Here is a 452,444-nt window from a genome sequence, read left to right as displayed (position 1 = left end):
AATGGAGGTTTAGCATGATACATTGGCTAATACAGATGCCCAGAAAAATTATACAAATACAAAAAAGATAAAACAGTCTCAGTTATAGAAGAACTCTTTATTGTGTACAGAATTAGGCTACCGTAGCCAAGTCGTCAGGAGTGGGGATATAAATATGGGCTCTGAGTGACCGTGGGTCGACACTACGTAACTATTAGGAGTTCTAGCTCGTGAACTCCTCTGACCATGTGGCCGTCCTTGAGTATAAACAGAAAAATTGTTTAAACAATATGATGTTGATTTACAAAATAACATACAATGCTTTACAACTGTATATTGACTTTACAAAAAGAAAACAAGAACACAAAGGTGAAGCTAAAAATTAACGACACAAGTGCTTAATTATATTAAATGATTTTAAACCAGTTAGGAACCACTGCTCTTGAACTGAGGTGTACACAATTCGAGCCCAATCATTTTTTTCTTTTTTTAATACGGAAACCCCGATAAAACTGATCTGTTCACTATGATCCCTTTTTGAAACTCCATCCATGTTATGCATTTTTTGTATTATACTGTGTATACAGAAAGGAAGAAATATTATGATGCTCACATTTGGTGTGAATATACAGGATTATTACAACAGAATTTAATATTTTAAGAATTTTGTTATGATTAAACTAAACATGATACAAAAAGCCAAAATTACATTTTTTTGACTGGATAACTGAAAATGTTTTTCCCCTAACCTCTGAACGTATGAAGTTTCTAAAGCCACCACGAGGAGCGCTGAGCGCTTCGAACATAAATTACCAAAATGTCTAGCCATTTTGACAGTTTAAATCCTCCTTTAAGTGCTAGGTATCAGTGGATTTGATAAGCCCACAGCAGTGATAGTATTTTTAGTCATTCAAGAAATTTGCTTTCAGGCAGAGAGTAATTTATTGTTCGAACAAACTTCCACCCTGTGATGTGGAAGCGGACAGTTTGAATAAACTTAAGAAAGCAAATTATTAGAGGAAATGAACAGATGAAGTGGGTAACTTTTATCTATTTTTCATTATTTTATTTATTATTATTATTATGTTCATTTTATCTTATTTATTTATTTTTTATTAATTATTATTATGTTCATTTTATCTTATTTATTTATTTTTTATTAATTATTATTATGTTCATTTTATCTTATTTATTTTTTTATTATTATTTTTTTGTCTTGTTGTATAAGTTGCTTTCTTGCATCATTTGCCTCTGCTAATACTAACTCCAAAGAAAAATTGCAGGTTTAAAACTTACAATTGAAAAGATAATACTGAATTAGTATTGAAAATAATATTGGTGATTTTATTTGCTAATAATAAAGATGATTTCATTTTCTAATGAATGTTTTTGACAAGGAAAATTCGACTGGATTCAAAGATATTTCAGGATGTATGTCATAAATATTAAGAATGAGTACTATGATTACATTTAATATACCTCTACAACATATATGCAAAGTAGTCATTTTACTTTACCTGGTGGTATGCCGGATTCTGTGATATTTGTGATCCAAGTGGGTCGCAGAATTCAGTGGAAGATGGTTTTATTATAAAGTTCAAAATTAATATTTCCGTTTAACGTTCAGCGTTTAGTTTATTTAATCAGTAAATCATTGCCTTCTCACTGATATGCTTTTTAAATTTATATCGCTTCTTTCAATTTTTCTGTTAAAATAACCGAGGATAATTAGAGGAAAAAACTCACACGTGCACCTGAATTTCATCACATCAGTAATCAAATTCACTAAGTAATGAAAACTCCCACGAAACAGTCTAATTACACTATTCGTTCGACTGATATCATTGTGCGTATAATATAATGATGTCATTTACACAAACCATAAATTACTTAATTTCATATTTAACATAATAACTCCTTAAATTATAAACTAAATTATAGCCTAAATTATAGCATAAACTCGATTCCTGCTCGAGACTTTTTTTTGGAATGATATATGATTTATCTTTGATATGCAAAAGTCGAGACCAGTACTGTGAACAAACGTACGTATGTATATTCAAGAAGAGTTTTGATAATGTATAATGAATTATTGTTTATATAAAATTAATATTACAATACCTATGAGAAGCATACGAATACATATTATATACATACTGTATATTCAAATCTATGATAAATTGATTTGTGCTGCCACCTATCACAAAATATGTAAAATAAACGTTAAAAATGATAATTTCTAGTCAAATCAAACCTACAAGTGTCAATATATCTATTGCTTTTAGTATTATTATAAATAGACAAATGATGCAAGGAAAAGAATGTTTTATGCATTTGAGAAAAGGGAAAAAAAAAAATCGAAATCGTTCATATTTTTTAAATTTCTCTCTTTCTGCCTTCGAATTCTGCTTTGAACTATCTCAGTCACCATGGGCAGTAAATTATTCCAATATATCAAAAGGTAAATTTCATGAGGTCCTGATTTCTGTTGCTCCCTAAGATTTTATAATCGCTTTACCGGCTTCTTTTCCTACTAGTAAAAATAAACCTCCCTCATTCATTTTGCTCATTCCCTTCAGAGTAGGACTTGAATAGAGCGCACCGGAAAGCTATTCCGCTTTGACAAACGCATTGATAATATCATGCACATATTTGATTATTAAAAATAAGATATTTTATTAACGATCGTTCCGTTTTGCAAAATTTTCCATTTCAACCCCTGCTTCACAGCCTTATTACCTTAGTTGGGTCCCCTCCCCAAGCAACGTTTGCGATTAGGACTCCTTGTTCAGTGTCTCTTTTTTATATGCAGTCTACATCTGCTACCGCCTCCATCTGTATATTTCAAGTGCGTGTAAGCTCTGGCTTACCAGTAATGAAAAAAAAAAAAAAAAATGTTATACTTATAAAATTTTGGATACTATACCTAAATATAGTTTAGCTAAATTTAGCAAATATTTATTTGAATACGCGAACAATTTGAATAGAATAGAAACGGGTAATAAATGGTTTAAGAAGGTGCGTAAAAACGAGTAAGGGAGAACTTCGACACATAAAATGTCGAGGAACGTTTTCCTCGAAAAGACCGTTTTCCAAAAATGGCCAAGCCAGAAGAATTATACTGCGAAGTGGGCAGTAAGAGCATTGGAAACTCAAGGGCGGAGGGATTAGAGAAAATTAAGAGGAGGAGAAATGAGAACATAAGTTGATATATAAGGAATTGAGTGGCGGGATAATGAGTTGTTCTTTCAGGTATGGCTTTGGTGGTGTGTGGAGATAAGGTAGTAGCGAAGCGTAAGTAGGTCGGACGGGAAAGTTTCGAAAAGGGTTCAGTTTATAGTTTAGCATAGGATCGGAATGTGCAGAACAGAAAGGTTGGAGATCTAAGGAAGGTAGAGGAAGCTGGAAACCCAAAAGGATCCCGAAATCAAGTCAAGAAATGGAGAAAAATAAAGCAAAGCAAGTAATTGTAGAGTTTAGTGCCCCGAAATTTTGGCCCAAGGGGCAAGATTAATTATTTACTTTAGAATTCCAATTCAAAAGAGGCACTCTGTGTTCTTATAAACTAGGAATGCTTAAGGAAAATTGTAATTGAAGATAATATTCACTTTAATGCAATACGACACAATACCAAGAGTTGTGTAAGGTATATTTAGAAGAAAAATTTATGTAATAACAATAGGCTAGTGATATGAAAGTAACAGTGCTGTTTGCTTGAATTGTTTCTCCTTTAAAATTATAGTAAGGAAGGTTAATTTAACGCAAGTGCCTATGTACCTATTTTATGTTTGTGCCTAATGTCATGTTGTATCTCTCTACTCCAGTTAAGATTTAGATACCTGGTCCTGTAAGCACTCAGTGGCCCAAGGTAACATAAGGTTAACCTAAATAACAGTAGGTGGGAAAAAAATATATAAAAATAATATAGCAAAAACGCAACGCCTACATGCGCTTTGAATTCACCCTGCTGTCATTTTGCGATGAATACGTAGTCACGTATCCAGGAACTATCATGGGGGGGGGGGGGGGGATACAGCTGTTTCAAACTGGCGCACACAACTCCCTAAATCAGATGTGACCAAGAAGAAGAAGAAGAAGAAGCTAACCTAACGCTGTTTAGTGTTAGAAGTGTTAAAAATGCCGCACATCTTCACACATGCTGAATACGCAGATAGGATGTTTGTGTACATGGTGTAAGTGCTACTGTCTACGTGGTTTTTGTGGTGTAAGTGCTACTGGTGCTTGTAGAGAATACCGTCTACGATTCCCTAACTACAGAATACCGGATTCAAGAGCTTTTATTAGTGTTTAACACCAAACTGCATGAGACCGGTACAGTTCACAGCGCTCATATTTCTTCTGAACCTGCAAATGAACAAAATGTGGATGAAATAGAACACATTCTTCAGTCGGTAGAAAGTAGTCCTACTATAAGCACACGAAGAATTTCTATGAGTATTGGTGTTCCACAGACAAGAGTATGGCGGCAAACATTACGTGAGCATGGCTTGTATCCATTTCACATACAGCGGATGCAACACCTTCAACCAGGAGACAACGCCCAGCAATTGGAATTTTGTCGGTGGGTAAATGCAAATCGCAGTTTAATTACATTAATACTGTTCAGCGATGAAGCTACTTTCACCCGTGACGCTATCAACAACATCCGTAACTCTCACAGGTGTTCAGACGAAAATCCACATGCCGCTGTAGAAACAAAATTTCAACATCGCTTCTCTGTAAACGTGTGGTGCGATATCATCGACAATCAGTAGATTGGGCCTGTTGTGTTACAAAATCGTCTTACAGGGCCCATTTATCTAGAATTTCTGCAAAACGAATTTCCACTACTATTGGAGGATGTTCCCTTGGCTACAAGGATTGGTATGTACTTTCAGCATGCCGGGGCTCCTGCGCATTGTACCCGTCTGGTGATACAATATCTAAATCGAACTTTCCTTAAATGATGGATCGGCCGCGGTGGTCCCGTTCATTGGTTACTAAGATCTCCAGACCTCACTGCATTAGATTTTTGTTTGTGGGGGTGGATGAAAAGCGTAGTATACAAAGAAAATGTGAACACAAGAGAGAAATTGCTCGCTCGCATTTTGGATACTGCTGCCCTCATAAAAGAACGATAAGACGACCTCAGAAGAACAACACGTCATATTACCACAAGAATTGCAAAGTGCATTGAGGTTGGCGGTGGGATTTTCGAACATTTATTGTGAACTGTAAAAAGTTTGTCAATTATTTGTGTTTTGTGTCATTAAATACAAACAATAAGTCATTTATCGTTCTTTAATATCTCTCATAATGGCTTTGTGTGCGGCAGTTTCAAACCTGTATCTTCGTATCCATTGAGAATAGGACACATGTTTATATGAACTTTTTTACTCAGAATAATCGATACTATACTGGTGTGCAAAACTTAAGGACCAGCACTATTTCTAAAGGTTACAACCACAAAAGCTTTACTTAAGGGTCTCTTTACTGATGAGAGTATATTCAGTCTCAGCAGCGATTCTGGACGTCAGCTAATCTGGCGAGAGGTTGGCACACGGTATCACCCCGCAAACATCACTGAAAGGGATCGATATGGCGGTCGAGGTGTTCTCGTCTTGGAAGGCGTTATCTTGGATGGACGTACACAACTCCAGATACTTTAACCGGTGCACGCTACTGTACTCAGGTAATCCTTCCCCAGGTGCGTCTGTTCCGAGGTGCCATTGGCCCCGAGTTCGTGTTTATGGATGATAACGCCACAACCCATCGCACTGCAGCTGTTGATATGCTTTTGGAAAGTGAGGATATTGTTCGTATGGATTGGCCTGCCCGTTCTTCGATTTAAGTCCCATCGAACACATATGGGACGCTCTGGGGAGACGCCTAGCGGCACGTCCACACCCATCAGAAAATGTTCACCAGCTGAAGATGGCGCTGACAAAGGAATGGACGATGTTACCGCAAGAACTTATCAACACCATTGTTCTAAGTATGGACAGGCGGTGCAAAGCCTGCATCGACATTAGGGGTGGCCATATCTCATACTGAGGACCACCTCTTCCCTTTGTTCTATCTTTGGCAGTGATGCATCTGTATCATGGCAGCTAGTGCTATGTTGCCATTTTTGAATAAAGTCCCTCTGTACCGTTTTGTTTCCGTTGTTGTGTCGGTGTTATTTTCTTCATCATTTCTGTACCTCACGAGGTTCCTTTGGTATGCTTTTCCCATATCCAGGCCACTTCTATGAGAAGCTATAGATGAAAACCTGACTGGTCCTTAAATTTTGCACACCAGTGTATAACCTCTCAAAATATTTACTATTCCTCTTGAATCACTCTGTAGAACAGTGTTCCTCAACCTTTTTTTTTTAATTATCGCCCTCTTAAAGGGCTTTTTTAGACAATTTTTTCCTAATCGCCCCCCCCATGAAATTTTAAACAAGAAAATACTTTATACTTACTTTTTTTATTCAATGAGCCTGATGCTTCTTAGCTAAAAGTTCAATATGATGTTAGTAAGTTTAATTCTAATGTCTCCTCTTGAACATATATGAATCCTGTTTCTTTTGTTAATATTTTATTTACTGAACTAAAACCACTTTCAAATATATAAGACGATGGAAAACAATGAAGTTCTTTGGTCATTTCAGACCATTTCATTGTTGGATAAAGAAGTTTAGTCGTTTTTGACCCACACAACTCAGCCATTCCCCTTTTTTGGAATTTCAAATATTTCCAGTTTTTCAGTGAAGGCTTTTAATATGCATTTGCAGTCTATCACCGTAATTAATTTCCCTTGAAGTTGAAGTGCGTATCACTTAAATTTCATTAAGTTTTCGAAAAATCCACACCACATAGTATATATTTGCTGATCTCCTTTGCTAAATCTGTGTCTCCTTCGCTTTCTAATAAACTAATTACCGTATCAAAAAGGTTTACAAATCTTGTTAGACAGTTTCCTTTAGAAAGACATCTGACTTCATTATGTGAAAGAAGCCTCAAATACTGTTCTTCATTAACAACACAAAATTTTCTGAAAAGGCGATCATATTTGCTATGTGACTTTATTTTATTGATGGTTTTAATAGATGGTTTTAACTGAGAGACTGATTAATAACTGAACTAATATTATTTGCAAGCAGATGAAGCCGGTGCACAATGCAGTGTATTGTAAGAACTTTAGAACATACTTCCTTTAGGTAGGCTGTAAAACCTTTGTCTTCCAACTATGGAGGTTGCACGATCAGTGGCACAGGATACCAGATTTCCCAATGGTACTTGTTTTTCATCGAATCATGTTTTTACAGCAGCAAAAATGGATGCTCCAGTGCAGTCAGTTTCTATATATTTTACAAACAACATCTGTTCTTGCAATTTACAATCATCATCAAAATAACGAACGTATGTCATTAGAAGGGACTTATTGTCAGTAACTGCGAATTCATCAATTTGAATAGAAAATTTTCTCGTTTTTAGTTTGTTAATTAGCTGCTTTTCAATGTTAACTGACATCTCATGGATTCATCTTCGAATTGAATCGTTGCTCAATGGCAATGCTTTTAAAATACAGGTAGGATTTTGATGCATCACTGATGCATCACTGTCGTATAACAGTCTCGGCAACTGTATGAGCCCTGCCAGTTTTTGCAATGGTTTCTGCAATTTTATAAGACGCAGTCATTCCATCGTCATTTGTTTGTGTGTTCTTCTTAAATAAGAAAATAACAGTGTTAAGTTGCTTAGATTTCAGTTTTAAAATATTCGATATGTTTACCAACTTTATCAGGACGTTTCCTTTTTAAGTGATTTAAAAGTCTTGATGGTTTCATAACCTCTTTTGAAAAAGAACTATTACACATAAGACACATGGGCTATCATGAGTCGAATGGGCTTTCAATAAAACCATAAGCTAGATATTCATACAGATCCTGTCAACACTTTCTTTTCAGCACTTCACATGATTGATGATGGGTTGAATAACTACAAAGAATTAAATATAAGCCGACCGGGCTAGCCGAGTGGGTAAAGTACCTGCCCGGCAACCCAAAGGTCGCGGGTTCGATTCTCGCCTCGGGCTTGGATCAAAGTACTGCAAAAACCTTGGGAGGTGCAATATGGCCACAGAAGCTGATGCGCCAATAACTACCAAATCAAAAAAAAAAAAAAAAAAAAAAAAAAAAATTAAATATAAACTATTTTTATTTAACTCTCACAGCCCATGTGACTCACAAAAGCACTGTGGATCAAAAATAAACAACTTCCACAAGGAAACAATAAATAAATACTAATTGTCGCTTAGAAAGTAGAAACAATAGACTAAAGCATTTCCTCATCCCACCCATGCCTCATATATTGACCAATGAAACAAAAGAATAAATAAATAAACCATGCCCACCACGCCACCGCCAAGGTCGCAGCTGCCGGAAAGGCACAAACGCCAAGGATTGCGGAGACATTACCTCTGAAAGCAGTTAGGCATTTAATGCCTATGCAAAAGTGGTTGAATTAAATCACGCCCACTGTCTTCCTTTTATTAAAATTTTTCACTCACTCCTAATATAATATAACTATATGTTAAAAATCAGTTGTTTGAGGGGAACAGAAAACCCAATGAGTGAAATTAAATATTAAGGAATAGGATGTCGTCGGGTAGGGTTGAATTTTGGAGGACCACAAACTATTGTAATATCCATGATTTTTTTTGCCCCTGAAACACCAATTTTCGGTGTTTCAGGTGTCCCCGTTGAGAACCCCTGCTGTAGAAGGATGTTCAAACAAAGATTTCAGGGATCCTGTGGGGAAAGAGAGGGTAGAAGGTTCGCATCTACGCTTTTGTTCCTTCAATAATATCTATTCAATCAAGTGCTATGATTTTGGTTAGTCTAAACTTCTGGATCTCAAATTCTATCTTCAGGTTTTCGGCAAAATTTCGTTGGAGTCTTCTGTGATAATGGAGTAGTTACACCATTCACAATGTACATAAATAGATCAGGATTAGATATTATTTCTCTTTAGGATGTAGGGGGAACAATTAATAAAGTCCTTTACATATGCCGACTGTATTATTTGATTTTGGAGGTAGTGTAGAGATTTTTTTACAAGAAATTTGAAGTTTTCATCCCACAAATTGGCAAGGCTATGATCAGTCGAATACACGCAATTTATAGACCTGATACCCCTAACACTTCATGCGTCAACAACCTTGATTACTTACTGGGAAAACAACTCAACCATTTGATGAAATGCATGCTTATCTGGGTAACACATATCAAACCGAGATGAGTCATAGTGGTATAATATTTGGGGTCAGGCGCCATCGAGATGAGTCAGTGGGCCACACATTTCTTGTTTTCAGAAGCTAGCAGTGATGTGCTTTCTATACAACTAATTCGGTACTTTAATTGTATAGAAAGTCTTATTGTTCAATGATAGTAGCAGACTGCCGGTATCAGAACCACAGTTTTTCAAAATTGTGCGTTTGACACCACAATTGACACTAAAATTGAATTTTCAGTAACTAGAAAACAAACAGAGTCGTAGACTGTATTTTGCGATTTTTATTGAAAATTTTTAAAGTTCAGTGTATCTGCTTTAAGTATCACTACTTTCATATGGAAGTTTTATGAAATTGTAACAGTTGGCAACGATGCTGGTTTTTTGTAAGTAACAAATGTTAAAAGAAAGGAGGCGGATGCAAACAGAAGTTAGGACTTTGAACATTTATGATTAACTATTCATGATACGAGCTGGTGTTATTTCTAATGCCAATCATTTGTTTAACAAAAATATTTAACGTTTTTTTCGTTCTAGTTTTTAAAGTTTATGAAAACTATTTATAGAATTCATATTTATAGCTTTCGATAAGCTCACATAATTTGGCAAGACTCAGGGGGAAAAAAATTACTCTACTAGCAAAACAAGCATCGTTCTTTCCATTTTGGCTTCTAACGAAGCATATTTTGGCCAGCGTTCGTTGCTAAATGTGCACTGGGAATCGGAATCTTCATAATAACTTGAAGAAACAAGGCACTTTCTTTGGCGCCAGCGACAATCATTACTATGGAATGCATAAAAATTCCTGCCACCTTCAGGAAATAAAAGTTAAAAAATTAAGATAAACTAATTATAAAGTAATTAAAAAGTGCGTAGTGTGGTTTACTGTTCCTCTTAAAAAACTCATACATAAACATCAATCAAATTCATTTATGGAAAAAAAATAATAACATATAATATTATTATTTTTTATACATAAATAAATAAAAATATAATAATAAAACAAATAAAATTTTATTCAGAGAATAATGTGCAACCCCTTAATATAAATGTTCCCGGACATCACTTAGACTTTAGGCCAACTGTGAACAGGTTATTAAGCAAAATAAATAAATATGTATATAAATAAATGATAATAAAGTAATGCATCGTATAATTATATTGTACTGTATTATATAAAGTTGTAAATACAGTGATGCCCAACCTGCGTCTGCTGGAATTTTAATTTTTCTGCCGAAAGCTGTTCCACCGAACCCAATTTATAACTCCAGCTAATCAAAGCTAATCAACTTTCTTTTTATATCTTTTTTTTTTTTCTTCTTTTTTTAATTTAAAATTCTTATAATGCAGGATTCTTCCGGTTCTATTGTAGGAGAAGAAAAAAAAAATCAGCAGGAAAAAATTGCAATAACAATTCACAAATAAACAAATGCCTTTCTCACATTTTCCTCTTTGGCTCATGTGCGTTGGTGTACATTATCCTCCAGCACGTATTGTGCTGGAAGAAGTGTACACCAACGCACATTAGGTAGTGTAGGGGTTTTTTGAACCATTAGCATTAGCATTAGCATTAGTAGAGGCATTTGATGCAAGAAAGCAAGCTTATGCAGCATCAGCCAAAAAAAAAAAAGAAAAAAAAAAACCCACTTCCACTTCACCCCTCTGTTCGTTCAAAATACCTGTCCAGCTGAGCCTTAAACTTATTTAGGCTATCAACCTCCACCACAAGGGATGGAAGTCTGTTCCACCAACCAACCACCCGGTGGCTAAAGGCAAATTTCCGCACATCTATCCTACATCTGTCTTTCCTCAATTTGAATTTATGCCCTCTCAGGCGATTTTTCTGAGCTAGAGGAAGGATCCCATCAGTATTGAGCATGCTTAAACCATTCAAGGCTTTATACACCTCTATCAGATCACCTCGCTGGTGCCTAGTCTCCAGACACTGTAATTTGCAAAACTTAAGCCTTTCTTCGTAAGAGCACCCCTTTGTTCCATTCACTAATCTTGTTGCCCTTCTCTGTACTCGTTCCAGCAGCTCTACATCCTTCTTGAAATGACGCCTCCAGACCTGTATACAGTACTCTAGGTGTGGCCTGACCATTGCCTTATACAATGGAATAATCACCTCCTTATCCCTGCTGGAAAAATTCCTGTATATCATTGACAATACTCCATGAGCTACTCTTGCAGCCCTTCTGCACTGCTCAGAGAACTTCATATCTGCCTGCACAATCACCCCCAAGTCCCTTTCATTCTCTACCACTGTCAGTGTAGTACCACAGAGTTGATACATTGCTCTGGGGTTGCTGTTTCCCATGTGTAGTACTTTACATTTGTCAATGTTAAACTTCATTTGCCACCTCTCAGCCCATCTGCTCAACCTTTCCAGATCCTGTTGCAGCAGCATAGTGTCAGTAGTGTCCTTGACAACCATGCCAACCTTTGTATCGTCTGCAAACTTGGACATTAAGCTTGATATACCATCATCAATATCATTTATAAATACAGAAAACAATAATGGACCCAACACTGAGCCCCGAGGGACTCCACTAATAACATTAGTCCACGATGAGCAGTGTCCATTGATTACCACTCTCTGTCTTCTCCCCCTCAACCACCCCTTTATCCATAGCAGCAATTTGCCTCCAATGTCACACTGCTCCAATTTGTGTAGCAGTCTTCCATGTGCAACAGTATCAAAAGCCTTTCTAAGATCCAAGTATATAATATCAAAGTTATTCCCTGCATCCAGTTCTTTTGTGACTGCATCATAGTATCCAATCAAGTTGGTCAGGCAAGACTTCCCCTTAACAAAACCATGGTGTGTCTGAGCTATAACTGAAGTCTTGTCTAAATGATCCTGCAGTGCTTCTTTAACCAGTGCCTCCATTAATTTTCCTGGAACAGAAGTTAAGCTCACAGGTCTATAATTCCTTGTGTCAGCCTTCGATCCTCCTTTGTGAATTGGGGTCACATTTGCACATTTCCAGTCTATGGGTACCTCCCCTGAGTCCAAGGAAGCTCTCATAATTATGGCTAAGGGTTTGCTTACTTCCTTTGCTGCCTCCTTTAATATAACTGGATAGATCCCATCCACCCCGGGTGCCTTTCTTGTGTTTATCTTCAACAGTTTCTCCTCCACTTTACTCCCAGTTATTTCAAGATTCTGTAGCTTACTGCTAGAGTTGAATACACCTCTGGCATTCCCCTTGCTGAATAACTCCTCATGTGTGAATGTCGATGCAAAATATTCATTTAGTTTGTTAGCTACCTGAGCAGGATCATCAACAGTTGACCCATCAATATCAAGTGGACCAATCTGATTCATCCCCTTCCTTCTAGAGTTTACATAAGTAAAGAACTCTTTGATGTTTTTCTTTGCATCTCTTGCCAAGGATTTCTCGTAATCTGCCTTCGCCTGCCTAACCTCCTTTGTAACTTGGTTACAGATCAACTTGTATCTATCATAGGCTTCTGTGTCATGTGTTAATTTGTAAGTATCCCATGCATTTTTCTTCTCTGCCATATGCCTCATTAGTTCATCTGACATCCATTTTGGCCTAAACCTTGAACAATATTTCTTAGTTGGTATGTAAAGCCTAGTAGCTTCCAAGATGTTCTTTGAATGCTTCCCATTTTGAATTTGCTGTTGGTAACATCATCAGTTGGTCCCACTGTATAGAATTTAAATACTGTCTCAGTCCATCGTAGTCGCCTTTACGGAAGCAATAACCCTTCCCTTTACCCCTAATGGTAGTTACCTCTTTGAGTAAATCCCATTTCAGCACACTGTGATCACTGCCACCTAGTTGTTCATTTATCTGCAGATTCTTAATGCATGAAGAATCACTGCTGATAATCAAATCAAGAGTATTACTCCCTCTTGTTGCCTCCCGAACATGCTGATGTAGAAAACAATCATCCAATAAATCCACAAAAGCCCTGCTAGTGCGTGAGTAACCAGCCCCCAAATTCCAGTTAATACCTGGGAAATTAAAATCTCCCATTATAAGACTCTCTGATTTACTGGCCCACTCTATTTCCCTGCACAGTTCCTTATTATACTCATCAGAGTCATTAGGCCTATAGCACACTCCTACTCTCAATTTTGATCTCCCAATGCTTATGTCACACCAAACTGACTCAACACTGCACTGTCCAGCGATGTCGACTGGCTTCACTTCCTTGGTTTTTATGTGTTTCTTAACTAATAGCATAACCCCTCCCCCCTTCCTATCCTGTCTATCCTTTCTGTAGACGTCGTACTCCCCAAATTGCAGTTCTGCATCCCTTATATCTGTGTGACACCACGTCTCTGATACCCCAACAATATCTGCCTTTGATGTTTTGAGCAATACCTCAAATTCATCAAATTTATTTACTAAACTCCTAGCATTGGTGTACACACAAGTATACCTGCACCTGTTTCTATTCTTAGCTACCCTAACACAACCCATGTGTTTACTTGTACCGCAATGGCTCCCAGCAGTCTCTGAAATACCATGCATCTTGTTTTTCAGGCTTCTGCTCATTCTAATAGAAGCAGTGCAAGAATCTCTTTCACCTCTGCCAGTGGCTACTGTCAATCTATTGGTCTTTGTCTCCCCCCAAGCTAGCAGTTTTCCGACCCACCTAACACTGCCTCGATAGCATCAGCAAATATTCTTGCACCCTTTCTATTTAAGTGTATCCCATCCCTGTAGAAGCAATCTCTCCTGTTAACAAGTACAGTCCAGGCTGAAAAAAATTCTACTCCTTGAGCCTTGCACAATCTTTCCAGGGCCGAATTGATCGACAAGGCTCTCATCATATACTCCCTCTTATCGTGTCTGGGCAGAATTGCAGACACTTTCAAATTCAACCCTAATTCTCGGCTTTTGTTCAGCAGTGACCTGTACTTGTTAACCATTACTCCACAAGGATGAGTCCTTGTGGAGTAATGGTTCATATGATATCAAGAAGTCATATGATAGGTACGCTGCAGTACCAGTTCAAAGTGGGATATAAAAGGGCCATGTACACTCAATGGCAGGTAGATAGAACAGAATGGAAAGAGAAATGGACCTGCAATCATGCGCCTTAACAACAGACAGGTGTGATTGCAGTTACCACATAGTTGGCATGTCCATTCGCCACATAGCTGAAAGGGTGAGACAGCCAAAATTAATTGTAGAAAAAATCGTACGCCAGTGGAAGACAGGTGGTAATGCGACCATCCATCTCAAGTCAGGTATATCACCGTTTGAATTCCAGAGCATGTTGACAGTTGAAACGGATAGTGAAAGACAATTGAAAAGGCACTCCCGATGAACTCAACAGACAGTTATCGGATCTAGGATAAATGTAGTACCCCCAACCATCAGAAAAACATTTCATAGAATGGATTTTCATGGTCTCTCAGCTGCTCGTATGACGAAGTGGTCTCTTCGCTATGTCAAAGGACAGTTTCACCTACATTGTATAGCACCAACAATGAAGTTCGGTGTTGGTAGTATGATGGTATGGGTCTGTTTTAGGTGGTTTGAACTTGGTTCACTGGTTGTCATCGGTGAAAACATGAATGCAACGATCTATTGCGATATTCTGAACAATGCTCTCTTACTTGATTATTGTTTTTTGGCCCCATCCCATCCATGAACTTTGCTATATATGGTAAGGCCACAGACAAGTTTTCTTGTCGACGGAAAGTTCAACTACTCAGCTTTCCCCATCACTAATTCTCCCTCTGAATACAGAGGTCTATGCGGAACTGTTTCAAATCAATATCGCTAGAGATGACGTTAAAGCCGCTGTGAATAGCATCAGGAATGAAGCCACAATTGGGCCTGATAAATTCCCGCTCTTCATGATTAAGATCAGCAGTGTAAACATCATAGATCTGCTCCTTCCCATTTTCCACAAAATCTTAAGTGAAAACCACTTTCTGAGGATATGGAATACGTATTTCGTTAAACCTTTTCCAAAAAATAACAATCATAAATCCACCAAAGAGTAGAGGCCTATTGCAATTGGATGTTTGCTTCAAAAAATATTTGAGAAATCTATTTTAAATACCATCAACCATCATTGCTTCGGGTATAGATCGGAGTACCTTCATTCAGTGATCCCACAAAGATCGACTATCACGAATCTTATGGAGACTCTATTTCAAATCCAACGCGCCCTTAACTTCAGACAGAAACTAGATATTGTCTTCTTTGACGTTGCATCCGCTTACGACAGTATTTCCATCTCGGCTATTACTATCATCTTGGAGGAATATTTCCATATAACTGGGTACGTCTTAGCAATAATAACGAGCTCTTTCAGGGAGAGCATCGCTGTCATTATTGGAATTTCCAAAGAGACCATCCAAGTCAACAGGGGAGTCCCACAAGGTGGTATCCTCTCTGCTACTCTCTTTGCAGCAGTACTGCATCCTTTCCTGGCCCAAAATCAAAAACAATTTGTCGTATATGCAGACGACTTGAAATTTTTCATCACTTCGAACGACACAAAACACATCCTTACAATGCAACAATGAAGCAAACTCCAAAATCGTCGAGTTTCAAGAGTACCTCAATTGCATGGGGCTCCAAATGGTTTTTACCAATAAGATAATAAAGAACCACATATCAATACGCGTGAATGGCAGCGTGGTCAAAAAAGTCCAGCCACATATTGATGTTGGTCTGAAATTGGACGAAAACCTAAATTTCACACAGCATTTCGGACATGTAAAGAAGAAACCTTACGCAGCACTATGGACCTCCAGACAGGAGCTGGTAGGTATTAGGAACCCTGACCTTGTTAAAAAATATATTTTAAGATGCGTCATCCTCATCCCTCTCTACGCATCTCAGATTTAGTCTTCTGCCCCAGATATACCATCAAGGCTTTCCTGGGTTTAGAGTACTGGATGCTGAGATAGTTAAACAGGATCACTACGCAGCCATTTACAATCTCAAGGGCTATTTTTATGCCAACTTGGATGTCACGCCTTGGTCTCACATAATTGTCACCAAGAACATTCTCACGCTTGCAAAACTCGCCGAAAACTGACTACCTGCTGACTCTGCCCCGCATGACGCAAAGGTGGGCAAATAGGACACCACCACCTCCACTCAGTAGCGCACTCACCAGCCTGGAAGCCTTCAGAGATTTTTTTCATTCTAACACCATTAAGATGTACAACGATCTTCAAGCAGACCCAGAAAGGCTTTGCACAGAGAAGAGGTATAGGACTGAAATGTTTCAGAATACATTGCTCCACCTATAAATGTTACGAGGAAGTAAAGCCCACAGATCGGCTTTACTTCCATCTGTGGGCTTTACAACAATACAGAATGCAAGAAGAATGAACTGTTCGGGACTGTTTTTGTTCCACACTGGTGCTACTGTTATGTTTATATTATACGTCCTATCTTTCTGTTATCTCGCTGTAAATAGTGGTGTAGATCTGAACATTCTTTAAAATTCTCTAATTGCATGTAAAATTACAAATTATGCTTATGCTCTCTACCAGCCTGTCATGAAAAATAAGGCAATAATATGTATAATATAATTAATTAGACAATGTATAATTTATTAAGACAATGATATGAATTAATTAATATTAAGATATGTATAAATTATTAGTGTACAATTATGTATATAACTTATATATATGAATGTGCACCCCCTGGTTAATAGCCGTAAGAGGGTGTCTCTTAGGAGAAAATAAAGATAATAATAATAATACTTGCACCGTAGAAATTTTTTAAAGACGGGCTATATTGCAACAGCATTACAATGCGCCATGGCACAAAGCACGGTCAGTATAGCTAACAGTAACGTGAAGAAAATAATGTGCTGAAGCTGACATTTCACACAAAGCCCAGATTTAGACAATGAGAGGAAACTGAAAAAGCGATACAACTGAATACTTTTGGGATATTTTGGAAAAAACAATTAGGAAATAGAAGGCATACAGTCTACCTACTGAATTGGACAGAAATATATTAAACCAATGTGAGGTTGGTATAATCATTGTCCTCCCCCCACCGGGTGGAAAAGACCTGAGTTCGAATCCCGTCAACGACTCAAAGGCCCACAATTTTTGTGGGCCTTTTTCACAAGATGGATGAGTTAGTCGGTGTCAGGCGAGAGTAGCATGGTTTTCTGCCCAAGAAACTCGGGTTTTTTGTCCGTCAAACAGAAAATCGACAATCCACTCCCAATTTACATATATAAGTGTCACAACAATAAACTCGTACACCAAACGTTTAAATTGAATTAAGAAAATTAATTTTAATACTATAAAATATAGTACAAACAATCTATTTACAACAAATATAAAACTTAAAATGGATTAAAATAAATATATAAAATTAAAATTGATTAAAATAAATATATAAAACATTTAAAATATATAATAAGATAAAGCGCTAAAACTAGACTGTAGTTTTCGGAAGCATCCGCTTCCTTTCTCAACAGTGAATTAAAACTTACACAACATATCCTTAAATAGCAGGCTCACGGCACTTCCACACGTGGTTCGACCGGCGCATGGGCGGTTCTCCTTTCATACGTGTTAGAACGGAAGTGGCTCGGGAGCGCGGAAAGCAAAACCGTTCATCCGTACCGAAGACCACAGCCTCAAAGAGGGGATGCATATGCATACCCCTATCTCTGTTAATAGTATTATTGTCTTATGAACAGATTCGCAAGCTCTCGAGCCACTTGCGGTTCCAGAACCCATGCGCCCGGTCAACGATGACTGCATCCTCTGGGGAGATCTGGTGCTGCTTCTCCCAAAAATGTTCAGCCACAGCAGACTTTCCATACTCTGCGGCTTTTATGGCATTCATGTGCTCCCCCAGACGATCCTTGAATCGCCGCCTAGTTTCACCCACATAACACTCCCCACAATCCCGGCACTTTATCACGTTACGACCCCACTACTGAAATCATTCGTTATAGGGTCCTTAACCTGAGACACCACTGTGTGCAACCTATGCCCTGGCAGCTGCACACAGCGTGTCTGGCATTCACAAAGCACTCTTGTTATACGTTCAGTAAGGCCCGGATAGTAGGGAATATATGCGGTGGCAAATGGCACAAACGGTTCACTTTGCCTGGGCATCACCCCTCTTATATATTTGTCCATGATCCTCTGGGGATAGCCGCATTTCTTAAGGTCTGCTGTGACTCGTCTAATTTCCTTTTCTCTATCCTCAGAGGTACTGCAGTGGGACTCTACCCCATCTAATAATGACTTAGCGACGCTGTTCTTATGTCGCATAGTTTGCGCCGAACTATATATAGTGGGTGTATTGGCTCCGGTACATAGGTTTTATAAACACTGTTGTTTTAAGCCTAAGTCCTGCTCTAGAGACCAAGACATCTAGAAATGGGAGGATACCAGCTGCTTCCACCTCTGAGGTGAACTGGATAAATTGGGAGAAGCTGTTAAGCAAATGAAGTACTTCCTCCTCTCTCCCTTTCTGAATAACGGTGAACGTGTCATCTACATATCTTTTCCATTTGCGCATGGGGAACTCTAACCCATCGAAGATCCTGTTTTCCAGTTCCTCCATGGCCAAATTCGCTACTATGGTGCTAATGGGAGAACCCATGGCTGTGCCACGAACCTGCTTAAACATAACTCCTTGGTACACCATAGGGGTGCTAGAAAGGTAAAGTTCCACAGCGGAGCAAATATCCTCCACACTTAAAGGAGACCTACTACTTAAAGTATCATCTCCTTCTAAAGCCATTCTTACACACTGTACCCCATGAGAAATGGGAATGCATGTAAATAATGATTCTATATCAAAGGATATCATAATTTCACTTCCTTCTATAGTTTGATTTTCACAAAACTCACAAAATCCTTACTATCTTCGACAGTGAAAACAGAATGTTCTACTATAGGGGCAATCAACTTAGCTAAAAATCTGGACAAAGCATAAGTGGGACTTCCAATAAAAGATACAATAAGTCTGAGTGGGACCCCCACTTTGTGTATTTTCGCAAGACCATAGAATCTGGGAAGCTGACATCCCGTTGCATGCAAAGACCAAAATACCTCATTAGTGATCTTCCCCGCTTTTAGCCAATGCTGCACAACTTTATTAACATGTCATTCTAGGTTAACCAGCGGATTTCTTCGAGTAACTCTATATGTAGAACTGTCCTGTAAGAGTTCCAAAGCTTTTTTATGATAATCCTCCTTATCTAAAACTACAGTCGATCTACCTTTATCAGCTGGTAAGACCACGATTTTATCGTAACGTCTAAGTTCTTTTAATGCTTTTCTTTGACTAAGGTTAAGGTTAGAAGGCACTGTCAAGGATATTAAGGATTTTGTGAGTTTTGTGAAGGATCAAACTATAGAAGGAAGTGAAATTATGATATCCTTTGGTGTAGTATCATTATTTACATGCATTCCCATTTCTCATGGGGTACAGTGAGAAACAGATGATACTTTAAGTAGTAGGTCTCCTTTAAGTGTGGAGGATATTTGCTCCGCTGTGGAACCTTGCCTTTCTAGCACCCCTATGGTGTACCAAGGAGTTATGTTTAAGCAGGTTCGTGGCACAGCCATGAACCCATGGGTTCATGGCTGTGCCACTCAACTCTTTTCCGCCACTCACTGGCGGAAAAGAGCTGAGTTCGAGTCCCGTTGATGACGTCAGGAATTTTTATGGACCATTTAAATCACGTGGCTCAGCTAGTCGACCTCAAGCGAGGGTAGAATGGTTTTTTCTCCCGGAAAAAAACATGGTGGATGGATGAAAAACTCGGGTTTTTCGTCCATCCACCACAGAACACACGCAATGTTCAGACAATATACACAAAGCAATATGGCCTTAGTCGCTGATGCTACTAAAACCCTGCAACAACATTTACGTAGAGAGACTTGCTAAAATGTTTCCAATTTTTATTAGTTCTTGTTTAAATACGTTGAAGAATTCTTCTGAAATTAGTGATTTTATTCTCCTTAAGCTGTGATAAAAATGTTACCAGCCATTTAAATAAATTCTGTGTCCGGTCAAACTTATTACTTACAATGGGCGTACTCTACCTATACATTAACATTAAAATCCACAAGTACTCTACTTGTGGATTTTAATGTTATCAAATAGGATGGGGGGCTTCGCTATTTGTAAGCCTAATAAATTGTATTTTCTTTTGTTAATGGTGTTGTGGTCTAATAACATTTTCGTGGCTTTCGCAATAAGTCTTTCTCTAGCTTTAGTCGGGTCTTTCTTAATTTTTTTGTGTTTCCTGCTGTCTAATATGGTCCATTACTTTGATAACATAATCTGTCCTATTTACTATGGCAACAGTATTGCGTTATAAGTTTCACAACGACTCTCTTCATCCCCTGTTAATTTAAATGATAAGTTTAATGCTAAATTATGGTTATATTTATTTAAATGTGCGCCATTTCTACTTAATAGGGGATTAACAGAGAGCGCTATAAAACATAAAAGATAATAATTGCTGATAAAGGAAATAACTACTCATTGTAAATAGGGCAGTTCCTTGCTAATTGATTCAAAGTAACGAATCAATTAGCAAGGAACCTACAGAGAAACGAAGAAAGACTCGACTAAAGCTAGAGAAAGGTCTATCACGAAAGGCAAGAAAATATTATTAGATGAAGATCAAACAACTTTTTTTTTTTTTGTGGCTGATGCTGTATAAGCCTGCCTTCTTGAATCATATTTCCACTCTTAGAATACTACATTAAACATGTGAACATGGGAAGGGAGCGGTTATAATCATCGTCCTCCCCACACCGGGTGGAAAATATCTAGGTTGGAATCTCGTCAATGACACGAGGAAATTTTATGGGCTTTTTAGTCTTGGGCGATGACAGCAAGGTTTTTTTCACCCAGAAGTCGGATTTTTTAACACAGGATAACAGGCAAATCGACTAGAGAACACATGTAATTTATGAACATATTACACATATTCAGATGAATTGGTTCTCGATGGCTGTAATGTGACAGTTTTTAACTCATCTTGACCTGAATAAGATCTCTTGACCTGAATGTAACTCAATTACGGTTAACATTCTAACCGTTATTGAGTCATAATCAGGATACCAGTCAACTTTCCACCGTTTTGGAAAGTTGACTGGTATCCTGAGTGGCCACTTTATTAGGAAAACCTAATAAAGACAGGATATATATATATATATATATATATGCTGGAATAAACATACATATCTGTGCTGGAATGTATATATATATATATATATGTATTCGAAATTGATAGTATACTGTATAACAGCTATGGTGTTCAATACGTTCTATGTTGATATCAATACTTATAGAAGAATAAGAGAAATTTACCTCAATATGATACATACAACACTTCCGTATGATACTCTCCAGAAATTAAAACGAATAAAATATTAATGCAAAATGATTACAGTAAAAAGTCAATTGAATACAATTCAAAAATTAACTAAAATTCAAAAAACGATTAATAAAATCAATTAAAATTAAACATAAATTTTGAAAAATCGTTTTTCACAACCCGGCTGGGCAGTCAGTCTCAGACGAAGGTAGCATGGTCTTTTGTTCCGGAAACTCTAGTGAAAAATATTGACTCTAATATGATGATACACAATGATTGCTAGTGTGTGTTATCATATTAGGGGCACCCAGGAACTAATTCCAGCAAACAGCAAATCGACCAGAGAACACACGCAATTTATAGACCTATTATATAAGGCACAAAATGACCTAAGTTGCTGATGTGCCAAAATTGCTACAACAAGAACAGCCTGTTGAACTGGACAAGAAACCGAAATTTCCGGTGTAAAAACCGTGTTGTTCGAAACCGACTAAATGAGCTGAGTGAAAATAGCATATAAAATTCTTTACATCTGCAGAGCCAGATGGGCGTGAGTTATGTTGGTTACCATAAATTATATGTTGATTGCGTTGTTCATCTGGCCACTTGGTTACTGGGAGGTGTGATCACCAAGGAAAGGCACCTCCCAGTATCCGTCCATGGTGTGAGGAGCAGGGCGAGAAGTGCCTGACGGAGCTGGCCCCTGACAGAGCCCGAGAAGTTCCAAATGAAGAGAAAAATGGAGACGGTAGTCGAAGGGAGAATCAAAGGTGAAGGTGAAAGGGGAACACCAAGAGAGAGATGCCCCCAAGGAGAGTAGGAACTAGGGAAAACTATAGTAGGTGGGAAAGGGAAATAAGATAACAAGAAGTATTTCTTGCTAGAGTACACATTATCACATTCATAAAACTTATTATTTTCCTATTTAGAAGTCAAAAAAGAAAAGATAAGTTTTACTAGTGTGCCGTCCACTCTGTACTCACTGCCATTCTTTACATCTGCAGAGCCAGATGGGCGTGAGTTATGTTGGTTACTGTTCATACTGTAAAAGATATTTTATTTTTTCTGCTCCCCTTATCAACAGAGAAGACAAGAGACACTGTTATCTCTGTGTAGTTTATAGCAACCTATAACATCGAAGCATATTTATTTTATGAAAACCCCAAACACGAAAGATATTAAAAAGTATAGTACTTAATACCGTGCGTGAGTTGAACGTTGGGAAGCCAGAAGATAATTGGTACAATTACTTGTATTTACTTGAAGATAATTTGAATTTCTGTAGATTACATTTTTTTGAAATGCATATAAAGGAAGATTGTTCCAGAAAGCGGAAGTTGAAGGGAAAAACGGGGAAGAAAAAAAAGTTGATTTAGTGAGTTGGGATTTGGGCAATAAATGAATGCTGATTGGTTGCACCACATGTTCGGACTTGTAACAGAACATGTTGGGAGGAGAAATGGGAATTGCAGAAGCTAATTTTGAAGATCAATGCCATCGGAAGTATCTATAGAAAAGATATCCAGCAGAATCAGAACATCTATGAAACAGAGAGTGGAGAGACTTTGTAAGCGATAGGTCATTAATAAACTTGACTACCCTCTTTTGAGTGGATATAGAAGCCTGAGATACATTGGGCGGAACTACCCCAAATGTGGGAACAATATGCCATGGTAGTGCGGATTTCAGATTTGTACAAAGTGAGTATTTGGTTAGAAGAAAAGTAACCAGAGAGCTAAAGAGAAACTGCAGTTTTTTCGAGGCAAAGGAAGCAATGTTTGTGATGTGCTTACGTAAACAGAGGATTAGTCAGGGAAATCTCTAATATCTTATGTAGAAATCTGAGTGTTATCGTAGATAAGCATAGAAGCAGTAGACTCCTTTTTATGAGATAATTGAGAAAATTGGACACCCAGTTGCAAAACACAGTTAGCTGCAGCCAGAGGTGTATTGCTAAAAAAATAGTACCGGAACGCTTGTAGTAAAAAAAAAATTGTACCGGAACGCTCGTTCTCCAGTAAACTACATGATAACGCCAATCGACTGTATCAGTAACTGAATCAGACTCACGGTTCATAGAACAACCAGTTCTAGCGTTCAGCTCATGGCAAATCAAAATGCAGCGTTCGCACGCAATCACAGTATATCTCATTCGTTGGATCTCTTTATTTAAGACATTGTATTTTGTACTTTAGTAAGAAACGTTCAAGTTTCATTGCGAATTTTATATTTTTGCTTTTAAACAAATTTTTAAAGAAATCTATTAATTTTAAAGAATACTATTAATATATATTTTTAGTAGCAATGGGTAAAATAGATATTTCTCCCTCCCCTTTGATTATGCCATTGTTTCATAATATTAGGTGTATCAATTTAATGATTTTCTATTATGACATTTAGAAAAAAGTACCGGAACGTCTTTCCGGTGCGTTTCGGCCCGAATACACCAGTGGCTGCAGCATGTTTAGAAGAACATGCTGTATGACAAACACGATCAAAAACCTAAAAAATGTCTAAAGCAACTGTTTTAGTTTCACGGAACTTTTCAATTGAATTTGTTCTTAAATGGGTCACATAAGCCAATCTATAGTCAGTGGTTCGACACTGCTGGATCCCACATTGGCGAACATCGATCAGATGGGTTTTCGCGGTAGTTTAGGAGTAGGCTGTTAATGAATTTCTCCATTATTTTGGAAAGAGTAGAGTTAATGAGACGATAATTCGATTGAAGGAATTTATCATTATCTGTTTTTAAAAACAGCTGAATATGAGCAAATTTCCAAGAAGAATTAAAAACACCAGCAGAATAAGAAAGTGTAAAAAGGCGACACAGAACAAACGCAACCTTAAGACAAGTTCTGAGAACAAGTAGAGAAATACCATCATATCTAGAATTTTCTTGGCATCAAGATTGTTTAAAATTCTTCTTTTTTTTAACACTAGAGAAATCAGAACCTACAGTACTCAACAACGTACATGGGCTGAGGGTTGAGAAGATGAAAGAAGATACTTGTTGACATTAGACTTGAATTTCCGTAGATTATAATTTTCAGGAAATACTTATGAAGGAAGGTTTTTCCAGAAAACGGAAGTTGAGTGAATAAATGAGGAAGAAAAAAAGTTTCTCTGTGAGTTTGTTCTGTGAGTTTCAAGTTGGACAATAAAAGGATGTTGACTGGTTGCGGCACATATTTGGACTGCATTAGTAGAGAGCATAAATTGTAGAAATCAATTCAGAAGAACAGTGCCCATGGAAGTATCCATAGAAAAGGCATGCAGCACAAACAAATCATCTATGAGACAGCGAGCGCACAGACCATGTTAGAGTTAAGTCATTATTAAGCCTAACTGCCCTCATTTGAATGGAATCTAAAATGCTAAGATAGGTTTTGGGGGCACTGCCCCAGATGTGGGAACAATGTTCCATGGTAGTGCGGATTTGGGATTTCTACTGAGTGAACAACTGTTTGAAAGAAAAGTAACAGAGAGAGAGAGAGAGAGAGAGAGAGAGAGAGAGAGAGAGAGAGAGAGAGAGAGAGAGAGTGAGTGAGTGAGTGAGTGAGTGAGAGAGAGAGAGAGAGAGAGAGAGAGAGAGAGAGAGAGAGAGAGAGAGAGAGAGCCCAGTTTTTTAGATATAGAGGAAGCAATGTTTGTAATGCAGGCGAGACTCAGTTTGAAAAGGATTGAAATGAACTAAGCTATCTTTGCCACAAGGGAGAATTACCTGGAGATCAATGTTTAAAGAATTGGTAGTGGATATTTGAGAAGTTGAAGCTGTTTGTGCAGGGCGAGGTTTCCGACATCCCTTTCTTTATCGTTTTCCCACACCAGGTGGAAAAGCTCGAATTCTGTCAATGACCTGAGGAACTTTTATGGGTCTTTTGTTACAACGTGGCTTTGTTAGTCGGTCACGGGACGACCGTATTCCCCCAATCCCAACCCCAGGAAAATCGTGTTTTTCGAGCCGCAAATCAGAAAATTGACCTCAGAGGTCAATTAAGGCTCAAAATGTTCTGAGGTGTTTATTTGCCTAAACTGCACAACAATAACAAATACCAGCATCTTTTTGATGAAAGCCACGAGTAGAATTGATGGAATGTTCTCAAAGTACAATGTAATGTTAGGGCCACTCGAGAACTAAATGATATGTCCAAGAATGGTATGAACACATATTGCGTGTATTCTCTGGTCAATCTGCCCGTTTTGCTGAAAGAAAACAATTAGTTTCCAGGGAACATGCTATTCAGAACTGATGGATTTAGACGATGAGTGGAAAAAAAGTCTATAAAAGTCCTTGTTTTGTGGACGGGATTCGTACCTGGATATTTTCTCCCTGTTGGGAGAATGGTGATTATAACCATTTTGCTGCTTTGTGCACGGAGTGTATTTCCACTTGGAGTGTATTGGGAATGGTAAAAGGGCCTTTACCAAGATCGTCATCACGAAAGTTAGAAGAAACGTAGGATGCTAGTTAGTCGGCTTTGACTTTAGCTGAGCAGGCAACACAACAAAAAGATTTTAACAGAGATAGGAGAGATGATCAAACGTTGTGGCCAATACTTTTGGCAAGAAATAAAATGCCCCACTACAGTTTGGACAATAAGCAAGTTTTTACTCTTGTATTGTTTCAAATCTAATTTGGAGTAATTATAGTTTTATAATTGTTACAAGTTTAAGTGTAGACAATAAGTAATTAGCATTACCATTACCATTAGTAGAGGCATATGATGCAAGAAAGCAAGATTATACATCAAAATTTTAAAAAAATCTTCCGATTTCACCCATCCATTCGCTCCAAAAGTTTCTTTAGTTCTGCCTTGAATTTATTTAAGCTATCAACTTTCACAACAGATAGAAGTTTGTTCCAGCAATTAACCACCCGGTGAATAAAGGCGAATTTCCTCACATTTATTCTACATTCTATTCCAAAAATTTCATTACTTCATACAGAATGTCCCACCCACTTTTTCTTACTATTGAATGCACCATGAATTGTCAAACTAATAGAGCAAGCTTATCTGCGAAAAGATGTAAACCTCCCAAGCACTTCCTAATTCATTTCACAAATATTCTTGGTCTCAATTCTAATCTCAACGATGTCCATTTCCACTTGCAGTCTGCCAAACCCCCATGTACTTTTTCTGACAGTATCTCAGTTATCGGTTGATTCAACTATTGCTCATCTCAGATGCCCAAATTATTCGCTGTACGATTCCTTTCGCCTCAAAGGTACTTGTGCATATGTCCGTTCTGATATTCCCTGTCAGAGACTTGGCAATTTGGAATCTCCTCTCTTTGATCTTCTCTGGCTTAAAAGCTCTCTACCTCATTGTGTCAAATTCAACTATTGTCTCTACCATTCTCCCAATTCCACTAATCACTTGGAGCTCTTTAACTTCCTCTCTTTGCAACTTGACTTTCTCCAGTCTAACTTTCCTAACAGTGAGGTAATTTTCCTTGGTGATTTTAATGTTCACAACTCCAGCTGGCTTCCGTTTTCTAGTTACACCGACCCAGCTGGTCGAGATGCTGAGGCATCTCGACCAGCTGGGTCGAGATGAACCTTGAACAGATTGTTCTTGAACGTTGAACAGATTGTTCATTTACATACAAGAATACTGGACAATCCTAATCATACAGCCAATACGCTTGATCTTTTTCTCACAAACAACCCTTCTAAGTACACAGTCGAAGTGAGAGGTCCTTTAGGCACTTTAGATCACAACTTGGTGATTGTCTCTTCTCCAATGGAACCTTTATCTCATGGCTATTCCCAACCTCGTGTTGTTTGGCATTACAAGAATGCAAAATGGGATGACCTGTGATATTTCTTTTCCTTGTTCGGACTACTGTTTCAAAACTTCTGATGTGATGTCAACGTTTGCTCAGATCGTGTCAATGAAATTATTCTTGTAAGAATGGATTCCTTTATCCCACACTCCACTTTAAAATTTCGTCCTTTATCTAAACCTTGGTTTTCCAATAAATGTGCTAAGGCTGTTCAAGAGAAGAATGTTGCATATCATAATTGGCTTGTTTCCATTTTTCTGTTTTGTTTTCTGCCTACACCAAAGCTCGCAACAATTGTAAAGCAGTTATTAATCAGTCCAAACTAGAGTTTGAACAGGCTAAGAGTAGACAACTTGCTTCTTGCTCTAATGGTAGCCGAGCATTCTGGTCTCTTGCCAAATCTATTGGCCGCAATTTTTGCCCATCTCTGCTCCCACCTCTGTCCAAACCAGATGGTTCTGTTGTCACTTCAGTCAAGGATAAAGCTGACCTGCTAGCATCCCATTTTTCTTCCAACTCATATATTAATGATCTTGGTAAAACACTTTCCACCACGCTCCATTCAATGCCTCCTGTGGTCTTCCTTCAAAAGGAAGTGAGAAGGATTTTGACGAATCTTGAGGCTAAGAGAGCTCCAGGTCCCGATGGTATTTCTCCACTTGTTCTCAAAACCTGTGCTCCTGAACTTACTCCTATTCTTTGCCACCTTTTTTCACTTTCTTGTTCCAAAGGTATTTTTCATTCTTCTTGGAAATTTGCTCATATCCAGCAGTTCCTAAAAAGGGTTACAAATCCCTCCCATCCAATATCGTCCCATTGCAATTACTTCTACTATTTCTAAAGTAATGGAGAAATCAATTAATCGCCAACTCTTAAACTACCTAGAAACCTCCCGTATGATCAACGATCGCCAGTATGAATTCCGTCAGTGTCGATCCACTGGTGATATTTTAGCTTATGTTACCCGTTTATGGACTAATTCAATGGAAAGGATCGGTGAAACACAAATAGTTGCTCTTGACATCTCAAAGGCTTTCGATCGTGTTTGGCATAAAGATCATCTAAACAAGCTTCCATCTTATGGTTTGCCAACTGTTTTTAGTAATTGGTTATCCAGTTTTCTCTCTGATCGCTCACTGAGGGTGATGGTAGATGGCTCTCTGTCTTCTAACTTCTCCACTAATGCCGGTGTCCCCCAAGGTCCAATTCTTTCCTCCACTATTTTTCTCTTGTACATTAATGACCTTCTTCCATTGACTGGAAATCCTATCCATAGTTTTTCCGATGATTGCACATTGCATTCCACTTTCCATTTTGAGAAACCTTGTCCTGCTCAATCAGGTTCATCTTCTCGAAAATCTGCTACCAATTCCTTATATGCCGATCATTGGGTAATTCTCCAGTGGGGCAAAGACAACTTAGTTGATTTCTTCCCTTCTAAAACTCAGTCTTGTCTTATATCTCGCAAAAAGGATTCGTCTACTCCTATGCTTATCTTTAGTGACACTCTGATTTCTAGGCAAAATGATATATCTCTTTTGGGGATTACCCTGAGTTCTAATCTCTCTTGGCACAAGCACATTACAAATATTGCTTCCTCTGCATCTAAAAAACTTGGTTTTCTCTTTCGCTCGCGGCGTTACTTTTCTTCCAAACAGCTGCTCACTCTGTATAAATCGCAAATCCGCCCTGCCATGGAATATTGTTCCCACATCTGGGGTGTTGCCCCCAAAACCTCTCTCAGGCTTCTTGATTCCTTCAGAAGAGGGCAGTTAGGTTAATTAATGATCCATCTCTAACAGAGTCTCTCCACTCGCTGTCTCGTAGACGTACTGTTTCTGATGCATGCCTCTTCTACAGATACTTTCATTGGCACTGTTCTTCGGAATTGGCTTCTATAATTCCCACTCTCTCTTTCAAAACAGTCCGAACACGTGCCGCCACCAGCCAACATCCATTTACTGTTCAACTTCAAACTCACAGAACCAACTTTTCATCTTCCTCATTTATTCATTCAACTGCCGTTTTCTGGAACAACCTTCCTTCATACGTATTTCTTGAAAATTACAGTCTACAGATGTTCAAGTCTAATGTCAACAAATATCTCCTTTTGTCTTCTCAACTCCCAACCCAAGCACGGTACTAAGTACTATAATACCTCTCGTGTTTGGGGTTTCCATTAAAATATATATATATATTCTACAACTGTGTTTCATCAATTTGAAATTGTGTCCCCTCAGGTGTGGAATCTGAGCAAGAGGAAGAATCCCATCAACATTAGCTTGCTCAAACAATTCAAGGTCTTATAAACTTCAATAAAATCACTTCGTAGGTGCCTAGTGTCCAGATGCTGCAATTTGCAGAAATTAAGGTAATAGTATCCCTTTGTTCCACTCACTAATCTCGTTATCCTTCCTTGTACTCGTTCCAGCAGCTAGACATCTTTCCTAAATTACCTCTAACCTGTATGCAGTACTCAAGATGTGGCCTGACCATCACTTTATTCAAGGGGATAATCACCTCCTTATCTCTGCTAGCAAAATTCCTGTAAGTTCATTCGGGTATTGATGTTCCAGGAAACGCCTGTGTTTTATGTGATCGACTAATGGTTTATATTTTAGGACAACAATCTCGTGTTCTCAAGATCTATTCTGAATCGTGGAGAATAGACTCGGAACATCAAAATCGGCGTTGTGTTTATTCATTCTGAAATCTTTCTTTTAGTTAGACCTCAAAATGCCGCATAACGCGGTTCTTTTAATATAAAACTCGTGCCGTGGATAACGTGTAGCAAGAGAATGGCTAGAGGCAAGGAAGATCAAACAAAACATGGTTTATTAATCATAGCATACAGATAGATATAAGAATCAATTTATTGCATCTTTCGTATAGTAAAATAAAAACTCTTAACCTCTTATTAATGAAAAAGCAATAGATTAATCGGATAATAATATATTTTTACAAGCTTGTGTGCGTTCTTCATGTAATCTTTAATTAGCACTGCTGCTCGTACACTATGGAGACAACAATCATCGCGCTATTCGAGTATCTGGATACAAGTGTAAGGTGCCATATCAGTTCAACAATCATAACTGATGAAGTTTCATTACTTCAAATGGATCTTGTTAACCTTAAACCCTAATTTCTAAGTGTGGTATAATAGATGCTACCATAATGTGTTCCTAGGAGGAGGGTTGTTTGTCAGTGGACTTTAGTAAATAAGAAGTTAAATCATAATGCTTGACAGTTTCATTCGGTTAGCTGTTGTGTTGCAAACATAAGGTAAAACTTACCAGAATAAACTTTGGTATGTTCAGGACTTGATGAATAAGAGCAGGAGCCAGTGGCACAAGACTCTCAAGACGTCCTTTTTGTGAGATAGCCTCAAGAAAAGAAAAGCTTACTCAGGTTTCGGCTCTCTTCGTCTCTTTTTGTCTCTCTCTAGATTTCTCCTTCTCGTTTTCCGTGCTGTCTCTCTCTGCGTCCGCCCTCTAACTCCTCTCTCTCTGTCTTTCATTTGCATATATATATATATGTGTGTAACCCCCCTTTTGAGTTCCCAATGCTTCTATTGGTCAAAAGGCTAATTTCGTGGGGAAAAGAAAATCCCAGGGACTGTTATTTTGGAGACCTGACACAGTAAAAGATGGAATTTATGAGGAGAAAGAGGAACTTTGCATCTGCATGGGGTGGCATTTTCAGACTGCCCAGCGTTAGTTACTAGATCTAAAGTCTGTTCATTCCTACACAAGGAATTTCCAGACAACAATCACCTCGTAGTTATCTGGTTCAGATTTCACCCTAAGGTATGTTCCTTAATTGACATTACTCACTTTTCTCCAACGAAAGTCATATACTTTCTCATCGTTTTATAAATACTACATCCACGATGTTCGTCCGATCCGCTCGAGTGACGATCTCTTGCTGTGAACCAGCCGGATTCATAACGATGGAATAGTGTTTCAACTGTTGTTTTGCCTAGCGCGGCGTCAACGAGCGTACGCTAAAAAAAAGGAAACAGCCTTCTATACGAAGTAAATATCACCCTACAAGTAAAGTAGTGGCAAGAGTATAGGGTGACTTGGTGCGGTGACAGCCCTCAAAGGCAAATGAAAAGTAAAATGAAGACATTTTTACGTCTTACTTGTAGTACGGTACACTTTCTTCGATCAACTGGTATTTCCTTGCTAGCTTCTGATGTATTATCCTGGCTACCTGGTCACGTCTATGAGTGTACTCAGTCTGGGTGATCATTTTGCATCCCGCGATAATGTGTTGGATCGTTTCTGAGGCCAGGGAGCATCGTCGACATCTGTCATCGAACACTCCGGGTTCCTTGGCGTTGTATTTTCCACAGTTCCTGGTGTTGATTACCAAGTCTTGGATGGCGAGCATGAATCCTTCAGTCTCGAGGAAGAGCGTCCCACTCGTGAGCTAAGCATTGGAAGCAATTTTATCTATGTGATCTTGACGGAACGACTACTAAATAAATTGGACCTTTGGATACCTTGGTCGGGATACTGTCCCATGAGTGACCTTCCACCGACTGATGGCACAAGCCATGTTGGCTGTCTGAGCTGGCTCCCTTGCCTGGCCCACCTTCCTTCCCTTTCCCCGGCAGGGGGGAATAGACGGTCCTCCTGTTTCCTCCCCTCCTCGCCACCCCACTTTCCCTTCTGATGGGATATGGGCATTCCCCCACCGAAATCTGGAGTCGTCTTGCCTGTTAACTCCAATATTTCTGTCTATCCCCCCCAGCCTTCCATCTCCCTTCCCCACTCTATTGATGCAAGCGAATGCCCCAGACTTTCCAAACCTAATTACATTAATCTAAATTACATTCGCCCATTAATATTTGCGGCCTTTCAAATCCTAACGCTCTCCCCACTACGCGATTATTCCCTCTTTTTTTTTTTTTTTTTTTTTAGCTCCAATTCCCGAAATCTCAGGAAATTAAGCGGCAGGACCTGCCAGAGTAAATTTTAGTCTACTGGTGTTTCCTGGTCTGCCTCCACGGGGCGAAAGGTGGGGCAACGTTGGGCCTCAGCAGGGGTCCAGTGGCTAAACGACCAGAAGAACAACGGTACATGACGCTACATAAATACAATATCCACACACTTTTATATCTCTGGCATTTATAGTGAATTGGTACACCCACAGTGAAAACAACGCGGAGATGGGGGAAACCGCTGGTGCCGTCTGACCCTAAACACACTTTACACTTTACACTTTTAGATCATTGTAGTGTCTGCCCTGGAGTGTCTTCTCTGCCCATCTTTCTAATTTCGTTTATGCCTCCTGGTTGGTGGGGAACTCCTTGCTTAGGTTGAATGGGGTATATCGCTTGTCTATCTTCATTATGGCCTGCTGGAGTGCTGCCGTGTGTTTTTGGAAGTAATTCTTCAGGTTAACTATCGCTGTCTTCTGTTGCTCAATGAGGTCTATCAGGCCCCTAACTTCTTTTTTCCGGGCAACTGTCAGTCGCTCCACAGCAGATTTTGGGTGCTGTTGGCGGCTCTTCGTCATCATTGTCCTTGTCTTTCTCATGATATCCTCCAGCTCGGTGTTAGTCCAATCTATGACGCCGAAGTAGTATGTTAGCACTGGGACTGCATATGTGTTTATGGCTTTAACTGCGTTCCCTCCGTTCAGCTTTTCTTTCGGCAGGCTTCTGAGTCTCTGATGGTATTTTTCGGTCAGGCAGGCCTTAATTTCCTTTGCTGTAAATGCTGACCCTGCATCCTCCGCAACTATTTGTAGGTCTCTCCCTTTGCTATGGTTTCGATCTCTTTACCAGTCTGCAGCTGGTATTTTCAGTTAGCTAATTTTCCCTGGTGGTGTCCATGGGTCTTGCATTTGTCTAGACCAAATGTCATCCTAATATCATTACTGAATTGTTCGGTGATCTGGGGTAGTTGCTGGAGGTGCTTCTCAGTTCCTCCGTAGAGCTTGATGTCATCCAAGTACATCAGGTGAGTGAGGGTGTATTACTATTATTATTATTATTTGCGATATGGTGCAAGGGAGCCTGGGCTTATGCTGCACCAGCCAAAAAAATTTCTGAGTTACCCTGAGAGAGAGGGAGAGAGAGAGAGAGCAACAACCTTTGTCCGTATCGGTGTTGGGGCCACTGTTGTTTTTTATATTTATCAATAATATTTATGAAAGTATATCAGGCTTATGGTCGAAGTTTGCAGATGATAAAAAGGTTGGCAGGGTTGTAAATGACAGTAGTGGCAGTGTGCTACTGCAACAGGATCTAGAAAATTTGGGCAGATGGGCTGAGAAGTAGCAATGGAAGTTTAACATTGACAAATGCAAAGTACTGCATATGGGTAGAGGTAACCCCAGAGGAACGTACCAACTGTGTCGTACTACACTTAGGATGGCAGAAAACGAAAAATACCTGCGAGTAATTGTGCATCAGATATGAAGTTTTCTGAGCCATGCAAACTGGCTGCAAGAGCAGGTTATGGGGTTTTGTCAAAGATATACAGGAATTTTGCTAGCAGGGAAAAGGAAGTGGTTATCCCTTTGTATAAGGCAATGGTCAGGCCACGCGTTGAGTAATGCGTACAGGTCTGGAGGCCTCATTTTAGGAAGGATGTAGATTTGCTTGGGCGTGTACAGAGAAGGGCAACAAGATTGGTGAGGGGAATGAGGGGAATTGGTTTTGTTAAGGGGAAGTCTTGCCTGACCAACTTGATTGGATACTATGATGCAGTCACAAAAGAACTGGATGCAGGGAATAACTTTGATATTATATACTTGGATCTTAGAAAGGCTTTTGATACTGTTGCACATGGAAGACTGCTACACAAATTGGAGCAGTGTGACATTGGAGGCAAATTGCTGCTATGGATAAAGGGGTGGTTGAGGGGGAGAAGACAGAGAGTGGTAATCAATGGACACTGCTCATCGTGGACTAATGTTATTAGTGGAGTCCCTCAGGGCTCAGTGTTGGGTCCATTATTGTTTTCTGTATTTATAAATGATATTGATGATGGTATATCAAGCTTAATGTCCAAGTTTGCAGACGATACAAAGGTTGGCAGGGTTGTCAAGGACACTACTGACACTATGCTGCTGCAACAGGATCTGGAAAGGTTGAGCAGATGGGCTGAGAGGTGGCAAATGAAGTTTAACATTGACAAATGTAAAGTACTACACATGGGAAACAGCAACCCCAGAGCAACGTATCAACTCTGTGGTACTACACTGACAGTGGTAGAGAATGAAAGGGACTTGGGGGTGGTTGTGCAGGCAGATATGAAGTTCTCTGAGCAGTGCAGACGGGCTGCAAGAGTAGCTCATGGAGTATTGTCAATGATATACAGGAATTTTTCCAGCAGGGATAAGGAGGTGATTATTCCATTGTATAAGGCAATGGTCAGGCCACACCTAGAGTACTGTATACAGGTCTGGAGGCCTCATTTCAAGAAGGATGTAGAGCTGCTGGAACGAGTACAGAGAAGGGCAACAAGATTAGTGAATGGAACAAAGGGGTGCTCTTACGAAGAAAGGCTTAAGTTTTGCAAATTACAGTGTCTGGAGACTAGGCACCAGCAAGGTGATCTGATAGAGGTGTATAAAGCCTTGAATGGTTTAAGCATGCTCAATGCTGATGGGATTCTTCCTCTAGCTCAGAAAAATCACGTGAGAGGGCATAAATTCAAATTGAGGAAAGACAGATGTAGGATAGACGTGCGGAAATTTGCCTTTAGCCAGCGGGTGGTTGGTTGGTGGAACAGACTTCCATCCCTTGTGGTGGAGGTTGATAGCCTAAATAAGTTTAAGGCTCAGCTGGACAGGTATTTTGAACGAACAGAGGGGTGAAGTGGAAGTGGTTTTTTTTTTTTTTTTGGCTGATGCTGCATAAGCTTGGTTTCTTGCATCAAATGCCTCTACTAATGCTAATGCTAATGCTAATGAAGGGATCCTCTTACCAAGAGAGGCTTAGGTTTTTCAAATTTCAGCGGCTGGACACTAGGCACCTGCGAGGGGATCTAAGTGAGGTGTATAAAGCCTTGAATGGGTTGAGCATGCTGAATTCTAATGGGATTCTTTCACTTGCTCAAATTACGAATCTAAGGGGGCATAAATTGAAATTGAGGAAACAGTTGTAGAATAGATGTGCGGAACCCCGAGGGCTCACATCTGGTGAGTATGGGCTTGGCAAACCCAGGGTCCTGAGCTGGATATCATCATTCTTCTCTTTCTTGGTGATTCCTTTGTACTTCTCTCTCTCTCTTTTCTTTCTCAGGGGGTAACTCGGGAATTTTTTTTTTTTTTTTTTTTTTTTGGCTGGTGCAGCATAAGCCTCAGGCTTCCTTGTACAATATGGCTAATAATAATAATAATAATAATAATAATAATAATAATAATAATAATAATAATAATAATAATAATAAAAATTTGACTTTAGCCAGTGGGTGGTTAATTGGTGGAACAAACTTCCATCTGTCGTTGTGGAAGTTGATAGCTTAAATAAATTGAAGGAGGAACTAGAGAAACGTTTAGACGGAACGGTTGTGTGAATTTTTTTTTTTTTTTTTGACTGATGCTACATAAGTTCATACGTTTGCTTTCTTGCATCACATGCTTCTGTTATTATTACTAGTACTATTACCATAACCCCAGGTACCTCCTTTTTTGCCTTCAACAATTTCTCCTCCAATTGCTCTCAGTTATTTTAAAATCATTTCATTCCCTATTGGAGTTTAATAAGCTTCTGGCCTCCCCTTCCCTACAGAATTCCTCATTTGTGATCTAGATGCAAAATACTCATTCAGTTTATCAGCTACCTGAGCAGAATCATCAACAATTGAACCATCGATATCATGTGTACCAATCTGATTCATCCCCTTTTTTCTAGAGTTTACATAAGTAAAGACGTCCTTACTGTTTTCTTTGCATCCTTTGCCAAAGATTTTTTTAAACTACCTTCGTTTGCCTAACATCCTTTGTGACTTGATTACAGACTAGCTTATATCTACCATAGATAACTGTGTCTCCCGATAATCTATATGCCGAAATATGGTTGAGAATGGTCACGAGAAAAAGGCTCTATTGGAAAAGGGACCATACCTAGTTGCCTATCGGGCCACTCATTTCGACTGTGTACTTTGAAGGATTGTTCTTGAGAAAATGATCGTTGGTATTCGGTTTGTGATTACTATTATCCAGTATTATGGTAAGTAAATGAACAAATTGCATAAGGTGATTAGTAATTGGGAAAGCCTTAGTATCTCAAACAGCTGAGTCCATATTACTAGGAAATGGAAGTCAGCCGGAGTGTTCTCTCTCTCTCTCTCTCTCTCTCTCTCTCTCTCTCTCTCTCTCTCTCTCTCTCTCTCTCTCTCTCTCTCACTTTCCTGATTAGTATGCTAATCTAAAAACTTATTAAACACACTAATTGGAAAGTTACAATATGGCCATTATAGCCTTGTACAAAAACCTACTACTACAACAAGAGATCAGCCCCCTCGTGTGTAGCACCGCTGGTATAATCTCGGTGCTCCCCACACATAGGGGCGGAAGATCTCGGTTGTCATTCTGTCGATAAAACGAGCAATTTTATTGGCATTTTTCACAACGTGGCGGAGTTAGTTGGTTTCAGTCGAGTTTAGCATGATTTTTTTCTCCCTGTAACTCGGATTTTCCGTCCAGTAAACGACAAATCGACCACAGAAGACACTCAAATTAGAGACATATTTTATGCGGTCCAATATGGTTTAAGTAGTTGCTGATGCGCCTAAAACAGCACTACAACAACAGATCAGCATAAACTGAAAATGGAGTGTTATTGTTTAAGGGCAACTGTTTTTTTTTTTTTTTTTTTCAAAATTTTCTCTCTCTCTTTTGTCACACAGAATGATAAAGCTTCAGGTAGCGCTTCTAAAATAAAACAAACAAAAACGAAAAAAATATGCTTTCGAATAGCGGAGAGTGCGAATTGTGCATTTATTGTTACGTTATTATTTGATAGTTTGGGTTTAATTTTATTATTGTGTTCGTTTGATTTCATATTCATGTCATCACATTTTGAGCGATGGCAACCAGTTTGATATGGTGTATTAAACTGTTCGTTCAGAAATGCAAGAATATGGCTTTTGCTACCAGTTATGTGAAGTCGACTTATCGAAGTTGAAGACCATTGTACACTTTGGTAATAATTAAAATATTTAATATTTTAAATTATATTGTAATTTTTTTTTTGTTCTAAATAAAGAACGAGTATGTTATGTGTGATATCAGAGTTTTACCGAAGGTCGTATTTCCTTATTTTGGAAAATATTTGTTATGTATTATAAAGTTTTAAGCCTTTAAAAAGTTATAAAGAGTGGCAATTCTAAACCCGGACTAAACCTAATATTGAAACTCAAAACGGAACCCAATGCCATAATCTTTGTATTCTATGTATGTAGGATCCTCCGTGACAGTATAGTGGTTTGCCATTTGATACACATTTGGAGAGGTCTGGTGTCATCCTGTAATTTTAATCAGCAGCTACTCGAATAAGACAGTATTTTTATTTATTATTATTTTTTTTTATTATGAAGGCCTATAGTCCTTAGTACCATGCATGGGTTGAACGTTGAAAAGATGAAAGAAGATACTTGTTGACATTACCTCGAGTTTCTGTAAATTGTAAATTTCATTAAATATGTGTGAAAGAAGGCTGTTCCAGAAAGTGATAGTTGAATGAATAAATGAGGAAGAAGAAAAGTTAGTTCTGTGAGTTTGAAGTTGGATGGTAAAAGAATGGCAGCTGGTTGTGGCATGTGTTTGGACTGCTTTGGAAGAGAGAGCAAGAATTATAAAAACTAATTCTGGAGAATAATGCCCATGGAAGTATCTATAGAAAAGGCATGTAGCAGAAACAGAATCTCTATGAGACAGAGTGGAGAGACTGTTAGAAATCAGTAATTAATTAACCTAGCTGCCCCCTTCTGAATGGCATATAGAAGCCTGAGCGGACCTTTGTGGGCACCGACCCAGATGTGGGAACAATATTCCATTGTAGGTTGGCTTTCTGATTTGGGTTAGTCTTTACGATCTGGTACCCTTTCCGATTGATCATTGCCAGTAGCAGTGATTGACATTCCCAGGATGTTTATCTCCCTCCCACCCTGTCGCGTTTTAAAATTGTGATCTCGTTTTCCGATTTTATAACAGCTGCAAGGGTAATATCCACTACCCTAAGACTAACCATAGTGGGGTTGGCAATCAATCACTGCTCCTTGCAACAGAAGGGTACTAGATTTTAAAGACTAACCCTGATTGGTACAGAGTGAACAGCTGTTTGGAAGAGAAGTAATGCTAAAGGCTGAAGAGAAAACCCAGTTGTTTAGATGCTGAGGAAGTATTTATAATATGCTTATGTCAAGAGAGATTAGAAGTGAGGGTAATCCCCAATAGAGGTATATGAACTTGCTTAGAAATTAGAGTGTCATCAAAGAGAAGCAGAGGAATCCATTATGCGATATATAAAATGGGACTGAGAAGGATAGAAATCAACCAAGTTATCTTTTCCCCACTGGAGAATTACCTGTAGATCAATATTTAAGGAATGAGTAGTGGATATTCGAGAAGTTGAAGCTGTCTGTGCAGGACAAGGTTTCTCAAACTGGAAGATGGAATGCAGTATGCTGTCATCAGCAAAACTATGCATAGGATTTCCAGTCAATGGAAGGAGATCATTAATATACAAGAGGAAAAGAGTGGGAGAAAGAACTGAACCTTGGGGAACACCAGCATTACTGGGGAAATCAGAAGGCAGAATGCCATCTACCATCACGCACAGTTAACGGGCAGAAAGGAAACCAGAAACACAATTTAAAAAAAACAGTTGGCAAACCATAAGATGGAAGCTTATTTAGAAGACCTTTATGCTAAATATGATCAAAAGCCTCTGAAATATCAAGAGCAACTGCTTGGATTTCGCCAAACGTTTCTATTGAATTTGTCCACAGGTAGGTAACATATGCCAGTATAACACCAGTGGATTGACACTGATGCAATTCATACTGGCAATCATTGATCAGATGGAAGGTTTCTAATTAGTTTAAAAGTTGGCAGTTAAAAGGTTTTTCCGTTACTTTAGAAATGGTAGAAGTGCAATGGGATGATAAATGATGGGAGGGATTTGTCACCCTTTTTAAGAACCGGCTGGAAATAAGCAAATTTCCAAGCAGAAGGGAACAGAAATAAGAAAATATAAAAAGGCAACACAGAACAGGAGTAAGCTCAGGAGTATAGGTTTTGAGAACATGGGAAGAAATACTATCAGGACCTGGAGCTTTCTTAGCATCAAGATTGTTTAAAATCCTTTTGACATCCTTTTTGACAGAAGACCCACATGAGGCATTGAATGGAGTGTACTGGAAATGGTAGGAGGTGGTTTACCAATATCATCAATACACAAGTTGGAAGACAAGTAGGATACTAGCAGGTCAGCTTTATCTTTGGCTGAAGTGGCAATAGAACCATCTGGTTTTGGCAAAGTGGTAATACAGATAGGCAAAAGCTGCAGCTAGTAGCTTAGGCAAGAGACCAGAGTACTCAACCACCATTTGGACAAGAAGCAAGGTTTCTACTGTTAGCCTATTTGATATCTAGTTTGGACTGATTAATAACTGCTTTATAATTGTTGTGAGCTTTAGTGCAGGCAGAAAATGAACCTGGAGATTTGGATACAAGCCAATTGCAATATGCAACATTTTTATCTTGAAGAGCCTTAGCACATTTATTGGAAAACCAATGTTTGGATGTAGAACTAGATTTTAAGGTGGAGTGTGGAATAAAGGATTTCATCCCTACAAGTATAATTTCACTGACACAACTGAGCAAATGTTGACATCAGAAGACTTGAAACAATAATGTGACCAAGGAAAGGAAGAAAAGAAATCAAAATGTCTGTGACAGCCTGAAGGACCAAATATATCCTTATATTAAATTATCAGTAAGATAATTAAATGGTAATCAAAGAAAAAATAAACTCTTAGGAGACAGATTCTCCCCAACTGTTGTCCCTTCTCACTTATCTGAAGTTTTAAGCAGAGAAAATTTCTAAAAAAGTATTTTAACAGTCTGCATTTAATATGGGGTTTTTCTTTTGGACCCATCTGCCTAAACATCTTGCATTTCTGTTGTTATTTTTGATTGTGTAGATGAGTGAATGCTTTTAAATAAAAAGAAATGAGTAAACATTTTTATTATTTAACAAATTTAATTTTTTTTAAAAGATACAAAGCCAGCAAAAGTCCTCTTTCTCAAAATAACACAAAGGTAGCAACATATAGTTTGTATATTAATTCCTAAGTATGAATAAAATGTTAGTATTAGTAATCTTGACAAAATAAGCATAATTCAAATGAAAATAGGTCATCATTTTAGATAATCTCTTTAATCAAAACTAGTCTATGCTGTTGCATTAAATTCTAAAATCGAGGAAAGACAATTTTAAAATAGATGTGTGTAAATTTGCCTTATTAGCCAGCAGGTGGTTGACAGTTGGAACAAACTTTCATCTGTTATAGTGGCGGTCAACAACTTAAATAAGTTCAAGGCAGAACTGGGCAAGCATTTTGAGTGAATGGATTGGTGAAATGGAAAGGGTTTTTTTGGCCAATGCTGTATAAGCTTGCTTTCTTGCATCATATGTATCTACTGATGCTAATTACCTATCTTTGTTTTTTTTTTTACAGTTGGTTCACTGTTTATACTACTGGAAAATTTTTTTAAATTCTGTCATTTACAGAAATAAAAAAAATTTAAATTGGAAAACACTTAATGAAAAGAAAATTCTTTCCTACTTCAGAAATCAATAGGAGTGACGAGCAAAGTGAACAACAATACCAAGGCAGAAATTATTAGTTGTGAAAAGAAATTACCATCTATTGGAGCAACTATTGGATTACCATCTATTGGAGATAGTTGGATTATATAAATTACCATCTATTGGAGATAGTTGGAGCAACTATCTGTTTTATTTTAAATGAATGTTCTTTATTTTCATAAAATCAAATGGAATCACTGTTTAATTATCAGGCAACAAAGCCATACAAACAGTTAGGAAAAATACTATTAAACACTAGAGTTATCATGAAACTTTCTCTTAACATCTACCATTTCCATTACAAGGACAACTTAGTAACAATTATAGAACTTGCCTGTTTTCTTTAAACTTAATTTAGTTTCCCTTTGTAAGTCTCCATAACATTGTCTATTTTTTATCAGTAGTGCTCACCCAGTATAATGCAGACTTCATAAACAGTTGTGTGCATGTTTGTTTACTGTCATTTAACACTCATTTGGGATCATAAATTCAGATTGAGGAAGGATGGATTCAGCATAGATGTGCAGATTGTATATCCCAAATCAACCACTTACAGGCCTTCAGCCAGCAAGTGGTGGATTGTTAGAATAGGCTTCCATCTGTTGTGGAAGTGGATGGTTTGAATAAATTCAAGGAAGAACTAGCCAAATTCTTGGAGCGGTATGGATGGGTGATGTGTAAATGTGTGTGGGTTTTTTTTTTTTTTTGTGGCTGATGCTATGTAAGCTTGCTTTCTTGCATAATTTGCCACTACTGCTACTAGTATTATTAAAAGCTACAACATCACTACAAACAGCCTCCCTTCCACCATCCAGTGATGTTCAGTTATGATGCGAAAATCAGTAAACCTGAATTTCTTAAACACTGTCAAGTTTGGATGTAAAAGGCATGAAATAAAATATGAGAAACTTAAATAAATATATTGAGCACAATGAACCCTAATACAGTACTGTTTGAAAGTTAATAGTTTACTACTGCAGTATTGATTGTTGCATCTAAAAGAGGTTTCCAGAAAAACTGTGGAGTTAGTTTAAAAAAGGTGACATACTGCCAATACCAAGTATTGGGACGTTGATATTTTTTTATGTGAATAGCAAAATAGTGGTTGTATGATATATCCTGCATAAAATAAGATGCACTTCCAGTGTTTGAATAAATAATTTAATACAATAATACAAAATTAATATATCAACTCATAAAATAATAGTTTTTATTAGTTTTTTTTTCCTATGTATTGTAGCTTTAATTATAAATTGTTATGTATTGTAGCTTTAATGTGTAAATTGAATTACACACAATACTACTACTTAAATCGATATAAATTGTGTACATTCACCTAAAAGGTATATGAGAGTATGATTAGTGTCTAGATTTTATCCTCCCCTCTTGCTTACTCAGTCACAGTATGTCAGTAGAAAAAATAATATGCCCTTTTTCAATTTCTGAATTATCTCTTATTATGCTGTTATTGTTATTTAGCACATTACTGCTACCATAGAAAACCGGTGCTGCAGAATGAGAAATTGAATCAATACTAAAAATAACAAACTGAAACAACAACATTAAAAGTTTCCTAAAAATTATAGCTTAAAAGAACACTACTTTTTTGGATTGCTTCATCATGGGAAAATTATTTATATAATTAAATATAATTAAAAATTACTTATATAATTTAAATAGTCATACATACAAAATAATCTGCATTATTTACTGTTTATTAAAATTATTTTTACAAAGTATATATTCATATCTATACCCCTTCAAGGTAATAAGAATTAAATATGAATATAAAGTTTGAATTTTTATGATGCATGGGCAACTTAGGCCATGATGCACCAAGTCGAATGGCATGAAGAAGTGAGGAATATGAAAATATAAAATAATAAGAGTATACAATTAAGAAAAATATTTAGAGTTTGAAATTGGGACTGGAAATTGGGGCAGGGAGGATTTGGGCAGACATGCCACCCCCTGTGTTAAATTATACAGGTGTTATTTAAAATGTTATTTAACATTTTAAATAACACACTTAAAAACATTTTAAATTTTAAACCTAAAATGTAATTTAACATTTTAGGTTATACAGTTTCATCCAGTCTTTGTCAGCTACATTGCCCCTCTCTGTTGTAGAATGGGAAAGATTTAAGTATGTGCCAACAATGCAACATGCAGATTTTCTGCATCTGGATTTCTAATCCAAAAAAGAAAAATACAGCCATACTGTAAATCGTTGATGTCTGATTTTCACAAAGCAACTTACTAAAAAAAAAAAATCGTAAAATTAATTATATTTATGAAGAGATTTAAATTTTTTTATACATGATGAAATATTTATATTAATTGAGTGATTTAACCACTCTCCTAATAGGAGAGTGGTCAAGACAGCAAACAAATTTTATTGTTTGTATTAGTAGTGGCAAATGATACAAGAAAACAAGCTTTATACAGCAACAGCCAAAAAAAAAAAAAAAAAACTAATCAACTCATCTGGCTATTCCCTCTAAATTATTAGACAACTACCTGCCAGTGTTATGGCGGCGGGTAAAAAAAAAGAAAAAAGTAAACTGGAGCCATTATCAATCCACTGCAGGATGGAAGCTTCCTCAACGCTCCATGTTGAGGGAAATTATTATTATTAGCCATATGGTGCAAGGAAGCCTGAGGCTTATGCTGCACTAGCCAAAAAAAAAAAAAAAAAAATCTGAATTACCCTGAGAGAGAGAGAGAGAGAGAGAGGTAGAAGGGAATCACCAAGAAAGAAAGAAGAATGATGATATACAGCTCAGGACCCTGGGTGTGCCAAGGCCATACTCACCAGATGTGAGCCCCTGGGGTTAATGGACTATAATCTGCCACACTGGTTCAGTGCAGGTTGGCAGATCAACCTTATTTAGCAGTCAGGGGCTTGAACCCCGGTCTACTCAAAGAGCATGCGCTACTACACTCCTGCTCTGGGGACCTCCATAGCCAGGTGGGCAGGAGCAGCAGTGCATAGCACACGCTTCTTGATTAGACCAGGTTCGAGCCCGTGACTACCAAATAAGGAGGATGCGGAAAGGTCAGGGAATGACCACCGCATATCCCCAGAGCAGTATGGTCTTAATTGCTAATGCTCCTAAAAACCAAATAACAAACAAACTCCCGCTCCTGACCACTTGGCTACAGAGAAGAGTAGTTTCCTAATAATTTTGTTTGAGCAAATTTCCACATGTTCCAATAATCAATCACTCTCTGCTGGAAGCAGTTTTTGGCATATCTCTCATACAACCATCCTTTTTCAGTTTAAATTTATGTTCCATATGTCATACAAGTAACAGTTGGGATGCTATTGTTTGTCATTTAATTTTCTTAATCCATTTCAGGCCTTAAATACTTCAACCAGGTCACCTCACAGGTGCCTAGTTTCCATAGATGCTACAATTTGCAGAACCGAATAGGCTTTTATGGCAAGAGTACCCTTTTTGCCATTCACTAATCTCATTGCTCTTCTCTGCATCTGTTCTCACAGATTCGCATCCTTCTAAAGTGAAGCGTGAATATTCTTTTAGTGGTATGCTGTGCAAGCATATCGAGAACTGGAAATTGGTGAAATAATGAGCACTTAACTCTGAGAGTAATCTGTAATTCTTTAATAAACTAAGTGTTCATTATTTCACCAGTAAAATAGGCTTCCAGACCTATATGCAGTACTCAAGCTGTGGCTTAACCATTGCCTTATACAACTTGGCAGTTACCTCATTGTCTATGCTATTCTGTCAATGATATTCCTGATATCATTGACAGAAGCCAAGAGCTGCCCTAGCAGCCAGTCTACACTCCCCAGAAAATTCATTTAAGACTGTACAATTACCCCTAGTCTTATTCTGTCTCCACTACCTTGAGTGAGGTTCCATCCAATTGATATGTTATTCTAGGATTATTACCTCCCATATGCAGTACCTAACATATTTCAATATTAAACTTCAATTGATACTTCTCAGCCTATCTGGCTAATTTTTCTAGGTCATATAGCATCATACCCTGATTTCTGTCATTCACCACCTTGCCAACCATTGTATCATCTGCAGCCTTTAACATTAAATTTGATATTTCTTCATTAATGTTGTTAATAAATATTGAAAACAGTAAAGGGCCAAAAATGCTGAACCCTGAGGAACTTCCAATAACATTAGTCCAAGAGCAGCAGTACTCATTAATAACTACTCTGCGTTCTGCCACTCAAACATCCCTTTATCCATAGCAGTAACTTTCCTGTAATGCCACGCTGCTCCAATTTGTTTAGCAGTCTTGTGTTACACACAAAAGACTGCTATACAAATCAAAAGTATCAAAAGCTTTGCTGAAATTTAAGTACTGTATATGGCATAAAAATTATTTTTTTGCATCCAATTCCTTTGTTGGCAAAGGAATTGTAGTAACCAATCATTGGTCAGACAAGATTTCCTTTAAAAAATATCTCTGCTGTGATTGCTGTTTTACTATTTCTGTCAAGATGATCCTGCATTACTTTTGTGATTTCTCTATTCTCCAATGAAAATAGTTTGCAGCAAAAAAAAAAAAAATAAATTTCCTGATGATGGTGAATAAACCATCCATGTTCCTAAAAAAAGTTTTATCCATTTGACAGTCTTATAAAATCAGGAAGTTGTTAGCTATCGACATTTTCTTTTAATTTTTTCTCCTGATCTTTCAACAGAGTCATAAGGTCTGTCCTTATTTGAAAATATTCACTGCCTTTCTTAATAAAATAAATTCTCAAGTTATCTGGTACCGGGATAGGCTAAAAAGCAATGTCAAAATACTTTAAAAATATGTTTATTTCCTCTTCCTTTTCAGAATCTTCTCTCTGCTCATGTGTATTTTACTAGATTCTTCTCCAGTGGTGGATGAATAAGCATCTTCTAGATTCCTTTCCGTTAGTGGATGAATAACTTTCTCTGTTAGATCCTCTCGAGAAGACAACTGTTGTACTTGCTCTCCTGATTTACCATGCTGAATATCTATTGCACTAATAGTCTCCAGCCACTATAAATTGCAGTGGCTGGAGACTAGGCACCTGTGCGGTGATCTGATTGAGGTGTATAAGGCCTTGAATGGATTGAGCATGCTGAATTCTGATGGGATCCTTCCACTTGTTCAGATTACAAACCTAAGGAGGCATAAATTCAATTTAAGAAAAGACAGGTGTAGAATAGATGTGTGGAAATTTGCCTTTAGCCAGTGGGTGGTTAATTGCTGGAACAAACTTCCATCTGTCGTTGTGGAAGTTGATAGGTTAAATAAATTTAAGGAGGAACTGGACAGGCATTTGGAGGGAATGGTGTGTTTTTTTTTTTTTTTTTTGGCTGATGCTGCATAAGCTCATACACTTGCTTTCTTGCATCACATGCCACTACTACTACTACTACTACTACTACCACCACCACCACCACCACCACTACTACTCTTAGATGTTGAAGGTGTAACGTACTTCAATAGTGATCCAGACATTGCTTGAATAACTTCTCTTGCTTTATTTTCTTTTCTCTGTTGAAATCTGCTGGTTCAATGTCACTTCATTTTGTACTTATATGTAGAGACTTTATGTAGTTCATTAAAAATGAACTACATAAAGAAGTTCATTAAAAAACAGAAAATATCGTAAAATGTAAAATAAGTAGAAATCAAAATAAAAAATGAGTTTTCAGGAAATACAAAGGCCTGCCTCTATACTTTGTACAAATCTGCTCATCAAAAGTGGTGCTAACTTAATGACCTGTAAGACGAACTTTTTTGTAAAAAAAATGTGGTTAAACTAAACACGCTTCTAAAGGCTGAATATTGTTTTGATCACCAGTTTTAGGTGCCTCAATAACACACCAAAAATTTAAACGCAAGTATTACAGTTGCAGTCGATTAATATAAAAATTAAAGTATCTTGTTGTTAATTAAATTGTGTCAAATAGAAATTTCAACTAACAACTATAAATTTAAGTGGAAGAAGATAAATTTTAAAAAAAAAGTTGAAATTATTTTGTTAAAGTTAATACTTTCCTTGTATTTTCAAATGATGGTACCCATTTAAGGCTGTCACCCAGGGAAGACTCCCCCCCCATGTCACTGATATAAAGAGTAGATAAGAAAATACTATTTATGTGCTTCCATCCTCATGTAATTAACTAACCAGTTGAACATTGAATTTCTTCAAACTGTAAGCCTCCATTACCTGCAGAGGTAATGTGTCCCAGTAATCAACAACTTGCTGGCTAAAAGAAAACTTCCAACAATCCAGTCTAAACCTCTTTCCCCATAATTTGAACCCCTCAACATGGGCATCTGTACGTGGTGAGGAGACTTCCCAGTGATGCTGCTAGTCCTTCAGATTAGCATTACTGGGATCCAGTGCCCATAGCCTAGGTTTTTGGTTACCACCATAGGAATCCGATGTGTTTACCATGCACTGCAACCCATGGAAACTAGGAAAGGGAGATCCTGGTGGTTGAGGGGGGGGGGACTAGCTTCAGCACACCACTTTTGCCCCTGCTTTGACAATATGAGTGGTGGTCCCGTGATGGCTTGCCTAAGATCATTTAAAAATATGGACATTTGCAAATGGCCTGTTGTGGTTCCCTTGCATATACTTGATGGGGTGCAAAGTATCATGAAATTATGGGATGTTCAGCTACAAAACCTATATGCATCAGTTGCCAAGAAGAACACCCTGCATACTCATGAACATGCCAGCAGTGGAAGGAGGAAAAAGAGATACAGAGACTAAAGGCTGAGCCAAGCACATCCTATGAGGAGGCAAGGAAAGCAGCAAAGCCAATAAATAGCAATAGGCTTATATATGCTGAGAAAGTTTCAGAGAAGCATTCCATTGGAATGTAAACTGATATGACTATTCTACCAAGAGAGTCATTCATTCCCATTGTATCCTATTTATTGAGCTCAAAAACTCACCCAAAAAACAGTCAACTACCATTCCAATATCAGTACTTCCTAGTACTCTGCCATTACCAAAACAAAGTGGGAAAGATAAAACTAAAAAAACCAGAAGAGCCACCCACAATACAAGAACAAATGGATGCCAAAGTCAAGGAGATATCAGATGACTCAGTCTTTGATCTCTTTGCAGAAGAGAGAGAAATAGACACAGGCCAGTGTCCTTTCTTTCCACAAAAAGGATAAATCCAGGACTGAGAAAGCCCTCAGCCCTTTTAGATTTAATGGATCTATAGCCGACATGTAGATCCAGTAAATCTAAATAATGACCACATTCAAAACCTTACAGTGCAATTGTTGTGGATTTTGTCAAAACAGTCGTGAAATCAAGTCCCTCCTGCATAGATGTGCGGAAGTTTGCCTTTAGCCAACAGGTGGTTGATTGTCGGAACAAACTTCCATCTGTCGTTGTAGAAGTTGATAGCTTAAATAGATTCAAGGCAGAACTTGACAAACATTTGGAGCGAGGGGATGGGTGAAATATGTTTTTTTTTTTTTTTTGGGTGATGCTACATAAGCTTGCTTTCTTGCATCATGTGGCCTTGCTAATGCTAATAAGCATGAGCCAACTTGCTTTTGCTTACAGATGTACTTGAAGGTAGGTTTGTTTTTCTTTTCTTTTTTTTCTTTTTTTTTTTTTTTTTTAATGAAACCCCAAACACGAAAGGTGTTAGAATCCATGGTACTTTGTGCTGTGCATGGGTTGAAGTGATATTTATTCTTTGCAAATGAGGATCTTTGCTTGTGTACCTCTACGATTATTCATAAAGACAAATCTGGGGATGAACCTGACCAGGAGGAGGAGACATTCTTGTGGGTAACCATATATCTCTTCAAGCTATGCCACTTACTACCAACATAGAGTTGGTAGCAGTTCATCTAACAGTAGGGTTCCTCTTAACTGTTTGTTCCATCTATTTGCCACCTGGCAATGACATTCTCTCCCCACAGGCAGACCTTTGTAATCTCATTAAGCAATTGCTGTCCCCTTTCCTATTATTAGGGAATTTCAGTCGATGTATTCTGTGGCAGTGCTGACATTAGTGGAAGAGATCAGATTATAGACTGTATGCTAAAAAACAGTGGCTCGGTTCTAGCACCTTCTTCCACATTTACTGCAAATGAGCGTTCTCTCTCTCTCTCTCACACACACACACACACACACACACACACACACACACACACACACACACACACACACACACACACACACACACACACACACGTGATCACTTCCCTGTAATATCCACTCTTTGCAATGGGAAACCATATCACCTGTCAAGAATACCATGGTGGAAGATCAGTCATGCTGACTGGAATGCATTCAATCATCTGGCAACATTTAATACCACCAATCAACTAGGAGCCAATTAATGATGTAGTTAAGCACATCACAGAAAGTATTTCTCAAGCAGTGACAATTGCATTTCTGAAGACATCGACTCAGTTTCCACCATTTTCGAAACCATGGCAGAATTCACAGCAGCTAGAAAGGCTCAAAACAAGGCATGGGGAGAGATATTTCATTATTATCATCATCCTACCACAGATAATCTAATAGCTTTCAGGCATGCATTTGTGAAAGCATATGTTACTTTTCAGAGTCAGAAGAAATCTTGGATCTTCTTCACGTCTACTATCACCCAGGCAACAACACCCAAGCTGGGACAAAATATAGAAAATGAAGGGCAAATACATATCACATATATACATATACAAATGCCCTTCATTGATCCTAGAGTGTAATGGGCATGCAACTCAACTGCAATTGCACATCTGTTATGCAAACACTATAGGGTAGGCACAAATGAAAGGCACTTGGGGTGGATGGGATCTATCCAGTTATATTAAAGGAGGCAGCAAAGGAAGTAAGTAAACCCTAAGCGACAATTATGAGTGCATCCTTGGATTCAGGAGATGTCCTTATGGACTGGAGATGTGTAAATGTATCCCCAATTTACAAAGTGGGATAAAAGGGTGACACGAGTAATTACAGACCTGTTAGTTTAGCTTCTGTTCCAGGGAAAATAATGGAGTCACTGCAAAAAAGCAATACAGGATTATCTAGGCAAGGCTGCAGTTATAGTTCAGACACAGTGTGAATTTGTTAAGGGGAAATCTTGCCTGACCAGTTTGATTGGATACTACAATATGGTTACAAAGGAACTGGATGCAAAAAAATAATTTTGATATCATATACTTCGATTTCAGGAAAGTGTTTGATGCTGATGCACATAAAAGACTGCTGTGCAAATTTGAGCAGTATGGCATTAAGGGCAAGTTGTTGCTATGGATAAAGGGATTATTGAGTGGGAAGACAGAGAGTGGTAATCAATGGACACTGCTCTTTGTGGACTAATGTTATTAGTGGTAGATTCCCAGGGTTCAGTGTTGGGACTATTGTTGTTTTCTGTATTTATCAATGATAATGATGAATGTATATCAGGTTTAATGGCCAGGTTTGCATATGATAGAAAGGTTTGCAGGGTTGTTAATGGCAGCAATGATGGTATGCTGCTGCAACAGGATCTAGAAAAGAAAATTGTGTAACGTTGACAAATGCAAAGTACTGTATATGGGTAGCAGTGACCCCCAGAGAAATGTATCAACTGTGTGGTACTACACTCAGGGTAGTGGAGCATGAAAAAGAGACCTGGGGGTAATTGTGCAGTCAGATATGAAGTTTTCTGAGCAGTGCAGACATGCTGCTGGAACAAGTCATGGGGTCTTGTCAATGATATACAGGAATTTTGCTAGCAGGGATAAGGAGGTGATTATCCCTTTGTATAAGGCAATGGTCAGGCACACCTTGCTTTCCACAGGTCTGGAGACCTCATTTTAGGAAGGATGTAGAGTTTCTAGAACGAGTACAGAGAAGAGCAGCACAATTGGTGAGGGGAATGAAAGGGTCCTCTTACAAGGAAAGGATTAAGTTCTGCAAATGAACTTAAATGGTTTGAGCAGACTCAATGCTGATGGGATTCTTCTTCTTGATCAGATTACGAGCCTGAGGGGGCATAAACTCAAATTGAAGAAAGACAATTGTAGAATAGATGTGCGGAAATTTGCCTTTAGCAAGTGGGTGGTTGATTGCTGGAACAAACTTCCATTTGTTGTTATGGAAGTTGATAGCTTAAATAGATTTATGGAAGAACTGGACAAACTTTTGGAGCAAATGAATAGGTGAAATGGGAAGTTTTTTTTTTTTTTTTCCCCCTGTATCATGTGCCTGTGCTAATGCTAACTTCAAACTCACAGAACCAACTTTTCTTTTTCCTTCTCTATTCCTTTAACTTTCATTTTCTCGAACAACTTCCCTTCACACACATTTCCTGGAAATTAGTATCTACAGAAATTGAAATTCAATGTCAACAAGTATCTTCTTAGCCTTCAACCCATGCACAGTACTAAGTACTGTAAGTTCTAATACCCTTTGTGTTTGTGGTTTCCATAAAAAAATAAAAATACACATACACACATTTCCAATGGCAACAGTGATGTCATGGACAGGTTAATTGCATTAACTCGGCAGGCTAGACTGCACAAGAACTTAGAGAGGGTGTGTAACCTTGTGACAATTGTGACACCATTTTAATCATTAGACATTTTAACTGAATGTCCATGTTTTAGACATTAGCATCTTTTACTGCTTTTTAATCATCCAAATGAGCCCTATACATCTAGTCAGATACTGTCTGACAGCGCCCATATGTCAGCTGTTTTTATCTTTTAGCCATTTGACAGAATTGTATTTAAGAGATTTCAAGGCTAAAGAAGATCAAGAGATGCTTTTAGATGAAGAAGTGTTTGTGTCAAGGAATATCAAAGATGACATATATATATATATATAAATACCACTTTTAAAGAGAAGGATTCATAGGCTGAGCAGTTGGAGCAAGTAAGATGAACAGTGGTTGTAGGACTAATAATCCATTATAAAAAAGTAAGTGTAGAAGAGTTTAGAATGGAAATGGACATGTGTGAGATCAGAAGTGATTAGAAAATATTTCTTCTTAAATTATAGTAATTGTAGTATATATGTAATGTTAATTTAGTAAAGTTAGTTAATTTTTTATTACCTTAACTTTTCAGATGAACAGAATGGGATTGAATCCGATTCAGAGCTTGAGAGGATTTGCTATTAGTCAGCCACCTCTTTTGGTGTTTACTGTGTGCCTGATGGCCTTTGGGCTTACTATGGTTGTATTAGCATATGTTATAGGGGAGAGTGATTTACCAAATCCAGACATAACCATGGTAAGTAAAAATTATGTACAGGGGTTCCTCATTATCCGAGGATAATATTTTCTAGAAAATTCCACTTAAAACTTGGACCAAATTTTCATAATGTGTATTATGTACTTTTACATAGTAAAAAATGGATTGAAGGAACCGAAAAATAAGACAATTTTTACGTTAAGTTTGTTGAAGTTGCACTATTTTTACATTTTACAATATCAATTACGTGTTCTCCACTTCTTTCATGATGTATAACTTCTAATTTAACATCTAAACCATAACTTTTCTGTTATCTTTTTTTTTTTTTTTGTGGTTTTATCATCAGCACTTTATTTTGAATGCATGGTTAATAAAAATAAGAATAATAAGAATTCACTTAACGTAAAAATTATCGAAAATATCAGAGGCGTCTGCTACAAGCAACTGTAAATGAGAACCGGACGGACGGTCGGTCGGTTGGTCAGTAGGGAGGGAAGTCAACAGGATGCTTTAGGAAGAGCAGGATAGAAATAGCCAAGTGTGTAGTGGGGGGTGCTTCACTATAAGTCAAAACAAAGTACAGAGATCCTATTATATTTTTTATGTTTTTGTATTTTTTTATGTATTACAGGTAGTTCCCGACTTTTCAAGTTAATTCGTTCCTATGGGTAAAGCACTCTCGTAAAGCGGGAATTTATTTCCCATAGACATAATATTAAAAGTAGGGGTTATGTCCTCGCCATTGAAATTAGTTAGCTAATTAGTTTGATTGATAAATAAATTAAACGATTGATAAATAAATAATCAATAAATGATTGATTTATCCCAAGAAATGAAAACGTAGCCTGTAAAATCAAGCAAATTATAATAATAAAGAAATTATTTGTGACTTATAAATGTTAAAGAATGTTTATTCTTCATTATCATCATCGACTAAATGCACACTTATTGATCCACTGATTATTGGCTCTGCACTCGTTGGTTTGTTGCACAAGGAGTCGTCGTCTTCAGAAATGTTTTAAGAGGTGTTTGTTTCCAAGATAATCTTCTCTTTTCTTTATAAATTTCAATAGCATGCATAAGCATTTTTTAACGGAATGCACAAATTGCAACTAATAAGATTTGCATAGAGTAACAAGTTTACTAAGCTTAAAAAAAAGGAATGAAGAGAAGATTCTGAAAATTTATTTATGTTTTTTATACAATTGAAGATTTTAGTAAAGGAGAAACACATTTCACCATAATAACGTAAAAAAAACTGCACAATTTCAGCTATCAATATTTTCACAAATGCAATAACATGGAGTTTACTACCCATTTATAAATGCCTGCAGTAACAGAAAAGCCCAATAAACTGGAAAGTGCATATTGTTTTATTGTCCTGACCTCTAGAAAAGTGCTTTAGAAAAATATCACAGAGCCGTTCAAAATTGGTTCTTATAACAGAACATATGATAACAATGAAAGTGTAGTGCATTTTAATGATTTGAATTGGTAACTAATACAATTTACACTATAAAAACGACCTTTTAGAGAGTTATATAGTGCAAATTTCAACTTCCGAGGTCATGGAACGAATTACCAAAAAACGTTATTGGGTTCACATTACGATATTTTCACAATACAATGGTCTCTGGAACGGATTAATATTGTAAAGCGGGGTATGCTGTATTGTATAGCTATATGCGTGGTTTGAAATGTGGTATTTATGAATGTTTAACATTAATTTTTTGCAAGTAATGTTCATATTTTTGATTTTGTTGATACTTGGGAAAAAAAACAACTCGTAAACCCCGGGAACTTGTAAAGTGGGAACTGCCTGTATTTGCAACCTCGTAACTGCAGGGACTAGGATAACGAATACTCGGATACTGTGGATTCCCTATATATTTTCATATTTTCACTAAAATGAAATACCATAGAGACTTTTAATTATCAAAAACAGTTATATTATTATAACAGCTCTGGCCAGCTGATGGCCTTCTAGAAAATGTTGAGCTTTCAACAGTTCCTAGAAATATAATTTTTATTTAATTAATTTATTTTTCTGAATGTTGAGACTCAGTCTTCAGTTCTGACAAAGCATGGACAGATCTGCTTTAAAATTTATATGAATGTCGATATGTGAATATGTAAATGATTGGCTTTTCAGTACAATCACTGCAGTAATGTTGGAGCCATCTTTGGCATGTGTTTGGGAGATTTCACGAAGTTGAGCTGGCTTATAATATTGGGTTGTATGCCACAGTGAATTGATTCTACTAGGATTGTAGGAATATGTTTATAACTTCAGTTACAGGAAAGTACTTCCTGTTGTTCAGGTTCTGAAGCTACCAGATAAATGTCAGCATAGGACAGTTGGTTATAGGCCATATATCTATGACTATTTGTAAGATAGTAAACATAATACTAGGCCTGATATGGCGTACATTATTGAACAACATTAACAGGTAAATAAGAAGACTTGCATTCTCTCTGTCCTTTTGTTGTGCTATCATTAGCACTGGTCAACAAGATGAAACTTTTTTTTTAAATAGTTTTGCACACTTGATTCAAATATATTTTCAATTTTTTTCTGGTACTTTTAGTTTAAAAGTGACTGCTGATAATATCAGTACAAAAAATGTACAATTTAACTCTTGTGCAGATGATTTCCTTTAGTACACTTTATTTGGAATGCTGCAGTACAACATCCAGTAGTAGTCTCCAAACATACGCTTGTTCCAGACACCTTAGTAGTGATTTTCCATTGATTTAATGTCTTGATGGGAATTGTTTCCCTGATTGTCAGTCACTGTGCCAACATTTTCGGCAAAGAAGTCTAAATGTGAACCCAAGAAATGAAATTTCAACAACATAAGATATATCATTTCTTCATATGCGTTGAGAAGTTTCTGAACTCCACTTTTATATGTGGGAGACTTATGGTTACCAAAATAATTTTCACAAAGCCATTTAAAAGCCTTACACACTTTTAGTTCTAATACATTGAGGCATTTTTCAAAGCTTTCATCTCTTGCAAATGCTCTCTAATTCGAGGCCCCACAAAGATTTCCTAATTCATCTTAGCCACTGCTTGCTGCTGCTGCTGTTATTGTTTTTTGGTTTTTAGGAGCATTAGCAACTAAGGCCATATTGCTCCGGGGATATGACCTTTCTGCATCCTCCATATTTGGTGGGCACGGGCTCGAACCCCGGTCTAATCAAGAAGCGTGTGCTACGCACTGCTGCTCCTGCCCACCTGACTACGGAGGTGCCCCACCATTGCTTGCACAAAACTCCTTTATTAGGCTAAGTTTAATGTGGAGAGGTGGAAGGAAAATTTTCATTGAATCCACTAATAGAACATACTACACACTAAGCTCTTATGTTCTTCTTTCATGTCAGTCATGTCTGTGGGTTTTTTTTTTATGTGTTTTTAGAAGCATCAGCAACTTAGACGTGTATGTATTTATTGGCCAATTTGCATATTGTGCAGGCTGAAAAACCTGGAACCATGGAGAAAAAGGTTACTCCCTCTGCTTGAGATCAATTAACTACAGTCCCAATTGAAGAGACTTTTAGAAATTCCTCCTGTCAATGATATTTGAACCCAGGCAAAACCACTATACTGTCACGAAGGACCCATCATGTCTGAACCAGAATGGTTGTCCCATAAGCATAGGAAACAACATTTTGCAAACCCTTCTTGCATGCCCATTAACATACCAGTGACTTTGAAGACACTGTAGACATTTCATTGATATGCTATATTGAATTTCTTTTCAGTGATGTCTTCACTTTATAGTGTTTCCTTTAGACAAACAGAAGGACAGTGGGGGATGGATGGCTTTAACTTCCTTCTATGGAAGAGAGCAACTTTCAGACTTTGTTGTGAAGAGTTGATAAAGAGGTGCCATCCAGATTTAACATGTTCTTGTAACAGTTCCCTAAAAATTCTATTAATATCATGGCAGTAGCAGAGCAGACCATTTACTATAAAGACTTTTATCAAAACTTTGTTTCTTGTTTGATATTGAGATACTTTGAATTTCTTGTTAACCAAGTATTTATGCTTTAGTCTTGAGATGAGAAGTTTGGCTTTATCGTTGGAGAGGGCTAGATCTCTAATGCAGTCATTAAACTCATCTTGGGTAAACAGCTATAGCTCTAATGTCTCTTTGTTGGGTACGTACTAAGGATCTGCTGAAGTTTTCAGGTCTCCACAATCACACCTTCATTACATTCCATTTCATCTTCTAAAGAATGTTGTTCATCCTTTGAAGATACTAGAATTGTCACACTCATCATGAAGGATTGGTCTCAGTTGAATCCAGGTTTAGATAAACAATCTTGTGTGTATTCTTTCATTGAGAATCCAGTTGCATTTCACATTACAGAAATAACATTCACCATCATGGTCTTTTGGCTCCCTCTATATCATGGGTATGGTATTGCCTTTTGTTCAGCCAGTTGCATAATCCATTCAAACAAGCAGTAAAAATAACATTTTTACTGCTTGTTTGAATTCTCCTAGAGCAGTTTCTCAACCAGTTCTCCATGAGTACGCATCATTTGAGATCTTTGTGGAGGAATAGATTTTTACATAATTTATTTAAAAGTATTGTCTGTATAAATATGAGTGAGATCCTATTTATTTTAATTTCTGTATTGTTTTTATGGTAATGTAATATTTATATACAGTAAAATGTAAGAACATTACGCTGTATATGTAAAGCATAAAAAAATTTTGCATTTGTAGTAAATATATAAAATAACACTTCATCTAAATTAGGATATACTTTATGGTGCATCATAGCTACTAAAGGTTGAGAAATACTTACCTAGAGGATAGCCAAACTATAACTGGTAAATTTTCTGAATATCTGTCATGATTTTATGCCATTGTGATATGATTAGGAAAGAGCTACACATGTAACAGAATTTGTTGGGGTATTTTTTATACTTTTGAGGCATGACAGTGAATATGTTTCAGTCATGTACTGGATCTTGCCTGAAAAAATTTATAATCAGATAGTTAAATTATGGAATAACAAGGATATAGACATATTCAAACAATTATTAATGGATGTATAAACAATAATAATAAGTAAATTATTATTTTATTTAATAATAGCTATATTAGTTTCTGATATTTGAGCATTACTCAACAAGGAAACGGATTAGCACCAAATTTTCATCTGATATTTTATTGATCATCCGCAAGTGGACCAATTCCAATTTCAGGTTCTCCATTCCTGATCCTTTTTTCAAAATTCATCACTTATTTAGAATATTCTTCTGGATCTTTGTACCAAATATTTCAGTACGTTAAACTCCAGTGTATGAGCCTTCCCTTCTCTCCCAAAACAGAAAAAGAAACTGCTACACGAATGAAGGGATCCTCTTACCAAGAGAGGTTTAAGTTCTGCAAATTGCAGTGGCTGGAGACTAGGCACCTGTGCAGTGATCTGATTGAGGTGTATAAGGCCTTGAATGGGTTGAGTACGCTGAATTCTGATGGGATCCTTCCACTTGTTCAGATTACGAACCTAAGGGGGCATAAATTCAAATTAAGAAAAGACAGATGTAGAATAGATGCGCAGAAATTTGCCTTTAGCCAGCAGGTAATTAATTGCTGGAACAAACTTCCATCTGTCATTGTGGAAGTTGATAGGTTAAATAAATTTGAGGAGGAACTGGACAGGCATTTGGAGGGAATGGTGTGATGTTTTTTTTTTGGCTGATGCTGTATAAGCTGCATAAGCACTTGCTTTCTTGCATCACATGCCACCACTACTACTTCTACCACCACCTCAGAACTACCATCATATGAAGATCATGGGTGGGGCTTTGGTAAACACTTCTTAAATAGAATATGGAAGTTTTTAATCCCCGAAGTACGTTATTTGATAAATAAACACTCCCACTCCTGAAATGTAATGTAATGTTTACATTACCTAACTTGTTTTTACCTTCATTAGTTAATGATACATAAAGCTTGCTGTATTGATGTTGAATATGCATCTAATTACAAAATGCTTTTCAAGTAACTTCAATTTTAATGCGATCTTAATGAAAGCTGGATAAGATTGGTTAGGCTTTTATTCTTTATTACATTCCTTCAACCGGTAGAGTTTACACTGCACCTTTGTCGAAAATCATGCTGATCCTTGCAAGATACAGAGCAGTGATTGTAAAATAAACAGTGGCAGTTCAGCTGGAGAAGTGATATGCTGACCTGCAAAATACTAGTTGCTAAAGTCAGATATCTGACCTAAGAATTTAACGAATAAAAAAATTTAAAAAAAAGATTATTGTTAGCTGTCATGCCAGTTGTGTTTGTATGGGATATGATGGAACATACACTTACCTCTGTGCCTCATCTAACTCTAACTGTTGCCTAAATTAGAACACAAATACAGCAAGTAGGGAGAGATGTCTCACAGGATGACTGTATTAGTGTCTCTAGAAAGCCATACAACATTGTTCATATTCTGCGATTAAATGAGCTTATTTTCTATAAGGATATCTGTTTTTGTATACAACTGAAGCTGAATATATATGTACTACTCAATAGGTCAGTTTAAATGACAAATAGAATATATATCCCATAGTAAACCCTGAACCTTTTTTTTTTTTTTTTTTTTTTGTTTTTTTTTTTGTGGGCTTCAGCAAAGTATTAAAAAGTTGGATACTGACATCCATAAGACATGAGAGAGACAGAAAACTGGATTTAGATCAAAATCCTCATTATACCATAATGTGAGACAAAAAAGATATATGAAGTGCCATTAAAGGAAATGTCATTAATGCTGACAAAACAGTACATGTATGTTTTTATTTCTTTATATAATATTGTAAACAGCATATTACACAGGTTATATTAGTCCAGTTATCTGCCTCTATGGGGATTTGGGATTGCTGATTGCATGAATTTGCCAGTTGGATGAGCATTACTCTTTTAGGTGCCTACACCATGCAGTGAAATGGTGTCATGTGCAGTTAAACTTCTTAGTCACACCAGTTTATACACTGTGCTTTATTTTATTTCTTATTTTATTTTATTTAATACATAAATCACATACATAATACACATCACATTTACGTATTACACCAATTTTCTGATCTCATTTTGGATACCATAATAGATGGATGGTTTATAAAAAGATATGATGTTATAGACTTGCTGAAGGGCGCTCTGGTCGCGGAAGAGAACAGTCGGTGGATTTTTGGCTGCTGTAAAGGAATAAGTATATTGATACTTTTACTGTATTCTTTGTTAATTAGCATACTACATTGTGTTTTACAAAGATATTAAATAGATTTAATAACGTTCGTTAGCTTCTTATTTTGAATTTAACTAGTGATTTTTGGAAGTTGAGACTCCTGGTGTTGGCACCAATATTGTTGTAACTCCTGGTGTTGGCACCGGCATATTGTAATCGATAAAAAAAATAGTGCAACACATATATCTCGAAATGATAGCGTAAGATATAACGTAAAAATAGATAATGTAATATGAAGCACTGTATTAGGAATCTGTTAGCTTAGTATAGTATTATCAATTTATCAAAAATATTTATTAATCTTATTAAATTCCATTATTAATTAAACTGTATTTAAACAAAAATCATGACCCAGATTAGAGCTGCAAAGCAAAGATCACAGACTAGTAAGAGTGCTGTGACTCAGGAGAGAAACAAAGGGGGCGATTCTCCAATGCATCACAGTCTCAAAAAATGTGCCAATTGTGAAATGTTTGCTGAACTTTCTAAAACGGGACATGATCTAGCTAAGGAGGATGTCTTTGTGTGGGTGCTAGATGTCTAGAGTGTCAAGAAATTAGGCACCAACTCAACGTTCTGATGGGCGTCTATGAGAGCTTGAGGTGTAGGGTAAATGCCCTTGAAGAAATTAATATGAGGGTCCCATCAGGCTTTCAGCTGCCCAGCTCAATGGCAGAGCTGACTCCTATGCATCAAGCAACACAGAGGCAATCTCCAAGGCAGAATGCGCTGGTCCCAATGGAACTAGTTATTGTGGGTGATTCTATTATCAGGGAGACGGGTAATATACTATGCAAGAAAGATAGGTGGAACCAGACCAGTGTATGTCTGCCAGGGGCAAAAGTTGATGATCTTGTAGAGCAGATATCATCTTTTAAGGGCACAAAAGATGATATTGTTGTACACGTTGGAACTAATGACATTAAGAGTAAGAAATCTGCAGATTTACTCAACAAGTACAAGTCAGTGTTGAAAAAAAGTCGCAAGTTAGGGTTGAATGTAAGTGTCTGCAATTCTGCCCAGACACAAGAGGAGGGAGTATATGATGAGAACCTTGTCGATCAATTCAGCCCTGGAGAGATTGTGCAAGACTCAAGGGGTAGAATTTTTTATTATTTTTTTTTTTTTTCAGCCTTGTCTGTGCTTGTTGATAGGAGAGATTGCTTCTACAGGGATGGGGTACACTTAAATAGAAAGGGTGCAAGAATATTTGCTGATGCTATCAAGGCAGTGTTAGGTGGTCAGAAAACTGCTAGCTTGGAGGGATACACACACTAAAAGGTTAACAGTGGCCACGGGCAGAGTCAAAACTGATTCTTGCACTCCTTCTATTTGGAATGAGCAGCAGCATGGAAAGCAAGGCAATGGAGATTTCCAGGAGTCATAGTGGAACAAATAAATACATGGGCTGTGTTAGGGTTAACTAAGAGTAGAAACAGGTGCAGGTATGCCAATGCTAGGAGTATAATTAATAAATTTGATGAGCTTGAAATGCTAGTCAAGACATCAAAGGCAGATGTTGGGATATTAGAGACGTGGTGTGACACAGACATAAGCAGTGTAGAATTGGAATTTGGGGAGTATAATGTGTACAGAAAGGATAGACAGGACAAGAAGGGAGGTGGGGTTATGCTGTTAGTCAAGAAACACAAAATCTAAGGAAGTGCATTCAGTTGATGTTGGTGGACAATGCAATGTTGAGTCTGTTTGGTGTGACATAAGCACTGGAAAAGTGATAGTGGATGTGTGTTATAGGCCTAATGAATCTAATGAGTATAATGAGCAATTGTGCAAAGAAATAGTGGGCCAGTAAATCAGAATGTCTGATAATGGGGGATTTTAACTTTCTGGATATTGACTGCAACTTTCAGTTGGTCACTCGCACACTAGCAAGACTTTTTTGGATTTATTCGATGATTGTTTTCTACAACAGCATGTTCGAGAGGCAACCAGAGGGACTAATACTCTTGATCTGATTATCAGCAGTGATTTAATTTTTTTTTTTATGTGAACCACAAACACGAGAGGTATTAGAACCTATAGTACTTAGTACCATGCTTGGGTTGGAGGTTGAGAAGATGAAAGAAGATATTTGTTAACATTGGACTTGAACTTCTGCAGATTGTAATTTTCAGGAAATACGTATGAAGGAAGGTTGTTCCAGAAAACGGCAGTTGAATGAATAAATGAGGAAGATGAAAAGTTGGTTCTGTGGGTTTGAAGTTGGACAGTAAATGGATGTTGGCTGGTGGCGGCACGTGTTCGGACTGTTTTGAAAAAGAGAGCGGGAATTATAGAAGCCAATTCAGAAGAACAGTGACCATGGAAGTATCTGTAGAAGAGGCATGCAGCAGAAACAGTGCGTCTATGAGAAAGCGAGTGGAGAGACTCTGTTAGAGATGAATCATTAATTAACCTAACTGCCCTCTTCTGAATGGAATCAAGAAGCCTGAGAGAGGTTTTGGGGCACCACCCCAGATGTGGGAACAATATTCCATGGCAGGGGGGATTTGCGATTTATACAGAGTGAGCAGCTGTTTGGAAGAAAAGTAATGCCGAGAGCGAAATAGAAAACCAAGTTTTTTAGATGCAGAGGAAGCAATATTTGTAATGTGCTTGTGCCAAGAGAGATTAGAAGTCATGGTAATCCCCAAAAGAGATATATCATTTTGCCTAGAAATCGGAGTGTAACTAAAGATAAGCATAGAAGCAGAAGAATCCTTTTTGCGAGATAAAAAGACAAGACTGAGTTTTAGAAGGGTTGAAATCAACTAAGTTGTCTTTGCCCCACTAGAGAATTACCTGAAGATCGGCATTTAAGGAATTGGCAGCAGATTTTCGAGAACTTGAAGCTGATTGAGCAGGACAAGGTTTCTCAAAATGGAAAGTTGAATGCAATGTGCTATCATCGGCAAAACTATGGATAGGATTTCCAGTCAATGGAAGAAGGTCATTAATATACAAGAGGAAAAGAGTGGGGGAAAGAACTGAACCTTGGGGGACACCGGCATTAGTGGAGAAGTTAGAAGACAGAGAGCCATCTACCATCACCCTCAGTGAGCGATCAGAGAGAAAACTGGATAACCAATTACTAAAAACAGTTGGCAAACCATAAGATGGCAGCTTGTTTAGAAGACCTTTATGCCAAACATGATCAAAAGCCTTTGAGATGTCAAGAGCAACTACTTGTGTTTCACCGAATTGAATTAGTCCATAAATGGGGTAACATAAGCCAGAATATCACCAGTGGATCGACACTGACGGAATCCATACTGGCGATCGTTGATCAGATGGAAGGTTTCTAGGTAGTTTAAGAGTTGGTGGTTAATTGATTTCTCCATTACTTTAGAAAGAGTAGAAGTAATTGCAATGGGACGATAATTGGATGGGAGGGATTTGTCACCCTTTTTAGGAACTGGCTGGATATGAGCAAATTTCCAAGCAGAAGGAAAAACACCTTTGGAATAAGAAAGTGAAAAAAGGTGGCAAAGAATAGGAGTAAGGTCAGGAGCACAGGTTTTGAGAACAAGTGGAGAAATACCATCAGGACCTGGAGCTTTCTTAGCATCAAGATTCATCAAAATCCTTCTGATATCCTTTTGACGGAAGACCACAGGAGGCATTGAATGGAGCTTGTTAGGAATGGTGGGAGGTGTTTTACCAAGATCATTAATACATGAGCTGGAAAAAAAATGGGATGCTAGCAGGTCAGCTTTATCCTTGGCTGAAGTGACAACAGAACCATCTGGTTTGGACAGAGGTGGGAGCAGAGATGGGCAAAAGTTGCGGCCAATAGCTTTGGCAAGAGACCAGAATGCTCGGCTACCATTAGGGCAAGAAGCAAGTTTTCTACTCTTAGCCTGTTCAAACTCTAGTTTGGACTGATTAATAACTGCTTTACAATTGTTGCGAGCTTTGGTGTAGGCAGAAAATGAAACTGAAGAATTAGAAACAAGCCAATTACGATATGCAACATTCTTCTCTTGGGCAGCCTTAGCACATTTATTGGAAAACCAAGGTTTAGATAAAGGACGAGATTTTAAAGTGGAGTGTGGGACAAAGAATTCCATTCCTGCAAGAATAATTTCACTGACACGATCTGAGCAAACGTTGACGTCTGAAGTTTTGAAACAGTAATCAGACCAAGGAAAAGAAGAAAAGAAGTCTCTCAGGTCATCCCATTTTGCATTCTTGTAATGCCAAACAATACAAGGTTGGGAATAGCCATGAGATAAAGGTTCCATTGGAGAAGAGACAATCACCAAGTTGTGATCTGAAGTGCCTAAAGGACCTCTCACTTCGACCTTGTACTTAGAAGGGTTGTTTGTGAGAAAACGATCAAGCGTATTGGCTGTATGATTAGGATTGTCCGGTATTCTTGTAGGCAAATGAACAATCTGTGCTAGGTCATTAGTAATTGCAAAAGCCTCAGCATCTCGACCTGCTGGGTCGGTGTGACTAGAAAACTGAAGCCAGCCAGAGTTGTGAACATTAAAATCACCAAGGAAAATTACCTCACTGTTAGGAAAGTTGGACTGGAGAAAGTCAAGTTGCAAAGAGAGGAAGTCAAAGAGCTCCAAGTGATTAGTGGAGTTGGGAGAACGGTGGAGACAACAGATAAATTTGACACAATGAGGTAGAGAGATTTTAAGCCAGAGAAGATCAAAGAGAGGAGATTCCAAATTGCCAAGTCTCTGACAGGGAATATCAGAACGGACATATGCACAAGTACCAGCTTTGAGGCGAAAGGAATCAAACAGCAAATAATTTGGACATCTGAGATGAGCAGTAGTTGAATCAACCGATAACTGAGATTCAGTCAGAAAAAGTACATGGGGTTTGGAAAACTGCAAGTAGAAATGGATATCGTTGAGATTAGAATTGAGACCACGTATATTTGTGAAATGAATTAGGAAGTGCTTGGGAGGTTTAGATCTTTTCGCAGATAAGCTTGCTCTATTATTTTGACAATTCATGGTGTATTCGATAGTAAGAAAAAGTGGGTGAGACATGCTGTATGAAGTAATGAAATTTTTGGATATGGCGTACATGTGGTAAGAATATACCCAGATCCTTGACATAACGTGGCCTCGACAATGCTCCCCACATACACACTACTCGGACTCCCTCTAGTCACTATCTGGCAGAGTAGGGGTAGCAAGATTATACACTAGCTGATCCGGAAGCCTCCTAGAGAGTTACCAATAGGTTTGGTCCGGTGTACTAACTAGCGGCCGGCCTGCGAACACCGTTTTAGAGCTGTACCCTCGAAATGTAAGAAATATTGGATCTCGCCACGACATTCATCATAACCTCAAAAATCATCAATCATACTGCATGATGGAAGAGATAGGGAATTGTTGGCCGGACCTTAGCTCTAGAGACTAAACATGGGTTTCACCACTTCAAGTCTCCAATAAGCAAAGTGGTGGTATTTCACCGGTTGATGAGAGTCATCTACCACCTAGTACTGCCTGGTAACATAGAGGGGCGGCATTCCTCCATGTGGTGTGGTCGCCACACCTCGACCCCTGCTTACGTTGGTTCACACCTGGGTGGTCACCCACCATGTACTTGTGCATGGAGGTTATACCCAAGATTACTAACAGTCCCACCATCGTGAAGGTGCAAGCAGAGGATTTGGCTGTCATAGACCGTCCGGACTTCGCCGAAATTGAGTCCACTTGACTTGAGTGTCACCTGAATATCAGTTCCATCAGCGTTTTAGACCCCCAGGTAGCAAGTACAGCTTGTCTGGCATATCTGAGAGAATGTCTGTGACAACCTCAAGGACCTCAAGGATTATTCATGCATTAAGAATTTGCAGATAAAGGAACCACTGGGTGACAGTGATCACAATGTACTGATATGGGAATTACTTAAAGATGTAACTACCATCAAGGCATAGGGAAAGGCATTTGCTTGCGTAAAGGTGACTATAGGGGTCTCAGAAAGTTTTTAAATTCTGTACAATGGGGTCAACTGATGATGTTACCAATGTTGAATTCTAAATGGGAAGCATTCAGAGACTTAATCATGTAGGCTACTAAGCTTTTCATTCCAACTAAGAAATACTGTTCAAGGTTCAGGCCATAAAAGGATGTCAGATGAATTAATGAGGCTCATGGCAGAGAAGAAAAATGTATGGGATGTCTATAAATTATCAGGTGATACAGAAGCCTATGGCAGATATAAGCTTGTCTGTAATCAAGTCACAAAGGAGGTTAGGGAGGTGAAGGCAGATTACGAGAAATCTTTGGCAAAGGATGTAAGAAAAACAGCAAAGATTTCTTTCCTTATGTAAACTCTAGAAGGAAAGGGATGAATCAGATTGGACCACTTAACATAGATAGGTAGCTGATAAACTGAATGAGTATTTTGCATCTACATTCACACATGGGAGTTATTCAATGAGGGGAATGCCAGAAGTTTATCAAACTCTAACAGGGAGCTAAGTGATTTTGTAATAACTGAGAGCAAAGTGGAGGAGAAATTGTTGAAGTTAAACATAAGGAAGGCACCTGGGATGGACGGGATCTATCCAGTTATATTAAAGGAGTCAGCAAAGCAAGTAAGCAAACCCATAGCCATAATTATGAGAGCTTCTTTGGACTCAGGGGAGGTCCCCATGGACTGGAGGTGTGCAAATGTATCACCAATTCACAAAGGGGGTAAAAAGGTGACACAAGTAACTATAGACCTGTTAGTTTAACTTGTGTTCGGGGGAAAATAATGGACTCACTGGTTAAAGTGCACCTCCGTAACTAGGTGGGAAGGAGCAGCAGTGCATAGCACGCTTCTTGATTAGACCAGGGTTCGAGCCCGTCACCACCAAATATGGAGGATGCGGAAAGGTCAGGGAATGACCACCACATATTCCAGAGCAATATGGCATTAGTTGCTAATGCTCCTAAAAAAAAACTGGTTAAAGAAGCATTGCAGGATCATCTAGACAAGACTGCAGTAATAGTTAAGACACAGAATGGGTTTGTTAAAGGGAGGTCTTGTCTGACCAGTTTGTTTGGATACTAAGATGTGGTCACAAAGGAACTGAATTTCAAAAATAATTTTGATATCATATACTTGGATTTCAGGAAAGCTTTTGATACTGTTGCACATGGAAGACTGCTGTACAAATTGGAGTGGCATGGCATTAAGGGTAAATTGCTACAATGGATAAAGAGTTGGTTGAGTGGGAGAGAACAGAGAATGGCAATCAATGGACACTGCTCTTCATGGACAAATAATATTAGTGGCAAACCCTAGGATTCGGTGCTGGGCCAATTGTTGTTTTGTGTATTCATCAATGATATTGATGAAGATGTAACTGGATTAATGTCCAAGTTTGCAGATGATACAAAGGTTGGCAGGGTTGTTAACAACAGTAAAGACAGTATGCTACTCCAACTGGATCTAGGTAAGTCGGGCAAGTGGGCTGAGAAGTGGCAACTGAAGTTTAACATTGACAAATGCAAAGTACTGCCTATGGGTAGCAATAACCCAAGAGAAACATACCAACTGTGTTGTACTACACTCAGGGAAGTGGAAGGTGAAAAAGACCTTGGGGTAATTGTGCAGTGAAATATGAAGTTTGCTGAGCAGTGCAGATGGTCTGCCAGGGCAGGTCATGGAGTCTTGTCAATGATATATAGGAATTTTGCTAGCAGGGACAGGGAGGTGATTATCCAGTTGTACAAGGCAATGGTCAGGCCACACCTACAGTACTGTGTACAGGTCTGGAAGCCTCGTTTTAGGAAGGATGCAGTGTTGCTAGAACGAGTACAAAGAAGGCCAACAAAATTGGTGAGGGGAATAAAGGTGTGCTGTTGTTATTTTGATTTTTAGGAGCATTAGCAACTAAGGCCATATTGCTCCGGGAATATGCGGTGGTCATTCCCTGACCTTTTCTGCATCCTCCGTATTTGGTGGTGACGGGCTCACCACCAAATACGGAGGATGCGGAAAAGGTCAGGGAATGACCACCGCATACTCTTACCAAGAAAGGCTTAAGTTCTGCAAATTGAAGCACCTGGAGAGTAAGCACCTACAAGGTGATCTGATTGAGGTGTATAAGGCCTTGAATGTGTTGAGAAAGCTGAATGCTGATTGGATTCTTTCTCTTGCTCAGATTAAGAACCTGAGGGGACATAGATTCAAATTGAAGAAAGACTGTTGTATAAATAGATGTGCAGAAGTTTGCATTTAGCCAGCACGTGGTTGATTGGTGGAACAGACTTCCATCTGAAGTTGATAGCCTAAATAAATTTAAGGCTGAGCTGGACAGGCATTTGAAATGAATGGAGGGGTGAAATGGGAGGGTTTTTTTTTGGCTGATGATGCTGCATAAGCTTGCTTTCTTGCATCATATGCCTCTGCTAATGCTAAAATTACCAACACTAATATCTTGTTGAGTGAAGACTAGCAAACTTTAGTACCTCTGGTAGTCACTTTTGATATAATGTATACAGTAAATTTGGTATTTCCATCTCTAAAATTTTTTCAAAATAATTTTTTGATATAAATTGTTGCCTTGTTGAGCATTATTTTTTATTTAATATAATGTTTTTGTAATGATTAATTGTTTAATTCATGGTTGTTCTTTTACTGAGTAGGAAGTCCTACTTTTTTATTATTATTTTTTTAATGGTGTATGTTGTTGTTGTTGTTGTTATTTTGGTTTACCAGTAAATCATAATGTCTTATAATGGTGGATTTTTAACTTTCCATATAGTGGTGGATTTTTAAATTTTCACTGGAACTTTTGGATTGGTCACTCACACAATAGGAAAGCTGTAGATATGTTGGATGACTGTTTTTTACACTGGCATGTTAGAATGGCAATGATTTGATTATCGGCAATTATTTGATAATGGCAATGATTTGATTATCAGCAGTGATTCTTTATGCATTGATTCTGCAGATAAAAACCCACTGAGTGGCAGTGATCACAGTGTATTGATGTGGGAATTGCTTATAGATATAATTATTGTGAAGAGTAAAGAGAAGGACTGTTGCTTTTGTAAATTTGACTGCAATGGTCTCAAACAGTTATGAAATGCTATGCATTGGGACCAACTGTTGATTGTTATGAACAGAAAATTTTAAGTGGGAAATATCTGGTGAAGTAATTGTGGAAGCAAATGTACTGATGAGATGTGTGACAGAGAAGAAAAATTCATGGAATGCATATAAATTATCAGATGATACAGAAGTAGATATAAACTAGTCTGCAAAAAGGTTAGCAAGCTATGGTAGAGTACAAGAAGTTGGCAAATATAAGCAGCAAGGACGTAATTTTCTTATGTAAACACTATTGGTCCACTAGTGATAAATCACATTGGTCCACTAGATATGAATGGTTTAGCTGTTAATAATCCTGTTCAGGTTGCTGACAGACTAAATATGTATTTTGCATCTACATTCATGCAGGAGGAATTTTTTAGGGATGTGGTAAATGAGATAAATGATTTTGTGATAACTGAGAGGAAGGTGGAAGAGAAATTTAATTGAAGTTAAAAATAAAAGGCACCAGGGGCGGATGGGATCCATCCAATTATATTGAAGGAGGTAGCAAAGGTGGTAAGGAAACCTTTAGCCATAATTATGAGAGCATCCTTGGAGTCAGGAGAGATCTCTATAGACTGGAGATATGAGAATGTATTCCCAGTTTACAATGGGGTGGAGGATCAAAGGGTAATGTGAGTAATTATAGACCTTTTAGTTTGACTTCTGCTCCAGGGTAAATAATAGAGTTGTTTGTTAAAGAAGTATGCAGGACCATCTAGACAAGGAATGCTGCAGTTACAGTACGAATTTGTTAAAGGGCAATTTTGCCTGAACAATCTGATTGGAAACTATGATGCAGTGACAAAGCGACTGGATGCAAAAAAATAATTTTGATGTTGTATACTTGGATTTCAGAAAATATTTGATACTGTTACTCAAGTCTACAGTACAAACTTGAGCAGCATGGAATTAAGAGCAAATTACTGCTATAGATAAAGTGATTGTTGAGTGGAAAAAGACAGTAATTATCAGTGGGCACTGCTCTTCATGGAATAATATTATTAGTATTAGTAATGGCCGCATGGTGCAAGAAAGCCTATGGCTTATGCTGCACCGGCCAAAAAAAAAAAAAAAAAAAAACTGAATAAAACAATGATAAAAAAAATAATAAAATAAAATAAATAAATAATAATAATTAGTAAAAGAAAAGGAAATTAAACCTATCATCCTATGCGCTTCCCTGACCCGAAGGTACTATCCAGATGACCTTTGAATTTCCCCAAACTGTCAGCCTCTACCACCCATGTAGGCAACTTATTCCAGTAATTTATAACTCGTTGGCTAAAATAAAACTTCCTGCAGTCCAATCTAAACATTTCCCCCCGTAACTTGAATTTATGTCCCCTAGTTCTAGCATCATTTATAACCTTGAAAATTCCGTCCTCATTCATTTTACTGATGCCTCTCACAGCCTTAAACACCTCAATCAAATCTCCTCTAAGGTGTCTAGTTTCCAAACTCTGCAACCCACATATTCGAAGTCTTTCTTCATATGGACACCCTTTTGCCGATCTCACCAGGCGAGTTACTTGTCTTTGCACCCTTTCAAGAAGCTTGATGTCTTTCTTTAGGTGCGGTCTCCATACTTGAACACAGTATTCCAAGTGTGGTCTAACAAAAGCCTTTTTTTATAAATAATGGGATTATCACATCCCTATCTCTACTTGCAAAAGTTCGATAGATCATCGATAGGACACCATGGCCTTCCATGCAACCTGTTTACAATGCTCAGAAAATTTCATGTCTGACTGTATCATAACACCCAAGTCCCTTTCCTCCAGTATTGGGTTTAGCTGAACTCCACCAAGTGAATAAGTTATTTTGGGATTACTGTTTCCAAGGTGTAATACCTTACACTTTGTTGGATTAAAGCATAGCTGCCATTTTTCTGACCATTCCTGAAGTCTATCTAGGTCTCTCTGAAGAAGCTCAGCTTGACAGTGATCATTAACTACTCTACCAATTTTAACATCATCTGCAAATTTAGACATCACGCCCTCTATCCCTTCATCGATGTCATTTATGAAAATTAAAAACAAGAGTGGTCCTAATACTGATCCTTGGTTAACCCCACTTCTTACATCAACCCAATCTGAGGAATAGCCATTTATCACAACCCTCTGCCTCCTGCTCTGAAGCCATTCTGCTATTCATCTAAGGATTTTCCCAGTGATTCCAACCTCTTCTAGCTTATAAAGCAACCGCTCATATGGGACTGAGTCAAAAGCTTTGCTGAAATCTAAATAAACAATGTCGAAATTATTCCCTAAATCCAGCTCGTGAGTGACCCTTTCAAAATAGCGAACCAGATTTGTTAAACATGATTTTCCCTTCACAAAACCATGCTGAGTATCCTTGAGAATTTCAATTCGATCCAAATGATTCTGAATTACACCCTTGATCATTGCCTCCATAATTTTCCCTACCACTGAAGTCAGACTGACAGGTCGATAATTTCCCACTTCACTCTTAGGGCCACCCTTATGTATTGGAGATACATTGGCACTTTTTTTCCAATCCAACGGAATCTTCCGAGAGTCTAGTGATGCTCGCATAATTAGCCTCAATGGTTGAGTGCACTCACTTGCCGCCTCCCTTAAGATTATAGGGTATATTCCATCAACTCCGGGAATCTTACTGTCCTGTAGGCTCGAATGTTTTTTCATTAAATAATCTTGCGAAATTTCAATATTATTAATTACATATTTTTCAGCTTCGCTCCCACAATTTCACATTGCCACAAAAGTTTTTTCATTTGTAAATATCGATGCAAAATAACTGTTGAGTTCATCTGCAATGGCAGCTGGTGTATTTAATACTATCCCCTTTCTCTTACGTAAAGGTCTGATCTGGTTTGTGGTGGAGTTTCACACCATTCAGTGCTGGGTCCATTGTTGTTTTCTGTGTTTATTAATGACATATCAGGTTTGAAGTCTAAGTTTGAAGATGATATGAAGATTGGCAGGGTAATCAATGACAGTAATCAGTGTGTGCTACTGCAACAAAATTTAGAAAAATTGGGCAGATGGGCTGAGAAGTGTCAATTGTCGGTTAAAATTGAAGAATGCAAGGTATTGCCTATATGTGGCAGTAATTCCAGATTAACATACAAACTGTGTGGTACCACACCCAAGGTAGTGGGGAATGAAAAAGACCTGGGGGTAATTTAGTCTGATATGAAGTCCTCTGAGCAATGCAGACAGACTGCCAGCAATGGGGTTTTCGATGGTATATACGATAGGATGACCAGATTTTCAGGGATGAGAACGACACGAATAGAAAAATCCAGGACATAACTATGATACAGCTGGAAAAAACTTGAGACCACATTGTTTTGTATTTTCATTAGTTAAACACACATAAGAGCAAAATTAATGAATAAACACATATTTTAAATAAGGTCTTTTATAATTTACAAGCTATAAGATATAAATATATTGTATGAAAAGCTGAACAATATTGTTTTTTTTACAAAAAATAAATATTAAGCTTTTACTGGCTCACATAATAATTATCATTTGTAATAGGTGACAAAATTAAATATATAAATGGGTTTGTTTACAACTGTCTACTATGACAAAAGTGATCCAAACAAAAATGTTGTGTTCTTAAGCCTTCATTTTATTTTGTTTAAAGTGACTAGCAGTGGCTGTGGAATAGTTGTTTGAAGAGTGAATTTCTGACAATAGATTTTTATTTTCCAGCAAGAAAGAATGGAAATTGCAACATGAAAACTTAAAAGTACGTCTTCACTCCTATGATGCTTTTATAGTAGTTATATGGCCACCTCCGTAGCCAGGTGAGCAGGAGCAGCAGCAGTGCACAGTACACGCTTCTTGGTTAGACCGGGGTTCGAGCCCGTGACCACCAGATACGGAGGATGCGGAAAGGTCAGGGAATGACCACCACATATCCCCGGAGCAATATGGCCTTAGTTGCTAATGCTCCTAAAAACCAAATAACAAGCAAACAGTAGTTATATGCAGTTTGTTTTTTTTTTTTTAATTTGTCCAAATTTGGTTTGTTAATGAAAAAATTCTTTCAACTGTTGCATTGCTTCCAGGCAATGCATTTTTTTTCGGATTTACAGGTTTATAATTTTTCAATGAAGCTATCAACTATGAGGTTAATGTTATTGCATGGAATACCTTCTTTTTTAAAATGTACAAATAATGAAACCCATTTTTCTGCAATTGGTGTTTTATTTCCAGCCCATTTTCAATTTCCCCACAAACAAATTTACAAACACTTTGCACTTATAAATTATTTCTGTCAGCAAAATAGCAAAATCAGCTATTTTGCTGACAGAATCAGCAAAATATTTGGATTATTACTCCTCAAGTGCTTGTAGCATTTCTCTGTTAATTCCAAGTGGGTTTTTCCTTTATCAAAATCCAAGTGAAAGGTTTGAATTCCTGGTAATTAGAGGACCATCTCTTAATGTATTCTATGCAAGTCTCAAAGAAGATTTCAAAAGGATTTGTAGAAGTCAGTAACACTAATGTGTCCCCATCACACATTTCAAGAAGACTATTTTTAGTTGCATTTTTTTCTGATTTACAGGTTTATAATTTTTCAATGAAGCTGTCAATTACCACCATAATTTCTGCATTGGAAATGTCTTGTTTCTCTATCTCTAAAATGTAACATTGAACAATTTAAGTTGACTTTGAATGAAATTAGCCAAAAAATATGAGAACTGATTGTCAAAAATAAGTTTTGTTTAGGGTTGAATATTTTTTCTAAAGAAAAATAGTATTTCAGTGCATCATGTAGTGACTTGGTTCTCAACTCTGGGTACCTCAAGCATTGCATCTCCAGAATGGTGGATTTTCATATGTTAGTTTTTAGTAAAATACACTGGTGTTCAAAGAAAGTGCATCACCCCTTAAAATTGCAATTGTCGTCCAAATAACGTAAATATATGGCAATATTTCTTACAGATTGCATCAGATAAGATTGACACACGTAGGTGATGATGTAATATTGCATCAGCTGTTACTTTCAGCTATATTTCAGCTATATAACACGTCATGACACTGGTCAATGAGAACCCCCACCAGGGGATTGAACCTACTGGATCTCGCTTTTGCTTCAACACCATGCACAGCTGAGGATGATCCCATCACATTCTTCCTGTCCGATCACCAGCCTATAGTTTTGACATGGTCGTTGGAGGTGCCAAACTTCAACATCCCTGACAACAAAATAGTCAAATTCAGCACCTAAATACCTTAATTCTCTTCTCTGTGTAGAAGCAGCATCCTGCATTCCTTGGGATGTCTTCATTGACTGTGACCTCAGCCTCACAGTGACACTCTTGTCCAACTGGATTAAATCCATCACCGACTACGCTGCCACCAAACGAGTAGCAGTGATTCCCCGTTCCAGATCATGGTGGACTGCTGACCTCAACAACAGCTTCAAAATGAAACAAGCCCTACATAAGAAATGGAAGCTTACGAATGGCAGTCAAGACAGAACCACCTTTTCCCGCGCCAGGGCCCACTTTAATCGGAAGAAAGCTGCTGCAATCCAAGTAAATCTTAACCACACTCTGAGGAAAGGAAAGGCATTCTATGCTGCCCCACATGGTGGATTCAATCATATGCTTGATCCTCAAGAATGGCTCAAATACATTGCCAGGTTTTCAAATACAACCACAATCCCATCTACAGTTGTCCAACCTGACTATGAAAACCCTTCAGATGTCCTAGGAACTATCCAGATCACGAAACAGGAGCTCATACGTGCCATCAATTCCCTCCCCACAACAGCCACTGTTGGGGAGGATGGAATTGCGTAATTTATGATCAAATGCTTGAGCACATTCATTATAGACCCTCTTCTCGCGATCTACAACGGATGCCTCGCTGAGCATTATTTCCCACCCCAATGGAATAAGTACAGAGTGTATCCCATCCCTAAAAACCAATTTGCCACAAATGTCAGCCAGTTCAGACCCATATCAGTTGCCTCTTGTCTATTAAAAACTCTCGAAAAGGCTTTGCTACCCACAATTACTCACCAAATCCTCCAGACAAAACCACTTGAAATTCACTATGCCATCGCAGGAAAATCATCAATCACTAACTTGGCAGCCACTACAGAATACATCCTCTCAGCATTTGAACAAAGAGCTGAGCTAGCAACCATGTATCTCAACATAGTGCAGCCTTGGATGCCGTGTCGATCCCTGCCTTGCTCCTCCTACTTAAGGAGAAATTTCACATTCGAGGTGATATGCTGTGCTTTTTGGAATCTCTTTGTCACAGAATACTTATTCTCTATCGGCAACAACACACCCTATCCTGCGACATTACTGCTGGAGTACCGCAGGGGGGGGGGTGTCCTATCTGGTATCCCGTTCATGGCTATCATCGTGCCCATTATTGCCTCAATGAATGGTCTCCTATGCTATGCTGATAACCTCAAACTGCTGACTCAAATTAACCCTGGTGACAACCCCATTCAGCTCAGCAACAGGATCAATTCCCAACTTAAGGATCTTGAATTGTACCTGGCAAACTTCAATCTAAAAATTAACCCACTGAAGTCTGCTCAGGTTATATTCTCCCTTAAATCCATGCCAACAGTACTCAACATGTCACTTGCAGGGGTACGAATACTAAACGTACCCTCGCACACAGACCTTGGCGTTCTGTTTGACCTTGGCATTCTGTTTGACCAAAAGATGTCCTTTGTCAACCAGATCGAAAAAATCAGTACCAAATTTTCTTGTCTTCATTGGATCTCAAAGCAGCAGCTGCTACATGTCCGACATCCTCTCACTGTTAAAAAGTTCATCACCTTCACGATCTACCCTGCCATTCTCTATGGTGCAGCAATATGGGCCTCTGTTGCACCTACAAACCTCAAGCAGGTGTACACCGCTGAATACTGGTTACTGAAATGGGCCAATAACAAGCTTCGTCTACCTCCTGCTACCACAACCACCATGATGGCACAAGCACTCGACATCCCGAGGATGAAGTTCCTGATCGTGGAAAAGAGGCTGGTCTTCACAGCCAAACTCATCACAGGCCAGATATCATCTCCAAATATTTGGAACGCTTGCTCTTGGAGGATGTGATCCCACAGCCAAGCCTAAGGTCAGTACCAGCACTTGTGGCTCACCACAACAGGCTGAGAGATTTCTTCACTCACTCACTCACTGAGAGATTCCTTCCCAAGCAGATGCTCGCTGCCCTCAACCATGTGGACGCCAATATCGATAGCATAATAAGTAACAAGGACAGACACAACTTTATCAAAGCCCTTGAACCCTGATATATTGCCAAGTTGTATTTGTTTTCTGTATTTGTGTGTAGCTCTGTGTTTTTATGCTGTATTTGTATTTCTTTTGCATTTGTGATCGGTATTTTGTAGCCTTTTGTATGTGTTCGCTGTATTTTGTAGCCTTTTGTATGTGTTCGCTGTATTTTGTAGCCTTTTGTATTTGTACGCTGTACTTATCTATTCTCTAACTGCTATATGTGAACCCCTGGCGCTCGTCGTCGTAATGGGATATTGTGCTGTAACTCTACTTCACAATAAAGATTTATTTATTTATTTATTTATTTATAAGCACGCTCTGCAACAGTTGCAGTCATTCCTTGCTTGTATCAGAATGGAGAGTTAGTGCAGTTGACGCCACAAAGAAAGAGTGCTGTTGTTGCTTTACATGAGTAAGGATGTTCTTCTCATCATATTGCTTATAGAGCGTCTTGTAATCAGTCGACATTGAGTAGATTTCTTTCCAAACTCAAGAATACTGGTTCTGCTGATTGGAAAAAAGGAACCGGACGCAAACGAGTCTCTATGCCAAAACAGGACCAAGTTTTGAAGCACTTAGGCCTTAAAAACCATAAAGCTTCTTTGTCTGAGCTGAAAAGAGAAAGGGAAGAACGTACAAGAGTGGTAGCAAGTGTAGTAACAGTCAGACGATGCCTCTTCAAAAACGGACTTGTAGCCCGTCGTCCTAAGAAGAAGCCCCTCCTCACACAAAAAAATAAAAAGGCCTGATTAATTTGGTGTAAGGAGCATATCAAATGGACCCCCGAGCAGTGGAAGTCAGTTATTTTCACGGATGAGAAGAAATTCAACCTGCATGGCTCTGATGGAAGACAAACAATTTGCAGTAGACGTGGTGAAGAATACCATCCAGACTGTATGGTATCTACAGTGAAATTCCCTACCAGCCAAATGATAAGGGGGAGTGCATTTTATATCGGGAGTAGGTCATCTGCAGTTTATAAAAGGTTTCTGTAAATGCCAATGGATACCTGGCTATATTGGAAGGCAAATTGCTGCCAAGTAACTGCATCTTTCAGGACGACTCTGCTCCTTGTCATCGGGAAGCCGACCGGGCTAGCCGAGTGGGTAAAGTACCTGCCCGGCAACCCAAAGGTCGCGGGTTCGATTCCCGCCTCGGGCTTGGATCAAAGTACTGCAAAAACCTTGGGAGGTGCAATATGGCCACAGAAGCCGATGCGCCAATAACTACCAAATCAAAAAACCAAATCCTTGTCATCGGGCAAAAAGTGCAAGTAGGCACTTCTGTAGTTACTTTTGCTTTATTTCTGCATTAGAGATTCGGCAGTAATTTGTTTACATTTGTTACAGGTGAAAAAATGGTTGGAAAAACAGTCCATCACAACTCTTAGCTGACCAGGAAACAGCCTGGACCTGAATCCTATAGAAAATTGTTGGCATTGTGTGGAATCTGCAGTTGCCAGAAAGAAACCAAAGACCCTTTGTGAACTTCAGGAAGCCATAATTCATGTTTGGAACCATGGACTATCAGTTGATTATTTTCAGAAATTGATCTTGTCAATGCCTAGACAGTGTGGTGCTGCCATCAGGGCCAGAGGCGCTTCAACTAAATATTAGTTTGCACCTGGCGAACTTTTCATTTTGTTTTCCATTTAAAATGGTAAACTGAAGCAAATTGAGGGCTTTTGATAACGTTTCAACCATAATTGTCATGTTTATCAAAACTGTTGTATAAATATTACTTAGCTTTGCCTTAACTATTAATAAATATCTTTTGTTTATATTTCTATTTGTGATGCTAGTCATTAATTTTTTATTGCCTCCAACTGAAGGGAGATTTGCTGCTTATTCACTGACTAGTTCTGTTGTTTAAAAAATTACTAAGCAACTGAATACTGAATATATGAAAGCAAATATACACCCAGTTTTTAGCTATTTTCCCCTCTTAGAAATATGAATATACAGTAGATACGAGTCCCAGAAACCCCCTGTGAGTTTGTGCTGGAGCAGTGTCGTGATTTTTCTGCGTAACTATTTTTAATATTTATTTTGCACTGTCCAGTCATGGATAAATTTTTAGTAAGAGGAAGAAAGATAAAGTTAGATTCTATGGAGAGAACAGAAAATCCTGAGAAAAGATGCGAAGACAAGTCGAGAACACTACAATATGACAGACCATTCACCAAGTCTGTCAACAAGCAAATCAGCCCCAGATAAGAACCTAAAAAAATGGCATTATCAAAAGAAATATTATGGCTTCTATTATTGTGGTGATGAGCAGAATCAAATCCTTCTGTGTAAATGGATTTAGGACTTAGCAATAGCTGTACAAAACCTTCTCTGTTGATGAGAAATTTTGAAAGGAATCATCGAGACTTGAATTTTAAGTCCATTACTTATTTCAAAGAGAAAAAGAAGTATTACATTAAAAAAAAGACTTCATTGGTGAAATCTATATTTGTGCATCATAGAAAGACTTCACTGGTGAAATCTATATTTGTGCATATAGGATGCAAATTATCGAAAGTTCATTTATTGATAAATGATTGAAAAAAATTCAGATTATTGATAAATAATTTCTAATTAAATTAGCTATCTCATTAATAGAAGAGAAACACAAAATTATAAGAACAGATTTTAATGAGCTCATTCCACTCAAATCTTTGTTATGAAAATTCCCACTGAAGAAAATGTACTCTGCTTCACAGCTTGTAGGCTTGATGGTCTTAATGCATTGTACAATCGATCTCGATTTTTGCTTCTCTTTTCCTTTACTTCGTACATTGTGAATTCACTGCTTGCATTGAACAGAGAACTTACTTAAGGACTTGGAAGTTTTTGATTCCAATTTGCTCATCTCATGATAGAGGCATTTTTTGAAGTCCTCCTCTTCGTCGGCTTCGTTTACATTGCCGTCATCTGAAGTTTCTTCCGCACTACTTATATCCATAAGAGGTTCAGGAAATAATCGTAAATATAGGAACGTTGACCATTTTTAACTTTCTCTTTGAATAAGTCAGTTAATTCCTTTTTCTTTTTCTCATAAAATGAAATGACCATATTTTTGACTGTATTAAGACAAGTTGGTGGAGGCTTATCATATTCATCCCTTTGTTTTTTAAACTATATTGTATAAAGTCACTTTTTGCAATATGTTTAAAACTGAAACCATCAACACTAGCCATTTTGGAGACTTGACTTGAATTTTCATTGAAAATTCAAGTCAACAGTTTTCTGTCTTTTTTGTTGCCACTTCTGCATCATCACTCAAATCAATATGATGAACATTCTTTATGTGAAAGGCTAATCCTGTTGTACTTCCAGCACATTATAATGTTTTATTGCATATGTTTCACTTAGCATATTCAACACAACAAAATCCATTAAGTGATCTGAAATTATCGATAAATTTGTGCGATAATTATACGATAGTTGACTTTCATTTATCGATAATATTTTATCGATTGTATGCACTATTTGTGCGTCATAAAAAAAGAATTACCAGAAGTCTCACTGAACGTGAGCTATTGCATTGCTTGTGTAGGAGAGGCTCACACTATTGGTGAAAATTTGATAATGCCATGTGCTCAGGAGCGGATTAAGGTCGGTTGACACCCCGGGCGCAGAAGAAAATATTGGGCCCCTTAAAAAAAAGAGAGAGACAGGGAAAATAAAAATACATGTTAACCAATTTTTTAAATAAATAAAAAATATTATGTACTATTAATGTTTTATTTCCAATAAAATTTGAATATAATATATGTATAATATAATTAATAATAGCAAAATAATAATCACAAAGTTTTGAACTAATATGTTCAACTAATTTGTTGGGGTTTTGCGTGGGCCCTTCAGAAGTCGGGGCCCAGGGCACGCTCCCGGTGCGCCCGCCGTTAAATCCGCCTCTGCATGTGCTATTGATATGTGTGAGACAATATTTGGACCTGACAAATCAGCCAAAATAAAACAGGTGCTGTTCTCTAATGACACTGTAAAAAGAAGAATTTTACTTTGTTTAGCTGATCTTCTCAAATGAGCTCATTCATAGACTTAAGTTGTTGCTTTGTTTTACCTTTCAACTCGATGAGAGCACTGATATCAGTTGCCTAGCTGTTCTATTAGTATTTGTTCGATAATTATATAATGGTGAGCTGTGCAAAGACATTCTTATCCATGATGATTTGGAAACCACTACAACAGTAGCTAATATTTTTGAAAAAATTGACAGATTTTTTTGTGCTTGTGAACTGTAAAGGGTGTATTAATGTTTATACTGACGGTGCCAAGGCTATGCAGGGTCCCATTTCAGGTATTGTTATGAAAATCAAGGCAATAGCATACCCTTCCTGTTCAAGTAGTCACTGTGTACTGCATAGGGAAAATTTAGATGTGAAAAACATTCCTGCAAAACTGAAAGCTATTTTTAAGACACTAATAGAAATTGTCAATTATGTGAAATCTAGTGGCTTAAATACAAGGCTTTTCCAGCAGATTTGCAACAAAATGGACAGTGACTATGACTGCTTACTTTTTTACACCAAAGCACATTGACTGAATTGAGGCATAGTGCTGATGAGATTCTCTGAATTACACTCTGAAATTGTAATGTTTCTTACTGATTGTAAAGCTGCAGCCACAAGAAAAACAATTCAAGATAAACTGCAGAAATTCATCAACTTTACATCTAGTGATTATAATTCATGAGGGGTTGTATACGTTGCCGATATATTTGACAGACTGAATGCACTGAATCTATCACTTCAAGGTAAAAACATGACACTTTTCATGGCTAATGATAAAATCTCTGCAATCAAAGATAAAAATTTCTTTGGAGAAAGAGAGCTGAAGCAAAACAATATGATACCTTCAATATTTTTGCTACATGTCTTGTTGAAAACAATATCTTTGCAAAGTCTGACTTACAGAAAGCAATAATTGACCACCTCACACAGCTGTTGATCTCTTTTGAAGAATATTTTCCTGTCAATTCAGACATTGAAAATTACAGATTGATAACTAACCCTTTCTTGAAAAACTGAAACTTCTCTGTCCTATCCACAAAAGAAAAGAAAAATTGATTGATGTCTCTTGTGACGTGTCACGCCAAGAAAAGTTGTTTAGTGTTCCACTGTCTTCATTCTGGACTAGTTTGTTGAACTCTCCCTAATATAGCAGACAAAGCAGTTTGCAAACTTTACCATTTGTGACAGCTTATTTATGTCAACGTGGGTTTGACAAATGTTGACACAATCAAAAAAAAGAAACAAACTTGATGCTTCAGGCAGAAATTTGTTGTCATTTATCATCTTTGACACCTAATTGCAGCAAAATTGCTGAAAATCTGTTGCAGTGGGTCTTTCATTAGATTCAGCAAGTCTATTTTTTAATTTGGAGTGTTTATATTTATATTTACATTTTTTTTTTTAGTTTCAAATTTTAAGAGTAGCGTTTTTTTTTTTTTTTTTGTTCCACTGTAAAATAGTACGCACACATACAAAAAACTGACAAACGCACCTTTCTTAGCATTCTGTCCCTACAATAATCTTAGGCAGTACCTGAGGATCTCCTTGCCAAACTTCCAGGGTCTATCTCGGCCAAAAAAAGTTGAACCACTGACATAGTGGGTTTTCCTTTACCTGAAGAAATTTGCCAAATTTCATGGGTTTAACTGTAGCTGTTTCTAGATATTTAGGTTATATTTTTGAAGATATAACTGGCATCTAACTATATTATACCAGATTATGACATCTCATATTTTTTGAAACACTTAAATTCAAAATATATAATAATTTTTTAAATGTAATTTTGGTGTGTGGCTTTACATTTAGGTACTTGAGTACAAGGTTTTACCAGGTTGGTTGGTTGATTTTGTGTTTAATTCTACACTGGCAGCTGAGGCCACACCAGGTATTAATAATATTATATCCTTATTTTAAGGACATTACTATAGTTATTTAAATGCATTAAGTAGTTTGTGACCTATTTCAGTACTGTATTTAATTGTTATCTACTGTATACTGTTACCATTCAGCTTTGCATATATTTTATATTATTAGTAAATTAATAAGAGGAGTTTACCTCAATATAGTACGTAGAACACTTCCATATGATACCCTCCAGAAATTAAAACGGAAAAACGAAAAAATCGACAACTTACCGGTACATTAAAGTAAAATATAAATAATTAAATAATCAATTTAACACAATTCAAAAACAATTAAAATTCAAATTAACGCAATTAAAAGAATCTAACAAAAATATTCAAAACGATTTTCCTTCCTGAAGCTGACAATGCTTTTCGACCGACTGTCGAAAAGATTTTCATTCCTGTGATCACGACAGTCAGTCGAAAAGCATTGTCAGCTTCAGGAAGGAAAATCGTTTTGAATATTTTCGTTAGATTATTTTAATTGCGTTAATTTGAATTTTAATTGTTTTAAATTGATTTTGAATTGTGTTAAATTGATTATTTAATTATTTATATTTTACTTTAATGTACCGGTGAGTTGTCGATTTTTTCGTTTTTCCGTTTTAATTTCTGGAGGGTATCATATGGAAGTGTTCTACGTACTATATTGAGGTAAACTCCTCTTATTAATTTACTAATATTATTATCAATGTAGAACATATTGAGTATTACAGCTCTGATTCATACTATCTAAAATTTTATATTATATCATTAAAGTTTTAGGACATTATAGGAATAAACAGGTTTGGTATTTTTTTTTTTTTTTAATAGGACTGGAATGTATTTTTGGGAAGAATTACAGAATTAGAAATGTGTGTGCACCAAAAGGAATTAAAGAATAATAGTTTTTTAGAGTCTCAAGTAAATGACCATACAACAACAGACTTCTCTACTATAATATTAGCACTTAATTCTACAAACAGTACCAGTTCAAAATTTGTAAAGACTGTGGACCATTCAAGGAGTATGAGTGCACTTTTACCTGATATAGTCCCATTGGCTGGTGATGATATCACTGAAGTCCCTCAAAACATTACTGTGTCTGTGAATGTTCCACTTCAAGTAACAACTAGTCCTTTTCCATTTCCTTTATCAGTTATGTCATTAAATGGAATTGTGCAAGGCCATCATTTGAAAATAACAGGTAAATTAATAGTTGAAATCGTGTTTTTTTTTTTCTTTTTTCTTTTAATTGGATTTTATTTGCAATATATGGATCTCATATAAAAATTGTTCATGTTTAGAACTGTTTATGGAAACAAGACTTTCAAATGAAATGGGAAAGAAGAGTGGACATTTTTTTTTACTCTGTATCTTGATATTTCATCGTTACTTTATTTATGGGGCTTATATGCTTCCCCCTCCCACCCCCTCAAGTTTAGGTAAGTTGAGAATTCAGAATATTGAATTCTCAAGCTATTTTAGAAAATTGTTGATTTGAACAAAGTTTGAAAAAAAAAATGTTAATTTGAGTTCTAAATTAGCTTAGATGCTACCATTAGTTAAATCAATTTATCTGCATTTCAATTATATTGTATATGATATTGCTGTTTAATCCCTTAGTGAATGGGTTTCGTCTCATGCATGTGACTTAGAATTTCTTTTTCAAGGAATTTGGAAGTTTTGTAAAAATTAAAAAACTGTATGTAAAAATTCTTTCAAATATTAGTTTTTTCCTATTTTGACTTAATAGCTGAACATTATTGACAATAATGCCACTGAAAAATGAGTGGGATCATTGTCAGAATCAAAATTTTGTAAACATTGTGTAATTTTTAAATTGAAAAAAAAAAAAAAAAAAAATCGCAAAAATTAAAAACTTTTCATTACTTTCTTGTTTTTTCTTTGCGGTAATATCCCCTATGTTTTTATATGTATTATTTGATTTATAGATATCAACATCTGGGTCAAATTTCCAGAGAATTTCATCAGTTTTTACTTATGGAAGCCGACATCTCAAATCTTGAAAGGGTGTGCCCATCCATGCCAATTTTTAAATTTTTAAAATTATATTTATAATAGTTTGAAATCAGCATACTTTTACTCGTAAACATAATTGATAGATGGTAAGTAGCATTTTTCCATAGAGTTTCAAGAAAAAAATCTGTAGATATTCAAATTATATGGGTATATATACAGATTTTGTACTGATACTGATTTGAAATAAATAACCATTAAAACTTGCAAAAGCTGTAGGGGACCTAGGGAATTATATATATATATATATAGAGAGAGAGAGAGAGAGAGGGAGAGAGAGAGCTCAGTCTCGAATGAATTATGATTAAAGCTCTTATGATGATAATCAGCTGTTATTTAAGATATTATTATAGAACTAAATATTTAAAATGAACAGAGGTTTAGTTAGAAAGAGTAATGGGACATTGATTGGCTTAATGTATTTGTGTGAAGAACTGTCAACTTAATGCTATGAGCATTTTTAAAAACTTTTGTGTATTAATGACATTGCAGTTTAATTTTTTAAATGATTTATTTTTGAACATAAATTTTATTCTTATTTTACATACATTGGTGCTTATTTGTTTTTTATACTCTGGCACGACCAGTAGGTCAGAGGAGTTTACATTATTTTGACAACGAATACAAATTATTAACCGTATTTATCAGTTTTTTGGGTTTGAACCACAGTCCACTCAGTGCGTGCGTGCTTCTGCACCCTTGCACTTGACCTGATTTTTTTGTATTGTGTTTGAATTATGAAAACAAGGAAGTGCAGTTCAAACTGCCATAAATAATTACATAGGTAGAAATTTGCTTTTTACATAAGCTTAGCTACTAACTCTCAAGATTTACAACAGGAGGTTTGTTTTTCTTGCTTTATCTGGCCCTTCTCTGTCTCATTGTCATAATGTAGTTTGTAACAAAGAGTTTTTCTTTTTGCAAAAAAAAAATACTTTTAACAAAAAAAATAATAAATCTACATTAAAAATGGATTTAAAAAACAAATTTTGACTTTTTTTGTTTATTTTTGTTAATGACTTGGCCATTTAGGTTGGTTGTCATAGTCTGTGTTGCAAATTAGAAACACACAGCATTGTTCTCTATTATCCCCATTCGTTACTTAGAAATTGTATAGTGCAGAGCTAATTAATAATGTTTTTCACTAAGAAGCCAAAGAAATACAACATAAAATTTCACAACACATATGCAAGATTTTCTATGTATTGTAAAATCTGAAAAAGGTTCTACAGTTGCCTTGTGCACCCTATAAAGGTAGTTCTCGACTTCGAGTTAATTCATTCCTAGCATAAACTCATAAAGTGGGAATTAATTTCCCATAGGCGTAATGTTAAAAACAAGGGTTATGTTCTCAACAATGAAATTTGCCATAGTAATGTTAAATAAAGGTCAACAAAACAATAGTTTGTTTAAACAATGATTTATTTATCAAAAGAAATTAAAACATAGTCTTTAAAATCAAGCAAATTATAATAATAAAGAAATTATTTATGTCATGCAAATGTTAAAGAATAATGAGATCACGTTTGCTTATGATCTGAAATTTTATTTCCAATGTTATTCCTCTTCGCTGTTTATTTTTATTAATATCACTCTCCATAGTATTACTTCGTTTTGGCATACCATGCAGTATTAATAAGCAGAATAAATTTGAAATAAGACAAGACAGCGAAAATGATGAGCAACACAACCACTCTTTGTAATGTGTGGTAACTGCTTTATGTTATGTGAGTCAGTGAGACACTCATCTGCCTGAACAAATTAACACAGTAGTACGCATAGTTATACAGTAGTGCTGTAGTATTAGTGTAGTATTATAGTGCATAGCTATACAATACTACAGTAGTATTGTATAGCTATGCGCATGGCTTTAAATGCCATATTTATGAATGTTTAGCATTTATTTATGGCAGTTAATTCATATTTTCAATTTTGTTGATACTTGATACTTGAAAAAAAAAAAAAATTCGTAAAGCGAAAACTCATAAAGCGGGAACTGCCTGTGTGTAGATGTGAATTTTCAATTTTAAGTGGCAGGAAATGCGATGTATTCGAGCATTTAAAATAAATAGCTTTAATGACAGCATTCAATGCATAGAAAACAATGAAAACAGACGTTGCATTTTGTGGTGGTGATGTCATACATGCCAAATGTTTATTTTCCTCTTTCTCTAAGTTTTGCTGATCATTCAGGTTTCTATTTCTTGTTTCTTGTTCAGAAATGTTTCCTGATATGGAAATAGCAAAAAAAAAATATAGTTTTAGAAGAACAAAAACAGCAGGCACTCTTAGTAAAATTGCATGGATACGAAGAAAGCGATAATGATGACTGAAAAATGGGCCATTTTCATTTATTGCAGATGCAGTAATCAAAGTGGTTCCGATAACTCGGAACCACTTAGGAAACGTTGACATCAGAAGTTTTGAAACAGTAATCCAACCAAGGAAAAGAAGAAAAGAAATCTCGCAGGTCATCCCATTTTGTATGTAATGCCAAACAATACAAGGTTGGTAATAGCCATGAGATAAAGGCTCCATTGGTGAAGAGACAATCACCAAGTTGTGATCTGAGGTGCCTAAAAGACCGCTCACTTTGACCATGTACAAGGGTACACGGTCAAATACAAGATGTTCACAAGAGTCATCATCATATACCTATGCTAATATCATAACTTTCCAGCTCCTTTTCTTCATCTACTGTGTGTTTTTTTTGTTTTTTTTTTAATTAACCCCTTCATGGATTATCCCGAGATATCTCGTTTTTAGTTTTAAATGTTATTTGGAACTTCACAAAATATCTTGGGATATAATAATACCCGAAGCAAACAATAATACCTCCAAATTTAGGACTGAAACGTATTTTCTCTGGTATTTATCTGGCTAATTTTGCATTAGTCAGGTAAATCCTGAGTTTTCCCAAGATTTTCTTACGCGTGGCAGCAAACGACTGGCTTTCGTTTTACTTATATTGTACAGCAATATCAGAACAGTAGCACGCGTTCCTGTGCCGCCAGTAAGCAAAATATAATTTGCCGTCCTAAATGCAGAATACTGAACCCACGAAAATAATTCACAAAAACAATATCGAAAAATATTTTTCCACCCTCTTGTACTGCCACCCATAAGCAATGCTTACCTCGGCTGTCTACTTGTGGTGGCCGTATGTCAGAATGTAGTTAGTTCACGATTACTGCTTGTGCGTTTCACTTGATTTTTTAAATTTATTTATATAATGAGTAATGGAGACTTTTTCTGTGCCTTTCTTTATTAAAAAATCTGTATAATTTGCACACTTTTTGGCATACACAAGGTAACTCGGGATAGCCCAAATGGGTTAATTACTCCCATGTATTTTCTACAAAAAAATTAATAAATAACACATAAAACTATACAATAAGTATTCGCATCATGCGAATTTAATCTGTAAATTTATTTAATCTGTAAAATAATCTGTTTATTTATTTAATTTAATCTGTAAATTATTTAATTTATTTAATCTGTAAATTTATTTAATCTGTAAAATAAAAAAAAAGTCAATCCATTATGGCACATTTTCTGGGAAGGGGTCTAACCCTTCCCAGAAAATGTGAGCGTATAAGTTATTTTGGGGTTTTATATTTCCCTGTAAGCGTATAAGTTATTTTGGGGTTTTATATTTCCCAAAATGTAAGACCTTGCATTTTTCTGCATTAAAACATAGCTGCCACTTTTCTGACCATTTCTGAAGCCTGTGCAATTCACCCTGAAGGAATGCTGCTTGGAACTGATTAATTATAGCGAGTCTCCCAATTTTTACATCATCTGCAAATTTTGGCATCACATGCTCTATCCCTTTGTCAGTTAGTACAGTCAGTCCTTGTATAACATGTGTTTACACTACATGAATTTGATTATACACAATTTATAAATAGAGAAAATGTCACATGTAACACGAACCGAATTTGCTTATGCACAATTCGCCTTTGTGTTTACAAGAAATGGCAGTCAAATGCAGCGGAATCACCCCAACCGAACACAACACAGTAGGACTGAAGAGAAGATTCTGAAAATTTAATTGTTTTTTATGATTGAAGATTTCATGGAAGAGGAAACATTTCACATAATAACGTAAAATCCCACAGAATTCCAGCTATCCTTATTATCACAAATGCAATTAGATCGACTTTCCTACCCGTTTATAATTAGATTGCACTAACAGAAAAGCCCAATAAACTGGAAACTGCAAATTGGTTTTATTTTTTATGCTAGTGACCTGCGAAATGTGCTTTAGTAAAATGTAAGCATGTAAAATGTGAGCATAGTGTGCTTCCGCCTTTACTGCGTTGTTTATTCAGTTGCTACTTGTGTGCTGTGCTGTTTATGTGTATCAAGCTTGCCTCCTCATTTTTGATCTTTTTATACTTGTGCTCTATTCTCAAAAAATGAGTAAAATACTTGAAAAAAAAGTGTGAAAGGGAAGCATCCTGGTGAAGATACTACAGGTTCAGAGAGAAAAAGAAAAGCAATATCAACAGAAGAAAAATATTAAATTGTGAAACGCTTTGAGCGGAATGAAAGATGATGTGATGATGTGCGTGCTACAAGCCTAAATGAGGCAACACTGAGAACAATTAGAAAGAATGCAGAGAAAATAAAAACAACTTTCCTAGCAGGAACAACTCAAAGTGTAACAAAATCAATTAGATCAAGAAAAAGAATTGGAAGAGATGGAACATCTGTTATCTGTTTGGATATATCAAACAAAGAGATCAGGAACAAGTTTGCTTACTATAAAAGCAAAGCAAAGGCATTATCAATATTTGAAGACCTCAGAAATAAAGCTGAAAACTAAGAAGTGCCTCCCTTTCCTGCCAGTAGTGGCTGGTTTAATAATTTCAGGAAACATCACACTTTCCATAATGTGAAATTATCAGTTGAAGCTTCAAATGCAGATGAAGCAGCAAAGGCATTTCCTCTAATACTGAAAAAACTAGTTGAGGAAGAGGGCTATATGCTGGACCAAATTTTCAACTTTGAGGAAACCAGACTGTATTGGAAAAAAAATGCCATCACAAACATATATCTCAAGAGAAGAAGCACGAGCTCCAGGCTTCAAGTCTGCTAAGGATAGATTGACCATTATGTTAGGTGCAAATAGCAACTTGAAACTGAAGCCTGTTGTTTATCATGCAGCCAATCCAAGTGTTAAAAGGGATCATAAGGTCTACCCTGGGTGTTTACTTTGGGAACAGCAGAAGAGGGTGGATGACAGGACTGATCTTCTACTAGATGTGTTTGAGAATGTGTTTCGAAGCTACTGCAAAAAGAAAAATTTGGATTTTAAGATTTTAATTGTTTTGGACGATGCACCAAGTCACCCTCCAATCCTTGATGAACTGTCACCAAACATCAAAATCCTGCTTTTACCCCCTAACACAACATCTCTTATCCAGCCACTTGACCAAGGAGTAATTGCTGCTTTTAAGCACTATTACACAAGATGCACATCTAAGATGTTGATAGCAGCAACAGAGGGTGAAAATGCACCAACAGTTAAAGACTTCTGGAAACAATTCAACATAAAGAATGCAATTTACATAATTGTGGAGGTTTGTAACAAAGTGACAAAAGAATGCTTACATGGTTTACCAGATTTTATTTGTGATTTTAAAGGCTTTGATCCTATAAATGAGCTTCCTAAATTAAAAGCACATTGTGTTGCCCTTGCAAAGCAGATTGGCTTTGAAGAATTGTAGGGAGAAGATTTAGAAGAGTTGCTTCAGTCTCATGAAGAAGAACTGCAACAACTTGTTGCTGGAGGATAGGTGGAAGGTGAGGAAGATGACAAAGATGAATGCCTGAAAGCCACCATAAAACAGCTTTCTATTTCAGAGTTATCTTCAGTTTTAAATTCATTTGAGGAAAGTATGCAATGGCTAGAAGATGATTACAATGCAGAAAGAAGCAAAAGAGCATGTCATACAATTTGATCTGCTTTGGAGCCATATAAGCAGCTGCTTTGTGAAAGAAAGAAGATAGCGAAACAACAGAAACTAATGTCTTTTTTATGAAAATACCCAAGGAAGAGACAGAAAATGAGCCACAGCCCTGTAGTTCTAGCGTGACCACATTTAGTCCAAAGCCCTCATATGCATCTCCTCCACCTCCCAGTTCCGATAATGATGACTACGTGCTGCCACTTTCCCCATAATTCCACTGCTTCAACCCTTTCTCATGCCCTTTCCCTCAAGCTATCTTCATTTATTTTTAAGGTAGGAATCTAATTTTACATGATTAAATTATTAATTTTAAATTTTTAACTGTGCAAGTGTTTTATTATGATTATTTATTGTGCTTGGTAAAGTTTTGGTTACAAATATGTCGAACCTTTCTCCTTGGGTGGTCAGTGCCTAACCCTATTTTTCCCATAAGGAATGTTATTTATATTGCATGAGAGTTCCTAGGAACACAACTATCGTATTTTATGAGGACTGACTGTATTAGTATTAGCATTGGCCACATGGTGCAAGGAAGCCTATGGCTTATGCTGCCCCAGCCAAAAAAATAAAATAAATAAAATAAAATAATAAGAAGAAAATTTTAAAAAATAATGATAATTAATAAGAGAAAAGGAAATAGACAATCTATGCATTTCCCTCTTCCCATAGGTAATTATCCAGCTGACCCTTGAATTTCCCCAAACTGTCAGCCACTACCACCCATGTAGTTAACTTATTCCAGTAATTTATAACTTGCTGGCTAAAATAAAACTTCCTGCCATCCAGTCTAAACATCTCCCCCTGTAACTTGAAATTATGCCCTCCCTTGTTCTAGAATCATTTATAACCATGAAAATTTGGTTCTCATTGATTTTGCCTCCCAGAGCCCTAACCACCTCAATCAAGTCTCATCTAAGGTGCCTAGTTTCCAAGCTCTGCAACCCACATATTCGAAGTCTTTCCTCATGTGGATGCCCTTTTGCCGATCTCATGCGAGTTACCATCTTTGGACCCTTTCAAGCAAGTCTTTCTTTAGATGCGGTCTCCCTACTTGAACACAGTATTCTAAGTGTGGTCTAAAAATAGCCACAATTATATAATGGGATTATGACATCCTTATCTCTGCTAGAAATTGTTTGATAAATCATTGATAGGATACCATGGGCCTTCCGTGCAACCAGTCTACAGTGCTCGGAGAACTTCACGTCTGACCCTATCGTAATACCCAAGTCCCTTTCCTCCACTATCAGCTTTAGTTCAACTCTGCCAAGTGTATAAGTTATTTTGGGGTTATTCCCCAGGTGCAATACCTTACACTTTGCTAGATTAAAGCATAGCTGCCATTTTTCTGATCATTCCTGAAGTCTATCTAGGTCACTCTGAAGAAGTTCTGCTTGGCGGTGATCATTAACTACTCTACCAGTCTGTACATCATCTGCAAATTTAGACATCGTGCCCTCTATCCCTTCATTGATGTCATTTATGAAAATCAAAAACAACAGTGGTCTTAATACTGATCCTTGGAATCCCACTTCTTACATCAACCTAATCTGAGGAATAACCATTTATCACAATCCTCTGCCTCCTGTCCTGAAGCCATCCAGCTATCCATCTAAGGATTTTCCCTGTGATTCCAACCTGTTCCAGCTTATAAAGCAACCAATCATGTGGGACTGAGTCAAATGCTTTGCTGAAATCCAAATAAACAATGTCGAAATTATTCCCTAAGTCCAGCTTTTGAGTGACTCTGTCAAAATAGCTAACCAGATTGGTTAAATATAATTTTCCCTTCCCATGCTGAGTATCCTTCAGAATTCCATTTCTATCAAAATGACCCTGAATTCCACCCTTTATTGTTGTCTCCATGATTTTCCCACTTCACTCTTAGAACCGTTGTCATTTATGAAAATTAAAAACAATAATTGTTCAAGAACTGATCCTTGGGGGACCCCACTTTTGATATTTCATCACTCTGAAGAACATCCATTAATCACAACTCTCTATCTTCTTCCCTGCAGCCCCCCCCCCCTGCAATCCACCTTAGAATCTTGCCAGTAATCCCAACATGTTCCAGCTTATACAGTAACCTCTCCTTTGCAAGGCATCTGACTGAGTCAAATGCCTTGCTAAAATCCAAATAAACTATGTTGAAATTGTTCCCTATATGCAGCTCATGATTAACTGTCAAAATAGCTTACTGGGTTAGCTAAACATGATTTTCTCTTATCAAAACTATGTTGTGTGTCCTTCAGGATGCTATTTCTGTCTAAATGTCCCTGAATTTCACTCCTAATCAATGCCTCCAAGATTTTCCCCACTGAAGTAAAACTAACTAGTCTGTAGTTATCACTTCACTCTTACAACTTCCTTTCCAAATACGGAGGATGCGGAAAGGTCAGGGAATGACCACCGCATATCCAGGAGCAATATGGCCTTAGTTGCTAATGCTCCTAAAAACCAAATAATAAACAAACAACTTCCTTTATGTATTGGTAAAATGTTGGAATTTCTTTAATCCAAACAAATCTCTCCTGAGTCAAGTGATGCCTTTTTAATTAACCTGAGTGGTTCAATGCACTCTCTGGTCACCTCCATCAAAATTACTGAGTTAAAAAAAAAAAAAAAAAAGGTAAACTGCAGCCATTATCAACCCACTGCGGGATGGAAGCCTCCTCAACAATTCATGCTGAGGGAAATGGACTATAATCTACCATGCTGGTCCAATGCGGGTTGGCAGATCGACCTTATTTAGCAGTCAGGGGCTTGAACCCTGGTCTACTCAAAGAGCGTGTGCTACTGCACTCCCAGTCCTGACCACTTGGCTATGGAGGCCTTTAGACTCGAAAGTTTTTCTAATAATCTTCTGAAATTTCAATATTGCTAATTTCATGCTTTCCAGTCTCACTCACAGAACTTCTTTACCTACAAAGGATCTGTCATCAGTAAAGATCAATATAAAATAATTATCCAGTTCATCAATGATATCAGCTTAGTTATCCAATACTTTCCCATACCCTGTAAACAAGGGTCTGATCTGATTTGTTTTCTTTTTCTTTGTATTCACATACATGAAAAACTCCCATACCTATCTTTTGCTCTCTTAGCCAGTGCTTTCTCATACTCATCCTTGGCTGCCCTAACTTTTTCTTTGGTTCTATTACAGATCAACTTATAATCATTGTAGGCTTCACCGGCGCCTCCGTAGCCAGGTGAGCAGGAGCAGCAATGCGTAGCACATGCTTCTTGATTAGACCGGAGTTTGAGCCCGTGACCACCAAATACGGAGGATGTGGAAAGGTCAGGGAATGACCACCGCATATCCCCGGAGCAATATGGCCTTAGTTGCTAATGCTTCTAAAAACCAAACAACAACAACAACAACAACATCATCATAGGCTTCACCATTTTTAATCTTTCCCATGCCATATTTTTCTGCTTTATTAGACTGGCCAACTCCATTTTCATCCATCTCAGCATCCTCCTTGTGCTATGTTTTCTAATGGTATATAGGCATTCATGGTATCTGTGATTATTGCTTCAAAGGTATTCTGTATTTCTGCCGTGCTCACCCAACCTTTGCAATGTGCTCAATGAGTAGATTCCATGTAATGCCTTAAATTTTCATAGTCCCCTTTTCTGAAATTAAAACCTGTGCCTTTACTTTTAACTACTGCAACAGCTTTCTTTGTCTTCCAAGTAATGACTGCGTGATAACTACCTACCAATGGCTCCCATACTGTAAGCCCTGTGAAGCCATCTTGAGTATTTTCCTTAGTATTTTCTCTAACATGCTGGTACAAATAATAATCATCTAGTTTATTTAAATATTTTTCCCTCCCACTTACTCCAGTCAACCAGGGGCAAATTGAAATCACCCTTAAGAAATTCACTTTCTTGCCCATTCCATTTGCATGTAGACACATCATATTCTTCATAACCATCTGATCTGTAGGTTAGTCCCCTCTCATACTTTTGCTTCCCACTGACTCACACTAAACAGATTCTATGATGGCATGCTTGACTTACCATCATAAAAAGCATTACCCCACCACACTTCTGTTTTTCCTATCCTTCTTAAATACATTGTATATACTACAGTGAAACTCATCATCCTCAGTTTTTGTGTGACACTATTTGCATTAATCCTATTATGACAGCATTAGTTGTTCTAACCAGGAGTTCAAATTCTTCCATTTTAAGACAACACTCCTGACATTACTGTAGTCCCAGTTAAGATAAGTATTCTTCTATAATTAAAGCTATTTAGCTAACCCTTAACCCTTAAAGCTATTTAGGCTTGTATCCCCTTTATCTCCTTACTCATTTGAAACATTGCCTCCCTCAGAACACCTTGCCAACATTGGCCATTGCGGTAACAAACAAGAACTCTTGAGATGTGTGTAAGCATTATTTTGACCAGTATCATTAGATAAACTCGTGTCTATATTACCCATCTCCACTGGTAAAAACCCTTCCACCACCTTTGTTCAAATGAATACCATATTTCTACAAAATAGAGTCCTTCTACCTACAAGTAGCAGCAGTACTTTAGAAAAGTTAAGAATTAAAATTACAAATACAGCATTAGTTATTCGGAATAATTGTCAGACCTCTTCTGGATAGCCAAATTTTTCGGATAATCGAATGTAAGGCAAGATTAAATAAATTCTGTTATAATGTATTAAGTTAAAAGAAAAAGACTTTAAATATTGTGGAAAAAAACCGAATTTATTTAATTAAAAAATAATAATAATAACTTATACATAAAAATGTGCACATTTACATATGTATATATATTTATATAGGTATTTTACAGCAAATTTTATGTAGAAAAAAATTTAAAGTAATTTTTTAAAATTTTCGATCGTTTTTTGTTTCATTTGTTGACCTTTTTTTTTTTTTTTACTACTAAATCTCAAGTTCCTTAACAATATCACTTTGATTATATTGCATTCTTCCTGTTTTTCTGCCCATTTTAGTGCTGTTTATTTTAATTGACATTTTACTGTAAAAAAACTGAGAAAAATAATAAATTGCATAGTTTTGGTCTAATATTATTCTTAACAAATCTGGAGCTAAACTAAACATAACATGAAGAGAACAAAATATGCCCTAGAAAATTGGTTTCACGGAAGCGATTGACAACTCATTCACTCATGGTTTCCTAATCCAGCATTTCACGAGATAACGAAGTAAAAAAACAAATAGAAATACTGTACTCTCTTAACATAATAAACATTTGTCTTAAATACATGTACTACCATTAATAAAAAAAGAAGAAAAATCAGCCTTTTAAATTATTCCGGATAACTGACATTCCACTGTATTGTAAAAATTAATTTCACTAAATTAATGAAATAAAATTTCCAAATTAATGAAAAAAGATCTAAAAATTGTAGAAAGTAAATTTAGACAAATTTTAAGCAAAATTTTCCTATTAGACACATGATCTTAATCCCCTTCAGTTAATCCACTGGCACCAACCTGATGAACTCCACAAGAAAAACAACTTCTGAATTGAAACTTTTGGTGAAAGCAACCTTAAAGGGGCCAAGCAAGCTGATAATTCTAGGCATGCTATCCTCATTGTGAAGAAAGTCTGTTCATGTTTCTGTCTTCTGCCTTGAATAAAGTAATTTGCTTGTTTCTTTTAAAATTTTATACCAAGATTTGAAAATCTGAACGTGGCTTTTCAATCCATTGTACCTCACATCCATGTACTGAGTCATTACTCCTAGATATGTTGGAGAATGTTAAAGTGCAAATTTATTTTAAACAACAGTTTTCAGATCTTCCATTTTGGAAATTGATTATTAAGACAGACTAATGCAAAAGGATGATTCTGACATAGTCATAGGCATTTCTACTTCCAATGTCATGGAGAGTCATAAACAAGAGAAAATTCTGTTTTGCCCAGTAAGAATTACTTTATGGTTACATGTGACTATGTGGTGCACAAATTCCCATTGAAAAATAATGTTTTTATAAATATTGAAGTAGCACGAATTTTGTCAATTGCCAGTGCATTATTTTCAAATTTGAAATTTTTTAATGAAAAAGTTTCCACTGTTTGGTGTTAAAGATAAAAAAATAGATAAAGCAGTAGATGTAATGCCACATCTGTTCTGTCAGTTTCAGTGTAAGAAGCTACCAGAGGTTATTATGAAAGCAATTAAGAAATGGGAAAGAATTTACATATAGTGGTCCTTGATTGGGGAAATGACAAGTGCACAGATTATCCCAAGTCTTGCTTAATATTTTAACAATTCCTCATAGTAGTACTGAGTGTAGAGAATATTCAGCCAGGTTAGAAAGACAAAACTGAGTTGAGATCTCTCTCTCTCTCTCTCTCTCTCTCTCTCTCTCTCTCTCTCTCTCTCTCTCTGTGGAAGCTTTGGAAATGCTCCTGATAACTAAACAAGTCCATACAACAGGGCCATTGTTATGAATATAACTTTGACTGAACATTTCTGAACAAAATTTGCAACAGTGCCTTTCTTGAATCAATCAAAATCAGTTGATATCTAATATAATATCCAGACAGAAATCCAACCAGAAAAAAATGTTAGGTAAGGTAATGTGTGAAAGTGTATTGTATTGGTAAACAAGTCCCACGACTGTATTAATATGAAATATAGATTTTGTCAATGAAATTTAATTTCTAACGCAGTGCAGATGTTTAAAAAACCCCTGCTTCTTGTGTTTTTTTTTTTTTTTTGGGAAGCACCCTGGCATTTTTATTAAATGCCTCCTGTTTTTTTACCTGTTCTGTTTTGGCTCAAAAATGTGTTTCTCCTTGCTTAATACCTGAGCTCCATATTTTTGAAAATCAAAAGTTAATAACCATGCATAAGTATTTTTAATGCCCATTCAGTAGCCATTAAAGCGCTGATAACATAAATGTACATAATATCAAACCAAATTTATGATATACAAAAAAAAAAAAAAAAAAAAAATTAAAATAGTGGGCATGTGAAGCCTGATGAAATTAACTACTCTTGGATATAAATATTATAATTGAAAATAGGGATTTCTTTAAAATTATAACAATAACTATAACAATTCCATTCTGTAGATTCTAATATAATTAATAATAGACAGATAACAATTTATTATGATATACAAGTAGTTGGAAAATACAGCAGTCATGGCATAAAAAGAGATGTGTACCAATGGTGGTATGCATACTGTTACAAAGTATTGTGTGTGGGGGGGGGGAATAGTGTTTACTGTTTTATAAAAAAAAAAAAAAAAAAAAATTGCCATTACCAGAATATGATATTTTTAAAAATAATGTAGAGTTCAAAGTTAGAAATCCCTCATGTATCTGCTGTCTTTATAGTACATACTTTTCAAGTTTTCTATTATAAATTTATTAGCTATTCAGCACAAGTTTCTCTGTTGCATTTTCTTAGGAAAAGCTGCTGATGATTATTTGAATATCAGCTTCAATCTTCCACCTATTGTGAATTTATCAAGCTGTGGAAAAAGTTGCAGTATCCCAGATGTTTGTCTGACCTTCCAGGGCTCATCCTTACTGTTGCCCAGAACAAGGTCAGTATGTATTAAATATTTTTGAAAGTTTGGGCAGTTAATCCTAGCATCTCTTTCTCTAAATAAAATAAAATTTTCTAGGAATATAATTTTTTATAACTTTGTATGGCTTTGTCTATGGAAATAACTCAACCCATCCAACCTGTCTTAAGAGGTAAGTTGGTTGGTTTCGGCTGTTTGGAATAGTGACAACTCACACCATGATGTATTATGGAAATATCAACTTTAAGTCATTCATATAGGAAAAGGTGAGAAATGTGCTTTGACCTATAAACTTTGATAACTGTGTACAGCATTATTTAAGACTAAAGTGCAACCAAAGCTATACAAAAAATTCTTAAGAAAGTTCCCTTAAAGTTTATAAGAACCTTGAACTTCAGGAAAAGTGAAAACCACTAGAATAATGCTAAGGAGGAGCAAGGTTAAAAATGTTTTACTCAAAGATAACAATCGTTTTTGTTAGCATTAGCATGGGAAATAATGCAAGAAAGCAAGCTTATATAGCAAAAAAAAACACCCTTCTCATTTCACCCATCCACTCCAAATGTTTGTCTAGTTCTGCCTTGAATCTGTTTAAGCTATCAACTTGTATGACAGATGGAGGCTTGTTCCAGCAATCAACCACCAGCTGACTAAAGGCAAACTTCCATACATCTGTCCTACAGCTGTTTTTCCTCAATTTGAATTTATGCCCTCTTAGGCGATTATTCTGAGCAACAGGAAGAATCCCATTTTATGAAATACATATTAATTTATGTATTTCATGCATTTTTTTTTTCTCTGCCACATGTCTAATTACTTCATCTGACATCCATTAGGTCTAAATCTTGAACAATATTTCTTGGTATGAAAAGTCTAGTAGCTTCCAAGATTAATTCTTTGAATGCTTCCCGTTTTGAATTTGCCATTGGTAAAATCATCAGTTGGTCCCACCGTATAGAATTTAAATATTGTCTCAGACCACCGTAGTCATCTTTACGAGAGCAAAAAATCCTTCCCTTTGCTGCTATGGCAGCAAAGGGAAGGATTTTTTCTGCCATAAAGTTGCCTCTTTGCTGCCTCAAAAATTACTTCTTTGAGTAAATACCACTTCAGCACACTGTGATCACTGCCACCTGGTGGTTCATTTATCTGCAGATTCTTAATGCATGAAGAACCACTACTGATAATTAGATCAAGAGTATTACTCCCTCTAGTTGCCTCCCAAACATGCTGCTGTAGAAAACAATCATCCAATAAATCCACAAAAGCCTTTCTAGTGTGTGAGTGACCAACCCACAAATTCCAGTCACTCTCTGGGAAATTAAAATCCCCCATTATAAGACACTCTAATTTACTGGCCCACTCTATTTCTCTGCACAATTGCTTATTATACTCATCAGATTCAAACAGACTCAACATTGCATTGTCCACCAACATCAATTGGATGCACTTTCTTAGATTTTGTGTTTATTAACTAACAGCATAACCCCTCTTCCCTTCCTGTCCTATCCTGTATATCCTTTCTGTACACATTGTATTTCCCAAATTCCAATTCTGCACTGCTTATGTCTGTGTGACACCACATCTCTGATATCCCATCAATATCTGCCTTTGATGTCTTGACTAGCACTTCAAGCTCATCAAATTTATTAACTATACTCCTAGCATTGGTGTACATGCAAGTATGCATGCACCTGTTTCTATTCTTAGTTACCCTAACACAGCCCACACAGCCCATATATTTACTTGTTCCACTATGACTCCCACCAGTCTTGGAAATCCCCATTGCCTTGCTTTCCAGGCTGCTGCTTAATTGCATTTGAATAGAAGCAGTGCAAGAATCACTTTCACCTCTCCCAGTGGCTACTGTTAATCTATTAGTCCTTGTATCCCCCCAAAGCTAGCAGTTTTCCGACCCACCTAACTCTGCCTCGATAGCATCAGCAAATATTCTTGCACCATTTCTGTTTAAGTGTATCCCATCCCTGTAGAAGCAGTCTCTCCTGTTAAGAAGCACAGACCAGGCTGAGAAAAATTCTACCCCTTGAGCCTTGCACAATCTCTCCAGGCCGGAATTGATCGACAAAACTCTCATCATATACTCCCTCCTGTCATGTCTGGTCAGAATTGCAGACACTTTGTAATTCAACCCTAACTCACGGCTTTTTTTCAATATTGACCTGTACTTGTTAAGTATTTCTGCTAGTCTCCTACTCTTAATATCATTAGTGACAATGTGTACAACAATATCACCCTTTGTGCCCTTAAAAGATGATATCTGCTCTACAACATCATCAACCTTTGCACCTGGCAGACATACCCTGGTCCTGTTCCACCTATCCTTTTTGCACAATATGTTCCCCATTTCCCTGACAATAGTCACCGACAACAATAACTAGTTCCTTTGGAACAGCACATCCTGCCTTGGGGATTACCACTGTGTTGCATGATGTTCAAGTGCAAGCTCTAGCATTGATGTGGGCAGCTGAGAGCTTGATGGGCTCCTCAATTTAAATCCTTTGAGGGCATCCACCCTGTCCTTCAAGCTCCCATATAGACCCATAACAACGCTGAGTTGGCGCCTGATTTCCTGACACTCCTTACATCATGCACACACAAAGACATTCCCCTTGGCAATATCATGTCCCGTTCCTGATTGCTCCACAAACATCAAACAAGCAGTGCATTTCAAAAGGCTGTAATTCAGAGGACAGCCCCCCCCCCAGTTCTCCCCTGAGCCACAGAGCACTCCCATTAGTTTGAGCCTTTTACGTTGCCGCTCTGGTCTGAATTAACATATAATTGCTAACAAATAATGGAGACGAATTTTATATAATCTGAATACAGAATTCTGTTTAAAGATTCCATTGTTCAGTGAACTTGCATCTTGCTCTGTGTATGTATAGTCACATACACACAGAGCAAGGTGTGTGTGTGTGTGTGTGTGTGTGTGTGTGTGTGTGTGTGTGTGTGTGTGTGTGTGTGTGTGTGTGTGTGTGTGTGTGTGTGTGTGTGTGTCATTTATTCTGTATAGTCTGCTGTAATGTGCCCTTATGTTTTGCTCAGTGTCTCTATGTTGTTTCATATGACTAATGTGTATAGTAGCAAGGCATTATGCTTTGTATTATGAACCTAGGTGTGTTTTTTACAGAAGTGTGTAACACATTTAGCAAAAACTTGTACAGTTTTGTTTTTCTTAGTATTTTCCTTTATTTGTTTACAGGCGCCCTCCATCCTGTCGTTCAGAAGTGCAACCATTAGAATCATTACCCATTTCATTATTTGACCAGGAAAAAATGGGAAGCAGGTGGTGTCCTGGAGGAACAAAGCTGACTTTTACATATTCTGCTGATCCAGAATTAACAGTGATGTTATCCATTGTAAGTACTCAGGTTCCATTAAATGTCATTAAATAAATTAATAGTCACAATTTAACAAGAGGTAGGGTTCTAATCCACAAGCTGATTGTCCTCTGTAGCAATAAAGTGTTTTCACTGCTTTTCACACATTTGGAGCAGTCTGGGTTAGAGTCCCATCAGTGATTGGAGGAATCTAAAGGCCTCTTCAGTTGAGACTGTAGTGAGTTGATCTCAGGCCTAGGATTAGAGTTCCATGTTAGTTGATCTGGATTTTTCTACCTACACCACATGCAGATCAGTCTGTGAACTTACTCTTGTAGAGACATATACAGTGGTGCAATATAGTCTGAGTCACTGATGTGCCCAAAACCTAACAATGAGAAACTGATTGCATTACAAGCAATCCATGACTTTTGCAAGCATATTCCTGAGGTCATTTCCTATGAAAAATATCATATAAATATAGATCTGATCCCAACAGTTATAGTTATCATTGCCTGAATGTTAAAAGTAAGTGAATGAATATTTATGTAAAATTGTTATTGCCGAATTGATAATTATTGATAATTGTCATTAATATGCAAAGATTTTTACATTAATACACTAAAAAATGAACTTCAATTTAGTGATACATATAAATGAATTTTAATATTTGCTAATATTATTATCAAAAAATTGATTGCATTGAACAAAATATTAAACTAAATAATAATAATTACAAGTTTTCCTATATGTACTTTCTTCCAAAATTTCAAAAATCACCAGTCAGTTTTATATTAATTACATCATGCAAGGACAGCTATGCCAAACTACCTGGCAAAGCCTTTAAACAAATGCTAAAACCAGTACTGAATCACATCACCAACAGTAAAATTATAGTTAACAGTAGACTAGTTATAAATGCATTCCAAGGTATCAGCATAAGCCATATCCAAACTTTCAAAGTGTGTTCACCAGCATTAATCTTAAGAATATAAAATTATTATCAATTTATTATTATTATTAAATTATTAATTTAATTATTATTATCAAAATTATTATCAATTTTGAACAATTTAAAAACCATGTTTATAAATTGCAACATTACACACAAGAACAACGTTATAAACCTATATATTTTCCGCAACATTCTCTCAGATGGCTCAGCACTATACCAGAAAATGAAAGAAGCACCCGTGAGTGGTCTAGAATCCTGCATTATTACAAACAAAGAAATTTGTTTTCTGAAGAAAACTTTTCTTTACAAAGAAATTTCTTTTCTGAAAAATTTAATTTTTAGGTTTGCAGATGATGTATGCATTTTAAACTGTCCAAAATCCAAGACTTTAGCCAGATGTATCCTAATAAAGAAACTATGTAATAACATCAACCTATTTGCCATTTGATGTGGGAGATATTTAAAGATATAACTGCTGTCCCGAGTAAAGGGAAAGGTGTGGTCAGTTCTACTATATAAGTCTATTTAGACTTGTATAGTAGAACTGACCATACCTTTTCCTTTGCTCAGGACAGCAGTTATATCTTTAAATATCTCTCACATCGATATATTATGATTACTACCACCTAGTGATCATATTACTACTAATTTTCAGAAATTGACTGCAACTTTTCTCTCATTGCTTCTCTAAAATGTTGGTGTAGAAAACAGTTGTCCAGTAAATTCAGAAAAGCCTCTCCACTGTTGTGAGTGATCAGCTGACAAGTTAATATTGTGAGTCACTTCGGTTTGTTTTTCCTTAAACTGTTATTATAGCTGTGTGCTATACATTATATTGTAATAAAGAGATAACAACAGTAAAAATAATCCCCAAAGAATGAAATGATGTTTTTTGTGGCTAAGAGGAAAGACATCAATAATAAAACCACAAGGAACCTTTGTGTGTGCTGCATTTCTCTTTCTGTGGATCATACTTGCAATTCTGTTGCTCATGATAGGAATGTGAAGAAGAGCGTACATAAAATGTTCTGTTGTTACTCCGGAGGCAGGGAAATGGGATCATGAAGTTTGTTTTAGTGATACTTTTCTTTTAACTGTTTGGGATGTTTGTTGATGGGAGAAAGCTTCTGTGATATAATTTAGCTCTTTAGGTAGTTTCCAGTCATTGTGCATGTAGAGGGTTCTCAGGGCACAGTCTTCACAATATCGGCTGTGGTAGTGGTGTAAGAGAATGGTTAGGATCATAGCATAGTATCACTCCCCTAATTCTTTTTCTTAGAATAATAAAATTCAGTTTTCTCAATTATCATTAAATAAAAAGTACAGGTATATTAAGTTCAAACATTTATTTCTAAGTAGGATTATAAAAATAAAAAAACAACAACTTTATTTAAAAGCATTGGTAAGACACCCTGTGGTTAATATATAATTAACTTTATCAAGTTGCTGTTTTCATCATGAATAGTTAAAAAAATGTTATTGCGAGAAGGAAGTGTATTTAGAAATTGCCTTTTCGTCTTTTCGTGTTGAATTTTAAAATTATGAGTTTGAATTAACAGCTTTTTTAAGTTGACAAGTTTAAAAATTTTCTACATTGTAATAATATACTGGCAACTATCGTATAACATTGTATTTGTACACATGGTTTTACTCTAACACAATTGATAAATTGCGGTGAACCTCGCACAACACGTTACTTATATGACACAGTTTCACTCTAACAGTTAGAGAATCACAGTATTTTTGAGCTTTTGTGTGGGGAAAACCCTGCTAATATGTTGGATGTAATTTTCCAATTTCCAGTCTTTTTTTTTGTGAATCTCCACTGTTGACTCACTAGTTGTTATGCAAAAATTATTGGAAAATTCCCATGTTAGGTTATGTGCTATTGAACTTGTGCTTGTTTGGGACCATAAAAATTTGTGACTTCGAAGCATGCAGTTCGTGACTTTTAGGCGCCTCTGTAGCCAGGTGGGATGAGCAGCAGTGCGTAGCACAGGCTTCTTGATTAGACCGGGGTTCGAGCCCGTCACCACTAAATACGGAGGATGCGGAAAGGTCAGGGAATGACCACCGCACATCACGGAGCAATATGGCCTTAGTTGCTAATGCTCCTAAAAATAAAAAAAACCAAACCAAACCAATCGTGACTTTTAAGGTTTTTTGGAAGGTTATTTTGGTTTTTATTTGATCATTTATAAATTTTTCCGGGTATGTATTACTAAACTTCGTTCTTAAGAATCGTATTGGAATAATTTCTTTGTTGTGAATTAAATTCCAGCCCTAAATTTTGCCAAAGGAAAGTAAAAAAGCACTGCACAAAAGAAACTGTATTTCTCTAGAATCAAAGGTACAAATTTTGGAACGTCTTAAAAAAGGGGAAAGGTATCATACGTTGCAAAAAGTTTAAATTTAAATGAAGTAACAATCCGGCCCATAAAGAAAAATGACCTGAAAATTAGAACTGCTGTTGCTGTAGGATCTTTCCGCAAATATGACAGCTCATCCCCGAGCACTAATTGAGAAAATGGAAAAAGCACTCAATATTTGGATATTACTATTTTTAATAAAAATTAAGCTTCCAACAGTTATTAAAAAGAAAAAAAAAAAAAAAGAAAAAAAAAAGGTGTATTTTTGTTAGCTTTTGGAACGTAACCCCCCCCCCCCTTTTGTACTGATTCTTAGTCCTGTATAAACGCGGTTTCGCACTACACAAGATTTTATAGTAATCTAACTACCATGTTATACGAGGGTTACCTGTATGTTAAATTTTGTGAACCTGTTTTAAGTAATCAGTTGTATGAATTGTGATGAAATTTTAAAAAATTTTCTTATTAGAGAGATCGGTCCATTGTAAATCTTCACTTGATGCACACTAGCTATTTTCTCTTTGTGATGGTCATGACCCTTTTATGTTATGCCTTAATCCGTGGACGTTATAGAACAGCCAAACTATTACCCTCAGAGAAGGTAGGTGTTACTGTGCTTTTTTCTTATCTTTTTAAGTGAATCAAGGAATTTTTTTCCCCAGTCAACACATTTTTTCAATTGCTCCATACGTTTCTCCTAAAACAAGATATTTATTTTCCTAGGCTGTTTTATTAAGGATTTTGTCATTTTTCACCCATTTGGGAAGGTTCAGATTTAATTTTGAACCTACCCCAATGAGTGGAAGTTATGGAGGCTTTTCAAGCAGATCTCCTTTGGCCAGTTAAAGGAGATTTTTCATTCTGCAAACAGATAAAGTAGTCTTAGAATTTACAGATACCATATGCTGATCCCTCTTAGCCTTATGTACCTTGGTGGTTATCCTAGCCTGATTGTTTATTAAATTAAAAAATGGCATTTGGTGAAATACACAATGTTCTTTCCCACTGTGCTTTTGTGAATGGATTTTGGATGTTGTCGCAGAAGGCAGCTTCTGTACCTCATTTGACAAAGTGAGAGACATCACAGCATTCCTTATATGGGCAAACTGATCAGTTACAATTTGTTGCATAGGACAACATTTAGTAGCCAGTAACAGATCAGGAATAAGAATCACTGTGACAGACATCAGTAATAGTATGTTAAATGTGGCTAAAATATGTGATGGTATAGCTCTTAATAATGCTGGTATATGAGGGAAAACTTTCCCTATTTAAAAGTAAAAGATTCAGAAATCAAAATGGAAGTTTTACATACTTTAACAGGCGCTTCTGTATCAACAGTTTGGTACATAATTGCATGGGTATAGTTACTGCTTTCAGTAATATATGTGGATATCTAGCTCATATATATTATCATTTTTGCACATTTTAGCTGATTTAAATTATTATAAGTTTACTATCAGTTTATAAGTTTTGCTTAAGCATGACATTATCCCTATTTAACAGTTAGTGGCTATTACATATTACTGTCATTTTTTCTTTTTCAAAACATACTATTAGTTATTCTGAAATGGTTGTGGTGAAGAGCATCTTTTCTTCTGGTGACATGGCCTTTTGGCTAAGATCAAAGTGTAGTGGTGACATTGGGTTCAGGTGACACATCAGAAAAATTCATTTATCCTTGCATGATAGTGTGAAAAATTTCTTTGAAATTTCCATAATTTACAAGTTTAAAGCAAGTGCATGAATGTTATAACTTTAACTTATATTTTTCTTTAGCATGTATTAACTACATCACTTGCCATATTGTACTGTGGATTTATGACAATGCAAGATTGAATGAAGGTTACGTTATGACTTTGCTACCTGAAGAATATTAATTGCACTCATATGGTTAATTGTAATGAAATGAATTATTTACTTGTTTTGAATGATTATCTTTCATTAGTTATTTTTGATTAAACCTTGTTTTTGGGTCTGACTGATTATATTTATCTTTTAGTAATTCATGTATGTTCAGTAAAAAAAAAAAAAAAGCATCTATTTGTAAGGTGGCATTTGTGCCACCTTACAATTGGCATTCTGTTTTAGTTTACAGGATATTTATTTCCATATTTCTGTGTTTGTAAGTTGATTAATGTAGAATCTTATTAAGCTTAAATTAATAAACTTGACAAATATTTTTTATTTGTAGTTGTAAAAAAGCAAAAGAAAAACATTACAGAATTTGTTACAAAGGCATGTTATGATAGTTCAGAAACCTGGTGATCAAAATAAACAGTGAATTCCAATCATGTTGAACAGTAAGAAAATGTCTCTTCTTCCTACTACTACTCTCATGTTCTGACATAAGCCACAAAGATGATTGCCATTTTTGCTTAACTGAAGTGCAAGGCATTCACACTAAAATAATGTTCACATTCACACTAAAATAGATGTCATTATCCAGGGACTACCCCACACACACGATGCCAAACTGAAAATTAAACACCAAGTAACCAATCAGTAGCATAATCTATGAAATCATAAAAATTAGTCTAAATATAATAAAAATGAATATTAATAGACCAATTTTATTAGTGACTTATTTACAAATTGTGGTAAATAATATGCAGCCTTTCTGAACTAATCGATACTTTTAAATACACAGGCAGAGGATTCATACAAGGAAACTGTTGCATTATTAAAGAAATTTCCACAGTATGCAAGATTAGTATTGCTTCATTGCATGCTATTGATAGTAAGGAGTTACACCTTCGTAAAATGCATGCTCAATGAATTCTTCAGTTTAGCATCAGAACTGAATAAATTATGTAATGTATTGTATTCCTGTGCTTCTTGGGTGGTATGAGCACAAAGGAGATGCCTTTTTAGGTCACTTTGTGTTCTTAGAAGGCAGCTCCTTTGTAAAGATGAGTGACTGGAGATTAATTCTGGGTGTACTATTACACATCAGAATCAAATATGCAGTTTCATAGTGGTGCCATATAGGCTCACCTCAACCAAAGAAAGTCCATACCTAAGCATTAAGCTGGGAAAATGTTACTCACTGTATTCTGGAATCATAAAGGAATGATTCTGGAACATTGTCTGGGGAGAGAAGAAAGATGAGTATTGCAGTTCTTCTAAATCAGTTAAAGTCAGCAATCCTAAAGAAATTCTTGGTTTGCTCTCCTGCAGCATGTATTAACTACATCGGGTCTTCATACTGCCTGTTCTATAGTGAATCAGATACAGGAGGTGTAATTTGAAGTATTTTTGATATTCATCAGACTTGGCTTCATGGGATCATCACCTTTTTTAGGTCACTAAAAGATGCACTGAGAAGATGTCACTTCTCGTTAGATGAAAAAGTCAAGATGATAGTGCATGAATGGCTGTGCATCAACCACAAAACCTCTTCACTTGTTGAATCTAGGCATTAGTTCAGCATTGGAGGAAGTGTGTTGAATGTAATGATACTACATTGAAGATGACATGCATAGTTTCCTTGTTTTTTTGTTTAATACAACTTTTATTTAGCTTTTGTGGATTTCACTTGAATCACTATGATTGTACTTTGATGGACTGCAGCCAGAGACAAGTAAGACATTCTTTTCTTTATGTAATTCATTTCAAACTTCAGTTAAATTCTTTGTCATGTTTTTCAGCCATTTTTCGGCAGCAGTACCCTTTTGTGAATTAATTTTTTTCATGGAATCCCAAAATAACATAAAAAAAAAAAACAAAACAATAAAAAACAAAACCGTACTATTGTACAAATTAAATAAAAAATCAATAGCAAAACATTTATGGAACTTTAGGAGTAACTTTGCGGAACACACTTTGAAAATCACTGCTTTATGTAATTCATTTCAAAATTCAATTCACTTCATTATATAATTGTAAATTGAACACAAAGCAGTCTATTCAGTTTTGTTCATGTACAGCCAGACCCCATTTTATGCTGATGCATTCCTGAAAACTAGAGTTTAAACTGAATCAACTTAAAATGAGGCCATTTTTGTATAGCACTTACATGTGTTAGTAAAATTAATTAATTTAAAATTTGTTACAGAATACGTATATCACTGTAAAAAAATTATCAGCTTTCTTGAAGGTGTTGTGTGGAGATTGCTTTGTCTGGAATTTTTTCTCACAATGCATTCCCTTATACCAGGATATATCAAGAATGCTTATTTTACTTTAGTGCTATTTCAAAATTTGGATCATTCTTAGTTATAATATGTAAGGCATCATTATACTCATTAATAAAATCTGTCAATAAATTTGTCATTAATTATTTTCCCTATCATCATTTGGAGAATCCTCTTTCTCAACAGTAGACATTTGCTTTTCCAGTTCCATCTGTTCTTTGTTAGTCAGACCTCTCTCATATGACTGGCGCATCCGTAGCCAGGTGGGCAGGAGCAGCAGTGCGTAGCACACGCTTCTTGATTAGACTGGGGTTCGAGCCCATGACCACCAAATACAGAGGATGCAGAAAGGTCAGGGAATGACCACCACATATCCCCAGAGCAATATGGCCCTACTTGCTAATGCTCCTAAAAACCAAATAACAAACAAACAATCTCATATGACCGTTAGTAACTATTGGATATTTTATGTTTTATTCTTAATTGTTTGCTTTGAATCATAAACCTCTGGCCATAATTCTTCCACAACTTTTACATAGAGTTTTTTTTTTTTTTTTTTATGTAAACCCCTAACACGAGAGGTATTAGAACCTATAGTACTTAGTACCGTGCTTGGGTTGGAGGTTGAGAAGACGAAAGAAGATATTTGTTGACATTGGACTTGAACTTCTGTAGATTGTAATTTTCAGGAAATACGTAAGGAAGGTTGTTCCAGAAAATGGCAGTTGAATGAATAAATGAGGAAAATGAAAAGTTGGTTCTGTGGGTTTGAAATTGGACAGTAAATGGATGTTGGATGGTGGCGGCACGTGTTCGGACTGTTTTGAAAGAGAGAGCCGGAATTGTAGAAGCCAATTCAGAAGAACAGTGCCCGTGGAAATATCTGTAGAAGAGGCATGCAGCAGAAACAGTACGTCTACGAGACAGCGAGTGGAGAGACTCTGTTAGAGATGAATCAAATCATTAATTAACCTAACTGCCCTCTTCTGAATGGAATCAAGAAGCCTGAGAGAGGTTTTGGGGGCACCACCCCAGACGTGGGAACAATATTCTGTGGTAGGGCGGATTTGTGATTTGTACAGAGTGAACAGCTGTTTGGAAGAAAAGTGTTAAGCCAAGAGCGAAAGAGAAAAGCAAGTTTTTTAGATGCAGAGGAAGCAATATTTGTAATGTGCTTGTGCCAAGAGAGATTAGAAGTTAGAGTAATCCCCAAAAGAGATATATCATTTTGCCTAGAAATCGGAGTGTCACCAAAGATAAGCATAGGGGCAGAAGAATCCTTTTTGCGAGATATGACAAGACTGAGTTTTAGAAGGATTGAAATCAACCAAGTTGTCATTGCCCCACTGGAGATTTCCTGGAGATCGGCATTTAAGGAATTGGTAGCAGATTTTCGAGAAGTTGAAGCTCATTGAACAGGGCAAGCTTTCTCAAAATGGAAAGTGGAATGCAATGTGCTATCATCGGCAAAACTATGGATAGGATTTCCAGTCAATGGAAGAAGGTCATTAATATACAAGAGGAAAAGAGTGGGGGAAAGAACTGAGCCTTGGGGGACACCGGCATTAGTGGAGAAGTTAGAAGATAAAGAGCCATCTACCATCATCCTCAGTGAGCGATCAGAGAGAAAACTGGATAACCAATTACAAAAAACAGTTGGCAAACCATAAGATGGAAACTTGTTTAGAAGACCTTTATGCCAAACACGATTGAAAGCCTTTGAGATGTCAAGGGCAACTGCTTGTGTTTCACCGAACTTTTCCATTGAATTAGTCCATAAATGGTTAACATAAGCAAGAATATTACCAGTGGATCGACACTGATGGAATCATACTGGTAATCGTTGATCAGATGGAAGGTTTCTAGGTAGTTTAAGAGTTGGCGGTTGATTGATTTCTCCATTACTTTAGAAAGAGTAGAAGTAATTGCAATGGGACGATAATTGGATGGGTGGGATTTGTCACCCTTTTTAGGAACTGGCTGGATATGAGCAAATTTCCAAGCAGAAGGAAAAATACCTTTGGAATAAGAAAGTGAAAAAAGGCAGCAAAGAACAGGAGTAAGTTCAGGAGCACAGGTTTTAAGAACAAGTGGAGAAATACCATTGGGACCTGGAGCTTTCTTAGCATCAAGATTCGTCAAAATCCTTTTGATGGAAGACCACAGGAGGCATTGAATGGAGTGTGTTGGAAATGGTGGAAGGTGTTTTACCAAGATCATTAATACATGAGCTGGAAGAAAAATGGGATGCTAGCAGGTCAGCTTTATCCTTGGCTGAAGTGACAGCAGAACCATCTGATTTGGACAGAGGTGGGAGCAGAGATGGGCAAAAGTTGCGGCCAATAGCTTTGGCAAGAGACCAGAATGTTCGGCTACCATTAGGGCAAGAAGCAAGTTTTCTACTCTTAACCTGTTCAAACTCTGGTTTGGACTAATTAATAACTGCTTTACAATTGTTGCGAGCTTTGGTGTAGGCAAAAAATGAAACTGAACAATGAGAAACAAGCCAATTACGATATGCAACGTTCTTCTCTTGAACAGCCTTAGTGTCCGACCGGGTAGCTGGGGGGGGAGTAAAGTGCCTGCCTGGCAACCCAAAGGTCACGGGTTCGAATCCCGCCTTGGGCTTGGATCAGAGTAAATGCAAAAACTTTTGGAAGTGCATTATGGCCACAGAAACCGATGCGCCAACAACTAACCAAAAAAAAAGTAAAAGTAAAGTAAACAGCCTTAGCACATTTATTGGAAAACCAAGGTTTAGATAAAGGATGAGATTTTAAAGTGGAGTGTGGGATAAAGGATTCTATTCCTGCAAGAATAATTTCACTGACACAATCTGAGCAAACATTGAGATCAGAAGTTTTGAAACAGTAATCCAACCAAGGAAACAAAGAAAAGAAATCTCGCAGGTCGTCCCATTTCGCATTCTTGTAATGCCAAACAATACGAGGTTGGAAATAACCATGAGATAAAGACTCCATTGGAGAAGAGACAATCACCAAGTTGTGATGTGAGATGCCTAAAGGACCCCCTCACTTCGACTGTGTACTTAGAAGGGTTTGTGAGAAAAAGATCAAGCATGTTGGCTGTATGGTTAGGATTGTCTGGTATTCTTGTAGGTAAATGAACAATCTCTGCAAGGTCATTAGTTATTGCAAAAGCCTCAGCATCTTGATCAGCTGGGCCAGTGTGACTAGAAAATGGAAGCCAGCTGGAGTTGAGAACATTAAAATCACAAAGGAAAATTACCTCACTGTTAGGAAAGTTGGACTGGAGAAAGTCAAGTTGCAAAGAGAGGAAGTCAAAGAGCTCCAAGTGATTAGTAGAGTTGGGGAAGGGTAGAGACAACAGATGAATTTGACACAATGAGGTAGAGAGATTTTAAGCCAGATAAGATCAAAGAGAGGAGATTCCAAATTGCCAAGTCTCTGACAGGGAATATCAGAACGGACATATGCACAAGTACCACCTTTCAGGCAAAAGGAATCATACAGCGAATAATTTGAACAACTGAGATGAGCAGTAGTTGAATCAACCAATAACTGAGATTCTGTCAGAAAAAGTACATGGGGTTTGGCAGACTGCAAGTGAAAATGGACATCGTTGAGATTAGAATTGAGACCACGTATATTTGTGAAATGAATTAGGAAGTGTTTGGGAGGTTTAGATCTTTTTGCAGATAAGCTTACTCTATTAGTTTGACAATTCATGGTGTATTCAATAGTAAGAAAAAGTGGGTGGGGCATTGCTGTATGAAGTAGACACAGTTGGTTGAGACATCACTCCAGGTCATGCTGGATTGCCTTCATAATGTGGCAAGACTTTCAAAACTCCCTAAATGGCAGTTGATTTTGACTACCAGTTGTCTTAATCAGTTCCTTGAAGATGTAGCTCATATAGCAGCACTCCAAATTACCTATGCCATGCTAGAATATCAGTTGAATGGGGGATATTGTGCTTGATAGAACACCACTTCTCCAGGCAACTTCAAATATATTCAGTTTTCAGGTTAACTGGATGGTCAAGTACATTGTCAGTCAGTAATAGTGCTTTGGGCTTCAAGTTATTAGTCTCTTCAGCACCTCTATAGCACTTTACTTCCATGCAAAATTCTTTTATGGACTATTCTTGAAAAATGTCCTCTTTCATTAATGATTTTGCACGGAAGTCTTCTCACTGTTTTTTGCCTCAGGATGAATGAGAGTATTGTTGTAGTTATCGCAGTTACACACTTAGCCAACGTTTTTGATTTTTCAAAATTTCGTACAATAGTTCTGATAGCTGAAGTAGCAATACATGAAAAATTACCTACATACACTTGATGTTTTCTTCAAGGTGCTTTGACACTTTCATTTTAAGTTTGTGTTGTTTTTCTTTACTTTTGATGTGAAAACATCTTTGGCAGCACCGACTAAATTTCAGACCTAAGGAAAACCAATTTTTTAAGAAAATGTGACCACTTCCTAAACATCCGATACTTACTCTACTGAATTAACTAATGTTTATTCAGTAGAGTAAGTAGTGGACTGAAGTAACATGGTAACGAAAATGCAAGATGGAAATAATGCAAATGATGTCGTCATTTCCATAAAGGTTACTAATCTTCATGTTTCTTTTAGGTATTTTGATTTGTGTATATTGATTACAAAATAAAAGAGCTTTTGTATTGTAAATACAGTCTTTTTTTGATCATTCACAAATTTCCATAATTTCAGCTGGAAGACAGGATACAATGGCTTTATGCCTAATTTCCATGTGACTGTCATCAGGGAATGACTGATCTAGCGTAGTTTGATACAATCAATAGTGTCAACCAAATATTAAAGCCACGCTTTAACTATTCACTTTCTTACTAATTACGATCAAATAGCTGGACTTCGGTGTTTTCTTGTATTTTATATGCCCGTTTATATAATGATCATCATCAATCTCCCTTAGCAAGCAATGGACCATCATGTTGATTGAAACAGGCACATTGATCACTTGGCCCAGAATGCCGTGTTATCCATATGCACCTTATCTGCATCAATGGTAAGTGAGGAGAAATGATCCTCTCTCTCTCTCACTAAATCCAACTTTGGTAAATGCAATGGAATTTCTGGTAGACAAAGCCATTCAGCTTAAATAGTGCTGGAATGGTGTTCTTAAGTGATCCTTTACAGCTATTACATATAAGGAATGCCATCAATGTCAACATCAGGAAATGCAGTGCGTATTAGTGGTATATCTTTAGCAGATGGTTTCTTTGTGTCATTTTCGAACCATGGACAGTTGCAAATGTAGCATACAGAACAGAAATTATTATTATTAAGCTTGATTTCACCCCCTGTACAGCTGTTGGCTAGACGGGTGTACATAGAAGTATAAGTGAAAAATACATACATTAAAAGGACAATAGATAATGTTTGACAATGCACTTGCTTGGAGTTGGGATAGTATATGTATACATATTTACAAATCATTTTTCATACATCTCCTTTCCAACTCTATGCGCATTCTTATGTAAATAGTAGTTGGCATAAGAAAAAGGAGCTTCATTTAAACTCATCTGCTCCACAATTGGAGGAATGTTCCATTGTACATAACTAAGTTAGTTCGGGTACATCATTGTTAGATGGAGCAGCATTGCTGGTTGAAGGCACTGCTAAATCCAATGCTTGATTTTCTGTTTGTCTTTTATGCAATCTCGATAGTCTTTGTCATTCTCGCACACTCATTGCTACCTCTGTCTTTATTTTCTTAGGTTGGCTTTCAGTCAATTTCACTAATCAGAAAATTATTAATATGAAAACGTCTTTAGCAGCCTAACAATGGAATGTAACGAAAATGCAGATTGCAAAAATACAAATACTTGTATTTTTGCAATCATACTATTCAACAAATGGCTACAATCAAATGGGTAATTAGGCTTGGCTTGGATTTCGTTTACATCTTCCAAATGTTGATTTAGTAGAGTAAGTAGCAAGTGTGAGCATAAAAGGTTACATCGTTTATATTAAATATTTCATACTGAATTATGTCACTAATGTTGATACGGTACAGTAAGTAGCAGGTGTGAGCATAAAATGTTAACATCATTCCAGCTGTCCGATTTTAAAACCGTTCTAATTTTTGTCAAAGATGTTTTTGCATAAAACATCTTTCATGCATACAGGGCGGCACACACATGGTTTTTTATTGTATTTGTTAATACTATTTTGTACAAAAAACTTTACAAATTAATTCCAAAATATATGTACTTTGAGACCCCATCCAGCAAACACACCTGAGTTAGGTGATGATGTATCAGGCGGTGTGTGTTCTTTCAAAAGGTTTGTCCCAAATGAACAGCATTAATTTGAATCAGTGCAAAACGGCAGCATAAAGTGGGAACTGATCGTACTAATTTTTAAAGATAACAGTATAACAATCCTTTATTATACATTTAGAGTAATGTTGTTTTACCATCATCAAACATGTATAGTTTTCGGGTGGAATTATAAGATTATATAAAAATAATTATAATCACATACATATTCTAATCAAACAATTATGAAACGTTTTATTCACTGCATTTATTTTTTTTTTTATCTTTAATTTTTTTATTATTTTATTTTATTTTTTTTCAGATTCCTCTAGAGGCATAAGAATTCATTCATTGACTGTATGAAAATAACTAATTTACAATGGACTTGATGACATATTAGTCATAGCAACCAAGGAGAAGCTATATTGTACATGGAAAATTAGGATACCCATTAATTATTATATTAACTCCATTCTGTACAGGTACATTACTAACATATGTACAGCAGTGAACTGGTCTACAAGTGTGGGGGCATAACAGGCATAGGATGTCTTTTTTATGTATATATTAAAATAAACTGGTTGTATCTGTGGTACTATCTTTTTACTAAATTATGCTGGCACATTCTATATACCTACACACTTCAGTTTGATTCCTTGCACTTGCATCATTTACATTGTACTGGTTCACACTGTTCACAGAACTTCATATTAGACCATAGTTACTCCCAAGTCCTTTTCATTATCAACTATCTTAACCCTTCAGCTGGCAAACACTTGCAGTTTTCACTATCAATGTGTTCACAGTCATTCTCTGTGGTCAGAGGTGCTACTAGGGTATCTGCTTTGCTCTTATATCTCTTTTACTGTGGAGTTAGAGGTGGATCATGCTCTGGGTCTAGATATCTTCATTCTGTATATGGTTTCCTATTTGATGACCTCAATAGAAAACCAATGTGCCAGGGACAGTTCCCCAATTATAAGTCAGCACATATGCAAGAACATCTACATAGCTCAACACAAGCATTATTTAATCAAGCATGATTCCACTGATGACAGATGCCAAGATCTCTAGGATCGGGGCAGATTTGTTTAGGTGAAGATATCCCCCATGTTTTGGATAGATTTAAGTTGCATGAAAATAATTCTGTTTTCCATTTTGATTGCAGTAATGAACTAATTTCCACTGCTTATATTCCTCACTATCTGGGTATTTCTGCATGTGTTGCTAGGATGTTGTGATGCTACCATATTGATTGTGTGCAGCTCCCTGACAAAGTTGCAGTCAGTGGTTTCTAGAGTTAACTCTGTGTGCAGATTCCATTTATCGGATCACATGCCTCGATTGTGGGGTGTGTTATAATTCAATTTGAATTATAATTTGAAATTATCTCGGAGCATGAGGAGACTACTTACCAGGCCAACTTTTCCTGCTCTGCTTTACTGAGAATTACTAGTGTGGGTAGCATGTTAATTGTAACCCACGTTCCAGTGCTGAAATTTTGGGCACGTACATAATTCTCATTGATGCAAATGCAGAACCCACATATACCATATTATGGAAGTGGTTATGTTATAGCATGATGAACGATGGCAAACTTGTAAAAATGTGACAGCTGATATTGCACCCATCTCCATTTCTCTCGTGTGTGTTTTTTTGCTACCATTCACGATCTGCATTGATGTTTGTCTTAAAAGTTGATAAAGGAGCATATTGTCCCAAAAACTTCTTGGTGTATATTTTATTTCTATCTCTGATTTAGCTCCAATTTATAAAGTTTCAATTATGTCCTACTCTATATTTTAATAGTTTTATTTATTACATTTCATCAGCAGTTATAAGATTTATTTCAGTGTGATTAGTACAGTAAAATTATGCAAGGAAGCAAGCTTATATACCATCAGCCAAACAAAAAAAAACTTAGTCTAACCAGTGCAGTCTTCTCCTTAAATTCAGTAAACTTCCAATCTTCACTAGAGTAGGCGAGAGTATTCCAGAAGTCAGTTGCTCTTTTATTGAAGGAAAAATTTTAAACATCTATTCTACGGTTATTCCTTAAAAATTTAAATTTATGCCTTGTGTATTTATGTGACCACGTGTAAGGATACTCTCCATGTACCTTTAGTTAATTTATCCCTTTTAAAGGCCTAAAAACCTTTGTTAAGGTCTGAATTTTGAACACTAACAACAACCGCATGAGCTGACTTAGCCTGCCACACTGTTCACAGAACTTCATATTAGACCATAGTTACTCCCAAGTCCTTTTCATTATCAACTATCTTAACCCTTCAGCTGGCAAACACTTGCAGTTTTCACTATCAAACTCCTCATCCCTTAAGTTGCTATGTTTTTAAAACCTTCTATTGGCCAGAAGAAATAATTCAAAATTGTTCATATTTTGATGCTATCCTACATTTCAATCTATTATGAACACATCCATGAAGTACATTTTTTTTATATTTAAAACATTTTAAAATAATTTTTTGAAATAACACCATTGGGGCATGCGTGTTTGTTTTTTTTTGTTTGAACTTGCCTGTCCTCTTTGAGCGTGGCATAATTTTTTGATGTGGGAAGAAACTACACACTGCTAAGATTAGTGGCAATTGGCACTTGTGAAACCAAAACTAATGCATTCTTTGTAATTGGTGCTGCAGTTGTTTATACTGTCACTTTCCATTTTCTCTTGTGAAAAACAGAACTCCCAGATTCCTTGATATTGGTGCTCATATGGACCTTGGGGCTGTTGCAGACGTTCTTTCAGGTATGCAAAACTGGGCTTGCTACCTGGGAGTCTAAAACACTGATGGAACTGATATTTGGGTGACACAAGTCAAGTAGACCTAATTTCAGCAAAGTCTGGTCAGTCTGTGACATCCAAATCCTCTGCTTGCACCATCACAAAGGTGGAACTGTTAGTAACCCTGTGTATAACCCTCATGTGCAAGTCCTGAAATATGGCATGTAGTATACTGGAGGTGACCACTCAGCCCAGGTGTGAACCAATGTAAGTGGGGGTCGAGTTGTGGTGCCCACACAACATGGAGAAATGCCACTTCTCTGTGTTACCAGGTAACACTAGGTGGCAGATAACCGGTGCAGTACCACCATTTTTCTTATTGGAGGCTTAAAGTGGTGGAACCCATTTTTTGTTTCCAGAGCAAAGCTCCAGCAACCCATCTCTTCCATCATGCAGTATGATTGATATCTTTTGAAGTTATGATGGACATCATGGCAAAATCCAATTTTCCTTACATTTCAAGGGCACAGCTCTAAAACAGTGTTCCCACGCTGGACACTAGCTAGTTCACTGGACAAAACATTGGAAACTCTCTAGGAGGCTTTAGGATCAGCTAGTATATAATCTCATTACCTCTACTCTGCCAAATAGCAATTGGAGGGAATCTGAATGATGTGTATGCGGAGAGCATTTTCGAGGCCATGTTATGTCAAGGAGCTGGGTATATTCTTGCCATGTATATGTCATACAAAATTTTCATTACTTCATACAGCATGTCCCCCCCACCTTTTTTTTTTATTACTAATACATCATGAATTGCCAAACTAATAGAACAGACTTCTCTATGAAAAGATCTAACCCTCCCAAATACTTCCTCATTCATTACAAAGTTCCAATCTTAGTGATGTCCATTTCCCACTTAATCTGCCAAACCCCATGTACTTTTTCTGACAGAATCCCAATTATTGATTCACTCATCTCAGTTGTCTAAATTATTCGCTGTATGATTCCTTTCGCTTCAAAGGTGGTACTAGTACATATGCCTGCTCTGATATTCCCTGTCAAAGACTTAATTTGGAATCTCTTCTTTTCAATTTTTTCTGGTTTAAAATCTTTACCACATTCTTGACAAATTCACCTGTTGCCTTTATCGTTCTCCCAACTCCACTAATCACTTGGAACTCTTTGACTTCCTCTTTGAAACATGACTTTCTCCAGTCCTACTTTCCTAACAGAGGTAATTTTCCTTGGTGATTTTAATGATCACAACTCCAGCTGGCTTCCGTTTTGTAGTCACATGGACCCAGGGTCAAGATGCTAGGGCTTTTGCACAGATTGTTCATTTAATTACCAGACAATCCTAACCACACAGCCAACAGGCTTGATCTTTTTCTCACAAACAATTCACTGACTTCACTCTTGTTCTGTGTTGCCATTTTTCACTCACTTACTCCAAAGGTATTTTCCCTTCTGCTTGGAAATTTGCTCATACTGATTCCTAGGCAAGATAATACACCGATCAGCCAAAACATTATGACCAGCGAGTCATTATGCAAATCAAAACAACTGCAGGTGAACTACGGTGTATGTGCAGGTCGTGACAAAATATAAAAAAGATTGATACTCAGCTCTGTTAATTAGTGTTACTCTTGTTCTTCTAATGGGAACGGCAGAAGACTTAAGCAAGTTTGACAACGGCCAAATTGTAATGGCCAGACGACTGGGTCAGAGCATATCCGAAACAGCACAGCTGGTGGGGTGCTCACAGTCAGCCATGGTTAGTAGCTACCAAAAGTGGTCTGAGGAGGGGAAACCCACGAACCACCAGCGAGGTGTCGGCTCATCGATGCTAGAGGTGAGCGCAGGCTCTCCCGAATGGTAGGTGGCGACTGTGGTGCAACTCACCAGTAATGGGAGTAATATGTCACAACACACAGTACATCGAACCCTGCTGAAAATCAGGTGCATAGCTGCAGGCCGCTCCAAGTGCCCATGCTAACCATGGTTCACCGGCGACAGTGTCTACAATGGGCACCCAAGCATCAAAACTGGACCTTGAGTGACTGGAAGAAGGTAGTCTGGTCTGATGAATCACATTTCCTGTGGATGGCTGGGTACATGTGCGTCGTTTACCTGGGGAAGTGATGACGCCTGGATGCACTGTGAGAAGAAAACAAGGCGGTGGTGTTATTTGCTTTGGGTGATGTTCTGCTGGGATACCCTGGGTCCAGTATCATGTGCTGGGCACTCTGATGTCTACCACCTACCTAAACATTGCTGACCATGCACACCCTTTCGTGGCAACGGTCTTCCCCTCTGTTTTGCTGCACGTGGAGGACAAACATCATATTAAGTAGGTGGTCATGTTTTGGTTCATCAGTGTATATCTCTTGGGATTACTCTGATTTCTAATCTCTCTTGGCATAAGCACTTTACAAATATTGCTTCCTCTGCATCTAAAAAACTGGGTTTGCACTTTCGCTCTCAGTGCTACTTTTTTACCAAACAGATGTTCGCTCTATAAATCACAAATCCACTCTACCATTGAATGTTGTTCCCACATCTGGAGCATTGCTCCCAAAACCTCTGTCAAGCTTCTAGATTCCATTCAAGAGGTTGGTTAGGTGAATTAATGACTGATCTCTAACAGAGTTTCTCCACTCTGTCTTAGATGTTCTGTTTCTGCTGCATGCCTTTTCTATAGATACTTCCATGGGCATTGTTTTTCTGAATTGGCTGCTATAATCCCCACTGAATATCAGCCTTAATAAAAATTATATACTTGGTCGGGGTTGAATTAAAACAGTCGAGGAAAAAAGGGATCTGGGAGTTATAAATATGGACAGATATTAAGTTTTCTGAGCACTGTAAATAGGCAGCCAGGAAAGCCCATGGCATTCTCTTCATGATTTATCGAAAATTGTCCTGTAAAGATAGGGAGGGCATAATCCCGCTGTATAAGGCAATTGTAAGACCACATTTGGAATACTGTGTTCAAGTATGGAGATCTCATTTGAAAAAATACATTGAGCTTCTTGAAATGGTCCAAAGACAGGCAACCAAAATAGTGAGATCAGCAGGACAACCATATGAAGAAAGACTCCGATTATGTGGGCTACAGAGCAACCAGGTACCTCATAAGTTACCCGATTCAGTTTTATAAGGCTCTGAGAGAGATTAATAAAATGAATGAAGGTAGAATTCTCAGTGTTAAGAAGAATTCCAGAACTAGGGGTATATAAATTCAAATTACAGGGGTTCAACTTTAGATTAGAGTGTAGGAAGTTATTCTTTCAGTCAGCAAGTCATTGATTGCTGGAACAAGTTGCCCTTACAAATCATTGAGGCTGACAGCTTGAATAAATTCAAAGATCAACTAGATAGTTACCTGTGTGACGAGGAAAGTATATAATTTGTATTTTCTTATGTACTTGGCTTTTTTTTTTTGCCACTGCAGCAAAAGCCTCTGGCTTCCTTGCACTATATGCCTATTATCAGATTAACACATGTCTTTCCCCTGACACCCCCTTGAGTATCCTTACTAATAGTGGAAAAACCCTAGCACTACTTTTGCTCAAATGGTTCCATCAGACATTTGCTAGGTTGGCATTTTTGAAACTTTGGTGATCCTGTCCTCATTTAGTGAAAGACAGGTCAACGCAGTTTCTCTCCTATACACTTCCTCTCCTTATCAACCATACTATTGAAGCACACTAATATAATTATCTTTCTACAATATATTATTTTATACTAATATTTGATTGCTTTGTTTTATTATATTCGTGCTCATGCAGTTTAAAATGGAAACAAATTGAAAGCATAGCTGGAAGTGTCATACACTGTTCATATTATATATTTTTATACTTTTAAAAGTTGCAGTGAAAACTATGTTTATAAATACAGAAATCTGTGCATATAATTTTTTATATAATACAGTGGATTCCGGTTATTTGGGCCACCGGTTAATAGGGGCAGCCATTTATTTGGGGCAAATCTTAAGAAACAGAAACCAACCGAGAAAATAGCTAGGGTTTACTTCGCTTACTTGGGACAAAATGGCGTTTAATCGGGGCAGGAGACTGCAGCACTGGAAATTACCCTACGATTGTCTCCAACAGTACCACGTGGTTCGGTCGAAATTCTGGAGGTCACAACCATAAAACAATTAGCAGTCACCTGTTTATTGGGCTTTTCTGTTAGTGAAATCTATCATAAACGGACAGTAAACTCGATCTTACTGAATTTGCGATAATACCGACAGCTGGAATTCTGTGGGTTATTATGGTGAAATGAGTTTACACTTCCATGAAATCTTCAATCATATAAAAAAATTAATTTTCAGATCTTCCCTTCATTCCTATTTTTAAAGCTTTGTAACTCGTTACTCCGTTCTCACTTGCGCGTATCGTGTTACTTTCAATTTGTGTGTGCCATGTTCTTTATTATTGATTACTTATCTTTTTACTGTTTTAAATTTTAACCCCCGCCCACAAATGTCAGTGAACAGAAATGTCAACTAGTTAGTTAGTATGTACATATTACAGTACATATTAATTATTCCGATTATCACGTATATTCTTCAGATTTTCATGTATCATTTAATTGGTAAAGTAATAAAGGGTAAATTTGTGCTTAATATATCTTTACTTTTATAGCCTGTGGATAATATTCCTCATATTTTCTCTAATTAGAATCGCTGTTTAATAGAATTAAAATTCAATTCACAAACGTGATCATAATGACCGGCGCTTCATATAGTGAACGGTACTTTACTATGGTGAGTTCATAACGTGATTTGATTGTACAGTGAACTAATTGTAAAGGGGGGTACGTTGTATTTTTAACTATTTACGTGAAACTTCGGATAATTGCCCTGGCTTAATCGGGCCAAAATGCACAAGTCCCGATGTGTCCCAAATAACCGGAATGGACTGTACTAGGCATGTGTTGATGGTGGGCCAATACACAAAGTTATAATATTAGTATTAGCAATGGCCACATGGTGGAAGGAAGCCTGTGGCTTATGCTGCACCAGCCAAAAAAATAAATAAAATAATAAGAAAATTAATAAAAGAAAAGGAAAAAGACAACTATATGTTTCCTCTCCTCCTCCAGCTGACCTTGGAATTTCCCCAAACTGTCAGCCACGTGGATAACTTATTCCAGTAATTTATAACTCACTGGCTAAAATAAAACTTCCTGCAATCCAGTTATTTGTTTGCTTTTTTCGGGATTTATTAGGCACATCAGCAACTATAGCCATAGCGTGCCAACTGCAGTCCAGTCTTAATATCTCCTCCCTCCCTCACGTAACTTGAATTTATGGCCCCTAGAATCATTTATAACTGTGAAAATTTTGTCCTTATTCATTTTACTTATGCCTCTCAGAGCTTTAAACACCTCAATAAGTCTCCTCTAAGGTGCCTAGTTTCCAAGCTCTGCAACCGACATATTCGAAGTCTTTCCTCATATGGATGCCCCTTTTGCCTATCTCACCAGGTGAGTTACCCATCTTTGGACCCTTTCAAGAAGCACATTGTCTTTCTTTCTTTAGGTGCAGTCTCTATACTTGAATACAGTATTCCAAGTGTGGTCTAACAAGAGCCTTATATAATGGGATTATGATGTCCTTATCTCTACTTGCAAATGTTCAATAAATCGTCAGTAGGACACCGTGGGTCTTCCTTTCAACCTGTCTACAATGCTCGGGGAATTTCATGTCTGGCTGTATCATAACACCCAAGTCCCTTTCCTCCACTATTGGCTTTAATTCAGCTCCACTAAGTGCATAAGTTATTTTGGGATTACTGTTCCCCAGATGTAATGCCTTAAACTTTGCTGGATTAAAGCATAGCTGCCATTTTTCTGACCATCCCTGAAGCCTCTCTAGATCATCTGAAGCTCTGCTTGGTGGTGATTATTAACTACTCTATCAATCTTTACATCATCTGCAAATTTAGACATCACACCCTCTATACCTCTATCGATATCATTTATGAAAATCAAAAACAATGGTCCTAATACTGATCCTTGGGGACCCCCACTTCTTACATCAACCCAGTCTGAGGAATAACTACTTATCACAACCCTCTGCCTCCTACTATCCATCTAAGAATTTCCCCGTGATTCAAACCTGTATCAGCTTATAAAGTAACTGCTCATGTGAGACCGAGTCAAATGATTTCATGGCTGAAATCCAAATCAGCTCTTCAGTGACCCTGTCAAAATAGCTAACCAGATTTGTTAAACATGGCTTTCCCTTTACATATTCCCCTTAACTATATCACTTGGGAAAACTAAAAGGAAAACAGGTTATCATGCAGAGCTGAAATTCGAAAAAATTTGCTATTAGAGATTTAGTCTGCTGTCAATTTTTAGCATTAGTAGAGGCATATGATGCAAGCTTTTACAGCATCCAGCAAAAAAAAAAAAAAACCTTCCCATTTCACCAATCCATTCACTCATGTTTGTCTATTTCTGCCTTGAATTTATTTAAGCTATCAACTTCTATGACAGATGGAATTTTGTTGCAGCAATCAACCACCCGCTGGCTAAAGGCAAATTTCCACACATCTATTCAACTGTCTTTCCTCAATTTGAATGTATGTCCCCTCAGGTGATTAATCTGGGAAAGAGGAAGAATCCCATCAGCATTGAGCTTGCTCAAACCAAGGCCTTATACATCTCATCAGATCACTTTGCAGGTGCCTAATCTCCAGATTTTATTTAAAATCTGAATCACAGCGACCTAATTACATACATAAAACACAACAGCTTTTTTAACAAAAACAATACTGAAATCATAGTAATTAGAGCATATTGGTGTTTTTTTACTACTTAATTACATTAATTAGAATAATGATTTTGTCTGCATATTCATTAAATGAAAAACCAAAACCAAGAAAGCCTTTATGATTTTTATATAAGATTTAAACTTTATTTTTTATTTAAGTGCAGTTTGTTCGGTGATGGCATAAAAAATTAGTACATAATTTAGAGACATTTTTTTTCAAGGGGGGGGAATAAAAACTTCCCCACTTTCCTAATTTGAGTACAGAGTAAAATTCTATTAATGCATCAAAAACATTTTTTTTTTATTTTTTTTTTAAATTTTATGCAAACCATATTCTACAATAAAGAACATTTCTTTATCAAAAAAACAAACATGATTTTTTCACAAACCCTAGAATAAATTAAAACTGAAATAAGCTATCTTGGACTAGGTTATTGCCTTATCTTGGCTTTCAACAAGATACTTTTTCTTTCTTTTCTTTTACTAGATTACAATATGCAAGCCACATTTTATCAAAATATATATCAATTTCTTAGAATATATTGGAAGATATCTACCTAAATTGAATTTCTTCTCAAGGCAGCATGCTTAATATCACCATTTGTATTTTAATTTGTTTTTAAATAAAATCTTGACTCCAATATAATTTGGAGCACAGTATGTTTCATAAGTTCTAAAAAACATTTTGAATAATTAATATTCTACTTAAGTTCATTCACTACTAATAAAAGGAACAATTTTTTACTTAGAAACCTACTACTTACTCATTCATGAGCACACTATTGAAAGTATAAATTAAATCTAATAAAACTTGATAGACAAGCACAGTGCAACAAAAAGGCATAGTATGGACATTCAACATTTTTTTTTAACAATTCTTATCAGTGGAATCTATCTGGCTAGTTTAATTTCTTGTCAAGATACTGGCAGCATTGTGAATACTGCCATTTTTATTTGTTTTTTAAATAAAATGAAAATATTTATATACTAAAAAGTATTTAATATAACCCTGACTGGCATTTTTTAGAGGGGAGATAAAAAAAAAAAAAACTTCCCCACTTTCCTAATTTGAGTACAGAGTGAAATTCTATTAAAAGCATGAAAATTTTTTTTTTTTTTTAAATTTTACACAAACCATATTCTACAATAAAGTGAACTTTTATATAAAAATACAACTTTTTACAACATATAACTGCTAATATACAAGATCACAGAAGGACAGGTCTGAAACCACAACATATAGTTCTTTTTGTGCATCTTCAATCATGTTTAATTTCTAAGTGAACTTTTCTTGTCATTCCTAGAGGGAAGAAAAAAAGTTATGGTTAAAACAGATGTATATACAGGGTGTCTGGGCTAGAGGTATCCAAAAATACACACACATATCTCAGCATCTATGAGGTGTATTAAAATAATTTTTTTATTATTATACTTGTAGCTCACCAAGTTTTGAAGGTTAGTAAAGTTCAATATGGGCACCTTTTGTAGCTCGACAGATGTCAAAATGATACTTGAGCTGTTGCCAAGTGTTTTCCAGCATCTGAGACATTATTAGAGCAACTGCTTCAATGATATGCTGTTTCAAATAGTCTGAATCCCAACCTTTCCTCTGATCCACAGTCTCTAATAAAGCCCCATGCTTTTTTTTTTTCTTAGTCATATCTATGAAAAAAAAAATGGACCAATGAAGCCATTTTTGTGCACTGCTAACCAGACATTGACTTTTGGTTTGTCCCTTTCATTTTCAATCACTTGGTGAGGATTTTCTGTACCCCAAATGCAGCAAAATGTGATAAAACAAATCTTGGAGAGATTTCCTATCAACTGTGCTTTCATTTGAGAAAATATGAGTGGTTCTCGCATTATAAGCCATTATTTTTGGATACCTCCATCCCGGACACCCTGTATATCAAATCATTCATGAATAGCTGAATTCACAACCATGCAGTTTACTGTACAAAGGTGTACACAAAATTTGTATCTTTGATTCCAGAGAAATAGTTTCTTTTGAGTGGTGGGTTTTTACTCTCTTTAGGCATAATTAGAGCTGAAATTTAATACACAAAGAAATTATGCCAACGTGGTTCTTAAAAACAGTTTAGTAATACATACGCAGAAAAAATTTATAAATGATCAAATAAAAATCAAAATAATCTTAAAATCACTAACTGCATGCTTCGAAGTCACAATTTTTTATCATCTCAAACAAGCACAAGTTCATTGTTGGGAAATCCCTAACACATGGATTTCCCAACAAAATAAAATACTGGAATTTCCAAATATTTTATTTATTTATTATTTTGCATAATGACTAGCAAGTCAACAGCGAGGATCACAAAAAAAGAATGGATGTTGAAAAATTACAACCAACATAAATAGTACGGTTCACCGCACAGGTCAGATGCCACAATTCTCTAAACATGTTAGAGCGAAACTGTGTTATCCTCACTCTAATGCATTGTGGTCCCACAACCTGAAGAAGCGCTTCGACCTTAAGCAACACCTGCACAAACTATGGAAGGAATCTCACAACAATATGGACAGAACTGACTACTCGAAAGCTCAAGCCAAGTTTAACCACCAGCAATCCAAAGCAATAAAATCGTACTTAGACAGAGCTATATGCACCAGGAGAGTTCCATATAAGGATCCCCATTCAGGTTCCCCACCACCACAGCTTGGCCTCAAAAGCTGGCTTGATTACCAGGTTTACCACCATTGTCAGCTCCAGCTACTAACATCTGAAACCAATGCTGACCCATTGACAACCAAACTAATATCGAGACAAAAGTTAATTGCTGCCAACAACTTCTATTACTGCATCTGATGGGATGCCGCAATTTATGCTTAGGAGCCTACCTCCTACAAGTGCTATTACATATTTTCAACTCAGTGCTCTCAAAATGATGCTTCCCACACCAATAGAAGGAATACCTAGTCAAGCCAAAAATTCAAGCTCCATCACTTGTGAAACTATGGACCGATCTCAAATTCATCGTGTCTATTGAAGCAGCTAGAAAAAAAATACTGCTACCGATCCTTACTAAACATCCTGCCAAAAACCCTACACAAATTCACTCTGCACAGATCAACAGTGACCAATCTTCTAGCAACTACTACTAACAGAATCCTCACAGCCTTTGAGAACAGAGAACTGGCAGCCACCTACGTAGACACTGAATTTGCGTTTGATGCCATGCACGTCCCATCTCTCCTAAAGCTATTAAGGGAACCACTATCAGATAGGTGGTAACATCTTAGCCTTCCTCACATTTCGGCTGCATAACCGCATAGTGAAACTGTCTGTGGATAACTCCCAATACTGCAAAGTAATCTCTGTTGGAGTCCCACAAGGGGCAGTACTATCTGGCCTCTTCACTGCCCTCATTGTGCCACTGGTAATCTAAAAGCCAAATACCCTGGTACATGCTGATGATCTAAAAGCCAAATACCCTGGTACATGCTGATGATCTAAAAGCCAAATACCCTGGTACATGCTGATGATCTAAAGGTACTCCGCCAATTAAGGCAAACCAAGACCCTTTACCAAATCTCAGAAGAGCTAACCTCCACTCTCTCATCAATATCTACCTACCTAAAACAGTTTAGTCTGTGCATCAATCCTGATAAGTCAGAAACCATGGTCTCATTAAAGCAACACCCAAAAAAAATTCGTCCAGCCCCCATCTCGCTTGCTCAAAACAGCCGCCAGATGGATATACAAGCAGCATCTACAACACTTAACCGACAAATCCAGGGTGATCAGATATATTGCTACAATAGTTTATTCCCCACTTTTCTATGCTACAGAGATTTGGACATCCACACTTCCACTACCATCAAACCAGTACTCTTCTCCAAGTACTGACTCAAGTGGGCTCGCCACAAGCTTAACCTAACTCCCCAACTCCGACTCACCGTTATGGCCAAAACACTCAGCATCCCGAGGCTCACCTGGTTCACTGATGAAAGGGGGCTTGTTACAACCATCAAGCTCATGACTGGCCTTATCTCCTTTCCCTCCTCCTTCTGGGACAACTGTGCATGAAGGATTCCAGTGGCACATCTGCGAGCAACTCCACAACCATGCCCGCTTCAAACACGTCTTCACCTGTCAGACCAGTTTCTTTCTCAGCAGATGTTACCACGCATCCAAGATTTAGATGTCAACTTCAACAAGTTTAGTAGGGATCGAAAGTACAGAAAAAGAATACTCAGCCAAGGCCACCAATATTATAACCCGTGTCCTGAGTAATGTAAACTAACTCAATTCAAGTCAATATATGAATCATGCAATTCAATATACAGGGTGATTTAGGAGAAATAGTAAATATTTTGGGAGGTTATAATATCGATCATTCTGAGTAAAAAAGTTCACATAAACATGTGCCCAATTCTCAATGGATAGGGAGATACAGCTGTTTGAAACCGTTATGCACAGCTCCCTGAATCAGATGTGACCAAGAAGCAGTTATAACCTGAAGCTGTTTGGTGTTAGAAGTGTTAAGAATGCTGCACATCTTCACACATGCTGAATATGTTGATTTGGTGTCTGTCTACGGTTTTTGTGGTGGAAGTGCTACTGCTGCTTGTAGAAAATACCGCCAATGGTTTCCTAACCGCAGAATGCCGGATTTAAGAGTGTTTACTAGTGTTTACACCAAGCTGTGAGACTGGTACAGTTCCTAGCACTCATATTTCTTCTGAACGTGCAAATGAACAAAATATGGATGAAATAGAACACATTCTTCAGTCAGTAGAACGTAGTCCTACTATTAGCACACAAAGAATTTCTATGCAAACATTATGTGAGCATGGCTTATATCCATTTCACATACAGCAGGTGTGGTGCAACACTTTCAACCAGGAAATGATGCCCAGCAATTGGAAATCTGTCGATGGGTAAATGCTAATTGCTGATTAATTTCATTAATACTGTTCAGCGATGAAGCTACTTTCACCCGTGACAGTATCAACAACACCTGTAACTCTCGTAGGTGGTCAGATGAAAATCCACATGCCATTGTAGAAACAAATTTTCAACATCGCTTATTTGTAAATAGTTAGTGAGGTATCATTGACAATCAGTTGATTTGGCCTGTTGTTACAAAATCATCTTACAGGGCCCATTCACCTATAATTTCTGCAAAATGAACTTCCACTACTATTGGAGGATGTTCCCTTGGCTACAAGGATAGGTATGTACTTTCAGCATGATGGAGCTTCTACACATTATACTAGTCTGGTGATACAATATCTAAATTGAACTTTCCCTGAACAATGGACCGGCTGCAGTGGTCCTGTTCATTGGCCTCCAAGGCCTCACTCCATTAGATTTTTGTTTGTGGAAATGGATGAAAAGCACAGCATACAAATAAAAGGTGAATACAAGAGACGAATTGCTTGCATTTTGGATACTGCTGCTCTCATAAAGGAATGCCAAGACGACCTAAGAAATATAACACATCATATTACCACAAGAGTTGCAAAGTGCATTGAGGGTTGGCAGTCGGATTTTCAAACATTTATTGTTAAGTGTAAAAAATTTCTAAATTGTTTTGTATGGTTCAAAAGTAAATAAATACAATGTAATTTATTATTCTTTAATACTTCTCATAATGGCTTTGTGCGTGCCAGTTTCAAACAGCTGTATCTCCATATCCATTGAGAATTGGACACGTTTATATGAACTTTTTTACTCAGAATAATCAATACTATAACCTCCCAAAATATTTACTATCCCTCTGGAATCACCCTGTATATTCTTATGTAATGTATTTTGCAACTAACTAATGGATTATGTAACTAATGCAATATACACTCTCATTTAATGTGTTCTGTATATAGTACGCTCAATAAATGAAAGCTTACAAATGCTCAATTCTTCCTACATTCTTTTAAAATTTGAGGAATAAACAACGAGTTACCATTTATTCAGTCAATAGGATTTCTTCTTAACCAACTCTCCTTATGCAAATAAATTATAAATGATACTTTATAATAATTTAAAACTCATAATGTGTTCCTCACTATCAACACATGGATAGTCTAACATCCCAGGAGCGTAGTGGTGAACCCCAACCCAACCCCATAAATATCAAACTCCTAAGCAATCTTTAGTGATGGAAGACATTTTGCAATGAACACGAATTTAAAATACAATTGAAATACTATTAAAATACGATCTAATTGCTAAAATTTGTGTGTTTGGAATCTTATAAACCACACAACTTGCCCTACAGATAGAATTAGAACTAACGAATAGGTTTCTAAATAGAGGATACCCTATCACCTCTATCGATAGTATTAAATTAGAAGCGAAAGACAAAATAATCAACAACAAACAATGACAGGATTAATAAAAAATATTTTATTACAATGCCGAGAATAGACAAATAACTTTTTTAAAGGTACAGAAATGAAAATAGTAGCAAAACCGGACCATAAATTATATGCAACACTAAAAAATCACTCAGTAGTATCGTCCTCCGAACAAACACTTGACCTCGTCTACCACATTTCGTGTAAGGATTGTGATTCTACTTACATTGGATTTGCTAGATGTATTTTAAACTTGAGAATTAAGCAACACAAAGCATCAGTCCGTACATCACATGCAAATGCTTTGGAACTATTCCATGCAATAAATGAAAACCACACATTCTTGTTTAAAGAAGCCAAAATTTTAAATATTCAACATAATTATACTAAGTTACTGATTGCCGAAACTTTAGAAATGAAATTACAAAGAAACTCGATTAACATTTGTCATCCATTTCTTATTTCTAATTTGTGGTCATTTCAATGTATGCGTACCAAAGACCAATCTCCTATTTATAAGATTCCGAACACATACAAATTTCGTTAGTTTCATTCCTACCCTGTTAACATGACGTGTCGAAAGGTTTTGGTCCACTTAAGGGAGGAAATTTTAGCGGAGTTTAATTTGTTATTTTTATAGTATTTTAATAGTATTTCACTTGTATTTTAAATTCGTGTTCATCGCAAAATGTCTTCCATCACTAAAAGATTGCTAAAGATGGGGTTTGATATTTTTGGGGTAAACCACTACGATCCTGGGATGTTAGACTACCCGTGTGTTGATAGTGAGGAACACATTATGAGTTTTAAATTATTTTAAAGTATCATTTATAATTTATTTGCATAAGGAGAGTTGGTTAAGAAGAAATCATCCTATTGACTGAATAAAAGGTAATTCCTTGTTTATTCCTCAAATAGTACACTCAATTCATTTCTTTTTCTAGTACTTTATTTAATTTACTTATTATTTTATTTTATGCTTTTGGAATATTAAGGCAACCTTGACTTTATAGTAAATTGTTAAACCCTGGCTATTGTGCCATGATGGGTAGTTGCAACTACACTATTGTAAATCATCATCTGTGTTGCAATAAAGATTTTCCTTCTATAAGTACAGTGATGTGCAAGGGTTGCCTGTATATACTACTGTAAAAAATTAAAGGACTGCCATACTTACTGTTGGCTGCCTAGTCTGAAATCTTAGTCTAGTCTAGTTTGATGGGTTGAACAGGACCAGAGATATGTCTGCCAGGGGCAAAGGTTGATGACGTTCTGGAGCAGATATCATCTTTTAAGGGCACTTTTGCTGTACATGTTGGCACTAATGATATTAGAGTAGAAGACCAGCAGAATTACTTAACAAGGACAGGTCACTATTGAAAAAAAGCCATGAATTAGGGTTGAATTTGAAAGTGTCTGCAATTCTGCCCAGACACGATGGGAGGGAGTATATGATGAGAGCCTTATCGACTGGCACAGCCTAGCCACTGGCAGAGATGAAAGTGATTTTTGCACTGCTTCTATTCGAATGAACAGCAGCCTGGAAAACAAGATGCAGAATATTTCAGAGACTGCTGGGAGTCATTGCGGTACAAGTAAACACATGGGTGGTGTTAGGGTAACTAAGAATAGGAACAGGTGCATGTATACTTGCATATACACCAATGCTAGGAGCTTGGTAAATAAATTTGATGAATTTAAGGTGTTGGTCAAAACAACAAAAGCAGATATTGTTGGGATATCAGAGACATGGTGTCACACATATATAAGAAATGCAGAACTGGAATTTGGGGAGTACAATAGGTACACTCAGGATAGGAAGGAAGGAGGGGTTATGTTATTAGTTAAGAAACACAAAATCCAAGGAAGTGCAGCCAGTCGACATTGCTGGGCAGTGCAGTGTCGAGTCAGTTTGGTGTGACATAAGCACTGGGAGATCAAAATTGAGAGCAGGAGTGTATTATATGCCTAATGACTCTGATGAGTATAATAAGAAACTGTACAGGGAAATAGAGTGGGCCAGTAAATCAGAGAGTCTTATAATGGAGGATTTTAATTTCCCAGATATTGACTGGAATTTGTGGGTTGGTCACTCACACACTATCAAGGCTTTTATGGATTTATTGGATGATTGTTTTCTACATCTGCACGTTCGGGAGGCAACTAGAGGGAGTAATACTCTTGAACTGATTATCAGTAATGATTCTTCATGCATTAAGAATCTGCAGATAAAGGAACCACTAAGTGACAGTGATCACAGTGTGCTGAAGGGGAATTTACTCAAAGAGGTAACTACCATCAGGGGTAAAGGAAAGGGTTTTTGCTTTTGTAAAGGTGACTTCGGTGGTCTGAGACAGTATTTAAATTCTATACGGTGGAACCAACTGATGACGTTACAAAGAGCAAATTCAAAATGGGAGGCATTCAAAGAATTAATCTTGGAAGCTACTAGGCTTTACATACCAACTAAGAAATAGTGTTCAAGGTTTAGGCCAAATGGATGACAGATGAACTAATGAGACATATGGCAGAGAAGAAAAATGCATGGGATACATATAAATTAATGGGTGACATGGAAGCCTATGATAGATATAATAGTTTGTCTGTAACCAAGTCACAAAAGAGATTAGGCATCCTTTGCCAAAGAGAAATCTTTGGCAAAGGATGCAAAGAAAAACAGCAAAGAGTTCTTTACCTACGTAAACTCTAGAAGGAAAGGGATGAATCAGATTGGTCCACTGGATATTGATAGTTCATCTGTTGATGATGCTGCTGCTCAGGTGGCTAACAAACTAAATGAGTATTTTGCATCTACATTCACACATGAGGAGTTATTCAGGGTGGGGAACGCCAGAGATGAATTAAACTCTGGCAGTGAGCTAGATGATTTTGTAATAACTGAGAAAAAAGTGGAGGAGATTGTTGAAGATAAACATAAAAAAGGCACCTGGGATGGATGGGATCTATCCAGTTATCTTAAAGGAGGCAGCAAATAAAGTAAGCAAACCGTTACCCATAATTATGAGAGCTTCCTTGGACTCAGGGGATGTACCTATGGACTGGAGATGTGGAAATGTGACTCCAATTCACAAAGGAGGATCAAAGGCCGACACAATAAATTATAAACCTGTTAGTTTAACTTCTGTTCCAGGGAAATTAATGAAGGCACAAACAAGATTAGTGAATAAAACGAATGGTTGCTCTTACGAAGAAAGGCTTAAGTTAATAGATGGATAACATAAGCCAGATTATCATCAGTGGTTCGCCATTGACGGAACACATACTGGCGATCATTGATTAGATGGAAGATTTCCAGATAGTTTAAGAGTTGGCAGTTAATTGGTTTCTCCATTAATTTATAAAGAGTAGAAGTAATTGCAATGGGATGATAATTGGATGGGAGGGATTTGTCACCCTTTTTGGGAACTAGCTGGTTACGAGCAAATTTCCAAGCAGAAGGAAAAACACCTTTGTATTAAGAAAGTGAAAAAAGGCAAGACAAAACTGGAATAATTTCAGGAGCAGAGGTTTTGAGAACAAGTTGAGAAATACTATGAGTATCTGGAGCTTTCTTATCATCAAATTCGTCAAAATCCTTCTGACATCCTTTTGACAGAAGACCACAGGAAGCATTGAATAGAGTGGGTTGGGAATGGTGGGAGGTGTTTTACCATGGTCATTAACACACAAGATGGGATAAAAATAGCAGATCAGCTTTATCCTTAGGCAAAGTGGCAATTGAACCATCTGGATTTGACAGAAGTGGGAACAGAAATGGGAAAAAGTTGTGGCCAATAGCTTTGGCAAGAGACCAGAATGCTTGGCTACCATTTGGACAAAAAGCAAGTTTTCTATTCTTAGCCTATTTGAAATATAGTTTGGACTTATTAATAACTGCTTTACAATTGTAATAAGCTTTGGTGTGGGCAGAAAACGAAATTGAAGATTTGGAAACAAACCAATTATGATATGCAGCATTCTTCTCTTAAACAGCCTTAGCACATTTAGATAAAGGATGAGATTTTAAGGTGGAGAGTGGAATAAATTCTATCCCTACAAAAACAATTTCACTGACACAATCTGAGCAAAAGTTTTCAGAAGTTTTGAAACAGTAATCCGACCAACGAAAATAAGAAAAGAAAGCTCACAGATCATCCCATTTTGCACATTTGTAATGCCAAATAAGAGGTTGGGAATGGCCATGAGAGAAAGGCTCCAATAGAGATGTCACTGGCAAGTTGTGATCTGAGGTGCCAAGAGGACCACTCACCTTGACTATGTACTTAGAAGGGGTGTATTTTAAAAAAAGATCAAGCATGTTGGCCTCCCATAATACACTGGTGTGCAAAACTTAAGGACCAACACTATTTCTAAAGGTTACAACCACAAAATCAAACAAAACATCCTGTGGTGATCTGCATATCCTTTTGCATAACTGTGGCTGTTCAGTAGAAAACTGGCACACATGCAAAAATTTGAATTGTGACGAGAGAGCTCACATAAACAGATAAAAGCAGCAGTTATGTTCAAATTACCAAATGGTGAGCACGATTGTTACAGACATTCGATTGGTTTCGTACAGTGCTACAGACAACGAAATGGCCAGTAGACAACATCTGGATGACTTTACCTAGAGGCGAATAATTGGGAAGCTCGAGGAAGGTCGAAGTGCGAGGGGTGTGGCTGAGAGTTCGATATTGCCCATAGCATCGTCTCACATGCATGGTCCACCTTCAGAATGACAGGTACAGCTGTTTGAAGGACCAGTGGTGGTCGTCCACGAAAAACAACGCCCAATGATGACTGCTATAGATTCCTACAGGCCAAGAGGGCCTGACAGCGGGATCCACTGCAAACCAGCTGCACAGGATGCATGATATCGTGGCATCCACCTTTGTGGAGTCGCCTGGCCACAGGCGACTCCACAAAGGTGGACTGTTTGCCCGACGGCCAGTATGCTGCGTCCCTTTAACACCTGCCCATCAGAGACACCGTTTACAGTGGTGCATCGAACACGAGGACTGGACAGTAGCACAATGGGGTAAGGTACTCTTTATTGATAAGAGTAGACTCAGTCTCAGTAGCGATTCTGGATGTCAGCTAATCTGATGAGCGGTTGGCACACGGTATCACCCTGCAAACATCACTGAAAGGGATCGATATGGTGGTCAAGGTGTCCTCATCTGGGTACACGTTATCTTGGATAGACGTACACAACTCCAGATACTGGAAGGTGGTACTGTAACCTGTGCACGCTGCTGTACAGAGGTAATCCTTCCCCATGTGCGCCTGTTCCGAAGTGCCATTGGCCCCAAATTCGTGTTTATGGATGATAACATCAAATTCCATTGCACTGCAGCTGTTGATATGCTTTTGGAAAGTGAGGACATTGTTCGTATGGATTGGCCTGTCCGTTCTTCCGATCTAAGTCCCATCAAACACATACGGGACACTCTGAGGAGACACCTAGTGGCATGTCCACACTTACCAGAAAATGTTCACCAGCTGAAGATGGCGCTGACAAAGGAATGGATGATTACCGCAAGAACTTAACAACATTGTTATAAGTGTGGACAGGCGATGCAAAGCTTGCATCAACATTAGGGGGCGGCCATATCTCCTACTGAGGACCACCTCTTCCCTTTGTCCCATCTTTGGCAGTGATGCATCTGTATCATGGCAGCCAGTGCTATGTTGCCATTTTTGAATAAACTCTCTCTGTACCATTTTCTTCTTATTATTATTATTATTAGCTATATGGTGCAAGGAAGCCTGAGGCTTATGCTGCACCAGCCAAAAAAAAAAAAAAAAAAATTTCCGAGTTACCCTGAGAGAGAGAGTCAAAAGTAGAAGGGAATCACCAAGAAGAGAAGAATGATGATATCCAGCTCAGGACCCTGGGTGTGCCAAGCCTATACTCACCAGATGTGAGCCCCTTGTTGCATTGGTATTGTTTCCTTCATCATTTCTTTATGCTTTTCCCATATCCAGGTCACTCCTATGAGAAGTGGAGGTCCAGTTAAGGACCAGTCAGGTGAAAACCTGACCAGTCCTTAAGTTTTCACACCAGCGTATAACTGGATTGCCCTATCCACCCCAGGTGCCTTTTTTACATTTAGTTTCAACAATTTCTTCTCCACTTTCCTCCTGTTACAAGATCATTCAGCTCCCTGTTGGAATTTGATATGACACACTCGTTGCATCCCCATCCCCAAAAATGTTTGGGTGTGAATTTATATGCACAATACCTATTCAGTTTGTCAACAACATGAACAGGATCATCAACAATTAAACCACTCATATCTAATGGATCATTTAGGGTTAATGGGAAAATGCTTGATAGGAAGAAATCAGATTTAACTTGATGTAATACATCAGATATGGTATTCTGTGTATGATACAATGACAACTATTCAGTCTGATTGTCTTTTGCATTAGGACAGAAATTCAGGAAGTAATCTGCTTTTATTTTGACTAGAATCTTTGTAAAATTCAAATTCATTAACAAAAAAAATTTAATTTCTATGCTTTTTAGGTAAAACTCTGTGCCTTACACGTTATTTTTCCACCTGTATGTATTATATATTTCATCTTCTGAACTTGAATCATCGTGGTATTCATGCCTTAAAAGATGCTTCTTATCACTGGAATGTAAAGTATCTTCATCATCGTCATCATCTTCAAAGAGGCTTGTTCCACCCTCCATTTTTCGAAAGGCAATATGCTGTCTACGGCGATGTAATATAATGCTATAAATGCAAAGGATGGACACCAGGAATGTAAGAGCTGCAGATCCTATTAAAATTTTAAAAATAAATCCATTTTAAAATATGCTTGCATTTCAGATTTAACTTTGAAATATTCTTAAGAAAGCAGTATATATAATTTAATTGTTTCAACACAAAATGTTTATTTCTAAATCATTCAAGAATATTCATTATAAAATTCTGATTAGCTGCAATTTCAAAGAGGACTAGGGCTAATTCTATTTTAAGAATGGCAATTATGACTAGGACTGATTATGGCGAAATTATGTTTTGTCTTGAAAAACTAGAGTTTCCTTACAGAAAACTTTATTACCTTTCCCTAAGACTAATGAGAATAAAAAAAGAAAACTATAAAAAGGGTTCAAGTCATCAATGGGATTATGGTCTTGCCACTGAACAGGTATTAATACCAACTAAGCCAAAGAGGACTCAGAAAGAAAATAAACCTGTTGGGATACTTTGAAGGCATTTAAGCATTGAATATGGATAGGATATTCAAATACTATTTTTAACTATTTGCATATAACCCCCCTATCCCAAAGGAACCAAACTTATATAACAGAAACCCAACTGAATGATTTGTGGTCTAAAAAGGTTTCTTACACAAACAATTATTATTATTCACTGTAGTTAGCCTATTAATGGAGAGCTGGAAGAGCAAGGGGAATGAACTTATAAACAACTTTGTTAATATACATTTACAGTGGAGTCACAATTATCCGAAGTAATGTGGACCAAGGGACCCTCGGATAATCAAAAACTCAGATAACGCAAAAGGTTTGGTAAACTATTATTAAATAAACTGGATTTAAATACATTAATGTGAAGATGTACACTATTTTCAGGTTAGACCTACTTATTGAACATAATGACTTAAATCAGTGTTTCTTAACCTTTTCGTTGCTGTGGCACACTTTTTCTAAAGGTTAAGACCTTTAGAAAAATAGCATCTAATTAAAGACGCTAAAATTTTGTGGCACACTACAATCACTACTAGACTCATATGTTCACAAATGGGAAGTTATTTCTGTTGGGTATATTTAATAATACACTTATTATTTGGGTAGTATAGGTAAACAGATCTAGTACTAGGAATCAAAATGAGACTTCACATTGACTGCCGGAAGGCATGGCGTAAAGAAACAAATTTTTTGTTTGAATTAATTTTTATGATAAAACTTGGATTTATTAATATATTTTTTTTAATTTGCATTTTCCACAACTCACTTGAAGCATACTTGCAGCACACTAATGTGGCGTGGCACACAGGTTGAGAAACACTGACTTAAATTATGCAATAAAACACTTAATTTTATTTACAACTGTTTTATTACAAAAATTAAACAAAAAATAGTACATGTATAAAAATTACAAGTTGTAGACAAGAAAATGTACACTTACAGCCATTAGCACTACACCTTAATATCATATAAAAATTATGTACCAGGTACATAATGAGTTGCTGCCGCTCTACTCTGAGACTGATAGTGTCACTGATAATGTCACAGCAGCAGCCATTAAAAACATCTTTACTGCAGGAACTCATTATGAATCTGGTACAGTAAAATAAAACATTATAAAACTGGTACAGTAAAATAAATAAAAAAAGTATTGCTGCATTATTTTTATTGAAAAAAATAATTTCAGTACAATGAATGGAATTTTTCATTGAAATATTCCATTCATATGAAATAATTTGTATAAAATATATTATAATAACACTAAAATTATTGGTCTATGGTAACTGAAATAAGATATATAATTTTGACACTGAAATGATTTTAATTCCCGTGTGAATACTCCATCAATTGTCGTTCCATTACGTGTAGTATTTACTAAAGTATTTGACTTAATATCTAAATTGAAGGAATCTTTCATAAATTTACAAAACTTCTTTCCAGCCTCAGAATTTAATTCTAGATTGAAATCAGAACTATAGGTATACAACCCAGCAGCTCTTCCAATAATTTCACACCTTCAATGGAATACGGCATCAAATTCTTGTTTATGAATTTTTGAATTATACCTAATGATATCCCTGGAGTGATGTATATAATACATCACTCCAGGGATATCGTTATCATACACCATTGGAGTGGTGTATGATAACAATGAAAATAGATTCACTATTGAATTTTCAAAAAAATCCACAAATGTTTCCAATTTCATCTGATACTGCTGTCGTATTGCTGCTATTATGTTATGCAAAGATATGTGGTGTACTGATGATAGTTGAACCTTCACGTTGATATACTGCAACACCACCACTACAAATATCCGACCTTTTAAATTGAGACACACATTGGAATGGTTTAAGTAATACCTGTTCATCATTATCCAACCACGTTTCACTTAATATCAATATTTTGATATTTTGGATTGCTGTAAGATTGTGTCCATTTCGATATCTTTGAACATGGTCCATAAACTTTGTATGTTCATTCACGATATAAGATATACCACTTTGTATGAAATCTTGCAGTTCATCCTGTAGAGACAGTAGCTTATTATTTTTCAAGCTATCTAGTTCAGCACAAAGTTCTATATTACTAGTAGCTTTGCTGCGGTGAAATGCGAAATCGTCATGGGGATTTGTAATATATAAACCTTGCAATGGGGTCAGTCGAGATAAAGCCAAATATACAAGTTGCTGTTCATGATCTTTCTCATAATTATATACAACTTTATCGAAGGTCCCTCCTTGAAATTTATGTATAGTCAAAGCACAAATGAAAGGAAATTGTGTACATCTACATGTTAATTTCCTATTGTTCTTGAATGGAATCATAGTTGATCGTTTTATAATAGGTATGGATTGACTAGGTAAATGTTTATTTTTCACATATTATTTATAACAAGATTGAAGTTTATGTCCTATTTTTGACTCAGAAAATTTCATCCATACTCGGTTTAACTGTTTTGCCGTCCTCAAATTCAAAATATACTAAAGTACCGATTGCACCATTTACCAATCCATCAACCACATCTATATTTGTAGTAATCATGTACTGTTTTCCTTTCATAATGGTAGAATGTATTGAAGTCCTGCAGTTTCTGTCACTGACATTTTATGAATTTCATTTCGCATACTTGCTAATTGTTGTTTGGAATGATATCTGTGGTATAAATCTTGCGCAACCACTTCATGGGTTTTATCTGCAACTAAAGCATTTGTATTATAAGCATTTACATCACTATTTCTTAAAATAGTCGAATCCCTTGCAGACAAATTAGTCCATTGCCTATTTTTGTAAGCATTTTAGAAAATGTACTATCGGACTGTAGAAAACTTGTACTAATTCATGAAATTGTAGTGAATGCCATAATTCTAGAGCAATCTCTAATGACTTGTTTATAAATTCCTTTGATTCCAATATAGAATGAGTAATGTTAGCCATTATTCCTACTGATTTAAATGCAATTTGCACATTTTCTGCAGTATGCATTCACATAATTTTCATTGCCATATATAGCAAATGTTGGGTAGTTACCCTACGATGATCAGTTCTATGAATTTCACTCGACGCTATCATAAAGGGAGTAATTTTCAATCCATTTTTAAATTTTCGTGCATTCCCAAATATATATCTAGAAAAGAAAGTTCTTCTGCATGAATATCAAATATGAAATTTTTGGAGATGATTTCTGACCTGGTGCTATACATAAATATTTATCTTCAGACCATAATAATGTTTGTCGTTGAATTAATAATAGTTCATCATCGTTGTTGACAGGTTCCACAATTTCATCTGAATGTTCCTGTTCACTATTATGATTTGTCCCCAAGAAATCGTCATTCACTTTTATGCCATAGAAATAATACAAAGGTGAATTTATCAAATACTGTAACCAGTGGTGAGCTATAGTGGGCTCAGGAGAGCACATTGTTATTTTTTTTTGAAAATTTGCGAGCCCACTGCTGTTGTTTTTTTGAAAATTTGTGAGCCCATTGTTGAGACGATAATTTATTTTACAAATGTAATCCCAAATGCAATATTGAGTGTCCAGAGCCGAAACTACGGTGGGGCGAGTGGGGGGCCATTCCCAGCATTTTCATGGTGCAATCGATCAGTTATGTATTTTAAAATTGCTTCATTTTTGATTTAATTACAGTCGGACCTCTGTTTCACAAACTTCTTTATAGCGAATTGTTTTGATTCCCCTTGGTAATTACATTTAAAATAAGTTTCCGTTGAACGAAGAAAATTTCCATGTAACGAATAGATTAGGAGAGACAACTTTGTATGCATTGTTCTCACCTCTGGCCTTTAGGCAATTTAGGTAATTAGAAAGCACGAATTAAGGGTGAAAGGGATTACCATTTCACAATGTGAGCGGTGTCCATAAAAACCTATGCAGTCACATACCGAGAAGTCACGCTCGTCAATCTGCTTTCCATAGCCAGTCTGATGATTAAGAAGATTCCCGACACGGATGATAGCCTCTGGTCAACCTGTGTTGTGGTTCCCCTTTACTCTGACAAATGGGCATATGTTTTTCAGAGAAGTGAGTGATCCATGCCTTCCATTAAATTTCTCCTATCTATGGTTACTTGGTCATAGTAGCAACGTAGAGGTGGGGGGATTGAGGCAACTAAGATATATAAACTTTAACAAGATGAAATGTTGGCAGACTTTGAAACTTTGTCGAGCTTTTCACTGTGTAGAAAATGTTCTAAAATATAATGGCACACAAGTAATAATTAAAAAAATAAATAAACTATATTACCAATCTCCAAAAAACTAGCACGAATTAGGATGATTGCTAAAGAACTTGATGTGGAAACTATAAAGATCAGTCGTGTGTTCGGGCCACAATAGGCAGCTCGTAGCTTGCGGATGGCAATTGAGGGCTGGAAGAATCATCCTGTTTTGTGCAAACATTTTGAATCAAAAGTTAAATATTCCGGATTATTAAATCAACTTTTAAATTTGGAATTTCTTAAAAATTTAACACTAATGATCGACATCCTGCAGGAGCTCTCTTAAAGATTTTGAAGTTTTAAAGATTCACTACAGTAAAAACAGATATATTAATTATTCTATCAATGCTATTGCTAATTTGAAAAATTCTGAAGGAAACGTTGAGAGCATGCTGAAGTGGAAAGAATTTGAAGGAATCAAAATCGAAAACAAAAAAAAATGACCTTGTGACAGGTTATTAAATACATTGTTTTATCCTTAAAGGATAAGTTATTAATGCAACAGGTGATTTTAAATTAAATAAAGAAAATAATGATAACATTGAAAGAAATTTTAAACATATGTTACCCGAAATCGTGGAATGTGAAAGAACTTTCATCTCAGGGGCAAGATGGCGAAAACCAAATAAGAAATTTGTTTTCTGATAAAATATGAAATAAAAATTAATGATTTTAGAGATTTTGTCAGAGACAGTTTATCTTTAAAATCGAGTGAAATTTCCTTTTCAATTAAGAAAGCCAGAAATATCTTTGAAATCATTGCCATTACCTGTGCTTAAGCTGAGTGAGCTTGCAGGATCATGAATAATATTATGACAATTAAACAAGTTGCAGATTATGATGACAATATATCTAAATGGAAAACCATTGCTTCAATTTGATCCAGATCGTTACGTCAAATCATTCCTCTGTAATCATCGCTCAGCTATTGAGCAAAGCAGAAGATCGACAATAATTTTTAATAAAGAAGTAAATTGGCAATTTTTAGAATAAATTTTTCTTGAATATTTGGGAAATAATTTTTTTTTTTTTTGTGTACTTTTTCTAGAAAGTTTTTTTTATGTAATATTCGTTTTATGTTATGCAATATTTTGTGATAGTTTTATGTTATTTGTGATATGGGAAATATTTCATGTTATTTTTTATTCGCAATATTAAAATTTCATCATGGAAAAAATGTATCCATTATATTTCCTTAAATAAAAAAGTTGTGCATGTGCCGAGCACGCGCGGTAGATGGTTTATGCAAAACATCCTTCGCGTTTCTTTTAGGTATTTTGATTTGTATATATCGATTTTGAAATAAAAGAGCTTTTTTATTGTAAATATTTTATTGATCATTCACAGATTTGCATAATTTCTGGAAGACAACATACAATGTATTTATGATAACTAAAGTAAGAGATGTATACTTGCGAGTGCAACATACCTAAATATCTCTGTAAAATAGCACCGATTGATGTACCGATCTTGTAGTTGAAGCGACATACGCAGCTGTTAGGGGAACCTAACAATGGAATGTAAAGAAAATACGAGACGAAAAAAAATTGTTGACAAATACTTGTATTGTTGCAATCATATTTACTGCAGTAGTAACTTCAGAAAGCATGATTGCGACATCATACTATTCAAAAATTCTAAAAAGTTAGAACTGAAGACACTGTTGTATCCAGTTATCATCGTAAGGCGAGGCATGACTAGATTTTTAAGTTTTTTTTTTGGATAGACATAGGAACGTTTTACACATTCACTTATACGCATGGTTACGGGAGATAATAAGCCGCATCTATCCACCCCCTAAATCTGCCCGACTCGAGATATCATACCATTCAAAAAAATTACGTCACACACTCTAATCACACTACTGGTAGTGCAAGCATGGAAAGTGCCTCTGGTGGAAGCAGTGGATGACGTCACTTCCATCTGTTGTTGTGGAAGTTGATAGAAAATAAATTTAAGGCTGAACTAGACAAATATTTGGAGTGAACGGATGGGAGAAATGGGAAGGCTTTTTTTTTTTTTTTTTTTGGCTGATGCTATATAAGCTATCTTTCTCTTTCTTGCATCATATGCCTCATATAATGCTAATGGTAATATGCAATAAAAAGTCCGGTCAAATCTGTTCACTTAAAATAATTATAAGGAACTGCAGATTGAATTATGATAAATAGTTTCCTTTTGTCCCTGCCATTCATATTAACACAAAAAAGAACCTTAATATATTGTGTTTTTGCATTACCCTTCAGACTGCAGAATTCCATATTCTTTTGCTATATCAACTTTTCTCTGGTCTCTAAAACAATTTACAGTTATTTCTGCTGCTTCTTATAAAAAACTACATTTTTGAGACATGTTTGAAACATTTGCTAGAACAAAAAATTATTGAAAAGTGACTGGTTTTAATAGTTAAAGATAAAATCAGCTAATTGCTCAATAACCTAACAGGTGATCAGGAAATGACCACAAGGACCAGTCTTCAGGACAAACTCAGCCATGTGAAAAAGATCTATAAAAATTCCTTGCATCATTGATGGGATTCAAACTGAGGTCTTTTCCACCTAATGGGGAGGATAACTGTGCTACCCACAAGGGCTGCTGTTTCTTGTACTGCCATATGTGACTTCATTCAAAAGTGTGAATTTTAGGATATGTGAATTTTAGGATATGTGACTTTTTTTACTGTGCCATAAAGGCTTTACATGCTATCATGATGGTGGTTAGGTGCATCTGATTTCAAAAATGACTGGAACAGGGATGTGATGCAGCAATTCTCCTACTGTGCAGATCAGGTCAAGGGATTGATTTTGGCATCCCTTTGGGCATCATGGCTGTACACTTGATGAACATTTGGACTAGACAACTAATTAGTGATTTTAGGATCATGATGCTGACCCAGGCTGATCACTCAGCATGACCAACATAACACTATATCATTTTATGCAAGCATATTCACCACTACACTGATTGGCTTTTCTGGATCCAGTATCTTAACAAATACACAGCAGGGTTAGCATAGTCTGACTCAGGACTGCCCTCACACAAGGAGAAAAAAAATAGTAGTAGTAGTGGCATGTGATGCAAGAAAGCATGTGTATGAGCTTATGCAGCATCAGCCAAAAAAAAAAAATCACACCATTGCCTCCAAATGCCTGTCCAGTTCCTCCTTAAATTTATTCAACCTATCAATTTCCACAACGAGAGATGGAAGATTGTTCCAGCAATTAACCACCCGCTGGCTAAAGGCAAATTTCCGCACATCTATTCTACATCTGTCTTTTCTTAATTTGAATTTATACCCCCTTAGGTTCGTAATCTGAACAAGTGGAAGGATCCCATCAGAATTCAGCTTGCCTTATATACCTCAATCAGATCACCGTGCAGGTGCCTAGTCTCCAGCCACTGCAATTTGCAGAACTTAAGCCTCTCTTGGTAAGAGGATCCCTTCATTCTCCTCACCAATCTTGTTGCCCTTCTCTGTACACGCTCAAATAAATCTACATCCTTCCTAAAATGAGGCCTCCAGACCTGTACGCATTACTCAAGGCGTGGCCTGACCATTGCCTTATACAGAGGGATAATCACCTCCTTTTCCCTGCTAGCAAAATTCCTATATATCATTGACAAAACCCCATGACCTGCCCTGGCAGCCTGTCTGCATTGTTCAGAAAACTTCATATCTGACTGCACAATTACTCCCAGGTCTTTTTCATTTTCTACCACCTTAGGTGGTAGATGACTCTCATCAACCGGTGAAATACCACCACTTTGCTTATTGGAGGCTTGAAGTGGTGGAACCCATGTTTAGTCTCTAGAGCTAAGTTCCGGTCAACCCTTCCCTATCTCTTCCACCATGCAGTATGATTGATGACTTTTGAGGTTATGATGAATGTCGTGGCGAGATCCAATATTCCTTACATTTCGAAGGTACAGCTCTAAAACGGTGTTCGCAGGCCGGCCGCTAGTTAGTACACCAGACCGAACCTATTGGTAACTCTCTAGGAGGCTTCCGGATCAGCTAGTGTATAATCTTGCTACCTCTACTCTGCCAGATAGTGACTGGAGGGAGACCAAGTAGTGTGTATGCGGAGAGCATTGTCGAGGCCACGTTATGTCAAGGATCTGGGTATATTCTTACAACACGTACGCCATATCCAAAAATTTCATTACTTCATACAGCATGTCCCACCCACTTTTTCTTACTATTGAATACACCATGAATTGTCAAACTAATACAGCAAGCTTATCTGCGAAAAGATCTAAACCTCCCAAGCACCTCCTAATTCATTTCACAAATATACGTGGTCTCAATTCTAATCTCAACGATGTCCATTTCCACTTGCAGTCTGCCAAACCCCATGTACTTTTTCTGACAGAATCTCAGTTATCGGTTGATTCAACTACTGCTCATCTCAGATGCCCAAATTATTCGCTGTATGATTCCTTTCGCCTCAGAGGTACTACTTGTGCATATGTCCGTTCTGATATTCCCTGTCAGAGACTTGGCAATTTGGAATCTCCTCTCTTTGATCTTCTCTGGCTTAAAATCTCTCTACCTCATTGTGTCAAATTTATCTGTTGTCTCCACCGTTCTCCCAACTTCACTAATCACTTGGAGCTCTTTGACTTCCTCTCTTTGCAACTTGACTTTCTCCAGTCCAACTTTCCTAACAGTGAGGTAATTTTCCTTGGTGATTTTAATGTTCACAACTCCAGCTGGCTTCCATTTTCTAGTCACACCGACCCAGCAGGTCGAGATGCTGAGGCTTTTGCAATTACTAATGACCTAGCACAGATTGTTCATTTACCTACAAGAATACCAGACCATCCTAATCATACAGCCAATACGCTTGATCTTTTTCTCACAAACAACCCTTCTTAGTACACGGTCGAAGTGAGAGGTCCTTTAGACACTTCAGATCACAACTTGGTGATTGTCTCTTCTCCAATGGAACCTTTATCTCATGGCTATTCCCAACCTCATGTTGCTTGGCATTACAAGAATGCAAAATGGGATGACCTGCGAGACTTCTTTTCTTCTTTTCCTTGGTCGGATTACTGTTTCAAAACTTCTGATGTCAACGTTTGCTCAGATCGTGTCAGTGAAATTATTCTTGCAGGAATGGAATCCTTTATCCCACACTCCACTTTAAAATCTCTTCCTTTATCTAAACCTTGGTTTTCCAATAAATGTGCTAAGGCTGTCCAAGAGAAGAATGTTGCATATCGTAATTGGCTTGTTTCTAATTCTTCAGGTTTCATTTTCTGCCTACACCAAAGCTCGCAACAATTGTAAAGCAGTTATTAATCAGTCCAAACTAGAGTTTGAACAGGCTAAGAGTAGAAAACTTGCTTCTTGCCCTAATGGTAGCCGAGCATTCTGGTCTCTTGCCAAAGCTATTGGCCGCAACTTTTGCCCATCTCTGCTCCCACATCTGTCCAAACCAGATGGTTCTGTTGTCACTTCAGCCAAGGATAAAGCTGACCTGCTAGCATCCCATTTTTCTTCCAGCTCATGTATTAATGATCTTGGTAAAACACCTCCCACCATTCCCAACACGCTCCATTCAATGCCTCCTGTGGTCTTCCGTCAAAAGGATATCAGAAGGATTTTGATGAATCTTGATGCTAAGAAAGCTCCAGGTCCTGATGGTATTTCTCCACTTGTTCTCAAAACCTGGCCTCCTAAACTTACTCCTATTCTTTGCCACCTTTTTTCACTTTCTTATTCCAAAGGTGTTTTTCCTTCTGCTTGGAAATTTGCTCATATCCAGCCAGTTCCTAAAAAGGGTGACAAATCCCTCCCATCCAATTATCGTCCCATTGCAATTACTTCTACTCTTTCTAAAGTAATGGAGAAATCAATTAACTGGCAACTCTTAAACTACCTAGAAACCTTCCATCTGATCAACGATCGCCAGTATGGATTTCGTCAGTGTCGATCCACTGGTGATATTATGGCTTATGTTACCCATTTATGGACTAATTCAATGGAAAGGTTCGGTGAAACACAAGTAGTTGCTCTTGACATCTCAAAGGCTTTTGATCGTGTTTGGCATAAATGTCTTCTAAACAAGCTTCCATCTTATGGTTTGCCAACTGTTTTTGGTAATTGGTTATCCAGTTTTCTCTCTGATCACTCACTGAGGGTGATGGTAGATGGCTCTCTGTCTTCTAACTTCTCCACTAATGCCGGTGTCCCCCAAGGTTCAGTTCTTTCCCCCACTATTTTCCTCTTGTATATCAATGACCTTCTTCCATTGACTGGAAATCCTATCCATAGTTTTGCCGATAATCAGCTTCAACTTCTCGAAAATCTGCTGCCAATTCCTTAAATGATGATCTCCAGGTAATTCTCCCATGGGACAAAGACAACTTAGTTGATTTCAACCCTTCTAAAACTCAGTCTTGTCTTATATCTCGCAAAAAGGATTCTTCTGCTCCTATGCTTATCTTTAGTGACACTCCGATTTCAAGCAAAATGATATATTTCTTTTGGGGATTACCCTGACTTCTAATCTCTCTTGGCACAAGCACATTACAAATATTGCTTCCTCTGCATCTAAAAAACTTGGTTTTCTCTTTCGCTCTCAGCATTACTTTTCTTCCAAACAGCTGCTTACTCTGTATAAATTGCAAATCCGCCCTGCCATGAAATATTGTTCGCACATCTGGGATGGTGCGCCCAAAACCTCTCTCAGGCTTCTTGATTCCATTCAGAAGTGGGCAGTTAGGTTAATTAATGATTCATCTCTAACAGAGTCTCTCCACTTGCTTTCTCATAGACGCACTGTTTCTGCTGCATGCCTCTTCTACAGATACTTCCATGGGCACTGTTCTTCTGAATTGGCTTCTATAATTCCCGCTCTCTCTTTCAAAACAGTCCGAACACGTGCCACCACTAGCCAACATCCATTTACTGTCCAACTTCAAACCCACAGAACCAACTTTTCATCTTCCTCATTTATTCATTCAACTGCCGCTTTCTGGAACAACCTTCCTTCATACGTATTTCCTGAAAATTACAATCTACAGAAGTTCAAGTCCAATGTCAACAAATATCTCCTTTCGTCTTCTCAACCTCTAACCCAAGCACAGTACTATAGGTTCTAATACCTCTCGTGTTTGGGGTCCACATAAAAAAAAAAAAAAAAGAAAAAAGTGTAGTACCACACAGTTGGTACATTTCTCTGGGGTTACTTCTACCCATATGCAGTACTTTGCATTTGTCAAGGTTAAACTTCAGTTGCCACTTCTTAGCCCATCTGCCCAAATTATCTAGATCCTGTTGCAGTAGCACACTGCCATTACTGTCATTAACAACCCTGCCAACCTTTGTATCATCTGCAGACTTCGACACTAAGCCTGATATACCTTCATCAACATCATTGATAAATATACAAAACAACAGTGGACCTAACACCGAACCCTGTGGGACTCCACTAATAACATTAGTCCACGAAGAGCAGCACCCATTGATTACCACCCTCTGTCTTCTCCCACTTAACCATCCTTTTATCCATTGTAGCAACTTACCCTTAATACCATTCTGCTCCAATCTGTACAATAGTCTTCCATGCGCAACAGTGTCAAAAGCTTTTCTGAAATCCAAATATATGATATCAAAATTATTTTTTGCATCCAGTTCATTTGTAACCACATCATAATATCCTATCAAATTTTTCAGACAAGACTTTCCCTTAACAAACCCATACTGTGTCTGAATTATTGCTGCAGTCTTGTCTAGATGATCCTGCAATGCATCTTTAACCAGTGACTCCATTATTTTACCTGGAACAGAAGTTAAACTAACTGGTCTGTAATTACTCGTGTCACCCTTCGATCCCCCCTTTGTGAATTGGGGATACATTTGCACATCTCCAGTCCGTGGGAACCTTCCCTGAGTCCAAGGACGCTCTCATAATTATGGCTAAGGGTATATTGCTGTATCTCTTTGATATTGTATCTCATTCGCTGTATAACACTTTCAGCATACTGTAAATGTATAGCAGGGTTGCCAGTGGTTGTACTGGGACCTCACAGTACAAAAAAATAATAATAATAATAATAAAAAACAATAATAAAATGTTCCTAATGATAATGGCATCTTTCAACATAAAACACAAGACCAGATGTTTACAAATGTGATTCGCTCACCATTTTAAAGACTTTGACTCCCTCATTTGGCTTGTTAACTCAAAAGAGGACTGATAATCTATGAGATGAGAGTGAATATATGATGTTTCGATCCACCATCTGCAACTGTGTTGCAACTATGGCATTTTAGGTGGAAAGGTGGACCATATCTCTATATGCATTTTGTAATCTTATAATATTTATGTTGTGGCATATTGTCAGCAACTGGCACCCTACACACCATGCAACTGATAATCCCCTCCCAAATCCCAAGAGCAGGTGTAGGCAGACGTTTTATTTGGTGCCCTAGGCAACTGCCTAGTTGGTTTATATGGACAAGCCACCGATGAACATGTTCGAGTCATTACCTGCACCATGAAGAATCAACATGTTTCAGTGACCATGGGCACCCACTTTCTTACGTTTTAATGTGCTGTATCTATGAATTTACTATATATTTAGTAATATACAGTAATAATAATAATAATATAAAAACGTTAATTACCAATGATCATAACAAAGAAAACACGTGGAATGCCAGCAATTCTTGAATCCACATCTAGTTTGAAATCTACTTTTGTAATGTCACCAGGATAAACAGGCACTACCTGAAATAATAAAAGAACAAAAATTATGATGCAAAGACTGAAATTTTATGTTCTGTCATTCATACAGAGAAATTTAGTTCTATACATTTTACTATTATAATCAACAACACTGGAGATACACTTGCACACATATTATTTAAAACACTATACCTCTGTTTAATTCTAAATCTAGCTGACTTTTAGCACAAAATTAAAGCAATTTCCAGAAATTGAATACTAATCCACACCAGATTTTAATAAAGAGGGTGCAAATTGTAGTTGAATTCTATGAATTTTTGTACACATTTCTGTACAGTCAGAAAAGGCAGTCCTGGAAATAAGAAAGCTTGGCTATACAATCACAATTGCATCATAAAAAAAATTCTTCATATAAAGTGCCATTTTACCTTGATTACATCATCATTTTAAAACTGCACACACACACTTCCACTATAATGCTAAGCTTTCGAGAAAACTGACCAGCAATACATATATTTTAAAATCTGTAAAACATTTACTGACCACTGGCATTATATTTTGAACAGTAATCTACTGTCTTGTGCATCTCAGATATTGCACCATCACGTGTTATGGGAAGCAATCTATGGAGGGACATTCATTACAAAAAAAAGTAGGCATGGACTTTTAAATATATCATTAATTTTATGAAATTACCATATGGCACCTTGCTAGCTGATCAGTAATGCTGATGTTTTCGCAGCTTTCTTGTTGGTGTTAACAATACAATTCTGCTCTTGAGTTCTTTTCTCACTTTGCACTGAAGTTTTTGAGATGCTGGTAAGTTCAACCGTTAATTCAACAATTTTGTGAACCCGTTTCTCAAGATGGAGTTTTACTAATTTGCTGTAAACATTCATTATAATTTTCAACTGACTATGGGAAGGGAAGAGAAAGATGGGCTGCTCTGAGAGACCTGAATATACAGGGGAACAGTAGGCCCTATGAGGTTGTTTATCTCAATACCCTTACTTCCATCTAAAACTAATCTCACTGATAGAAACAAAGAACACTGGAATTAATGGCTATATGAAGACTATCGTGGTTCCCTCACTGATGCTATAACTAAGTCTGACTGTACAAAAACTGTACCTATCAAGTGCATGTAACTGTACCTCTATGCATTTACATGCATTTTCTAACTGGTTTTGGCAGGTTAAAAACATTTCTAATTAAAAAAAAATATTGCAATCAATATATTAAAAATTGGCATAAGAATATGCTAATTTTCAATTAGCATATTCTTATTAGCCTAAAAATATTGCTTAGGAAAAATATTTTTTTCCATAAAAAGTTTCTCCAAAGAAAACAAATGTAAGACACAAAATCAATGTAAACCTTTCAGAAGGAAGGAAAACAGATTGCTAGATCAACAGCAGGGTCAAAAAGAGAGAGAAAATAGTTCATAAAATGCATAGAGTACTATAACATTTTCTTTGCCACAGGTTCTCAGAAAGAACTCTGCATTCTTCATTATCTCTTTCACAGTTGGTTTCTTGCAGAATAACTGTATGCCTGTTGATTTTCTTTTTAGCACAATTGTTTTGATTATTTGGTTCACTGGTAGGGGTTCTAGATTATGGCCAACAGTTTGTTTATTTTCGTGTATTCCTGCAGTAGCACTAACTACACAACTTATGTTCCATCTGTAAAATATCTGTTTCTTTATTTTCAATGGTATTGTGAAGAACTCTGGCATGTATGTGCATGTGGGTGTGTGTGAAATGAATTCATTTCAATTTTGTTCAAAAATAGTGTTCTACAAATACTATTACTAGATGACAAATTGGTTCGTCAAATATCATTATATTTAAATTAAAGTTAAATGTTATTTAACTTAATGCTTCTGATAACCCAGTGGAGCAATTTGCTCTCTATGGTGGTTTTTTATGACTTCAAATATATGAAAGCTATGAATTCGGTTTGGAGCTAGCAGACTTGTGACTGCTATAAGGAAACATGCTTTGGTTTTCAGGATAAAAATTCAGTAAAAAAAAGTCAGCTGGATGCCAAACTAAATCTACAACTTACCAATTTTATTCATAAAGTCCTACAGCTTCTACTATGAATATATCAATTAAATTTTTGAAGTTGTAACACTTTACTGGATTGTATCAGCATTAGGTAAGTTCACAATCTGTGAACTTACCTAATGCTGATACAATTTAGGTAAGTTCACAATCTGTGAACTTACCTAAAACATACTTTTTTGTTTGTTTAATTTTTTACCATATATTAAAAGTTCTTCTATGTTTGCATCATTTCCTATGATATGAGCTAAATCACATGAGATATGCACAAGTGTTTGACTGGATGGTTGAATATAAGGGACAATCAAACAGAAATATGTATGTGTGTATATATAAAGATTGTGTATATATATAAACTTTAAACTTTATGTGTATATATATAAACATAAAGAAGTAGTTTTACCACATCAGCATCATTCATGACATTAATATTATAAATATAATTTTTTGAAAGTTTCTTTTATTAATAATTAATAAATTTTATAATGATTATTATGAGATCCGTCTTGAATGCTTCATCAGAGGGTACCATGTCTCACATGGAAACAGCCAATGGCAATTCGCATGTGAGTCATTATTTTATCATATGCAGAACCTATGGCATGTATTCCGAGGTCGACCTAGTGGATAATCCTAGCTTACTTGGAGATTTTCTTTGTCACCATTGTAAGGATTGCACCAATCTTAAGTTAAAATTTGGTGCATTCAATTTGAGTCACTGAAAAAAATGGATGCTTGCCCTCAAGAATAATGTATCTGGGAGCTCGTTAGGGACTCAAGACTCTAGTAACTCACCAAGTGATGCACTCCAAATTTGGCCCCAGAACAGAATAACCAAGTGCAACCTACTCTGGTTCAAAAGGACTTAGTTTTATTAGGAGACTCCATTGTCAGGGAAACGGGAAATATTCTTTGTAATAAGGATAGGTGGACTAGAACCAGGGTATGTCTGCCGGGAGCAACTATAAATGATGTCACCAACAGACTGTCAGATTTTGGGGGGGGGGGGGTAAAGAGAATATTATTATTCATGTGTGTACTAAAGACATTAAGCATACACGATCTGATGATTTGTTAGACAAATATAACACCATACTGAAGAAATGCCACGAGTTAGGTCACAATGACTTTGTGTCTGAAATTCTGCCCAGGCATGATAGGAGGGATTATATGTTGAAAGTCTTGTGGATTAACTCAAGACTTGAAAGATTCTGTAAGGCTTTTGGAGGGAAATTTCTATCAACTTGGTCCGCACTTGTTGGTAGAAGGAATCTGTTTTGTAGAGAAGAGATACATTTAAGCATTAAAAGTGGTAAACATTAAAGGTGATACATTAAAGGTGGTGCACGAGTTTTTGCCAGAATTATTGAAGATACATTAAAAGTTCAGGGAAACTGCTAGTTTGTGGGAGACAAGAGTAATATAGATACGTGTTTATCTCATGATATTGGTCAAAGTACTGCTTCATATACTCAACAGTTCTTGTTTGTTACCTCAACAGAACATACTGGCAAGATGTTCTGTTGTGTTTCAAATGAGCAGGTAGCTAATGTCAGGGAAGCTAGCCAAGAGGAACCACTAGGTGGCAGTGATCAGAGTGTATTGATGTGGGATTTACTTAAAGATATAATTTCCATCAGGGGTAGGGGAAAGGGTTTTTGCTTCCGTAAAGGTGACTGCAGTGGTCTCAGACAGTTTTTAAATTCTGTACAGTGGGATCAACTGATTATGTTACCAACAACAAATTCTAAGTGGGAAGCATTCAAGGAATTAATCGTGGAAGTTACTAAAAGTTTCATACCTATTAAGAAATATTGTTCAAGGTTTAGACCTAAATGGTTGTCAAATGAACAAATGAAACTTGTTTGTTTGTTTGTTTGTTATTTGGGTTTTAGGAGCATTAGCAACTAAGGTCATATTGCTCCAGGGATGTGCGCTGGTCATTCCCTGACCTTTCCGCATCCTCTGTATTTGGTGGTGATGGGCTCGAACCCTGGTCTAATCAAGAAGCGTGTGCTACGCACTGCTGCTCCTTCCCACCTGGCTACAGAGGCGCCTGAATGAGACTCGTGGCAGAGACGAAAAATGCAAGGGATGCATATAAATTATCAGCTGACACAGAAGCCTATGACAGATATAAGATAGTCTGTAATCAAGTCACAAAGGAGGTTAGGCATGCGAAGGCAGATTACGAGAAATCTTTGGCAAAAGGATGCTAAGAAAAACAGCAAGGATTTCTTTACGTATATAAACTCTAAAAGGAAGGGGATTAATCTAATTGGGCCACTTGATATCGACTGTTGATGATTCTGCTCAGATAGCAAATAAACTGAATGAGTATTTTACATCTACATTCACACATGCAGTTATTAAGGTTTGAAAATTCCAGAAGGTTATCAAATTGTAGCAGGGTGCTTAATGATTTTGTAATAACTGAGAACAAAATGGAGGAGAAATTGTTGAAGATAAACATAAGAAAGGCACCTGGGGTGGATGGAATCTATCCAGTTATATTAAAGGAGGCAGAAAAGCAACTAAGCAAACCCTTAGCCATAATTATGAGAGCATCCTTGGATTCAGGGGAGATCCCCACAGAATGGAGATGTGCAAATGTATCACCAATTCACAAAGGGGGATCGAAGGGTGACACGAGTAATTACAGACCAGTTAGTTTAACTTCTGTTCCAAGTATGGAGTCACTGGTTAAAGATGCATTGCAGAATCATCTAGACAAGACTGCAGCAATAATTCAGAAAAATTTCTGAACCACCCCAAGAGAGAGAGAGAGAGAGAGAGAGAGAGAGAGAGAGAAGGAATCACCAAGCAAGAGAAGAATGATGATATCCAGCTCAGGACCCTGGGTGTGCCAAGCCCATACTCACCAGATGTGAGCCCCTGGGGTTGAATATTGAACAATAGACATTCAACAATAGACAACATACTTTCGAGTTGCACTACCCTCAGCATTAATAGCATCTTAGAGCTGGTTTCTGGCTTAATCAAAGCATGGCACTTCCGATTTCAAAATGGAATTTATAAAGAGATTTAGAGACTCCTTATGGGACTAGGGATCTCAGCCCCTCTTTCTGAGATTTACCTAGCTGCAACAGAAAGCCAAATACTTCAACCATTCCCTCACGGAATTAAATTGTTTATATGAGTGGAGGAGTGGACAAATCCCCCCTCCCAAGCAGGATGGGCAGCCAGTTTCGGGAGGCCCCAACTGTCACCCCTTTTCCACTTCCATTTTTACCACTTTTTTTTTTTTTCTGGACCCTCCCCTAGGAAGCTCAGGCAACCCCAGGGTTTGCCCCACCAGAGTCTATTTTTTCCTACTGATCTGGCCCACTTCCCCATAGAGAAGGATGGTAACTAGGGGTTTGTGGCCTCCATAGATACCTAAGCTAAGTAGCCAGATGAACAACACAACCCTACACTAACACTTTGCAAACACCCACTAACTCACACCATCTGGCCTCTACAGAGTTCTGTACATGTCATAGAGTACCAATCGTGAAGTTGGGGGAAACCCCTAGTTCTGCTGGTCAAATTACGCTATATACTATGTCCTTTCTACAGAGCGGACTTGGGGGAGATCCTTGGAGCTGCTTGACAAGAAACACTATATACTATGTCCTTTCTGTAGGTGTACTCACCATATTCAAATTCTGCATAATATATACCTGAATAGCATATATGATGCGGAATTTGAATGTTTCTAATATCCCTACAAACATCTGCATTTGATGACAAATTGTAATTTAATTTTATACAGTTGTTTATTTTAAAAAGCATTTTAATGTCATTGAGTCATTTCATTATTTTTTTACCTTATATTTTTAATCTGTATACAATGGATGCCACTTACTCTGATCACTCTGGGACAGCTTAATTGATAACATAACCGAAGAAATAAGAATGCAGCTGTTCAGCACTGCTATTGGATGCAGAGTGAAAATGTGTACATAAAAAGCAGAAGCAGAAGAAAGAAAACATTAAAATCAAGGATATAAAATACTTTTACTGCACCGTTTCTTTGAGAAAATAGTCAATAAAAATGAAACTGTCAGGATGTTTCTGGAAATCCATACAAACCATTAAAAACACAAAGAAAATATTAAAATCAAGAATTAAAAAAAAAGGTTAATGTTCTATTGTAAAACAGTCAGATTTGTAGTACAGATACAGTATTTTCTTTAATGGAGTAATAACAATGACAACCATATAAACCATATGAAGAAACAGTGGTAACCAGACATGTGGCAGAGTTAAAAAAAAAAAAACAAAAAAACTGGATGTTATATATCACTTTAACTGCATATGAGGCAAAAAAGTGATAACATAAATTGAAGAGCTGATCAAAATAAAAATGTATTAGCATATACAAGGTGTCTCAAAAATATTGGTACAAATGTTTAGGGGAGGTAGGTAACATCTAAAGGAATGTGAATTGCATAGGAACCCATAACTGGAAATGTCACGGGAAAGTAGTAGCAGAGGCACAAGAAACAGAAATGACACAAGACAGTAATTAGTGGCAAACATTTATTTGACATAATATTAACAATGGAGTACGAGATGGATGCATTTCATGATGGTACAACAGATGCTAGAAGGTTCCACCATGAGACATGATGCATGCGTGACACCGACGCAGCATGGATTGGCGGACATGGTCGAACACACATGGAGTTTCTTTGACAGTAGCAGCAGGCAGATGAGTCTCGCCACGAGATCCATTTCCGTCTCCACAGGCAATTCATACACAATAGGTTTGAGGGCATCCCACAGAAAGAAATCAAGGCTCGATAAATCAGGTGAGCGTGGGGGCCAGGCAACGGGTCTACCATGGCCAATCCATCAACGCCCAAAATGCCTGTTGAAATGGTCACGAACACACCTTCCATACTGGGCAGGTGCCCCGTCATGTTGAAACCAAATGTTGCATCTCACATTTGCTGGAACATCGTCAAGTAACCCTGGTAGAACTTTTTCAAGAAAGATCCAATATTTAGCGGAGTTCATGCGGGATGGTAACAGGTATGGGCCAACTAAGCAGTCACCAACCATGCCTGCCCACACATTTATTGCGAAGCGATGTTGTGCTGCACCCACACATGAGCATTGTGCTGATTGAATAAGCCTTCCCGAGTGAAATAAGCTTCATCCATGAACAAAACATAGGCTGGAAAATTCAAATCTTGAACACTTTCTTGGAGAAACCACTGTGCAAAAGCCACACGTGCAGGATGATCTTGGGGGAGCAGTAACTGAACCCTTTGGAGATGTAAGGAATCGTCATGCCAGACACACTGTACACTGCAACGAGACACTCCTAAGGCAGAGGCAACAGCACGTGTGCTGGTAATAGGATTATTCTGGACGGCATTCCACACACTTTCTTCCATGGCAGAAGTTCGCATCGAACGTGGTCTGCCTGCACTACTCCTCTTACTTCTAAATGACCCATAATCGCACAAATTTTCATGCACACGCGCAAACAAATGGTGATCTGGTACATGTCTGTCTGTCTGTCTGGGAAGCGTTCTCCATAAATTCGTTGAGCGGCTCATCCATTGCCCTCTGCTAATCCATACACTAGATGCATGTCTGCTAGCTCACAGTTCGTATATCGATACATGCTCTTCGTGCAGCAACTACTGCTTGAATGAGTAAACCAGAAATTTTCCCTCTCGCGAACTGATGAACAGCACCGTGTACAGACTTACGGTGACGTTTCGGGTTATGAGTCCCTATGCGATTCACATTCCTTTAGATGTTACCTACCTCCCCTAAACGTTTGTACCAATATTTTTGAGACACCCTGTATATTAGTATGTATTAGTATCTAAAAAGATACTAATACATACATAATAATATGTCTGATCAGGCTACAAGTGATAACATTATTTATGACCACAATAAGTGGCATACATACTGTATTTTAAAATTACTGGCTGCTATATATCAAAACCATTTTATTTATATTTTTAAAAGTTATATTTTAAAAGTTATACAAGTTATATTTTTAAAACTTGGCTGTCTGGTCAGAGCAATAAAGAAAAATGTATAATCTTTGTATTACCTGATCTAAGAGGGTTTTTCCCCTCCCCATGTTTAAAATATTACACCATTATATATATTAGTTATTCATGTTTATTTTGTAAAAGAGCCAAATTAAACTGTAATGAACTCAAATTTAATATTATCTTACAAAATAAATCTGAAATAATTTTTAAAAAATGTAGAAGCACATCTGTTAAAAAATAAATCTTTGTAACATCATACTTTGGTAATTGGAAAATATCCTTCAGCTATTACAGAAACAGCATATTCTCCTTCTAGTAATGGACGCCAATACAATCCATCTTTGGTACTATAGATAGTATGATTGAAACCATCAACTGAGATCACTGCACCAGATATAGGTTTATTGTACTTAGTGGTGACAAAACCACTAATGCCTTGATATGCCTGAAAAATTATAGATGAAAAACTATTAATTTGAAGTATTAATACTTCAAATTATGCTAATACATAATATGTTGAATATAAAATGCAAGTTTAAGTGGAAGCTTACTGCTAGACAACTGTATACTCCTTTGCCTTTTCAATGATAGACATCTTGCTGTGTAGAAGGCTGTAGCAAGAAGTTATGGATTTATTTATTTATGTGAATCCAACAGTGTCCAGGTTGAAGCACTACTATATACCATATTAACATTGGCATGCAATAACTGCAATAGTACACAAAAAACAACAGTGAGAGAAAGAAAAATATAATAGTATTAGAACCGCAGCAGAAAATGTAAGGAAGCAAACTTATACCACATCAGCCAAAAAAAAAAAAAAAACACACACACACCTATCTACATCATCTGTCTAATCTTTCCTTAAATTTATTCAAACTGTCCACTTCCACAGCAAATTTATATTTCCTTATTTGTGTCATCTGAGTAAAAGTAAGAATGCCATTAGAGTTACCAAATCAACTTAAAGCCTTGAGCACCTCACCCAGCATGGGTGCCAAGTTTTCAGATGTTGCAATTTGTAGAAGTGAAGTCTTTTTTTTGGGTAAGAGTATCCTTTTGTGCTCCTAACTAATGTTCTTTTCTGCACTCATTCTAGACCTGTATGCAGTACTCAAGGTGCAGCCTAACCACTGCCTTAAAAAAGCAAGTTAATCACACTGTTGATCCTACTGGCAAAATTCCTGTACAACATTGGCAGAACAAGCAAGCTCCTGGTGGCCTGTCTACTCTGCTCAGAGAACTTCATGTAATAACCCCTAAGTCTTTTTACATTCTCTGCCAACCTGCGTGTGGTACTACCAAATTGATATGTTATTCTGGGATTACTGCTGCTGATATGCAGTACTTTGCATTTCTCAATGTTAAACCTCAGTTGCCTCTTTTTAGTCTATCTGTCTAATGTTTCTAGGTCTTAAAAAAAATGGCACATGTGTCGAGCACACACGTTAGATGGTTTTATGTAAAACATCCTTGGCCTGGAAGAGTTTAGTGAAATCCAAACCAACAGCATAATTACTCATTTGATTGTAGCTATCCATATGGCAGCTGCAGGAAATATGATTGCAACAATACAAGTATTTGTAATCAAATACTTGTATTGTTGCAATGTTTGATTACAAATACTTGTACTGTTGCAATGTTTGATTACAAATACTTGTACTGTTGCAATGTTTGATTACAAATACTTGTACTGTTGCAATTCTACAAGTATGATTGCAACAATACAAGTTATGATAATGACTTGTATTGTTGACAAACTGACAGGATTCCACATATATAATGAATAGATTATGTATATCAGTGGTGTCCAAACCTACGGCCCCTGGGGCGGATATGGCCAGCAAATTATTTTTATACGGCCCACACAGAAAGTTAACTAAAACAGCATTTTAAATTTTAATTATCAAAAAATTTTTTCTCATTAAATGTTCATGTGTAATTGTGTTAATGTGTAATTAAATGTAATTGTGTATTGTACTTAATAAAATTTTTGAATATTTTCAATTTTGGGTGCATCAATATATTTATTTACCTTAATATTGAAAAGCAGTGATCCTTTTCAGGTTGTAAATTTTCTAAAGTTAGCATTTAAAAGCAAAAGTAAGGTATATTTTTTAAAACAAAAGTAAGTCATATTTTTATAATTTTAATAAGATCTAAAAAGTAAATCACCAGTACAGATTTATTCCCCATTAAAGTGTTGGGAATTTGCATTTTTTATATATAGCCTGAAAATTAAAAATGGCAACATGAAAATAAACTTTTACATGTAACAAGATATGGAATATGTAACACACTAATTTTTCTCGAATCACTCAGTGTGGCCCATGAAACAAATCTAACTTTAAATATAGCCCATGTAAGGGAAAAGGTTGGATACCACTGATGTATATTATGATATTCTCACTTATTCTCATTCTCATGTAATCTAAGGTTTTAGAGATTAACAATTTATAATAATTTGGTTGATAATCCAGAACTTTTATTCTATCAAAACAGAATGGATAGGTATGAGTTACGATGGTTAAGAGTGGTAGGCCAATTCTGATACATTTACATGCTAATGGAGTTCTTGTGATATCTAATCCTTTCGAATAAATTACTATTATTCGTGCATTAAGAATCTACAGATAAAAGAACCACTAGGTGGCAATGATCACATTGAACTGATATGGGATTTACTTTAAAGATGTAACTACCATTGGGGTAAAGGGAAGGGTTTTTACTTTTGTAAATGTGACTATGGAGGTCTCAGACAGTTTTTAAATTCTATGCAGTGGGACTGACTGATGACATTACCAACAGAAAATTCTCAACAGAAGCATTCAAGGAAGGTACTAGGCTTTTCATAGCAACTAAGAAATACTGTTCAAGGTTTAGACCTAAATGGATGTCAGGTGAACTAATGAGACTTGTGACACAGAAGAAAAATGCATGGGATGTGTAAGAATTATCAAGCAATACAGAAGTCTATGGTAGATATAAGCTAGTCTGTAATCAAGTCACAAAGGAGGCTAGGCAAGCAAAGGCAGATTATGAGAAACCTTTGCCAAAGGATGCAAAGGAAAGAAGCAAAGACTTCTTTACTTATGTAAATTCTAGAAGGAAGGGGAGGATAATTATATTGGTCCATTGATATCAGCAGTTCAACTGTTGATGATCCTGCTCAGGTATCTGACAAACAATGGGTATTTTGCATCTACATTCACATGAGGAATTCTCTAGGGGAGAGTGGAGGCAAGAAGGTTATCAAACTCTAACAAGGAGCTAAATAATTTTGTAATAATTGAGAGGAAAGTGGAAGAGAAGGTAAACATTTTGTCTGCTTCACAAAGTGTATGAATTACGTATATAAATAGGCAAAGAATAACAGTCTCTATGTACATTGAAGCACTTTTATTGATGTCGAAGGAGTACTTCTACCAGTACTTAATGAACCCTAAAAAATGCAGAAAAGTGAATGAAGCTGAAAATTCTAACATAGAAAAACAGGAAATGGGCAAAAAGTGTCAAATACAAAGAATAATACCCACAATCCAGTTGGAATGTTCACAACTTCCAAGTCACTTGGAACCAAAGGAAATACAATGTAATGTTGATCATGATATTTATAATAATAATAATAACTAGAACAGCACAGTTCTGCGTCAATAGGATTTAGCTATTGCACCAAAAGATATGGGAGGAGAAGGTGAAGGAAACTCCTCTGCCTAAATATTCCATAAGTTTGTGGACAAAAGGAACAAATAATGGAGGAATTACAATCTATTCACATAATGACTGCCTGGCATTGAAATAGAAAGGAATAGTTTATCTAAAGTTTTTTCTAATTCTTTTCTAAATTGTTCTAAAGGAATAATTAAATAAAAATAAATAATTTTATTTTTTAAAGGCCTTGCTTTAGGAAAAATGTAGATCACTGGAACTGGTGCAGAGAAGGGCAGCCAGATTGGAAGGGAACAAAAGGATGCTCTTACCAAGAAAGGCTTCGGTTTTGCAAACTGCAGCATCTTGAGACTAAGAACCTGCAGTGAGATCTGACTGAAGTGTTTAAGGCCTTGGATGGATTGAGTAAGCTAAATGCTGATGGCATTCTTCCTCTTGCTCAGACTTCACAGGGCATAAATTCAAGTTGAGGAAGAATGGTTGCAGGATAGGTGTATGGAAATTTCCTTCAGCCAGCGGGTGGCTGATTGTTGGAACAAACTTCTTTCTGTTGTTGTGGAAGTGGGTGGTTTGAATAAATTCAAGGAGGAACTAGACAAATTCTTGGAGGGGGATGGACAGTGACGTGGAATTTTTTTCCCTTATTATTATTATTATTATTATTTATTTTTTTTGTTGGCTGGTGCTTTATAAGCTTGCTTTCTTGCATCATTTGCCTCTACTAATGCTAACACTAATACTAATTTTCTGAAATTAATGGAGGGTACATATAGCTTGCCAAGACTATCTTGTCTTCTTTGTGGCACCTACTTTTAAGCTATTTTTATTTTATTTTCCGAACTAAATTGCCAAAAAAGATATATGATTGAATACAATATTAAAAATATATTAACTATTTTTTTTTTTTTTTTTTTTTTTTTATGAGAACTATGATGAGGGAAAAACAAGAGGAATTTGAACTGCCAGGGGCCCCCTCATTAAGAGCCACAAAGCTCTGGAGTCTGGGTAAGAATTTTGTTAGTGTTTTGCAAAGCACAGGACCACAGCCTTTCAAACCCAGCTCTAGGTTAATGAAATGCTACATCCCTTAGTTGTTTCAGATAACCAGTGCCTTATCATTCCAATGAGATGATGCTCTGGAAAATGAAATGCTTCTTCTTTCTTTAAAGATTAAAATAATAATAAAAGCACACTTATAACATGTGAAAATTGGATTAAGAATTTTTACCGAGAAAACTTTAATATATATTGTAATAGTTAAGCTATGTTTCAAGATAATACCAGAATGTGCCTTCAGGCCTTGCAATTGTGGAAGGTTTACAGCTGTAAGAGATCCACTTAAAACTGGGCCAGGGTCATTTTAGTTGTATTCAATCATTTATCTTTTTACATTTAGTTTGGTTTAATTAGTTTAATTCATTTAATTTGCCATTTAGTCTTTTGGCCTGAACATATGACAGTACTTTCTTGAAATATAGCCTAATCAATAAGCATATGTATTGATCAATTCAATGCTTAATTCAATTTTTTAATTTGGGTTGGTATAAGAGTGATTTCTGTTATTTCACTCTTTAAGATGGTAAACCACACAATACCATATTTGTGAGAAATATATTTATATAGATTCCACCAAAGTTGAGTATGGATTTCTATATTTCTGAAATAATGATGAAAGTGCTTTATTTTTATATAGTGACAAAATTAAATTTATAAGGTTTAAGTATAAAAAACAATTCCCATTAAAGCCTTCATATCTTTTTTTCTCCCATTATATTTTAATTGCATTAAATCATTTATTTTTTGGCATTTAGTTCACAAATAAAAGTACCTATTACAAAGAAGAGAGGATCATCTCAGCAAGCTATGCATACTTTCATATGACTCTGAAAAAATAATTTCAATGCAGAGTACATATTTGTTCCCTTTGCCTGCACACTTTTGGAATCTTAGTTTTAATTATCAATGGCAATTAAAAAAGTTACTAGGCTGTGCATGGTAGTTCAGATAGTGTACATTGTTTTTATTCAATATTTGCAATTAACAACAGAATGCTATTTTCTGTTTAAATTTTATATCTTGATTTAAAAACAAGTTAAGGTTACAGAAAACTTGTCGCTAAGGCAAACTTTAAATGAGGATTCTATGGTATTTCTATATTTCCTGAAGCTTGATGAATTTAGAGTAAAGGCCTCATGCTATAAGAGCTATAAAACATTATTGTACAGGAAGGACATAGCCTCAGTTTATATGTTGCACTGAATAAACTAAGTTTTCTATTAAGTGCATCAATTTCATATTGTTGAGGCATTTACAAGGAGTTACCTCTGTATTGCACTACATATTTTAAATAAAAAATGCTGCTCCAGTGAAGAAATATATTGACATTATTTAAAATATATGTCACTCCTCATTTCACAGTTTCCGTGCAGCACCTTATCTCATAGAGAATTTGTTGAAACTTCATCGATGATGATCAGGTTTCAAAACTGATAACGTAAGACAGAACACATTTTCATTTAAATGGTTTCACGAACAAACTTGTCAACTGTGGAGTAGAGAAAATCCACAAAGTGCATAACAGAGAAACCTGCACCTAACATATGACTGTGTGGTGTGGATTTTGCCTGTACTCCTTTGAAGATGATCAAGGATAGACTAGATTGCAGGAAGTTTTATTTTAGCCAATGAGTTATAAATTACTGGAATAACAGGTGGTAGACACTGACAGTTTGGGGAAATTCAAAGGACAGCTGGATAGTTACCTACAGGAGAAGGGAAATGCATAGGTTGTCTATTTCCTTTTATTATTTATTAATTATTTATTTATTTTTTTTTATTATTATTATTATTATTTTACTCTTTTTTTTTTTTTTTTTTTTTGCTGGTGCAGCATATGCCTTAGGCTTCCTTGCACCAATTGCCATCAACTAATACTAAAGGTGTAGTGGTAATAGCAAAAGATAATAATAATTTCCTTCAACCAGAACTGAAGGGCATTAATCTGCTGCTATGGTTTCAATGAGATGGAGCCATTTGCTACACAGCAATGGCCACAAACAGTGTAATGAAAGGAATGTTTCCCAATAGATTAACTTCACAATAAGAAGACATTAACTGACCTGCCCTATCCAATCTACAAATTCAACAGAACCTTCCTTTTTTTTCTTGTGGAGGATACTATTTATAATCTTGAAAATCTTGAACACTTAAGGAACATAATAACTGAAATCAATACCATTATAAATGAAGCTGGGAATTGTTTTTTATACTTAAACTTCATAAATTTAATTTTATGTCACTATATAAAAATAAAGTACTTTCATCATTATTTTAGAAATATAGAAATCCATACTCTAACTTTGGTGGACTCTGTATATAAATATATTTCTCACAAAAAAAAAAAAAAAACAGATAGAGAGTGGAAATTTTTTTTACCTGTTTTAACAAATTGAGAAGAGCATTCTTATTATTTCTCCATGCAGTCATCAGTTGATTGGGACGTGGTGCATCACAACAGTGAACATAGACAGCCAGTTCATAAGTATGACCCACTGTATAACTATAGTCCTAAAATGATGGTTAATAAAAGTTTTACTCAATAATAACTTTAATAAAAGCTTTACTCAATCTTAATACAGATTTAAACCTGAAAGTCGAAAATTTAGCAATAGTTGAAAAACAGCAACAAAAAAAAAAAACAACTTTACTTGAAAATTGCATATTTTTCTTATTAGTTGGCTCCAAATTCCTTTCAGTATATAATTATTATAAAATATTATCTGTATGAATTACCAGTAGTTAAAGTTTTGATATCTTCCTCTCTATTTGCATAGAATTATGAGGTTCTACCCACAAGCTAGAGGAACAGTCAAGTAATACAACGATACAGATAACAGTAAGAATATTTTTGGCTAGTACAACATACTCTGCAATTTTTTTAAAGGAATAATTCAAAAGAACAGAGTTTGCATCATATTTTATTTCAAGCTTGGTAAATCAGCTACAGAAATATTTTACATGTAAGAAACAGCCTTTGAGAAAGATGCTTTATCAAATGCAGAGGTTCAGACAGTTTTCAATATTCAAAAGCAGCCAAATGTCAGTTGATGGTGAAGGATGGTTCAAAGGTCATCAAAAATAGAATATATAAAAAATTTTGAACAAGGTAAGCATTTCACTATTCACAACTTGTGCAGGCGCCTCCGTAGCCAGGTGGGAAGGAGCAGCAGTGCGTAGCACACGCTTCTTGATTAGACCCGGGGTTCGAGCCCGTCACCACCAAATACAGAGGATGCGGAAAGGTCAGGGAATGACCACCACATATCCCGTAGCAATATGGCCTTAGTTTCTAATGCTCCTAAAAACCAAATAAACAAACAAACAAACAAACAACTTGTGCAAGAAACTGAATCTTTTTTTTTGGATGCTGCCGATGCATTTTATTGGTAGATCGTATGTGAAAAGAATCAGTGCCACACTTATTTCTTATCTGTTAATGGATAACAAAAAAAAAATAATAATAATAACTTTTGTATTGTGATCTTCAAAGATAACTTCATGACAACTCAGATTTCTTGTCAAAAGTCATAAGTATTTAAACCTAGGTTTATGAATACAATCTGGAAACAAAATAGCAGTCCTACAAATCTCCACAGTTGCAACACTCAAAGAAGCCATACAGGTTCAATCAAGTGCCTGCCTGGCCTCCCCTACCTTTGTCGTCACATCACCAGAAGACACGGTCCCTCTGTCTCCTGCACCCTCCAAAAATGTCTATCAACTAATCATGTCTCGCCATACAGCCACGATTTTCCCATCATTCACCTGCCGAGCTGTCCCTGAACCCCTCTCCACTCACCACAAGCCACCATCTAACTTTCAGTGGAACCTTCCGTACAGGACAAAATGCTCCAAATCGGACACAGACATCCAGTTGAGACTGTGGCACAACATCCTTCCCACCCCAGTCAAGCTACAAATCTTTGGGTTATGCACCTCAAACTATTGCCTCTTCTGCATCACTCCAGGTACCCTGGAGCACACATACCTGGCGTGCCCTGTGAAAAAGGAACTGGTCAAATATGCTTTGAATGCAGCTAAGCTTGTCTGCAACCACGCCCACACTCCGGAGGACTACTGGTACCTGCTTCACTCTGAGCAGACAGCACATACCGCGTGCAACTTCCTATTCATTGCTGCCAAAGCTGTCGTTTACAACTTCTACTTGAAGCACACAAGAAGCAGTGACGACGTGCCTCCTGTCAACACATCTGAAGTGGAGCCTACAGAGGAAGTTGCAGAGCAGACTTCTACTCGAATTCTACTGTAAAAGACCAGAAACTGTGGATCATCTTAACAGCGAATGGAACAGTGGTGGTCACCTCTTCACCATCACTGAACAGTCCATCACCTTCAACGTGTGAAATATGAGACTGATCCAATGCCAAGAAACTGTTTTCTTAATTCCTGAAATTGAAATGTTGAAACGTTTGTATTTCTTTCTAAAAAGTTTCTTTATTTTTCCTTTTTTTTGCTTTTATACATAGAATGTAAATAGTTGATGTTGAAAATGTATCTACTGTTTACGTTTTAAATAAATAAAAAAAAAAAAAAAAAAAAATCTATCTATCGTGACGTGCCTCCTGTTGACATGGCAGCGCAAAATCTCAAGTGGAGTCTACGGAGAAAGTTGCAGAGCAGACCTACTCGAGTTCCACTGCAAAAGACCAAAAACTGTGGATCATCTTAACAGCGAATGGAACAGTGGCGGTCACCTCTTCACCATCACTGAAGAGTCCATCACCTTCAACGTGTGAAATACACCTGACCCAATGCCAAGAAACTGTGTTCTTAATTCCGTGAAATTGAAATGTTGAAACATTTATATTTCTCTCTAAAAAGTTTCTTTGCTTTCGTACATAGAATGTAAATAGTTGTTGTTGAAAAAATGTATCTATTGTTCATGTTTAAATAAAAAAAAATATCTATCTATCTATCTGTATGCATAGCACATGTGCTTTTGGGCTGCTGCCTTTTTGTCCCTTTTCAACATTTGTCCGCGACAACCCCAGTCAAGACATATTGTTTGATTCCTCTTCGGAAGAGCTTTCAAGTAGTAATAATTTTGTGTGGATTTGTAGATTTAGTGGAGTTTGAGTTAGGTTAGATTTTAATTTTTAAACTTTAGCCATGGAAGGCTAGATATTCCAGTAACGGCTTATTCCACCCTCCATCCATCCATCCATCCCATCAATTGCCTCCAGCTATGGCCAGCGAAGGTCAAACAACCACAGCAATGGAACCTACAGCTACTGCCAGCAGTGACCAAGACACCGGAAGCCACACCCTGTGACAAGACGTGAATATCTTAATGTCCAAAAGGTCAGTAACTGTTAATACTTATGTTAATGCCGTATCTAATGGATTATGCTTGACGCCAGCGAAAACCCCTCTCTTGCGACCAACAATAGTACATATTGGTACAAACAATGCTCCTACATATGAAGCAAACGCTATTATTTCCCAGGAAAATGGAATAGTAATCTTTGCTACCAAGGAAAACACCCCCTTTAGAGCAGTACCTTACAGGAATTGCGGAGAAAGTACCACTGAAAAAAATTACTCATGCCTCATGGGTAGAGGGAACTGTGCAGGTGTATTTCAGCCACCCCTCATGGGCACAAACTATCCTGCAAAACGGAATAGACATCGGTCTTCATCACCTGGAAGTGGCGCCAATTGCCTTAGCACCAACGAAAGTTACATCAAACGTCCCACCTGAAATTTCTCATCAATTTCTGAGAGGAATTTTATTCAAATACGGATCCGTTACCAGGAAAATATGCACACTCTCTGCAGAAACCACGAAAGAATTTTCGCATATAAAAAGCTTCCACAGGCAAGCACTTATGCACTCTGCCAACAATGATTCAGCAAACAACATCCCAAAACTCATCAACGCCGATCTAAATGGAATCATTTACACCTTCTATACCTCCATTTCCTCACAATGTTTCTTCTGCCACGAAGAGGGCCACATCAGTAAAAACTGCCCGCATATTTCTAACTCTTCTGAAAGTAATACCGAAATTCAGGCGGCACCAACCAGGGTCAGGCCAGATGCACAAAGCGAGCTGGCTGTTGGAGACAATGGGGATGCTGAAGAGACTGTCAAACAGTCTGAGATGCTTCCCACACCAAACTCCTCAGAAAAAGAAAATTCAAAGACCACAGAAGACTAGGATGCAATCTCTTCAGAACACCAACCAACCGAAACAAGAGGTTTTTCTCGGAATCAACCCCCAAGGCAGACTGTGTCCAAAGTCACAAAACAGAAGAAGACAACGCACATGGCAGCAGGAAAAGGGCAAACCACTAACAAAATCAAAAGGAGCAATGAAAATAAATTCAGAACACCACAGAAGACAAATGGTCAGATCTCAAATAAGTCCATTATACCACCATGTATGGAAATAAATAAGCAGCTACAAACCACTCACGATCCAAATGAAGAAGAACCCGAATTTCTGGGAAACTGAAGAAGAGATTAACCATGATTCTCTCGATTCAAGTGCTTCAGAGGACGAGGAAAGTGATTTTCCCTACACTAAAGGTCCTGTGGCTCCCCACAGAAGCTGTTGTTGTTGTTTTTATTTGGTTTTTAGGAGCATTAGCAACTAAGGCCATATTGCTCCAGGGATATGCGGTGGTCATTCCCTGATCTTTCCGCATCCTCCGTATTTCGTGGCTCATGGGCTAGAACCCCGGTCTAATCAAGAAGCATGTGCTACGCACTGCTGCTCCTGCCCATCTGGCTACGGAGGCACCCCACAGAAGCTGGTGACAGCTCTGAAGTTCACCTCTAACATACCCGAGCTGATCTCACAACCTACAGATCTTCATTCCAAACTAAAAGGAAAAAAGGACAGGGCAGATATGAATAGATCCAAGCGCCTCTACTACTTGATTAACGGGCTCGAACAGCAATACCATCAATCAGGATGGTATTGCTGTTCGAGCAGCAATACTATCAATTAGGATGTTAACCACCCCAAAACTTGCAAAACCCTTACCTTTATTCCTGCAGATAATGCTGACACTTAGCATGCTATCACTTAACGCAAGAGGATGCGCCTCTGCATTGCACAATAAGCTGGCCCTTCACCAGGTCCAACGACATCATGCCGACCTACTCTTCCTACAAGAAACAAATATTAAAACGGACACAAGGCCATCCTTGAAATGGGCAGATTAGCCATATGTATTCCATCATTCTCCAATACAACAACGTCATGGAGCAGGAGTGAGTGTCAGCCTTCATCATAAGTCTGCCTGTAAGCTCAATATGATAGCTGAGATCGCCGGCTACGCAATTTACGCTCGCCTGGATACACCCCAGAAGGAAACCCTGAACCTTTTTAACATCTACATGCCACAGCAGGACAGACTTGCTATTCAAATAACCAACTTCATACAAAGCCATCTCTCTACTATAGATCAGGAACACATCATTCTTGCTGGTGACTTCAACTGTACTCTTGACCCAGAAATGGACAGAGTGCGACGCACTGAGCACTGCACAACGTTAATCAACAACCTGCAGGCCTTGACAAACAACAATGAACTGGTCGACGTATTTAGACACCAGCACCCAGAAGAAAAGTCCTACACCTGGAGATCAGCAAATACAGCATCTAAAAGACTGACTTACCAAGCCCGACTGGACAGATACTACATCCCAAAACACACCATCCCCCTGGTCAGAAGCATCACATATTTGCCATCTTATATCTCAGATCACTCCTTTATCAAATCACAGCTCTCCTTCTCACCCAATCACTTCAAAAGTGCAGGTGCTTATTGGATGTTCAACAATAGCCTTCTTCAAGACAAGGAATACATCTCTAAGCTACAAGACCTGATATTCAATCTTGCCCAATCCAAAGACAGATTGGAGCCTATGAACGTATGGTGGCCTAGATTTAAGTCAACTGAAATCATTCTCGTAAACCTACAGCCATCAGAAAAGTCAACAAAAGCATAATAACCTCTATCAACTTGAGCAAAGGCTGAAAAATCTCCCATCTGATAGTCAGGCCCATCAGTCAACACTACAAGCCATACAAACCCACTTAGAACACTCTGCAAAAAGCGCCCTACTCAGATCAAGATACACCCACATAAATTATCTGATGCTCCGACCAAATACTTTTTCTCATTAGAACGCAGACATCAAAACTCAACCACCATCACAGCCGCAAGACGGAAACATCACTGAAGACCCAGAGGAAATCTTCTCTGAAGTAACAAGATTTTATAGAGAAATTTACAGTTCTCAAGAAACCTCTACAAAGGGAACTGAGGAAATCCTTTCAGGACTTAAAAAAAAATATCCCATATGGCCCAATGCAGTATGGAGAAACAAATCACCCTACAACTAACAGCAGCATGCAAAGCCCTTTCCAAAAATAAATCACCAGGTCTGGATGGACTGACTTCTGAATTCTTCCAAATGTTTTTGGATCAACTCGGAGTGCTACTCTTTCGAATGCTTGAAGAAGCCCAGTCCCATGGACTACCAGGTTCGGTCACCACCTCTGTCACTCGACTGATTCCCAAGAAAGGGGATTACACCAATCTACAAAACTGGTGCCCGATTTCCTTAATGAATATGGACTGTAAAATCATTTCCAAAGCAATCGCCAATAGATTAAATGCCACTTTCCGTGATATCATTGATCACCAACACATATGCCTCTGGCATATGGTATCACAAGACTACTACTGCAGTCAACCGATGTATCATCGACTCAACCCAAAGATCGATTCTACTATTTACTTCTCGTGCCTGCAGCATGGCGAGCACCCACGCTTTACAGGTCCTGACTGGAGTTCTCCCCCCTTGACCTGGAGATTGTGGGTGAAGGATTACTTTACCACCTGGTAAAGGGCACCTCAAGGACTTGTCTCGGACATACAACTGACCCAGCAAATAACCGCACCTCTGAAAAGAAGAGGCTCTACGCTCACCTGCTGCTGGTGTGGCAAGAGAGATGGACAAACTCCCATACAGGGGAGATAACCAGAAAGTTTATACCTGATGTCGGCAGGGTCTACCCTAAGTTCCCAACATGGTTCTCACCTGGACTCCATGCGGCATACCTTCTCACCGGACATGGAACCATCAATGCCAAACTTTTCCTTTTGGGAATTGAAGAGGACCCTTAACACAGGTATGCCTGAAGGCGGCCTGAAGAGCTGGCAACATCTAATGTATGATTGCCAGCTTTATGACGACCTCTGCAACATCCTAATAATAAAGATCCTATATTGTCCTAGAGGACGGGAGTGCAACATACTAGACACAAAACAAGAGTACCTGGCTTTCTCCTGCTACGCCCAAGAGCTCTTCACAAGACGACGAGTGCTCGCTGCAGTGGAGCACAATTGAACCCTATACATGAAAACCAGAAATAACAACTGAACCTACTTAATAAAGGACAAGAACTGACTTAACTAAACTGGACGGGACCTGGTCCCATGAGTGATATCCCAAATGGGAACACCAATACCACTGAAGACCAACTGCAGCTTGCTGCTGGCCATCTTGGCTCTCAAACCATGCTCCCTTGCATGGTCCTATCTTTTCTCCTCTCCCCCGGCAGGGGGAGGGGGCAGTATTTTCCATCCCCTCACCTCCTTGCCACTCCTCTCTTAGCCTGGTGGGGCATGGACCTGCCAAACTGATTATCTGGGGTCGCCTTCTCTATTGTCCCCATATTTCTGTCTTTTCCCCCCAGCCTTCTGTCTCCCCCCACTCTACCTAATACACAAGTATTAGGTGGAAATTTCTTTTCTTATATTCACACTTGGCCTATTTGATTGCATGATTTGACTGGTTTAAATGATAATATTGGTTGCTCCCATTCCTTGTGAAAGATCTCCTCTGAACTATAATGATATAAATTATTTTTAGCATTAGCACTAGTATTGGCATTAGTTAAGGCATATGATGCAAGAAAGCAAACTTATAGAGCATCAGCCAAAAAAAAAAAAACAAAAAAAAAAAACTTTCCAATTTCACCCATCCGGTCACTCCAAATGTTTGTCTAGTTCGGCCTTAAATTTATTTAAGCTATCAACTTCTGGAAGTCTGTTCTAGCATCCAACTACCCCCTGGCTAAAGGCAAACTTCTGCACATCTATTCTACAACTGTCTTTCCTCAATCTATGCCCCCTGAGGTTCTTAATCTGAGAAAGCAGAAGTATCCCATCAGCACTGAGCCTGCTCAAACCATTCAAGGCCTTGTACACCTCAATCAGATCACCTTGCAGGTGCCTAGTCTCCAGATGCTGCAACTTACAGAATTTAAGCCTCTCTTGGTAAGAAAACCCATTTGTTCCTCTCACTAATCTTGCTGCCTTTCTCTGTACTTGTTCTAGCAACTCTACATCCTTCCTAAAATGAGGCCTCCAGACCAGCACACAGTACTCAAGGTGTGGTCTGGCCATTGCCTTATACAAAGGTATAATCACCTGCTTGTCTCTGCCAGCAAAATTCCTATATATCATTGATAAAACTCCATGACCTGCTCTGGCAGCTTGTCTGCACTGCTCAGAGAACTTCATATCAAAGTCTCTTCATTATGAAAAATATAATTATCTTTTTTAAATATTTGTTCTTTATTTATTGAATAATTTATTACTTAAAGTCAAATTATTTTCATCAACAGAGCGTTTGATAGGAGCAATTTTATAAGGTAATATCATGTCACAGACTTGTTAAAGAGAGATTATGCGTGACCAATCTGATTAGCAACTATAAGGCCATCTAAAAGCAACTGGATGAAAGGAGTAACCATGACATCATTTACTTAGATTTCAGTAAAGCTTTTGATACTATTCCATAAGAATAATTGTTATATGAATTGGAGTAATATTGCATTAGGGAGAATGCTACTATGGATAAATGTTAAGAAACACATAAAAACCAAGGAAGTGATTAGTTAATATGCTATTAGTTAAGAAACACATAAAAACCAAGGAAGTGAAGCCAGTCGACATTGCTGGACAGTGCAGTGTGGAGTCAGTCTGGTGTGACATAAACATTGGGAGATCAAAATTGAGAGTAGCAGTGTGCTATAGGCCTAATGACTCTGATGAGTATAATAATGAACTGTACAGGGAAATAGAGTGGGCCAGTAAATCAGAGTGTCTTATAATGGGAGATTTTAATTTCCCAGATATTGACTGGAATTTGGGGGCTGGTTACTCACACACTAGCAGGGCTTTTGTGGATTTATTGGATGATTGTTTTCTACATCAGCATGTTCGGGAGGCAACTAGAGGGAGTAATACTCTTGATTTGATTATCAGCAGTGATTCTTCATGCATTAAGAATCTGCAGATAAATGAACCACTAGGTGGCAGTGATCACAGTGTGCTGAAGTGGGATTTACTCAAAGAGGTAACTACCATTCGGGGTAAAGGGAAGGGTTATTGCTTCCGTAAAGGCGACTACAATGGACTGAGACAGTATTTAAATTCTATACAGTGGGACCAACTGATGATGTTACCAACAGCAAATTCAAAATGGGAAGCATTCAAAGAACTTATCTTGGAAGCTACTAGGCTTTACATACCAACTAAGAAATATTGTTCAAGGTTTAGGCCAAAATGGATGTCAGATGAACTAATGAGGCATATGGCAGAGAAGAAAAATGCATGGGATACATACAAATTAACACATGACACAGAAGCCTATGATAGATACAAGTTGATATGCAACCAAGTTACAAAGGAGGTTAGGCAGGCAAAGGCAGATTACGAGAAATCCTTGGCAAGGGATGCAAAGAAAAACAGCAAAGAGTTCTTTACTTATGTAAACTCTAGAAGGAAGGGGATGAATCAGATTGGTCCACTTGATATTGATGGGTCAACTGTTGATGATCCTGCTCAGGTAGCTAACAAACTAAATGAATATTTTGCATCGACATTCACACATGAGGAGTTATTCAGCGAGGGGAATGCCAGAGGTGTATTCAACTCTAGCAGTAAGCTACAGAATCTTGAAATAACTGGGAGTAAAGTGGAGGAGAAACTGTTGAAGATAAACACAAGAAAGGCACCCGGGGTGGATGGGATCTATCCAGTTATATTAAAGGAGGCAGCAAAGGAAGTAAGCAAACCCTTAGCCATAATTATGAGAGCTTCCTTGGACTCAGGGGAGGTACCCATAGACTGGAAATGTGCAAATGTGACCCCAATTCACAAAGGAGGATCAAAGGCTGACACAAGTAATTATAGACCTGTGAGCTTAACTTCTGTTCCAGGAAAATTAATGGGGGCACTGGTTAAAGAAGCACTGCAGGATCATTTAGACAAGACTTCAGTTATAGCTCAGACAAGCATGGTTTTGTTAAGGGGAAGTCTTGCCTGACCAACTTGATTGGATACTATGATGCAGTCACAAAAGAACTGGATGCAGGAAATAACTTTGATATTATATACTTGGATCTTAGAAAGGCTTTTGATACTGTTGCACATGGAAGACTGCTACACAAATTGGAGCAGTGTGACATTGGAGGCAAATTGCTGCTATGGATAAAGGGGTGGTTGAGGGGGAGAAGACAGAGAGTGGTAATCAATGGACACTGCTCATTGTGGACTGATGTTATTAGTGGAGTCCCTCAGGGCTCAGTGTTGGGTCCATTATTGTTTTCTGTATTTATAAATGATATTGATGATGGTATATCGGGCTTAATGTCCAAGTTTGCAGACGATACAAAGGTTGGCAGGGTTGTCAAGGACACTACTGACACTATGCTGCTGCAACAGGATCTGGAAAGGTTGAGCAGATGGGCTGAGAGGTGGCAAATGAAGTTTAACATTGACAAATGTAAAGTACTACACATGGGAAACAGCAACCCCAGAGCAACGTATCAACTTTGTGGTACTACACTGACAGTGGTAGAGAATGAAAGGGACTTGGGGGTGGTTGTGCAGGCAGATATGAAGTTCTCTGAGCAGTGCAGACGGGCTGCAAGAGTAGCTCATGGAGTATTGTCAATGATATACAGGAATTTTTCCAGCAGGGATAAGGAGGTGATAATTCCATTGTATAAGGCGATGGTCAGGCCACACCTAGAGTACTGTATACAGGTCTGGAGGCGTCATTTCAAGAAGGATGTAGAGCTGCTGGAACGAGTACAGAGAAGGGCAACAAGATTAGTGAATGGAACAAAGGGGTGCTCTTACGAAGAAAGGCTTAAGTTTTGCAAATTACAGTGGCTGGAGACTAGGCACCAGCGAGGTGATCTGATAGAGGTGTATAAAGCCTTGAATGGTTTAAGCATGCTCAATGCTGATGGGATTTTTCCTCTAGCTCAGAAAAATCACCTGAGAGGGCATAAATTCAAATTGAGGAAAGACAGATGTAGGATAGACGTGCGGAAATTTGCCTTTAGCCAGCGGGTGGTTGGTTGGTGTAACAGACTTCCATCCCTTGTGGTGGAGGTTGACAGCCTAAATAAGTTTAAGGCTCAGCTGGACAGGTATTTTGAACGAACAGAGGGGTGAAGTGGAAGTGGGTTTTTTTTTTTTTTTTTTTTTGGCTGATGCTGCATAAGCTTGCTTTCTTGCATCAAATGCCTCTACTAATGCTAATGCTAATATGAATTGGAGTAATATTGCATTAGGGAGAATGCTACTATGGATAAATGGATGGCTAAGTGATGGAAAAAAAAAAAAAAAGAGTAGCTATAAATGGACTCTTCCTGGAGATGACTACTATTTTGTATTATTACTATCAAAATCCCTACATTAACAAAAAAAAAAAGACCACCTGTTTTCTTTATTCCACATAGAAGCCTGGTTCCTGTCTAAAAACTCTCTCAGAAGTTGCACACAAGGGGACATAAATTTAAATTGAAAAAGGTTAGTTACAGAACAGATATGTAGAAATTCTGTGCAGAGAGTAACTAATTATAAGAATAAACTTCCACTTAGCGCTCTTTAAGTAAGTAGTTTGAACAAATTTCGAGAAAGAATGGGCAAGGTTTACTTTCTTGCTTCATTTTGCCAATACCAATATATTATTGGCACAATACTGTATAAGTATTAACTTAAATGCAGTGTTCTAATTAAAATCCAGTGTGAGACTCCTTCCCCCCTTTTTATTATTGTGAAGTATGTGCCAACTGTGGCATCTTCAAAATGTTTCACCAGTGTATTCTTCTTCTTCAGTAAAGGAAATGTACATGTGTTTCCAAGAGTAGTGGGCTTTTGGCAACAGAGCTGGTTCACAATACCTCCCAAATGTCCATGCAACTCAGCACAGGATGAGTTTGTGTGAAACTGATCTTTCACAAATATTGCAAATTGCATGTCTTTCATTCGTATTCCATTTAAAATATTCCAAGAATGATCAAAATTCTTGTTTCTCATTGTTATGCTCTACAATATTTTAGAATTCAGTAGTTGAATAAATTAAACCATTTCAAATATATATATATAAAAACAATACTTTATACAATATAAAAGCATAGCTTAATTTAATTTATTATGGTACTCACCTTTTTATGATCTGCATTGATGTTAGAATAAAATGGATGATAATTTTAAATTTAAGTTAGCATGAATAAGTTAGGATTTAAAAACAGGATTAAAATATGTGCAAGGAAGTAGAAGTGCACGTCTTCGTCTTGGTTGTCAATGTTGAAATTGGAACAATTGAAGTTATATGGTTGAAAACAGAAGGCTGATAGCCATAATAAGTGGCTTTCGTTTTACACATCTTCAGTTGGCAATGGTAGAATGAGAGTGAACGCGTGTATTTAAGAAGACTAAGTTCTCGTGATGCTCCTGGGTACACGTGGGAATCTCAGGTGCATGAGATTCCAGACCTGTGCTATGTTATAGGGTAGTTTGGAATTTAATACTTGAAGAGTGGAATGGTGGCGAAACCATTCTATAACTAGGGCTTCGTATTGGGAAATTTTAAAACTGGATTTTAATTCGATAATAGAAATGGCTGAATCTACTAAGGGGGTGTGGTTGTGGGACTGAACATGTGTTGCTAATTCAGTATTGGACTGTCCTGTCCTAAAGCTATTGTAGTGGTAGTACGCACGTGTGTTTGATGTTTTGATGGAACCGTATTGTGTGGTGGTGCTACCAACGTAGCAAGCATTACAGTTATGTTGACATTTTATTAAGTAGACAATATTATTCATGTCACTAATGTGGTAATTTTGTGTCTTTATATGAGTTGAATAATGAACCTAGTTTATTATAAGATGAGAATGTAAGGATGATATCGGTACCTTTGAATAAACGGCAGAATTGATTGGCAAAATTACTATGGTAAGGGAGGATAAGACGTGAATTATTATTGGCTGTGTTATATTATATTATTTTTGACTGTGATAATAGTTTGTTTGATTAATTGAATAAGATATTTCCTAGATATGAATTTACTTGTAAGATATTGAAGTTCATTATTAAGGTTGTAATGTGTGGAACTGTATTTTATAGTATTGTAAATTTGATTATAAAGGACTGCTTTTTTTGTGTTAAGGGGATGATGCGATTCAAAGTGTAAGTATTTGCCCATGTGAGTATTTTTTCTGAAAATTCTTGTTCCTAGTTTTGTATCGCTTCTGTATATAGTGAGGTTTAGAAAATTAATTTGTCCATTTTCTTCAATTCCAGGGTATATTTTAATCTATTATGCATGGAATTAAATTTAATTTAATCTCTAGGAGACATCCAATTCAACTAGTGTATAATCTTGTTACCTCTGCTCTGCCAGATAGTAACAAGGAGTTCAAGTAGTGTGTATGTGGAGGGAGTGCTGTCAAGGCCATGTTATGTCAAATTAAATTTAATCTATTATGCGTGGAATTTTATGATCTGCATTGATGTTATTCTAACATCAATGCAGATCATAAAAATGTGAGTACCATAATAAATTAAATTAAGCTACGCTATTATATTGTGTCAGTTATAAATGGTACTTTAAGAGATCTACAATTTTCGAATTGTCAGAAATACTTTATACATTTACTGTAGCATGTTATGTTTTTAGTAAACTGGAAACCTTTTTTCCACCCCCCCCCCAAAATTCATCGCTTTCAAATTTATTTCTTGGTTAAAAAAATGTGTTTTGTTCTCTGAATAGTGCTATTGGATGATTAATTAATTCTCCAAATAAAATTATGGCTTGGGTAAAGAAAGCCTGCACGAGAACGACGACAAACGTTGGATAACTTACGCGGTAAATTAGTTTGCCGATACGGCACTCTAGCGCTGCTCACTCGGTAAACAGACGGTAGGTGTTATCGGACTGGAGCAAAGTCGAGAACGATATACTGATTGACAGGTAGGCGTGGCAAACAATGAAATGATTGGTGGTGGGCGCGACAGACGACAAGCTACTGTGTAGTCATTGGTTGGCATTATGATGTGTATTTACCAGTAAAGAACGGTGCATAATAGTTTTGTAATAAACGGTGAACAGGTAATAGTAGCGATGAATCTTTTAAAGATGGAAGAAATTTGTAAGGAAAATGAAACGTTGCTTGATTTTTTGATGAAAACTAAATTGATAAGACCGAAATTGTACTGTTTTAAGTGCAATGATTATTTTAAACTAATTGAATCACGAACAGAGTCATGTGGAAAGTTGTGGTTTTGCAAAAAATGTTCTTCACGAGTTTCTTTATTGAAACATAGTTTTATGGAAAATACAAAAGTTTCATTGAAAAAGATAATGTACATTATATACTTTTGGTCAATGTGCACGCCAGTAACTAAGACAGCATTCCATCTGGAAATTTCGAAAGTGACAGCAATTAAGTTTTATAAGAAACTAAGAGATATTTGCGGATTGCAGTTAATAAAAAAACCCATTAAGTTGGGTGGATCGGGGAAAATTGTAGAAGCAGACGAAACTGTACTGGTAAAACCAAAACATCACAGAGGACGAAATTTAACTGCTAAGAAGAAATGGGTGTTTGGTGTGTTCGAAAGAGAATCTAAATTCATCTTCATGAAATTGATAAAAAATCGGAAAGCAAAAACTCTTTTGCGCATTATTAGAAAAGTAGTGAAGAAAAATACTACCATCATAACAGATGAATGGCGTGCATATAGCCGTATTACGGCCTTAGAAAAAAAGAAGTACAAACATTTAACGGTGAAACACAAGGAACATTTTGTAGATCCACATACAGGAGCACATACGAATAATATCGAAGCCCAGTGGAAGAAACTAAAAAGTGTAACTAAAGGAGTAAATGGCAGCTGTAAACATATGTTGATGGGTCACATTAATGAATATATGTGGCGTCAAATTTATGGGAAAAATCATGAAGATACTTTTCACAATATTGTTACTCAAATTGCGAATAGCTATTCAGGTCCAACTGTATGATTTGTACTCATGAATTTTTTTTCTGAGAAAGTTTCGTTCCGTTCATTTTATGTTCTTCATTGTGTTTTTTTTTTTTTTTTCTCATATTAAAAGCAGATTTTTGGAGTTGATGAGTGCTTTTACTGTATTATTGATTTAGGTTTGGTTACGAAAAAAGGAAAAGGTTTCTTTGTTTTTCGTTGTATTTCATAACCTGAGCTTAAATGGTAGGTTAGGAAATAAAAGAGAAGGTTTCCTTGTATTTCGCGACCTAAACTTAAACGTTAGGTTGGGAAATAATAGAAAAAGAAAGAAAGATTCTTTATATATACAGTATACTGAATAGCTATTAAGGTGCTGATTGACGTTATGATACGTGTGTATCCGCACGAGTGTCTTTAAAAATAAAAGTACATTAATAAAAAAATTAATATTTTATTAATAAACAATTTATGCGCTAGTCCACTCATGATTCTAAAGAAAAAAGGTTAGGTTACCCCCTCCATTTCGGGAGAGGTTCAAGCTCCCATGGGATTCAAGTGGAGGTAACCTGACCTATTTTCACCATTAGGGCATATTATTGAACAAGAAAATAAAAATACGGTCATAAAAAAATTTATTTTTTTATGAATGTATTTCTAAATATGACTGATTCTAAAGAAAAAAGGTTAGGTTACCCCCTCCACTTCGGGAGGGGTTCAAGCTCCCATGGGATTCAAGTCGAGGTAACCTGATCTTTTTTCACCGTTACAGTAAATGTTAGGGCATGTACGATTAGGACAAGTTACCATTAGTGCTGCTACAGTGATACTAAACCGATGTTATCGTGTGTTGTGTTCGCGCACCAATCAGCACGTCATTTGCCACGCCTACCTGTCAATCAGTATATCGTTCTCGACTTTGCTCCAGACCGTTAACACCTACCGTCTGTTTACCGAGTGAGCAGCGCTAGAGTGCCGTATCGGCAAACTAATTTTCCGCGTAAGTTATCCGATGTTTCTCGTCGTTCTCGTGCAGGCTTTCTTTACCTTCGCCAAAATTATATTTAAGTTACAAAGTTAAAAATATTTAGCTTCCAACAAGTTGGGCACTTGTTATCTATGAATTCTGTTTGGAGCTAGCAAAGTTTTGACTGCTGTAAGGAAATACACTTTTATTGGGAATTCACGATAGAAATTCACTGGCTGCCAAACTATGTCTGCAATTTACCAAATTGCAGACTTGGTGAATCTTAGAGGTATGGTGTGAATACCAGAGGAATTACGCCAACCTCTATTACCAGGCAATACTAGGTGATAGATGACTCTCATCGATGGGTGCAAAACTACCACTTTGCTTATTAAAGGCTTGAAGTGGTCAAACACGTGAAACATTATATTTTTAGGAAACCGGAAACTTTTTGAACTTTAATTTTTTTTGCAAAATTAATTTCTTCAAATTCATTTCAATTTCATTACAAAAAACTCAAAAGAAAAAAGAACAAAACTCCAGACTCCCCATTATGCAGTATAACTGATGTATTTTGAGGTTATGATGGGTCACTATCATAACTTCAAAAAACGTCACATCTGACTGAACCCAGTGATAACTCTCTAGGAAGCATCCAATTCAGCTAGTGTATAATCTTGTTACCTCTGCTCTGCCAGATAGTAACAAGGAGTTCAAGCAGTGTGTATGTGGAAGGAGTGATGTCAAGGCCATGTTATGTCAAGGAGCTGGGACTTTCTTATTCCAAAGGTGTTTTTCCTTCTGCTTGGAAATTTGCTCATATCCAGCCACTTCCTAAAAAGGGTGACAAATCCTTCCCATCCAATTATGGTCCCATTACAATTACTTCTATTCTTTCTAAAGTAATGGAGAAATCAATTAACCGCCAACTCTTAAACTACCTAGAAACCTTCTATCTGATCAACGATCGCCAGTATAAATTCCGTCAGTGTCGATCCACTGGTGATATTCTGGCTTATGTCACCCATTTATGGACAAATTCAATGAAAAGTTCGGTGAAACAAGCAGCTGCTCTTGACATCTCAAAAGCTTTCGTCATGTCTGGCATAAAGGTCTTCTAAACAAGGTTCCATCATATGGTTTGCCAAATGTTTTTTGTAATTGGTTATCTGATATGTTATTTGTTTTTTTTTTTTTAGGAGTTAGCAACTAAGGCCATATTGGTCCGGGGACATCCAGTGGTCATTCTCTGACCTTTCTGCATCCTCCATATTTGGTAGGCATGGGCTCGAACCCCGGTCCAATCAAGAAGCGTGTGCTATGCACTGCTGCTCCTGCCCACGTGGCTACGGAGACGCCTAATTGGTTATCCAGTTTTCTGTCTTCTAGCTTCTCCAATAATGCTGGTGTCCCCCAAGGTTCAGTTCTTTCCCCCACTCTTTACCTCTTATATATTAATGACCTTCCATTGACTGGAAATTCTATCCACAGTTTTGCCGATGATAGCACATTGCGTTCCACTTTCCATTTTGAGAAACCTTACCCTGCTTGAATATCCGCTTCTTGAAAATGTGCTTAAATATTCAACTTCTCGAATATCCATTACCACTTCCTTAAATGCCAATCTCCAGGTAATTTTCCAGTGGGGCAAAGACAACTCAGTTGATTTCAATCCTTCTAAAACTCAGTCTTGTCTTATAACTCGCAAAAGGATTCTTCTACCCCTATGCTTATCTTTGGTGACTCTCCGATTTCTAGGCAAGATGATATCTCTTTTGGGGATTACCCTGACTTCTAATCTCTCTTGGCACAAGCACATTACAAATATTGCTTCCTCTGCATCTAAAAAACTTGGTTTTCTCTTTTGCTCTCGGTGTTACTTTTCTTCCAAACAGCTGTTCACTCTGTATAAATCACAAATCTGCCCTACCATGGAATATTGTTCCCGTATCTCTGGCGGTGCCCCCAAAACCTCTCTCAGGCTTTTAGATTCCATTCAGAAGAGGGCAGTTAGGTTAATTAATGACTCATCTCTAACAAAGTCTCTTTCCCTCGCTGTCTCATAGACGTACTGTTTCTGATACTTCCATGGGCACTGTTCTTCTGAATTGGCTTCTATAATTCCTGCTCTCTCTTTCAAAACAGTCCAAACACGTGCTGCCACCAGCCAACATCAGCGCCTCCGTAGCCAGGTGGGCAGGAGCAGCAGTGCGTAGCACATGCTTCTTGATTAGACCGGGGTTCAAGCCCGTGACCACCCAAATACAGAGGATGCGGAAAGGTCAGGGAATGACCACTGCATATCCCTGGAGCAATATGACCTTAGTTGCTAATGCTCCTAAAAACCAAAATAACAACAACCAGCCAACATCCATTTACTGTCCAACTTCAAACTCACAGAACCAACTTTTCATCTTCCTCATTTATTCATTCAACTGCCATTTTCTGGAACAACCTTCCTGCATACGTATGTCCTGAAAATTACAGTCTATAGAAGTTCAAGTTTAATGTCAACAAATATCTTCTTTCATCTTCTCAATCTCCAGCCCAAGCACAGTATTAAGTACTACAGGTTCTAATACCTCTCGTGTTTGGGGTTTTCGTTAAAAAAAATAATAAAATAAAATAAAGCAAGTTTGATCTTGTGGTCTGTCTTCTACTTCAGTTGGGTGACCAGTTTTCTCTCTGGTCACTCACTTTATGTGATGCTGGATAACTAGGTGAATTTATTAAATGGGTTTTTTTTTTTTATTCGGGGGATACTGGTTTCAGGCAGAGGTGTACAGTTCCTCCTATAAGGTATTTCAGAATTTTAATCCAAAACTGTAATAAAACATGCAACCTGCTTGTGAACACAAACTCTACATCCAAGGTAACCATACACCAAAGGATATTTAGAGCTTGCTGTATTTGGATGTTTAATAAATCAATGAAAAATAAATATAAGGAAAAGATTTGTTGCTAGCTGGCTTTGCACCTTATACAAGATCAATTTCAACTACAGACCCCTAGTTCATAAAATGCAATAGAAAGAGATGAACTTTTTATAAATTCCTTCCATTTAAAACATTAAACTGTAGCATTTTAAGAAAAAAATACTATGCATTGGAATACTGAGTTCAAGTACAGAGACCTCACTGAAAAGACATTGAGCCTCTTGAAAGAGTCCAAAGACTGGCAACTCACATGGTGAGATTGGCAAAAAGAGCGACCATACGAGGAAAGACTGATTATGTGGGCTACAGGAGCTTGGCAACTAGACACCTTAGAGGTGACCTGATTGATGTTTATAAGGCTCTGAAAGGGGCTAGTAAAATGAAGGCAGAATTTTCACTCTTATTATAGAGAGAATTTCAGAACTTGTGGACATAAATTCCAATTACAGAGGAAGAGGTTTAGAGTAGATTTCAGGAAATTTTCTTTTAGCCAGCAAGTTGTTCATTGCTGGAACAAGTTGCCTTCACAGGTAGTTGAGGCTGACGATTTGAATACATTCAAAAGTCAACTGGATAGTTACCTATGTGAGGAGGGAAGCAAATAATTTGTATATTCTTATCTACTCTTCCTTTTTTTTTTGCTAATGCAGCAAAAACTTGTGGCTTCCTTCCACTACATGGCTGTTACTATTACTGCTACTCATACTATTAAAATTTCTGTATATACTATGTATGTAAAATGGTATGACGCAGGTAAAAACTTAGTACAAGTCAGTCCTCGTATAGCACGATAGTTGTGTTCCTAGAAACCCTCGTGCAATATAAACAACAGGTCCTATGGGAAAAATAGGGTTAGGTGCCAACCACCCAAGATTGAACACATATTTGTAATAAAAACATTACCAAACACAATAAATTATCGTAATAAAATACATAAGTATTTTATTACGACTATTACATAATAAAATATTGTTAATGCTTTTGCTTCTATCATAAGCAAACTTGTTTTTTGTTTGATTTTCTATCCAAACAGATGACAGCCGTTCCATCTCTTCCAATTCTTTGTGTCTTGATCTAATGGATTTTAATTACACTTTGAGTTGTTCCTGCTATAAAAGTTTTTTATTTTCTCTGCATTCTTGTAATTCTCGGTGTTGCCTCATTTAGGCCTGTAGCATGTGCAATATCACATGGTCTTTCATTTCGCTCAAAGCATTTCACAATTTCATATTTTTTCTCTATCAACAGAGGTGGACTGGCCATAAGCCTTACCAGGGAAACCACGGTGGGTCGGAGGCTGGTGTGATTTTGGCCATAAATGCTAGTATGAGGCCACTACAAATTTTCCCAGTTAATCTGCAGTGTCGTCACCAGGACGCTTCCTTTTCACACCTTTTAAGTATTTTACTCATTTTTAGGGAATAAAGCACAATTACAAAACGAGGAGGCACGCTTGATACACATAAACAAAGCTGCGCACGTGTAGCAACTGAATAAACAACACCGTAAAGGCAGAGATACACTATTAACACCTCACATTTGACTAAATACACTACCATAAAACAATAAAAACAATTTCCAGTTGCGTTCCTGCTAGTGGAATCTGTTATAAACTGGTAGTAAACTCGATCTAATTGCATTTGTGATAATACCGATAGCTGGAATTTTACATTATTATGGTGAAATGCATTTCCCCTTCACTGATATAAAAAAACATAAATACATTTTCAGAATCTTCTCTTCATTCCTATCGTGTTGGGGTGAGATTCTGGTCCGACTGCCATTTCTTGTAAACACAAAGGCGAATCGTGCATAAGCGAATTTGGTTCGTGTTATAAGATATCGTTCCCATATTTATAAATTGTGTATGATCGAATTCGTGTAGTGTAAACACGTGTTATGCGAGGACTGACTGTACTTATAAAAGCCCACCAATGACAAGCCAACTAGCCATGAAATGATGCCGTCTGGGTGGTGGTATTCTTTGAGAATAAGTAAGTTATTCAAAGTAGTGCAATACATGGTAACTCGTTAAGAAGGAACAGTCACAATATGAGATACAATTAATTCGATGCCATTCATACTACTTTTGTAGTTTTATTACGGATAAATTATGGTGATTTCACTGTTATTTTTATAGAATATATAAATAATAATATATAAACAAATAAATAAATAAATAATACATAAATAATAATATATAAACAAATAAACAAGTGCATGATTCTGAATGATTACAATGCTTTGGCTGTTTGAATTTTAAAAAATGGATATGTAGTTTTGAATGGTAAAAAATAATAAAAAAATAAATAAGAAAAAGCAGGGTATACCTAGTAAAGTGTTTATTCCTTATCTACTTATTCTTGTTATTTTTTATTTATTTATTTTTTGTTTTATTTTTATCATTAAAAACTCTGTAGTTAAGTTCACAACCATACATTTGTTTATATGACTTCTTTTTTTATTATTTTGGATCTAGAATATATCCTAGAATTTTCTGCATGCTTTTTGAAGCCCCATTCACAGAAAGTTCATACCAGTTATGAGAGTAACTATCAGGAATAAAGTAAGGGCAGAGAAGGAAGGCAAAATATAGGCTGGTAGGAAAGTTGGAGAATTCCAGCTTTTCTACTAGCCTGTATTTCCTACCAGAAATGGAAAATAGGCATCTGGATTTGAGTCACAAAAAATAGTACACTAATTATTTCAAAAAATTCTGATAGGATTTTTTTCCACCTTCTTTGGTGGATGGGGGGGATACAAGGCAACAAAAATGAGGTAGTCAAAGATCATTAATTGTAGATCTATCAATTTTAACCATTATAAAAAATTAATTTAAATTGATGAAGTCACACTGGAGCAAGGCTAAGGGCATGCATCCTCAAATTTATATCACTGCCAATCACTGAACCATAAACTAGGTAAAGTTTATTGCTGCTCCAGTAACCTGTAACTAAGGAAAGTGAAGACGAGATAACTTCAGAAATTTAGCAAGCAAGAGGATCTTAGCTGGTACCTGTTGCAAGATGGGAAATCAACTGTCAATATTCAGAGTTAATTATTCTTTAGTTCTCTGCTGTATACAAATAGAGTCTTCAAGTCATGATATACCTATCATGACTGAGAGTGGCCAGGTGCTTCACACATATAAGTGAAATAAAATAAAATTTACAAAGAACAATTATTAATTTCTCTGTCTCAAATCTCATGACTGAAGATTTAGACATTTAATGACACTGAAAAAAATTAATCTATATGGTATCTGTATTATTCCTCTTATCATTAGCTAATGCCAAATTAGGAAAATATGCAATTATACACGATTCTTTAAAATTATATCTTTGTTAATGACTGGCAATACAAGTATAATCATAATTGAAGTTGTAATCTTGTTACTAAGCATATCTACTTGATACTTGCTTTTATTCTAGTACAGCAATGGTGAACCTATTCCAGCCTGTATGTCAAAATTAAGATTAAACTGTTTATGGGTGGCCACACTTTGATTTTCCTGTGTACACCATGAGTGACAACTGTACCATTCATTTGCCATTGGTGTTCTAGTACATTTTAAATCCCAGCAATGCTCTTTTTCAGGCAATGGTTATACCCACACTATAGAATTGTATTAGCAATACAAGCAGATAAGTACTTTTAACATGTTTATAGAGGGAAGATACCCACCCAAGCAAAGGGCAGCTATTTGCTCGATCACCTTACATTATTGTCTTTAGGACCCTACAGCCAGGGCTGTAACCGTTAAAAAAAAATATATATATATATATATAAAAAAAAAAAAAAAAATAGTATACAAAAAAAAAAAAAAAAAAAAAAGCAGAGAACAAAAGTTAACAACTCGCACAAATAGTAATTAATCAAAAAGCAATGGTGTAAGCTATTTGCCTAACAAAAGCAGAAAGTATATGGCACATACCAATACATACTCTTCACGACAGCCTTGCCTACATTACCACACATATACATGAACACACTGAATAAGATGGAATAAAAAAATCAATCCAATATTTATTTGTAACTGTTATCCAAATGCTTATTTTTTTTTTTACTCATAGTATTCTGTAACTCTTTTACCATCTTTGTTACTTTAATTATTTTCTATTTTGCAGCATATCTTCAAACTAGTCCTGCCCTTATTTCATTCTATCTGTGAAGTTCATAAGTGACAGCCACAGACACCTGTTTAACTGTTCAGAAATTGATTTTATCAATACAGGTGTATTTATTTAAAATATTTTTATTTTATGTATGCTATTCTCTTCATGCAAGTTTTCTAATACCTACTAGAAGACTTCCATTGTGGGCATGAAGAGCTGCAGCATTGATGACACCATTTTGTGTTTCTGAAAATAAAATAAATTGCACTGTTTATATTTATTTAAAACTCAAACAAGTAATGATTACAATACATTATTAAATTACATATATAAATTTAATATTTATTTTTTACATTAATTGCAAACCTACTTATGCATTAGATAAGCTAATTAGTTCATGAGACCCTGCTCTAATTTTTAAGTGTTTTCTGCAGTTTATGAAGAAACATTTTATGTTTCCATGTTCGCTCTGAAACTTCTTTGCATTATGCACAAATGTTCATGCCAAGGGCTATCTAAATTACATACACATATGTATGTAATGTAATGTAGATTTACATACATACATATAAAGCATTGTACAGCAATACCCCGCATAGCACTGATAATTGGTACCAAAACTGTTCTGTGTTATGTGAAACTGCTGATTGAGGTATAATTATAATGGATTTTAATTGAATGTGCACCAGAGAAACAGTCTATAAACAAATTATAATAAATCTATAAAAAATTTTCACTTGATAGCCAGTTAAAAGGTTTTGAAATAAAAAAAATACTGCAAAAGTTTTATTAATAAAAAGGTAACGTCATGAGAGATGAGAAAAAAGCCTTATTGTTTATTTAGGTATTTCAATAATGAACTCTGGTAAAGTTGTCTTTTCTTTTTTCTCAGAATACAAGTCTTTGTAGCATCGAATCTCATCTTGTAAAATTTGCTGTATCTTGATTCTACATTCAACATTCAGATCGCCATTCATAATCTCCTCGCAGGCCATGACAATCCCCTGAAAAAATTTCTCCAATTCTTCGTTGAAAATTCTTCAAGACTTACATAGATTTGCAATGTGAACACAGGCCTCAGAAATAAAAAACAGACACGTTAACAAATTGAATACATTATCGGGAGGGTCAAAACACATTCATGCGAATTCTAACACATTGTCACGGGCTTGCGACCAAGTACAGGCTGGCCTCGATTAATGCAATTAATTCGTCCTGCAAGCGCACTGTACAAAACAGAAACGCATTAATCGAATATAACAATCAATAGGAAAAATTATAATTGGTCCTTGACCTTCTGGAATGTCCATAAAGAATTTTTAAAATACCTTTTAAATAACTTTTTAACTGTATACAATGTAAAAGATAATGGAAATAATTATGGAATTAAATGTTTATTGCATAAAACAGCAGTTCCCAAACTGTGCACTGCAGAATATTTTAAATTTTTGAGGGAAATACAGCGATACTTGACATCTGTCGGACACCTATATATATCAGAACTATTAGCTCGGAATTATATATATCGGAACTATTAGCTCGAGGCAGTTCACAGTTTCAACATTTCTGATTAAGTTGTTTGGACCTAACTACTTAATAAACAGAACTGTTAGGTATATCTTGTGGTCTAGGTGCACCGTGAAAAAATTACTGAGACACTAAGAGTGCCGTGAACTGAGAAAGTTTGGGAACCTCTGACATAAAATACACAATGAAGAAATGACTCTTGTGGAAATATTGAACAGTGTTGACTTTCTCTTTTCATCAATCAATTTCCGATAGCCGACAACAATCTTCTCTGGGCCCCGGCGAAATAAATATCACAGAGAACGAATTTTTTAATGCAATTTTTTAATGAATTTTTAAATGCAAGTCTGCATTGACTTTATTAGTGGGAGACAACAAGTAACATGTCTTTTTTCCGATGGTTGATGGAACACACCGAGCACAGAGTACTACTCTGTGACACTGAGGCGGGCAGCAGGCAAATGTTTGTTTATTGCCCATCCAACAGCCAATAAGCTTAATGCGCGATTCAAATCTTTTTCAACTATCGCATAAAAAAAAAAAAGATCATGTTAATTGGAAATTCGCATCGTGTAAAGTGAAAAGTGGTATAATTTTTTCAAAAGCAGTATGATCACTAAGTCAGTGGAGTTTACAATAAATCATCAATACAAACGTTAATTGTATTTAGCAGTTACAGGCTTGAACCCCAGTCCACTCAAATAGCATGTACTACTGCACCACTCAGCTGCGGCCCTGGCCACTCAGCTACGGGAAAACAAAGGACTTAAATCAGCAGTCATGAGCAGTAATACAGAAAGACAAACGATACTAAATCTGAAGGACAGTGATCGGATGTATTTATAAATAGCAGAGAAGGCATAATTCAAATAACAGAAGACTACTATAAAGTATTACATAAGGAGCAAGGGAATGATGTCAGCAGTGGAAAAGATGGATCACAAATTAGCAACACAAATGACATAACCAATATCCTTCCTGATGAGGTAGAACATGCATTGAAGAAAATGAAGAATCAAAAAGCCCCAGCTGAAGATAAAGTTACTGTAGAGTTGTTAAAATTGGGAGGAAGAGACATGACACAGAAATTGGAAAGACACTTCACAAAATACATTAAGAAAGGCACAATGCCTACGGAGTATAATAATGCAATCACAATTTTGATGCATAAGAAAGGAGATACATCAGAAATTTGGGAATTATAGACCAATTAGTGTTGTCCCACATCTATAAGTTGTTCACGAGGGTCATTACTAAGCTGGCTTTAGGACAGAATTCTCAATCATGGATCACCTTCATGTACTATCACAGCTAATGGAGAAGGCAAATGAATATAAAATGCCTTTATGCCTGGCATTTGACTTCATACAGCATAAGGCAATGTTTCGGGCACTGGAAAGACAAGGCAGAGACTATCTACCTTTGGAGACACTATCTCCAAAGTTGTTTACTGCTACTCTTGAGGCAGCTTTCAGAAGACTGGACTGGTCACAGAAAGGAGTCAATGGGAATGGAGAGTACCTAAACCATTTATGATTTGCAAATGACACTGTGATCATAAGCCATGATCCCAAAGAATTAAAGGAAAATGTTAATAAGTTATGCAGAGTTAGTAATGATTTCGGACTATAGATGAATATGGTTAAAACAAAAGTAACAATGAACAGGTATACCACAGGAAGAGATATAAACATTGAAGCGTCAGAAATTGAAAAGGTGGATTCATATAGGCACTCCCCGACTTACACAATACTTGACTTCTGTAAATTCGACCTTACATAAGTTTTTGCTGGCCGGTGCAAACTTAAAAAAATCGTGGAAACGCATTTTGCATCCCACAGGAATAAATGAGGGTTTTGTGAAAACATCGCAATGTGAACCGAATAACACGTAGTGTTTTTTTGGTAATTCATTCCAAGACCTCGGAAGTTGAAATTTTTGCTATATAACTAAGCTATTTATTACTCTAAAAGGTCATTTTTATAATGGGGCGCTACCCTTTCATCATTCTCATATGTTCTGTTATAAGAATCAATTTTGAACACCTCTGTTGATATTTTTCTAAAGAACGTTTCTGGAGGTCACGACCATAAAACAATAAAAATAATTTGCACTTTCCGGTTTATTGGGCTTTTCTATTAGTGCAATCTATTATAAACAGGTAGTAAATTCAATCTTATTGCATTTGTGATAATCCCGATAACTAGAATTGTTTGGGTTTTTACATTATTTTGGTGAAATATGTTATCCTTCACTGAAATCTTCACTCATATAAGAAACATAAATAAATTTTCAGAATTTTCTCTTCATTTCTATTTACTTATTACACTGATGAAGGAAAAGTGACCAATGGTAATTGCAAGTGGTGGCAGTACTAGGAAACCAAACAAAATTTGTTATCTATTGCACAGGAATTAGGTCTCGCTGCTTCAACAGTGAATACTATTTTAAAGGACAGCGTGCGTATAAAAGAACATGTTAAAGATCAACACATTTAAGATCATCACCGATCAGGTGCTATATCGAAGATGGAACAGCTATTAATAATATGGATGGAAAATCAGATTCAGAAGCGAATGCCCCTGAGTCTAATGACCATTCAAGCAAAAGCAAGAAGTATTTATGAAGACATTAAGGATAAGTATGGCAAATCCCAAGCCAAGTTCGTGGCAAGCAACAGGTGGTTTAATAGGTTCAAACATCGTGCTGGTTTCCACAACGTTAAAGTATGCAGTGAAGTTACCAGTGCTGATTCTGCAGCAGCAGAGAAATTGTGATGTGTTCGAAAAAACCTCTTCTAAATTTCCACAGCCCTCAATCTCTGCACCATATGCAGTGAAGTTACCAGTGCTGATTCTGCAGCAGCAGAGAAATTGTGATGTGTTCGAAAAAACCTCTTCTAAATTTCCACAGCCCTCAATCTCTGCACCAGTATACTTATCAGCTGGTTAAGTATGCTGGTACGTTGATTCTGGCAACAATGCTCGAAAGGTAAAATTTGCTGACATTATACCTGTCTCCTCCCTTTTTTTTTGTAATTTTATAATTTTGAAATTTTTATACTTGCATGCTTTTGTAATTTTTCCTACGCATGAGATAAAAAAAAAAACAAATTTGAATAAATAATTCTATTTATACGTTCGTCAAACATTTCTTTTTTGTTTCAATCAAATTCAGCAAGCATAGTTGCGAGTGCTGCATAAGCCTTTAGGGAAATTCCAACTTATCTAAAACTCAACTTACACAGTTCCGTGGAATGCAACCCTTACATAAGTCGGGGAGTGTCTGTACTTATCTTGGACAAGTCATTAGCTGTAATAATGATAAATGGCTGGAAGCCAAGAGAAGAATAAATTTCGGATGAATAGCATTCAGGAAATAGTCACATATCGAGGAAAAATATCCCAATTTGTCTGAAACATAAAATAATGAACCAACATATCATCCCAGCCATGACTTATGGAAGTTAAACTTGGGGACTCGCCAAAAGAATGGAAGAGAATCTGAAAATTACACAGCAAAGCATGGAATGAATTATATTAGGAAGCAGACTTTTAGATAAGAAGAGAAACACATGGATTATGCAGCAAACTCAAGTAAAGGACATTCTTACCAAAACTAAAGAACTGAAATGGACTTGAGCAGGACACAGTGCCCGAAGACATGATGACAGATGGACTAAGAAAATAACCCAAGAGAAGCTAAAATAAAATCTGGAAGGCAACGACAGAGACGGAGAGATGAAATTCAAGAGTTTGTGGGCAGTAAATGGATGGCCATTGAACAAAACAGAAGGAACTGGAAAGTTGCTGGAGAGGCCTTCATCCTGCAGTGGATTGAAAATGGCTGATGATGTTGTACATAAATATTAATTAAAAAATTTTAAAAAACACATAATATATATTCAAAAATCTAAAGTGTTTAGGGCATAGGACTCAAGCTATGGAGGAGTCTAGACTATTTATACATAGTATATATTCAAAATTGTTTAACTACTTTCACTTTTGGGTTTATTTCAAAATTTATATCAAATCTGGCAAACTTCATAGCATATGAAATTTAAAATTACATATCTTGCTTTTTACAGTGGAGCAGCCACTTTGATAGAATATCAGGTTTTGTTTTCCGCCTTTACTATGTAAAAACAATAACAACTCTTTAAAAAACAATAGGGGTAAGATGGTACATGTTTACTGAACTAGTGGGAGAGGGAAAACAAGTAACTTTAAACTTTAAACAAGCATATTGGAGATGGGTATTGGTGCTTGTCTGGTACCATGCCACACTACAAGCAAAAACTAAATAGTTGTAAAGATGGTGGCAGGTCACCTGACAGGTTCTTGTGTGCAATTTCTGTATGAAAACTGAGAAAGAAAAGAAAATTACTTCAGCAATTACTGCAGTAAAACCATGACCATATTTAGAAAGTAGAAAAAAAATTTGGAATTTTAATCATTGATTAACAGAGGAATGTTATTTTTGAGGGTCACCTGTCAGGTGATCCACTACCCCTCCAGTAGAGGGGTAGTGGATCACCACTACCATTAGTGGGTTAACATCTGATTTGTGACACAACTCACTGTAGTCTATTGATGAGGCAAGTACATACTGCTGGTCAGGAACTGCAAGTTGTTTCTATAGCCGAGTGGTCAGCGCCAGGGTGTTTAAATACACGTGCTTTGAGTGACCGGGGTTGAAGCACGTAACTGCTGAATACTGTTCTATTTCTTCTTTCTCTCTATCTTGTGAACTCCTCTGACCATGTTGTCGTCCCGGTGTAAAAACAAAAAATTTATTTATTTATCTGACTCAATTCACATCTTTTTTTTCTTTTTTTTGTTGTTGTTGTTGTTGTTGTTGTTGTTAGTTGTCGCCGCATTGGCTTCTGTGGCTATAATGCACCTCCCAAGGTTTTTGCATTTTCTACTCTGATCCAAGCCCAAGGAGGGATTCGAACCCACAATCTTTGGGTTGCCAGGCAGGTACTTTACCCACCTGGCTAGCCCGGTCGGCAATTCGCATCATGAAATTCTCATTTGACTATTCTGTCCGTGCACATCTGGAGCACTCATTGAAATTTTTAAAATTAGTGGGTAACAGTTACTGTTTAACAGGTCATCATTCTTCAACTAATTAATGGGTTAATGGGTATCGGGTTGAGGAACATACTAATAGGGCAACTGCTGTGTTTGACCCTGCAGGCAGGCAGGCAGGCAGGCAGGTGTGTGTGTGTGTGTGTGTGTGTGTGTGCGCGCGCGCGCACACACACACCAGTATTTAAAGCATCAGGTTCTCTGTCGAGCAGTTTTTCGATAAGTTCCTCACTTGTTCAAATTGAGTGAGCCTCACAATGGACTGTATCAATTAAATCTCCCAATAAACTGATGGGGGATTGAAATTGACTAACCAGATCCTGATATAAATAGGTTTTATTTAGTAGAAGGTATAATGATAATTGTCAATGCAATATTAGCAATGATATACACTGCAACTGCTTCTAACATTTGCAGTGATTGGTTGGTTGGTTGGTATTTGGAAATTAGTTATAATAGCTACACCCCCATGAGGAGTGTCGGAAGGGTGTACAGTCTGTTCTACGGACTGTACAGTGTTTTATTACCACGTTCATCTGAGATGTTATGTTGGTTTATTATTAACAGAATGTGACAGGATTAATCCATGTCAGCAGATCACCAGTATATCACCTAGATTGCTACAAAAAACCTCAACAGTTCCATTGTAGGAGTGTATCCATTACTATGATTTGGCATGTTTTTCTGTTTATTTTCATGAAGTTGAAAGTCTATGACAACCTTTTTTCTCCTTTTTTTGGAAAAGAAAATTTGTTTGTCAGTCTCCACATCATCCATTCTCTGCATATATTTCAAGAATTTCATCTTGGCATCCATATCCTCAGTGATAGGTTGTCCCAGCTTTTCTCTTTCAAGTACTTTGAATTTAGTTACTTTTTGAGAAGTATGCTCCACATCAGTAGGCATCAATACCGAAGTATTTACTGAAAGTGTTGAGGTATGGTGTTTTTGTTGTTTGAAAGTGGGGGGAATGGGCCCAGTCAGCTATTGAGACTGCAGATTTCTGTGCAGTTGAATAACCTAAGCATATGATGGTTTGCTTGAAAGCACTGGCATTGATTTTTTTGCATTTTGGTATGATATCTTAAGTATAGTTTTATATTTTTGTTCCCCGCCCCCTCCACTGATCATAATTTTTGGAATATACAGAACATTCACCCTGGCAGTTTGGATATTTTAGTATTCGAATGATGTAGTGTGTGTGTGTGTGTGTGTGTGTCCATGTCCATATTTTTAACATTCAATACATTCTAAACCTTATTAGGTTTAGAATGTATATCCCAACCACACATTTTGGATGCTATTTTTTTGGTTTTTAGGAGCATTAGCAACTAAGGCCATATTGCTCGGGGGATATGCGGTGGTCATTCCCTGACCTTTCCATATCCTCCATATTTGGTGGTGACGGGCTCGAACCCCGGTCTAATCAAGAAGCGTGTGTACATTTTGGATAAATAGTTTTATCTGTGGCGGAGTAGGTAAGTTAAAGGTATATGTCATGTTATGACTGGGAACAAGAAATCCATCTAATTTTGTGATAATTCTTTTTGCTTGTATTATTCATTGGTCATTCAATTATAGTTTTATTCCCTCGTGATATATTAAGTAAATTGAATTCTTCTGTTATTCTTTTCACACATTTACTGTTGCATGTAACTGTGCCAAATGTAGTGATTTAAATAGTTTTTCAGAGTCATGCTGGATAATTGTTTCCATAAGCAGATCATCCGATTTCAGTCATTGCTCCATTTTGTGAAAGTTTGCCATATTTATAAAGATTTCTCTATGAGAAATGGTGACAACTTGCTTATAGATTGATCACTAAGGAGCATAATATTAGATAAAGTGGAATACAATTTTGTACAAGTCCATCTTCTGACATTAGACAAAAGGCTGGAGAAGTCTAACATCATACTGTTTACTGGTCAGGTTTGGATTTGGAGATCCATATGATTTGTTGAGTTGTTAGGCTCTCCATGGTTGCTCCTTTTAAGCCTTTGAAGAAAAGAAGACTTTCCTAATAGGTTTCCAGTCTCATCACCTGAGAAGGCAGGAGTGGAGCCACATAGTGATCAGGTAGCCGAAGATTAGTGTTGTTATTGGTTAGTTAGAAAAGAGTTCTTTACCAATGTAAACTCTAGAAGGATTGTTATTTGTTTGTTATTTGGTTTTTAGGAGCAGTAGCAACTAAGGCCATATTGCTCTGGGAATATGCAGTGGTCATTCCCTGACCTTTCCATATCCTCCGTATTTGGTGGTGACAGGCTCGAACCCCGGTCTAATCAAGAAGCGTGCATTACGCACTGCTGCTCCTTCCCACTTGGCTACGGAAGTGCCACTCTAGAAGGAAAGGGATGAATCAGATTGGTCCACTGGATATTGATGGTTCAGCTGTTGATGATCCTGCCCAGGAGGCTAACAAACTAAATGAGTATTTTGCATCTACATTCACACGAGGAGTTATTCAGGAAGGGGAATGCCAGAGGTGAAGTAAACTCTGGCAGTGAGCTAGATGATTTTGTAATAACTGAGAGGAAAGTGGAGGAGAAATTGTTGAGGATAAACACAAAAAAGGCACCCGGGGTAGATGGGATCTATCCAGTTATATTAAAGGAGGCAGAAAAGGAAGTAAGCAAACCCTTAGCCATAATTATGAGAGCTTCTTTGGATTCAGGGGAGGTACCCACAGACTGGAGATGTGCAAATGTGACCCCAATTCACAAAGGAGGATCAAAGGCTGACACAAATAATTATAGACCTGTGAGTTTAACTTCTGTTCCAGGAAAATTAATGGAGGCACTGGTTAAAGAAGCACTGCAGGATCATCTAGACAAGACTGCGGTTATAGCTCGGACACAGCACGGTTTTGTTAAGGGAAAGTATTGCCTTACCAATTTGATTGGATACTATGATGCAGTCACAAAAGAACTGGATGCAGGGGAATAACTTTGATATTATATATTTGGATCTTAGAAAGGCTTTTGATACTGTTGCACATGGAAGACTGCTGCACAAATTGGAGCAGTGTGGCAGAATGCAAATTTCTGCTATGGATAAAGGGATGGTTGAGGGGGAGAAGACAGGGAATGGTAATCAATGGACACTGCTCATCGTGGACTAATGCTATTAGTGGAGTCCCTCAAGGTTCAGTGTTGGGTCCATTGTCGCTTTCTGTATTTATAAATGATATTGATGATGGTATATCAAGCTGAATGTCCAAGTTTGCAGATGATACAAAGGTTGGCAGAGTTGTTAAGGACACTACTGACAGTATGCAACAGGATCTGGAAAGGTTGAGCAGATGGGGTTAGACGTGGCAAATGAAGTTTAATATTGACAAATGTAAAGTACTACATATGGGAAACAGTAACCCAGAGCAACGTATCAACTCTGTGGTACTACACTGACAGTGTTGGAGAATGAAAAGGACCTGGGGGTAATTGTGCAGGCAGATATGAAGTTTTCTGAGCAGTGCAGATGGGCTGCAAGAGTAGCTCATGGTGTCTTGTTAATGATATACGGGAATTTTTCTAGCAGGGATAAGAAGGTGATTATTCCCTTGTATAAGGCAATGGTCAGGCCACACCTTGAGTACTGTATAAGAGGTCTGGAGGCCTCATTTTAAGAAGGATGTAGAGCTGTTGGAACGAGTACAGAGAAGGGCAACAAGATTAGTGAATGGAACAAAGGGTTGCTCTTATGAAGAAAGGCTTAAGTTTTGCAAATTAGTGTCTGGAGACTAGGCACTGGCGAGGTGATCTGATAGAGGTGTATAAAGCCTTGAATGGTTTGAGCATGGTCAATGCCGATGGGATTCTTCCTCTTGCTCAGAATAATCACATACCAGAGGAAAAACAGATGTAGGATAGATGTACGGAAATTTGCCTTTAGCCAGTGGGTAGTTGGTTGGTGGAACAGACTTCCATCCCTTGTTGTGGAAGTTGATAGCCTAAATAAATTTAAGGGTCAGCTGGACAGGTATTTCGAATGAACAGAGTTGTCAAATGGGAGTGGGTTTGTTTTTTTTTTTGCTGATGCTGCATAAGCTTGCTTTCTTGCATCATATGCCTCTTCTAATGCTAATGCTAATCTGTTAAAAAACAAAAGAATTAAACAAAAAAGATAGCTTTCCTTCTATGTCTGTGGTTACTTTTCCTTATGCCTTTATTAAAGATTTGACTGTAAATTCTTCAAAAAGGATATAGAACACTTTACTATAAAAACACACAAGTTTGTCTCCAAAACTATAAAGAAAAAAAAAACACTATTATATGATGAAAGTAATACAGAAAATGTATGCTGCAAGTAGTTACACTTGACAAGGTCCAATTCTGCTAGTTAAGTACCAAGATGTCCTAACATTCAAAATAAAATGAAATCATAAAAGTAAAAAAGAAGCAAAGCAACATTAATCCTCAGGCATTTCTAAACACATGACTACCTACCCAAGGAGGTTCATACTCAAAGCCACCAAAAGAAGAGTACCACTTCCACAATAAATGAAATTAAAAAATAAAGAAAGGGGACACTATCACTTGTGAATTCCAAAAGGATCGTAATGCAGTCATTGATTGCTATCCAGACAAAAGTGGGGTCAGACAGAAACATAAAAATTAAAGAAGAGGGAACAAAAGAAAATGCCAATGAGCCATGTTGCATCTGTATCAAAATTAACTTACCATAAAGACAATGGGTTATGTCTCCAAGACTACTGTAGGAAAAGGATAATACAATTATACAAAGGAACTAATGCAGAAAATTAATGCTACAATTAGAGTTATACTTGGCAAAGGTGCAATTCTGGTATCTAAGTATCAAGATACTCTAATACACTGAGTAGACAGAATTCATGGGATACTTACCTAGTAACGAGTAGGCCTATCTTTCATTCAGATAAGGGCAGAACCACGATGAGGCATTAAGTCCACTAGTTCACGAAAGCGTTCCACAGGTATTTCCATCCATACTTGCTGCACCGCCGTCCCTAAGTCCATAGCATTCCTGGGTGGAGGATCCAAAGCTTGAACAGACCTTTCCACAGCATCCCAAAGATGCTCCACAGGGTTCATGTCCAGAACAGTGGGGACATTCCACAGTGGTAAAATCTATGGAATGCTCTTCGAACCATGTTCTAGTCACCACAGCTCTGTGGGGAGGTGCACTGTTCTGCTGGAAGAGTCCATTGCCCTGTGGGTGCACAATGACCATGAAGGGATGATGAGGGTCTGCAAGGATGGACACGTAACCTGGACTGTTCAGAGATGTGTCTAGACGTACCAGAGGTTCCAACATATGCCAGATGAACACACCCCAGCCCATTCCCAACCCCCAAAAGGCCCGAACAGTTCCTTGTTGACATGGTGGGTGCATAGCTTTGTGTGGTTTCCGCCAGATACCAGAAAGAACTGGAAACAGAACTTATTGGACAAGGAGTCATGTCTCCAATCATCCAAGGTCCAGTGTTGATGCTCTTTCACCCAGTTGAGTTGTAGAGTCCCGAGTTGTGGTGTTAGCAATGGAACAATAATGTTAGAAATGATTACAGTAAAAAAATCAATTGAACACAATTCAAAAATTAACTAACGTTCAAAAACAATTTTAAAAAATTAATTAAAAAATCAATTAAAGTTAAACGTAAATTTCGAAAAACGGTTTTCCTTCCGTTTTTCAAAATGGAAATTACGGAGTGTGCGAGCTTGAATCTTAAATAGAGAGATTTGTCCTCACGCATATGCGTGAAACACCGTGATTATTTGTCTTTGTGCATGTGCATGAAACACCGTGATTATTTGTCTTTGTGCATGTGCGTGAAACACCGTGATTATTTGTCTTTGTGCATGTGTGCAAAAGGCCATGAATTGAAGATTAGATATGGACAACAAATATTAATAGAATTCTTATGTAATTTAATTTTGTAGGTTTCCGCAATTAATAGTCTCGTATAATTATCTCGGACACTAAGTATTTTAGCCTTGCTAAATAAAAATGTATATTTTTTGTTAACGGCATGGAAGGCCAATTCTGGCGCTGCTGCCCAAAAAGCACAAACTGAGGATGCATGCTCTTTTACACAGACAGTGAGTGGAAATCGTGTGGATCCTTGGTAAGATGAGTTGCAATCACTGCAAGGAATATGGTATATCAAGTCATTTATTTGTGTCACAAAAGAGGAGAGGACTGAGAGATTGTTCAGTATAGTGTGTAATTTCTGTATAGTGTATACAAGGAAAGATTTGGAACATGTTGATTTTTTTTTTTTTTTTTTCATGGAAACCCCAAATATGAGAGGTATCAGAACCTATACTACTTAGTACCGTGCATGGGTTGGGGGTTGAGAAGATGAAAGAAGATATTTGCTGACATCAGACTTGAACTTCTGAGACTAATTTTCAGGCAATATGTATGAAGGAAGGTTGTTCCAGAAAACGGCAGTTGAATGAACAAATGAGGAAGATGAAAAGTTGGTTCTGTGAGTTTGAATTGGACAGTAAATGGATGTTCGCTGGTGGCGGCATGTGTTCAGACTGTTTTGAAAGAGAGAGCAGGAATTATAGAAGCTGATTCAGAAGAACAGTACCCATGGAAGTAGCTGTAGAATTACAAATACTTCCATAGGCATTACTGTAGAATCTGTAGAAGTATCTGTATGCTGTTGTTGTTATTTGATTTTTAGGAGCATTAGCAACTAAGGCCATATTGCTCCTGGGATATGCGGTGGTCATTCCCTGACCTTTCCGCATCCTCTGTATTTGGTGGCTCACGGGCTCGAACCCCGGTCTAATCAAGAAACATGTGCTACGCACTGCTGCTCCTGCCCACCAGGCTACGGAGGCGCCCGTATCTGTATGCAGCAGAAACAGTATCTATGAGACAGAGTGGAGAGACTCTGTTAGAGATGAGTCATTAATTAACACACCTGCATATCAAAAGTCATATGCAGGTACGTTACACATTGGGTGAGGGGGATGTTCAAGCACTAGTTAAATCATTCTGATTGTGTGATAGCACGTTGTACACCTGTGGAGGGTCGGCAACTAACTTGTTTGAACTTGGCCAAAAGCTCACAAGCAGCTTTTGCCACCGCCCCCCCCACAGGCATACAACGTGCTATCACACAATCAGAATGTTTTAGCTAGTGTTCAAACACCACTCGTATCAACAGGTTACAAATCTCAGGGCCAAACTGCACTTTTATCCAAAGGATTAAATTATAATATACCCCTTCGCAAACTACCTAGAAATCAGTTTGTAATAAATATTGCATTTGGTCTTCATAATGTTCCACAAAAAGATTTATTTATTCAACAAATTAACCAAGTGGTAAATAATATAAAAGACATGTGACAGCCTAAATTGAATAGACACAACAATTCAGCTTTATGGGAAAATAAAGACATTCAGAGAGCAGATAAAGCAGATACAGCAGTAACACTCGATAAAACATTTTATAAATAAGTGAAAAATAGGTAAATAGGTAGACTCAGTTACCATTTACCAATTTGGTCAAGCAGTACAGTAAAACGTTAACCATGTATCGAAAAAATGACTACCATGTGTCAGTTAAAGGAATTGAAGGCCAGACCATACAACATTCCTTCACTTTTCGGTCAGGTAAAACTGAATAAGAACAGATTTCCTATTCGGCCCATTGTTTCTTACAGAAACCATCCTTAGCCACACATGTTAATAGTATTATAAAACCCTTTAGATAGGTGATACAATTTGGGATAAAACAAAAATATATTATTTACCAATTTGGTCAAGCAGTACAGTAAAACGTTAACCATGTATCGAAAAAATGACTACCGTGTGTCAGTTAAAGGAATTGAAGGCCAGACCATACAACATTCCTTCACTTTTCGGTCAGGTAAAACTGAATAAGAACAGATTTCCTATTCGGCCCATTGTTTCTTACAGAAACCATCCTTAGCCACACATGTTAATAGTATTATAAAACCCTTTAGATAGGTGATGCAATTTGGGATAAAAAAAAAATATATATATTATTTAATAAGCTTGAGGACTGTAGACTCAGCAATAATGATAATTTATTCTCACTGGATGTTACTTCCTTATATATGAATGTAAACATTGAATAAACTTTGTTGTAAATGTTGTAGATATTCTTTGGGATATGTTAAATAATAACTCTATACCGATAAATTATACAAAGCTTCCTATTAAAGAAATTTTTCACTTAATAAAAAACTTTTAGTTGAAGCCGACTATATCACCTTTCGAGACAAAGTATATAAACAAATTTTTGGTTTGCCAATGGGATTGAGTGTAAGGCTTAATATCAGAGGTATATCTATCAACAATTGAACGTATATATTTGACGCCTTTTCTACCCCACATACTACGGAAAGTATTTAGACAATGTTCTTGTTATTACTAATAGTAGCACTAATCAAGACATTTTACATTCGTTTAATAATATTCATCCTAAACTCAATTTTAAATTGGAAAGGAAAAATATGGATACTAAGTCATTAAATTTTCTAAATTTCGCGCTTACTCGGGACGTGAATAAAATCCAATTCAACATCTATCGCAAACCAACAAACACTGGTATGCTTCTACATTATAACAGCTATCACCTGTTCACCTACAAAAGGGCTATTATCTTTAATCAGTTTCTTAATACCTATAAATATTCAATGAAGGAATCTGCTTTAGACTCAGAAATACAGATATTGGCCAGCAGATTCTTAAACAGGGGTCACTCCCTTGCTACAATAAACTGAATTGGGGTATAAGCTAAGGATAGGATACAAAAAAAACTACACCAACCAATAATTGTAACATCAAAAAATACTTTATTTCTGTCCCATATGTTGAACAGTGGCACAAGCAGCTTAACAGATCCTTTAAAGATACAGAATTTAAGATTGTGCTCAGACCAATATGGAAATTACATGCTATACTAAACAATTGCTCAGTCCTTTCCTCTTTCGCAGCACAAATAAAAAAATTACTTGGTACACAACATTTCTTGCAGTGATTGCGAGTCATCTTACCAAGGATCCACACAATTTCCGCTCGCTGTCTGTGTAAAACAGCACGTGTCTTCAGTTCGTGCTTCTCAGGAAGTGGCATCAGAATTGGCCTTCCATGCCGTTAACAAAAAACATACATTTTTCTTTAGCGAGGCCAAAATACTTAGTATTGAACATAATTATACAAGAATATTAATTGCAGAAACCTTCAAAATTAAATTACATGAGAATTCTATTAACATTCGTCGTCCATATCTAATCTCCGATTCATGGCTTTTGCATGCATGCATGCACAAAGACAAATAATCATGGAATTTCACGCGCATGCGTGAGGACAAATAATCTCTCTATTTAAGATTCAAGCTCTCACACTCCGTAATTTCCATTCCTGTGATCACGACACACAGTCAAAAAGAAGTGTCTGCTTCAGGAAGGAAAACCGTTTTTTCAAAATTTACATTTAGCTTTAATTGATTTTTTAATTAATTTTTTCAAATTGTTTTTTGAATTTTAGTTAATTTTTGAATTGTGTTCAATTGATTTTTTATTGTAATCATTTTATCATTTTGCGTTAATCTTTTATTTGTTTTAATTTCTTGAGAGTATCATACGGAAGTGTTCTACGTATCATATTGAGGTAAATTTCTCTTATTCTTCTACAAATATTGATATCAGCGTATATTGATATACAGAGCACCATAACTCTGTTATATACTATGATTAATCTAAGTTTATTTTCCCTTCATTATATTCTTTGTCATATTTGATTTTCTCCCACCTTCCTCGATGCTCCCTCACTGAAATTAATATTTAGAAAACTTTGTAAAAATTCTTCACATAAACTCACTTGTGAAAAAGTTAAAGCACTCTCCTTTCCTTTCCAAGAAACACCGACCTTATCAGTATTTAACACCTGCTCTAACCAATAATGTTTGATGTACTAGTTCATTACCATGCAAGTTATGCCTCTTCTCAAATTTCTCAAATCATCACTTATTGGCTTGAAATCCAAGGGATGGTCTGCCTTTTCACATCTCTGCATTACAATATGAGTTAATAGTGGAATTTTCTTTCTTCAATTGCCATTCTCATCTTCAGGTGAATATCAGAACCACTAAGTTGCTATGAATTATTGTTTGATAAGAAGTCAAGAAAACATTCCTTCGGGTACAATAAAGTGGAAATTTGTTAAGATATGCATCAAGGTTGTGCAATAAAGTCAGAATTTGAAATGGGAAGAATTACTCCATTAAGAATGTAGTAAGTATAAATATATGGCCCAAGCCTTGTCATTCAACTCCAACTTGAAAACAATGTACACAGCTCATGGTTCAAGGCCCATACACCTCATTGTCAGCTTTTAAACTATCTGAAGATGGCCTTCAAAAACTAAAACCAACTTTCAAAGGCCGCTGATTACATTCCTTCAAATTTTTTGCTTTCATTCACCTTGATGAAACAGTGTCAAGTGTGCACTTTTCTTATAGGGATTCTATCAATTTTAAATATTCATTTTCATCTTTTAATTTAATTCTTCAATTATATCAAACCACACAGAAAGAGGTGTCTCCATTTACATAAACTTGGCTGTTTCAGTTCAAGATATAGTTCATAATTTAACTTTTACTTCATCTTCTACTTCATTTGTAATACAATTAATCAAATTACTTACAGTTCACCAAGGACTACTGCTAACAGACAATAAACATACATAAATGAGAGGATACTAGGACACTACAAGGTATACAAAAGTCTGCTATATCAATTCATTTAGTGACACAGGATAAAATATTACCCATAAAATAAAAATGTCATAACATTTTAAGGACTGTTCCCAATGGCAGATGAGTAAACATATATGTGCATTGTAAAAAAACTACAATTAAGTGAATGTAACCAAGCCATTATTGGCAATGCAACATTTCAGTGAACCAAAAGGTCAAAGTCTGAATTATGCGATGGATGTGCCTAAGCAATCCATTCAAGGTCCCTAATGAGCAACACAGTAATCTCATATGAATGAATAAAAATCATATATATTAGTAAATTGGTAATTGAATATTTTTAGATGGTTCATAGGCAATAAAATAGCATCTAATGTAGCAGTTTCCACTAGAGCTATTACTGGGTCTGCCTGGCTGTGCATGTTATGGTATCATTGTTGAGTAAGATCATAGAATTGCTGAGCTTTTCCAATCTCTTTTCATGAGGTATACCACAGTTTATCCAGCATGCAGAAGTAAGAAGCAGTACTTATTGTTTCTCCTTAAAGATCTACAAAGTTTCCCTATACGTGGCTCACCTCAAAGACTGATATGCCTACTTTGATAGCATTGTGCCACACTAATACTCCTTTTCTGCTGATCTGTTTCCCACACACAGTGATAAGTTCACAATGAATTTATGTGGGTGCGTGCTCTTCTGGTATGCGGAAAAAAAAAAAAAGAAAAAAAAAAAAAGCAGATAGTTTTTGTCATTACTGCTACATCTGTAGTTTTTTCAAATGCACAGGAATGCACACTCAAGCATCTGGCAGCTGCTATTACAAGTACCATTATTTTATTTCTACGTGAACATATGCTTTAGGGTAAACATCAATTTTCTGATTCACCCATTTCCTATCTTTATTTCTAGACATTTGTCATATATTTAAAAACTTTCCATTTTAATTTTAAGCAACGTTATGAATGAACTGAAGAACCCAAATTAAAACTATGCACTGCTTTAATAACATACAGTTGAATCAATTGATAATTACTTTTGCAGTTCCAATTAGAGAGGAGGAGGAGAAGAAGAAGAAGAGGAGGAGGAGGAGGAGGAGGAGAAGAAACTTCAAAAAAAACTATTGTTTGTTTAGGGATGCTATACCAACTTTCCACAAGCAGTTAATATTATTAATATATCTGTTGGAATAATAATATAAATAAAAAACCTAAATGAACAGGATTTGCACTGCCTTAAGTAACAGAAATAATTTCTTCCAAAATTAACATTAGAAATTAAAACTCCATAATCAATGCTTTGTAATATACCAGATATGATACTTACTGTTATGAACAGAGCAAAATTCAACATCCAAATCATTTGTCACATGGGAGGAAATATAGCTCTCAGCTAAATGCTGATATAAAAGTTCTTCTTTCTTAGTCAATGAATCTAGAAAGAGGTTAGAAAAAATTGCAGCATTTTTATTTTGAAGAGAAACTTCACAACAAAAAAAGCAGGGAATTTTTTTTTTTCCCCCTAGAACTAAGAACCACTATTGTATTGGTGTTTTGATGTGAGTATCACAACTATAGTGCAGTGGAATAGTAGGTTATAATTGTGATATGTAAGTAGCTCAAAGGTTCTAATCACTTGTTAGGCATATTTTTTGTTTTTACCTAAGAAATTCTACTTTTTAGTTAAGGATTTAACTAATTTAAAAGTGCGATTGTAATAGTATAGCACAAGGTATAACATAAAACTTGATAGAATAAAGTATAACATAAAACTTGATAGAATAAAGTATAACATAAAACTTGATAGAATAAAGTATAACATACTTTATTACGATAGGAGGGAGTATATGATGAGAGCCTTGTCGATCAATTCGGCCCTGGAAAGATTGTGCAAGGCTCAAGGGGTAGAATTTTTTCCAGCCTGGACTGTACTTGTTAACAGGAGAGATTGCTTCTACAGGGATGGGATACACTTAAATAGAAAGGGTGCAAGAATATTTGCTGATGCTATCGAGGCAGTGGGTGGGTCGGAAAACTGCTAGCTTGGGGGGAGACAAAGACCAATAGATTGACAGTAGCCACTAGCAGAGGTGAAAGAGATTCTTGCACTGCTTCTATTAGAATGAGCAGAAGCCTGAAAAACAAGATGCATGGTATTTCAGAGACTGCTGGGAGCCATTGCGGTACAAGTAAACACATGGGTTGTGTTAGGGTAGCTAAGAATAGAAACAGGTGCAGGTATACTTGCATGTACACCAATGCTAGGAGTTTAATAAATAATTTTGATGAATTTGAGGTATTGCTCAAAACATCAAAGGCAGATATTGTTGGGATATCAGAGACGTGGTGTCACACAGATATAAGGGATGCAGAACTGCAATTTGGGGAGTACAACATCTACAGAAAGGATAGACAGGATATGAAGGGGAGAGGGGTTATGCTATTAGTTAAGAAACACATAAAAACCAAGGAAGTGAAGCCAGTCGACATCGCTGGACAGTGCAGTGTTGAGTCAGTTTGGTGTGACATAAGCATTGGGAGATCAAAATTGAGAGTAGGAGTGTGCTATAGGCCTGATGACTCTGATGACTATAATAAGAAACTGTACAGGGAAATAGAGTGGGCCAGTAAATCAGAGAATCTTATAATGGGAGATTTTAATTTCCCAGATATTGACTGGAATTTGGGGGCTGGTTACTCAAACACTAGCAGGCTTTTGTGGATTTATTGGATGATTGTTTTCTACATCAGCATGTTCGGGAAGCAACTAGAGGGAGTAATACTCTTGATTTGATTATCAGCAGTGATTCTTCATGCATTAAGAATCTGCAGATAAATAAACCACTAGGTGGCAGTGATCACAGTGTGCTGAAGTGGGATTTACTCAAAGAGGTAACTACCATTAGGGATAAAGGGAAGGGTTATTGCTTCCGTAAAGGCGACTACGATGGACTGAGACAGTATTTAAATTCTATACAGTGGGACCAACTGATTATGTTACCAACAGCAAATTCACAATTGGGAAGCATTCAAAGAACTTATCTTGGATGCTACTAGGCTTTACATACCAACTAAGAAATATTGTTCAAGGTTTAGGCCAAAATGGATGTCAGATGAACTAATGAGGCATATGGCAGAGAAGAAAAATGCATGGGATACTTACAAATTAACACATGACACAGAAGTCTATGATAGATACAAGTTGATATGCAACAAAGTTACAAAGGAGGTTAGGCAGGCGAAGGCAGATTACGAGAAATCCTTGGCAAGGGATGCAAAGAAAAACAGCAAAGAGTTCTTTACTTATGTAAACTCTAGAAGGAAGGGGATGAATCTGATTGGTCCACTTGATATTGATGGGTCAACTGTTGATGATCCTGCTCAGGTAGCTAACAAACTAAATGAATATTTTGCATCGACATTCACACATGAGGAGTATTCAGCGAGGGGAATGCCAGAGGTGTATTCAACTCTAGCAGTAAGCTACAGAATCTTGAAATAACTGGGAGCAAAGTGGAGGAGAAACTGTTGAAGATAAACACAAGAAAGGCACCCGGGGTGGATGGGATCTATCCAGTTATATTAAAGGAGGCAGCAAAGGAAGTAAGCAAACCCTTAGCCATAATTATGAGAGCTTCCTTGGACTCAGGGGAGGTACCCATAGACTGGAAATGTGCAAATGTGACCCCAATTCACAAAGGAGGATCAAAGGCTGACACAAGTAATTATAGACCTGTGAGCTTAACTTCTGTTCCAGGAAAATTAATGGAGGCACTGGTTAAAGAAGCACTGCAGGATCATTTAGACAAGACTTCAGTTATAGCTCAGACACAGCATGGTTTTGTTAAGGGGAAGTCTTGCCTGACCAATTTGATTGGCTACTATGATGCAGTCACAAAAGAACTGGATGTAGGGAATAACTTTGATATTATATATTTGGATCTTAGAAAGGCTTTTGATACTGTTGCACATGGAAGACTGCTACACAAATTGGAGCAGTGTGACATTGGAGGCAAATTGCTGCTATAGATAAAGGGGTGGTTGAGGGGGAGAAGACAGAGAGTGGTAATCAATGGACACTGCTCATCGTGGACTAATGTTATTAGTGGAGTCCCTCAGGGCTCAGTGTTGGGTCCATTATTGTTTTCTGTATTTATAAATGATATTGATGATGGTATATCAAGCTTAATGTCCAAGTTTGCAGACAATACAAAGGTTGGCAGGGTTGTCAAGGACACTACTGACACTATGCTGCTGCAACAGGATCTGGAAAGGTTGAGCAGATGGGCTGAGAGGTGGCAAATGAAGTTTAACATTGACAAATGTAAAGTACTACACATGGGAAACAGCAACCCCAGAGCAAAGTATCAACTCTGTGGTACTACACTGACAGTGGTAGAGAATGAAAGGGACTTGGGGATGGTTGTGCAGGCAGATATGAAGTTCTCTGAGCAGGGCAGACGGGCTGCAAGAGTAGCTCATGGAGTATTGTCAATGATATACAGGAATTTTTCCAGCAGGGATAAGGAGGTGATTATTCCATTGTATAAGGCAATGGTCAGGCCACACCTTGAGTACTGTATACAGGTCTGGAGGCCTAATTTCAAGAAGGATGTAGAGCTGCTGGAACGAGTACAGAGAAGGGCAACAAGATTAGTGAATGGAACAAAAGGGTGCTCTTACGAAGAAAGGCTTAAGTTTTGCAAATTACAGTGTCTGGAGACTAGGCACCAGCGAGGTGATCTGATAGAGGTGTATAAAGCCTTGAATGGTTTAAGCATGCTCAATGCTGATGGGATTCTTCCTCTAGCTCAGAAAAATCACCTGAGAGGGCATAAATTCAAATTGAGGAAAGACAGATGTAGGATAGACGTGCGGAAATTTGGCTTTAGCCAGCGGGTGGTTGGTTGGTGGAACAGACTTCCATCCCTTGTAGTGGAGGTTGATAGCCTAAATAAGTTTAAGGCTTAGCTGGACAGGTATTTTGAACGAACAGAGGGGTGAAGTGGAAGTGGGTTTTTTTTTTGGCTGATGCTGCATAAGCTTTCTTTCTTGCATCAAATGCCTCTACTAATGCTAATGCTAATAACATAAAACTTGATAGAATAAAGTATAACATAAAACTTGATAGAATAAAGTATAACATAAAACTTGATAGAATAAAGTATAACATAAAACTTGATAGAATAATGCATATCGCTGCATTTAGAAATCTATTAGCTTACTACAGTATTGTCAGTTAATCAATTAAACTGATTAATTTAACTAATTTTCAGTTTATCAATTAAATTATATTTAAATGGAAATTATGCCCCTGAATATAGCAGCAAAGAAATGGGCACCAAGTAGCAGGACTGCTGTGGCTCAGGGGGAGAACATGATGATTCTCCTATGAATCACAGCCTAATAAAATGTGCAACTTATGAAATGTTTGCTGATCTTTCTGGAATAGAACATGATAGGCTAAGGGGATGTCTTTGCATGTTCAGTCATATTGTGAAGAAAAAGTAAAGTAAAGTGCAGCCATTATCAACCCACTGCAGGGTGGAAGCCTCCTCAACAATTCATGCTGAGGGAAATGGACCATAATCTGCCACGCTGGTCCAGTGCGGGTTGGCAGATCGACCGTATTCAGCAGTCAGGGGCTTGAACCCCGGTCTACTCAAAGAGCGTGTGCTACTGCACTCCCGCTCCTGCCCACTCGGCACAGCATTCAAATGAATGTTTATGAGAGTTTGAAAAGTACAATAGATGCCCTTCAAAGAATTAAACTGGAGGCCCCATCAAGCTCTCAGCTGCACAACTCAATGCAGAGCTCACATTTGTGTATCAGGCAACACAGTGGCAATCAGCAAAGCAGAATGCACTGGTCCCACAAGAGGTGGTTATTGTTGGTGATTCTATTGTTAGGAAAACAGGAAATATGATGATATTAAGATATTAAGAGTAGAAGGTCTGAGGACTTAAAGTACAGGGCAATGTTGGGAAAAGGTTGTGAATTAGGATTGAATTTCAGAGTGTCTGCAATTCTACCCAGAACGGGAGGGAGTATATGTTGAGAGACTTGTCAATCAATTTGGCCTTGTAAAAAATGTGCAAATCTCATGGGGTAGAATTTTTCTCACCATGATCTGTGCTTACTAATGGGATACATTTCAATAGAAGGGTTGCAGAAATATTTGCTGATGCTATTGAGGCAGTAATAGGTAGGTCAGAAAACTGCTAGCTTTGGGGGGGATATGCAGGCCAATAGATAAACTAGAGCCACAGGCAGACATGAAATTGATTCTTGCACTGCTTCTACTGGAAAATGCAGCAGCCTAGAAAGCAAGGTGTCAGGAATTTCAGGTCCTGCTGTGGGTTTGTTGTTTGTTTGTTATTTGGTTTTTAGGAGCATTAGCAACTAAGGCCATATTGCTCTGGGATATGCGGTGGGCATTCCCTGACCTTTCCGCATCCTCCGTATTTGGTGGTGACAGGCTTGAACCCCAGTCTAATCAAGAAGCGTGTGCTACGCACTGCTGCTCCTTCCCACCTGGCTACGGAGGCGCCCCTGCTGTGGGTCATCATGGAACAAGTGAAATGGCTGTGTAAAGGTAACTAAGAGTAAGAACATGCGCATATAAACTTGCATGTACACTAATGATAAGAACACTGTAAATAAACCGATGAGCCAAAACGTTATGACCAGCGAATCATTACGCAAATCAAAGCAACTCCAGGTGAACTATGGCACAAGCGCGAGTCGGGACATGGTATAAAAAACGCCTGATACTGAGCTCTGTTAATCAGTGTTACTCTTCAGATGGTAAAGGCAGCAGACTTAAGCAAGTTTGACAAAGGCCAAATTGTAATAGCCAGATGACTAGGTCAGAGCATATCCAAAATGGCACGGCTGGTGGGGTGCCCATGGTCAGAAGTGGTTAGTACCTACCGAAAGTGGTCCAAGGAGGGGGGAACCCACGAACTGCTGGCGAGGCATTGGACGACCACGGCTCATTGATGCTCGAGGTGAGTGAAGGCTCTCCCAGATGGTATGTGGCAACAGAAGGGCAACTGTGGCACAACTCGCCGGTAATTGGAATGCTGGTTATGGGAGTAATGTGTCACAACACACAGTACATAGAACCCTGCTGAAAATGGGGCTGCATACCCGCAAGCCACTCTGAGTGCCCATGCTAAACACGGTTCACTGGCAACAGCACCTACAGTGGGCACGCAAGCATCAAAACTGCACCTTGAGTGATTGGAAGAAGGTCGTCTGGTCTGATGAATCACATTTCCTGTTGCACCATGTGGACGGCCAGGCACGTGTGCATTGTTTATCTGGGAAAGTGGTGCCACCTAGATGCACCGTGGGATGAAAAAAAGCCTGTGGCAGCAGTGTCATGCTTTGGGCAATGTTCTGCTGAGATACCCTGGGTCCAGTCATCCATGTGCCAGGCACTCTGACAATTACCACCTACCTAAACGTCATTGCTGACCAGGTACACCCTTTCGTAGCAACGGTCTTCCCCTCTGGTGGTGCTGTCTTTCAGCAGGATAATGCACTATGCCACACTGCCTGGATTGTTTGAGACTGGTTCGCGGAACACGAGGAAGACTTCCAGATACCGTCCTGGCCTCCGAATTCCCCAGACATCAATCCCATCGAGCATCTGTGGTTTGTGTTGGAACAGCAACTCCGATCTGCGGCGTCTCAATCACTGACCTTACAGGAGTTAAAGGATCTGCTGGTTACATGTTGGAACCAGATACCACAAGACACATTTAGAAATCTTGTAGCACCCATGCCTTGCTGGGTACGAGCTGTTTTGGCTGCACGTGGGGGACCAACATCATATTAGGTAGGTGGTCATAATGTTTTGGCTCATCGGTGTATATCTGATGAATTCGAAGTACTGATTAAGTCATCAAATGCAGATATTGTATGGATAACAGAGACATGGTGTTACTCAGACATAAGTGATGATGAATTTGAATATGTGGAGTACAATGTATACAGGAAGAACAGACAAGACAGGAGTGGAGGGGGTTATGCTCTTAGTTAAAAATCACATTAAATCTAAGGCTCAGAAATCTAAATGCATCTGAGATCAAGCAATACTGAGAGTAGGAGTGTGTTATAGGTCTAATGACTGTGATGATTATACTAAACAACTATACAGAGAAAAAGAATGGGCCGGTAAATCAGAATGTCTTATGATAGGGGTTTTAACTTTTCAGATGTGAACTGGAATTTGTGGGGTGGTCATTCACACACTAACAAGACTGCTGTAATATCTTGGATGACTGTTTTCTACAGCAGCATGTTAGAGAGGCAACAAGAGATAGCAATACTCTTGATCTGGCTTTCAGCAGTGATTCTATATGCATTAAGAATATCCATGAAAAAGACCCAATGGATGGCAGCAATCACAGTGTACTAATGTGGAATTCAATTAAAGACAACTACTATCAAGGGTAAGGAAAAAGGCTTTTGCTTTCATAAGAGTGACTGCAGTGGGACCAACTGATGATGTTACCAACAGCAAATTCTAAACAGGAAGTATTCAGGGAAGCTACTAAGCTTTTCATACCAATGAAGAAGTACTGTTCAAGGCTTAGACCTAAATGGATGTCAGATGAACTATTGAGACACGTGGCAAAGAAGAAAAGTGCATGGGAAGCATATAAATTATCAGCAATACAGAAGCCTATAAATCAGTCTGTTATCAAGTCACAATGGAGGTTAGGCAAGTGAAGGCAGATTATGAGAAGTCTCTGGGAAAGAAAAGCAGCAAGGACATCTATGCTTATATCAACAGTAGAAGGAAGGGGTTGAATCACATTGGGTCACTTGATGTCCATTGGTTAACTGTAGATGATCCTACCCAGGTTGCTGAAAAATTAAATAGGTATTTTGCATTTTACATTCACACATGATGAATTCTTTATGGGAGAAGATGCCAGAAGTTTATCAAACACAAACAGGGAGCTAAATGACTTTGTGATAACAGAAAGGAAAGTGGAAGAGAAACTGTTGAAGCTGAATATATGATGGGACCTATCCAATAATATTAAGGGAGGCAGAAAAAGAAGGTAAGCAAGCCTGTAGCTATAATTATGGGAGCATCCTTGGATTCAGGGAAGGTTCTTATGGACTGGAGATGTGCAAATGTATCCTCAGTTTATAAAGAGAAATCAAAAGGTGAGAGGAGTAATTAGAGATCTGTTAGCTTAACATCTGTTCTAAGGAATATAATTAAGTCAGTGGTTAGAGAAGCAATGTAGGACCATCTGGACATGAATGCAATGATACTGCAGTCGCAGCATGGTTTTATTAGGAGCAGCCTTGTTTAACCAATCTGATAAGATATTATGATGCAATGACCAAGAAACTGGATGTAAAAAATAATTTTGATATCATACTTGGATTTCAGGAAGGCTTTTGATACTGTTGCACACAAAAGACTGCTTTACAAACTGAAGCAATGTGGCATTACGGGCAAGTTACTGCTATGGATAAAGGGATGGTTGGCTGAGAAATGGCAGTTTGTTTGTTATTTGGTTTTTAGGTGCATTAACAACTAAGGCCATATTGCTCCGGGAATATGCGATGGTCATTTCCTGACCTTTCCGCATCCTCCATATTTGGTGGTGACGGGCTCAAACCCCGGTCTAATCAAGAAGCATGTGCTATGCACTGCTCCTCCTTCCCACCTGGCTATGGAGGCGCAAGAAATGGCAGTTGTAGTTTAACATTGATAAATGCAAGGTACTGCACATGGGTAGCAGTAATTCCAGAGAGTAATTCATCAACTGTATGGTACTACACTCAAGTTAGTGGAAAATGAAAAAGATCTGGTGGTAATTGTGCAGTTCTAAAAAAGACCATGAGCTGTCCTTGCCAGGACAGCTCATGGGCTTTTTTCAATGATATACAGAAACTTTGCTAACATGGATAAGGAGGCGATTATCCCTTTTTGTACAAGGCCATGGTTAGGCCACAGCTTGAGTATTGTATACAGGTCTCGAGGTCTCAATTTAGAAAAGATGTAGAACTGTGGAACGGGTGCAAAGAAGGGCAACCAGATTCGTGAGGGAACAAAAGGGTGCTCTTACCTAGAAAGGCTTCAATTCTACTAAGGTGTTTAAGACCTTGAATGGATTATATAAGCTGCATGTGAATCACACTCCTCTTCTTCTTGCTAAGACTACACACATGAGGGGGCATAAATTTAAGTTGAGGAAGGATGATTGCAGGATAGATGTACAGAAGTATGCCTTCAGTCAGTGGGGTGGTTAATTGTTGAAATAGGCTTCCATCTGTTGTTGTGGAAATGGATGGTTTGAATAAATTCAAGGAAGAATAGACAAATTCTTGGGGTGTATTGGATGGGCGAAGTGTGTAATTTTCTGTTTTTTTTCTTTTTTTGCTGATGCTATATAAACTTGCTTTCTTGCATCATTTGCCACTACTAGTAATATATTAGTAAATGATGCAAGTAAGCAAGCTGTGTGTGTGTGTGTGTGGTCTCAGCCAGAGGAAGAATGCCAACAGCATTGAACTTATTCAATCTGTTAAAGCCTTGAATACCTCAATCTGATCCTCTCACTGAAGCTTTTCTTGGTAAGCCACCCTTTTTGTTCCATTCACCAATCTCAATGGCCTTTTCTGCAACTGTTCCAGCAGATCTAAAATCTTCATAAAACGAGGCTTTTAGACCTGAATGTATTACATAAGATATGGCCTAATGGTACATGGATAACCTTATCCCTGCTAGCAAAGTTTCTGTATATAATTGAAAAAACTCCACATAAGAAATGTCCAGACAAGACTATTGACAAGAGACTACAAACAGAGTCATTTGCCTCCTCTCCACTATGGAGGAAGAGGAAGAAATTTGGCTAAGGTAAAATCTTTATATTCCATTACTAGCTGAGGGTGAATATAGCACACCGTGCCATTTTATGCAAATTAACTACCACAGTGTATTTACAACATTCAACAAACTGAAAGCAACCCAATCTTTCACAAGCAATTCTCTTAAAAAAATAAAATAAATAATAAAAAAAACCTTACATATTTAAATTAACCTAACTTTCTTTTAACAAATATCACAAAAAAAAAAAAAAAAAAAAAAAAAAAACACTGAAATTAAGATATTAAAAGTTAAAGCTTTATTACAAAAATCAATTATGTAAACATACCTATTAAAGCATTGCATACGAACTCCAGATATACTTTTTCATTTAACATTGCAAAAATATACTTATAGCAACATGTGGTTGCTGTAATGGTTATGCTAAATGTAAAAGAGTTACCTAATGACAGGTTTTGAAGCACACTGTTAAATTTGGCAGGTCTTTAATCGGGGAAAAAAAAAATTGTATCTTCACATTTAAAAAAATAACACAAACTCAACTGAAAACTAGAAAAAAGCAACTTATTGGAAAACTGGAAGATACACAGACACACACACATGCAATTACTGGAATATTTCCAACTAAATCAAAAGAGCTGGCGGGCCTGCCTACGTGATATGAATGAGGATAGAGAAAATAACTGCAGAATTTCAGTTTGTCTGATTTTAATGAAATTTGGAATGAAAATTGTAAAAAGGTCAAATACAAATTTTTGTGAAACCCATCCACTGGGTGTTCTGATGTTTCACATAGACAGAAGAACAAATGTAGTAAAGACAAGAGTTGCTTTACATATTTGCAAATGCACCTTTTTTTTTTAAGTAAAAAAAAAAAAAAAAATGTAGAAAATAACATATTAAAAAAAAAGTAAAACAACATATGAAAAAAAAAGTAAAACAAGATAAGAAAAAAAAATTTAACAAAATTAAATGATAAAATAGTTTTAATTATGCATTATTTTTAAAAATGCAATGTACAATATAATGAATTGTAATACCATAAATGTGAATTCCATAGTTTAAAATACAATACCAACAAAATTAAAATGGATTGAAAAAAGTTACTAATTTCAAATAGTAGTAGTGAGAGAGTGTACATGACTTAACAGTATTGCCATCTAATATGTAAAAAAAACTGGTCAGAAAATATAATAAATTTCTTTTAATATTGTTTTAATGATATTTCTCTAGGATAATAGAGTTTAGTACACCCTGTATATGTAAAGTCAACACTCCAGATAACTGGATTTGAATTCTCAAATTATTTGGCATCTGTTTACTAATTCAAACTTACTCGTTTTTCCAGGGGAACAGAACGGATATGCCACAACAACATGTCTTGCAAATAATGATAAAGATAAAGCAAATGGATGACTTTTAATCCAATTCTTAATGGCTTTTATTTCAGGCTGCTGTATCATCTCAGAAGAATCTGAAATACCAAGATGTATTATGTTAATAATTAAAACTTGAAAGGAGTTAAATGAATACTGTATTTTCTTATCAGTTTATATATTTTTATCCATAGATATTTTCAAAACTATATAAAAAAGATAAGATGATTAATATATTACCAAAAGAATAGCTGTCTGCTGTCTTTCATTAAAAATTGAAGTTTTTTTGAAGCTTTCAAATCTTGTTCTGTTATCCATGCACGACAGCCAATTTATTGAAACAGGCTGCTGTTCTCTGGAATAAAGCACCCAAGTTTCTGGGAGGGATTACAAAAACAACACAGCTATCACCCAAGACCAACTAGATCGATTACAGTGTGAGCAAACAGACTGCCATTACGTTTTCAACTAACATAATTTTGGATACCTCAAAAATCAAGTACAATTAACTAAAACATGGTAATAAAATCTCTATTAATGTGCAAATCTTAAACAACGATTTCTGCTTGGTGATTGACGGGAAAAATAAATAAATAAATAAAAAGGAGAAATGAAAGAATCAAAATATTAGTCTGGAAACTTGAAAAAATTAAAATAATAAAAAAAATTTTGTGTGCACATTTTTTTCCATTCAGTAAAATAAACAGTAAAGTAAAAGTATACATTAAAAAGTACAGGTAAAAGTTGAAATGTTAACGGTAAAATAAGGGTTGAAATGCCATAAATGCCAAAAGCAAGACTACGTGCTTTTCAAATATTCTGTTATTCTGCAGTAAAAAAAGGAGGATATGAATATAAAAAGAGGAGATCACCTCTTTATTTGTATCCCTGATGTATAGAACGTTATTGCTGTTGTTAGTTTTTAGAAGTATCAGCAACTTAGATTATATTTCTCTGTCTATTATGTCTACAAGTGTGCTCACAGACTGATTTGCACATTGTGTGGGCAGAAAAACCTGGAATAACTCATGTGGGCAACCCTACTCCCTCACCTAAGATCAGAAATATTTCCCATCATTGACAAAATGCAAACCCAAACTTCTCCAAACAAGGGAAGAGTGACGAAAACCACAATACTATCATGAAGTGTGTAGAATGATTATCCAAGTGAGGGGGATATATATATATATATATATATATATATATATATATATATATACACACACACACACAAACTTTGTCTTAAGTCCCAAGCATTGCATTACAGAATAGTGCCACAAATATTTTTTGAAGCAGGTTAAGGATTCAAGCTTCAAATTTGTAAGCTGTATTACTGCTAATTACTGGATACCCATCAGAAAGATTACAACATACAGCATAGAAAGAAGATTGAAATACCACAGAAATAGAAAAAGATAACATAATTTTTTTTGAAATCACAATATTCATAGAGTGAGTAGTTCCTTAAATTCTAATAATTGTAGTCGAAATAGCTCAGTTGGGTTTGATCCTGCATATCAGAAAGAATTATTTTTGGTTAGGCAGTAGTACCTTGAGTACTGTATACAGGCCTGGTGGCAAAATTTTAGGAAGGATATAGATCTGATGGAATGGGTGCAGAGAATGGCAGATTTTGGAGAGGGGAACAAAAGGGTGCTCTTACAAAAGGCATCAGGAACATGCGAGGTGACTTGAATGAGGACTTTAAGGCCTTGAATGGATTAAGTAAACTCAATGCTGATAGCATTCTTCCTCTTTCTCAGACTGTGCACATGGGGCAGCATAAATTCAAATTGAGGAAGGATGGTTGCAGGATAGATGTGCAGAACTTTGCCTGCAGCCAGAGGGTAGTTGATTGTTGGAACAAACTGTCATATGTTGTTGTTGCGAACATTGGTAATTTGAATAAATTCAAGAAAGAACTAAACAAACTGGTAGAAGAGATGAACAGGTCACATGAAAGGTTTTTTTGCTGATGCTGTATAAGCTTGCTTTCTTGCATCATTTGCCACTATTGATACTAATCTAAAATTCCCTTATCCTGAGACCTTGAAATCTGTAGCTGGATATATAAACTGCTTACGTATTCACCTGCTAATAAATGGATATTTATTTATATACGAAGTGCTAACCAAAATTTATTTATAAAATAAATTAGACTCACCCTGGGTCTTATTCGCCACTGTCACCTTCAAAGTCGTCCCCCCGAGAGAAATGCCAGCACTTCTCCATGATTTGGATACATACTGAAAGTCCTTTTTTGTCACAGTGTTCAGCACCAACCGTGATTCATTTTGGATATCCTCTATGCTGTCAAATCTTCAAACCTTCAGCTTGATTTCATTCTTGGGAAGAGGAAGAAGTCACAGGGGGTTAAGTCTGGAGAACAAGGGGAGGTGGGGATGATTGTCATGTTGTTCGAAGCCAAAAACTGTGCCACAGTGAGGGATCTGTGGGTTAGCATGTTGTCATGATGAAGGACCCAGTTCTTTGCACACCACTTCTCTAGATGTTTCCTCTTGACTGCTTTCCTTAACCATCTCAGGACAGCGCAGTAGAACTTTGTACTTCTTTTGCAACATTTTCCGGGGTGGTGCTCAATGATCGAAGCCGAGAGCAATCATTGTCATCAACCGACATTCGACCATTTTTAAAACAGTTAAACCAGTAGAAGGTCTACGTCGGGCGTTAACGCATTGTCACAAATCGCAAACTACATGAAACACACCACCAAAGAACTGCACATAAATATTCAATGACTCTACCCAACTCTATGCCACGTGGCACACAGATTCAAAAAGGATGCATGCAGTGTTACCTAGCGCCACAAGTCCATACTAGATGTAGTTCCCAAACAACATTCAAATTTCGGGCACATTTGGCTAGCACCTCGTATATGGGCAGATTTTTACATAAACCATATCATTGTTTTAACACAAAAAAATTAGTATTATGTTTCAGAGAATATTTTATTGAATGTTTATTGATTTACTTATTTTTATTTTTTGCACAGTAAGAAAAAAGTATGTTCACTATAACCAAGATATACAGTACAAAACAAACAATTTATTCTACACAATGCATAGTATTAGCAGATATCAGAATGTCTGACATATGCTTATTCTATGCATTGTGTAAAATAAAGAGAGGATTTTATTTATGTCTTTATTTCAATAAACTAAAAACTTACCATAAAATAAAGTATCAAAATCAACATTATTCTTGTTTCCTCTGGGGACTTGCATATTACAATCATATTTTTGAGCAACAGCTGCTTCATCAGGATTTAAAAGAGGTGCAATATGTATTCTAGTCTTTTTAACTAACTGGAAAGAAAGATTTTCTTTAAAACATAATATTAAATAGTAATTTATTACTATTTAAAGAAAAGAAAGATTTTTTAAATAGTAGTAATAAATACAATTCCCAAGTAAGTTTATTGTACTATGCTTATTAAATAAATCCCGGGGGCTCACATTTGGTGAGTATGGGCTTGGCAAACCCAGGGTCCTGAGCTGGATATCATCATTCTTCTCTTTCTTGGAGAGAAGTAGAAAGGCCTTTGATATTATATATTTGGATCTTAGAAAGGCTTTTGATACTGTTGCACATGGAAGACTGCTGCACAAATTGGAGCAGTGTGGCACTGGAGGCAAATTGCTGCTATGGATAAGGGGATGGTTGAGTGGCAGAAGACAGAGAGTGGTAATCAATGGACACTGCTCAACGTGGACTAATGTTATTAGTGGAGTTCCTCAAGGTTCAGTGTTGGGTCCGTTGTTGTTTTCGGTGTTTATGAATGATATTGATGATGGGATATCAAGTTTAATGTCCAAGTTTGCAGATGATACAAAGGTTGGCAGGGTCGTTAAGGACAATACTGACGCTATGCTGCTGCAACAGGATCTGGAAAGGTTGAACAGATGGGCTGAGAGGTGGCAAATGAGGTTTAACATCGACAAATGTAAAGTGCTGCATATGGGAAACAGTAACCCCAGAGCAACGTATCAACTCTGCGGTACTACACTGACAGTGGTGGAGAATGAAAAGGACCTGGGGGTAATTGTGCAGGCAGATATGAAGATCTCTGAGCAGTGCAGACGAGCTGCAAGAGTAGCTCATGGTGTCTTGTCAATGATATACAGGAATTTTTCTAGCAGGGATAAGGAGGTGATTATTCCCTTGTATAAGGCAATGGTAAGGCCACATCTTGAGTACTGTATACAGGTCTGGAGGCCTCATTTCAAGAAGGATGTAGAGCTGCTGGAACGGGTACAGAGAAGGGCAACAAGATTAGTAAATGGAACAAAGGGTTGCTCTTACGAAGAAACGCTTAAGTTTTGCAAATTACAGAGTCTGGAGACTAGGCACCGGCGAGGTGATCTGATAGAGGTGTATAAGGCTTTGAATGGTTTGAGCATGCTCAATGCCAATGGGATTCTTCATCTTTCTCAGAATAATCACCTCAGAGGGCATAAATTCAAATTGAGGAAGGACGGATGTCGGATAGATGTGCGGAAATTTGCCTTTGGCCAGCGGGTGGTTGGTTGGTGGAACTGACTTCCATCACTTGTTGTTGAAGTTGATAGCCTAAACAAATTTAAAGCTCAACTGGACAGCTATTTCAAACGAACGGAGGGGTGAAATGGGAGTGGGTTTTTTTTTTTTTTTTTTTGGCTGATGCTGAATAAGCTTGCTTTCTTGCATCATATGCCTCTGCTAATGCTAATGCTAATGCTCTCTCTCTCTCACGCGCACACAGGGGGTAACTCGGGAATTTTTTTTTTTTTTTTTTTTGGCTGGTGCAGCAAAAGCCTCAGGCTTCCTTGTACCATATGGCTAATAATAATAATAATAATAATAAATGGAAAACTAAAAACCCAGATATTGACTGGAATTTGTGGGTTGGTCACTCACACACCAGCAAGGCTTTTGTGGATATATTGGATGATTGTTTTCTACATCAGCATGTTCGGGAGGCAACTAGAGGGAGTAATACTCTTGATTTGATTACAGTAGTGATTCTTCATGCATTAAGAATCTGCAGATAAAGGAACCACTAGGTGGCAGTGATCACAGTGTGCTGAAGTGGGAATTACTCAAAGAGGTAACTACCATCAGGGGTAAAGGGAAGGGTTTCTGCTTTTGTAAAGGCGACTACGATGGTCTCAGACAGTATTTAAATTCTATACAGTGGGACCAACTGATGATGTTACCAACAGCAAATTCAAAATGGGAAGCATTCAAAGAACTTATCTTGGAAGCTACTAGACTTTACATACCAACTAAGAAATATTGTTCAAGGTTTAGGCCTAAATGGATGTCAGATGAACTAATGAGACATATGGCAGAGAAGAAAAATGCATGGGAATAAATTAACATCTGACACAGAAGCCTATGATAGATATAAGTTGATCTGTAACCAAGTCACAAAGGAGGTTAGGCAGGTGAAGGCAGATCACAAGAAATCTTTGGCAAAGGATGCAAAGAAAAACAGCAAAGAGTTCTTTACGTATGTAAACTCTAGAAGGAAGGGGATGAATCAGATTGGCCCACTTGATATCGAGGGTCCAACTGTTGATGATCCTGCTCAGGTAGCTAACAAACTAAATGAATATTTTACATCGACATTCACACATGAGGAGTTATTCAGCGAGGGGAATTGCAGAGGTGTATTCAACTCTGGCAGTAAGCTAGATAATCTTGTAATAACTGTGAGTAAAGTGGAGGAGAAATTGTTGAAAATAAACACAAGAAAGGCACCTGGGGTTGGATGGGATCTATCCAGTTATATTAAAGGAGGCAGCAAATGAAGTAAGCAAACCCTTAGCCATAATTATGAGAGCTTCCTTGGACTCAGGGGAGGTACCCATAGACTGCAGAGGTGCAAATGTGACTCCAATTCACAAAGGAGGATCAAAGGCTGACACAAGTAATTATAGACCTGTGAGTTTAACTTCTGTTCCAGGAAAATTAATGGAGGTACTGGTTAAAGAAGCACTGCAGGATCATCTAGACAAGACTTCAGTTATAGCTTGGACACAGCATGATTTTGTTAAGGGAAAGTCTTGCCTGACCAATTTGATTGGATACTATGATGTAGTCACAAAAGAACTGGATGCAGGGAATAACTTTGATATTATATATTTGGATCTTAGAAAGGCTTTTTATACTGTTGCACATGGAAGACTGCTGCACAAATTGGAGCAGTGTGGCATTGGAGGCAAATTGCTGCTATGGATAAAGGGATGGTTCAGGGGGAGAAGACAGAGTGGTAATCAATGGACACTGCTCATCGTGGACTAATGTTATTAGTGGAGTCCCTCAGGGTTCAGTGTTGGGTGCATTATTGTTTTCTGTATTTATAAATGATATTGATGATGGTATATCAAGCTTAATGTACAAGTTTGCAGACGATACAAAGGTTGTCAGGGTTGTTAAGGACACTACTAATGCTATGCTGCTGCAACAGGATCTGAAAAGGTTGAGCAGATGGGTTGAGAGGTGGAAAATCAAGTTTAACATTAACAAATGTAAAATACTGCATATGGGAAACAGCAACCCCCAGAGCAATGGATCAACTCTGTGGTACTACACTGACAGTGGTAGAGAATGAAAAGGAGCCTGGGGTAATTGTGCAGGAAGATATGAAGTTCTCTGAGCAGTGCAGACTGGCTGCAAGAGTAGCTCATGGTGTCTTGTCAATGATATACAGGAATTTTTCTAGCAGGGATAAGGAGGTGATTATTCACTTGTATAAGGCAATGGTCAGGCCCCACCTTGAATACTGTATACAGGTCTGGAGGCCTCATTTCAAGAGGGATGTAGAACTGCTGGAACGAGTACAGAGAAGGGCCACAAGATAGTGAATGGAACAAAGGGTTGCTCAAAGGGGAGACTAGGCACCCGCGAGGTGATCTGATAGAAGTGTATAAAGCATTGAATGGTTTGAGCATGCTCAATGCCGATGGGATTCTTCCTCATGCTCAGAATAATCACCTGAGAGGAAATAAATTCAAATTGAGCAAAGACAGATGTAGGATAGATGTGCAGAAATTTGCCTTTAACCAGCGGGTAGTCGGTTGGTGGAACAGACTTCCATCCCTTGTTGTGGAGGTTGATAGCCTAAATAAATTTAAGGCTCAGCTGGACAGGTATTTCAAATGAATGGAGGGGTGAAGTGGAAGTGTGTGTGTGTTTTTTTTTTTTTTTTTTTTGGCTGATGCTGCATAAGCTTGCTTTCTTGCATCATATGCCTCTACTAATGCTAATTTCAGAAAAGTCTGGAACAGTTTATAACAGCCAAATCCTCTGCTTGCACCTTAATAATGGTGGGACTCTTAGTAACCCTAGGTATAACCCCCATGTGCAAGTCCTGAAATATGACGCCTACCACACTATAGGTGACCACACGGGTGCGAACCAATATTAGCAGGGGTCATGGTGAAGTGCCCACACAAAGAGGAATGTTGCCCCTCTGTGTTACCAGGCAAGGCCAGGTGGCAGATGACTGGCATCAAATGGTGCAATACCACCCTTTACTTATCGGAGGCTTGACGTGGTGGAACCCATATAGTCTCCAGAGTAAAGCTTTGGTAAACCCTCTTCCATCATGTAGTATGATTGATGTCTTTTGAGGTTATGATGGACATCGTGGGCAGATCCAACCATCCTTACATTTCAAGGGTAGAGCTCTAAAATGGTGTTTTCAGGCTAGATGCTAGATAGCCTCCCAGACCAATCCTATTGGTAACTCTCTAGGAGGCTTTCAGATCAGCTAATGTATAAACTCGCTGCCTTTACTCTGGAAGACAGTGACTAGAGGGAGTCCTAGAGTATATGCGGGAGGCATTGTCAAGGTCACTTTATTAGCATTAGCCTTAGTAGAGGCATATAATGCAAGCTTATGCAGCATCAGCAAAAAAAAAAACACACACACTCCCATTTCACCCTTCCATTCATTCGTTCCAAATGCCTTTCCAGATGAGGCTTAAATATAATTAGGCTATCAGCTTCCACAACAAAAGATGGAAGTCTGTTCGACCAATCAACCACTTGCTGGCTAAAGGCAAATTTCCAAACATCTATTCTACAACTGTCTTTCCTCAATTTGAATCTATGCCCCCTCAGGTTCTTAATCTGAGCAAGAGGAAGAATCCCATCAGCATTCAGCTTGCTCAACCCATTCAAGGCCATATACACCTCAATCAGATCACCTCGCAGGGGCCTACTCTCCAAGAGCTGCAATTTGCAGAACTTAAGCCTTTCTTGGTAAGAGCACCCCTTCGTTCCCCTCACCAATTTTGTTGCCCTTCTTTGTACTCGTTCTAGCAACTCTACATTCTTCCTGAAATGAGACCTCCAGACCTTTAGACAGTACTCTAGGTGTGGCCTGACCATTGCCTTGCACAACGGGATAATCACCTCTATGTCCCTGCTAGCAAAATTCCTATATATCATTGACAAGACACCACGACCTGCCCTGGCAGCCAGTCTGCATATTTGATTTGAAGCAAACTTCATATTTGATTGCACAATTACACCCAGGTCTTTTTCAATTTCCACTTCCCTGAGTGTAGTACCATACAATTGGTACATTTCTCTTGGGTTATTGCTCCCATATGCAGTACTTTGTATTTGTCAATGTTAAACTTCAGTTGCCACTTCTCAGCCCATTTGCCTAACTTATCTAGATCCAGTTGGAGTAGCATACTGTCTCTACTGTTGTTAACAACCCTGCCAACCTTTGTATCATCTGCCAACTTTGACATTAATCCTGATATACCTTCATCAATATCATTGATGAATACACATTGTTGTTTTGTGTATTGATGAATACACAAAACAACAATGGGCCCAGCACCGAATCCTGGGGTTTTCCACTAATAACATTTGTCCATGAAGAGCAGTGTCCATTGATTACCATTCTCTATTGTCTCCCACTCAACCATCCCTTTATCCATTGTAGCAATTTACTCTTAATGCCATACAGCTCCAATTTCTACAGCTGTCTTCCATGTGCAACAGTATCAAAAGCTTTCCTGAAATCGAAGTACAGTCAGTCCTCGTATAGCACGATAGTTGTGTTCCTAGAAACCCTCGTGCAATGCAAAATCGTGCAATATAAACAACAGGCCCTATGGGGAAAATAGGGTTAGGTGCCGACCACCCAAGATTGAACACACATTTGTAACCAAAACATTACCAAACACAATAAATAATCGTAATAAAATATGTAAGTATTTTATTAGGACTATTACGTAATAAAATATTGTTAATGCTTTTGCTTCTGTCATAAGCAAACTTGTTTTTTGTTTGATTTTCTATCCAAACAGATGACAGCCGTTCCATCTCTTCCAATTCTTTGTGTCTTAATCTAATGGATTTTAATTACACTTTGAGTTGTTCCTGCTATGAAAGTTGTTTTTATTTTCTCTGCATTCTTTGTAATTCTCGGCGTTGCCTCATTGAGGTCTGTAGCATGTGCAATATCACGTGGTCTTTCATTTCGCTCAAAGCGTTTCACAATTTCATATTTTTATCTATCGACAGAGGCGGACTGGCCATTAGCCTTACCGGGGAAACCCCGGTGGGCTGGGGGCCGGTGTGATTTTAACCATAAACTATAGTATGAGGCCACTATTAATTTTCCCGGGTAAGAATTTTTGACCCAGTCTGCCTCTGTTTATCAATATTGCTTTTCTTTTTCTCACCGAATCTGCAGTGTCTTCACCAGGACGCTTCCTTTTCACACCTTTTAAGTATTTTACTCATTTTTAGGGAATAAAGCACAATTACAAATGAGGAGGCACGCTTTATACACATAAACAAAGCTGCGCGCATGTAGCAACTGAATAAACAACACCGTAAAGGCGGAGATATACTATTAACACCTCACATTTTACTAAAGCACATTTCTAGGGGTTACTACCATAAAACAATAAAAACAATTTCCAGTTGTGTTTCTGTTATAATCTGGTAGTAAACTCGATCTAATAGCATTTGCGATTATACCGATAGCTGGAATTGTGTTGGTTTTTACGTTATTATGGTGAAATGTGTTTCCCCTTCACTGATATAAAAAACATAAATACATTTTCAGAATCTTCTCTTCATTCCTATCGTGTTGCGTTCGGTTGGGGTGATTCTGCGTTCGACTGCCATTTCTTGTAAACACAAAGGCGAATCGTGCATAAGCGAATTCAGTTCGTGTTATATAAGATATCGTTCCCCTATTTATAAATTGTGTATAGTCGAATTCGTGTAGTGTAAACATGTGTTATACGAGGACTGACTGTATATGATATCAAAATTATTTTTGACATTCACTTCCTTTGTGACCACATCTTAGTATCCAAACAAACTGGTCAGACAAGAGCTCCCTTTAACAAACCCATGCTGTGTCTTAACTATTACTGCAGTCTTGTCTAGACGATCCTGCAATGCATCTTTAACCAGTGATGTCATTATTTTCCCTGGAACACAAGTTAAACTGACAAGACTATAGTTACTTGTGTCACCTTTCGAAACCCCCCCCCCCGTGAATTGGTGATACATTTGCACACCTCCAGTCCATGGGGACCTCCCCTGAGTCAAAAGGAGCTCTCATAATTCTGCCTCCTTTAATATAACTGGATAGATCCCATCCACCCCAGGTGCCTTCCTTATGTTTAACTTCAACAATTTCTCCTCCACTTTGCTTTCAGTTATTACAAAATCACTTATCTCCCTGTTAGTGTTTGATAAACTTCTGGCATTCCCCTCATTGAATAATTCCTCGTGTGAATGTAGATGCAAAATACTCATTCAGTTTATCAGCTAGCTCAGCATAATCATCAATAGTCAACCCATCTATGTTAAGAGGTCCAATCTGATTTATCCCTTTCCTTCAAGAGTTTACATAAGTAAAGAAAACTTTGCTGTTTTTCTTTACATCCTTTGCCAAAGATATCTCGTAATCTGCCTTCACCTGCCTAACCTCCTTTGTGACTTGATTAAAGACAAGCTTATATCTGCCATAGGCCTCTGTGTCACCTGATAATTTATATGCATCCCATACATTTTTCTTCTCTGCCACGAGCTTTATTAATTCATCTGACATCCATTTAGGCCTGAACCTTGAACAGTATTTCTTAGTTAGAATGAAAAGCCTAGTAGCCTCCAAAATTAAGTCCCTGAGGCTTCCCATTTAGAATTCAATGTTGGTAACAACATCAGTTGATCCCACTGTAAAGAATTCAAAAACTATCTGAGACCCCTATAGTCACCTTTACGAAAGCAAATGCCCTTCCCTTTAGCCTTGATGGTGGTTACATCTTTAAGTAATTCCCATATCAGTACATTGTGATCACTGTCACCCAGTGGTTCTTAATGCATGAATAATCACTGCTGATAACCAGATCAAGAGTATTACTCCCTCTGGTTGCCTTTCGAACATGCTGCTGTAGAAAACAGTCATCCAATAAATCCAAAATAGTCTTGCTATTGAGCGAGTGACCAATGCACAAGTTCCAGTCAATACCTGTAAAGTTAAAATCCCTCGATATAAGACATTTTGATTTACTGGCCCACTATTTCTCTGCACGGCCTACATAGCCGAGTGGTTGGGAGTGGGAGAGCAGCAACACACGCTTTGTGGGTTCAAGCCCCTGACTGCTAAATACGGTCGACCTGCCAACTCGCAATGGACCAGCGTGGCAGATTACGGTCCATTTCCCTCAGCTTGAATTGTTGAGGAGGTTTCCATCCTGCAGTGGGTTGATAATGGCTGCAGTTTACCTTTTTTTTTTTTTTTTTTTTTATTTCTCTGCACAATTGCTCATTATACTCATCAGATTCATTAGGCCTCTAGCACACACCTACTCTCATTTTTCCTTTCCCAGGATTATGTCACACCAAACAAATTCCATATTGCAATGACTACCAACATCAATTGGATATACTTCCTTAGATTTTGTGTGTTTCTTAACTAACAGCATAATCCCTCCTCCCTTCCTGTCCTGTCTATCCTTTTCGGTACACATTGTACTCCCCAAATTCCAATTCTGCACTGCTTATATCTGTGTGACACCACGTCTCTGATATCCCAACAATATCTGCCTTTGATGTCTTGACTAGCACTTCAAACTTATCAAATTTATTAACTATACTCCCTAGCATTGGTGTACATGCAAGTATGCCTGAACTTGTTTCTACTCTTAGTTACCATAACACAGACCATGTATTTATTCATTCCACTATGACTGCCAATGGTCTGGGAAATCTCCATTGTCTTGCTTTCCATGCTGCTGCTCATTCTAATAGAAGCAGTGCAAGGATCACTTTTGCCTCTGCCTGCGACCACTGTTAACCTTTTAGTCTGTGTCTGTGTATTCCCCCATGCTAGCAGTTTTCTGAACCACCTAACACTGCCTCGATAGCATTAACAAATATTCTTGCACTCTTTCTATTTAAGTGTGCCCCATTCCCGTAGAAGCCGTCTCTCCTGTCAACAAGTACTGACCAGGCTGAAAAAAATTCTACCCCTTGAGCCTTGCACAACCTCTCCAGAGCCGAATTGATCGGCAAGGCTCTCATCATATACTCCCTCCTATCATGTCTGGGCAGAATTGCAGACATTTTCACATTCAACCCTAACTTGCGACTTTTTTTTCAACACTGACCTGTACTTGTTGAGTAAACCTGCAGATTTCTTACTCTTAATGTCATTAGTTCCAACGTGTACAACAATATCACCTTTTGTGGCCTTAAAAGATTTTTGCCCCTGGCAGACATACCCTGGTTCTGTACCACCTATCCTTCTTGCATAGTATATTCTCCATCTCCCTGACAATAGAGTCACCAACAATAACTAGTTCCTTTGGGACAGCGCATTCTGCCTTGAAGATTGCCTGTGTTGCCTGATGCACAGGAGTCAGCTCTGCTATCAAGCTCTCAGCCTATCAGCTGAGAGCTTGATAGGCCCCTCATATTAATTTCTTTGAGGGCATTTACCCTACACTTCAAGCTCTCATAGATGCCATCAGAACACTGAGCTGCCTCCTAATTTATTGACACTCTAGGCCTCTAGCACACACAAAGCTATCCTCCTTGGTTAGATCATGTCCAATTTTAGAAAGTTCAGTAAACATTTCACACTTCACACATTTTTTGAGACTGATGCGTTGGAGAATCGCCCCCTTCGTTTTTCCCCGAATCACAGCACTCTCACTATTCTGCAATCTTTACAGCTCTAGTCTGGGTCATGACTTCCGTTTAAATACAGTTTAATTAATAATGGAATTTAATAAGATTAATAAATATTTTTGATTAATTGATAATACTATACTAAGCTAACAGATTCCTAATACAGTGTTTCGTATTACGTTATCTACTTTTACATTATACCTTACACTATTAGTTCGAGATATATACATTTCGCTATTTCTTATCGATTACAATATGGGGGCTAGTTCAACAATATTGGCGCCAACACAGGGAGTCGTAACTTCCAAAAATCACTAGTTAAATTCAAAATAAGAAGCTGACAAATGCTACTAAACCTATTTAATATCTTTGTAAAACACAATGTAGTACGTTAATTAATGAAGAATACGGTAAAACTATCAAAATACTTATCCCTTTACAGCAGCCAAAAATCCACCGACTGTTCTCTTCCGTGACCAGAGCACCCTCCCTCGTGTCAAAGGAGCTGGGTATATTCTTACCATGTGTATGCCATATCCAAAAATTTCATTACTTCTTACAGCATGTCCCACCCACCTTTTTATACCACTGAATAAACCATGAATTGTCAAACTAATAGAAAAAAACTTATCTGCAACAAACACTTCCTCATTCATTTCACAAATATATGTGGTCTCAGTTCTAATCTAAATGATGTCCATTTCCCCTTATCGGCTGAAGTGACCACAGCTCATCCCAGTTGTCCGAATTATTCACTGTATGATTCCTTTCACTTCAAAGGTGGTACTTGTACATATGTCTGCTCTGATATTCCTGTCAAAGACCTAGTAATTTGGAATCATGTCTTTTCAAATTTTTTTGGCTTAAAATCTCTCTACCACATTCTTTCAAATTCATCTGTTGCCTCTATCATTCTCCCCACCCCTCTAATCGCTTGGAAATCTTTGATGTTGGCTCTTTGAAATTTGAATTTCTCCAGTCCCTCTTTTCTTATTTTTCTTGGTGATTTTAAATGTTCACAACTCCAGCTGACTTCTGTTTTCTAATCACATGAATCCACCTGGTCGAGATAATGAGGCTTTTGCAATTACTAATGACTTCACAGAGATTGTTCATTTACCTACCAGAATACCAGACAAACATAACCACATAGTCAACACACCTGATCTTTTTCTCACAAACAATTCTATGTACAAGGTCAAGATGGGTGGTCCTCTAGGCAACTCAGATCACAACTTGGTGATGGCCTCTTCTCCAATGGATCTTTACTCGTGGCCATTCTCATTCTCAATCTCATGTTGTTTGACATTAGAAGAATGCAAAATGGGATTATCTGTGAGATTACTTTTCTTCTTTTCCTTGGTGGGATTACTGTTTCAAATCTTCTGATGTCAATGTTTGTTTGCTCAGATCATGTTATTGAAATTATTCTTGTAGGGATGGAATCCTTTATTCCACACTCGACCTTAAATCTTGTCCTTTATCTAAACCTTGGTTTTCCAATAAATGTGCTAAGGCTGTTCAAGGTAAGAATGTTGCATATCATAATTGGCTTGTTTCCAAATCTCCAGGTTCATATTCTGCTTACACCAAAGCTCACAACAATTGTGAAGCAGTTACTAATCAGTCCAAACTAGATTCCAAACAGGATAAGAGTAGACGACTTGCTTCTGGTCCAAATGGTAGCCCAGCATTCTGGTCTCTTGCCAAAGCTATTGGCAGCATCTTTTGCCCATCTCTGTTCTCAACTCTGTCAAAACAAGATGGTTCTGTTACCACTTCGGCCAAAGTTAAAGCTGACCTTGCTAGCATCCTATATTTCTTCCAACTTGTGTATTGATGATCTTGGTAAACCGCCTCTCACCATTCCCAGTACACTGAAATCAATGTCTCCTGTGGACTTCTGTCAAAAGGATGTCAGAAGGATTTTTACAAATCTTGATGCTAAGAAAGCTCCAGATCCTGATGGTACTTCTCCGTGTCTTCTCAAAACCTGTGCTCCAAAGGTGTTTTCTCTTCTGCTTGGAAATTTGCTCATATCCAGCCAGTTCCTAAAAAGGGTGACAATCCCCTTACATCCAATTATTGTCCCATCGCAATTACTTCTACTCTTTCTAAAGTAAATAATACAGGGTTACCTTGATCTCTTTATAGGATGGCTTCTATCCAACTATCCTATCCATCACATAAATTAATTAAATTACAATAAAATTAATAGACTGCATTTTAATGTGTTCCATATCGATAGCTACGATACCGACTTAATAACCCGGAATCACCGTTGAGGCCCCAACCCAACTCCAAAACTATCAACCGTGACATAACCATCAGTATAGGAAAACATTGTCAAATTTACTCATAGTAGAAAGAAAAAATAAATAAGAAATATTTGAAGACAGATTTCTTCCTCTTAAGTTTGATGGAAACTTTTAATTGAAAACTTTTAAAAGAAACAATTAATCGTTGATCTTGAGTTTTGCTTAAGTGATTTACCTCAAAAAAAAAAGAAATATTTTTATTCAACAGGCCAATCAGATTACAAATCATACCAACATTACAAACGTTCCGAGACTAAATAAATCTGAATCTGTAGCATTGCGTAAATTGAGAGATAATCAGGACATTATTATACAGAAGGCTGACAAAGGGGATACTGTTGTTATACTGAACAAAAATGATTACATCAATAAATTACATACCATCATATCGGACACAACAACATACAAAGAAGTTGATTCCTCTGTTTTTTTATAATTTAGTAAACAAGTATAATAAAACCCTAACATTATATAAGGAAGAATGACTATATTACAATGTGACAGCTTAAGCAAATTAAAGCATGTACTTACAATGTTCCCACTCTGGCCAAGTAAAGCCACAAATCAGGTAATCTTATACGCCCAATTATTTCATACAAAAACTCGGCACTCTCATCTTTAGTGACGTTTGTTTATTCTATTTTAAAACCATTCAGAGAAATTTTAAAATATAATATAAAAAATTATGATTCGCTTTTTGACATTAAAAGACCATAAAATTAAGAAAGACACCAAATTATTCTCTCTTGATGTAATGTCTTTATGCACTAATGTAAACATTCCATATGCACTAGATTTTATTTGGAACCTACTGAATAACAGCAATATCAATACTAATATTAATAATACTAGGCTTGCCAAAGAGAAGATTTCTGAACTTACCAAAATATTAGTTTCTGCCAATTATATTTTATTTCAAGATAAAATATACAGATAGATATTTGGCTTACCAATGGGCCTTAGCATTAGTGGACTTATTGCAGAATTATATCTGGACAAGATAGAGAATATATATTTGAATCCATTTATACCAGAAGTCTCATATTATGGCAGATGACCTTATACTTAGATGACCTTCTCATCATAACTAATCAGACTACCATAAATTCCGTTTTACAAGTTTTTAATAATATCCACGAGACTAAAATTTACACTAGAAACCAAGGAGGAGGACACAAAATCAATCAACTTTCTTAATTTTACATTACAAAGAATAGGGGAAAAAACTAAATTTTAGCATTTATAGAAAACCTACTAACAGGGGCATGTTATTACACTACAATAGCTACTACCCATACACATACAAAAAAATTGGTCGTGCTTAACCAGTTTTTAAATGCTTTCAAATATTCCACAACACAAAGAGGGTTATAGTTAGAGACTGAGAAACTAACAAGGAGATTCCCAAAGAGGATATCCAATTACCTCTATTAATAAAGTTAAACTGTTTGCCCGGGAAAAGACAACTAATAACAATCCAAAAACAAATATTGATAAAAAGCATTTTATTATAGCTCCATATGTAGAAAACTGGCATAACAAATTATATAAAGGTACAGATATGAAAGTAATAGATAGACCGACGAATAAATTACATACATTATTAAAGGGTTCCTCCAATTCTTCCTTTCAACAAACGAATGATCTCGTCTATAGCATTTCGTGTAAAGACTGCAACTCGATTTACGTTGGATTTACTTGGGGGGGTGCTGAATTTTCATATTAAACAACATGAGGCTTCTGTACGTGCATCAAGAGCAAATGCTTCAGAGTTGGCATTCCATGCTGTGAATGAGGCACATTCCTTTCTTTTTAATGAAGCCAAAATAATTAATATTCAGCACAATTATAGTAAATTACTTATTGCTGAAACGTTTGAAATGAAACTCCAAAAAAAATCAATAATATTCGCCGACCTTTTTTAATATCGGATGATTGGTCCTATAAATGCATGCATGATGAGGACTAAATTTCTTTTAAAATACTTATGCATCAGTGCATTTTTTAGTTTCATTCCATCCTGTGAACACGAAGTATCGAAAAGTTTCCATCAAACTTAAGGAGGAAGAAATCTGTCTTCATGTGTTTCTTATTTATTTATTCTTTCTACTATGAATAAATCTGACATAATGTTTTCCTATACTGATGGTTGCATCATGGCTGATAGTTTTGGAGTTGGGTTGGGGCCTCAACGGTGATTCCGGGTTATTCACTCGGTGTCGTTGCTATCAATATGGAACAGATTAAAACGTAGTCTTAATTTTATTGTAATTTAATTTTAAAACCATTCAGAGAAAATTTACATGATGGACTAGGAGAGTTGGATAGAAGCCATCCTATAAAGAGATCAAGGTAATCCCTGTATGATTTACTAAAAGTAACAAAGAATATAGGAGATATTGAGCAGATAATAGCTCTTATTATACTAAAACTCTTTCTTAAATAATGGAGAAATCAATTAACTGCCAACTCTTAAACAATCTAGAAAACTTCCATCTGACCAATGATCGCCAGTATCAAACCAGTCAGTGTAGATTCACTGGGCCTAACATAACTGAGTGGTCAGGAGCATAAGTGCAATAGCACATGCTCCTTGAGTGGACCGGGGTTCAAGCTGTTAACTACTAAATACGATTAACATTTGTATTGATGATTTATTGTAAACTCCACTGACCTGGTAATCGTGCAGGAGTATAAACAAGAAATTTATTATATTCTGGTTTTTGGTACCCATCTGTGGACAAATTCAATGGAAAAGTTTGGTGAAAGTCAAGCAGTTGCTCTTGACATTTCAAAGGCTTTTGATCATGTTTGGCATAACGGTCTTCTAAATAAGCTCCCATCTTAGGGTTTGCCAACTGATTTTTGTAATTGGGTATCCAGTTTTCTCTCTGAATGCTCACTGCGAGTGATAGTAGATGGCCCTCTGTCTTCTAACTTGTCCACTACTGCTGGTGTTCCCCAAGGTTCAGTTCTTCCTCTCACTCTTTTCCTCTTGTATATTAACAACCTTGGATTGACTGGAAATCCTATCCATAGTTTTACTGATGATAGCACAGTGCATTCCACCTTCCAATTTGAGAAACCTTGCCCTGTACAAACAGCTTCCGATCGTAACACAGCAGATCTGGAAAGTATTGGGGGGGGGTGATTATTGATCATAAGCTGAGCTTTCACCAACATCTTATGTACTTAGGGACCAAGGCTAAAAGATTCTCAGCAGCCATCGTTAGAATTTCCAGATGTGATTGGGGACTCTCAAATAAAACTCTGTTCTTATAATACAGAGCAGTCTTTTTACCTATTGTGACATATGCGGCTGGAGCATGGTTTCATAGAGTGAAGCTAGTCAAAATGAGAGACAAACTTAATGAGAGACAAATTTGCTGGACAGTGTCCGCAGCTGCCATTCAAGTGATCGCTGGAACATTACCACTGGATTTGTACATCATCTATCGAGGTCTAAACTTCAGGATCAAGAAGAAAATTCCAACTAAAGTCCTTGAAATTGAACTGGATTTAAACAGCAATCCCAAAGCTGAAAGGCTCAGGTGCTACAATGAACTAATAAACATTTGGCAGACTAGATGGAATACCTCTGTAACAGGCACTGTCACTAGAAAATTCCTTCCAGAGGTCTCGTTTACTGTAACGAAAACTGTTAAGTCCTGGCTGTCGCTGACCTTGGAATCCTTTTTGGTTGCTGGACGTGGCTCCCTCAATAAGAAGCTTTTTCAGCTAGGACTGTCTACAACAGATAGCTGTTTCTGCACAGAAAAGGAGAACTGGAAGCATCTCTTTCTTGAATGTCCACTGTACGAAGACATAAGAACTCTTACACAGGCAGTACCAAACATCATTGAGCATCAACCAGACCTCCTACTCCGAACAACAGAAAATCTCTCAGCGCTGCAGACTTATGCTGCACAGGTCTTCGAGCATAGAAGGCGAACCCATGCTGAAGCAAGACACGTTAAAAATACTCATGCAGCAAACTAAAAGTCCGCAGTGAAAAACTTTTCATTATTATTTTTTTTGATTTATTTATTATCATTATTTTTTTATTTTCTTACCTAATTATTATTATTATATATTTATTTTTATTATTTATTTTATTTTATTTATTTTTTCATCTCGTTCTGCCTGGAGTTAGTTAATCTACAGTGCAGCTGGGGTTTTTTTTTTTTTTTCTTCAAATGCACCAAATTAATATATTTTTTTTCATTATTTATTTATTATTATTTTTTTCTGCTTAATTTGCCATTTAGATATGGCCTTATTGAAATTTATTGTCTATTTTTATTAATTATTCTTTTTTTTTTTCTTTTTTAATCAGTACCACTAGTTATTATTATTATTACTATCTATCTAGTGTATTATTATTATTTTTTCTTATTTTACTTTTTATTTGTTTATTTATTCTTTTCATTTATTTATTTTATTATTTTTTTTTTCTCCATAACTTGCACCATGAGTGGTTTTCTTTGTTTTTTGTTTTTTTTTCTCCCTTTCCCCCCCTCTATAATGGGCCTCCAGAGAATCCTGGCTCACCTTCTGACAACACTAGGTGGATCAGCATCTCATTGAGACAGTACAGGTTTTACTAGGACAGGCCCACCTTCCCACGACGTGGACGAGTATCCAGAATCATCTGTACAGATGACTGATGCTTCTGGGTAATTGGATTTTCATTTTGGGGAAGATGTCACAGAGGTCTAGATCAAGAGAATAAGGAGACAGTAGGACCATCACCATTTTGTTCTTAGTTAAAAACTGCTGCACTAACAAAATTGTATGAACTGGCACATTGTCGTGATGCAAAACCCAATCGCGTGTGCATCATTTATTTGGGTGTTTTTATCTGACATTCTCCTTCAAATGCCCTAGAACACTGATGCAGAACTGGCAATTTACAGTTTGGCCTAGTGGAAGGGACTCCTAATGAAAATTCCCTCACTGACATTTTATCTGGCCCACCTTGCCTTTTATGGACACGGAGATGGACTTTTCCACTGGGAGGACTGCTTTGTTTCTGGGTCATAACCAAAAACTCAGCATTCATCACCTGTTATGGACCTTAGAAATACATTTCTATCCTTTCTGGCCTGTGCTTGCAGGGTCCTGCACACAGAAAGGCAGTTCTGTTTTTGTACATCACTCAGCAGATGGGACACAAATTTTGCAGCAGTCTGCCTCATGTTCAAATTCCCAGTGAAAATGCACCAGCATGTACCATATACACATTTTAATCAGTCTGACTTGATGATGGATGAGCTGAGCATTCAAAATCTTCAACTGAAGTTTGACTTACTCAGAAACATGAATATCATTGAAACATTTGTGTTCTGTCCATAGCATCATAATCACCAAAAGCTTGTTTATACTATCATAGTCTGCAAAGCAGTTTTCCCAAGTTTATGACAAAATTTGATGCAAATTTGTTCCTTATCATCCATCATCTTACTCAGCTACAAAAATCACAAGACACACTCAACAGAAACACAGTTAAGCACCAATTTCACAAAAGAACAATGTCCTATTAGTGTGAAGCTCGCCATACTAACTCAGTGACTCAGTTCAGCGGTATATAATGGTGCACATGCAGCTCTTACATGAGCCATGTAAGAGCTGCATGTTGCCAGTCCAGAAACTTTTGGCTTGCACCTCATATGATCCTAGTATTTAGATTTTAATACTGTTAGCATTTAAAATATTATATTATTAAAACAGAATACTATCAATTATTCTACTTTATTGAGTACATCATTTTATTAATAAATAATTTTTATTCCTGCATACTGCTTTACAGTTAGTGCAAGAAAGAATTCTAATGTAATTTCACACGCAATAAACATGGCCTATTTCTTATTTAATTATAATTATAATAGAAATCTGTATAGTTAAATAATAAAAAACTAAATAATAAAACACTGAACTTATATGTATGAAAGGAAAGGTCACAGTTTAGTTTTAAATGTTGAATGTCCCAAACATGCACAAAATCAAAGATAAAGTTAAAACATATTAGTTAAAACACAACTTTTTTTTTTTTTTTTTTGAATTTTTAAAAACCACAAATAATTCAGGCCTTAAGGAGTTAAAACTTACATCAGTTATTGCAGTGTCTTTACCATAATGATTGATAATATACTGAGAAAGTTGGAGCAGAATCTCAGTTGTGACCAATTGATTACCATGCAAACCTGCAGACAAACGAACTTCATTCACACTTGAATTTTCACCAATTTCTATCACCCACAGTTGTCGTTGTTCTTTGCTTTTTCCAATGCTGAAGTAAAGAATAATTAAGAAGTTAAGTACAAACTGATTTAAAGATATTTTATAAGGTGAGAGAGATCTAAAAAGTAATATCGCCCATTTTATTGTGACAAAAGTATGCAAAAAAAGTATAAAAGAGACAGTTTTCAGTGAAATTTATTTCATCCTTCAGAGTACAAGATTCATTCACTCATATTATTGACTCTACAGTCCATTATGAAAAGTTACTTTAAAAGAAAAACTGCCATCATGTCTTTCATATAAAATGCATTTGAACAATAAGATTGCATGGTAATATTATAACAAACATATGAAAATATAAATTCAAATCTAGATAAAATTTAACAATGTAAAATATGTATGTGTATAATGATTTAAAACTTACCTCTAAAAACTGATACTATAAAAGAGCAATTTAACCCACCGCTGCCCAGAGCAGTAATTCTAAACATTTAGTCAGATGCAGACCCACGCATATCACTGTTATTTAGGTCGTGTTTAGGTCTCATGCTTACTGTTTAAAATTTGAACTCTTAATTGAAAAAAATTTAAAACTGTTTAAATTTTACACAATTATGACACTTTCTCAATCTAGTTGTTTTTTTTGATTTCCTGTGTTATAAAACTATAAAATGTTTTTTCTGCAAAATTTTTGTATATATTCAGATGCCCCATGTTAAGAAACATTACCCAGTTTTAATATTTGTTAAAGTTTTTTTTTTATTTGTTTAGCTTATGCATAATAGCATACATATAATAGTAACTAATTTAAGGCAACTAAACAACCAGCCATGGTCCAGTGGCATAAGTAAGGAGGGTACAGATTGAAGACACCTGTACGCTGTCAAGACAATTGCACAACCCATTGGGTACTATAACACCAAAAAATTCTGATGTTCCTTAGATGACTTTCATCAACCAGTGAAATACCACAACTTTGCTTATTGGAGGCTTGAAGTGGTGATACCCATGTTTAGTCTCTAGAGCAAAGTTTCCGGCATCCCCCCCCCCCCTTACTTCTCCTTCAATCCATGCACGGTATAAGTACTATAGGTTTTGATACCTTTCATGTTTGGAGTTTTCATAAAAAAAAAATAAAAAAAAAAAAAGTTCCATATGTATATAGAGTCACAATGAATATTTAAACTTTTCTGGCCTCAGCCATTGCAAGAATAAACAGAAATTTATTTGTTTATTATTTACCATACAAATCCCACTTAACTTGTAATTATGGTTTGAAGAGATTAGGTACCAGTTTGAAAATTTTTTTATTTTTTTTTGAGTCATGTGTACAGACAAATTTTATCACTAACTTTCTATCTTAAATTTTTTCCACATAAATCTAATGTATAATGCTCATCAGCCAATTAAAATTTCATTGAAACTTGTTATAAAAGATATTGATACACCTTACTTGCATTGCATCTTGCTTCAGAATAAATTAACTTATAATTATTGTTTAGCTATTAAAAATTACAGAATCTTACATGTATACTGTATACTTTATTTACATTATTAACACAGTATTCATCCCCTTGATTTATGTGATACCCACTATTCTGATATCATATCGCCCAAATTCTAACTCCATTTCTTTACCATTTATACCTCTAAGGCTATTCCAGTAGCATATTTTGTACTGTGCATCCTTGTTTGCTGAGAAGCACAAGAAGGACCTTGTTGATCTAGGTCACAGCTGGTACAGTAATGTTCATGGTATTAAAGGTTTTAACCTATAAATGATCTAATTTCATCATCTTAGTCTCACACTAGTCCCACAATCATTCGTTCAGCTGTGTGGGAATCCAGACCCAATGTCTATTCCACATCATGAGATGTGGAGTAGATATTGGGTCTGGATTCCCAGTCAGTTCTCCAGGCCAGGCTTAGGAGATTGGTGATGGGGAGGGAGTTCTCTCCTGTTTAGGTAGACTCATACCCTTTAAAAAGTACAAACAAAGGTCTCATTCTATCTAACCTTAGACAGAATCAGGTACCTTTGACAATTGCAAGATTTCCTTTCATGGCACACTGCCATTTCTTTAAAATGCCTTGTAAAGGATTCCAGTAATAGTTATCACCCTTTCCTTTAGTAGTGCTTCAGGTACCATCTTTAAGACTGTTATCTCAGCATCATTCTCAACTCAGTAAAATGACAAACCCAAAAAAGCATGTAAAAAAAAATAAACAAACAAATAAATATATTTCCAGGACTGATCTTACAAGGTGATTCAAATATGTGCAACCAAATAACTGAAAGAGCTAATTTCTCTCATTTTGATAATAATGAATTATCATTTTTATAATTCTAATAAAACCACATCTGTGGCAACATTGTATACTTCTACAAGTAGAACAACAACCATTAAATTAAACTTACACAAACTCAAACATATCAGTTTGTTTGTGAAGCCATCATGATAGTTTCCTGTCTGAATAGGCATTTACAGTTTAACAATAGTTTTTTTTTTTTTTTTTTTTTTCCAAAATTGTAAGTGAATATTAAAGCCAAATTTTGAGAAAAATATCCTAAATCACAAGTATCAAAATAAATCAAAAATTAGTAATCTGTTTTCATGAAACAGATGGTGTTTAAACAAAAAAATAACCCTTCATTGATAAGCAAAGAGAAACTTGTTGACATTAAGCAATGTTTATTGCTAAAACTCAAAAAATACTGTAATGCAAAATTCATGTAATGCATGAACTTAACTTGATAAAGAAAAAAGACTGCATTTCCAAAAATTTGTCGCTCCACCTAAATCCCCAGATTTTAAAGTCACTGAATAATTATTTGGGGTCTTGTTGAAAGGCAAAGCAGATAAAAATAATCCCCACACAGTTGTTTGTTTGTTTGTTATTTGGTTTTTAGGAGCATTAGCAACTAAGGCCATATTGCTCCGGGATATGCGGTGGTCATTCCCTGACCTTTCCGCATTCTCCGTATTTGGTGGTGACGGGCTCGAACCCCGGTCTAATCAAGAAGAGTGTGCTATGCACTGCTGCTCCTTCCCACCTGGCTACGGAGGCGCTAATCCCCACACAATGAAGGAAATGAGAGCCAGTATAAACAATTAGAAAATACAGAAATTGTGAACATACGCATTCAAACATTACAAAAGGTATCACTGAATATGATGAAAAGAGTCTATGCAATTATTCATGAAAAATTTGGATGAGGGACTCTAGGTGATTTGGTCATCTTATGGGAATGGATTAAGTATCACTAAAATATCATATGAAAGATTGTTATTTTATTGAAAATGCTAATAAATACATAGAAATAAAATACAAAAACCTTAATTTGGCAATGTTTTGAAAAATTTACTGTTTCTCATCAGGCTTACAGGGACAGGTAACAGCAATAGAAATTAATCACAAGGAAAATTATTAAATTTTCCTAAGTATTTCCATTGAGGCGTTTTCAATGCAATTTTAACATTTTCAATAAAACAACTTAGTTTTTCACATACCATATTAGTGTTGCTTAGTTTCTTGTTAATTATTTATTATCATTATACTTATAATTACTTTAAATATAATCTAATTGTAAAAGAATTAACAAATTTTAATTACTGCTCTTTCATTTGTGCAAATTTTGCACCAACCTGTATAAAAAACTCATGAAAGGAACTTACAAATTAATGTTGCTTTCACTTTTGAAGCAACTTTCCTCTGCATCAAAGCAATATTGTTGGAAGTAATTTTTTAGATACTGTCCATACACTAACACAGCTGATTGAATATGCGGAATGTCCTCATCGTGATAATTCTTTGTGACTCTTTTTTGAGCCATGGTAACAGAAAGAAATCCAGTAGCAACAAGTTTTGTAAACATGGTTGATGAGGTAAGACTGCCTTATATTTTCGCCAAAACCATTGGACAGATAGTGCTGTGTGAGCATGCTATCATGCAAGCGGAATTAATTTCTGGATTCCCACATCTCAGGACAGCAGCAACAAACATTCATGAGCAAGCACTGTAAAACATTCTTATTTGAATATCCTAATTAACAGTTACAGTTGCAGGGACAAACTCTTTATGCACAATCCCTGTTTAATAAAAAAAAAAAAAAAAAAAAAAAGGTAATCAACAGCATTGCTGAGCAGTACTAATGTGCAGTGTGCAATTAAAAACAATGGCCTGTCAGCAATATGACAGTTCCATAAACAGCATTTCAATAAACTTCAGTTAATTAGAACCTATCAGTGGGTTCTCCCTTTCCCATAACATCACTAAGTGGGAGGATATATAAAATGTATATTTTTGTAATATGCAAGAAATAGTGCACGCCCTTGAAATATTGTGAGTACAAATAGCTACAGAAAATTAATATTAGATGTAATTACTCATGGGCATAAAAAATAACTTTTGGGGCAATATCAGCAATTTTTTCATTAAGTACAATATTGGTTAATAGTCAATTTAACCAATAATGTACCTTTGAAGGAGTACATTGTGAATTGCAGTTGATGGAACAACTGAAGTGAAGAGCATTAAAAAAAAGTTTTTTTTTTTTTATATTAGGACTTCAAGTTCCCAAACACCAGCTGTAATGAATAACTCCACCCAGAGTTTGTAGTGAATAGCACTTTTCTTGGGGAAACACAATGCATTAGCATTAGTAGAGGCATTTGATGCAAGAAAGCAAGCTTATGCAGCATCAGCCAAAAAAAAAAAAAAAACCCACTTTCACTTCACCCCTCTGTTCGTTCAAAATACCTGTCCAGCTGAGCCTTAAACTTATTTAGGCTATCAACCTCCACCACAAGGGATGGCAGTCTGTTCCACCAGTTTTATGTAGTGTACCTCTGAAGGAGGCTATCAAAAAATACAAAACACTATGGTAAACAAAGGCTAAGTAAATCACCCTGTAGTGGGGGAATAACTATAATATACCCTGTAGGGCTATCTTTGGCTTCTATGACAACCTCAACCCTCCTGGGCATACTTTTTGCCAACTTCTTCATTGGCAGGTGTCAGTGTTGTAATTCTACAGAATAACATGACATTGTTGTGGAATTGAAAGGGGTGTGTGAATAGGGAATGGCAAAATGAACAAAAGGTGGGAAGATCCACTCCTGAAAATATGAACAGATGTGTTAGATGGGTATATCCAATGCACACTCAAACAAGGACAACCTTTTCATGTCAGTTGCTTTAGAAGCTGTGGTTCCTTCCTTGCTTTATTTTATAAAACATATTTATGCTTTATTTGTAACAGCTTATTCATTTGTGTCTGCCAGATGTGTCCACCAATCAGTACACAATTGCTGTATTATATAGATTTAAAATTAACAAAAAGGAATAGAATGAGCAACATCAATGTTTATTGGTTGCTTTACTGCTTGATCTGCATGTTTATTTTCATTAATTCTAGTGTGATACAGAATCCAACAGAAATGAACTATCTGATTATTAACTTTAAAGTGAATCAAGTAAGATTTTGCTTCAAGATGGGGTGAGATGGTAGAGATTTATTTTCTAAAGCAGTTACAGCACTTAAAAAGATTCCGTATATATCACAGCCCATAGGTCAGACAGATTACTAATATTGTCTAATGCCAACCTGATCACATAGTTAAATTTTCTATTTATACTCCAGGACAACCACACGGTCAGAGGAGCTCACAAGGTAGAGAGAATACAAGAAACAGCACCATATTTAGCAGTCATGGGCTTGAACCCCAGTCACTCAAGGCACGTGTATGTATGCACCCCTCACACCTGACCACTCAGTTCAGCGGTGTAAACGCTACATTCAAATGGCAGGGAGACAAAGACAGTGGAGTTAAGAAGAACCACATCAGCACCTACAGATGTTTCCATTTTTGAATCATCAGTATATAATTTATGACAATCTGAGTTGGCCAATGACTGCTCTGCATGCAATTACTGGGCATTTAGGCTTGCTAGGGAGTGTTTTCCCCAATGGTGAAACGTATCTATGTCTTTCATAGAGATTCTAAATCTTTTGTGTTTTGAAATGAATATTCCAACTTGTTATCTGTAATCTAATTCCTATAGATTTGATTTTATTAGGCCCGTTTCTGTAGTTATTTGTCCATTATGGTTCAGAAAGATACTAGATGGGATGGGAAGGAAGGCTTTGGATTTTATTTAGCTATTGGTCCTGGACTGGACATGTTTGGAGAGCCTCTAGGACTATCCTAAGACCATTATGCTAGATTGGATCAAACCACTGCAAGGTTCTTGCACCAGTGGAGACAGACAGAAGTACATATCTAGACAGGACAGTATGAAGGTTCAGTACAAGTTGAGCAACAGATATCGATCAGCACCTCAGATCATAGTATCAGTAGTGGCAAATGGTGCAAGAAAGCAAGCTTACTCAGCACCAGCCAAAAAAAAAAAAAAAAAAAAAAAAATTGTTTATACTCCAACACTACCACCAGAGGAGTTTACAATAAATCATGAATTTTTATTAATTTGTATTAATTAATCCTATTTAACAGTCATGAACTTAAACCACAGTCCACTCAAAGAGCAGCTACTGCACTAACTTCCCACATCACCTGTCTATCCCCTCCAATAGTATGTCTCGTTTCTCCTTCAATTTATTCAGACTATCCACTTCCACAACAATAGATGGAAGTTTGTTCCAACAATCAATCACCCACTGGCTGAAGGCAAACTTCTAATGTCTATTCTGCAACCATCCTTCCTTGATTTAAATTTAAGCTCCTTCAACAGTGTTTGTAATCTAAGCAAGAGGAAGAATACCATCAGCATTGAGCTTGCTCAATCCATTAAAATCCTTAAACATCTCAATCAGATCACCTCGACAGTGCCTAGTCTCCAGACTCTGCAATTTGCAGAAATGAAGCCTTTCTTGGTAAGAGCACCCCCTGTTACCAAGTTACCCACCTCTGCAACCATTCCAGCAGCTCTACATCCTTCCTAAAATGATGCCTCCAGACCTGTATGCAGTACTCAGAGATGACTCTATGGATAATTAGCTACTTCAGTTAAAGCATTCTTTATGGTTAATGTGATTCAGAAAATTAAGGTTGCTGTAAGTCCAAGAAACTGAATATTGTCGGAAATTAATGGTGGGCAATTTGCCAGCCAGGTTTGGGTCCAAAATGTATTCTACTAATTGTCTGAAAGAGAATGCAGTGTCATATGCAGTTTGCCATTATTAGACGAAAATAAACGACACTGTTACATGACATGGGAATTTTTTTTAAGATGCTTATTGAATTGTTACCACATCTATACTTAATACAGATTGACTACATTTCAAGGTTCTGTTAAACTCCATATTCGGGCTAATACCATGAACTGTTTTGTAATTTGTTTCTTTCTCACTGTCTCCTACCTTCACTTGCAGATTCCTGAAGATAGGATGTGGCAGAACCTTGAAAAATAACCATTTGTATTAAGTGTAGACTGATGTGGAAACACTTCAAGATACACTTTAAAACAAAATCTCAGTGGTGTAACAGCGACTAGGAGCATAAACAGATATATCAATTTCTGGGTTTTATTCTGTAGAGAGATGCACGTGTGCGTGTGCTTGGTAGTGAGAGATTATGTCTGTCAGGCAGAAATTCAATTAATTGTCAACATTTATCTGTCTGGAAGAATCCCTATAGTGGATGACATCCATTAAATCTCCCATTAGGGTGTTGGTAGCTATGTAACAAGGACATTTATATAGTGCATATGTGATTTGGCAATACACAGGGGGAGTCCCAATAAGGGCTAAAGCTCTACCTTAGGATCAAAATAATGTGGATTTTTTTTTCACCGCTACATGATGATTTCAGCCTGATGATTCTTTGGAGGCACTACTGTAGTCCCATCCTTTAGAAAATTCTGAGACTGCCCCTGGCAATAGATATATGGAAGCAAGAGTGAATGCAATTGTAAGTGCAACACATACAGCTACCACTTCAAAAGTACATAATGAAAAATGGGTCTGAATGAAACATTCAATTTTTTTAGTGTGGTTACTCCTCCATGTAAAGAAATGCCATTGTTTCTGAAACTTATCTGAAAATATCCAATTTTTAACAGGAAGGGATTACATTTGTTTCTTGCAGATAGGTGAGCATGGGTTTATACCAATTGATTAATTCAAAATATATTAAGTATTGCTTTGTATGACTTTAAAATTCCCCTAATATGGTTTTCATTTGTTTTTTTTCCAGAAGAGGATAAATCAGGCTGTTTTCTGGATACCAACTACTTTATGGAAATAAATTTTTGATTTATTTTTCCTAAGGAAGATTGGATATTCATTGCTATGTCATCTGCTGCATGTAATTTGGGAACCAATTCATCCTGATTGGGGATAATATCAATGCTTATGCATACAGTGTCAAGTTGATTGTTTTGGCAGGAACAGGTCCTTTCAGTTTTGCTGCTTCTGAAAGAATAAATGATGCTACCAATGAGTTTTTATCCATAATGTTTTTGGTCTGTTTATTTATTTGTTGTTTTTAAGAATGAGTGGTTATAAGTAGGATCCATGCCATTCAATAAGGGATGTGTTAAGAGATGTGTTCAGAGACACCCATTTGATTAGTTTTTCTATCATTTCTTAGTTGAGGCTGCATATGTCAGTTTTGGTGCTTAACAAAATTTGTTTTCTTCCTTCTTAATATGTCACTTTAATCTCTATACTATAGTTTTGAATCCTCTTGCCTATCTGCCAATGCTTGCAGACCTTAGAGGCTGGATGATTACCTTTATAATTTTGGCAGGATGATGACTGCATGGCAGTCTGTCTGTGTATAATCTTTGGATTTGCAGTTAAGTAAAACTGTATCCCTTCAGCATGCAGTTCGAGAATAGTTAAGTTTTTGACACTTATAACACCTTATGGGATTCAGGATTTACAGTCATATGCATCTGTTTGGATGCATATGTGATTCAACAGTGATTAGTAGATTTAATGTGCTAAATGTAAGAATGATATTATTGGTGGGATATTCACTATACTTACCTAATTAATGTAACTCTGCCCTTGTAACTTTCTGATTCTGTAATACGTGGACTACTCCTTCTGTCACATTCATCAGTTCACATTCACATTCAGGTATGGCTCATTCAGATATGACTATATGTTTCCAATGAATGGGGAGTAACTTTAACAGGTAATCAAGCAAAGGTTTTAGTATGATGCCAGTTTTAGTATGATTCAAAATGTCTGCAGGTAGCTGTATCCCTTTATCTCAATCATTTAACCATTTCTAGAACATTCTCCAAACATTTTTGGATCAGAAAGGAGGAAAGTTTATTGAGAGCCTGACTTTACATAGAATAGATTATAAAGAATGATAGGATTGCTTTTGATACTAGTCTATTCTTATTCTTTTGGAGCAAGTTAAGCCATATGAACTAGTAAGCTCAAGCAGTAGAAAGCTGTCATTGTTCATATTTGCTCCTTTCAGCCCTGGGAGAGTAGATTTCTGTCATGTGGAGACAGAAGCGGCGCCACTTGGTGGGTGAGCAGAGGTTAAGGTTAGTAGCAACAACATAAAAACACAAGAAAAAAAGAAAGGTAGTTCCCCTTTATGGGCTCTTGCTAATTTGGTAATAGAAAGCTGCTTAAAGAAAAATGACAAACAACCATCAAATAAAATAATCTAGTTAAATTGAGCAGCTCAGTATCAGCTAGAATTGATCTAGAAATTTCTTGACCAAGGAAATGCTTGGCACTCGGGGGGCCCATTTTTCACATGCAACCAAAACTGGACAAGTTTATCTGCATCAAACATGTCTTTTGAGGAATCATCACAGGATGTCTATAAGTTGCTTTTGTTCTAAGTTGTTAGATTTTAATTTTAAAACATCAATATCTTTAAAATACACAAAACTGTTTTTTTTTTTTTTTTTTTCTGCAAAAGTATTTTTATTAGTTTCTGTTTCACTGCATGGATCACATTGTTCCAAAGTAAGAATGATTATATAACAAATTAATGTTATATTCCATGTTTCTTTTCCACAATTCCAACACTTTTTATGACTGCACTACTTTATTATTCCAAGTCAGAATATTCATTTGATGACCATGCACTGAGCTGGTCAAATTGCATAGTTATTTCCTGACTTCATATCATTACATAATTTTCTAGTCTTCCCCTCAAAAGACTGTTTTTTGACATAGTTAACTTTTAAAACAGTTTTCAGTACAATCTATAGTGAAAACTGCTTCTCACACATATTTTTAGTGCAAGTGCCTGCCTATGAGGCACACCAATAGTTATCATTAGTTCAACAATACCTAAGAGCAGTAGATAGCATTAAATTTTCTTCACTCAAATTAAATTTTTTAAAGTTGGCTATTCTGTATGTAATGCAAATAACAACACTGTATCAGATTATTGTATAGTCTGATACAATGTTGCTTTTTCTTATTAAAACCATGTAGTTTCATATAAAAAAATTCAGGTGTTTTTCCAACACATTCAACACGCTTCATGTACTATTTCAAAATACCTCCAATTTATTCAGCTTCATGCTGCCTACAGCCAAAATTTTCATAAAAAGTAAACACTGTGGTCTGTCTTCTCCATCAACATTTGTGAATTCAAAATACATATATTTTGTATTTATTTTCTGCATTTAGGTTTTTACTTAACGTTTCTCTACCTCAAACATTTCTATACTTCTCGCGAGCAATCAAAAATTTATCCAAGATTGCAGGGATGTCAGTAGTATGGAATTCAAATAAACTTTATCACATTTAACAAATTACCCAAATGGTTCTGCTCAGATATGGCAGGCAATAAAGCAACTAGAACAGTTAGTGACAATATTGTTCAATCTACACAATGAACATAGTTACTGTTAGTGATGTTGGAGTTCAAGCTGTGCAAGGCAGGCAATACTAAAGAATGATTTTTAATGGGACAAACTTGTAGCTGCAAGAGTTCCATTTAAAAAAGCAATGCACAAAATTCAGGTTGATTTGCAGTAATGACACGACATAGCCCAGTGGTCAGGAGCGAGAGTGCATAGCACGCGTTCCTTGAGTGGACCGGGGTTCAAGCCTGTGACTACTAAATACGATAAATATTTGTATTGACGATTTATTGTAAACTCTACTGACTTGGTTGTCATGCAGGAGTATAAACAGAAAATTTATTTATTTATTTATTTAAAATGCAGCATGTCACCACTTCACTAATTTAATTGCTAGTTCCCAGTACTTGGCAAGTGTTTAGCAAGGGCACCTATTGGTAGTCTACTCAGAGATCTTCCACAACACTGACTAAAGCTTTATAATCATGTCTGCACTTATAATGTTGAGATAGAATGCCTTGCAGCTTTTATTTGTCCACTCAAATTGATCTCACTGATATAACAGCACAGTATTCTCTTCAAGATATCATTCTATGTCCAGTCATAAAGCTAGTGCCACTGACTTGCTATTAACAGACAGTGTGAAAAAGACAAAAAAAACATAATAAATTTTTACCAAGTAGATGATTGTATGCTGTTTGTGTTTAGCATAAATCAATCTTTAAACAATCGATCAGTAACATTCTGAGTGCCATACTGTAATCAGTTCAATTTTACTATATGACTTTTCCAGAAATTCTAAACTTTATCCACATTCGGAAACTACTGATCTAAGGTAAACAGGATCAGAGCACAGATTACTGAAAACCCAAATTATATGGAATGATGCAGTAAAACTCTGTAATGAATGAAAATGCATAAAATTAATAAATAAATTTATATTTTAAGTAAATTTCCTTTTTCTTTTAGAGGTGATTCTAGATTAAGCATAAATCAGATTACAAGGCTCTACTGTACTATGTAATTTAGTAAGTTCTATATCTGAAGGTTTGTTAGTACATAATTCATACTAAAAAGCTATTCAGTATATATAATTTATTTTTTAAAGGATACCTGTATATCTTGGTAATCTCTGGAAAATCATTAGATAGCTTTTCAAGGAGAGAAACCATAGATTCATAATCATGATAGTTGAGCTCTACTTGCAAAGAGTCCATAACTATTTCCAAATTAAATTGCTGACCTACGTTCACTTTGACTTTTAATGTTTCATTTTCATATCCAGGAGAAGAAACTAAATATGAAATTAAACAAAAGTAGTAAATGAGAAGTATTCAATATTAGTTAAAAATATATATATTCAGATTAAAATAAATATACTTCCACATAATGAAATTATGTGCAAGTCACTGACTCAATGAAACAAATTACATCATGTTACTAGAACCATAAGAATTAATTGGACAGTTAAATGTCAATCACTCCTGATCAAATCACAAACACAACAACTGAGTCAATAATTTCTAAAGTCAAAGGTTGTGCAGAGTGAAAATTACCAATAATGGAAAAGAATCCTTCTTTAAACTTTGCAGACCATAGAAGTCATCATCAAATTACAAATAGCATCTCCTCACACATTTATCTGCAAACAAGTTGGATGTTCAACAAGTCGCACTCAGTATGATGCTGCAATTTTTTTTTGATCACATCTCATAGATCACTTCTTCCAGTCACATCGCTCCCTGAGGAGTTGTTGTGGCCACCAACAAGTTCCTCCTTCTAACATATTATAATCATTTGAACAACTATTTAATCTATTACTTATCTTTCGTTTCTCTTGCATTTTACAATAACCTTTTTGAATTAATTAAACTCTGTTAGTATATATAATTTACTTAAGAGATAATTTATCAATCAATTTACTTCTAGTGCTATCCTTTTTTCATTAATTAATCACTATACTGTTTCACTTACAGTACTTACTATTATCCTTTTTCTTTCCTTTCCGGGGAGGTTCCAAGCTTTCCTGGCTCTCAGGGTACCTTCTGGGGATCTCTTTCATCAGCTACACCTGAATTTGCTACAGATGATTTTTTTGGAACTCTTTGCTGCACTGGGACTGGCGTTCTTTCTCCACCTTATTAAAACCTATCACAAGGAAAATTCATAGGGCATCTCACATTAACTCCTTCTCCTCTCCACTTTATTAAAACTTATCACAAGGAAAACTCATAGGGCATCTCACACTAACTCCTACTCCTCTCCACTTTATTAAAACTTACCACAAGGAAAAACTCATAGGGTGCTACCCTCGTTTTACCGCTCCACCTATTAAGAACTCTTTCAAGGAGAAAACTTCACAGAGCGCTACCCTTCTTTGCTCCACCTTATACAAACTTCTTATTAAAATAAGAAATATTTCACAGCGCTCGTTAGCATGTGGGTCACCACCTTTGCCTTCCTCCATGATGGTTAGACTCGCAAAAATGGCCACTGCTCTTGCCTTCCAATGATGGACAGGCTTATTCTCCTTACACTTTCTAACATGCCTAAAAACTCAACTGTTACTAACACATATTTTCTACAACGACGAAACCCTCAACTGTCCATGTTACTAACTCATTTTACTTATCCCGACGAAAATCTCGACTGCAGTGTCCGCTGACTATTTCATTTCCCTATCACCAACAAAACTCAACTTAGAATCCTACTAACACATTTTCATAAAACCCACATAAACTCAACTGTGTGTTCTTTTTAACCCATTTTTACCAAACACTAACAAAATCTCAACTGTGTGCCCCTAACTCATTTCCATAAACACCCACATGAATCTCAACTCGGGGTATGACTGTTCTCTCCCTGTTCACTCGCTTTTTCTCATCTCAACTTCTGTACCGCCTACACGTCAAATTTCGCCCTAGTTTTTAGTTTAACCAATCTTACTCATTTTATCAACTTCCACTCTCTTCTTATTCGTCCATTTTATTTTCTCAAGCTGATTCCTTGTTGCTCGATCTAACTTCTTATTTTAAGAAATTTGTAAAATTTCTCAGGCTGTCAGTACCTTTGAAGTCAGCCGCTAATAGTTATACTGTAGCAGACTAATTTCCCACGATCTAAAAACTTGCCATCACCGACAGCCAGAACCAGACTTCCATCTAATTCCCAGCATTGTTCCGTATTTTACTGTCCAGGTGTAACCGATTAAAGAAATGTCCCGACAGCACATGGTCCACAGCGCTATTGTTTACCAGAGTTGACACCTTTTACTCATAACAGTTGCAACCAGTTTCCATTGTTTTGGGTGCTCCTGTGCGCTGGGAACCGAAGTACACCCCTTCCTTGCCATTAGCCTTTGTCATGCTTAATGCTGACCTTCATAAACGTTGTCTAATTTAATCCTTGCCAGTGATCTTAGTAATATTCTTAACTTGTAATGTTCCGCACCCCCATATAACTGTATCTGTATCTATCATGTGCTATATGAGCAGCATCGCAAAATGCAACCAAAATTTCACTAATCCCATCCTGCACCTTTTCCCCTCGATTTTTCCTTCCATTATATTCTTCAACAGAAAGTTTTCCCTCTTTATTATGTGAGACAGGGCTCCAAATATTTGAAAAGGTTTTTTTTTTTTTTTTTAACAAGATTAAAATTACATTGGTGCCCAAGTGCAGAGGTGATAGTTAAGGTCAGTGCAGTCTTTTTGTTTTGCCCTAGAGCACTTCTGCTTAAAAGAAAAGGTAGCACTAACTTCCTATATTCTTGTTCTTCTTTGCTTGAGGTAAAAAGGAGTTCTGTATTTTCATTACAGGTGAGGATAAAAAGGTGGGAAGGTGGTAGGAGACAAAAAAGACTCTCAAAAAAGGAGAAGAAATTGGTAATATTAGTAAATAACAGATCAAGATACTGGTCAATTCTAGTAGGAAAGTTAACAACTTAGAATAAATTAAGAGCATTAAAATATTGAAGCAAATGTGAATATAAATCATCATAGGAAGGCAAAGGAAGATTGCACTCACTGAAAATGATAGTTAATTTTCAAATTAGGATCTTGAATAAGCCAGGAAATCAAAGCTATAAAGATGTGTTTTTCTAAGCTAGAGGGACGTATGCATTTACAGCATTTAAAGCCAAATAGCAATACTCCATTAGCAGGGCTTCAAAAACAGGACTGAGAGCATAAAAATTTTGACAGAATAAAAGCTCTCTTTTATTAACACCATAACTCTGTCTCCTTTTTATCTACTCTGTTATTCACTTCAAATTTATAACCAACATTACAGGAAAAAATGTCTGAAGTGTCTGCAATACTTTCATTGTAGTCAACTGTAATGTTGGAAATAGGAGCAAGTCTACATCCATATGGTTGAAGGCAGACTGTCCTGACTGATAAAAAGACCAAATGGTAAATATTAAGAAAGGACTTTAGTTGGGTAATGATATGGGGAGAGCCTTAATAGAACCATTAAAATAAGGCAATGAGAAATTCCTCCTTCTGAATCCTGCTCTTGTACCAATACAATTCCTTCTTCTGTATTCTGCCCTTGTACCACAGGCCTTTTCTTCACAAAAAAGTCAATTAGGTGAGTAATTGCAATGGTGGGCAGCAATGGAAGGCCTTTGCTGGTGGGGTGAAAATCAAGTAAACAACTGTCATCTAATATAATAAGAGCTATTATCTGCTCAATATCTCCTATATTTTTCGGGTACTTTCAGTAAATAATACAGGGATTACCTTGATCTCTTTATAAGATGGCTTCTTATCCAACTATGTGTCAAAAACATTTAAGTTTTCTTCTGTTGATGCTATGAAAAATAATTTTAGGCCTGCCAATTTTATTCAATACCGAATGTACTGTAATTGGCGCCAATTACAGTACCACCAATACTCACCAATTACAGTATTGGCGGTACTGTAATTGGTGAGTTGTTGGCACAATGTCACATGCTGTTCTTTAGTAGATTGCTGTGAGGTTGAGAGTATTTCTCAGGCCCAATCTGCAATAGATATGGTTGGGGGAACTGACACGTCAGTTTGAGTGGCTGCTGACTAGAATTTCTTTGCTGCTGTTGCATAGGTATATTTTGGTCTCGTAAGCATAATTTGCTTCTTTGCCTCCTGGTAAGTCACTTTCCGCTCTACTTTGTATTTTTGGATCTTTTTCCCTGTTTTCCATAGTTCACAGGTCCTTGAATAAGCGGAATGTTAGCCTTGACAGTTCAGACAGTGTAGCATTTCAGCATCACATTCTGTTTGTGTGCGAGATTTTGAACCACAGTTTGGGCACACTGCATCCCCTCGACAGACGGTCTGAGAGTCAAAAAAACTTTTGACACTTATAACATCTGATGGGATTAGGAATGTAGGGTATTACATGGCAATTGAGATAGCCAGCTTTAACATTCAATGGTAAATTGGATGAGCCAAACGTTAGGATGATGTTCCATGTGGGAACAAGCTGACCATCTTTTCTGACCAAAATCCGCTTAGCTTTGCGGAGATGGGAGAAACCCCTGGTGCCGTTTGACACTAAACACACTCAATCGCTTAGCTTGTGTGACTTTCTGTCCTTTTAATTCTTGGACTAGTTCTTCTTCTGTGACATTCATCAAATCCCACTCAGCAATTACCCCTTTGGAGGTGTTTAGTGATGCATGTGGGGTAATTTGCACAGGAATACCACCATAGGTTGAGAGGTTCAGCAGAGTCTCTGACTGCTTACGACTCGCACTTTCTATTAATAAATCTCCGGATCTAAGTCTTTTCACCATTTTAGGTGAATCTGATGAACTTTCCAACCTTTTCTGTATCAGAAATGGGGAGGCATACTCATGCATTGGCTTGACAAGGAGTGGAAGATGGGAATTACTGTTGCTCTTTGTCAGTTCGCAGTCTTTCAACTGTGACGTGTCATGGTCTGTGTCATTGACTTTTGGACATGAGCGTAGAGGCTCAATCGGAGGGAAATTATCAAATTCCATGTTTACTCCTTTTTGCCCTGGGAGAGGGACTTTCTTCTCTCAGGTTACTGGCCCCACCACGTGAAGGCAGGAGCGGTGCCACCAGTGACCAAGCGATAAGTGGTTAGTGTGTTAGAGAAGTTAATTATATATATATATATATATATATAATATAAAAGTGTCTTTCCTTTCTCCGCGGGAAGCTTACTTCTTTATTTAGGAAAAGCCAAAAATAAATAACTTTATAAAAGAAAAGGTTTTAACAATCTCTCTTATCAGTCGCTTGGAAAAAGATGCTTTCAAATCGCTTTGTAAATCACTATGATCACTCACTTGGCACTCGGGGCCATAAAACTTCTTACCATCAATTCTAAAATCTTACATGACCCCATTCTAGTATCACTCATAACCATGAAAATTTCACTCTTATTCATCTAACTATCCACTATTAGTACATTATAGACCTCAATCAGATCCCCTCTAAGGTACCTAGTCACCAATCTCTTTCTTTTTTTTTTTTCTCAGCACAGTCTCCATAATTATCATGATTACTGTATTCTAAATGCAGTCTCATCTTATACAATGGGTTTATGAAAATGTTCAATGAATCACTAATAGGATACCACAGATCATCCTTGACCATTGTATTCTAAATGCAGTCTCATCTTATACAATGGGTTTATGAAAATGTTCAATGAATCACTAATAGGATACCACAGATCATCCTTGACCGTTGTCAACACTGCATAGATAACTTCATGTCCATCTTTTCCAAACTTAATCCACCTCTAGAAAACAGACTTCTTCTACCTAGTAGGAATGATCAAGCTGATGAAATCTCCCCTGCTTCTCCCCCAAAAAATAAAAAATAAAAAAAGCAGAGTCATTCAAACTCAAATTATAAAGTGTTCAGCCTATACTCCATCTACCAAGTCTGGGCAAAACTGCAGATACACACACACATACATTCTGACCTAACTCTGCAATTTCAATTACATACAGATCAACTCTGCAGTTGATCTGTATGTAATTGAAATTGTTATCTTACACATGAATAAATACTATCCCCCCTACCCCCGAGCACACACACATACACACAAAAATTCAACCTGTTGGTAACTATCACTTTTAAATCCTGGCAGACATCCAGGTTCTGGTCCACCTGTCACAAGTGTAGACTGCTCTGATCCAGGATTTAGTTTTACTGCAGAAACTCTATTATTAAGGAAATGGGTAACATTTTTAACATTTATAGTATTATTACAAGACCATTACTTCATCATCTCTCTGAGGAATGTATTGCTTGGTAGTCACTACAATACTTGAGTCACTGGTGAATCTCCAGTTTTAATTCTCTCTGGGACATTAACTCATTTTTTCAGTGACTCAGTTTAATCTGTATAGTAAAAGATTAACTAAATCAACTATAACAGTTAGAAGAAAGGCAAGATGTTAATAATAAGTTTTGCTTTGTCTTTAGATGAAGATGAAATAAAACCAACATAATGTAACAGATGTGGAAATATAGGTAGACAGAAGTTATGACCAATACCTCTGGCAAGAAAGCAGAATGTTAGCTACCATTTGGACTAGACAAACAGAAGTGAACTCTTGGGTTTCTGAAGCAGAGTGAAAAATAGCTGTGTGAGACCAGTTGTATGATAACTGTACAGACTGCTAATTATGTGGAGGATAATTTTTGTGAAAACAAAAAATAAAAATAACAGAACATTTGATATTGTTATAGGAAAATAAATATAATTATAAACTTAAAGATTAGATTTTCAAAAACAAAACAGAAAACAAAATACAATTCTTTTAGAACAAGAATTTAAGTTAACATATTCACAGCTTTTATGCATACAAGCATAAAACGGTAATAGAAGTTATGTGCTTCAATGCATACTGCATTGAAAATGCACCCAATGCACTGTGCCACGATGCATATCTATATTGAAAATGCCCCAAGCACTATGCCATAACACACGAGTGGTCATTCTTTAAGTGGTGGCGGTTTTACTTGTCTCTGCTTGTTTTGATGTTAGTTTATGTACATGAACATACTTTTATAAAGTTTTAAGATTTGTTCTTTTCATTTATAGGTCAGCACAAAAGGAAGTGTTCATTTTAGCAATGAATTCTAAATATTTAATTTTCAACCATTATGTATGAATTCTCAGAATGCTAGGAACATAGAAATGTTGATTTCTTTTTTTTAAACATTCTGAAAATTATAGCACATTGAATGAGTTCTCTCACATTTAGGTGGCAGCAAAGGTATTAATCTAGAAAAAAGCCAGTTAACTAGAATATACTGTAGTGAGATAATCCTCAAAGCTTGAGGCTTTTTTGATAATAGGAGAGAATGGAAGAGAAGAGAATAGTAGCTAACATAGTAGCCTTGACTAGATTCAATTTAATTGAAAAATTGGTAGGAATCTTTTTATATAACAAACATAATGGTATATGATGTTTCTTATATTAAAAGATTTCTACCAATGTTCTTAAAAACTACTAATAATCGATGTATATAAACATAATGTACCATGGAAAACATAATTTCCTTTAGCTAAAGCAACTTGAAATTTTCCAGTGTTGTCCACATTGATTTTTCTTGAACTGCCTTCTAGTCTAACAAATGCTTTTGTTACAGCTTTTCCATGTGTATCTTTAATGTGACCTTTAACACCTGTAAATTAAAAATACAGATGGATGTACTGCAATACTTTCTTGCTGAATAACAAAAATCTAATTGCAGTGAACATCTCAGGGAAGAGCATGAAAATTCAGTATAATGACTATTTACTCAAAATTATGTTAAAAAATCCATTATTTATTGAAATATGTTCTATTGCGCTTTTATAAGGAGATAGTACTTCCAACTTTATTTTGATTGAATGTCAATTTAAAAAGCAATAATAAATAAAGAAATAACTAAAATATGCACTACAACATGTAATAAATTTCTACAAAAAACTTAAACATTTTATTTATAAAAATTACAGTAACCTACAGAAAAGTTTAATTTTTTTTAAAAAAAATGTTATTTTTCATGCAGAAAACATATGTTAATTGATTTTAATATTTAATATTATTCTTTGCATATTAATATAAAAATTCAACATGAATACAATCTAGAACCAATAATTTTAGATTACAAAATTGAAGTACCAGAAGATTACTAATTTTGCATTAATTTTACATTTTGACAAATAAGAAAACATTTTGAAGCCATACAAAATGACTTATCATAACAACTAACATTATCCACTTTCATTCTATTCCCTTTTCTAGGAATTTAAACCTTCCATTTTTTTCTTTATTTCTTCTTCCTCTTTTTTTCATTAAGCATTCAGCTTATATTTTCTATAATCATTCTTAGTCAATTCTCTATTGTCAGTCTGGTTTAAATCCTTAAGTTTATCTGAGCATTTTAATTCTACATGTAAAGGGGAGTTGCTAGCCATTCCCTACAATGACGGACTACTTTGTCTCATCCTGTCCTTTGATCTGCCAACTAGGGTAGCCCCACCAGGAGCTTAACTCCTATATGCATAGCTCTTACAGATCACAGGAGTATTTGGCCCTCCCTCCTCAACGTAATTGATAGGAAAGTAGTCCATGAAGAGAGTTATAAATTGTATCTACTATTACTTGGTTATTGTATGTGTGTAATTCACACTTAAACAACACATTAGAAGTAGTAGTGGCATGTGAGGCAAGAAAGCAAGTGTATGAGCTTATGCAGCATCAGCCAAAAAAAAAAAAAAAAAAAAAGTCACATAACCATTCCCTCTAAATATTTGTCCAGTTTCTCCTTAAATTTATTTAACCTATCAACTTCCACAATGACAGATAGAAGTTTATTCCAGCAATTAACCACCTGCTGGCTAATTGCTATAAATATATAATATATAAATATTTTATATATAATATAAAAGGGAAGGCAAATTTCCACACATCTATTCTACATGTCTTTCCTCAATTTGAATTTATGCCCCCTTAGGTTCGTAATCTGAACAAGTGGAAGAATCCCATCAGAATTCAGGGTGCTCAACCCATTCAAGGCCTTATACACCTCAATCAGATCACCTCGCAGGTGCCTAGTCCCAGCCACTGCAATTTGCAGAATTTAAGCCTCTCTTGGTAAGAGGATCTCTTCATTCTCCTCACCAATCTTGTTGCCCATCTCTGTACACGCTCAAGAAAATCTACATCCTTCCTAAAATGAGGCCTCCAGACCTGTATGCAGTACTCAAGGCTTGGCCTGACCATTGCCTTATACAGAGGGACAATCACCTTCTTTTCCCTGCTAGCAAAATTCCTATATATCATTGACAAAATCCCCATGACCTGCCCTGGCAGCCTGTCTGAATTGATTTGCTCAGAAAACTTCATATCTGACTGCACAATTACTCCCAGGTCTTTTTCATTTTCTACCACCCTAAGTGTAGTACCACACAGTTGGTATGTTCCTCTGGGGTTACTTCTACCCATATGCAGTACTTTGCATTTGTCAATGTTAAACTTCAGTTGTCACTTCTCAGCCCCTCTGCCCAAATTATCTAGATCCTGTTGCAGTAGCACACTGCCATTACTGTCATTAACAACCCTGCCAACCTTTGTATCATCTGCAAACTTCAACACTAAGCCTGATATACCTTCATCAATATCATTGATAAATATACAAAACAACAGTTGACCCAACACCAAAACCTGTGGAACTCCACTAATAACATTAGTCCACGAAGAGCAGCACCCATTGATTACCACCCTCCATCTTCTCTCACTCAACCATCCTTTTATCCATTGTAGCAACTTACCCTTAATACCATTCTCCTCCAATTTGTACAGTAGTCTTCCATGCGCAACAGTGTCAAAAGCTTTCCTGAAATCCAAGTATATGATATCAAAATTATTTTTTGCATCCAAGTTCATTTGTAACCACATCATAATATCCTATCAAATTTGTCAGACAAGACTTTCCATTAACAAACCCATGCTGTGTCTGAATTATTACTGCAGTCTTGTCTAGATGATCCTGCAATGCATCTGTAACCAGTGACTCCATTATTTTACCCAGAATAGAATTTAAACTAACTGGTCTGTAATTACTCATGTTGCACTTCAATCCCCCCTAGTGAATTAGGGATACATTTACACATCTCCAGTCCGTGGGGACCTCCCCTGAGTCCAAGGATGTTATCATAATTATGGCTAAGGATTTGCTTACTTCCTTTGCTGCCTCCTTTAATATAACTGGACAGATCCCATCCACCCTAGGTGCCTTTCTTATATTTAACTTCAATAATTTCTACTCCACTTTGCTCTCAGTTATTACAAAATGATTAAGCACCCTGCTACAATTTGATAACCTGGCATTTTTAAACCTTAATAACTCCTCATGTGTGAATGTAGATGCAAAATACTCATTCAGTTTGTTTGCTATCTGAGCAGGATCATCAACAGTCGAACCTTCTGGCATTTTTAAACCTTAATAACTCCTCATGTGTGAATGTAGATGCAAAATACTCATTCAGTTTGTTTGCTATCTGAGCAGGATCATCAACAGTTGAACCATCGATATCAAGTGGACCAATTAGATTCATCCCCTTCCTTTTAGAGCTTATACAAGTAAAGAAATAGTTGCTGTTTTTCTTAGCATCCTTTGCCAAAGATTTTTCGTAATCTGCCTTCGCCTGCCTAACCTCCTTTGTGACTTGATTACAGACTAGCTTATATCTGGCATAGGCTTCTGTGTCGCTTGATAATTTATATGCATCCCATGCATTTTCTTCTCTGTCATGAGTCTCATTAGTTCATTTGATAACCATTTAGGCCTAAACCTTGAACAAGATTTCTTAATAGGTATGAAACTTTTAGTAGCTTCCACGATTAATTCCTTGAATGCTTCCCACTTAGAATTTGCTGTTGGTAACATCATCAATTGGTCCCACTATACACAATTTAAAAACTGTCTGAGACCACTGTACCTTTACGGAAGCAAAAACCCTTTCCTTTTCCCCTGATGGAAATTATATCTTTAAGTAAATCCCACATCAGTACACTGTGATCGCTGTCACCTAGTGGTTCCTTTATCAGCAAATTCTTAATACATGAATGATTACTGCTGATAACCAGATCAAGAGTACTACCCTCTCTGGTTGCCGCTTGAACATGTTGCTGCAGAAAACAATCATCCAATAAATCCACAAAAGTCTTACTAGTGTGTGGGTGACCAACCCACAAGTTCTAGTCAATATCTGGGAAGTTAAAATCCCCCATTATAAGACATTCTGATTTACTAGCCCACTCTATTTCTCTGTACAATTGTTCATTGTAATCATTCGAGTCATTAGGCCTATAACACACTCCTACTCTTATTTTTTCTTTCTCAGTGCTTAGGTCACACCAAACTGACTGAACAGTGCACTGTTTATCTATATCAATTGTATGCACTTCTTTTGATTTTATGTTTTTCTTAATTAACAGCATAACACCTCCTCCCATCCTATCTTGTCTATCCTTTCTGTACACATTGTACTCCTCAAATTCCAATTCTGCATTCCTAATATCTGTGTCACACCATGTCTCTGATATCCCAACAATATCCGCCTTTGATGTCTTGACCAACACTTCAAATTCATCAAATTTATTTACTATACTTCTAGCATTGGTATACATGCACCTGTTCCTAGTTACCCTAACACATCCCATATACTCACCTGTTTCACGATGACTGCCATCAGTCCCTGAAACCCCCAGCATCCCTCACTCTAGGCCACTGCTTATTCTAATAGAAGTAGTGCAAGAATCACCTTCACCTCTGCCTGCAGCTACTTTTAACCTTTTAGTCTGTGAATCTCCCCAAGCTAGCAGTTTTCCAACCAACTAACCACTGCACTCGATAGCATTGGCAAATATTCTTGCACCCTTTCTATTTAAATGTATACCATCCCTATAGAAGCAGTCTCTCCTGTTAACAAGCACAGACCACGCTGAAAAAAATTCTACCCCTTGAGCCTTGCACATTCCCTCCAGTGCCGAATTGATTGACAACGCTCTCATCGTGTACTCCTGCCTATCGTGTCTGGGCAGAATTGCAGACACAAATTTCTATTAGGATAATCCCTAATAGAGACATGTGATCTTGTTCAACAACACTCAGATTTCTGTCTGAGTGTTGTCAAAGATAAGCATAGCAGCAGAAGAATCCTTTTAGCAATATATAAAACAGGACACTGAAATTAACTACGTTACCTTTGCCCCATTGAAGAAATGCCTGGAGATCAGCACTTAAGGAACTGGTAGTGGATATTTAAGAAGTGGAAGCAGTTTGTGCAGGGCAAGCTTTCTCAAACTGGAAGGTGGAATGCAATGTGCTACCATTATCAAAACTATGGATAGGATTTCTAGTCAACAGAAGGTCAATTAATACACAAGAGGAAAAGAGTAGGAGAAAGAACTGAACCCAGCTCATGTCAACCTATATAAAGTATCATCTCACATTTCTTTGCAGGATTAATTTATTGTTTTCTACAACCTTTCAAAATTTGAAAATTTCATAAACAATGTTATATTATTTCCAGACAACAGAGTGATGCATTACCATTAGCATTAGTAGAGGCATTTGATGCAAGAAAGCAAGCTTATGCAGCATTAGCCAGCCAAAAAAAAAAAAAAAAAACCCACTTCCATTTCACCCCTCTGTTCGTTCAAAATACCTGTCCAGCTGAGCCTTAAACTTATTTAGGCTATCAACCTCCACTACAAGGGATGGAAGTCTGTTCCACCAACCAACCACCCGCTGGCTAAAGGCAAATTTCCACACGTCTATCCTACATCTGTCTTTCCTCAATTTGAATTTATGCCCTCTCAGGTGATTTTTCTGAGCTAGAGGAAGAATCCCATCAGCATTGAGCATGCTTAAACCATTCAAGGCTTTATACACCTCTATCAGATCACCTCGCTGGTGCCTAGTCTCCAGACACTGTAATTTGCAAAACTTAAGCCTTTCTTCGTAAGAGTACCCCTTTGTTCCATTCACTAATCTTGTTGCCCTTCTCTGTACTCGTTCCAGCAGCTCTACATCCTTCTTGAAATGAGGCCTCCAGACCTGTATACAGTACTCTAGGTGTGGCCTGACCATTGCCTTATACAAAGGAATAATCACCTCCTTATCCCTGCTGGAAAAATTCCTGTATATCATTGACAATACTCCATGAGCTACTCTTGCAACCCGTCTGCACTGCTCAGAGAACTTCATATCTGCCTGCACAACCACCCCCAAGTCCCTTTCATTCTCTACCACTGTCAGTGTAGTACCACAGAGTTGTTACGTTGCTCTGGGGTTGCTGTTTCCCATGTGTAGTACTTTACATTTGTCAATGTTAAACTTCATTTGCCACCTCTCAGCCCATCTGCTCAACCTTTCCAGATCCTGCTGCAGCAGCACAGTGTCAGTAGTGTCCTTGACAACCCTGCCAACCTTTGTATCGTCTGCAAACTTGGACATTAAGCTTGATATACCATCATCAATATCATTTATAAATACAGAAAACAATAATGGACCCAACACTGAGCCCTGAGGGACTCCACTAATAACATTAGTCCACGATGAGCAGTGTCCATTGATTACCACTCTCTGTCTTCTCCCCCTCAACCACCCCTTTATCCATAGCAGCAATTTGCCTCCAATGTCACACTGCTCCAATTTGTGTAGCAGTCATCCATGTGCAACAGTATCAAAAGCCTTTCTAAGATCCAAGTATATAATATCAAAGTTATTCCCTGCATCCAGTTCTTTTGTGACTGCATCATAGTATCCAATCAAATTGGTCAGGCAAGACTTCCCCTTAACAAAACCATGCTGTGTCTGAGCTATAACTGAAGTCTTGTCTAAATGATCCTGCAGTGCTTCTTTAACCAGTGCCTCCATTAATTTTCCTGGAAAAGAAGTTAAGCTCACAGGTCTATAATTACTGTCAGCCTTTGATCCTCCTTTCTGAGTGAATTGGGGTCACATTTGCACATTTCCAGTCTATAGGTACCTCCCCTGAGTCCAAGGAAGCTCTCATAATTATGGCTAAGGGTTTGCTTACTTCCTTTGCTGCCTCCTTTAATATAACTGGATAGATCCCATCCACCCCGGGTGCCTTTCTTGTGTTTATCTTCAACAGTTTTTCCTCCACTTTACTCCCAGTTATTTCGAAGATTCTGTAGCTTACTGCTAGAGTTGAATACACCTCTGGCATTCCCCTCGCTGAATAACTCCTCATGTGTGAATGTTGATGCAAAATATTCATTTAGTTTGTTAGCTACCTGAGCAGGATCATCAACAGTTGACCCATCAATATCAAGTGGACCAATCTGTTTCATCCCCTTCCTTCTAGAGTTTACATAAGTAAAGAACTCTTTGCTGTTTTTCTTTGCATCCCTTGCCAAAGATATCTCGTAATCTACCTTCACCTCCCTAACCTCCTTTGTAACTTGGTTGCATATCAACTTGTATCTATCATAGGCTTCTGTGTCATGTGTTAATTTGTAAGTATCCCATGCATTTTTCTTCTCTGCCATATGCCTCATTAGTTCATCTGACATCTATTTTGGCCTAAACCTTGAACAATATTTCTTAGTTGGTATGTAAAGCCTAGTAGCTTCCAAGATAAGTTCTTTGATTGCTTCCCATTTTGAATTTGCTGTTGGTAACATCATCAGTTGGTCCCACTGTATAGAATTTAAATACTGTCTCAGTCCATCGTAGTCGCCTTTACGGAAGCAATAACCCTTCCCTTTACCCCTAATGGTAGTTACCTCTTTGAGTAAATCCCACTTCAGCACACTGTGATCACTGCCACCTAGTGGTTCATTTATCTGCAGATTCTTAATGCATGAAGAATCACTGCTGATAATCAAATCAAGAGTATTACTCCCTCTAGTTGCCTCCCGAACATGCTGATGTAGAAAACAATCATCCAATAAATCCACAAAAGCCCTGCTAGTGTGTGAGTAACCAGCCCCCAAATTCCAGTCAATATCTGGGAAATTAAAATCTCCCATTATAAGACTCTCTGGTTTACTGGCCCACTCTATTTCCCTGTACAGTTTCTTATTATACTCATCAGAGTCATTAGGCCTATAGCATACTCCTACTCTCAATTTTGATCTCCCAATGCTTATGTCACACCAAACTGACTCAACACTGCACTGTCCAGCGATGTCGACTGGCTTCACTTCCTTGGTTTTTATGTGTTTCTTAACTAATAGCATAACCCCTCCCCCCTTCCTATCCTGTCTATCCTTTCTGTAGACATTGTACTCCCCAAATTGCAGTTCTGCATCCCTTATATCTGTGTGACACCACGTCTCTGATATCCCAACAATATCTGCCTTTGACGTTTTGAGCAATACCTCAAATTCATCAAATTTATTTACTAAACTCCTAGCATTGGTGTACACGCAAGTATACCTGCACCTGTTTCTATTCTTAGCTACCCTAACACAACCCATGTGTTTACTTGTACTGCAATGGCTCCCAGCAGTCTCTGAAATACCATGCATCTTGTTTTTCAGGCTTCTGCTCATTCTAATAGAAGCAGTGCAAGAATCTCTTTCACCTCTGCCAGTGGCTACTGTCAATCTATTGGTCTTTGTCTCCCCCCAAGCTAGCAGTTTTCCGACCCACCTAACACTGCCTCGATAGCATCAGCAAATATGTCATAAATATATCATCATCATCACGGCATACTCTCGGCATCATCACGGCATCATACTCGGCACGGGTTGAGTCCCTATTTAGATCTTGTCCTCCATTGTTGTCGATCTCTTGAATCTTGCATCATTTGTTGATAACTCTGAAAGCCTGTGTTTTCCTTTAGGCACTGGAGCCATTCTCTTTTGGGTCTTCCTGATGGTCTCTTATCTCCAATTCTTCCTGTCAGTACTACATTAGGCAGCCTGTGTTGTTTCATCCAGTTGACATGTCCAAACCACTGAAGTGATATATATATAATCACTTGAATATATCTAAAATATATTTAGAAACCAGTAAAAAAAATACCTTGGTTCACAGCTTCCAAAAATTTCAATAGTGGTTCTAAGTTGTTTTTCCAAAGTTCTGGAATGTCTTTTGCCAAAGGATAGCTACAACAACTTATCTGAACAGCCATCTAGAAAGGAAATCACGTTTACTAATCAAAAATTTCAAAATTAGTAAAATTTTTAATTTTACTAATTTCAAAAATTAAAACATTATACCAGATTTTTATGATATCATTTGAAGAAAAAAAGGAATACAATAAAAGAAATCAGAAAAATAATATAAAGTTTTTAATTAGAATGTGACAAATTTCATTTTATAAACATGAACTTTTTCCTGATTATAAAGGAAATAAACAATTTTTATAAACTGTGATACAATTCACTTCTAATTTATAATTTGCAATTTCAAAAAAACAAGCTATTTTCTTCTGAGACATGTTATGAAAATATTATAAACACACACATATATACACTGAGTGATCACTGAATTATGACCACCTACCTAATACTTTGTAGGTCCTCCTTTTGCCCTCAGTACAGCAACTATCCGACGTGACATTGATTCAACAAGATGTCGGAAGTGTTTGGGAGGTATGACCAACCAAGCGACTAGCAGTGCAGGTATGGAGGTGATTGGTGTATCCATAAGCCTGATATGCCTTTCCATAGTGTCCCACAAGGGCTCAATGGGATTGACATCAGGGGAGTTCAGGGGCCAATCGATATGCTGGAAGTCAGAATTGTGTTCCTCAAACCATTCCTACACAACACGTGCCCAATGGCTCGGCGCACTGGCATCTTGGAAGACACCATCACCAATAAGAAAAATACAGTGTAACAACAGGGTGTACACAGTCAGCAAGCAGTTGACGATAGCTGAGACCAGTGATACATTGTTCCACATGCACCAGGGGTCCAAGTTCCTGCCAGAGAAACAAGCCCCACACCACACAACCGCCTCTACCAGCCTGCACTTTTGATACCATGCATGATGGATCAAGAGCCTCATGTTGTTGATGCCAAATCCGTACACAGTGTGGAGTAAATAATGTGACTCATCTGACCAGCACACCTTCTTCCAGTCTTCTAATGTCCAACTTGCATACTCTTTGCAACAGGCGAGTCTTTTACGCGATAAACCTAGAGGATGCCGTAGGGGTCATCTGCTGGTATAACCCATACATGTGAGTGTGCGATGCATGGTCATACCAGATACTGTTCCAGGTTGGCCCATATTGTATTGGGAAGTCAACTCTTCAACAGTGCTGCACCTGTTCACCTTTATGAGTCGTCGCACCCGGCGCTCACCTCTAACATCAACCTTTCGCTGACCTTTATAGTTTTGCCGTCAGGTCATTGTTTGACCATTTTGATGCTAGTCCTGGCACACTTTAACAACGGTGGCTCTCGAACACCCCACAAGTTCAGCCATTTAGGAAATCGAGGCACCAGCTCGTCGAGCTCTCACAATCTGTCCTTTATCAAACTCCATTAAATCCTTCCTTTTATCCATCATGCGCACTCTCATATCTGACGGGGTCAACAGATTGCATTCTGTTTTCATAGGGGTGGTCATAATTCAGTGATCACCTAGTGTGTGTGTGTGTGTGTGTGTGTGTGTGTGTGCATGTACACACACACACACACACACACACACACACACACACACACACACACACACACTTTAATAAATCTGTGTCGATCAACCATTTCTGGCTATGAGGCTAATTTCTAGTGCCTTAAAAGGACTAAGCATCAGGTTATCAAAAGTAAAAAGTAAAAGTAAAGTGCAGCCATTATCAACCCACTGCAGGATGGAAGCCTCCTCAACAATTCATGCTGAGGGAAATGGACCATAATCTGCCACGCTGGTCCAGTGCGGGTTGGCAGATCGACCGTATTCAGCAGTCAGGGGCTTGAACCCCGGTCTACTCAAAGAGCGTGTGCTACTGCACTCCCGCTCCTGCCCACTCGGCTACGGAGGCCGTTATCAAAAGAGTATAGCATAAATATGAGACGCTTTGTTTTTAATGTGTAAGCAACAAATCAGTTGAATATATAAAATATAGTTAATACAATTAATGTACAAAATGGAAATATCCTTAAATGGGATGTTTCCATCCTGAGATTCCAGGAAACATCCTGGAATCTCAGACTAAACGTCTGACTTCAATTAATCATTAAATATCGGTCTGCTGACAAGGCTAGTGGGAGCCAGACGTGTTCAAAGCCACTAAGTGGATTTTTCTTATTTATTGATTTGAAATTATTGTTTTTCTAAAACTTTTGATTTAAATTTAGTAGTATAGCATTATTTTGTGATTTTCTGATTAATCTGGTCTATTTATTCTTTACTTGGCCTTGTAATTGCAAAAGTATCGGTAAGGGTATCAAATCCACGTGTTACAAGTTGCAGCTCCGCTGAACGAGAAGTTTTTTAGCCATATTCAGCCGCTTTATTGACCATTTTTTACATCAAATTATTTTCTATAAGTAGCTTAGGGACCTAGTCAGGATCGTTAGTTTATTCTGAATTGAGACAGCGAGATTTAGAAGTTAATTAATACTTAAGTGTCCGTAGATTTATCGTTCATAACTTGACACCTTTGTTATACGATACGTTATATTCCGAACTAGATAGCGTTAGTATAGTATAGTATAATATTGTCAATTAATCAGTAAAATCAATTAAACTTTTAAAATTCGTTGTCAATTAAATTGTACTTCTAACTAAATATATATAACAACTTAGATTACAAACGTAACATAATTAATTAATACATAACTTGATACAGAAGTTATATAAAGGGAACTCGTAGATAATTAATACTTGATACTGAAAAATATATATACCGTTATAACTGTGTTGGGATACAAGTTTAGGCTTATAATTTTGTACTGAAATTGAAATTTTATTGAAAGTAAATCGAAATCATGACTCAGACCAGAGCAGCAAAGCAAAAGGCTCAAGCTAATGGGAGTGCTGTGGCTCAGAGGAGAACTGAGTGGGGCAGTTGCCCTCTGAATCACAGCCTTTTAAAATGCACTGCTTGCATGATGTTTGTGGAGCAATCAGGTATGGGACATGATATTGCCATGGGGGATGTCTGTGTATGCACGATGCAAGGAGTGTAACGAAATCAGGCAACAACTCAGCGTTGCTATGGGCCTATATGAGAGCTTGAAGGACACGGTGGATGCCCTCGAAGGAACTAAACTGAGAGCCCATCAAGCTCTCAGCTGACCACATCAACGCCAGAGCTTGCACTTGTTCACGCAACACAGCGGCAACCCCCAAGGCAGAATGCGCTCGTCCCACAGGAACTAGTAGTTGTTGGTAATTCTATTGTCAGGGAAACGGGGAACACGCTTTGTAAAAAGGATAGGTGGAACAGGACCAGGGTATGTCTGGCAGGGGCAAAGGCTGATGACGTTGTAGAGCGGATATCATCTTTTAAGGGCACAAAAGGTGATATAGTTGTACACGTTGGCACTAATGATATCAAGAGTAGGAGACCGGCAGAATTGCTTAACAAGTACAGGTCACTGTTGAAAAAAAGCCGTGAAATAGGGTTGAATTTGAAAGTGTCTGCAATTTTGCCCAGACACAATAGGAGGGAGTATATGATGAGAGCCTTGTTGATCAATTCGGCAATGGAAAGACTGTGCAAGGCTCAAGTGGTAGAATTTTTTTCAGCCTGGACTGTACTTGTAAACAGGAGAGACTGCTTCTACAGGGATGGGATATCCTTAAATAGAAAGGGTGCAGGAATATTTGCTGATGCTATCAAGGCAGTGTTAGGTGGGTCAGAAAACTGCTAGCTTGGGGGGATACAAAGACTAATACATTAACAGTAGCCACTGGCAGAGGTGAAAGTGATTCTTGCACTGCTTCTATTGCAATGAGCAGAAGCCTGAAAAACAAGATGCAGGATATTTCAGAGACTGCTGGGAGTCATTGTGGTACAAGTAAACACATGGGGTGTGTTAGAGTAACTAAGAAACAAGTGCATGTATGCTTGCGAGTACACCAATGCCAGGAGTTCGGTAAATAAATTTCAGGTATTGTTCAAAGCATCAAAAGCAGATATTGTTGGGTTATCAGAGACGTGGTGTCACACAGATATAAGGAAGGCATAACTGGAGTTTGGGGAGTACAACGTCTACAGAAAGGATAGACAGGATAAAAAGGGAGGAGGGGTTATGCTATTAGTTAAGAAACACATAAAATCCAAGGAAGTAAAGCCAGTCAACATCGCTGGGTGCAGTGTGGTGTGACATAAGCATTGGGAGATCAAAATTGCGAGTAGGAGTGTGCTACAGGCCTAATGACTCTGATGAGTATAATAAGAAACTGTACAGGGAAATAGAGTGGGCCAGTACATCAGAGGGTCTTATAATGGGGGATTTTAATTTCCCAGATATTGACTGGAATTTGTGGGTTGGTCACTCACACACTAGCAAGGCATTTGTGGATTTATTGGATGATTGTTTTCTACATCAGAATGTTCGGGAGGCAACTAGAGGGAGTAATACTCTTGATGTGATCATCAGTAGTGATTCTTCATGCATTCAGAATCTGCAGATAAAGGAATCACTAGGTGGCAGTGATCACAGTGTGCTGAAGTGGGATTTACTCAAAGAGGTAACTACTATCAGGGGTAAAGGGAAGGGTTATTGCTTTCAAAAAGGCGACTACGATGGTCTGAGAGAGTATTTAAATTCTATATGTTACCAACAGCAAATTCAAAATGGGAAGCATTAAAAGAACTTATCTTGGAAGCTACTAGGCTTTACATACCAACTAAGAAATATTGTTCAAGGTTTATGCCTAAATGGAGGTGAGATGAACTAATGAGACATTTAGCAGAGAAGAAAAATGAATGGAATACATATAAATTAATGGGTGACATGGAAGCCTATGACAGATATAAGCTGGTATGTAACCAAGTTACAAAGGGGGTTAGGCAGGCAAAGGCAGATTACAAGAAATCTTTGACAAGGGATGCAAAGAAAAACAGCAAAGAATTCTTTACTTATGTAAACTCTAGAAGGAAGGGGATGAATCAGATTGGTCCACTTGATATCGATGGGTCAACTGTTGATGATCCTGCTCAGGTAACTAACAAACTATATGAATATTTTGCATCGACATTCACACATCAGGAGTTATTCAGCGAGGGGAATTGCAGAGGTGTATTCAACTCTGGCAGTAAGCTAGAGAATTTTGTAATAACTGAGAGTAAAGTGGAGGAGAAATTGTTGAAGATAAACACAAGGCACCCGGGGTGGATGGATGGGATCTATCCAGTTATATTAAAGGAGGCAACAAAGGAAGTAAGCAAACCCTTAACCATAATTATGAGAGCTTCCTTGGACTCAGGGGAGGTACACACAGACCGGAGATGTGCAAATGTGACCACAATTCACAAAGGAGGATCAAAGGCCGACACAAGTAATTATAGATCTGTGAGTTTAACTTCTGTTCCAGGAAAATTAATGGAGACACTGGTTAAAGAAGTACTGAAGGATCATCTAGACAAGACTTCAGTTATAGCTCGTACACAGCATGGTTTTATGGGGAAGTCTTGCCTGACCAATTTGATTGGATACTATGATGCAGTCACAAAAGAACTGGATGCAAGGAATAACTTTGATATTATATACTTGGATCTCAGAAAGGCTTTTGATACTGTTGCACATGGAAGACTGCTGCACAAATTGGAGCAGTGTGGCATTGGAGGCAAATTGCTGCTATGGATAAAGGGGGGGTTGAGGGGGAGAAGACAGAGTGGTAATCAATGGACACTGTTCATCGTGGACTAATGTTATTAGTGGAGTCCCTCAGGGTTCAGTGTTGGGTCTATTATTGTTTTCTGTATTTATAAATGATATTGATGATGGTATATCAAGCTGAATGTCCAAGTTTGCAGACGATACAAAGGTTGGCAGGGTTGTCAAGGACACTACTGGCACTATGCTGCTTCAACAGGATCTGGAAAGTTTGAGCAGATGGACTGAGAGGTGGCAAAGGAAGTTTAACATTGACAAATGTAAAGTACTACATATGGGAAACAGCAACCCCAGAGCAACGTATCAACTCTGTGGCACTACACTGACAGTGGCAGAGAATGAAAAGGACCTGGGAGTAATTGTGCAGGCAGATATGAAGTTCTCTGAGCAGTGCAGACAGGCTGCAAGAGTAGCTCATGGTGTCTTGTCAATGATATACAGGAATTTTTCTAGCAGGGTTAAGGAGGTGATTATTCCCTTGTATAAGGCAATGGTCAGGCCACACCTTGAGTACTGTATACAGGTCTGGAGGCTTCATTTCAAGAAGGATGTAGAGCTACTGGAACGAGGACAGAGAAGGGCAACAAGATTAGTGAATGGAACAAAGGGGTACTCTTACGAAGAAAGGCTTAAGTTTTGCAAATTACAGTGTCTGGAGACTAGGCACCGGCGAGGTGATCTGATAGAGGTGTATAAAGCCTTGAATGGTTTGAGCACACTCAATGCTGATGGGATTCTTCCTCTTGCTCAGAATAATCACCTGAGAGGGCATAAATTCAAATTGAGGAAAGACAGATGTAGGATAGACGTGCGGAAATTTGCCTTTAGCCAGCGGGTAGTTGGTTGGTGGAACAGACTTCCATCCCTTGTCGTGGAAGTTGATAGCCTAAATAAATTTAAGGCTCAGCTGGACAGGTATTTCGAACGAACGGAGGGGTGAAGTGGAAGTGTTTTTTTTTTTTTTTTTTTTTTTGGCTGATGCTGCATAAGCTTGCTTTCTTGCATCATATGCCTCTACTAATGCTAATGCACAGCAAAAATCTGTGTTTGTCACATATTGATAAACTTTAGTATATACTGCTGGACTAATTTTTGACACTCTTTAATAATTATTATTTACACTATGTCCACATTTCTAAGTTTATGATAATTTCAGATAATGCTTTAATTTCAGATAATGCCACAGGGAGTTAAAAAAAAAAAAAAAAACCAGGAAGGTTCAATTTGTCAACCCTGGCATCATTTTGACAAGTCGTGATAACATTTTCACTTCAAAAAAATTTTTCATTAAGCCACTATCATGCAGCAAAAGAATAATAAAGATGACAGGTCTTCAATATCCATTCCACAGAAGATATGGCCCAAGTGCTCTATCAGTTAATATTCCTCCCTAAACAACAATTCCAGATGAGCGAGTCAACTTTTTTCAATTTATCATGAGAATTTTTGACTGTCCAATAAACATACCAACAAATAATTTTATGGGAGTAAAATTTTGCTGAACTTATATCTCATATATAAGCTTTCAAATTCAAGGCTTATCTTATGCACCAACACACAACTGCTGACATTACAAAATTTCATAAAACTGGTGCATTGGCCATGGTTAATGCCATGGCCCACCCATCATAAAGAGTTATTCATTTATAAAATTTAATCATTAAAATATCATCATTCATTATCATCCAAATCTTTGAATACTACTGGCAATAAAATCAGTCTTGAATTATTTGATGTCCATTTGTAAAGTCCACGTTTATGCAGTTTGAAACAGAGGGTTAGCTATAAATATTTTCCTCACAAAACTGAATCAATATATTGCCTGCCTCATTGTGTTCATCCAGCCAATACTTTCCCCACAATCTGAAGCACTATTTCTTCTAATGCATGCTTAACACCATTGAAACATTTCTGTCTTGGTCTGTGTTAAAACCTATTACCCTTCATTAAGGATTATATATAGCCAGTGCCATAGCCAGGTATCACCATGGGGGGTGGGGGATGACGACAAGGTTTTTGAGTGGTTTTTTTTTAGCTAGATCTAGGAACTTATATGCATGGGTAGATAGGGAATATGCCCCTCTGCTCTCCCCCCCGAATACACCCCTGTATATAGGGATGTATTCAACATTAAGAAAAAGCATAATTCACTACCAATACACAAAGGGGGATCAAAAGGTGACATGACTAATTACAGACCTGTCAGCTTAACTTCTTTTCTAGGGAAAATAACATACTCTCTGTTTAAAGAGTTAATGCAGGACCACCTGGACGGGAATGCAAATATACTGCAGTCACAGCATGGATTTGTTAAGGGGAGATCTTGTCTGACCAATTTGATTGGGTATTATGATGTAGTAACAAAGAAACTGGATGCAAAAAATAATATTGATATCACATAGTTTAATTGCAAGAAAGCTTTTATGTGCAGTAGTATCAAAAATACTGCTGCACATAAAAGACTGCTGTACAAATTGGAGCAGTGTGGCATTAAAGGCAAGTTAAACCTATGGATAAAGGGATGTTTGAGCGATAGAAGACAGAGTGGTTATTAATGGACATTGCCCTCTGTGGACTAAAGTTATTAGTGGAGTCCCCAAGAATTCAGTGTTGTTTTCTTTATTTATTAAGGTTATTGATGAAGGTATATCAGGCTTAATGTCTAAGTTTGCAGATGTTACAAAGGTGGGCAGGATGATTAATGGCAGTAATCAGGGTAAGCTACTGCAACAAAATCTAAAAAAATTGGGCAGATGGGCTGAGAAATGGGAGTTGAAGTTTAACATTGACAAATGCAAGGTACTGTATATGGGTAGCAGTAAAACCAGATTAATGTACGAACTATGTGGTACTATATACCTTGGACTCAGGGGAGGTACCCATTGACTGGAGATGTGCAAATGTGACCCCAATTCACAAAGGGGGATCAAAGGCTGACACAAGTAATTATAGACCTGTGAGTTTAACTTCTGTTCCCGGAAAATTAATGGAGGCACTGGTGAAAGAAGCACTGCAGGATCATCTAGACAAGACTTCAGTTATAGCTAGGACACAGCATGGTTTTGTTAAGGGGAAGTCTTGCCTGACCAATTTGATTGGATACTATGATGCAGTCACAAAAGAACTGGATGCAGGGAATAACTTTGATATTATATACTTGGATCTTAGAAAGGCTTTTGATACTGTTGCACATGGAAGACTGCTGCACAAATTGGAGCAGTGTGGCATTGGAGGCAAGTTGCTGCTATGGATAAAGGGGTGGTTGAGGGGGAGAAGACAGAGAGTGGTAATCAATGGACACTGCTCATCGTGGACTAATGTTATTAGTGGAGTCCCTCAGGGTTCAGTATTGGGGCCTTTATTGTTTTCTGTATTTATAAATGATATTGATGATGGTATATCAGGCTTAATGTCCAAGTTTGCAGACGATACGAAGGTTGGCAGGGTTGTCAAGGACACTACTGACACTATGCTGCTGCAACAGGATTTGGAAAGGTTGAGCAGATGGGCTTCGAGGTGGCAAATGAAGTTTAACATTGACAAATGTAAAGTACTACATATGGGAAACAGCAACCCCAGAGCAACGTATCAACTCTGTGGTACTACACTGACAGTGGTAGAGAATGAAAGGGACCTGGGGGTGGTGGTGCAGGCAGATATGAAGTTCTCTGAGCAGTGCAGACGAGCTGCAAGAGTAGCTCATGGTGTATTGTCAATGATATATAGGAATTTTTCTAGCAGGGATAAGGAGGTGATTATTCCCTTGTATAAGGCAATGGTCAGGCCACACCTAGAGTACTGTATACAGGCCTGGAGGCCTCATTTCAGGAAGGATGTAGAGCTGCTGGAACGAGTACAGAGAAGGGCAACTAGATTGGTGAATGGGACAAAGGGGTTCTCTTACGAAGAAAGGCTTAAGTTTTGCAAATTACAGTGTCTGGAAACTAGGCACCAGCGGGGTGATCTGATAGAGGTGTACAAAGCCTTGAATGGTTTGAGCATGCTCAATGCTGATGGGATTCTTCCTCTAGCTCAGAAAAATCACCTGAGAGGGCATAAATTCAAATTGAGGAAAGACAGATGTAGGATAGATGTGCGGAAATTTGCCTTTAGCCAGCGGGTGGTTGGTGGGTGGAACAGACTTCCATCCCTTGTCGTGGAAGTTGATAGCCTAAATAAGTTTAAGGCTCAGCTGGACAGGTATTTCGAACGAACAGAGGGGTGAAGTGGAAGTGGTTATTTTTATTTATTTATGTTACTTTTTTTTTTTTTTTTTTTTTTTGGCTGATGCTGCATAAGCTTGCTTTCTTGCATCAAATGCCTCTACTAATGCTAATGCTAATGCTATACTCAGGGTAGTGAAAACTGAAAAAGACCTGGTCATAATTGTACAGTCAGATATGCAGTTCTCTGAGCAATGCAGACAGGATGCCAAGAGAGCTCATGGTGTTTTGTCTATTATATATTTTATTTTTATTTTTTTTTTATTTTTGTGTTTTTGTATGGGTGGCTCCTAGAACAGAAGTTCATCTCCGCCTCGTTGCTCTGTTCAGTTTTTACAGACTCTGTCAAGGTAAGGCCAGTGTGTCGTGTAAAAAAATAAAATAAATAAATATAAAAAAATAAAAAATAAAAAAATAATATAAAATATATAAATATAAAAAATATATATATATTTTTTTCCCCCAAACCAAATCCACACAGAAATATCCCAGGTTGGACGAAGATAGAAAAGGAAGGCGAGAAAGAGGGGGGGGGGGGAATAGTTTTTCATCCCGCACGGGAGAAAGTTGATTTTGATTTGGTAGTTGTTGGCGCATCGGCTTCTGTGGCCATATTGCACCTCCCAAGGTTTTTGCAGTACTTTGATCCAAGCCCGAGGCGGGAATCGAACCCGCGACCTTTGGGTTGCCAGGCAGGTACTTTACCCACTCGGCTAGCCCGGTCGGCACGGGAGAAAGTGATAGGAAAGAAAAACTGTTTGTGAGCTTATGTGTGTGTTCTGTAGCGTGATGTTGTGTTTTGGCCTTTTGGCTACCTGGAAGCGGTGATCACCTGGACGACTTCCTCCAGGTACTCGTCCCTAGCAGAAGGAGGGCAGGGCCTCCCCTACTATCTGCACACCCTCCTCCCTGGGGAAAGAGTTCCCAGGGAGGGAGGAAAGAAAAACTTGTATAAGATGAAGAGAGGGAAGGAGTAAAGAGGAGAAGGACTATCCCAGCCCAGGGAAGTCCCAATTCAGGATGGATTGCTAGAACAACAACGCAAAAAAAAAAAAAAAAAAATTTAAATAAAAAATAAAATAATAATAATAATAATAATAATAATAAATAATAATAATAAAAATATAAATAAAAAATAATAAATAAATAATTAAAAATATATAAAAATATAAAAATAAATAAAATAAAATAAACGTATAGTGTGAGAGAGAGAGGAGCTTTCCTGGTCTGGGGAGCCCCAGCCCAGGTCAGAACACGAGAAAAAAAAAGTTTAAATCCCACAACCTGGTCAAGGAAAGGAATAGAGCATCGCCCAGGATGTCAGCAAGTAGAATGATGGAAAAGAAAGAAAGAGGGAGGGTTTTTTTTTTTTTTTTTAATATTAATTATCCCACACGGGATGGATAGGAAAAGGCTAGCAGGAGAGTCCTAGGACTACTAGTGCTAGCAGATCATGAGAAGAAGAGAGAGAGAAAGAGAGGAGAGAAAAAAAAAAAAAACTAATTTCTTCCCATGCAAGACAAAAGAAGTGCTGAGTCGGCATTAAGCCAAGCAGCCATTAGTTATTGAATTGCAGAAGCTTCTAGGATGAACCTCCTTCTAAGCTTGAATACCTCTGCCGCAAAGTGCTGTAGTGCACCTAAGTTCCTTTTGGAATGGACCAGGAGTTCTACTTGGTCAGGAGAAAATCCCGAAATTGCTGCCTGGAGTTGTTATCTATGGTCCTCGTAGATAGTACATTCAAAGAGTAGATGTTCCCAACTTTCGACAGACCCACAGAAACAGAGATCGGTATTTAGTAGACCTAGTTGGTGGAGTTTCTGGTTGAGAGATCCATGTCCAGTGACCAGAAAGGAGGTTTCCGTGCTGATTGAGAACCACTTGTTGACCGCTTTGCTGGTTGTGAATGTGACATCAGGTATAAATGTTCTCGTAACAACACCTTTTGTGGTCGTGTCCCATCTTGCTGCCAGAAATTGATTAGCTCATTATAGCAACGAGCTCTTTCCTGTTTGGTATCACTGTCCAGGTTGAGTTCAATATCCAGTATTTCAGTTGGGATTCTTTTCTTCAGGCGGTAGGCAAGTCCTCTATAGATAAGGAATAGATCCAGGGGGATGTTTCCAGATATTACTTGCAACACTGCAGTTGACACAGTTCTACAAGTGCGATGGGTAGTCGTATATAGGAACTTTGAGCGGCAGGGATAAGGAAGTGATAATGGTCAGGCCACATCTTGAGTACTGCATGCAAGTCTTTTGCCTTTAGCTAGCAGGTAGTTGGCTGGTCGAACAGACTTCCATCCCTTGTTGTGGAAGTGGATAGCCTAAATAAATTTAAGGCTCAGTTGGACAGGTATATCGAACGAACGGAGGAGTGAAGTGGAAAGGTTTTTTTTTTTTTTGGCTGATGCTGCATAAGCTTGCTTTCTTGCATCATATGCCTCTGCTAATGCTAAAAGTCTGGAGGCATCATTTTAGGAAGGATGTAGATCTGCTGGAATGGATGCAGAGAAGGGCAAGGAGATTAGTGTCAGGAACAAAGAAGTGCTCTTACCACAAAAGGCTTCAATTCTTCAAATTGCAGTGTCTGGAGACTAGGCACCTGCGAGGTGATATGAATGAAGTGTTAAGGCTTTGAATGCATAGCAAGCTCAATGCTGATGGCATTCTTCTCTTGCACAGACTACACACATTCAAATTGAGGAAAGACAGTTGTAAAATAGATGTGCATAAATTTATCCTTAGCCAATGGGTGCTTGATAGCTGGAACAAATTTCTGTCTGTTGTGGAAGTTGATAGCTTAAATAAATTGAAGGAAAAACTATTGGAGCGAATGGATGGGTGAAATGGGAAGTGTTTTTTTTTTTTTTTTTTTTTTTTTTGGTTGATGCTGTATAAGCTTGCTTTCTTGCATCATATGTCTCTACTAATGCTAATAGATTAACAGTAGCTACTGGCAGAGGTGAAAGTGATTCTTGCACTACTTCTATTAGAATGAGCAGCAGCCTGGAAAACAAGATGCAGGGTATTTCAGACTGCTGGGACTCGTTGCGGTACAAGTAAACGCATGGGTTGTGATAGGATAGCTAAGAATAGAACACAGGTGCATGTATACTTGTGTGTACACCAATGCTAGGAGTTTGGTAAATAAATTTGATGAATTTCAGGTATTGCTCAGAACATCAAAGGCAGATATTGTTGGGATATCAGAGAGATGGTGTCACACAGATATAAGGAATGCAGAACTGGAATTTGGGGAGTACAATGTGTACAGAAAGGATAGACAGGATAGGAAGGGAGGAGGGGTTATGCTATTATTTAAGAAACACACAAAATCCAAGGAAGTGCAGCCAGTCGACATCGCTGGACAGTGCAGTGTTGAGTCAGTTTAATGGAGACACTGCAGGATCATCTAAACAAGACTTCAGTTATAGCTTGGACACAGCATGGTTTTGTTAAGGGAAAGTCTTGCCTGACCAATTTGATTGGATACTATGATGTGGTCACAAAGGAACTGGATGCAGCGAATAACTTTGATATTATATACTTGGATCTCAGAAAGGCTTTTGATACTGTTGCACATGGAAGACTGCTGCACAAATTGGAGCAGTGTGGCATTGGAGGCAAATTGCTGCTAGGGATAAAGTGGGAGAGGGTGAGTGGGAGAAGACAGAGAGTGGTAATCAACGGACACTGCTCATCATGGACTAAAGTTATTATTGGAGTCCCTCAGGGTTCAGTATTGGGTCCATTGTTGTTTTCTGTATTTATAAATGATATTGATGATGGTATATCAAGCTTAATGTCCAGGTTTGCAGATGATACGAAGGTTGGCAGGGTTGTTAAGGACACTAATGGCAGTATGCTGCTGCTGCAACAGGATCTAGAAAAGTTGAGCAGATGGGCTGAGAGGTGGCAAATGAAGTTTAACATTGACAAATGTAAAGTACTACATATGGGAAGCAGCAACCCAAGAGTAACGTATCAACTCTGTGGTTCTACACTGACAGTGGTAGAGAATGAAAAGGACCTGGGGGTAATTGTGCAGGCAGATATGAAGTTTTCTGAGCAGTGCAGACGATCTGCAAGAGTTTTTTTTTTTTTTTTGTGGTAGTTGTTGGCGCACCAGCTTCTGTGGCCATAATGCACCTCCAAAGGTTTTTGCAGTACTTTGATCCAAGCCCGAGGAAGGATTCGAACCCGCGACCTTTAGGTTGCCAGGCAGGGACTTTACCCACCCGGCTAGCCCGGTCAGTATCTGCAAGAGTAGCTCATAATGTCTTATCAATGATATACAGGGATTTTTCTAGCAGGGATAAGGAGATCATTATCCCCTTGGATAATGATCTCCTTATCCCTGTACAAGGCATTAGTCAGGCCACACTTTCAATACTGTATACAGGTCTGGAGGCCTCATTTTAAGAAGGATGTAGAGCTGTTGGAACGAGTACAGAGAAGGGCAACAAGATTAGTGACTGGAACAAAAAAAAATTGTTGCTCTTACGAAGAAAGGCTTAAATTTTACAAATTACCGTGTCTGGAGACTAGGTACCTGTGAGGTGATCTGATTGAGGTGTATAAAGCTTTGAATGGTTTGAGCATGCTCAATGCTGATGGAATTCTTCCTCTTGCTCAGAATAATCATCTGAGAGAGCATACGTTCAAATTGAGGGAAGACAGATGTAGAATAGATGTGTGGAAGTTTGCCTTTAGCCAGCAGGTGGTTGGTTGGTGGAACCGACTCCCATCCTTTATTGTGGAAGTTGATAGCCTAAATAAATTTAAGGCTGAGCTGGACAGGTACTTGGAACGAACAGAGGGATGAAATGGGAGCTTTTTTTTTTTTTTTTGGCTGATGCTGCATAAGCTTGCTTTCTTGCATCATATGCCTCTACTAATGCTAATGTATTATTATTATTATTATTATTTGCCAACATGCCAGAAATATTACTGCATATATCAACTAACGTGTTTGTATTTAACTTCAACATATCTCTTCTACTTTCCTCTCAGTTATTATAAAATATTTAGGTTACAAATAAGAATTTGATACACTCTCTCTCTCTCTCTCTCTCTCTCTCTCTCTCTCTCTCTCTCTCTCTCTCTCTCTCTTCCCCCCCTCCCTCCATCCCTCCATCCCTAAAAAATTCCTCATAAGTGAATCTAGAATCAAAATATCTATTTAGTTTCAGCAACCTTAGCAGGCTCATCACCAGTTAAACTATTCATATGTAATGGACCGGTATAATTCACACCACTTCCTTCTAATGTTTTAGATAAGTAAAGAAGTATTTCTGCATTTCTTTGCCAGACACTTCTCATAATCTGCCTTTGTTTGTCTAATCTCCTTTCACTTGATTGCAAACTAGTTCATATGTACTGTAGGCTTCTCTATCATCTGATAATTTATATGGATCCCCCCCATGTGTCTTTCTTCTCTGCCACGAGTCACATCAGCTTATCTGACACCCATTTAGGTCTCTAAGCCTTGACTGTATCTCTTAAATCAGTGTTTCCCAAACTGTGTTCCGTGAGATGTGAACAAGTGTTCTGCGAAAATTCGTATTTAATAATTAAAAAAATAAAATAAATAAACTTTGCATATTTGTAGCATACACCACTTTTGTATCATTATAATTTTAACATTTTTTTTTTTCGGTTATTAATATACTGGCAAAGACTAATAATCAAATAGACCGCGGGACACTATTTTGACAGGCTTTTGCATAGAGAAGTATGCGTAGGAGTAATGACATCTATGAAAAAGTAGCAATGCAGTGATCTAATATGCCATTCATATGCGATTTAGCCTGGAGTACATGGGTTAAAGGAGGGGGGAAGCAAACTGATATCATAACTAAACTCACTTCTTTGTTTAAATTTTTTTTGATAATTATCAGTATTTCGAAATATTATTATTAAAATAAATGACCGTGGATTTGTGGTTAAAAAAAGGAACTTTAAAACGAGAAGCAAGTACTTCTAGTATTGCAACTGTGCTCGATGAAAACAAACACAATATTGTCACACTTCAATGTGAGGATGAACAATCACAGCTTTTGTTCCCCAAAAAATCAGAAGTGAAAAAACAGGAACCAACTAATTAAAGACCAAAACAAAAGTATGATGAGTTATTTGAATTTTGGCTTTACATGTGTTGGAAATAAAGATGCTCCTAATGCACAGTGTGTCATATGTAATAAAATATTAGCAAACAGTTCTTTGGCTCCCGCTAAACTTGTGTTTCATAAGTGTTCCGTAAATATGTTGTGAGATTAAATGTGCTCCGTAAATATGTTGTGAGATTAAATGTGCTCCGTAAATATATTGTGAGATGAAAAGTGTTCTGTGACTAAACAAGTTTGGGAAACTGTCTTAAATGGTATAAAAAACTAAATAGCCTCTACAATTATTTCCCTGAATGCTTCCCACTTAGAATTTGCTTTTGGTAACATTATCAGTTAGTCTTACTGCATAAAATTAAAAACTGTCTGGGACCGCTGTAGTCACCTTTATGAAAGAAAAAGCCCTTCCTTTGCCCTTGACAGTAGAGGTCAAAGGAGAGATAGTAGTTCAAGAGTTTTTTTTTCTCACTTACTAATTATAAAAGCAAATATTGAAATTTGGCAATAAAATACTTCATTTACAGAAGAAAGAAAAATTAATAACAGCATTTCATAAATTCAAAACAATAATACCTACAATTAATGTCTTATATTTGTTGTAAGCAAAATCCAACAGTGAACCATTTCCATACCAGAGAGGATAGGAACTTGGACACATTACTTCTCTGGAGAGGACAGGATGGCTATTAAGATAAACTCTTGCCAGATATTGAATAACTGCATCTTCTACAGAAAGCTGGGCTTTGGATAATCTTATTTCAGATGGATATCTGAAAATTGGCAAAAATACACAAACTAAATTTTTTACTATACAATATTTTGAAATGGTTTACCATTGAAATAAAAACAACACTGCATTAAAACTTTTTTTCTGCTACCAGCACATAAATTAGTTTATTCCTATGGGCTTCTTGGAATTAAATCTGAAACTGTAATATGAAATGGTCTATCACAAATAGTGACCTGAGAAAAAGTGACATACAACTTTAACTGATTCTCAACTGCAATTCTAGATTATCTATGTTTCACTTAAATAATAATACAATAAGTGTAAGTAGTAAAAAAATAGAATACAGAATATAGTGAAAAAAATGCTATACAATTTTCCACAGTATTTACTTAAATAAGTTTGATATCAACAGTACGAATAAATGTTTGTGTTGTGAATTTTCTCTTATATGAATGTCAGTTGCTTCGCTTTCCAATGTTCAGCAGTAATCTGCAATTATCAGTGTGGAAGAAATGAATATTTAAATTTAGTAACTGATGAATGTTATACTTGAAGCTAAAAATTATTAAAATGATGAACACAATTACCTGTTATAGTATTTTGTTTGTTTATATTATATGAAGATAACTCCTGAATATTATAATGTATAATTAATATTATATAATTTATTATTATCATATAATTATAGTGTGATATAATGTGAAATTAATATCACTGAACCTAAAAAGAATAATAGTATCCTTATAGTGTACTTACAGTTATTAGAGAGAGTTACCTTTAATCCCTTTTTGCTAAGGTTTTTATGCTCCAAAAACCCGTACACGTTATTTCAACACTACAACAGCCTTTATATAGGCTGTTGTAGTGTTGAAATTTAGTCATAGGTAAAGAACACACAAATGTAAATAGTTATTTTCAGGATTTTAAGCAATACCTTGACTAATTTTCCTTCTGATTTTCCTGAGCACGAAGTTTAGCAATTCCTGATGTAACTTTACCAGGACTTCCCACAGATCTTTTCAGAGAAGAGTATGGCCTTGGAGGTTGCACAGGTCGAGCACTCAATTCAAATAATTACTGAGAAACTTGACCTTGTACAATACAAAACACCATTAAAATACAAGGAGAAACTTCATAAGCTATTGAAGAAGTACCAAGAAGCAGGCATCACAGAATCATTGATATCTCCTTATAACAGTCCTTTCCTTCTGATGGAAAAATAAAATGGAGATTACATTTTGTTTCAGGCCTCAGAGCTATCAACCAAGTCGCTCTACCAAAAAACTTTTTTGCAACAATTCAGAGGATCTGAATATGAATCCACAGGGAGCTAGTCTTTTTGAAACTTGCCTTAAATTGAGGTTATTACCGGTTTTTTTTTTTTTTTTTTTTGCTTTCAGTACATCCTTTCAAAAATTACAGCTTCACAGAATGCCCCAAGATAAAAAGAACTCTATGCAGAATTTCTAATTTCTAAAAAACAGCATCATGGGAGACCTAGTCAGTGAAGGGGTTGTCTGTTTTCATAACAACTTCTTAACATAAAGCGTACTTCTACACATAAAATCATATGGAGGAAAGTTTTCAAGCATTGAAACAATGATTTATGATTAAAGTGCTCCAAATGTAAGCCTTTCTTCAAGGAGTAACATACTTAGAACACCTGGTAACTTTTTGAACTACAGGATTTTTTCTTTGTCTTTTTTTTTTTTTTTTTTTTTTTTTTTTTGTAGGGACTGCAATATTTTTTTTATTGATGGCAAACTCCAGTTTTTGCTTCATTGAAAATATTTCTGGTGCATCTTCACTGTCTTTAGTTTGATCATGCATACACGAAGATGCAGAGGTGGAGTTAGTAATTTCGAACTCAGTATTATTTACCAACATGCCAGAAATATAACTTCTTGATATTCCAATATTTCGGAGTCTTTGAACTAGAGTATAAATAATTTCTGCAATAGAAGCTTTGCTTTGTCGATTCTGATTTTCTTCATCTTCTTGATGGTTATGGAAGTAAAGAATAACACTTTCTAAATCAGTACAACTTTGTTCTACTTGAAATTTTGATGCAGCATACAACTCTGGACAAAGAAAAGTTTTGTTAGCAAGTGATTCATCATGAACTGAATAGTCGCACTTGCAGTTAGCAAATTGGAATCTTGGCAAAGTAATGCTTCAATCGTGAGGTTCACTGGAAGAAGAGCTGAAATTTCTATCAATATAGTATTGAATTCATTCTCGGTGAAATTAATTTTAGAATTAAGATCAATCAATTTTTTTTTAAACAAAATTTCTCAATTTACAAAACAAATTTATAAATGTTAATGTTATATTATTCATTCTGGATTATATTAATCTGTAAAATATATACATTAATTCAATAACTAAATTACAAATTATTAGTAGATATAATAATTTATAAGCATAAATTATGTGTACTTTTATTACTTACTGTTAATATTAGAGGTGTATTACAATAACAAAGAAGAGAAAAACCTTGTCCTTTCAATTATATTGCACAATATAATTGAAAGGACAAGTGATACACATAATAGTCAGCACAGCATCGAGGTTTGTTTCCTCTGCAGGAAACAAAACTCGATGCTATGCTGACTATTATGTGTATCACTATGACACCCTGTGGACAACTTTTGAACTCCGAATTTGGGAAGCTGTTCATTAATGGGCTGTGAGGTGAGTCTTGCTTATTGAAAATCCCATTGCTCGGGGCCAGGTATATAGACACAGGCACATTGTTGCTTTATGCAAGTGGCTTACTTTTCACAAATTGAAATAGTTGTGTTTATGTGTATCTAAATTGAAAAACTGACTTTTAATTCTAGAATCAAGGGCTAGAAAGCCAAAATACCAATATTTCAGTACTGAAAAATAACATGAAATATCAGTATTTAGATATAATGGAACTGGTATTGCAATCCCTAGTTTAGATGCATAAATGAACAGTCCCCATTCCTCTGTATTATGTTCATAATCAAGGATCTTCATAAGGCCATTAACATCATAGCAGTAAGTGCTGACATTGTCATCAACAGAACTGAAAAAATTCTGATAACTCTATTTTGCTTGATTATGGTAAACTGTTATATTGCTCTCTCTTGCAGCAGATTCCAAACTTACATTCAGTACTGAAAAACATTTGACAAACTGGAGTCTGTAATTATTGTCAGTGGTACTGACAAATGATACAAGAAAGCAAGCTTATATAGCGTCAGCAAAAAAAAAAAAAAACAAAAAAATAAAAACATAAAATAATAATTATAATATTATAATTTGGTTATAATGTTATTATAACAAAATATATAATATTATAATGAGGTTTATATAATAATATAAACCTCATCTGTCTATCCCATATACCAATATGTACAATTCTTCTTTAAAATTATTCAAACTACACACTTCTACAACACCAAATGGTAGTTTGCTTATAGGACTTTTACTTCACTCAGTCATTCTCAGAAAGCAAATTTGTGTACAATCCTGCAGCATTGTCTGAGGAAACAGTTAGAATACCAACATCACTAAGTTTACTAAATCAATTTAACACCTTAGACACTTCAAGACTCAGCACTTACAAGGAGACAAATCATTTCCTTACAAGTGTCAAGTTTCCAAGCACTGCAATTTGCAGAACTGGAGGATTTGTTGGTAAGAGTACCACTTTTTGTTCGCAACCAATCTTGTTGCTCATGGTTCATGTTCATGGTTCATTCTGATCCTCCAGGATCCATCAACATCTTGTATGGGCCCAAAGACTTTTCACAAAATTGTACACTCGAACACTCTCAACAATTGTTCATCTTTACTTGTTAATGTCCAAGCTTCACAACCGTATGTTACAACTGGTCTAACGAGACTTTTGTATATTCTTAATTTTAAATGTGTGTTCAATACTCTGGACTTCATTTGTGCATAGAAGCATCTGTTTCCACTCAGGATACAGGACTTAATTTCATTAGTAATAGAGTTGGACTGGTTTATATGCATACCTAGATAGGCAAAATTTTGAACATGCTCAAATGAGAAGCTGCTGGATCTTAAATTTTCGTGTTATCTGCCATTCTCCGGACTTCCATATATTTTGTCCTTGCTTCATTTATCATAAGTCTTCTTCTTTGTGCTTCACTATCCAGCCTGGCCACTGTTTCCTCCAGTGCTCCTTTAGTCCTACTGATAATAGCGATATCATCAGCACAGACCTGCACTGTCTTTGTGACTGTGTGTCCAATCACTTCTAAAACCAAGTTAAATAACACAATAGAGAGTGCATTGTCCTGTCTAACACCAGCATTAATGTCAAAGGGGGTCGTCAACTCATTGTCAATTCTCACCATTGCTTTAGAGCCAGCCAGGGTTGCTTTTATGAGCCTAACAATCTTTGCGGGTATGCCCAGGAGAAGAAGATCATTTATCATTTCCTCTCTGTTGAGTGAATCCAAAGCTTGTTTGAAATCTACATATAGGTTAAATAAGTGTATATTATACTCAAATGCTTTTTCCTGTATCTGCCTCAAGAAGAAAATCTGGTCAGTTGTTGGGCGATTGGGTTTGAAACCACACTGATATTCTCCAATGATTTTCTCCGAATATGCTGCCAGTCTGTTATAGATAACTCCCGACAAAACCTTGTAAGTAAAGTAACGCTCAATAATGTAATGCCTCTACAGTTAGAGCAAAGCAGTTTATCACCCTTCTTGTGAATCAGCTGTATGATTCCAAGTGTCCATTCATCTGGGATTTTTTCTCTGCTGACAAAGTTCCTGCATATATCATTGACAGAACTCCATTAGTTGTTCTAGCAGCCTGTCTGCACTGATCAGAGAACTTGATGTCAGACTGTATGACTGCCCCTAGATCTCTTTTGTTCTCCAACACCTTGAGCGTACTATCACCTAATTGGTATGTTATTCTGGGATTACTGCTGCCCATATGCAGTACTTTGCATTTACCAATGTTAAATGCCTCAATTCCACTTTTCAGCCATTTGCAAAATTTATCTAGGTCTAACCACCCTGCCAACCTATATCAAGATTATTGTATAAATTTGACAATAAGCTTGATATAGCTTCATCAATATCCACAACTAAACTATTGGAGGGAATGAATAAGTGAAATGGGAGGTGTCTTTTTTTTTGTCTGAACTGTATAAGTTGCTTTCTTATACCATTTGCCACTACTAATGCTAATATTGTTATTAAATGCTGTAAACAGTAATTGAACCAACCTTGAGAAATTTCACTAACACCATTAGTCCAAGAAGTACAAGACCTAAGAACAGGTATTAGTATTTTCTTTATTATATAGCTGCAGCAGAGAAAAGGCTGCTCATCAGTTTGTAACCTAGTGGTAATACTGAACTCCTAAATTCAAATGATAATTTTTTTAAAAAAATTTATTTTTATTTATTGTAAGAGAGCAATCTCTGCCAGACTATGAAACCCCCCCTCTTTTTTATGTAAACCCCAAACACGAGAGATATTAGAACCTATAGTACTTAGTACTGTGCTTGGGTTGGAGGTTGAGAAGACGAAAGAAAAGAAGATATTTGTTGACATTGGACTTGAACTGGATGTTGGCTGGTGGCAGCACATGCTTGGACTGTTTTGAAAGAGAGAGAGCGGGAATTATAGAAGCCAATTCAGAAGAACAGTGCCCATGGAAGTATCTGTAGAAGAGGCATGCAGCAGAAACAGTACATCTATGAGACAGCAAGTGGAGAGACTCTGTTAGAGATGAATCATTAATTAATCTAACTGCCCTCTTCTGAACGGAATCAAGAAGCCTGAGAGGGGTTTTGGGGGGCACCACTCCAGATGTGGGAACAATATTCCATGATAGGGCGGATTTGAGATTTGTAAAGAGTGAACAGCTATTTGGAAGAAAAGTAATGCCGAGAGCGAAAAAGAAAACCAAGTTTTTTAGATGCAGAGGAAGCAATATTTGAAATGTGCTTGTGCCAAGAGAGATTAGAAGTCAGGGTAATCCCCAAAAGAGATATTTTGCCTAGAAATCGGTGTGTCATTTTGCCTAGAAATCGGTGTGTCACCAAAGATAAGCATAGGAGCAGAAGAATCCTTTTTGCAAGATATAAGGCAAGACTGAGTTTTAGAAGGATTAAAATCAACTAGGTTGTCTTTGCCCCACTGGAGAATTACCTGGAGATCATCATTTAAGGAATTGGCAGCAGATTTTCGAGAAGTTGAAGCTGATTGAGCAGGACACGGTTTCTCAAAATGGAAAGTGGAATGCAATGTGCTCTCATCGGCAAAACTATGGATAGGATTTCCAGTCAATTAAAGGTCATTAATATACAAGAGGAAAAGAGTGGGGGAAAGAACTGAACCTTGGGGGATACCGGCATTAGTAGAGAGGTTAGAAGACAGAGAGCCATCATCCTCAGTGAGCGATCAGAGAGAAAACTGGATAACCAATTACAAAAAACAGTTGGCAAACCATAAGATGGAAGCTTGTTTAGAAGACCTTTATGCCAAACATGATCGAAAGCCTTTGAGATGTCAAGAGCAACTGCTTGTGTTTCACCGAAATTTTCCACTGAATTAGTCCATAAATGGGTAACATAAGCCAGAATATCACCAGTGGATCGACACTGACAGAATCATACTGGCGATCGTTGATCACACAGAAGGTTTCTAGGTAGTTTAACAGTTGGCGGCTAATTGATTTCTCCATTACTTTAGAAAGAGTAGAGGTAATTGCAATGAGACGATAATTGGATGAGAGGGATTTGTCACCCTTTTTAGGAACTGGCTGGATATGAGCAAATTGTAGGTAAATGAACAATCTGTGCAAAATCATTAGTAATTGCAAAAGCCTCAGCATCTCGATCAGCTGGATCGGTGTGACTAGAAAATGGAAGCCAACTGGAGTTGTGAACATTAAAATCACCAAGGAAAATTACCTCACTGTTAGGAAAGTTGGATTGGAGAAAGTCAAGTTGCAAAGAGAGGAAGTCAAAGAACTCCAAGTGATTAGTGGAGTTGGGAGAACGGTAGAGGCAACAGATGAATTTGACACAATGAGGTAGAGAGATTTTAAGCCAGAGAAGATCGAAAAGAGGAGATTCCAAATTACCAAGTCTCTGACAGGGAATATAGGAATTGACATATTCACAAGTAGCACCTTTGAGGCAAAAGGAATCATACAGTGAATAATTTGGGCAACTGAGATGAGCAGTAGTTGAATCAACCGATAACTGAGATTCTGTCAGAAAAAGTACATGGGGTTTGGCAGACTGCAAGTGGAAATGGACATCGTTGAGCTTAGAACTGAGACCACGTATATTTGTGAAATGAATTAGGAAGTGTTTGGGAGGTTTAGATATTTTCACAGATAAGCTTACGCTATTAGTTTGACAATTCATGGTGTATTCAATAGTTAGAAAAGTGGGTGGGACATGCTGTATAAAGTAATGAAATTTTTAGATATGGCATACACATGGTAAGAATATACCCAGATCCTTGACATAACGTGGCCTCGACAATGCCCCCCACATACACACTACTCAGACTCCCTCCAGTAACTATCTGGCAGAGCAGAGGTAGCAAGATTATACACTAGCTGATCTGGAAGCCTCCTAGAGAGTTACCAATAGGTTCAGTACAGTGTACTAACTAGCGGCCTGCCTGAGAACACCGTTTTAGAGCTGTACCCTCGAAATGTAAGGAAGATTGGATCTTGCCAATGTTCATCATAACCTCAAAAGTCATCAATCATACCGTATGATGGAAGAGATGGGGAAGGATTGACTAGAACTTAGCTCTGAAGACTAAACATGGGTTCCACCACTTCAAGCCTCCAATAAGCAAAGTGGTGGTATTGCACCGGTTTATGAGAGTCATCTACCACCTAGTACTGCCTGGTAACACAGAGGGGTGGCATTCCTCCAAGTGGTGTGGGCGCCACACCTCGACCCCTGCTTACATAGGTTCACACCTGGGTGGTCACTCACCATGTGCCTGTGCATGGAGGTTATACCCAGGATTACTAACAGTCCCACCATTGTGAAGGTGCAAGCAGAGGATTTGGCTGCCACAGACCGTCCAGACTTCGTCGAAATTGGGTCCACGTGACTTGAGTGTCACCCGAATATCAGTTCCATCAGCGTTTTAGACTCCCAGATCGCAAGTACAGCTTGTCTGGCATATCTGATAGAATGTCTGTGACAACCTCAAGGACCATCTGTGCAAGAGTTATTTGGAAGATACAGTGGTAGTTTACTTTTTGCCAGTTTCTACACATCATTTTCTTATTTTTTTATTAATTTCATTAACAATATTATTTTATCTTATTTCATCTACCCTTTAGGTTTATTGGTAAAAATTTGGAAATGAGTGATTCAAAGTTGAGTAAATCCTAAAATGAAAAATAATATCATATTACCTGATCCCTATTCCAGCCTCTTCAATACTAAGAGCTGCTACATAGTTATATGACTGCCAGTTCTGCTTCAAAGCTTCTACAGGACCAAACATTCCTTCAAATTCTTCTCCAAACTTATCCCCATAATCCATACTAGGATCTAATGTTGAGTTACATTTTCCTGGAATACTCTTTGCAAAATTTTTATCATCCACTGATGGTATTATATGTACAGCTACAGTATCCAAAAGATTTGTAATCCTCTCATCCTTTTGATTGTATCCTGAAAGAAATAAAGAGGGAAAGAAAAGAAAGTTAACCTAACTGCTTAATAATCAGCATGGGCATCTCAGAGGCAAATGAATTACATAATTATTGTAAGTGTCTATTTTTGAATAGGAACCTTGCTTGTTGATATTTTTTCATTAACTAATCACTTTAACATGCTACTGTAATATAACTTTGGTAATTTAAATGATAGCACTAATGAAAGAATGTAATTCTTTAAGGGGGAAAAAAAAAATGCAAATATTGGTATCCAAACTCTTGGAGAGTAATCACAACTGGATAACAGCCAGTTGTACTTATTAGGACTACTGATATATATGGTACAGCCAAACAGTTCCTGGACTACCATATTAAATGTAGCTAGCTAAACTCCTGTACTAGAGCTACCCAAAGTGTTGGGTTTGCCCCTACACTTTGGAGAGAGGGAGGGAAGCCCACACTTTGGGGGGGCCACTTATTTTTGGGAGAGAGGCCTATTTTAAACACTTTTTTTAAATGAAATATGGATAAATCATCCCACTAATATAGGTATGAAGCATATTTTAATTTAATGTTTGAGATTGAATATACTGAAGTATATATGAAGTACAGCCACTCCCCGATTAACGTAAGGGTTCCGTTCTGAGGAGAACTCTACATAAGTCAGATTTTATATGTCCCCCATGTTTGTGCAGCACTTGAAACTGTGCTTACTGAATTCATTGAATCAAAAAAGAAATGTTCGACAAACATGTGAATAGAATTATTTATTGTATTTATTCAATTTTTTATCTCATGCACAGGAAAAATTACAAAAAAGCATGCAATTTAAAAAATTTAAAATTAAAAAAAAAAAGAGAGGAGATGGGCATAACATCAGTAAGGCTTACCTCTCGAGCACTGTCGCCAGAATCAATGTCTTCAGCTGATAAATACGCTGGCTGCGGAGGTTGAAGGCTGTGGAGATTTAAAAGGGGTCGGCCGCTCAACCTTGTGAAAGAACATATTAATGGATGACTGTACGGTGGGTTTTTTCTTTTCACCATACATTTCTTTGTAGCAAGCAAGCATATCATTCACCTCTCTCTTAACTTTTAAGAATCGTTCATTGTCAGGATCCATCTTCTCAAACCTCGCCATTGCCAATGCAATTTCATGAAATGCCATCTCTCTCTCTCTCTCTCTCTCTGGTGATGAAGAATCTCGGTTCCTCATTTGGTTCAGCTTGAGCTTCCTCAGCATTTTCTTCTTTCACTATCGCTGTCTGCAAGTCAATAAATTCTTCATTAGTTAATTCCTTCTCTGCTTCCACTATTAACTCCTTTGGCAACAACCTCCAACTGAAGTAGCTCTGCAACCTTTACAATCTTATCTGTAACCTCTTCATATGATTCATCTTTTTCAAACCCTTTGAAGCCTTTTACGTGCCGTGGGCATAATTTCTTCCATGCGCCATTTAAGCAACTTTTAGTAATTTCCGCCGCCCAGGCCTTATTAATGTTTAAGATGGCATGATAAATATTGTAAGACTTCCAAAAGTCTCTTAACGTAAAATTTTTCTCATCATCTATGGCAGACAATGTCTGAGCAAATGTTGTGTGTAAATAGTATGCTTTTAAATTCGAAATAACATCCTGATCCAGAGGTTGAATGAGTGAAGTCGTGTTTGGCGGTAGAAATACGACTCTCACGTTCGAATTGAAATCATCTAGATGTGTAAGATGTCCAGGAGCATTATCTAATAGAAGTAAAATCTTGAAAGGAACATCATTGTCTTTACAATATTTTTCATCATTTAAACCAATCCTCAAAGAAAGCTATTGTTATCCATGCTATCTGGTTCAATTGGAAATGCACAGGTAGGGTGGCTTTATTGATGCCCTTAAATGCACAAGGATTTCCAGAATGGTACACAAGCAGTGGCTTTAATCTGTAATTCACCCTGCATTAGCCCCAAGCAAGAGGTGGCACTATCTTTTGATGCCTTGAAACCTGGTATTGTATTTTCCTCTTTGGCAGTGTATGTTCGATCCGGCATTTTTTTCTAATACAGAGCAGTCTCGTCGACGTTAAAAAATTTGCTGCATTGAATAGCCACCTTCATCAATAATTTTTTCCAACACATCACAAAATTTCTCTGCAGCTGCAGAATTGGCACTGACGACTTCGCCGCATACTTTAACATTGTGGAAACCAGTGTGATGCTTGAACCTATTAAACCACCCGTTGCTTACCACAAACATGGCTTCGGATTTGCCGTACTAATCTTCAATATCTTCATAAATATTTCTTCCTTTTGCTTGAATGGCCATTGAACTCAGGTGCACTTGCTTCTGAATCTGATTTTCCATCCGTATTATTAATAGCTGTTCCATCTTCGATATAGCACCCGAACACTGTTTTGTGATCACCGTTGATCTTAAGTGCATTGATCCTTTGACATGTCCTTTTATACACTCTCTGTCCTTTAAAATAGTATTCACTGTTGAAGCAGCGAGACCTAATTTCCTTGCAACAGATGACAAACTTTGTCCTGCTTCGTACTCCTTAATCATTTTCATCTTCATTTCTAAATCAATTTTGTTTCAATTCCTGGCACTGCCAGCACTTTTCGTTGGTCCCTTTCCCTTCATCATTGTAATACGTAAATAGGAATGAAAAGAAGTTTCTGAAAATTTGTTTTTTATATGATTGAAGATTTCAGTGAAGGGGAACTTATTTCACCATAATGCTGTAAAGTAAAACAGAATTCCAGTTATTGGGATTATCGCAAATTCAATAAGATCGAGTTTACTACCTGTTAATAATTAGATGCACTAACAGAAAAGCCCAATAAACCGGAAAGTTCAATTTTTTTTTTATTGTTTTTTGGTTGTGACCTCCAGAAACGTGCTTTAGAAAAATATCACAAAGGCATTCAAAATCGATTTTTATAACGAAACATATGATAACGATGAAAGTGTAGTGCAATTTCCATTATAAATATGACCTTTTAGAGAGATAAATAGCTTAGTAATATAGCAAAATTTTCAACTTCCAAGGACTTGGAACGAATTACAAAAAAAGAAAAAAACAAAAAACAATATGTTATTGGGTTTACATTACAATATTTTCACAATACCTCCATTTATCCCTTCAGATGCAAAATATGTTTCCATATTTTTTTTTTCAGTTTGCACCAGCCAGCCAAAAACTTACATAAAGTCGAATTTGTGTAAGTCGAGTATTACATAAGTCCGGGAGTTCCTGTATATATTTATGAAACTATACACAAACTCATAGCTAAATGCCAAATCTGTTTATCTGTACTTGTTCTAGAAGGGAGGCATGAGTATATGAAATATTTTAAGGGGAACACAAGGTATAAAAGTTTGGAAACCGCTGCCCTAGGCATGACACCTTTCAAGGTACTCCCTTTGAGAAGAGCACTGCACTTTTGTCAAAGTTGATATCCTTGCTATTAGAATGCCAAGGATCATATTCTTGATATTAGCAGTTCTGGAACCATTCTGGCTGAATAACATACAAAGCATATTGACTTGCATCACTAACTCCTGTTTAATGCAGAAGTGATGGCCTCATAAATCTTGTTTCATTTTTGGGAAAATGAAAAAATTGCAGCATGAAAGCAATTTGATCACTACAAATGAGGTGATTTCTAGGTCGAGGAGTCATGCCTTGTTTGAGGGTTATTAAAAAAAACAACCAAGTCTCATGCTATGTGATGATGTATTTGTATTAGTTGTTGGCGCATCAGCTTCTATGGCCATATTGCACCTCCCAAAGTTTTTACATTTTACTGTGATCCAAGCCCGAGGCGGGAATTGAACCCGCGACCTTTGGGTTGCCAGGCAGGCACTTTACCTACCTGGCTAGCCCGGTCGGCTATGTGATGATGGACTCTAGGAATTATCATAAGATGTCATTTATGCTTTAAGAGATTTTGGCAATAGATATTTTTTTTTCCCCAAAAAATTGAACACTGAACATGTAAATCAGCTTTACAGTTTGGCCCATTCAATAGTTTAAGGTTTCTTTTATTTAGTGGTTCACTCAAACTTTACAGGAATTTTCTTTGAATTCAGCAGACAGCTATTTCCTTCAAAGTTAATCCAACGGGCAAGACAAAGATAATTAAAAAAAAAAAAGACTGCATCTGAAAAATAAAAACTCTCCTACCTCTATTTCATCCTATTATAGATTATACATACAGAAATTTATTCATGAAAGCTTTATTCGCAAATTTCATTTCATTTGCAAATACATGTTGAGGCTGTATCCTTATGTTTCTTCTGGTCACTAGAGAGAGTGTGTGAAAGTTTCATCTTTTCAGTTTACAGCTTTCCCTTTCTTGTTAGAATGACCTTTGCACTTTAATAGCAGAAACGACAATACCAATTTCATTAACAATAAATTACCTTTCAAAGACCAAAATACAACCAAGCAGTGAGAGACCATATCTGTCTGTTATTTTTCTATTTAAGTAAGCCATCAAAAGTACTGAATTCTGATTTTAATATTCAGTTATGAATTACTAACTTTATTCTGCTGTAGTTTCATTGTAAAAAAAAATTTCATTAAAAATCCACTTTTTACTATTATTAGTAGTAATATACTAATAAAAAAAAAAAGCTTATACACCTCTACAACCACCATCTGGCTGAAGGCAAAATTATGCACATCTGACCTGCAACTATCCTTACCCAATTTGAATTTATGCCCCCTGATGTGTGTAGTATTGAGTAAGAGGAAGGATTCCATTAGCAATGAGCACACTCAATCCATTCAAGGCCTTAAACACCTCAGTGAGATCTTGCAGGTTTTAAAAGGCTATTAAGCCTTTCATACTAAGAAATACTACTCAAAGTTTAGACTTAAGTGGATGTTAGATGAACCAATGAGACTAGTGGCAGTTGTTTGTTATTTGGTTTTTAGGAGCATTAGCAACTAAGGCCATATTGCTCTGGGGATATGCGGTGGTCATTCCCTGACCTTTCCGCACCCTCCATATTGGTGGTCACGGGCTCGAACCCCGGTCTAATCAAGAAGAGTGTACTACGCACTGCTGCTCCTGCCCACCTGGCTACGGAGGCACCACTAGTGGCAGAGAAGGAAAATACATGAGATGTGTAAAAATTATCAGGTGATATAGAGACCTACAGTACGTATAAACTAGTCTGTAGTGAAATCACAAAGGGGGTTAAGGCAAGCTAAGGCACATTATGATAGGTTTCTGGCAAAGAATGTGAAGAAAAGTAGCAAAAACTTCTTCACTTATTAAGACTAGAAGGTAAGAAATTAATCACTTTGGTCCACTTGATATGAACAGTATAACTGTTGGTGATCCTGTTCAGGTTGCTAGCAAACAGAATAATATTTTCCATCAATATTCACACGTAAAGAAACTTTTGGGTATGGGGTGCCAGAAGTATATTAATTTTCACCAAAGAGGTAAATGATTTTCTCATAACTCAGAGGAAATTGAAAATAAGAAACGCTATTGGGCTGATGGCATCTATCCAATCATTAAGAGAGGCAGAAAAAGAGGTAAATGTAGTAGCAATATTTATGAAAGCATCATTGGGGAGGTTCCTATGAATGGAAAATGTGCGATCTCCCCAATTCACAAAGGAGATCAAAACATGAAGTGAGTAATTACAGACCTGTACACGTGAGAGAAGTCACGGGTTAGAGAACCATGTAGACAGGAATGCAATTAAAAGGCAATCACAACACAGATTTGTTGAGGAGCAATCCTGTTGTTTGCTATTCTTATTATTTGTGGTGGTGGTTTAAGCTTAATGGCACAAGGGCATAATAGAGGCAATCTTGTCTGACCATTCTGACTGGATACTACGACATAATAAGGGAACAGCATGCAAAAAATAATTTTGACATTATATACAAGTACCTAAAATTCAGAAAAACTTTGATACTGTTCCACATGAAAGACTGCTATACAAATTGAAGCAGTGTGGTATTAGGGGTCAGTTACTGCCAGGGATAACAGGATGGTTGAGTGAGAGAAGAGAGAGTGGTTATTAATGAGCACTGCTCTTCTTGGACTAATGTTATTAGTGGAATCTCCAAGGGTACAGTGCTGGACCAATTGTTTTCATTATTCTTCTTGTCTATATTCCAGCATGACCACAAGGTCAGAGAAGTTCACAATTTTGACAATACAATCATTAACCATATTTAGCAGTCATGTGGGCTTGCACCACTTTCCACTCAAACATGTGCATATTACCACACTCCCACACTTGACCACTTGGCTGTGTCAGGGCTGAGAAGGTATATCGGATTCAATGTCTAAGTTTGCAGGTGATACTATGATTGGCTTGGTGGTTAATGACAGTAATCAGGGTTAATGACAGTAATCAATGCTGGCTAAAATAAAACTTCCTGCAATCCAGTCTAAACATCTCCAATCATGCTCCTAGTTCTAGAATCATTTATAACTGTGAAAATTTCATCCTCGTTCATTTTACTTATGCCTCTCAGAGCCTTAAACACCTCAATGAAGTCTCCTCTAAAGTGCCTAGTTTCCAAGCTCTGCAACCCACATATTCAGTCTTTCCTCATTTGGATGCCCTTTTGCCAATCTCACCAGGCGAGTTACCAGTCTTTGGACCCGTTCAAGAAGCTCAATGTCTTTCTTTAGGTGCAGTCTCCATACTTGAACACAGTATTCCAAGTGTGGCCTAACAATAGTCATATATAATGGAATTATGATGTCCTTATCTCTACTAGCAATTGTTCAATAAATCATCAATAAGACACCACGGGCCTTCCATCCAACCTGTCTACAATGCTCGGAGAACTTCAAGTCTGACCGTTCTGTAACACCCAAGTCCCTTTCCTCCACTACTGGCTTTAGTTAAACTCCACCAAGTGTATAAATTATTTTGGGGTTACTGTTCTCCAGGTGTAATACTTTATACTTTGCTGGATTAAAGCATAGCTGCCATTTTCTGAAGAAACTCTGCTTGGTGGGGATCATTAACTACTCTACCAATCTTTACATCATTTGCAAATTTAGACATCACACTCTCTATCCCTTCATCAATGTCATTTATGAAAATCAAAAACAACAGTGGTCCTACTACTGATCCTCGGGGAACCCAACTTCTTATATCAGCCCAATCTGAGGAATAACTATTTATCACACCCCTCTGCCTCCTGCCCTGAAGCTATCCTGCTATCCATCTAAGGATTTTCCCTGTGATTCCAACCTGTTCCAGCTTATAAATAAACTGCTCCATATGCGACTGAGTCAAAGGCTTTGCTGAAATCCAAATAAATAATGTTGAAATTATTCCCTAAATCTAGCTCTTGAGTGATCCTGTCAAAATAACTAACCAGATTAGTTAAACATGATTTTCCCTTTGCAAAACCATGCTGAGTATCCTTCAGATTTCATTTCTATCTAAATGATCCTGAATTCCAGCCTTGATCATTGTCTCCATGATGTTCCCTACTACTGACTAGCGATAATTTTCCACTTCACTCTTAGAACTGCCCTTATGTATTGGAGATACACTGGCACTTTTCCAATCAAATGGAATCACTCCTGACTCCAGTGATACTCTCATAATTAGCCTCAATGGTTCAATGCATTCACTTGTCTTAAGATTATAGAGTAAATGCCATCAACTGCAGGAGCTTTACTGACCTGTAGGATCAAAAGTTTTTTCATTAAATAATCATGTGAAATTTCAATATCATTAATTAGATATTTTTCGACTTCACTCCCACAATTTCTCTTTGACATAAAAGTTTTAGAAGAATTGAAATTAACTGTTATCTTTGCCCCACTGGAGAATTACCTGAAGATCAACATTGAAGTAATTGGTAGTGGATATTTGAGAAGTTTAAGCTGTTTGTGCAGGGCAATGTTTCTCAAACTGGAAGATGGAATGCAATGTGCTATTATCAGCAAAACTATGGATAGGATTTCTGGTTAATAGAAGAAGGTCATTAACATATAAGAGGAAAAGAGAGGGAGAAAGAACTGAACTTTGGGGAATGCCAGCATTAATGGAGAACTTAGAAGACAGAGAACCCTCTACCATCACCAGCAATGTGCAATAAGAGAGAAAACTAGATACCCACTTATGAAAAAACAGTTGGCAAACCATAAGATGGAAGCTTATTTAGAAGACCTTTATGCCAAACATGAATGAAAGCTTTTGAAATGTCAAGAGCAACTGCTTCAGTTTCATCACCAAACTTTTCCATTGAAAGAATTCAAGAATATCACCAGTGGATCAACACTGATGCAATCCATACTTACTGGTGTTCTTTGATCACATGGAAGGTTTCTAGATAGTTTAAGAGTTGGTAGTTAATTGATTTCTCCATTACTTTAAAAAGAGGAGAAGTAAATGCAATGGGACAATAATTGATTGGAGGGATTTGTCACCCTTTTTAGGAACTGGCTGGATATGAACAAATTTCCAACCAGAAGGGAAAAGACCTTTGGAATAGGAAAGTTAATAAAAGCGACTCAGAACGGGAGTAAGTTTAGGAGCACAGATTTTGAGAACAAGTAGAGAAATATCATCAGCACCTGGAGCTTTCGTAGCATCAAGATTGTTCAAAATCCTTCTGACATCATTTTGACAGAAGACAATAGGAAGCACTGAATGTAGTGTACTGGGAATGGTAGGAGGTGGTTTACCAAGATCATCAATACATGTGTTAGAACAAAAGTAGAATTCTAGCAGGTCAGCTTTATCTTTGGCAGAAGTGGCAATAGAACATCTGATTTTTAACAAAGGTGGGAATAGAGATGGGTAAAAGCCAATAGCTTTGGAAGGAGACCAAAATGCTTGACTACCATTTAGACAAGAAGAAAGTTTTCTACTCTTAGCCTGTTCGAAATCTAGTTTGGACTGATTAATAACTGTTTTACAATTGTTGGGAGCTTTGGTTTAGTCAGAAAATGAACCTGGAGATTTGGATACAAGCCAATTGCAATATGCTTCATTCTTACCTTGAACAGCCTTAGCACATTTATTGGAAAACCAAGGTTTAGATAAAGGATGAGATTTTAAGGTGAATTGTGGAATAAAGGAATCCATCCCTATAAGAATAATTTCACTGACACGGCCTGAGCAAACATTGGCATCAGAAGATTTGAAACAGTAATTGAGGATTTGTTGGAACAGGTGCAGAGAAGAGCAAACACGATCAGTTGGTACACAAAAGAGAACTCACACCAAGAAAGGCTTCAGTTCTGTAAATTGCAGTACCTGAAAATTAGAAACCTGCAAGGAGAGCTGATGGAAGTGTTTAAGGCTTTAAGTGGATTGAGTAAAATAAAATACTGATGGCATCCTCAAACTTTCTCAGAGAATATAAAGACAGACAGACATACAGATATTTGTGTGAAAATTTGCTTTCAGCCAGAGAACAATTGATTGTCAGAACAAATTTAAAGAAGAATTAGACAAATTGTTAGAGGGAATGATTTTTTTTCCCTTTTTTTTTTTTTTCTGTTTGCTCATGCTATATATGCTTGCTTCCTTTCATCATCTGCCAATACTATAACTAAGACAGAAGGATAACAATAACTGAAATTTCATCACACCTCAGAACTGGATACCCTGGCATACAGAAAATGATATTAGCCTGCTATAATTTCCACAACAACAATGCAGACAATTGCAAAGTTTGGGTCCTCCTCATAACCATGTATACATGGTTATGAGGAGCTAAGACAGATGTCTAACACCAAAGCAATATTTTCAACCTTCTCCAGCCTTAGCTGAAATGTATGGCTTTTCTTAATGATTTTGTGGATGAACACATGTCCAAATATCTCTAAGTCAATTTTTTTCTATTTTAGCACCTCCTTTTTTTTGTGTGAAATAAATGTGCTTATTACATTAGGTACAGCTCCTCTAAAAGTGGTCCTCACAACTTTCCAGATTTGTAGCTGTCAAAAACTCAAAGGTAAATTATCTACTATTGAACAAAATTTAAGTAAGAATTGCTACCCTTGAAGATTTTAATCAAGGATTACGTTGCACACCATTGTCACATCCTATAGTCTATTTCTCCATTGCTGATCTAGGAAGGGAAGAATTGAGACAGAGATATCCTTATTTCACATTCACTTAATATCCTATTCAGAGAGAAATTAACCATTAGGAAGAGAATTAACCAGCATAGTAAAAAAAAATCAAATATGATGTAAGCATACTAATTTAAAATTCAAACAGCCAAATGACATCAATCATAAAAATGGCTAAGAATGGATAATGACCTTTTTTTTAAATTTTGGAATTGCTATAAATCCTACTTTGTGGCCACCCACTTATCACATGATGATGCATTGGTAAACATTTCTTGAGTAGAGCATCAAAGCTTTTAATCTCTAAGTTACATTATTTGATAATCAAATACATCTGAAATGCAACAAAATGTGTACATTACCTTGTGTAATGTACACATTACACAAAGTAAACAATACAACATATAAAGCATTTAGGGCGTAAGCCTCAAGCTATGGAAAAGTCTAGACTATGTATAAGTATAGTGCAAAAGCATCAATAATACATAGCCAAATCTGAATGAACAGAATATTAGCAAAGCAGCATCATTTTAAGTTATATCTCATATCGTGAATACCTTCACGAGTTTCCATGGTATTGCACTACTTCGAATAAGTAACACTTCACCTTCACCATTAGTCTTCATCTGAAGACTAATGTTAGGTGCCGTCTGGGTGGTGGTATCCATCTGAGAATAAGTTACATTCGTCTTCTCCTCAGGTGAAGCGTTACTTATTCAATGTAGTGCAATATCATGGCAACTCGTTGTGAAGGTATTCACAATATGAGATATAACTTAAAACGATGCTGCTTTGCTAATATTCTGTTCATTCAGATTTGGCTATGTATTATTGATGCTTTTGCACTATATTTATACAATACAACATATTAACAGCAAGAGTTTCCCCCCCCCTCAACCTGCTAAGTTCAAATCAGATAATACCTTGTGCCATGTATGATATTAGCAGGAATATATATTTTTTTTTTTTCCCCTTTGGGAGTTATTGGCGCATCGGCTTCTGTGACCATAATGCACCTCCCAAGGTTTTTGCAGTACTTTGATCCAAGCCCGAGGCGGGATTCGAACCCGCGACCTTTGGGTTGCCAGGCAGGCGCTTTACCCACCTGGCTAGCCCGGTCGGCAGCAGGAATACTATATGCTGCTTCATGGTGATTTTTCTTTTGTGATGAACTTAGAAGGCGTCAATTTGAAAGTGGCATACAGGTAGTAATATGCAAAGAAAGAAGTTCATAATAAAAATAAAATTGATTGTGATAAAAGATAGGCACATGAAGTGACATACTGCAATTGTTTTTGTATTTCAGCCAAGCAAAATTTTCATAGTGAATGTCACAAGATCCTTGGAAAAACGGATGTGAATGATTCATGTTACTCTTTCACATCTACAATATTTGTAACATACACATACAAAATAAACAGAATTTTTTTATTATTATTTCCGTTAATTTTGGATAATGACTATTTTTGTTTTAATGTTTTTCAATGGGTAATTATTATTTATCCATTGAAATACATTAATTTCAAAGCATTTTTTAATTTATTTTATTTTTTTGTAAATATTGGCTTAATTTATTGTGTTGGAGTAATACTGAAGCTTTGTGCATTTGCCTCCACAAACTTAAATTTAGCAGAGATTAAATGTTTCATGTTTCTACTTTATGTTACCAACATTTTTCTGAAAATTTAAGTATAATTAATAAACTGCTTATATAAGTTTTTAAGTGACACTAAGTTTTTAGTGACAATAAACTTTCAAATATTATTAAAAAAATGTAGAACTAGAATTAATAAGCATTGGAATCTACTGGTAAAATATCAAGCATTAGTACAATAAAAGCATAATTCAAAAAACCCAAATACTTTTTTCAAATATTAAAGTTAAAATCTGGGGCCGATCAGGGAACAGTACTACTGTTGGGTTAACACAACAGTGATGACCCATTGTTAATCAGTGATTAAAATTCTGAATTTTTTTTACTACCTTCTTATATAGACTAAATTTTACAGCAATGTCTCTGAAATAATTTTTTATGCTTTTCATAAAATCATTAAGCGTGAGAACTTGTCAGGTGGGCTACCACCTTTTGCAACTATGGCAGATCACCTAGTCCACCATTAGTGGTGAACCAACACATAATTCAAAACTTAGGTTTTGAATTATGCATTTGTTTATAGTTTTAGGTTACTTGCTTTTATTTTTCCACTAGTTCAATAAAAATCTAGTCATACACTAGTTGTTTTTTTAACAAAAATGAGAACACAAAACCCAATATTCTCTCAAAATGGCCAAGATATTCTGAAGGAAGCAATGTATGTACTTTAACATTTTGTGCTGCAAAGATGTCAAATTTAAAATAAATTTTGAAGCAAATCTGAAGATCAAAGTAACACTAACTAATATATAAAATTAATTTTTTAAAAGTATTTGTACAGACAATAAGCAAAAATATTTTTGCTTATTGTCTACAAATGCATGCATATATTTAAAATTTCAAGAGCTTTAACAGTCTTTTAAACTCAAATGGAAGAGTTTAATAGATTTTTGTTTAAATTATGTCTAAAATTTTTTAAAAATTTTCATCAGAATTAATATTTTTTGTTATTTTTTCAAAATAGCATTTGTAAAAACACATACAGTAAGCATTACAATACTTATTGTATGCAATTGTTTAGTTTTTAATAAAAAAAAATAGGTATTCAAAATATGATGTGCTTTTTTTATTTTCAAAAAGCAAAAAAAATATTAATTCTGCTGAAAATTAAAAAACATAAGTATAATAAAATATAAAGATGAAACTGCCAGTTTCTTCCATTAAACATGCAAAATTTCAAATTTACATATATTAGATACCATTAGTCACTTCTATCATCAAGTTTTGTATGCCAAGAAGCACACAAAATTTGAATATTACATATTGTTGATAACTTTCTATTGCAAATGAATATTGCCTTCCATGTTTTCATGTTTATTATTTAAAAATAATAAATATTTAAAAAATACATCATTTGCCACCATTAAAACCACTGATATTTACAGATCACATGGGAGACTTATATAAATAATTACAGACTAAAAACAAACAATTCCAAGCTTCCCAGTTATCAGTACCTTTCAGGTTCCCACTTAGCATTACTACAAGTTGAAAGCAGAATAAACATTGTAGTTCATGACTGGATAGGCCCTTTCACACAAATAATGCTAGGAAAATAATATTAAAAAATCCATACCAAGTAAAATTTGTCTATATTTAGGAAAGCACAGAAAATAAGATTTTTATTTTCAACCAATAGTTAATGCAGCTCATTTTTGTGAGGAACCTTCCAATCCCATGGTTGGTCCCATGTCACCACCACAAGGTTAAGTAACAATGCCTTGGATTAAGCAAGCTAAGAAGACGTCACCATTCGATTTTCATGCATTTAAATGTGGTGCCAATGGGGGTATTACTAACCTGGATTGTGAAAAGAAAGAATTATATTAAATACAGTTTTTTTTTAAAATTACCTTCTATCAAATGCCGCATAAATCGTAATAGGATCTCTCTTCCAATAGGCTGGTCACCATGTAATCCACCTATCAAAGCTACTTGAGGTTTATGGATACTTTTATTAACCTAGAGGTAGTGAATGTTAAAAATTACAAAATTATGCTATTTTCAGATATTTTCACTTTAAATCTTAAAACCACATTAGACATACACCATATCTTCCAGAAAATAAAATACACCCACATTTTTCCCAAAATTTGGCTTTTGGAAGCCAAATTTTGGGAAAAAATATTTTATTATATATACTTGAAACACAGTTTTAGAGGTGATCAATAAACAAAATGTCAGTATAAAATGAAGCTTTTATTCACTGCAGACTGCCAAAAACTCATCATCACTAATATTATGGTCTCAACTTTCAAAGGACAAATCATAGATGATATGCTCTTCAAAAAGCATATCAAGTGATCTAAACTGTGTCAAACAATAAAAGAGTTAGCTTTTTCAGTAGTACACCTGTATATTCTAACCATATTTAGTTTTAACCCCATATCTTCATACAATATATATGATGCTATGACTGATGGGAACAAAGAACTATTAGCAAATATAACATAAGGATTTCTTGATCTCTGAATGATAATGTAAATAATTTTGTTAACATGTTATAAAATATAAGTCAATGTTCAATATGGCTTTAGACAACTATGCTGTGCTTCAAGGTTTGCATTTTTCAAAGAAAAAGATTTGCATTTTTTTAAAATCTTGAAGATTTTAAAAATTCTGAATGCTCAGGATTTTAAAGATCTAATGATTGATGTCTTATATTTGTCACTTCAGTTCTCATCATTCTGTAGGATCAGGATTGAAGTGAAAAATTCTGAAAGTATTAATTTTGTATAGTTCTTTTTAAAGTATGAAGAGTGTTTGAAAGGTAATGAAACTGTCAACAACACCGTTTGCCTATAACAGCCTTGATCAATAAGGTATATACATCATAGCCTATGGCATTTGGAACAAATCATTTGGTGAGTCAGCAGTGCAAAAGTTGTATTCCATTGTGTGTGTGTGTTTTACAAAACTTATTTTTCAATGACAGTATGAACAAAATTTTGTATATTTAAAACCAAGATGTGATAGAATTTTGTACCAAACTCAGAAAAAAGTAATTTTTATTGATTTTGAAGGCATCTTTGACAATGTTTGGTGGGGGAGTGTCCTATAGTCCCCTAGAATCACTCATTATTCTAAACATCTCTTCCTTTCTATTCAAGAGTTACTTTCCTGAATGTACTGTCTTCATCTAGACCAAACAGTCGATATCTAAGGCTGTTTCTCAAGAGTGCATCCAGGGTTCCTTTCTTGGTTCCCTGGTGTAGAACCTCATCCTTTATGACTGGCTATCTTTCCATCTGACATAGCCGACATTCAAGGATTACCTTTTCTAACAATCTTTCCATTTTAATACATGGTAACTCCAGGTCCTGATTGGAACAAGGTGACATACAGGGTTGGACTCTGAAAAATAAATTAAAAGTGTGACTATCTAAAAACTAAGATGATAATCTTTCGTGGAAAACTAGTTCATAATAGACCTAAAAATCAATTCAGTTATGAGCTAGGTAGTGACAAGTGGAAAACTGCCACTTGTCGCTACCTATAAGCATCTTGGAATTATTTTAGTTGTAAAACTAGCATTTTTACCATACATCCAGAACCTTTCCAAAAATGTTAAAACCATTAAGGCCATGTTCAGAATCTCTCAGAAGGATTGGAGCTTAAAAAAAGGGAACTCTCAGAATTCTAATTTTGTTTGAACTGCAATAAGTTAGTCCTGTATTATGCAGTTTTTATTCCAGTAACCACTGGAATAAAAACTGCATAATACAGGACTTGACTGCATCCGACAAACCTTTCTGCCAGCTCTTCTGAGAACTTATAGGACAGTTTAAACTGCATCTTTACAAGTTCTTGCAGTTCCATTACCTCTGTATCTCACATACAACAGTTTTGCTTATAATGTTCATAAATAAAAAGTTGTAACTTTTTCTGATTTGTCCTATGATCCAGCCTTTGATCCAAAGAATGAAAAAGCAAAATGCTGGACTGAGCTACATAAAGGATGGCAAGCATCCTTTATGTAGGAATTTTTGGTCAAGAATTTCTTAACCAAAGGAGCAGTGACCAAGTGTTTTTTACCTGATATTAAATTCAAAAAATACCACAAAAAATAATCAGATTTGGCCTTACCCAAGCCTTCTGACATCATACACTTTAACTGGCCACAGTTCTTAAAAGGCTTGTCTTCTTTAATTCAATTTTACTACATCAGATACCTTTTATTTTTTGCATTTTTCTGAATACTAGAGCACTGTTTTATTCTTTATGCCAGTTTACCATGATTTAAGACAAATATTATCTAGTACAACAAAATTTTTCTCCTGGAAATGAAAAATATTTTATTTAAAATCAAAATACCTTCTGAGCTCTACAGGAATTTGCTACACAGGTTTTTATTAGATGACATGGATTACCTAACACTGTCCTATTATGGAACATCTTCAAATCAGAATTCTTCTGACATTACATCCTTTTACTGATGTTTAATTTGCTTGGACTCACCAAATTGATTCTGTTCAACATAACTGCCAGTTAAGACAGAAATCAGTGTGACTTCTGTTCTGCATTTAATGAACCTGGTTATCCTACTGAACTCATCTACTATCCTTAGCAGCCTGCCCTGTTGAATGGAACAGAATTCTCTTTTGGATTGTCAACTCTAAAGACTACTTTTACAACCTGATTTGAAGATTCAATTTCAAGTAATTGGGCTTCATTTACTTCCTTGGAGTAGTTTTAACCCATTATTATTTTATTTATTTCATTATTTTTTTTTATTTATGCTAGTTCTTGGGGCAGGATTTATGTTTTTGTTTTTTTTTGGGGGGGGGGCAGGTTTTTCTGGTCTCCAGTAGAGATTGACTTATCCACCTGCTGGAACCTAAATGCCTGCTGGTAATCTCCAGTGGACACAGACTTCTTTGTGGTTTTGACCACTGTGCATGAGAGTAGGGGGAATGTTGGCACCCCAGAACTTGCACTACATCCTATGGTGTTCAACATATAGTCCATTCAGAATAGCACATATTCACCTTTCTGTGGCCTGCCTTCTCATGGTGTGGATGAGTACTGAGAAGCAATCTTCCTGGTGATTGCTGTTTCCCATTAGCAAAGTGGCCAGAAACAACTCAAAAATGCATAAACTGCACAAATATATCACTACACTAATTTCTGGCCATTTTATAGAGTTCTGTATATCACCATAGAAAACCTTGGCAGAGTTTAGGAACCACCCTACATAAGACATGTCCACACGTCAACACTAGAAATATTATAGAAAACCTATGGCCCAAAACCAATGAACAGAGTAACAATATTCAAATGAAAGAGCTCTGTTAATGGTGGTGGTAGTGGGGGGGGGGGGGGAATTGGCTTCTATTACTCATGTTGGGAAACCAAGCATTGCCATTACAGTAATAACTATCATGGAAACTAGCTGACTGTTAAACAAGAAGAGAAGATTATCATTACAGTAATCTCTGCTAGTTGAAATTTGTCATTGGAAAGGATTCACCACATTGTGAAATGAGGAAACAAATATTCGCCTCTGACAAAGAAATTTCATATAACACTTTCAACTGAAAAATGATATAAATATTGCTTTATTGACTCTGAAGACACTAGAAATTCAGAAATAATCCATGAATAGTGAATATTATGCAAAGATGCATAAAACTAATTTGCAGCATACAGCTCAGAAAAAAAAGAAAAAAAAAAAAAAAGAGAGAAAGAGAGAGATTAGGATGCTTAATAAACAGCAGTTTTTGCTTCAAGATACAGTACACCAGTTGAATGAAGTGCTGGCAGTCAGTGGAACACAAGCAGAGTACACGCCCTACAAAGTCGTCCCAACCTTTCACCGTTGTGATTAATGGCAATTTGATGCTTAAAGGTGATTTTATTTTTGTTTTGCATAAATAATGCTTTTTGTGCTTCTGGGAGAAGAAAAATCCAAAAATAAAATTACCTAATAGAGGGAGGCAGCAGTAACTACCAGTACCACCACATAGGCAGAGAAGTGGACTTCAATTAGGCTCGTTTTTGGATTACTTCAGGTGTAGTCAAACAGACAAATGATACTGAAGTACTGCGGTGCAGAAAGCAATGGGGAAACTACTACACTATACTTCCCAAGAATAATCACCATAGCTAGTACAATGAGAGAGATGGCCCTGAGTCCCCGGTGTCCCTTAAATAGGACATAGATGCTAAGAATCCTTGGGCGGCAAAAACTGACATTAGAAAAAATAGGAACACGGAACATCAGAACCTTGTATGAAACTGGAAAACTAGCAAATGTGGCTAGGGAAATTACCTGATAGAGGGGCAGCAGTAACTACCAATACCACCAGATAGGCAGAGAAGTGGACTTCAATTCGGCTCGTTTTCAGATTACTTCAGGTGTAGTCAAACAGACAAATGCTGCTGAAGTACTGCGGTGCAGAAAGCAATGGGGAAACTACTACACTATACTTCCCAAGAATAATCACCATAGCTAGTACAATGAGAGAGATGGCCCTGAGTCCCCGGTGTCCCTTAAATGGGACATAGATGCTAAGAATCCTTGGGTGGCAAAAACTGACATTAGAAAAAATAGGAACACGGAACATCAGAACCTTGTATGAAACTGGAAAACTAGCAAATGTGGCTAGGGAAATGAAACATTGTGGAGTAGAAATTCTCGGTTTAAGTGAGACCAGAGGGACTAACTCGGGAATCTGAAATTCTGATGGTATTGTCTTATACTATTCTGGGAGAGGAGACAATATGCACCAAAATGGTGTAGGAATTATGATCCATGATTCATTGAAGAAATCAGTATCCAATTTTATTCCATACTCAGATTGCATCATTACGTTACAACTGCAGGGTAACCCGGTTAATATAATTGTGATACAAATTTATACACCTACAGCAGATAAGATTGATGATGTTATTGAAGAATTCTATAGACAATTGAAAGACATCACAAGTAACACCAAAAATCATGAAGTAAATATTATCATGGGAAACTTTAATGCCAAAATCAGCAAAGGAAAGGTACTTGATATTGTGGATGATTTCGGTCTGGGTTTACAAAATGAGTGAGGAGATCGGCTCAATCAGTTCTGCTAAGAGGAGAACATGATAATAGCGAACTCCTGGTTTAAACTTCCAACCAGATGGCTCTATACTTGGAACCCCCCTCCCCCAAGAAAACCAGGGACTACATAGTTAGAAATAAGATTGATTTCATACTGATTAATAAACATTTTCGGAATAGTTTCAAAGGAGCCAAAACTTACCTTGGTGCGGATGCTGATTCCGATCATAAATAATTAACAGCTACCATTAAAACAAGATCGAAAACCATTAGGAAAGGAAATAATACAGATTAAACTGTGAAAAACTCAGTCTCAATTGTGCAAGAAAAAATGAGGAAAGAGCTGAACATAAAATTAAACAATAAAGTGAGAGCTGAAGACGTAAATGGCAAATGGGAGGAGTTTGGTAAGATCATTATCAGTACGTGAAAAGAAATTCTAAGTGATGAAAAACAACCTGCAAAAAAGAAATGGATGAAAGAAGAGATCCTAAACCTAATGGATGAAAGAAGGAAGTTAAAAATCATGCTCCAGCTAAATAACAGCAGATCAAGAAAGTAATAAAGAGAAAAATTAAGGAAGCAAAAGAAGGATGGATGGATGGATGCTAGAAAACGCAACAGAGATAGAAGAATTAGAAAGAAGGCATGATAATTTCCATTTACACAAGAAACTAAAAGAATTAACAGGAAATACAAACAGAAGGATGCCATACACAATAAAGAATGCCCAAAATCAATTAGTTTTAAGAGGTGATGACAGAAAGATGTGGAAACTTACATCAAGATGCTTTTTGATGATGCCAGACAAGATGTTAGTGTAGAAATACCTATGGCGAGAAAGGCCTTGAAATTCTATAGTCTGAAGTAACATATGCTCTGGGAGTGGTAAAGATTGGCAAGACAGTTGGCCCAGATCAAATCCCAGATGAAATAGTGAAACTTCTAGATGAAGAAAACCTGAAAGATCTAACCAAAATGTTCAATAAAATATACTTAAATGGGACATTACCTAACAATTAACTGAGGTCTTCATTCATCCCTCTTCTAAAGAAGAACAACATCACCTCATGCAATGATTTTTGTCTTATTAGTCTAATGAGGCACATGTTGAAGCTGTGGATAATCTAAAACAGGATTTACAAAAAAAATGTGAATCAGTAATCTCTGACACCCAAAGGAGACTATGCACAAGAGAAGCTCTCCTAGGTATGAACATGCTGTTACAAAAATGTAAAGAACACTAGAAGACAATGTTCATCTGCTTCATAGACTTTGAAAAGGCTTTCGATCGGGTACAACATTCAAAGCTTATAGAAGCACTTAAAAAGCTAGATCTTGACAGATGGGACCAGACTTAAAGAAATTTACTGGAATCAAACAGCCATTGTAAGTGTTGAAGAGGGCGAAACTGATGAGATCAATATAAAAAGAGGAGTAAGGGAGGGTTGCATATTCATGCCCATGCTACTTAACAGCTATTCTGAAGTTATTTTACAAAATGCATTGTGAGAAAGGAAAGAAGGAATAAAAATAAATGGAGAACTGTTAAATAACATATGATACGATACACTAATGATACTGCTAATTCGCAGAAAATATAGAAGACCTTCAATTGCTTTTGGACTGTATTAACAATGTAATGATATGGGTCTAAGAATCGATGTCAAAAAGACAAAATGATCATAAGTAAAACTCTAGTAAGTCAAGTCCAGCTATTATTGAATGGAGCTCCAATAGATAGTGACTCATTTCAAATATCTTGGTAGTTGGCTAAATGCGGATCTAGATCATGAAACAGAAATAAAGGCAAGGATTGAGGTTGTGAGAAATGCCTTTACAAAATACAGAACAATGCTGTGTAACAAAGCTCTAGATCTGTCAATCAGACTGAAATTCATTAATTGCTATGTGTGGTCCCATACTATTATACAGAGTTGAAATTTGGACTCTGAAAACACCTAGCAGGAACAAAATAGAGGCCTTTGAAATGTGGATCTACAGAGCATGCTAAAAATATCTTGGTTAGACAAAATCACCAACATTGAAGTCATGAAAAGAGCAGGAAGGAAATGTGAATTGTTCAGTTTAGTGAAGAGAAGAGAAACTGCCTACCTGGGACACATCCTTAGAAATGCAAAATATAAACTGCTCCAAGTAATAATAGAGGGAAAGAGAGGAGTGGGGAGAAGAAAACTTTTATGGCCGAAAAACATATAAAGCTTTAGCATTAGCATAATGCTAATGCTAAACATCTGCAACTGGACTGGCAGATCAGCTGAGAATCTTTTTCATCTCGCCCAAGACAGAGAGAAGTACAGCGTGGTGATCGCCAACCTCCAATAAGGAGATGGCATCAAAAGAAAAAAAAAAGGAGATTGAAAAATGAAATTATTAAAATGTATTCCTACTATGACTGTGTTCGCTACACACATCACACATGTGTATCATGACTAAAAACCAATTAAAATTTTATACAATCTTAAACGAGGAATAATTCACATAGCTGAGGCTTTATTAGAGATAAACTTTCATTAGTGTCAAGCATCAGTAATACATGACTTAACTGACACTAAATGTGCAACAGTATGCAACAGAGGCTTAAAAATTCCAATGCCTATAATCAGATAATACAATTTCAATACTTCTGAAAAACAAAGATTGATTCTTTAAATTTTTTTTCTATAAAACCTTACCTGACTTGACAGAACTACAAAATGAAGCACCATAACACCAGTAGGACCATAGTTGGCCATAACCTGTGCTATTGCGGAATTGTCATGTGCTACTTTTCGCAATGTTGAATGAAGCTCATTGTTTGTTAAATATTTTTCCTCCAAGTTCTCAGTTATGCCAAAATCATTGGTATCTGACCACAAGAGGTACCTGTTATCCATTGTAAAGTTTAATTGCACTGCACCTTTTTCTGGAATAGCCACTTGCTTTCTTTGCTTAAGATAACTAAGAAGAAAAATTTATATTTTCCTTATGAGATTTTGAAATTCATCTAAAAATATATGAATGAATAAATAATGTTACAAAAAAATTAAGCATAAAAAGATTTTTCAGATATTGATGTTTATCATATTGAGACAAAGAAAAGTAAACACACTACAGTTTTAACAAAAAATAAATAAATAAATTTAGTATTGTCACCGTGGAATTCAATTACAATAGTAAATCCTGTAGAAAACAATGTCAACTATATTGTAGGAAAGCACCTTCTCAACAAGATTTTTATATGTGTATATTAAAAAAATTTGCCCCATTCATACCTCAAAGCAATAACATTTTATTCACAGAAGTTGGGCATCGTGGTCAAGCATTCAGATGTTGCTCGAAATTATCTAATTAACCTCTGCCATAGTGCAAAGTTCATTGCTTTTGTTCTATGCAATCTGAGGTGTTGGCCCAAGCATTCAGATGTTGCTCAAAAACATAAGATTACACTCTACTACTAGTGCAAAGTTCAACTAATTTTGCTCTGTGCAACACAAGGAATATTGGTAAAGGCAATGATACTATTGTTCAACTAGATTAAGACTGGGATTTTGGGCTATCCAAGCAACCTTTTGGTAGTGTTCTCAAATGACAGTAATGACAAAGCTGTAAAAAGAGTACACTGTCATACTGATGCAAGCAGAAATTCTATGGGAAAATTCCCAAAATATAGGCAAGCAGAATTCTCCAGGATATTATGGTAGGAATGAGCATATATAGTTCCATGTACAACAAATAAGCCTAGGCCAAGCCAAGTGTTAAAATAAAATAAAGTACTGGTGATACAAAAACCTGACTTCCTATCAATCTCTTTATATTAATTTATTAACTTTTATTAGTAACAGTATTAGCATTAGCAAATAATGCAAGGAAGCAACCTTGCATTATCAGCATTAGCAAAAAAAAAAACCTACCCCACCTCGTATTTCTATGCCCTCTAATAATTTATCTAATTCTTCCTTAAATTTATTCAAACAACATACTTCCACAACACCAATAGAAGTTTGTTCCAACAATCAATTGCACACTGGCTGAAAGCACATTTTCATACGGCTATCCTACAACCATCCTTTTTCAATTTAAATTTGTATACACTGTTTAAGTCCTTATGTACACACTGTTTAAGTAAGCATAAGGACGTCATCACCATTTAGTTTACTCAATCCATTTAAAGCCTTAAAAACTTCAATCAGGTCTCACCATAAGTGCCTAGTTTCGAAGCACTGGAATTTGCAGGACAGAAGACATTTATGGCAAAATCTCCCTTTTGTTCCCCCCTCACTAATGTTGCTGATTTTCTCTGCACCCATTCCAACAGACCCACATCCTCCTCAAAATGAAGCTTGCAGACCTATATTCAGTACTCAAGATGCAGCCTAACCATTGCCTTACACAACAGGATAATCACCTCCTTGTCCCTGATGTCAAAATTCCTGTATATCATTCACTGAACCCCCATGAGCTAGCCTAGCAGCTGTCTGCACTGCTAAAAGTTTGTTGTTTGTTTTTGGTTTTTAGGAGCATTAGCAACTAAGGCCATGTTACTCCGGGAATATGCGGTGGTCATTCCTTGACCTTTCCGCATCCTCCGTATTTGGTGGTGACGGGCTCGAACCCCGGTCTAATCAAGAAGCGTGTGCTATGCACTGCTGCTCCTTCCCACCTGGCTACGGAGGTGCCCCACTGCTAAAAGAACATGTTTTACTGCACACAATTGCTCCTAGGTCTTTTTTGCTCTCTACTATCTTGAGTGTGATACCACACAGTTGGTATACGTTGTTTTGGGAATACTGCTGCGCATACAAAGTACCTTGCATTTATCAATGTTAAACTTCAATTGCCACTTCTCAATCCATCTGTCCAATTTTTCTAGGTCTTGTTGCAGAAGTAAACCTTGATTCTATCATTAACTGCCACAGCAGCCTTGCCAATTCCTGAACAAATATACAGAGTTTGCAAAAATTGTTGAAAATAATCTATAGATATGGTTATATCTGCAGAACAGATTGAAAAAATAATTTCTTATAAGAACTTGTCATTCAGAAATGAAATTTTGAGCAGTATTCAGATCCCTTATTTTAATAATCAAAGATTATTAAAATAAGGGATCTGAATACTGCTCAAAATGTAACTGATTATGATTACACAAGATGATCAAGGGTTAGGAAGCTAAAAGTTTTTTAAATTGTATATGACAGAAGTTGTAGAAAATTTTGAAAATGTGAAACATATTAGTAATTTGAAAATTATTTTGTACTTTATGTATTTTGCAGGCAGCAACATTTCAACTACCATGAGTAAATGCTGAATTCTTAATGCTCATGACAGAACAAGTCCCCGTAATCACAAAATTCATCAAGAATTGAAAGGCTGTCTGTTCTGTAAACAAGTTACAGAACAGACAGCTTTTCTGTTTTTAAAATACAAGACCCCATTATGACAGTCTATCTGAATTCTTACTACTCATTCAATAAATAATTTAAATGAGTAAATCCCTAAATTTGTTAACAGTGAGACACATTTATCTTGAGTTACCATGCAGTATTAAAGAAAGTAAAACTTTGAATTATTTTAATACAGCAAGAATTTTATGCCCCCCCCCCCAAAAAATAAATTTGTAAACTAAGAACAATCCTATCTTATGTATTTTGGGATCAGCAGGTTGAAATCCTGCTGGCCATAAAGTGGTGCTCCATTAGGTGACCCACGGAGAAGGAAATCTGTTTCTGTCTTGAATATTAAGACCATAGTATTTACTGATGGCAGTTGAAATCTTGCTCACTACAGAATAATACACAGAAAACAGGTTTGTCCTCAATTTACTAGTATACTGGCCATAGACCTAGTGCCATACTGAAATAACTGAGGAGAAATGTAGCTTAAAACTTGTGTAACAGATGGTGCTGTGTGTGTGTGTGTCTAACTGACTGAATATCAAAGGCAAACAATAATCCAATATGGTAACAACGATAGTAGCAAAAGTGTTTTTTCCCCCATGAAAGCAATATCAGTATACAAACAAAAATTCAACACAGATGCATCTAAGAAGCTGCCATCTGTAAACTTGTGAAACAATTTTACAAAACAGGAACTCTGTGCTAAACCTCAAAGAACAGCTGTCTTGACTCAATACATATGTCATTATGTATTGAGTATGCAAGATGTCATTAATCATTGTTGCACAAGTCCCTAAATATCACTGAGACTCTTGTTATCCTAATCTGCCATGTAGGTCTTACTGAAGAATGATACATAAATTTGAATATTCCACCTACTAAATTAGTGCCATCCACTTTTAGAAATAAGCAGACAAAAGGAAGCAATTCCTTATTCAATGGTTTAAATGCCATTCTACAGAAGATTTAGAGGCTTTACAACACACATTTTTCATTTTATAAACCTTACATTTTCTAGTAGAAGCCTCTACAATCTCTTAAAACTGGTTATGGTATCCCAATCACTAAATTCTGAAACAATTTTCTGTTTTTCTTTTTTGTTTTTGTATCAAATAAATGGCAATATCAGGAGGAATACTTCCAACAAGATAAGGCAACATATCATACCACCATACTGCAATAATTGAGACTACCTAAGAGTTTGCAGATTATGTTGCCTCAAAAAAATTTGTGGCCCCTGCAATCACATAATCTGAGTTAATTAGTATTTCCTATGCGATGACCCAAGGAAAAGCTTTTTAAACAAACTGCATTCATCAACATTATTTGAAAGCACTCTTAGTCAACATTTAGGTCATGTTTCTGATATGTGTTGACCAGAAATATGATCTCTCTCTCTCTCTCTCTCTCTCTCTCTCTCTCTCTCTCTCTCTCTCTCTCTCTCTCTCTCTCTCTCTCTCTCTCTTCCCCCCCCCCCACCAAAAAACCCCTGAAATCTTTTAAAAAGATTCTATTATAGGATTACACCATTTTCCAGGAATATATGAAAAAAATTATTATAAAAATCTCATATCTTACAACTTTATTTCTCTAGAAAGAAAACTTAAGAGATTTAACGACTAGATAAATTATTCATGTTGTTGTCGTTGTTTGATTTTTAGGAGCATTAGCAACTAAGGCCATATTGCTCCAGGAATATGCGGTGGTCATTCCCTGACCTTTCCGCATCCTCCTTATTTGGTGGGCACGAGCTCAAACCCCGGTCTAATCAAGAAGCGTGTGCTATGCACTGCTGCTCCTGCCCACCTGGCTATGGAGGCGCCATTTATCTAATTTAAATGGGATAAAATATCTGCAGTTTAGTAATTGGGCAGCACAATTCTGTTTTCGAAAATAATTACTATCAATTAATCAGAAAAAATAAATGCACATGGGGGAGGGTTTATATATAAAAAATATTTTCTCTACGGTTATTAAAAAAACATTTGTGATATACAGTAACCGCCAGTTATAGTGATCACGTTTGCGAATTGAATTTTGATTCTAATAAATGGCAATTCTAATAAGTGAAAATCAATGAATATTATCCATAGGCTATAAAAATAAAGATATAAAGCACATTACACTTTATTACCAATTAAATGATGCATGAAAATTGAAATAATATTATCCACAGGTTAGCAAAATAAAAATAAATTTATACTTACATACACAGCTTAATTTATATACATATTAATTAAATATAACACTTTGAAATATGATTATAATTTTAAATAGGCACTTATTTTAGATTGCTTTAAATTATCACTACAAAGTCTATTTATAGATTTTTCAATATTATATAATAGTCTATATTCACAATCACTTGCACCAGTTTCTTCCAATACTCTCCTCAGGACGGCTATAGCTTCACGAGTTTACCGCTTGTAACTGGAATTCATTCGGGTTCATCTTCATTTTCCTCCTCCTTGGAGAAATTATCAGTAACAGACTGGGCAATTTCTTTTGTTAAAGCTGTAGTAACTACGTGTTTATAACAGATTGTACAAACAAAAATGCCCAATAAACTGAAAACTGCAAATCGTTTTTATTGTTTTATGGTTGTGACCTCTACAAATGTGACCTCCAGAAATCTGCTTCAGAAAAATATCACAGAGGCATTCAAAATTAATTCTTATAACTGAAGATGTGATTCTAATAAATGATGAAAGTGTAGTGCATTTTACTGATTTGAATCGGTTCTTTGAAATTTGATTCTCTAAAGCAGCCAATTCTAATAACAAGTGATCACTATAAGTGGCATTTACTACATTTCAATAATTAGAATTCTCCCTGCACACCTTACATTTATTTGAAGACTGGAATGCAAGATCTGGTAATTCTCCTTTATCAGTCAACTTGAATAATGAATCACTCAACTCACTCTTCACCAAAGCCATTCTAATTCTAACTTTCCTTAACTGCACTAAGGATAACATATATATACACACACAGGTAGGTCCCGTTTTACAATGGTCCATTTTACAACTTTTCACATTAACTGTTTCAAAATATTACCTGAAAAAATTGAAAATAACAAAAAAATCGCAACTCAATAACACATCGCAGCAACACCTGTGAGTCCAAACTCACACTAGGAATTTCTTTTGTTTTTTGTGGAGAATTGTGGGTGGAATGATAGTGATGCCACGAGTTGTTTACGTTTGGTGGGCTATGTTCGTTTCGTTGTGAATTTTCCCTCAATTGTTAACGGGTTACACAGTGTTATTTCTCATTAATAATAATAATGTGTGTGTAACCATGAGCTCTAAGCAACGGGCAGTTTCTGGGCCAAGAGGGATCAAAAAAGAGTGCAAAACGCTAACAATTAAGGAGAAAATGGATGTGATTCATCTCATGGAGTCTGGTGAGCATCGGTCGGATGTGTGTAAGGTGTTGAGTTTAGTGCCTTCTACTGTATCAATGATTATGAACAATGTTGATAAAATAAAGTGTGTGCACACATAGGGATAACAAGTGTGTTATCTTCCTGAACAACTTATTCACGCAGTGAGACAATGGAAAAATTGTTAGTGTTATGGGTTGACGATATGAACCAAAATAACATTCCTGTTACACAGGCAGTAATCCTGGACAAGGTGAAGTCGTTATTTGATGAAATATGTAAGGAGTCTCTGGTAGCACTGAAACATTTACAGCCAGCAAAAGGTGGTTTCATTGGTTTAAAACCCATTCTAAACTTCACAATGTGAAAATGTCTGGTGAGGCTGCTAGTGCTGACGTTGCAGTGGTCGAAGAGTATCCTTAACGCTTAATAGACAAAGGCAACTACCACCTTGATTTAGTTTTTAATGTGGATGAAACGGGGCTTTACTGGAAAAAATTGCCAAATAGGACATACATCACCTGTGAGGAGAGGTCTTCCCCTGGTTTCAAGGTTGCAAAAGATCGATTGACATTGCTTCTGGATGGCAATGCATCAGGAACATTTAAACTCAAACCGATGTTGGTGTACCATTCAGATATGCCGCATGTAATGAAGGGCATGGTGAAGACACGACTTCCTGTGTTTTGGCACTCTAACAAAAAGGCGTGGGTGACTTAGACAATTTTTAGCGAATGGTACACCTCGTCCAGAGGTTGCTCAGTTTTGTGCAGCAAATGGCTTGCCTCCCAAAGTCATGCTGGTGCTGGACAATGCCCCAGGACACCCAGCCAACCTCCAAGAAATCTACAGTGACCATTTGGAAGTTGAGGTTGTGTATTTGTCTCCAAACACAACTTCAATTTTGCAACCGATGGATCAGGGTGTAATTGGGACCTTTAAGGGGTATTATTTGTGTACGACTTTCAAAGGGATTGTTGAGGCTGTGCAGTCTGATAAAACATCCTGAATGGCATCACAAACATTGATTCTGCCCGGGATGCATGAATAGCGTCTGGCGTAAATTATGACCCGAAGCAGTGACTGATTTTGTAAGGATTGAGCCAGTTTCGAAAGTTGCTAAAGATGTTTCTCGCATGGCTAAGGATGTTGGCATTGACAACATTGATCCAGATGATGTTGACCAGTTGCTGGAGTCATGGTGGGCCACTTTCAAGGGAAGAATTGGAGGAACTGACTGTGCAACTTCAAAAACATGAGGCTGACACACCAGATGGAGTGAAAGAGTTGGAGTCAATCAGAACATTAAAAACAAAACACATTCAGTGTTCTTGCCAAAATTCATATTGCATTTTATGAACTTTGTCATAATGATCCTGATTGGGAATGTAGCCATGGCATCCAAAGAGGTGTCAAGGGAAGAATTGGAGATACTGACTGTGCAACTTCAAAAACATGAGGCTGACACACCAGATGGAGTGAAAGAGTTGGAGTCAATCAGAACATTAAAAACAAAACACATTCGGTGTTCTTGCCAAAATTCATATTGCATTTTATGAACTTTGTCATAATGATCCTGATTGGGAACGTAGCCACGGCATCCAAAGAGGTGTCAACATTATGTTGAAGCCCTACTATAACATCTTGGAAGAAAGTAGGAAGTCACGCCAGACGTCAATACAACAGTTCTTGACAAAGAAGGGAAAGAAACCCGATGACCCTCAACCAGGAACCTCCCGTTAATCAGTAGCGGATTAAGGTCGGTTGAGGCCCCAGGCGAAGAAAATATTGGGCCCCTTAAAAAAAAGAGAGAGACAGGGAAAATAAAAATACATGTTAACCATTTTTTTAAATAAATATAAAATATTATGTACTATTAATGTTTTATTTCCAATAAAATTTGAATATAATATATGTATAATATAATTAATAATAGCATAATAATAATCACAAAATTTTGAACTAATAGTTGAACATATTAGTTCAACTAATTTGTTGGGGTTTTGCGTGGGCCCTTCAGAAGTCGGGGTCCAGGGTGCGCTCGCCGTTAAATCCGCCTCTGCTGTTAATGTCACCCCATTACGTCAATGTCACATAAAATATCAGTGAAGTAAATACATACTCAAGCGATGACTCCACAGGGCCAAAGTAAAATTTTATTTTATTAATTGTTTTATGTATAAGTACAAATAAAACATGTGCATTAAATGTATAAAATATTTAATTATTTATAAAGAACAGAAATATTAGTACATACTTGGGAAAATTTTGGAAATTTTGGAACCTATCTCATTCAATCACATTATAATTTGGTCTTGTTTTACGACCGTTTTGCTGGAACCTAACCATGTCGTAAAATGGATTCTACCTCAAATTCTAGCAATAATAGGATTAACTTAAATGACAGTAACAAAAGCAAATATGGTATATGAAATGTATAGTAAAACAGTTTTACTCACCCATCAGCAATAACTGTTATGTTGTATATACCTGGAGTCAAAAGGCGCCAAAAATCACCATCTTTGTTAGTAAATATAACATGTTCAATTTCTTCAATATGAATGGTGGCATTATATATGGGGTTATTATTTTTATCAAAGATAAATCCATTTAGTCCTGTATGAACCTGCAGGAGATATTCTTTTTCTCAAACTGAACTGTTTTCAGCAATAATTTTAGATAGCAAAAATAAATAAATAAATAAATAAAGATATTCTGTAATGCAGTGTTTCCCAATCTTCTATTTATGGGGACTCATTTTTAAGCAAAACCAAAACAGAATTATCTAGATTGCAAAACCAAAACAAATGCTGTTTTCTTTTTGCAATCCACCCCTTACTAGTTGTAACAAGTGTAGTTCTTGTTTTTAATTTATTACCGTATATTGAATCACCCAGGATATTATTTAAGATCCCCCCCCGGGGCAGGACAGTGTTGCAACAAATTGATTGAGAATGGGAAATGAAATGGAAAAAAAAAAAAAAGCTTTATTTTCTACTCTTCAGACTTATAAAACTTACAGGGAATATTGTGTGTACTTTCAATATTCAATATAACTAGTTTTAAGTCATTATACAAAATATAATTATTAGTTATTAAAAGTAGCGGTAAAGAAATATAGTTGTTTCCAGTTATTAGTTATTATAACTGCATTAAAAATATTTAAAAAGCTTCCAGGCCAGTTAAATGGGTTAGTTATTTATTTGTATCCTGAAAAAATAAATGACACTTTCTCTGCACTGGGAGTGGGGGGAAGAGCTCATCTGGTATCCCCCCCCCTTTCCACTCTACCTACAACCAGAGACCATTAACTAAAAATACTATAATAAAATAGCTAAAAATACTCCAACTTCATTTTCTGCCTACACCAAAGCTCGTAACAATTGTATAGCAGTTATTAATCAGTCCAAACTAGATTTCGGACAGGCTAAGAATAGAAAACTTGCTTCTTGTCCAAACGGTAGTTGAGCATTCTGGTCTGTTGCTAAAGCTAATGGCCACAACTTTATCCCATTTCTATTCCAAACTCTGTCAAAACCAGATGGTTCTATTGCCACTTCAGCCAAAGATAAAGCTGACCTGCTAGCATTTTACTTTTCTTCTAACTCATGTATTGATGACCTTGGTAAACCACCTCCTACCGTTCCTACCACCTCCTACCATTGGGGGATATGTAACCTAAGTACATATCCCCCAACTCGTGCCAGTGTCGCAAAATCAAAAATAGAACCTATTATTTAGTTTAGTTTATGCAAACCTTTCAAAGCCGCCTCAATCAGATCACCACAGAAATGTGGTCTCATGATTTTGACCTACAAATCAAATGTTTCTGTAGGAATTAACTAATGAATGTTTTAATATATCTTTTTTCTTTTTTTTTTTTTGTTAATTGTTGGTGCATCGGCTTCTATGGTCATAATGCACCTCCCAAGGTTTTTGCACTACTCTGATCCAAGCCCGAGGCAGGATTTGAACCCACGACTTTTGGGTTGCAAGGCAGGCACTTTACCCACCCGGCTAGCCCAGTCGGCTTTAATATATCGTAACATATACTCAAAAATATAGGTACAAACGTTTAGGGGAGGTAAGTAACATCTAAAGGAATGTAAATTGCATAGGAACCCATAACCGGAAACGTCACAGAAAAGTAGTAGCAGAGGCACAAGAAGCAGAAATGACGCAAGACAGTAATTAGTGGCAAACATTTATTTGACATAATATTAACAATGGAGTACAAGATGGATGCATTTCATGATGTTACAACAGATGCTCGAAGGTTCCACCATGAGACGCGATGCATGCGTGACACCGACACAGCATGGATTGGTGGACACTGTCGAAAACACCTGGAGTTTCTTTGACAGTAGCAGCAGTGCAGACGAGTCTCACCACGAGATCAATTTCTGTCTGCACACGCGATTCATACACGATAGATTTGAGGGCCCCCCTCCCACAGAAAGAAATCAAGGCTCGATAAATCAGGTGAGCATGGGGGCCAGGCAATGGGTCCACCACGGCCAATCCATCGATGCCCAAAATGCCTGTTGAAACGGTCACGAATCCACAATGGGCAGGCGCCCCTTCATGTTGAAACCAAATGTTGCGTCTCACATTTGCTGGAACATCGTCAAGTAACCCTGGTAGAACTTGTTCAAGAAAGATCCGATATTTAGCAGAGTTCATGCGGGATGGTAACAGGTATGGGCCGACTAAGCAGTCATCGACCATACCTGCCCACACATTTATTGCGAAGCGATGTTGTGCCGCATGGGGGCGCACCCCATGTGGGTTGTCATGAGCCCACACATGAGCATTGTGCTGATTGAATAAGCCTTCCCGAGTGAAATAAGCCTCATCCGTGAACAAAACATAGGCCGGAAAATTCGTCTTGAACACTTTCTTGGAGAAACCACTGTGCAAAAGCCACACGTGCAGGATGATCTTGGGGGAGCAGTAACTGAACCCTTTGGAGATGAAAGGGGTATAAGGAATTGTTGTGCCAGATACGCTGTACACTGCAACAAGACACTCCTAAGGCAGAGGCAATGGCATGTGTGCTGGTAGTAGGATTATTCTGGAAGGCAATCAACACACTTTCTTTCATGGTGGGAGTTCGTGTCAAACGTGGTCTGCCTGCACTACTCCTGTTACCTCTAAATGACCCATAATCACACAAATTTTGATGCATACATGCAAACAAACAGTGGTCCGGTACATGTCTGTCTGGGAAGTGTTCTCCATAAATTCGTTGAGTGGTTCGTCCATTGCCCTCTGCTAATGCATATACTAGGTGCATGTCTGCCAGCTCACAGTTCGTATATCGATGCATGCCCTTCGTGCGGCGACTACTGCACTGTCTACCGACTTACGGTGACGTTTCCGGTTATGGGTTCCTATGCGATTCACATTCCTTTAGATGTTACCTACCTCCCCTAAACATTTGTACCAATATTTTTGAGACACCCTGAGTCTTAGAATGCTAATAAATACTACTTTTGTGTTCCTAATGCAAAGAAAGTGCAATTCATTTCTTTAGAACATTATACAGGAATGATATCATATAGAATATTCACTGAAAATTATTTATTTACCAAAATTCATTATTTTGATTCTAATATCCATTATTTGTACTCTTGTTTTGTTTTTTTTTATTATTAGTGGACATTTACCCTGATTCATTATTTTCATGGAATCAATATCAAAAACGTTTTATGACAAAACAACAAATAGCAGCAAATACACCAATTTTCAACAGATATTCGATCTCCATCTGAGTGGTGAGGTCAAGACTTCTGCGCCATAAAGTATGACTGGACAGACACATGACTTAATGTATCTGCACCCAACAGCCTGGTGGTACACAATTGAAAATAAATAGCAGTCTGCTTCTTTTAAAAGAAAGCACTATTTATTTGAAGTGCAAGAGATGTGAAGGGATGCAAAGGATGCCCCTTATGCAAACGTTGTTTGTTTTTATATACTAATGTATAAAATGATGTTAATGCACTACCAGTACAACAGTTCTAATTTTGTTAAAAGAAAGAAATGTATCCACTCAGCAGCACAATGTTTCATGAAACTACCAAATGACAGTTTCATGAAATAAATAAGCCTTCACTCATACTATCAATGGACTTGAACATACAAAAATCCTGGTGAGTGACATATATCACTGAATCTGAGCAGTCCTCAAGAAGAAAAAAAACACACACACACACAAGCTGAAACCGAACAAAGTTTCTGGGATTTTGATCCAGAAGTGAATGAAACTCAAACAAATAATACATATATAAAAGCAGGGAATATTAGTATATTAAAACAAATAAATAATGGCAATAATCCCACTCTAATGTTGAGCTATAAAATCAGATAGCACAAAAAAATTTATAATTAAAAGCATTTAGGCACATAGTTTTTAAATTTTTACAAATTTCTAAATTCCTCAAAAAAACTTGCTGCATGTGGCGTACTTGCTGTCTGAAAACTCACTCACAAAAGAGTTAAGGATGTATAATTTGTTACAAAGAACTAAACAAGAAGTTATTTTCAGCTGAAGTCAGTGCCTTGCCTAAAGTGGTTAACAAGGTTACAGAGAACCGTTGTTACATTATTAATATCATCTCTTTTCATTACTTCAAAAAATAGTTAGAAAAATTCCATACCCAGAAGTTAGGTAATAATGATGCTGGGAATCGAGACCAATCTGAGTTAAAAATCTAACAAAGCTTACAATAAATAATACAAATCTATCAAATATAAAAATGTAGATTCAACTAACCCTATCCACTTTATTCATTTAATTAATAGTGCAATAACAACCTCTGGAGAGAAAATACAGCAATCCAATGAAGCATAACCACTCAACAATAAACAATACACTATTACACTAACATAAAATGTGAACCATCAGTGAACCAGTATATTTGACTACTGAATTGACAATAGAACAATAGCTTGTTCTATTGTCAATAGAACAAGCTATTGTTCTATTGACAATTTTATTTAATGATTCTTAAATATTTAGATGTTCCATTGCAAACTGCTAATAAACACAACTAATATATTTATAAAATAGCATAATTTAAGAAATACCTGATCAATAAAGGATAAGAGTGCATCTCTGTTTTCATCCCAGTAAATAGATAAATCCTTAGCATATGGGTATTTGAAACAACCTAATTCGAGGGTAAGCTCAAAGCAGTTGCTATGCAAATAATTCCAATCCTGCATGCCACCTAATTATGAAGAGATTCATTTATTAAATATGATAAATTTAATAGTCTCTGTACTGAATGCAAAAAAAACAAGAATTTAATAATAAAACAATACATTGGCTTTAAGTAATAACACAACAAATACTACCCGATACCATTAGCAGCCTGTCCTTAACGTATAATTTGTGATTACTTTTACCAGTCTTAATTTTGCTCAAGATCGAGAGAGACAAAACTTACAAAATTTAGAGATGGGGATACCAGATGTCCATCTAATACTGAAAATGAGTTAAATGATATTATGATAACTGAAAGTAGGTGGAAAGAAAAATTGATCCAGCTAAAAGCAAATAAGGCACTTGGGGCTGATGGAATCTATCCAATTATATCTATTAGAATAAGCAGAGGCCTGGAGCAAGGGGTGCTGGGGGTTTCAGGGACTGATGGCAGTGATCATGAAACAAATAAATATATGAGATGTGTTAGGGTAAATAAGAATAAGAATAGGTGCATGTATACTTGCATTTATACCAATGCTAGAAGTATAGTAAATAAATTTGATGAAGAGCAGTGCAAACGGTCTGCAAGAGTAGCTCATGGTATATTGTCAATGATATATAGGAATTTTTCTAGCAGGGATAAGGAGGTGATTATTCCCTTGTATAAGGCAATGGTCAGACCACACCTAGAGTACTGTATACAGGCCTGGAGGCCTCATTTCAAGAAGGATGTAGAGCTGCTGGAACGAGTACAAAGAAGGGCAACAAGATTAGTGAATGGAACAAAGGGGTGCTCTTACGAAGAAAGGCTTAAGTTTTGCAAATTACAGTGTCTGGAGACTAGGCACCAGCGATGTGATCTGATAGAGGTGTATAAAGCCTTGAATGGTTTGAGCATGCTCAATGCTGATGGGATTCTTCCTCTTGCTCAGAATAATCACCTGAGAGGGCATAAATTCAAATTGAGGAAAGACAGATGTAGGATAGACGTGCGGAAATTTGCCTTTAGACAGCGGGTGGTTGGTTGGTGGAAGAGACTTCCATCCCTTGTCGTGGAAGTTGATTGCCTAATAAGTTTAAGGCTCAGCTGGACAGGTATTTCGAACGAACAGAGGGGTGAAGTGGAAGTGGTTATTTTATTTATTTTTTTTTTTTGCATAAGCTTGCTTTCTTGCATCAAATGCCTCTACTAATGCTAATGCTAAAGTCAAGAGAAGGATAAATTTTGAATATCCCAATTTGTCTAAAATGTAAATTAATGAACCAATGTATACTCCCCACCATGACTTATGGAAGTGAAACTTGGGCACTCACTCACCAAAAGAATGGAAAAGAAGCTGAGAACTGTACAGCGAAGAATGGAACTAATTGTATTAGGAAATCAGACTGTTAGATAAGAAGAGAAACACACGGATTAGGCAGCAAACTCAAGTAAAGGACATTCTTAACAAAACTAAAGAACAAAAATGGTCTTGGGCAGGACACGTAGCTCGAAAACATGACAGATGGTCTAAGCAAATAACAGAATGGTAACCAAGAGGAGCTAGAAGAAAACCTGGAAGACAACGACAGAGATGGTCTAATAAAGGAGGTAGCATTCTCATATATGTTCTTCAAAATCATAATATATGGGGTATCTATGCCTTGTCTTTCCAGTGCCCAAAATTGATGAATGGAGTCGAATGCCTTTTCATAATCGACAAATGCCAGGCATAATGGTGTTTTATATTCATTTGCTTTCACCATTAGCTGTGATATTATGTGAAGGTGATCCATAGTTAAGAATCCTGTCCTAAAGTCACTTGCTGTTTCAGTTGATTTTCATCAAGTATTCTTTCTAATTTTAGTAATGACCCTTGTGAAAAATTTGTAGATGTGGGATAACAAGCTAATTGGTTTATAATTTCCAATTTCTGATTTATCTCCTTTCTTATGCAGCAAAACTATGATTGCATTATTCCACTTCTTAGGCATCATGCCTTTTATAATGCATTTTATGAAGAGTCTTTCCAGTTTCTGTGTCATGTCTCTTCCTCCTAATTTTAACAACTCTACAGCAACTTCATCTTCCCCCGGGGCTTTCTGATTCTTCATTTTCTTCAACACATGTTCTACCTCATCAGGAAGGATATCAGGTATGTTATATGTGTTACTAATTTGTGATCCATCTTCCCCTCTGCTGACATCATTCCCTCGTTCCTTGTATAATTCTCTATAGTAGTCTTCTGCTATTTGAATTATGCCTTCTCTGCTATTTATAAGTACACCATTGCTATTCTTCAGTTTCAGTATCATCTGTCTTTCTGTATTACTGCTCATGCCTGCTGATTTAAGTCCTTTGTTTTCCCTTAATACTTGTTCTACTTTTCTTGTGTTAAATCTTCTTATGTCCTATCTGAGTCTCTTTCTAATGGCTTTGCATAACTCAGTATACTCAATTTTATCCTTGTCAGTGTTTATTCTGCTCTTCATTTGTCGTCTTCGGTTCATCATGACAAGTGTTTCTTGACTAATTTTTTTCTTCTTTGGATTTCTTTTTCCCTCTAGGTTTCTTGGGCTTTATCACTTTCAGAAAGTTGTAATATTCCTCATCAATATCTTGGTCCTGAGCAGTCTGCAGAAGATCAAACTTGTTCTTAAGTTCCAGTCCATACTGCTTTTTCTCCTCTTCTGTTATCTCAAAGACCTTCGTATTATTTATTTGAGTCAGTTTTTTCCTTTCTTTTCTTACATCTATATTAAGTGTGCATCTTACCATTCTGTGATCACTTCCAACATGTTACTGTCCTTGTTCAGGACAGTAACATCATTCACAATATATCTTCTGTTAGTGAGGATGAAGTCTATTTCATTAGTTGTTAATCCATTTGGACTGTTCCATGTCCACTTTCTGTTCACCCTTTTCTTGAAAAAAGGGTTTATTACTGACATTCCTTGAGATTCGCAAATTCCAAGTCTTTCACCTCTTTCATCAATTCCAAAATTTTCCTACAATTCTCCTTTCTGCACTGTTTTGTCTCTTTCCAACCTTCGTATTGAAATCCCCCATAATGATAGCGTAGTGGGCTTTCTACACATCTAGAAGACTCAATTTTAGTGTACATTTCTTCAACCTCTACATCATCATGGCTCGATGTTTGTGCATAAATCATTATAACCTTTAGCTTGTACAGCTTAGAAATCCTGAGTAGTAGTTTTGACGCACCCTTGGTGATGTACTTTTGAATTCCAAAATGTTGTTTTTATATCTTTATGGACCAGAAAGCCAACTCCACCTTCACTCCTTTCACTGTTTCCATTGGTGTACAGCAGATTTTCACTTGATAAACTTATAAGTGATTCATTTCTTCTTCTTGTTTCAGCCAAACTGATGATATTTCAATTCACATTTTCTAATTCCTTTTCCAGCTCTAATATCCTATCTTCACCGACGAGTGGTCAAGTTTAGTTTCCATGCATGGCAGCTTGGTCGTATCCAGAGATTCTTAGCACCCTCTGCTTCCACTCTGATTCTCTCGCTGCCATAAGAGGGGGAGTGAAAGCCGCTGGGGACTGAGGACCACTTGTTTCGTCATGCTGTCATGTGCTGGAGGGTTTGGTCTTTTCTTCCTCATGCTGACCAGGCATCTTGAAGAGAACCCCTCTACACATTCGTTGCTACCTAAGTGACGTAACAGGGATAACCATCAAGAAGGTGTGCGTGAGTGGATTTTAGGGAGGCAGGCCAACCAGACTTCTCCTGAAATAAAGATATTGGATCCATTAGTGTTTTAGATTGAGTGTCTGATAACACAAAGAATGCCTGTTCCCCTCTAAGCTCCTCCTACTCTCATTATACCTTTGATTCCAGCTAACTCACACCACACAGATTCTGTGCTAGTATTCATAACTTCTAAATCTGGGACAGCTTTTGTCACACTTGGACTGCTTTTAATAAGAAGCATAACCCCACCACTCTTCTATCTTCATCATCCCCTATTTCTGGGTGACACCACGTTTCAGTTAGCACTATTACATCAGTATTAGTTGTCCTAACCAGGAGTTCAAATTCATTCATCTTACTGACAGCACTCCTGACAATATTCTATACACAGTAAAGACTGAATGTTCTTGTACAGTTTATTACACACACACACACACACACACACACTTAAAGCAATTTAAACTTGTTTCTTTAGTATGAGCTTATAGCTAATTTGAAATGTCACTACCTTCTGAATACCTTGCCAGAAGGTATATGGCTTCTGGCAAGGTATTCAGAAGGCTTATCTAGATAAATATTGCTTATCTTGTTTGTTGCAACAAACAAGATAAGCCGTATTTAGCAGTTACGTGATATTGAACTGCGGTCACTCAATTATGTATGCTGTGCACGCTCATGTTACAAGTTTCTGCATCTGGACCACAGTAATCCCAGGTTAAACTCTCAACTGTGGGAGAAAGGAGAGGACCATACTCAACACTGATGAAGATTTAAGAATTCTAGATCAGGAATGATGAATTAATGCATATACAGTAAATTATACAGGCATATGCATATGTATAAAACCATTAAAGTGCACAGAATTATTCAATTAAACATCAACAAAGTTTTCACTAGAAAGTTTCAAGTATCTTACCTATTTTTAATAACCATAAATATTATTAACTAATTTTAGTCAGGTTTCTTTTTTCTATAGAACAAAAATTTTATTCTAATACAGCCCAATATGAAGATCTCTAAGAGTGTAATAAAAGCTACTTGGACAACAGGTTGGTACTAGCAACAGAACACAACTTCTGCCAGTAGGATAAAGAGGTAATTATCCTATTATAAATTGAGATTAGCCCACATCTTGAAAATTGTACACAGGTCGGAAAGTCCGCTGATGTTGACTTAAACGAAAGGGTAATAAAGAGGTGATATAAATAGTTGCAGATGAAAATAGATAGTCTTACAGGAAGATTAAAAACAATACAGACATGCCTCTCTCTTTTGGATGAATCAAAAAAGGAAAAAATATAGCAGACAGATTCAAATTCACACTTGATTGGATAAGTCAAAATACAAACAGGGAAACATTTATTTAAATTAACCTTCAAGCAAGTAGTGTGGAAAAAAAAATTCAAGAGCAAGAAGCATATAGTTGACTTTATACAGTAAATTTTTGTGAGATAAAAGGTAAGGAATAGTTAAAGGTGGTGCACTTTATACAATTATTTCTTCTATATTTAATAATAAGAACAAAAATTCTTTAGCGGGGCATTCAATAAATTATCTACTTTCCCATAGTTGTATTTCAATAATTCATGATTTATCATGTTCCTATATATCTCAACTTTTACTTCAACATTAATCATACTAATTTTGATCCCACTATGTTTTTAGGTTCTGCTACTGTAACAGAAAGAAGGAACCTGTACCAAATTATGTATTTGCTGAAATTAGAGCATCGTTCAGGCATCAAGTTTCTCACCAAAGACCATTCATGAAAGGATGGTGGCTGTGTATGGCAACAGTGCATCTTCAGAGTACCAGGTGAAATTCTGGTCATAACAATTCAAACGGGGTAGACAGTCCATCAAAGATGATCCACATCCTGTGACAGCAACCACTCCAGAAATGTGCCAAGCTATGGAAACCCTTCTGCCAAATGACAGATGTTTAAAGGTATCCCAAATCTCTAGGGAGTGTCACATATCTGAGGGAACAATCATAACCATCCCTCGTGAATGTTTAAGAATGAGTAGGGTCAGTGCAAGGTTTTTGGCGGGTCTACAGATTTCTTATCCCTGTGCAGGAGCAAGGTGGTAGATGACTTTCATCAATCGGTGAAATACCACCACTTTGCTTATTGGAGGCTTGAAGTGGTGAAACCCATGTTTAGTCTCTAGAGCAAAGTTTGCGGCTCCCCCCCCCCCCATACTTCTCCTTTAACCCATGCACGGCACCAAGTACTATAGGTTTTGATACCTTTCGTGTTTGGGGTTTTCATTAAAAAAAAAAAAAAAATTCAGAGTACAGCGTTGTGAGGAGAAGTTAGAGCTTTATGGAAGGGATCCTGAAACTTTCATTTCCAGAATTGTTATGGGTGATGAAACATGGGTTCATCACTGGGATCCTGAGACCAAGCAAGAATCAATGCAATTGAAGCACACAGGTTCCCCTCCACCCAAAAAATTTCGGATACAACCTTCAAGCTGGGAAGATTATGACCACCACTTTTTGGGATGCTGAGGAAATTTTGTACATTCACTACTTGGAACACAAGCAAACAGTCACTGGGGAGTCACATGCATCCCTACTGCATAACCTAAGGGATGTCATAAAGGAAAAATGCTGCGGAAAACTAAAAAACTTTCCAGAGGTGTGCTGCTTCTTCAGGACAACACACCAGTGCACAGATCACATGCTGTTGCTGCTACTTTGACTTTACAGAACTTACCAATCCATCTTACCTGCCAGATCTGGCTCCCAGTGACTATTCCTTGTTTTGTAAGTGGATGTCGCTTTGCTGATGAACTGATAATGAAGTCTGCTGTTTCTCCATTCTTTAATGGACAGGATAAAGAATTTTATTTGTCTGGAATTTCCTCATTGCCAACAAAATGGTACAAGTGTACTGAAATTCATGGGAGTTACATTGAAAAATAAAAACAGTTTTTGCTTCTATCTCATTTCCTTCATAGGTAGGTAGATAATTTATTGAATGTCCCTCATAACAACAACCTTGTTATCAAAAAAAAAAAAAAAAAAATTATTCCTTGAAACATCACCTCCAGCGGCGAAGAATGCAAACAAGTAAACAAACACAGGTACTACAGAGAATTTTTTTTTATAGTATACTTTCACAATGAAAAAAAAATAATAATAACATTCAGACTGAAAACGAATATCATACAGGAAGAACACCAAAATTTGTGCTGTGAGAAACTCTATCCAAAACAGTTTTCTTCCCTGTGTAGTTTGTTCCAGCTTTCTTGTTTAGGCATCAACAGGATTTAATAAGAAAAAAATATTGCTAATTGTTTAGTAGTTGTATTGATTGAGAGTTTAGCCTGAAAGTTCAGCAAGACTACAGCCTCAACCTATGTAAATATTCACTTAACAAAGAGGTTAGAGCAATTGCATCATGTTTTTTCGTAAGTGAATTACCAAATTGGTAAAATGGTATTATTTTATTGTATCTCATATTGTGAATACCTTCACAATGAATTGCCTGATATTGCACTACCTTGAATAAGTAATGCTTCACCAATGGAGAAGACCATTGTTACTTATTCTCGGTGGATACCACCACCCAGATGGCCATCTCCATTGGTGAAGCATTACTTATTCGAGGTAAGGCAATACCAAGCAACTTGTTGTGAAGGTATTCACTATATGAGATATGATAAAAATGATGCTATTTTACCTATTTGGTAATTCACTTATGAAAAAACATGATGCAATTGAACTAACCTTTTTGTTAAGTAAGAGTTTAGCTTAATTATTGCATAAACTGTAATGCTTTTTACGCAAAATTGATTTGATAACAATTTATTGCTGTTATTTATACATCACATACCTCAAAATCAATTTTAGTACCTCAAAATCAATTCCTAAACATCATCAATGCATGCATGTCCACACAAATACATCCATGGTGAGACAATATCCACCAAAGCAAGAAGTAAAATTAGTTATAAACATAAATATGCAAGTCATGAATATTATCTTTTATAAATCAATACATGTTATTCTAAAAACATCGTGCATTAAAATTAATTACCTGCAACATTGTACCATGCAGCTCCATTGGTAATTCCATGTGGAAATGACTCATTCTTTTCTTCCTTACAGGGTAAACCCTGATGCATTGTCTTGTGATTCTAGAAAAAAGTATTCTTAACGTCAACGTAAATTTCCAGGAAATTATTTCATTTTTTATTTGAAAAAATAAATATATAAAATTAATAAGAGGAGAATAGCATTAGTAGAGGCATACAATGCAAGAAAGCAAGCTTATGCAGCATCAGCCAAAAAAAAAAACCACCCTCTCATTTCACCCCTCCATTCATTCCAAATGCCTGTCCAGCTCAGCCTTAAATTTATTCACACTATCAACTTCCACAACAGGAGATGGAAGTCTGTTCCAGCAATCAATTACCTGCTGGGTAAAGGCAAATTTCTGGACCCTCTATTCTACAGCTGTCTTTCCTCAATTTGAATCTATGCCCCCTCAGGTTCTTAATCTGAGCACAAGAGGAAGAATCCCATCAGCATTCAGCGCACTCAACCCATTTAAGGCCTTATACACCTCAATCAGATCACCTCACATGTGCCTACTCTCCAGGTGCTGCAAATTGAAGAACTTAAGCCTTTCTTGGTAAGCACACCCCTTTGTTCCCCTTCTTTGTACTCATTTTGGCAACTCTACATCCTTCCAAAAATACGGCCTCCAGACCTGTACACAGTACTCAAGGTGTGGCTTGACCATTGCCTTGTACAATGGGATAATCACCTCCCTGCCCCTGCTAGAAAAATTCCTATATATCATTGACAAGACTCCATGACCTGCCCTGGCAGCCCATCTGCACTGCTCGCAAACTTCATATCTGACTGCACAATTACTCCCAGCTCTTTTTCACTTTCCACTTCCCTGAGTGTAGTACCACACAGTTGGTAGGTTTCTTTTGGGTTATTCTTGGGTTATTAATAATAGAAGTATAAGAAGTATGTAAGGGTATTTTGAACAATTCAGGCAGAAATGTGTATTAGTGTCAGGATACCACTTTTAAGAATCAAAAATCTAGAACACTCATGAAAGAACGATGTGACTACACCTAACATCTTCATACAATTATTTTTCTCAACCAAAGAGACACACCTGTTTTTAAGAATAGATAGATCATGCCTCTGAACCCCCATAAAGTAATTGGTCAGTTTTAATAGTAAAAGCACAAGAAATATGAGCTTCTAAACAAGCAATACCTAGGGTTAAAAAAAAGCAATCATATAGGCTGCATAACTGAAAATCATATGGACGTACAATTTTTGAGTGCTGCTTTCAAAGGCACCCTGACATTCCCCCCTGCCACCCACCCATATATAACATACTACATTTTAGAAATATGAAAAATGTGATCAATTCAGATGGATCTGCTTCAAACTCTCCTTGACACTGTACACCAATTCAAATGCTTCTGCAACTTCAGGAAGCCTTCCTGATAGATTTTTTTGGAATTGTTAAGTGTTATATGTTAAATTATTCAGAACATAACACAGTTCCTGTGTTATGTTCTGAATAATTCCCAAGTTCTTAATAATTAATTCAAGTGGCTTTAAACTTGGGAAATAAAAAAAAAGAAATCAAAGGGATTAAATATGGTGAGCATGCTGATGGTTACCACAGTAATGGAATTCCTCACAAGAAATTTTGAATAGAAAGCAGTAAGTGTGCAGGGGCAGTCATGATATAATTACCAATTTCCTGATGCCTTTTTCAAACCATTTAAAGAACTGCACAATTGTTCTAGAACTGTTTTGTAGTATTCCTGGTTCACCATTTGATCACACGATAACTCATAATGAAAAATTACCAACCAGTCAAAAAATACAATAAGCACAATCTTCGCATTTGATCAAGTTGGTTGTCTTACATTTATGATGTTTGGAGAAGATTGAGACTTCTATTAAGAAGACTGAGCCTTTGTTCACAGGTCACATACATCAAACCATGATTGAAAACCAGTAATGATGTTAAAAACAGCAAAAAGTCGGTTAGCAGCACATTAAAAAATAACCTGACATGCAAGACTGGTCTCAGATAGTTTTCAGCGGGACTAACTGATGATGATAACTGCAAATTCTAAATTCAAACACTACTAAGCTTTTTATACCAATTAAGAGATATTGTTCAATGGTAAGGCCTAAATTGATGTCAGATGTACTGATGAGACAAATAGATGAGAATAAAAATGCATGGGATGATTGGTTGGTTGTGGGGTTTTTTGGCGCATTAGCAACTAAGGTATGCATGGGATGCCTATAAATTATCAAGGGACACAGAAACCTACAGTATGTACGAACTGGTCTGCAATCAAGGCACTAAGTGATTCAGACAAGCTACGACAGAAAAAAAAAGTTTCTGCATAAGAACACAAAGAAAACTGCAAAGAATTCTTTGCTTTATACTAGAAGGAAAGGGATGAACACATGGGCCTACTCGATATGAATGGAATAACTATTAACGATCTTCTTTAGGCTGCTGATAAACTGAATAAATATTTTGCATTTACATTTATCCATGAGCGAAGTCTTTAGGAATGACGGTTAGAATTATACCAAGTTATAACTGGCACCAGCCAAAAAATAAAATAAAAATTCTTCCTGTTTCACCCATCCATTCACTCCAAAAATTTGTCTAGTTCAGCCTTAAATTTATTTAAGCTATCAACTTTCACAACAACAACAACAACAAGTGGAAGTTTGCTCCAGCAATCAACCACCAGCTGGCTAAAGGCAAATTTCCACACATCTATTCCACAGCTGTTTTTCCTCAATTTGAATTTATGCCCCCACAGGTGTGGAATCTGAGCAAGAGGAAGACTCCCATCAGCATTGAACTTGCTCAAACCATTCAAGGCCTTATACACCTCAATCAGATCACCTCGCAGGTGCCTAGTCTCCAGATGCTGTAATTTGCAGAAGTTAAGCCTACCATCATAACAGCAACCCCTTGTTCCATTCACTAATCTCATTGCCCTTCTCTGTAACCGTTCTAGTAGCTCAACATCTTTCCTAAAATGAAGCCTCCAGATCTGTATGCAGTACTCAAGGCATTGTGAATTTGTGATAACTGAGAATAAAGTAGATGAGAAATTTTTGAGGCTAAAAATTAATAAGAATCCTGGGGCTCATGGAATCTATCTAATTATATTAAGAGCAGCAGCAAAAGATGTAAGCAAACCTTTGACCAATACTATAAGAGCAGTCCATAAGGACTCCTGCTGACTTCTTGGATTCAGGGGAGTTCCTTACAGACTGCAGATGTGCAAATATCTTTCCTATTCACAAAGAAGGGGGGATCAAAGTCAGTAATTACAGACCTGTAAGCTTTACTTCTGTTTCCAAAGAAACTAACAGAGTCCGTTATTAAAGAAGTAATGCAGGATCATCTTGACAAGAATATGGCAATTGCAGCATGGATTTGTTAATGGGAGATAATGCCTGACCAATCTGGTTAGCTACTGTAACATAGGAACTGGCATTACAGGAGCTAAGCAAAGGAAATGGCTGCAAAAAATTATTTTGACAACCAAATACATTTCAACAAAGCTTTGACACCATTCAATACGAAAGCATGCTGTACAAACTGGAGCAGTGTGGTATTAGAGCTAAGTTACTGCTATGGATAAAGGAATGTTTGAGTGCCGAAGTGTATACAGGCAAGGGGAGCTGCTAGCAGTTAGGTGGGGGATTAAGACCATTAGCCAATGGAATGTTGCCAAGTTTTCTACCTTGGATCCAGTGGTTCTTGTGTAGTGGTGGCCTTTGCTCTCATACTCCGAACATCATGCATGCTGGTTTTGGGGGTCTGGAGGGTGTTGAATGTGGGCCACTCCTCTGGATATCTGGACTATTTTCTTTTCTTGGTTTTTCATTTCTTCTTCGATTTACTTTTCAAAAAGGTTGAAATATTGCAAGTTGAATTCAACCCACAATTTTTGATATTCTTATTGCAATTTTCTTATTATGGGTTGAATTTAACCCACAATTTTTGATATTCTTATTGCAATTTTCTTATTATGGGTTGAATTTAACCCACAATTTTTGATAAGAAAACCGAAGAAGAAATGAAAAACTATGAAAAGAAAATAGTATAGATATCTGGAGGAACAGCCCAAATACAACCTCCCCCTCCAGACCCTAGAACCACTGCACACCAACCCTGATGTCCAGAGTATGCGAGCAAAGGTCAACACTACACAAGAACCACTGGATCCATGGTAGAAAACTTGGAAATATTACATTGGCTAATGGTCTAAATCCCCCACATATAAATTAACAGCTGGCAGCTCCCCTTGTCTACATGCACTTCAGGTTTCAAGGAGCATCGGATTGGAGTCTGATAGCAAGTGAGAATGTAATTTTTATGCATTTGGTTTTACTTAATCTAATATCTATTTTCTATATGTGCCCCTTGCCTATATGCACTTCAGATTTCCAGGAGCATCGGCAAGAGGAGTCTGACAGTAGATGAGAATGTAATCTTTATGCATTTGGTTGTTGTTGTTGTGGGGGGGGGAGTTTCATGGTGCATAAGCTACTTTGGCTATAATGCACCTATTCGTTTATAATAAAAAGGAAAAGAGAAAGTATCGTACTGTCTAAAAAGTCCTTAATCAGAAATGATTAAAAATTCTAGTTTGCTTGAAAAAGCAGAAAAATTCAGATATATTGGCCTTGTCACCAATCAAATTCTCTAGAGTTATTGGTTATTGAAGGATAACCAGTAAATGTAGGGTTGAAATTCTGTCTTGTTTATAACAGAGGCAGTCAATGAGAATGTGTTTTTAACAGTCATATTTATATAGCAATGTGGAGACACTGTGGTGGATCATCTCCTGTGAGTAAATGAAGGTAATTGTTATTCAAATATTCAAATTTGTAACCCTTTGTGTTTCTCTGTTCCCCCAACAACATGGTCTGATGATGGGTATCAGTAAGATACCTGAAATGTCATCTTAAATTGTCTAGTGATTTAAGCGATTAGTTTGATAAACTATATTATTAATTTCACGTAGTATGAGTGGTATTAATTATAGCAATTTAGTAGTTTCAGAGTTTTAACAGTCCAATCTGCATTTAGAAATGCAGATTGGAGTGAAAAATTGATGACAAAGTGAAAAATGATGACAAAGCAGGGTTGTTTTTGCCTCATGAATTATTGTGCTTAAAAGTAGATTTGCTGTACTGGTGGGAAAAAAATGAAAGGTTATTACTCTTTTTATTCACATCTGAATAAAAATGGAAAAGACTTTAGTCATAGGAAATGCTGCCTCATCAAATAAATAAACACCCTCTATACACCTTGTAATCTAATAACCAGCAGGGATAAATCTAAATTGATGATTAGCATAAAACTACACTGATGAATTTATCAATAAACTAAAAAAATGCCCGACAATATGTAAATTGGAAGCTAGAAAATGTCTATAGGATGCTTGCAGAGAGTTTAGACAACGTTCTAATGATATTAAGAGTAGGAGACCGGCAGAATTACTTAACAAGTACAGGTCACTGTTGAAAAAAAGCCGTGAATTAGGGTTGAATTTGAAAGTGTCTGCAATTCTGCCCAGACACGATACGAGGGAGTATATGATGAGAGCCTTGTCGATCAATTCAGCCCTGAAAAGATTGTGCAAGACTCAAGGGGTAGAATTTTTTTTCAGCCTGGTCTGTACTTGTTAACAGGATAGACTGCTTCTACAGGGATGGGATACACTTAAATAGAAAGGGTGCAAGAATATTTGCTGATGCTATCGAGGCAGTGTTAGGTGGGTCGGAAAACTGCTAGCTTTGGGGGATACAAGGACTAATAGATTAACAGTAGCCACTGGCAGAGGTGAAAGTGATTCTTACACTGGTTCTATTGCAATGAGCAAAAGCCTGGAAAACAAGATGCAGGATATTTCAGAGACTGCTGGGAGTCATTGCGGTACAAGTAAACATATGGGTTGTGTTAGGGTAGCTAAGAATAGGAATAGGTGCATGTATACTTGCGTGTACACCAATGCTAGGAGTTTGGTAAATAAATTTGATGAATTTGAGGTATTGCTCAAAGCATCAAAGGTGGATATTGTTGGGATATCAGAGACATGGTGTCACACAGATATAAGGAATGCAGAACTGCAATTTGGGGAGTACAACATCTACAGAAAGGATAGACAGGATGCTATTAGTTAAGAAACACATAAAATCCAAGGAAGTGAAGCCAGTCGACATCGCTGGAAAGTGCAGTGTTGAGTCAGTTTGGTGTGACATAAGCATTGGGAGATCAAAATTGAGAGTAGGAGTGGGCTATAGGCCTAATGACTCTAATGAGTATAATAAGAAACTATACAGGGAAACAGAGTGGGCCAGTAAATCAGAGAGTCATATAATGAGGGATTTTAATTTCCCAGATATTGACTGGAATTTGTGGGTTGGTCACTCACACACTAGCAAGGCTTTTGAGGATTTATTGGATGATTGTTTTCTACATCAGCATGTTCGGGAGGCAACTAGAGGGAGTAATACTCTTGATTTGATTATCAGTAGTGATTTTTCATGCATTAAGAATCTGCAGATAAAAGAACTACTAGGTGGCAGTGATCATAGTGTGCTGAAGTGGGATTTACTCAAAGAGGTAACTACCATCAGGGGTAAAGGGAAGGGTTATTGCTTTCATAAAGGCGACTACGATGGTCTGAGACAGTATTTAAGTTCTATACAGTGGGACCAACTGATGATGTTACCAACAGCAAATTCAAAATGGGAAGCATTCAAAGAACTTATCTTGGAAGATACTAGGCTTTACATACCAACTAAGAAATACTGTTCAAGGTTTAGGCCTAAATGGATGTCAGATGAACTAACGAGACATAGGGCAGTGAAGAAAAATGCATGGGATACATATAAATTAACACGTGACACAGAAGCTTATGATAGATATAAGTTGATCTGTAACCAAGTCACAAAGGAGGTTAGGCAGGCGAAGGCAGATTAAGAAATCTTTGGCAAGGGATGCAAAGAGTTCTTTACTTATGTAAACTCTAGAAGGAAGGAGATGAATCAGATTGGTCCACTTGATATCGATGGTTCTAATGTTGATGATCCTGCTCAGGTAGCTAACAAACTAAATGAATATTTTACATCGACATTCACACATGAGGAGTTATTCAGCGAGGGGAATGCCAGAGGTGTATTCAACTCTGGCAGTAAGCTAGATAATCTTGTAATAACTGAGAGTAAAGTGGAGGAGAAATTGTTGAAGATAAACACAAGGCACCCGGGGTGGATGGATGGGATCTATCCAGTTATATTAAGGAAGGCAGCAAAGGAAGTAAGCAAGCCCTTAGCCATAATTATGAGAGCTTCCTTGGACTCAGGGGAGGTAGTACCCTTGGACTGGAGATGTGCAAATGTGACCCCAATTCACAAAGGAGGATCAAAGGGCAACACAAATAATTATAGACCTGTTAGTTTAACTTCTGTTCCAGGAAAATTAATGGAGGCACTGGTTAAAGAAGCACTGCAGGATCATCTAGACAAGACTTCAGTTATAGCTTAGACACAGCATGGTTTTGTTAAGGGGAAGTCTTGCCTGACCAATTTGATTGGATACTATGATGCAGTCACAAAAGAACTGGATGCAGGGAATACCTTTGATATTATATACTTGGATCTTAGAAAGGCTTTTGATACTGTTGCACATGGAAGACTGCTGCACAAATTGGAGGCAAATTGCGGCACTGGAGGCAAATTGCTGCTAAGGATAAAGGGGTGGCTGAGGGGGAGAAGACAGAGAGTGGTAATCAATGGACACTGCTCATCGCGGACTAATGTTATTAGTGGAATCCCTCAGGGTTCAGTGTTGGGTCCATTATTGTTTTCTGTATTTATAAATAATATTGATGATGGTATATCAAGCTTAATGTCCAAGTTTGCAGACGATACAAAGGTTGGCAGGGTTGTTAAGGACACTACTAATGCTATGCTGCTGCAACAGAATCTGGAAAGGTTGAGCAGATGGGTTGAGAGGTGGCAAATCAAGTTTAACATTAACAAATGTAAAACACTACATATGGGAAACAGCAACCCCCAGAGCAACGTATCAACTCTGTGGTACTACACTGATAGTGGTAGAGAATGAAAAGGACCTGGGGTCCTTTTCATTCTCTACCTTGTGCAGGCAGATATGAAGTTCTCTGACAGTGCTGACTGGCTGCAAGAGTAGCTCATGGTGTCTTGTCAATGATATATAGGAATTTTTCTAGCAGGGATAAGGAAGTGATTATTCCCTTGTATAAGGCAATGGTCAGGGCACACCTTGAGTACTGTATACAGGTCTGGAGGCCTAATTTCAAGAATGATGTAGAGCTGCTGGACCGAGTACAGAGAAGGGCAACAAGATTAGTGAATGGAACAAAGGGTTGCTCTTACGAAGAAAGGCTTAAGTTTTGCAAATTACAGTGTCTGGAGACTAGGCACCGGCGAGGTGATATGATAGAGGTGTATAAAGCTTTGAATGGTTTGAGCATGCTCAATGCTGATGGGATTCTTCCTCTTGCTCAGAATAATCACCTGAAAGGGCATAAATTCAAATTGAGGAAAGACAGATGTAGGATAGATGTGTGGAAATTTGCCTTTAGCCAGCGGGTAGTTGGTTGATGGAACAGACTTCCATCTCTTTTTGTGGAAGTCGATAGCCTAAATAAATTTAAGGCTCAACTGGACAGGTATTTCAAACGAACGGAAGGGTGAAGTGGAAGTGTGTTTTTTTTTTTTTTTTGGCTGATGCTGCATAAGCTTGCTTTGTTGCATCATATGCCTCTACTAATGCTAATTCCAGTGTTACAGTTCTAATATTTCCCCAGTCAGAATTGTTTACACAATCTTTTATATAAAACAAAGTGAATCTAATCATGTAGGAAAGTTTTCTCAATCTATTTTGTTTAATCATATGTATGACATTGTTATTTAAAAGTAGTAGTAGTAGTGGTGGTGGTGGTGGCATGTGATGCAAGAAAGCAAGTGTATGAGCTTATGCAGAATCAGCCAAAAAAAAAAAAAAAACACACCATTCCCTCCAAATGCCTGTCCAGTTCCTCCTTAAATTTATTTAACCTATCAACTTCCACAACGACAGATGGAGGTTTGTTCCAGAAATTAACCACCCGCTGGCTAAAGGCAAATTTCCACACATCTATTCTACATCTGTCTTTTCTTAATTTGAATTTATGCCCCCTTAGGTTCATAATCTGAACAAGTGGAAGGATCCCATCAGAATTCAGTGTGCTCAACCCATTCAATGCCTTATACACCTCAATCAGATCACCGCACAGGTGCCTAGTCTCAAGCCACTGCAATTTGCAAAACTTAAGCCTCTCTTGGTAAGAGGATCCCTTCATTCCCCTCACCAATCTTGTTGCCCTTCTCTGTACACACTCAAGCAAATCTACATCCTTCCTAAAATGAGGCCTCCAGACCTGTACACAGTACTCATTGCCTTACAGAGGAACAATCACCTCCTTTTCCCTGCTAGCAAAATTCCTATATATCATTGACAAAACCCCATGACCTGCCCTGGCAGCCTGTCTGCATTGCTCAGAAAACTTCAGATCTGACTGCACTATTACTCCCAGGTCTTTTTCATTTTCTACCACCTTGAGTATAGTACCACACAGTTGGTATGTTTCTCTGGGATTACTTCTTACATTTGTCAAAGTTAAACTTCAGTTGCCACTTCTTAGCCCATCTGCCCAAATTATGTTATGTTATTTGGATTTTAGGAGCATTAGCAACTAAGGCCATATTGCTCCGGGATATGCGTTGGTCATTCCCTGATCTTTCCGCATCCTCCGTATTTGGTGGTGACGGACTCGAACCCCGGTCTAATCAAGAAGCATGTGCTACGCACTGCTGCTCCTTCCCACCTGGCTACAGAGGCACCATGCACAAATTATCTAGATTCTGTTGCAGTAGCACACTGCCATTACTGTCATTAACAACCCTGCCAACCTTTGTATCATCTACAAACTTCGACACTAAGCCTGATATACCTTCATCAATATCCTTGATAAATATACAAAACAACACTGAACCCTGTGGGACTCCACTAATAACATTAGTCCATGAAGAGCAGCACCCATTAATTATCACCCTCTGTCTTCTCCCACTCAACCATCCTTTTATCCATTGTAGCAACTTACTCTTAATACCATTCTGCTCCAATTTGTACAATAATCTTCCATGCGCAACAGTGTCAAAAGCTTTCCTGAAATCCAAATACATGATATCAAAATTATTTTTTGCATCCAGTTCCTTTGGAACCACATCATAATATCCTATCAAAATTTGTCAGACAAGACTTTCCTTTAACAAACCCATGCTGTGTCTGAATTATTGCTGTAGTCTTGTCTAGACGATCCTGCAATGCATCTTTAACCATTGACTCCATTATTTTACCCTTAACAGAAGTTAAACTAACTGGTCTATAATTACTCGTGTCACCCTTTGATCCCCCTTTGTGAATTGGGGATACATTTGCACATCTCCAGTCTATGGGGACCTCCCCTGAATCCAAGGATGCTCTCATAATTATGGCTAAGGGTTTGCTTAGTTGCTTTGCCGCCTTCTTTAATATAACTGGATAGATCCCATCCACCCCAGGTGCCTTTCTTATGTTTAACTTCAACAATTTCTCCTCCACTTTGCTCTCAGTTATTACAAAATCTTTAAACATCCTGCTACAATTTGATAACCTTCTGACATTTTCTTTCCTTAATAACTCCTCATGTGCAAATGTAGATGAAAAATACTCATTCAATTTGTTTGTTATCTGAGCAGGATCATCAACAGTCGAACCATCGATATCAAGTAAACCAATCAGATTCATCCCCTTCCTTTCTTTTTAATAAGTAAAGAAATCCTTGCTGTTTTTATTAGCATCTTTTGCCAAAGATTTCTCGTAATCTGCCTTCGCCTGCCTAACCTCAAAGCAGGTTAGGCAGGCAAAGGCAGTAAAACTATACTAAAATAATTTTAGTAAAGTTTTATTGCCACAATTTAAGGTATATTATGATTTATTTGCAATAAATTAATATTATTTACAGAAAAAAGGAAGGTTTTATGAATTTTGCCATAATTTCTACTTACCACCAAAAAAAAAAATCATTCTGACAGCTTAAAAAGAAAAAAATAAGTTAAAGGGAAGATTTTCCTTTGGGAAGGGGTAGGATAATAAATATTACACTGTAATAACACAAAGCTTTTAATAACTTATGGGTCTCACAGAAACACAAAATTCACACTTAAAATGATATATTTATTTCCAATTTGCGATTATCAAATTTTAAATCAGTACTTAATGCTATAACAAAGAAAATGGAAAATACTCATTATTTTAGAAGTTGATTTTTGTTCTTCTAAGAATGCAAATGAAAAGTAAAAATAAAGCATGTAATAAAATAATATGACAATATAGTCAGATAAACATACAAATAACTGTATTCTCCAAATTTCAAAAAAAATGAAACCATGTTGCAATGTATTATTAAGAATTTATTTAATTAATCTACATTAGTACAATATGGTGTGTGAACTGAATGGCATACTTAAAGCAAATTAAAGTAACAAACTTGGAGACAGGGAATATAAATAAAAATGACATGAAAATATTTAATTTATTTATAGTGCACAGTCAGGTTCAGAGAAGTACTCATTGTATTTAATGCAGATCAATCAAATAAGTTTTGAGTCAATGCACTGTTAGATGGTTAATTTTTTTTGAAAATGTTAGAATATTTCATTCTTGTGCAATGAATTAAATTCCTTGATTAATTCATTGCATAACAAATTTAGAAGCAGCATAATAAATTTCCATTTACACTCTGTATTGGGGCCAGAGGAGTTTATAACTTTATTGTAACTGTTCTATTGCAGCCGACATATCAGTGCAACAATTAACAATGGGCAATGCACTTTATAACAACATAAGGCTTTGCTCTTGTAATGTGTGCACACAGGCTAATTATTAATAGCAATTAATAAAATCCCTGAAATAAATTTATTGAATTATTTATACATTTTATCATTCAAATCTAAAATGTTGCTGAAACTAAAATTACATAAAACTAAAGAGGGAGGTACAGAAACTTGTGATTTTCACACTTCCACAAATAGGAGTTTCCTATAATAAAGTCACTCACTGCACAATGAAATATGTTAAATGCTAATGGTATTCAGCATTTTATGCACTTTTCTTTTATTGTCTCTAAAAAAAATTCTAAAGCATTAAGCTGCTATCACTTTATGCATCAATAAATCTAGCTTGCCTTGTTATATCTCCTTTAAAGAAGCGATAATACTTAATATAATGAGTTTTCAGAGATATCTGCAACTTTTAATTGGAAAATGGACTCAAATTATTTTCCCTAATATAGAAAGTTTTAAATAACCAACTGAAATAGAAGGGATGGTTGAAATGTTTGTGGCCTCAATATGAAGGGTATATCTGAGGAGTCTGGTAATGTCACTTTTCAACACAATTTTCTTTCGAATCAATACGCCTTTGAGAATGATATTGCAATGCATTGATTCCAGCTGCAAAGAAACTTTTCTCTTGGGCCTCCAAGAATGCATCCACTGCAGCAATAATGTCACCGTCAGTGGAAAAGTAATGCCAGCCAGGTATTTTTCAAATGAGGAAATAGATAAAAGTCTGATGATGAATATATGATGAAACTTAGATGACGAAACTTAGTGAATATGGCGGATGGTCCAAAATTGCAAAGCCACACCCATACAATGCGGCCATGACAATGACAAACTTGTAGGCAAGTGCATCATCCTAGTGGAATCAGACACTTTTTCTGAGTTTTCCTTGGAATTTGTCTTTGATGTTTTCAGGCATTGCCTCACAAGGTCTGCATAACATGCCTTTATGACTACCTGGCCTTTCTAAAGGCAATTCACTAGAAACACTCCATCAGCATCCCAAAAAAAATGATGCCGTCACCTTGCCAGCAGAAGGAATCAACCTGGCTTTATTTGAAGAGAGAGAGAGAAAAAGAGTTCTATTTCCATTGTTTAGACTGCTCCTTTGTCTCTGGCTAAAAGTGATGGTCCCATGTCTCATCCATGATCACAAACCTTGCAGGGGAATTTCCTGGATCTGCTTGAAAGTGATGTAAATGTTCACTTGACTTGACAACTCTTGTGCATTTTCGGTCTGCTATTAACAACTTTGGGGCTTCATGCTGACACCTTTTTCCATAGCAATAATGTGTTATTATGTGGTAGATGTGTTGCCCCAGATGCTGGCAATGAACCAAACTGTCACTCATCACTACATCATGCACACTGTCAACAACTTCTGGCGTGATGGACATTGCAAGTCTTCCAGGCTCTCCCTCCCTTGTTTAAAAAATTCTGCTGCCCACTTCTTAACCACTGAATAGGAAGGGGCATCCTATCCCAATGTTGTAACCATATCCTCATGAATTGCCTTTGGCAATAGTTCCTTTTTCCCAAATATTGGATGACTGCACGGTGACTGATTTTGTCCATCTTTCCTTATTCACACAACTTTGTTGACTTTAGGACCTGTAATCAAAAAAAGATGTTGTTGAAACTGCATGAAACTTAGTGGTTACTGTTTGAAGTGTTATACATTAAGTACAGAAATTTTTAACACTGTACCACTGTCCTTTCTTACTCAGGCTATAAACTTTTCAAATGCCCCTCATATTAAATAATAATATCCTAGTCCTGTTTGCAATGTAATTGATTTTATTTGGACATTGCTGCCTGGTGCCTTCTACAACAATGTCATCATAACCTCATGCATTCCATTACTGGTAAACAAGTGATGCTTCTGAAACTGCACATCATGTCATATCTATTGGACATTCACTTGATTTAACAGCATATCAGCTGTGGATGCTCAGATGAAATTTTTAAATTCTAAGTTTCTGAAACAATTAGTATTTAATCAAAATCTAAACACAGCATTCTGTTAGAATTATTTTAATCACCTTTAATCCTTCTGGTGGTACCTCTCTTCTTCCCAGAACTTACATTACTCTTCCTTACTTATTCCATTCTCTCATCAATTTCTCTGATGTTTACTAAAAAACATGTCAAGCTTTTAAACTTTCTTGTCAACTTAATTTACATGAATGTGAATATTAATGATTGAAGGTTTTATTTCGAGTGGATAATTTTAACTGGCTATTCCCAGGCCTTATCTTATGCTTACTGATTTTTTACAGACTGCTGACAATGGTTATTAATGAAAACTATTTTTAATTTGAATATACCATTATGTGTTTTAAAAGAATTTTTAAAACAAACTGCATTACACAGTAAGCTGGCAATTTAATAAAATTAAACTATATTCATAATCTGTAACAAAATAAAATTATATAATAATTACACATTGATTGGACCAGTGCTAAAAGACAAAATTGTGCCTTTTGGTTCTATAAATATTAGTCAATGTTATCAAATTTCTAATTTACTACTTACTGCAATGTAGTGCAAAATTCTTCAAATTAGTATTCCCACATCTAAAATGACCTTTTGTAAATTTGTTTTAAATATGTGTTTCTAGACTTCTCAAAGTGGATTAAAAGGAATCAAATTGTTACCATAGTCTGATCAAGCCTAGATAGATGAAGAATCAGTACAATACAAGTTGTCTAGTGAAAATGTAAAGCTGATAGTTGACAAATCTAATGATTATGGGGAATATGATTAAAATCTCTTAAGACAACTTGAATAGGCAAGAAAGGATGAAAGTTTCATTATGGGTGACTTTAAACTTAACCCTCATCAACATGGAATTCATAGTGAAGTAATACACTAAGTAGGATGAGAGTTTTGAATCACCTGAGCAAATATTACTTATTTCAACATGTCAGTAAAAATACAGGAGCTCCAAGTATCCTTTACTCGCTCCTGACTAAGGATCCAAGTGTTATCAAAGACATAACAGTGGAGGAACCACTATCATGTTATAAAATGGGTAGAGTCCTAGGAAATTTTGGTGGTTAAAGGTAAAAAAAAAATTCAGTTTCTTATTTTCATGGCAGAGTTTGTTGCCCATATCAGCATGTGGCAGTTGTCCATAGAACTGTATATTCATGTGCCCATTTGCTTGTTGTGTGAGCTGAAAAACCTGTAAAAACTCAGCTCAGATCTACCAACCGTGGCCTAAAATGAATACAACTTGAGAAACTCCTGCAGTCAGTAAGAATTGAGCCCCAGATCCCATTTCTAAATGAGAAGCAAATATCAATGTACCATGCCAACAAGATCAGAGGTCAAAGGCAAAAAAAAAAAGGCTTTCAATTTTAAGAGGGATGACTATAATGAGTTGAGGGTAGGTTCTGTCAACTAGGGTGATTTCAGGCCACTAGATACAAATGTCTGTGAAAAGTTAAAACAAATTATTCTGGATGATACAAACACATTTCTTCCAGTGAAAAAGCATTACAAAAGGAGGATGCCAAAATGAATGACAAGGGAGTTGACAGATCTTATACAACTAAAAGAGAAAGTATAGGATGGTTACAGCTTATTGCATAACGCTGCCACATATTGAAATAAGCAGATATGCAGCATACTATGGATCAGGTAAGAAAAGTGAAAACTGAATATGAGAAATCACTGGGGGAGGGGGAGAACTAACAACTGGAACAAGACATTTTTTCATATGTTGATATGTGTTAATACAAAAAAAAAAAACCAACAGATAGTTGGTAGACTGAAAAACTGGTCAACAAGACCCCACTTGATATGTTAGTTATCATGGAAAACAGTTATTAAGAGCCTTAATAAATTAATTTTATTTCTTTTACTTATTTTGTTAATTTCAAATATAAAATATAAACAAGTTAGTTACCATATACAGTGTGTTACATTTCAGCATTAGTAAACAGTAACAATTCATGAGTTATAACAAAAAAAAAAAGAGCAAAAAGCAAGAACTTTTATGTGTAAACCAACAAAATTTCTTTTCTGCACATTTGCTACCTTGCCCATTCATTCCTCCAATCAGTGCATAATATCCAGTGTTCTAGCTACAATATATTAACCCCAGGGGCTCACATCTGGTGAGTATGGGCTTGGCACACCCAGGTTCCTGAGCTGGATATCATCATTCTTCTCTCTCTCTCTCTCTCTCTCTCTCTCTCTCTCTCTCTCTCTCTCTCTCTCTCTCTCTCTCTCTCTCTCTCTCAGAATTTTTTTTTTTTTTTTTTTTTTTTTTTTTAATTCTATTTTATTCAATAATCTCATTATGCAATCACACTTGTTCCATCATGCCTGCCACTATTCAACACAAATTTGCAAGCCTTTTGGGAATGCTTTTAGGCAATCCATGTTTTAATGGATTTCTTGAATCAAACTGTTTTACTTTCATGTACCATTTAATTTTGGAAATAGCTAAACAGATGAATAAGGTGGGTGCATCACAATAGGAATGTTTAAGTCAGGCAAGAATTTCCCTTCAGGAAAATTCTTGCCTGACAAATCTGATTAATTACTATGATAGAATCATAAAGCATTTAAATGCTGGAAACAATTTCAGTTAAGAATTTGATTTGGTCTCCAATGAGAGGTTACTGCACAAAGTAGAGCATGCTGAGATTTCTGGGAATAATATCCTTCTTAAGTGCATCAGAGACTGGCTAAATAAAAGGAGACAGAGTGTGGTAACTGATGGATTTATTTTCTTCCATGATATTGATATGGGTATACAGGGAAAGTTGTCAAAGTTTGTTGTATTGTTCATTGATAATACACCCTAAGCCAGGAAGGCTTAGGTTGTACTATCAATGATCAATAATATCTTTTCCAGAAGGGAGACAGTTGTTATTATTCCTATTTATAAAATAACAGTGACTTCGTTTGGAATACTGTATTCAGGTATGAAAGCCTCACTTAAAAAAAGTACAGAGAACTTCTAGAGAGGGTCCAAAGAAGGGAAACCAACTTGGCTGGAAACTCTATGCCTTGTCCCAAACTTATATGGACTGCAGAGCACAAGATTATGCCTCAGATGTGACATGATATAGAGATGTTTAAAGACCTGAAAATAATAAGCAAAATAAATGAGGGAATTATTTTTGCAATTGTAGGTGAAAGTGGAACAAAGGGATGCAAACAAAATTTTGGTAAGCAATAGAAAATTATATCTCATAAGGTTCACCTTTGGGCAGTATGTTGTTCATCAGTAGAATAAGTTGCCTTTCAAAGTAGTTGAGGTAGAGTGAGAAAGTGGCAAAGTTAAAAGGTAGAATTGAATGTGCAGTTACTTTGCTTCCTTGTATCACTTGACCTGATTATACAAATACTAACATAACTACGGAGTGCTCCTAAGATTTCAGCATAATAAATAAGCAGGAGGTGCAACTTAAAATCAACTGCAAAATTTGAACCAAGCAACAGGTTAGTTTCTTCTTTCCTGGTTTTAAAAACCCAGACAGGTTTTGATTCCATTGATCTGGGATCTAGCTGAAGATTTTCTCGAGACACTGGCAGAAACCACAGATATCTTCAGTGTCAATGAGACTGCCGTTCTTTTTGGAAGAAACCTTTAGCTGCCTGTTAATCAGCACTAGCAGCTTCATATTGCACCCTTAGGGTGCAATATGAAGGATCCAAGACATACATAGTTTTGAAATTTCATCCTTTCATCTCTCTCTCTCTCTCTTTTTCTCTCTCTCTCTCTCTCTCTCTGCTGCTGGTCTTTCACTGTCTCAAATAGACTCAAAGCCTTGGACTGAGTAGTATCAAGGTTTAAATGCACATGACATTTCATTTGTTTTCAAATTTCATTTCAAAGAAATGGCTTTCCATTTCTGCCAAATGTCCTGCACATTTTCTTATAACTGCTAATTGCAGTGGACTGCACCATTAATTTCAACACTAATCCTAGTCTTTCATTTAAGGACTTTTTTGCATAGTTGTGCAAGGAAGGTGTAGTTGCCTTCTCGTTTCTGGCTTCAGCAATCTACATTCACTAAGTGTTATTAGGCACATTTGCATGCATATATATATATATGAATACCTGTTGTCTTCGCCATGTCCATCCATCTGCATATAACAGAGGCTCTTCCAGTGAACAGAATTTCATGAAATGTTTTTAGCATTAGTTGAGGCATATGATGCAAGAAAGCAAGCATATAAAGCATCAGCCAAAAAAAAAAAAAAAAAACTTTCCATTTCACTCATCCAGTCACTCCAAATGTTTGTCTAGTTCAGTCTTAAATTTATTTCAGGTATCAACTTCCACAACAACAGATGGAAGTCTGTTCCAGCAATCAACTACCTGCTGGCTAAAGGCAAATTTCCACACATCTATTCTAAAACTGTCTTTCCTCAACTTGAATCTATGCTCCCTCAGGTTCTTAATCTCAGCAAGTGGAAGTATCCCATCAGCATTGAGCCTGCTCAAACCATTCAAGGCCTTGTACACAGTGGTGAACTGTGAATATTTTAACAATGGGCTCGCAGTTTTTCCGACTTTCTACTGAGTAAATTTGATAGGTCACGGAAATGACTTCATCCGCGGCTTCCACAAGAGGTGCTTCCCACGCTCGCACTATTAGTAGTGTGATTAGAGTGAGTGATGCATTTTTTGCGACCAGTATGATATCTCGAGTCAGGGGCGGATTTAGGGGAGTGGACAGATGCGGCTTATTACCCCCTTAACCATGCGTATAAGTGAAAGTGTAAAACGTTCCTAGGTCTATCTTAAAAAAAAAAAAAAAAAAAAAAAAAAAAACTTAAAAAGCTGGTCGTCATGCCTCGCCTTACGATGATAACTGGATATGACAGTGTCTGGAGTTCTAACTTTTTAGAATTTTTGAATAGTATAACGATGCAATCATGCTTCCTGAAGTAACTACTGCAGTAAGTATGATTGTAACAATACAAATATTTGTCAACAATTTCTTTTTTCGTCTCACATTTTCGTTACATTCCATTGTTAGGTTTCCCTAACAGCTGCGTATGTCGCTTCAGCTACAAGATCAGTACATCAATCAGTGCAATTTTACAGAGATATTTAGATACGTTGCACTCGCAAGTATACATCTCTTACTTTAGTTATCATAAATCCATTGTATCCAGAAATTATGAAAATCTGTGAATGATCAATAAAACATTTACAATACAAAAGTTCTTTTATTTCGTAATCGATATATACAAATCAAAAGAAACGTGAAGGATGTTTCGCATAAACCATCTACTGTGTGTGCTTGGCACATGCACAACTTTTTTATTCGTCTTTTTTTAACAACTAGGGAAATATAATGGATACATTTTTTTTCATGATGAAATTTTAATATTGTGAATAAAAAATAACATGAAATATTTCCCATATTACAAATAATATAAAAACTATCACAAAACATATCACAATATAAAAACAAATATTACATAAAAAACAAACACTCTAGAAAAAGTAAACAAAAATCACAGATTAGATGAAAAAAATTATTTCACAAATATTCAAGAAAAATTTATTCTAAAAATTGCTAAATTTACTTCTTTATTAATATTTGTTTTTGATTTTCAATAGCTGAGCAATGATTACAGAGGAATGATTTCACGTAATGATCCGGATCAAATTGAAGCAATAGTTTTCCATTTAGATGTCATAATCTGCAACATGTTTAATTGTCAATATTATTCATTCATTTGCTCAATATTATTCATTACACTGAAAGCTCGCTCAGCTTCAGTACTGCTAATCGCAATGGTTTCAAAGATATTTTCTGGCTTTCTTAATTGAAAAGGTAATTTCACTCGATTTTAAAGATAAACTGTCTTCAACAAAATCTCTAAAATCATTAATTTTTATTTCATATTTTATCAGAAAACTTAAATTTCTTATTCAGTTTTCACCGTCTTGCCACCGAGATGAAAGTTCTTTCACATTCCACAATTTCGGGTAGCATATGTTTAAAATTTCTTTCAATGGTATCGTTATTTTCTTTATTTATTTTAAAATTGCCCTGTTGCATTAATAACTTATCCTTTAAGGATAGAACAATGCATTTAATAACTTGTCCCGGGGTAATTTTTTACTTTCGATTTTGATTCCTACAAATTCTTTCCACTTCAACATGCTCTCAATTTTAGCCTCATAATTTCCTTCAGAATTTTTTAAATTATCAATAGCACTGATAGTTCGAATAATTAATTTATCTGCTTTTACCATAGTGAATCTGTAAAGCTTCTGAAAGGTAAGAGAGCTCCTGCAGGATGTCAATCATTAGTGCTAAATGGGTAAGAAATTCCAAATTTAAAAGTCGATTTAATAATCCAGAATATTTAACTTCTGATTCAAAATGTTTGCACAAAGCGGGATGATTCCTCCAACCTACAACTGCCATCCGCAAGCTACAAGCTACTCATCGTGGCCCGAACACATGACCCAAGTTCTTTAGCAATCATCCTTAATTCACGCTGGTTTTTTGGTGATTGGTGATACTTTTTTTTTTTTTTTTTTATTATTGCCTGTATGCCATTATATTTTAGAACATTTTCTACACAGTAAAAGGCTCAGCAAAGTTTCAAAATCTGCCAACATTTCATCTTCATAAAGTTTATATAATATCTTATATAATATCCTCCCCCCTCTATGTTGCTATTCTCACTAGTTTTGAATACAGCGAAAATGTCGGAATCACATGGATATTCAGCTACTGTGACCATGTAAACATAGACCAGGAGAAATTTACTGAAAGGCATGAATCATTCACTTCTCCGAGAAGCATATGTCTGTTTGTTGGAGTAAAGGGGAACCACAACACGTTGACCAGAGGCTATAATCCGTTTCGAGAATCTTCTTAATCCTCTGACTGGCTACGGAAAGCATATTAACTAGTGCGACTTCTTGGTATGTGACTGCATGGGTTTTACGGACACCACTAACATTGTGAAATAGTAATCCCTTTCGCCCTTAATTCGCACTTTCTAATTATCTAAATTGCTTAAAGGCCAGGGGTCAGAACAATGCATACAAAGTTCTCTCCCCTAATCCGTTCGTTACATGGAAATTTTCTTCATTCAATGGAAACTATTTTAAATGTAATTACCAAGGGGGGGATCAAAAAAATTCACTATAAAGAAGTTGGTTAAACAGAGGTCCGACTGTAATTAAATAAAAAATGAAGCAATTTTAAAATACATAACCGATCGATTGCGCCATGAAAATGCTGGGAATGGGGCTCCGCTTGCCCCACCATAGTTTCAGCTCTGGATACTTAATAATTGCATTCAGGATTTCATTTGTAAAATAAATGATCGTCTATACAATGGGTTCGCAAATTTTCAAAAAAAATAACAATGGGCTCTCGCGAGTCCAGTATAGCTCACCACTGCTTGTACACCTCAATCAGATCAACTTGCAGGTGCCTAGTCTCCAGATGCTGAAACTGACAGAATTTAAGCCTCTCCTGGTGAAAGAACCACTTTGCTCGTCTCACATTCTCTTTGACCTTCTCTGTACTGGTTCTAGCAACTCTACATCCTTCCTAAAATGAGGCCTCCAGACCTGTACGCAGTACTCAAGGAGTGGCCTGACCATTGCCTTATGGAGGTGACTATACCTTATACAAAGGTATAATTCACCTCCTTGTCTCTGCTAGCAAAATTCTTATGTACCATTGACAAAACTCCATGACCTGCTCTGGCAGCTCATCTACACTGCTCAGAGAACTTCATATCCAACTGCACAATTACCCACAGGTCTTTTTTCATTCTCCACCTCCCTGAGCGTAGTACAACACAGTTGGTGCGTGTCTCTTGGGTTACTTCTACCCATATGCATTACTTTGCATTTGTTAATATTAAACTTCAGTTGCCACTTCTCAGCCCATCTACCTAACTTTTCTAGATCTTGTTGAAGTAGCATACTGTCTTTACTATCATTAACAATTTCCTTTTATTTGCCAACCTTTGTGTCATCTGCAAACTTAGACATTAAGCCTGATATACCTAAATTCAATAGCAAAGCTTAATTATATGGTACTCACCTTAGATGATCTGCAGTGGTTACTTGAGGGTTGGAAGAATAATTTTGGGGTTTAAATAATTTAGAGTTTACATGGGTTAATTAGTAAGGATATGAGATTAAATTAAAAATTAAAACGGAATTAAAATATGTGCAAGGAAGTAGAAGTGAATGACTTCGTCCATGGTTGTCATTGAAAAATTAATTGAATTAAGAACTCTAAAATATGTGAAAAACGGTGAGGCCAAAAGTCATAACGGTTGACTTTCGTTTTTTATGTTGTCAGTTGGCAATATTAAGCAAGGAGAGAACGTGTATTGTATTTAAAAGAATTTCATGTTCACGTGATGCTCTTTGCGACATGTGGGAATCTTAGGTGTGTGAGATTCCAGACCGGGGAAAGGTTGGAAGGTAGTTTTGCATTTATGATGTTTAATTTAGAGTAACGGCGGAACCACTCTATAACGAGGGCTTTGTATTAAAGAATTTTGTAACTAGTTTTTAATTTTATAATGGTAATGGCTGAATCAACTAGGGGGTATGGTTGTGGGAATGTACGTGTAAAGTAAGTTTCGTACTGGATTGCTCTGTTCTGAAACTGTTGTAGTGGTAATAAGCCCTTGTGTTAGAGGTTTTTGTAGAACCAAACTTGGTAGTGGTGCTTCCAATGTAGCAGGCATTGCAATTTTGCTGGTATTTAATTAAATATATGATATTATTCATGTCGCCTATCGGGTATTTATATGTTTCTTTATATGTATTGAATAATGACCCAAGTTTGTTATATGAAGAGAATATCAGAGTAATGTCAGTGCCCACGAACACCCGATGGAATTGTCCGGCGAGACTACTATGATAAGGGAGAATGATGCACGTATGACTTCTACTTCCTTGCGCATATTTTAATTCCATTTTAATTTAATCCCGTATCCTTACTAATTAACCCATGTAAACTCTAAATTATTTAAACCCCAAAATTATTCTTGCAACCCTCAAGTAACCACTGCAGATCATCTAAGGTGAGTACTGTATAATTAAGCTTTGCTATTGAACTTAGTCCAATCACAGCGGTATATTAAAATATTCTATAACTTATCTAATTGCCTGATATACCCTAATTGATATTGTTAATAAATACACAAAACAACAATGGGCCCAGCACCGAACCCTGGGGGACTCCACTAACATTAGTCCATGTAGAGCAGTGTCCATTTATTACCACTCTCTGTCATCTCCCACTCAACCATCAATTTATCCATTGTCTAAAAATATATAAATTCATACACCGACCATTGAATAAAATTTAAAATTTAATATGACTACAATCTTTACACAAAAATATTTACAATAAACTATTACGGAATGCTAAAAACTGTAATAAAAGATCATTTAAAATAAAATATTACGGGGTTACGGGACATGCTGTGTACAGCTTCCTGGGCGGAGGCTGTGCACAGCTGTGTCTCAGGTTAAAGACCGCGTACCAAAAGATCTTAGTAGTGGAGTGGTTTATAGAATAGAATGCCCGGATTGTGGGGAGTGTTATGTGGGGGAAACAAAACGACGGCTCAGGGATCGTCTGGGGGAACATTTAAATGCCATAAGAACCACTGAATACAACAAGTCTGCTGTGGCCAAACATTTTTGGGAGAAGCAGCATCAAATCTCCCCAGAGGACGCTATTATTTTGGATCGTGCACATGGATACTGGGAACGTAAATGGCTCGAGGGTTTACGGATTAGTTCATCCAGTAGGAATACAATGAATAGAGATAGAGGTATACGTATTAATCCTATCTTTGAAACAATTATACTAAGGTCGGATGAACGATTTTCTTTGCCACGTTCCCGAGACATTTCCGCTTCCAGTTCTGACCATGTGCCGATTGAACCACGTGGAGAAATACCACGTGTGGAGGTACCGTGAGCCTGCTACTTAAGGAGATGTTGCAGGAAGTCATATCACTGTTGAAGAAGGGAGCTGATGCTCCCGAAAGCTTCAGGTTTTTAGCGCTTTTAATGTTTTATATTTTAGCAAATTTTATTGTAAATGATCTTTTATTACAGTTTTTAGCGATCCGTAATAGTTTATTGTAAATATTTTTGTGTAAAGATTGTAGTCATATTAAATTTTAAATTTTATTCAATAGTCGGTGTATGAATTTATATATTTTTAGACATGAGTTTTCCCGACCTCAGAGGCCTCTTTCAGGAAATTTATCCATTGCAGCAACTTGCCCTTACTGCCATACCGCTCCAATTTGTACAGCAGCCTTCCATGTGCAACAGTATCAAAAGCTCTCCTGAAATCCAAGTAGATCATATCAAAATTATTTTCTGCATCCAGTTCCTTTGTAACCACACCGTAGTATCCAACCAAATTGGTCAGACAGGACTTCCTCTTAACAAACCCATGCCATGTCTAAACTATTACTGCAGTCTTGTGTAGGCGATCCTGCATCACTTCTTTAACCAGTGACTCGATTATTTTCCCTGGAACAGAAGTTAAATTAACAAGTCTATAATTATTTGTGCTACCCTTTGTGAATTGGGGATACATTTGCACATCTCCACTCCATGGGGACCTCCTCTGAATCTAAGGATGCTCTCATAATTATGGCTAAGGGTTTGCTTACTTCTCTCACTGCCTCCTTCAATATAACTGAATAGATTCCATCTGCCTTTTTTATGTTTAACTTCAACAATTTCTCTCCCACTTTGCTCTCCATTATTACAAAATCACTTAGCTCCCTGTTAGAGTTTGATAAACTTTTTGCATTCTCCTCCTTGAATAACTCCTCATGTGTGAATGTAAATGCAAAATACTCATTCAGTTTGTCAGCTATCTGAGCAGGATCATCAACAGTCAAACTACCAATGTCAAGGGGACCAATCTGATTCTTGCCCTTCCTTCTAGAGTTTACATAAGTAAAGAAGTCTGTTGTTTTTCTTTGCATCCTTTGCCAAGGATTTCTCATAATCAGCCTTTGCTTGCCTAATCTCCTTTGTGACTTGATTACAGACTAGCTTATATCTGCCATAGGCTTCTGTGTCACCTGCTAATTTATATGCATCACACGCATTTTTCTTCTCTGCCAAAGAAATATTTAGTTGCCTGTTAATCAGCACTAGCAGCTTCATATTACACCCTAAGGTTATGCAAGCCATACAGTTTTAAAATTTCATCCTTTGATCTCTCTCTCTCTCTCTCTCTCTTCCCCCCCCCCCCTGGTCTTTCACTGTCTCAAAAGACTCAAAGCCTTGGACTGAGTAGTATCAAGGTTTAAATGCACATGACATTTTGCACATATAATGCAGTAGGGCCACATGTTCAAAATTACATATTTTACACAGCAATGATTTGAATGTGATTGTTCATGATAATAAATTATGTAATTAAGTTACAGTTCCACATTTGGTGAACATATTTCATTGAAATCTAAGTTTTAAAACATGATTACTAAAATTATTGTAGATTTTTTCTACTTTCGAAAAATTTGAGATAAGGCTGTACTGCACTGATAAAAATTTGAGGTGTGGACTTACTGCATTACATGCGTGATTTCATTTGGCCTTGAATTAGTCTTTCCGTTTCTGCCAAATGTCCTGCATATTTTCTTATAACTGCTAATTGCATTGGGTTGCACCTTTAATTTCTATACTAACTCTAGTCTTTCATTTAAGGATTTTTTGCAAGGAAGGTGTAGTTGCCTTTCCATTATATATATATATCCGATAATTCAAAATAAAACAAAATAAAACTTAAGCCAGTAGTATGGCAAAAAATGATAATCCGAGATCCAAAAAAGGATATATCCAGATATATCCAATTATTATCGGATATATCTGGGCTTCATGTGGAGTATTTGCATTTTGCTGCCTCTAATGATAGCTTAATATTTATTTATTTATTTTCTTATTTTATGTTAAACTTTTAAGCCATTATTTAAATATATATATATATATATATATATATGCATGCATGAATACCCATTGTATTCACCATGTCCATCCATCTGCATGTAAGAGAGGCTCTTCTAGTGGATAGAATTTCATGAAATGTTATATTTGAGCCTTTTAAAAAGATTTACAAATCTCATTAAAATTAGACCAATAGGCAGTTAATATTTCTTTTTTTTCTAAAAATTTAATGGGAAAGAGAAATTCTTATATTAAACATAGCACTGTTAGTAATGTAGTACTGTTAGCTTTAAACACCACACATATATTGTTATATAAGACTCGTGAATGTAGTGTCACTTGTTAACAGATACAGGTCGACCATCACTAATCCGGTTGCACCACTAATTCGGACATAATTTCCGTGAATGTAATTTAAAATTTCCCCGGTCAGCACACCGACCTGCTGATACTGTTTTGGTGGCATTGGTTGCAGCATCAGCTGTTGGCATGAACTTGTAAACACTGGCAAGCCATTTATGCTTGTTTTTCTGCATTTATTATTATAATCTGCTCAAATTTAGCCCAAGCCATGGTTCCAATGCATAAAGGAAGTGCCTCTCGTGGTGTAAAGCGCAAACACCGTACGTTGTCCATAACAGATAGAGTTGAACTTCTGAAAAAACTCAACAGCGGTGTGTATGTGAGAAGTTTAACTCTGCTTAGTTGTAAATTCCAACAATTTCTCTTAGTTCCTCTTATTTTAGTAATTTTCTTTTAGCCATTCCTTTTTAGTTTTTTTTTTTACAACACACTTGTGCAAACTTACAGAAAAACACAACACAATATGATGGATAATAGTGTGTTAACGAACTTGTTTTCATAAAATCTCTAACAATACTGACAAACTTATTGCGATGTTTGGGAGTTTATTTTATCGCAATTACTTAATTGCAGCACTCGCCGCGCATGCAATAAAGTAATCACAAATGACCTTCACACAGAGTAGTAACGTACTTCTCTGTGGATCTTCATATGTTTGCCATAACAGCGTCACACGTATGTGGCCGACACGATTTCTCAAGAAATAAAGTACTGGGCCACATCGGCCACATATATGCGACAAAAACACTTTTTTCTTTTGATATTTTAAGCGAAAAAACAACAATACTGACATTACAATATTTAGTTTAGAAATACTAATCAAATTATTTTCTAAATATTTTTTGGTTCCTGGGGAATTTTTTTCTTAAATTAGCTTGACAGTCAATGTGTTAGGATGAGGTGGTTAACTGTTGGGTAAAGTGTTTGTGCTAAAATAACCACCGGTGATCTGGCAAACTCACTAATCCGGCACCCCACAGGTCCTAACGCTGCCAGATTAGTGATGGTCGACCTGTACATATATACAGAGAAAAAAGAGACTTAAAAATATATGTGAGAGACTAAATATTATATAGCTGAAATTAAACTGAATGGCTAAGTTTAGAGAACATAAAACCACAGAGTGGTTTTTGTTCTCTAAACTTAGTGGTTTTATGTTCTCTAAACGAACACGTGTTCTCATGTGTTCTATAAAGTTATAATCTTAATAATTAATTGATAAGGAGATAACAAGTTTGTTAATATATGAAGTACATTACATTTCAGGCATGCTAGCAAATGGTAATAATTCATGGTTTATAACAAAATAAGTCAACCCAACGACATGAAAATTTGTTACAAAGATTCCCAAACTATTCTAAGTAAGCACTAAATTTTGAAATGGATCACACCACCTGTTCCATATATATATACAGTAATATTTCTGTAGGGAAACTGAAAAGGGAATGCCACTGTGAAATTGAAATGAGAACCATCTCCAGGGGGCAAGGGAATAAGTTGAAAATTGCATGAATACCTGTTGTATTCACCAGAATATTAGAAACATCAGACAAAAAAAAAAAAAAAAAAAAAAAACAATCTTCCAATTTTACCCATCCATTCACTCCAAAAGTTTGGAAAATAATGGAGTCACTGGTTAAACAAGCATTGCAGGATCATCTAGACATGACTACAGTAATAATTATGACACAGCATGGGTTTGTTAAAGGGAGGTCTTGTCTGACCAATTTGATTGGATACTATGATGCGGTTACAAAGGAACTGGATGAAAAAAATAATTTTGATATCATATACTTGGATTTCAGGAAAGCTTATGATACTGTTGCACATGGAAGACTGCTGTACAAATTGAAACGATATGGCATTCACGGTAAGTTGCTACAATGAATAAAGGGATGGTTGAGTGGGAGACGACAGAGAGTGGTAATCAACGGAAGCTCTTTGTGGACGAATGTTATTAGTTGAGTTCTCCAGGGTTCGGTGCTGGGCCCATTGTTGTTCTGTGTATTCATCAATGATATTGATGAAGGTATATCAGGCTTAATGTCCAAGTTTGCAGATGATACAAAGGTTGGCAGGATTGTTAACGACAGTAAAGACAGTATGCTACTCCAACTGGATCTAGATAAGTTGGGCAAATGGGCTGAGAAGTGGCAACTAAAGTTTAACATTGACAAATGCAAAGTACTGCATATGGGTAGCAATAACCGAAGAGAAATGTCCCAACTGTGTGGTACTACACTCATGGGGAGTAGAAAGCGATAAAGACCTGGGGTTAATTGTGCAGTCAGATATAAAGTTCGCTGAGCAGTGCAGATGAGCTGCCAGAGCAGGTAATGGAATCTTGTCAATGATATACAGGAATTTTGCTAGCAGGGACAGGGAGTAATTATCCTGTTGTACAAGGCAATGGTCAGGCCAAACCTTGAATATTGTGTATAGGTCTGGAGGCCTCATTTTAGGAAAGATGTAGAGTTGCTAGAATGAGTACAAAGAAGGGCAACAAGATTGGTGAGGGGAACAAAGGGATGCTCTTACCAAGAAAGGCTTAAGTTCTGCAAATTGCAGCACCTGGAGAGTAGGCACATGGAAGGTAATCTGATTGCGGTATATAAGGCCTTGAACAGTTGAGCAAGCTGAATGCTGATGGGATTCTTCCTCTTGCTCAGAGTAAGAACCTGAGGGGTCATAGATTCAAACTGAGGAAAGACAGTTTGTATAATAGATGTGTGGAAATTTGCCTTTAGCCAGCAGATAGTTGCTCGGTGAAACAGACTTCCATCTGTTGTTGTGAAAGTTAGTACACTAAATAAATTTAAGGCTGAGGAGCTGGACAGACACTTGTAATGCATGGAGGGGTGAAATGGGAGGGTTTTTTTTTTTGGCTGATGCTGTATAAGCTTGCTTGCTTGCATCGTATGCCTCTGCTAATGCTAATATCCAATAACATATTTCCATTGCAAGCATATTATTGGATAGGTAATATACACAGTGCATTATACACCGATGAGCCAAAACATTATGACCAGCGAGTCGTTATGGAAATCGAAGCAACTGCAGGTGAACTACAGCATGTGCGTGGGTCGGGACATGGTATAAAAACACCTGACGCTGAGCTCCATTAATCAGTGTTACTCTTGTTCTTCAAATGGGAAAGGAAGCAGACTTAAGAGGATTTGACAAAGGCCAAATTGTAATGGCCAGACGACTGGGTCAGAGCATATCCGAAATGGCACAGCTGGCGGGGTGCTCACAGTCAGCTGTGGTTAGTACCTACCGAAAGTGGTCCGAGGAGGGAAAACATACGGACCGCCAGCGAGGTGTTGGACGACCATGGCTCATCAATGCTCAAGTTGAGCGAAGGCTCTCCTGGATGGTACCTGGCAACAGAAGGGCGACTGTGGCACAACTTGCTGGTAATTGGAATGCTGGTGATGGGAGTAATATGTCACAACACAGTACATCGAACCCTGCTGAAAGTGGGGCTGCATAGCCACAGGCCACTCTGAGTGCCCATGCTAACCATGGTTCACCGGCGACAGCGCCTACAATGGGTACACAAGCATCGAAACTGGACCTTGGGTGATCTGAAGAAGGTCGTCTGGTCCGATGAATCATGTTTCCTGTTGCACCATGTGGGTGGCGGGGTATGTGCTCGGATGGTGGTGCCCCCACCTTGCCAGAAAATTATGTTGTTTGAGAGGCCATTTTCTCTAATTGAGGAAAAAGAAAAAAGTTTCTAGCATGTCTAAATTTCTCAATTAATTGTGTTTTCCACAAAGAAAAATGGCACAAAAGATACAATCATACATTAATTCACACCAAACATTCACTTGGGGCTATCAAAAATATGTTCTTTAACCACATGAAGAATTTCTGTTCCCAATATCCAGCAGTTATGACAATTTATACATCCTCTGACATAAAACATGGCTTCATTCCAGAACATGGTGTTTAAAAAATTTTGTTCATCATCAATATGATTTAACAGAAAGTTTGCATATCCAATGCTCTGTGGCTTGTCATAATGTTGAATCTGGTGCAAAAGTTGAATTTTGTATGCATACATTCTAAGTTGTTTATGTAACACATTGTGCAATGTTGATTTTGGAACTTGCAACTGGAAACTGCAACATAAACTGATTTCCCTGGGCCGCAAATGCAAGATTGTCTAATGCTTTCCACAACTTCATCCAATATTCACGGTCTTCTCAAGGTTTTCTCTTTTAAAACACTTCCTGTATCTTCAAACTGATGAAATCATCTTCTGATGTCATAGTAATTCTCATGTGGAGGATCTTTATTGAATTCACATCTAAACATAGATTGCACAGTAACAATTGATTTCTGCTTGACTAGCAACAAAACACAATGTGCTTTACTTTTAATAAACATGACTGATTAGAATGGTTGACTGGTGCTGGGCTGAATGGAAGTGAATGTGGTGATAGGTGACTGCCATCCATGACATCTTTGAAATTGTTTGAGTGGGGAGAATGAAAATACTCAAAATTTACTCTGATATGTTGTCGTTAGGGGTTTTTTTTTTTTTTTTTTTTTTGGAGATACAGCCTACTCAAACCCACCATTCTTTTTTGGACTCCCTGTAAATGAAGTCACCATAAGTTACCAGTTATGCTGTCTTTACAATCTAAAGAAGGGATACAAGAAGTACCACGAAACATCTTGGAATAATCTCTAATTCTTTAAGAAACTAAAGGCAGATTACACTCCACGCAGGTTGAAGTGCTAATTATTTTACCAATTTCCATTATTTAACTTGTCACTCTTGTCTTCACTTCTAATATAATGTCCTTTCTGCAATATTTCATTACAACAGCATCACTTGAGAAATTACTTTTTCTTTTACCCATTTTTACAGATGAAATATTAAATGAAAAATACAAAAACCTTTAGTGCTGGAGCTTGTCAAGAATCCAGCTGACTAGAGAGTATACAATATTAAGTACATATCAGAGTATTATGTATTGGCAAGTCGTTTCCACAAGAACCAATTTTCTGATTATCAACATTATACTTTCCCATGTATTACAGTAAAAACTGAAAACAACTTACTGTACGGTATTTCAGAAACAGGTTAATGTCACTGATTTTATTCACCCAAGTGTGTTTTGTGGCATCATTTTTAAACTACAGTATGTAGATAAAAGAGAATCAAACTACATTTCACTTTTTTTTTTTAACTTAACATTGCTCAGTCACAGCAGGTCCAAACTTCAGCAAATGCAAATCACTGGCACAAATAATAACAGGTAGCAATTTGCTAGTGGCCTAAGTATAGACTAACAAAAGTTAAACAGACATAAATTGAGGATTGATAGTACTTGAAAATTTAAAGAGCTCACAGATAACATAAAAATTTAGAATTTTCCAACTGAATACAAATCTCATGATCATATATAAAGCAAACCACTGTTTGTCAGTTATTAACCTGGTCTTCAAACTTCTATATAGTTGTCTTGGAAACTTTTTTGATCAGAGCAATGAGAATTTTTGTTAATTCTGAAGATTCCCCATTATCATTTTATATTCAAAATTATCTTATGTTCAGGTAAATGCAGTGTCTATCTTTTTGAGAGATAAAATTGCTTATTTATCTATTTACTTTTTGTTCAAATCTATAAAAAGATTTCCCCAAATAAAAAATGCATTAAATAAAACAAGATTTGACACATTACAATTTTTTTTCATTTGTTTTATATTAAAACATCAGTAGTCTATTTATGGTAAACAGTGTGGAATCTCTTCATTAATATATGAAATATTCAGTTAACTCACCTCAGTTCAATTAAAAATGGTAGAAAATTTGTTAAAAAAATTAACTAAATATAAAAATTTGAATACCATAACAATGAAGTAATTTATACTATGTAGAAACAGAAATAAACTCACATCTGAATACACTAATGCTAATTTTTGGAAAACTGAATCATCAGGACAAGCACTATATTTGTGATCTTTGTTCTCTGGATTATCATCATAAGGATAATTTGCTACCAAAGAACCACCATGAAGGTTAGCAGATAAAACAAATGGAACTGATTTTATCCACTTCATAACAGCTAAAGTTTCAGGCTCCTGGACCTTATTTTCAGCATTTAAGTGAAACTGATCTGGGAAATTTCGATTCAAATCAACATCATGGGCATTATGTCTCCCAGTAACTCCATTCTTATCACCTGAAAAAATAAAAGAAAGTAGCAGACAATTCATTTTTAATTTATTACAGCAAAAGGTATATATGAAATAAATTAATATATTGTTGGGCATTAAAACCTCATGATAGTTACTTGTAGCATTTGAAATCATGTAGGTTTAAAAGTACATAGAAAGACAAGATAGTCCTCAACTTTCTAATTTAAATTCACTTTCAATCACATCTGTCATTCTACAGTGTAAGGACTATAAAAATATGAGATGTGATTAAAAAGTTCAAGAACTGACTTTGTATCTTGAAACTGTATGTCACAGTGAGTTGTGACTTATTACAACACATTTAGTAACTAACCTTGACACAGTAATGCATGAATTTTTTTTTTTAAATGCACTGAATCACCCCTTTATATGCAGTTAGTCTTAATTAGCATATGTTGAACAGATGGTGTTTCATCACATTTAAAATAAGCAATTTTACACAGCAGCAAATCTGCATCAATTTTTTTTCCAAATTAGGGAAAAATGAAACAAACCCACAAAATGTAAAAAACAACTTTCAGACAAGACATGTCATTCAATCAATTTTCACTGGTTTACAAAGTTTGAAGGGAGCCACTTGTCTGTCAAAGATTTGCACTGATCACCACTGATTACTTGAAAAACCAATGATTCTGTTGTGTATGTTCATGATCTGATTAGGAGTGATCAATGTTTAACTATCTGCAAAGTTTACTAGTGAAGCTGGTGTTTCTTATGGGACACGACAATCAATTTCATGTAACATGTTTCAGCCAGTTTGTGCCTCACATCTTAATTGCTAATCAGAAGGCCTGCAAGCTCTCACATGTCAGGATCTTTGTCAATGTGTTGCTGCTGACACACACTTTGTTTCATTAGATGTGTGACTATTATCCAGAAAAAAAAGGTGAGGTCCCCTTGATAGCAGACTTCTCTGAGGCCCAAAATGGCAAGATAATCTTGTTCAAATGTGTGTATCATGCTTATCATATATATATTTTTTAAACTCACAGGATGTTGGTCATTATAAATTTGTCCTAATCAAACAGTGAGCCAGGAATACCACAAAACAGTTCTATGGTGATTGCAGCCTAGAAGTTCAGGGAATTGACATCTGAATCATGACCATCCCACACGGAGCTTTCCACTGGAAAATTTCTTGTGAAGCACTCCATCACTGTGGTCCCTAATCTGTCATACTCAACAGATTTAGCTCCCTGTGATTTATTTTGTTTTTCAAGCTTAATTTCCCTCTCCCCTTGAAAGGTCAGATTTGTGAAACTGATGAAATCATTCAGAACACAACACAAGAACTATTAGATATTCCAAAAGAGGGCTATCAGGAATGCTTACATTCCTGACAATCTCCAAAAGATGCAGAAGCATTGGAATTAGTGCATACAGTGTCAAGGTCCTACTACTGTGTCAAGGAGATCCATCTGAATAGCCAGTAAACTTTTCCTGATGATTTTTTTTTTAATGAGAACCCCAAACACAAAAAAAAGTATTAGAACCTATAGTACTTAGTATTATGCATAATTAAGGTCAAGAACACAGAACATACTTGTTTTAATATTAGACTTAAATTTCTGTAGCTTGTAATTTTCAGGAAATACATGCAAAGGAAGGTTGTTTCAGAAAATGAAAGGTGAAAAAATAAATGATGAAAACGAAAAGTTGTCTGTGTGTGTGTGTGTGTGTGTGTGTGTGAGAGAGAGAGAGAGAGAGAGAGAGAGAGAGAGAGAGAGAGAGAGAGAGAGAAATTTTCAGGAAATACATGCAAAGGAAGGTTGATTCAGAAAATGAAAGGTAAAGAAAATAAATGATGAAAATGAAAAGTTGTCTCTATGTGTGTGAGAGAGAGAAGAGAAATTACAGATGCCAATTCAGAAGAACAGTGCCCGTGGAAGCATAGTATAGAAAAGCCATGCAGCAGAAACTGAACATCTATGAGACAGAAGAGTGGAGAACCTTTAAGATATGGGTCATTGATTAACCTGACTTCCTTCTCTTGAATGGAGTCTAAAAGTCTGGAAGATGTTTAAGGGGACCACAGATGTGGAAACAATATTCCATGGTGCAGCATTGTACAGAGTGAACAGTTTAGAAGAAAATTAATACTGAGAACTAAAGATAAAACCAGTTTTTTAAATGCAGAGGAAGCAATATGTATGATGTGCTTATTCCAAGAGAGATAGAAGTCAGAGTAATCCCTAATAGACATATGTAATCTTGTCTATATGAGTGTCATCAAAAATAAGCATAAGAGCAGTAGATGCTTTTTTCTTTTCAAGATATAAGATAGGACTGAGTTAGAAGGATTGAAATAAAATAAGTTATCTTTGCCCTATTGGAGAATTACCTGAAGATCAGCATTTAAGGAACCAGTGGTGGATATCTAAGAAGTTAAAGCTGTTTTACAGGGAAAGATTTCTTAAACTGGAAGGTGGAATGCAATGTGCTGTCATCAGCAAAACTATGGATATAATTTCCAGTCAGTGAAAATTCATTAATATACTAAAAAGAGTGGGAAAAAGAACTGAATCTTGGAGAACACTAGCATTAGCAAAGAAGTTAAATAGATGTACCATCACCTGTAGAGAGTGGTCAGAGAGAAAACTGAACACCCAACTGCAAAAGATATTTGGCAATTAATAAGAGGGAAGCTTATTTAGAAGACCTTTATGCTAAACATGATAAAAAGCCTTAGAAACATCAAGAGCAACTGCTTCAGTTGCACAAACTTTGCTGCTGAATTTTTCCATAGATGGGTAACATTTTTCTCTTAAAAATGCAAACTGGACAAATACTGTCCTATCGTTTGGACTAAACTCTGATTCCGTTGTAACCCTCTCCAACTTATCTTCCAATGACTCTGCACTCTTTACTTCAGAATGCTATTATAAAAGCAGCTTCATTTTCCTTCAGGAAAAACATTAATAGAGAAATTTTTACCCCTGGTGAAATAGGAAGCTTAATGAAGCAAGTCATGTACACTTTCAAGCTAGGCTTCTGCATCAATGGAGACATTGAAATTGGTCTCAGACTGATGTTCAACAACTCTGTGACATTATTTTCAGAAGAAAAAAAGAAAAAAACAAGCTCATCACTCAAAATAAAATTGAAGTATGGTGCAAATTTGTTTTGGAGGTTGGAAATCAAAATCCTTAGGGTCTAGTATATAAAATTACTAGAAACAAAATATGTTTTTCCACTATCTGTCACTCTGCTACTGATAATTCTGAATCCCTCACATGGACAGATACTATTAATTCCATCTTAGACAAATTATTTCTTCCTGATAATCCTGCTCTTGATTTAAACTAAAAATTTAAATCAAAATTACTTTACTCTCAAAATTGCACCTCCCATTTTCTCCAAATGAATTGAAATCTCCTATTGCAAAAATTAAACCTAACTGCTGTCCTGGTACAGCAATCAGGTTTAATGAAGGTGAGTTTTTAATTAAACTACATGATACTTGTCCTGAAATTTTAATAGATGTATGCAATAAATATTTATTGATAAGAATATTGCAACCGCTGACCCAATTTATTTAAAAATAAAATACATAGGCAATAAAATAACTATAAAAGAAAACTATTATGACCATAAAAGATATAAAAATGTGTGGTATAGCAATTAAAAGTGATAAGAAATATAATATACACAAAACAGCAAATAAACGTACAAGAAGCTTTCAAGGCATAGGGACTTCTTTTTCAACTTAGACTGAAGGAATAACAACAGCCTTTCTTATACCCCAGAAGCTATACCAGATAAACAACACAATGCACATCAAGCATGGCAGATGAAAGAAAAGAAAAAGGAGAAGGAAAAAAAAAGGAAAGAAACAAATTAAAAATAAGCAGGCTAATGTAATTTAACCTTCAGCCAATCATTCATCAGACTCTGAACGAGGTATATAACTACCTAGAATAAAATCGACCTTTCCATTGTTACATTGATCAATGGTGGTATACCGTATTGCATGCCCAAATTGTGGTGATTACAAATCTGAGCACAGACTATATGATGTGTTTCTGAGAATGAAGAGGCTATTCACCAGGCTGATTTTAGCAGCTCTGCTGTCACAGAGAATTATTCGGTTGGGCTGCATTATAATCTTAACACCTAGATGAATATCAAAATACTGGATGTAACTCATAATGCAAGCCAAATCTCATGGTTAGAGGCCCTCCATATATAGCTGTTGCGGGCCCTGTTATTAATCATAATTGATTCTGGGGCCTGCATACATCCTATTATGAAAGCCATTATTCTATTATGAAGGCCGTTTTGTCCAATTTTCTTCTTACTGGACATGCTCCTTTGAATTCTAAACTTCTTCTTTTTGGCCTTTCCAGTACAGACCTTTGTCAATGTAGACAAACTGAAGATTGAAAGCACATACTTTTATTCTGATCTTTATATAATGATTTCTGGCATGATCTGTTTTCAATTACAGGTACCATACCTCCAAGTCAAGAATTTTTATCCACACTATTCAAAATTTTCAATCTTTTCAAAATTTTTCAAAGTCAGTGTTTGAAAAAATAAAATCTTTATATACCGTATTACCTTCCTCCTCTTCTTAATTTTTATTTTTTTTAATCTTCCTTTTCAGATTTTTATATTCTAACCTTTAACCTAATTTTTAACATTAAATTTCGCAATTTATAGCTTGTTAAAATGAATTACCCTCTATTCTCTTACTACTTTAATCTACTGAACTTGCCTACTGAATCCACTAAATGTCATCTCATCTTAGAAAATTATTAACATTTCTGTCCTATTTACATTTAACTTTAGTTATATTCTGAAACTATTATTTTATGTACAGTACTCTGCTATTTGATTTGTTTAACTGTAGTCATATTCTGAAGCTGTATTATTTTATGTACCATATCCTGCTTTTTGAGTATCAAGTTTGTTTTGCAATTTCCATTAAATTTGTATTTATTCCTCTGTTTAAACATTTATTGTTAAGTGATTAAAATACTTCTAATAATCTAATAATCTTGTAATGCATTGTTTTTGTACATATCCTCCTGATAAGTCTCAGGAACTTGACTTATTTTTCTTTCCACACATTTTTATTTATTATTTTTTTTTTATTTATTTATTTTTTATTTTTTGCTGGTGCCCTTGGTTCGGACCATCAGGGTATGGTGCAATTTTGCTGGCACGCACTGTTATAGCACTTCCCCCAGTGGGTGCAGGATCATTGCCCTCCTTGGGCAGATCATATTACTTGAGGCCGCAATGTTTATGGAAAAGTTGAATGATGTTCCCGGTGCTACCTCCATAAGTCACTACTTACATAATCAGTGAAAGTGCAATTAATTTCAGGTTTCCATAATCCTTCCTTAGAATTATAAACACTGTGCCGTATCTGATTTATTTCTTGGTTCCTTCCAAACATATGTATATAAACTCAGTTGAATAAAAATATAATAAAAAAAATCATAAAATAAGATTTTGCATAGATCCCTATGGTATAATGCCTTTTTGACATAGAGAGAGAGAGATCATAGCTGCTTTCACCTAAAATACAATCAGATTAAAATTTTTAATGGGCAGTTCTTCCTCAGTACAAAATTATGAAAATCTTTTATATTTCAAACCGCTAGACCTATTTTTCTTTTTTTTTTTTTTTTTGGGTAGTTGTTGGCGCATCGGCTTCTGTGGCCATAATGCACCTCCCAAGGTTTTTGCAGTACTTTGATCCAAGCCCAAGGCAGGATTCGAACCCGCAACCTTTGGGTTGCCAGGCAGGCACTTTACCCACCCGGCTAGCCCGGTCAGCACTTATCATATACTTTTTCAAAATCAATAAAGGTCACCACTGTCATCTAATTTTTGCTTCAAACTTAATTAAGTGGTCTATGTGGACCTGCCCATCAACATTCACACTGCGTTGCAGAAAGGAACTTATTGTTTTCCACATACTATATTAATTGATTATAAAATATTATCTAACTCACATATTTACAACCATACAATGATAATAGTTAAATGCATTCTTTTTAAAGTGGTATTTTAACAATTTTTAAGTGATCTATATTAAGTTTGCATATCTAAAGAACTATTAATTCCTATTTACTTAAATAAAAATTTAAGATTTTAAAAAATTAAAATTTTACCCTCTACAGCTCTTTCATAACCATCTGGATTCATGGATGGCAGAATATGTATGCGAGTGTTATTCACCAAGTGGGCAATATGATCCATATGATTATAATTTTCACAAATGTAATGAATCAAAAGGAGCAACATTTCTCTTCCTACTACTTCATTTCCATGCATATTAGCTATGTACTTAAACTCAGGCTCCCCTATGGAAGAGAAAATTACATTTGAGTTGATATATATTAATTACAGTCAAAGTTTTTACTCCATATAAAAGTAAATCAACTGAAACAAATGAGAAAATATTATTTCAATAATGTGAACCATAATTTAAATTATCAGACACCATAGCCTTAAATTATCAGTTCTGAAAATGACACTGAATTTTTGTAATACCGGAACTGCTCTACACATCAGGCAGTGAAGTCAGCACCATTAGAAAACAGGCAATAATGGACAACCTATTCATTCCCTCCCACAACCAATTTTTGATTACAATATAAAAATAGCTACTGTTACTTGTAAATAGCTGATAGATGTTTGCAGCATGTTCCTGCAGAGTTTCAAAAGAATCCGACCATATACAGATATAATTTGTTGACACTATACTGAAAGAACTTTCAAAACATTTACATGGCTACTCCAAAAAGGTAAATAAAAGGAGAGGGACTACCTCTCTGTACATCAGAGAATGATTGTCACTAGATTCTTCCATGATATAGGCTTTTGATTTCAAATCATGATTTGAATATTTCTGCAATCCAAAGTATTCAAAACTGATAATGCTCATTTCCTCCATCAACTTTGCTGGCTATTATTGTCTCTGGTCTGTTTTATGTTTCTTAAAACTACTTTCTGTGGCACCTAAATTGCTGAATTAATATTAGTATTGGAAAAATGATGTAAGGTGCAAGCTTGTGTAGCATCATCCAAAAAAAAAAAAAGAAAGTAACCAAATGTCACCTTTTTTTACTCATTTTGCTATTTCTTTCAAGTATTTTCCAATCCCTCTTTAAATTCAGAAAAACTTCCAACCTATATAAGAGTAGGAGGGAGCTTATCCCAACAATCAATCACTTCAGGAAAAAAATAAATTTTGAGAATTTAGTCAAAAATTATCCCCTTTCAATTTAAATTTATATTACCTTGTGTATATCATATGACTAAGTGTAAAGATTTCCTCAGTATTTAGTGTATTCAGCTCTTCTAATGCCTTAAACACAATTCAGTCATGTCAGATAGCAATGTGAGAGATGACAACGTCCTAGGTAGAGCTGAGTGAGGATAACTTTCTCCCGACAAACCGTGCACTAAACTAGATTGCCAAAGCAAAATTACAGGCTTGATTTGGTATAACTTATTTGTGGAGTACCCATATCAATGTTCTTGCCATTGTGAAAGTAATTCATTATGGATTATATATTTGTAGTATGCATGGAAACTAACAAGCAGATGTTGCTGTGGCAATGCTAATTTGGCTGCTGCATGAGCCAAGCCATAGCCTGTAATTCAAACATGGCTCAGGATCCAGAAAAAGTAAATATCAAAGACTGACTCTGAAACATAGTTTAATATTTGCTCTACCCAACACATTATTGGATGAGGAATACAACTCATTTGTGAAAATGCCTGTAATATAATTAGGGAATCAATATATACCATGCACCTTTGATAATGGTGACATTTTATGTGATCCAAAGCTAGTTCTATTGCATTCAGCTCTTCAGTGTATATATTATATTCATGGAGAAGCCAAATGAACATAATTTTCCTTGGGAAAGCACAAGCAGGTCCCACATATACTTCAGATCAAGTTTGCTGTATATATATTGGCAGCAAGTCAGAATATTCTGTCCTGTGTGCTGCAAAGAGTTGCCTAATATATAAATTGGGTAGTCTCAACTTTCAGCTAATTCCTATTCAGGAAAGAAGGATTTGCCTAGCTGACATGGACACATTATCAAATGTAAAGCACATATATTGAGCTAGCTTTTGCATCCTGATACCAAGGAGACAACTGGCAGTTCTGCACATGTTATACAGATTTTCCTATCTCGTGGCATTGTTTCAAGGTTAGCAATAGCAAAGGCACATGATGTAAGAAAACAAGCTTATAGCATCAGCCAAAAAAAAAAAAAAAAAGTTCTCATTTCACCCATCCACTCATTCCAAATGTTTGTCTAGTTCTGTCTTGAATCTATTTAAGCTATCAACTTCTACAACAGATGGAAGTTTGTTCCAGCAATCAACCACCCACTGGCTAAAGGCAAACTTCCACACATCTATCCTACAAGTGTCTTTCCTCAATTTAAATTGATGCTCTCTCAGACGATTATTCTGAGCAGGAGAAAGAATCCCATCAGCACTGAACATGCTCAAACCATTCAAGGCTTTATACACCTCAATCAGATCACCTCACAGGTGCCTAGTCTCCAGACACTAATTTGCAAAATTTAAGCCTTTCTTTGTAAGTGCAACCCTTTGTTCCATTCACTAATCTTGTTGTCCTTCTCTGTACTCGTTCCAGCAGCTCTACATCCTTCTTGAAATGAGGCCTCCAGACCTGTATACAGTACTCTAGGTGTGGCCTGACCATTGCCTTATACAAGGGAATAATCACCTCCTTATCCCTGCTAGAAAAATTCCTGTATATCATTGACAAGACACCATGAGCTACTCTTGCAGACCATCTGTACTGCTCAGAAAACTTCATATCTGCCTGCACAATTACCCCCAGGTCCTTTTCACTCTCTACCACTGTCAGTGTAGTACCACACAGTTGATACGTTACTCTGGGGTTACTGCTTCCCATACGCAGTACTTTACATTTGTCAATGTTATAAATTTCAGTTGCCACCTCTCAGCCCATCTGCTCAACTTTTCTAGATCCTGTTACAGTAGTGTACTGTCATTAACAACCCTGCCAACCTTCGTGTCATATGTTATCACATGGAATGGTCTGAAAGAGATTTCAATTTTTTATGATATATCGCAATGACAACTGCTGACATCAAAGCATCAGTAGTGAATCACTAACATTTGCATAAAGACTTTGGATGGAATTTCTACCCTTCCCCACACGGTATTATGTCCATTAAAGTCTCCAAGAAGTAATATTCTCTATATAACACAAGTAAGCCACAGACTTTTGCTGCACTGGCAAAAAAAAAAAAAAAAAAAAACCAAGTAGATAAGAAAACAAATTATAAGTTTCTCTCCTCAAGCAGGTTGAGAGAATCCAGTTGACCTTTGAATTAATTCAAACTATCTGTGAGGGCAACATGTTCCAGAAATCGATGACTTGCTGACTAAAAGAAAACTTAGAACAATCTAATCTAAACCTCAACCCCTGTAATTTTAATTTATGACCTCTAGTTCTGGAATTATTCATAACAGTGAAAATTTAATCTTCAATCATTTTACTAATCCCTCTCAGAGCTTTGTAAATTTCAATAAGGTCACCTCCTAGGTGCATGGTTGCCGAGCTCTGTAGCTCACATATCCAGAGTTCTTCAGCCAATACGGTCATCCTTCTGCCAATCTCACCATTCGATTTGCTTGGGTTTGGACCCTTTCAAGAAACTCAATATCTTTTTTCAGATGAGGTCTCCATATCTGAGTAAAATGTGATCTTACAATTGCCTTATACAGTGGGATTATGACTTCCCTACCTTTACAAGATAATGTTCAATACATCATCAATAGAACACCATGGGCTTTCCTGGTTGCCTGTTTACATCTGCCCATATTATAACTCCCAGATCCCTTTCCTCCTCTACTGTTTTTAATTCAATGCCACCAAGTATATAATTTATTTGTGGAGTGGTAGGAGTGGGGAGGGCAATTGCAAAATAACATCATTAAGATCTGCCTGGGAGATGTCCCAGGAGGCAAATATATAAAACAGATTATGAGGAGGAACCCCACTGCTAAACAAACTGCAACTGCTTCTAAGCTAGAGCTCAACTGAACATATGTGAAAGGGAAATGGTAAAAGGACTGCAACTCCTCCATGGGCTGGGTCGTTTCTGTCCTTACAGACAGTTGTCAAGTTCCAAGTGTGGGGATCATCTTTTGCCTTTAAATACATTTCCTGCAAACAGAAACTTTATTCAGGTCTCAACATTCTCCATATTACACCAGAATCTACAACCTTCATCATAAGAATTTAGCCATTATTACTTGGATTTAGTGGATCTGTTGGCTGGCTTCTGAAGTGATAAGGGTTTTGATTTAGCCATTTTGCTTTTAATTTTGATTTCAGAAAACAGAGGGTGCCCAATATCCATATCATCTGCACTTTTCCTTTTCTTCATTTATCTTCATTGTATCCTGTATCCCACTAATAACAGGCTGGGCTTGGGGGAGGGGGGTGTCTTGAGATGATACTACCTTTGCTGGTATCGCAATGGCAGAAGAAACTACATTTTTTTTTTTTTTTTTTTTTTTGTATACTTGTATCAACAAGTAGTGGGAATGTGGTATAAAGTACCCCACGATGGAACTGAAAACTAGAACCTAAAATCCAACCAGAGATATGGGCAGGTTTCTCTCTGGTACGGAAGCTTTACAGTGAATTTTTATTGGCAGAAGCATTCGCTATCCGGCCTCCCTACTAAGGATTTCATTGGACTGCTTCATATTGTTTGTAAATTATTCTGTCTCAATCTCCCCTCCTGACCATTCTGCCTTGTGTCATATGACATTAGTGAAGGCATTCAAGGGCTGGTGTAGCCACTGGATCTCAGTGATGCTAATCTCAAAACTCGGAATCACTGGAAAGCTGCCTCACCACATAAAAGAACCCATGTTAAGGAGTTCGCTGACAGAACTCCATGAGCTGTCCTAGCAGCTTGTCTATGCGGTCCAGTCAACAGCATAGTATAGTCCCTCCCAAGTCCTTTTCAATATCAACAATCCAGTGTTTGGAGATACCACAACTTTCGGTATATCTTGTCAGGCACAAAATGTGAGAACAGGACAGTTACAACTGTACTTGAAAAATAGATTTAGAATATCTATATTCCAAATATTCTATGGATTAGAATATTAGCATTAGTAGAGGCATTTGATGCAAGAAAGCAAGCTTATGCAGCATCAGCCAAAAAATAAAAATAAAGTAAAATAAATAAATAAAAAATAACCACTTCCACTTCACCCATCTGTTCGTTCGAAATACCTGTCCAGCTGAGCCTTAAACTTATTTAGGCTATCAACTTCCACGACAAGGGATGGAAGTCTGTTCCACCAACCAACCACCCGCTGGCTAAAGGCAAATTTCCGCACGTCTATCCTACATCTGTCTTTCCTCAATATGAATTTATGCCCTCTCAGGTGATTATTCTGAGCGAGAGGAAGAATCCCATCAGCATTGAGCATTCTCAAACCATTCAAGGCTTTATACACCTCTATCAGATCACCTCGCTAGTGCCTAGTCTCCAGACACTGTAATTTGCAAAACTTAAGCCTTTCTTTGTAAGAGCACCCCTTTGTTCCATTCACTAATCTTGTTGCCCTTCTCTGTAATCGTTCCAGCGGCTCTACATCCTTCTTGAAATGAGGCCTCCAGACCTGTATACAGTACTCTAGGTGTGGCCTGACCATTGCCTTATACAAGGGAATAATCACCTCCTTATCCCTGCTAGAAAAATTCCTATATATCATTGACCATACACCATGAGCTACTCTTGCAGCCTGTCTGCACTGCTCAGAGAACGTCATATCTGCCTGCACAACCACCCCAGGTCCCTTTCATTTTCTACCACTGTCAGTGTAGTACCACAGAGTTGATACGTTGTTCTGGGGTTGCTGTTTCCCATATGTAGTACTTTACATTTGTCAATGTTAAACTTCATTTGCCACCTCTCAGCCCATCTGCTCAACCTTTGCAGATCCTGTTGCAGCAGCATGGTGTCAGTAGTGTCCTTGAAAACCCTGCCTACCTTTGTATCGTCTGCAAACTTCGACATTAAGCTTGATATACCATCATCAATATCTTTATAAATACAGAAAACAATAATGGACCCAACACTGAGCCCTGAGGGACTCCACTAATAACATTAGTCCACGACGAGCAGTGTCCATTGATTACCACTCTCTGTCTTCTCCCCCTGAGCAACCCCTTCATCCACAGCAGCAATTTGCCTCCAATGCCACACTGCTCCAATTTGTGCAGCAGTCTTCCATGTGCAACAGTATCAAAAACCTTTCTAAGATCCAAGTATATAATATCAAAGTTATTCCCTGCATCCAGTTCCTTTGTGACTGCATCATAGTATCCAATCAAATTGGTCAGGCAAGACTTCCCCTTAACAAAACCATGCTGTGTCCGAGCTATAACTGAAGTCTTGTCTAAATGATCCTGCAGTGCTTCTTTAACTAGTGCCTCCATTAATTTTCCTGGAACAGAAGTTAAACTCACAGGTCTATAATTACTTGTGTCAGCCTTTGATCCTCCTTTGTGAATTGGGGTCACATTTGCACATCTCGAGTCTGTGGGTACCTCCCCTGAGTCCAAGGAAGCTCTCATAATTATGGCTAAGGGTTTGCTTACTTCCTCTGCTGCCTCCTTTAATATAACTGGAAAGATCCCATCCACCCAGAGTGTCTTTCTTGTGTTTATCTTCAACAATTTCTCCTCCACTTTACTCTCAGTTATTACAATATTCTCTAGCTTACTGCTAGAGTTGAATACACCTCTGGCTTTCCCCTCGCTAAATAACTCCTCATGTGTGAATGTCGATGCAAAATATTCATTTAGTTTGTTAGCTACCTGAGCAGGATCATCAACAGTTGACCCATCGATATCAAGTGGACCAATCTGATTCATCCCCTTCCTTCTAGAGTTTACATAAGTAAAGAACTCTTTGCTGTTTTTCTTTGCATCCCTTGCCAAAGATTTCTCGTAATCTGCCTTCGCCTGCCTAACCTCCTTGGTAACTTGGTTACAGATCAAGTTTTATCTATCATAGGCTTCTGTGTCATGTGTTAATTTGTATGTATCCCATGCATATTTCTTCTCTGCCATATGCCTTATTAGTTCATCTGACATCCATTTAGGCCTAAACCTTGAACAATATTTCTTAGTTGGTATGTAAAGCCTAATAGCTTCCAAGAAGCATTCAAAGAATGGGAAGCATTCTTTGAATGCTTCCCATTTTGCATTTGCTGTTGGTAACATCATCAGTTGGTCCCACTGTATAGAATTTAAATACTGTCTCAGTCCATCGTAGTCGCCTTTACGAAAGCAATAACCCTTCCCTTTACCCCTAATGGTAGTTACCTCTTTGAGTAAATCCCACTTCAGCACACTGTGATCACTGCCACCTAGTGGTTCATTTATCTGCAGATTCTTAATGCATGAAGAATCACTGCTGATAATCAAATCAAGAGTATTCCTTCCTCTAGTTGCCTCCCGAACATGCTGATGTAGAAAACAATCATCCAATAAATCCACAAAAGCCTTGCTAGTGTGTGAGTGACCAGCCCCCAAATTCCAGTCTTATAATGGGAAATTAAAATCTCCCATTATAAGACTCTCTGATTTACTGGCCCACTCTATTTCCCTGTACAGTTTCTTATTATACTCATCAGAGTCATTAGGCCTATAGCACACTCCTACTCTCAATTTTGATCTCACAATGCTTATGTCACACCAAACTGACTCGACACTGCACTGTCCAGCAATGTCGACTGGCTTCACTTCCTTGGATTTTATGTATTTCTTAACTAATAGCATAACCCCTCCTCCCTTCCTATCCTGTCTATAGACGTTGTACTCCCCAAATTGCAGTTCTGCATTCCTTATATTTGTGTGACACCATGTCTCTGATATCTCAACAATATCTGCCTTTGATGTTTTGAGCAAAACCTCAAATTCATCAAATTTATTTACTAATCTCCTAGCATTGGTGTACACGCAAGTATACATGCACCTATTTCTATTCTTAGCTACTCTAACACAACCCATGTGTTTACTTGTACCACAATGACTCCCAGCAGTCTCTGAAATATCCTGCATCTTGTTTTTCAGGCTTCTGCTCATTCCAATAGAAGCAGTGCAAGAATCTCTTTCACCTCTGCCAGTGGCTACTGTTAATCTATTCGTCTTTGTCTCCCCCCCCCAAGCTAGCAGTTTTCCGACCCACCTAACACTGCCTCGATAGCATCAGCAAATATTCTTGCACCCTTTCTATTTAAGTGTATCCCATCCCTGTAGAAGCAATCTCTCCTGTTAATAAGTACAGTCCAGGCTGAAAAAAATTCTGTCCCTTGAGCCTTGCACAATCTTTCCAGGGCCGAATTGATCGACAAGGCTCTCATCATATACTCCCTCCTATCGTGTCTGGGCAGAATTGCAGACACTTTCAAATTCAACCCTATTTCACGGCTTTTTTTCAACAGTGACCTGTACTTGTTAAGCAATTCTGCCGGTCTCCTACTCTTGATATCATTAGTGCCAACGTGTACAACTATATCACCTTTTGTGTCCTTAAAAGATGATATCTGCTCTACAACGTCATCAACCTTTGCTCCTGGCAGACATACCCTGGTCCTGTTCCACCTATCCTTTTTACAAAGCATGTTCCCTGTTTCCCTGACAATAGAGTCACCAACAACTACTAGTTCCTTTGGGATGAGCGCATTCTGCTTTGGGGGTTGCCGCTGTGTATTTAATTTATAAATGTGTATTTAATATTATAAATATATTTATATTTAGAAGAATGAAAAATGGATTTAGAATATCATTACAATATTCTTGTGTACACTTCTGTAGAAAAAGAAATCTCCATCCATATCCTAAATTAACCTTAGAAGACACTAGTATATCAGTACAATCAAAAGTAAAATTCCTAGGCTTTATCCTTAAATAGACGTTGACCTTTACGGAACAATCAAACAGTTATGAACAAATTGCACGAAACATCTAAATATTCTCAAACACCTGAAAACAATAGCATGGGTTACAGACAAATTCATCCTTGCTAATCCTATACAAAGCAATAGTCAGATTAAAAATGAACTACAAAGCACAGTATATGACTCAGCAAGAGAAAGAGCTCTTAGAACTTGATCTAATTCACCATAATGTCCTTTGTAGTGCAACAAGATCCTTCCACACATTGCCTACACACATCTTGCATGTAGAAGTTAATGAACCATCAACTTCCATTAGAAGACAGCAACTTGCATTCTGTTATGTATATAAAATACAATCTCTTCCAGACCATCCTACCTGACTACCCTTTTTTGACCTGAGATAGGAACATGTATATAGAAATTACTGACACTTCGATCAACCTTTCGGCATTCATCTCCAAGAAGTTTTAGTAATATATAATCTTATATATTGACAATGTAGCAGAAGTACAAAAGAACACACCACCACCACAGATCAACAAAATTATGCCATGTGACCTCTCCTTACATGTCTGGAACAGAAAAGTCCTTCTGTGTACCAACTTCCAACAACTACCAGGGTAAAACAATTTTCAGATTACATACCGATCTACATGGACAGATCAAAATCAGAAAATCACATCTTTCTTTCTTTCCCAGCAGTCTTTCACATGTGTCACTGTCAATCCAACTTCTACAGGAAAGCAGCATAAAAGCACCCATTCAGCTATCACGTGAATACTTCCAAACCACTGAACAACAGAAAGGAATAGTTTACACAGATTTCCTCAATATAATGCAGACATGACTCTCATACAGACTACACCACAGACAATTCAAATCAGAAAACAGGAGAAAAAGATAAGTTAACAGAAGGTAACAGAAACAATGGGGGAGACCTGTTACCTGTTCAACTTTGTCTTGATAACAGATATCCAAAGTTAAATCTGAAACACTGAAAAGAATGCAATATTATTTAGTATACTGGACTCGTATTTTTGTAAACAACAGGTTTAAGTCTTTTGCCTAATTTCTACTTCAAGGAGTCAGTCAGAAAACATTTAAAATGCATAAATAACATAGAGTCAAATGTATAATTTTTTAAATTTGAGTATTCATCATGTAATGTCTTTCACACAGTATATTTAACTGGCCTTCTGGCCATGAAGGGCCTTCATACCACTCAATTTGTCTGGGTATCTTGTGGACATCTCATGGCTTTACATCCCTGTAAGCCATGAGATGTCCAGTAACTTTAATGACTGGAATATGCAATTACTCTTGAAATATCAGTAGTAATAAATAATTGATAAATAACATTTTATCTCTCTTTCAATAACTCTCAAATCTGTTATTTATAAATATAATTTGTGTTTAAGTCCTATCATCCTTTTGAAAGATGTAATGTATGTACAATACTGTTAAACCATCTTCTCTATAAGTCTGTGTCATCTAGGGGTTCACTGTGTCTCATTAATTCCTAAATTATAATTATAATCAGAGGTGACTAATAAACATATTTATTTATTTTAAGTAATGTTTCTCAGGTGAAACTAATATAAAGATTCATTTTTGAAAGAAAGACTTTCTCAAAATCACTCAGTTGGAGATGGGATGTAAATTCAAATGTTTTAGAAATGCATTTTCAGAAAAATATTTCAATATTAATTTTTTTTTTAAAAATTATGAAATATATATATCTTACTTTACCTGGTTCATGACTCCCAGGGTTATCTGTTATTTCTAGAACATAGAGATTTCGGTTTTCTACTGAATGCCCAATACTGTATAAACGAGTAATAGCAGGGTATTTAGCAGCAAATCGCTTCAAAAATTCTTCCATTTCTTTGAAGTTGTGATGTTTGAATTCAGGTGATGTTAAAAAATCACTAAAATGAGATGAAACTTCAGTTGATGATGACAATTTTCCAACTGCATTAAATTCATGGTTTACAGATGAAACCACAGTAGGTAATGAATAATCAGTACTGATAGATGATTGAAAGCCATTAATATTACTTGTAGTTCCAAATTCAGCAAATATGGTTTGATTTCTGTTAAGGTTTTTTGATTATATTATCTGTAATCACTATGCCATTGGTTCTAGGCTCTTCTGGTTCCAAGTCAAAGTCAAGCCATAATGGAACATCCTCAGTGACTTTCACACCATGTTGGAGTTTTGTTTGATACCTAATAAATACAATTACAAAGGATAATATACTAACTAATCATAATAAAAATGTGTACAAGAATAATGTACATTTAATTTATATATACATATTGAAATAGCTTACCCCTATATTTTATTTCACCTATCAAAAAATTTACTTCAAAATTAAATTTTACACAAGGTTCTGGTAATATACAATTTGCAAAATATCATACACGTAACAAATACCTGAATTAGCAAGAAAACACCGAATACTTCATTTGTTACTTTTTAAAAGCATAACTTTTATTCTATTTTGCACAGTTACGTGTACAAAAATTAATAAACTAAATTGTTAAAATAAATGTAGTATAATTCAGCAAAATTAGTAAAACTCAGTACATTTACCATAACATTTCAGTTGTTATGTCACTGAAGAAAATAGATCCAGTTAGTCAAAGACAAGAACAGCCATAATGCTACAGTAAATGAATAACTTTTATAAATTTTTCTGCATTGTGATAATACAGTGTCTGGTATTTTTTACTAATTCAAACACAACAAAATACACTGCCTTCTGTCTTCACTACTAAAGTGAAAACAATCACTTGAACTTCTGCTGGAGAATAACATGATAGTTTTGCATATCTTCCACTGTTGCTGAACCAGGAGTAGAAGGTATGCAAGAAGATAACTCCAAACTCATTTCCCCAAACTGTCGGCCTCTACCACCCATGAAGGCAACTTATTCCAGTAATTTATAACTCGCTGGCTAAAACAAAACTTCCTGCAGTCCAATCTAAACATTTCCCCCCATAACTTGAATTTATGTCCCCTAGTTCTAGCATCATTTATAACCTTGAAAATTTCGTTCTCATTCATTTTACTGATGCCTCTCAGAGCCTTAAACACCTCAATCAAATCTCCTCTAAGGTATCTAGTTTCCAAACTCTGCAACCCACATATTCGAAGTCTTTCTTCGTATGGACACCCTTTTGTCAATCTCACCAGGCGAGTTACTAATCTTTGCATGCTTTCAAGAAGCTCGATGTCTTTCTTTAGGTGTGGTCTCCATACTTGAACACAGTACTCTAAGTGTGGTCTAACAAAAGCCTTATATAATGAGATTATCACATCCCTATCTCTACTTGCAAAAGTTCGATAGATCATCAATAGGACACCATGGGCCTTCCTTGCAACCTGTTTACAATGCTCAGAGAATTTCATGTCTGACCGTATCGTAACACCCAAGTCCCTTTCAATATTGCTATGGAGGACATACTCTACATGAAGTAATATGTTAAAATACTCAATGCAAAAACAGACCACTTGTGTTCATTGTATAAGTAAACATATTCTGCGTGCTATTGATTCTGTGGTTCACTTTTGCATTGAATATCTTAATATATTACTTCATCATGAATATAGAGTGTATCCTCCCTAGTAATACTGACAAGTTATTTATTGCTTATTAACTGTCCTTAATACAAGTATACCAAAGGATCAAGACCAAAACATCTAATAGGTAAAAAAATTTTTCTACTTGTTATTTGTTCTGCAGTGAATTTTCTCAGTATATTTAGTGTTGCTCCAAGGTCACAGATAAGCATGCTTATCCTAGCAAGCAAATTTAACACTACAAGCCAACAGAAAAGTATGATCCATACCAATGGAATAAAAATTAACCTTTTTATCATATAAACATTGATAATGAGAATAAGCAACGTCCATCTCATCACACATTTCTGGAACTACTAGCACATGTGCCAACCTCTTGGGTTTATAATACACAGAGTGGCCCAAAAGCAGGTAAAGACATTTGAATTGCAATAAGAACAATCACATGAATGTTAATAATACATTAATAGTGTGAGTGTTAAAATCTAAATATAATATGTAAACAATTTCATCTAAAATATATGGAATCAAAATAGTCCACTGGCATTCAAAAGCAGAACTTAAAATGCCTCTCTAGTATAAGTAACCATGTGGATAAACCTCTCAAACAAGAAAAATTCATTTTATGCTTAAAAAAAAAAAATATATATATATATATATAATCACTATGCTACTAATGATTAAACTATCACTGCCACTGGTACATCCATACAAAAGATCTGCACCTGCCTAAAACAATGCCTACAGGTGGAACTACTTTTTAATAAATCCCAAGAAAGTCTCAAAAGAACTTTTCTACAGTTATCTCATTCCATATTCACCTTGATATAAATGTTAAGATATCTTGGATTAAAAGTTAGAATTTTAAGCTTCTATTTGTTTTGAATAACAAAAGGTGCTTGATCCAGATCACAGCATGTGAATGTCCCACTACTGCTCTTCTTTGCTTGGCCTAATTTATAGATCTGATGAAACAACATTGAAATTAATAGACAAGTAACTGTATTATAAATTATTATAATAAACAGATATGTGTTTATTTGAGTATTATAAATACTCAAATAATACTCAGCTATCCCATATAACATTTACACAATTCAATTATTGCTTGGGATTTGTGGCAACTGAGATAACTTTCTATTTTGATAAGTGTTACTAGAGAAAGTAATCTACTAATGTAAAAAAGTGAAATCATTTCATGTTGTTTTTCTTCTAATGTTAAAAGATTAATACAAATCATACAGGATCAGGCACATCTCATTATATTATTAATGAGATAATCTCTGATTAAAAGATTCCTATAATAATTTTGCTTAATTATAAATTAACCCAAATACAAGGTTTTATATTTGAGAAATAACAACTGGAGAACAACTTATATATTGGTGGGGGGAATAAAGTAGAACAGCATAAATGAGGAGAGGAACTTGATCATGTTAACTACAACTGGCATGATGGCAGAAGTGACTTTAGCCAAGGACACAACAATCTGTGGAGTGCAGCATTAGCTGTTTCTGTAGGATTTATTTTTCTCTTATTTGTAATCAGTACAGTTTTTAAATTTAGGCATACAAATATATAGTTTACAATTTTTTTCCTTCAATATCTACTACCATTAAAAATATATGAGAGTGAGTTAAATGAAAACAAGAATTACTTGTTTCTACTAATAATGGTAATCAATTTTTCAAAAAAATCTCCACCATAGTTTATTTATCCCATCTGTACGTACATACAGCATATTTATTATACCCTGCTTAAAAGCAGCAGTTTGAAAATTTCCTTCACTTCACTGTCTCAGTGGAATTGACACTGTCTTGAATTACTAGTCATTTACCAGTCTTTCAAAAACATCAAAATCATGGATTATAGTAGAGCCAGACCTATTACTGATATCCAGCTTCCTGAACACACTATAGGTCATAACATTAAACTGACCAAATAACATTGCTTGCAAAGACATTTTAATTGTGAAAACTTTCTGCTGGAGAGATATCCTCTGTTATTAGAAACTAAATAAAGCCGTGTTGCATTTGCTTGGGCAAAGATAAAAAAAAGGTAAAGTGCAGCCATTATCAACCCACTGCAGGATGGAAGCCTCCTCAACAATTCATGCTGAGGGAAATGGACCATAATCTGCCACGTTGGTCCAGTGCGGGTTGGCAGATCGACCGTATTCAGCAGTCAGGGGCTTGAACCCCGGTCTACTCAAAGAGTGTGTGCTACTGCACTCCCGCTCCTGACCGCTCGGCTACAGAGGCCTGGGGAAAGATAAAGGGCAGAAGAATAAGAGAAATTTACCTCAATATGATACTATCCAGAAATTAAAATGAATAAAACATTAATGCAAAATGATTACAGTAAAAAATAAATTGAAAACAATTAAAAAAATAAATTGAGCACAATTAAAAATTTATTTAAAAAATAGGTTAACATAAATTTTATGTTTATATTGTTTATATTTCTTTAAATTGAGGTAAATTTCTCTTATTCTTCTACAATATTGAAATGTATTGATGCCTCAAAATTAATGATTAATGATTATTAATGCCTCAAAATTAAAATTAATTACGAATCAAATTTAAAAGCAGTTTTGCTGCGCAATGGAAATGCCACTTCCATTTGTTCTATTACTTCATACTGTTAGCATGAAAGAAACATATGATACTCTGTCCAAGATCCTGAGTGCAATATAATACAACTTTGCTTGGAATGTCTGTGATGATCTTAAGGTAACTGAATTAGCCACTGGTCTACAGGAAAGTTTCACTAAATACAGCAACTCCCCGACTTATGTAAGGGTTGCGTTCCATGGAACGCTACGTAAGTCAGAATTTCCCACATGCTTGTGCAGCACTCGCAACTGTGCTCACTGAATTGATTGAATCAAAAAAGAAATGTTCAACAAACATGTAAATAGAATTATTTAATGTATTTATTCAACTTTTTATCTCATGTGCAGGACAAATTACAAAGGCATGCAATTTTAAAAAATTTCAAAATTATAAAAAATGAGAGCAGACAGGCATAACCTTAAGTTTTTTTTACCTCTCGAGCATCATTGCCAGAATTTATGTTATTATTATTGTTGTTATTATTTGGTTTTTAGGAGCATTAGCAACTAAGGCCATATTGCTCCAGGGATATACGGTGGTCATTTCCTGACCTTTCCGCATCCTCCGTATTTGGTGGGCATGGGCTCGAACTCCGGTCTAATCAAGAAGTGTGTGCTACACACTGCTGCTCCTGCCCACCTGGCAACGGATGCGCCCAGAATTGACGTCTCCAGCTGATAAATACACCGCTGCAGAGGTTGAGGGCCGTGGAGATTTAGGAGGGGTCGGCCGCTCAACCTTATGAAAGAACATATTAATGGATGACTGAATGGTGGCTTTTTTCTTTTCCTCGTAGATTTATTTGTAGCATGCAAGCATATCATTCACCCCTCCTGTGAATTTTTAAGAATCGTTCGCTGTCAGGATCCATCTTCTCGCTGTTGCCGATGCAATTTCACGAAATACCATTGTCATCTCTCTGGTGATGAAGCGTCTCGGCTCCTCATTTGGTTCATCTTGAGCTTTGTCAGCATTTTCTTCTTTCACTATTGCTGCCTGCAAGTCAATAAGGTCTTCATTAGATAATTCCTTCTCTTCTACCTCTATTAACTCCTCCATGTCTTTGGCAACTTCCAACTGAAGTAGCTCTGCAACTTTTACAATCTTATCTGTAACCTCTTCATATGATTCTTCTTTTTCAAACCTTTCGAAGCCTTTTGCGTGCCATGGGCATATTTTCTTCCATGCGCCATTTAAACAACTTTTAGTAATTTCCACCCACATCTTATTAATGTTTAAGGTGGCATGGTAAATATTGTAAGATTTTCAAAAGTCTCTTAGCCTAAAATTTTTCAAATCGTCTACTGCAGACGATGCTTGAGCAAATGTTGTGCGTAAATAGTATGCTTGTTTATTTGTTGTTTGTTATTTGATTTTTAGGAGCATTAGCAACTAAGGCCATATTGCTCCGGGGATATGCGGTGGTCATTCCCTGACCCTTCCGCATCCTCCGTATTTGGTGGTCACGGGCTCGAACCCCGGTCTAATCAAGAAGCGTGTGCTACGCACTACTGCTCCTGGCCACCTGGCTATAGAGGCGCCAAATAGTATGCTTTTAAATTCAAAATAATACCCTGATCCATAGGTTGGATGAGTGAAGTCGTGTTTGGCAGTACAAATTTGACTCTCACATTCAAATTGAAATCATCTAGATGTGTAGGATGTCCAAAAGCATTATCTGATAGAAGCAAAATTTTTGAAAGGAATGCATTGTCTTTGCAATATTTTTCAATCTCAGGAATGAAGCAGCATTTAAACCAATCCTCAAAGAGAGATATTGTTATTAGCATTAGCATTAGTAGAGGCATTTGATGCAAGAAAGCAAGCTTATGCAGCATCAGCCAAAAAAAAAAAAAATAAAGTAAAATAAAAAATAACCACTTCCACTTCACCCATCTGTTCGTTCAAAATACCTGTCCAGCTGAGCCTTAAACTTATTTAGGCTATCAACTTCCACGACAAGAGATGGAAGTCTGTTCCACCTACCAACCACCCGCTGGCTAAAGGCAAATTTCCGCACATCTATCCTACATCTGTCTTTCCTCAATTTGAATTTATGCCCTCTCAGGTGATTATTCTGAGCAAGAGGAAGAATCCCATCAGCATTGAGCATGCTCAAACCATTCAAGGCTTTGTACACCTCTATCAGATTATCCATGTTCTCTGGCTCGATCAGAAATGCACGGGTAAGATGGCTTTATTGATGCCCTTAAATGCACGAGGATTTCCAGAATGGTACACAAACAGTGGTTTTAATCTGTAATCTCCCGCTGCATTAGCCCCAAGCAAGAGCATGGCCCTATCTTTTGAAGCATTGAAACCTGGCATTGTCTTTTCCTTTTTGACAATGTATGTTTGATCCGGCATTTTTTTCCAATACAGAGCAGTCTCGTCAACATTAAAAATTTGCTGCGTTGAATAGCCGCCTTCATCAATAATTTTTTCCAACACATCACAAAATTTCTCTGCAGCTGCAGAATCGGTACTGGCGACTTCACCACATACTTTAACGTTTTGAAACCAGCATAATGCTTGAACCTATTAAACCACCAGTTGCTTGCCATGAACTTGGCTTGGGGTTCGCTGTACTTATCCTTAATATCTTCATAAATACTTCTTGCTTTTGCTTGAATGGTCATTAGACCCAGGGGCACTCGCTTCTGAATCTGATTTTCCATCCATATTATTAACAGCTGTTCCATCTTCGATATAGCACACAAATGTTGTTTTGTGATCACTGCTTATCTTAAGTAGATTGATCCTTTGACATGTTCTTTTATACATGCACTGTCCTTTAAAATAATATTCATTGTTGATGCAGCAAGACCTAATTCTCTTGCAATAGATGACAAACTTTGTCCTGCTTCGTACTCCTTAATCATTTTCATCTTCATTTCTAAATTAATTTTGTTTTGTTTCCTGACACTACCACCTTTTGCACTTTCCATTGGTCACTTTCCCTTCATCATTATAATAAGTAAATAGGAATGAAAAGAAGTTTCTGAAAATTTGTTTTTTATATGATTGAAGATTTCAGTGAAGGGGAACACATTTCACCATAATAACGTAAAAATCCACACAATTGCAGTTACCAGTATTATCGCAAATGGAATAAGACCAAGTTTAATGCCCGTTTATAATTAGATGCACTAACAGAAAATCCCAATAAACTGGAAAGTGCAAATTGTTTTTATTGTTTTATGGTCATAATCTCCAGAATCAGGCTTTAGAAAAATATCACAAAAGCATTTAAAACTGATTCTTACAACGGGAACATATGATAATGCCATTATAAATATGACCTTTTAGAGAGATAAATAGCTTACTATATAGCAAAAATTTCAGCTTCCAAGGATTTAGAATGAATTACAAAAAAAAAAAAAAACCAATGTGTTATTGGGTTCACATTATGATATTTTCCCAATACCTCCATTTATCCCTACAGATGCAAAATATGTTTCCATATTTTTTTCAGTTTGCATAAGCTGGCAAAAACTTATGTAAAGTCGAATTTGCGTGGGTCGAGTATTACGTAAATCGGGGAATTCCTGTACCTTTCACTGTTTGTGGGACATTGGGCAACAGAGTTGTACAAGATGTTCACAAGGGTCAGATTAGAAAGAGTACTTGATGAGAATCAACCAAAAGAGCAAGCTGGCTTTAGGACAGGATTCTCAACTATGGATCACCTTCACGTAATGTCGCAGCTAATTGAGAAAGCAAATAAATATAAAACACCATTATGCCTGGCATTTGTGGTTTATGAAAAGGCACTTGACTCCATACAGCATAAGGCAATGTTTCGGGCACTGGAAAGACAAGACATAGATACCCCATATATTATGATTTTGAAGAAAATATATGAGAATGCTGCCTTCTTTATTAGACTAGACAAAGACAGTAGCAAATTTAAAATTGAGAAAGGAGTTCGACAAGGAGACATAATATCTCCGAAGTCGTTTACTGCTGCCCTTGAGGAAGCTTTCAGAAGATTAGACTGGTCGCAGAAAGGAGTCAATGTGAATGGATAGTAGCTAAACCATTTACGATTTGCAGATGACATTGTGGTCAAAAGCCACAATCCCAAAGAATTAGAGGAAAATCTTAATCTGTTATGCAGAGTTAGTAAGAATTTTGGACTAAAGATGAATATGGCTAAAACAAAAGTAATGATGAACAAGTATGCCACAAAAAGGGATATAATGATTGAAGGAGCAGTAATTGAAAAGGTGGAGTCATATACTTATCTGGGACAAGTTATTAGCTGTAATAATGATAAATGGCTGGAAATCAAGAGAAGAACGAATTATATTGGGAATCAGACTGTTAGATAAGAAGAGAAACAGATGGATTAGGCTGCAAACTCAAGTAAAGGACATTCTTATCAAAACTAAAGAACTAAAATGGTCTTGGGCGGGACACTTAGCTTGAAGACATGATGACAGATGGACTAAGAAAATAACAGAATGGTACCCAAGAGGAGCTAGAAGAAAACCTGGAAGACAACAACAGAGATGGACAGATGAAATTCATGTGTTTGTGGGTAGTAAATGGATGGCCATTGCACAAAACAGAAGGAAGTGGAAAGTTGCTGGAGAGGCCTTCATCCTGCAGTGGATTGAAAATGGCTGATGATGATGAGTAACAGAAAAATATATTGTGCAGAAGTGAAAAAAGAGGGACAAACTTTTACCAGGGAGAAGTAATATAAAATATATTCTGATGGTTAAACCAAAAAGGTTTCTTCTTCCACCTTTGTATATAAAGCTTGGATTAATGAAGAATTTTGTTAAGGCCCTTGATAAAGAAAGAAGTTAATTCTACTACCTTTGTGAAGTGTTTTCCAAGTTAACAGAAGCAAAAATGAAAGAATGAATTTTCATTGAGCTTGAAATGAAGAAAATACTCAAAGGTGATGTTCACATTTTGAAACTGCAGCATAATAAACTAGCAGCTTGTCATTTAAAGCGGTTGTGCAGAGTCATTGTAAAAAAGAAAGAATATAATTATGAATCTTTGGTATCAGCTGTACTGCAATTGTTATAATAATATGGGCCACCCATGTCATTTAAAATTCATTTTCTTCATTCCAATCAGTTTTTTCAAATCAAAATTTTGGAAGATGTATGCAATAAGCAAGGGGAATGCTCTCATCAGGATATATGCACCATGGAAAAAAAGTACCAAGGTCCCTGAGATATTGCCATCATGGGAGATTACTCCTGGTTTCTTAAGAGTGAAAGCAAAGTGGACCATAAGAAACTCTGAGTGGCAAACATTTCTGAGGAAATAATGTATTAGTACATTATGTGATTAATTAAAGTATTTTAAAATGAATAAAACTCATTTTTAAGATAGCATATGTATTATTGTATAATATTTGAAACTGGTTCGTTAAGTTACTAAAATTTCAATGTATCTTTCATTGGAGTCATGACAGAGACATAGTTTTGGTATTTTTGGAATCAGGATCAATTTCCATTGAAATACACAACTTCTTGCTCCGGAGGTATGAAAAAAAAAAATTTATTATTATTTTTTTTGTTGGCTTTGTTATTAACGACTAGTATAAAGGATTTATAAATGGTCTTACCCCGGAGCCATAACAGTAAAGCTGTAAGTGCCAGGAAGCAGCAACCTCCAGTATTCTCCTCTGGATGATGAAGTTATATTGTGCCTAATGCCTGCCACAAAAATAAAAGCATGACTAATTCCTTTCCTTGATTTTGAATCTCGTACAATTCCCTTTACTCCTATATGTACCTATTATATAAAATAATAAGAGGGTAAACTATTAAGAAAAAAAAACAACAAGGTACAATACATGTTCCAATAGTTGTATTTACCACATTAACAAATTTTAAAATTAACATCTCATCTTATTAATCACTGGTTTCTCTACTCTCTATTCAGTGACCAAACTGATTCCATCAACACTTTTCTTCAATGATATCAATTTTGTCACCAATGGATAAGCACTCAGATTTCCATTTCAAACATTTCTGCAACAAGGTGAATAAATAAAACTAAAAAATACTAAAGATATTATTTGTTTTTATTATCCAATATAGTGTCAGAATAAACAACAGAATTAAAGTGTACCATTTCAAACTATTTCTTACTTTTTTTTCTGAAAATATTCATTGTCGATTAAATACACTGCAACGTAATTTCTATACTTTATATACAAAGGCTGACACAAGTAACTATAGACCTGTGAGCTTAACTTCTGTTCCAGGAAAATTAATGGAGGCACTGGTTAAAGAAGCACTGCAGGATCATTTAGACAAGACTTCAGTTATAGCTCAGACACAGAATGGTTTTGTTAAGGGGAAGTCTTGCCTGACCAACTTGATTGGATACTATGATGCAGTCACAAAAGAACTGGATGCAGGGAATAACTTTGATATTATATACTTGGATCATAGAAAGGCTTTTGATACTGTTGCACATGGAAGACTGCTACACAAATCGGAGTAGTGTGACATTGGAGGCAAATTGCTGCTATGGATAAAGGGGTGGTTGAGGGGGAGAAGACAGAGAGTGGTAATCAATGGACACTGCTCATCGTGGACTAATGTTATTAGTGGAGTCCCTCAGGGCTCAGTGTTGGGTCATTATTATTGTTTTCTGTATTTATAAATGATATTGATGATGGTATATCAAGCTTAATGTCCAAGTTTGCAGATGATACAAAGGTTGGCAGGGTTGTCAAGGACACTACTGACACTATGCTGCTGCAACAGGATCTGGAAAGGTTGAGCAGATGGGCTGAGAGGTGGCAAATGAAGTTTAACATTGACAAATGTGAAGTACTACACATGGGAAACAGCAACCCCAGAGCAACATATCAACTCTGTGGTACTACACTGACAGTGGTAGAGAATGAAAGGGACTTGGGGTGGTTGTGCAGGCAGATATGAAGTTCTCTGAGCAGTGCAGACAGGCTGCAAGAGTGGCTCATGGAGTATTGTCAATGATATACAGGAATTTTTCCAGCAGGGATAAGGAGGTGATTATTCCATTGTATAAGGCAATGGTCAGGCCACACCTAGAGTACTGTATACAGGTCTGGAGGCCTCATTTCAAGAAGGATGTAGAGCTGCTGGAACGAGTACAGAGAAGGGCAACAAGATTAGTGAATGGAACAAAGGGGTGCTCTTACGAAGAAAGGCTTAAGTTTTGCAAATTACAGTGTCTGGAGACTAGGCACCAGCGAGGTGATCTGATAGAGGTGTATAAAGCCTTGAATGGTTTAAGCATGCTCAATGCTGATGGGATTCTTCCTCTAGCTCAGAAAAATCACCTGAGAGGGCATAAATTCAAATTGAGGAAAGACAGATGTAGGACAGACGTGCGGAAATTTGCCTTTAGCCAGCGGGTGGTTGGTTGGTGGAACAGACTCCCATCCCTTGTGGTGGAGGTTGATAGCCTAAATAAGTTTAAGGCTCAGCTGGACAGGTATTTTGAACGAACAGAGGGGTGAAGTGGAAGTGGGTTTTTTTTTTTTTTTTTTTTGGCTGATGCTGCATAAGCTTGCTTTCTTGCATCAAATGCCTCTACTAATGCTAATGCTTCTTGTCCAGAAGTATATAAAAAGTAGACTACAGTACAGGAAGATGCTAAGGTCTCACTTAATGCCATACAAGCATGCTTTTAAATCACTTTAACACAGCAAATTAAATTAAAATATCTATTAGAATTATGTCAGTGTGAATTTTAATATGCTTCCAATATGATCTTTATTGTCAATTCACAGAACTGAATTGGATTTCACCAAATACTGTTATTTTCTCTGTTTGTGGGACAGTTGGGCAACAGAAAAATATTACATTGTGCAGAAGTGAAAAAATAGGGACAAACTTTTACCAGGGAGAAGTAATATAAAATATATTCTGATGGTTAAACCAAAAAGGTTTCTTCTTCCACCTACATATATAAAGCTTGGATTAATGAAGAATTTTGTTAAGGCCCTTGATAAAGAAAGAAGTGGATTCTACTACCTTTGTGAACTTTGTGAAGTGTTTTCCAAATTAACAGAAGCAAAAATGGAAGAATGAATTTTCAATGAGCTTCAAATGAAGAATACACTCAAAGATGTGTATTTGAAACAAATCTGTAGCATAATGAACTAGCAGCTTGTCATTTAAACCAGTTGTGCATGGATTCATTGAAAGAAGGAAAGGATATAATTATGAATCTCTAGTATCAGCTTTAATGTAATTGTTATAAGAATATGGGCTGCCACATGTCATTTAAACTTAATTTTCAGTTAAATATAGAAATTGGTATTGATTTCATCAGCCATTTTCAATCCACTGCAGGATGAAGGCCTCTCCAGCAACTTTCCACTTCCTTCGGTTTTGTGCAATGGCCATCCATTTACTACCCACAAACTCATGAATTTCATCTATCCATCTCTGTTGTTGTCTTCCAGGTTTTCTTCTAGCTCCTCTTGGGTACCATTCCGTTATTTTCTTAGTCCATCTGTCATCACGTCTTCAAGCTATGTGTCCTGCCCAACACATTTTAGTTCTGTAGTTTTGATAAGAATGTCCTTTACTTGAGTTTGCTGCCTAATCCATGTTTCTCTTCTTATCTAACAGCCTGATTTCCAATATAATTTGTTCTATTTTTAGCATTATTAGTAGAGGCATATGATGCAAGAAAGCAAGCTTATTCAGCATCAGCCAAAAAAAAAAAAAAAAAAAAAAAAACACACACACCACTCCCATTTCATCCCTCCGTTCGTTCGAAATACCTGTCCAGTTGAGCTTTAAATTTGTTTAGGCTATCAACTTCAACAACAAGTGATGGAAGTCGGTTCCACCAACCAACCAACCGCTGGCCAAAGGCAAATTTCCACACATCTATCCGACATCCGTCCTTCCTCAATTTGAATTTATGCCCTCTGAGGTGATTATTCTGAGCAAGATGAAGAATCCCATTGGCATTGAGCATGCTCAAACCATTCAAAGCCTTATACACCTCTATCAGATCACCTCGCCGGTGCCTAGTCTCCAGACTCTGTAATTTGCAAAACTTAACCCTTTCTTCGTAAGAGCAACCCTTTGTTTGTTCACTAATCTTGTTGCCCTTCTCTGTACTCGTTCCAGCAGCTCTACATCCTTCTTGAATGAGGCCTCCAGACCTGTATACAGTACTCAAGATGTGGCCTAACCATTGCCTTATACAAGGGAATAATCACCTCCTTATCCCTGCTAGAAAATTACTGTATATCATTGACAAGACACCATGAGCTACTCTTGCAGCTCGTCTGCACTGCTCAGAGAACTTCATATCTGCCTGCACAATTACCCCCAGGTCCTTTTCATTCTCCACCACTGTCAGTGTAGTACCGCAGAGTTGATACGTTGCTCTGGGGTTACTGTTTCCCATATGTAGTACTTTACATTTGTCAATGTTAAACTTCATTTGCCACCTCTCAGCCCATCTGTTCAACCTTTCCAGATCCTGTTGCAGCAGCATAGCGTCAGTAGTGTCCTTAACAACCCTGCCAACCTTTGTATCATCTGCAAACTTGGACATTAAACTTGATATCCCATCATCAATATCATTCATAAACACCGAAAACAACAACGGACCCAACACTGAACCCTGAGGAACTCCACTAATAACATTAGTCCACGTTGAGCAGTGTCCATTGATTACCACTCTCTGTCTTCTGCTGTGTAGTTCTCAGCTTCTGTTCCATTCTTTAGTGAATGCCCAAGTTTCACTTCCATAAGTCACGGTGAGGAGTATACATTGGTTCATTATTTTGCGTTTCAGACAAACTGCGATATTGCTCCTCAGTATGTGACTATATTCCTGAATGCTACCATCCAAAATGTATTCTTCCCTTGACTTCCAGCCATTTATCATTATTACAGCTAATGACTTGTCCCAAACAAGTATACGACTCCATCATTTCAATTACTGCTCCTTTAATCATTATATCCCTTTCTGTGGCATATTTATTCATCATTACTTTTGTTTTAGCCATATTCATCTTTAGTCCAAAATCCTTATTAACTCTGCATAATTGATTTAAGATTTTCCTCTAATTCTTTGGGATGGTGGCTTATGACCACAATGTCATCTGCAAGTTGTAAATAGTTTAGGTACTCTCCATTCACATTGATTCCTTTCTGCGACCAGTCTAATCTTTTGAAAGCTTCCTCAAGGGCAGTAGTAAACGACTTCGGAGATATTGTGTCTCCTTGTCAAACTCCTTTCTCAATTTTAAATTTGCTACTGACTTTGACTAGTCTAATAAAGGAGGTATCGTTCTCATATATTTTCTTCAAAATCATAATATATGGGGTATCTATGCCTTCTCCTTCCAGTGCCCGAAACATTGCCTTGTGCTGTATGGATTCAAATGCCTTTTCATAATCCACAAATGCCAGACATAATGGCGTTTTTTATTCATTTGCTTTCTCCATTAGTTGTGATATTACGTGAAGGTGATCCATAGTTGAGAATCCTGTCCTAAAGCCAGTTGCTCTTTCGGTTGATTCTCATCAAGTATTCTTTCTAATCTATTTGTAATGACCCCTGTGAACAACTTGTAGATGTGGGATAACAAGATAACTGGTCTATAATTTCCAACGGCCTCCTTTTATCTCCTTTCTTATGCAGCAAAACTATGATTGCATTATTCTACTGCTTACGCGTCAAGCCTTTTCTAATGCATTTTGTGAAGAGTCTTGCCAGTTTTTGTGTCATGTCTCTTCCTCCCAATTTTAACAACTCTACAATAATTTCATCTTCACGTGGGGCTTTCTGATTTTTCATTTTCTTCAATGCAGGAAGAATATCGGGCATGTTGTATGTGTTACTAATTTGCGATCCAGCTTCCCCACTGCTGGCATCATTTCTTCAATCCTTGTATAATTCTCTATAGTAGTCTTCTGCTATTTGAATTATGCCTTCTCTGCTATTCATAACTACACCATCACTATTCTTCAATTTCAATATCATTTGTCTTTCTGTATTATTGCTCATGGCTGCTGATTTAAGTCCTTCATTTTCCCTTAATGCTTGTTCTACTTTTCTTGTGTTAAATCTTATGTCCTATCTGAGTCTCTTTCTAATGGCTTTTCATAACTCAGTATACTCAATTTTATCCTTGTCAGTGTTTAATCTGCCCTTAATTTGTCATCTTTGGTTCATCATGACAAGTGTTTCTTGACTAATTTTTTCTTCTTTGGATTTCTTTTTACCTATAGGTTTCTTGGGTTTTATCACTTTCAGAAAGTTGTAATGTTACTCATCGATATCTTGGTCCTGAGCAGTCTGCAGAAGCTCAAACTCATTCTTAAGTTCCAGTACATACTGCCTTTTCTCCTCTTCTGTTATCTCAAAGACCTTCGTATTATATACTAGAGTCAGATTTTACCTTTCTTTTCTTACATCTATATCAAGCATCAAGAGTTCATCTTACCATTCTGTGATCACTTCCAACGTTTACCTTGTTCAGGACGGTAACATCATTCACGATATGTCTTTTGTTAGTGAGGATGAAGTCGATTTCATTAGTTGTTAATCCATTTGGGCTCGTCCATGTCCAATTTCTGTTCACTCTTTTCTTAAAAAAAAAAGTGGGTATTGATTTAATATTGGTTAAATACAGAAATATAACCATGAAAAAAAAAAAATCTGATATTTCCACATTAGTATACAAAATGTATCAGATGCCTACTCATGCTTTTTATTTCTCATGCTGGACATTGGGAATGAGGTAGTCAGAAAATCATTTTTTTCTGGATAACAAAGCTTCTATTTACTTCTTTGTTTGTTCTTATTATCCAAGGTCAGAATAAAAAACAGAATTAAAGAATTACTATTTTAAACTATTTCTTCTCTTTTTTTTTTTTTTTTTTTTTTAACAAAAAAAGAACATTTTCACTTTTTTTTTTGTTTTGACATGCCAGCTAGGTTAATATAATGGACATATAAAAAGTTTGGGCCCGAGTATGAAGAGTTTATTTGAGGAGTCTGATAACGTGTTAATTTTCAATAGTCTCCTTTGGAGTCAAATACACTTTTGCCACTGATGTTGCAATGCACTGATTCCAGCTGTAAAGAAAGTTTTTCGCCTCGCCTTCAGGAATGCATCCATTGAAGCAATAATATCACTGTTGACAGGAAAATGGATGCTAGCTAAGTATTTTTTCAAATTAGGAAGTAGATGAAAGTCTGATGATGTGGGTGATAGTCCAAAATTTCAAAGCTGCACTCATGCAGTGTGACTATCTGGTCTTTCTGAAGCCCCTGTGACTATCTGGTCTTTCTGAAGGTAACTAAAAATACTCCAATCAGCATCCCAAAAAACTGATGCCATCACCTTGCCAGCAGAAGGAATCGAGTTGGCTTTATTTGAAGGGGAAAAGAGCTCTGTTTCCACTGTTTGAACTGCTCCTTTGTCTCTGACTGATAAGTGATAGACTAGTGTTTCTTCTGTGGTCACAAATCTTGCAAAGAAATTTGCTAAATCTGCTTGAAAATGATGCAAATGTTCACTTGACTTGACAACTCTTGTGCATTTTTGATCTGTAATCATCAATTTTGGCATCCATCAGGCTAACACCTTTCTCATAATGATGAGAAATATTTCTCATAATGATGATGTGTATACCACATAATGGTTATTATGTGGTATACACATTCAGATGAGATTCCCAAGTCACTGGCAATGAACCAAGCTGTCACTCATCAACAGATTACACACACACTGTCAGCAACTTCGGGAGTGATGGATGTTGTAGGCCTTCCACAGCATGGTTTATCTTCCAGACTCTCCCTCCCTCATTTAAATTCTACTGCATTTCTTAACCATTGAATAGGAAGGGGCATCCTCCCCAATGTTGAAACCATATCTTCATGAATTGCCTTTGGTGTCAGTCCCTTTTTTTTCCAAATATTAGATGACTGAACAGTGACTGATTCTGTCCATCTTTCCACTGCACTGGCCAGGAAGAGAAAAAAAAAAAAAAGAGTAGATAAGAAAATAAAAATTATTTGCATCCCTCCTCACATAGGTAACTATACAGTTGACCTTTGAATTTATTCAAACTGTCAGCCTCAACTACCTATGAAGGCAACCTGTTCTGGCAATTAATGACTTGCTGGCTAAAAGAAAACTTCCTACAATCTAGTCTAAACCTCTTGCCCTGTAATTTGAACTTATGGCCCCGAGTTTCGGAATTCTCCATAATAGTAAAAAATTCTGCCTTCATTCATTTTACTAACCCATCTCAGAGTCTTATAAACCTCAATCAGGTCACCTCTGAAGTGCCTGGCTGCCAAGCTCTGTAGCCCACATAAGAGGAGTCTTTCCTCATGTGGTCACCCTTTTGGCAATTTCGTCATTCATATTGCCCATCTTTGGACCCTTTCAAAAAGCTCAATGTCTTTTTTTTTTTTCAGATGAGGTCTCCATACCTGCACACAGTATTCCAAATGTGGTCTTAGAATTACCTTCTACAGTGGGACTATGACCTCCATATCTCTACAGGATAATGTTCAATAAATCATTGATAGGATACCATGGGCTTTCGTGGCTGCCTGTTTATACATCTCAGAAAACTTCATATCTGCCGTACTGTAACTACCAGTTCCCTTTCTTCCTCTACCATTTTAATTCAACCCTACCAAATGTATAATTTATTTTGGGGTTGCTATTCCCCAAGTGTAAAACCTTGCATTCTGCTGCATTAAAATATATAGCTGACAATTTTCTTGCAGCCTGTTCAAGTCATTCTGAAGGAGCGTTGCTTGGTACTGATCATTAACTACTCTACCAATCTTTACATTGTCTATAAATTTTGACATCAAGCCTTCTATCTCATCACTGATATCGTTTCTGAAAATCAGAAACAATCCTTAGACCACAAGGTGGTCTAAGGATCTGAACCACTGAGTAGTCTAAATTTGTCTAAATGTTTCTGAACCACTAAGTGGTCTAAGAACAGTGGTTTGGACCACTTAGTCCACTAAAGAAGACCACTTTAGTGGACCAAGTGGTCTTCTTTTTGAAGCGTGTTCCAAATTTATGCAAAAAAGCAATGACAGACTTTTATGCATAAAAGCCTTTAAATAAAATAAAAGACTGCTTTTATACATAAATTGAGCTGACGAAACCAAAGTAAAAAGTGCACCTTCTCAGGGTTGGTAAATTCCACCATGGTTGCAGTTTTGTGATTATGCTTCTATCTATTGCAGCAAGCACAATTCCAGTTGGTGAATAAAAATTTGAAGATATCACCTGGAAGTGGTTTCAGGTTTGCATCACATATCCTATTCACACAGTAATATTTTAATCTTAAATATGTAATGTAAAGGAGGTTTGTGAACACCTTGGACACATGCTCAATGCACAACAGATAGTTTGGATAATCAATGTTTCAGATGGCTGATATTCACATAATGGATGTTCCACCGAAATTCTTTATATGGACCTAAATTTAATGGATTAAAATTTTAATAAGCTTAGATAACAGATAAATTTAGTTTTTTTGTAAGCATATATATATACATATATATATAAAACATACATTTTCTCCAAAGCACACCAACTTAAAAAAATTATATTATCCTACCTGCTCCATATATTTCAACAATGCCTCCCTGTTGTTATTCCATTCAGTAGATAAATTTCCCAATGAAGGATACTTGCAGCATGACAATTCCAAGGTAATTTCAAAACAGTTGCTATAGATATAGTTGAAATCTTGCATACCACCTATTAATAGGAGGGGGGGGAAAAATATATATACAGGTTCTTTATTTACCTCTCTATTCATGTCATTTTGCAATGTTTTACATATTTTGTAATGTAACTTTTATATTTTATAATTTGCAAAAAAAAAAAAAAAAAAAAAATTAGAAGTGTAACTGCAAATGCAAATTTAGTATTAGTATTCGTAACACGATCCAAGGAAGCAAAGCATATAGAGCACTGACAAAGGGGGGGGGGGAACTCATATGTTCATTCATCCCAAATAATTTGTAAACCACTTCCCAAATTTGTCCAAACTACTCATTTGCACACCATTAGGTAGAAGTTTAGAGGGGAACAGGTATCCTGTGTGTTATCAGACACTCAGCCTAAAACACTGATGGATCCAATATCTCTCTATTACAGAAGATTTAGGAGAAGTCCGGTTGGCCTGTCTCCCTAAAATCCACTCATGCACACCTTCTCGATGGTAAGCCCTGTTACGTCACTTAGGTGACAACGAACGTGTAGTGTGGTTCTCTTCAAGACGCCTGGTCAGCGTGAAGAGGAAAAGACCAAACCCTCCAGCATATGACAGCACAACAAAACAAATGGCCCTCAGTCCCCAGCAGTTTTCACTCCCCCCTCTTACGGCAGCAAGATGATCAGAGTGGAAGCAGAGGATGCTAAGAATCTCTGGGTACAAGGTTGCCATGTACAGAAACTGAACTTGGCCTGTTATAACATAAGATCACTCATCGGTGAAAACAGGATATTAGAGCTGGAAAAGGAATTAGAAAATGTGAATTGGAATATCATCGGTTTGGCTGAAACAATAAAAAGAAATGAATCACTTATAAGTTTATCAAGTGGAAATCTGCTGTACACCAATGGAAACAGTGAAAGGAGTGAAGGTGGAGTTGGGTTTCTGGTCCATAAAGATTTTAAAAACAACATTTTGGAATTCAAAAGCACATCACCAAGGGTGTCAAGACTCAAGATTTCTAAGAGACACAAGCTAAAGGTTATAATGATTTATGCACCAACATCGAGCCATGATGATGAAGAGGTTGAAGAAATATACACCGAAACTGAGTCTTCTAGATGAGCAGAAAACCCACTACACTATTATTATGGGGGACTTCAATGCTAAGGCTGGAAAAAAACAAAACAGCACAGAAAGGGGAACTATAGGAAATTTTGGAAGTGGTAAAAGAAATGAAAGATGTGAAAGACTTGTGGAATTTGCAGAATCTCAAGGACTGTGAGTAATGAACACTTTTTTCAAGAAAAGGATTAACAGAAAGTGGACATGGAAGAGTCCAAATGGATTAACAACTAATGAAATCGACTTCATCCTCACTAGCAGAAGATATATTGTGAATGATGCTATCGCCCTGAATAAGATAAGTGTTGGAAGTGATCACAGAATGGTAAGATGTACACTTGATATAAATGTAGGAAAGAAAAGGAAAAAACTGACTGGAGTAAATAATACAAAGGTCTTTGAGATAACAGAAGAGGAGAAAAGGCAGTATGATTTTTTTTTTTTTTTTTTGATTTGGTAGTTGTTGGCGCATCGGCTTCTGTGGCCATATTGCACCTCCCAAGGTTTTTGCAGTACTTTGATCCAAGCCCGAGGCGGGAATCGAACCCGCGACCTTTGGGTTGCCGGGCAGGTACTTTACCCACTCGGCTAGCCCGGTCGGCAAGGCAGTATGTACTGGAACTTAAGAACAAGTTTGAGCTTCTGCAGATTGCTCAGAACCAAGATATCGACGAGGAATATTACAACTTTCTGAAAAAGTTGTAATATTCCTCGTCCAAGGAACCTAGAGGGAAAAAGAAATCCAAAGAAGAAAAAATTAGTCAAGAAACACTTATCATGATGAACCGAAGACGACAAATGAAGAGCAAGAAAAACACTGACAGGGAGAAAATTGAGTATACTGAGTTATGCAAAGCCATTAGAAAGAGACTCAGAGAGGACATAAGATTTAACACAAGAAAAGTAGAACAGGCATTAAGGGAAAACAAAGCATTTAAATCAGCAACCATGAATAGTAATACAGAAAGACAAACGATAATGAAACTGAAGAATAGCAATGGTGTACTTATAAACAGCAGAGAGAGCATAATTCAAATAGCAGAAGACTACTATAGAGAATTATACAAGGAGCGAGGTAATGATGCCAGCAGTGAGGAAGATGGATTGCAAAGTAGCAACACATACGACATACCCGATATTCTTCCTGATGAGGTAGAACATGCATTGAAGAAAATGAAGAATCAGAAAGCCCCACGTGAAGATGAAATTATTGTAGAGTTGTTAAAATTGGGAGGAAGAGACACAACACAAAAACTGGCAAGGCTCTTCACAAAGTGCATTTGAAAAGGTGTGACGCCTAAGCAGTGGAATAATGCAATCATAGTTTTGCTGCATAAGAAAGGAGATAAATCAGAAATTGGAAATTATAGACCAATTAGCTTGTTATCCCACATTTACAAGTTGTTCACAACGATCATTACTAACAGATTAGAAAGAATACTTGATGAGAATCAACCGAAAGAGCAAGCTGGCTTTTAGGACAGGATTCTCAACTATGGATCATCTTCAAGTAATATCACAGCTAATGGAGAAAGCAAATGAATATAAAACACCATTATGCCTGGCATTTGTGGATTATGAAAAGGCATTTGACTTCATACAGCATAAGGCAATGTTTCAGGCACTAGAATGACAAGGCATAGATACCCCATATATTATGATTTTGAAGAAAATATTTGAGAGTGCTACCTCCTTTATTAGACTAGACAAAGACAGTAGGAAATTTAAAATCAAGAAAGGAGTTCGACAAGGAGACACAATATCTCCGAAGCTGTTTACTGCTGCCCTTGAGGAAGCTTTCAGAAGATTAGACTGGTCACAAAAAAGAGTCAATGTGAACGGAGAGTACCTAAACCTTTTACGATTTGCGGATGACATTGTGGTCATAAGCCATGATCCCAAAGAATTAGAGGAAAATCTTAATCAGTTATTCACAGTTAGTAAGGATTTAGTACTAAAGATGAATATGGCTAAAACAAAAGTAATGATGAACAAGTATGCCACAGAAAGGGAAATAATGATTGAAGGAGCAGTAATTGAAAAGGTGGAGTCATATGCTTATCTGGGACAAGTTATTAGCTGTAATAATGATAAATGGCTGGAAGTCAAGAGAAGAATAAATTTTGGATGGATAGCATTCACGAAATATAGTCACATACTAAAGAGCAATATCCCAGTTTGTCTGAAACGTAAAATAATGAACCAATGTATACTCCCCACCATGACTTATGGAAGTGAAACTTGGGCACTCACCAAAAGAATGGAAGAGAAGCTGAGAACTACACAGCGAAGAATGGAACGAATTATATTGGAAATCATACTGTTAGATAAGAAGAGAAACACATGGATTAGGCAGCAAACTCAAGTAAAGGACATTCTTATCAAAACTAAAGAACTAAAATGGTCTTGGGCAGGACACATAGTTCGAAGACATGATGACAGATGCACTAAAAAAATAACAGAATGGTACCCAAGAGGAGCTAGAAGAAATCCTGGAAGACAAAGGCGGAGATGGATAGATGAAATTCATGAGTTTGTGGGTAGTAAATGGATGGCCAGTGCTCAAAACAGAAGGAAGTGGAAAGTTGCTGGAGAGGCCTTCATCCTGCAGTGGATTGAAAATGGCTGATGATGAATTAGAAGTTTATTTCAAAAATCGATTAACTCTTTGTGGGGGGGGGGAGAAATGCAAATTTCTGTACATCTATTCTGTTAACCATCCTTTTCCAATTTAAATTTATGCCTCCTTGTGGGTGCCAACTGAGAAAAAGCAAAATTTCTGTCAGTATTTACTTAACCCTTTAGCCTTATAAACTTCAATTAAGTTAGCATGCAAATGCCTATTTTCCAGGGACTGCAATTTACAGAACCCAAGTCTTTTTGGTAGCAATATCCCTTTTGATATCAACTTAACTTATTTTCTCTTCTCTGCACCCTTTTGAGCAGATTTTTGTCCTTAGATCTGCTGAGGAAGGACATAAATCTTACCTGTATGCACTATTCCAGATATGGCTCAACCATGGCATTATACAACAGGATGATTCCCCCTCTCCCTGGAAGAAAAGTTCCCATATATCATTGACCATGAGCTGCTCAAGCAGATTGCTTGCACCGCTCAGAGAATTTTGCATTAGACTGTACAATTACCTGTAGCTCATTTTCATACTCCATTACCTCAAGTTTGTTAAGGGAGTATGAATAACATACCACCCAAATGGTATGTTATTCCGGAAGTACTGCTACTAAAATGCAGTTTAACAGGGAATTGCTCACTATTAAACTGAATATAGTTAACAATGATAAATGCAATACCTTGTATTTATTACTGTGAAATTTCAACTGCAATTTTCAGAACCATCTGCTTAGTTTATCTAGATCCTAGTATTGATGGGAGAGGAAAAAAATCCATTCATAGAGAAGGCAGTTCTCCATTCATATGAATGAATGAACTGCATTTAAGAGAACCACCAACAAAAAAAATGCTTCAATTTTTTCAGTCTTTCTTTTGTATTATCTAATTTTTTTTTTTTTTTCAAATATGAAAATATTAAATCAAATTAAATAGGACTCTTGCTCCAGAATTCATAATATACTGCATAATATTGTTCTCTACAGGAGGAACGGAAATAATAATGAAAATTGCAGGTACAAGCAAGATAGTAAGTAGCTTTAATAGAACTACAGTTACAAATTAAGGTAGGCAAATGAATTAAAAATTAAAATAAAACAAAAAGTAGCTTTCGAGTCTGAGAGACTCTTCATCAGCTGGAACATAAACATTAATATGAAACAAAGAATGCCCGGGCGTGGTCATGTAAGGCAAACAAAACGTGACACAAGTGCCCAGGCGTGCCCTAAGTGAACTGAGAGCAGTAAGCTGGTGGCGGTTGAGGTTAGAGGGCTTCCCATCACACAGCTCGCAATGGGAATAGAGGTGTCTTTAACCTGCCTACCTGAAGAAACAGTCAACAAGTTTCGCTACAAAGCTGCTTCAATCTTACATGTTTGTCTAGTTGCCACTAATGGCAAATCTCATTGGCGGTTTCTTAGGGTAGGGGGTCCTCCCATCACACAGCTCACAATGGGAATTGCGAGCTGTGTGATAGGAGGACATCTAACCTTAACCACTGACAGCTTACCACTCTCAGTTCGCTTAGGAGGGATGACACTATTGTCATTCTTCTGGCTGATAAGGGACATTGCACCATAGTCCTAGATTGATCTGAGTACCGGAGTAAAGCCTTAACCCTTCTACGTGATAGCAGCATTCACAAACCAGTACATAACCCTCCCATCGAAGTCTTGGAGCATTGGGAATCCAATGTCTAGCTGGTTGAAATCTAAAAATATTTCAAAAACCACATGTTGGCAACTACATGCAACTGGATGTCAACTTCCCCAGTTCTATGGACTCCCAAAAGTGCATAAACCAGCCGTCCCATTACAACCAATTGTCTCTTGTTGCAATTTGCCAACATATGAAATTTGTTGGTGAAATACTTTAGAAATTTGTTGCCGGACTACTAGCGCCTCTTGTAAGTAACACCAACCATACCATCTGAAACTGAAGACCAAGTCATGGCCTCCTTTGATGTTGTTTCTTTATTCACATCAGTTCCAGTTCAACAAACCATCACACGTGCAAAACAATTTTTGGACAGTTTTTTTTTTTTTTTTCTCGGTAGTTGTTGGCGCATCGGCTTCTGTGGCCATAATGCACCTCCCAAGGATTTTGCAGTACTTTGATCCAAGCCCGAGGCGGGATTCAAACCCACGACCTTTGGATTGCCAGGCAGGCACTTTACCCACCTGGCTAGCCCGGTCGGCAACAAAACAATTTTTGGACAGTGACTCCACTCTGCCCACTAGAACCTGCAGAAGACATTTGCACTGCTCTCAACTTATGTTTGACTGATAGTATAGTCATGTTTGGCAACTTCCTCTTTAAACAGATTCACGGCACGGCCATGGGTGCCCCTGTCAGCTTGGTCACAGCAAATATCACCATGAAAGAACTGGAGGGCCGTGCATTCTTAAACTTACCAGTTCCCATCACCTTCCGGTATGTAGATGTCTTTGTCATCACCCAGGGTTCAGAAACCCAACTCTTGTGGCATCTCAACTCCCTATTGCCCTTCATCCAGTTCACTATCGAGATGGAGTGGAACAATGCCCTCTCCTTTCTGGACGTTCTAGTGTGACGCATGGGTGCACATTTAAGACCATCAGTCTACCATAAACCTATGTGTACTGGCCAATTCACCAACTACAAATTGGCACATGTCCCCAACCAGCTTCTCAGTACCACGCATGCCCTATTCACCCATGCCAAGGTGCCTCCGTAGCCAGGTGGGCAGGAGCAGCAGTGCATAGCACATGCTTCTTGATTAGACAAGGTTTCGAACCCGTGTCCACCAAATACGGAGGATGTGGAAAGGTCAGGGAATGACCACCGTATATCCCAGGAGCAATATGGCCTTAGTTGCTAATGCTGATAATAACAATAACAATGCAAGTGACAAACAATCCAATCCTAAAAACCAAATAACAAACAAACACCCATTCCTGGACCCATTCCCGCTCTATGAAGCTGGAAAAGGTCCAGCTTCATTGAAATACTTTACTTTGAAAGTAAAAATAGATCTATCTAACTGTGGTATCCTCCCTGTGCCTTGGACAAGTGCGATCTGCAGGCCCGTGAGCTGGCTGCATGCCCCAGACCCTCCCACAGTGAGGACACGATCTCAACTGCCTTCATCCCTTACTACCCTGGCATCTCAAAACACCTCTCTAAGGCTTTGTGTGCTCACCAGATAAAATGTTTACAACTCCCCAGCAAAAAACTGCGATCTCTTCTCTCAAGGATAAAAACACCCATCACCCTCCTTGTTATGTAGCGGCTCGATACATCACATTGCCTGCCATGACTTCAATAGTTACTACATTGGGGAAACAGTTAGGAGGCTCCAAGACCAGATCTCAGAACATGAGGGCCATCAGATCAGCTGATTCCGAACAGTCTGCTGTCGCAGAGCACTACTGGTCATCTCAACAAAACCTTGACCCCCATCGAGATATTGAAATCGTCGACCACTCGCACAATTACTATCAGCAGTTATGGCTGGAATCACTCCATATATCCGGTTGTCATAGTACTTTTAACTGCAACAGAGGCATGTGCATACATCTAACCATTGATCGTCCATACTGTTTCTTGCACTCGTGTCACACTTTGTTTGCCTTACATGACCACGCCCGGGCATTCTTTGTTTCATATTAACGTTTATGTTCCAGCTGATGAAGAGTCCTTCAGACTCAAAAGCTATTTTTTGTTTTATTTCAATACATTTGTCTACCTTAATTTGTAACTGTAGTTCTATTAAAGTGCTTGTACCTGCTGTTTTCATTATTATTTCCATTCCTCCGGTAGAGAACAACATTATATTATATTATATTAAATCAAAATAAAGTTTACTTAAACATCAAAATAAAATTTCACATCCAAAGTCAATATAAGATTTATTTTCAGTGTAACACTGGCTTGTTTCTCTTTGCACAAATTTTGAATTCTTGGCAGAATTTTTAACAAACACACACACAGTTCTTCCTCAAAAGACAACAGACAATTTCTTTCTTCATTTCAACATTTCCACTTGAAAGGTGCTTTTTTCAAACCTTGACTTCATTCTTGAATGCAAGAAGTTTGTCTGTGGAAGTTGGCATGTCTTCTGTTGAGGCCTGCATGCTGGTATTCAAGTGCTGATAAATCTACTAAGTAGGCAAGTTTCGGCAGCTATTTTGTATCTTCAAGAAAGTAAAAAAACCTGGCTTTATTATTATTATCTCTGAAGAAGAAAAGTAGTTCTCTCTCTCTCACACAGATTGTTAAGTACCCTCTGTTTAAAACTTCTCCTCTTGAAAGACATCTAACCTCACTGTGTAGAAAGAATCACATGATTTTTGCATATTTTGCATACTTAAACCTTTCTTCGTAAGAGCACCCCTTTGTTCCATTCACTAATCTCTGTACTCGTTCCAGCAGCTCTACATCCTTCTTGAAATGAGGCCTCCAGCCCTGTATGCAGTACTCTAGGTGTGGCCTGACCATTGCCTTATACAAGGGAATAATCACCTCCTTATCCCTGCTAGAAAAATTCCTATATATCATTGACAATACACCATGAGCTACTCTTGCAGCCCATCTGCACTGCTCAGAGAACTTCATATCTGCCTGCACAACCACCCCCAGGTCCCTTTCATTCTCTACCACTGTCAGTGTAGTACCGCAGAGTTGATACGTTGCTCTGGGGTTGCTGTTTCCCATATGTAATACTTTACATTTGTCAAGGTTAAACTTCATTTGCCACCTCTCAGCCCATCTGCTCAACCTTTCCAGATCCTGTTGCAGCAGCACAGTATCAGTAGTGTCCTTGACAACCCTGCCAACCTTCGTATCGTCTGCAAACTTGGACATTAAGCTTGATATACCATCATCAATATCATTTATAAATACAGAAAACAATAATGGACCCAATACTGAACCCTGAGGGACTCCACTATTAACATTAGTCCACGATGAGCAGTGTCCATTGATTACAACTCTCTGTCTTCTCCCCCTCAACCATCCCTTTATCCATAGCAGCAATTTGCCTCCAATGCCACACACTGCTCCAATTTGTGCAGCAGTCTTCCATGTGCAACAGTATCAAAAGCCTTTCTAAGATCCAAATATATGATGTCAAAGTTATTCCCTGCATCCAGTTCTTTTGTGACTGCATCATAGTATCCAATCAAATTGGTCAGGCAAGACTTCCCCTTAACAAAACCTTGCTGTGTCCAAGCTATAACTGAAGTCTTGTCTAGATGATCCTGCAGTGCTTCTTTAACCAGTGCCTCCATTAATTTTCCTGGAACAGAAGTTAAACTCACAGGTCTATAATTACTTGTGTCAGCCTTTGATCCTCCTTTGTGAATTGGGGTCACATTTGCACATCTCCAGTCCATGGGTACCTCCCCTGAGTCCAAGGAAGCTCTCATAATTATGGCTAGGGGTTTGCTTACTTCATTTGCTGCCTCCTTTAATATAACTGGATAGATCCCATCCACCCCAGGTGCCTTTCTTGTGCTTATCTTCAACAATTTCTCCTCAACTTTACTCTCAGTTATTACAAGATTCTCTAGCTTACTGCCAGAGTTGAATAAACCTCTGGCATTCCCCTCGCTGAATAACTCCTCATGTGTGAATGTCGATGCAAAATATTCATTTAGTTTGTTGGCTACCTGAGCAGGATCATCAACAGTTGACCCATCGATATCAAGTGGACCAATCTGATTCATCCCCTTCCTTCTAGAGTTTACATAAGTAAAGAACTCTTTGCTGTTTTTCTTTGCATCCCTTGCCAAGGATTTCTCGTAATCTGCCTTCGCCTGCCTAACCTTCTTTGTAACTTGGTTACAGATCAACTTGTATCTATCATAGGCTTCTGTGTCACGTGTTAATTTGCATGTATCCCGTGCATTTTTCTTCTCTGCCATATGTCTCATTAGTTCATCTGACATCCATTTAGGCCTAAACCTTGAACAATATTTCTTAGTTGGTATGTAAAGCCTAGTAGCTTCCAAGATAAGTTCTTTGAATGCTTCCCATTTTGAATTTGCTGTTGGTAACATCATCAGTTGGTCCCACTGTATAGAATTTAAATACTGTCTCAGTCCATCGTAGTTGCCTTTACGAAAGCAATAACCCTTCCCTTTACCCCTAATAGTAGTTACTTCTTTGAGTAAATCCCACTTCAGCACACTGTGATCACTGCCACCTAGTGGTTCATTTATCTGCAGATTCTTGATGCATGAAGAATCACTACTGATAATCAAATCAAGAGTATTACTCCCTCTAGTTGCCTCCCAAACATGCTGATATAGAAAACAATCATCCAATAAATCCACAAAAGCCTTCCTAGTGTGTGAGTGACCAGCCCCCAAATTCCAGTCAATATCTGGGAAATTAAAATCCCCCATTATAAGACTCTCTGATTTACTGGCCCACTCTATTTCCCTGTACAGTTTCTTATTATACTCATCAGAATCATTAGGCCTATAGCACACTCCTACTCTCATTGATCTCCCACTGCTTATGTCACACCAAACTGACTCGACACTGCACTGTCCAGCAATGTCGACTGGCTTCACTTCCTTGGATTTTATGTATTTCTTAACTAATAGCATAACCCCTCCTCCCTTCCTATAATTTCTGTAGACATTGTACTCCCCAAATTCCAGTTCTGCATTCCTTATATCTGTGTGACACCACGTCTCTGAAATCCCAACAATATCTGCCTTTGATGTTTAGAGCAATACCTCAAATTCATCAAATTTATTTACTAAACTCCTGGCATTGGTGTACACGCAAGTATACATGCACCTGCTTCTATTCTTAGCTACCCTAACACAACCCATGTGTTTACTTGTACCGCAATGACTTCCAGCAGTCTCTGAAATATCCTGCATCTTGTTTTTCAGGCTTCTGCTCATTCCAATAGAAGCAGTGCAAGAATCACTTTCAGCTCTGCCAGTGGCTACTGTTAATCTATTAGTCCTTGTATCCCTCCAATCTTGCAGTTTTCCGACCCACCTAACACTGCCTCGATAGCATCAGCAAACATTCTTGCACCCTTTCTATTTAAGTGTATCCCATCCCTGTAGAAGCAGTCTCTCCTGTTAACAAGTACAGACCAGGCTGAAAAAATTTCTACCCCTTGAGCCTCGCACAATCTTTCCAGGGCCGAATTGATCGACAGGGCTCTCATCATATACTCCCTCCTATCGTGTCTGGGCAGAATTGCAGACACTTTCAAATTCAACCCTAATTCACGGCTTTTTTTCAACAGTGATCTGAACTTGTTAAGTAATTCCACCAGTCTCCTACTCCTAATATCATTAGTCAACTATATCACCTTTTGTGCCCTTAAAAGATGATATCCGCTCTACAACGTCATCAACCTTTGCCCCTGGCAGATATACCCTGGTCCTGTTCCACATATCCTTTTTACAAAGCATGTTTCCCGTTTCCCTGACAATAGAGTCACCAACAACTACTAGTTCCTTTGGGACCAGCGCATTCTGCCTTGGGGACTGCCGCTGTGTTGCTTGATGACCAAGTGCAAGATCTGGCATTGGTGTGGGCAGCTGAGAGCTTGATGGGCCCCTCACTTTTAATCCTTCGAGGGCATCCACCCTGTCCTTCAAGCTCTCATATAGGCCCATAACAACGCTGAGTTGTCGCCTGATTTCCTTACACTCCTTGCATCGTGCACACACAAAGACCTCCCCCATGGCAGTATCATGTCCTAATCATCATCAATATCATTTATAAATACAGAAAACAACAATGGACCCAATACTGAACCCTGAGGGACTCCACTAATAACATTAGTCCAAGATGAGCAGTGTTCATTGATTACCACTCTCTGTCTTCTCCCACTCAACCATCCCTTTATCCATAGCAGCAATTTGCCTCCAATGCCACACTGCTCCAATTTGTGCAGCAGTATCAAAAGCCTTTCTAAGATCCAAATATATGATACCAAAGTTATTCCCTGAATCCAGTTCCTTTGTGACCACATCAGAGCATCCAATCAAATTGGTCAGGCAAGATTTTCCCTTAACAAAACCATGCTGTGTCCAAGCTATAACTGAAGTCTTTTCTAGATGAACCTGCAGTGCTTCTTTAACCAGTGCCTCAATTAATTTTCCTGGAACAGAAGTTAAACTAACAGGTCTATAATTATTTGTGTTGCCCTTTGATCCTCCTTTGTGAATTGGGGTCACATTTGCACATCTCCAGTCCATAATTATGAAGCTCTCATAATTATGGCTTAGGGTTTGCTTACTTCCTTTGCTGCCTCATTTAATATAACTGGATAGATACCGTCCACCCTGAGTCCTTTTTTTATGTTTATCTTCAACAATTTCTCCCCCACTTTCCTCTTAGTTATTACAAAATCATCCATCTCACTGCAAGAGTTTAACTCACCTCTGGCATTCCCCTCCCTGAATAACTCCTCATGGGTGAATGTAGATGCAAAATACTCATTTAGTTTGTTAGCTACCTGAGCAGGATCATCTACAGTTGAACCATCAATATCCAGTGGACCAATCTGATTCATCCCTTTCTTTTACATAGGTAAAGAACTACGTAAAGAGTTCTTTACATAGGTAAAAAACTCTTTGTTGTTTTTCTTTGCATTCTTTGCCAAGGATTTCTCATGCCTAATCACCTTTGTGACTTGTTTACATACCAGCTTATATCTATCATAGGCTTCCATGTCACCCATTAATTTATATGTATCCCATTCATTTTTCTTCTCTGCCACATGTCTCATTAGTTCATCTGACATCCATTTAGGCATAAACCTTCAACAATACTTCTTAGTTGGTATGTAAAACCTAGTAGCTTCCAAGATAAATTCTCTGAATGCTTCTCATTTTGAATTTGCTGTTGGTAACATCATCAGTTGGTCCCACCGTATAGAATTTAAATACTGTCTCAGACCACCATAGTCACCTTTACGAAAGCAAAAACCCTTCCCTTTATCCCTGATGGTAGTTACCTCTTTGAGTAAATCCCACTTCGGCACACTGTGATCACTTAGTGGTTCTTTATCTGCAAATTCTTAATGCATGAAGAATCACTACTGATAATCAGATCAAGGGTATTACTCCATCTAGCTGCCTCCCAAACATGCTGATGTAGAAAACAATCATCCAATAAATCCACAAAAGCCTTGCTAGTGTGTGAGTGACCAACCCACAAGTTCCAGTCAATATCTGGGAAATTAAAATCCCCCATTATAAGACTCTCTGATTTACTGGCCCACTCTATTTCCCTATACAGTTCCTTATTATACTCATCAGAGTCATTAGGCCTATAACCCACTCCTACTCTCAATTTGGATCTCCCAATGCTTATGGCACACCAAACTGACTCGATACTACACTGTCCAGCGATGTTGACTGGCTTCACTTCCTTGGATTTTGTGTGTTTCTTAACTAATAGTATAACCCCTCCTTCCTTCCTATCTTGTCTATCCTTCCTGTACACACTGTCCTGCCCAAATTCCAGTTCTGCATTCCTTATATCTGTGTGACACCACGTCTCTGATATCCCAACAATATCTGCCTTTGATGTTCTGAGCAATACCTCAAATTCATCAAATTTATTTACAAACTCCTAGCATTGGTGTACATGCAAGTATACATGCACCTATTCCTATTCTTAGCTACCCTAACACAACCCATGTGTTTACTTGTACCGCAATGGCTCCCAACAGTCTCTGAAATACCCTGCATCTTGTTTTTCCAGGCTGCTGCTCATTCCAATAGAAGCTGTGCAAGAATCACTTTCACCTCTGCCAGTGGCTACTGTTAATCTATTAGTCTTTCCCTCCCCCAATCTAGCAGTTTTCCGACCCACCTAACACTGCCTCGATAGGATGATGATATCCATCTCAGGACCCAAGCCCGTACTTACCAGATGTGAGCTCCTGGGTATCTATTAGACAAACAAGTAAAAAATTACATTTAAGGTTATCAGATATATATATATATATATATATATATATATATATGGTTTGATGTCAACAAGTCCAAAATACTTTTCTATACACCTTATCATGAATCCAGACTTCAGGGTCATAAGGATCAAAGCAAGTAGCTAGCTTGATGGAGTTGCTGATTAATTCAAACTACTGCACAGTTAAACCATGGTACTAAGTACTATAGGTTCTAATACCTCTTGTGTCCGGGGTTTTCATAAAAAAAAAACTGTGCAACTTTCACAGTTAAGTTGCTTACAATTATAATATTCAGAAGCGCAGTAGCACAGCACGTGCATTTAGTTGACACTGGTCACTTCAAATGCACATGTACATCAGAAATCACGGATGTAAATATTTTGTCAGTTTTGGGATTTTTCTAGAAGAGGGGCGGCGTTTCTGCATGTGGTGTGGGCGCCACACCTCGACCCCTGCTTACGTTGGTTCACACCTGGGTGGTCACCCACCATGTACTTGTGCATGGAGGTTATACCCAGGATTACTAACAGTCCCACCATTGTGAAGGTGCAAGCAGAGGATTTGGCTGTCACAGACCGTCCGGTCTTCGCCGAAATTGGGTCCACTTGACTTGAGTGTCACCCGAATATCAGTGTTTTAGACTCCCAGGTAGCAAGTACAGCTTGTCTGGCATATCTGAGAGAATGTCTGACAACCTCAAAATGAAGAAAAATATAGAGGAACAAAATACAGTCATGTATATCACACTATGTTATCACGTTTCATCTAAAAAAAAATAGTGCAGTAGAATCTCATAAAGCTAACAACACTGGCACTTAACATTTGCTAGATTTTTGACCTTATACAGTATTTAGAGCACATCTGATAATAGAATACATTACTGCCAAGCAGCTATGCAAAGTACTAAGGGAGAAGCAAAGCAAAGCAAGTTGCCATTAACAATAATAATAATAGCACATCACCTATAGGTAAAGTTACCCATGCAGTGAACAAAACTATGACAAATATTTTTCAGTAAAGAAGGCCAAATTCCACAGGGTGAACCATACATCAGTTTATCAAGAAATAATTTAAATCTTGAGGTCAGTTTCATGCCCATATTACTTTTTTAATAGGCCTGATGCAGCATAATCAGTTCAGAAGTACATGCATTTAGTTGACACTGGTCACCTCAAATGCATGTACACATGAGAAGTCATGTCAACTGAAATCCATGTGCATTCATTTTTTTATTATATTTATGTGATGTTATTTATGACATTTAAATGAACTGTTCAACTTGATTTTGCTAATTTACTCCTTGGTAAATTGAATCTCTTCAGGGTGTGGCCCGCTCTATTTCAAAATGGCAATCCAGGATTCGGAGCCCAATGGATAAAGAAGATTTACACATATATGTTTGCTTTCTGCTTCACTACATTCAATTTTCATCGTGAGACTCACCCATGATGGAAATTGAATTTTCTGCTCCCAATGAATATTACAGCAGAGGATCTGACCTCAAGTCCTGGCTTACGTTCAATTTGGAGTCAAATACCATTCATCTGCCAAGTTGCTCATATATTTTTTAAATTGTGCAGCTTCATAAAAAGATGAATTTTCTATATATTTAAAAATCTGTGACATTCACTAAGAGAGCTCCATTGAAGCTTTATAGAAGCTTTTCTTAGCTTCTTATCTTATCCTGACTTTTCATCATCAGCTGATAGATGGTCTCTATTAACACGTTAATGTCAAACTGGGAATAATGTATTTTCTCTAAGTGAATAGCCAAGTGACATATGGAAGTAAAACTTCCATTTAACCACCATAACTATCAATAAATTTACCTTTAACTTCCAGAACTGGGCTGTGTTTGCCCTATATATTAAAATACTACAGGGTTGAAAGGGATATTCCAATTCAGTAATTGAAAACATATAAAATTTATATTCTTCACCGCTAATCTTTCTGTTGTAATTGAGGACGGAGGCAGAGTATTCAGCCTTAAGGCTTAAGCTTATATTCAACTCAGAGACAAATACTGTTCTATACAAATGCAGGAATATTCCAATGTGGCAGTTGAAATAAAATAAAAATTCATATGTTACCTGCATGTAATTTCAATCATGGAGAGACTTCTTTCTGCTCCCACTGACAATCGAGGACCAGATACTTGGAGCTAAGGCTTGGGCTTATGTTCAATTTAGAAAGACAAATACTATTATCCACAGTTCTGCCTAAATTGCTAATATCTTTTTAAAGTTGAATACCATCACCTGAATAGCTTTTTTATTTAAAAAAAGCTGACACATCACCAGGACAGCATTTTTAAAGCTGCTTACTGGTTTCTCATCATCTGGTAAATGACTTCAATTACTGAACATATCTCAAACTGTGAATAAGGTATTTTGTCTAAATGAATAGCCAAGCAATGTATGAAAGTTAAAACTTCCATTTTAAAAATGGAACAATTATATTTATCTTTAACCCCTGGCTGGATGCATTTGCCCTACACAGCACAGTACTATAGGATTGCAGGGGTATTTCAACTCATTAATTGACATAAAATCAAACTTAATAAAAGCAATTCATATGCAAGTAATGCATAAATTTTTTTGATTTTATTTCAAATACTGTGGTGAAATACCACTGCAATCCTACAGTACTATACTGCAGAGGGAAAGTGTGGCCCAGTTCTAAGGGTTAAAGGTAAACATAACAGTTATATTTTTAAAATAGAAGTTTTACTTCCATATGCTACTTGGTTATTCACTTAAGAAAATACATCATTCACAGTTTGGTACACATTCACTAACAAAAATCACCCACTAGCAGATGAAAAGCCAATAAGCTTTGAAACAGCTGCTCTCGCAGCTGTCTCAGGTTTTTAAAATTAATAGTCATCCATTCATAACTTCCATGAATTTGTCTAGTTCTTCCTTGAATTTATTCAAAACATCCATGTACACAACATATAGAAACCTGTTCCAAAAATCAAGCACCTTCTGGCTGAAGGCAAACTTCCACACATCTGTCTGGCAACTATCCTTCCTCAATTTAAATTTATTGCCCCCTCATGTATATTCTTAGCAAGAGGAAGAATGCCATTCACACTCAGCTTAAAAATCCATTTGGGGTTTTAAACACCTCAATCAGATCACCCCTGCTGGTGCCTAATCTCCAGACACTGCAATTTGCAGAACTGAAGCCTTCCTCCAGATGATCTTGCATTACTTCTTTAGCCAGTGGCTCCACTATTTTCCATCAAAAAATTATAGAGCAGATAAAAAATAAGCAAATGCCATACACATTGATAACATTTTAAACTGTTTGTTCCTATTAAGCTATAAAATACTGATGTTGTCATTAGAGTTAAGGCACCAGGAAAAACGTTATACTTTTGAAACCTCAAAAATATAAATGATGATATGACGCATGAATAATAAATATACTAGATGATTAGTCTGAGTGTATGTTTCGTCCGTTGTTGTTTTTTTTTTTTTTTTTTTTTCAGCATCAACTTCATTTCACAGAGGGATGCCCATTGCTTATCCCAACATGTATGATGATAATCGCCGGATGGCTCCTTGACACTTGCATCTGTTGGAAGTATGTGGACTCGAAAACATGAATTTTCGAAATATATTAATCTGAAATTAAATATAATGCTATATCTTACCTTGAACGTCATACCATTCTGCTCCATTCGTGATGCCATCCGTAAAATAATCATCGAGACAAATATGACCATTACTCATGAAAGGGTGAGTATTTGCATACTGGTGAGCTAAATATTCAAAGATGGCATTATCTGGTGAAGCACTTTTATAACCTGAAACTTTGTGGTATTTAGAATCATCAAAAGGATAACTAGCTACTAAAGATCCTCCATGTAAGGCAGCAGATAAAACGAAGGAATTAGACACAATCCATGTCATTGCAGCCATGGTCTCTGGTTGACGTCCTGTAATAAGTGCGCTCTCGTTGAGATGTTCAAACTGATCAGGAAAGTTACGATTCAAATCCACACCATTAGCATTTTCTCTCCCTGAAGAAACAGATGCGCCAAGGCAGTCATTTTCTTTTGCTACTTCAAATCCATCTGGATTCAAAGATGGTAATAAATGAATTTCGGTTGTATTAATAAGCTTAGTAATGCGATCTTCGATGCCGTAATTTTTCAGCATATATTCTGCCAAGAACAACAACAATTGTCTTCCAAGGGCTTCATTTCCGTGAATATTTGCCACATATTTGAAAAGAGGTTTCCCAAGTTTTCTGTTGTTCAGATCCGTTCCAATTTTTATGACCCAAATGTCTCGCTTGTTCACGCTTTTTCCTATGCTATACACGGATGCTAAGTTTTTAAACTCACTTTGTAGAGTGAACAGGTAAGTTTTCATTTCCTCGTAATTATAATAACCAAAAGTTGTATTCACATTGGACAAGTGATTACTGTTTGTTGTCTCTGCATACAAGCTAGTTAGTGCTAATAAAAATATTCCACTAATAATAACTAAATGTGAACTAAAACAATCCCAAATCGCCATTACTGATAGAAAGTGAAAGTAACCATATGATGAGTGACGATGAGTTGGAATACTCCCTGAGAAAGTACTGTTGAAATAAGCAAGCAGAATTATAGATGGCGCTATTGATGGAGTATTATATGTACGCATGCTTCGTTTACTACTCTGTGTATGTGTGAGAATGCATTTTTAAATTTTTGTCGTGATGTCTCAATGTAATAGAGTTTGATGTATACTTACGTCATTTGTGAAATTTCTGTCAAAAGGGAAAAGCATTTGTACAATACGCATTAAATTTTCAGGTAAAAGTAATTCGTTTCTTTCATCTTGTACCAGCTTTCAAATTGTGCAATGTAAATAACTAGTCTGTTGCTGGTTAAAATAATTGAATTAAGTGAGAAGGATCTATACAAATAAAAATTTAAAGAACAAGGCAAAAAACAAATCGAAAGTTTCACGTGTCTGAAAAAGCTATGCAGGCTGCCTACATTATTAGTATTCAATATTAGTACTTCTTGTGGCGAGGCTTGCGCCATATCCGGTAAGTGCATTGTAATGTGATGTTATGTTTGACGTGCGCCTGACAATTTAGCAGGTAGGAAGCGGCAACAACTGGTCAAACGTCCAACCATCCCTGCCGCGCGGAGGCGTGCCAGGATCTACTGTTGTCTTGAAAGCTTGTGCCAAGACAAAAGCCATGAGACAGACAAGAGTTTTTTTTTTTTTTTTTTTTTTGGTAATCTTGCACTTTAGTATCGTGAGTCACGGTCAGCCCGCAAGTCACCGCCAGCTCCAACCTAGCGTGAATCGTATTCTGACTGGCAGTTCCGACTTGACTGAGCATGCGCGACACTGACTATAAACGTATACTGTACCGGCAATGTGCAACGTACGTGCAGTAATTTTTTTTTTTTTTTTATGAAAACCCCAAACACGAAAGGTATCAAAGCCTATAGTACTTAGTACCGTGCAAGGGTTGAAGGAGAAGTATGGGGGGGGGGGGTGCCGGAAACTTTGCTCTAGAGACTAAACATAGGTTTCACCACTTCAAGCTTCCAATAAGCAAAGTGGTGGTATTTCACCGGTTGATGAAAGTCATCTACCACCTGTTCTGAAGAATAAAAAACAATTTCCTGATACATAAGAATTTGATAATAAAAATAAAAGTAGATAGTTATAAAAACGATAATGGAAATAGGTAATTATTATTTTCAGGTAATATATTTTGTATTGCCTGAAAAGAATAATATGGGTATATTTTGTGATTATTTGTATATATTTGTGAATTATTACATTTGTGAGAAGATTAAATAAAATACATATTTATTAATTATATAGATCCAATGATTTTAACTTTCTATCTATATATGTATTTATATACACGTGTATCTTCACCAATTGATTCAGGAGTATTGTGTTATCGAAACTTATCCAAATTTTTCTTACCCTGCCTGTAATAGTAGCGTGAAAGGCCCTCGAGTAAACTCAACTTGGTTTAAAAATCACCTTAGATTAACAACTGGATAAGAACGACTAACCAATATATGAATTGTATCCATTGAAACTCACGGTGCACGAAACGTAAATCAGGATAAAATTATTGATTTCGCGTCGGCAAAAGGGAGGAAAATTCAATTAAAATAATGCATCTTCATGGCACATGTTCAGTTTATTGTCACTTGAAATGGTTTTTAACAAATGTACTACCATATTTTTTGGAATGTTTAATATATATATATATATACATGTGAATATATAAATAGAAATTTAAAATCATTGGATCTATAGCATTAAGTACTACAGTACTGTATATGTATGTTTAATTTAATTCACCTTTTCACAAGTGTAATAATTCACAAATAATCACAAAATATACTTATATTATTATTTTCAGGCAATAAAAATATATGAAAATAATAATTACCTATTTCCATTATCGTTTTTATAACTATCTATTTTTATTTTTATAATCAAATTCTGATGTAGTCAGGAAATTGTTTATTCTTTGTGAAAACGAAAAAAAATATATAGGTTTGTCCATTATTGTTTTTATAACTATTTTTTTTTTTTTTTTTTTATTATCAAATTCTTGTAGTCAGGAAATTGTTTTTATTCTTTCTGAAAACGAAAAAATAATTACTGCGAGTACGTTGCTAGCATACACCCCGGCAAATAAAGTGAGTGCCGCGCATGCTCAGTCAAGTCGGAACTGCCTTGTCAGAATATGTAGACTGGTTGATACGGAGGATGTCGCACGTGCTCCGTGACAATCCCCAGCTCAGACTGGCAGATACAGCGGCAACCGGAAGATAGAGTTAATGTCGTGCATGCTCAGCAAGTCGGAAATGCCCGTCAGAGTAGCGGTGCCTTTAGCATTAGTAGAGGCATATGATGCAAGAAAGCAAGCTTATTCAGCATCAGCCAAAAAAAAAAAAAAAAAGCACAACCACTACTCCCATTTTACCCCTCCGTTCGTTCGAAATACCTGTCCAGCTGAGCCTTAAATTTGTTTAGGCTATCAACTTCAACAACAAGTGATGGAAGTCTATTCCACAAACCAACTACCCGCTGGCTAAAGGCAAATTTCCGCACATCTATCCGACTTCCGTCCTTCCTCAATTTGAATTTATGCCCTCTCAGGTGATTATTCTGAGCAAGAGGAAGAATCCCATCGGCATTGAGCATGCTCAAGCCATTCAAAGCCTTATACACCTCTATCAGATCACCTCGCCGATGCCTAGTCTCCAGACTCTGTAATTTACAAAACTTAAGCCTTTCTTCGTAAGAGCAACCCTTTGTTCCATTCACTAATCTTGTTGCCCTTCTCTGTACTCGTTCCAGCAGCTCTACATCCTTCTTGAAATGAGGCCTCCAGACCTGTATACAGTACTCAAGGTGTGGCCTGACCAATACCTTATACAAAGGAATAATCACATCCCTATCCCTGCTAGAAAAATTCCTGTATATCATTGACAAGACACCATGAGCTACTCTTGCAGCTCGTCTGCACTGCTCAGAGAACTTCATATCTGCCTGCACGATTACCTCCAGGTCCTTTTCATTCTCTACCACTGTCAGCGTAGTACCACAGAGTTGATACGGTGATCTGGGGTTACTGTTTCCCATATGTAGTACTTTACATTTGTCAATGTTAAGCTTCATTTGCCACCTCTCAGCCCATCTGCTCAACCTTTCCAGATCCTGTTGCAGCAGCATAGCATCAGTAGTGTCCTTAACAACCCTGCCAACCTTTGTATCGTCTGCAAACTTGGACATTAAGCTTGATATACCATCATCTATATCATTTATAAATACAGAAAACAACAGTGGACCCAACACTGAACCCTGAAGAACTCCACTAATAACATTAGTCCACGTTGAGCAGTGTCCATTGATTACCACTCTCTGTCTTCTGCCACTCAACCATCCCTTTATCCATAGCAGCAATTTGCCTCCAATGCCACACTACTCCAATTTGTGCAGCAGTCTTCCATGTGCAACAGTATCAAAAGCCTTTCTAAGATCCAAATATATAATATCAAAGTTATTCCCTGCATCCAGTTCTTTTGTGACTACATCATAGTATCCAATCAAATTGGTCAGACAAGACCTGCCCTTAACAAAACCATGCTGTGTCTGAGCTATAACTGAATTCTTGTCCAGATGATCCTGCAGTGCTTCTTTAACCAGTGCCTCCATTAATTTTCCTGGAACCGAAGTTAAACTAACAGGTCTATAATTACTTGTGTCAGCCTTTGATCCTCCTTTGTGAATTTGGGTTACATTTGCACATCTCCAGTCTATGGGTACCTCCCCTGAGTCCAAAAAAGCTCTCATAATTATGGCTAGGGGTTTGCTTACTTCCTTTGCTGCCTCCTTTAATATAACTGGATAGATCCCATCCACCCCGGGTGCCTTTTTTATGTTTATCCTCAACAATTTCTCCTCCACTTTCCTCTCAGTTATTAAAAAATCATCTAGCTCACTGCCAATGTTTACTTCACCTACGACATTCCCCTTCCTGAATAACTCCTCGTGTGAATGTAGATGCAAAATACTCGTTTAGATTGTTAGCCACCTGAGCAGGATCCTCAACTGTTGAACCATCAACATCCAGTGGACCAATCTGATTCATCTCTTTCCTTCTTGAGTTTAAATAGGTAAAGAACTCTTTTCTGTTTTTCTTTGCATCCTTTGCCAAGGATTTCTCATAATCTGCCTTTGCCTGCCTAATCTCCTTTGTGACTTGGTTACAGACCAACTTATATCTATCATAGGCTTCCATGTCACCCATTAATTTGTATGTATCCCATGCATTTTTCTTCTCTGCCATATGTCTCATTAGTTCATCTGACAACCATTTAGGCCTGAACCTTGAACAATATTTCTTGGTTGGTATGTAAAGCCTGGTAGCTTCCAAGATTAGTTCCTTGAATGCTTCCCATTTTGAATTTGCTGTTGGTAACATCATCAGTTGGTCCCACTGTATAGAATTTAAATACTGTCTCAGCCCATCATAGTCGCCTTTACGAAAGCAAAAACCCTTCCCTTTACTTCCGATGGTAGTTACCTCCTTGAGTAAATCCCACTTCAGCACACTGTGATCACTGCCACCTAGTGGTTCCTTTATCTGCAGATTCTTAATGCATGAAGAATCACTACTGATAATCAGATCAAGAGTATTACTCCCTCTAGTTGCCTCCCGAACATGCTGGTGTAGAAAACAATCATCCAATAAATCCAAAAAAGCCTTGCTAGTGTGTGAGTGACCAATCCACAAATTCGTCAATATCTGGGAAATTAAAATCCCCCATTATAAGACTCTCTTATTTACTGGCCCATTCTATTTCCCTGTACAGTATCTTATTATACTCATCAGAGTCATTAGGCCTATAGCACACTCCTACTCTCAATTTTGATTTACCCATGCTTATGTCACACCAAACTGACTCGACACTGCCCTGTCCATCGATGTCGACTGGCTTCACTTCCTTGGATTTTATGTGTTTTTTAACTAATAGCATAACCCCTCCTCCCTTCCTATCCTGTCTATAGACGTTGTACTCCCCAAATTGCAGTTCTGCATTCCTTATATCTGTTTGACACAATGTCTCTGATATCTCAACAATATCTGCCTTTGATGTTTTGAGCAAAACCTCAAATTCATCAAATTTATTTACTAAACTCCTAGCATTGGTGTACACGCAAGTATACATGCACCTGCTTCTATTCTTAGCTACCCTAACACAACCCATGTGTTTACTTGTACTGCAATGACTTCCAGCAGTCTCTGAAATATCCTGCATATTGTTTTTCAGGCTTCTGCTCATTCCAATAGAAGCAGTGCAAGAATCTCTTTCACCTCTGCCAGTGGCTACTGTTAATCTATTAGTCTTTCCCTCCCCCAATCTAGCAGTTTTCCGACCCACCTAACACTGCCTCGATAGCATCAGCAAATATTCTTGCACCCTTTCTATTTAAGTGTATTCCATCCCTGTAGAAGCAATCTCTCCTGTTAACAAGTACAGTCCAGGCTGAAAAAAATTCTACCCCTTGAGCCTTGCACAATCTTTCCAGGGCCGAATTGATCGACAAGGCTCTCATCATATACTCCCTCCTATCGTGTCTGGGCAGAATTGCAGACACTTTCAAATTCAACCCTACTTCACGGCTTTTTTTCAACGGTGACCTGTACATGTTAAGTAATTCCGCTGGGATTAACTTGCGGGCTGACAGTGACTCACGACACTAAAGTGCAGGATTATCTCTCTTTTTTTACCGTATTTTGGTTCGGTGGGGTGCGTCCACACCCCAACTGGGTTCAGCAAGTTAATTCTATAATTTTTACTCTATCTAGAGAGCCAGAACTGTTTTCTTTAATTTTCCCACTTCACTTTTCAGAAATTTCTATTCAATTTCACCGCAAACAACAAAAATGTGACATCAAGTATAGTTTGGGGATGGGTAAGGGAGTGAAGAGGAGGGTGTCAGAATAATGGACCCACCTTGGAGATAGAAATATGTAAGTAAAAGAGTAAAGGGGTTTGTAATCGCCAGTTGGCCCCTTGACACTTGCACCTGTTGGATGTATGTGGACTTGAAAGCATGAATTTTATAAATATTTTCTATCTGAAATTAAATATAATGCTATATCTTACCTTGGACTAATAAGCATTATTAGTATTAATTAATAGTTGCAAATAATGCTAGAGAAAGAAAGCAAAGCACTTTGTTGTATCATTAAGGGGGGGGGGGGCTCACATCTGGTGAGTATGGGCTTGGCAAACCCAGGGTCCTGAGCTGGATATCATCATTCTTCTCTTTCTTGGTGATTCCTTTGTACTTCTCTCTCTCTCTCTCTCTCTCTCTCTCTCAGGAGGTAACTCGGAATTTTTTTTTTTTTTGGCTGGTGCAGCATAAGCTTGGCTTCCTTGTACCATGTGGCTAATAATAATAATTATCTGTGCCACTTCTATTTAACACCAACCACACTGATGTAAATGCATAAAAATTCTATTGAAAGAAAAGAAAATTACAAATTGATAATTGCATAAAGTTTTATTTGAAGCAATTTATATTATGTGCATTTGTAATTTTTTTTTTTTTTTTTTTTTTTTTTTAACAGTGAAGTGTGGTTTGTATGCAGAAGTGTCCTGGATGAAATTTATTCTTTGACTGATTCATAATACCTTTGTATTAGCAAAATCATGTGATACTTTTGTTTCTTACAGTGAAATTTGTCCATTTCTTTGAGCAAAATTTGGGGATAAAATAAAAGCAATAATTTAAATTTTGGATTACTGGAGTTCTACATGTACCCTTAAATAATAAGCCTTTTTAAAAAGTTTGTGTTTGGGGGAGGTCTTAAATCAGTTACACTTCCCAATATTCCTAAATTTGTAACTTCAAAAAAAAATTTATTTTATGGTTATTAATGTTTTTACAGTTCTTACAAAGGGTGCATATTCATTTTAATATGCATCATCAGTAGTGTAGCTACCCTTTTTCGGGCCCGGAGGCAAAGAACACATTCGAGCCCCTACTTAATTAATGAAAATTGCAAAAAGAGGAGACAGCCAAAGATGCCAGGCCCCCAAAGGGCCTGGAGGCAATTGCCTTGCCTGCCTACATGGTAGCTACGCCACTGTGCATCATACTATGTTTTAATAAATTACAGTATATGTATAAAACTTATTGCTGCATACAAAATTTTGAGAAATCGTTTCTAACATACACTTTAAGCTGTCTGTAGATCTAGTATTCTAGGTATATAGGGCTCCGAATCTTCAAAGTATTTCTTCCTGGACACTTGAGTTAGGTGATTGAAATTCTTTATTTATTTACTAAACTGACAGGTCTGCCATTACTTCTGTCACCCTTTGATCCCCCTTTGTGAATTGGGGATACATTCACATATCTCCATATATATATATATATCTTTATTTATTTACTATAATATATTTAATATATATATATATATATATTCACTATATACAGGGTGTTTCAGTTAAACGTTTCAGAACTTCTAAGAGGGGTAGGGTACATCTTGACAACTCGAAATCATATAGCAATGTGGGGTCGGAAATGCTTTCCTGAAGCAGTGTTGTACACAGAAGCACCATAAAGAAAAGAGACCGTAAGTGAGAAATCGTTTTAATAATACATGAAAAGAAGCAAAAGGTACATGGATTAAAGTAAGTGTTCGAAGTTTCTTCCACGGGCTACAATGCACGCCTCACATCTCCGACGCATGGACATCGGAACATTCTGGAATACTCCAGGCGAATTTCGAATTTCTTCGGCAGCTACTGCGATTCTTGCAACCAGCTCCTCAGCATTGTCAACAGGGGTGTCATAAACTAGCGATTTAACCCCAGAAATAAAAATCAAGACATGATAGGTCGGGTGACCGAGCAGGCCAACGCACGGGACCACCACGTCCGATCCACTGTTGACCAAATGTGACATCCAGGTAGTTACGAACATCTCTGCTATAATGGGCAGGGGCTCCATCGTGTTGGAACCACATTGTCTGTTGCATCGATGCAGAAATCTGTTCATCTCTCAAAAGTTGTGGCAATACTTGCTGCAGAAAGATCAAGTAGATAGGTCCGGTTAGACGACACGGTAACAGGTAAGGTCCAATGAGGTGATCTCCCATAATACCGGCCCATACATTGACCGAATCTGTGCTGGTTGCGATTCTTGCAACCAGCTCCTCAGCATTGTCAACAGGGGTGTCATAAACTAGCGATTTAACCCCAGAAATAAAAATCAAGACATGATAGGTCGGGTGACCGAGCAGGCCAACGCACGGGACCACCACGTCCGATCCACTGTTGACCAAATGTGACATCCAGGTAGTTACGAACATCTCTGCTATAATGGGCAGGGGCTCCATCGTGTTGGAACCACATTGTCTGTTGCATCGATGCAGAAATCTGTTCATCTCTCAAAAGTTGTGGCAATACTTGCTGCAGAAAGATCAAGTAGATAGGTCCGGTTAGACGACACGGTAACAGGTAAGGTCCAATGAGGTGATCTCCCATAATACCGGCCCATACATTGACCGAATCTGTGCTGCACGACGTCGTATTGCATGCGGGTTCTCGACCGCCCAGATATGGTCGTTATGCGTGTTGAAAATTCGTTCCCTTGTGAAGGATGCCTCATCGGAAAACAACACTTCAGCAGGAAAAAAGGGGATTTGTAGCACATTTTCCAAGGTACCACTGTGCGAAAGCAATACGAGGTTGAAGAAACTTCGAACACTTACTTTAATCCATGTACCTTTTGCTTCTTTTCATGTATTATTAAAACGATTTCTCACTTACGGTCTCTTTTCTTTATGGTGCTTCTGTGTACAACACCGCTTCAGGAAAGCATTTCCGACCCCACATTGCTATATGATTTCGAGTTGTCAGGATGTACCCTACCCCTCTTAGAAGTTCTGAAACGTTTAACTGAAACACCCTGTATATAGTTATAAATAAAGGTAAAGTGCAGCCATTATCAACCCACTGCAGGATGAAAGCCTCCTCAACAATTCATGCTGAGGAAAATGGACCATAATCTGCCACACTGGTTCAATGTAGGTTGGCAGATGGATCGTATTCAGCAGTCAGGGGCTTGAACCCCGGTCTACTCAAAGAGTGTGTGCTACTGCACTCCCGCTCCTGACCGCTCGGAGGCCTTCAGATCATTAAATAAAGAAAACAATGGGAACACCGAACCCTGGAGGACTCCACTAATAACATTAGTCAATGAGCAATGTCCATTGATTACCACTCAATTATCCATAGCAGCAACTTGCCCTTAATGCCACACTGCTCCAATTTGTGCAGTCGTCTTCCATGTGCACCAGTATCAAAGGCTTTTCTAAGATCCAAATATATGATATCAAAATTACTTTTTTTTGCATCCAGTTCCTTTGTGACCACATCAGAGTATCCAATCAAATTGGTCAGGCAAGATTTCCCCTTAACAAACCCATGCTGTGTCTGAACTATAACTGCAGTCTTCTCTAGATGATCCTGCATTGCTTCTTTTACCAGTGACTCCATTATTTTCCCCTGGAACAAAAGTTAAATTAACAGGTCTGTAATTACTCCTGTCACCCTTTGATCCCTCTTTGTGAATTGGAATACATTCGCACATCTCCATTACATAGGGCCCCCCCTGAATCCAAGGATGTTTTCAATTATGGCTAAGAGTTTGATTACTTCCTTTGCTGCTTCCCTTAATGTAATTGGATAGATCCCAACCACTCCAGGTGCCTTTCTTGTGTTTAACTTCAACAATTTCTCTTCCACTTTCCTCTCAGTTATTACAAAATCATTTAGCCCTGTTAGTTTGAACTTCCAGCATCCTTGCCCCTAAAAAATTCTTTCGTGAATGTAGATGCCAAAAATACTCATTCAGTTTGTCAGCAACCTGAGCAGGATTATCAACAGCCAAACCATCGATTTAGAGTGGAACAATTTCATTCATCCCTTTCCTTATGTTTACATAAGTAAAGAAGTCTTTGCTGTTTTTCTTTGCATCCTTCACCAAACATTTCTCGTAATCCATCTTCGCTTGCCTGACTTCCTTTGTGACTTGATTACAGACTAGTTTATATCTACCATAGGCCTCTGTCACCCGATAATTTATATATATCCCATGCACTTTTCTTCTCTGCCACAAGTTTCATCAGTTCATCTGACATCCATTTAGGTCTATACCTTGAAGAGTATTTTTTTTTTTGATATAAAAATCTAGTAGTAGCTTCTAAGATTAATTCCTTGAACACGTCCCATTTAGCATTTTTTGCCAAAGGTAACATCATCAGTTTCTCCTACTGTACAGAACTTAAAAACTGTCTGAGACCACTATAGTCACCTTTACGAAAGCAAAAACCCCCTCCCTTTACTCTTGATGGTAGTTACATCTTTAAGTAAATCCCAGTCAATACACTGTGATCACTGCCACCCAGCGATTCTTTTATCTGCAGATTCTTAATGTCTGAATAATCATTGCTGATAATCAGAACAAGAGTATTACTCCCTCTTGTTTTCTCTTTTACATGCTGCTGTAGAAAACAGTTATCCAATAAATCCATAAAAGTCTTCCTGGTCTATGAGTGGCCAACCCACAAGTACCAGTCATTATCTGGAAAGTTAAAATACCCCATTATAAGACATTCTGATTTACTGGCACAATCTGTTTGTCTGTACAACTGTTTGTTACACTCATCAGAGTCATAGGCTTATAACACACTCCTACTCATTTTTGCTTTCCCAGTGCTTATGTCACACACTGACTCAAGATTGCACTGGCCACCCATGTCAACTGGATGCACTGCCTTAAGTTTTGTGCTTCTTAACTAAGAGCATAACCCCTTTCCCCCTCTTATCCTGTCTGTCCTATTTGTATTCCACAAACCGCCAGCGACGACCACGGCTCATCGATGCTCGAGGTGAGAGAAGGCTCTCCCAGATGGTACGTGGCAACAGAGGGGCAACTGTGGCTCAACTCACCGGTAACAGGAGTAATGTCACAACACACAGTACATCGAACCCTGCTGAAAATGAGGCTGCATAGGCAGCCTCATTTTCAGCAGGGCACTCGTGGTAACCATGGTTCACCGCTGACAGCACCTACAATGGCACACGAGCATCGAAACTGGACCTTGAGTGATCGGAAGAAGGTCGTCTGGTCCAATGAATCACGTTTCCTGTTGCACCATGTGGATGGCCAGGTACGTGTGCATCGTTTACCTGGGGAAGTGATGGCACGTGGATGCACCGTGGGACAAAAACAAGCTGGTGGCAGCAGTGTCATGCTTTGGACAATGTTCTGCTGGGATACTCTGGGTCCAGTCATCCATGTGCCAGGCACTCTGATGTCTACTACCTACCTAAACATCATTGCTGACCAGATATGCCCTATCGTGCATTATTCTGCCGTCTTTCAGCAGAATAATGCACCATACCACACCACCCAGATTGTTCAAGACTGGTTCGCCCTGGACATCAATCCCATTGAGCATCTGTGGTTTGTGTTGGAACAGCAACTCTGATCTGCGGCATCTCAACCACGGTCCTTACAGGAGTTAAAGGATCTGCTGGTTACATGTTGGTACCAGATACCATAAAACACATTTAGAAATCTTGTAGCGTCCATGCCTTGCTGGGTATGAGATGTTTTGGCTCATTGTTGTATGGCTATCTGTCTGCTCAAAGCCCCTGAGGAAGTAGCAGAGCGATGGCCATATGAAGGAATTTTGCCTTCCTAATTCTTCCTAGTTATTTTCCTAATATTCTTGATGTAATCTTTAATAATTCCCTTTATTTCCCTTCTCCTCTAACTTTAAACCTCTATAATCTTTTCAAACTTTACATTTACATTTCCTAACTTGATTTCATGTTAATTGTTAACATAGAACTATAGGCAAACCGTCAACTGCTAGAACAATAATGGCTAGCCAGTTAGTTAGGCCTTAATTACCAGTAATGCCTCCCACTCAAAATAATAAAAATTTTCACTACCACTCACAAAACAAAAATCAATCAAGACTTTGACCTACTATATATATATATAACTGATATTAAATATAAATCAAAATTAATGCCAATAGCATGGCAAAACTGTTGAACGAAAAATAATAAATTAAACATAATAATTAATGAACAGGGAGGGAGGGAGAAGAAAAGGTAAGACTAACTACTTTTTAACTACTTCATTATGTTAATATATATATATATATATATACACACACACACACACACACAGTAGAACCCAGATAAGAAGTTTTCCAAGAGAATGGAGGTTTAGAACTTCTTACGCGAGAAAACTTCTTAGAAGGGAAAATGACTTAAGGGTATGAAATATTAAATACACATACATAAGTTAAAGATCATTTTTAAGTACTATTTCAGAATTCAGAAATATTTCACTCTGGCAATGGAAAACATTTTTAAACTGAGGATTTCTAATTGCTTAATATTCTGTTTAACTCCTTACCAAGTTGGAAGGATGAACTCCTTTGAAGTTCCAACATACCTTAAAATGTCACAATTACAATTATACAGAGCAACAATCCACTTAGTAACTTAACGGCAAATGCATCACTGTGCTTCACGTCGCCAACACATCCAATTATAGATATCAATGAAAACAATTGCAATATGTCACTTCTGTTATATCAAAATATTTATATTAAAAAGGTTTTAGCGTTGAAAGCCTCAGACTATGGGAAATTCACTAAACAAACAAGTTAGTGCCAAGCATAATTTTAGTTCATAGTAAATCACCAAAGTAGGTGAAATGCAGTAGCACTGCATTCCTATGTGTCACCAGTAAGCAAAATAAAATTTGCCACCCTAAATGTTGAATACTGATGTGTTAACCAATCAGAAAATATCGAAAAAAAATTTTGGCACCCTCTTCAACTGCCGCCCATAAGCGACGCTTACCTCATCTATCCACTTGCAGTGGCTCTGGTGAAATGGCATCGCTTTTGTTACATCTCATATTGTGAATGAATGCCTTCACAACGAGTTGCCCTAATATTGAATTACAGTACCTCAAATAAGCAACACTTTGACAATGGATTCTCGAATAGGCAATACTTCTTCAGTGGATTCTCAGCAAATACCACCACCCCTGGGTGGTGGTATCCACATAAAATTAATCTTTTCCATTGGTGAAGCATTGCTTATTGGAGGTAGTACAATATCAGAGCAACTCGCAAAGGCATTCACAATATGAGATACGTGTATATCAAAAACGATGCCATTTAACCTACTTCAGTGATTTACTATTAACTAAAATGATGCTTGGCACTAACTTGTTTGATTACCAAAATGTTTATATTGCTTAATATATTTTTTTTAGTATTAAAAATAAAGAATTTGTATATTTAAAAAATGTATTAAGTGGGAAAATGTCATTATAATAATACTCTGTGTTTTCTTTATCATGAACTTTTTATACGGGAAAACCTTTTACCCAGAAAACTTCTTACACGGGAAAATATGTTACAACATACAGAAGTGAAATTGGGACTTAAGAAACCAAACCTAGTACAGGGGAAAACTTCTTATATGGGAATTTCTTATCCGGGTTCTACCGTATATATATATATATATTTAAGGGTATCACTTTAAGAATAGTAGTAGGCACCATTTGATGTATATTGCAGAATAATAGAAAGATACAATCAATTTGATTTTAAAAAAATTTTCTGCTTCCGTGTTGAATGGAGAATTAAAAATTTTAAGTATTTTTTATTCTGTGTATGTGGTTAAAACTGTTTCATCATATAAGCACAAAGGTTTACTGATTTAAAATTTTCTTGTAGAAGTTGTCTTATTGCTTGAGTTTAAATACCTTTTTATTTATGTTTTTGAATTTTGTAATTCTTTATTTTAGTTATCACCATAATGGACATCAATATTGAGCAGCAGCAGTGTGTTGCAGAAAGGGTATATGAAGAAATCAGTGAAGTAAAGGACTGGTGGGATATTGAATACTTCTCAAAGTCTAATGTTACATATTTGAAAGGCCAACAAACAAAATCATCTGCAGTTGAAACAGTGCTGCCTATTCATTCTAAAGCAACTTTAAGCTGGGAGTCTCTTGAGAGGCATATAAAAGATAGCTCTTGTAATAATAAACTCATTATGGCAATAACAGATTCTGATTCAAGTATTGTTTATTATGAAATTGCACCTGGATTAGTTCCAAAAATGACAGCGTGATTTTTTAATAATATTTGCTGTTTAAAAATTATATTTATAATGTTTGTTATTTGTATTTCAAAAATAAAAAATAATAATAATAATGAAAAAATGATATGGACCAAAATTTACTTCTAACATTAATAATACATTCATAGTTACAATTAAAGGTTACAAATGTTGTGCTGAATTCTGACAATGGTGTGGCATTGAATAATGACATATACAGCCTAGATTTTATGACAGACCAGATATGCTTCTGAATTGTCCAGATACATGATCTCCAAGTTTTCTTACAAAAATCAACTGAGACATTTTCCAGAGGGTTTTTTTTTTTTTTTTTTGTCTCGACTCATCAGGGACCTTTGAATAGACTAAGTCTCTCCTTGACCCAGGCCTAGACAGTGATGTAATGTAAATGGACCGTGAATATCATCATAAGGGTTTAAAGAATACCTTGTGTATATTAACTTTATACAATATATTGTAATTTCAACTCATTTTTGAAAGCATCAGAACAACTATTTCAATGGATACAAATCAAAAACATAAGCAAAATGATAGATATATGCTGTGGTAGTCATTTAATTGTACACATGTATGCTGACACAGTGGAGTGTGCTTAGTACCTGTGAAGTCTACCCCCCCACACTATTTTTCTACCACTTTTATGCTCCCTATACTATATCTCATAATCCTGATAAAAATAGTAGTGCAAATGATGCAAGAAAGTAAGCTCGTAAAGCATCAGCCAAAAAAAAATTCCCACATCACCTGTCCATCCCCTCCAATAATTTGTCTAGTTCTTCCTTGAATTTATTCAAGTTATCCACTTCCATGACTCACATCTGGTGAGTATGGGCATGGCACACCCAGAGACCTGAGCTGGATATCATCATTCTTCTCTTTCTTGGTGATTCCCTTCTACTTCTTTCTCTCTCTCTCTCTCTCTCTCAGGGTAATTCAGAATGGCTTTTTTTTTTTTTTTGCCTGTTGCAGCATAAGCCTCAGGCTTCCTTGTGCCATAAGGCTAATAATAATAATGACAACAGATGGAAGTTTGTTCCAACAATCAACCATCTGCTGGCTGAAGGCAAACTTCTGTGCATCTATCCTGCAACCAACCTTCCTCAATTTGAATCTATGCCTCCTCGTGTGTAGTCTGAGCAAGAGGAAGAATGCCATCAGCACTGAGCTTGCTCAATCCATTCAAGGTGAATTGTAGAAATGAAGCCTTTCTTGGTAAGACCACCCTTTTGTTCCCTTCAATAACCTTGTTGCTCTTCTCCACACCTATTCCAGTAGATCTATATCCATCCTAAAATGATACCTCCAGACCTGTGTGTAGTACTCAAGATGTGACCTAACCATTGCCTTGTACAATGGTATAATCACCTCCTTATCCCTGCTACCAAAGTTCCTGTATACCAGTGATAAAACTTCATGAGCTGCCCTGGTAGCCTGTATGCACTTTTCAGAGAATTTCATATCTGACTGCACAATTACCCTCAGTTTTTTCATTTTCACTACCTTGAGTGTAGTACCACACAGTTGGAGAGTTATATCTATTAAATAGAATTACATCTTAGACCCCTGCTGTAATTTCTCTGAAAAATCAAATTAATAAAAAAAATAAGAGATTATTAATCAAAATCAGTGGTCTATCGTTTGTATCTTATCTTGTCAACACCATAGTTTAAAAGAGTTTTAAACTAGCTTGCTTAGTCTGCACCTATGTTTTAAAAATGTATGACCTGCTGAAGTGATCAAACAAAGCCTCATATGAACAGCAAGCAGCCTTCTCGTTCTTTGTCCCAGTTTTGCATATCACTTTATACTTTTCCTCCAATCTTACAAATTTGCTTTAAACTCCCTTATCACACAGTGATAACAAAAAATATTCAGCCATTTTACCCATGTATGGTTGTACTGTAGGTGGTAGATGACTTTCATCGACCGGTGAAATACCACCACTTTGCTTATTGGAGGCTTCAAGTGGTGAAACCCACGTTTAGTCTCTAGAGCAAAGTTTCTGGCATCCCCCTCCCCCCCATACTTCTCCTTCAACCCATGCTTTTTTAACCCAAGCACAGTACTAAGTACTATAGGTTCTAATACCTCTCGTGTTTGGGGTTCACATAAAAAAAAAAAAAAAAACTTAGTACCATAATTTTATGGTACTAAGTGTTTTCACCTTAGTACCATAAAATTACTTAACATGCTCTAACCATTTAAGTGAGTATACATTAAAGTATGCCACCAAGCCACTTTATTATGACTATGGAAGATTATGTAAAAATCAATAATTTGTAAATAAAAGAGGTCACATGCTATGCTATGTGTTTTTATATTGCATTAAAGTGCTATAAAGCCATCTGAGGTGACTATTGCTGAAATTGGAATGGAGAACCATAGAAAGCCAGCAGAAGTGGCAGATGAATAAGGAAGTAAAAAGATGCATTATTTTCTTCTAATCCTTGTATCAACAACTTTGGTAAATCACCTCCTGTCATACCCAGCACACTCCAATCAATACTTCCCAAGGGCTTGTGACAGAAGGATGTTAGATGATTTCTGAACAGTCTTATGCCAAGAAAGCCTTTTACATTTTTTTAATGTAATCTGTGATCTTTTGTGTACTTTTTCCAGAAAGTTTGTTTTTTATGTAATATTTCTTTTTATATTGTGGAATGTTTTGTGATATGGGAAATATTTCGTGTTATTTTTTATTTGCAATATTAAAATTTTATTATGAAAAAAATGTATCCATTATATTTCCCTAGTTGTTAAAAAAAAAAAAAAAAAAAAGACGAATAAAAAAGTTGCGCGCATGCTTGGCACGTAGTAGATGGTTTATGCAAAACATCCTTCACGTTTCTTTTAGGTATTTTGATTTGTATATATCGATTTTTTAATGTAAATATTTCATTGATCATTCACAGATCTTCATAATTTCTGGAAGAAGGATTAATGATAACTAAAGTAAGAGATATACTTGCGAGAGGCGCCTCCATAGCCAGGTGGGCAGGAGCAGCAGTGCATAGCACAAGCTTCTTGATTAGACCGAGGTTCGAGCCCATGACCACAAAATACGGAGGATGCGGAAAGGTCAGGGAATGACCACCGCATATCCCCGGAGCAATATGGCCTTAGTTGCTAATGCTCCTAAAAACCAAATAACAAACAAACATACTTGCAAGTGCAATGTATCTAAATATCTCTGTAAAACTACCAATTGACGTACAGATCTTGTAGTTGAAGCGACATACAGCTGTTAGGGGAACCTAACGATGGAATGTAACGAAAATGGGAAACGAAAAAAGAAATTATTGACAAATATTTGTATTGCTGCCATCATAATTACTGCAGTAGTAACTTCAGGAAGCATGATTGTGATGTCATACTATTCAAAAATTCTAAAAAGTTAGAACTCCACTGTCGTATCCAGTTATCATCATAAGGCGAGGCATGATGACCAGGTTTTTTAATAAGTTTTTTTATATAGACCTAGGAACGTTTTACACATTCACTTATACGAATGGTTAAGGAGGTAATCAGCCAAAAAAAAAAAATTTTTTTTTTTTTTTGGCTGATAAGCTTGCTTTCTTGCATCATATGCCTCTACTAATGCTAATGGTAATAATCCACATCCATCCGCCCCTGACTCGAGATATCATATCGGTCACCAAAAATGCGTCACACTCTAATCACACTACTAGTGGTGCGAGCGTGGGAAGGGCTCTAGTGGAAACCACGGATGACGTCACTTCCGTTACCGATCAAATTTACTCGGTAGAAAGTCGGAAAATTTGCGGGCCCATTGTTAAAATATTCACAACTCACTACTGCCTTTAAGTGTTGCATTACTTTCTGAATGGTTCTTTAAATTTGAATATAATGTACGGGCGAAATTTATGAATCCTCTGAATACTCCTGGATTTTTAGAATAGTCTTTTTCGTGATGTCTACGTAAAGGAATTTCAAACTGTCCACAAAATTTAATGCAGTCTATTATTTTAGATAATACCTCACGATTCTTGGTAACTTTTCTGTTATGTTTGCAGATCGAAAGTCTGTAGGCCTCACTAAGCTGTTCTTTAATTACGCTTCCTAAAAGCGATAGTGAAACCACATTATCAATATGCTTCTTCGAACTCTCATGTTTCAGAGTTTATTCTTTCATTCTCTATGTTTGTAAAGCCATTTTTTGTCCACATTAAGTAACCTCCGAACAGTAAACATGGAAAACAAAACAATGCACTTTTAACTTCACAACCACAAGGCCAACTTTTCCTTTGGCACCATTCAGTTTTAAAACTGCGAATATACACTGTGCTGCCATTTTATTAGGTTCATATACCTAGTATCGTGTTGAGCCTCCTTTAGCCTTCAAAACAGCCTCAATTCGTCTAAGCATGGATTGAACAAGATGCTTAAAAAGTTGTGTAGGAATGGAGTACCATGCAGACATAAGTGTGTCACGCAGTTCCTTGATATTCGACGGAGCTGTAGGTCTACAGCGAATAGCCCTTTCCAGTTCATCCCAAAGGTGTTTAATAGAACAGATTAGGAGAGAGAGAGCGGTCCACTGCAGCAAAGAAAAGTCATTGTCATGTTCCTGGACCCATTCCATAGTGATTCAGGCTTTGTGCACCGGCGCATTATCCTGCTGGAAGTAAACATCTGATTGAGGATAAACTGTCAACATGAATGGATGCACTTGGTCAGCAACGATGTTTAGGTACGATGCGCCATTCAGACATGAATCTATGGGTATCAATGGACCCAACGTGTGCCAAGAAAACATTCCCCACACCATAACACTGCCCCCACGACCTTGCAGTGGCACACTTATGGCCATAGTTGCCGATGCGCCCAATAAATTCCGAAACAAACAAACAAACAAACGACCTTGCACAGTAGTCATCAGACATGACGTGTCCATGGATTCATGTGGTTTTTGCCAAATTCTGAGCCATCAACATGATGCACCAAGAACTTTGAGTCGTCAAACAAAGCAACTTTCGACTCATCAGACTGAGAAATTGATAACAAAGGTACGCGATGTGGCCGTTGGCTGTTGTAGCCCATTCGCGACAAAGTGCAACTAGTAGTCAATTGCGATATTTTGTTCTGCACACCAAGGTTGTATTCTGACGTGATGTGCGCCATTGCGGCCCATCTGTTTGATTGCACAATTCTAGCCATCCTCCTCTGACCTCTCTCATCAATAAGCGATTTTCTTCCACAGGAGTGCCATTGAGAGGATGCTTTCTGTTCGTTGCACATTCTCGATACACCCTAGACACTGGTGCATGAAAAGTTCAGGAGAACTGATGTTTCAGAGATGCTTTGTCCAGCACATCTTGCTCCTACTACCATCCCATGTTCAAAGTCTGTTAGATCACTCCTTTTCCTCATTCTTGCTAGTTTCTACACTTAACCGATACTAGAAAGGTTGTTCTGCTGCATTTATATCCACAACTGTGGTCATGTGACTTTCAAAGTTGTGGGATAAACCATTTGTGTGCACAGCAGGGGTGTACCCAATAAAGTGGCAGCATAGTGTATTTCTTATTATTACTTATTCCCTGCTAAGAAATTTGAATCCTTGGTGTCGGGCGGCCTTCTTTTTTAATCGCATTTTTTTTTCTTGGAGAGATTATTATTATTGTTGTTGTTAGCCAATATGGTGCAAGGAAGCATGAGGCATATGCAGCACCAGCCGAAAAAAAAAAAAAAAATTCGGAATTACCCAGAGAGAGAGAGATAGAAGGGAATCACCAAGAAAGAGAAGAATGATGATATCCAGCTCAGGACCCTGGGTGTGCCAAGCCCATACTCACCAGATGTGACCCCCTGGGGTAGATAATTGTGAAAAACTAAGTTGCTGAAGTTTATTCACTGTCACGCGATTTACTTCATGGCGAAACATGGAGGCCATGATCGAATCAAATTTCACAAAATCGTGTGTCGTAAAAATAATGTTTTACTTACACATCGCCTCATAATATAACTTCAACTTACCAAGTTCAAGCTCAATTCGCAATTAAGCTGTAATCACATAATTACACTGTTGAATGTTGAGTATTGACTTAACACTGATATTATTTAGTTAATTAATGGGAATTCGGGCGAATAACAAAAGGACATCGACATTGTGGCTACACACCCATCAGTCAACGATGAATCTGTACTGTGCGTTTTACAGTGACCTTGATTCGTTTCACCTATAAAAAATGTATACAGGTGACCCCCGCTTAACGCTGATCATTCGTTCCGGAAAGAAACAGAGCGCTAAGTGAATCCGCGCTAAGCGAGCGCCGCTTTCCCATAAGGTAACATATGTATTTGTGAGCTGCGGTCGGTGCCATAGGATATTTCCTAATCAATAACAACCGTAATGAAAAGATGCACAAATGTCGGTCAAAATATTTAATATTCAAATATTTGCACATATAAAATATTCTGCATTACATACGTTATAATTATGTGGTAACTACTTGCGTATCAAAAGTAAACTTAAAATTCAATTAAAATAATGAATTAATTGATTGAATTTAATCATGAAAAAATGTGTGGATTTGAGTTGAACTTTGGCCCTCTTCCAAATAAACTAAAAGGGGTATTAATTTTAAATGGCCCGCAGCGTTACCACCCAACAATAACGTCAACTGATCCTTCGCCGCTTTGAAACTTGGCATGTTTTTTCTTCTTTTCAATATGAAACTTCTTTTAGGCATTCGTTTCCACAAAAGTCCTGCTTCATCTATGTTAAAACTTGTTGAGAAGTATAACACATAATACCCCCTCTTCAATAATTTTAACAAGTTCTTTTTTGAAAGTTTCGGCTCCTTGATCTGCACTCCCTGGATTCTAAATCTATTCTACCAGCCCTTACCAGTTTTAAATGGTTCCACATTTTTTTTTTTTTTTTCTTTAGGCGAGTTTTCTTCAGATCATCATATTGGCTTAATCTCTCTCTCTGTTTTTTTTTTTTTTTTTTTTTTTTTTTGTTAATATTTAACTTAACTGAATTCTGCATTGGACATTATCTTCAATAAAATGAAAGTCTTTCCATTTCAATCCTAATAGCCGGCCTAGGTCCTAGTTGCTTGCAGTGGAACAGCTACCTTTCCCGCTGCAAAAATTAATTCTTTATTTTTTTATAATTGTTCTTACAGTTAAAGTTGCAAGTCCTAATTATGCACACATCCGCTTGTCGTTGACCGGAATCGATTCGCTTCAAAACGTCTAATTTTCAAATTCCAGTCTTTTTCTTACATTTATAGTCTTCGTACTGTGCTCAGACGTTGTTGATTTTTCATTCTTTTTTCATTCTTCGAAATGTAACTGCGTTGGTTGCATTAATTATGATACAATGTTCAAGTAAACTGTCCGTTTCGCACGTTGTCTAATACGATACTGAGTGATGACTAGACTTCGGATAAATGCATATAACGCAAATATTACAAGCAATATACTTCGTCATTTTTTAAAATGTTGATCTAGGAACTACGTAACAAGTCACTGTACTGAAATTAAATTAGCGTGCGAGAAATTTTCACTGAGCGTGGGAAAATTTCTCAAGTCGGCGTGGGAAACGTTTTAATGCTGTTTTGCTATTCATTTCAAGCTATCGACTCCATCAAATGAAACGATTTCGTTAATATGTCAAAAATGTAATCTGTAAAAGAGCGTTATAGTGATCTGTGACAGCGTATAGTCAGACACGGGTTATAATATAATAACAGCGTTATAGCGAATCAGCGTATAGCGAACCGCGTTATAACGGGGGCCTGCTGTATTGCAAGTTGCCAATGGCAACCACCTACCAGATATTCTCTGATTGCAAAATGTGTCACTGCCTGGCGCACAGTGAGGCATACGGTTAAACTTCAAAGTTTATTATTATTATTATTATTAGCCATATGATGCAAGGAAGCCGAGGCTTATGCTGCACCAGCCAAAAAAAAAAAAAAAAAAAAAATTTGAGTACCCTGAGAGAGAGAGAAAAGTAGGAGGGAATCATCAAAAAACAGAAAAATCATCAAAAATCGTTGAAAACGATTTCGCTTTTTATTTATTATTGAAATGATTACTGGAATAGAGGATGCGCATACTATATGCGGGTCCTATTAAAAAAAATTTTCATTGCGTTGCATTGTTCTTCACAAAATTTCATATAACTCCGTTCACTGTATATCTATATTTAAATAGCTGGGAGTGCTGCAGTGCCTATGGACGAGACGGCCTTGAATTCGCGCCACCAGATAACTTGAGGATTTATTTTATTAAGAAGGGCAGTGGATATTTTCAAAATAAGGACGGACCTTTTGACACTATTGAAAAATCAGGAGGAAAAAAATAAAGGAAAATGTCGACAGCTAATAACTTCCTGGTTTTATGTTTGTATGACATAGCCAAACGGAGAACAAAAAAATTAAGAACGTTCACCATCATCAGGAATTTATTTATTTTTGCTGCAAACTATTTTTGTTGGAGAATAAAGACATCGAAATATCCAACTTTATCATGGGTTTTTAAAAATTAAACCGAGGTTTCTGACCATGATCACACCCAGGGTCCTGAGCTCGATAGCATCATCCTTCTCTTTCTTGGTGATTCCCTTCTACTTTTGAATCTCTCTCTCTCTCTCTCTCTCTCTCTCTCTCTCTCTCTCTCTCTCTCTCTCTCTCTCCTCTCTCTCTCTCTCTATAGAGTAACGCTAAATAAGCTAGCATATTTTGGCAGCCAAACTATCTTAGGATCTCCTGGCTTTTACACAGGCATGGATACAATAATTAGAGAGATCGGACCAAGTGTCCGGATCTGCCAGCTTAACATTGAAGGAAGTATATCTTCAAACAGGCCTATGGGGCTGGGAATTTCCATACTATAATAATTAATGATGAACACCAGCCAAGAAATTAAACTGCAAATTTACTATACAATGAAATAATATACAATGAAATGTGATGCAAATAAAATAAAACACTGATTAAATTATAGTATAATTTAAAATATAGTTAAAAGCAATAAAATTAATTAAAATAAACTAGGTTAAAAGCGATAAAACAATGAAACCTGGAGCTTTCGGAGAACTGCCGTCTCCTTCTTCAACAGCATACTACTAGTGCTAAGACACATCCTTAAGTAGCCGGTCCATACTGCTAGTGCTAAGACACATCCTTAAGTAGCCGGTCCATACTGCTAGTGCTAAGGTGCATACTACTAGTGCTAAGGATGTGTCTTAGCACTAGTAGTATGCTGTTGAAGAAGGAGACGGCAGTTCTCCGAAAGCTCCAGGTTTCATTGTTTTATCGCTTTTAACCTAGTTTATTTTAATTAATTTTATTGCTTTTAACTATATTTTAAATTATACTATAATTTAATCAGTGTTTTATTTTATTTGCATCACATTTCATTGTATATTATTTCATTGTATAGTAAATTTGCAGTTTAATTTCTTGGCTGGTGTTCATCATTAATTATTATAGTATTGAAGGAAGTAGTAGAGCAAAATGTCAGTACCTGTCAAAAATTTTAAGAGATAACAAAGTTGACCTGGTTGTCCTTCAGGAAACTCATATTATAGATGAAGATCAATTTCGAAGAGAGGAATCATAGCATGATACGATATTATCGGGGTAACCTATCATCGTGCGTATAATACTATTACTTATGCAAGACATACTCTTGAGAACGTGGTATTAATATCAACGGATATAAAAGATAATATCTACACTATCACAGTTAAAATAGGACATATCACAGTAGTAAATGTATATAAATCTCCTACTACCCTATGGCCAGCACACGTTTTACACCTACATGATCATCCAGCAGTATACATTGGTTTTCAAAGAAAGTGCATCACCTAGGAATTTTACATTTCTAACCCATTTTCGCGATGGTATGTTACATGAATGAGTAGCATCACAAATAGAAATATAAACAAAAGATATTTATTAATTGTTAAGGCAAAGTTAAGTAATATTTGATAGATGCTCTCAAAATATTCAAAAATGTGCATTTGCAAGCTTTATACAACAGTTTTGGTAAACACGACAAATATGGCTGAAATGTAACCAACAGCCCTCAATTTGCTTCAGTTCATCATTTTAAATGAAAAACAAAATGAAAGCTCACCAGGTGCAAACTAATATTTAGTTGAACTGCCTCTGGCCCTGATGATAGCGGCACACCGTCGAGGAATTGACAAGATCAATTTCTGAAGATAATCAACTTTAGTTCGTGGTTCCAAACACGAATTATGGCTTCTTTCTGGCAACTGCATATTCCACACAATGCCAACAGTTCTCTATAGGATTCAGGTCCGGGCTGTTTCCTGGCCAGCTAAGAGTTGTAATGGACCGTTCTTCCAACCATTTTTTAAAAATAAAAGAGACTCGTTAGTCTTGAAAGCTACTGCTACTTATTATATATTTTATTATATTAAACTGGGTTATCATTGTATGTATATATTTTTCTTAATATGATGTGTGATAGATTATTTAAGGTTGTCAGGGGTTACACAGTTAGTGTACAGAAGGAGCTGAATAATGGCCTACCACAAGGCTCTGTTCTGGCCCCTCTTCTGTTCAGTCTGTATATAGCAGATATGCATAAAACAAGATCAAGGAAATTTGGTTATGCTGATGACTGGGTTCTGGCTACAAGACATGAAACTTTAAGAAAGACTGAACAGACATTTACAAGTGATCTTTCGATCTTAGGAGAATATTTCCGTATATGGAGACTTCAACTAAATAATAATAAAACGGAAGTAACATGTTTCCCCCTTAATAATAAAATGGCAAATCATGATATCGAAATGTACCTTGATGGTATTTTATTACATCATAATAGATGCCCAAAATATCTGGGCATCACTCTTGACAGAACTTTATCCTATAAATATCACTTAACTAAGACTGTAGCGAAGTTAAAATCCTGGAACAATATTTTGCAGAACTCTGTGGAACGACTTGGGGCTCTAAGACAGAAACTCTTCGATGCTCAGCTATGGGTCTTGTTTATTGCGTGGCTGAGTACTGTGCTCCTGTCTGGATTAACAGTCCTCATACCAAATTAATCGATACGCACCTTAATAGTACTGTGCGTCTGCTTTCACGCACAATTAGATGAACTCCAACTCAATGGCTGCCAATCTTGAGTCATATCCCTCCACCACACCTTCGAAGGAGTAAAGCACTGCTAAAGGAATACCAGAAAATTATGAAAAATCTGCACTTACCTATCCATAACAACCTACCAGATATAGGTATAAATAGATCTAGACATCCTCCTATTAGAACAGCGGAGAGACTGAAAATTATATTAATTTTAATCTCTTAAAGGAATGGATACATGAATGGAGCCAACTTTCTCCTCCAGGACTTGAAAATACTAAATGGATTTCGGAAAGACCGGATGGTTTTAACCTACCTCGGAGGATCTGGACCAAAATAAACCGAATAAGAACTAGACATGGCAGGTGTGCGGATTTCCTTTCTTCACGATATGACTGTGGTGCTGATAGACAGACTGTGCAACATATTACCCAAGACTGCATCCTAAGAGCGTTTTGCGGAAAACCCGAAGAATTCCTGATACTAACTCCGGCATCAATTGGATGTTATTAATTGGATATACAATTGTAAATATATGAGTTTTTCTTTTTAATGCTGTCTTCCTTTTTTGTTATATGTATTCATTTATGTGTTTTTTTTTTTTTTTTTTTCATACGATAAATAAATCTCTCTGTCAAGGTAACTCGGAATTTTTTTTTTGGCTGGTGCAAGATAAGACTTGAGCTTCCTTGCACCATATAACTAATAATAATAATAATAATACAAATTTATTTATCATTTGAATTTGTTTACAATACAATAACTCGTTAAGAAAAGTAAATTTCTTGACAAGTTGCAATTCATCAGTTAAATCAGTTTTTGCATACAAAATTGTTAGCTAACAGAAAAGACAATGAAGTCATTACACATAGTACATTCCACTCTGTAAACAGAGGTAGTGATTGATCTGCATTGAAAATCTATTCTACTGTATCATTGAGTATCAAAAATTTTCTTACTAGGAATTTTAATTTGGAGATTGAATAACCTCTCCTGAGCCTGAAATCAACGCTTGCCAACAAGTTAATTAATATGTTCATTGTATGCCTATCTCCAAATCTATTTAGTACCCTAGGGTGAGGCAAAACAACTGTTTTTGGATTCCTTAAATTGTGTGAAACATTCCTTTGAAGATTCAACTCTTCATAAATAGTGTTAAGATTTTTCAAGAATAAATTTAACTTCAGTTTTTGAATTGGATATAGTATTTTGTATTTTAACAAAAATTGCCTTCTCTTATTCAGATCATTCCAAGAGTTTGTCCCCATTAACAGTTTCAGAACCCTGTTTAGTAAATTGTTTATAACCCTTATTTCAGTTATATTTGCTCTTGCCCATACATTTACTAAATAATCGAGTTGGGAGTCCACTTTTGTGGACTCCCAAGGTGACTTTTGTTCTTTGATTCAATTTATTTTTAATATAATGAAAGAAGTACACATAAAATCTAATTTTTTTGTACAAATTTGTTATTTGCATTGCCCAACTTAGATTATAATAATAATAATGAAAACAGTGAACAGCATTATGACTCCGTTTTGAAAGAACATATTTAAGAATTGAATGTTCATCTGATAGGAAAGAACCTTCATATTTATCGCCAAAGATTTTAGAATTCTATTTGACAGTACACCAGACGAATCCCACACTGATCAAACGTGTGAAGTAATGAAGTAATTAGATATGTTCACATTGTCACCTACAATGACAATAAGGTGAAGGAGTCATTTTAAGGCGTCTTCCCCCACTGTTGTAAAGACTGCTGCCAAACTCGCAAGAGGAATTTTGAATAATTCAGAAAAGGATGGATTGGATATAAATCTGTGCCGTAGTCAAGGCTATGACAATGCGGCAACCATGGCAGGAATTTTAATGGTGGGGTCCAATCTAAAACCAAGGAAATTAATCTCAAAGCATTGTTTATGCCTTGTGCAAACCACTCGTTAAATTTATGCGGAGTGCATTCATTTCTTCATGTTTAACAATCTTGGAACTTTGGAAAACCTTTATTCTTTCCTTTTTCATTCTCTCCACACCATTGGAAAATAATGAAAAAACCAGCGCGATGCATAAACCTATTAACCCACCCTTTGCTTGCCACAAACTTGGGTTGGGGTTCGCCGTACTTATCCTTAATATCTTCATAAATACTTCTTGCTTTTGCTTGAATGGCCATTGGACTCAGCGGCACTTACTTCTGAATCTGATTTTCCATCCATATTATTAACAGCTATTCCATTTTCGATATAGCACTTGAACGCTGTTTTATGATCACTGCTTATCTTAAGTACATTAATCCTTTAACATGTTCTTTTAAACACGCACTGTCCTTTAAAATGGTATTCACTGTAGAAACAGCGAGACCTAATTCCCTTGTAACAGATGACAAACTATGTCCTGCTTTGTACTTCTTAATCATTTTCATCTTCATTTCTAAATCAATTTTGTTTCGTTTCCTAGCACTTCCACCACTTGCACTTTTCGTTGGTTGCTTTCCCATCGTCATTGCAATACGTAAATAGCAATGAGTTTATGAAAATTTGTTTTTATATGATTGAAGATTTCACCATTACAGCGTAAAACCCACACAATTGCAGTTATCGGTATTATCGCAAATGCAATAAGATCGAGTTTATTACCCGTTTATAATAGATTGCGCGGCCCAATAAACTGGAAAATGCAAATTGTTTTATGGTCGTGTTCTCCAGACACGTGCTTTAGAAAAATATCACAAAGGCGTTCAAATTCATTCTTATTAAGGAACATATGATAACGATGAAAGGAGTGCGCAATTTCCATTATAAACATGATCATTTAGAGAGATAAACAGCTTAGTAACATAGCGAAAATTTCAACTTCCAAGGCCTTGGAACGAATTACAAAAAAACAATGCGTTATTGGGTTCACATTACGATGTTTTCACGATACCTCCATTTATTCCTACGGAGTACAAAATACGTTTCCACGATTTTTTAAGTTTGCACCTGCCAGCAAAAACTTAAGTAAAGTCGAATTTCCGTAAGTCGATGAGTTCCTGCAATGCTTCAATTTTACTACTACATGGTTAAAAAACATAAAAACGGACTCTTCTTCACTTTTACTACTACATGGTTAAAAAACATAAAAACGGATTTTTCTTCACTTTAGAGTTTTAGGCACATCAGAAACTTAAGCAATACTGCTCTATATATAATGTCTTCATAGATGCACTTTAATCATGTTAAAACGGAAAAGGGTTCCACATGACCACAAAGAAATCTACATCTGGACCCTCAATTATATTTAGATGACCAAATCATCCCCTTCACTAGTACCATGTGCTTCATTCGATTAACACTTGACAAAACACTTTTCTTAGCATACATAAAGAAAATCCGAACCAACTGCTTAGAAAAAAAACGAACATTCTTAGAGCAATATCTGCCAAAAACGAAGTGCTGATCGGGCTAGCCTTCTCAGTCTTCATCCAGCTTTAATTAGATTGCATCTGAACTATAGCTCTCCAGTCAATGACTCTGCCAAGAAGAGTGCACAGACATGGCTTGAATCTATCTAAGCACAATGCTCTCAGCATTATGTTAGGAGCTATTAAAATAAAAAATAAATTTTGTTTATACTCCGGCACGACAACCAAGTCAGTAGTTTTACAATAAATCATCAATACAAATATTTATCGTATTTAGTAGTCACGGGCTTGAACCCCAGTCCACTCAATGAATGCGTGCTATGCACTCTCACTCCTGACCACTGGGCTACGTCAGGCCTCACTTCCCCAGCTCAAAGCTTATACATACACCAATGAGCCAAAACATTATGACTACCTACGTAATATGATGTTAGCCCTCCATGTGCAGCCAAAACAGCTCGTACCTGGCGTGCCATGGACGCTACAAGATTTCTAAATGTCATCCGGTATCTGTACCAACACATAACAGCAGATCCTTTGACTCCTGTAAGATCTGTGGTAGAGATGCCGCGGATCGGAGTTGCTGTTCAAGCACAAACCACAGATGCCCATTGGGATTGATGTCTGGGGAATTTGAAGGCCAGGGCAACCTGGAAGTCTTCATGTTCCACGAACCAGTCTCGAACAATCTCAGCAGCGTGGCATGGCGAATTATCCTGCTGAAAGACAGCACCGCCAAAGAGGAAGGCCGTGCATTAAAGGGTATATCTGGTCAACAATGTTTAGGTAGGTGGTAGATGTCAGTGCCCAGCACACGGATGACTGGACCCAGGGTATCCCAGCAGAACATTGCCCAAAGCATGACACCGCCGCCACCAGCTTGTTTTCATCCCATGGGGCATCCAAGTGCCATCACTTCCCCAGGTAAATGACACACACACATACCCTACCGTCCACATGGTATAACAGGAAACATGATTCATCGACCAGACCTTCTTACAATCACTCAAGATCCAGTTTCGATGCTCACGTGCCCATTGTAGGCGCTGTTGCCAGTGAACCATGGGCACTCAGAGTGGCCTGTGGCTACGCAGCCCCATTT

The 452,444-nt window shown here is 36.9% G+C and overlaps 2 protein-coding genes across 2 annotated transcripts; one reads left to right on the top strand and one right to left on the bottom strand.

Moving 5' to 3' along the window:
* The first annotated feature begins 37,334 nt into the window (after window positions 1-37,334).
* On the top strand, window positions 37,335-115,175 carry LOC150080551 (transmembrane protein 248-like). The gene is made up of 7 exons (XM_090381521.1): window positions 37,335-37,551; window positions 52,300-52,464; window positions 82,774-83,146; window positions 97,373-97,511; window positions 100,717-100,873; window positions 104,628-104,759; window positions 114,903-115,175. The coding sequence occupies exons 2-7, from the start codon at window positions 52,300-52,302 to the stop codon at window positions 114,918-114,920; spliced, it is 984 nt and encodes a 327-aa protein (XP_090237647.1). The 5' UTR covers window positions 37,335-37,551; the 3' UTR covers window positions 114,921-115,175.
* Window positions 115,176-125,299: 10,124 nt separating this feature from the next.
* Window positions 125,300-422,729, bottom strand: LOC150080550 (carboxypeptidase D-like). The gene is given in 27 exon segments (XM_090380730.1): window positions 125,300-125,413; window positions 136,989-137,229; window positions 150,542-150,644; window positions 158,960-159,145; window positions 165,805-165,936; window positions 188,968-189,026; window positions 207,448-207,555; window positions 218,322-218,459; window positions 221,552-221,687; window positions 239,973-240,153; window positions 252,034-252,214; window positions 259,434-259,577; window positions 267,948-268,056; window positions 284,649-284,841; window positions 293,223-293,484; window positions 307,057-307,165; window positions 314,939-315,203; window positions 323,483-323,649; window positions 328,116-328,258; window positions 335,988-336,087; window positions 368,190-368,476; window positions 374,618-374,809; window positions 385,212-385,565; window positions 385,567-385,691; window positions 395,257-395,426; window positions 404,270-404,412; window positions 421,730-422,729. Coding segments are annotated over 27 exon segments (5,259 nt in total). The 3' UTR covers window positions 125,300-125,382.
* Between the last annotated feature and the right edge of the window lie 29,715 nt (window positions 422,730-452,444).

This window comes from Mastigoproctus giganteus, chromosome 9 (assembly GCF_048544385.1).
Source record: "Mastigoproctus giganteus isolate SK-2022 chromosome 9, ASM4854438v1, whole genome shotgun sequence".
NCBI classification, from domain to species: Eukaryota; Metazoa; Arthropoda; class Arachnida; order Uropygi; family Thelyphonidae; genus Mastigoproctus; species Mastigoproctus giganteus.
Note: the sequence above shows the minus strand (reverse complement) of the source record. Positions and strands in the feature narration are given on the sequence as shown.

Bases quoted from the DNA above. Each gene is read 5' to 3' on its own strand.
- LOC150080551 (XM_090381521.1), top strand. From the start codon at position 52,300: ATGAACAGAATGGGATTGAATCCGATTCAGAGCTTGAGAGGATTTGCT. The intron at 52,465-82,773 runs GTAAGTAAAAAT...TTTTTTTAATAG, and splicing joins CAAATCCAGACATAACCATG to GACTGGAATGTATTTTTGGG. The intron at 100,874-104,627 runs GTAAGTACTCAG...TTTTCTTATTAG, and splicing joins TAACAGTGATGTTATCCATT to AGAGATCGGTCCATTGTAAA.